Below are 500439 nucleotides of genomic sequence, written 5' to 3' on the forward strand. Positions count from 1 at the left end.
AGCTGGAGAGAGCAATGCAACAGGTGCCTGCGTGCCGAGGACTCGAACCCGGGGTGGCTCTGACACCGAATTCCCTCCTTGGGCTTCCACCGCTAGATGACAAACGGCGGTTGTCACTAGCACTCTCTAGACGATCCCACGGCCACAGTCGTGCCCCTCCTGTCCTCCCTGTGTAACCCTGAGGAAGGAGAAGGGGCTGGGAGGGGGAGAGCAGGTGTGCTAAGAGCTGTCTCCCAGGCAGGGGTGGGGACATTGGCTGTGCTTACTGTGTGGCCGTAGGCAGGTTCCCTGACCTCTCTGAACCTCTTTCCCCCATCTTTAATGAAGCGCTATCATCGTAAGGTAGCAGCTACCAGACAGTCAGTGGTGGGTCCGCTGTTCTAGTGTCAGCTCCCTGTGCGAGTGGTGGTGACCATTCCTGTTCTCACCCCTCTGTCTGGGGTGGCCTTATTCCCAGTTGATGAGTTACACATGGTGATGAGAGATCCCAGTGCTGGGCTACAGACACTGCAGACTCTCCCAGGCCTGCGATGGTGCTTTGCATCTTGGCATATGATTTTTTTTTTTTAATTTTTTGACAGGCAGAGTGGACAGTGAGAGAGAGACAGAGAGAAAGGTCTTCCTTTTTTTTTTTTTTTTTTTTTTGCCTTTGGTTCACCCTCCAATGGCCGCCGCGGTAGCGCGCTGCAGCCGGCGCACCGCGCTGATCCGATGGCAGGAGCCAGGTGCTTCTCCTGGTCTCCCATGGGGTGCAGGGCCCAAGGACTTGGGCCATCCTCCACTGCACTCCCTGGCCACAGCAGAGAGCTGGCCTGGAAGAGGGGCAACCGGGACAGGATCGGTGCCCCGACTGGGACTAGAACCCGGTGTGCCGGCGCCACAAGGCGGAAGATTAGCCTAGTGAGCCGCGGCGCCGGCCTTTGGCATATGATTTAATTAAGTCATTTCCTCAGTGCCTGTTTTAAATAAGGCATTGAATTATGCATATCAAGATGAGCAAGACTTGCTTCCTGTTTCTTATTTTTTAAAAATATTTTTCTCTGCGGGGGGTGGAAAAGGGGGGGGGGGAGGGAACTTTCTGTCTGTTGGTTCACTCCTGGCCAGAGCTGGGCCAGGCTGAAGCCAGGATTAAGGAACTCCATCCAGGTCTCCCACATGGGTCATAGAGCAAGGAGCTCCATCCAGGTCTCCCATATGGGTCACAGGGGCCCCAGCACTTGGGCCATCTTCTACTGCTTTCCCAGGCGCATTAGCGGGGAGCTGGATCAGAAACACAGCAGGGGCCAGCGCTGTGGTGTGGAAGGCTAAGCCTCTGCCTGCAGTGCGGCATTCCATATGGGCGCCGGTTTGAGTCCCAGCTGCTCCACTTCCCATCCAGCTCTCTGTTACGGCCTGGGAAGACAGTGGAGGATGACCCAAGTCTTTGGGCCCCTGCACCCACATGGGAGACCTGGAAGAAGCTCCTGGCTTTGGACTGGCGCAGCTCTGGCCATTGCGGCCATCTAGAGAGTGAACCAGTGGATGGAAAACATTTCCCTCTATCTGTCCCTCTGTCTCAAATAAATAATCTTACAAAAAAAAAAAAAAAGAGAATGTGGAGAGAGTGATGATCTTGGGCACGTGGTGTGGGCGGCGTGGGCACTGGCACCACCATTCTGGTGTTGATGTGTGCGTGGCCTTTCCCTACTGAAGGTCCTTGATTGGAGATCAGTTACTAAGGGCACAAGGTAGACACTGCTATAGGCATCCTCCACACCCAGGGTCGGTCACTGAGGTAGTTTATTTATTTTTATTTTTATTTTTTTATAAATATTTTTTTTAAAGATTTATTTTATGTATTTGAAACACAGAGTTACAGAGAGAGGTAGAGACAGAGAGAAAGGCCTTCCATCCACTGGTTCACTCCCCAGATGGCCACAACAGCCAGAGCTGTGCTGATCCAAAGCCAGGAGCCAGGAGCTTCTTCCAGGTCTCCCATATGGGTGCAGGGGCCCAAGCATTTGGGCCATCCTCCACTGCTTTCCCAGGCCATAGCAGAGAGCTGGAGCGGAAGAGGAGCAGCTGGGACTAGAACCGGTGCCCATATGGGATGCCAGTGCTTCAGGCCAGGGCATTAATCCACTACGCCACAGCGCCGGCCCCTGAGGTACTATTTATTACAGTGACATCCTGGAAGCAGTCTAATGCCCCCGAGAACAGATTGGTTAAATAGCTCGGGACATTCAATGAAATCTGCTGCCTTTAGAAGGCCTTAAGGTGGCTTTTCATGTGTTCAAAAAAAAAAAAAAAAAAAAATTCAAGTGGGTGAAGGCTCTTCTCCAGCCATCTGTTAACAGCGGTGGCCCTGGGCTGGGTGCTGGGAATTTTGGTTTCAGTATTTTATAATAGTAAACCACAGAAGTTTACTATGGTAATTTCCATATTAAAAATAAAGACACCGGCAGGGCACTGAGGGGACCTGGGTGACTGAACACAAGAGCAGGTGAGGACACGGCCAGCCTGCCAGGTGCTGGAGGTTGCTGGCGGGGAGAGGCTGAGTGGAGGTGTGACGGGCCCTGCGCGCCATGGGGGAGCTTCTGCACAGCTGGTGGATGACGTAAGGGCACTGGGCCTCTTGGGGTGTGGACCGCTGCAAGGTGCTGATGCAGCCACTTGGGCACTGGTACACACGCCTGTGGAGGTGAGGCGGGGTTGGCGAGGTTTCCCACAGTGACCGTGTGCGTGGCAGTGGCTGCCCGGCCCATGCTGGGGCAGCCGCCTGTATCAGGCGTTCTTCCCCCCTGGGCCATACTGACAGTGACTCCTTTATTTTTCCATGTGTAGCTGTGGTCAGCACAGAGGACAGCACTGAAGTGAGACCCACAGCTGCTGGCACTCAGGCCCAGCGTCTCGCCACCAGCGCATGGACCCGCACGGAGACTGGAGAGAAAGCAGGTAGCTCCCTGGTTTACCGAGTTCCCATGGTAACAGCTCAGCAGGGCAGTGGGAGTGATCGCCCCTGAGCCCAGGGCGCGGGAGACCCTGTTAGGAAAGACAGCAGGAGACGCTGGGGACAGGGACGGGGGTGCAGGTGTGGGTCCCATCTGCGCTCTGTGACTCGTGGAAGCTTGCAGGCCGCAGGGCGCCCTGTGAGCACCAGGAGTGTTGAAAGCAGAGTGGTCCCACTGCGGGGACGGCTGACTGACCCTCCTCGTAGACCCCAGCGCTTTCGGGATTGGAGAACCCAAGGGGGATATGGAGCATCACTCGATACGTTTATTAAAAGGAAGGAGGAAAATGGGCGAGACAGAGCACACACAGTTGCCTGGCGGGTGGACCAGCGTGTGGGAGAGCCAGCACCACCCCAGAGCAGGAGGCGCGTCCTCTTCAGCCGCTCACTGCTCACTGGCCAGTTCATGGTGGCTGAGCCCCCTCTCGGTCCACGGCTTCATCCTTCCATTTGAAGCACCAGATCACCAGGCAGCATCCATGGCGTCCCCGGCCCCCATGACTGCTAAGAGGTTCAGATTCCCAAATGGTGATGGGACACTTCCTGCCTGAGCCGCCCCACTTTCCTTGCTTCAGGGCACACTTTTGGGATCCTGAAGGCAGACTTTGTCATCTCATCTCTGAAGAACCCGGAGGAGATGAAAGACGAATTTCTGAGCGAGGTGAGACTTCGGCCCACTTTTAACTGTGACTTGACAAGCCAGGCAGTGCGCTGCAGATCCGTACATGTAGAGAGAAAGCTCTGAAACCAGCCGAGTGTGTTCCCAGTGCCGTCAGTTTGGCCCTGGTGACGGGCAGGTGGTTGTGTGCCAGGACCTCCTTGGAACCCTCTCCAGCATTTTCTCAGGTTTTTGTTTGAATCAAGACAGCGCAGTCGGAGGGACCTGCGTCTGGGTCTTGGCTTGCAGCTAGTCACTGTGTGACCTTCAACAAGCAACTCTGTCTGTCCCAGGAGACAGGAGCGGCGTACTCCGCTCACCTGGGGGTGCTGTGAAGAAGTGACCTCTCCCACAGAGTGCTCAGAAAACTGGCTGGCACACAGTAGGTACTCGTAAACACTAGCTGTCAGGATCACTAGCAACACTGTTATAGCATCTGATACACATTTGTTGCACAGTATTTTTTCAGTTCTTTGAAAGTATCATGGGATAGGAGACTGTGGCATCGAATTGTTCCTAAATACAGAGATGGGGATTAGAGAGCTTTTGGCTCATTTTGCTAATGACAGAACAAGAGGAAATGACACAGTTCAGCATCTGATGGATTTCTTAGCAAAATTTTACCAAGGTTTACAAAAGTTAAGGGCCTGTGTGTTTTTGCTTTTTTTTAATTTTCGCTGGGGGGTGGGTAGGTGTGAGGGAAGACAAAGGAACTGCAAATTCTCTAGTTAGTTGAGTCCTTAAAATCAGATGTCCTGGATTTGGTCCTGGTTGAGGTCCTTCAGCACTCTTTGGGGGTGTACTTATTTATTTTATTGAGAGTGGACAGTGAGAGAGACAGAGAGAAAGGTCTTCCTTTTACTGTTGGTTCACCCTCCAATGGCCACTACAGCTGACGCACCGCGCTGATCCGAAGCCAGGAGCGAGGTGCTTCTCCTGGTCTCCCATGTGGGTGCAGGGCCCAAGGACTTGGGCCATCCTCCACTGCCTTCCCGGGCCATAGCAGAGAGCTGGCCTGGAAGAAGGGCAACCGGGACAGAATCCGGCGCCCCAACCGGGACTAGAACCCAGTGTGCCGGCGCCGCAAGGTGGAGGATTAGCCTGCTAAGCCACGGCGCTGGCTTGGTCAGCTTTTTGGAATACATCTATTTCACAAATGGGATGGCCATGTTAATACGAAGACTTTCTTTTGTCACGGATTTAAAAGATGAAAGTGGTGGAGACAAGGGGTTTGTGTGGGGGAGGTGGAATAGATATTATCAATTTTAGCATCATTTTAAATTCCACATAGAGAGCCAGCAAACAGTGGTAGCCAGTGCATCCCAGTGTCGGGAATGGGGACAGAAAACACAGTATTCAGAGCTGGGCTTGGACGTGTGGTCTTTTACTCTGGCTGGAGTTAGAACCCTCGGAGCAGGTCCAAGATGCCTGGCCCCAGTCCTTACAAAGGTTCTGTTTCATTGCTGAGTGGTGGGGCTCAGGAGGAAGCCCAACTCTTTAAAAGTCTTTCTAAAATTAATTAATTTATTTGAAGGGCGAAGTGGTAGGGGAGGGAGGGATGGAGAGAAAGAGATTGAGGGGGGTGGTGAGAGAGAGCGAGAGAGAGATTGAGAGATCCATCTTCCAACTGCTGGTTCATTCCCAAACAGCCACGGTAGATGGGACCAGGCCAGGCTGAAGCCAGGAGACAGGAACGCCATCTGGGTCTCCCACGTGGGTGCAGGGGCTCAAGCACCTGGGCCATCCTCTGCTGCTTTCCCAGGTGCATTAGCGGGGAGCTGGATCGGAAGCAGAGCAGCTGGGACGTGAACAGGCACTCAGCTCTGGGATGTCCACGGTGCTAAGTGCTGTCCTCTCCCCTCCACCCCAACACACTTTAAAAAAAACCCTGGGATTCTGATTAATGGTCAGGATTGAGAACCACTGACTTAGTCATTTGTTTCAGTTTCTGTTGTTCCTCTTTTTTTTTTTTTTTTATTGCTCATAAAACTGATGTATATAATTTCCCATTGGTGAAAAGTGCTAATGACAAAAGGCAGACAGCTGGAGAGAGGCTAAAAACACAAATACTTCAGGACTGGGAGGCCCACAGGCTCCCAAGGTGGCATCAGCAGGTTTTCTCTCCCTGCTGTTTCAGATCCAAGCAGTCTTAAAGCGTGCATTAGGCCACGAGCAGTTCAGCCTGAAGTGGGTCGGCGCCGAAGCGAATGGAAGGTAGCACCGGCTGCCCCCCTGCACTTTCCCTTCCACACAGTCGGCTCTGGATTCGGAGTGAATTCTAGGTTTTTTTTTTTTTTTTTTCCTTTTAATTGATTTTTATTGATTTGAAAGAGAGGGACAGGGAGGAAGGCAGGGAGTGAGCTCCCATCTGCTGGTTCCTCCCCAGCTGCCTGGGAGAGCTCCGTCCAGGCGTTCTTCATGGGTGGCAGGGACCTGGGTACGTGGGGCCATCACCGCTGCCTGCCCAGGGTGTGCATGAGCAGGAAGCTGGAGCCTGGAGGGGAAGCAGGACCACGATCCGGGCAGGCCAGTGTGGGGTGTGGGCTTCCCAGGTGGACCCTTAACGTCACCAGCCGCCTGCCCCACATGTCAGTTGTTAAGTGCCTCGTAGACAGCGATTAGAAATAACTGGAGACATGTAAGAGGCACAGACCAACAGCTGGCACAGAGGAAAATTCCATATGAAACCTGCACCCTGGCTCCGAGAGAACGGAACGGGTAAGGCGAAGATGGGATACGTGGAGAAGCAAACCTGCAGAACGTTCAACCACCAAGAACAAAACATCGGAACCAAACAGCGGAAATGCTGAAAAGAAACCCCGTTAGCCTGCGGGGGGCTGAGGGCGGGCAGAAGTGGTCTGGGTGGCTAAACGCGGCCACACTTTGAATCCGACCCAAGGAGGCGCTTCCCAGCCGCAAGCTACCCACGTCCCAGCACGAGGCGCTCTGCGGCCGCTGTCCCAGCTTCTGTGTCCTACGGCTGTTGTTTCACCTGTTCTCAGACGTGCGGTTCAGAGGGACTGTTCCTGCACACGTCTTCTTTCTTGTTTTGCTAGGAGCGCACCTAGCGCCCAGTTGCCCGCTGAAAGTAAGGCAGTAATACGTCAAGTACAGTAGCAACGTGAGCCTGAAATGTTTAAAGTTAAAGTTTATTTGTAGTCTTTGTAGGAATATCAATAAAAGACCTCAAACGTATCTATATCTGTACATGTACAAGAACCGTCAAAAATTATTCACAGAACAAAAATAAATCTTCTTTAGAACAAACTCAGGTAATGAAATGCAGGTATGGATCTCACATATGGAACAATCTACGTGCTACTAGCACAAAAATATGGCTTTAAAAATAAAAACCAAATCTTGGGTTTTGTTTTTCTAAGGTGTATCTCTCTCTTGAAATAAAAAATAAATTATTTAGAGCTATCATTGTAAAATAGTCATGTGTATTAACACACTCTTGTTAAGGCCCTGGGGATGAAAAACAAAATCAGGCTTAGAAGGTAAATTCGTCCTGGGAGTGAGTCGGGTTAAGGTGCTGCTGTCCGCGTGAGCTGAGTTTTCGTGTAACTAAGAAATGTCTAAGCACCAGTCAAGATTTAACCTTTACTATTCCTCTTAACTTTTCTGCAGGATAATGGTGATTGTGACAATTAGTATTTCATCTGCTGGGGGAGTGGGATTGAAATGCTTCCACTGGGAGTTTGGATGTGACATAAAGAGGATGCTTGTACATACATAAATATTTGCAGCCCCACGCAGATGATGGACGTCCCCACAGCACAGCTTCTGTGGAAGTGTCTCTGTACCAACAGAATAAATCTGGTTTTAAGTCCCAAGCCAAGCAATTGCCTAGGGAAAACTGAGGGCATCTGGAAGAAGAACAGCCTGGTGGGACGCTGAAAGGCGTGCGGAAACAGGGGCAAACACGACCTCTCCCCGGCGGCTCGCTGCGTTTGCCGAGTCTCGCTTAGTGGGTTACGTGGACACCTGAGGATTAACTGATCAGGAGCCAAAGCCGCTTCTCTCTGAATCCTACTGGCAGACCAGTGACATTCAACTTTCTAGGACTCCCTCTGGCATCAATAAAGACATCTAGAGTTCTTCAAATTCAGACCCAATCAACTCAAAGTCATTTTAACTTATATATACATATAACACATATAGTACATTGTCAAGAGGATAGGATGAGTGCAGCAAATCTGACACATACTCAGGAAAGTTTGGGAGCCACTGCTGTGTGAACTGAGCTGGGTTAACATTCAGCAAGCAGAAGCCCTAGGCATGGAGTGTTTCGTGTGAGGACGCACGTGTCTACAAAAACCACCCTTCCACACACCTGTGTCTTTTAGGCGTGGGCAAAGGATACAAATCCTCCCGTGTCCTGGAACCTCTGAGCTGCCCGGAAGACTGTCAGGCCTCAGTCTCCTGGGTCACCCATCTCCTTCGGGTCCTTTCACTGCTCCTAAGATAGCACCTATTCCATCTCATGCAAATTACATCACTTTTGTCTTTCTCAAACTCGAGAGCATTAATAACTAGGCCGTGACCACAAGAGAATGCTTCTAGGACGAAAAACGACCATTCAGACAAGAGATTCTATGTAAAAGTCCAACACCCCAGTGATTCTTGCTTTTAAGAAATTAGTTGTCCTTTCTAATGACGTACTGATGAAAAACAAAGTCTCCCACATTTTTGGCTTCCAGGAAAGGGGTGGGAAGGCCACTGCTTATCGCTGGGGGCACGCAGAGATTCTGTTATCAGACTTGAAAAGGGAAGAGGGGTGGAGAAGGCCCTTTGGCTTCCCACTGTTTGAAGGAGAAGGGGCCTGCAAAGGTGAGACTCGAAATGCAGGGGAGGTCACGGCCTCCGGGGCAGCTCCAAACCTCTTCTGCTGGCGGGCCTGTGACAATGGCGCGACAGGTGAGACGGAGAATCCTGAGAGGACACCCCCCCCCCCCCCCCAGCTCAGTGCCATCACTGGCCTGGCTTATCAACAACTCAGCCTTGCAGGAAGCCCAGCAAATGCAAACTCACTGGACGGCAGCTGGAACTTCTGCTCTGGAACTTCCAGAAAAGAATTCTGCTCCCAAATCCAGTGTACCTTGGAAGGCACAGTGAAAGCCCAGGGGTCCGTGGAGGCACAGATCCAGAAACAAAGGCCATACGCTAACATCCAAAGTCAGCCTCATTCTCCAGGGCGCACAGTCAATGCTCACAGTATTCTGAGACAGGACATCTTTTTCTTTCGCTGCCTAACACCATCACGGAGAAAGGGAGGATGTCAATCAGAGAAAGCGGATTCTGACTAACTGGAAACTAAACGAACAACAGTAACAAAAGGGAAAGAGCTGTAGCGGCGTGATTCCCTCGCTTCACCACGGCTGCCTGCCTGGACAGGCTGCCTGCCTGGACAGGTGGCTTGCTTGGTGCTCGAGTGCTTGCTACAGTAGCTACCCGGTGATCTGCTCTCTGTCATGGCCTTGACTGCTGAGACTCGGGGAACACGATGACCCAATGGAAACCAAATGCTTTCACGGCTTCAGCTCAGACAGCTTATCGCTCAGGGGTGTGAAAGGGGAGCAGGGACCTCTGTCTTCTGAGTCTAGGAATAATTGTCCCTGTTCATGGCCAAGAGTGCTTGTCGGCTGGACACTTTGCAAGCGCTTCACCTTAACTTCAGATATCTATGCAACCTTGCTCCTGTGCTGCACCCCGTGAGATGGTGACGTTCTGAGGGAGGCGTGAAATGTCAGGCATGGCCCCTTACCTAACCGTGTGCCTCCTCCCCGTAACAGAGGGGTGTGCCTATTTGGGCTGAAGAAAGGCCAAGTAAGCAACACCCCTGTGGAAATCATTACCTGTTGCTGCTTTTTAAAAAAAGATGTATTTATTTGAAAGGTAGAGTTACAAAGAGAAAGAGGGGACAGAGTGAGCTTCATCTTCTGGTTCACCCCCTAAATGGCTGCAATGGCCAGGGCTGGGCCAGGCCAAGGCTAGGATCCAGGAGCCTCATCCAGATCTCCCACGTGGGTGGCAGGGACCCAAGCACTTGGGCCATCTTCTACTGCCTCCCAGATGCATTAGCAGGGAGCTGGATTGGAAGTGAAGCAGCCGAGTCACAGGCTGCAGCTTAACCTGCAATGCCACCTCGCCTGTTGCTGCCTTCTTCCATTCTCTAAGGATATACTCAGGAAAATGTTCGGGAAGGAGCAGGCTCAAAGGATAATCTAAAATTTAATGTCTGGTAATAGCTTCGAACTTTCTGCTTGCTTCTAACCGTCTTATTTTTTTACTCTTTTCTTCATTCAGATTAGCCTGATGGCAGAGGGCTACACCATCTGCATGAATGTCGGGGTGCCTGATCTTCCAACGTGGACCACTCCACAGAGCTCTCACGATGCTAACAGAGACGCATTGCATCTGTCAGAAACACAGCTGCTGTTCTGGGTCTCGGCTCAGTCCCCAGCACGGGTGAGTGCGTCAGCCCTCTGTAATCCATACCGACGCCCGAGACTTCCCCAACCTCCGTGGAAGACATCACCCACATCACTCACGTACTTAAGGCCACTGAAACCGACAGTCTTTCCCTGGGTCTTCTGCAGCACGGCTGAAGGCTCTTTACAAAGAATGAATTAAAGTGGCTGGAGCTGGGAGTCGCCACGAACAAGAAGAGATTGCTGCTTACAGCCTTTCCCCCAACACGCGACGTGACTCCTGGGAACCTCCGTGTCCTGTTCAGATAAGTGATTTTGGCCACAGTGTGCCCTCGGCGTGAAAGGAACAGACAAGAATTTGTAAAATAACTGCCAAGGGCCAAGAAAACACACCAGTGCCAAAACAGCTTGGCTTGAAGTCTGCAGATCAGATAAGCGCACTGAAGGGCTCCCAGCGTCGCCCTCCGTCAGGCACAGGGCTGTGATGAAAGGGACTGTGAGGAGAGGGTGGGGGCTGGGGCCACGGGCACGCTGCCGAAGCGCAGGCCTGGGACCTGGTGAGAGGGGGCTCAGTGCCTGTGTCTGGGCCTCCCTCAGAGGGCACTGGCCAGCGTCTCCTGCTCCCTGACACACCCGCCATTACGCAGAAGGACTCGCTCCACGCGGCGCACTCCCCCAGGTCTTTCTCCCTCCCCTTTTCTTTCTTTTTTAAATTGCTTTTCCTTAAATTTCATAATTTAAAATAAACATCATTAACTTATTTGAGAAATGCTATTGCTTCCTCAATGTAAAACTGCTTACATCGTGCGGAAAGAGACTCAAGACCCTTTAACATACCTGCCAGCCAGAAGGCAGGACCTCCTCCTGTTAGTGCAGCTCTATGTACATACGTGTGTGTATACATGTATATCTATTTGTTTATAGAATGTCTGGGTAACGCACAAAATCCCACACCTCTGGAAAAAGGAAGCAAGTTGGCTGCCACAGCTTTTTTTGTCCTCTATTAATAAAGACAAGGATGACAAGTGTTGAGACTGGGTCGTTATTGCCAGATCTCCCAAGGGCATGGGAATACCAGTGGGAACCTGTGTGTTCTTCTTACGAGAGTCATCGTCACTTTTGAGCCAACGAAGCTTCAGGTTTGGATTTCCTTTCCGAATTTTACGGAAGGCATAGGAGGAAGAAGGAACTATTTAAAAGGTAGAGATAGAGATAAAATTACCCTGCCCACAGACCTGCTAATTACAATGGATACGATCTTCATCCCAACAAGCATTATAACTTACAAATAAAAAACAATTTTTTTCCTAGGAAATACTCAGAGATTCCTGCGATGGTATGGTTAGCCCTTTTCTATGTGGAAGAAAGGGTGTTCAGTTTGAATGCTTAGGGACAGCACACTGGAATAACCTCTCCAGGGGAGAGTAGACCCTGTTGGCTGAAGACTGCTCCCACCAGCTAGAGGGAAGGGCAGTGGACGTGTGAAGATGAGGATGGTATTGGAGACACATAGATTTATAGCTCTGTAAACTCTAAAGAGGAAGAAGTCCACTCTTCATTACACCCAGGGTAAACAAAGTCCCCCATCGAACAGAGAACACGGAGCTGCTGCAGACAGAGCAGCCCTGACGGGAGCTCAGAGGCAGCCCCTCAGGTCCAGTTGGGATGCAGCAGCTGTGTGCTGTGTCCTCCGACGCGGTGAACCCCAGATCGGATTAGCTGTCCAACCAGAGCCAGGCGTGGTCGGTCACTGGCAGAGATGACTGTTTTGGATCTTGGTATCTGCATTTTTCCTAAAGGACGTGGGGGCGAAGGTGGGGTTTCTAAACTGGCAGACGAATCCCTGAAAAACTCCTTCTGACGAGGCCCCAGGGCACGCCACGTGCTTCCAACAGACAGACGTGTGGCCTCTGCCTACCGCACCCACAGGCTCACGTCGCACGCACATGTACTTCCTACTTTTCCTCAACAACTGCAGCGCTTTCAACAAGAGGAAAAACAATAATAAAAATAGCAATAATTAAAAAGGTATTCTACATTATTAACTCCCATTTGGTATATTACAGTGGTATTTTCTGTACATGGCCCAGAACTAAGTTCCCTATGTACATAGAGACACGGGGGGTGGGGGAGGTGGGGGGGAGGTGGGAAGCATTGACCTTGGAAGTCTTCGCCTTATGCCCTGAAAGACAAGGTTTCTTCCTTCATTGACGAGTTCCTCACCACACCGCCACACTGCCGTTCTGAAGGAGCAACGTTCCGCCGACCTGGAGGGGCCTGGGACGGGCGAGCGGGCAGCGTCCTCGGGTCTCCTCGCACGGCCCGTCAGCAGCTGCTGTTTTTGAATTCACCATTCTCCGTAATGGAAAGCTTGGTGGGGTTGGTGGGGGAGATGCCGTTGCGCACCTGCATGCTGTAGCGCTCCTTCACCTGCGTCAGCGCGCTCATCAGCCTGGTGTTGGCCGAATCCAGCGACACGATCCGTTTTTCCTACAACACACCAATCGGGGCTTTATTCGGGCTCCTTGCGGGCAGGAATACATGTCTGGAATTTTACTGAAAGACTAGCCCGTGCTTTCCCTCAAACAGCAGCACAAATGGAACGTCTCTGCCTCTTTCTGCACATTGATCCAGCTCATGTCCCCTGAGCCCGCGGGGTCTCCGTGTATTTTCTCCCTCTCTTTCTCCTTTCAACAAGAAGAGCTTGTTACGAATAATCTCCGGGGACCCAGGCCATCATATAAAAACGACACCGTGCGTACTGCCTGACTACGCACATGGGTGTCAAGAGCCTCACTGTTTGAAGGGCTCTGGTCAGGACCGAACGTGGCAGTTAAATGGCGAAGAAAGAAGCACCAGAGGTTTCATTCACGGAGAAGTGCACGTGATCCATGGGTTCTGAGCCCCCAGACAGGGCGTGTCACGCACATTTGGAAAGAATTCGCACGGTGCTCAAAATGAACACGATACATGGTGGCAGTTCAGAGTCACCAACAAGGTGAGGATGCAACAGCAAGAGGGGACAAGGCAGCCAGAAGCTCAGACTGAGGGGTTACTGCGACACGGGGAGGGGTGTGGCTGAAGGCGCGCCGCGAACAGTACATGAGGACGAACAGAGAACGCAGCTCCTAGGCCATTCCAGCTCCGTCACTCCAGAAAGCTGCCCGCTGCGGGCACTGCTTTCGTTTCACTTTTGAGTGTCTGCAAAAAATCGCTTTACGGCCATTATTTTGATAAAGGGCTGTTGAATACACATACACAAAAAAATCCCCAGGTGTGTGTGTGTGTGTGTGTGTGTGTGGAGGGGAGCAAACTAAAGGCAAAATGGCAATCTACATAAAAAAAAAAAATCACCCCATGAAAACATCATCAGTCTCACGCTCATAAAGATTAGGAGAGACACCCTAATTGTAGCTCCACAGCCAGGGAATGTATTCCAGAACCTTCCCAACATAAAGTCCACGTTTCAGGAGACAAGGTTAATCAAGGCTTTTCCCAGGCTCACGAAAGTAAGGAGCAAATAGCATGGGAGGAACAACCCCAAAGCCTGAAGCAGTCTCCCTGCTCGGGAGGTGTCACAGTCCACCCAGGGGAGAGCACGGTGAGATGCACACACGGTGAGGTGCGGGCAGAGGCAGAAGGGCTCAGGGCTGCTGTGCACCTCACCATGAGCAGCAGCCACTCACAGCTGCCCAGCAGCCCCACGCAGCCTGGAGACACGCTGTCAGGCACGCAGGGGCAGGTGTGCTGCGCGGGGAGGTGAGGAAAGCCACCCAGGACTACAGCACCCAGAGCCCTTCCTCTGTTCACCGGCTGTGCTACCGTAGTGGGCCGGCAGGGCGGGGTCCACACGGCAGCTGTGCCTGTGGTGGCCAGCTTCAAAGTATGAAAAAACAACAGACTAGCACATGCTTGTTAACACTTAAAGGAAAAAAATTGGTCCTTTCCCTCATGGAGAACGAGGTGTACATAAAACCCGAGTACTAACTAACCATGAATCTAGCATAAGATGCTCTTTATTTTGGAAAGGTAACTTGTTTTAAGGGTAGGCAAAATTCATGGAAAGATGTATAAGGTCTTTCAAGAACAATAATTATATTACAAAAATTAAGAGCCAACGGAGGCCGGCGCTGCGGCTCAATAGGCTAATCCTCCACCTGTGGCGCCGGCACCCCGGGTTCTAGTCCCGGTCGGGGCACCGGATTCTGTCCTGGTTGCCCCTCTTCCAGGCCAGCTCTCTGCTGTGGCCCGGGAGGGCAGTGGAGGATGGCCCAAGTGCTTGGGCCCTGCACCCGCATAGGAGACCAGGAGAAGCACCTGGCTCCTGGCTTTGGATCAGCGTGGCGCGCCGGCCACAGCGGCCATTGGAGGGTGAACCAACGGCAAAAGGAAGACCTTTTTCCCTGTCTCTCTGACTGTCCACTCTGCCTGTCAAAAAAAAAAAAAAAAGAGCCAATGGAACTTACTAGGCTAACAAGAAGTACAGATCTTTTAAAAAGCCAATAGTTTAGGATTGGCCAGCAGTTACTAGAAGACAAAAAGGGAGGAGGCACACATCATGTCCCATGTCCTTGCCCCTCCCCTGTGGTTAGGAATGATCTCTACGCAGGACACTCATTTCTTGAAATGATTAAAGGAGAAAGATATTTATTTCAGTACTGGGATAAGTTATAAGGACCCAACGCTAAGGAAAGCAGGATTCTTCAGGGTTCATCTAAAAAAAAAAATCAGGTATTCATGGAAAATTATTTGAGTCCTACTGAGCCAAAAAGCAGGCCAAGAATTATAACCTAAGATGGTAATTACTTATTGCCTAAAAGCAACAACCAAAGCTAAGCAACTCCCCCAACTAACCCAAATGTGTCCCCCTAGAGAAGCTCTCTTCCTAAGTCCCCACACCGTACTCTCCCAAAAGAAAAGCAAAAGTAAGAGAAAAAAGTATGTACATTTGGAAGTCAAGTTCAGTAGGCAAAACATGCTCTGATATTTGGGTTCCGCCTGGACTGGAAGTCAAAGCAGTCTAATCAGTGCCTGACAGGAAGGATTTCAACGCGGGGAGTGGCAGGAGCTGGAATGTGTAGGAGGCTGGTACACCGGGTCAGGGCTGGGGACTGCTCAGCTAGAGAACGGACGGGGTTTACTTGCCTGTTTGAATAATTTCATCTCCATTTATGACCTGTAATTTAACACAGCGGAGATATCACTTGCAACAGTAACTAGGTAGCTGCTTGGCTTCCCATGGGAAGGGAGCCCATCTAGGTTCTCCATCTGAGTGCCCTGGAGACATCCTGGGGGCGCTGTCTCCTCGTGCTTGGGAGTGGAGCATGGTACATTCCATGGTCTGATATTTAAGAAATGGTTCCTTAGTACCACCATCAGCGGCCCCACGGCCGAGCAACACAGTCTGGGAGGGGTGACTGCTGCTCATCCTTGAGCAGCTCTAGTTAGGAGGCTGGTGTGGGCCTGTGCCTTATAGATGAAGTGGCTCGGGGGGTGGGGGGAGCAAGCCCTTACGTGGCAGCACAGAGCAGCTGAAGGGGCACCTGGGTGCTACTGTTGGGTTTCACTTGAGCGTAAGGAAATCAACTGTATTCATGTCAGAAATATTTTTTATTACCAGTGCACCAAAGTACACGTCAGACAGAAAAGCACAGGTTACCTCGCTGGGAAGCCTCCACCCGCCAGCATGTCTTTAATCTATTCAGTGATGCCACAAGGGTTGCTCTGCTCCATCCAACACTTTGAAGGTAAGAGTTATCCGTAGAAAAGATCCAATGCAAAGCCATTCACCCCAAAGGATGCCTAGGGATGCTCGGTCTCGTTACAGTAAGGTTTTAACGGATCAGTAAGCCAACAGCTAGAAGTGAGAATCCTACCTTTTTAAGTGTTTATAATTTGTTTGTACGTGGTGCAGTGGTTTTACAAATACGGTCTCGTGGATTTGCCAGGCATTCTCTAGGGATCTGGGGTGAGTCTCTGGTAAAATAATTTATCACACAATAATGCCTATATTTGAGAGGGAAACTTTTTATATCTGACCCACTGGCAGAGGATGGTCTTGGCTGTGGAGTGGTCAGTAGGAGCAGCGGGATATTGATCTATGGAAGGTGCCTTGCTTCCATCAAACTAGGCCAGGGAGCTAAGCTATGTGAGAACCCTTGCCTTGAAGTATGGACTCCAAATATTAACTGAGCCAGAGCGCAAGTCGCTGATGCCGACAGATGCTTTGGAGTAATATTTCTCCCTTCCCTTCACCGTGATGCTCTCCCGGTAAATGGAGACAAAGTCCTTACTTTCCAGAGCTTTTGAGCCCTGACAACTCATATTCCCTCTGAGTCTACGACCCGGTTACCTTGCTGTGGATGCTGAAACGGGGGGCAGAATGGGAGAAGAAAGCTTTCGAAGCTAATGATGTTCTGAAGGCCAGTGTCAGCCAACATGCACAGAGTCAGACCACGGCCCACTCCAGCTCCCTCTGCTCAAGACTGGCAGTCTTAGGCTGGCTGGGATGGTTACGAAGGTCTGCCTTGTCTCATTAGAACTGAAACTTCTCATGGTACAGTTAATAGGCCTCCCCCTGCTTTAGCCTGTTACACTGAAATGGCAAAAGCAGCAACCTGTCAACACTAGTTTCCCTGAACGGCCTTCTTTGTCCAGGGCGTCCTCTTTAGCCTCTGGGGGAATTCTCACAGCATGTATAGCAAGACGGCTTTGCCTCCCCCTTATTTATCTTGGGGACACCTAGAAAGATTATGAAGCAAAGAGGACCAAGTAAGACAATTATAGGCAACCTTTCTTCTGATTCTTAGCAGGTCCAGACATCCAGAAATATTTTGGGGGAACGCCACGGATGAGAGTGTGCCACGACTCGCACCTGGCTCAAGTCTACTGTGTGTGAAGGAGTGTGGGGTGCGCGACGCAGTACCCCCCACGTTACGCCTTCAGCCTCACTGTGGAGTCCTCTGAGAATGGAGCTTCGCCCCACACTGACCTGGAAGGAAACTAGGCTGGTAAGCACATGTTAAGAACGCTGGGGGCTCTAACACAGACCACAGGCTCTCAAGTAGACAAGGGCACTGAACATCTATGAACAAAGTCTCTCTCTGGGTGAGAAACAAAACCTGGCTGAGTTGTCTTCAAGGAGGCAGTACGTTCAGTGACTGGACCACCCCCTATCAAGACTGTGCCTGATGCCTGACACCTGTTTCACCTTAAGAAACACAACCATATTTGACACTGGTAAGATGAAGAGGAGTGAAGGCACATGCCCCGCCTCCTGGCCTTTCCTCTGGTCAGGGTCGAGTCTCTGTCTCTGCGGGACACTCTTGCTGGGCATCACGCCGGTGGCATCCTAGGCATCGGCTACACTGAGCAGAGGGTTCTACATTCTAAGTTCACCAAGTTTCTTTTTTTTTTTTTTAAGAGAAAATTTTATCAAAAGAGGCTCACTAGGCACAGTGCCAACAAAGAAGGGCAGCAAAGCACATTCCGAACAGCAGTGCCAGACCCAGAACTGAAGGGGTGATGAGGAGAGGTGCCTGATCCTCCCCCTGCAACTCCATTACCGCCGGGGGCTAGAGGAGGGAGGCAGGGGACGTGACCGACGAGACCAGGAACAGCACAGCCAAGCAGTGGTCAGTGGAGGTCACAGGCCAGACACATGCAGTGCACTTCTGACGGTCACCCTCTTCCAGAAAGTCTTCCTTCCCGTAAGGGAAGAAGCAAACCCCATCATGCACTAGGCTGAGACCCGTGAAGCAACTGGACTAAGCACACTGTCACTGCTGGGTTAACACACTGGGCGCAGTGAAAGAAAGGCAAAACGCTGCAGCTCACAGAGGAGCTGAGTTAATCTCCAAGAGGAGGTGCCAAGAACTCTTCACTGGCCTATTTTCCAGTGCCTGCCTTGGCATTTGCGAGGAGGAGAAATCAGGAAATAGCAGCTATTACAAACAAGTGCCTTCTGACTCGCAGCCACTCACCTGCGCATCAATTATCTTCTGCTTAGCATCGATCACTGCCTGCATCTCAGCGTGATCCTTCTTCAGTTCTTCCTCTACAGCCATTAGCCTGGAACACGGCAGGAAGGAGGAATTAACACTTCAGAGAGAGGGGTGGGTATTCCAGCGAACAGGCAACTCAAAACTTCTCCCACCTCCCCAGCAAAGGCCTGCAATCGCTCTTTGTCCTCCCCAACCTTTGAAGAAGACATCCATGGTTGGCTTTTCTCTGCTTTTTCATCTCCTTTGGAATGAACAGTATTCCCATAATCATTTCTTCTTTCTCCTCTACAGATCCCATCCCTTGCACAACTTAATTTCATGTTAAAATATCAAAGCAAACAACAAAGAACAAATGTCGAACTCAACTGGTCGTCCAACAACTCTCTTCACTCGCAGAGCTAAGTTTTCTAGGTACTCTATTTGTAGTAGCCCTCGTGTCTCTCTCATTCACCACTCACATTTCAGTCCACTGATGTCCCCCTCCAAGACTCTGGCTCTCAGTCAGATTGCTGGTTACTCCCACACTACTAAGACCTTTTGCCCTCCACTGACTGAACCAGTGCATAGCAACTGACAATATGGAAGCCTGGCGTTCATGAGCATAGACTGAGGAGCCCGCCCACCTGGGTTTCACAACACTACGTCACCTTGGGCAAGTGACTTCATCTGTTGCCTGTTTATTTGTAAAACAGAAATAACAATGCCCATCTCAGAGAATGCATGAAGATTAAGCAAATTATTATTTTAAAGTACCTGGTTTTTAGTGAAAAATATGTAAATGTTTGGTAAGACTAACTTCTCCCTTGGCATCGGTGGTACTCTTTTGGTCCTGTGGCCCTAAAGATAACCGGTGAAACTTCTTGCCATGTCTCTGGACTTGTTTTTAAACATGAAATTAGTCTAGGACATTAGATATTCAGATTTTAAACAAAATGTATTTATAGATTTGAGAGGCAGAGAGAGTGACACTGACACACACACAGAGTCAGGACAAGCTCCCACCCACTGGGTCACCCCCCAGACACTTGCACTGGCCAGGGCTGGTGTTGGGACACGGAGTTAAGTCTCCTACGTGGGTGGCAGAGGCTCAACTGATTGAGTCCGCAGTGCTGTCTCCCAGCGTGTGTATCAGTAGGAAGCCAGGCATCAAACCCAGGCACTCTGAGGAGGGAAGCAGGCATCTAACCAGCGTCTTGACCACTAGGCCAAATGCCTGGAATTCTGAGATTTCCTAAACCTAGTTTTCCTTTGAAATATCAAGGGAGTCACTTTGTTTTTATTTTTCCAATTGCATCTTCCTAGGCAGTGAGCTAGGCCTCCTATGGATGCTGTTTGAAGAGACACAGGCAGTCACCACACTTGTGCTGAGTACACAGACAGCTGAACGTGGTGGCTGTTGCTGCTCCTCTGTCTCGCCGCCCACCGCCTCCGGCCCCGCACCTGCTGATGATGCTCTTCATCTGGCTGTCCTTGTCCTCCTGCTGCCTGCGCAGCCGCTCCTCGCTGGCCTCCAGCCGGGCCTTGTACTCCAGCAGCAGCTTCTGCATCTGCTGCTCCTGCACCAGCAGGCGCCGCTCGTACTCCTCCAGCCGCCGGCTGGACGCTCGCAGGCGCTCCTTCAGCTTCGTGATTTCCTGTTCATACTGGAGCGGAGACAAGGAGAGACACACGAGTTACGTTACTGGTGACTGACTTCTGAGCGAGGACAGCCCCGGCAGTGCCGCGCACGCTGCCTGGGCTGCCAGTGCGCTCTCAAATTCTCACTGGCAGAGATGTGGGTGCAGCCCCACCCGCCTTCTAGAATTGCATCTGCAATCTTCACTTGGCATTCTATCATCTAGATATTTTTGTGCCTCTCTCCACATTAAACTACCAGTTGCTACCAGCCACATCCAATCTGTGATGGTATAAAATGAGACGAGCAAAAATAAATAAATAAATAAATAAATAAAGCATTTAGAAGCTTAAAGAATCCCCTGTGTATGACAGAAATGGTTTCTGTGTTATCACCGTGCGGCAGGATTGCTGACAGATCTTGGGATCTCGGCTCAGAGCGCTGTTCCCTCACTCTGCTAGGGGACAAGCGAGATTTCTACCCTGTCCAGTCACTACGTCCACAGACCGTATTCGTGCAGAGGTAGCTGGCGCTGCTCCCTAACTAGACAGGCACAAGGCAGCCAGGGCAGAGTAACACTGCCTTGTGGCTCATGCTCAGGACACAGCTTCTCTGCTCGGTTGGCTCCGTTCCTGCTGGAGCACACGTGTCTGAGGCCTCACTAAGAAGCCCTTGATGGATTAGGAACGCAACACGGCCTTTCTCGTACTGAGGTCGTAGATGCTGGGGTGAGTACACGAGAACATCAGGTTCCCCAGGTGCAGTGAGAAGCAGAGGCTCTCACACGGACGGCCTACTTACTCTCTCTCAGTGATCAATCCACAGGGTGCTCTGTGCCCTGAAATCCGTGTTCACATACTATTTTCACATTTAATTGACCAGCAGACAACCAGTTACTGCCCACCCAACATTATGGTTCTAACCAGGGGTGGAGAACCTTTTTTCTGCCAAGGGCCATTTGGATATTTTGGACATCATCTGCAGGCCACACAAAATTCTCAACTTAAAGATTTGCCTGCTACAGATTTATTGAATTTCGAATCCTGCCTGTGGTTGCCTTGGCAGGAAAAGACCAATCTGTAGGCCTTGTATGGCCTGCGGGCTGGACGTTCCCCACCCTATGTACACATTCATCCAGAAGGTCAAAGGTGAGAGTCTTGAAGGCCTGAAGAGGTAGACTGCATCAATAATCATAGTTAATTGTCTGGTTGTCAATTAATATGATAAGGCTATACAAGATGTCAGGTTCTTGTCTGATAATCCTCTCCCCCCTCCCGTGTCAACTTTTCTTAAAAAATAAATAAATAAATAAATAAATAAAACCTAAGCAGCAGATAATATTCTTTTAAGAATTATCTGCAGGGCTGGGCATTCTTGAACGTTAACCTGAAAAGGCAAAAAGAAATAAACCAAACCCAAACCAAATTGTTACCAAGATATAAGGGGAAGTCTAGTCCTTATATTATTTTTGGCTTTGGTTGAAGACTAACAACCAAGTTAAAGAGACACTAAATATTTACCTAAAATGACTAGACATGAGTAGCACAGTGTCTTGCAGATTAAGGCAATCTATAATTAAAGAGTCAGGGTTAGCCAACAGCTCTCCTCCAACGTACTGTGGTGGCCACCTCCTACATATGTTCACACTACTGCCCTCTTACACGCAGGTACACACCTAAGAGTTAACATGGGAGGCCAATGTGGCGCTAGGAGTTGGGGGCAGGAGGGATCAAGTCCTGCAAGAAAGTGGCGGGGCCTCTCGCTGAGCAGCACCGTCAGTGAGGACGCATGAGGTTTTACCTTCTCAGCATGCTTCGCTTCGTCTGGATTCTGCTCGGTTTCCTCCACATCCTCTTCATACTGCCCGTTGTTCAGAACCCAGGCTGCTGTCCTCTCTACAGGCGACATGGTGGCAGAGTCCACGGGTGACTGAACCTGCAACAGAAACAGTCACTAGTAGCTCCCTGAGTGCTCACTGACTTGTAGGTTTCACACAGTGGTTCCTGGAAGTCCTATCGCTGCTCTTTCAGCGTTCTAATACACCTTCTCACACCGAGGTCATATTTTATTAAGGCCAGGACCAGGGGTGAGGAAACAGAACATCCATTTGAGTAAAAACAGACGATTCTAAATAGCAATTTGTATACTTCACATCCAAGATTCAGGCTTTCTCTCCCTCTGCAGGAAGCCAAAGTCTTAAAACTGTTAATTCTGCTTGCCCGGTGGTCCAAATGCTGGTAGGTACTAACTAAATTACCTACTGATGATGACAGAATGAGAGACATATGGTTGACTGCTCAGGTTAGGAAACAACTGTTTAACCCAGAAATGACCAGGAACCCAAGAACTGACAATGTTAAACTCACAAGGTGCCAATTTATGTATCAGAATACCTAATATGTGTGATTTTCATTATAACCATTTAAACAAAGAGAAGGATAAGTGATATTGGTTTTTATATACAACTGACTTCCTGGTGGGTTAAGACCACTCATGAGTTCATATTTTAGACAACAAACTTTCTTGATACATACAGGATCCAAACAATGGGCACCGGATAGTCTAAGGGATTTTTATATCTAGCTAGGATAGCAAGATATATAGCCTTTTCCCAATATAGATAAGAGTGTTAAGAATTCTGGCTGGTGCCAGCGCTGTGGGATAGTAGGTTAAACCTGCTTAACCTATTGGTACCTGCAGCACCAGTATCCCATATGGGCACTGGTTCAAGTCTCCACTTCTGATTCAACACCCTGCTAATGGTCTGGAAAAGCAGCAGAAGACGGCGCAAGTACTTGGGCCCCTGCACCCACGTCAGAGACCTGGAAGAAGTTCCTGGCTCTTGGCTTCAGATTGGCCCAACTTTGACTATCGCAGCCATCTGGGGAGTGAACCAGTGGATAGAAGAGCTCTCTCTCCATCTCTCCCTCTCAAATAAATAAATAAATCTTAGGGAAAAAAAATTCTGCCTTTCAGGAACAAGTCTGACACCCAGTAGTCAAGTTACTTAGTCCCTTAAATACATTTTTCCTAATCTACTGAATAGGGCTACCACTGCCATACCCAATATCACCATCCTAACAGGGAGCTTGAGGACTTGGTAATATAACAATAACTTGATAAGATAATAAAGTGTGTGGAAGGCCTTTGGAAACTTCCAAATGAGATAGGTCAGATGTCTATAATTTCTACATCTATGTCTAGAAAGCCGGCACTGGACATTACACTTTATATTAGCCTACTGGATGCTAGCGCTTTTGCCACAAACAGTGATGGAAACACAAGTCTTCCCGACTGGCCTGAGGGGTTCCGAGAGGGAGAGGGAAAGGAAGGGGAGGGGAGGAGAAGGAGGCAAACCTTGTAATTCGAGTTAGCATTTTATAATTAAGATGGATTTATATTTGAGGACCAATACTTCATAAGCTCACAATTGAAGAGAATTTTCTCTCCTCTGAAATGCCATACATTCTAAGAATTTTTATTTCACTTTAGAATAGAACCTAGTTAAGCTCTAAAAAGACATTTTAAAAGAAGGCATGTTTTTGATGACCTTGAGAGTTAGAAAGACTAGATTTTATAAACTGTTACACAGATAAAAGATGGGTTAGGAGAGACTTGAAAACTAACTACACAGGCAGAAGTAGTATGAAGGTCTAAGATCTGAGTAAGAAGCTGGTTCAGATGCTGTTCAGATTCCAGATCTACATCAATGAAAATGGCTCCATGCCTGAGGATGGATGTGTGTGGTTCAACTGTGAGTGAGCTAGCAATTCCTTTTATAAGGGCTTTTCCCTCAATGCATCAGAAACACGCAAGCACGTCCTAAACTCTAGCACCCGTAGATGAGTCTATCCCTGTCTCCACTATGGTAGGTAGATGTGCCTCTTCATTTATTTGTATAACCACGCCTATTGCTTTTGTCATCCCTAGCTTTTCACTGATACATTATTTACTTATTTCTCTCTCTCTCTCTGTTTTTTGTTTTACTTCTCTCTTTTAAAACCACCTTTTAAATTAGGTAAGCCCTTGTGTTAAACAACATCAGTAAAACTTTGAATTTGATGCTTATATATATATATGTATGTTTATAAATAAATGGCCATATATTTTTAATATGTACTAAAATAACTACTTGATTAAATAATTACTTTGTACACACAAGTAATTTTGAATATCACATTTTGGGCATTTACCTATGGGACCGAGTGTCACTTATAAAAGAAAGATAAATATCTTTAATAAGCAACAAGTGAGATAGATTGTGAGAGCACTTGGTAAATTTCAAGGCACTTTACACACACAGACACATATACCACAGTTCTCCCCCTGCTGGACTTTAAAAGCAGAGTATAATAAACTGCTTTAGTACTGGTAAAGATAGGTTATTATTTGATGTATGTGCATCTGAAAGGCAAAAGGATGTAACATTGAGGCTTAACAAATTAGTAGAAGGTCAAGTTTTAAAGGAGACCATTTTAAACAAGATTTTAGTTTTAAATCTTGTCACTTCAGCACAAAGAATATAGGAAAGCTGTGAAACCAGGCTTTTCTATTCAATAGCAATTTGAAATAAAGCAGTGAATAAAACTGATAACTACTGTTTAGAATGTATTATTTCAAGGCAGCTAACTCGACAGCTTCCTGTTCAGGTTGTAAACAAGAAGTCACCTGAATGAACTTTCTTTCCCTGTGATCTGTTACAAGTACCTATCAAGTGTCTAGACAAGCAATGCAAACCAATGGCATTCCTGAGAACACATGCAGGAGCAATCTTAGCTCTAGAAGCATATTAAAACAATTAGGGAAACACTAAATAAGATGTGAAAACAAGGGTTGATTGATTCTATGGGTGAGGATGGCGGCTACTACATCTTCAGAAGGACTAATATAATGTATAGTGAATGGTGGGAGATTAGTCAAAGGGAAATCATCATTCTGAGTCTATTCCTACTTAATTGGTTGACTCTTACTTTCAGTCACTTTCTAATATATCCTAGCACTTTGTCTAACATATAGTAGGTGGTCAACATAACAAAATAAAATTGACAAAAATATCAGACCAATCTTAATTATTCCTTCTATTTACAGAAAAGCCTTGACAAAATCATAAAGACATGAGAAACTGATGTTTCATTTTTTCAAAGATTTATTTGTTAACTTGAAAGGCACAGTTACAGAGAGAGAAAGAGAATTTCCCATCTGCTGGTTTACTCCCCAAATGGCTACAATAGCCAGGGCTGAGCCAGGCTGAAGCCAGGAGCCAGGAACTCAACTGGGGGTGGCCCACATGCATGGCAAGGGCCCAAGTACCCGGGTCATCTTCTGTTGCTTTCCCAGGCATATTAGCAAGGAGCTGGATCAGAAGTGGATCAGCTGGGACATGAACCTTTGCCTATATGGGATGCTGGCAATGCACAGGGTAGCTTAGCCCATAGCAACACAATGCTGACCCCATGAGAAACTAATATTAAGTCAGAAATAGTTATTATACCAGACTGGAAGAAAATAGAGGAGATTTTTATTTCAAAATTATTTTTTGTTGCAATGTGTTCTTCCTTTGAACTATACAAAAATAACATCTGATTGTCTTGAGCATTATGTGTGCTGGTCTTACTGCTGAATTAGGTTGTCAACCTAATAGCACCATATCCTAAGTTCTTTCAAATGACAGTGACTAGCTAAGTGAACATGCAATGTTCAATGAAGTGCTATTCATCTATTAACATCCTAGATTCTCTGAGAATTCATTACTAGCCTAACACCAAGAGAATGACATTTCCTGTTGTACCTCTCATCTGTTGGAAGGGTACCAGAGGCTTTTCCTCAATGACTGCTCCATCTCCTTTAAAGCAGAACAGTCAGAAAAGACAGAGGTTGGGAAGTGGTTCAGATCGATCTTGGTACAGCCTCAGGAAGAGCCTTTGCAGGCACTGAATTTCCGCAAGACCAGCAAAGAGGGGCCAGTGTTGTGGCTTAGTGGCTAACACTGCTTCCTGTAACGCCAGCATCCCACACGGACGCCAGGTCATGTCCTGGCTGTTCCACTTATGATCCAGCTCCCTGCTAAGGACCTGGGAGAAGTAGTGGAAGATGGCCCAACCGTTTGAGCCCCTGCCACCCATATGGGAGACCTGGATGAAACTCCTGGCTCCCGGCTTTGGCCTAGCCCAGCATTGGCTGATGCAGCCATTTTGGGAATAAACCAGAGGATGGAAGATCTCTCTGTCTCTCCCTCTCTCTCTCTCTGTAATTCTGACTTGTAAGAAACAATAAATAAATCTTAAAAATAAACAAACAAATGAAGACCAGCAAAGAAAATGAAAGATGAAAAATAAACAAGGGAAAAAGAGAAAAGAGCAGAAATTCCTGTTAAAAATACCTCCCTCTTGAGACAAAGCTGTACAGAATTTCTTGGGGTTGGGGTGGGGGTGGGTGCTTTAGGGCACAAGAGCCTGGGTAGTTTCACTGACACTACAGTTGGTCAGAGTCTGAGAACAGGCTGGTCCTCTGGTCCCTGTTCCTTGCTAGTATTTATCAACAAGACTTGTTGACTTCAGTCTGTATAGGTTCCCATAAATGAATAATGCTTCTGCCGCGTCAACTCTGAAGGAAGGGCTAAAATAATAAGTAAACTCTGAGAGTTCTCGAGAAGGTTGGTTCGCAGAGGGTTGGACAACTCCCAGTTTGAAAACTGCAATACCATTATCTAGAAGTTCTGGCAAATGCCTACTGTAAAATGCTTCTTCAAACCCGAGTTCCTAAGGTTAGGCAAAACGCTAAGTGTGAACAGCTCATATCCTGTAAATAAAGTCTATTATTTGTATAGAGTACATGACACACGAGAGACAAAACAGATACAAAAATGAGAAAAAAGAAACCTAAGTAGAAGCTAAAAAGGGTAAAAAAAAAAAAATCAAAAGACAGCTTTCTGAAAAAAAAAAAAATCTTTGTGTATTATTTCACTTGGATTTTACTTCCTTCCTGCTTGCTAAATGCAGAACACTGAAGCTTGTCACACTGCCAACAATGACTGCTCCTTTGTGCTAAGATACAAATGGAATTTGCATGGGACAAAGCCACGATAATTATAGACGCCTACAGAACAATCCCCACAAAGAAATCCTCTAGTATTTGGGAGAGAGTTCCCCAGCACAATCTGCAATTACACCATGTAAAGGAATTTGCCTTAAAAATGTGCTTATACAGAACTTTCACAGAATGAGATGAGAACCCCCAAGCAAGAAATAGAAAGATAAGGAATAAAAAGTCAATGACCTAAGTTCAAAAGAATGAATCGTTTGGGTAGAAAAATCCAGGACAGGAAAAAAAAAAAAAAGAAAAGAAAAGAAAAAGCCAGGACAGAAAAACCAGAAACTTGAGCGTTAAAAGACAGGGATTCATGCTTCAACTGACATGACTGTGGCAACTGCAGCAAAGGCATAAACAAAGATGACTATTCAGAGCTGTGCTGGGATGTCTCTGTGACCCCACCCCACTCCATGCCAATGGATTCATCCTGTAGCTTATCGATGGCTGTGGCACAGAAATTAATATTTAAATTGGCTGTTGGAACATTGTATGGGTTTCTCATCTCCCATGCATCCAGGTAGCCTTTATTGGCCCACAGAAACACGCACTGTGTGCCTATATAGGGACAGGTGTCAAATCTTCCATAGGAACAATGTTATAGATGACAATGGCTTCCAGACAAGCACAAAAATGAAATTTAATTCATAATATTTATCAACAACTAACTTGAATCTTGGGCCCCTGGGAACTGAGCATTATAAGATACAGGAGGAATAGGTAAGCAGAAAAAAATTTTTTTAAAAAATTTTCCTTTTCTTTCCAGGGCGGGATTTAAGTTACTTTCTGAAAAGGAAGTGGAGGGGCCTTTCCCCATCCTACCCTTCCTGCTAGTCTCCTGTGCTCTACTCCCTGCCCTTACGCTGCCCTCAGCACCCGTGTATGTCTCTTCCACACAGTATTCCTCTCTAAAATTACTTCCGTTTCTCTTCCCAATAGGCACTCTTAGTTTTCTGAAAGTACTTGGTACTAACTAGAGGTTAGTGCAAAAAGCAATGGGAGGAAACAAACTCACAACAAGGTGTGAAGGATGCATCATCTCTAACACACACACACACATCAGATGCACAGGAGGGTACTATGACACGTTTGTGGCAAATAGAACTAAAATTCAAGGTTATTTTGGTGCGAAGTTTCTTTTGAAATCCATGCATATGAGGGTGTCTTCCAAGAGCCTTGGAGGGGGGATGTTTAGCCTAACAGTTCAGACGCCTATATTCCAGAGTGCAGTTGGGTTCAACTCCTGGCTTCAGCTCCTGCCAGTGCGGACCCTAGGAGGCAGCGGTGATGGCTCAAGTCATGGGACTCTTGCCATTCATTTGCGAGACCTGGACGAGTTTCTGGCTCAAGGCTTCAGCACTGGCCCTCCAGCTGTTGTGGACAAATGGGGAGTGAGATTGTTCACTGCCTCTTTGCCTCTCAAAAAACAAATACTGCATGGATTTCAAAAAATTTTGTACCAAAACAAATTATCTTATAACTCCATTATCCATGAACTTTTCGAGGTATTGTTGTATATTTACATATGCATGTATATATATACATATATATGTATATATGTGTGTATATATATTATATATAATGTATATAAACATATATTTTATATATGTAAAATATGTAAATATATATAATGTACATAAAAGACATATTTTCTGTTTTCTTTAAATGAAAATATTAATTAAATCAATTGAATTGGTGACATTTTGGGAAATGTGACAAAATAAAAATTAAGAAATTAAGAATGACCAACTAGCAGGTTCTGCCCAAAGGTCTATCCCCAGAATCTGCTAAACTTAGTCATGCTTTTCATTCCTTCTCCTACTTCTGTATCCCGGATTCTGTAAATGTTCCACTATTTTAAAGAAGCAACTATCAAAGCAGGAGCAATAGGATCTGCTCGTGGCAGAGCAGAGGCAGGAGCAGCTAAATGAGAATTTTGCAAAAGTATTAAAGATATACATTGGGATTTATTACATAAAAGGATCTGTCACAGACTCTTTTACTCACAAAACCCCTAGTACTTATAAAGTATAAATAGGCTTCAATAAATTCAATGAATACAAAACTTTTTAGGAGAAAAATCTTTTGAGATGAAAGACAGCCAGACACACACATGAGGGTGCTTCAGAAAGTCTGTGGGAAAATTGAATTAAAAGATAGCTTATTTTAGTACAAAAATTTTTTAATCCATGTATGGTTTTTTTCATTTTCTTTGAACTTTTTGAAGTACTTGTGTTTGTGTGCGTGTATTTTTAAAGTTACTTCATCGCAAGGAGTAAAGTGTGTATTGGTGCCTCAAAACATAATATGGAAGGTAGAAGTGACTGAATTACTTGCAAACAGTTTGATTTGTCAAGAAAGCTTGGAACTCTTACCATATAAAGACTGGTGGACACTAGCTGGGCTGTCCATTTGCAAATGTTTAGCATACCTGTTGGTCACCTGGGAGTCTACCTCTCTTTACCCCTTACCTTACCCCTTCTGGTGTTCAGCTGTTTATTTTTCTAGCCATTTCCAGGAAAAGACTTGTGGGACTTGCTATTTCCAGAGGGAGCTGGGGGATGGAATGGAAGCAGTGACTTGAAATTCTTAGTCCAGAATGGAAAACTTTATTTATGGAAGCTTAAGAAAAAAACTAAGGGCTAACTTCAAGATTTCCCAAACACGCTGTGGTTCCTTTGGCCTACAGATTTCACGGTGTAAGTGTCTGCACTCAACTAACATCACAGATCTGTTCCAAGTGCAAACCAAGGCAGCCGAGGCTCCGCTGCTCACAAAGAAGCTAAGGCCCCTGGGTGTTTGTCCCCGAAGGGTACTGAGTCAGAGAGCCTTCTGCTGCCTTACCGGGCCAGGAGCCGCCCTTACATCCAAAGGTTGCAGAAAATACCTGCATGTGCAAACCTCGTTAGCAATCCAGTTTCCCAACCATCTATGTAAGAACCACCAAGGGAGACGTGCAGCGCGTAGACGCCCACCCCCGCCGCACTCAGCCCTACCTGCTGCGTCTGCTGTCTCTGGATGGCTCTCACTTTGGGGACAGGGCTCTCTCTGGAGGAGGAAGACTGCTGCCGAGAGCGGCTCCCGTTCTGCACGGGTTCGGCCACCAGAGCTGCGGACGCCACGGACATGCTCCCGGTGCTGCGGAGGGAGGCGCTATGTGGCAGGGAGGGCGGGGCTTTGGCTCGGGCACCCAACCCGGCCTGGTCCATTTTTCGGGTTTGGGTCTGCCCAGTACTGTTTTGCCGTGGAAGAGCAAGAGGTATGTGTCTGTCCGGCACAGTGTGCCGCCTGGAGAAGTCCTCACTCTGCGTGCTGCGTTTGGTGAAATCTTCCATGCTACTGTTGCTGGGCCCGCTGAGTTTGAAGTCTTCACTGTTGCTTTGGCTTCTGGAACTGGCAGTGCTCAGGTTCTCCAAACTGGAATCCACGGAGGCCTTTGGCATCGACGGAATCGGGTTATTGAGGTGATAGACGGGGTTCTGGAATGACAAGGGCTGGAGGCTGCCTGGCTGGCTCAGGGCCGGGTGCAGGGGCCTCCTCACTTGGGGCGCGCTCTGGGGCGTGCTCTGGGCTTCCCGCAGCTGCGTGAGGCTGGCCACCTGGGAGATGGAAAGCTGGCTTCCGGTCAGGCGCAGCGGCACGTCGAGGACCACAGACGCGTGCTCCCCCTGCGCCGCGTGCGCGTCCTGCAGGTCCATGAGGGAGATGCTGCGGCCGTTGGGCAGGCTGCCTTCCTTCTCCTCCTTCTCAGAGTAAGCCATGCTCTGCGAGGAGGCTTGCTGAACCAGCAGCAGCGTCTTCCCTCGGAAGTAGCTGTCCGTGTTGTCCTGGCTGGGAGACTTCAGCTTGTGCAGATCGCTGCAGGGAGGCAGAGGGCCGCTATTTACTGTCGCGTTAAGACTTCGACTCAGGCACACAAACGCTCCTGACTGCTCACCGGCTGTTGGGACGGGTTTCGTCCTTACAACTCTAATCGAACCGTGCACTTTACACAACACGGGGTGCAGCATCCCGTCACTGCCGTCCCCTTTTACTAGCGTTCCAGTAATTCCTGAGTAAGATCTAATGCCTTCCCGAGGGATTCCAATTCGTACTGCATGAGCTCTGTTTAAACCTTCAAGAGGCGTTCTGAGTACACGACCGAGGGGCCCCGTTAAAGGCTCATACGTGGCCAATTCAGAAAGTCTGAGCGTCAACAATGTGTCTGCTTGTCCAGCTGACACAGCCAGGCTGAAAGGACTTTTAGCAAGGCCTGCTGAGTTTCGAGCGCACAATACATGCAAACATCAATTAATAAAGCCCTTAGCCTTCCATCCAAGCAGGATATAGATTTTTTTATACATTTGGTGACTATAACTCTATACTATCATTCCAGAAAATAAGTGATCCTGGATTTTGTGTTTTACGACAATGCACTGGGTTTGTCTCAGGTCAGACAATTATTTTCGATCGCTCAAGACTTTTCAAGTTGTAAAACCAACAAATAGGTATGTAAACGTTATTTCTCACGTACCTGTCAGTGGGGTCTTCAAATATTTTCTGCAGCCCGGAAGAGAGGCTTCCACTGACATTTGGACTTGAGCTATGCTCTGTGAAGCGTCTCAGCTGCTGCTGTATTGGCGTAGGGTTAGTCAGAGACTTGGTGATATCAGCAAGAACGCGAGGGAGAGGCCCCAGTTTTGCCACGGTCGCCTGTAGGAAGGAATTTTCACCCTAATTGGATAACAAGCATTGCGATATCCACCACAGGTTGTTTTGGGCACCACGATGCCCATTGATGGAGGGGTGTGGTTGGAGGGAAGGGTAGGTGATTGCGCAGGGGAGTGGCAGGTTCATAATGCATTGTTATGGAGCAGCGGAACCATGGCGTCGAGATGAATGGAGGAGGCGAAACAAGGTGCAGCAGACATTGAGGAAAGAAAGGAAATAGAAATTAGCATTATGCAAATAAAAAATGAAAACACATGCTCAAAACAACCAAACTGTTGCCATTCCAACTAAAACAGGCATGCAAAGCAAACTGAATCTTTGGGATGCTAGCGGACCGAGGTGTGGAAGTGAGGGGAAGAACCAAACACCTTCAGACCAAAGGGAACTTCAAGACCAGAGGATGGGTCGGTGTGATGGAATGTCCGGAGAAAAAGGATCATGTGAGAAAGAGATGCATGCCAACATACAGGGGGGTGCCGCATTCCGGGGTGCAGTGCACTGCAGGGCACGGTGGACACGGCCGTTATCTACCCCAGTCAGTCTTGGGAACCCTGACCGACTGCCAAGTGAGTTTCCATCAAGAAGCTACTGCGATAGTTTTTCCAACAGTGAAATCGGGTGAAGTCTATGAGATGTGTCTGGGTGTACTCCTGGTTTCCAGGACTGAGCACAGACTTCTAGGGAGAAAGCCTGACTGCACAGACAAGCCTAGTGCTTAACCAGACCCTGGCCCTGGGTGAACCAGGCCTACTTCACAGGATAACTGTAACAGTAAAGACTACATCCCATTCTGGTCGTTCAAACAAGATGAACATTTCAGTGCTCGCTTTATTGGTCTCCATCATTTGTCTTCTTTAGGGAATAAGTACTCCCGTGGGGTCTTACAGGCCCCTCATCTGTTGGGCAGTTTCACATGGCTGCCTCTGTGTGTTCTCTGTTTCTGAACCACCCAGGTTCTTCCCTGCTGCTGCAATGGACACAGATGCCATCCGAGGGAGACCTGCGCTTGCTCCGCAGTGCTGGGCCAGGACGCACAGTCAGGGAATTTACCCTCGGCAGAGCTGGGACCTCACATCCAGCTAGAGCTGCTGTAAGTGAAAAAGTGGTCCTGGGGACAGGCAGCAGCGGACTGCCGCACACATGTCCCAAACCTTGCTCGAACAGCATCATTCAAGTTTCTTAAAGGAAGTCTTTGCTAATGGGATTTACTTCCCTTCAATTCTATTGGTATAGCATCTTAATGGATAACAGGAAAACGGAGAAAGACAAATACATGTATCCTTATTATAGAAAAATAACCATCTTCTGAAGTTATTCTCACACACCACTATACATATTTATAAAGTACATGTGGCAAATAGAAATACCAATAAATTGTGATTAACCTAGCCAAAGCTTATGAGAGTATTTTCCACTATAAAATCTACTCCTTTTTATAAAATTCAAGACAATGACCGGCAAGTTATACTTTAACTTATAAGTATGATATACACACCAAAATTCTTGAATTATAGTCATAAAGTAAATGATTAAAAATGGTCATTCCTGTGTGTATTCTTAATTCACAACTATGGAGAAAGAAAACTTCAGGATTATCAGATCCCACATGATTCTTAGCACTAATAATTATATCAGACTCTCTGACTTGCAGAGTAAAAAATGTTTTTCATGCGTGAAGTTACCTGAATACAATAAACTCAATATTTCCCTAAGTCTGAACTCTTGTTAGAAATTAGCACATGAGGGTTCATCTATCCTGTTATACATGAATAAGGTTATATATACATGAATACTTAATATTTGTTTCTAGGCAAGTTTCAGGATATATACTGTATATAATTTCATGGCTTTCTAGAATTTCTGATTAGAGATCACATATTTTATTCAGAACTGATAGCTGTTTATGCTAGGACTTGCGGGACAAAGATTCCTTTCAACTGGCAGAAAGGGTGAGCGCCCTCATGCGGCAGGTGCAGTAAAGCTCTCTGTCATCTCTCATCACTCCACCAGCCTACTTTACCTTATCAAGTTGGGAAACTACTTCCCACAGTAAGGAATGCAAAACTGAAAGCTCTCGGCCCAGATCAATGTAGCCATCAAAGCCCGGGGTGTTTGAGATGGTGTCTGGATTAGAGATCTCCAAAAGAAAGCGCTTCATTCCACCCCATTCATGTTCTAGAAAGTCATTCATGAATGCCATGTATTCCTCTTTGTTACCAAACCTAAAGGAGAGGGTGAGAAAATGAGAAAGGACACGTTCAAGAAAAGAGAATCGATCATTCTGAGTTGACTACATGCAGCTATAACATTTATAATATTTAATAGAGGTATTGACTGATTTTACTATCTGTAGGTGATAAATACTAAAACATATTTCCTTAATATGTACTCAAAGACTCTGAAGTACTAACTCTTTCTGTAAGCCAAAACTGTTTTTATATTTCTTGGCATTTAAAGCTCTTTGTAATGTAGCCCCTCACCAACCAAATGCTCACCAGTAACAAAGCTTCAGTATTGCCAGCTTCTTCAGTCTTCCACACGCATCATGCAGCTGTCACTCTTATCTGTTTCAGACCTCTTCAGTGGACAGTACTGAACACCATGTTTTTTCCTACATGCACATTTATGGCAACTTTGGCCTTCGCACCTAAAGGAAGCACTTCACAGCTTCTCTCTGACATATCTGAATTGCTAGCACTTTTGTGCTTTATGGTCATTACCAAGCAAAATAAGGGTTACCTGAACACAGCCACTGTGACACTGTGACGGCGGCTCATCTAATAACCAACCTGTGTGCTAAGTGACTGACTAGGTGGCTCCATCGGACAAAGGATGATGCACATCCTGGGGGTAGGGGGCGATTTCATCAGGTTACTTAGAATAGTATACAAAACATGTGAATTACTGATTCTGGGGATTTCCCATTGGATAGTTTCAGGTTGCAGCTGACTACAGGTAACTGAAACCTTGGAAAATAAACTTGTGGATAAGGGGGAGGGGAAGGGACTGTCGTACTCCTCCTCCTCCAAGCTGGTTTGTTTCCACTATGGAAGAATGTCTCAATCTAACTAGACTGTAGCTCTCTTCAGGGCCTGGTATAAGCCACAATAAACCAGACACAGTCTTTCTCAGAATAGCTCAAATGCGGGTAACTATGTATGCTTCTGCATGGGCTTCTGCAGAGGACGCACCAAGTTCAAACAGTGCTCTTCCACAACACCACCATTTATTCTAGAAAACGATCTGTTTCATCGACGCTCTAACTTTACAGACTTGTCTTTAAGATCATATGGAGTAAATCTGTGAGGAATTCCTTGCTGGTCATTTCTTAAAACAATGCAAAGTGGAGAGAAAGAAGACAGTGTGGGTGTCCCCACAGACCGCACAAGGACATAGCTGCAGCCATTAGTTGCTTGCCTGGAAGTAAATCAAATTCCCTGATGGACTCCTTCATCCCTGCATTCTTCCAAGAGACGGGTTCAGTCCCACACCCTGTACTCTTCCCCACCCCGCCCTCTCCCTTTTTCCCCAGGTTTGTAAGCTCCCTAAACCTGAAAAACTTGTATGAAGAAACTTACCTCCAACGACTGCCCCCCGGCCCCCCACTCTGGACTCCTGGCCCACCCTAAGCTATAGGAGACCCAGCATGCTGGAGGACTGTGCCCTCTGCCACGTGTTCGCGCAGTGTGCACGCCGGCATCGGCCACCTCTGTGGACTGATTTATTTCCTTCTTGAATAAATTCATTTTGGCTGTGAGCTCGTTTACCACCTCCTCTCTGTTCTGCTCCCCTACTCCTTACCCTCATTCCAACTACACAGATGTTAGCTGCTGTTTGCATTGTTGAGTGCATTTCTCCCCAGTTGCTTTCTCTTAACTTTGTTTTGAAAAATTTTCAACCTACAGAAAGGCTGAAAGAATATACAACAAACACCCATTTGCCTCTCATCTATATTAACCAACTGCTAACATTTTGTCAAGTTGTCTTTCACTCTCCCTCTTTGTACATAAACATTTACTTCTTTTCCTGAACCATTTTAATCTAAGTTGTAGGCATCACTTTTCAACACTTTAGCACCCATTTCTTTAGAATAAAGCATATCTCTTACACCAGCCAAAGTTATTTTCACATTAAGACTTTTAAAACACTATTTATGAATTACCTCACACAGTTCATAGATTTTACCATTTGTCTCCCAGATGACTTTTACAGAGTTTTTTTTTTTTCCAATTTGACATCTGAGTAAGTTGTGAGTATTGCATTTAGACTATTAATCTAGAATAGCCCCTCTTCCATCTTTTGCATTCTTCTTAACACCGTCCTTTGTGAAATGGCCAGACTGTAACAACAGAATTTCTCTGACTGTTCTTTCAACTCTTTCACACTTAGATGTTTGTGTTGTTACACTGCCAGGTGACAGCGTATGTATCATTTTTTATCTAATCTTTTTTCTTTTGGCCAAAATATTTTTACTAGCCCTCTTCACTCAATGTTCTATCTTCATCACTTTTTCTTATTATTGAATATTCTTTGAAAATGTTGCAGTGGCTGCAAATATCCCACTCAATTTTTGTACAGCAGTTTACTTAATACATAAGATGCTCTCAATTTTGGATTGTTTTTGTTAATACCACAATGACAATCTGAGAGAAGAGGCTCCCCACATCCAGACTTTAGGCCTCACATATCTTTTAGACAGCATGCTTTTAGAGCAGTAGCAGCATGACCTACTTGGCGAAGTTGGCCAGGTTCTGAATGACCTTGGCGATGAGAGTGAGTGTCCGAGAGGTGCGGTCATCAGGGTACTCCTGCATCAGGTTGAAAAGGCTGGGCGACATGATGGCTGGGCACAGGAAACGGAGAAACAACGAGGCACTGATGAGCCGCTCGCTGATGTCCTGCTTGCCTCGACTCAGGCACTGCTGCTTCCAGGACGCAAACACTTCTTTCAGTTCACGAGGGAAAACACTGGAGAAAGGAAAAACACCCAAAGCCCTAAGTGTGAAAGTGCCAAGACCCAAGGCAGCACAAGTGACCCAACCCTGACCAAGCTGTAGGGAGGACCCGGTAGAGATCCAGTAGAGATCCAGGAATGAGATTCTGCCGGATTTATGGCTAAGAAGTGGCAGAAAATTCACAGAAGGCCAGATGGAGACTGGAAACCCAAAGCTACAAAATTCTGCAGTACTGTAAAATTAGTTTTGCACAGTGAAAAAAAAATGACGTGACATTCCTGACTGAACCATCTGGTTGAATATAGCTCACCATAATCTCGCTAAACACTGTTGACCAAAAATCTCTCCAAATCTCACCAATTGCTGGGGTTACAGCAATGACCAAAATTCATGGCACATCTGTTCAGTAAATATTTTAGAAAGCCAGAAAAATGCTTCTGGTATTACAGAGCGTAGTATAATATTTTGGGAAAGAGTGTATTTATGCAGGCAGCCAGTTTCAGAAGTCCTCCTGTTGACAACAGAGATTAGCTCTCGGACAGAACTGTATCAGGAGAACTTCCGGCTGGGGCTGGAAGGAACAGCGCTGTCACGAGGCGTAAGCGGTCAGACGGGGCCCTGCAGGTGCAGCGGCCAGCCCACCAGTACGAGTTGATGATCTTGCAGAAGGCCAGCTCGCAGCACATCTTCAGGTTGCTCTGGTGGTCTATCAGTTCACTGGAGGAACACCTGCTGGGGTCCACTTCACAGTTCTCATCCGACTCGTACAAAGCTTTGATGAACTCCCCTATTGGAAGAGCAGAGATGAGGAACAGTGTAACTATCACTACAGTGTTTAACTGAATAGAAGACAAGGATTTAGGATTTCTGTCCAATATATAGACTGGGGAGTCCTGTTCTCAGACCTCACATGGAAGGCAGAAAAGACTGCCCGTGAAAGGTCACTGCTACAGAACCAAAGGTCATCACATCCCACAGATCCTGATTATGTTCCTTATCGTGGAAGAGGAATCACAGCCATCACCAAAATCTCATCACAGTGTTTATATAAAAATTGTAACAATACTACTTTAAGCAACGCAGTATCTTTTATCTGAAACTTATAAACATGTTTAATTAGCATGAATTTGCTATTTGTTATAAGGCTCTATCAGAGTGCCCAATGTTTTTGATATTCTTGAAGAACAGACAGCCAGCCTTGATCGAATGGCCCCCTAAGGTTTTCAGTCAGTTGCTAATGTAGGTGCCAAAACAGATGCAAGTTAGGGTCTCTGGGCTTACCTCCCAATCTAGCACAAAATTGTAACTGAAGATCTCTTTGAATAACCTGGACATGCTTTTCCAGATAGGTCTGGCTTAAAAACCCCTTCTATTTATAGCCTATCCTTTATCAATTTATGCCTGAAATTCCCTGAAACAACAAATCCCTATCTTGTCTATCCTCCACTATACACTTTCATATATCTTCTACTGCACACGGTTTTGTGCCTATTTGTTCATGTGTCTGTCTCATTTCTAGGATGAATACTGTCAGAGGTACCAGATTTTATTCATGTTTAAAGCCCCAGACCCTTGAATAGCCCCCAAAGCATTGTCAGTGCTCCATAAATAACAGCGATGGTAGCTACGTATGCTTGGGTTTCTTTTTCTTTACTAACAGGTCTTTGTGAGAGGGGTGTGGACCTTTCAAGGATCCTTCCAAGTCAGTTTATATTGCTTGAGGTTTGGGCTAGTTATGGCAGAGTTCATGGAACTGAACAGTAATTCTTGCAAAATTAAGTAGCAGTAGCAGTATGAAAAGCATTTTCTATGAAAATGGTTAGTGTTGAGATAAAGGGAAGCTTCTAAAAACAGCTATGAAAGAAGATAGCTCCTTGGGAAAAACAGGTTTGGAGGCAGAAAACAAAGAGGGATATAGAAAAGAAGGTGGTATGCAGAAAAGGGTAAAGGCTTTGGAGCCGGAAGACCCATGATCAAATGCTAGATCCATCACTCACATGACTGTGTGGCTTTGAAGTCACTAATTAGTCCAAGCTGCAGTTGTCTTATTTGTAAAACAGCGTTGGTAAGACTCAGTTTGTACTGTTGTGGTGAGGATTGGAAATGATGTATGAAAAGCATGCAATATGGCGCTTAGCAGGGACTGCACCAAAAAGTATGATTTCACACAAGCTACACAACTTTAAAAAAATTTTCATGAAGTGGAATAGCCAAAGCTAGTACACTTGACATAGTTACCAATTCTTGCAAGATATGTATTCAATATGTTCTTCATGTCTCCTATATGTCTCTACACAATTTACATTAAAAGAGTACTTAAGGGGCCGAAGCTGTGGTATAGGGGGTTAAGCCTCTGCCTGCAGTGCCAGTATCCCATATGGGCACTGGTTCGAGCCCTAGCTGCTCCACTCCTGATTCAGCTCCTTACTAATATGCCTGGGAAAGCAGTAGGATGGCCCAAGTGCTTGGGTCCCTGCACCCACGTGGGAGACCTGGAAGAAGCTCCTTTCTGGCTTTGGCCTCCCCATTTGTTGAGTGAACCAGTGGATGGTAGGCTTCCCTCTCCCTGTCTCTTCCTCTGTCTCTAACTCTGCCTTTCAAAATAAAGAAAATAAATTTTAAACACACATACACACAGAGACACATTCAGCACTTCAAAAAATAAATAAATGAACAAACAAACAAACCAGAGTACTTAAATTTAAAACAAAGCCATCAGTGTCAAACGTCCCATGTAAAACTGGCCAAACCGGAAATTTGTAACATAAATATCTATTTGTTTAGGGGCAGCCTAAACAAATAAGCCTCCACTTAGGATGACCACATTCCACATCAGAGTGCTGATTCAAGAACTGGCTACTTCGCTTCCAATCCAGTTTTCTGCTATGCACCTGGGAAGCAGATGACAAGGGCCGTAGTACTCAGGTTCTTGTCACCCATGTGGGAGACCTGGGTTGAATTCCAGGCTCCTGGCCATGGCCTAGTCCAGCTTTGGGTGTTTCAGATAATTAGGGAGTGAACCAGGGGAAGAAAGAAGATCTTCCTCTGTGTGTATTTTTGTCTCTCTCTGTCACTCTGCCTTTCACATGAAAAAAGGAAAAAAACCTAAAAAATGTTCTGCTCAGTGAGTTCTTTTAAGTTATATCTATTCTAGGGAACAATGCTCACATTAATGAGTAACATGAATATTAACAACCTTTTCTTTTAGTCTTCAAGAAAAGAACAAAATCTCTCTAGAGCTCAGAAGTCAGCTGTCTATGCTGCCAGGCTAAAACTATCTCCCTGGTTATGATATACTTAAGTCCTCCAAAATACAGAAAAGCATTTGCACTTTTTTTAAAAAAAATTTTATGTAAGATATACAAATATCACATATCTCCTATATACAGACTCAGGAACACAGTGATAGTTTATCTGACAATGGGAGAGGTATCACATTGAAAAATGAAGCTTTTGTAAATCTGTACCTAGAAGGTGCTTATCTGTTCAAAATTACTGAGACAGATTTAAAACCCATTTAAGTACGTTCTCTTGCCTTTGAAACACATAGCACCAAAGGAGGCACTTTGTGAGTTGTTTAAAAGCATGTCTGCGCCTAGAATGTTCTATGATGTGCTTTCTATGTACATCATCAATCATTAATAGTAATTGTTAATTACTATCTAGTGTCAAAATTTCACGACTGGGAGCAAGTCCACAGGTATGGACACACTACTCCTGCCAGGGTGCAACTCAGGTCTGGTCGGGGATTTCCTTTCTGTACCTCCCAGATGGCATTTCCTGTGTGTCACAGACATCAAGATGCAACCCGATCTCAATCTGAAAAGGTAAAGGGGCTAACAGATGGGAGATTTCAGTCTAAGTTGGAGGCAGCATCGGTGCAGTAAACAGTGAAGCTTTCATCCAGATAAATGCAGACTGGCAACTTTTAACATGAATTCTCTGTGAAAATTCTACAGGTGGTTCGGAAATGGCATCTGTTCCTTGCCCAAAATGTGTGAAATACAGTAGCATTTTGATGGGAAGACGAAAATACAAGCCTTGTCCTGAAGCAGCTCACCAGTGAATGCTGTTCACGCTCCCGAAGGAGCAGCGTTTCTGTCCCCTGGCCCTTGCTCCTGGATCACAGGTATGATCACAGAGCTCTGTACTTGATCCGCATCCCATGCTCAGGGAATCAACTGCCATGCTGCGCTGAGTCAGTCAGCTATTCATTCACTGTTCTATGGAAGGACTTGTATTCACTTCTCATCTTGGAAATCCTTTCATTCAGAAATCTCATCTAGCACATTGAACTTTAGAATATGAATGACACGGCCGGCGCCGCAGCTCACTTGGCTAATCCTCTGCCTGCGGCACCGGCACCCAGGTTCTAGTCCCAGTTGGGGTGCTGGTTCTATCCCGGTTGCTCCTCTTCCAGTCCAGCTCTCTGCTGTGGCCCGGGGAGGGCAGTGGAGGATGGCCCAAGTGCCTGGGCCCTGCACCCCATGGGAGACCAGGAGAAGCACCTGGCTCCTGCCTTCGGATTGGCGCAGCGCGCCGGCTGTAGCAACCATTTGAGGGGTGAACCAACAGAAGGAAGACCTTTCTCTCTGTCTCTCTCTCTTACTAACTCTGCCTGTCAACAAATTAAAAAAAAAAAAAAGAATATGAATGACAGATTTTGAAGAAATCTGACCAATAAATATTCATTCCTATGTTCACAGAACGAAGAGTACTATTTGAAGTGCTTCACTGTTGCCTTTTAGAAGACAATACAAATCATTAAAGCAAACCCTGAGAGATAATTGATGACTATTCTTTATGTAAATGAGACTATGAACTTCTCTGTACCTTTCCTAATGTCAATGAAAATCCATCTTCACCAGTTTCTCATAAATTACCACTAAATATTAAACTTTTTAAAAATTTGTTTTCATTTTAATTTGAAAGGCAAAGGAACAGAGATCTGCCATCCGCTGATACAGTCCCCTACATCAGCCAGGGTTTGGTCAGGTCAAAGCCAGGAGCCGAGGACTCCATCCAGGTTTCTCATGTGTGTGGCAGGGACCCAGGTATCTGAGCCATCATCTGCTGCCTCCCAGGTGCACAACAGTGGGAAGTTAGATTGGAAAATGAAGAGCCAGGATGCAAACCAGGCACTGTGACATGGGACCTGGGCATCCCGCACTGAAACTCAATCACTGTGCAAACGCCCAACCCTTCTTAGATCTTAAACCAAAGTACATGACTGACAGAGAAAACACGAAGATAGCAGGAAGAGAAAGAAATTTGCTTCTTCAGAGTAGAAAACAATGGCTACCATGGTGAGTCCACTTCATGTGAACACAGTAGTGCCGCTCCTTGACCATGGTTCACTTTTCCCTCCTTACAACCTGGCTCCTGCCCTCCTCATACCAGTCTGAGCCATCACCAGTGATTCTAAACTTGTCACATGCAAGACCCATTTTTTGTTGCTGTTGCTCTTTACTTCCTGCAATATCTTCTGATCTTCTCTACTGGTGTCTAGGATTCAGCGTTTGTCTGGTTTTCTCTCTCACTGCACTGTTGTTTTCGTTCTCTGATCACTCCTGTTCTTCCTTCTGTCCCGTAAAGCCAGGTGTACTGTAAGATCTGTCTTTAGGTCTATTTTCTTCTTTCTCAGCTTTATTTAAACCCTCCACAGGGGTAAGTTGGTTTCCAACAGCCAGCTAGACAGATGTCCGTAGAGCTTTCCAACTTCACATTAAATACATATGTGAGGTGGAAACAGAATTTCCCCTCTTTTAAGCTTACTACTTAGATGATTTCCATCTCTGTCAAGAATCTCATTATCCTTCTAGTCACTCACAGAGACCAAAATTCTCTGTAATATTTGACCCCTCTCCCCTTCCCACAGACTGAAAAAGCTGAGCAAGTTCAACTTCTGTAACAGTTCTCGTGTCCACCTTTTTCCTGTTGCAGTGAGCTCCCCCTTCAGAGCCTCCTTACTTCCTGCCTCCCTATCACAACAGCTCTCCACTGACCTCGCTGCTTTCACTGCTTTCTTCGCCAACCCAACTTCATCAGTCAGTTAAATTAATTCTACGGAAGACACCCTGCTCAAAATTCAGTGGCTCCTGAACTGATGCTGTAGAATCTAATCCTCAGCCAGGCATTCAAAGCTTTCAACAAACTGGTTCTACTTGTCTTCTCATCTTTTGTTTTTGTTGTTGCTGTGGTTTACTTGTCTTTTTCATGCTTTTTTTTTTTTTCCAGCTAAAAGGTTTTATTATATACATGCCTGGGTCTTCCCAACTCTATGGCTTTTTGTTCCTGGGGTTCTCTGTCCCGTGATAGTCCTTACCACAGCTCTTGCCCAACACCTTTTCTTATAAAAGCTTTCTACTGGGGCCAGGGCTGTGACGTGGAAGGTTACGCCTCAGTCCGCAGTGCTGGCATCCCATATGAGTCCCAGCTGCTCCAACTCCGATCCGGCTCCCTGCTAATGTGCCTGGGAAAGCAGCGGAGGATGGCTATCCACATGGGAGACCTGGAAGAGGCTCCTGGCTTTGTCCTGGCCAGGGCCTGGCTGTTATGGTCATTTGGGGAGTGGACTAGCGGATGAAAGATATCTATCTGCCTTTCAAATAAATAAATAAATAAATAAATCTTTAAAAAAAAAGCTTCTACCCTTCAAGCAATACATACAACATATATTTAGTTTATATAGCAAATTTTACAATTCTATTGGCTTGAATAAATAAACTTAATTCTTTGGAAAAAAAACACAGGATTTTTTTTTTTTTTAGTTATCTTTATGTCTATACTATAAGCTCCTTGAGGGCAAAAATATCTGCACTCATTCAATAGATCTTTTACTCTTGGTATCACATGTCACTGCTGAGCTAGAGCAATGTGGCTAGTGCGAATTAAAATGTGTGGTATAATGAAAAATACCAAATTTCAAAGAGTATGGTGAAGTAAAATCAAACCGTTAAAACAGTATTTGGATATACTGGGTAAAATAAAATAGGTTGCTAATTTTGCCTGTTTCTTTGTACCCTTTCTATATTATTTCCACATGGCTCATGTTATGTTTCTGGAGAGCACTGCTCCACACTCTGTGGAAAGTACTGGGGATATGGAGATAACCGGTTATTTATTCAAAGACTACGCTCTACTGTGGTGCACATCAAAGTGCGCAGCACAGCACCCTACCCTGATGGTTAACGGCTGAACATCATGACCAGATCTGGAACTGCAAGCCAATGGCTTAGTCAGCAAGAATTACTGACTGGACAAAAATTAGTTACGTTAAACATTCTGGAGACCTTGAAGGCAGAAATTTGGAGTTGAGAGAACTGGGGATAATACCTTTTTTTTAAATTAGAGTTCTGTATTCATGATGATAAATGCTGGGTTAACACTTTTGAGATCAACGTCACATAAGAGTACTTCAAAAAGTTTATGGAAAATAAAATTTAGTGTGGGGCCAAAAATTTAAAATCCATGCATATGAGGGGTCTCGTGGAAAATGTATTATGAAGAAAATTTCAAAAGTTTTTTTTACACCAAAATCAACTTAGCTTTTTAAAACTCCATCTTTCCACAAGCCTTCTGAAGTACACTTGTATGTTTATATCAGGGTATAAATAGCCAATTCTTCAGGGGAAACAGCCCAGCTCAGGTCTGGTAGTGACACCACTTAATATACTATTAGTCCCAGAATCAGGGACCTCGGTGTATACTGGTAGGCCTTCTATTTCCATACATACTGTAAGAAACCAATCCCGAGACTTCTTGCAGCTGAAACTCACACTCGAATACTCTAGAGAGCTGGAGTTTGGCCTCAGCGTGTCTTCCTCATGAGGGTGAAACAGGGGTCAAAATGGGAGAGGAGAGTGGATAAATGGTTTTCTTTTCCATACCCAATGCATCATGAAGATACTGCTGCCCCACCAACTTGAGGTATTCCTCAATGGATTTGGTGGCGATGGTGTTCTCTCTGAAGATTAAGACATCATGCTCGCCACAACGATCCACCTCAGACATCACCAAGTCGGTCAGAAAATCCTGGTGGAATAATGTTCAGTCAGGCCGAGAGCAACGGAATAAATAATACACATTAGAAGACACTGATGAAACCCCAGACGCCCCGAAAGTGCTGTAAAACTAAAGCTACAGATGGATTTGACAGAAAAAAGGCGGTCAGGATTAGATTTTAGGGGTCACTCCCCCTATGTTTCAAATTCCTTCCAAGATTTTTCACTGCACTTTTGATAAAGACCAGAATTCTGGATGCAGTCTACAAAAAGTTTCTATCCTTTCTGTCTCTCCAGCCGTGTCTTGTGCCATTCTGCTCCAGCCTCAGGGGCCTTCTTGTTAGGTCCTTTAATGCACACACCACCGCCCTTCTACATACAATGTCCTCTATTCAGCAGAACCCTGCCTGGCAAATGCTGTTCTCAGTTCTGCTCCACTCCCACCCTTGCTTCCACCCCCACTGTCAGGGAGCAAATTCCTGGGGTCCTTTGGGTCCTAGTTCACACTCCATTTCCTCCAACACTGGCCCCAAACCCACCATCAGGACCTTTGTCCCACACCCTTATCTTGTGTGCCTCACTAGAATTGTTACTGGAGAAGCTATTTCGTGAAGTAGCTGACTAATACAGATTTTCCTCAGAAATCCACAAGCCTCATAAGGCCAAGAGGAGTGCCTATTTTTTGTCCACTATCACACTGCCACCAGCTATCCGTTTTTGGCACACGTTAGGTGTTCAATATATTACAGTTTACAAGTTGGTCCATGGTATTAATGTGAAATTTCTTGATCTTGTCATTTGAACTCATTTTCTAGGCTATTATTGCTTATGCATCTATCCATGGAAAAGGAAGATATAAAGAAAGAGAAAGCCTTGAAGAAACAGCTGCTTTGTTCCTCAACACTTTTAGAAAACTTGATGTAAAATGCAATGCTTTTGGTTGTTCAGTTTGAAAGGTGATACTATCAAATATTTTGAATGTTACCAGTATACTTACTGGGTATTTCAAGGGCTCCAAAACTAAAAACAGGTGGAATATGTTGATTTTCTTTTATATAAAATTAAACATTATAAATATTCATGGGATTCACTTTTGGGCAGCTCAACAGAGTTGTGCAGACTTAGGAATCACTATTAAAACTTCTGCTGAGGGGCTGGCACTGTGGCTCAGTGGGTTAACGCCCTGGCATCCCATATGGGCACTGGTTCTAGTCCCAGCTACTCCTCTTCTGATCCAGCTCTTTGCTATGGCCTGGGAAAGCAATGGAAGATGGCCCAAATCCTTGGGCTCCTGCACTCATGTGGGAGACCCGGAAGAAGCTCCTGGCTCCTGGCTTTGGACTGGCGTAGCTCTGGCCGTTGCGGCCATCTGGGGAGTGAACCATCGGATGGACGACCTCTCTCTCTCCACCTCTCCTCTCTCTGTGTAACTCTGACTTTCAAATAAATAAATAAATCTTTAAAAAAAAAAAAAAAACAAAACTTCTGCTGAGAGGCAGAGGAAACTTTTGGGAGTTTGGATAACATTCTGTATCTCAATTAGGTGGTGGTTTCAGTGGGTGAAAATCTGCCAAACTCGCTGAACTTTTCCACTGTCAATGCATATAGTTTATTGCATATAAATAGAAAACAAATCAGTGACTTTAAAAGAAAATATATATATCCTGAACCTTGAACAAATGAAAAGAAAAATATATTCATACAATTTCAAAGATGGAACTCAAAATTTCAAGGATTTCTCAACCCAAACTCTTAAGCTTTCATAATGACAGAAAGCTTAAAACTATTAAAAGTAAATTAAGCACAAAAATTATAATCAAAAGAAGGCAGATAAGGGACTCATTATTGAATATATTGATACGTTCTGATTTATATCTAGAAATCTTAATAGCACTTTATTTTATTATTTAGTTTGAAATAAGTTATTCTAGCTGTGAACCTCTCTAGAGCTAAAATATAAATTTATCATGACCAGCCACGTCAAATGACTATGCCTCATAGGTCAATGAGTCTATCAGCCGGGTTGTTGTTCTACCTACAGTCAGAATACTTCTTCCTTGTCTACCTTTCTGAACTTTCACTTCTATCCAGGAAAAAACAGATAAGGCTATCATGAAACCTCTACCAATTGTAGAATATCTCCTGGTTTTTAAAATCCCAAATATAGAATTTAATCCTGTAAGGAATGTTGCTAACCCCAAGCATGCCTCTTGAATACTGCCTTCTGTACGTATGGGATATGGTTATCAGTTAATCTTAAAATATAGTGAGGAATTGGGGCCAGTGCTGTGGCAAAGTGGGTAAAGTCACTGCCTGCAGTGCCGGCATCCCATATGGGCGCTGGTTCGAGACCTGGCTGCTCCACTTCCGATCCAGCTCTCTGCTATGGCCTGGGAAAGCAGTAGAAGATGGCCCAAGTCCTTGGGCCCCTGCACTCACATGGAAGACCCGGAAGAAGCTCCTGGCTTTGGATCGACGCAGCTCCGGCTGTTGTGGTCAATTGAGGAGTGAACCAGTTGATGGAAGACCTCTCTCTCTCTCTGCCTCTCCTTCTCTCTCTGTGTAACTCTGACTTTCAAGTAAATAAATGAATCTTTAAATCTATAGAGCTCATAATAACGAACCCTAAACTTACTGTTGGGTTATCACATCAATCCTATCACTTTACTAGACAACAAAGAGCTGACTGTGGCCACTATCTTTCATGTAAATGCACTTTAGACAAATATGCGTTGGTTCCCCTACTTTCTCTAGTTTTATAATCTCCATGTTTTCTGTATCTTGTAACTCCATGTATTTTTTATGTAGTTTTTTTTTTTATTTAATAAATGTGAATTTACAAAGTGCAACTTTTGTATTGTTGTGGCTCCCCCCCACAAACTCCCTCCCTCCCACGGCCCTCCCCTCTCCCACTCCCTCTCCCATCCTGTCCTTTATCGAGTTTCATTTTCAATTACCTTCATATACTGAAGATCAACTTAGTATATACTAAGCAAGGATTTCAACAGGCTGCACTCACACAACCGCACAAGGTATAGGGTATTGTTCCACTAGTAGTGTTGTTTTTAAGTTTCATAGTAAAACACATTAAGGACAGAGATCCTACGTGGGGAGCACGTACCCAGGGACTCCCGTTGTTGATTTAACAATTGGCACTGTTATTTATGACGTCAGCAATCACCCGAGACTCTTGCTATGAGCTGTTTAGGCTATGGAAGCCCCTTGAGTTCACCGACTCTGAACTTGTTTAGTCAAGGCCGTGTCACAGTGGAGGTTCCTTCCTCCCTTCAGAGAAAGGCGCCTCTCTCCTTGATGGCCTGCTCCTTCTGCTGGGGTCTTGTTCACCAGGTTCTTTCATTTAGATTGTTTTTTGCCACCGTGTCATGGCTTTCCATGCCTGTGGTAACTCCATGTATTTTTCTTCTTAAATCTTTTTTCCCCTTTGACTGACCAATAGTAGAGCACATTGACTGTGGATCTCCACAGCGTCCGCCTTCTGCTTTCTTGACAGAAGGTGGTGGGGAGAGCTCTCAGGTAATGCAGCCCCTGTCCACTTACCTTGGCTCTGCCAGTGCTCTGGAGAATGTGCACTAAGGCACAAGCCAGCTCCTCTTTATTCCTCACGCTAATTACTGGCTCAAGGACAGAGCACAGCATGGTGTAGTTGCTGGTGACAAATTCTGCAAATTCTTTGTATTGCTCCATAGGCAGAATGGTGATGGTTTGGAAACGCGATTTAATCCGAATAGAAGGCCCTCCTGTCTTTCCTTTGTTGGGTGTAGGCGTACTCACTGGATACCACTTTTCTACAAACTGGCGACCAGTCACACTGGCAGTGGGGATGTTCACTAGCCCTACATAATTATTCTTGTCCTTTTTTTTCTTTTTTTCCACATCCTTGTAAATGTGAACCGTGATGCTATGAAGAGGTGGAAGGCTGTAGAATTCAAAATGTTCGCCCCAGAAAATATTGTCTGCTTTGGTCTTGCTGGTTGTACGAGCAAAGAGGGTATCATCAAGGCACAGTTCACAGAAATATTTCTTTTTAGGGGCAAGGTCCTTGGCTTCAATGATCCATAAACGGAGAACATTTTCAGCTCGTCTGCAGTTGTCCTTTAAAGAGAAAATAAAGCTGAATTTGAGAGATGATGCCCCAAAAAGAACAGCTTCCTCTTAGAATGGGTGATGTGGCTTATGAACTCTACTCTACATAATCAAAGGAACTGCTATCTCATCACTTAGAATAATAGCAAGTTCTAAACAAGAATGCTTCAGAGTCTTAGAGAATCATATGTATTCTGTTTTGCTTGAGTTAAAAAAAAATAGCTTGTAAAGGTAAGTTCTCATAGAGCTAGCCGAGGGGCAATGAGACTGAGCTCTGCAGATAAAAAAAGAGGCAAGTAGCTGAGAAACTGGGTTCCAGTCCATTTCCGTCAGGTACTAACTTCCGACTGGGGCAGGTCACTGGACTCTGCTGAATCTTTTAACCCACACTAGTAAAACTATGGTAATAAACCTGCAAGATTATTTTTGATATAAAAGGGTACAACAGGCATTGTGCTTTAACTATAAAGTGCTATAACAATTCAATACTCTTACTACATATACCTTCCATTGATTTACTGCTTCCAAAGTGATACATTTTTTGGACCCCCAAAGCCACTCTTACCTTATTTGGTTGAACTGTCCTGCGAAGGTTTTCCATCCACTTATCTCTCTCTGAAGCAGAGTTACAGCTGAAGCATTTACTCCCACTTAAGTAGGTAACCTTCAACAAAAAGTTTAGAGATACGGAAAAGGAAACATCAGATTTGAGGGCTCTATCTTTTTAGCTTAGGACATGCTATGAATCCAAATCATATTTCATGAAACTAAGTGATACTGGCAAGGTTTCTGCTATCTATTTCTAAATCGACATCTGACTTTTGCTTTGTTGTCTAGGTAGCATCCAAGATGAGAACAAAGGCCATTTAGAAATCAGCTGAGGAACCTAAAACTGGCCTATGGTTCAGAAAAATCAAAGCTACAAGCCTTTCAGGCCACCTCTTAAATTACCTGCAAATGAACATGCTTGATTCTGTGTGAGTTAATAAAAAATAACTGGAAGAGGAAGAGTTTCTGAAATAGCTTATCAGATTTCTGCTTTTATTCTAGCATGATTCAAGGGTACAAAATAACACTGAAGAGTTACCAGTATTGAATTACTGTCTTTAGAACCCCTTTCTTCTCCACTAGGCAATCAGCCTCTTTAAATGCCAATCATTTATTAGGTTAGCCTGACCACTGTTACCAGTGCCCTTTGAAAATGAAACACGCTATCTAAATGCCTAGCATCTAACATTGGGCTTGATATATAGCCTATGAAACTAAGTCCCACAAATAAGGAAAACTTCAAGTGATTTTTACAAAAAAGAACAGCAATACACGACTTGTGCAACTTGCTGGTGTTTGCTCACATATTAACTCAATCTCAGGCCATAACCTAGTAGGGCCTGATTATATGCTCTGTGCAACATAGCAGTTTAAGAGGCTAGTGAGTATTTGTAATGTGGGGAGGCCAAGCTGATATGTGCTTTGCTGTAATGCATAACATGCATATCAGAGTTTGGAGATTCAGTACAAAAAGATGTAAAATATCTCATTGCTAATTTTTATATTACACATTGAAATGACCATAGTTAAATTAAAAAACAAAACTTAAAATTGCATACATGGGGGCCAGTGCTATGGCACAGTGGATAAAGCCACCGCCTGCGGCACCAGCATCCCATATGGGCACCGGTTCTGATCCTGGTCCTGGCTGCTCCACTTCTTTTTTTTTTTTTTTTTGACAGGCAGAGTTAGACAGTGAGAGAGAGATACAGAGAGAAAGGTCTTCCTTTTTCCGTTGGTTCAACCCCCAAGTGGCTGCTAGGGCCGGTATGCTGTGCCGATCTGAAGCCAGGAGCCAGGTGCTTCCTCCTGGTCTCCCATGTGGGTGCAGGGCCCAAGCACCTGGGCCATCCTCCACTGCCCTCCCGGGCTACAGTAGAGAGCTGGATTGGAAGAGAAGCAACTGGGACAGAATCCAGCGCCCCGACCGGGACTAGAACCCGGTGTGCCGGTGCCGCAGGTGGAGGATTAGCCTAGTGAGCTGTGGCGCTGACCCCGGCTGCTCCTCCTCCAATCCAGCCCTCTGCTATGGCCTGGGAAAGCAGTAGAAGATGGCCCAAGTCCTGGGCCCCTGCACCCACGTGGGAGACCCAGAAGAAGCTGCTGGCTTCAGATCCGCTCAGCCCCACCCATTGCGGCCAACTGGGGAGTGAACCAGCAGATGGAAGACCTCTCTCTCTCTCTCTCTCTCTCCCTCTCTCTGTCTTTCCTTCTCTCTCTGTGTAATTCTGACTTCCAAAAAAACAAATAAATAAATCTTTAAAAAAATTGCCTACATGGCAAGCATTATATTTTACTGGATAGCAATGGTCCTAAGAGTAAAGACCAAACATCCTTCAGCTTCAGCAACATTTGGCAATGAACTCTTTACTAGCCACTTAATAAGGTCTTGTTAATTAATCCAATCCTACCTCTAATAATTATATGCAGTAAAATTATACATAATTTTAGAATGTAATTTGTAAATAATTAATTGTATACATTTAATTGGGGAGGGAGAAATTCTTATAAAAGTGATAGTCATGGGACCGGTGCTGTGGGGCAGTAGGTTAACCCTCCACTTGTGGCACCAGCATCCCATATGGGCACTGGGTCCAGTCCTGGCTGCTCCTCTACTGATCCAGTTCTCTGCTGTGGCCTCAGAAAGCAGTGAAAGATGGCTCAAGGGCTTGGGCCCCTGCACCCACAAGGGAGACCCAGAGGAAGCTCCTGGCTTCAGAGAGGCCCAGCTCTGGCTGTTGTGACCATTTGGGGAATAGACCAGCGGAAGGAGGACTTTCTCTCTGTCTCTCCCTCTCACTGTCTGTAACTCTCTCAAATAAATAAATAAAATCTTAAAAAAAGTGACAGTCATGATTTTGTGACAATGGGCAGTTTGTTCATTCAAGAAATAGGCACCTGTGATGCAGATGCAAAGAGATTACAAAAATGAATAACACCTGGTCCCGGATCTCCACCTGCTCATACTGAAGTTAGAAAAACTTTGATTTGGGTCATCTTCCATTCATAAAAAAAAAAATTAAAATTGGGAACTTCAGGATTTCAGGAAAAAAAATAATAATACAGTGGATGACACCCTGATCAATACTAAAAAACTAATATAGTAATTTAATAAGTTACTGTTAGTCTTGTGATCTCTGCTAGGAATGTACGAGGTATCCAATTTTTTTTTTCCTGAAAGCAGACAAGACCAAAAGAAGTGAGATGGTATAATTAATCATTTTAATTACAAGTATAATTAGGTTAATAGATTTCCAAGGTTTTCCCTTTAAATAGGTAATTTTCATCAAGTTAAAACCAGGTAAGATAATCAAATAATCTATACCACAGTAATGAAATCACAAAATTACTAGACAGAAAAATCTTGTCAATTAGTTACTTTTCTTCTTACACTTTTTCTCCTCCTTCTTTTTCTTACCTCAAAGCAGAAGTCTTGTCCGAGGATGCTACTATGGAGAGGTTTCACTGATACAGGCTCCCCTCTACCAAGATCCAGACATTCTACTGCACTGCATGGGCTCAGCAGGGATTCATGGGAACGGGACTCTTTCAGTTTGGGCAGCCCACGAGACCTATAAGTAGAGAAAGACAGTTAAGATGCAGTAGGCTTGGCTAACAAGGAAAAGAAGGTCAGATGCACAAATGTCTAAAGGAGGAAGAAATTAATCGTTAATCTCTAAGAGTAATCACATTCATATGACATAAATAAACTATACAAGTGTCTATGTACACACATACATATAAATGTGAGTGCACGCACACACACCTTTTTTCAATCAAGTATAGAAACATACCATAATTTTACCAGTCTCAAGGGAACTGAAGGCTCTACCACAGACATTGTTTTTATTCTCATTCTGATCATGAAAAAAGGAAAAATATGTACTGTTCAAGGTTAGCTTATATACTCTTTTATGAAACGTATTGTCACACTACAGCTTTATCCTGTTCTATCACTGACAAAATAGTAGTGGCTGAATCCTCATTTTGTTTCTTTCTGTCTTGGCAGAATAAACATACACACACACAGAGTCAAAGCCAAACTTTTTCCAACCAGATCCTGCCTTTCAAAAGGCCTAATTTCCATCTCAATACAGAATTCTCAACAGTTTTACTTTTATCTATGCTTTACTGTATAAATATGAATAAAGAATAGAATGCCTCCAGGAACCCTCCCACCAAGAAAAAAATGCCCAAACTCTCACGGAGAACAACAGGTCTTTGTTAGCACTGTTGGGGCATCCCGGCTGATTTTGTTTCCTAGTTGTTTTAAAAAGAATGCTCAGAATGACCACTCTTGTCACTACAGGAGCCATGAGTTCACCTGCCTTCCTCTTGAAACAATTAATGGACTCAAACATTGTGAAGCACAATATTCTTGACTCCAGAACTGGATGACCGTGCAGTTTTAGGCAATAATTACAGTGTTTATTGACTGAAATACGAGAGTTAATTACATATTTCAAGTAGAAGTACTTAGTAATAAGGATAAAGAGAAATGCCCGTGTAAAGACATTTGTTTTTGTAAATCACATTAAATAAGCAGCCTCATTCATTTCCTTGAAATAACCATGTTAACACTAAAAGGAACGGAAATACTTAATGCCAGAGTAGCTTTTAGTTAAATTACAAAGTAATAAGACATAGGAAACTAGCACTCCAGGCTGCCACAGCCCTTCTGTCTCCACTCTAACATTGTTTACTCAAACTCCATCAAATAAAAAACATCTTAAGCAGTAAGGATTTGAGTCCATTTTTTATGCACCCCCCAACACACATACAATCAACCGCCATTTCAAGGTTAGGCTGAAAAGATGTGTGTCGTGATATTCATTAACTTGGAAAGTAAGAAAAGCAGTATTTATATTTCCCACTAATAATATGAAATATGCACAGAAGGGAAACTGCTACCTAACGTCTTGTCATAAAAATACAACAGCTCGCCATTTATTTTCCTTTGTTTTACTGGATCAGACAATGGCACGTTGCATATCACCATTACAGCACATCAAGCACAAATAACTATAACCTACAGGTAAAATACTTTTTTACCTTAACCTTATTATTGTAAACCTTTCCCAACACAATGCACAGGAAGCTTAGGTGAGGCGATGGGACACTGTCATTTTCATAAATACAATACAACAAATCTAGTCCTCCCCCACCCCTCCCCTCCCCCACCACACCAAGGAGTTGCTGAGGGGAGAGCGCTCTCACACTCTGGGCCGAGTCCTCAACAGGAAAGATCAAGCTATATTTAAAACAGAACGAGGATGACAACAGGCCCACTTTTATTTTTTAAATTCTCTAGGAACATTTTTTAAAACATAAATTAATTTTATTTCAAGCAAAATAAATGTCTACCTACATGAAGCAACTGTACAGCCACTTGGCAGTGCAACCCCAAATCATGGCGGTGCCCCACGTGCCGGTGCAGCGAGCCCCTTTCCGAGCTACATCTCGGAAAACAATTCTGTTTAGAAGACAGCAACCAATGGAAGGCAGTGTCGCTGTTGCCTGCCGTTACCGATGACATCTTTGGATGAATGCTTTCCAGGCGTTATCGCAAGTCTTCGACAGAAGCAGAAGAGAAACACACACAGCACGGGAAGTCATCTTGATCCACAGGCTGCAGGAGAGGGAACAGTCCTCCTCCCCCTTCAGCCTGCCCTAGCCCTCAGGTGACACAAACAAGGTTCCCGGCTCTAGGCTCGGCCTGTTGCCATGGTGCTACACCTGTAAGGAGATTAGAGCTGGAAGGCAACAGGGAGAAGCCAGGGCCCAGGGAGCGCCCTCTGCCAGGTGGCAAAGGTGACCCCTGTAGGACTGAGCTGGATGAATGGGGAGGACCCCACCGGTTTCCAGGAACAAGTCTGCAGTCAAAGGCTACAGAAGGGAGACGGAGGCAGCTCTGGGCATGGAGAATCTCCTAAGAAAACCCCGCCAGAGGCCAGCTTCCGCTTGGCTTCATACATGACCCCTACTTCCCACATCCCCTCTTGTTGTACTAGTTTCTCCTCACATGGGTTCTGTTTCCTTTGCACTGCTCACCCTAGTTTAATGCTTCTGGGTATTATTTTACATGAATTTACTTGGCTTACTGATTTTTTTTTCTCTTAGAAAAACTTGGATGAAATAATTTTTTTCACTGCATTTCCAATGCTGAACAAATTTCACTCTGATGCTCAGGTCTAACTCCCCAGTGCAGCCATAAATGGACAGCACAACCAAGCTATCTGGAATTACAACTTCATACTATTCTAGCTACTGAAAGTCAATTACTAATACGTAATGCAGACCTGCCAGTTGTTCAGCACTTGCATGTATGTTCTACATGAACTGAAGACGAAAGGCACAGCCTGCTCAACATCACTACTGAGTAAGTAAGCGAGTCCTCCTAACCGGGAAGACAGCGCCTCTGAGAAGGCAGAAGTAATTCCCAGAGAAGCAAGATCACAGTAAACAGGAAGATCAAACGGCCAGGTAATGGGGGAGGCACTATGTGTATGAATATTTCGATATACTAGCATTAGTCGCCCCAAGTTCCCTCTAGAGCAGGTTCATCTCCTCTTGTATCTTCATATGAATTGATTTTTCTGAGATAAACTAACTACACAGTTTTAGCAGCTCTCTGTGGCCACCAGTCTACTCCTCTAATGGAAAGAAGAATGTGGATTTGTTGAGAGGGTAACGATTTTAAAACAACTTTTCCCGGTTCAATCTGAAAATGGCCTTCATCAAGGAACCTAACTCTGCCTCTCAAGTGGACATTGTGGATCACTTGAGACTGGACACATTCCCAATCACTCCCAAATGACTCAAGGCTCCAATACGACTCTCTACCTCCCTCCATTCCTCTTTTTAAAGATTTATTTATTTATTTGAAAGGCAGAATTACAGAGACAGAGAGAGGTATCCATCTACTGGTTCACTCCCTAGATGGCTACAATGGTCAGCGCTGCACCAGACTTAAGCCAGGAGCCAGGAGCTTTTGCCAAGCCTCCATGTGGGTGCAGGAGCCCAAGCGCCTGGGCCATCTTCCATTGCTTTCCCAGGTGCATTAGCAGGGATCTGGATTGGAAGTGGAGCAGCCCTGGGCCCCTATGGATGGCAACGTTGCAGACCACGGCTTTATCAGCTATGCCACAGTGCCTGTCCTCTACCACTACCTCTTGATTCCACTGGGAAATTGCTTCCCATTGGCAGTTTTACTTCTAATGAAGAACACCATATTCTCCACATTTTTTTGTTTCAAGGTCAGCTGACGATCTGACTTCAAGACCTAGCACGCTGAGACGTAAGGGTTAACAATCTAATTGCCTCGTGGTTGAAGAATGCCCGCTGCTTCTGACCTATTTAAGAGATAAACTACAAGGCAGGAGAGGCTTACAGTTACTCTCCACAGCCCAGGAGTATTATCTCCCTTTGACCCTTATCCCTCCCTGAAATCAGTCTTGCAGGAGAAACAGGGAGGGCTGGGGGTGGGGAACCAGCAAACACAACAGCAGACACCAAGGAAGGCAGGAAAAAAGAGAAAGGAGTAAAAGAACTCTGATTAGCGCGATTTCAAGAAAAGCACAGCTGGAATTTCTTTTTAACCATCCAATTTTTTTTTAAAGCCACATTTCCCCACAGCGTCAATGATGCCTAGATGTGCTAGCTCAGTCTGCCATATGTTTGCAGATTCAGACCCAAATTTAGGAACTGGGAAACTTTTAATTAAAAATGCTTATTGCCACACAAAATCCCGGACTTTCGTGCAGGTGAGTTTCTGCTTGGCTTGGCAGTTATGCTTCCTAGATGGCCTCGCTGAATTCTTAAAGAGACAGCTCAGCCAGTGGCTGTGGTAGGATACCCTGTGTGCATTCCTAGGGTGTTCACTTTGACTGAAAGCTTCCCACGTATTAAGGAACAAAATTCAGTAACCCAGGTTTACATAACATCTAATTTGTCTTTTTTTTTTTTAATTGCATCTGAGATCTCACTTTAGGAAAAATGTAGCTTTACCTGCTCCCAAGATTTTACTGTTTTCCAATCGAGTACGTTATGAAAATATCAATCCACATTTTCTGTTTGAAAACACAGTTCCTTTCCTGCATTCTAACTGTAAAGGTTTCCCTCCCTGGATTACAGCAGAAGAACCAGAGTTCTACTCCTGCGCTAAAAACGCGTCCTCCCCAGAGGATCCGAGGATCCTGCAGGCACCACTGTGCTGGTTTACCCGCCTCAGATAATGTGTCCCCCCCCCCCCCCCCCCCGCGCTTATATTTACTCACTGGCTTTTACGTTAGTTCAAAAATACACAGCACACAACCACTCGCACTGAAAAGCTATTCATGGAAACACACCCTGCAGATCTTCCTTCCCCGCCGTCAGCCTCCAGACAGGATGCTCTAATGAGGCCAGCTGCTAAGGATAAAGAAAGCTAATTGTCAACCTGAATTCCATTTTACACCAACAAACTCAGGGTAAGGAATTCTATCATCACAGACAAAAATGATACCCTCATCTACTCTGGTGCAGGTATGAGGGTACTTCCAAAAAGTCCATGGGAAATGGAATTAAGACATCAGTTTCTTTTGGTTAAAGAAAAACCCTTCGTGCCTATGAAGGGTCTTCAGAGCTTCACAGAAAATTCACATAATGAAAAAACTACATGTGGATTTCAAAATCTTTTTGCAGTAAAACCAACCATCTTTAATTTCATTTGCCATGAACTTTTTGAAGTATCCTGATGCATAGAGAGATGCAATGAAGATAGACACAGAAGGAAGATTGGATTGTAATAATAAAACATGTTTGGGGGGGCAGCAAATTCAACTTTCCTCCAATATGACAGTCACTAGGGAGCGATTTTATTACAGAATCTATACCATATGAAAACATATTTTCTTGTCGTTAAATTGCAAATAGAATAAAATCTGCTAGTGCCTACTGAAAATGTAAGAATGAACAACTAACTGAATGTTAAAAGACAGAATTAGTTTCTCTTATGGTTGAATAAATGAATACATGTATGAATTATGTATCTGAATCCATCTATCCATCTACTAAGTGCTTGGGATGTACCAGGTGTCAGGCATAATACTGGAGGTGCACGCAAGGAATACAAAGGTGAGGAAGAAAGGCTCCCACACGCTCACACACAGTGTTTAGAACAATTCATTCCAGCACCATGTGATGAGACTCAGGAAACGCAGGATGCCAAACAGCCTCGGTGAGCACTACCTTAGGGGGTCTTCAGTTGGGGGTTCAGAGAGGTTCCTTGGAGGACCAAGTCATGTGAAGCTGTGAGCTTAAGGACTGAGGGGTTTTGAAGGAGCTGAGACATCATCTAGAGGGAACGGACAGCCATGACAACGCCTGTTGTGAGAACTGCAAGGCTGGGTTGTGGAGACCCTGGAAGGAACTCAGCAGGGGGCTCTGGCACAGCACGTGTGTGTGTGTGTGTGTGCTTGAGAGAGACCATGATAGCAGGTGCAGTCACGTGTTTGTAGTTCAATCTGCTCACAAGCCTCATGGTTCACTCCAATATGACCACTGGATAGTCACAGAAAGGTTCTGAGCAGTTGGACTGCTACGACCAGGGAGTGGAGAGAAAGAGAGGAAGACAGAGAAGGGAGAGGACAAACGTGAAAGACGAAGAGGCTACTTCACTGATTATGGGAGACCATGATGTGGACAAGCAGAAATGGGGAAGAAGTGGGTGGAGCTGAGATGCAGGTAAGAGGTAAACAGGCCTCAAGGATTGGAATGTTGGCGGCATCGGGAAGAGGGGCTGACTAGTCTGTTCTGGCTTGAAACACTAGGTTGAAAGATGGTGTGGTCCTTCCCAGGGACAGGAAATGAGAGGCAGTGCTGGTGGGGGCGAGAGTGAAAGCGCGATCACTTGGTACCAGTTGAATCTGTCTGAAGTTCCTGTGGGAGTACAAGTGAATTTGAAAGAGAACATGAAGGCTGAGAAAACACCTAAGAAAATAACTTGAGGAATGTTAACATTAAATCTACAAAGTTGCCAGAAGAGACTGATTAATAGCAGCCACTGGATTCGGGGACTGAGAGGTAACAGGATTTTGGCAAGAGCAGTTCAGTGAGGGGATGGAGACAAAACGGAGAGAGTAAATGGGACGTGAGAAAGTGGAGACTAACCCCACGAGTCAGACTGAAGGGGTGGCAACAGCGAACTAGAGGGACACCTGGGTTGATAGGTGGTTTGTTTTTTTTAAAGATTAATCACCATTCTTTTTCCTTTAACAACAAAGTGATAAATGCTCTTGGTAAAAAATGCTAAGAGTTCAGAAGGACAGAAGGCCAAGAATAAAAATAAAGGAACCGCCTACAGAAGATGTCATGAACAACTTTTGTGAGCTTCCAGAAATATTTCATACAGTTATTAAAACATATTTATTCCAAGTATATTTATATACAAATATATAACATACATATAACATATATATGCTTATATTTATCACAAACAGATCCAGTATACCTTTTCTAAGATTTATTTATTTGAAAGTCACAGTTACAGACAGAAAAGGAGAGGTGGAGAGGCAGAGAGAGAGAGAGAGAGAGTCAGTCTTCCATCCACTGGTTCACTCCCCAATTGGCTGCAATGGCTGGAACTGCGCCAATCCGAAGCCAGGAGACAGGAGCTTCTTCCAGGTCTCCCACGCAGATGCAGGGGACCAAGGACTTGGGCTATCCTCTACTGCTTTCCCAGCCCATAGCAGAGAGCTGGATCAGAAGTGGAGCTGCTGCAACTCGAACTGGCGCCCATTTGGAATGCCAGCACTGCAGGCAGTGGCTTTACCCACTACGCCATAGTGCCGGCTCTGATCTAGTATACTTTTTAGAAAACTGTGTATTTTGGACTTCTGTCCATACTGGACTGTGTAGATAAAACTTGTCTTTTTAATGACCACATAATATGTCAGCCTACAGTAGTATGATCAGTCCCTTATGATTGTCTCACGTTTTTCATTTTTTTTCTTGAAAAATCTCAATTTCTTTAAAAATTTTATTTTTATTTTTAAAAAATATTTTATTTATTTATTTGGGAGGTAGAGTTAGAGAGAGTGAGAGTTAGAGACAGAGAGAGGTCTTCCATCTGCTGGTACCCTCCTCAAATGGTCCTAACGGCCGGAGCTGTGCCGATCCGAAGCCAGGAGCCAGGTGCTTCTTCCTAGTCTCCCATGTGGGTGCAGGGGCCAAGGACTTGGGCCTTCTTCTACTGCTTTTCCAGGCCACAGCAGAGAGCTGGATTGGAAGAGGAGCAGCCAGGACTTGAACCGGTGCCCGTATGGGATGCCAGTGCCGCAGGGAGAGGATTAACCTACTGTTCCACAGCACTGGCCCCTCTTTAAAAATTTAAAATTTTTCTTTTAAAAATTCACTTAGAGTTATTTTGGGCGTGGGGAAGAAGTAGATAAAAAGTGTATGGTAGGGACTCACCTTTATGTTTCCTCAAGTTGTGGAAACACTATGACCATACATCAATTCACTGATTATTACCATAAAGTTTTCTATTTTTATTTGTAAGAGTTCAAACCACTCACTAGTAATGTGTCAGGAATGAAATAATTTATTCTTTCTCAACCTCAGTTATCTCATTTGTTAAAACAGATAAATTTCTCTTCCACACCTCACAGTCACTGTGAAACTCACATGCAATAATTTATAATTTCACAAACTGCAGTATTATACAAATGTAAGGGACTGCGATCATAAACATGGAGCCTCTTCAGTGACATGACATGCATTAATTCATTTAAAATTGTGTTTATTTTTATTTATTCGAGAGAGAATGTATGAAAGTTCCCAACTGCTGGCTCACTTCCTAATGCCCACATCAGCCCCAGGTAAGCTGGCAGCCAAAGATGGGGGCCAGACCTCCACTCCAGGTCTCCCACATGGGCGGCAGGAGCCCACTCACTTGAACCATCACTGCTGCCTCCCAGGGTCTGCATGAACAAGAAGCTGGAGTCAGGAGCCAGAGTTGGCCATGCTCCCAGGTACTCTTGCTGTGGGGTCTGTGGTGTCCTAGCTGGAAGCTTAAGTGCAGGCCACATGTCTGTACCTAGTACCTCATGTTACGTGACTCAGTCATCTGGCTGAGATCAGGAAATCCATTCTGAATGTATTCTTTGCTGGAAGAATACAAAGATAGGAAGGACAAATGTGTGAAAAAATGACCTTCTTTTTCTATTAGGATGAAGCATTCTAATGGATTTAAAATGCTATCATGATAAAATTGGAAACTTCCATTGGATTTTAGTTCATAAAATAGAAATCCTTAATTGGCTTATGGCAGTAAACCCAGTAAGGGAAACTCTACAATCTATAGCTAGACTATATTGATTAATTAATGGCCTGGAGTTCAATAATTTCTGAGAAGTTGTCATTATATCCAAGTAGACCATTTTGAAAAAGACTTCTTTATTAACTACAGAGTCAGTTTTGACTCTTCCCATCTGTTTCATGGCAACATTTCATTTATTGTGTTCTTTAACAGGATAGATATTGTCCAAGGAGATGGGGGATAAAAGACTGTTGGGGTTGGCACAATGGCGTAATGAATGGGTAAAGCCACTGCCTACAGTGCCAGCATCCCATATGCTGACTGCTCCACTTCTGATCCAGCTCTCTGCTGTGGCCTGGGAAAGCAGTGGAGGATGGCCCATCTCCTTGGGCCCCTGCAACACTGGTATGGGAGACCTGGAAGAATCTCCTGGCTCCTGGTTTCAGATTGGCCCAGCTCTGGCTATTGCAGCCATTTGGGGAGTGAACCAGTGGATGGAATACACCTCCCTCCCTCTCTCTCTGCCTCTGCCTCTCTGTAGCTCTGCCTTTCAAATAAATAAATAACTAAATCTTAAAAAAAAAAAAAGACTGCATGTACCCTTAGGCTTATAATTGCTACGGTAAGCAGAAATATGGAAAGATAAATTCAATGGAAAACAGCCAGTCCCCTAATAAGGTATGCAGTTGGCCATGTGTGGGCAGGTGGGGCAGACACTTAGTCTAGGGTGACATGTGGGAAGAAAAGAAGTTAGGGAGAGAATGACTTGTGACATGGGTACTGTTGCATGAGTACATATTAGAAGTAAACCTGAGACGGGACAGGGTGCAGGTGAGAAATGGCCTTGGGCAGAAGGGCAAGCACCACCCAAAGCAGGGAACTACGAAGCAGCAGGGCACACACTATGAATGAAAGGCTCAGGGTGGGAACGGCAGGAGACCTGCTGAGAGGGACGGGCTGGGCCTGCTGCTGCCTGTTGTATGTTCAGCTAATGTATTTACGAACGCATTACATCCATACGTGATGAGATCTTAGATTTGAGGCTGCAATCCAGACACCTCGATGAGACAGACACTGCACACCAAAGTGAAGGATTCAGACAAACTGGAGCACTGACAAAGGAAGGATTCTGGTACCAGTTTCACGACTTTGACTCTCTCAGTTTGATCAAGACTATGAGAAGTGGTCAGAGAATAAGGAAGAGAAAACGCGTTGTGAGACATCAGTTTTGGGGGAAAGCTTGAAGCTCATCCCCCTGCACCCACAAAGGATATGAGTAGGGTCTATATAAATGGTGCCAACTGCTGGTGGCAGGGCAAGAGACTGCTGATGCTTTTGGATCAGCCTGCACACAGAGAGCTGCTGAGGGCAGAGGAGTGTTCTTGCAGACCTGAAGACTGCAGGAAGAAACTCCTTCCTAGAGAAGAGTTCCAAGTGAGCACAGAATAAAAACGCCTCAGCTGAAGTCAGTGAAGCACAGATGCGAGTTCCTCAGTGAGAACTCTGCAGAATTCCCATAAGGGGGAACGTGAGCTTTTCCACACCTCAGACTCACACAGTACCCTGGAAGGTTAAGGTAGTACTCGAACATTCTTATCTCCTTCCTATCTCCCCTCGCCAAGGACCGGGAGGACACAGAAAATCCTGGTTAAGCTGGCAAGGAAGAGCAGGTGAGGCCAGGACCAAGTACTCTCCCTCACTTCCTTCTCCAAAGTGGGCAGCAGGCACACTGCCTGCAATCGGCTTGGCTGAGGCAAGTTTGTAGTTTTGATCAATACATTATACTGAACACCAAAGAAATCTTGATCTGAGACCTTATTTAAAGTAACTATATGAACTCTAAATAGACCACAGATCAAAAAAAAAAAAAAAACTTCTAGAAGAAAACATGGGTGAAAACCTCTTGGGACACACACACACACACACACAAGAAAATCCTATAAACAATGTTTGTAAAAATGTAAAATGAATGTACAAAAATCTACATATAAGAGTAGATTCTGTAGAATGCCACATATAGAAACACATATACACACAAAATGAGTGCATGCATTACTGTACCAATGTCAATTACTTGGTTTGATTTTTATTGATTTTTTTAATTGAGAGGCATAGACAGAGACCAAGACAGAGAGACAGAGACAGAGAAACATAGACAGAAACAGCTCCCACTCATTGGTTCCCTCCTCAAATGCCTGCCAAGGTCAGGAACTCCACACAGGTCTCCCACATGGCCGGCGGGGACCCAAGCACTTGAGCCATCACCTGCTGCCTCCCAGTGCACATCAGCAGGAAGGTGAAATCAGAAGCAGATGAGGACTCCAACCCAGACACATTGACATGGGAATAACTGGCATCTTAACAGTCAGGTCAAATGCCTGTCCCAATCACCTAGTTCTAACATTATGTTAGTTATAAGTTGTCATTATTGGCTGGAAGAAGTGTCTAGAGGACTCAATATACTATTTTTGCAACTTCTTGTGAATATATAATTTCAAAATAAAAAGTTAAAATATTAATCCTAATAAGAGAATTAATAAGAGAATCTAAACTCAAGAGATTAGTTAGATTGTTCCAGAATTCCTTCTACCAGTGAACACCACACATACTTTTAGGTATCTTCTAACACAGAGCAAACAGATGACTTCAAAACCATTCTTGCTAGTAAGCCTCAGGCTTGAAGATATAACTGTCAAGGGACATTTGGAGGGCTTGAGAAAATGCTACTTCCTACAAGTCCCTTTGCTTTCAATCTTTGATACATTTAAGTAGCATTGCCAAAGCAAGGTTAGCAAACTGACAGGCATTTGAAATCTTGGAAGGCCTGACTACTGTTTTCAGGTTTTAAGTCTGTCTGAGTCATAGACAGAACTGTCACGGTGTCTTCCCATGCCCCACACCCTCCCACATGACTTTAATGTGGAAATGCTGCCACTATTGGTTCTAGGCAATCACTTTACTTGCTTTTATCTGATTAGATGACTTTGGAACAATGATGACTTTGTGACTTCTATTGATTTGGCCTCCAAAATGTTCCTCCTATCTTGTCTCTGTCTCTCCATTCTCACTGCCACTATCCTCCTTAGAAGCTTCATTATGCCTTACAATAGCTTTCTGCTAGCTTCCAAACTTAGTCTTTGTAAACAAAGTCATCTGAAATTCTGTAATTGTATTCGATTCAGAATAGGTCATGTTCTTATTCAAAAATGTATAAAGGCGTCCCATTGCTTATTAGAGGTTAAAATCCAAACATTTCAGTCTGAAAGTCAAGAACAGCCCTGGGTATGGAATACTGGGTTGAGACTAGTTTGCACTCAGAGTTTTAAAGGCATTACTCAACTGACATCTGGATTTCAATATTTTAATGAGAATTCCAATGCTATTCCTTCCCCCCACACCAACACACACATGCATATACACATACTCCCATGTATGCAACCTAGTTTTTCTTTCTAGAAGCTTTGAAGGGTTTTTGTTTGTTTTGTTTTCTTGAGAGGGAGGAAAGTGGAAAGGGAGAGAGGTGGGGACAAAAGGGGGGAGAGAGAGAGAGAGAGAGAGAGAGTGAGATTGGTATCCACTTGTTCACTCCTCAAATGCCCACAATGACCAGAACTGAGCCGGGCTGAAACTGAGCTAGGCACTCAATTCAAATGTTGCATGTGGGATGGCAGGGACCCAACCACCTGAGCCATCACCCCTGACTCCCAGGGTCCACACTAGCAGGAAGTTGTAGTTAGGAGCCAGAGTTGGGTACTGAACCCAGGTACTCCAGTGTGGGATGTGGGTGTTCTAACCTACAGCTTAACTCCTAGGCTAAATGCCCATCTCTACGAGTTGTTGTATTTTTTTTTAAGCTTCAGTGTTACAAACACTGAAGAGCTAGAGAGAGAGAGAGAGAGGAGAGAGAGAGAAAGACAGAGAGAGACAGACACAAAGAGAAAGCTCTTACATCCACTGGTCCACTTCCTAAATGGTCAAAACGGTCAGAGCCGGGCCTATCTGAAGCCAGGAGCTTCCTCTGGATCTCCTGCACAGATGTAGGGGTCCAAGTGCTTGGGCCATCCTCCACTGCTTTTCCAGGCCACAGCAGAGAGCTGGATGGGAAGAGGAGCAGCTGGGCTCAATCGGACACCTATATGGCATGCCAGCACCGCAGGTGGAGTCTTAATCCACTATGCCACACTGTGCCCACTATGGCCCCAGTACATCTTTTTTTAATTCACTGTGTTGGGATTTTGAAGGCCTTTCAATCTGAACATTCTGTTTTAGGAAATTTTCTTCTATTATTTAATAATTTTCTCTTTTTTTATATTTTTCTAGAATTCTCTGGGTTAATTCTCCCATTTTCTGTTCTACTTTCTAGGAGAATGAAATTTGACTTTTATCATTTTAATTTCCAAGATCTCTCTGTTCCACATTGATTTTCCTTTTATAGCATACTGTTATTGTTTCATCAATATCTAACTTTATCTTTTGAAAATATTCACTGTACTTGTGAAGTTGTTTCTGGCTCCATGTGCTGTCTCTTTTTCCTGGATTCTTCCCTCCCACCATGTATTTGTTTTGGTCTCTGTCAAGTTGGAGGCTTTTTCCAATACCCACAGGTGCTTGGCTATCCGTGTAAGTGAAGCACTGAGAGGCTCAGGGGAAGTTCTGTGTGCTGAAAGTGGGCTCATGGGCTAACGAGCTTCTTTGTGGAGTGCTTCCTGGACAACTGTTTGTTCTTTGAACATCTTTATTGAGACAGAATTCACATACCAAAAAGTCAACCCATTTTTTTTTTTATTTGACAGGTAGAGTTATAGACAGTGGGAGAGAGAGAGAGAGAAATGGCTGCTATTGCCGGCACTGTGCCAATCCGAAGCTAGGAGCCAGATGCTTCTTTCTGGTCTCCCATGTGTGTGCAGGGCCCAGGCACTTGGGCCATCCTCCACTGCCCTCCTGGGCCACAGCAGAGAGCTGGACTGGAAGAGGAGCAACTGGGACTACAACCGGCGTCCATATGGGATGCCAAAGGCGGAGGATTAACCAAATGAGCCACGGCGCCGGCCCCAAAGTCAACCCATTTAAGTATACAAATTTCAATATAGTCAGACTTGTGCAATCAGTACCATAATCTAAGCTTAAACTATTTTTATCAGTTCAAAAGGAAATCTCACGCCCATCAGAAGTCATTCTTCATCCATTACTTCCCCCTGCCCCACATTCCCAGCCTCTGGCAATGACTTGTCTATTCTGGACATTTCAGTTTCATATAAAAGGAATCACACATGTAAAATATATAGTTATTGGTGACAGGCTTCTTTCACTTAGAATAGTGTTTTCAAGGTTGAAAATACTCAAACACATTGTAGCATGTATCTATTCCTTTATGTGATTGGCTAACATTCCATGGCATGAATACATCATATTTGCATACCCATTCATCAGCTGATGGACATTTCAATCTCTACCACTTTGGGTGTTCTGAATAATGTTTCTATGGGGGCTGGAAGTCAGGGCTGTCTTATAGACCCCTCTTTTCCAGTGTCTGAATCATGGATGTCAAGGTTAGAGTTCTAGTAGCTACCTTCTTAGAGAGATCCTTGAAAATCCTAAGAACAGCAGAGCTCGTCTGAACTGTCCACCCTCAGACTTCTTTTATGTGACGCAAAAGTAATTCTGTCTTGTTTAAAATCATTACTCTCCTAGGGGATTTCTTCTTTTTTTTTTTTTTTAAGATTTTTAAATTTATTTGAAAGGCAGAGAGAGAGAGAGAGAGAGAGAGAGAGAGAGAGAGAGAGAGAGAAAGGTCTACCATCTGCTGGTTCACTCCCCAACTGGCCACAATGGCTGAAGCTGCACGGATCCAAAGCCAGGAACTTCCTCCGGGTCCCCCACACAGGTGCAGGGGTCCAAGGATTTGGGCCAACTTCTACTGATCTTCCAGCCACAGCAGAGAGCTGGATCAGAAGTGGAGCAGCCGAGACTTGAACTGGTGCCCATATGGGATGCTGGCACTGCAGGCAGTGGCTTTACCTGCTACGCCACAGCGCCGGTCCCATAAGGGACTTCAATACCCACTTTCAGCAATGGATAGATCAACCAGATAGAAAATCAGCAAGGAAACAGCAGAGTTGATTGACACTATAGACCAAATGAACCTAACAGATATCTACAGAACTTTCCATCCTACAGCTACAGAATACACATTCTTCTCACCAGAACATGGAACTTTCTCTAGGACTGATCACATGCTAGGCCATATTGCAAATCTCAGCAAATTCAAAAAACATCTTCTCTGACCACAATGGAATGAAGCTGAAAATCAACTCAGGAATCTCTAGAACACATGCAAACACATGGAATCTGAACAACATGCTTCTGAATGAAAAATGGGTCATTGAAGAAATCAAAAAATTTCTGGGGGCTGGCGCTGTGGTTTAGTGGGTAAAGCTGCCACCCACAGTGCTGGCATTCCACATGGGTGCCGGTTCGAGACCTGGCTGCTTCATTTCCAATCCAGCTCCCTGCTATGGCCTGGGAAAGTAGTGGAAGATGACCCAAGTCCATGGGCCCCTGCACCTGTGTGGGAGACCTGGAAGAAGCTCCTGGCTCCTGGCTTTAGATCGGTGTAGCTCTGGCCGTTGCGGCCATTTGGGGAGTGAACCAGTGGATGGAAGATACCTCTCTCTTTCTCTCTCTCTCTCTCCCTCTCCTATCTCTGTGTAACTCTGCCTTTCAAAGAAATAAATAAATCTTTAAAAAAAATTTCTGGAAACAAATGAAGACGACAATACAACATATCAAAACTTACGGGATACAGCAAAAACAGTGTTAAGAGGAAAGTTTATAGCAATTGGTGCCTACATCAAGAAATTGGAAAGGCACCAAATAAATGAGTTATCAGTGCATCTCAAGGACCTAGAAAAACAAGAGCAAACTAAAGTCAAAATTAGTAGGAGAAAAGAAATAATTAAAATTAGAGAAGAAATAAACAAAATTGAAACAAAAAAGTAATACAAAGATGAGCAAAATGAAGAGCTGGTTTTATGAAGAAATAAACAAAACTGACACACCATTAGCCCAAATAACCAAAAAAGGAGGGAGAAGACACAAATTGATAAAATTAGAGATGAAAATGGAAATGTGACAATAGACAGAAATAAAAAAGAATCATCAGAAATAACTACAAAAAGCTGTATGCCAATAAACTGGGAAACCTAGACAATATGGATAGATTCCTAGATACATACAACCTACCTAAATTGAGCCATGGAGATATAGAAAACCTAAACAGACCCATTACTAAGACAGAAAATGAATCAGTTACAAAGACTCTCTCAACAAAGAAAAGTCCAGGACCAGAAGGCTTTAATGCTGAATTCTATCAGACATCATAAGAAGAACTAACTCCAATTCTTCTCGAGCTATTCAAAACAACTGAAAAGGAGGGAATCCTCCCAAACTCTTTCTATGAAGCCAGCATCACCTTAATTCCTAAACCTGAAAAAGATACAACAGAGAAAGGTAACTACAGACCAATTTCCCTGACAAACATAGATGCAAAAATCCTAAACACAATACTACCTAATTGGATTCAACAACACATCAGAAAGATCATTTATCCAGACCAAGTGGGATTTATCCCTGGTATGCAGGGATGGTTCAACATTTGCAAATCAATAAATGTGACACATCACATTAACAAACTGAAGAAGAAAAATCACATGATTATCTCAATAGATGCAGAGAAAGCATTTGATAAAATACAACACTCTTTCATGATGAAAACTCGAAGCAAACTAGGTACAGATGGTACATTCCTCAACACAAGGCAATTTATGAAAAACCAACAGCCAATGTCCTATTGAGTAGGGAAAAGTTGTAAGCATTCCCACTGAGATCCAGAACTAGACAAGGATACCCAGTCTCACCACTGCTATTCAATATAGTCCTGGAAGTTTTAGCCAGAGCCATTAGACAAGAAAAAGAAAAAATAAAGGAATACAAATTGGGAAGGAGGAAGTCAAACTATTCCTATTTCCAGATAACATGATTATATATATATAGGAGATCCAAAAGACTCCACTAAGAGACTACTGGAACTCATAGAAGAATTTGGTAAAGTGGCAGGATATAAAATCAACACACAAAAATCAACAGCCTTTGTGTACTTTGCCATGGCTGAGAAAGATTTCCTAAGATCAATCCCATTCACAATAGCTACAAAAAAAAAAAAAAATCAACAACCTTGTAATACATTTAGTCAAGGATGTCAAAGCATTCTACAATGAGGATTTCAAAACAGTAAAGAAAGAAATAGAAGATACAAAAAAATAAAAAATCTTCCATGTTCATGGATTGGAAGAATCAGTATCCCCAAAATGTCCATACTACCAAAAGCAATTTACAGATTCAATGTGATACCAATCAAAATACCAAGGACATTCTTCTCAGATATAGAAAAAATGCTGCCAAAATTCATATGGCAATACAAGAAGCCCCCAATAGCTAAAGCAATCTTATACAATAAAAACAAAGCTGGAGGCATCACAATACCAGATATCAAGACATAATACAGGGCAGTTATAATCAGAACAGCCTGGTACTGGTCCAAAAACAGATGCAAAGACCAATGGAACAGAACAGAAATGCCACAAATCAATCCATGTATCTATAACCAACTTATTGACAAAGGAACTAAAATCAATCCCCGGAGTAAGGGCAGTCTCTTCAACAAATGGTGCTGGGAATAGTGGATCTCCACATGCAGAAGTATGAAACAAGACCCATACCTTATACTTTACACAAAAATACATTCAAAATGGACCCAATACTATCAAATTACTAGAGAACATTGGGGAAACCCTATAAGACATTGGCATAGGCAAAGAATTATTGGAAAAGACCCCAGAGGCACAGGCAATCAAAGCCAAAATTGACAAACAGGATTACATCAAATTGAGAAGCTTCTGTACTGAAAAAGAAAAAAAAAACACTCAGTAAAATGTAGAGGCAACTGACAGAATGTGAAAAATTATCTGTAATCTATGCAACTGATAAATAATTAGTAACCAGAATATAGAAAGAGATTAAGAAACTCAACAAGAGCAAAACAAACAACCCAGTTAAGAAAAGGGCAAAGGACATAAACATGCATTTTTCAAAAGAGGAAATCCAAATGGCCCGATGTGGTAAAATGAGAAGGCTGTGCCAAGATGGTGCTGGCAAGTGGGCATCAGTTACTCAGGAAATGGCAGTGGAACCCACCAGGCAATGGAGCCTGCCTGGCAACAGGCAGTGATTGGTTGCAGCACAAATCACGCCTTGACCAGATTGGCTGCCTTGGCTATATAAGCTGCTGTACCATCTGAAATAAACGAGTCTACAAGCTGCTTTCCTCTAGCCTGCTTTTACCCAACTCCCAATGTCTGTGTCATGACTCTGCGCCTCTTGCCCCCACTGTGCTTCTCTCAGAACGAATCCACAGACACATGAAAAAAAATGCTCAGGATCACTAGCTGTCCTGGAAATGCAAATCAAAATGACAAGTTTCACCTCATTCCCACTAGGATGGCTTCCATGCAGAAATCCACAAACAACAAATGGTGAAAAAGGAACCCTAATGCACTGTTCGTGAGAATGTAAACTGGTAAAACCACTGTGGAAGACAGTATAGAGATACCTCAGAAATCTGAATACAGACCTACTATATGACCCAGGTATCCCACTCCTGGGTTATTTACTCAAGGGAAATGAAAGCAGCATGTGAAAGAGTTATCTGTACCCCATGTTTATTGCAGCTCAATTCATAATAGCTAAGACAAGGAATCAACCCAAATGCTTGTCAACTGAAGACTGGATAAAGAAATTATGGGACATGCACACCATGGAATACTATGCAGTGTCAAAAAAATAAAATCCTGTCATTTGCAACATAATGGATGAAAATGGGAAACATCATACTTAGTGAAATAAGCCAGTCCCAAAAGGACAAATAACATATGTTCTCCCTGGCCTGTGATATAACTAATAGAGCTCCTAAAAGGCAATCTACAGAAGTGAAATTGACACTTTGAGAAGCAATGACTTTGTACAGTGCTTGTCTCAAAGGTTGAAGAACAATTTTTTTTCATACTATTTGTTGAACTCAACACAGAGTTAATCATATGTATATAAAGTTAATTGAAAATAGATCTTAGTAAAGAATAAGAATGGGAATAGGAGAGGGAGGAGGAAGGGGGTGGGAGTGCAGGTATGATGTGATTTAGGAATTTAGGAATACCATGTTCCTAAAGTTGTAATTATGAAATGTATGGAGTTTGTATTCCTTAAATAAAAGCTTTCTGGGAGAAAAAAAAAAAAAAAAAAAAAAACTAACCCAAGCCCTCCCTCTAGCGTAGCATCACAGTTTTAGCTCAGGCCCCCAAGCCCCTTCCCACCACTTTGTATTATATAGACCACTAGTCTATAAAGGAAGGTGCTCTCTCTCTGCTGTGTGTTCACTGGAAACTCTCAGCCATGCATTCACCTGGGAGTGAGTGCCTCTCAGGATTTATTCTTCTGAATACTCCTGGTCCGGCTTTGGCTTCAAATGAATGAATACATAAATAAAAAGAAAATAAAACTATTACTATTTTGGGTCTCTGTTAATTAGCATCTGACCTGAATCCTAAGTGATAGAGACTTATTTTCAGAATTGCAACTACATCTGAACGTCCTCTAATTTTAAGTAATCTATTATTCAGATTTTTCCTAGTTTCATCAAAGTTAGAGTTTATATTTCTCTTTCTTATGTTAATAATCTGTAAGAAAAATAAAAACATAATGGTTTTCTTATAACTTAAAAACCAGAAACTTGGGGCAAGCATTTGGCCTAGTCACTGCCAGTTAGTATGCCAACATCCTGTATCACAGTGCCTGGTTCAACCCCAGCTCTCCTTCTGATTCCAGCTTCTAGCTAACGTGCCCCCTGCAAGACAGCAGGTAGGTGCTCAAGTAGGTGGGTGCCTGCCACTCACATGGAAGACCTGGGCTGAATTCTCAGCTCCTGGTTTGACCTCGCCCAGCCCCAGCTATTATGGACATTTGGAAAGTGAACGAGCAGATGGGAACTTTCTGTTTATCTGTCTCTGCCTATCAAATAAATAAACTTCAAAATAAAATTTAAGAATGAAATCTTCATCTTTCTAATCTTATTTCCTACTTTGCCCTTTACACATTGTGAACTAATCAGTATTTCTCTTCAAACTCTGTAATTTGCAACACTTCTATAGTTCATTATTTACACTGTAAAATAAGCTTTCTTCCTGTGTCTGTTTCTATGTCCAAATTGTATCTGTTCTTTAAGGTTTGACTCACAGACCACGGCCCTCTAAGTTCTTTCCCAATGCCATTTCCTCTGGGGGCGTTTATCTCTCATGGACTCCCTGAGGGTGGGAGCTGAGACTCTGGGTCTCTACATCTGCTTGCAGCACAAGCCATGCTAGCTTGTATGCAACTGTCATAAATTTGATATCAAGAAATTTGATATTATCTAGCAAAATTTTACTTCTTATAACTATGCCTCACAAAGGAAAATTTGAGTTTAAAGACCATTTTTAAAGTGAGCCACAAAGCACAATTGGTATCAAATTCTACCATGATCTCATAAGAGTTTATGACTTGTGGATTATTGGCAAGACAAACCTGGAGCCATTGAGGTCTTTGTGATCAATCAAGTCTGCGTGTTAAAATGCTGTATGGCGCTTTGCATAGCTTACTCTATGAAGTAAACTTTCCTTAGTAAAATTAATTCATTTAAGAATGCTTTCCTGCCACCTTAAAGCATTAATTCAGACCTGACGAGAACAGTTTTATCTTTTAAAAATGGTGTGAGGCAGATAAAGTATGCAGTTATCATGCTCACTATTTCATTCTCTGGGAATGTCTGGATAGAATATTTTTTCCTTTTGACTCAGGGAGAGATAAGGTGATCTGCATAGTAGCATTAAAAATTTAGTGAGAGCCGGCGCCATGGCTGAACAGGCTAATCCTCTGCCTTGTGGCGCCGGCACACCGGGTTCTAGTCCCGGTTGGGGTGCCGGATTCTGTCCCGGTTGCCCCTCTTCCAGGCCAGCTCTCTGCTATGGCCCGGGAAGGCAGTGGAGGATGGCCCAAGTGCTTGGGCCCTGCACCCCCATGGGAGACCAGGAGAAGCACCTGGCTCCTGGCTTCGGATCAGCGAGATGCGCCGGCCGCAGCGGCCATTGGAGGGTGAACCAACGGCAAAAAGGAAGACCCTTCTCTCTGTCTCTCTCTCTCACTATCCACTCTGCCGGTCAAAAAAAAAAAAAAAAAAATTAGTGAGAAACATTTCCCTGGACTCTTTAGTACAGGGATAGTTTAGTTTTGATCAAACTTGACTAAGTAAGCCTGGTCACAAAGAAAAAGACTGATAGATTGGACCAAAGGAAAATCTAAAACATCAGTATAATTCAAAGACATGATTTTAAAATACAAGAAACAGATTAGGAAATAAGTTTAGCAACATGCCAACCAATAATAAAAAATACCACTCTGAATTATGAGAAAAAGGATAAATAATTCAACAGAAAATGTGCTAAGGAAATGAACAGGCAAGTCACAGAAGAACATGTGAGAAAGGATGTTCAGGAAAGTAAACATTAGGAAAATACAAGTTAAGACAAAATAATACCCCTCCCCCATTTATATGAGAAAAATATACAGTAAAGGTTAAGAACATAGACTCTAGAACTTGCCTGGGTATTAACCCTGGTTCTGCCATTGTCCAAGGTGTATGAATTCAGGTCTAGAACTTGCCTGGGTATTAACCTTGGTTCTGCCATTGTCCAAGGTGTATGAATTCAGGTACTTTATTAGTTTCCCTATCTAAGTGTTCTCCTCTTCAAAATGGGGGTTATTAGAGTAACTACCCCACGGAGCGGTAGTGATCATTAAATAAGGCAGACGTGTAAGGTGCTTGGAAGAGCATCTGGCACATAATAAATACTGCAGCTGGACTTACTATTATTCATTCCTCACATTCATTAAATTAAAAAGTTGTTTGAAGGATAAAAGTAATTTTAATCTGGTGGTGGGAATGAAAATGAATACAGCTTTTTTGAAGGACAATTTGATAAGTACTTTCTCTTTATCAAATGTTCCACTTGAAAAATCTAACCCAGTCACACAGGTACAAAAAGGTGCAAGTTCAAAGATGTACACCACTTCCTTATTTTATGCCAGAAAGGGAACAGTTTAAACACCCTTCAATGGAGAAGTGCGTACATTACATTAACGACATTGCAGCATATGCAGGGTGCAGCTGTGAGTCAGAGTGATGTGGGTTTACATGTTCTCATGAACAAAGTGTACAGAATATTTACGGTAAAAAACAAGTGATAAAGTAATATGTACAATATGATCCAGCTTTTATAAAACATATAAAATATACATATGGATAGATGTATGAGTATTATGGACATTTACATTTTATTTTACTTTTTTATTTGAAAGGGGGAGAGAGGAGAGATATTCATCAGCTGGGACTGGGCCGGGCTGAAGCCAGGAGCTGGGAAGTCAAACTGGACCTCCCACATGGGTGGCAGGGATCCAAATGATTGAGCCATCGGCTGCTCCCGCCTATGGTGTGCAATAGCTGGAACAGGGAGAAGAGCTGGGACTCGAACCCAGACACACTGATATGGCAGACAGGCATCCCAAGTGGTGCTATGACAGCTCTGCCAAGTATCTGCCCCTGGATTTTAAATGAGGTTGGAAAATACACTAAGAGTTAATGAGGTTATTTATGTGGGGGGATGGGCAAGATGAAAAGGAACTGTAATTTCATTCTCGCTACTTAGATACTAAAACTTTCTCTCCAACAATGAACACTTATGCACATTCTGTACAATTTATACATTGGGAAAAAAAGGCTGCTTACTGCATTTGATTACCATTTCTGTAAACTGGATATAAAAATAGAAATGGTTTGCTATTTGATTTAAACACTATATTCCATTTTGGAAGAAAAGGCATGACTTCTTCAATTGGTGCATATGACCCAAGAAATCCAGAGGTCCTTGGAAAATCTGGTCACACCATAAGGGCACTAATTCAAATAACCCAGTTGATTAATACCTTGTACCACAGTTCTATTTTTCTGTGTCTTCAGATGACTAAAGATAAGAAATGCCAATTTTTAAACGTAACACATTTAAATCCTAGTTAGTACATCCTGATGCAAGAAGAATACAGTTTTAGAAAATTCTCTGTACAGGAAACCTTTGTAATGCAAATGGATATTTTTTACAAAAAGGATTATCTAATATTTGAGATATAGTAGTACCTTTTTATTGTGCCATGTTTAGGATGCACAGATACTGCTACTGACTGAAGCATAACAGCATGGAAGTCATATATTATAAATTTAGGTCACTGGAAAGGCTAACAACGCAGCAACTCTGTAAGAGCAATATAAGAGACTCTAGGAGAATATAATCTCTTAGTAATTCAATCAAAGAATTCCCATGGGCTATCTAAAACAACATGGAATTGGAGCAAGCAACTCTGTATTAAATATTACCTTCTGTGGAGAAAGCTTTTTCCACAGAAGGTAATATTTAATACAGAGTTAAAAAATAAAATATATGTATAAAAAAACCCTTCTCCTTGTCTTCCAATTTTTCCACATGATCCTGCAGAGCTTAAGAAACTGGCTATGGAATGTTTAATTGTATACAACATCCTTTTTTTTTTAAGAGTCAGTTATTCGAAAGGCAGAGTTACAAACAGAGGGACATGGATACACACGCACATATAAACACTCATTTATCTTCTATCCACTCATTCACTCCCCAAATGAACACAATGTCCAGGGCGGGGCCAGACTGAAGCCAGGAGCCAGAAATACCACCTGATTCTCCAAAGTGGTGGCAGGGGACCAAAGACGTAGGCCATCTTTTGCTGTTTTCCTAGAAGCTTTAGCAGGGAGTTGGATTGGAAGAGGGAAAGCTGGGATAAGAACTTGCACTCAGGCCGGCGCCGTGGCTCAACAGGCTAATCCTCCGCCTTGCGGCGCCAGCACACCGGGTTCTAGTCCCGGTCGGAGCGCCGGATTCTGTCCCGGTTGCCCCTCTTCCAAGCCAGCTCTCTGCTGTGGCCCGGGAAGGCAGTGGAGGATGGCCCAAGTGCTTGGGCCCTGCACCTGCATGGGAGACCAGGAGAAGCACCTGGCTCCTGCCATCGGATCAGCGCGGTGCGCTGGCCGCAGCGCGCCTACCGTGGTGGCCATTGGAGGGTGAACCAACGGCAAAAAGGAAGACCTTTCTCTCTGTCTCTCTCTCTCACTGTCCACTCTGCCTGTCAAAAAAAAAAAAGAACTTGCACTCATATAGGATGCCAGCATCACAGGTGGCAGGTTTAACCTGCTGTGCCACAATGCCAGCCCCAACATCTTTGTTCTTAAAAAGTTTATATTCTAAAGAAAATCTGACATTCTATATTATTGAGATTTATCTACAACTCAAAATATTTTTAATTCCTGGAATGTTGAAAATTGTAGAATAATAATAAACTAAGGATAATATATGAGAAGAAAATCAATTTTTTAACAATTACTTTAAAATAAACAGACATGAAACAGATAATTAACAATACAATTACACATCAAACTGGAATGGACTTGTAACCTCAAAGAGCATCTTCAGCATGGTTCAGAGACAAAAAGCGCTAATACAATGGTACTCCCTCATCAAGTCAGGATGGAGCACAAGTTCCTCCGTCTCTAGAACAAGGACAGTAGTTCTCCGCATGGCAAATCAATGATTTTTATTTCCGTTTGTTAGGCAGATAAATGAAAATAATGCATTTCACTTCGTGAAAGTAAGACAAAAGAAATAACAATAAAAAACACCTCAATGTATAAAATAAGGATATCAAATATGGAGAGGCAGACTCGAGTTAAAATCCAAGCTTTACTATTTACTATCCGTGTTACCTAGGCAAATGTCTCAATGTCTTTACACCTCAGTCTCTCACATATAAAGTGAGGTAATAATAATACCTGGGGTTGCTGTAAATCAGAGATTACATTTAAAGTACTTTGCACATACATAGTAAGCAATTAATAAATATCAACATTTGTGATGATGTGCTTATACAAAAAGCACTATTTCCAAAATTTTGAAGATTATGGAGACATGAAATACTAAAAATATGTCTTAGGATACACTTAACAGCTTTAGAAGGAGGTTATCCTCAGTGAGCTGTATGTCTGAGGTGTACCCAAGCTAGTAGTGCTAATCACTGAAATCCATGCTTCCTCTTCATTGTATGTCTTTTAGATGTAACTGTAGACTGACAACACTACTCCTATATGCTGTACACACAGAACAAGAAAACAGCGAAGAACAGTCTCTGCAGCCAAAGCGCCCAAGTTCAAATGCGGTTTTAGCTATTTACTGGTTATATGTCCACAGGCAATATTACTCAACTTCTCTGTACCTCAGATTCTTCATCTATAAAATAGGGACAATAATAGTACTTATTACATAGGGTCATTAAACAAGATAATGTATATAAAGCATCCAGTACAGTGCTCAAAAAACGTTGGCTATTGTCATCTTCATCCTACAAATTAAAAAGGATACACCTCTGACTACTAGAGCTTGATGCCATAGAAACAGCAGAACTGATTCTTAAATTACTTCTCATGCATCCACAAACTCTTCCATGCTATAAGATTTTTAAACTGGTTGGGCATTTGAGCCAACAATTTATACCTTAATATGAACAACACAAAAAAGTAACTTTTGTATTGGATCTAATTGTTTTTGGTGCAAGGTTAGGGAAGACCAAAACACCTCATCAAATTCCACTATGAAGCTGCTTTCTGTTTTAAGCACAATCAGCTTCCTACCTGTCATCTGTGTTACGAAGGGATGGAAGCCGGAAACTTGTGTTTCTGTCAAGCTTTGATTGGCTTTTGGTTCTCTTGATGGAGCCTTTCAGACGCTTGCTGAAGAAACCCTGGAATGAAAAGGTAGACAGTGATGGGACAGAGAACCAAAAATGGAATCTTACTCTTCTGCACTCTTTGCAAAAGATTTTAGACTTTTGCATTAGCTTAGATTTTTCCAATAAACAGCACAAAGAAAACCTAGCCTTTAGTTTGTTGTTTTATAAATAATAATTGCTTGAAAAAAGATGGTAATGTGATGACAATTTTTTTTGCAATAACTGTGATAATTAAAATTGATGGCATACAAAATTGACAAATGGGATTACATCAAGTTGAGAAGCTTCTGTACTGCAAAAGAAATAATCAGCAAAGTAAAGAGGCAACCAACAGAATAGGAGAAGTTATCTGTAAATTATGCAACTGATAAAGGATTAATAACCAGAATATATAAAGAGATTAAGAAATTCAACAAGAACAAAAAAACAACCCAGTTAAGAAATGGGTAAAGGAATTGAACAGGCGTTTTCCAAAAGAGGAAATCCAAATGGCCAACAGTCACGTGAAAAAATGCTCAGGATCACTAGCCATCAGGGAAATGCAAATCAAAACAATGAAGTTTCACCTCACCCTGTTAGAATGGCTTTCATATAGAAATAAACAAACAACAAATGCTGGTGTGAATGTAGGGAAAATGGTACCCTAATACACTGTTGGTGGGAATGTAAACTGGTAAAGCCACTGTGGAAGACAGTATGGAGATACCTCAAAAATCTGAATACAGACCTACCATATGACCCAGCCATCCCACTCCTGGAAATTTACCCAAGGGGAATGAGATCATCATGTGAAAGAGTTATCTGTACCCCTGTGTTTATTGCAGCTTAATTCACAATAGCTAAGACATGGAATCAACCCAATGTCTGTCAACTGAAGACTGGATAAAGAAATTATGGGATATTTATACCATTGAAAACACACAGTGGTAAAACAAACAAAATTCTCTCATTTGCAACAAAATGGATGAAACTGGAAAACATCATACTAAGTGAAATGAGCCAGTCCCAAAACGGCAAGTACCATATGTTCTCCCTGATCTATGATAACTAATAGAGCACCTAAAAGGTAATCTACAGAAGTGAAATTAATACTTCGAGATTCAATGACTTTGAATAGCCCTTGTCGACTGTTGAGGAGCAATTTTTTTTCATACACTTTGTGGAATTCTTTACTTAGTATAGAGTTACTCATATATGTATAAATTTAATTGAAAATAGATCTTAGTAAAAAATAAGAACGGGTACTCGTATACTGGAGGAACTGAAATATTCTGCTACTAAGAAGAGAAGTTTTATTATAAGGGCTGTAAAAATAAAGATAACTAAGTAGCATAAGGTAACGTGGTGGTAAGCTTAAAAGTGTTAACGTTTAATCCAGCTCACCAACGGATATAGTATTTAAGAGTTAAGCTTTAAATATAGCCAAATTATTATAAAAGAGATCATTTTTTAAATCATTAAAGCAGTTGGACTTTAAAGAACAAAGTGCTTCACAGTCTTAGATCCCTGCTTGCTTCCAGCTACTTCCTGCAGTCTACCTGGAGTTCCCTGAATGTCTTCTTAGATGCAGCATTTGAAATAAATGCATCCTCAACAAAATCTGTTGACAAAAGGATAAATACTGTAATGAGGGCCACTACTTTTAAGAATCTTAAAATACTAATATTGGCAGGTGGAAGGATACTTACAGAAGCATTTTAAAACGCCTTGAGGAAAAGCTGAACTTCAAAGAAAAAGATGTTGACATGTGAAAATGACCCTGTGTGATCATCTTGAGATGAATATTATCACAGACAAGTATGTACAATAAATATTCCCTCCCCAAATACAGGGCCAACCCATCAAATCCTTTATACTTTAGTTACCATCAGAACCCACTGTTTTGATGTGAAGACTACACTCCTCCATAAAGTAGGCTATGCTGAGACCAGACCTCTCACAATCCTCGTGGCATAACACATGCTCCACGTCCATGAGCAAGTTAGCTGAGAGGGTGAGGTCCTACTCTATGCAGTCTTCACTTCGTCACACAAGAATGGAGACTCCATTTCTGTGCTTCCATAGTTACTGCAGTACGATAAAGGTAATGCAGCAAATCAGGTACTAGTTTTTAAAGTTTCACGTTACTTCTGTTCTCATTTCATTAGACACAAAAAGTCACAGCACTGGCCTAACTTCAAAAGGGAAGGGTTGTACAATCCTACCACATACCTAGGAAGAGAACCAGAAATAGCTGGTGAACACCAGTATAGACTGCTATAATGCTTTACCAACTCAAGTGTTTTTCAAACTCATGTGTTACTCCTTTCATTAGAGAAAAATATAAACAAACATTTGAATGGAACTATTGAGGTCACTGAAGAAAAATACATACATTACATCTTGTTCTTGCCACCCAAAGAGTAATTGTAAAAACTCACAGAAAATATCACACAGGCTTTCCCTAGATTGTTTACTGTAGCTTATTACAGGTGTATAGAAACTGGAGGGGAGAGAAAAAGGCTATTTTACTTAATTATTTTATTTTATTTTTTTATTTTTGACAGGCAGAGTGGACAGTGAGAGAGAGAGACAGAGAGAAAGGTCTTCCTTTGCTGTTGGTTCACCCTCCAATGGCCGCTCATCCTCTCAGCACCATCAGAGACAATCACTGTCATTAGCCCTCCAGCATAAAGACTTTCTCTATTATTTTCTATGGGTCATAAGCATAGATTATAGCATTCTAGTAGGATTGTTGGGGTTGGTTAAAAAAACCACTGGCCTAAGCTGAGATCTAGCTCAGGGACCTGACTGAATATAATATATAAGCACTTTTCTTTTTTTTTTGAAAAATAGTTTTTCATTTTGAAATAGATTTAAGCAAAGTTACCAAGACAAGCCAGAGTTTCCATACACCTCACACTCCATTTCCCTTATTTTTTTCCCAAAGAAATATTTTATTTAATGAATACAAATTTCATAAGTATAACTTGAGGAATATAGTGATTCTTCTCACTATTCCTGCCCTGCCACCTCCACTCCCACCCCACCTCCTCCTCCCTCTCCCATTCCCAGTCCCATTCTCCATTAAGATTCATTTACAATTAACTTTATACAACAATTTGCACACACACACATACACACACACAAAAACTGTTTGAGAAAAAGTTTTACTGTTAATTCTCATAATGTAGCTCATTGCAACAGAAGTCCTGCATGGGGAGTAAATGCACAGTGACTCCTGTTATTAATTTAACCCTTATGTATCATGTCAGGGATCACCCGAGGCCCCTGACATGAGCTGCCAAGGCTATGGAAGACTTTTGAATCCACAATCTCCATCAGTATTTAGGCAAGGCCATAAGCAAAGTGGAAGTTCTCTTCTCTCTTCAGAGAAAAGTACATCCTTCTTTGATGGTCACTTCTTTCCACTGAGGCATCTCTCACAGAGATCCTTCATGTAGGACATTTTTTGCCACAGTGTCTTGGCATTCCATGCCTGACATGCTCTCATGAGCTTTACAGCCAGACCAGAATGCCTTAAGGGCTGATTCTGAGGTCATAGTGCTGTTTAGAGTGATTATCATTCTATGAGTCTGCTGCATGGACTGCTCCCCATGTTGGAACATCCTCTCCTTTTTAATTCTATCTATTATTATTGCCAGATATTTGATCTTATTTATATGATCCCTTAAATATTAATCCTATCTATATGATCACTTTAACACTTAATATGGTCACTTTAATACTTAAGATGGCATTTTTACCACCCTTTCTAACAAAATGTGATTGTGTATTACACTGAGAATACACTGACAGATGCTCACTTATTTACTACTTTATCTTTATGTGACACTATATCATACAGTATATTTTAATACATTTACTTAGTAAAATTTAATTTAAATTTTTGTATAGAACTATACCAGGAACTATAATGAAAGATAAAGCACATGGAGTTGGTAATTTCAGTATTTAAATACTAAACATAAATATATACATGGGCATATATATATATATAAATACAAATATGCGTGTAGAATGGACATCACTGAGGAAAGAATTTCTGCACATGAGGATGTATCAACAGAAACCTCCAAAACTGAAAAACAAAGTGTAAAAACTGGAAAATCAGAACAGAATATCCAAAGACCATGGGATAATTGTTAAAAAGTGTCACATGCTTGCTACACCAGCATCCCATATGCAACTGCTAGTTTGAGTGCTGGCTACTCTGCTCCTGATCCAGCTTCCTGCTAAAGTACCTGGGAAGGCAGCAGCAGATGGTCTTAGTACTTGGGCCCCTGCCACCTGTGGGAGACTTAGATGGAATTCCTGGCTCCTGGCTTCTGCCTGGCCTAGGAGTGTGGCCACCTGGGGAGTGAAACAGCAGGTGGAAGATCTCTCTCTGTCCCATCTTTTCTCTGTTGCTCTGCCTTTCAAATAAACAAATAAATAAATCTTTTTTTTTTTAAAGGAGAGGAGAAAAAGAACTAGGGAAAGTAACTAAAATGACTGAGATTTTTCCCAAATTAATGTTCGACACCAAACCACAGATTAAGGAAACTCAAAGAAAAGCATGCAGCATACATGCCAAACAAATACACTACTCCTAGGCCTATCATTTTCAAATTGCAGCATATCAAAGATAAAAAATTATGAAGGAAGTGGGGGAGGAGGGATACTTTACAGTGGAACAAAGAATTACATCTGACTTTCCAGAAATCATGGAAGCAAGAGAAGGGTGGGGCGAATATTTAAAGCATTAAGAAAGAAAACCACCAGCACAATATTCTGTAACCTGCAAAATTATCCTTTAAAAGTGAATTAGGAGGACTGGCGCTATGTGTAGTAAGCCCCCAACTGTGGCACTGGCATCCTGTGTGGGCACCAGTTCCTGTCCTGGCTGCTCTCTTTAGATCCAGCTCTTTGCTATGGCCTGGGAAAGCCTGGGAAAGATGGCCCAAGTGCTTGGGCCCCTGAACACACATGAGAGACCTGGAAGAAGCTCCTGGCTTTGGACTGGCCCAGCACCAGCCATTGAGGCTGTTTGGAGAGTGAAGTAGCGAAAGGAACACCTTATTCTCTGTCTCTCCCTCTATCTTTCTGTAATACTCTCCCTCAAATAAATAGAAACATAAAATCCTTTTTAGAAAAGTGAATTAGCAATAGATTTTCTTTCTCAAACAAAAGTTGAGAAGTTTTATGCTACTAGATCTTCTTTGCAAAGAATTTGAAAGAAGTTCCTGAGAGGCATGCAAAATGCAGGCTGAGCATCCTTTATCTAAAATGCTTGGGACTACATATGTTTCAGGTTTGGGGAATTTTTGGATTTTGGGGTACATGCATAGACTTTGATGACAGAGCACCCCTAATCTGAATGGCTCCAAAATGAAAGCAGAAATGCTCTGAAATCCTCAATGCTCAAAATGTATCATTTCAGCACCCAGAGCATTTGGAATTTTGGATTTCGAGATTAGCTGTGCTTAATCTGTAATACAGGTCTGAAACTCAGACCATCATAAAGAAAGGCATTGATGAAGAAATAGATGAAGGTAACATAAAATCTTTCATTTTTCTTATTCTTAGTTAACAGCTAATTGCTCAAAATCAAAATAACAGCAATGTACTTGATTATCTATGCTTATATATCATACATATGCTTATATACAAGTACAATGATCAATAGCAATGATACAAAGCATGAGAAGGAAGAATTACTTTGTTACTAAAATGTATTCAGACTACCTGTGAATATAGTATTATCTGAAAATGGACTTCGATCAGTTGTAAATATATATAACAGATCAGTTGTAAATATATATAACAAACTCTAGAGAAATCTTGAAAAAACATTAAAGACAAAGAAGTATGACTTATCTTCTGCAAAAGGAGAGAAAATGGCATCATGTAAGATGCTATCTTAAAACCATGAAAGGCAGAAAAAGAGTAGAGATAAAAATAGTAACACAGGGACTGGCGCTGTGGGTAAAGCCGCTGCCTGTAGTGCGGGCATAACCCATATAGGCACTGGTTTGAGTCCCGGCTGCTCCACTTCCGATCCAGCTCTCTGCTATGGCCTGGGAAAGCAGTGGAATATGGCCAAGCCCTTGGGCCCCTGCATCCGCATGGGAGACCTGGAAGAAGCTCCTGGCTTTGGATCGGTGCGGCTCCAGCCATTGCGGCAAATGGGGAGTGAACCAGCAGATGGAAGACCTCTCTCTCTCTCTCTGTAACTCTGACTTTCAAATAAATATTTAAAAAAAAATAACAGAGCAAAGGCAACACATACAGCAGAGTTAAAAAAAATAACGTGCCATGTTAACAGCGTAAATAAATCAATTCAATGATACAAGAATTGATAAAAAATTAAGGCCTAGGGCCAGCGTTGTGGTGCAGCAAGTTAAACTGCTGCCTGTGACATTGGCATCTAATAAGAACACCAGTTCGAGTCCCAGCTGCTCTACTCCCCATCCACCTCCCTGCTGATTTGCCTAGGAAAGCAGTGGAAGATGGCTCCAAAGCTTAAGCTCCTGCCACCCACATGGGGGACCAGTTTGGAAGATCTAGGCTCCTAGCTTTGGTCAGTGGCTGTCACGGCTATTTGGGGAGCACACCAGTGGATGGAAGATCTCTCCTTGTCTCTCCCTCTCTGTCACTCCACTTTTCAAATAAATAAGTGAATCTTAAAAAAAAATTAAGGGCAACCATATACTGGTGTCAAGAAACCCACTTTAATTATAAAGACACAGACAAGTAAATGGGTGGGAAAACATCATGGCAGTACATGTCTGCTGTATCTGAAATTACCACAACCATTCCTGTTTGTTTTTTTCAATTAGTACTGCCATGATGTTTTCCCAAACAGGAATGGCTGTGGTAATTTCAGATACAGCAGACATCACAGCAAGGAAAGGTATCACATAACCATAACAGAGTCCTCCAAAAGATGAAACAATCCTTAATGTGCACGTGCCTCACCACAGAACATGAAGAGACAGGAGGCAAAAGTGACAGAGATGCTGGGAGAAACAGATGAATCAATACAAGCATTAGAGACTTCAATATCCCTCTATCAGAAATGGACAGATACAGCAGGCCGAAAATCAGTGAAGACACTGCTGAACTCAACCACACCATCAAACAACTGGATGTAACTGGTATATATAGGCTATTTCACCTAGTAACCATAGAAATGCATTCTTTGATGTCTGATAGAACATTCACTGAGACATATTAGTGGGGCAAGTGCTGTGTCATAGTGGGTAAAGCCACGGCCTGTGATGCCAACATCCTATACGGGCACTGGTTCAAGTCCTGGCTGTTCCACTTCTGATCCAGCTCCCTGCTAATGGCCTGGGAAAAGCACTAGGGGATGGCCCAAGTGTCTGGGTCCCTGCACCCATGTGGGAGCCTGGATGAAGCTCCTGGCTCCTGGCTTTGGCCTGGCCCAGCCCTGGCCCATTGCAGCCATCTGGGGAGTGAACCAGCAGAAGGAAGATCTCTCTCTCTTTCTTTTTAATTAAAAATACACAGATTTATCTGAAAGGCAGAGTTAGAGAGAGAGGAGGGGGTGGGGAGAGAGAGAGAGAGAGAGAAGTCTTCCATCCATTAGTTCACTCCCCAAATGGTTGCAGTGGCCGGAGATGAGCCAATCCAAAGCTAGGAGCTTCTTCTGGGTCTTGCAGGTGGGTGCAGGGATCCAAGGACTTGGACCATCCTCTGCTGCTTTCCCAGGCTCATTAACAGGGAGCTAGATCATAAGTGGAGCAGTCAGGACTCAAACCAGTGTCCATATGGAATGCTAGCACTGCAGGGCTTTAACCCATTGTGTCACAGCGCCAATCCCGAACAAATGCTTTTTTATTTTTTAAAGACCACATTCTGGGTCATAAAACATACCTTAGCAAATTTAAAGAATAGAAATCATACAGTGTTTGCTCTTGGACTACACTAGAATTAAACTAGAAATCAGTAACAACACAAAGATAGCTGGAAAATATTCAAACACATGAGACTGAACAATAATCCTTCTAAATAACACCAGGGTCCAAGAAGAAATCAAACAGAAATTAAAACTACTGTGAAGTAAACTAAAATAAAAACATAACAAAATTGTGGGATGCAGTGAAAACAGGGCTTACAGGAAATTTTAGAGCACTGCATGCATTATTTCAGGAAATTCAAAGTAAGCAGAATGAAAATTAGGGCAGAAATCAGCGAAATCGAAAACAAGAAATTAAAAGAAAAAATTCAATAAAACCAAAAGCTGCTTCCTTGAAAAGATAAATAAAACTGCTAAACCTCTAGCTAGACTTGGAAGAAAAGAGAGAGCAAACAAATTACTAACATCAGAAATGAAATAAGGGACAACACTACAGATGCAACAGGCATCAAATGATAATAAAGGAATATCATGAACAACTCTGTCCACAAATCTGGTAACTTAAATTAACTCCTAGAAAGATGCAACTGGCTAAACTCAAACAAGAAGATGCAGCTGGTCTGAATAGGCCAATATTGATTAGAGAAATTGAATCAATAATTAACCTTCCAAACAGAAAGTAGAGTTTACATGGGTTCACTACTGCATTGCACTAGACATTTAAGGAAAAAAATTATACCAATTGCCTACGGCTTCTTTCAGAACACAGAAGCAGACAGAGTATTTCCAGATTCAGTCCTAGGTTCCCAGTGGAAGGTACAAAGATCTTCCAAAAACCTCCTGCCCCCAAACATAACAGAGGTAGCCACCTCTGTTTTCAACATTTCCCAACAAAATGGAATCTTTGTGACAACTGGTGAATCTACAAGGACACTATCACCTGCCTGACTCTGGAGCTCACAGTAGGGCTCACTATCGATGTTATATACTCTGTAGGCTGCACAAATGTACAAGTATCCTGTTCCACCCTCATGCAGAGTATTTTACTGCCCAGAGCTCCTGTGGGCTCTTCCCATTCACACTTTGCCACTCCCTGCACCCAACCTCTGGCGACCACCCATCATTTCATGGCCTCCACAGCTTCCCCTTTACCAGAATACCAATAGGTGCAATCAAACAGTATGCAGCCTTTTCAGTTTGGCTACATTTGCTTAGCAACACGCACTTGAGGTTCCTCAGGGTCTGTTCTGCTTCTTTTTTTTTTTTTTTTTTTTTTCAGTCTCCTTTCTCTCCTTCCTGTTCAGTTTTGGAAGTTTCTACTGAGTTATCCTTAAACTCAGAGATTCCTTCCTCAGCCACGTTGTCTACAAACAAGCCCATAAAACGCGTTCTTTATTTCTGTGCCACTTTTTTTTTTAATCTAGCATTTCTTGTTGGTTATCTTCTGCAAATTTCGGTCTCTGCTTATACTGACCATCTGTTCTTGAATGCTCTCTACTTTATTCACAAGAGCCCTCAGCATACTAAACATGATTGTTTTAAATTCCTGATCTGATGATTTCAAGGTCTGAGTGAACATCTTGTGTTTTCTGCCTTTCAGCAAGCTTTGTAATATACATTTTTGTTGTTAGCAGAGCGTGATGTACTATATGAAAGGAACTACAGGGAACACTTGGTGTCTATGGCAATATGGTAGGAAGGTGTGCATGTCGGGGGGAGGGGGGTGGAGGAGGGTAAAGGAGTATTCTGTGGATCTAAGATTAGTCTTCTAGTAAGCCTGTGGCTCTGTGAACTTGACAAGTGCTTCTCAAGATCCCTCAGGCCACCCACGCTGAGGACAGGATGGCTAGAGAGGGCCAGGGTTAGGCCCTGGCAAACCCCCTGGAGGCTGGGCTCTGGTTGAACAGAGAGAGAGAGGTCTGAGAGCAGACCTTGTCAGTTAAGAACAGCATGCTCTAGCACATCTGAAAAGGGTTCCTTGCTTCCTCCTCTGGCAGGAAGTGAAATCCAAAGGGCTACTCACTGTGAGAATCTATAGAGCTCCAGGGGGCACAACGCACAAAAGTGTGGGTTCAGTCCCCTTGGAGTTTTTAATCTCCAGCAATTTGTCAATTACAGATCAGGTTTTCCTATTCAGAATCAAGAAGTCTTGCCTTTACACTTTTGAGAGATAGTATAATGCTGTATCTATCTTAACATCTACCATAGTGTTTACATTTAAGTAAGTGCTTAATAAATAACTGATAAATACATACATACAATTATGGGGGTTTTTATAAGAGAAATTCAGATCAGGAAATGTTCAAGATTGCATGGAGTGGTCAGTGGTATTTCATGGAAGTAGTAGAATCTATGGAACTCAGTTTTCATCTCCTTGATGTAATTAAAATGTGTTTGTTATTTTAACCTGAGCACACCAAAGGAAGGGAAGAAAATTAGAAATAAGAAATAAAATTACAACAGCAGGGACTTGTGGCTGCTGCATTCAGTAATGTGCCTGTAGTGATACTTGGTATTTCTTAAGTCACAACATTTGTTGACCAAATGAGTTTATTTAAGGCTTCCTGAGTTCCTGAAATGGCTGGAAGCTTCCCATATGTAAAACCATTTCATCTATGCAGCAAATCCATGAAGTAGGCATTCACCAACTTGCTGAAGGGAGCTAAGATTTAAGTCTGATGTATTGCTAATGGTTACAAAGCTTCATTCATTCATATGTTGAACAGTTACTATTTGTCAGATACTTGAGCATCTGAGAGTATACCCAAGAACAAAACCAAAAACCTTGTCTTCATTCAGCTTCCTTATTAGCGGGAGGAGACCATGAACAAAGAGCACAGTAAGAAAAAGACAAGAGCTACAGAAAAACCGAGTCATGGAAGAGAGGGTGGCGACAGAGCTGGGTCAGGGTAGCCTTCCAGAGAAGGGTTACATTTGAATAAAGACAAGAAGATGACTTAGCCAGCAGAGATCAGAAGGAAAAGTACCCCATGCAACAGGCCCGGGCGAGGCAAAGGCTTTCCAGGCAGAGGCAAGGCTACTGTGTCCAAGGAAGAGCTAAGAAGTCAGTGTGGTTGGAGTGAAGGAAGCGATACGAGGGTAGTGGGAAGTGATGGTAGCAGGGTAACGGTGGTCAAGGCAGAGGCACTGAGTGGTGAGAGTGTGCAGGACCTGCTGGTCACTGCAGGGACCACAGTTTTTACTGGCTAGAGAGGAGGTCACATCTAAGAAAGTCAGCAATGAGAGACAAGACAGCTTAAAGCAGTCATAGTTAAATAAGCATCTGCCCTTCTGAAATACTTTTAGCTACAAAAATAGAAACATGTATTTTCATATGACGTTTTCAGCATGTATGCACAATCTGTGAATTCGTTTCCCACATCTGAATAGCTAAGTTACAGAGAAGGTACATAACTTTCCCAAGGTTAACCGCCGCTAAATGGCAGAACAGAATTCCTAGCCCAGGCATAGCCTGACTCTGGAACACTTGCATATTAACCACTGTGCTATGTTAATTCACAACACTCTAATTCTTCTTCAGATAAATACTCTAAGCACTATAATAAAACTTCATATTCCCCCCTGTGCTGTATTTAATTTCTACATATATCTTACAGAGTTATATACCACAAAGAGCCAGGAGGGCATTAAGACAATTCAATATGTGAGGGGAACAATAGCAAAAGTAAGCAGGGAAAAAAAAAAACCAAAAAACAAACCTACCTGTGTGCCATTTGACTGAGATGAACTTACACCTAGGTTTCCATATAATTAAAGTAAAATTGAAACTACTGAAATTACTTTCATATGTAACGGATTCTGTGGTTACTAGGTATAAAAGATGCAAATAAAAATTTTTAAAACAGATGGATTCCAAGAGGAAAATGCTTCTCTCTTTTTCACATGAAGTACTGATACCATCCAAGTCTTACAGAAATATGAAGTGGGTAAGTGATGCTCCTGCAGGCAAGTCTGAAACCCCAACAGCAAACCGAAACAAAGGAAAGACTACATAAACTGATTGCATCCTCTGACAACAACTTAATTTGAAAACAAACTAATAAACCACTCAACATTACTGCTAGAATATCCAGTTCTCTGAAATGCTGTTGCTATCATCTACAATTCTTAAAAATAGTAAAAAGTTCATTATTTAAAAAAATTACATTCTCACAGCAATTGGTAGAACTAAAAAGACTTACTTTAATTAGTTGGTATTCACTATTTTCTTTCAAAGTAGGGCTTAAAATTAGCAACTGTCAGTTAAAGAAAGAGCCAAATGTTGCCTTTCTTTAGGTTGGTCAATGTTGAGATAATGGGAACAAAAGTTGTTCACCAACCGCAAACTGGGATAACCCCGGAAGACTGCCCTTGGCGATCCAGGCGTGATTGTAACTGAAATAAAGCCGCTGCTATGCAACAGCTCTCCGAAGCCTCCGCGGAGGTAATAAGAGACATTGCCTCGCTGGCATCTAGCACTGTGCTGTTCCCTTAAGACAGGGAGCAGTGGGGCTGGAGAAACATGTCATCACCTTTCACAAGAAAACACAGGGATGTGCTCTAGTTCTGCTGGAGACGTGTTCACGGCAGCAGTCACACAAGGGATTAAGGACAGTATTACAGCAATTCTACGTGATTAAGTAATTTTAATAGCAGTTCCTTTAAATGTTATTATTACTCATACTAAGAAAATGCCACCCTGGCAACTAGAAAGGATCAGGTGAGAATTGTTTTCATTCTTGCTTTTCAAGTTTTAGTTTAACTGGCAAATCAGTCTCTTCTGTATTTTGCATATTTTAGTAGTTCTTTTTAGCATGGATTGTAATTACCAGAGAAGAAAAGCTATGCCATATATAAATGCTCTGTTCCTCACTCTCTTCATACAATTTAAGAACTTTTAAATACTCAGTACGTGTTGGCTAAAACAAAAATATAAAAAATTAACAAGGTAAAAGGGAAAGAACAACTGAAGATGTTCAACTCCTCTTCCTGGTCATCATATTTTACTTAGTTTATTTTCCAGTTATTGGAAATCCAAAGAGGAAAGGAAACTCAAGGAGACAAGAATAACAGAAGAACGAACAGTTACCAGGGCTTTATAGAGAACAAGACATTTTAATATGGATAATTGCTCCCCTACTAATTCATCGAAGTGCAAGAGAAAAGGTTCTAAACTAAATTACAACTGCTTTTCTCACCCAAAGCTGATGAGTCAGAGTCTTTGGGTGTAAGGTGTAGTGATGTGCATTTTTACCAAGTATCCAAGATGACTTTTTTTTATTAAGCAAAACTTTTATTATGAAATTTTAAACATACAAAGCACAGAAATAAACATGTACCCATTAATTATATCTAACCAATGATAATGTCATATTGTTACGAAGACATTATAATTACTGTATTAAAATATAAAATACATAGTATAACTGTTGTACTATAATATGTTAAAACATGTGTGTGTATTGATATCTTAAGATTTGCTGGAAGGGTAAACAGATGATATCTAGCACACTTTCTCTATCACTAATAATATTCTCTATACTATAGATTCATTTTCATTTGATATAACACGGTTATGTCAGATTTCTTTTGATTATTATCCATCTGTTAAATTATTTCAAGCCTTTTACTTTCAACTTTATAGATTGTGTTTAAAAAAAGATTTATTGAGGTATAATTTCACCCCCCCCCCCAAATTCACTATTAGGTGTTGTACAGCTTCAAAAGTTTTGACAAATACATACCCCTACAACTGAGAAATAGATCATTCTATCACCCCCAAATTTCTCTGTGCTCCTTTGTAGTATCTTCCTCTCACCCTCAGTCCCCAGAAACCACTCATTCGATTTGTTCCGATAGCCTTATCTTTCCCAGAATGTCATATAAATGAAACTGTACAGTATGCAGTCTTCTTTAACTTAGCACGTTTTTGAAATTTATCCATGATGTTCTAAGTATCATTGGTTCATTCCTTTTTTTTTCCTGACCAACTATATTGGTTGTCACACTCTTAATAGCTCCTACCAGCCTGAAAGGTGGAAAAGCACTTCACTCGATGTTCTAAAACCTGCATTTCCTTGAATATGAGTCAGTTTGAACATTGTTCTCATATTTCTAGGAAAATTTTTACAGCTTTTTTTAAAAAAATAATTACCTGTTAATGACTTCTTTCTTCTTTTTCTATTGGGTTTTGGTTATTAATCCCTCAATTTTTAATAGTTTTTAAAAAACATGTTGTGCATATTTTCTCCCAGCTATTTGTCTTTTAACTTTGCTTTTTTGCTATGCAATTTTTAAAAGACATTTTTTTGTATAGTCAATTATTTTTATGTTGTGGTTTAAATTGCCTTTGGTCTTTCAGTAATCATTACAGAAAGCTTTTTCCTACATTAAGTTAAAGAATTTACACATTTTTTCTATTAGTTGTATATCATTTTTATATGTAGATCCATAATTCATTTGGAGTGACATATACATCTAATTTTATCTTTTTCCATATAATTACTCAGTTGTCCCTACATCATTTATTTCAAATATCAGTTCCTCAGTAAACCTTTTTTTTTTTGTCTAATAGGACTCAGTGTCTCTCAGTTCTGAATGTCTAAGACTTTCATTCTATACCACTGGTTTCCTCTGCCTTAACCTATAATTAGTTCTCCTATTTTATATCCCCCATGGAATCTTAGCTCCTGAAGGCAAATGGGAAACAAACAACTTGAACTCATTTTTGTATTTCTACAATGTTTAGTGGGCTATTTAATACCTACGGCAGAGTGTTAATAATGATTCATCTAAATTATTTAGAAACGTCAAATCCACTCACAGATATAGAAAAACGGATGTAATATATTTGGGAGGGAAATTTCAAAATTATTAAAAGAGAAGGAAGTTTCGTGTTTAAAGAAATGTCTAGAATTTGAAATATTTGCTTCTGTAGACACTTCAGCTCCTGATGATGAGGCATACGCTGAGTTTTCTATGACTCACAGACTGCGCTCTTCTTATTCAAGTTCACAGAATATGAGTATCAGGGACGATGGCTTTTAGGAATAAAATAATGAGAAATGATGGGTCAAAGCTAAGAACGAGCACATCCTCCTAAAGTGAGATCTATTAGTCTATTGGACAGTCTCCAGGAGGTTATCACAAAAGCCCAAAAAAGCATTAGATAATGTAATGTGAAAGACAGTTTCTCATTGTCAGAGGAGATGCACTAGATGAATTTAATTGAAGTCTTCCATATCTCATTTCTAGGACTCTAAGAATAACAGCATCAAAGATAGAAGGGGACTTTGGAGCTATTAGTTATTTAAAAAAGTAAAAATTTTTACTGCTCTGGTGAAACAAAATGTACCTAAAATCCATATTATAGATTGTGGTGAGCAAAAGGTATAATGTGAAACAATAGAATTACTCTTTATAAATGCCTATCAGGACACGCTATTCCGGGGTGGTGGGGTAAGAGTAGAACAGATATAGATTAAGAGAGGAGAAGGAAAGTAGAAATACTTTGGAAAAGATTTTATTAGGCAAATTTATATTACTTGTAGAGGGTAATTCCTAACTGTACTGTTTCTAATGCTGCAAACAAGTTTTCTATTGTGAATTTAAGCACCAAAATATTAACAAACTGGTCCTTACTATATAGTACCCTCTTATCTGCAAATCTTCAAATCTTAAAATATCTCTATAATAGTTAATTATAAAAAAATAATGGGTCTTAGTGGAGGTCAAACAATTTGGTCTTGGTTATACAAATGTGATGCTAGTTGAACAGAGAGTGAAAAATAAAGTCCTTATCATATCTTTGCCTGTTCCAGGCATAAATCCTTAAATGCCAATAATATTAAATCCTTGTACTGGTACCCTGGCAGAATTAAAAAGGCAGGGTGACACAGACCTTAGACTACACGGTCAGAAGAGTTCAGTCTCCTTCAACTGCAGCTGCCTGATTTTGATGGGAAAGTGCTCCTGAGTAACAGTGGTTTTACTTACTACCTAGGATAGGAACCCAGGTAGCTATGTTTTTGCCTTTATGTCTGCTGATTATAGTGTGTTTTTTCTCCATTTAATTTTTTTTTTGGATTTATTTTTATTTATTTGAAAGAGTTACAGAGAGAGGTAGAGACAGAGAAAGAGGTCTTCTATCTGTTGGTTCACTCCCCAGATGGCCGCAACGGCTGGAGCTGTGCCAATTGGAAGCCAGGAGCCAGGAGCCTCCTCCAGGTCTCTCACATGGGTGCAGAGGCCCAAGGACTTGGGCCATCTTCCACTGCTTTCCCAGGCCATAGCAGAGAGCGGGATCGGAAAAGGAGCAACCAGGACTAGAATCAGCACCCATATGGGATGCTGGTTCTTCAGACCAGGGCTTTAACCAGGTGCGCCACAGCGCCGGCCCCTCCTTTTAACTTTTAAAGAGTTGAGAGGTTGACTGCATTCCTATATTCAAATATAGGAATATAGGACTACATTGAAATATACCTTGAATCAGAAGCAAAACTGAGGAGTTCTTATGAGTTACTCTATCATTATTCTCTTAGAGCATCTATAGAAAGAAAATCTTTTTGTTCTATTCACTGCATTCCACACTTCTTAATTCCATTTTAAACTTAAAAAACCCAGTAGAGGGGTAGGCATCTGGTGGTGTGGTTAAGCTGCTGTTTGGGACTCCCACATCCCACATGAAGACTGCTTAGTTCAAATCCTGACTCTGCTTCTGATTCCAGCCGTCTGCTAATGGGCTCCTGGGAAGCAGAAGGTGGTAGTTGTACTCTGGTCCCTGCCACCCACATGGTAGACCTGCATTCAGCTCCAAGCTCCTGGCTTTGGCCTGGTGTATCTGGGCTGTTGCAGGCCTCTGCAGAGTGACCCAATGGATGGGTGATTGATCAATCAGTCAATCTCTCTCTTTGTCTCTCCCCTCTCTCACTCTGCCTTTAAAATAAGTACAAATAATCTTTATAAAATTTATTATTGAATGTTCCAGAGTTGTACATCAGAGCATTCTTATATTTTATAAGTAAACATCTTGGGACTGCAAATTCAACCAAATTTTATTCATTTGGTACAGTAAGAATAAATTACAAATTGTTTGAAATCCATGCATATGAGGGGTCTTCAAAGATTTCATGAAAAATAGGTATTATGAAAAAACTATGCATGAATTTCAAAAATTTCTGCACCAATATAAACTCATATTTTAATTTCAGTTCCTTGAACTCTTTGAAGCACCCGTGTACACCACCTGTTTGGATACCACTAATTATCACAGAACAGGGAAGGCAGCTATAGAGACAGTATCACTACAGTACGACTGTATGCCTGTTATAGTGGATAATGGCAGACTCCTATGGAAGCACAGAGACGGTCAGGGCCAATGCTGCACAGAAGAGGTGAGAAAACCTCGGAGCTGAGAATGCTTTTAGGAAGGAGGTGAGGTAAACTTCCTGGATATATACGTGTACAGACCTGAGAAACTTAGTCTGGGAAACTCCTAGGTTCGGTAAAGATGGAATATGGGATGTGGAAAGGTAGGGGTGGGGATAGGGATACTCCACACTGGGAAATGAACACACACAGGCAGTCAAAAACCAGACAATGAAAAGCTCTCGGTGCTGACCTAACTTTGGTTTTTATCATCCTGCAACAGGAGTTGGACTCTGAGTTTTCAGCAGGTGATTGATGTCTTTTGAAGAAAATACTCGCTCTGAAGACACTCAAATGAGGGGAAGGAGGAGAGGAAGAATTCACCATGCAAGCCAAATAGCATGTATAATAAAATTTGCTCATGTTCATGGCCATAGAATACCACAGAACTATTAAAAGACTTTTAAGCAAAAGAGAATCAAGTGATGATCAGGTTTAGATTTTAAATAGACCACTGTGCCAAGAATATTTAGGCTAAAGTCGGTGAGGAGGAACTAGAGGGCAAAGGTGAGTTAAGAGTTTTTTATAGAATGGTGCTGGGGAAACTGGATCTCCAAGCGTGGAAGTGTGAAACTAGACCCCTACCTTACACCTTAAACAAAAATCCCTCAAAATGGATCAAAGACCTAAATCTATGACCTGATACCATCAAATCATTAGAGAACTTTTGGAAACTCTGCAAGACATTGGGATAGGCAAAGATTTATTGGAAAATATCCCAGAAGCACAGACAATCAAAGCCAAGATTGACAAATGGGATTACATCAAGCTGAGAAGCTTCTGTACTGAAACAGAAACACTCAGCAAAGTAAAGAGGCAAAGGACAGAATGGGAGAAAATATTTGCAAACTACGCAACTGATAAAGGGTTAACATCTGGAATCGATAGAGGTCAAGGGGCTGGCACTGTGGCTTAGCGAGTAAAGCTGATGCCTGTAGTGCTGGCATCCCATGTGGGTGCTGGTTTGAATCCTGCTTGCTCTGCTTCTGATCCAGCTCTCTGCAGTGATCTTGGAAAGCAGTGGAAGAGGGCTCAAGTCCTTGGGGCCCTGTGCACTTGTGTGGGAGACCTGGAGGAAGCTCATGGCTCTCGGCTTCTCTCTCTCTGCTTCTCTGTAACTTTTTACCTTTCAAATTAATAAATAAATCTTAAAAATAAATAAAGAGCTCAAGAAATTCAATAGCAAAACAAACAACCCAGTTAAGAAATGGGAAAATGACTTGAACAGGCATTTTTCAAGACAGGAAATTCAAATGGCCAATAGACACTTGAGAAAATGCTCAGGATCACTAGCCATGAGGGAAATGCAAATGAAAACCACAATGAAGTTTCTCCTCACTCCAGTTAGAATGGCTGTCATACAGAAATCAACAAATGACAAATGCTGACAAGGATGTGGGTAAAAGATATCCTGGTCCACTGTTGGTGGGATTGTAAACTGGTGCAACCACTGTGGAAGCCAGTATGGAGATACCTCAGAAATCTGAATGTAGACCTACTATATGATTCAGCCATTCCACTCCATGGTAATTTACCCAAACCAAAAGAAATCAGTATATGAAAGAGTTATCTGTACCCCCATGTTCACTGCAGCACAAGTCACAATAGCTAAGATGGAATCAACCCAGATGTCCATCAACTGATGACTGGATAAAGAAATTATGGAATATATACACAATGGAATACTACGCAGTTATAAAAAAAAAATGAAATCCTGTCCTTTGTAACAAGATGGCTGCAACTGGAAACCATTATACTTAGTGAAATAAGCTAGTCCCCAAAAGACAGATATCAAATGTTCTCCCTGATCTGAGGAAGCTAATAGATTATCTGCTCATCAAGGAGGCCTTGGGACTGGGTCAGTGAAGGAACAAAACCGATGACTGAAGTGAGCAAACGGCAGTGGGCTGGAAGAGTGGGGATGGCGGAATCTGGACAGGCAGACAAGAACCTCTGGTGACTGAATTTGACAGAAAGGAAGAATATATTATAATGCTTAGGTTTCTAGGGGTAGGAATGGGAAGACATTTGCAGTACAAGAAAGCTAGATATTAATGAGGAAATTTTTAGGGAAAAACAGGAGTGAATACAGTTTGGGGAATGTTGGGTTTAAATTACTACCGGACATTAGAACCCAGAGGACTATTGGGAATAACGTTTGCCCAAACAGTATCCCTTTCTATTTCTTGATTCATGAAAAATTAATTTCACTGCTACACAAAAGTCCTGAAAAGTCTTTTCTGGGTGGACATTTGTTACAGCAATTAAGATACTGCTTGGAAGACCCACACCCCATATTGGAGGGTGTGGCTAAAGTCCAGGCTCTGCTTCTGATTCCACCCAGCTTCCTGCTAATGTGCACCTGGAGGAAAGCAGGTAATGGTACACGTAGGTGGGTTCCTATCATCTATATGGGAGACATGGATTGAGTTCTGGGCTCCTGGCTTCAGCCTGGCCCAGCCTCAGCTGTTGCAGGCATTTGGGGAAGGGTACCAGTAGATGGGAGACATTTTGTTTCTCTCTCTCTTTCTTTCTCCATCTCTGTCTGCCTTTCAAATAAATAAGTAAATGAGGCCTGAGTATCATGGGCCCATTAAACATTTGATAAGAATGTAGAGGCAGACCACAAGTAATTTAACAGACACAGACTTATGGAAGAAGTTATAAAATGTACCATGTAAGATAGGAATAATAATATACTTTGTTGATAACTTACAAAATTTAAAAACCATGCCACATATATGAAAACACTATAATTCAAATTTTCTTTTCAAAGTAAATGTTGGGGCAGGTGTCATGGCACAATGGGACATCCATCCCATATCAGCGTGCCTGGGACCAAGTGTTACTCTACACTGCTCCAGCTCCCTCCAAATGCACCTGGGAAGCAGCAGATGATGCCCTAGTACTTGGGCCCCTCCCATCATTTGGGAGACCTGGATGAAGTTACTGGCTCCTGGGTTTGGCCTGGCCCAGCCATGACAGTGGCAGGCATTTGGGGAGTGAATAAGGGGATGGAAGATCTCTCTTTTCTTTCTCTCTGCCTTTCAAATTAATTAACTGAAAAAGTAAAATCGAGTAAATGCTATGCTTCCTACTTACTTTTATATTATTGAGTAGAAGTATTCAGTACTGTCTTCCGTATAGCAGGCAAAATTATGGTAGTTTGCATAAAAATGCAAATAAGTAAAGTATTGATAATAAATAATTACCTAAAAAGGTAATATAATAATAATATAATGTATCTTAGTTCCCTAACTGTCCCCTAAAATACATTTTTTAACCTAATATATACAAAATTTTTTCATCCATAATCAATATTAAAAAGATTTTATGTTCCTTTTGTCCTAGGTCTTTGCTTTTTTTCCTAAAGGTTTATTTATGTATTTAAAAGGCAGAGTTACAGAAAGAGACAAGGAGAGATAGAGAGAGAGATCTTCTATCTGCTGGTTCCCTCTGCAGATGGCTGTAACAGCCAGGACTCAGCCAAGCAGAGGCCAGGAACCAGGAGCTTATTTCAGGTCTCTCATGTAGGTGCAGGGGTCCAAACACTTGGGCCATCGTCAGCTGCTTTTCCTTGGTACATTAGCAGGGAGCTGGATCAGACATGAAGCAGCCAGGACTTGAACCAGCACCCATATGGGATGGTGCTGCAGGTGGCAACTTTATCTGGTCCACCAATGCACTGGCCCCTATCCTAAGTCTTTGCAACCTGTGTTCTAATTTTTACATGTTTTTTCTTTTAAAATATTTATTTACTTATTTGAAGGATTGAATTACAGAGAGAGAGAGATCTTCCATCCATTGGTTCACTCTCCAGAAGGATGCAAGGGCCAGGGCTGGGCCAGCCAAAACTAGTAACCAGGAGCTTCATCCAGGTCTCCTACGTGGAGGCAAGGGCCCAGATGCTTGGGCTGTCTTCTGTTGTCCTCCCAGGGATGCACTAGCAGGGAGCTGGATCGGAAGTGGAGCATTGAGAACCTGAACCCATGCCCATATAGGATGCTGGCACTGCAGGTGGTGGCTACCTGCTACACCACAATGCTGGCCCTACTACTTAAAAAAAAAACAAAACACAAAAACCAGCTTTATTGAGATATAATTCGCAAACCACTGAATTCAGTATATTCAAAAAGTTGTGCAAGCATCACCACAGTCTAATTCTGGAACATTTTCATTATCCTAAAAAGGAACTCCACACTCATGAAGAGTCACTTCCCACTCTTCCCACTCTCCTCCAGCCCCCAGCTCATGGCATGTCTCTATGGATTTGCCTTTTCTGGACATTTCATAAGAAGGGAATCATAGTAGATGGGACTTCCTTCACTCAGCACAATGTATTCCAAGTTCACCCATGTTGTAGCCTGTCTCAGTACTAGACTCCTTGTTTTGGCAGAATAATATGTCCTGGTATGGCTAGACTACATTTTGTTTATCTAATCATCAGTTGGTGGACATTTGGGCTGTGTCTTTTTGCTTATTCTGAATATATTTTGTGTGGGCATAAGTTTTCAATTCCCAGGGCTGGCTCTGTGGTGTTAAGCCTCTGCCTGTGATGCTGGCCTCCCATATGGGTGCTGGCTTGAGTCCTGGCTGCTCCTCTTCAGATTCAGCTCTCTAATGGCCTGGGAAGACAGAAGAAGATGGCCCAAATGCTTGGGCTTGGGCCCTGCACCTGTGTGAGAAACCTGGAAGAAGCTCCTGGCTTCAGATCAGCCGGGGTGGCTATTTGGGAAGTGAACTAGCAGGTAGAAGACCTCCCTCTCTGTAGCTCTTGCCCCTCAAATAAATAAATAAATAAATAATAAATAATAAGTATTTTAAAAAAGTTTTCAATTTCCTTGTGTATAGATCTGTAAGTAAAATTGCTAAGTTAAACTATGTTTAACCCTGTGAAGAACTGTCAAACTGTTTATCAAAACGACTATACCATTTTATACACCTACCAGCAAGGGATGAGAGTTCTACTTTCTCTACATCCTCACCTACACTTTTTATTATCCCCATTTTTAGAAAAGATTCATGTACTTATTTGAAAGGCAGAGTTATGGAGAGAGAGGGAGAGAGAGAGAGATATTTTTCCATCCACTGGTTCACTGACCAAGTGGCTACAATGGCCAGGGCTGGGCCAGGCCAAAGCCAGGCGTCCAGAACTCCACTTGGTCTCCCACATGGGCGGCAGGGGACCAAGCTTGTGCCATGTGCACTGCTTTCCCAGGCACATTAGCAGCGGGCTGGATAGGAAGTGAAGCAGCAGAGACAGGAACCAGCACTCACATGGGATATGGGATGCCTGTGAGGCAGGTGGTAGCCGCACTCGCTGTACCACAATGCCAGCCCCTATACCCAATTTTCATTATAATCATCCTAGAGACTATCAAGTGGAAGATCTGTGGTTTTGATTTCCAGTTTACTAACGAGTAAGGATGTTCAGCATTTCTCATGTGCATGTTGCCATCTATTTGTATATCTTCTTTGGAGAAACGTCTATTCAATTCTCAAAAAGTTTTATCGAATAATCTTTAAAATGAAATGAGATGTTTAATCTAAAACTAGGCATTTGAAAATCCAGTGGAATGGTACCAGTCTTGGTTCTAGAATGAAAGGGCCTAACAGCAGGAAGGCCCCCCAATGAGAAGCTGAGAAGGGCAAAACTGTGTTTTTGCACAGCTAAGCCTAGCAAGAGAAAAAACGTCGGTAAATCTTTATCTCTAGTTTCTGAACTTCTGTGAAAAACAAAAGCATCTGTTATCAGTTATCCTTAGTAGCTAATTATGTACATGCTCCTTTAATTGGGCTAACATTTATCTCGCACTGTGATGTCAAAGCTGTGATGCCTAAGCTGTGATGCCTGTCCTCCACCATGATAGTCCAGGAGAAATATCTTGACTCTGATGGGAGACCGGCTTGTCGTACAATATCTGTGAGAATGAGCTATAGGTGAGTATGTCCCACCCTCTCAAACTGCCATCTTCTGTTGGGTAGGAAAGAGCAAATCCTGAGCGGTCAGTGCTGCTGTAAGCCTATTTCTAAAGAATCACCACAGATCGAAGAGGGTTGCCATCATGCTTTGATTCTTCCAAGTTCAAAGTCTTGACAATATTTCCTGCCAAGCCTGCTCTCCACTCCTCCAGATATTTATCAATCCTTACTCTGTCCCCTTAAGGGGTTATATGTAACCTTATTTCTTTTTTTTCTCTGCACCAAGCATCTTAGTTTTAAATTTTATACTTTATAGGATATTATTAAAAGATTTTAAAATTATACTTGTTCTGATTACAAAATGATTTAAAGGTATAGTTAATATCTTCAGATCATAATTTTTCTTTCCTGACATCTCCATGTTCATTATATTATTTTTACCTCTAGTAAGAACATTTTGATAGATATAATATTTGATAGATATAATATTATATATTCTCACACTATGAATATAGATACACTCTTAAAAAAGGTATCACTGCAGGGCGATCCTATTATGGATTTTAATGCTACACATACAGTCAGGGAAGAGAAGGAAGAAAAATGGATACGGAATCTTTTAACATTGGGGAATAACTTTAAGTGTCTTCCTGGATTACGACAGCAATAAGGATAAAAACACTGAAATAGTCTTGTAGCTTGGATGCTCTACATTCAGTTTCATTATGTCACCTCCAAGACTGACTTTCTTAGGCTGGCCTGAGGTCCCTGTGTATTTGACTGGGAATGCCCAGGTGCCACAGGTGACAAACGCACAAGGGAGGTTACATAGGAATACTCAGCCACTGCCTTAATGCAACTGTGCTTTCTGGTTGTCTTGGCGTATTTTTTAGTAACTGGATTCTTTTGGAGCCAAGCTCAAAGCTAATACAAATGAAGCAGCTGCAACTGCATTGTGTTATCCTCACACAGAAGGCCAAATCAAACCATTGTATTATGGAAATGAGAACACTAAGCCGAGCACCTGGCCCGGAACACAAGCAGCTCTCTCCTGGGCTAAAGCCAAATTGACGGCATCATAAAAAGTGGAAGACACACAGAAATCATAAATATCAATAGTCACTTTATAAATAGAGCAGAAAGAAAGAGCTTGTCCCCCAAACTCAGCCAATGTGAAACAACCACACACAACGACACTTTCCATTTCTGAATTAAATTTAAGTACCTTGATAACTTTCATTAATTTGCTCAAGTGTTCCTCATCACACTGTAATAATTTAAATGTGGTTTTACCAAGGAAAAGGCAAATATACAAAGGCAAAAAGTATAGCAACATAAGAAAAACAAAATACATGATCTCAAAAACAGGCATAAACTATTCAAATGACAAATTGCTCTTTGCAGAACCTAACAGTCAAGACTCTAATCTGCAAAAACATTATGAGCTTATACATACATAACATCTAAAAAACTCAAAGAAATATCCCTAGGAACAAATCATTAAGTAAAAAATTCAATCTAGGTTTAATATCCAATATAAGTAGACATAGTGCGCCTTTTTATGACAGAGGTCTTCAAAAGTTTGTAGAAAAGTCATATTTTGAGAAAAAAACTGCATGAGTTTCAAAATTTTTCTCACCAAATGAACTTATCTTTCAATTCTTTCTACAAATTTCATGAGGATCCATTGTATACATATAATACCATAGCTCTGAATTCCAAATATTAACTAAAATATCTTTGATTGAGAAAGAAATCTAACCACTCTACACTGGCATACTCTTTCCAGATGATCTTTTATTAAATGCTTATTAAACATTATTAAATACTTACTATGGCTTTTGACTAGAGACATTATCAGTAACACCAAGAGTATAAATGTAAGATAATCTTATTCTATGCTGGTCCTTCAATAATTTATGTATATTTTATTGATTAAACCAATTATTTGTTGAATGATTTTTATGTGTGAGGTACTGAATTAAACACTGGGGTGGCTACAAGGATAATTAATTAGATAAAAATAATTAGAACAGATACTCATTGTCTAAGGATGGACAGAGACCTACAAGCAAATCATTGCACCTGGGATTAAAGTATATGGGAAGAAATATGGAATGAGAGTACAGGAAGAACATAAAAAATATATGGGTCAGCACTATGGCGTAGCAGGTAAAGCCACTGCCTGCAGTGCCGGCATCCCATATGGTCATCAGTTTGAGTCCCAGCTGCTCCACTTCCGATCCAGCTTTCTGCTGTGGCCTGGGAAAGAAGCAGAAGATGGCCCAAGTCCTTGAGCCCCTGGATCTATGTGGGAGACCTGAAAAAAGCTTCTGGCTCCTGGCTTTGGATAGGCCCAGCTCCGGCCATTGTGGCCATTTGGGGAGTGAACCAGTGGATGGAAGATCTCTCTTTTCTCTTCTCTCTTTTCTCTTCTCTCTTTTCTCTTCTCTCTCCTCTCCTCTCCTCTTTTCTCTCTCTCTGCCCGTAACTCTGCCTTTCAAATAAATAAATCTTTAAAACAAAAAAAAAAATTAAAAATAAACTCCTGTAGGTTACTGCTTTTCCGTTTGAGTAGATAAAAGTAAAAAATGAGACTTTGCCTTAACTTATAGGTTTGGTAGCCACTGAAATTCCTTCTTTTTCTCTCATTTCATATGTTTCTACACATGAATAGCCTGCTATACTAATTACCTGTTTCTGTTTTTAAAAGTATAAATTTCTGTGAATGAGGGAGATGTACAAAGGTTTTTAGGCTTCCCTGCCTCAGCTCCTGCTACGGCGCATATTCTTTCTGCTGTATCTGGCGTCCCCCAACAGGATAAACCCTTATCCACTGGTTCCTCCCAGATCTCCCTAAGGCGTAGGGCCACTCTAGAGCTACCGGGAGTGTCAGCTGAAGGGCCAGGGGAAGGGGTTAGGCTGGCCTCTCACAAATCACTCTGTGTTCAGAGAGTGACAGAAAGAGGAAGGCAGAGTCACTTAGGAACAGTATACTAATTTACCAATACTCCACAGTATTTATGCAACTTGGCTTAGCTTGTGAGCCAAATACAAATTACAATAAGCGTATCTCTGATACTTTTGCAGTTGGTACAATTTAGTTGAGCCCAACAAACCAACCCACTCACAATCTTGCCCGTCTACCTTTCCAGTGCTCTGCCTGCCATTGTCTCCCACACACTCTCCAAGTCCTGTCTCACTTACTAAGTCCTTTCTATTTTCCGTAAGAGCATCAGTCCTCTCGGGATGTGTGCCTTTCCAAAACGCCAACATTCCTCAGCCTGGAGCACTCTTCTTCCCCTGTCAACTCTCTCCTTTCTGCCTTTGAAACTCGGCTCCAGTACTGTTCCTTGGAAAAGCCTTAGCTTATACACTGTGTTGGTAACAACTTATGTGGCCAGGCTTACCTGCCACTTGATGAACCTGATCCTTTTCCAGGTTCTGCTACTGGACTGCAGGCTCCCAGGGAGTGGAAAATTTTGCTGTGCTCATTTCTGTGTCCCCAGTCACAAGCACAATGTGCCAAGAAGATATCAATAAGTGGTGAATCACCAATACTTTGCCCAAATGAAGCCTTCAGTAAGTGTGTCACTGTAAATAATCCCCATCAGGACTTGTTCAAATCTGTCTCATGTGCTTTTAGTAAGTCTGGAATGGCCTGGGAGGAATAAGGCTGTTTTTGGCAGTCCGCTAACTATGTTATTTTGGGAGTCTGGTTCATGTACTGTTTACCACAGTACAAACACCTGAATCCTAGAACCACTAGTCCATGTGCTGAAATGCCACTTCTGCCTCTTCATAAAGCAAACATGGAGATCATCTTTGAGATAATGTATAAATAACAAATTTAAATATCTCAAAATTTGGCTTTGTATTATTTTCCCATATTCAAAGAGTATACTGTGTTATTAATTATAAATATTTTGGGTTGATCTGAAAACTAGCCACACATCTATCTAACCAACAACATATTTAAATGATGTAAGTCATATTAGCTATTGGTATTATATGGAAATTTTAAAGGTACAATGTACTTCTACAGATAACTAAATACTGCAGAGCTTCATTTACCAGCATATTTTAATGTCTCTTAAAAGAATATAAATTCTTTACTTGGTATAATCAGGAATAAGGTATCTTCACAAACCAGACTTTTCTGAATAACATTTTGCATTATATAGCTTCAAGATTTTAAATATTCTCAGTGGATATACATCATGTAATGCTATACTTTCACTTTAAAAATTTAGTACAACAAATGCAATCTCACTTGTTGATGATTCAGGATCATTAGTATTAATGTCCATTTCTGTACTACACATTACCCTGGAATGCAATGGTACCCTATAGGCTATTAATAAATAGAAGACTGTTTGCCTTTAACCCTACCTTTTACCTTTTCTCTGCCTTCCCCCAGTCATTTTTTTGTTGATGATGATGCCAACAGTGAGCTCTGATGCTTATTTTTTCAGAAAACTGTCTAGATGAGAGCCTATGAATGGCTAATGCTTCCAGAGAGCTAAGCACGTGGCTCTGTGAGCACATGGGCGTTGTGACTGCAGTTTGCTAGTGAGAGGCCCTCTCCTTCCCTCCCAACTCCTGAATTCATGAGGTCACTGAGGACTTGTGAGTCTGTCAGCAGCGCTGGCTCTCACATACGCCCACCAATGCACTGAGACTTTCATCAGTAATGACCAGGGGGATGACTAAGATAGACTGTCAACTTACTGTTCAAATATAAATGAAAATTATAGTTCTTAATTTGAATGTAAAAGGCTGGTCAGGAACTTTAGACTCAATATAGGACCCACTTCAGTGTTAGCATTTTTCAGATGCACATTCTTCTTCAGTTGTTGACTTTTTAAAAAGTTTTAAGAATTCACACTATTTGCTTTCAGCACAATAGTGGGAAAATTTCAAAATCTAACTCAGTCTTTTTCAGCAAAATTTGTACATGGTTAGTTAGTTCCATTATAATGATGCTTGCTTCATCAGGAAGAAGAAGATGGGAAAGAAAAATATTTTTTTCATTCATGAAAAAATTTAAAAATAGGTAGCAACGTATATTGAATTAAAAAATTAATAAAAGTCAGCAGATCTGATATTTTAAAGTTCCTGTCATAATTTGGCTGGAATATATATCTAACAGTCTTTAAAAGTGAGAAAAATTTTTAAAAATTTGGAAGGTGTCAAAGTAACAGCCACAAACTCTATAATGACCTGTGATAAAAACAAGTGGAAATCTTGTTCTTTAGGGTTAATGCAAAGTAAACACCCATTTTGGTTAACTCACAAATGAAGGTTAGCTCGTATGCCTTAAAAAAATCAGTTCCATGTAAAAGGTCACCCCAACTTAAAAATAAAAACATTGTAATAAAGAAAGAACACACCATATTAACTTGACTAAATTAAGAGAGAACTTTTTTCTCACAAATAGAAAAGTCTGTTTCTACTTTATACTGATTTTCACTATATCTAGAATGACCAACCTCATGACGCAATTCCAGTGTAAAACAAAGCATTTTAATAATATATGATCAGGAAGTATTTTTCTCACCCAATGAACAAATAAAAGAGATGATTTAAAATCCAAGTTGCCCAGAGTTACACCAAAAAGGACCAAACTAGGCCTGCAACTGGTAGTCAGCTGCCCTAATCCCCTAACCCTTCCATTTCATCATTCTTTCGTATTATTGTCGACTCTCAGTACCAGCTGGTCAGTTTAGGCAGTGTCCATCTTTCCTGATATTTCTTATGTGGTCCTCTAAAAGATGGCTTAGGGTAGACATTTGGCCTAGTAGTTAAGACGCCCACGTCTCACACTGGAGTGCCTGGGTTCGATACTTGGCTCTGCTCCTGATTGGCGATTCCTGGTAATGCAGACTCCGGGAGTTAGCAGTGATGGCTCTAATAATTTGGTTTCCTGCCATCCACGAGGGAGACCTGGACTGTTTCTGGCTCCTGACTCAGCCCCAGCTGGGACTACAATGGGCATTTGGTTAGTGAACTGGTAGGTGGGGGAGCACTCTCTCTGCCTTTCAAAAACAAAACTAAATAAAATCTTAAAAATAAAATAAAAAATGGCTTAAGCAAAGCATAAGCCAGGACTCAGAATTAGAATTCACAATTGCCCAATTCTCTGTGGCTGTGCTCTGCAGCTTTACAAGTCTAACAAAACTGCTTACAATCCAGATGGAGAATTAAACAAACTCACACTTTCATCACTAAAAAACTAACAGTCCTAAGAGCATCTTTACAAATTGTAATAGGTTTTAGCTGGCAACTTGGTAAAAAGATATCTGAAAAGATTTACACACTACAGTTTGGAGGAATTTGAACTTAATGTATCGAGGAATATTTTTTGAAAATAACCTCACAAGTAAAAAAATATTCCCGAAAACTTTAAAAAGCCTAATAATGCTGAAACTAGTGCATATTCACCACAGTTAATCTGTGCAAGCTGATCACTGTCCTTTAACCTCAGTATTATAAAGAAACTCTCATGAAGCAAAATGTTTGGACCACAGAAGAGTACAGTGTTAACTGAGAGCAAACACTCACTGGTACTTTGAAGGGGGAGGTATTGGCAGTGTCCATGGAGTTGGGTTTCTCTGATGTGCTGGTCCCTGAGATACTCCGTCTGCGGGGGGACCTTTCTGCCGGCACCTCTGGAAAAAGAGGAGGAAAAAGTTCAAACATCAACAGGAACCGGTAATTTGCGAGCGTTCACCAAATTATAACATTATTCACTTTTTACCAAAAGAATCAGTTTGCTTTAAAAGTACTTTACGGTCTCCCTCCAACTAATTTGTCTCTCTGTGGTGCTTGAAGTGTCACAATGCTAGAGACTTGGTCACAGCTCAGAACCTGCTCTAAGTGTGACAGCTTCCGTCTTCACCTGTGTGCATTTAAAAGCTAATTTCCTCTGAGCTAAGTTTAATATCTTTAAGTTCACTAAAGATTTGTATCTCACTGTACGAACCTACTCTTCCATTTGTTAGCAATGGAGGAATTAACAGAATCAAATGAAATTTCCAGTATTCTTGTGGACAAAATAAAGTCTAGTGTTGCACATGATTTGACGGTCAGGTCAAAGTTCAATTCTATGCAGAGAGAGAGATGATTCACCAGACTGCAACAAAAGGGCTATGAGAGGAGTGTAAGCTGCTGGCAGGATAAAGTAACATATATGCCTATGCAGATATAAAAATAGACCAGCGTCTCCTTGCTCAGGCAATATGACCTTACTAAGATCTAACTCTGGAATCCTGAATCTATTCAAACTGACCTAATAATCTTAGGATTTTACAGATACTGTGCTCTCCGATTTAATTACTATACACTGTATTAAGAGTACATTTTAAGATCTTTTTTCCACAGTGATAAATATATACACACTATATATATGCACATACACACGCACACACAGATGATAGATATACACATATTATACCTTTATCACAACTGCTTCCCATCTCCACTTCAACTGACAGACACATAGGAATCCAGCTTCTCAGATAACATGAGATAATCTCAACATGAACAAGAAAAAAAATACATCCTAAAAAAAGTGTTCTGTGTTATCTTCCATGTCTTAAAAAATAAGGAGTAAACCGTGACTCCGGAGACTGACATTTTGATTCTTGCTGGTCTCCCTTTAAAAGACAGATGCAGTTTAAACTTCCATTTCTGGCCTCCTGGCCCCTGGGATCCGTGCTACTTCCACTTCAGAGAAAGCGTTTTTTCTCTCGCTCCCTCCCTGTGTCTTGCTCTTCCCCCTCCCTCTCTACAGCTTGCAGGGAGAGCAAGCGAGAAACACACAGGACTGCAGCTATTCAATCAATTGTTCCCACTGCACATCCTCATTAGTTACTTTCAGGCTATTAACAGACACCCAGCCACTGTCTCCCCTCAGTTACAGAAAATTTCACTGTATTACACTAATCTGCAGCAAGACAAACATTTATTGAAATTTATATTCAGCTAGTGCCAAAAGGACACCATTTTACACAGACCCAGTAATGCACACAAATCAATCCTTCCTGGGAAAACCCAACTGCCAAGTGCTTCCCCTGTTACTATCTGCACGCTGGACCCTGGTTTTCTTTTCCATGACTAGACCCTATCTTCTCTGTGATATCTCAACCAGTAAGATGTGAGCCAAATTATAGCATTTCTAATGACTGAGAGGTTCACAATATTGCGTCTCGTATGCCTGCAGTACAAGAGAGTTCTATGTTATTACTGCATTTTAAAATTATGACCAGCAACTGTGTCTCTCAAGTTCTCTCCAACCATCAGTGGTTAAATGAGGCTTAATGTACAAAGCCATTTTCAGAATTAGGCACACATGACTTCTAACGCATATCTCTGAGAAATGGCAGTATAATTAGCTCAGATTCATGAGAATGGCACAAAGCAGTGAATTTAAGCAAATCAGCTTGCTGGAGCACACTGATCAGCAAGACCTGCAGACCTCAAGAGCATGCCTTCACAGGTGATTATCAAGTTAGGCACCTTCTAAGAAGGGGGCACGAGGCCGGTGGGGAGAGGGAGGCGGGGAGAGGGACTGGTGAAGGCGGAAGAAAATCTCATCTTTCCTCTGGCAATTATCTATGAAAGTACCAAAACCTCAGCTATCAAATGAGAAAATACAGGAGACTGAATATGATAATATAGTATATTTTAATCTCTGAAATATTTATGGGGAAAGCAAATTGGGAGAAACATAAATTTCATTAGTTAAGAGAAAATGATCTAGTAAACAGTGTCCTTAATTTGCAATGTTCTGGCTAAGAAAAAATACTAAAACTCATTTCCTCACTTTTTTCCAAACATCTAAATTTTAGTTTTCAGGCATATGAATTCATTAAATACATTTAATTCCAAGCTTTTAACTATTTGAAGTTATATTGGCTAAAGTGAGCAACCATATTTCAAACTCCAATAAATATGGTATTTATTATATTTTTCTCTTTTAGATTCCCTTTCTGTATCATGAAAAAACATCAAACACAAGTATAGGATGTTAATGGGTCCAGAAAGAAGAAATTAAATTATTTTTTCGAAGTGTGAACAATTCCCACTACAGAGGGAAAAGAAAGGAAATTAGGTAATGAAAATCAACTTGAAAAAGAAAAAAAAGAGGAAGTAGTTCACATTGTATTGCTTTCTCAACATCCCCTAATAATGCAATTTATCTGCTGAGGCAGAAGAAGCCTTTGAAATAATCCATGTTCTTTAGGTCACACATCCAACGCCAAGAATCAATGTCCTCTTAGAATCAAAGTGGCAGCCTTAGCAGGAGCGGAAGGTAATGAACTGCTGGGTCAGTTACAGGCAGAGCGATATTAAACTGGCCCAGCTCCCTTTAACTTTAGATCTCCAAACAGAAAAGAGAGCTGCGATTATGATCTTAAAGCTGTATTTCTGCTGAGTTGGAAGGAAAATCTATACTGTTTCCAGTAGGCCAAATATAACAGCTGTCTCCCTTACTCTTACTTGGGCTACATACTATTGTGTTATTTTCACCTGCTGTAAAGTTAATGTTCCTTTTGTATTCACAATATTTAATTATAGTCATTCCTAAAAGTGTTCCCTAAGAGATCAAGACAAGAGACACACAATATTGTTTCTGTAGGTCTGGAACTGCTTCATTCACTTTCTCATCCTCTAAAAATATTTCTCATCTTCAGATTGAAAGGCAAAAAAAGTTATTTAAAGCCTGGTTAAGTTTTAAATTTATCTCTTCATTTCCTTTGTCATTAGTATGAGCTGAAATGATGCGACGATTTATAATTATGAGATAATCTCCAACACGGCTCCATATTGGATGAAATATTGAGCAAAGAGAACATTTGGTGCTTTTCTTAGAAGTTCTATGATTCTGTGTAAGTCATTTCACCTTTCCTTTCTTGGACTTCATCATTTAATAAAAACTGGGCTTTTCAGTCCAGCAAGAGAACACAAGATTATATGCATTATGGAAAATTATCTTTCTGGAAGAAAGAGGTTCTCTAAATCCAAAGAACAGTAATATTTAAATGTCACTGCCTCAACATACACATTTTCCTCTATGGCTCTTTTGGCAAAAACAAAACAAAACAAAACAAAGCAAAAACCTGACATCTGGATAACTATAGAAACAAAGGGACTTTTGGTGGAGGACGCGCCTGTTACAAACGGATGTCAACTTCTGCCACAGAACCTACTGGTGTATTCATGGCCTTTAGTTCACTTTTAAGGAGGCAAATGTAAAAAAACAAAACAAAACAAAAACAAACAAATAAACAAAAAACAAAAACTAAATTTCTTGTAAAGGGAAATATTCATAAACTTGGAAGAATCCTATGGGAATAGTTTGCTGAGATCTAAACAATTATTTCCTTCTTTTAGTATTTCTGAATTTGCTAAAGTTTTTTTTTCAACTTTTACTTAATAAATATAAATTTCCAAAGTACAACTTTTGCTAAAGCTTTACAATAAAAATGTGACTCTGTATTTTTTTTGAAAGAAGTTTTTAAAAAATCACAGATTACCATTCCCAACCGTACCTGGTATGACATTAGTGCTTAAAAATAAATAATAGTATCATAAAATATAAAATAATTAAGTTCTGCTTTTAGCTTCTTCCTCAAAGGCAACTGTGCTCTAGTTCACCAATAGCATGGCTCTTCTTGACTTGTACATGAATTACTGTTCCTTTTGGCATGTGTATATATCTATATGTATACAGATATATTGCTAATATTTTTCTTAAAAAATAACATACACGGGTACTTTAAAAAGTTCATAGAAAAACAGAATTGAAAGGTTATTTTGGTGCAAAAAGTGTGAAATGCATGCATGGTTTTTCAGAACATGCATTTCCCATGAACTTGCTGAAGTATCCACATACGTGTTATGTTTCCCCTCAAGACCTGAGAATAGCTATCTGAGGACAGAGTGCTACTGCAGTTCTTTTAAAAAGTCTGTATGTTTGTTTATTTATTGTCATCTACTTGCAAAGCAGAGCAAGAGAGAAACAGTGAGAAAGATCTCCCATCCACTGGTTCACTCCCTAAATGCTCACAACAGCCAGAGCTGCGCTAGGCCATAGCCAGGAGCTTGGAACTCTACATCTCCCACGTGGATCGCAGGAGCCCAAGTATTTGAGCCATCATCTGCTACCTCCCAGGATCCATTAGCAGGGAGCTGAGCAGCCTGGACTCAAACTGGAAATCTGATATGGGATGTGGGCATCCCAAACGTTGATTAAACCACTGCACCACAAGGCCCACCCCTAGTGGAGTTCTTCTGCACTTACTACCATCAGCAGATCTTCCTCCTTAGGATCTATCTGCTCCCACCATCCTAGCCCTACACCATTATAAGCACTAGACACTTAGGTATAGGAATTTAGTAAACACTTCTGAAATTCTGTTAAAGTCCAATGACTTCTTGTGAAATCACATTTCTTACCCAGTGAAAGATATCGAGTATATGCATGTGTGTACATGTGCATATGCATACGTACATTATGTGAGAATTCATTAACTCATAGTTAATGAATAGTTATAGTTAATTAACTCATAGTGTCTACTGTGAGCTCAGATAAAGGAGGTTTGATTAAACTAGAGAAATGTCTCTGCCTTCATGAACTTAAGTTAGAAAGGCAAACAGTATTCAATACTGGATGTGAAAAGGTGATAAGTGTTTTGAGGGAAATAAGAAGTAGTAAGGGAGGTGGGGAAGTATACTAAAATGCGTACTTGCACTGAGAATGTGGGGTGTGAACCAGTACTCGGGAAGCTGAGCAAGTCAGCCTTGAGATTTATCAGGGAAGACGACTACATGCAGAGGGAAGCCAGTACAAACCTCCTGGGTAAAGTGCAGCAGGAAGGCAATGGAACTGGTGCCTGGGACGGGGAACAGGGAGTAGGGGACGAAGTCTGAGACAAACTGGAGCAGGTGTGCCTATGTCATGCACACATTACAAATCCACCTGTGGCACAGTGGGTTAAGCTGCCGTTGGCAATGCCAGCATCCCATATGGGTGCTGGTTCAAGTCCCAGCTGTACCACTTCCAATCCAGCTTCCTGCTAATGCTCTAGGGAAAGCAGTAGAAGGTGACACAGTACTTGGGCCCCTAGCCATTTGGCAGAGTGACCCAGAGGGTGGAAGATCTCTCTCTCTCTCCCTCTCCCTCTCCCTCTCTCTCTCTCTCTCTGCCTCTCCTTCTGTCTCCGTAACTTTGCCTTTCAAATAAATAAATCCTTAAAAAGATCCACAATTAAGGACATTAGCTTCTTATTCTGAAATATAAAATCATCTGGTCAAATAAATTTCACTAAAAGATGTAGAAACTCTGTAGAGAGTTCCTTTCTCAATTATTTTCCTTAGGGATTTTGAATATTGAATGTGATTCTGAATAAATCTGGATATGTCTGGGCAGGGAGTAAGAGAGCTGTTTATCATATTAACTGATGGTTAGATTGCAAAAGCCTCTGAAGATGTCTTAAATGAGAAGGGTATCTGTAACATAATGCCTTTATGGCCAAATATCTGTAAGTATCAAGAATACCTATTTTTGTTCAATCTCATTTAACTAAAGTTCATATACCATCATGTCATAGGAGGGACTTCAAACTATCTGTGCAAAGATGGAATTAAATGATGACATTCATTTTCAGAAACTTTTTGGAGACTTCGCATATATGCATATATTTAACACAGCTAAAAATGATATGACTTAGTATATCCACCATTTTTAGAATTAGTCACCACAGTTTAAAAACAGGTGGAAAAATGATTTTAAATACTTTTTTTTAAAGAAAAGAAAAAAGAATGCAGGCTGGCAGTGTGTTGCAGGGGGTTAAGTTGCTGCTTGCTATGTGACTATCCTATATCACTGAACAAATTCAAATCCTGGACACTCGGTTTCCAGTTCAGCTTCCTGATAATGCCCCTGGAAGGCAGCAGAACATGACCCAAGTACTTGGGCCCCTGCCACCCATATGGGATGGAATTCCTGGCTCAGCCCTGGCTATTGTAGCCGTTTGGGGAGTGAACCAGCAAATGGAAAAATCTCGCTGTCTCGGACTCTCCCTCTCTCTCTGTTGCTTTGCCTTTCAAATAAGTAAATCTTGAAGAAAAAGGAAAAAAAGATGCACTGTAAGAGCTATTTTAGTGGCTCTTTTGTGAATAATTTATTTGGGGGAAATACTTCAACGATAATTTTAGCTGATACGGAATGTTTGCTATGTGCTAGGTACAGGGTGTAAGCATCTATTGTGCTTAATCCTCGCTGCAGTGTATGGTAGTAAAAATTATTTCTCTCTTTCATGCAAGTAGAGGCAAAATGGAAAAGGAAATAATCTTAACAATATAAGTAAGTTTAGGAAATCAAATGGCAAAGGTGAACAAAATTTATAAGATTTTAATATAGCTTTAATTTGGCAGACAATGATGTAAAGAACCAAAAAACCAAAGTGAAATTCTCAAGTTAGACCAGACTAGAAAAACACTCCATGCTCAAAGACGCAGTCATTTTGGCATATGTATGTCTAAACACTTCACATTAATAGCACTCCAAGCCAATTCCTAGTAATTGTGTGCACAGATTTTTAAAACATGAATAAATGTGAATGCTGTGCCAATTATAATTATGCAGAGGCCCCTTTAATATTTTTGATATTGTATTTAGAAAACAAGGACCTAATGTTATTTTCAAAAGAGGAACTCTTCAGTGCACTTTAAAAGGCTTTTAAAAAAATCAATAACATTTCAACAAAGCATGATAAAAACTGAACACACAGCAAGCAATGTGCACCCATTCAAGTCACTGGCATCTCTGCACGTGTGGTGCTGCTCTGAATGGACCCACTCCACTAGAATCTATTATCCCTTATACTGTGTAAACGATGGCAAAATCAAATAGGATGAGACATGTCAGTGGCTCAAGTTATTAATGAATGAGATAAGCAAATAACTTCTCTCCATGTTGTGCATTCCAAATTAGGAGGAGTCTTCTCTCATGGGAGGCACAGAAGACATTTAAGATACAGAATGGGAAGACAGCAGAGTAGTGGGAAATGGGTTCATACCTCTTTAAAGAGGGTTTTTAATAAAAAAAATAGCAAAATGTGAATGCAAAAAGGCTTTCATGAAAATAAAGTTGCATACCTTTTGTTGGAGAGCTGCTAAAGTTAATGGGAGCTCACAGATAGCATCAGAGAATAGTATTACAAAGGCAGAGCGACTGGAGCAGAGACAAAATCACGTACTGCGGTGGATAGCTGCTAACCCCACAGCACCTGGGCATTTTAGACTGTATCCACCATTTTCAGGAGGGCACCTGCTATATTCCACTTCGACTGCTTTAAAGCTGATGCACTGACAATCACCAGCATTCAGCTGCTCTGAAATACAAATCCCTAGAGTCACTTTAATTCATCCAATTTGTATCACTTAGACTGCAGTACTTCACCGAGACGAGCAGTCCTTTCAAGTCTGCATGTCCACACATTCCAGTGTGTACAAGTCGGAGCTGAGTATATGCATGTGGGGAATTCACAGAAAGTAAAGCCATCTAAGTCTTCCCACCTTTTCCTTGCATCAACACATTTATTCATTATTAGTATTATTTTAAAATATTTCTTCTTGTAAATACAATAGGAAGACAATTTTTCCCCTTGTCAAGGAACCTGAACACCGGTCACAAGTATTCCCTTTCTTCAAGTTAAACTTCACAGAATAATGTTGGCTGAGATAGCAGAGAACAGTTTTTATGTAAATAACACTCTCAACTAAAAGGGCTGAGAAGAGAGCTCAGTTTTTATCTTAAGTTTCAGACTCAAAACATTATCTATTCTTCTTAAAACAGTATCTCTATTTTAATGATGATAAAATAATGATCTTAAAAATGATGATAAAAGCAACAATGATAACCATAACAGCAAAGCATTGTTTATAATGCCTTATTATATGGTAAGGTCTTCTGTGAGTTATCTCTTTAATCTTCACAATTCTCTGGAGTTGGAATTATCACCCGTATTTTACATACTAAAGAAGTAAGGAAAGGGGCCAGCATTTGTGGGTAGTCACAGCCTATGACATCAGCATCCCATACTGGGGTGCCAGTTTAAGTCCCAGCTGCTCCACTTCTGATCCAACTCCCTGCTAATGCGCTTGGGAAAGCAGTGGAAGATGGCCCAAGTGCTTGGGCCCCTGTACCCACGTGGGAGACCCAAAGGAAGCTACTGTCTCCTGGCTTCAGCCTGGCCCAGACACAACTGTTGAGGTCATTTGGGGAGTGAACCAGTAGATGGAAGATCTCTCTCTGTCTCTCTCTCTCTCTTTCTCTCTCTAACTCTGCCTTTCAAATGAACAAAATAAATCTGCATTTTTTTTTAAAGTAAGGAAATGTTCTATAATTCTGCCCATGTTTATGTAACCAATAAAAGTCAGAATCAAGGTTGGAACCTCTACAGCCTGGATTTAGAGCCTATGCTTTCAATCACCGTTTATGCTATCCTGTTATTCATGTATTTTGTATAATGGACTGCAATGGAGGGAAAAAACAAGAAAAATAATCATGGAGACCCATTTTATTGCTTCTTCCTAAAAATAAATCAAGAAACTAGCCAAAGCAGATAAGATGCCCGCATCCTATACCCAGTGACTCAAGTCTCAGCTCTGCTCCTGGCTCCGGCTTCCTGCTGATGTAGACCTTGGGAGGCAGCCGTGACGGCCAAGGACGTTGGTGTCTGCCCCCACATGGGATACCCAGATTGAGATCCTGGCTCCAGGCTTCAGCCTATTGCAGCCCTGGTTGTATGGGCATTTCAGGAGAAAACCAGCACATGGAAGGTCTCTGTTTTCAAATAAAATCAGTTAGTTAGTTAATTTTCTATCTTTTTTTAAAAAAAAGATTTATTTATTTGTTTGGAAAGCTGAATTAAAGGGAGAGAGGGGTAGAAAGGGAGAGAGGGAGGGAGGGAGGGAGGGAGAGAGAGAGAGGGAGGGAGGGAGGGAAAGAGAGAGGGAGGGAGAGGGAGAGAGCGAGATCTTCCATGTGCTGGTTCCTCCCCCAAATGGTTGCAGTGGCCAAGGAGAGGCCAGGCTGAAGCCAAGATCCCAGAGCTCCATTTGGGTCTCCACTCAGGCGTGAGGTCCCAGGCACTTGGGTCATCCTCCGATGCCTTCCCAGGAACATCATCAAGGAACTGGATCAGAAGTGCAGTAGCCAGGACTTGAACTGGTGCTCAAATGGGATGCCCATGTGACAGGTGGTCACTTAATCCACTGTGCCACAATGTTGGCCCCCTGTTAGTATTTTTAAAAAGAAGGCCGGCACAGCAGCTTACTAGGCTAATCCTCTGCCTGTGATGCTGGCACACCGGGTTCTAGTCCCGGTTGGGGCGCTGGATTCTGTCCTGGTTGCTCCTCTTCCAGTCAGCTCTCTGCTGTGGCCTGGGAAGGCAGTGGAGGATGGCCCAAGTGCTTGGGCCCTGCACCCACATGGGAGACCAGGAGGAAGCACCTGGCTCCTGGCTTCTAATCAGTGCAGCGCACCGGCCGTAGTGGCCATTTGGGGGGTGAACCAACGGAAGGAAGACCTTTCTCTCTCTCTCTCTCTCTCTCTCTCTCTGTCTGTCTAACTCTGCCTGTCCAAAATAAATAAATAAATAAAATAAAAAATAAAAGAATATACTAGCCAAGGAACACAATGAGATGACCCGATGGGATAAACAGGGGAGCAGGTTTCTTATTTAATTATGAAAAGTGTAATGGTGAAGTTTTTTGAACAAAACAAGAAAAATACTATAAAGAATATTTAGTAATGATTCCTTCAATAAAAAGTGACGAAAACCCTCCAAAAAATAGCATATCCTTCACTATTCCTACAGTAGTCTCCAGTAGGGAGATAACTAACCAGACAAATTCAATGAGATAAACACCAATTAGAAAACATTAAGATTTTGGATTTTGCAAAAGACAACCTTTATAACTGACAAAGCACTGTTCAGTATAAGATGACTGTTTTGAGTATTTCAAACTAGTTATTTATAAGACTTTCTTAATCTCACAGCTTTATTTTTGTGAGTTATATTTTAATTAACTCTTCAACAGATGTGCTCTAAAACCTTTACATCTAAAGTTTTTCTAGAACGATTTACATATAATTGGTCATATAACATTAGACTTATTCCTACTATGAATTCAGTATTTAGTAGACATAAAAAATGATTTAATCCTTGATTTTGCCCAGGTCTTTTAAGACTAGTTTCAGTTTTATTTCCAAAGGTAATTAACAGAAAGTCTGAAAAAGGAAAACGTACAAAGATGCAGACCTCTAACAGAAAGATGCAAACTTAGTCATGCACTGAAACTAAACATGGACGTGACACTGTACAAAGCAAAACTGTTGACACTCAGCAGCACTACTGGTGAAGGTAACGGTTGGCTTGTGCCCAGTTAGTCTTCAAACACTGCCAAGTGTCTGAGAAATTTACCAGCGTCACTCTGTGCTCTTTATTTCCACTACCATCATCCTGCTCATCCAGGGCTTCTTATCTTCTCATGAAGATTACGGCAGTAACCTCCTGACTGATCTCACTGACTTTGTCTGCTTAAAGCTATCCTGCTCACCATGACCAGATTAATCTCCCCAATGTTACTTTCTTCCTACAGATCATCAGATAGGCAGTCAGGCACTGAGGAGAGGGGGTTGGAGGAAGTCACTCCTCCCTGCCTACAATTTGCCCCAGTCAGGATCGACCTCTGATCTCAAACTAGCCACATGCATTTCTCCAAGCCTATCTTTGCCAATGATTTTCATTTATCTTCCAAATCTTAGGTGACCTTCAATATCAACTTCGATTCACCTATTCCCACAAAACCAGGCCTAATTATTTACATTTCTTGGATTTCCAATTAATACACTTATTTAAATTCATATTACTTGATTATATGTGCTTTAGCTTTGGGAACCAAGAAATAAACTATATTCCTGACTAATACTAATGTTCTGCAACCAGAAACTCAGGCTGCAAGATATGAATCATGAAAATCTTGTCTAAATTTTCAATCTAAGCAAAGTTTTTTTTAAAAATTATTTATTTATTTTAAAGGCTGAGTGACAGAGGGGAAAAGAGAGATAGAGATCTTCCATCTGCCGATTCAATCTCCAAATACCCAGAACAGCCAAGGCTAGGTCAGACCAAAACCAGAAGCCAGGAATTCCATCCAGGTCTCCCATGTGGTTGGCAAGAATTCAAGGACTTGGGCCATCACATGCTGCCTCCCAGGTGCATTAGCAGGAAGCTGGATCAGAAGTGTGAAGGAGCCAGGACTTAAACTAGCACTCTGATATGGAATGTGGATGGCTGTCCAAAGTGGTAGATTAATCTAGTCACATCCCATACACAAATTTTAAAATTATTCTGAGTATTAAGTATTATTCCCACAACGTTTCCATAAACCACTATGCACATTCTTGCTCACCTGTAGGGAGTATTCACATAGAATGAAAGACATCAATTACCAAGTAAATTTTATCTAAGCAACTAAAAAACTGTTAAGCATACTTAGCCTGGATATCCTCTCTTTAATGATGCATATTAATATAATTCTGATATGTTATATTGAGCCATGTAGAACTGTCATTTTTTGCTGGTTAAAATGGTAATATATTAGCAATTTCATGTGGTTCAACTTAATATATAATAAATGTATACATTTTCTAATTATTTCTGATTAATTCATACATGGAATTAAATTCTATTATCTGATCAACCTTTGTCCTGACTGTTGAGTAACAGCTTACTATTTTATTCTTTTTAGTATTTTCTTTTTCTACTTAATACCATTGGTTGAACTCTTTACTTAATACAGAATTACTCTTAAGTGTTTAAATCCAACTGAAAATTGATCCCTGTAAAAAATACGAGTAGGAATAAGAGAGGGAGGAGATGTACAGTTTGGCACACGTTCCCACTGACTTACACCTAAAGGTAAAGATAAAAACTTGCCATGGTACCCCAAAACCCATTAAGTTGGCAGGTACTAATGCCATCGCACTAGTTAAAGTGATCATTTTAAGTGCATAACTGATCATAAAGATAGGAATAAGTGTCAAAAGGATCACATAAATAAGACCAAGTGTCTGCTAATAACAATAGATAGAATTAAAAAGAAGAGAATGATCCAACATGGGAAGTGTGCCACACTCAGAATGATAAACTCCCTAAACTGCACTCTGGCATGCCCATGAGAGCATTTCAGGCATGGAAAGCCAAGACACTGTGGCAAAAAATGGCCTACATGAAAGATCTCTGGGAGTGAGACCCCAGTGGAAAGAAGGGGCCATCAAAGAAGGAGGTACCTTTCCCTGAAGGGAGGCGAGAACTTCCACTTTGATTATGACCTTGTCTAAATAATGTTGGAGTTCGTGGACTCATAAGGCTTCCATAGCCTTGGCAGCTCATGACAAGAGTCTCGGGTGATCACTGACGTCATAAATAAGAGTGTCAATTGTTAAATCAACAACAGGAGTCACTGTGCACTTGCTCCCCATGTAGGACCTTTGTCCTTAATGAGTTGTACTATGAGAATTAATGGTAAAATGAGTCTTCCAACAGTACTTTATACTTTGTGTGTCTGCGTGCAAACTGTTGAACTCTTTACTTGGTACAGAACTGATATTTTGTATATAATTACAAATGAATCTTAATGAAGAATGAGATGGGAGAGGGAGTAGGAGGTCGGACAGGAGTGGTGGTGGGAGGACAGGTATGGGGGGAAGAACTGTTATATTCCAAAAAGCTGTACCTATGAAATTTATATTTATTAAATAAAAGCTTTCAAGAAAAAGAAAAAAATAATAACTTTCCTTTCTGTATATTCACTTGAATCTTCAGCTATAATTGAGATTTTTATATATAAGCTTCATGGGAAATTATGTTTAAAAGTTTTGAAGTGTTTTCTTTCTACGCATTATTCTGTTTAAAAATTCACAAATTTTTTTTTTTGACAGGCAGAGTGGACAGTGAGAGAGAGAACAGAGAGAAAGGTCTTCCTTTGCTGTTGGTTCATCCTCCAATGGCCGCCACGGCCGACGTGGTGCGGCCGGCGCACCGCGGCTGGCGTACCGCGCTGATCCGAAGGCAGGAGCCAGGTGCTTCTCCTGGTCTCCCATGGGGTGCAGGGCCCAAGCACTTGGGCCATCCTCCACTGCCCTCCTGGGCCACAGCAGAGAGCTGGATTGGAAGAGGAGCAACCGGGACAGAATCCAGTGCCCCAACCAGGACTAGAACCTGGTGTGCCGGCGCTGCAGGTGGAGGATTAGCCTCGTGAGCCGCAGCGCTGGCCAGCCCAAGCACTTTATCCATCATCCACTGCCTCTCAGAAAGCATTAGCAGGAAACTGAATAGAAATGGGATATGGGTGGCATAGCTGGAACTCAAACTGGCACACTGATATGGGAATGTATGCGTCCAAGAGGCAGCCTAACCCACTGTCTCAACACCAGACCCAGTTTACTTTAATCTTTTAAATGCACATCCTCATAAGGAAAATTTTTTAAAGATCATCTTCTATTTTTTTTTCTTTTTTCTCCCTGAGCTCAGGAAATTCCCCAAGGATATAAGACTTAAAAACTCTAAGGAACCACGTGAGACTTGAGAAGGATAGAATATCCACGCTGAGGTTTTAGAATGGCTCGTGCGTGCGTGTGTGTGTGTGTGTGTATTAACTTCAGATATTACAATGCCAATTTATTTGTTTGCTATAAAAGAACCGAATCACCACTGATTGGAAATATTAATACAAGTGTGATCTGGCATTCATTCTTTTTCTGAAGTCAAGTTATATGAGAAATCAAACCATAATTTTTTAAACTACTGATTCAATTTCTTCAGTGGTGGTAGGTAGCTGGCCTAATTACATTTTTCATAACTTTCAAATTATATTTTAATAATATTTTCCTCAAATGTTCATTTTGCTTAATTTATCAAATATATTTTCATAAGGGTATTTATGAGTTCTATTTTTCAAATTTGTAATTTTCTAAAATTATATCCTTGGTTCATTTCTAATAGTTTATTTATACTTTCTTTTTTAAAAGATTTATTTGTTTATTAGAAAGGCAGAGTTACAGAGCAGCAGAGGCAGAGAGAGGGAGAGAGAGGTCTTCCATCCACTGGTTCACTCCCCAAATGGCTGCAACTACTGGAGCTATGCCTATCCGAAGCCAGGAGCCAGGAGCTTCTTCCGGGTCTCCCATGTGGGTGCAGGGGCCCAAGGACTTGGGCCATCTTCTACTGCTTTCCCAGGCCATAGCAGAGAGCTGGATTGGAAGTGAAGCAGCCGGGACTCAAACTGACGCCCACATGGGATGCCAGCCCAGCAGGCAATGGCTTTACCCGCTATGCCACAGCGTTGGCCCCATATACTTTCTCTTTTGATTAGAAACTGACAGTTTTATCTATCAGCCGTATTGATTTTTCTTGTTTCCCATTTCATTATTGCTTGTTCTCATCTTCATTATTTCTTTTCCCAATTTTCAATATAAAAGACTAAATTTCACTTCAGAATTATTTTAGCAATTTGCTACAAATTTTGATATGGACTATTTTCTGTGTTACTCAGTTTTAAGTATTTTAAAACTATCGTCATGTTTTCTTCTTTGACTACTTAAAAAACTTCCTTAAAAAGTTTCCCAAGCCAGCATTTTGGCAAGGCGGGTAAAGCTGCTACCTGCAGTGCCGGCATCCTGTGTGTGTGCCAGTTCCAGTCCTGGCTGTTCCACTTCCGATCCAGCTCTGTTATGGCCTGGGAAAGTAGTGGAGGTTGGCCCAAGTCCTTGGGCTCCTTTACCTGTGTGGGAGACCTGGAGCAAACTCCTGGATCCTGCTTTTGTATCAGCGCAGCTCCACCTGTTGCAGCCATCTGGGGCGTGAACCAGCAGATGGAAGTCTCTCTCTCTCTCTCTCTTTCTTTCTCTCTCTCTCTCTCTCTTTCTGCCTCTCTGTAACTCTGCCTTTCAAATAAATAAACAAATCTTTAAAAAAAAAAAAGGAAAAAAAAAAAAAAAACTTCCCCAAATGCTGTCATGCATTGGGTTAAGCTGCTGCCTGTGATGCCAACATTCCAAATCAGAGTGCCAGTTCCAATCTGTGCCGCTTTGCTTCCCATCAAGCTCCTGGGAAAACAGTGGAAGATGGCCGAAGTACTTGGGACCCTGTCACCCACATTGGAGACCTGGAAGGAGTTCCTGGCTCCTGGCTATCTGGAGAGTGAACCAGTAAATGGAAGATCTCTTTCTCTGTCTCTTCCTCTCTCTATGTAACTCTGCCTTTCAAATAAATAAATAAATAAATAAATAAATAAATAAATCAATCTTGGAAAAAATAGTAATAATGAAAAAGGTTTCCAAAATAAAGATTTCTTAACCTAATTTTTAATTTATTGTTCACTTCAACTGTCATCACATAATGCAATGTGTATGACTTTTAAATTTGTTGAGGTTTGTGTCCCAGTTTATTGTCAGTTTTTATAAAGTACGGTATGTGCTTGAGAAGACTCTTAATTGTTGAAGTCAGGATTTAGAACTTAAATTAAGCTTATTGTGTTTATTTTATTTATTTATTTATTTATTTGACAGCAGAGTTATAGACAGTGAGAGAGAGAGAGAGAGAGAGAGAGAGAGAGAGAGAGAGAGAGAGAGAGAAAGGTCTTCCTTCCATTGGTTCAACCCTCAAATGGCCGCTATGGCCGGAGCTATGCTGATCCGAAGCCAGGAGCCAGGTGCTTCCTCCTGGTCTCCCATGCAGGTGCAGGGCCCAAGCACTTGGGCCATCCTCCACTGCCCTCCCAGGCTACAGCAGAGAGCTGGACTGGAAGAGGAGAAATCAAGGCTAGAACTCGGTGCCCATATGGGATGCCAGTGCCGTAGGCAGAGGATTAACCAAGTGAGCCATGGCACCAGCCCCGTTTATTGTGTTTTGATATCTTCTATACCCTTAGTAATTTTTTATGGGCAGCACTGCAGAATTATCAACTTCTCCTTATATCTGTTGATTTTGCCATATAAAATTGGGGGCTTTGTTGTTTGATGCATGTAAAGTTATTATGTCTTCCTAGTGATGTTTACATTTCATCATTATTTAGGGAACACTTTTATTCCTTACAAAGCTTTTTGACATCTTATTTCATTTTCATGGCCACAACAGCTCTCTTTCAAATTAGTACCTGGATGATATTAACTTTGCCAAAACCTTAACTTTGAATTTTCCTGGGCCCTTGTGTTTTAGATATCTCTCTTATTAGCAGTATTAAAGGGAGGAGGGGCAGCGGTATGGCTTAGTGAGTTAAGCTGCCTTCTGCTGTGCAGGCATCCCACATGGGCACCAGTTTGAGTCCTGGCTGCTCCACTTCCGATCCAGCTATGTGCTGATGTGCCTGGGGAAGCAGTGGAGGACAGCCCACATGGGAGACCCAGAAGAAGCTCCTGGCTTCTGGCTTTGGTCTGGCACAGCTTCAGCCATTGCAGCCATCTGGGAATGAACCAGCGGATGGAAGACCTCTGTCGCTTTCTCTCTCTAATTCTGCCTTGCAAATAAGTAAAATAATAATAAAACAAAAACATTAGCCTGTGATTCTTTACCTTTTAACATTTTCAAGTATTGTGTTGTTGGTAGAGTTGAATATTATCTTACCATTTTATTATGGTTATTTATTTGAGAGGCAGAGAGGCACAGAGAAAGACAGGGAGCTCTTATCCACTGGTTCACTCCTCAAATGGCTGTCATGGCTAGGGCTGGGCTGGGGCTGGGCTAGGCCTGAAGCTGAGAGCTGGGAGCTCAATCCAGGTCTCCCACGTGGAAGGCAGGAACCCAATTACTTGAGCCATCACTGCTGCTTCCCAGGGTCTGCATTAATAGAAAGTTGAGGTCAAGAATCAAACCCTGCACTACAATGTGGGCAGTGGGTATCTTAGCTGCCAGGTTAAACCCCTATTCCTTACTGTATTTTGTATTTACTTTTTTTCTATGCTGTTTTCTGACTTTCTGCTCCCCCAATTAATCATTTTAAAAAATTTCATTTTCTCTTCTAATGCTGTTGACATTATGCACTCCTTTTCTATTCTTTTAGTAGTTGCCCTTAACACTTTGGCATGTACACTTAAGAGCTAATCAGGATTTCTATTCTTTGCTTGGATAATTCTTAAAGTGGCTCAGTTTCCATTAACCCTTTCCTATCTCTGACATATTATTGTTGTCTACTATTTTAATTTTACTTTATCAGAATTGTGGTTATGAATTCTGACGGGATATTTTTTCCTCTGACCTGCTGCGCCTAGCAGGGCAATTTCAGACAAATAAGATTTGTCTATTTTTGTCAGAATTTTTTCTTATTTCCACTTTAAAAAAAATATTTATTTGAAAGGCAGAGTTACAGAGAGAGCAGGAGAGACAGGGATAGACTTTCCATCTGCTGTTCACCCCTCAAACAGCTGCAGAAGCCAAGGCCGACCCGGCCGAAGCCAGGAGCGTCATCTGCATGTCCCACATGAGTGCCGGGGCCCAAGTACTTGGACCACCATCCGCTGCTTTTCCCAGGCCATTTGCAGGCAGCTGGATTGGAAGTGGAGCAGCTGGGACTTGAACTAGTGCCTGAATGGGATGCCAACAGCATAGGCAGTGGTTTTACCCGCTACACCACAACTCCAGCCCCTTACTTGCACTTTTGCTGAGGGGTACAGATCGTAGGTACTCAGTCCTAAGGGAACTCTTAGTTCTTAGTCTTTAGTTTCTTTGGAACCTTGGTTCATCTGTTGTCTTATAGCCACTGAAACTTAACTCTGAAACTCTGAGATGGGTAAATGTCTCCAAGGCCATTTACAACCTGGAATTTGAACTTTTCGCTCTCTTTGTTCTCTTCTTGGGGACTTATTTCCTTTTGAAAAGTTCAGCTATTTAGTTAAAAATACTCCACTTTTCTAGTTGTTTCTATATTTATTGGAATATGTAGTCTTTTATGGTACCAGAAATGAGAGTCTCAATTTTTTAATATTTCTCTATTCCCCAATATTAGGTGTATTTCAGGTTATAGTTGTCAACAAGCAAACACTGAACTTCTGTCAGTAGAATCATTTAGAAACTTAGAAATTTTTAAGATCAGGGGCTGGAACCGTGGCTCACTTGGTTAATCTTCTGCCTGTGGTGCCAGCATCCCATATGGGCGCTGGGTTCTAGTCCTGGTTGCTCCTCTTCCAATCCAGCTCTCTGCTGTGGCCCAGGAGTGCATTGGAGGATGGCCCAAGTGCTTGGGCCCTGCACCCCATGGGAGACCAGGAGAAGCACCTGGCTCCTGGCTTCAGATTGGCGCAGTGCCGGCCGTAGCAGCCATTTGGGGAGTGAACCAACAGAAGGAAGACCTTTCTCTCTGTCTCTCTCTCTCACTGTCTATAACTCTGTCAAATAAATTAAAAAAAAATTTAAAAAGGAAAGAAATTTTTAAGATCAAAATTACATTCTTCTTTCAAAGAATTATTCTGCCACCTAAATAACTTCACTAATAAGCGATATGAAATAAATTTGGTTTAGAAAATGTAAAGTGGTTTAAACTATTTATTGAATATTTTCCCTCTTATTCTAGAGTTCAGAAAACCCAATCATAATCTACCAAATAATTATTGTAAATGCTACCAGTGTACCTGAAGTGATACGTACAGATGTGGTTTTACAGAATAGTAGTGGAAAAGGGGAGAAATAACAGCAGATCTGACAGAATAATTTTTGGCAACTTTGAAAAGAACTGTTTAAAAAAACAGAAAAGGAATGTATCTCAGACTCCTGGGTATCCGGACAGCATTCATTAATTAATTCACTCAAAAAAGTAATTATTAAGCACCTACTCATTGCTATTTTAGAATATGCCAAAATATCAAGAGACGATCCCTACCCAGCTGACCCAGGGGAGTATTAGATGAGAAAACAAATAGCATAAATGGGTATATAAATAACTATCCACAGTGCAAGACTCGGTGTATAAATGCCATTTCATAGCCACCTCCGCTGCTGTGTCTCCTCCTCATCCCTATTTTCTATCACCAAATTTCCCCCATCTTCCTTACCTTTCATTGCTACATCTGTCCATGCACACTGGACTCCTGTACGGGTTTCTTTCTTCTCCCAGGCAAGGTTTAATCCTATGATGCTAACTCTACCCTCATCTCTAAATCCGTAAGGTTGTGTTCTCCCAACTGTTTTCTTCTCTTACAGGTTCAATATCTTCCTCTCTCCACTACCCATAAATATACAAAAGTCTTCCCAACTTCAAGAGGGCACATTTTCCTGTCAGTCACAGATTTCTTTAGCTAAGTGACTTCTACCTGCTGTCTTTCTCAATATTATAAAATGTGACTTCTCCCCTACAATCTTATTGAAACAGTACTGACACTTTCACAGGTTATCAGCAATTTCCTAATCGTGTAAAATCCACAATCTTTTCTGACTTTTCTTGGCTTTTGTAATCACTGACACTACTGGCCACATCTTCTCCTTCCTGGTCTTTCTCCCACCTGTTGTATTTTCTCTTCCTCTCCACTACCCCTAAATTGTTGGTGCTCTTCAAGGTTCAACTTCTGCTATATTTTTCCTTGTCAATCCCTCAACAGTGGATCACCTACAGATGCCTGGAAAGTCAATGGTCTTTCTTCCGCAGATTTGTACTTCAAACTGGAGGTAGACTAGTCATCTTAGAATTCAATACACAATCTAGTTTGAATAATAAATAATAAATAATTATGATACAGAGAGATAAGTATTCCAGTAGAGATCATATTCTGAATCTGGACTACTGTAATAGCTTTCAAGCTGGTTTAACTGCTTCCAGTCTACTCCTACCCTGGTGCCACCTTCAGAAGTCTTTTGATCATGTATTTTTCTTGCTCAAGTATCTTTAATTCTGCTCTACGGTTTTCAGGATAAAACTGCCACTCATTGACCAGTCATGAAGTTCCTAAAGCAGGGGTGGGGAACATCTGACCTGTGGGTTATCTACCTAAGATCTGTGAAATCACGTGGTCTGGCCCTACCAAGGCACCTGCAGGTGGGACTCGAAATTTAGTGAATCCACAGCAGGCTAATTTTTAAGCTGATAATTTGGTATGGCCTGCAAGTGATGTTATAAATATCCAAATGGCCTCCGGCAGATAAAAAGGCTCCCCACCCCTACCACAGTGAGCCCCCGAGTACTTTTCAAATGTTCCCTCTCATTACTTCAACACACTGACTCTCAGTTCCCTTTGTGTTACTATACTCATTGGATCTGAAAATAATGTACTATTTCTTATAACACTGCTTTCATACAAATAACTCCACAATGGCCATACAAACATCCATATTTGAAGTTTTCTTTCATTCCAAGACAATCTTCAGTGTTCTTAATGAAAAAGGATTACTTCCATTTCTTAGATTCCTAAGGCAATTTTTGTCTGGACAAATACTTCCACAATTGGGTATTGCCTTATTTTCTATTATTGCCTTTAATCATTATTTATTCTTCCTCACTGAGCATGTGTGTATATATATCTATATCTAGATATATATGTATGTATATATACATTTGTATATATATACACATATCTAGATACAGATATATATAAAACATGTTTTCACCTCAAATTCTAAGCTTCCAGCCACAGCTTCTAACTGTATCTTGAACGCTGTATTTCTTTCACAAACAAGATTTGAAAGAGAGCAGAGTTTTGGAAAGCTGAGTTTGAGCATGTTGATAGAACAGCAAGGGCAGGAGAGGGCAATGCTGGTTAAGAGATAGGAAGTCGATGGGTTTGGCTGGAATGGGGGTTTTGGTGATTTTCCCCTACCCTTAGAGGCAGAATGGAATGTCAGCTAGAAGAGTCAATACAACTCACAGCAAGGCATTTTGACAGGTGATGAAAGAATTATGGCAGGATTTTGAATATAATCATGGACAGGCCAGTGTTCTAATGGCACTAAATTCAGAGGAAGGCCTGAATGTTAGTTAGGTAGCTACTGTCCAGAAGTGAAGTAGCAGAGTCTAACCAGCACAGAGTAATCTCCTTGCATCTCCAGCTTCTAGAGTGATATTTGCCTTACAAATATTTTGGCCGAAGACAGCCTAGTTTGACAGGCTCCTTGACATAGTGTCTCTTGGTTTTGTTCGCTCTGGATCCATCAGAAAGCCCATTTGGTTTTCTTATTTTTTCCTGGCACCTTCTTGAGAAAAGCACATTCTCATTTATGTTGACTGCATTAGCCAATGACTTGTCACAGGGGCTTTGTTTAATCTTCAAGCTACTGCAAGCTGTATCTGAGATTTGCCCCCAATTCCCAATTCACACTTCCTGCTTTTCATGGATGGAGATGTTTGCTACCTATGGTTAGGCAACACCATCAATCCTAAAGATGAGATTTGCTGACCAGGGCTTGGCCCCACCTCAGCAGAGCACGAGATACAGAGTTGTCTATTCACTCAGCAACTAAACAGGCGGAACCACTACTCAGACTTATCTATATTTTATCTACTATTACTTGTACTAGGCTTTTCTTTCATTAGCTGAATAGTAGGGAACTAGAAGTCAACAGAGTAATTTGGAAACATTGCATTACTCTTCCAAGTAAGTTCTGTGTCTTTTTTACCTCTATCGGTGGATAAATAGGAATTTACTAATTCCCCTCATCAGAGGACAGGAGCCAGGATGGGCAGAGGCAATACTATAATGCCTTTTATTTGATCCAATTCATTTCAGGTATAATGGGATAGTGGCAAAGAAAGACACACACACACACAGAGAGAGAGAGAGAGAGAGAAACAAAAAAGACAAACTTGAGGGTAGATAATCTAAATTCCTAAAGGTACACAAAAGCAAAAGGTGTTTAATGACTCTGCTTCCTTTCCCATGTGATAGGGTTTAGGTGGTCGGCTTTACTTAGAGATATTTGTATCTGTTTTACTTCACTGATGTTTTCTTTTATGTGTTGGGGGAGGGGAATGGAAGTAAGTATAATGGAACAGGCTTCAGAGAAAGAAAGACTTTACAAGGTATTTATATTTTAAAGTCACTCCAATGCCCATGCTAAATGAGGATATGATAAACAAATTAAGAGTAGGATTAATAGCTAAATATACCTACAGAATTTGAAAATACATCATTTGATTGATTCTTTACATGTAGACTTCATTTAAAAACAAATCATTTATAGAATGTTAAGATGACAATAGAATTGAATTAAATAAAGCAAATAGAAACTTATGCCAAATATAAGAAAGACTTTTTAATAACAGGCATATCTTTCAGACTGGCAGACAACTATTTATAGGTTGTAGATGACGTTCATGAGGAATAATCAGAACACTAACTGCATTTTGTCCACACATAATAAAGGTATCCTTATATTGAGGTAAATATACCATGGCACAAATCAAGCTTATAAAAAGGATAAATTTGAAGGCTACTGTTAAGGCAACAAAAGTATTCCCAAGTAGAATCTTTTTGTTAAGTATCAAGCTCTCCTAACACATTCAAGATATGATTAAATTTATAAGCCAACTTTTCTAGGAATTTGCTTGTTAAACTGATAATTCCATGGTCAACAATTGCTTTTCTTAGAAATTTTCCAAAAAGCATCTATAAATCCAAAGTTAAAGTAATGACCAGTCCATGTGCTTATTTTATGTACTCAGCAAAAATCACATACGAGCATTACAAATAGTTCACACCTTGCAAAGAAGCTACTTCTCAGTTTGTACACTGGCTTTCCATGGACACAAAGCCTACTTCCACTCTCACACACCAAGTCCTACCAGCACTGTGTCAATAATACAATAAATAACAATATATTTCAGCTAGCCAAAGTTATCTTAAATACCACAGACAGCTGGCCTGATGACATGGTGAGCTTTGTATGGCACTGGCACTCTTTGTTAAAGCAAAGCAAACTGTCTCTTATTTCCCATAGCCAGTGTTGGTGGCATTATTTCTATAGACACAAACAAAACTTGAAAAGCAGATAACTTATACATATTCTTTTAATTCTTCTCCCCCCTCTTAACAAATACACAAGTGAATTTAGAAAATCTGGGGTCTTATTCCCCAAAGTAAGAAAAGTTCAGACAACAAAGGGTTAAAAGAACAAGGGAGCCCTACCGTACCCAGAAATGACAGAAGGCTCTTCTCCTCTTCGGTGCTACTATCCAACCACTCCGCCACATCACCGGGGGAAAGGAGACTCATTCTCCAGCCAGAAAACTTTTCCATACAGAGCACAATTACGGAATGATGAAGCGGGAAAAGAAGAATTCAGAGACTAAATTCTTGGGGGTCCAACACTTAAATTGCTGGCTAGGCAGTAATGATGAAAGAGAAAATGTGACCCTCCCTTGATTCTGAATTCTCTCTGTGACATCAATCTAATACAACAGCGGTGGTGTAGAGGAGAGAAAGAAGGAAAGAGAAAGAGAGGGTTAAAAGAGGATGGAAGAAGAGAGGGAAAGAAAGATTTGTCCTTCTGCCTCTTGGTGTTAAGCTTTAGCCTGAAAGAGAAAGCCAGGATCAAACTGAATAATGATCTGTGTTTAATGACAGGAGAAAGCATAGGAAAATAAAGTATAGAGACACCCAAGGAAAAAGAAAGAGGTTCCTACACTAGAAGCAGCTTAGATAACCGGACAGCACAATAGCTCATCAGTTAAGTAAAGCGTATCATCAAACAAAAACAAAGACAAAAGAACAAATTCAGCATTTGGTTTTGTTCTGGGGAGAATTTCCTTTCAGTCACCCACAAGCACTGCAAGCCCCTAACCCCTCCTGCTTTAGCTATTTCAACAGCACCCCAGCCCCTGTACGGAGATTTCCTGCGAGCAAAGGCAGGTGGATAAATCCGTGAACAGGAAGCTCTCGTCCCTCCTTTCTTCTCCTCCGCCTCCGATCCTCCCCCCACCTCGCATGGCGACTGCATTGATCGACAATAATGGAATCTGTAAGTGACTGCCAACAGCAACATTAAGGATATTACAAGTCCACTTCATAAGAACCTGAGCTGGTGGTCGGAACTTGGGGGCAATTCTGGGCTTCTATTCAATAGCTCTGTCTTTCTTTACGAGAAAGAAAAGGAAGTGCGTGTGTGTGGTGTGTCTGTGTGTGAGAGAGACAGAGACAGTGTGTATACGCACATATGTGCATGTGTCTGTGGGTGTGTGTGTGTGTGTGAAGGAAAGAAGGCTGAAATCTGAAAGAAGTGAAGTAAGCTTGCTGGGCAGAGAATGATCCATCAGCATAGCGAATGCCTGTCTTTCAACTCCTATCACTTACATCCTGACATTCCACTGTCATTGTGAAGGAGTCCGATCCGGAGGAATTTCTTATATGATTTATATGATGGTTTAAGATTATTCCACATAGTTATTCTTTGTTAACAGAGAAAAATCAGGCTGAAGAGGTATGTTCAGGACCCATAAGTCACAAAATTCCTACTCATGGGAGACTGATGGGCTTTTTACTAGAATAAAATAATATTTTAAACATGAGTTTTTCCCTTGCATTAGCAAGACATTAGCTCACTCTAGTCTTTCCTTCTGCCCTAAGGCTCTGCCTTCAGTGGGGGATTCTCACTGCTTACTAGGTCTTACCTCCTGACTATATCCTGAGCCCTACCTTCTCTCCAGTCTTCATCAGTTTTCACCTGGACTCTAGTTTACTTCCACTGTGAACACCCTGAGGACATGAACCTTGCTGTAGATTGATCTTGGGATTCACAGTGGCTAGTTGGTGCCTCTCACTCAGAAGAAGCTCACTAAGTACTACTTAAGTTGAGTAGGCTGCTCAAAAAATTAAACAGCTACAACACTGACAGAATATCAGGCTGAATGTTTTAGGACCTGTTTCTAAAATTAATCATTTGAGAGACAGTTATTTGAAAGTGGTTGTAGCTACAGTACCACTTGAGAAGAAAATATCAAAAATGTATTATGAATTCATGATTAAGTGACTTTTTATTATTCCAAATTGCTACATAAAATTGAAAAGCAGTGGTAATGCAATCTATGCTTGCTTAGGATGTAAACATGGATTGATGATCCTTTTCTAATAGCTTCACAACACAAGAATCTTTGTTACTTCCAGGTTGGAAACTGTTGCCTTAGCAAGCCATGATCAAAAGTCTAAGTGTGATATGGCTTCTACATTTTTTGGGGAGTGATCCACGTTCCCAAATTCCTCAGCCATGCTGCACTATTTATCTGCACTATTTATCTTACTTCCATGTCTTTGCATGTCCCACCAAAATTAGCAGAAAAAATTAATTTGTTTTGTTTACTTGTATATCCCCACTATCTCAGATGTTATGTGGCACATAGTAGGTGCTCAAAGATTTTTGCTGAATGATTCTGGTAACTTCCATGAGGTATCACTCCAGCATATGCACCTGCGAAGATCAAACTGACTGTTCTATTGAGACTCAGCTCAAGAATCCAGGTTTCCCCTGACACTTAAGGTAGAGTTGTAGCTATTATAGCCACACTTTCATGGTTATTATTCTTATTTTGTATTGAAATTATTTGTTTATATAGCTTTCCACCATAACTCACACTTCTAGAAAGCAAAAACTGGATTACACTAATTATTTTTGAAAAAATTGTAGGGTCTTGCATATAAGTGGATGATTTATAAATGTCTACAGAATGATACATTATTTAGAGTGAGATTATAATTCCATCTATGAAGATAGTTTAATAATAAAAGGCCTCATGGGGCTGGTGTTGTGACAAAGTGGGTTTAGCCACCACTTGTGACACTGGCATCTCATATGGGTGCTGGTTCATATCCCAGCTGCTCCACTTATGATTTAATTCTCAACTAATGAACCTGGGAGAGCAGTGGAAGATGGCCCAAGTGCTTGGGTCCCTGCCACCCACGTGGGAGACCACGATGAAGCTCTGGGCTCCTGGCTTCAGCCTGGCTCAGCTCTGGATACTATGACCATTTTGGGAGTGAAGTAGCAGATGGAAGATCTCTCTGTCTCCAGATCTCTCTTTCTAACTTAGCCTTTTAAATAAATTAAAAAAAAAAATCTTTAGAAAAAGATGTTCATATAGTCCTCCTTTAAGAAATCATGCCATTACTCTACACAGAGAAACTGGGTTAAGGAAAAATTAATCTTTTATTTATTTTTTCAAAGAAAAGGCTGTTTAGTAAAAAAAAAAAAAAAATCACCAAATAACCCTTCATACAAACTTGCCCTGTGTAAACTAGAGTTGGCAAATGAGGCACTCAATAAAAAGTTCCAGATTGACATTTTGTCACGACATCTAAGATATCACACTGCATTTCCCTGCTTACCATCAGAACATGACGTAACAGTCCTTTCTATGTAAAATTATACTTAAAAATAAGTCAATGAAATTTATCTGAAGGTGTAACTGTTCTGTAGTGGGGCTTCCCATTTTGCTAAACTGTGAGTAAGGGCATCAAAATCCGGTAAGTATGACTTCAGAAACAATACTTGACTACAAAATTCTAAACACGAGAAAATCCCACACATACTGACAGTCTATCATGTGCCATACATGTAAGTACTTATTCAATATTTGTTGATTTCATTTTATTCATTACTTGCCTTAAGTTGTATAAAGTGTCTACAGAATGCTTGGTGAGTAAAATAATTCCTGTGTAAGAGCATCTGTATTATGTGTGTGTGCTCTTCTGCATATATGTCCAGAGAGCATATGTGTCCAGGTGCCACTTCCTAGGCTGCCACTTCCTATTTACTAAGTACCTAAGGGGACGTGAATCGCGGCACTCCAATATGGGATGCAGGTGTCCCAAGTGGTGTCTTACCAAACACGCAGCACACCAAACATCCACCACGGGTCACACAACTTAAGATGTCTAAGGTACAACAGCTTCTTGTGGAAATGAAATCTGAATTTCTGAATGTTTGGCCAAGATTCTTTATTATACTACTTCATATCCCACAGAGACTAATTAGACAGGGGTCAGACAGTAAATATTTTAGGCTTTGCTTCATATGGTTTCTGTTGTAACTACTTAATCTCCATTGTCATAAAATGAAGGCAACCATAAAGAGACAATACTGTAATATGTAGACAAATGGGAATTGCTATTCTAATACAACTTTACCAAAACAGGTTGTGGCCATACTTTAATGACCCTTGATTCAGGTTAACTCAGCCAACATTTTTTGAGTACTTAATGCCTGGATTTATAGAAGGTCCTTATGACTGAAAGATAAAATTATTATTTGCCATTATTAATTAAAGGTTTATTTTCATTTGAACAACCGCATAAGTACCTTTATTATTTTACCTTCAAGCTTCAAAAACCGTATTATTTTTTCCTACCACTTTGTTTCCTGGTCCTATGATACTTAATTTCTATTTGAATGAAAGGAAGAAAATATTTCATCCCCTTTTTAATTGCTTATTGAATAGGTAGAAGGGTGGATAAACCTAACACACCTAAGATTACTACTGCTCTGTGAGGAAACTAGAAATCATTAAGGTGACATTTCCTCTAATTTGTCTCTAGATCCATCGATAAGTTGAATACTTGTGTCAATATCAGATCAGATGTGTTGTGCACTTACAATGCACTAGATAGCATGTGAAGTGATTTACATGTTTAACCTCATTTATTCTTTATAAACCCATGAGTCTGTAATATTTTCTCCATTTTACAGATAGGCAGCGAAGGGTCTGGAGAAGTGACAGAGTGACACAGCAGCTAAGGGGAGGGGCGGGGTGCAGATATTCCAGCTCCAGAGCTGACACGATGGACACTCTCCCTATCAGAGCTTCTGTCTCAAACTCTTCTTTTGTTTAAAGCTATTTTGGTTCAGGTACAAAAGGTGGAGATAAAGTCATGAATTGGGAAATTAAATAGTTTTCCCTGAACACTGGTTTGGGATACAACAAAGTTAAGTAAACTGTGTACAGAGCCAAAGAGTCAATGGCAGATCAGGAAGCCGGTCCCTGGATTTTATAAGTGACAGGATGCAGAGGTCAGCTTGGACCTTACAGCACACAGACTTTTGTTTGACTTCTTTCCACCAGTGAATGATTTTGGAAGTCTGATTGTCTTTAACAAGTTCTTCTTAACCAAAGGATTTCACTGAACATTAGTGAAACATTTGCCACATGGTAAGTGTTCAATATTTATTAAGTGAGTGAATAAATGAATACATATTTCCATGTCTGATCAGGGTATTTGATGGCTGGCTGACCTTACAAGCATTTCACGATGCTGATGCTGTGTTCTACAAATTTCCCAGTACTAATTTTACAATTGAAACTATGTCAATTTTTATCCATTATTTTAAGTGATGTCTTTCAGGTGAGAGAACACTAAATGTTTAGAGAATAAAATACAACATTTTGTGGTTTCAAGAGAAAATCTCACTGATGTCTGATCAAAACTAATGGGCTTTTGTCACCAAAGGAAACAATCAACAAAATGAAAAGGAAGACCATAGAATAAGAGCAAATATGTGTTAAACATATATCTTACGGGGTTGACATATTGAATATATAATAAACTCACACGACTCAATAGCAAAAAAACCATATATTACAATTGAAAAAAACAGCAAAAGACCTGACTGGACATTTCTCTCACAAGAAGACAAAAATAAGTCAACAGTTACATGAAAAGGTTTTCAGTGTCACTATCATCTAGGAAATGCAAATCAACACCTCAGTGAGTTATCACCTCACACCTGTTAGGATAGAAACAGTAAATGTTGGTAAGGGGTGTAGAGAAAAAAGAGTCCATCCACACTGCTAGGAAAATGTAGATTGGTACATGAACTATGGAAAACAACAGGGAAGCTCATCAAGAAATGTAAAATAGAACTACTGTATGCCCCTGCAATCCCTCCTCTGGGTACCTACCCGAAGGACATGAAATCGCTGCTTAGTAAAGAAAGCTGCCTCTTACATTTACTTCAGCATTATTCACAACAGCCAAGACATGGAAGCCACCAAAGTGTCTGTTGACAGATAGATGGAAAAAGTGTGTGCACGGTAGAATACTATTCAACCTTAAAAAAGAGAAATCTGCTATTTGCAACCATATGGATTAATCTAAAGGACATTATGCTCAGTGAAATAAGCCAGATACAGAAAGAAAACTATTGCATGATCTTTAAAAAGCTGCTACCGTTTGGACATGATTTGGCTCATAAATTCATGTATACTGAGATCCCTCTACAGAGATAAGACACCAAGGCCTTTGAACAGGAAGTAGTCTTTTATTATTTATGCTGCTGTAAGGCCCCGGCAGAATTTTTTATCAACAGCCTAAGCCCAGAAGAAAGAGGCATATCTCCTCAAATATGGTTTTAGCTTCTTTGTTTTCCTTACATGGCTATATGCATACATTTGATTGGATTCTAGTGTTACATGGCAACCACAGGAATTGATACAATACTGTGCATACATATATAGTTACTGCTGATGGGTTTTCTTCCATACATTCTGAGCCATAGGGTATCTCTGTACTAGCAAGCAGAACCGGAAATGGTTACACATAAGCAGATAATAACTACAGTTGAAGCATTCATAGGCAAACAGATAATGACCACATTCCATTTCCAGGGCAAGTTTCTTTTTTCTGCTTGACCTTGGGGCGGCCTCTACTACAGCTTTCATCATGTTAGTCAGAAACAAGTTTAATTAAAAGACAAAGGCCTCTATCACACAGAGCTTAAACTCCAAAGTTTTAAGTTAATGGTACTGAGAAGGTGGAAACCTAATCCCACTATGGTGTTCACTAAGTAGGCCTAGTGGGAGGTTCTTAGGTCACTGGAGACATGCCCTTTGAGGGGTGGCCGTAAAAACCAAGTTGGGGCTAGCCACTCTCTCCCTACTTCCTGGCTTGCAACGTGACTCTTCTCCCATCCACACTCTATGTTCTACCGCTGCCAGCCTCATGAGAAGCCCAGTCAACAAGGCCATATGAACTGGTGGACAGAAGCTATCTCTTTTCTCACATTCTGAAGCTCTGCCTTTCAAATAAAGAAAGAAATATTTTTAAAAGATAAGCTTATTTTTGCTCAAAAGATTTTTTAAAATCCAAACATAGAAGAAGTATTTAAAAAGTTCATGGAAAATGCATATCATGAAAAACCATTCATGGATTTCAAAAACATTTTTTGCAAAAAAAGAGCTTATATTTTAATTCAATTTTTCCATGAACCTTAAGAAAAAGATTTATTTATTTGTAAGGCAGAGTGACAGAGAGAGAAGGAGAAACAGAGAGAAAAAAAGAGATATTCCACCCACTGGTTCACTCCCCAAATACTCTCAACAGCCAGGGCAGGGCCAGGCCAAAGCCAGGAGCCAGGAACTCCACTCAGATCTCCCATATGCAAGGCAAAGACCCAACACTTGGGCCATATTCTGCTGCTTTCCTAGGTGTATTATCAGGGAGGTGGACTGGAAGAAAGTGGAGTGGCCAGGACTCCAATCAGCACTCTGATATGGCATGTTGGAGAAGCAAGCACCACCACACTGGCCCTCTCCATTAACTTTCCAAATAGTCTTACATAAGAAAAAGTTAGGAGAAAATAGTTGCATCAAACTATTGTAAAACGTGCTTTATTTGAATGTAAATGAGTTTAAATTACAGAACTTTTTTACAGTGTAACATTTTTTCTGCCTGAGGAATTCACATAACAATGGAACATCCGCTTGTGGACTATAAAGATGAAATAGAAAAAGACTTGTTCTCAAGAAATTCATGGTCCACAATTCTTTGATAGTGGAATCCATTTTTTTTTAAATTTAAGTTCATGTCTATAGTACAAGGCATATTTATTTACAAATAACATAAATATAGGCTCCAAGTCTATATAATAAATATTTTTGAGATATATTTTTACTTACTTTGAGTAAAAACCAAAGGAATAAAAACTCTACTATTTTCTTCCCATCTACAATTCCTTACTCTTGAGATGGACCTACTTTGGAGAAAGCAAATACGGGGCACATTTTAGGGGATATCCTATTAGGGGATATCCTAAAATGATGATAGCACTCATTCTTTCAGAACCAAAGTATGTGCTGAAGTTATTCCAGAAACAATTACTACAAGTTATTACAAAACAATTACAATTACTCTCAGTTGCTACTACAGATGGAAACAGATCTGTTACCTCTTGCCCATCTCAATTCAATACTGGTATTTTAAGACAGGCAGGCAGTCCACCTGTTGATCGCCCATTCACTGAAGCAGTTAAGTGTGCTGGGCCTGCTTTCTGGATACAGACATACTGAAAAGGTCATTTTAAAACACTTTACTCACTGAGGGAGGCCCTAAGTACTGTTAACTCTTGTCAGATTTGGCTTCGCATCCAGGTTTCAGAGGGCAAAGTATCATTTAAGATCTTTCTCACTGAATCAAACTAAGATGAACCCTAGGCAACAGTACAATTTAAAATTAAATACTTAAAATAATATATTACATTAATATATTAGTAATATATATATACATAAGTACAACTTTTATGGAAAGAAAGAAAGAAGGACTCTCCAGTGTGGGTCCCTCTCCAATTGTCCCCTGAAAGTTCACTTCCTATACTTTCTTATTGTTTATCCCTAGCCTAGCACAGAATGTCATTCCCTAATCCACCATCTTGGAATCTTCTCAAGCTAATGGATTCCTGAGTGACACAATTCAACCCATAATAGCCAGATTCTCCCTCCCCCACCCAGGCTTTCTTTAGCGAATCTACTGCCTCTGTTTTCTAACCTGAAATGAATTACTGGTCACCCACATAGATCCTTACCTGAGAGTTTCTTGGTGCTTCCTTATTTGTTTGGGGGAGCTGGATAGGTGGGAGAAAGCACTCTATTCTGGACTAGCAACTAACATGGAACTTGATCTGTCACCCCTCCTTCCCCTGCTTGTAGAGAGCTTGAGGCAATAGACAGAGGCCACTCCTTAGTAAGCACTGAAGAGGCATCTACCCCCGGTTATTTCCCTCTTTAAAATGTGAGAATACCTAGTTCACTTTATAACATGGAGGGTGAGAGAAATGTCCTACTTTATTGTGGCAGTCTGTGCCTACATGAAGAAATTGGAAAAGGCATCAAATAAATGAGCTATCAATGCAAGGACCTAGAAAAACAACAACAAAGCAAACCCAAAACTAGTAGGAGAAATGGAATAATTAAAATTGGAGAATAAACAAAACTAAAACAAAAAAAAAAAATACAAAAAAATTCCAGTGAAATGAAAAGCTGGTTTTTTGAAAAAATAAACAAACTTGATACACCACTGGTGCAACTAACCAGGAAAAAAAAAAAAAAAAAAAAAAACAGAGAAGACCAAATCAATAAGAGATGAAAGAGGAAATGCAACAACAGATACTGATGTGGGCTCTTGCCATGTATCGGAAGAGTAATTCTGAATACTGGCTTAAATAGACCAGATAACATGTTAAGTTTTTAAGGATTTTATTCAGTGAGAGAAATGCACAGAAGAGTGAGGACTTTATTTAGGGGAGAAAGAGAAGTCTAGAAGCTAAGTTGGATCCATGCCAAGCAGAGAGCAGGCTAGAAGCCACGTGCAGCAAGCACACAGGCAGGGAGCAGGCAGCCAAAGGCCATGTGCCCTGAAGGCATGGGCAAAAAGGGCAACAAAGGGAAGGGCCCACCAGGCTACAGGCCTTTTATTCACTCCCAAAGGGGAGTGGTTATATAGTTTGATTGGCAGGTGGGCATACTGGTGGGGTCAGATAGGGGCATGAGTTCACACAGGGGCATGGTTGAGGCATGGTCTCCAGCTTATAGATCTAATAGATTTTATTCTACCTCTCTGCCTATATCAATACCACAGAAATAAAAGGACTCATCAGAAATTACTACAAAGGGCAGTATGCCAGCAAATCAGCAAACCTAGAAGAAATGGATAGATTCCTAGTTACATGCATTCTACCAAAATTGAATCATGAAGACAGAAAACCTAAATAGACCAATAACCAAGGCAGAAAATGAATCAGTAATGAAGACCTTCCCAAAAAAGAAAAGCCCAGGACCAGATGTCTTCACTGCTGAAGTCTACCAAACATTTAAAGAAAAACTAACTCCAATTCTTCTCAAGCTATTCACAACAATTGAAAGGGAGGCAATCCTCCTAAACTCCTTCTATAAAGCCAGTATCACCTTATTTCCTAATCCAGAAAAAGATACAACAGAGAAAATAACTACAGACCAATATCCCTGATGAACATAGATGCAAAAATACTCAACAAAACATTAGCCAGTAAAATACAACACTCTGACCAAGTAGGATTTATCTCTGTTATGCAGGGATAGTTCAACATTTGCAAATCAATAAATGTGATACATCACATTAACAAATTGAAAAACAAAAACCATATGGTTATCTCAATAGATATGCAGAGAAACCAGCTGATAAACTACAATATCCTGTCATGATGAAAACCTTAAGCAAATTGGGTATAGAAGAACATTCCTCAACACATTCAAGGCAATTCACGACAAATTCACGGCCAGCATTCTACTGAATGGGGGAAAGCTGGAAGCACTCCCTCTAAGATCTGGAACCAGACAAGGATGCCCACTCTCACTATTGTTATTTAGTACAGTCCTAGAAGTTTCAGCCAGAGCCATTAGGCAAGAGAAAGAAACTAAAGGGATACAAATTGGAAAGGATGAAATTGAACTACCCCTATTTGCAGATGACATGATTCTATATGAAGGGGATCCAAAAGACTCCACTGAGAGACTATTGGAACTCATAAAAGAGCTTGGTAAAGTGGCAGTGTATAAAATCAACACAGAAAAATCAATAGCCTTCATATACATACACAATGTCATGGCTAAGAAAGACAATTTTTTTAAAAAAAATTATTTATTTCTTTAACAGAGTTACAGAGAGAGAGAGAGAGGGAGGGAGGGAAGGAGAGAGAGAAGGAGGGAGGAAGAGAGAGGTCTCCTATCCAGTGGTTCACTCCCCAATTGGCCACAATGGCCAGAGATGAGCCAATCTGAAGCCAGGAGCCAGGAGCTTCTTCCAGGTCTACCATGCGAGTGCAGGGGCCCAAGGACTTGGGCCATCTTCTACTGCTTTCCCAGGCCATAGCAGAGAGCTAGCTCAGAAGTGGAGTAGCCAAGACTTGAACTGGTGCCCATATGGGATGCTGGCACTGCAGGCAGTGACTTTACCTGCTATACCACAGTGCCAGACCCAAAGAAAGATTATTAAGATCAGTCCCATTCACAATAGCTCCAAAAAGAATTAAATACTTTGGAATATATTTAACCAAGGATGGATGTCAAAGAGCTCCACAATGAAAATTGTAAAACAGTAAAGAAAGAAATAGAAGAAATTAAAAGATGGAAAAATCTTCCATGTTCATAGATTGGAAGAATCAACATCAACAAGATATCCATACTGCCAAAAGCAATTTACAGATTCAATGCAATCCCAAACAAAATACCAATGACATTTTTTGCAGATCTAGATTTTAAAAAAATGATGCTAAAATTAATATGGAAACACAAGAAACCCCAAATAGCTAAAGTACTCTTATACAACAAAAACAAAGCTGGAGGCATCACAATACCAGATTTCAAGACATACTACAGGGCAGTTATAATCAAACCAACTGGAACTGGCACAAAATCAGATGGACGAACAATGGAACAGAATAGAAACTCCAGAAATCAATTCATGCATCTATATCCAACTTATCTTTGACAAAAGATCTAAAATCAATGACTGGAGCAAGGACAGTCTCTAACAAATGGTGCTGGGAAAACTGGGTCTCCACATGCAGAAGTATGAAACTATACCACTACCTTACTAACCTTACACAAAAATCTACTCAAAATGGATCAGAGACCTAAATCTATGACCTGATATCATTAAATTATTAGAGATCACTGGGGAAACTCTGCAATATATTGGCATAGGCAAAAACTTCTTGGAAAAGACCCAGAGGCACAGGTAACCAAAGCCAAAATTGACAAATGGGATTACATCAAGCTGAGAAGCTTCTGCACAGCAGAAAAACACCAGCAAAGTGAAGAAGCAACTGAGAGAATGTGAGAAATTATTTGCAAGCTGCACAACTGAAAACGGATTAACATCCAGGATCTGAAAAGAGCTCAAGAAATTCAACAACAACAATAGAAACAATCCAGTGAAGAAGTGGGCAAAGGACTTGAACAGGCATTTTTCAAGACAGGAAATTCAAATGGCTAGCAGACTTTCAAGAAAATTCTCAGGATCACTAGCAATCAGGAAAATGCAGATCAAAACGACAATGAGGTTTCACCTCACTCCAGTGAGAAAGGCTCATATACACAATTAACAAACAAAAATGCTGGTGAGGATGTGGGGAAATGGGTACCCTGGTCTACTGTTGGTGGGAATGTAAACAGGTGCAGTCACTGTGGATGACAGTATGGACATACCTCAGAAATCTGAAAGCCATTGTAATCCATAAACTGTACTTTGGAAATTTATATTTACTAAATAAAAAAAATTAAAATTAAAAAATTAAAAAAAAACTTCTGAGAAGAAAAATATCTACAAAATATGGAGCCAATTTAATGCTCCATGAGACTTTTCCAGAATAAATCATTTATTGTTCACTGAAAAAAAAATCTGAATATAGACCTCCATATGACCCAGCCATCCCACTTCTAGAATTTTATCCAAACTAAAAGAAATCATTACATGAAAGAGTTATCTGTACCCCCATTCTCACTGCAGCGCAATTCACAATAGCTAAGAGATGGAATCAACTGATGACTGGATAAAGAAATTATGGTATATAGAGACTATGGAGTATTGCTCAGCTGCAAAAATGAATGAAATCTGTCTTTTTCAACAAGATGGACACAACTGGAAACCATCATACTTAGTGAAATAAGCCAGTCCCCAAAAGACAGATATCATCTATTTCCCCTGATCCAAGGTAACTAACAGAGTACCTGAAATGTAATGTACTGGAGTGAAACAGACATTTTGAGATTCAATGATTGTTTATAGCCATTGTCTCTTTTGAGGAAGAGTTTTTTTCTTTTCCACTTCATACTATCTGTTGAACTCTTTTACTTAGAGTAGGGTTTACTATATTATCTTTAAGTATATGAAAATAGATATTTGTAAAAATTAAGAGTGGGAATGTGAGAGGGAAGCGGAAGAAGGGTTGAAGCGTGGGCAGGAGGGGTGGGGTGGGGGAGTTTCACTACGTTCCTAAATCTGTATATATAAAATACATGAAACTTGTATAACTTAAATAAATTTTTTAAAAAAGAATCCATAGTTTAAGGGCTAATCCCCTCTACTTCAGGTTGTGACTGTAGTTGGAAACAGGGCCATTGCTGATGTAATTGGGAGGAGATCACTGGAGTGGACACCAACCCAACATGACTGGCACATTTATGACACAGAATCTGCACACAGATGCACACATCCAGGACAACTCCAAGAGAAGATGTATGCAGAGATTGAGCTGGTGCCTCCACAAGTCACAGGAATCAAAGGCTACCAGCAAACCCCTGGAAGCCAGGTGAGAAACATGTACAACTGATTCACCCTCACAGCCCTCAAGAAATTCTTCATCTCAGGCTTATGGCCTCCAGGACCGAAGTCACCCAGTGTGTGGTTCTTCATTACAACAATGCTGGGAAAACAATACGCTGACCAAGACACAGCTGTGGAGCAGGGTAGCCTCGCTGTCTGGAAGACCCAAGATACAAAGAAAAGATTTAATATATTCCTATGAATTAAGAAGACACCAAAAGGGCTGGTGCTGTAGTGGCAACAGCATCTACTATAGAAGTCAGTTTGAGTCCTGGCTGCTCTACTTCCAATCCAGCTCCCTGCTAACATGCCTGGGAAAGCAGTGGAAAATGGCCCAAGTACTTGGGTCCCTGCACGCACATGGGAGACATAGAAGCTCCTCACTCCTGGCTTTGGATTGGTATAGCTCCAATGTTGTGGCCATCTGGGGAGTGAACTAGTGGATGGAGGATCTGTCTCTCACTCTGTCTGCAGCTGTGCCTCTCAAATAGGTAAATCTTTTTTTTTTTTTAAAGACCCCAAAAAAGATAATAATACCCTTGTTTGGTATAATCAAAATAAGTAAAAAATATTGTAGTCAAATAAATAAACTACAGCAAATATCAAAGATATTAGTAATATAATATTGACATGGAAAAAGTCCCAAGGGAATATATAAAATGTGTCCTTTATATAAAGCTAAAAATAATTAATATTTATAAATGGGTACCAATGCTAAATATCTCCCAAATAATCTAATACACAGTATAATTCCAACTGAAATGTCAGCATATACTTTTCCTTTTTTGGGGGGGCGGAGGCTGGGATAGGGAGGGACTTGATACTATAGTTCATCTGAAAAAATTAATTAATGAATAAAAAGACAAACATTATGAAAGGAAGAAATAATTAGAAGGAATTTGTTAGTATCAGTAAGAGCAACACATTAAAGTCTACAGATGTTAAAACACTATCATACGGATATAGGACTATATTAAACATCCACTGAACAGAAAAAGACCTTTAAATGATAATAAACAATCTTCCAAATCAGTGTGGAAAAAACAGACCATTTAGTAAAAGAAATGTTGAGACAACTGGCTATATAGCTGAAAGAAATCTCATTTCATATAACCAAAAATAAATTCCTGATAAATTTAAATTGAGGAAGGTCTTTTTTAAGCATGACACAGAAGTCAGAAATTAGAAAGGAAAAGGGAGACAGATGTAACAATATAAAAAATAAACACCTTAAACAGAAAAGGCAACATGAACAGGCCTGCAAGGCTATTGAATAGCACCCATTAAAACTCTCTCTTGATTCTATTTCTAAGGCTCAACCCTGGAGAAACACAAGTACAAGGAAATGAAAAGATATATATACCAAGAGGTTTAATACAAAGTTAGTAAATGCAAAAAATAAAAACACTGTAACTGTCCTAATGTAGGTAAAAGATAAGTCTATAATGGAATAATATGCGGCCTTTAAAGGATCTACAGGTGTTAAGTCTAACTAAATGAAAAATGTCTTGGGTATATTCTTTATTTTTATTGTGAAACATGGCATCCTATAGAAAATAATACATAGATACAGAGTGTAATGAATAATACCCCCACAGCATGAATTAGAATACTGTTTGTATAACAAGTAATTCTCCCAATAGTACATTCTAAACCAAATTCCCTCCACCCTTTAGATAACGACTATGTTGATAGATGTAGTAAACATTCCTTGCTTTTATTTATAAAATGGAAAATTAACACTATCTTTTATTTCCACTTTTTCAAGAAGTTTTTGCAGTTCCCTTGTATAAAATATATGTTAGTTTCATTTCTTTTACTTAATAATACATTTTTAAGATTTACTAATGTTCTGTGTTGCCACCCTTTGTCCATTTTCATGCTATGACACTATACAACTATCTAATTTAAAATTTTTATTTGAAAGGGTGAGGGGGGTTGAGAGAGAGCGAGCACTGCCATCCACTGGTTCATTCTTCAAATGCCTGAAACCACTGAGACTGAGCCAGACCAAAGCCAGAAACTGAGAACTCAATTCAGGTCTCCCACAAGGGTGGCAGGAACCCAATCAATTATTTGAGCCATCTGTGCTTGATTAACAAGAAGCTGGAATCAGGAAACAGAGGTAGGTATTGAGCCCTGGCCCCTAGTAGGGAGCTGGGTCAGAAATCGAGCAGCGGGGACATGAACTGGTGCCCATATGGGATGCCAGTGGCATAGGCAGCAGCTTTACCCACTACTCCACAATGAAGGCCCTGTTTGCACATTTTTTAAAGATTTAGTCCTAGGTATTTGTTACTATAATTAGTTTTCTTTTTAAAAATTTCATTTTCAGTTTGTTGATGTGTAGAAATATAATTGACTTTTGTTTATGAATCTTATATCTAGCAACACTGCTAAACTCAGTATCTGTGAAGATTTTACTGAGTTTTTCTAAACAACCAATCATATCATCTACAAATTATGAAAATATTCTTTTTGATTCTTATCTATTTTCTTGTCTTACTGAATCGGTTGAGCCTTCCAACCTAATGTGAGATAGCAAGGGCAATAATGGATTATCCTGATCTTGGTTCTAATGTGAAAGGGAGAGCTTTTCACCATTAAGTGTGATATGGGTTTGGGTAGGTATCATATATAGAATAAAGATGCTCTTTTCTGTTCTCGTTTTGCTAAGAGTTCTTATGAATGGCTGTTAAGTTTTAACAAGTGTGGTTTTTGTATCAATTAAAATGGCTCAAGATTTTTCTCCTTTAGTTCATTGATGGTGATTTATACTAATTTCCTAATATACAATCTACTTTGCATTTGTGAATAACCCAACTTTGTCATACTCTGTTATTCTACTTGCTATTTGCTTAGGATAGTTGTATCTTTGTTAATGAATAACACAGACACAAGAATAATGATCCTATAAAATTGTTTTATTTTTTCATGTCATTCTATTGTGAGGTACTACAACAAGTGATGTTAATCTTATGTCAAATTAGCTGAAGTGTGCAGTCTCTTTTTCTGGAAAATTTGTGTGATTTGAAATTATATATTTCTTAGATATTTCATAGAATAGTTAGATAAAGTCCTCTAGGATTAGATTTTTCTTTATGAAAGACTTTAATTAAAAATTAAATTTCTTTAATGTTTATAAGAGTCCAGGATATCCTACTTTTCCCTGTCAGTTTTGCAAGTTACATTTTCTTAATTTTACCACTTCATCTAAATAAAAAATTGTTTCTTATCAAATTGTTCATATATTTTGTAATCAATTTTTTAATTGTCCACAGGATTGATGGATCGATCAGGATCCATCCATCCCTGATGATAATCTTTTCCTCAGGTTTGCCAGGTTTGTCGATTTTATGTCTTTTCAAATAACCAATTCTTCAGCTTTGCTGATTTTCTCTATTATATGCCTGATGAATTTCTTTTTTTAAAAGATTTATTTATTTCCTGGAAAGTCAGAGTTACACAGAAAAGGAGAAGTCAGAGAAGGAAAGGCAGAGAGAGGGAGAGAGGCCTTCCCTCTGCTGGTTCACTCTCCAATTGGCCGCAACGGCTGGAGCTTCCTCCAGGTCTTCTCACGCTGATACAGGGGCCCAAGGACCTGGACCATATTCTACTGCTTTCCCAGGCCATAGCAGAGAGCTGGACCGGAAGTGGAGCAGCCAGGACTCGAACCGGTGCCCATATGGAATGCAGGCACTGCGGGTGGCAGCTTTACCCGTTATGCCACAGCACCAGCCCCAGATGAATTTCATTAATCTCTACTCTTTCCTCTGCTTGGTGTAGTCTGCTGTGGATGTTTACAACTATAATTTTTTAAAATCATGAATCTTGATGTAAATGGAATGGAATGGGAGAGGGAGCAGGAGATGGGAGGGGTGCGAGTGGGAGGGAAATTATGGGGGAGGGGGAGAAAGCCATTGTAATCCATAAACTGTAATTTGGAAATTTATATTTACTAAATAAAAAAATACAATGAAAATATTTTTTAAAACACTTAACCAAATAAAGTTAGAAAAAAATTCATCTCTGGCAAATTTGCATTAAGGAAATAGTGATGTACATTCTTTAGGCTGAAAGAACATACTAGATGATTGATAGACCAAAAAAAAAAAAAAAAAAAAAGAGCTGTGGGGGGCCTTGTGGCTTAGCAGGTAAAGCTGCCACCTGCCATGCTGGCATCCCATATGGGTACCAGTTTGAGTCCCGGTTGCTCCACTTCCAGGGAGCAGGCTGCTTCCTGCTGATGTGCCTAGGAAAGCAGTGGAAGATGGCCCAAGTTCTTGGGACTCTGCACCCACGTGGGAAACCGGGAAGAAGCTCCAGGTTCCTGGCTTCAGATTGGCTCAGCTCCAGCCATTTCAGCCATTTGGGGAGTGAACCAGTAGATGGAAGATTTCCCTCTCTCTGTCTCTTCCTCTGCATCTCTGTCACTCTCTTTTCAAATAAATAAATAAGTCTTTAAAAAAAAAAAAAAGAGCTCTGTAAAGTTTATAACATATTGCTACATAGCAATAATACTATTAATAATATTATCAGATCTCCAGCTTGCAGATGGTAGATCACAGAACTTAGCTTCCAGAATTATAAATAACCAACTGGAGACACAGAAGAAGACATCTGGCAAAATGACTGGAGACAGGCTATAGGTTTGGGATATGCTTCCCTCTCTCAAAGAACGACTGAAATTTATATGTCTTTTTGTGCATGCATGTAAATATTGGCTAGAATATTTGAGGGAGAGTGCTGGAATACAATGTGGACAAAACGGAGAAGCTAAGAAACAAGATTTGGGATCATCTTGTAAAGAAGGGAACCAAATGCCTTGCCTTGACTCCTCCACTGCTCTGGTCCAGATCAGTTTGAACGTGGAAAAGTCTTCACACAATGGGAAAGAGGTTGCTGCTCCCTGACATTATTTTGAAACCAAGCTCACAATTGCTCTGCTCCTACTGCCTTGTACACCACAACTGCCTGGTTCTGGTAGAGGCCTTATTCCCATATGCTAACGGATACTGAAGGCCAGCAGCTCCTATTGCTACACAAGTCATGCTATATCTACATGAACCAACTGGAATGACTCTACCCCTTGGGATCTGTGGAAATTAGGGGACCCTATTCTCAGTGCCGTGCTTGCTGCAGCACACCTGCCTATGCTTGTTGGAGTAGAAGCGTTCCCACATGACCTACAGAGACTAGCAGGCTCCCTTTCTGCAATGTTGCATGTCTTGTGCCCAGAGCCATCAATTAGGGCTAAAGAAGCCATATGGAGACAACACTATTGCACCTAACTGAAGTCCACAGAGCCTACAAACCAACATCCTAAAATATATTTCTAGGGGGGGCGGCGCCATGGCAAAAAAAAAAAAAAAAAAAAAAAGAAAAAAAAAAAAAGGAAAAAGAAAAGAAAAAGAACCAAACAGAAATCTTGGAAATGAAGAATTAAGTTAAGATAAATTAAAAAAAAAAAAATGCAGTTTAGAGGCAGGCACTGTAGCACAGCAGGTTAATGCCCTGGTCTGAGCGCCAGCATCCCATATGGGCACCGGTTCGAGACCTGGCTGCTCCACTTCTGATCCAGCCTTGTGCTGTGGCTTGGGAAAGCAGTGGAAAATGGCCCAGGTCCTTGGGCCCCTGCACCCAACTGGGAGACCTGGAAGAAGCTCCTGGCTCCAGCTTCGGTTCGGCACAGTTCTGGCGGTTGCAGCCATCTGAGGAGTGAACCATCGGATGGAAGACCTCTCTCTCTGCCTCTCCTCTCTCTGTGTAACTCTCACTTTCAAATAAATAAATAAATCTTTAAAAATTGATTTTAAAAAATTACAGTTGCAAACATCAACAACAGACTACACCAAGCAGAGGAAAGAATATTTGAACTTAAAGAAAGGCCTTTGGAAATATTTGCTAGGGAAAAAAAAGAAAAGAAAAAAGGAGAAGACAGCCATTGACACTTTTGGAACATCATTAAAAGAACAAATATTCAGGGCTGGCGCTGTGGTGTAGCAGGCAAAGCACCCACCTGCGGTGCCAGCATCCCATATAGGCGCTGGTTTGAGTCCTGACTGCTCCACTGTGCGAGACCTGGAAGAACTCCTGGCTCCTGGGTTTGGATCAGCTCTGGCCATTGTGGCCATTTGGGGAGTGAACAAGTGGATGGAATTCTCTCTCTCTCTCTCTCTCTCTCTCTGCCTGTCTATAACTCTGTCTTTCAAATAAAGTAAATAAATCTTTAAAAAAAAAAAAAGAATACACATACTGAGGATTCCTGAGAGTGAATACTGAAGTAGAGAAATAGAACACTTATTTATGAAATAACAGCTTAAAATTTATCCCATCGTGATATTTATCCAAGTACAGGAAAATCACAGGATTACAAATAGAAATGAGTAGATTAGATTCTCACCATGACCTCTTATATGCAAACTCTCAAAAGTACAAAGAGAGAATTCTAAAATTTGTAAGAGAAAATTATACATCACACTTAAGGGGACCTCCATTAGACTAACAGATTTCTTAGCAGTAACCTTATACCACAGGACGGAATGGAATGATATATTACAGGTTCTGAAAGAAAAAACTGCCAATCAAGAACACTATACCCAAAACAAGCTTAAGAGTGCCACATATAAAAGCAAAAGGAAGATAATAAACATTATGAAAATACATGAAAGCATAAGACTCACTCAAGAAGGTCAAATGATATTAGAAATGATCAGAGGAATTTTTTAATGACAGGATGAAGTTATTACTTATCAATAATAAACATGACTATAAATGGACTAAATTTCCCAGTAAGAAAACACAGACTGGCTTTACAGATGAAAAAATAAGACCCCAAAATATGCCACCTCAAGAAATTTACTTTACCAGTAAAGATATACACAGATTGAAAGTTGAAAAGATGTTGTTATCATACAGATAACAAAAGTGAGAAGGAAAAGCTATACTACAGCAGAGAAAATAGACTTCAAGATGAAAACTGTAAAAAAGAGACAGTCACTATATAATGATCAAAGGATCAATTCAAAAAGAAGATATGACAATTGTAAATGCACTTAAAGTCAGATCACCCAACTTTATAAAACAAACATTAGATCCAAATGGAGAGATAAGTTTCCAAATATAATAATAGTGGGATGTTTCAAAACCCCAATTTCATCAATGGACAGATCATAACAACAACAAAAATAAACAAAGAAACAGCAGAGTTAAGCTGCACAACAGACCAAATAGAGCTAACAGACAATTACAGAACATTCCATCCAACAGCTGCAGAACACACATTCATCAGCACAAAGAATATTCTCTAGCAGACCATATATTAAGCCACAAAACAAACAAAATAAAAATAAAGAATCATATTATTTTCTGACCATCATGATATAAAACTAGAAATCAGTAACAAAAGAAACTTTGGAAATTACACAAACACATAGATGAATCAGTATACTTTTGAATAAACAATGGGTCACTGAAAATATTAAAGGAGAAATAAAAAATTTCCTTGAAACTAATGAAAACAGAAGCACAATACACCAAACATATGGAATAAAAATATAGCAGTACTAAGAGGGACATTTATAAGGACACACACATATATACATATACATACATATATACATATACACACACACACATATATATAGATATCAACCTAACCATGCATTAAAAAAAAAAAAAAAAACGAGAAAAATGAGAAAAAAATCCAAACCCGAAGCTAGTATAAGGGAAGAAATAATAAAGATCAGAGCAGAAATAAATGAAATAAAACAAAAAAAAAATACAAAAGATCAGTAACTGAAGAGTTGGTTTTTGAAAAGAAAGACAAAATTGGGCCGGCGCCGTGGCTCATTAGGCTAATCCTCCGCCTTGCAGCACCGGCACACTGGGTTCTAGTCCCGGTCGGAGCACCGGATTCTGTCCCGGTTGCCCCTCTTCCAGGCCAGCTCTCTGCTGTGGCCCGGGAGGGCAGTGGAGGATGGCCCAAGTCCTTGGGCCCTGCACCCCATGGGAGACCAGGAGAAGCACCTGGCTCCTGCCATCGGATCAGTGCGGTGCGCCGGCAGCAGCGCGCCAACCACGGCGCGCCAACCACGGCGGCCATTGGAGGGTGAACCAACAGCAAAGGAAGACCTTTCTCTCTGTCTCTCTCTCTCACTGTCCACTCTGCCTGTCAAAACAGAAAAAAAAAGAAGAAAAAAAGAAAGACAAAATTGATAAACTTTTAGTTAGACTACTAGCACTAAAATAAATAAAATCAATATCAAAATGGAGATTCTAAAACTAATAATACCCTCATTTGAAGGAAGAAGATGAATAAAAATAGGATTAAAGTGAAAAAAAACTAATACCACAGGAATACAAAGGATCACCAGAGACCACCTTGAACAACTATATGCCAATAAAATAGAACATCTAAAAGAAATAGATTTTTAGATACATATAACTTCCTAAAATCAGACTAAGAAAATATAGAACACTTGAACAGACAGATGACAAGTAATGAGATCAAATCAGTTATCAAAAGTCTTCCAAGAAAGAAAACCTCAGGGGCTCAGCTTGGTGGCACAATATGTTCCTGTTGCTTGCAATGCCTGTACTCTATATTGGAGTGCTAGATCAAGTCCTGGCTACTCCATTTCCAGTCCAGTTTCCTGCTAATGACCTGGAAAGGCAGTGGAAGATGACCCCAGTACCTCCTGGTTTCTACCTTCAGCCTGGTCCAGAACAGGCTGTTGTGGCCATTCTGGGAGTGAACCAATGGATGCGAAATTGATCTCCCCTGCTCCCTCTCTCCCCCAGCCTCCCTCACTCTCTCTTTCTGATGCTATACCTTCCAAATAAATACAAGAAGGAGAAGGAGAAGCAAATAAAACCTTAGGATTTGCTGGCTTCACTGCTGAATTCTACCAAACTTTTAAGGAATAGCTAACACCAGTTCTTCTCAAAGTACTCCAAAAAACTGAAAGGGAAGGAACTGTTCCAAACTAATCTCATGAGGCCAACATTACGCTAATTCTAAAACCAGGCAAGGATACAATAACGAAAACTACAGACCAATCTCCTGATGAAGATGATGCAAAAATCATCCCCAAAAATCCTAGCAAACTCAATCTAACAACAAATCAAAAGCATCATTTATCAAAATCAAGTAGGATTTATCCAAGGAATACAGAGATGGTTCAACATACACAATCAACAAATATAATACATCACATCAACAGAATGAAAGATAAAAATTGTATGATACTCTTAATATATGCAGAAAAGCAATTGGATAAAGTTTAACATCAGTTCATCATACAAATGTTGACCAAATTAGATACAGAAGTAATGGACCTCAAAATAATAAAAGCTTTCTATGACAAACTCATAGTCAACATCATATTGAATAGAGAAAAGCTGTCTGTAAGAACTAGTATGAGACAAAAACATCCACACTTGCCATGCTTATTCAGTATTATACTGTGGGTTTTAGCCAGAGCAATTAGACAGCAGAAAGAAAAAAAAAAAGCAAACCAACAGAAAAGGAGGAAATCAATGACCCCTGTCTGCATACATATCGGTGTACGCGCAGAGAAATCCAAAGATTATACCAAGAAACTATCTGAACTCTTAAATTCAGTAAAGTTGCAGGAAATAATAATGAACTCATCAAGAAACCTGGGTGTGTCACCTTAGGCACGCCCTTAAGCCTGGAGAAATGAACAGAGCTATCTGGCCACACCCACTACAAACCTGTAGGCATTCACTGAAAGCAAACATTCCACTTATCTACAGTTATAGTACAAAGATAAAAGCTGCCACCGGAAAAAAAAAAAATCAAGAAGTATCTCCAAAAATGCCACACAACAAACACGCCAATTCAAAAAACAAGTATAAGGAAGACAACATGACACCCCCAAAAGAATGGAACACTTCAATACTAGATTGTGAACATGATTAGATAGAAGAAATGCAAGAAATGGAATTCAAAAAACTGAACATAAGATTACATAACAGTAATCAGAAGCAAATGCACGAACTAGTGAAATCTGTACAAGACATGAAAAAATATTTCTCCCATGAAATTGAGATTTTAAAGAGCAATAAAAATGAAATGAAGAATTCAATACAGCAAACAAATGCAGTGAAGAGCCTTAACAACAGAATCAGTGAAGCAGAAGAAAGAATATCATACTTAAAAGACAAAGCACAGGAAAGTATACAATCAAACCAAAGACAAGAAAAGGAAATTAGAAAACTAAAAAACACTATTGGGAATCTATAGGGCATTATAAAAAGACCCAATATATGGGTTCCAGGAGTTCCTGAAGGCATGCAAAGAGAGAAAGGAGCAGAAGGCCTCTTCAGTGAAATAATAACAGAAAACTTCCCTAGTTTAGAGAAAGAAAAGGAATGCAAGTGCAGTAAGCACACATAACTGCTAATAGACATGACGAGGAAAGATCCTCGCCATGTACACATTTAGAGAAGACTCTAAAATGTGCACAAAAAAAAACGCCAGACTACTTTCAGAGAATCTCCAATTAGACTCACACCGGACTTCTCACCAGAAACCCTATAGATTAGGAAAGAATGGTGAAATATAGTCCAAGTCTTAAGAGAAAAGAACTGTCATCCCAGAATATTATACCCTGTAAAGCTCTCATTTGTGAATGACGGTGAAATAAAGACCTTCCATAAGAAACAGAAATTAAAGAATTTGTCACCACCCATCCAGCCCTACAAAAGATGCTTAAGGATGTATTGCACACAGAATCACAGAAACATGGTCATCCCTATGAAAGAAGGAAAGGAAAAAAATCTCTCAGTAAAAGTTCAAAGAAAATTCAAAGTAAAAAATAGGACTATTTTTGAAAAAAAAAAAAAAAAAAGGCAGGGCAGTTACTTAGCAGTAGTCACCTTGAATGTAAATGGCCTCAATTCCACAGTTAAAAGACACAGACTGGATGAATGGATTGAAAATCAAAACCCATCTATTTGCTGCCTACAAGAAACACATCTCACCAACAAAGATACAAATAGACTGAATGTGAAGGAATGGAAAAAGATATTCCATGCTAACAGAAACAAAAAAAGAGCTGTGTAACCATCCTAATATCAGACATCAGAGATGTTAACAAATGTTAACACAAAAACTGTTAAAAAAGAGAGAAGGACAAGATGTAATGATTAAGGGATCGATTTACAGGATGATGTGACTATAATAAACAACAGGGCATCTAATAACAGGGCACCTGGCTATTTAAAAGAAATGTTATTGGAACCAAAGGGAGGCATACACTGTAACACGAGTAATGGGGAACTTCAATATTCCACTTTCCACAGCAGGCAGATCAACCAGACAGAAAATCAGCAAGGAAAAAACAGAGTTAATTGAAACTATAGACCAAATGGACTTAACAGATCCACAGAATTTTTCATCTAACAGCTGCAGAATACACATTCTTCTCACCAGTACATGGAACTTTCTCTAGGACAGACCACATGCTAGGCCAAAAAGCAAGTCTCAGCAAATTAAAAAAAAACTGAAATCATGCAACGTATCTTCTTTGACTACAATGGAATGAAGCTTGAAATCAACTCAAGTCCTTGGGTCCCTGCATGGGAGACCGGGAGGAAGCAGCGCCGGCCATGGTGGCCATTAGGAGAGTGAATCAATGGAAGGAAGACCTTTCTCTCTGTCTCTCTCTCACTGTCTATAACTCTCTCTGTCTCTCTCTTTCTCTCTCACTGTCTAACTCTGCCTGTCAAAAAACAAACAAACAAAAAATCTTTAGAACATATGCAAACATATTGAGACTGAATAACATGCTCCTGATTGAACAGTAGATCATAGAAGAAATCAAAAGAGAAACAAAAAAAATTTCTGGAAATAAATAAAGATAATACAAAAAAAAAAAAAAAGATGACAATACAACATACCAAAACTTAGGGGATACAGCAAAAGCAGTATTAAGATGAAAGTTTACAGCAAATGGTGCCTACAACAAGAAATTGGAAAGGCACAAAATAAATGAGCTATCAATGCATCTCAAGGACCTACAAAAACAACAGCAAACCAAGCCCAAAATTAGTAGGAGAAATGAAATAGTTAAAGTTATAGAATAAACAAAATTAAATCCAAACCAAACCAAACGATCAACGAGACAGAGCTGATTTTGGAGGGGGGGGATATATATATATGGGGATACCTCAGAAATCTGAATATAGACCTACCAAAAGACCCAGGCATCCCATTCCTGGGAGTTTACCCAAGGGAAACGAAATCAGCACATGAAAGAGTTATCTGTACACCCATGTTCACTGCAGCTCAATTCACAATAGCTAAGATATGGAATCAAACAAAATGTCTGTCAACTGATGACTGGATAAAGAAATTATGGGATGTGTACACCATTGAATACTACACAGTGGTTAAAAAACAAAATGAAATCTAGTCATTTGCAACACAATGTATGCAACTGGAAAACATGCTTAGTGAAATATGCCAGTCTCAAAAGGACAAATACCATATGTTGTCACTGATCTGTGGTAACTAATAGAGTACCTAAAAGGTAATCTATATAAATGAAATTGACACTTGAAATATGATAACTTTGAACAACCCTGTCCCCACTGCTGAGGAACAGTAATTTTTTTCTAGACTATTTGTGGAACTCTTTACTTAGTACAGATTTAATCTTATGTGTATAAAGTTAATTGAAAACAGATCTTGGCGCCGGTGCTGTGGCATAGTGGGTAAAGCTACTACCTACAGTGCTGGCATCCCATATGGGCTGCTCCACTTTCAATGCAGCTCTCTCCTGTGGTCTGAGAAAACAGTGGAAGATTGCCCAAGTCCTTGGGCCCCTGCACCTGTGTAGGAGACCCAGAAGAAGCTCCAGGCTCCTGGCTTTGGATTGGCCCAGCTCAGGCTGTAGTGACTTTTTGGGGAGTGAATCAGTGAATGAAAGACCTTCCTCTCAGTCTCTCTCTCTCTCTGTTAACTCCACCTCTCAAGTAAATAAATTAGTCTTTATAAAAAGTAAAATAAAATGTACTTGCTTTAAAAAAAAAAAAAAGACTGAGTATGAAAATAAAAACACTGCTTTCTTGAGACCATCAGAAAAACTGTAATATAAGCAGCACCTAGACCAAATCCAAAGAGACTTAGAACTGCTTCTATCCTCCTGTAACACAAGTTTGACAGAGGAAGGCAGAAAAAGCCCACTTTTTTTTTTTTTTTTTTTTTTTTTGGACAGGCAAAGTGGACAGTGAGAGAGAGAGACAGAGAGAAAGGTCTTCTTTTGCCGTTGGTTCACCCTCCAATGGCCACCACGGCCAGAGTGCTGCGGCCGGCACACCGCGCTGATCCGATGGCAGGAGCCAGGTGCTTCTCCTGGTTTCCCATGGGGTGCAGGGCCCAGGCACTTGGGCCATCCTCCACTTCACTCCTGGGCCACAGCAGAGAGCTGATCTGGAAAAGGGGCAACCAGGACAGAATCCGGCGCCCTGACCAGGACTAGAACCCGGTGTGCCAGTGCTGCAAGGCAGAGGATTAGCCTATTGAGCCACAGCGCTGGCTAAACTTTTAATATTTTATTCAAGAACTAAGGAAAATGGACATGGGTTTATAATTTTTGACACTTGAAGAAACCTTCTGGGAAACTGTCATAAATCACAGCACTTTTTACAATAAAATAGTCACACCCTTCAAGTTCACTATTTCTTGTTAATTAAAATTTCATTCTCAAATACAATTTGCAGTTTGTTCACTGTAAGATATTCTTCTGAGAAAAACTGGTAAATAATTGGCTGGGTTTTCCTTTTAAAAAGGACCAGACAAAAGCCTGGCTTCTGGTTTTAAATATCCTTTCATCTAAAACAAAATAAAACAAAACAAAAATAAAGAAGTACCATCAAGGGTTGGCCTAAGCATTTCTACTGGGGCACAGTAGACAAATGGCCACACTCCCACTAGACTTCTGCCTTTTATATTATAGTAAATTCCTCCTGCATAGCACACTTTGATGCCGGGTAAGTTAAAAAGTGTTTCCAAGGGCAATAGTTTTCATTCCTTATAATGATAACATTAACTCCTGGGCTTTCTTCTTTACACAATGTTTTTGGTTTCTAGATAATAAAAATTATCTATATCATCTCTCAGAAATGATAATAGAAGTGTATGGGCTCCAGTTGGAAAAAAAATGTAAAACTACTTTTAAAAAATTACTCTTGTTGCCGGCACAGTGGCACAGCGGGTTAAGCCACCGTCTATGACAACGACATCCCATATGGACACCGGTTCAAGACCCAGCTGCTCCACTTCCAATCTAGCTCCTTGCTAATGTGCCTGGGAAAACAGTAGAAGACGGTCCAAGTTCTTGGGCCCCTGCACCTACATGAGAGGTCTGGAAGAAGCTTCTGGCTCCTGGCTTCAGCTGGCACAGCCCCAGCCATTGCAGCCATTTGGGAATGAACCAGTGGATAGAAGATCCCCCCACCCCGTAACTCTGTCATTCAAATAAATAATAAATAATTCTTAAAAATTTTTACCCTTATTAAAAGTTCATCATCTGGGGCCAGCAGCATGGTACAGCAAGAAAAGCCACTGCCTGCAACGCCAGCATTCCATACTGGCACTGGTTCAAGTCCCAGCTGCTCCAGTTCCAATCCAGCTTCCTGCTAATGCAACAGTACAAGATGGACTAAGTGCACCCACATGGGAGACCCAGATGAAACTCCCGGTTCCTAGCCTCAGCCTGGCCCAGCCCCAGCTGTTGGATTTGGGGAGTGAACCAGCAGATGGAAGTTTGTCCATCTGTCTCTCTCTTTCTTTCTCTCTCTCCCACCCCCTTAACATGTCTTTCAAATGAATGTCAATCTTCAAAAAAAAAGAAGAAGAAGAAGAAAATGTGGTTTTAGTCCATAATAGAAGATTATTCTTCCTTGTTAATAGATTTACCACACCTTCACCTGCCCTTTGATGGAATAAACCCAATTCTTTCTATGTTCTCACACAGGCTAGATTTTGGCAGCTCGTCTTGCATTCACTTGGACACATGACTTCTCTTTTTGATTCCACTTTATTTAGTTACCTGACTTTTAACACTCCAGGTTCTCCTGGAAAAGGGAGTTATTATGGTAGGGACCCAACCATCTTATCTTCTCCTATTTGACTCAAGAAATCAGAAATCAAATTAACCACACACAACCTACTTGAAACATCTTAGCAAAAAGGTTACAAACCAGAATATCAGAAAGTGAAAGAATACCCTAATTTTCTAGTCCTCATATAAACTAAAGGTAGCATTATGAAGGATAACTATACAGCAGAGCTGTTAAAATGTTTTTCAAAGGTACTCTATAGGCTTTGAAATAGGATTCACGATGTCCGAGTCAGCAACTTGTCCAACAGGTTGGCTAACCCAGACAACACCTGATCCCAAATGACAGCTGCTTGATCCCAGCAGCTCAAGTTGCTTTGTTTCTAAGAGCAAGCAGAACCAGGTGACTTTTCTTTTTTAAGGAATAGAAGTTCATGAACCTAAACTAATATTTCACGGTGATGTCTCAGTAACTCTTTTACTTATAAAATGCTGTAAAACCTGAGAATGGCAGAAATGTGTAGTTTTGTAGAGTGAGATGATTATTGGGATCTCCCCATTCGTTCCTTATTCCATGTTGAAGTTCATATTACTTCCTGTTACGCTCACTAGTAGGGTCTGAGCAGGAGCAAGGAGGGAGCCAGAGAAGACAGAGACCTTCACTTGATTTTCAGACACCTCAATGAGTCTTGCTGAATGTGTACAAAAGTATTCTGAGTGGTATTGTTTAAGGTTTCTAAGCACACTGAAATTACACCCACAATTAGCGTGTAATTCTCATAGACTGAGTCCCCATCAGCGCTTTAAAAAAAACCTGTTATCAGAGAATTCATACTGCTGAGTCACGACTCAACTTCTTGAATTATTCTGATTCTGTTTTAAGAATCGAGTGAACCTTATTTCACAACAGTCACCTGCTGTTCACGAAAACAAACTGGCTCACATAGAACCGAAAACAAGGGCAACCATGAACAACCACTAGAGAGCGTGAAAGAACAGAAGAGCACAAGTCTGTAACCAACACTTCCTCTCTAGAGAGGGCTGAAGGTCAAGACTGGAACAATCATGATGTCTACATACGAGGATTCCCAGACTTTTGGGAGGATAACTGAGTAACTTTCCGAAGTAAAGAATTAATTTGATAACTCCAAGCATTTTACATTCCCAGCCTTGAGTGCCGCCCCCCCCCCCCCCCATTCCCCTGGCCCCAGCTCCTGCCTTTCCCCTTCATTTTTGTTTTAAGAGATCCCATTCTTTGAAATTTAACTGGGATACAAAACAGAACTATACCAAAGAGCTGGAAAGAAATTTTAACAAAAAGGGAGAAATAATAATTCCTTTGAATGAGTAAAAAGTTTTGATCAGCTATAGCCAAACCATCAGAAAAATGCTAGAACTATATTGCAGTTATACCCTCTCTGAAGATTTTGTGTGTGTGTATGTATATATGTTTACATGGATGTATCTAGTTCAGAGGGAAAAGAAGGCTTAAAACCTAAGAGCAAGGAAAAAAACTCATGTAGTGAAGATGAGATTACCTTTTAAGACAACGCAGGCCAAAAGCCAATCATTTCACCTCCATACATGTTTCTTCCTCATGCTACACATTTCACTCCACCCACTGCCTTCCCACTTAAGATCTGTCATTAGTCACAAACTGGTTCCATTATTACTGCTTTTCTCAAACACAGATATAATAAAGCTGCACACTCTGATATCTGCATTTAAAAGAGAAACTGATGTGTATTTTTCGCAGATAGTTTTCTATTTCTAATTCATGGTAGCAAGTTTTACAATGATTAAATGGGTTACTGAAATGTTTTCAACTGAGCTCAGTAAAAAACCAGCCATAGTTCAATGGACTCTGATAGTTGCTGGTACCAGGAAATACATTCAGACCAAAGGCTCATCTTAACCCCTGTCTCACGCCTTCTATCGAATTATGGACACATGTAATATACATGTACATATATCATGGCAGTCCTTTCACATACTGAAGGATGGATGAAAAAAGGAAAACTCTAAGTCCTATGTAACACAGCATGAACATGTTACACTGGACACTGCATGATGCCCTCATTCGCAGAGCCATCAGCCCTCTTGCACACAGTGTGCTTAAATAATGGCTTCTACAGAAGACAAACCGCCTCTTGTTTCCTACAGGGTGGAGAATTCGCCTTGTAATTTGGTTTCCGAGATAACCACGAGCAGCAATGAAACTATTCCTTACACCGTACTGCCCATCTCCACAGACTTGTAAATCAGCACGGCACCTCCCCAGACCTAGCTGAAAAGTGCAGTGAGCAGGGCAGGTTTGAATGAACAAGGACAGCATCGCTTAGCTGTGCTTCTAGCCACAGCAACTCACTTGTTCCCAGGAGCTGCAAAGGGCCATGACAGATCCTTTTGACAGTGGCTATCTTTACTATTTAGCTCGCTAGAATAGCGCGGCCTCTCTCATCCATACAATGGTCTCTAGAAAAATGGAAGGGCAGCAACCTTTGTCAAGGACTAAATGAAAATGTATGAAGACAGATGTTCACTGTCTGCAGTGACTCTCAAGAGTCTCACTTAAGTCATCCTCTAACACAGAATTCATGAGGATCCTTATAAAGGCAGACACACAGAGCTGGACTTTGGATAAGCAAGCAGTTGGTCCAAACAGTCGGATACTTTAAAAATGTTATCTCACAATTTTTTTTTTTTTGCAATAAACACAGGGAAGGCAGTGAATATGGGAAGCCTTTGTGCTTCTACTAAAAGAGACACAAGTTGATGGATATTTACATATATGAAGTTTGCTACTTATTTATGCAGAAACTGCTGAGTTCTTAAGTCTTTCAGATAAACTAAAAATCAGTGAGTTTAAATTTCTTACAGAGATATTCAAAACATGCCATAGCCAAGTAAACCTTTATATAAAAATAGCATGCACTCTACAGTAATTTTCATGAACTAAAAGCCATCTTTGCTGCTGATAAATATTTTGTTAAATACTCTTTGTTTTGGTCAAGAACTTGTATCAATACTGATTTGATGACATTCCTTCCTCAATATCTCTTCTCCATAACATTTCAGCCTAGATTAATGAACACAATTGGTCTATGTAGACAATAACTTATTGCTCCCGAGGCCAGTGATATAGTATAGATATTTAAAGGCTAAATGTAATTGGTACCATAAATAAAAACATTAAACTGAAAATCAAGAAATATACATTTTCATTTTAATTCTGCCCTAAGTCTGATCTTGAGAAGTTCTGTTTAAGACTTCAACATTCTTGCTGAAAATGCAGAAGAAAAGACTGTTGATAATCTCTAAAGTCTCTTTCAGGTTTAACTCTATGAGTCGATCAGTCCAAGTTTTCTAATTTGTCATCTGTTGACAGAGGATATTAAAAGCCTATCTTGAGGGGAAAAGAAGTCAAAAAACCAAGCATTGGAATGCTCTTGCTGTTGTCTACAGATCCAACCTGTTGATCTTTCTGAATGACACAGATTTATTATGTGCTACTGGGATTCAAGCAATGCTGTAACAATCTTGTTCATTGTCAATATATCCTGTCTACCTCAGAGAAATAAACTATATTCCTTCCCTCTTTATATTTCATAAGGAATTCTGAGGCAGATCCAGCCTAAGAACCAACATTGTAGGAAGAACAGGTACAGAGGTACATGCCGCGGTGCTAATGTTTTACTGCACTCAGTATCCTCTGGATCTGTCCGAGCTTCCCGGGTGTCTGTTCTTGTGCTGGAGCTCATATGGGAACGCTGGCCGATATTCTCCACCCAGTACTCCTGTGAACTCACAGTAAAGAAAACCAATCTGATTTTTAAAGCCAATAACCACAAAGGTAAACAGTCAATACACTTGTGTAATAAGAAAAAGCCACAACACCTAACTATACATAAACTGTTCATTTCAGTCTTGGATCCAGGAACTCTTACCTGGGGTCTGCATCCTGTGAAGTTTCTGGGTGTTGCTAACATGATCTTTCCAGCATGCCAGTCAGAAACTCAAAACACTTTGTGTACGGTGCTCGCCTGCGCTCTCTCTCCCTGTCTCTCCCCTTTTGCTCTCACTGGGTGCCTCAGACAGTTTGGAATGCAGAAAAGCCAGAGCCAATGCCAGACAAACACAAACCTTTTTTACCCAGTTCTTTTGCTAGAGAGCACTAAACAATAGGCACCCTCCTTCCTCATACGCTGTGTCTCTCCTCCGCAGCACTGGTGCAGGCAGGCTACTCCAGAAAAAGCAAGGTGCGTTACCAAGCTAGGTCACTCATTTCTTCTGTCCCAAGAGGTGGGGGGTAGATGTGTGCATCTATGTTTTAAGGAATGATTTTTAAAAAAGCAATCTATTTCAAAACCTGTCCCATTTTAGGGCGAGAAAAATAAATTTCAGGCATTCTTATTTTGAATGTTATGATGAATTCAAATACAAAATTTTTAGTGTACAAAAACCTAGTAAATGTAGACAAAAGTCTATTAACATACACATATAACTATCTAAAACTGCCTTATTAAACAGATCAGTTTCACCTATCATAATGTTAATACCTTAAATTTAGGAAAGAAACATAAAAGGAACAAATTTATCCTTTCCTTAAAACACCTCAGGTCTTAAGCTAGAACTTCATTTTTAAAATAAAGAAAATTAAAAATGAATTTTATAAACTGGTGGCTCTGCTAAACTAATTTTCTACTAGGTATGATAAAATTCCAGACAGCACCACTGTTTCAGTCATCATTTTATTCTGTCTTAAAATCAGACACATTTTGTCCCCTACATTCCAAAAAAGACAGGCAGGTCAGCGATGCAACCTCCGCTGTCGGGAAGACCTAACACATGACGCAGCTGCTTAGCTGCGGAGGTTAGCACATCAGCGCTGATCAACTGAAAACCCACGGTTTGAATCAGTAGACTGCACTTGCCGCTTCAGGCAGTGGAACAGACCAGACACGGGAACACAGTAACCGTCTGTTACCTGACATTTAACAAACAGCTGCCGGAAACACATCCACTCACATGCCAATTTTCATGTATATATGTATTGCAGGCAATAGGAGGAAGTTTCAGGAAAATTCACATGATCCTTTATTTCGATTTTTCCGCAAATTTTCTGATACTCCAGAAGATATGTCAAAAACTTTGTGGAAAAACGAAATTTAAAAATAAGTTTATTTTCACGCAAAAAAAAAATTTTAAATCCACGCAAAGCACCTCTTTCCATGAACCTTCTGAAGAACCTTTGTATGCATCTCACACATTAGATACATCTATCCACATACACGTGTTGTATGTGTATATACTTGTATACATATGTGTGCATGAATGAATGCATGTATAGCCTTTCAAGCTCTATTTTTCCCTCCCCTTTTCTCCCTAAATGTAAATATTTAAACAGTTTCTCTTTTAATACTGTCATCATTTGTTTCGGCCATCCAGTCTCCTACTCCCTCAGGAATCACACCACTCTAACACTGTATTTTTCTGTCTTTACTTTCTGTTTCCTGTTTGCAATTTATTGAAGCACTACTTTAAACCCTATTGCTACACAAGATAAAGGATCACAGAGAAGAAAGGCCTAAACACAAGTTATGCAGAAATACACAAACTGAGGGTTTGACTATGAAGACTTAAGAGTCCAGATGCCTACCTGGCCCTAAAACAAAAACAAACAAAAAAAACACCAACAATCCTGATTTTCTCTCCTTACCAAAGATGCTACAAAGCTATATCACTCACTGCCATTTAGAACTGATCTTAAAATAGTGCAATGCACTGAAAATTTTTTTTTTTTTTTATTTGACAGAGAGTGAGAGAAACAGAGAGAAAGGTCTTCCTTCCGTTGGTTCACCCCCCAAATGGCCACTACAGCCAGAGCTGTGCCGATCTGAAGCCAGGAGCCAGGTGCTTCCTCCTGGTCTCCCATGTGGGTGCAGGGGCCCAAGCACTTGGGCCATCCTCCACTGCCCTCCCAGGCCACAGCAGAGAGCTGGACTGGAAGAGGAGCAACCGGGACTAGAACCCGGTGCCTATATGGGATGCCGGCACCACAGACGGAGGATTAACCAAGTGAGCCACGGCGCCGGCTCCCTGAAATTGTTTTTACTTGTCATTCTTCAGAACAAGTCTAAGAAACAGACCGTGATTTTCAAAATTCTGTTCAAGAATTAAAACTATGCTTTTAGTGAGTCTACTATTGTAACACAGGGAGAGAGATTTCAATTCAATAAAATGGAGTCAGAGTCACTGAAATATGGAATTAGCTTGCAGAAGGGACTGCTAGTACAAGAGACAGCAGGTCCCTAACTGGTCCCACAAACGCTGACTGTCCATTTGATGACTATGATTATGATGCAGTTGGGGGACTGGTGTTCTGGTGACAATGCAGAATGACAGGGAAGGCACTGTGGGGCCAACAGTTTAAGCCCCTGCTTGGGATGCGTACATCCCATACCAGAGTGCCTGGTTTGAGTCTCAGCTACTCTGCACTAGCAATTGGAAGATCTCTCTCACTGTCTCTCTCTCATTGTCACTATACCTTTCAAATAAAAAAATATATTTTTGTAAAAGACCCAGAATAACAGCACTCTTTTCCTAAATGGAAGGAAAAATGCACTTCCTCAGTGTGAATTTTTCTTAAGTACTTTAAAAAAAAAAGCTAGAATCCATTACTATTAAATTAACCTCACAGTAGCCTAGAATGATGCCAACTTCTGGCCAAAATACATTTTTGGATACCTGAAGACTAATTATGATGATTTTTTTTTACTATAGTCAGCAAAAAGTGCTTTTGCCACCTATAGTCTTAAGACCTAAACAAAATAGAGAATCACTGTTACAAGTAACAATTTTTCTTAAACCCAAATATTGCATTCCATTATTCAACACTCTTCAAAGAAGATGATGTATCGTACCTTGTTAATTTCCATAGTAAATTTTCTTTACACTAAACATTATTTTTTTCAATGCATTTATTTATTTGAGAGGGAGGGAGCTAAGAGGCAGGAGAGGGGGAGAGGGGGAGAGGGGGAGAGAGAATATCCCCATCTGCTGGTTTACTTTCCAAATGCCTGCAATAGCTGAGACCAGGCTAGGTTACAGGCTGGGAGCCAGCAACTCAGTCCAGGTCACCCATGTGGGTGGTGGAAGCTGAATCACTATTGCCAACATGGTTGCCTCCCAGTATCTGCATTTTCAGGAAGCTTGAGTCAGAGAACCAGAACCATGAATCAAACTCAGGCACTCTGAAGGTCATCTTCACCAACCAGCAACTTCACTGCTGGGCTAAAATGCCCACTCTACTTTACTATTCTGAATCCCCTGCTTTGTGCCTTCTAGCCTTGGTAGTGCTGCTTCTCCATCTGGAAGGTCTTTCCCTGGTTAGGCTACCTGTCATACTCTTATTTATCCTTCACACACTCAGATTTAAAATGATTTTCTTAGTGCAGCATATTTCCTACCCTGGGTTAATTGCATTCTCCTCTACACCATTTTTCTTATTAAGTTCAACCTTCCTCTTCAATATCTCACTGTACTTAACATATTGTATACTGATGTCTAATGTCTCTTTCCACAAAATGCAAGGTACAGGGTGCTGTGGTTGATGGGGAGGGAGGTGATGGCAGGAACTTTTTCTTATTTCCCACTCATCTCCAGAGCTTAGGAAAAGCACAATATGATAGAAAGATGGATAGATGAAAGACTCTATGTCATTAATCAAACCTTTTAAAGTATTTACACTTGGGAGTGCTTGAGAATAAACTGAGGACAGGGCCAAAACATAACAATTTCCTGACGCCAGAGACCAGGACCATGCATGTTGTGTGGTGAAACAGGAACATTTAGGGATTTATCTCCAGCATATGCGGCTTCAGGTAGCTCACTGAAGCCAACAGAATTAAATACCACGGAAAGATGGCTTTTTCTCCACTGACCCAGTCAGGACCTTCGTGTAATGGATAGGATCTTAACAGCAGAAGCTACTTCTTGAAATAATTTTCACTTCCCCTTCACTGTATGAACACACAGTAACCTGCTGTGGGGCCATGGAGAGGGAAATTCAGATTTGGAGGTAGAGATGGAAGAGATCAATACAACTGTAATCATCTACAGCATTAGAGCTGTCCAGAAGGCTGGAGAAGCATGAGGAAATGTGCCACCACTTAGCCATTAACTCAAGCTAAAACTGGCTGAAGTCCACAGCCATGCAGAAAACCACTCACTGCCTATGAACAACCTCATAGATTCTGATGGAGTTTTGAACAGATTTGTCAGGTCACACAATTAGAACACTCAACTCAGCACCAAGCATGTTCACTGGGAATAGGTGAGTCCACTTAAACCATTTATTTATACAAATATTCCCTGCTATAACTTGCTTTCATAGCTCTCATATAGAGAGTTGAACAGGTTATCTTGACTAATATCTTTTACACAATCCTGAGACACCATTATGCTTAATACATTTTTGTACTGGGATGGTTATGTGAAAGTGTCATTTTTTAAATCCAAAACAGTTAAATACTGGCAATGAACAAATGAGTACTAAGAAATACTCAAGCATCAAATGAAGGATTGGACTAAATGATTTTAAAGGTCTCTTCTAGTTCTGGTATTCCTTGACTTTATAATACAAATACAAATTATCAATGAATTTCAGTCCTTGGTTACCGGTTTATCAAACTATGGTCCTCCTATTATATGATTACATAGCATCTTGATTTGTCCTCCTGGGAACTTAACACCACTATAATTTAGCTCCTCACACATTAGATATCTACCTGCTTTCATTCTGATGAGTATAGGCTCTCTGATGATAGGGACAATACGTGCCTTTGCTCACTGCTGTGATGTGTGCTAAGATACAGTCTGCCACATAGGAACTATTTAATAAATATTTGTTGAATAAATAAAAGGTTTGAAAACAAACATAAGTAGACCATGAGATTCCAAAGTGAAGTAACAAAAATATTAGTTGTAAGACTACCAGAAATTTTTCTAGTTATGAATCAATCAAATAGAATACTTTGTGGATTTTTAAAAAACGTAGACAGTATTCTTGCCCCTAATCCTTTTTTTGGGGGGGAGGGGGGGACAGGCAGAGTGGACAGTGAGAGAGAGAGACAGAGAGAAAGGTCTTCCTTTGCTGTTGGTTCACCCTCCAATGGCCGCCGTGGCTGGCGCACTGCGGCCAGCGCACCGCGCTGATCCAAAGCCAGGAGCCAGGTGCTTCTCCTGGTCTCCCATGGGGTGCAGGGCCCAAGCACTTGGGCCATCCTCCACTGCACTCCCGGGCCACAGCAGAGAGCTGGCCTGGAAGAGGAGTGACCGGGACAGAATCCGGCGCCCCAACCGGGACTAGAACCTGGTGTGCCGGCGCCGCTAGGCAGAGGATTAGCCTGTTGAGCCACAGCGCCGGCGCCCCTAATCCTTTACAAGAGTATCATTATGGAATTCTGACTTTGATACAGGTATAGAATTCAATGCTGGAAACTGAGAAACTCTAAAACTTTAAAGCATGGTTGTCTGAAAATCAAAAAGTGCAAAAAGACAAGCTAGCTGCATACATTAAAAATTATTTGCATATCAATTTTATTTATTAAGTAAATGAACAAGAAATAACCCTGTTAATACTTTCTATTATCTTCTAAGCAGAAACACATCTCAACAGCAAGAAGGTGAGATATAAACCAGGCTGGGTGAGTCTGTCTCTTGCACTTATGTGTGCTTTCTCTTTTGAACAGCAAATCATCATAAACACAGATTCTTCTAACCATAAACACAGTGTCTGTTAATGTTTCCCCATAAACCAGATTGGCATTTTAAAACTGTGCTCTTCCCACAGCATTCCTTTTAGAGTTCATATCAGAAAAAGAAATCATTGTTTACAATTGAAATAACAAACGCCAAAGTCACCCACTTACTCTGAAATGCCACTAAAATTTTAATTTTATTTAATTTCATTTGTATGTCATGGGATCACAGCACAACACAGAGACATACATACATTTCTGTTCTGAAAAAAAAAAAAGGACATTATAAAGACCAAAAGATCTGTTAAGTCATATGGCTTACAAAGAACTTAATTAAAAGTGTTGAGAAAGGGCAGGTGATAAATAAGTAACATAAATTATGAGAGCCACACAATGATTTTTAAACTTATAGCTAAGCATTTGAGCTTAACCTTATTCCTCCAACTAAGATGATTTAGTTGACTGCATTTCCTTACATGGAATAGCAGTTGACTGGGAGGAAGCATTATAGGGAGAAGGCAAAATCAAAGATCTGTTTTCTGGGGCCAGTGCTGTGGCATAGTGGGTTAAACATCCACCTGCAGCACTGGCTTCCCACATGGGAGCCAGTTCAAGTCCTGGGTGCTCCACTTCCTATCTGGTTCCCTGCTGATGGCCTGGGAAAGCAGAAGATGGCCCAAGTGTTTGGGCCCCTGCACCCTTGTGGGAGACCCAGAAGAAGCTCCTGGCCCCTGGCTTCTGATCAGCCCAGCTCCGGCCAATGAGGTCATTTGGGGAATGAACCAGCGGATGGAAGACCTCTCTCTGTCTCTCCCTCTCTGCCTCTCAAGTAAATACATAAATCTTAAAAAAAAAAAAAAAAGTTAAACGACGAAAAAAGATCAGTTCCCTTCCTCAACTTGGGCTGCCATGTGGGCGGTGCTGTGAGAGGATGAAGCCACCATCTGCAGTGTCACCATCCCATATGGGTGCCGGTTTGAGTCCTGGCTGCTCTGCTTCTGACCCAGCTCCCTGTTTATGCCCTGGAAAAGCAGTGGAAGATGTCCCAAGGGGACCCTGCACCACGTGGTAGAACTGGAAGAAGCTCCTGGCTCCTGGCCTTGACATGGTCCAGCCCCAGCCATTGTAGCCATTTAATGAGTAAACCAGCAGATAGAAGATCTCTCTGCCTCTCTGTCTGTCTGTCTGTCCCTCTGTAACTCTTTTTTATTTAAGCATCATACAAAGAAAAATAAGAAAAACCTAAGTGTAAAAATACAAGGAAATCTTTTTACAGTTTTATTTTATTGTATGGGTAAGAATATACTACTGGAGCAAAAGCAACATTTCTATTTTTGTAAAGAAATAATTAATGAACAATAAGAACCATCGGTTTGGGACGGTCCTGGACATTAATGGAGACTATCTCTGGATAGTGCTCATAGAGCCGAGGGCCTGCCCGTGACACTGCTCTCCTCATCTCAAAAGGGAGCTTGACTGAGTGGGTGTTTGGCCTAGAGGTTAAGATACCACTTGAGATGCCACATCAAAGTGCATAGGTTCAAATCCTGGCTCCACTCCCAGAGTCAGCTTCCTGCTAACGTGTACTGCAGGAAGAAGCATGCGATGGCTCAGCTGTTCACAGTGTCCTGTGGGAGATCTGGATGGAGCATGGAGCTTCCAGCTTCCAGCTTCCAGCTCCTGGCTTCAGGCTGGCTCATCTCTGACTACTGTAGGCATTTGGGAGAAGAACCAGCAGTTGTTGTTGTTTTTCTTTTTCTCTCCCTGTCTCTTAAATAGATAAAATTTGGTAACGGTGGTTAAGAGGCTGCTTGGAAAGCCTGCATCCTTTTTCGGAGTGCCTGGGTTAGAGTTCTGGCTCTGCTTCTAACTTCCTGTCAGGTGGCAGGTGATGGCTCAAGTAGTGGGGTCTCTGCCAGCCACATGGGAGACCTGGACTGAGTTCCAGTTGAGTCCTGACTGTTGCAGGAATCTGGGGAGTAAACAAGTGGGTGGGAGATCTCCACTTGTGTGCCTTTCAAATAAAACAAAAATAAAAATTTTAAAAGGAATTGAAATTATACTTTAAAAAACTATTTATTTTAAAGAATTATAGATAGAAAAAGAGATCTTCTATCTACTGGTTCACTCACCAGATGGCCACAATGACCAGGGCTAGGCCAGATGAAACCAGGAGCCAAGAGCTTCTTCCAGTTCTCCCACATGGGTAGCAGGTGTCCAAGTACTCGAATCATCTTCCACTGCCTATGTCAGGCCATTAAAGAGCTGGGACTAAAGTGCAGCAGTGGGGTCTCGATACAGCATCAATATGGGATGCCGGCATTGCAGGCAGCGGCTTTACCTGCTAAGCCACAATGCCAGGCCCTGAAATTATGCTTTAATAAGCCTTTCACAACCTGATTTTCTTCAGTAGCTTTAAAACATAAATATACAGTTATCTGTCAGGCTTCCTGGTTTTTTATTATCTCTGTAACAACTGAAGCATCAGTTCATCTTTCTCATATAATACAGATAACATATCTGTTTAGTAAAAATAACAGTCTTTAAGCAGTTGTTTTGGTCTTCAGTGTAAAGAACATTTGCAACTGTGGGCTACTGCTCCTATGAAATTTACTTAGAGAAAGCATGGATTTTATGGTACAGTCAGTCTGGCACACCACTGATAGAAAAACATAAACATGTACTACGTCATTCAAAATACTACTGCAGTAGTCCACCTCACTCAATTTCTATTATTCCCTTACAACTACCTGAAGAACTCTAAAATCCAAGAGAGCTAGACCGCAAGGGATAAGTTATTAAGCATTTTAAAAGGGGGAAAACAGGGGGCCTGCGCTGAGGCGCATTGGGTTAATGTCCTGGCCTGAAGCGCCAGCATCCCATATGGGCACTGGTTCAAGACCTGGCTGCTCCTCTTCCGATCCAGCTCTCTGGTATGGCCTGGGAAAGCAGAAGAAGATGGCCCAAGTTCTTGGGCCCCTGCACCTGTATGGGAGACCTGGAAGAACTTCCTGGCTCCTGGCTTCAGATTGGTGCAGCTCTGGCCGTTGTGGCCAATTGGGGAGTGAACCATCAGATGGAAGACCTTTCTCTCTCTGCCTCCCCTCTCTCTGTGTAACTCTGATTTTCAAATAAATAAATAAATCTTTAAAAAGGGGGAGGGGGACAAAAAACAAGGCAAGTGTGTGGTGATGTGGTGCAGCTGTTAAGTTTCCACTTGGGATGTCCTAATCTCACACAGGAGTGCCTGGTTGGAGTCCCAGCAGCCACTCTGCTTCTGACCCAGTGTATCCTGGAAAGCAGCAAGTGATGGCCCACAGTGGGTCCCTGCCACCCACATGGGAGACTGAGATTGAATCCTGGGTTCTTGGAGTCTGCCTATAGCAGCCCTGGCTGTTGCAGGCATGTGGGGAATGAACCAACAGATAAAAGAGACCACTCTCTCTCTTTCAAATAAAATGGGGGAAAAAAAAAAAGTAAAAGAAGAAAAAAACAAAAAACAAAGAGGAAAAAATTCTAACAGCATTTTCCAAAGGAACAGAGTTCTAAAGTAAAGAACCTAAGAAGTAAATGTTATTATTTTTGTCTATTTTACAGATCAAGAAATGGAGACACAAAAAGGGAGAGTGAACAGCTTGCCCAAGATTACAAAGTGATAGAGCCAGACTCACACTTCAGCTGGCTGTGAGTGGTTTCCCTGAACCACTGCAGTATATTAAATTTGCCTTTAAGGAACATTTTGGGGTTGTCTACCTTCTTTGTAGTTTTCTGCATTTTCCAAATTTCTCCAGGTTAGCTTAACAGCAGTTGTGGTTCTTTAGTATATGCTTGTCCAGATGCAACAAAATATGTATCTATTAGAACAATATACTGACTTTTCCTCTCACATGCTTTTTCATTTATTTAAGTACCTGGAGAGAGCTGTACCACCCAGCATGTTCAAGGCAGCTCCTGATTTGAACGTGCTCATTCTGAAGCGATGATGTTGAGCAGTTTCTGAACATCTGTGTCCCACCATCTGGGGCACGGGGGAGGAGGAAGATCTCCATTTTTAAGGGAGAAGAGAACAGGCTGACTGAGGAAAGGGCCCATTCTCAGTACCACACACCAAACTGTGTGTTCTCAGGAAAAACTCAATTGAGAGAGAACGAGCTGTCCCTTTTCTCATTGCAATGGTTACTTATTTTCCCTCCTCCAGTTTTAAATGGGCCAACAAACTTACTTAGATCTTATCGGTTATATAAAGAGACAGAAGACAAAATATCATTACAAAGGTATATACAGTCTTTGGTTTGTAGATAGTCTATATTTTTTATAAGATTATTATATCTTGGGGCTGGCACTGTGGCGTAGCGGGTAAAGCTGCTGCCTGCAGTGCTGGCATCCCACAATGGATGCTGGTTCAAGACCCGGATGCTCCTCTTCCGATCCAGCTCTCTGTTATGGCCTGGGAAAGCAGAAGATAGCCCAAGTCCTTGGGCCACTTCACCTGCTTGGAAGACCTGGAAGAAGCTCCTGGCTCCTGGCTTCGTATCGGCACAGCTCTGGTTGTTGCAGCAAATTGGAGAGTGAACCAGCAGATGGAAGATCTCTCTCTCTGCCTCTCCTTCTCTCTCTGTAACTCTTTCAATTAAATAAATAAATCCTTTTTTTAAAAAAGATTATCTCTTAATCAAATCTTTAAAATTATGATCAGGATTATTTTTAACAGAAAATCCATTCCTCAAGGGAAAGTTCAAGTTCTTGGGGAAGGAGAAAATTAATATGTGATCTTTCTACCCATTACCTCTTAAGCATTATGAGGGTGACAGTAATAAAAATGAGGTGTTTTTATTCGATTATTTTCCAGGATCCTAGAGGGCAATCCTGTTCCATTTTATGATACCAATAATCATATTACATTTTCATTTCAAATATTTTATTTCAAAATAGATTTTCCTCTATTTTTTGAGTGGGGTTATTTTTAAAAGTTTCTATGTGATGCAGAAGTGGGGACCCTTTTTGCTGCAGAGGGCTACTTGGCTATTTATAACATCATTTGCAAGCCATACAAAATTATAACTTAAAAATTAGCTTGTTAGATTTATTGAATTTTGAGTCCTGCCTGTGTTTGCTTTGGCAGTGCCAGACCAAATGATTTCATGGGTTCTTACAGGATCCACAGGCTGGACATTCCCCACTGCTGAAATGCTGTGATTTTCTTTTCCTTTTCAAAAGCTGTGATAAATGGAGGCCAGGGTCATGGTGTACTGGGTTAAGCTGCCACCACACAATGCCGGCATCTGTGTGGATGCTGGTTCAGTTCTGGTTGCTGCACTTCTGATCCAGTTCTCTGCTAATGAGCCTGGGAAAGCACAGAAGATGGCCCACGTCCTTGGGCTTCTGCACCTATGTGGGAGACCTGGAAGAAGCTCCTGGCTCCTGGCTTCAGCGTAGCCCAGCCCCAGCTGTTGCGGCCATTCAAGGAGTGAACCAGCAGATGGAAGATGCTTTCTCTCTGTGTGTCTCTCCCTCTCTCTGTAACTCTGCCTTTCAAATAAAGAAAATACATAAATAAATAAAAAAAAGTTGTGCTAAATGAATGATCTTCCAATCTGTTAGATGTAAGTGTAAAACACAGTACACATGAGAAACAAATTCATTAATAATCATTTTTCATTTTATAATATATAAGTAAATAAGAAATATAACTTCCAGTAAGTTAAAACTTTTAAAATTTCTGCACAGAGTAAAAATTACTGTTGTGAAAAAATTGTACATGACAAGAAATAAATTAGTGGTACTCCCAGGAAAGGTAAAAGCACTAGTTAAAAGGCACAGAAGTATCAGACAAGGTACATAATCAATTTATGATCAATTCCAAAACAGTTATCCCACACAAAAAAGACCACATAGTTCAGCAACACAAAGACTACATGCAAAGACTGATATATCGTTGCTTTGAAAACAAGCCAAGTTCTTTCACCCACCACAAAAGCTAGCATATTTTCTTTTGGCAATAAAACATTATATATAAACACATTATTGATGAAACTAAAGATTAAAAATATCACAACCGGGGGATGGACACTTGACACAGTGGTTAATACACCACTTAGGAAGCCCGCATCCTCTGTTGGATTGTCTGGGTTCGAGTCCCAGTTTCACTTCCAATTCCAGCTTCCTCCTAAAATGTACCATGAGAAGCAACAGCTGATGCTCAAGTAGCTGCATTGCTGTCACACACGTGGGAGATCCAGGCTGAGCTCCTGGCTCTGGCTTCATCACAGCCCAGCTCTGGCTGTTGAAGGCATTTGGGGAGTAAACCAGGGGATGAAAGATTTCTCTTTGTCTCTCTCTCTCTCTCTCTTTGCCTTTCAAAAAATCAAAATTTATTTGATGTAATTCCCAGAAAAATTAATTTTGCTTTGAAGATATTCAAGAATGATGATTATGTGTCCTTACTATACCATAACCTATCTTCAGCAGTAGTTACTAGTAATAGATAAATATGTCCCCTGGATAAAGTAAGCATAGGTTATAGTTTAGATTTTCTAGACAGATTTTCAAATACAAATAGGATACTTGCACTTTACATACTTATCTTAAAAATGCCATATCCTCAAAAACCAAAAATGAAGTAAACAAAAGTGAAAATAGCTTCATTTCAGAGAAGTCTTATATTTGTTTTATTTTTTTTTATGGATTTACTTATATATTTGCAAGCCAGAGTTGAGAAGAGGACAGGGGAGGGGAGGGGAGGAGAGGTCTTCCATACGCAGGTTCACTCCCCAGTTGGCCACAAAGGCCGGAGCCGCACCGATCCAAAGCCAGGAGCCAGGAGCTTCTTCCGGGTCTCCCACATGGGTGCAGGGGCCCAAGGACTTGGGCCATCTTCTACTGCTTTCCCAGGCCATAGCAGAGAGCTGGATTGGAAGTGGAGCAGCCGGGTCTCAAACCGGTGCCCATATGGGATGCTGGCACTTCAGGCCAGGGTGTTAACCTGATGTGTCACAGCGCCGGCCCCGAGAAGTCTTATATTTGAATAGTATTATATGAATGACAAAAATTGAAAGAATAGAGGAGAGATTAACACATTTTCTAAGAAAGCGTTCATTCATTGATGACTAAGGGCAGAATCCCATAGGTACTATTACATCTCCCAAAAACACCATACAGAGAAATCAGCATAGGGATATCTTTGTATGAGAACTGGAGATGCCCCTTTCCATCTCCCGTCAGAACATAAACACAATAGTTTCCTTCTCACTGGCAAGAAAGAGGTTATAAAACTAAGTTTGAGAGCATAATTTTCACTTAGAGATGCTACAGGCTTGAATAGGTAAATTTATCAGTGGTCCGTCCCTCATCCTTCACCATTAATTATTCCAGAATTAAAACTGTCTTCCAGGGTGAGCTTTGGCCTCGCAGTTATGAACCCCACACGCAGTACCAGGGTCCCAGCTCCACTCCCAACTCCAGCTAAGGTGTGCGCTGAAAGATAGGGTGCTGGCGCATATAACTGAGACCCTATCACCCACGCTGAGGCTGTTGCTGATAGCTGGGGAGGGAGCCAGTGAATGGGGGCTCTCTCACGCTCTCCTTCTGCTCTCAAATAATAATGACCCTCAAATAAATATAAATTTAAAAAGTTTATCTCCCACAAAAACAGTGAAAATTTCTGAAAATGTATGATACATGGTTTAATTTTTACCCATATGCAAATGAAATAAAATATTATGGACTAGAAAATGCTGGAATAAACTGTACATTCTTACTCAACACTTGATTGAACAGAATATTTTTACTGAATGCCTTTAAACGGTAAATATGTTTTTGGTACAGAAGTTCTTAAAGTGATGCATGAAGTTGCATCTGTAATGAACAATTTCATTTGTCACAGTTTTTCCTATGACTGCCAATGGCAACAAAATCTAGTCTCTTTCAATATTTTTGAATAGATGACTACACATTTTTTTCCCTAAGTTAAAACAGTCGACCTAACTAAGGAATATCTTTAAGGGTATAAGGATTTGATCACTGATCGTGTCCTGAACTCTGCCTCTCTTGCTGACTACTCCTACAGTATTCCTAGGCAGAAAAAGCACAGTGGTTACGAGGACTGCCTTTGGGACTAAACCCTCAGTTCCAACACCAGCTTAGCCATTTACTGCTTACAGGGTCTTGGACAAGCGCTGTCTCAGGTTCATAAAGTATTAACAGGCAGGGATGAGAACAGTACCTGCCTCCCACTGCTATGAGAGTAAGAATTTGCACAGTGCTAGAACAGTACCTGGCTCAAACCACTACAAAAGCACATTTTGTTTTATTTTTATTTTTTTTTTTTTTAGTAAAATAAAATGAAAAGAGGATTCTGGGAGATGGAGGTAGTAAAAAGATCAGAGATGGAAGATGAGATTATTTTTTATCATACATCCCTAATTTGACATAATATTCTTTTCCTCAAAAATCTTGCTTCTTTGCAATAAATATCTGTACAGATCTCATTACTGATCAAGATACACAAGATATCATCACCTTAGAGTCTCTGAGTTCTTTTTCTTTTCCTGCCACTTACAGAAATGCTTTATTCTGTTACTAGGGAACACTTAACAACGTATTCATCACATGGGTCCAGGGGACAGCTCACTATATGATCAAGTGGAAAAGCACCCCTCTACTGTTCAGTCTTTCACTCCATCCATAGAGAATATTACAAATAAGATACTACATACCACGTGCTATAATCAAAGATGCCTAGGCAAGAAAATGCTGATGTCATCAATCACCCATAGCAAGGTATAAAGTACAAATAACTCCTCTGTGAAACCATTTCTCAGGTATGTAGGGCAGTAGTTCACAGAATGTTGGAGTTGTAGTCCATGCAGCAACATTAAAACAAAATAATATATCACTTATGTTTCTAACGTATGGTCTAACATTTTTTTTCTCAAAACTGTTTGGGTAAGTTTAGAAGAATTGGCCTTCTAAACTTATCCAAACAATTTTGAGAAAATATGGCAGGGCTTACTCATCATTTGATAGCTATGTTGTAAAGTGGAACTGTAATACACTAGTGCTTCTACTTTGGAATTTAACAATATTTACCTTCCTTCCACTCCCATAAATGGCTGTGATTACTTAAAGCAATTTAGTCAACAACAGAGTCCACCAAGATTCATGGAGTGTAGAATAAATGCTGACCTAAATATTGCTGAATCTAAATACAGGCCTTCCAGTTTTGTTGGTAGTGACAAGCACATCCAAAGTGGTTGAGGGAATGAGTGTTAAATCTCATCAGTCAAATTAAGTTTTTGGTGTGTACTTAATTTCTAATTAAATTTTACTGTCTGACTTTTTGAAAATGAAGATGTGGGCCAACAATGCCACAGCCATGGGTACATGTACCAAGGCTATCTAATCCTTGTAAAATCCAAAGAGATTACGTCCAGTATCCCAAGGAGTGTGACTTACAAGCTCAACTGACTTGTCCACACTGCCCACTCTAAGCTCATGAAGCAGGCTTATGCCCACACTGCCAGGAGGCTCAGCCCCTGCTGGCCAAATGCCAAGGCCACAGCTCAAACTAAGGACCAGATTTTAGAGGGAGAGAGGAAGAAGAAGAATCATTTGGTAGGATCTCTCTCAAATTAAAATTTTTAAAAATTTATTTTATTTATTTGAAAATCAGAGTTAAAGGGGGTGGGGGGGAGAGAGAGAGAGAGAGAAAGAAAGATGAATCTTCCATTGGCTGGTTCACTACCCAAATGGCTGCAACGGCAGGCCTAGGCCAGGCCGAAGCCAGAAGCTTCTTCTTGGTCTCCCACGTGGGTGCAGGAATCCAAGCACTTGGGCCATCCTCCATGGCTTTCCCAGGCTTTCCCAGGCTTTCCCAGGCACATGAGCAGGGAGCTGGACTAGAAGTGGAGCAGCCGGGACTTGAACTGGAGTCCATAAGGGACACTGGTGTCTCAGGTGGCAGTTTTCTTCACTATGCCGCAACACCAACCCCATCTCTCTTTCAAATTCTAAAATGAACTCTTAGGGTCTAACAACATTTCTTTTGAAAACCTACATGTTAATTATACCTATTAACAAAGAAAAAGAAGGGTGGTTTCTGCTAATGAAATTTTGAATTTATTCTTATTCCCTGATGGGAGCTGATGTAGCCTACCTTTATTTGATCTACAGTTCACCATTTCTAATGTGAAAAGTGTACAAGCAGCCTTTTATATGGGTAAATGAGATTTTGCAAAGTTAATTTTTCTCTAAATTGTTATACCAATTAAAAGTGATAACTGTACTATTGTATATTATGTATTATTTAGTAATAAATATAACAGCAGTTAAATTCATTGACAAACCTTGGGAATGCATAAGAAAAATAATTCTCATTTATCAGAATAACATATTTAACTATAGAAGCTCGTCTTTTACCTATAACCCAATGCTATATATCGCTGATATTAAACATTACTAAAAAAGAGCCTTATCTATCATTGTGGAACTTTCTAGCTTACAGTAGCTATTCCAAGGCAATTTCTATCTAATTGTTATATGCACTGCTAATGACATTCTGCTTTAAATGCATTTTTCTCTTTCTTATTTTTAGCCACACCCAATGTATTACCTCAGTAACTCTATCAATGGCTCATCTGGTTTCTAATACATATATCTAATACTTATCTACAATTCCTACTTTTAAAAATTATTTACAAAAGATTTGTTTAAAGGTACTTTGACTTCTTCATTGGCACTATTTTGATTTAAAGTGAGAAGAGAAAACTATCTCAAGATTTTTAAGTGGAAAAACTGATCTTGGCTCTATTACCACTACTGCTCCTAATTCAGTTTATTTTACTTCTTCCCCTCCTTATAAGCACATGTTTCATCACTCTTTCCTATGCTCACTTTCCTTTCGGTTATTCTCTACACTGTAGAGGTAAAAAGAACATGCTGAATGAACACAAACAAAAGTTTTGTGAGCAAGTGAAAAAAAACTGAAATGGACAGAAGTTTTCTGCAATTAAAACGGGTGGGAGGAGAAGTTAACTTGCAGATATGTGAAGGCAACAGGAAAAAAAATAGGCTGAAGACCCACCTAGTGAACACACAGCTTCAGGAGGAACCGGGAGCTTTCTTTGTTAGGACTGTGACTACAGAGATCAGCTGGCAGGTGGGAGCCGGGGGTCACAACAAACAGGCTGCATTCCTGGAGGCAGCTCTAGTCTGTTTTGTACACAAACTAACTAGATTTTCCCACCTATCTGATTTATAGTTTCTTCTGTTCGAAACAGAAACTGAAAAAGCCTTGGTAAATACCTTAGCCAACCCCAGTGTTGGGGGGAGGGAGGGAAAGAGAGAGAATGACACACACGTAGCATGCAACTAAAATAAACGATACTTATCTAATTTTGTTTAACTTATCTGAATTATATAGTTTTCCTTCTGGAAAAGGTTCTGGGCAGGGAAGGGCCTCAGTCAAGTCTCCCAAATATTATCTCCAGAAGCACTGTAACAAACTCCACTTCCATCTTTTTCTACCTTCATTCTGTAATAGACTGCTGGATTATAACTCTACTAGAGTAGGAGAGTGCCAAACTGCAAATGAGAATGGAAAAACAAACAAGTCAAGTCGTGAGATCCAGAGACAGGATGCTTTCTGAGGTGCTGCACCTCATGTCTTTATTGAGCCTACGTAACTTGTTCAAGCAAAATGAAAAACCTCACACTTAACTCGGTTATCTCGCTGCACCCATGATTTTACAAGAGTCAGAGAGAGTTGTAAGTTTTTCTCAAATCACAGTTTATGTTATTATACCTGTATTCTTCTTTCAAAACATAGTAAGACAGAAATGCTGTGTCTCAGGGTAAGTGATGAGAAGAAATGGAATCTGAGTCTAGGACAGGGCATCTTCAAAGCTTGTGCCATATCCACTGTCCCGGCATTCACTTTCTTTCATAAACCCTCTGTGAAATAACTGCTACATCTGCCTGTGTGGGTTTTTTTTTTTTTTAAAGATTTACATTATTTATTTGAAAGACAGAGTTACAGAGAAAGGTAGAGACAGAGAGAAAGGTCTTCCATCCGCTGGTTCACTCCCCAGATGGCTGCAACTGCTGGAGCTGTGCTGATCAGAAGCCAGGAGCTAGGATCTTCTTCTGGGTCTCCCACATGGGTACAGGGGCCCAAAGACTTGAGCCATCTTCTACTGCTTTTCCCAGGCCATAGCAGAGAGCTGGATCAGAAGAGGAGCATCCGGGACTCGAACCGGAGCCCATATGGGATGCTGGCACTTCAGGACAGGGCTTTGACCTGTGGCGCCACAGCGCTGGCCCCCTGTGTGATTATTTTATAAAAGATTTATTTATTTATTTGAAAGGCAGAGTTACAGAGAGGCAGAGAGAAAGAGAGAGAGAGAGAGGTCTTTTATCCGCTGGTTCACTCCCCAAATGGCCGCAACAGCTGGAGCTGGGCCAATCTGAAGCCAGAAGCTTCGTGGGTGCAGAGGCTCAAGCACTTCAGCCATCTTCCACAGCTTTCCGATGCCATAGCAGAGAGCTGGATCGGATGTGGAACAGCTGGGATTTGAACTAGCGCCCACATGGAATGCCAGCACTGCAGGCAGTGGCTTTACCTGCTATGCCACAGTGCCGGCCCTTGCCTGTGTGATTTTGATATACTAATTAATCTAATAACCGAACATGCTCATGCTATCAAATTGATCTGTAGCAAAAAAAGAATAGCTATTCAGTATAGAAATAACAAAGCATTTAATACAAGCTATTTATTAACAAAATCTTTAAAATAAACACAAACACCTTGTTTAGTAATACAACTATGATTACATATGCTCCAACAGTACATGAGCAACTAAGTGCACTAGACATTGCAATTTATTAACTTGGGTAATGGCACTTACCAACTTTGCAATGATTATAATAACTGCACAACAATGAGTTCTACAATTTCATACCTAAACTGTTTCTCTAAAATTGATATGGTTCTCCCATCAGTATAAAAAATACTTCCAAGGGCATGCGTTGTGGTGCAGTGGACTAAACCACACATGGGGATGCCCACAAACCATATTGAGTGCCTGGGATCAAGTCCTGCCTCTGCCTTCTGATGTAGCTTCCTCTAATGAACCTGGGAGGCGGCAGACAACGGCTGAAGTACATAAGTCCCTGACACCCATACGAAGATCCAGATGAAATTCCAGGCTCCTGGCTTTGGGATGGCCCAACCCAGGCTACGGTGGCCATTTGGGAAGTGAATCAATGAATGGCAGATCTTTCTTTCTGTTTCTCCCTCCCTCCCTGTCTCTCCTTCTCTGTCACTCTGCCTTTCAAATAGCTAAATCTAAAAATACTTGCCACAACTATGATTTATTTTTTACCTTGAGAGCTTTATCTGAAATAATCAAGGAAGGGCTTCCCAGCTGTGTCTCACATTGTTCATACAACAGTTATTCAACCTGCAACAACTTATGAAAAACCTGCTTGCTGTGATGATACCAAAGTAAATTGCATATAGTCCTGCTATTTAAGAAGTCTCAATCTGGGTGTGGGTGGTTAGCCTAGTGGTTAAGACACCTGCATTCCACGTCCAGGTGCCTGGGTATGATTCTCAGCTTAGCTCCTGACTCTAGCTTCCCATAATGCCGTCAGCAGAGATGGCTCAAGTCATTGGGTTTGAGCCAACAATGTGGGAGACCTGGACTGTGTTCCTAGCACCTGGCTCCACGCCAGGCATTTGAGGCAGGAACCAGTAGATAGAAGTTCTGTCTCTGTCTCTACCTCTGAAATAGCATCGTGAAAAAGAGGCTCCAGTTCAGTAAGGAAGATACATACCAATAACTTACTGGAAACACACTTCCAAATATTAGAAGCTCAAGAAGTACTGTTTACCACAGATAAATGCTGCTGAATTATCACTAGTGGAATGAAGGAAAAGATGGCCAAGAGTTGGGCCCCCAGGATAAATGGGATTTACACATATGATAGGTGGGGCTGAAGGTAGAAGAATGGGGTGAGACATTTGAAGTTCGTAGTCCAGTGCGAGCGAAAGCTCACGTGTGTGAGAATGCCTGGAGAACCTGAGCGGTCCTGTGAGGTCCGGACCTAGAGTGCCTACGGTGGTAAGGTAAGATGATACTAGAGAGCTGAGACTGGTTCACAACACAGACGTGCTCTAGGGCCACTGCAAACGCAGACCTCAGCCTCTAGGTGACGGATCCAGCCAAGGTGTTTAAACAAGGAAAGTATTATGATTCAAGTAGTCCTCTAAGATAACGCCCAAAGAGGAGTGAAATGAGTAATACAGGACAAAAATGGAAACAAGAAGAGTGAAATGCTTTCAAGATATCTGGGTAGAAACAAATGAATAAAGCAAACTTAGAAGGATGGTGGTCATATTAACACGAACAGCCATCGCATGAGAACAGGCAGAGAGAAGGAACAAAGAAGAGGAATTACATCAAGATAATGGCTTCAGTTGTGATCATTCTGGTAGAGACATTCAGAAGATAAATTGAGAATTCAGGTTTGGAATTGAGAAGTGGAAGCCAAAAATAAAGACTTATTCATACATATTAGATTTTCCTTTAAAAATATCTATCTATGTATTTGAAAGAGAGACAGAGAGAGAGCTTCTATCTGCTGGTTCACTTTTCAGATGCTCCCAACAGCCAAGGCTATGCTAGGCCAGGCCAAAGCCAGCAGCCTGGAACTTAACACAGGGTGGCAGGGATCCAACCACCTGAGATATTACCAGCTGTATCCCAGAGTGTGCAACAGCAGGAAGTTGGAACCGGAGCAGAGCAGGGACTGGAATCAGGCAGTCTGATACGGGACGCAGGTGTCCTCAGTGCTACGTCAAAGGCCTGACCCAGAAATAGAGATTTACAAGCTGTCAGCAGAGGTGATATTTGGCAGCATGAAAGTATGTGAATTGCAGAGAAAGGACAAACAAAGCAAAGAAGGGTGGTAAGACAAATGTTTAAGCATCTGCAGTTAAAAAGTAGGAAATATTAAGGAGGATACAAAGAAGTAGGACACAATCTATAGAGGTAGAGGGGTAAATGTCACAAAATCCAGGAGGAGCTTTAAAAGGAACTTGATCATTAAACGCCTTGAACAGAATCAGAGGGTGAAGAGGACAAAAGGGATGGAACTTATTACTACATCTCTGATATTGGAGGAAATTTCACTGGCAGATGAAACCAGATTTCAAGGTGGAAAAAGGAAATAGGTGAGGACTCAGAGAGACCACTTTTTGTTGATTTATTTTTAAAGATTTTATTTATTGATTTGAAAGTCATAGCTACAGAGAGAAAGATATCTTCTGGCATCCGTATAGGATGCTGGTGTTGCAGGCAGCGACCTTACCTGCTACGCCACAACACCAGCCCCTTTAGACAGGTAAATGAAGAACTGAGATGACCACCAACATGTTGTACCGTGCACAATCAGATCTAGAACCAACTGATGTATTAAAAACTTAGAATGTGCCTATCAGTAAGAAGGACAACTGAGTTAGGGAACAAAAGCACACTGGGAATAACTCAAGTAATCCTCCCATGGTTTTAATTTACCTACTCTCTAAATAAAGTAAATTTTGTGAATTAAAAATTTACAATAATAAAATGGGAAGAGGCTGTTTTTAGTTATTAAAGTATTAATCTATGATGTTGAACATTGGTATCACAATGAGCACTAAAAAACACAGAAACTTATTAATACTACTTGGAAAACTGTGAAATAAAATTATTTATAAGCAATTTTTAAAAATTTATTCTGCATTTTAGTTGTCTAATACTTCAAGAAACATAATAAAAGTATTCCCAACAAAGGTAGAAAAACTGCACTGCCGGCGCCGCGGCTCACTAGGCTAATCCTCCGCCTTGTGGCGCCGGCACACCAGGTTCTAGTCCCGGTCGGGGCACCGATCCTGTCCCGGTTGCCCCTCTTCCAGGCCAGCTCTCTGCTGTGGCCAGGGAGTACAGTGGAGGATGGCCCAAGTCCTTGGGCCCTGCACCCGCATGGGAGACCAGAGAAGCACCTGGCTCCTGCCTTCGGATCAGCGCGGTGCGCTGGCCGCAGCGCGCCTACCGCGGCGGCCATTGGAGGGTGAACCAACGGCAAAAGGAAGACCTTTCTCTCTGTCTCTCTCTCACTGTCCACTCTGCCTGTCAAAAAAAAAAAAAAAAAAAAAAAAAAAGAAAAAGAAAAACTGCACTGTTTGATCTTGTGTGAGAAAAGATAGCTATAAATGTGTAAGAGACCCATGTACTAGAAATCCATATGTGTTTTACTATGGTCGCTTTTGGGTTTTGAACTCATTGGAATAAATATGAACAATCAAAATAGTATGTTAGGCCTATACACTTGGCTTACAAATTAAGGCACCAGTTGAGTTTCTGGGTTCAACTCCTGGCTCTGGCTCCGCACTTCCAGCTAATACAGACCCTGGGAGGCAGCAGTGATGCTCAAGTAAGGAGGCTTCTGTCACCCACATGAGAGAGCTGGATTGGGCTGGGCTGCTGTGAACATTCGCAGAGTGAACTGTGGATGGGAGTGTGTCTGTCTGTCTGTCTCTCTCTCTCTCTCTCTCTCCCCAATTAATTAATTTTAAATGATACATTTAATCATAGGCACAGCATTAATGATCCAAAGACAACTTGTTCTTCAATATTTAGGCTAAGTTTTATTGGAGAGGCAAAAAGAAGAAAATACCCTTTATAACATTCTTGAAGCATGCAACAGAGGTTATCTTTTTAATCTATTACATTATGATATAATATAAAAACATCAAGAAGTTTTTAGTTGTGTTCATCCAGATTCAATTTATCTTTTGCTATAGTTTGGATACTGGAGTGGGTTTCCACCAGAGACCCACATGGTGGCATGCTGGGAGGTGAGGAAGCTTCAGGAAGTAGGGCCTAGCCTAAGGCCCGTGGGTCGCTGGAGGAGCACCCTTGGGAGGCAGTTCTCCAGACAAAGTTCTTACGAAAGGCTCGGTGTGGGCCCAGCCACACTCTCTCTGCTTCCTGGCTTACTATGTGACCCTCAGCTGGTCCACCATCCACTAAGAGGCCTTGACCAAAGCCTGCATCATGCTGTTTGGACTGTGAATCTCCAAAACTGAGAGCCAAATAAATCTCTCTTCATAAATTAGTTGCCACAAGTATTTCATTATTAATAACAAAAAAATCTAATATATCTTCTTACTTCAGATAAATGAAAACTAAACAGTTTAAACCACCAGCTTCTACAAATGAAAGGCTGAGAATGAGAGACTTAATTTTTTCAGCTGTATATTTTACAAACGTGAAACCCATTGGTTGTCATCAATACCTTCTACCTTTCCAGATAATCCCTAATATTTTAACTCACTGTTTTCTCTCTTTTAAAATATACCACAAAGAGAGCCGTCCTTATGACTTGGCAAGTAAAACCACTGCCTGCAACTCCGGCATCCCATGTGGTCACCAGTTCAAGTCCCAGCTGCTCCACTTCTGATCAGCTCTCTGCTAATGGCCTAGAAAAAGCAGTAGAAGATGGTCCAAGTGCTTGGGCCTCTGCCACCCACATGGAAGACCTAGAAGCTCCTGGCTCCTGGCTTCAGCCCAGGCCAGTCCTGGCTGTTGTAGCCATCAGGAGAGTGAACCAGAGGATGGACGATCTTTTGTCTCCCTCTCTCTCTTTGTCTCTCTGTAACCCTTTCAGATAAATAATCTTCAAAAAATAAATAAAATATATCATAAATAACTGAAATATCTTTAGTACAAGTAGGTTTCTTCTTCCCTTTTAGTTCTCCAACCATATATAGTTATTAGTATTATGGCGATTACTAATATTTCAGAATAACTCAACCATTTGGTTAAAAATCAAAAAGTTAGAAAGGATTATATATGAAAAGCTAATCTCCCTCCCACTTTGATTCACCAAGTCTCCAGATCTCTCATCAGAAACAACAACCTGTATATGTAGAGTCACACATACACACAAATTTATACGTATATGGTATTTCTTACACAAATCATAGATATCAACTTTGTCTTTCTGTCTTCTGCTCTAGTCTGAACCAGTTGACATCACTTAACTTTATTCTCTCAATAGCATTCTCCTTTTGTCTTTCCTATTCTCAGTCTTGGGGAAGCTTCGGTTCCAGGGGAAACAGTGTATAGGAGGTCATCTTTTTAAGTTGGACATGTGAAAAAGTCTTTATGCTGTCCTCTAATGACTTAGAATTAAATATAGAATTCTAGGTGGGAAAACATTTTCCTTCCAAATTCTGAGGGTGTTCTTTTTTTCTAGATTCTGACATTGCTTCAAGGAATCTATAACCATTCATTCTTAGTATGCAACCTGTTTTCTCTTTCTTTCAAAGACTGTAAGACTGTCTCTTTGTTACCCCTGACAATTTGAAATTTCACTAAGACATGCCTAGTTATAGGAATTCAGGAACTCTGTTCAAACTGGAAATTCATATCCTTCAGTGATGGGAAATTTTAAAAATTATTTTAGTAGTGTTTTCCTCCCCTTCTTCTAAAACTGTTTTGATGATGGACTGCCCATATTGATCCTCTGATATTTTAATCTGTTTCTCTCTCTCTCTTTTTTTTTTTTTTTTTTAAACATATATTTATAGAGAGTGGAGAGACAGAGAGAAAGAGAGATCTTCCACCTGCTGGTTTACTCCCTAAAGGGCTCCAATAGCTGAGGCTGGGCCAGGCCAAAGCCAGGCACCAGTAGCTTCATCTGGATCTCCTATGTGGATGGCAGGGGCCCAAGCTCTTAAGCCATCTTCTGCTGCTTTTCCAGGCACATCACAAGGGAGCTGGAATGGAAGTGGAGCAGCCAGGACTCAAACTGGAGCCCATATGGGATGCTGGCACTGTATATGGCAGCTTAATCTGCTGTGCCACAATGTCGGGCCACTCGGTTGTTTTTTGTTTTTACTTGAAGGGGAGGTTGACAGACAGAGACAGGGACAGAGATCTTCCATCCACTGCTAAATTCCCCAAATGGCTGCAATGTTCAGGGTTGGGCCAGGCCTAAGCCAGGAGCCCGGTGGTCCACCTGGGTCTTCCACACTGTTGGCAGGGGCCAAAGTACGTGGACCTTCTTCTGCTTCTTTCTCAGGTACCTTAGCAGGGAACTGGATTGGAAGAAGAGCAGTGGGGACTAGAATTCGCACTCTGATGTGGGGTGCTGGAATTGAAGGTAGCAGCTTAGCTAGCTGGGCCACAATATTGGACTCTGTTTACTTTCTGACAAATTTCCTCAATTTCATTTTCCAGCCCTTCTACTGAGTCCTTATTTCAGCCATAATATTTTAAGAGACAAAAGCTCTTGGTGGGGGAGGGGTGCAGTACTGTGGCCTAAGCAAGTAAAGCTGCTGTTTGTACAGTCGGCATCACATATGGGTGCCAGTTCTTGTCCTGGCTGCTCCACTTCTGAGTCAGTTCCCTGTTAATGCACCTGGGAAAGTAGTACTTCGGCTCCTGTGACCCATGTGGGAGACCTGGATGAAGTTCCTGACTCCTGGCTTAGGCCTGGCCCAGTGCTGGCCTTTGCCAACTTTTGGAGAGTGAACCAATAGATGAAAGATCTTTCTTTCTCTCTCCCTCTGTCTCTGCCTCCCCCTCTGTAACTCTGCCTTTCAAATAAATAAATAAAAGTTTAAAAAAAAAAAAAAAAGAAAGAAAGAAATTATTTGGGAGCCAGTGCTGTGGCCCCACGGACTAAGCTGCTGCCTGCTACGCTGGCATCCCACATGCTTCACCTCTGATCCTGCTCCCTGCTAATGTGCCTGGGAAAACAGCAGAGGGTGACCCCACCATCCAAGTGAACCCTGATGGAGTTCCAGGCTCCTTGGCTTCACCCTGGCATAGCCTGGGCAGTTGCAGCCATTTGGAGAGTAAACCAAGCACAGACAGAAGCCTGTCTGTCTTTCTGTCTGTCTGTCTTTTCTCCTCTCTGTAACTCTGCCTTTCAAATAAATAAAATAAATCTTTTTTTTTAAAGCTCTTTAGCTTTAATAATCAGTAGTTATTTCATGTATATAACCTTTCTGAAGATAGCAATTATTTTTTAATTTTCTGTTCCTTGCCTGGTCTTTTCCTCCAAATTAATTTGTTAATTTCTTTTCATGCTAGACATCTTTCCTTCAGCCGTCTGCTAGTTTTGGGAAAGTTAGTATCGTTAGGTCATTCCTCTTTTGCCAGTAGAATACCCCAGAACCTACTCTTCTCTTCTGCCGCCTGGAGGGTAAAGGCAAAGGAGGGAGGAAGAGGGAGTCCTCTCAGCACTCAGGGTGCAGATTCCTGCTCTCAGTGTTGCGGGCTATCTCCCCGCCCAGCGATCCCTGGGACTTTTTCTCGAGGCAATGACCTAGGGTGCGAACCCAGGGTGGAGGTAGAGATGGGAAGAGCACTTGTTCAGGAGAATGGGGAAGAGGAGGACCTAGAAATCAATGACTACCATATGTTCCCGAATGATTGGTTCCTGAGCTATTTGAAGAGTTGCTGGTGAAAATCAGATGGGTTCTTAGCTTTCTTCATTGCTAAATTAAGATTTGGATTTCACAAGTGAGCTACGCCTTCTACCACACTTCGTTTGCTTTTCAGCTTTCTTCTTCTTTTTTTTTTTTAAAGATTTCATTTATTTATTTATTTATTTTACAGGTAGAGTTACAGACAGTGAGAGAGAGAGACAGAGAGAAAGGTCTTCCTTCCGTTGGTTCACTCCCCAAATGACCGCAACGGCTGGAGCTGTGCTGATCCAAAGCAAGGAGCCAGGTGCTTCTTCCTGGTCTCCCACGCGGGTGCAGGGGTCCAAGCACTTGGGCCATCTACTGCTTTCCCAGGCCATAGCAGAGAGCTGAACTGGAAGAGGAGCAACTGGGACTAGAACCGGCACACATATGGGATGCCAGCGAAGCAGGCGGAGGGTTAACCTACTGCACTGTGGCACAGGCCCCTGCTTTTCAGCTTTTACTTTCTGTCTATATGTGTATGACTGTTTTCTTCTTTCTCATTCTCCACACCTTTGAGGGACCACATTTTAAAATGAACCCCCTTGGGATGGGTGTTTGGTGCAGTAGGTAAGATGCTGCTTAGGATGCCAACATCCCATGTCAGAGAGCCTGGGTTAGGATCCTCACTCCAATTCCAGTTCCAGCTTTCTGCTAATGTACACCCTGGGAGGAAGGAGGTGATGGCCTAAGATTTAGATTGAGTTCTGGGCTCCTGGTTTCAGCTTGGCCCAACTCCAGCTATTTGTGGGCATTTGGGAAGTGAAACACTGGATAAAAGATCTCTCTATCTCTCTGTCTCTGTCTCTTTGCCTTTCAAATAAATTAAAATTAAAATTTTTAAAACCCTTAACTATAGCTTTAGAGAGATTTCTGGAAGGAGTACAATTAGATGCTCGCATTCAATGTACTACTTCTCTCCCCAGAAGTTCAGGCTAAAACTCAAAACCTGCCTAATTCTCCAATTAATAACTGATCTATATATCTATATATCTATATCTATACCTTACCTATATCTATATCTATATCTATATCTATATCTATATCTATACATAGATATATTAGTATCAGGGTTATTAGTATATAGTGAGATTGCCTTAGGGCTGATTAAGAGGAGCCCCTGGCCTGGGTATCATACTTTAGGACTCAACTGTAGTCCTTTGGGGCACCAATCCCCACAAACTGGAAACAGCAACCTTGACAACAGCCCATACAAATGACTTGCAAGAATTACAGAGAATCCTTTATTTAAGACACTTTACTGCCATCTGCTGGGAACCTTATAAAATAATTACAGATCAACCATGACAAATGACAGGCATCCCTAGGAATTGGGCAACACTGCCTAGAAGCCACCTTCACAGATATGAACAAATCTAGACTGTGCCAGGATGTGGAAGATAAAAAAGAACAAATGATGAATTCAAACTTTCAGTTACAAGTTAGAAGGAATTGTGTCTGGCACCTGACTTAGAACAGGGAACTGATTTCCTAACAGAAAAAACTCTTATAACTGCTAATCTAAATCTAGTTTCTAAGAGTAAAATGAAAGTTGACTTTGGTAGGTTAGATTGAGAATTTAAGTACTAGTTTTCATTTTATTAATACGTCTTGATATTCAAATAACTTTTTTTAAAGACATTTATTTATTAGGAAGTAAAAGAGTCACAAAGAGAGAGGGAGAGACAGAGAGAGAGAGAGATCTTCCACCCACTGGTTAACCTCCCAAATAACTGCAATGGCCGGGGCTGTACCAGGCCAAAGCCAGGAGCCTGGAGATTATTTTAGGTTTCCCATATGGCTGGCTGGGGCCCAAGGACTTGAGCCATCTTTCACTGCTTTCCCAGGTGCATTAGCAGGGAACTGGATTGGAAGTTGAGCATTTGGGACTTGAACTGGCGCCCATGTGGGATGCCAGTATTGCCACAATGCCAGTCCCTAAATAACTTTCAGAAGAATATTAGGAATGTGTTCAAAAGTAACTCAAATGTTTGCATTCAATTAGCTAATGAATGCAAGCCTCTTATTTGTAATGGACAAACCTGATTGGGCTGGGTTGGTAGTTCTGTTATAACTTGTTTTAAAAATATTAATGTTCTACCACAATTGATACATACTGTGATAGATATCACAGATTTTTGTGCTTTTTACCTCCAATTTCATTTGTAATAAACACTAGCTCCTGTAACCATGTTCTATCTGGTTTTAAATAACTCTCCTTCTAACACAAAACAATAAATTTATAAACTATTCTGATGCCACTACCACAATTAAATTTTTAGATTTTTCTCACAATAAAATGTTATATCATTATATATTTTATTTCTACTATTTTTTAAGTGTCACCAACCAAGCATTCCAAACTCCTCTCTTCTCCTAAGCCCAGTAATTTTTAGGATTGTATATAATCCTTATAGCAGAACTGACTGTATATGGCTACTTTATTGTATATTCAAGCCCCTTCTTCTTGAATATTATCACACACTTACCATGTGTATCTTACAGAACCAGCTCTCAAGGAATAAATATACTAGCTCACGGTTTTTAAGAAAACTCCAAAGTACCCAACCAAAAGCCTTGAGGAACATTATTCCAGAGTCTTTTAACTTAATTACCCGTAATGCTTTTGATAATTCTTGAGCTCCTTCCACCTTTCCTCAAACTATATATATATATATATCACGGAATCTATTGATCATGGAATGCAAATATAAAGGTTAAGTAAATATATACATTAATTTAATAGTTATTCTAAGTACTGAATGCTCCCATACACAAGCATTATTTATCAGCATTTTTTTAAATTAAACTTTTATTTAATGAATATGAATTTCCAAAGTACAGCTTATGGGTTACAATGGCTTCCCCCTCCCAAAACTTCCCTCCCACCCACAACCCTCTCCTTTCCCGCTCCCTCTCCCCTTCCAATCACATCATGATTCATTTTCAATTCTCTTTATATACAAAAGATCAGTTTAGTATATATTAGGTAACGATTTCAACAGTTTGCCCCCATATAGCAACACAATATCAGCATTTTTATTACATTAAATAAAAAGGATATATTTCTTATAATATTAAATCTTTGTTGCTCATATATCCCCTTCTCTCAATATTATTACCATCTTGTATTTTTATAGAAGATTCTACATCTTGAAAGCATTTTCACAAATTATCTAAATATTTGTAATACTGTTTTGGGATTAAAAAGAGTCATCACTAGTTTGCACATAATAAAGTTAGAACTGGGCAAGGGAATGGGAGATGGGAGGGGTGCGAGTGGGAGGGAAATTATGGGGAGGGAAGCCATTGTAATCCATAAACTGTACTTTGGAAATTTATATTAACTAAATAAAAAAAAAGACATCTTGTTAACAAAAAAAAAAAAAAGAAAAAGAAAGTTAGAACTGAAGCTAATTTAGTCTCAGAGTATCAGGTTTAAAGCTAAAGGTTGAGTAAGCGATATTCTTTAACAATTTTGATCAAAAGGATTATCCTTTATAATAATTTTATATATGCCACGGAGAAGATATTCTGTTTTTAACATTCCTTTTCTTCAAAGTTTCTTCAAATTTTTATCACTTAGGATAATTAACTTAACAAAGGATGGGTAGAAAGTTGGCTTTTCCTCAAAATCTTTCCAATTTGGTTTCCTTTTTTGGTGTTTTTTAAAAAAGTTTCTGTTTGACTTCTTCATTCCAGACTTTTGAGTGACTGGCTTTGACAAGGGAATTCTGAATAGCTGGCTTTGACACTGAAAAACTTTTGATATATTCTTTCCTATGGCATATTAATGTATTAGAGGGATACTATGTTAAATCACAATTTTAATATATTTACCAAATGTCTCTGAGGACTCTACAATAAAACAATTTACGATGTCAGTCACAGACTTTTAAAAACCTGGACACTGTGTATGTAAGACCACGAGGAACGTCGTGGGTTAATCATGGTATAAAGAAATAGTTACCAGATTTTTTATTTTGAATTTATATATTACAATCTCAACTTTCTATTTGGCATTATGAATGCTTGGCTTTTTAAAAAATTTAACCAGCTTTATGGTCTTATTCATGTTGTTACCTGCAAACAAGTATTCTTATTCATTTCACACCATTTGGACAAGAAAACATGTGCTTGACCAGAATGTTGAAGAAGTGTAATGGGGCAGACGTTGGCCCGGGGATTCTGATGTCTGCATACCACATTGAAGTGCCTGATCCCAGCTTCCTGCTCAGGCAGACCCTGGGAGGCACTGGTGACGGCTCAAGTATCTGAGTTCCTGTCACCCGCATGGGAGACCCTGGCTGAATTCAAGGTTCCCAGCTTAGGCCTCAGCCAGAAGCCACTGCAGGTATTTGTCAAGTGAACCAGTAGATAGATCTATCTGCCTCCCTGCCTCTCAAACAAATTTTTTTTAAAGAGTTAAGCATGCTTATTTATTTATTTATTTATTCTACAGGTAGAATTACAGACAGTGAGAGAGAGAGACAGAGAGAAAGGTCTTCCTTCCGTTGGTTCACTCCCCTATGGCTGCAACGGCTGGAGCTGTGCTGATCCAAAGCCAGGAGCTAGGTGCTTCCTCCCAATCTCCCATGCAGGTGAGGGGCCCAAGCACTTGGGCCATCCTCCACTGCTATCCCAGGCCATAGCAGAGAGCTGGACCGGAAGAGGAGCAGCTGGGACTAGAACCGGTGCCCACAGGGGATGCTGGTGCCGCAGGCATTAACCTAGTGCATCACAGCATCGGCCCCTCAAACAAATATTTTTAAAAATGTAATGAACACATTGTGCCACCAACCAGACAGTAAACAATATGAAGTAATGGTGAGAAATTTTCTTCCACAAAGGTATAGTTCATAAAGAATCCTGTCCACTGTTCAGCTTTCACCTTTCTCCCTTTTCAAAGCTCTTCCAAATTATTTGACAGCTTTGTTTTTTAAGAAAAAATTGAATCATAGGTTATATTTACATTGGAATGAGTATTTACCAATTCTAGTTTATGTGGTCAATTAACATACCTCCCACTATTGTTTGCATAAAAAGAACCTTACCATTCAAAGAACTAATTTCTTTTTTAAATTTCAGCAAGTCATCCTTTGCATGGTTTGAAATTAAATCATCTTTTGGTGAATAAATTAAAATATGGATATTGTCACCAGAGGAAAACAGATTTTTTTTCCCCCACAGCTTATAAATCTGGAAATGTTACTTTAGACATGATATTCATGTGCCTTAATAACTCATTTTCAGTGGAAAAATATGGCACAACAAAATGTGGGTCAATTTTAGTACCTTCTCCCTGCTGAACTGAGAGTCTGAGACCTATCAAAGTAGATTCTGCACCTATGCACCCTTCCTCTATGAGCATTTGACTCCACGTGCTTATTTAAAACTCCAATTCTGCATTCCATTCCTCTTTCTCTTGTCCTTTTTCTGCTGGTGCCTTTTCATCTTCATACGCTCTACATGTTGAGCCAGGCCCTTACTCTTTAGTCTTCTTTCACCAACACATATTCCCCTAGGGATCTCATTCAGTTCTAAGGCTGGACACATCCTCTGTTTGACAAAGGCCTGCAATTTACATTGCCAGTCTGTACCTTGCCTTGTACTTCGAGAGGCACAGATCTGACATAGTTTCACTTGGGTGTCTAATAATGATATGGTATTAATCAAAGAGATAGAATTAGGCTCATGAGCTGGAGACCACGCCCCCCCTCCCCCCCATTCCACCTGTATATGCTCACCTGCCAATCAGACTATGTAACCGTTCCCCTTTTGGAAGCAAATAAGAGGCTTGGAGTGCCCAGGGCCTGCCACTGTTTTGGCTGTGTGCCCTGCTATTTGCAGTCACTCCTGCCTGTGTAATTTTTCTCTCCACATGGCTCTGGCCTGTGAACGCCTGCACGTGGCCCTAGATCTGCTCTCTGTCTGGTATGGAACTCCTGGTTCACCTTTCTGAACCACCCTCTCCCTTAAATAAAGCCCTCATGTTCCTGTGTATTTCTCTCACTTCCCCTGATAAAGTCTGAGTTTTACCATGCCGGCTGCCTCCTCTATGTCTAAATTTAGGATGCTTCTCTAAGCTTGAGACAAGAATCGGAAATACTAACCTTGGCTCATAGATGATATTATATGGCGACCACGAAGGGTCTTATTAATATTTGTTCAATCTGTTGAAAGCCGGACAACACAGTAATGGACTTTCAAATGGCTTCACGCGGCTTCTAAGTTCTGAAAACCTTTCGGCATCCCACCCTCTTCTCTTAGCATTCGCGGCTTCCTTCACTGACAACCGCGCGCTCTAGTCCCTCGGCAAACGTGCACTCGAGGTTTTGCTTCCGGTGCCTTCGGTTTTACGAATGACAGAGCTCCGGCAGTTTTTCGGCTTTCTCTCAGCACTCCTGGTTTTGGAAAGAGGCTGTAAAAATGCAAGGATGGATTCTTTTGGTATTTCTTGTTTCAGGAGAATGGGATGTTAGCGTTAATAGGATTTGGGCAGAAAGGTAGGAGAGAGATTTTAGTGGAGGACCAGTTTGTGAGAGTTTGTTGAAATACAGAAATTCCCAAGTTGCCTGTAATATGTTCTTAAGGATTTGCGAAGATTAAAACAAAACTGTTTCTCAGAATGGATTTAAGGTTACGGGACAATTGCCTTGCCTCAGGCATGTGATTTTGGGTGTGGGAACAGGTCTTGTTGCCTAGAAACCTTTTAGCATCAGGAAGGCAGAACCTTAAATATGGCAGACTCCACTTCCTGCAGTGGAGGGTGGGACTTCCATCCCAAGAAACACGTGGTTGCCAAGATGGAGGCCCCAGTGGGAACTTTTGCCCTTACTGGCTACATGCTGCATACCTGATTAGGAAGTACTTTTTATTATAGCCTTTTTAAGTTATAGCTTGTTATTGGGGTTTTAACACTGGTTTATTATTTTAATTTTTTGTTTTGGCTCTATGCTGGCTGTTTTGGTCTCATGAGGTTCGGTATCTCATGCACAGTGGGCCTTCTGTGATTTCTTCTTGGACCAGGTGGCTTTCTTTTTGACCTTCTGAGATTTGACACCCCAGGAGTGACAGGGCAGTCTGGAATGGCATTTCTCAAACCAAACAGTGTTTTGTTTTTGGTATGGTTTTAGCTTTACCATGGTTTAAAAATTTTTTTTGTTTAAATCCCACTGTGGGTGTAGTAACTCTGGGATGCCAAATTATTTGTTAATCACGTGTTCAAATACAACTGGGCCCAAGCTCAGCCCTTTCTACTTTTTGTTTCCCCAGGTTAGGAGGTGATTCAACTATGTTAGCTCTACAACCACTCTCTTGGATACACCCTTAGGATATATAATTAATAACTGGGAGACCCCTAAGCTAGATGATATTACTAAAGAAAAGTTGATTTCTCTCTGCAATACTGTGTGGTCAAGGTATAGGTTGGGAAATGGTAGAACATGGCCAATAAACGGCATTCTTCATTCTAATATCATTTCAGAACTTGACTTGTATTGCAGAAAACAGCAAGAATGGTCAGTTAGAAGTTGCTTGTGAACAGGCCTTTATGGCATATCAACATTTCAATCCCCAAAGGAGGGTTGGGCTATACCCTGCCTCTTCTATCCAAAAAGAAAATAAGCAACCAGTAGGTGTAATGGATGATCCATTACTGACTGGTTCTCAGCTACCACAGTCTCAACCTGCTGTGACACCAGAGTCATCTCAAAGAGTGCTGGATCCCCTTCTGCGCCTTCTAAGCCTGGCCTTTCACCTCCCTCCCCAAGGCCGCCTCCTTTTAACCCTTCCTGCCCCCTGCCAGAGGGCAGCTTCACTGGGGTTACAAGGAGTGGAGTTTCCAATCAACAGACAGGAGGGACGCTCCGTCCCTTGAGAGAAGTAGCCAGTGGAACAGGGACCATTAGAATACATGTCCCTTTCATTCTATCTGAAAACAAAAGACAGGAAGACTTTCAGAAGATCCTACTATAGGAGTTATAAGCCCTAACCTTAGCTTATGACCTTAATTGGAATGACAGACATCTTATTTTATCTACTTGTATGGCTGAAGAAAAGCAGCATATTTAGACAGAAGCTCAGTTCAGTATCCTGGCAATTTTGCTGTGGAGGCCCTAGCAGTCCTGGATACTACACGTGAATGGAATTAACAAAAGGGGGAATCAGGTTCACAGCTGCTCAAGACCATATGGTCTCATGCTTACTGTAGGTAGAGTTGAGGAAATGTATTATAAAACTCGTAAACTATGATAAAATCAAAGAGATAGCACAGGGTCCGTATGAGAATTCAGATATGTTCCAGGCATGATTAACAGAAGGAATAAAGAAATATATCAACTTAGATCCTAGGGCAGATTTACCTTGGTACATATTTCAATATGTAATCAGCACCAGATATTAGAAAAAAAAGCTTCAAAAACTAGCCATGAGCCCTCAAACCCCCATGAGCCAATTGGTAGAAATGACATTTCAAGTGTTTAACAATAGGGATGAGTCTACATCCTTCAGCATCCCCTTAAGATTAAGGGTCTGGAATCTCTGAGGGGGAAATGATATGGTATTAGTACTGGGCTCATAAGCTGGAGACCATGCCCCTACCCTTGCCCCTGCCTGATCTCACCTGTATCCACCTTTGCCTGCCAATCAGACTACATAACCACTCCATTACTTGGAAGAGATTTATTATCAACCTTGGATGCTTCCTTAAGTTAACTTCCCCTATATTTAAATCATTTATTATGATGTTAGCAAATATTGAGGCAGGTCCTAGTTTAGATAATATTCCTGCTGAAATAAAATAAAGAGTAGATTCCTGGACGGGCTACACATGCTGTGGCTCTCAAGGTTTTCTTAAAGGATAAGACTGTGTTTCCTCATCAGTGCTAATATCCAATAAAGTCAAAGATGACTGTTGGTCCCATTCCAGTCTCCCTGTAATATTCTTATATTGCCTGTTTTAAGGCTGAATGGGGAATATAGGATAGTTCAAAACCTCAAGGCAGTTAATGAGGCAGTTATTCCAACTCATCCTATTGTGCCAAATCCTTACACTATATATTGACATAAATGCCTGAAGGGATCTCGTGGTATACAGTTTTAGACCTAAAGGAGGGTATCTTCTGTATCCCGTTAAGTTCAGAATTTCAGTTTTCATTTGCCTTTGAATGGACTGACCCAGTTTCAGGTTTAGATCAGCAATATGCATGGACTGTGCTCCCCCAGAGAGTCTGGAACAGCCAGCACCTGTTTGGTAATGCACTTGGCAAAAGGAGCTCAGGGAATTACAGCTAAGAATGGAGCGATCTTGTAATATGTAGATGATACTCTCTTCTGCAGCCCATCCAAGGAGGACTCAGATGAAAATACCATCAGGTTTTGAACTTCCTAGCTAAGTGAGGATACAAAGGTTCCTCAACAAAAGCTCAGGTTTCTAAACAAGAGGTAGACTACCTGGGATATGTTCTAGCCCCAGGAGTGCTCTTTCAGTCAAGAGAAAGGAAGCTGTGTTATGTATAAGGTCACCACAGACTAAAAAGCAACTAAGGATATTTCTGGGAATGGCAGATTCTGTAGAATAAGGATTCCACAATTTAGATTAATAGCCAAGCCTTCATAATGAAGCTTTAAAAGGCCCTGACACAGACCCACTTTGCTGGACAAGGGCGTTACACAAGTCAGTGCAAAGAATTAAACAGCTTTTAACAGAAGCCTCAGCACTGAGAATTCCTAACCTGAGGAAGCCATTTACCCTGTTTATAGCAGAGAAACAGGGGGTGCTCTAGGAGTACTGACTCAGAAATTGGGTCCACTTCCCAACCAGTGGCCTATTTTTCTGAACAGCTAGATTCAGTGGCTACAGGGTGGCCTGCATGCTTACAGGCTATTGCTGCTACAGCACTCTTGGTGGAAGAAGCCACCAAGCTGACTTTAGGCCAGCCGCTTCAAGTTCACACACCACACCAGCTACAAGGGGTCTTGAAGTTAAAGGACGTCAATGGTTAACAGGGGGACATCTACTGTTAGATTCATCTGAGATAACTTAAGGTGTGCCAGGTCCTCAACCCAGCAACTCTGTCGCCACCTGAGGGCACTGGAGAATTAACTCATTCTTGTGTAGAAACTATAGAACAGGTGTATTCTAGTATACCTGACCTGAACGCGGTGAGCCTTTGGAGAATACAGATGTTGAGGGGTTTACTGATGGCAGTAGCTACATGAAAGAAGGAATCAGAAAGGCAAGTTATCAGGTAGTACTGTAGCTTTTGGAAGTAGCTGTCATTCACTGTAAGGGACATCAGAAGGGAGACAACTATGTTAGCAAGGGAAATGCACTAGCAGATAAAACAGAAAACGAGTGGCTGGACAGGTAGCTCTGGAAATGGCTCTAATACCTCAACCTGTAGCAATGACTAAGGAAGCTCACTATACCAAGTCTGAGACTGAATGGGCTTAACAGCAGGGTTATACTAAAGATGCTAATGGAGGTGGACTTTGGATCATAAGGTTATGGTCCCAATGGCCTCTCAATGGAAAATTATTAAGGAGATGCATGACTCTACCCACCTCGGAAGAGAAGATTCAATGCAACTCATCTTCTGAGTGTTTGCAGAGAAAGGACTAAATGCTGTTGAAAGGGAGGTAACTCATCCTTGCCCACTTGATTAAAAATACCCCCGGTGGTCCCGTAAAACTACCTCCCTGTTGACTCCTGTGCAGAGATGAACATCCCAGGTGAAGACTGGCAGACTGATTTCCCCAATTTGCCACCAATACGTAACTATGAGTATCTTCTAGCTTTACTGATTCTTTCAGAGGATGGACAGAAGCCTTCCCAACTCAAACAGAAGAGGAACACAAGGTTTCCAAGGCCTTACTGAAGGACACTGTGCCATGCTTTCGACTCCCACGGTCACTCCGGAGTGACAATGGCCTTTCATTTGTATCTAAAATAACTCAACAGTCTTCACAGGTGACCTCGAAAGACACATCTGATTATTCCTGTGAGCCAATCAAAGATCTTAAATACCTCTTCATAAAGCAAAAAGATAAGTAAAGCTTTTGCTTTCGTCCCATCAAGAATGTTGCACTTTAAGGCAGACATGCTGTACTTCTCTCTTCTTTGGATTCTGTCTGGGTACTGTTATTGGCAGAAAAACTCCTTAGTGAGCTCTTTTACTATAATGATTGAAAGTACTTGTGAGCCACACGAAGCTCATTTTAAAAACCTGACCACAGCTCTGGGTAATTTGGCCTACATTTCAGGCCAGCTTTTACAACAAGTACTTACATCAGTGGACACTCTATTCTAAGGCAGTTATGGACAACAGACAAGCCTTGGAATATATACTAATAGAACAAGGAAGAATGTGTGCAGTGATTAATGGAATCTGCCACCTTTACTCAAACAGTAGCATGTTCACTGAAAAAGATATTAGAAGTCTCTATGCTCAGGCTAAATGGTTTTATAATCTGCATAAGGGTAGCCTATCACCACCCACCATCTGGGAGTTTACAGGATATGTTCTTGCTATCTTAATGCACTCCACTTGCAATCTGTTTTGTTCCAGTTTAGCTTATGCTGACTGGTAAACTTGTATGCTTCAGAACTCAATGACTTCTGAGAGTAATGATGTCTGTGCAGAGGACACAGCCATTGGCGGTGACAGAGTACTCCAGCTCATGAAATGCATTCATTAAATGAGATAGGAAGATGTCTCCAGACCAAGGACAGACAAGGCCTGAGCCCCTGATCAACAGGAAGCAGCTGTAGAAGATATGATGCGTCTGCATGTTTCAGCATCCTCTTAAGATTAAAGGTCAAGAATCTCTGAGTGGGAAATGATATGGTATTAGTCAAGGAGAAAGAATTAGGCTCATGAGCTGGAGACGGCCCTACCTGATCTCATCTGTATACACCCACCCAATCAGATTACGTAACCACTCCCTTTTTGGAAGCAAGTAAAAGGCTTGGAGTGCCCATGGCCCACTGCCGTTTTGCTTGTGCACCATGCTATTCATGGTCACTCTTGCCCGTGTGGTTTTTCTCTCCATGTGGCTCTGACTGTGGACACCTGCAAATGGCCCCAGATCTGCTCTCTGCCTGGTATGGAACTCCTGGTTCACCTTTCTGACCATCCTCTCCCTTAAATAAAGCCCTCATGTTCCTATGTATTTCTCTCACTTCCCCAAATAAATTCTAAGTTTTTCCATGTTGCCTGCTTCGTCTATGTCTAAATTTAGGAAGCTTCTCTAAGCTTGAGACAAGAACTCGAAATATTAATCATGGGTCATAGTTAGACGACATCAATAAGATCCTCAAGCTTAACGTGTAAAAAACTGAGCTCCTGGGCAACCACTGTTTTCTCCCCTAGTCTTCCCCATCTTCCCCTCTTTATTTCTGTAGCTGTCCTATTCAACCTTCTCATCTATTCTGTTTCTTACCTCCTATATTTAATCCATTAAGCAAATTCTGATGTCTCTACTTTTTTTTTTTTTGGACAGAGTGGATAGTGAGAGAGAGAAACAGCAAGAAAGGTCTTCCTTTGCCGTTGGTTCACCCCCCAATGGCTGCTGCGGCTGGTGCACCGCGCTGATCCGAAGCCAGGAGCCAGGTGCTTCTCCTGGTCTCCCATGCGGGTGCAGGGCCCAAGGACTTGGGCCATCCTCCACTGCACTCCCGGGCCATAGCAGAGAGCTGGCCTGGAAGAGGGGCAACCGGGACAGAATCCGGCGCCCCAACTGGGACTAGAACCCAGTGTGCCGGTGCCACAGGCGGAGGATTAGCCTATTGGGCGCCAGCCCTGATGTCTCTACTTTCAAATATATCTAGGAACTGTTTATTTCTCAGTCCTTGCACTATTACCATTCTGGCACAAGCTGCTATCATGTCTCAACAAGATTATTGTGCCAACATCCTAACTGGTCTCTAAATTCCAATTTTTGTACCCTTACTCCTAATTCAAGAGCCAGTGGCTCCCCATCTCACAGAGTGAAGGGCAGACTTTACGATGACCTGCGAGACGCCTGCGTGATCTGGTCACCGAAGAGCTCAGTGATACCATCTACTACTCTCCCCATGTTCATTACATGCCGGCCTCACTGACTTCTATGCTATTCATGGAATATTCCAAATATATTCCCACTTAATACCAGCTGTTTCTGCAGGCAGAAATCTGCACCTTCAGGTGTCTATATCCTCTACTCCCATACTTTTAACCATCATTATTCAAGTATCAGTGAGGCCAGCCTTGGTCACATGAGCTAAATAATACTCCCTTGATATTTCCTACCCCTGTTCACTACTTTTTTTTTTTTTTTACTTTGTACTATCACCATCCAGATAGCATAATTTAACTTATTATTCTTACTTATTGTCTATGGTTTCTCAATAGAATGTAAGCTCTAAGGAAGGAGAAATTTTTCGTCTGTATTTTTCACTGCTAATCCTGAGAACCTGGAATAGCCTCTGATATACAGTTGGTACTCAGTAACTACTGGCTGCATAAATGAATGGCATTTGAAAAGCAAAAAATAAATAAAATCCATACAATGCAACAGGCCACAATAATGCATGGATAGTCATCAATAAATTTCCTTGGTTATAAAATGTATGCATATGTCTGCTTGACAGGAGGTGATGTAGGGAATTCAACAATTTTTTTCAAATGAATCTGATATTTTTATTGAAATTACCTAAGTAGGGGCAGGCACTGTGGTGCAGTGGGTTAATGCCCTGGCCTGAAGCGCCAGCATCCCATATGGGCGCTGGTTCAAGACCCAGCTGCTCCTCTTCTGATCCAGCTCTCTACTGTGTCCTGGGATAGTAGTAGAAGATGGCCCAAGTCCTTGGGCCCCTACACCTGCATGGGAGACCCAGAAGAAGCTCCTGGCTCCTGGCTTCAGATTGGTGCAGCTCTGGCTCTTGCGGCCAACTGGGGAGTGAACCATCAGATGGAAGACCTTTCTCTCTCTCTTTCTCTCTCTCTGCCTCCCCTCTCTCTGTGTAACTTTGAATTTCAAATAAATAAATAAATCTTTTAAAAAAAGAAATTACCTAAGTAATACTGCAAACACTCAATAAAAGCTTAAAGTGTTAACTGCTTTCCCCCATCTTATTTATACTGCTAGTTTCATTCAGTAGTGAATTAAAAGAGAGGGGAGGAGAATTTCAATAGAACAACTCATTTGTAGGGTGAATAAAAAATAGCTTCTTAGGTCTATTGGAGAAATCACCTGTTTGAAACTTATATTCTCTTAAAAGTCCTGTCATGAATGGATGACATCCTGGTTAACTATTAAATTATCTCCTACAAAAGGAAGACAGGAAACAATTATTCTTGGGATAGCATCTTTTCCCAAAAACCATGTTCTGATATGATTACTTTTTGAAGGCTCTGTCAGTAGCATATCTATCAAATTCAGAGCCAGAAGAAATACAGGGGCCAGTTAGTGAATTGCTGTAGGTCTTAAGAGAGACACAAAATAGTTATAGGAATCAGTGTTCCTTCACTACTACTGGCACGCTATGATTGGTCAACTTAGTCATGTATTCTGTTACCTTTCTTCTTTTATCTCCATTCCTTTCATCGATTTTACCCTAATGTAATCATTCAGTCACTCAAATATTTATGGAGTGTCTATTGTCCTTTTCACAGGCAAACTTCTCAAAGGAATCGTATCTGTTCGCTGTTTCAGTCTTCTCACTTACGCTATCTTCTCAACCCATTTGCACAGCCTCGGCTACCACATACCACTACAACTGCTGTCCATAAACTCACCAGGAACCTCAATGTCACTAAATTCAATGATTTGCTTAGTCTTCATCCCAGTTTCTCTCTCAATAGCATATTCAGTAACATACAATAAAGTTGATTATAATTCCTAATTCTTTACTATGCCCGTCATGATATTCAATTTAGATCACTTACTTGACAGTATGACCTAGCTTCTGGCTTTTTTCCTCCATATTTCCCCTTAAATGTAACATATACACAGAAAGTACCAAAATCATTCATGTATAGCTCAATGAATCATCACAAAGTAGGCACACCTGCACAACCACTGCACACGTCACAGAAAGAACATCACTAGTACTCCAGAAATCTTCATAATCCTCTTGCCTCCTCCCAAAAAGTAAGCACCATCCTGACATACACCACAGGTCAGGTTTGTGTGTCCGGGAGCTTTATATAAACAGCATCACACACTGTGTACCACTTTGTGATTTTTAAAATTCTATTTGAGAGCCCTTTTTCTACATAAGATTTCAAAAACACCCTTCTGCATGATTTCTAGAAGCTTTATTGTGTTACCTGACTTGTCTAGACCTACAACACACTTGGGACTGATTCTGTGGATGGTATAAGGTAAGACTCAAGTTTTCCCTTGCACCTCAGAAAGAAATCTAACTGACCCAGCACCAAAATCAAAAAGACTTCCTTTATCCCACTGCACTACAGGGCCCCTAAGCCACACCAATGTCCATGCAGAGGTGGGTCTACTACAGGACTTTCAAGTGTGTTTCACTGATCTATTTGTGTATTCTTTCACCAATATATTCCTGTAACCTTTTAGATAGATCTTGACATGAGTAGATTAAGTCTTCTCTCCATTTTCATCTACCTTTTCTATTCTTGGTCTAAGGCACTTCTACATGAATTCTAGAATCAACTTGCCAATTTGTGTAGGTATAGGGGGAAAAGAAATACCATGCTGGATTTTGATTTTAAAGAAAACTAATAGATAACATAAAATAGACTCTAAACTTTTATACTTTAGCCCTCCATTTATTTAAATATTTTCTAATTTTCTTTTAATTACTTCTTATGGTTCTCTCTCTATAAGTCTTTCATGTCTCTCATTAGATTTTCCACAGATACACTATCTGTGGAATTTGCTATCTGTGGATTTGCTATCTGTGATGTTAAAACAAATGGTGTATTAAAATTTTTTTCATTTCTGGTTTGTTGCTGGTATCCAGAAATATAATTGATTTTTGTATACTAATTTATATTTTTATTTCTACACGTATTTATCCTATCATCCTAACTATATAAATAAAACTCCTGAAAGCAGAAGTCTTATCTTACACTTCTTTTCATACTTAGGGACTGGCACAGAATGTTACATATATGGCAACTGTTCAATGAAACATTTGCCAGCAGGAAATTTTGCCTAAAGACAAATTGCTAGGAGATAAAAACAAATCAACAAAAAGTAATCTAATTCAAGATAAGACTGGCATGTAAGGAAGAATGGCACTGGAAATGATGATAAGCTGCCATGAGCCAGGATGACCACCAAACTTGTCAAGAACCAAAGACAGGATAGGCTCTAACCAGACTTTATAGTTTGTTTTTGGGCCCAAAATATGGAACATTGTAGAGAGATAACAACTTGCTATGTAACTCTATCTTCTGTTTCAACACTATAATAATTCTCCACAGTATGACTGCACTTTCTCAAAATCCAGACTTTTGTGGGGCAAAGCTTGAATAGCCAAAGGTTCTCTGATATGGCAAAGGCAGCCATCAACAGAACATTACAAATAAAGAATCCAAAGGACCTGAAAGAAGGTGACTCTAAGCCAGTTCAATGTATGTGAAGTATAAATGGGCCATAAAATAGCTACACCCAGACAGGTTTTCTGGATAATTTAGGCACACACCTAAACTGGTTTCAATACATGCTAAGAGATACAATAAAAATAAGGTGAGTTGACAATTTTACATCTTCAAATATGACTCCTTAGAGAAAATATTTGTTAACTTGGCTTAATTCTGCAAACAAAACAACTGTTATAGGTTTAAAGAAAAAGAAAAGAATTCTAATTCTGACCAAGTGTTCCATTTAGAAAACAAAGAAAAAGGCAGAAAGCAGCAAGCAAAGCAAGCAAACAAAAAACACAACCAATAAACCCAAACCAAATTCTTATTTTAAAAAACACAACCAAAATCAGAGAATTATCCATTTTGACCATAATGAAGACAGTAAATGATTTTGTTCTACCTACCAAATGTCTATGACTAAAAGTCTATGATTTGCTAAGCAAATAATGCTACAATGTAAAGCACCAAAGCACTTTCTAAATTTCAAATTCCTTCATTATTTTATTTAATCTTAATTATGTCTAATTATTTAAATATCCATTGCTAAAAATGAAAATGCCTAATAGAAGACATGTGGTAGGAAACATTGAAAGAGTCTGTTGCTTTGATACTGACATTAATTCCTTTAGTATATAACAACTGAAGTGGGACTTCTTTGATTTCTCCCTTCTATCACCCACTTCAACCATTTCCCTTAATATAACTCATGTGGGAAGCCAAATCAGCTTAGTTAAATTAGCTTGAACTGGCATTGCATTATACAAGACAACATCAGTAGCTATGTGAACAGGAGATATTTAAACCACTTAGTATTAAGTTCTACACACACTGGCTCCTCTATAAATCTCAATTTCAACAAAATCACCTAATGCTCATTCAAAACCTAGAAACAAACAATAATCCCAGAAACAACAAGTCATCCAACCTGCCCAAGACTAAACAGCAAACTTATTAGCATATAAATTCTATCTCTGTAAAGTAACTTTGCTGTCACTCTGTTAAAATAACTGGACTCACTAATGACTGGTAACTCTGAGTTAACATGCCACTGATTTCAACACAGTTACTTAACTAGAAATGCAGGATATCTGTTTTACTGTAATACTCAGTAACAAGTCCATAAATCATCCAATAAAAGCTAGGATTTTCTTTCCTTTTATTAAACTTACCCAGTTTAGTGGCGCCCTCTGGTGGGTACTCAGGAAACTGACCCTCGGAAGGGACGCTGACAGTTCTCCTGAGGCACCTCCCTTTGGTGGAATCTGTCTGCTGCTCCTGGCCTCCTTCCACAGGTATCTAGTCAACCAAAAGAAAGAGATGAAAATTAATAATGAACCCACCCTAACAACCTTCTGATTAAACACTGTTTTTAGTTAATGAAGACAGAAGTATATCATAGGCAAAGTAAAACAAAAAATGTAGACATAATGTATATATAAAGGTAAGGTTTACCAACTCATTTTCAGGAAGTGTTCTCTAAAGAGAAAACTGAAAGATCAGGAAGAGTGAGTATGTAAATTGGCTTACAAGAGGTATGCGCAAGTCATATCCAGGTGTGAGCCTGCTCTGGGAGTTTAGAAAACAAAACACCCGCACAAATAAAGATTCTTCTACAGCATGTGTATGTGGTTCACAAGCTCCAGTTCTGCCAAGCGTTCAATGAAGTTAATGAAATTGTAAGTTAACCAGCAAGATTTATCTTCAGAATTCTTTTTAAAATGAGGGTAGGCATTTGGCCTAGTGATTAAAGACACCTAAATCCTATAACAGAATACTTGGGTTGATTTCAGACTCCACTCCCGATTCTACTTCTTGTTAATGAGCACCCTGGGAGACAGAAGGTGGTCCTGGGCCTTGCCATTCAAAACTGAGGCCTCTGGATTGAATTCCGGGCTCCTGCTTTTCCATTCTGGTACATGTAAGCATTTGGGAAGTGACACATTGGATAGAAGCCCTCTGTCTCTCTGCCTCTCAAATAAACAAATAATACTAAAGTGAGGCTTTGTTAGATAAAAGTAGTAAAATCAGCCAAATTTTCTTCTATTTTAGAATCAAGATATAGATCCAGTTAATAGTGCAGATATAGCTAACACATTTTCAATGAAACTTGTATACATATTTGTATAGATACCTTCATCAACTGAAGTATTTCCTTCCAAAGATGAGATTGCTTTTATAATCCTAAAAATATTTTTCTGGCATATGTTTAAGACATCAAGTTGTTTGCATCTGTGAACTATGATTGGTAAAAATGATCTCTCGAAGGCTCTGGTACTGAGGCATACTGGATAAAGCCAGGCCTGCGATGCTAGCATCCCATAGGGGATGTTCCTTTTTTTGTTTTTTTTTTATGATTTTATTTATTCTTTTGAGAGGTAGAGTTACAGACAGTGAGAGGGATAGAGAGAAAGGTCTTCCTCCCGTTGGTTCACTCCCTAAATAGCTGCAATGGCTGGAAATGCATTGAACTGAAGCCAGGAGTCAGGAACTTCCTCCCGGTCCCCCACGCGAATGCAGGGGCCCAAGCACTTGGACCACCTTCTACTGTTTTCCCAGCCCATAGCAGAGAGCTGGATGGGAAGAGGAACAGCTGTGACTAGAACCGGCGCCCATATGGGATGCCGGTGCTGCAGGTGGAGGATTAACCTACTGCGCCATGGCGCCAGCCCCAGGATGTTCCACTTCTGATGCAACTCCCTGCTAATGGCCTGGGAAAAGCAGTGGAAGATGGCCCAAGTGCTTAGGCCCGGGCCCCTGTGACCCATGTGGGAGACCCAGAAGAAGCTTCTGGCTTTGGCCTGCCACAGCTCTGGCCATTGAGGCCATCTGGCAAGTGAACCAGTGGATGGAAGATTCTCCTTCTCTTTTACTCTTCCTCCTGCTCTCTCTGTAACTCTTTCAAATAAATAATTTTTAAAAAATCTCTAGTACCAGCCGGCGCCGTGGCTCAATAGGCTAATCCTCCACCTTGCGGCGCCAGCACACTGGGTTCTAGTCCCGGTTGGGGCGCCGGATTCTGTCCCGGTTGCCCCTCTTCCAGGCCAGCTATCTGCTGTGGCCAGGGAGTGCAATAGAGGATGGCCCAAGTGCTTGGTCCCTGCACCCCATGAGAGACCAGGAGAAGCACCTGGCTCCTGCCATTGTATCAGCGCTGTGCGCCGGCCACAGCGCACCGGCCACGGCGGCCATTGGGGGGTGAACCAATGGCAAAGGAAGACCTTTCTCTCTCTCTCACTGTCCACTCTGCCTGTCAAAAAAAAAAGGGGGGGGGGGAATCTCTAGTATTTAAAAATTTGCTCAGTAACTTATCATCAAACAGACCTCAAAGAAAAGGATATTGGCAAAATGCCTAATAAAGCTAAAGACTCATTTTAAGGAAAGTCAGTGAGATCCAATACAGAAAGATATTTTAACAAAATTAGGAAAACAACTCATAATATGAAGGAGAATTTTAGCAAGACACAGAGATCACCAGAAAGAACAAAAGAGAAATCTTAGAAATGAAGATGTTAATAAATGAGAGAAAAAATACACTTGAAAGCTTGACTAATAGTTAGATCGAGCAGAAGAAAGAATATATGAAGTGGAACAAAGGTCTTTGTAAATATCCTGCCAGATGATTGAATGATAGACAGCTAAGCAAAAAGAATGAGGACAGCCTGAGGTTTATGGAATACCACTAACCTAACAAATATTTGAATTTTGGGGGTGCCACAAGGAAAAGAAAAGGGAAAAAAAAGTTGAAAACATAGTTGATAAAACAATAGCTGAAACATTCTTCCAACCATGGGAAATTTATAGACATCCAGGTACAGCAGGGCTAAAGGACTCCCAATATATATGACACCATAGCACAACACCACAACATGTTATAACCAAACTGAAGAAAGCACAAGAAAAGGAATTTTAAAACCTATAAGAGGGGCCAGCATGGTGGCAAAGCGGGTAAAGCCGCCACCTGTGGCAACACATATGGGTGCCAGTTTGAGTCCTGGCTGTTCCGTTTCCAATCCAGCTCCCTGCTATTGGCCTGGAAAAAGCAGCAGAAAATGGCTCAGGTGTTTGGGCTCCTGCCACCCATGTAGGAGATGTGGAAGGAGGTCCTGGTTTTGCTTGGCCCACCCTTGGCTATTGTGGCCATCTGAGGAGCAAACTAGCTGATATCAATCTCAATCTCAATCTTTCTCTCTCTCTTTCAAATACATAAATCTTTTAAAAAACAAAAAGAATCAAACCTTATCAATACAGTAAACCACAAAATAAACAAGGGAAAAAGAAAAGAACATAAGGTACTCAAAAAGAAGAAAACTAACAAAATGGCAGGAATAAGTCTCTTTTTATCAATAATAATCTTGAATACAAATGGAATAAATTCCTCAATTAAAGGTACACATCAGCTGAACAGATGTTGAAAAAGAGATCTAAGAATATGATGACTATAAAAAACTCACTGTGCCACCAAAGACAAACACACACTGAAAGTGAAAGGATGGAAAAAGACATTCTATACAAAGAGAAATAAAAAGCAAGCAGGTGTAGCTATACTTATTTCAGACAAAACAGTCATCAAGATAAAAACTGTGTAAAAAGTTAAGTTCAGTATATAATTTTCAAGTATTCAGCTCAATAAGAAGACAAGGCAGTTGTAAATGTATAAGCTCCTAATTTTACAAAATGAACATTATTAGATCTAAATGGAGAAGTAAGTTCTGATACAATAATGGGGGACTTCAACACTCCACTTTCTTTAATGAACAGATCACTTGGGGAAAAGAAATCAAGAAAGAAACATTAAAGAATACTACAGAGCAAATGAACCTAACAGATATTTACAGAACATTTCATCCAACAGCTGCAAAATTCACATTCTTATCATAGCATACAGAACATTCTCTAGGGTAGATTATATATTAGGCCACAAAACAAGTCTCAACAAATTAAAAAAAAAAAATCAAAACCATATCATGTATCTTTCCTGACCATCACAGAACAAAATTAGAAATCAACAACAAAAAAACTTTTACAAGCTATAAAGTAAATATAGACTGAACATGTTATTCAACAATGAGCCACTAAAGGAATCAAAAGAAAAATTTAAAAATATCCTAAAGCAAATAAAATAGAAACAAAATATACCAAAACTGACGGAGGAAAGTACTAAGTACTAAAAGGGAAATTTACAATAAGGTCCTATCTATTTTAAAAAAAAAAAAGGTTTTAATTAGTAGAAGAAAGGAAATAGATCAGGGCAGAAAAATAAAATGAAAGATACTAAAAACAATACAAAAAAATCAATGAAACAAGCAGTTGCTCTTTTGAAGATAAGCAAAATTGACAAACCTTTAGCTAGAGTAACATCAAAAAAGAAAAGACAACAAAACAAAAATGAAATCAAAGATGAAAAAGGAGATAATACAACTGAAACAACCAAACAGGAAGGATCATCAGGGACTATTATGATTAACGACATGCCAACAAACTGGAAAACCTAGAAGAAACAGCTAAGTATCTAGATACCTAAAGCCTGCTAAAATTGAATTTCTGTGAAGACACAGAAAAAGTGAACTGACCAATAACAGGTAATGAGAATCAATCAGAAATGAAATATCCCAACAAAAACTCAGGATCTGATGATTTCAATGTTGAATTCCACCAAACTTTTAAGGAAGAATTAATACTAAACCTCAAACTATTTTGAAATATTGAAATGGAAATACCTTCCAAACTCTTTTTTTTTTTTTTTTTTTTTTGACAGGCACAGTGGACAGTGAGAGAGAGAGACAGAGAGAAAGGTCTTCCTTTGCCATTGGTTCACCCTCCAATGGCCGCTGTGGCTGGCGCGCTGCGGCCGGCGCACCGCGCTGATCCGAAGGCAGGAGCCAGGTGCTTCTCCTGGTCTCCCATGCAGGTGCAGGGCCCAAGCACTTGGGCCATCCTCCACTGCATTCCCGGGCCACAGCAGAGAGCTGGCCTGGAAGAGGGGAAACCGGGACAGAATCCGGCGCCCCGACCGGGACTAGAACCCAGTGTGCTGGCGCCGCAAGGCGGAGGATTAGCCTGTTGAGCCGCGGCGCCGGCCAAACTCATTCTTGAAGGCTATCATCTCCTTGATTTCAAAACCCAGATAGGGACACAACAAAAAAAGAAAACTATAGACCAGTATTCCTGACGAACAGAGATTTAAAAATTTTCAACAAAATACTAGCAGATCAAATCAAATGGTACATTATAAAGATCATTCACCATAAACAAGTGGAATTTAACCCAGAGATGCTGCGGTGGTTCCAAATACACAAGTCAATAAACTTAATATATCACAAAAACAGAATGAAGTTTCAATATCATATGGTCATCTCAATACACATAGAAAAACCATTCAATAAAACAACTATTCACAATAAATACCTTGAATAAATTAGAAGGAACCTATTTCAACACAATAAAGGCTGTGTACAACAGATTTATGACTAACATTATATTGAATGGTGACAAGGTGAATGAATTCCCTCTAGGTCTAGAACCAGACAAGGATGTCCACTCTCATCATGCGTATTCAATACAGTTCAGAACTTTAGTCCTGAGCAATTAGGCAAGAGAAAGAAAGAAAAGGCATACAAATAGGAAGGAAGGAAGTCAAATTATCCTTATTGCAGATGACATGATTTTACACATAGAGAAACCTAATGACTCCATCAAGAGACTATCAGAAATGATAAACAAATTCAGTAAAGTTGCATGACACAAAATCAACAAGCATTTTTGCATACCAACAATGAACTGCTATGAAATAAATTATAAGGGCAATCCCATTTACAACACGTAGGAAAAAAAAATACTTTGGAATAAATTTAACCAAGGATGTGAAAGACCTATACAATGGACATTATAAAATACCAATGAAAGAAATTTAAGATGGCACACAAAGAAATGAGAAACCTCTGGATTGGAAGAATTAACATTATTTAAATATTTGTACTATCCAAAGCAGTTTACAGATTCAATGCAACCCCCATCAAAATAACAATGACATTCTTCTTAGAACTAGGAAAATAATCCTAATTGGAATTGGAAGCACAAAAGACCCTGAATATCCAAAACAATCTTCAACAAAAAGAGCAACCTCCAGGCATCACAATATCTAATTTTAAGGCATACCTCAGAGCTACAATCAATGCAGTATGATACTGGCTAAAAAAGAGATATATAGGTCCATGGAATAGAGATCCCAGAAATGGCTCTACCCATCTATAAGCAAATGGTTCTCAACAAACTGCTCAAAACATATTCTGGAGAAAGAACAGTTTTTTCAATACATGCTGCTGAGAAAACTGGATATCCACACGCAACAGACTGACCTTCCCATCTCTCAGCCTATATATAAAAAAAAAAAAAAAAAAAAAAACTCACAATGGATCCAAGATCTAAATGTAAGACATGAAACAAAGAAAGTGCTATAAGAAAACATGGAGGAAACATTTCACCACACTGGCAAGGGCACCAGCTTCTTTAATAAAACTCCAAAAATAAAGACAACAAAAGCAAAAACAGACAAATGGGATTATATCAAACTGAGAGTCTTCTGCATAGGAAAGGAAACAATCAACAGAGTGAAGAGATAACTGACAGAATGGGAGAAATTATGTGCAAACTCTGCATCTGACAAAGGACTGATATTCAGAATATATAAAATAAATCAAGAAATTCAACAACAAATAAATAATCCAGTTAACAAATGCACAAAGGATATTTCTAGGGCGGGACCAGCACTGTAGCATAGTAGGCTAACCCTCTGTCTGCAGTACTGGCTCCCATGTGGCCCCCGGTTCCTGTTCTGGCTGCTCCTCTTCCAATCCAGCTCTCTGCTTAAGACCTGCGAAGGCAGTGGAGGATGGCCCAAGTGCTCAGGGCCCTGCACCCATGGGGGAGACCTGGAGGAAGCTCCTGGCTCTTGGCTTTGGAATGGCCCAGTGGGGGCCAATCTGAGGAGTGAATCAGTGGATGGAAGACTTTCTGTCTCTTCCTCTCTCTCTCTAATTCTGCCTCTCAAATAAAGTTTAAAAAAAATAAATAAAGTTAAAAAAAATTAAAAAAACACGCAAAGGACATTTCTTGAAAAAAATAAAAATGGTAAAAAAAAAAAAACAACCATGAAAAGTGCTCAATAGCATGACTATTAGGAAATACAAATCAAAACCACATGAGAGCTGGCACCGTGGCTCAATAGGCTAATTCTCTGCCTGCAGCGCCGGCACCGGCACCCCATGGTTCTAGTCCCGGTCGGGGCACCGGATTCTGTCCCGGTTGCCCCTCTTCCAGGCCAGCTCTCTGCTGTGGCCAGGGAGTGCAGTGGAGGATGGCCCAAGTCCCTGGGCCCTGCACCCGCATGGGAGACCAGAGAAGCACCTGGCTCCTGCCATTGGATCAGCGCTACGCGCCGGCCGCAGCGCGCTGGCCGCGGTGGCCATTGGAGGGTCAACCAACGGCAAAGGAAGACCTTTCTCTCTGTTTCTCACTGTCCACTCTGCCTGTCAAAAACAAAAAACAAAAAAACCCCACATGAGATATCATCTCAGTCTCATTGTGAATGGCTATAGTAAAAAGATAAAAAATAACAAATGCTGTTGATGATGTAAAGAAAAGGGAACACTTATCCACTATTGGTGAGAATGTATATTAGCATAGCCAATATGGGGAATAGTTTCTCAAAAAACCAAAAATAGATATCCTATATAATTCAGAGATTCCAGCCCTGGGTATAAATCAGAAGGAAATGGAATCAGCATATGAAAGAGAGAGCAGCACTATTCACAATAGCCAAGATATGAATCAGCCTAAGTGTGCAACAATGAATGGATAAAGAAAATGTGCTAAAGACACACAAGTGGAATACAATTCAGATATAAAAAAGAATGAAACCCTGTCATTTGCAGCAAAATGGCCAGAAATGGAGGGCATTATGTTAAGTGACATAAGCCAGAGGTAGAAAGAAAAATACTACATGTTCTCCACGTGTGGAAGATGTAAAAAAATAAAAATAACATGAGTCTGAATGTAGAAGAGTGATTACTAGAGGCTGGGAAGGAAGTGGATTAGGTACTGGGTACCGAAACCCAGTTAGAAAAAGGAGTAAGTCCTCATGTTCTACAGCGCCACAGAAGGGCGCCTACAGTTCACAGTAACATGCATTTCATGAAGAACTAGAGGAGAGGAGCGCAAAGCCTTCCAATGATTTGGGGCCCAATCAGGGAGACAGGACAAGACTGATTATATTCGTGAGCTAGAGACCAAGGCCCCCAGTGCCCCTACCTGATCTCACCTGTATTCACCCACCTGCCAATCAGAGTATATAACCACTCCTCTTTTGGAAGAGGAAAAGAGGAGCAGAGCACGCTGGGCCCACCCTGCTCTCCTGTGCGCCTCTTGCACACTGCCCATTTTGGTCACTGCTCCTGCCCAAGGGCGTTTGGCCTGAAGAACCCTGCACGTAGCTCCTGGTCTGACTCTGAGATTCTGGTATGGAATTTCCCATTTACCCCTCGAAGGCCCCTCCCCTTTAATAAAGCCTTTACGTTCCTGTGTATTTCTCTCATTCCCTAGATAAATCTTGAACCTTACCATCCTGTCTGCTTCATTTGAGCCATTATTTAGAACTCTTAGACATCAAGGACTCCAGAAATATTAATTTTAGCATACATTAGCTGATGACATTTGGTGACCACAAAGGGACTACTTATTTAATCTGTTGAAAAACTGCTGACATGGTAAAGAACCTTCAAACAGCTTCACAAGGCTTCTCATTTCTGAAAATCTCTCTGCATCCCAGCCTCGGCAACATGGTAAGGAACTTTCAAACGGCTCCACAAGACTTCTCAGTTCTGAAAATCTTTCTGCAGGGCAGCCTCGCTTCTCTCAGTGCTCATGACTTCCCTCAGAAATGTGCTCTGTTAGTGAACACAAGGTTTCCTCTCTCAGGAAACGTGTCTGAGAAGTGGTTGTAAAAAATGCAAGGATTAGCCGGCGCCGCGGCTCACTAGGCTAATCCTCCGCCTTGCGGCGCCAGCACACCGGGTTCTAGTCCCGGTCGGGGCACCGATCCTGTCCCAGTTGCCCCTCTTCCAGGCCAGCTCTCTGCTGTGGCCAGGGAGTGCAGAGGAGGATGGCTCAAGTGCTTGGGCCCTGCACCCCATGGGAGACCAGGAGAAGCACCTGGCTCCTGCCATCGGATCAGCGCGGATGCCATTGGAGGGTGAACCAATGGCCAAGGAAGACCTTTCTCTCTGTCTCTCTCTCACTATCCACTCTGCCTGTCAAAAAAAAAAAAAAAAAAAAAAAAAAGCAAGGATTGATTTTTTTTGGTGTTTCCCATTCCAGTAGCTTCGAGAGGATGGGATATTAGCATTAATGGAATTTTGGCAGAAAGGTAGGAGAAATATGCTAGTGGAAGGCCAGTTTGTGAAAGTTTATTGATACATAATAGTTTCCAAGTTGTTCGTGATGTATTTTTAAGGACATTTTATATTTTCTAAGGAAATAACTTGAAACAAAGATGTTTCACAGAATGGATTTAGGTTTACCAAACAATTGCCTTGCTGAGGTTCTCTGCTTTTCCAATCAGGCACACTTTCAATTGGTAATTTCGGGTGGGAGAGCAGCTTCTGTTGCCTATTAACCTTTAGTGTCAGGAAGGCAGAACATCAAACAGGGCAGAGGTTCCACTTCCTGCTGCGGAGGGTGAGACTTCCGTCCTAAGATGGTGGCCTCCATCAGAAACACATGGTTGCCAAGACGGCAGCTCCCAAGAAGGACATAAAGTGGCCAAAAGGTAGCTCCCAGGAGGACTTCCATCATTCCCAGAAGATGGGCAAAAAATTCCACCCCAAGATGGCAGTCCCAATGGCTGGCCACATGGTATATGTCTGGTTGCCCAAGTGGCTATTTATTTATTTAATTTGTTATTTTCTTGGCTGTTCAACAGATGGTAGAATTCTTGGGTTCCTGGTCTTTTTCATTTTAGTGCATTGTGTTATGACTATGTGCCAGAAAGTGGAATTCTTGGATTCCTGGTCTTTTTTTACTGTAGTTTGCTATGTTATGACTATGAAGTGGAAGGTAAAATTCTTGAATTCCTAGTACTTTTTATTTTAGCTTCTTATGTTATGGCTATGCACTGGTTCTGAAACTCTTGGATTCCTATTATTTCCCCATTTTTAATTTTAGTTTTTATTTTATGGCTATGAGCTGGAATTTGTGGGCACCCTGAAATATGGTACACCAGGGTGGCATTTTCTCTTTGGCCTCTTGAGGTTTGGTATCTCAGGCACAGCGGGCCTTCCAAAATTTCATCTCAGACCAGGCAGCTTTCTTTTTGGCCTCCTGAGATTCAGCACCCCAGGAATGGTGTGGCAGTCTGGAATGGTGTTTCTCAGACTAAGCAGTATTTCCCCTTTTTATATTGGTATGGTAATCTGGCCTTACAATGATTTACTTAAAAAAAAAAAAAGAGGAAGAAAAAAATTTAGAACCCTCTCAGTGGGATGGGTAGAATAATGGATCCCATTTCATGTACAAATGGAGACTCTGAGGTGTCAAAATTATAGCTAATATAATGTATCAAGTCACACGCTTAAGGATAATTAAGCTCACAAAGAGCTGTGTTTCTTTTCATCTTCTCAGGTCCTACAAAAGACTGTAGGGCTGTGTAGTTCTGTGAAGTTACTTCTAAGGGTACAGTTTGAAAACTTGCCATGGGATCCCAAATCTCCATGAGCTGAATGGTAAAAATAGAGTTTTAAGAGTTTAATGATCATATAGAAAGGACTAAATACTTAGTGATCATATAAATAGGGTTAAATGTTTAGTAAAAATAAATAGGATTTAAAAAAGGGAGGGACAGGGTCCATACAGCAGACTCATAGGATGTCAACACTTTAAGTAGCACACAGTGACCTCAAGAGTCATCTCTTAAGGCATTCTGGTCTGGCTGAAAAGCCCTCAAGAGCATCTCAGGCATGGAAAGCCAGGACACTGTGGCAAAAAGTGTCGCTTCATAAAGGACTTCTGTGGGTGAGACCCCAGTTGAAAGAAGTGCTCATCAAAGAAGGAGGTACTTTTCTCTGAAGGAAGGAGAGAATTTCCACCTTGCTCATGGCCTTGTCTAAATACTGATGGAGTTTATGGATTCAAAAAGCTTCCATAGCCTAGGCAGCTCATGTCAAGAGCCTTGGGTGATCACTGACGTCATATATAAGAGTGTTAATTGTTAAATTAATGTCAGTAGTCACTGTGTACTAACTTCCCATGCAGGGCCTCTGTCCTCAAAGAGTTGAATTGTGAGAGTCAATGGTAAAATTGGTCTCAAAGATTTACTTTATTTTAGTGTATGAAGTAGACGATATTCTTATGTCTCGTAAGTTTTTGTTATTTCTAAATGTTCAACTACATTTTTGTATTCTTTTTTAAATTTTATTTATTTGACAGGTAGAGCTATAGAGAGAGAAAGAGACAGAAAGAAAGGTCTTCCTTCCATTGGTTCACCCCCCAAATGGCCGCTGCGGCCAGCGCTGTGCTGATCCAAAGCCAGGAACCAGGTGCTTCTTCCTGGTCTCCCATGCAGGTGCAGGGCCCAAGCACTTGGGCCATCCTCCACTACCTTCCCGGGCCACAGCAGAGAGCTGGACTGGAAGAAGAGCAACCAGGACTAGAACCTGGCACCCATATGGGATGCTGGCACCGCAGGCAGAGGATTAACCAAGTGAGCCATGGCGCCGGCCCTCCATTGCTGTATTCTTAAGTGTTTATTTATAGTTAAGTTTCTCAAACATGGACTCTTGGAACCATGTCTCCCTGTAATACTCCTATCTTGCCTGTTTTAAAGTTAAATAGAGCATACACAAAATGGTTAAAGGCCTTAAGGCTAATGAGACAGCTATTTCAATAAATTCTACTGTGTGTTAAACCCTTACCTGAAGGGTGTTTTCTAATGCATCCTATTAAGTTCAGAATCTAGCAAAACTAGAACACAGTTTCTCAACAAAAGCTCAGGTTCCTAAACAAGAGGTAGACTACCTGGGATATGTTCTAGCCCCAGGAAAGCGTGCTCTTTCAGTCAAGAGAAAGGAAGCTGTTCTATTTATATAGGATCACCAAAGACAAAAAAGCAGCTAAGCTGCCACCTGCAGTGCCAGGATCCCAGATGGGCACCAGTTCATGTCCCAGCTGCTTCACTTCCAATCCAGCTCTCTGCTATGGCTTGGGAAAGTAGTAGAAGATGGCCCAAATCCTTGGGCCCTTGCACCCACATGGGAGACCTGGAAGAAGCTCCTGACTCCTGGCTTCGGATCAGCGCAGCTGACTTTGGATTGGCACTGTTCTGGCCATTGCAGCCAACTGGGGAGTGAACCAGCTGATGGAAGACCTCTCTCTCTCAGATCAGAGCCATTGCAACCAATTGGGGAGCGAGCCAGCAGATAGAAGACCTCTCTCTCTTTTCTCTCTCTCACTCTCTTTCTCTCTCTCTCTCTCTCTCTCTCTCTGCCTTTCCTTCTCTCTGTGTAACTCTGACTTTCAAATAAATAAATAAATCTTAAAAAAAAAAAAAAGTGGCTAAGAGGCCTAGGGCATGCTGGGCCTGCCCTACTCTCCTTGCATCTCTTGTGTGCCGCCTGTGTTTGCCTCCGTTCTTGCCCCTGTGGCTGGACTGCAGACTCCTGCACGTGGCCCCTGGTCTGATTCTGAGATCCTGGTATGGAATTTCCCATTTACCCTTCTTAGGCCCCTCTCCCTCTTCTGTGTATTTTTCTCACTCTTATACCTTTTTTTTTTTTTTTAAAGATTTACTTTATTTATTTGAAAGTCAGAATTACAGAGAGAAGGAGAGGCAGAGAGAGAGAGGTCTTCCATTTGCTGGTTCACTCCCCAATCAGCCACAATGGCTGCAGCTGCGCAGATCCGAATTCAGGAGCCAGGAGATCCGAATTCAGGAGCCAGGGTGCAGGGCCCAAGGACTTGGGCCATCTTCTACTGCCTTACCAGGCCATAGCAGAGAGCTGGATCCAAAGTGGAGCAGCCAGGACCCGAACTGGTGCCCACATGGGATGCTGGCACTGTAGGCGGTGGCTTTACCCGCTACCCACAGCACCAGCCCCTAAATCTTAAACCTTACCTTGTTGTCTGCTTCATTTGAGCCAGTCATTGGAATTCTTGACTAAATAAATGGCAAGGACCCCCAAAATATTAATGTTAGTGTATGCTAGCCGATAACACCGACAGAAAGGACAGACAGAAATATCCCTGATGTGATCAGCACATACTGCATATGTGTGTCGAAACATCTGACTGTTCCCCCAAATACGCACATAATAATGGCAATCCAAAATGCTAATTGCCTTTTAAATTTCCATAATATTGACCATCATTGAGCTCTTCTGCACAAGTCTACAGAATTTATTATGTGTGACATGAGAGAGTAATTATTACCCCCTTTTGGTAAGGAATGACTTATTTATCCAAATGATCACAATGGACACATATCACATCAACTGATCCAGCAAAACTAGGACAGAATAGGCTTACATGTAGCCTTCTGCTTTGCCTCAGTAATCCAATTCCTATGACAGAGGTCAAGGGAAGCTCACTCTGCTACTGAAAACAGGAAGAGCAAATTCCTAAAGCTTCCATCAGCACCGAAAAAAATTCACACTCCTCATAGGATGAAATGTTCTCCTTATTACCAGTACTACGATACTCTTCTTAGCACACTGAAAAACTGAACAGCAGAATTAAGAAACATATAATTCTAAAAATAAGCCATGATCAAATATTAGTATCAATAAAGACCTGATCTCTTCTAAAAGCACTCTGTAACATAAAACTCAGCAGTAACCTGAGCCACCCATCCCTTTTAGGGTGGAAATTATCTCTATTTAAATAATTAAAAGAGTAGCAATAAGACGTTAAATGATTCCTTTCCAATAAGAAAGGCAAAAGTGTATCCCTTACCTGCCTTCAAAGTATAAAGAATGAGAGTACATTTAGAAAATAGGTTAGAACTTTGAGCAAATAATTGAATCTAAATAAAAGTAAGTATTTTGATAACAGGTCAAATATGCCTATTGTATCAAATAATGAAGATCTTAAGCTAAATGGAAAAAAATAGTTGCCTTCTGGTATTTAAGGAGGAAATAATATTTTTTCTGTGGAAATTTTTAAAAGCCATATCCAGGAAAAAGAAAGAATGGCATCGAATATCACATACTTTGTCTCTACAAAATATAAGGAAAGTATAAATATAATATATCAAACTTCTTATTTGGGCCTAAAATTGACTCAAAATTATTTTCTCATAGTTTTAATGAAGATTTCAATTCCTTACTGTTGAAACTTAAAATATAATCAAAGGGTTTTATTCAAAATATTGCTGTTAAACATTAGGGTTTTTTTTTTTTTTTTTTTTCCCTCCCTGACTCAGGAATATAAAGGAACACTGTGTTGACTTTTATCCTAAATTTGCATTTCTTTTTTCTTTTTTCTTTCTTTTTTTTTTTTTTTTTTTTTTTTTTGACAGTGGACAGTGAGAGAGAGACAGAGAGAAAGGTCTTCCTTTTTTTTTTTTTTTTTTGCCGTTGGTTCACCCTCCAATGGCCACCGCGGTAGCACGCTGCGGCCGGCGTACCGTGCTGATCCGATGGCAGGAGCCAGGTGCTTCTCCTGGTCTCCCATGGGGTGCAGGGCCCAAGCACTTGAGCCATCCTCCATTGCACTCCCTGGCCACAGCAGAGAGCTGGCCTGGAAGAGGGGCAACTGGGACAGGATCGGTGCCCCGACCGGGACTAGAACCCGGTGTCCCGACCGGGACTAGAACCCGGTGTGCTGGCGCCGCAAGGCAGAGGATTAGCCTATTGAGCCGCCGGCACCGGCTCTAAATTTGCATTTCTTAAGAACGGTACATGATAGATTGTACATGTATAGATTGCTTCTAAGCTGAAGTATTTTTAAATTTATGGATCTTCTTTAAAATTGAAAAGATCGCATTTCAAGTACTTTCAAATTGGAGTTCACAAATCTTAGGCAGCTGAGGGAAAAAAAAAATCAGTTTTAGAAGAGCAATTTTCTCCACCCTGACTGTGCTGATTAGTTTACCAGTTCACATTTACTTGTTTACCCTGCACTGCTCACAAAATAATACTTGTTTTCCATGTTCCGTGACATGAGAAAAACTTTTTTTTTTTTTACTTCCTTGGCAGCTTGTACTGGACTTGAGAGTCTTCTGTCTCAATACAAAAGAACAAACATTAAGCACTTTAATGTCATTGCTTCTTAGAGGAGGAAGTGGAAAACAGTAAGGGGCGAATGACTTCTCAAATACCTGAGATGTATTAACAACAGCTGAATTAGGAATCTGGCTCCTGGTCAAACACATCCATATACTTTATGCAAAATTGCCTTTCATTTTTAAAAGAATCATATGGAAATTAATTTCCATTTCAAACTGAAACCACACATTAAACCATCAATATAGAAAATGAATATTCTATCAACTAGCATCAGAAATCTCATCTCAGTTATTTATCTTCCTAAGGGATGCTAAAATGAACAAGGAGCTTCTTCTGGGTCTCCCACGTGGGTGCAAACATTTGGGCCATCTTCCACTGCTTCTCCCAGGCTATCAGCAGAGAGCTGGAATGGAAGTGGAGCAGCCAGAACACGAACTAGTGCCCATCTTGGATATCGGGGTTGTAGACAGCAGTTTTTTCCACTATGCCACAACGCTGGCCCCATCTGGGGAGTGAGCCAGCAGATGGAAAATCTCTCAACCTCTGTCTCTCCCTCTTTTATTTATTTAAAAGGCAGAGTTAAGAGGCAGAGAGAAATCCTTCATCTGCTGGCTCACTCCTCAAATGGCCACCATGGGTGGGGAAGGGCCAGGAGCCAGGAGCCTTCTCCAGGTCTCCCACATGGGTGTAGGGACCCAAGCACTTGGGCCATCTTCTGCTGAGTTCCCAGGGACATTATCATTGCGCTGGATTGGAAGCAGAGCAGCCAAGACTTGATCATGTATTGCAGGCAGAAGCTTTACCTGCTATACCACAATGCTGGCCTCTAAGAGACACTTTTAAAGCTACCAAAGTGCAAGCTCCCTAACATAATACACCAGGTCTTATACTATCTAGCCACCATCTTTGTAGTCAACATCAGATGTCACAGTTTAACACCAAATTGCTGGTATTTTCCTAATATATTCTGGATTTTGCAATTCACTGTCACTTCTTAGTTTGTTCTCTCAGCTGGAAATGTTTTTCCCTTACTTTCTTTTCCATTCTATGCCTGCGGGGTAAACTCCTATTCATCCTAAGGTGCAAAACAGGAATTCTCCTATAGAACTCTTCCCTCCTTACCACTTCCCTAAGGGAAGATTACGGTGCACATCCTTAGGTTTCTCCAACAACATAACTTTCTCTGTCACTATGCTTATTATGTTGAATTTTAATTTTTCATTTATGCAACTCATTCCATGGAGCTTATGCCTTACCAGACAAACCCCGAGCCTGAAAACAATTTCAGTTCACAAATGAATGAATATCTGACAGAGGCCATTTTAGGCAAAGGAGAAAACAAAAACATCATCCTATAGGTTGATAAGCATAAGATGTTATTGTTTTATTTTGGAATAGGGAGTAGGGTTAATTGAGAGCCTTTTAGGGCGAGCATTGAGACAGAACATCCAACTGTATGAGGACCACATTGGGAGGGCCTGAATCCCAAGCCCTGCACAATTCAGGGAGTCCTGGGAAGCCACTTTAAATGTTCAGATCTGAGTAATGATAGTCTCCTAACTGGCATTCCCTTCCTCCACTGTGTCCTATGGGTCAACATTCATAACACATAATTCTGATCAAATTCTTTTCTTAGTAAGCTTCCTTCAGTACTTTCCCATTGTCAGCAGTATCTTAAAGATATATTTAGTTAGATTAAGGTTCTTCAGAATAAATGGATTTCTTTCTCTTACGTATCCAGTTTACTTGGGCTATTTGTCAAAAGTCACTTTGAAATTGTCTTATTCCTACCACTAAACTTGTTATGGGGAAGAGAAGAGGAAAGAACTGTGTCTTATTGTTTTTAACTCTCATCATAATGAATGCAAATAAAGAGGCACATTATAGTCTACATCTATCAAATAGCTTCAAAGTGATTCTGAATGAAATGTGCCATGGGTAGTTTACCTCAGGATAAATAACAGTTAAATTTTAGCTGTTTGCACAAAACCTAACTGCTATTTTCATCAATATATCTGACTGTAAACCACCTTCTAAAAACAAGAAAAATAGGTGAAAATGCTTTAAAATTGTATTATGACGACCTCCTGCCTGTACACTAGCATTCAGTCTTCAAAATGTCAAACACAGAAAGCAGAATTTGCACAAAGAGGACTGATGCCAAATTTACCCTGTCTTGATGGTTTGTTGTTGTCAAAGACAGAACTCACAAACTCAGCTTTCTTTTGTATTTTTATTCTGGCTGCAACTCAGAGGGATTTCTGTTCGTCTTCTCTACCATTTCCCCCAACTCCTTAATCTCTAGTTTACTTGGTCTTATCTTTTGCAAGCAAAATGGAACTCAAATGGCCTCCTGTACCCTCTTTGAACCGCTTTAATGCCAAAGCAGTTGGAGCCTTTCCTGGCACTTAGTCAGAGAAGTATATTTCATAACACATAAGCAATGTCTGTTTGGCACAATTTACTAAACCATGAGTCATTTCTCAAGGTGACACCCCTGGCCAACTTGGCTCCAGCACTCAGCCCAGATCTACTCTTTTGCTACCATCCCAAATTGGTAACTGGTGTATTTAACACTCTTCCCATGTACATCCCCCAAACAGACTTTTCCCCAATCTGACAAGAAACATGCAGAGTTAGGAGAGCATTAGAAGATCCCACACACCGATTTAATACATGAGTGATACTAGACTAATATAATCCTCCCACACCCCAGCAGTGCCTGGCTAAAGATTCAGTTTAAATCCTTTCAGAATCCTCCTAATTGATCTTTTTAGCACAGCAGTAAACACCCCCATGATTAGCTGATTAGAGTTTAAAACAGCCTTTTTAGATAATTTTAGCAGGAAATGTCTTAAACTCCTCATTTCAAGGAATTCCAAATCATTCAATGAAAAATTCAAAGGACAAGAATTAAACTCTTTTAGAATTAAACTTCTTTAGAAAGGTAGAAGACTGACAGTGGATTCTGATCCTTCTATAAAAAAACAGACCTCCAGTCTTTTCGTGTAATGAATTTACAGGATATTAAATTTACCATCCAAGTAGTAGTACAGCTTCACATTTTCTTTTCCTAGTGACTTGATTCAATTTTCCAGTTTAGTTGTGGTAGAACACAACCATGTGAATTTAAAAAAAAAAAAATTCTGAAATTCATATGGAATCACAAAAGACCCAAAATAGACAAAGTGATCCCGAGCAAAACAAAGTGAAGCTGGAGGCATCAAAATATCTGATTTTAAAAACATACTACAAAGTTACTGTAATTAAGCCGGCATGGTACTGGCATAAAAGCTAACACACAAATCAATGGAACAGAACAGAGAGCCCAGAAATTAATCCACATCCACACAGCTAGCTGATTTTTGACAAAAATGTGCAGAACATACATTGGAGAAAGGATAGTCTCTTCAATAACTGGTGGTGGCAAAAATGGACATATACATAGAAGAATGAAAATAGAACCTTACCTCTAACCATATTCAAAAATCAACTCAAGATGGGCCGAAGACCTATATCTAAGACCTCAGACAACGAAACTGGCAGAAGCAAATGTAGGGGAAACATTTCATTGGTGCAAGTGATAACTTTTTGGATAAGATCTTAAAAGCACAGGCAACAAAAGCAAGACTAGAAAAATGGGATTATATCAAACTAAAAAACTTATGTATACAAAGGAAACAATCAATAGAGGGAAGGTACATCTGAAAGAATAAGAGAAAATATTTGCAAGTTATTAACTGGAGCACTAAGCATTGTGTATAAACTATTTTGTTGGCATCCCCGCATGGTTCCTTACTGATTTTTTGCTTCCAATTCCTTTCACTAAATTTTCCATATCATCAGCACAGTTAACATTCCTAGGAAGCAGTTCTGATGACCTCGCTGTCCTATTAAATCCTTCTCCATGATTCCTATCATTTCTCAAATACAGTCCAAATTCCTCACTTGGACTTCGAGGTTTTTTATTCTCTTTGGGTTTTTTTTTTGTTTGTTTGTTTTGTTGCCAATTATCATTTTTTCACTAGCAAACTATATTTCAAGGACTCTGAACATTTTGCAGTTTACCAAAGTGGTGTATTTACTGACTGTTGTATCCTTATATACAAATGGATATTCTTTTTGTTCCACATGGTGAACAGAAGAAGAACACACGGCCCAAGCATAAATTTCTCTGTAAAACCTGTTTTTAACCTTCTCCACTCCATAACCTGCCCCAGGCAATACCTCAGTTAATATTTCCCTTGTGGGGCTGGCACTGTGGTACAGTAGGTTAATCCTCTACCTGCAGCACCAGCATCCCATATGGATGCTAGTTAGAGTCCTGACTGCTCCACTTCCTATCCAGCTCTCTGCTATGGCCTGGGAAAGCAGTGAAAGATGGCCCAAGTCCTTGGGCCTCTGCACCCATGTGGGAGACCTGGAAGAAGCTCCTGGCTCTTGGCTTTGGATCGGCACAGCTCCAGCTGTTGCGGCCATCTGGGAAGTGAACCAGCAGATGGAAGACCTTTCTCTCTGTCATTCTCTCTCATTGTCTGTAACTCTACCTCTCAAATGAATACATAAAATCTTTTAAAAAATATTTCCCTTGTGGTTATAAGTTAAAATGATTTTTGAGGCAAAATTCACAATTAACCACTTTAATTTTAGTGATCATTTTTATTTATTTAATCAACCTGGAAAACAGAGAAATAAAGAAAGAAACAGAGACAGAAAGAGAGAGATCTTCCATCCACTGGATCACTCTCCAAATGCCTGGAACAGCCAGGACTGGGACAGGCTCAAGTCAGGAGCCCAGAACTCAATCCAGATCTCCCCCATGGGTAGCACCAACCCAAGTATTTGGACCATCGTGTATGGCCTCCTATTGGAAGAGGAACTGGGACACACATAAAGTAAATAACTTAGTAGCATTTAGTACACTCACAATATTGTGCAATTACTACCTCTATCTAGCTCCAAATAGTTATAACTTTTATTTTACTTCAATATGCCTTAACTAAACCATATATTTGCAAACACAATACTATACACATAGTAAATGCTCAATACATTAAGACGAAATTACATATTCAACTGTAGAAAAGCACCTTATAGACTGTATTCCTCCTCAATTTATTATCTAATTTTTGCAAAAAAAAAAAGAAGAGAGAATTATATCTCACATTCAGGATAGATATCCTAGAAACAAAAGATGGAAGAGCTCTCCTTTCAAACTTATATAAGGAAATGAATATTCAGGAGTCAAAGTATATAATTCATTTAGCAACCATTTATGATGTCTCAGGAACTATGATAAGTACTGAGAAATACCTCATTGAATAAAATACACAAAATTCCTGCTTCAAAGTGTACATTCCGATAAAGGAGGAAAGAAAATAAACAGAATAAATTATATCATATGCTATAAAATATTCCAGAAAACAAAGCAAGGTAATTAGATCAGAAGTTCTATATAGAGAAGGAGCTCCACCGGTGCCGTGGCTCAATAGGCTAATCCTCCACCTTGCGGCGCCAGCACACCGGGTTCTAGTCCCGGTTGGGGCGCCGGATTCTGTCCCAGTTGCCCCTCTTCCAGGCCAGCTCTCTGCTATGGCCTGGGAGTGCAGTGGAGGATGGCCCAGGTGCTTGGGCCCTGCACCCGCATGGGAGACCAGGAGAAGCACCTGGCTCCTGGCTTCGGATCAGCGCGATGCACCGACCCTAGCGGCCATTGGAGGATGAACCAACGGCAAAAAAGGAAGACCTTTCTCTCTGTCTCTCTCTCTCTCACTATCCACTCTGCCTGTCAAAAAAAAAAAAAAAAAAAGAGAAGGAGCTCCAATTTAAAATGTTAATGCGGGAAGAAAGCAAGACGGAGGAACAGGGAGGGGGCTTACTGCTCTAGTCTGGGGAAGATAGTTAAAAAACCATGGAGAGAAGAAATCCCAGGCGAGAGTTAGGGAGAAAGCAGCAGAGGAAACTCCATGCAAATTAGAGGGATACATGCAGGGTGTGGATGTGCACAACTCAGGACCAGAGGGATACATGCAGGGTGTGGATGTACACAACTCAGGACCAGAGCAGCCGAGAGTCTCAGCACCAGCTTTGGAAAGTGAGGCGAGACCAGACTACAGTGGCCCAAGCCACTGGCAATAAAGCTGCAGGACAGTCCTGGTGTGAGTACGGCTCGGAACCTGTGAGGGACAGTATAACTGCCAACCTAGTGGGGAAAAAAAGGGAACAGAATTCTCTCTCCCTGACCATTCAGTATCAGCATCCTGTAACTGAGAGACAGGGGCAGGTGCATTTGAACATATGTAACAGCTGTGCCAGCTTGTCTCCCTGTGCTCAGCAACCAGCTGAGAGGAGAAACCTGGGTCTGTTGGGAGACCTGACAGGAGCTGGGTGCTTGGGACTGTGTGCTGGGACTGTGACAATACTGTGGCTGCATGTGGGGGTGCAGGGTGTGGCTGGGTCTTTGCTGTGGGTAGCTCCACATACTCAGGGCTCCCTGATTCCCTGGTGAGGACCATTGCTGTGGGATCCTTGTTGACACTGAGAATTGCACAGATCCTTTGTGTGGTTCTTATGGCAGTGCGAATGAATATTATACCCACTGGGGCTAGTGACCAGGCACTGGTCTCCTTAGAGGAGAAGAGGGGGGCATGAGACTACACCAACAGAGCACATTAAACCTCCCCTCTAATTAAAAAAAAAAGAGAGAGAGAGTGATTTACCATGTCCAATGTGGGTGTCATATTGGACACTCCCCTCACCCTGGAGCACTGAACAGAGCTCCCTGGCCACACCCAGCACATGTTTCAGGGTACTCATTGAAAGAGCAGACACTGCACTCAGCCACAGAGGCATAGTCCAAAGATAAAAGCCATCACAGGGGAAAAAAAACCAAGTATTTCTATAAATGCCTAAAAATAAATGCAGCAATTCAAGAAACAAGAATAAGGAAGAAAATATGGTGTCCCCAAAGGAACACAACAACACTTCAATACTAGAAAGTGAAGATGAAGAGATTAAAGAACTGTTGGAAATGGAATTCAAAAATTGATTGTAGGATTACTTTAGAAGTAATCAGAAGCGGTCGGCGCTGCGACTCACTTGGCTAATCCTCCGCCTGTGGCACCAGCACCCCGGGTTCTAGTCCCAGTTGGGGTGCCGGATTCTGTCCCGGTTGCTCCTCTTCCAGTCCAGCTCTCTGCTATGGCCCGGGAAGGCAGTGGAGGATGGCCCAAGTGCTTGGGTCCTGCACCCACATGGGAGACCAGGAGGAAGCGCCTGGCTCCTGGCTTCAGATCGGCACAGCGCGCTGGCCACAGCAGCCATTTGGGGGGTGAACCAACGGAAGGAAGACCTTTCTCTATCTCTCTCTCTCACTGTCTAACTCTGCCTATCAAAAGAAAAAAAAAAGTAATCAGAAGCAAATCTACGAATTAAAGAAATCCACATATGACATGAATAAAAAATTTCTTCCATAAAACTGAAATTTTTAAAGAGAAATCAAAATGAAACACTGGAAATGAAGAATTCAACAGATCAAATAAAAAATGTGGTAGAAACTCTTAACAACAGAATTGGTGAGGGAGAAGAAAGAATACGCGAATTAGAAGACAAATCTCTGGAAATTTTAAAGTCAGATCAAAAACAAGAAATCAGAAAACTAAAAAACAGTGTCGGAGATTTATGGATGCTATCAAACAACCCAATATACAGGTCTTAGGAGTTCCTGAAGGCATAGAAGGAGAGAATGGATTAGAAAGCCTTTTTAGTGAAATAACTACAGAAAACTTCCCTAATTTGGAGAAAGTGACATCTAAGTACAGGAAGCAGACAGAACTGCTAACACACATGACAAGAAAAGATCCTCACCACAACATATTGTAGTCAAACTCTCCACAGTAAAACATAAAGAGTCCAAATTGTGCACACGAGAGAAACGCCAGATTACTTTCAGAGGATCTCCAATCAGACACAGCTGACTTCTCATCAGAACCCCTACAGGCTAGGAGAAAATGGTGAGATACATTCCAACTCTTAAGAGAAAAACAAACAAAAAAAAAACTGTCAACCTAGAACACTTCACCCTGCAAAGCTTTCATTTATGAATGAAAGTGAAATAACGACCTTCCATAACAAACAGATATTGAAAGAATCTGTCACTGCTCATTCAAACTTAGAAAAGAGACTTAAGGATGTGTTACATACAGAAACACAGAAACATGGTCATCCCTACGAAAGTAGGTGAAGGCAGAAAATCGAGTAAAAGTACAGAGGAAATCCAAAGCAAAAAATAGAAATATTTATGGAAAACAGCAGGGCCAAGTCGCTACTTATCAATAGTCACCTTAAATGTAAATAGACTCAACTCTCCTATTAAAAGACACAGAATGGCTGAATGGATTAAAAAAACAAAACCCATTAATTTGTTGCCTGCAAAAAACACATCTCACCAACAAAGATACATGCAGACTGAATGTGGAAGGATGGTAAAGATAATCTATGTCAACAGAAACCAAAAAAGAGCTGGTGTAGTCATCCTAATATCAGACAAACTAGACTTTAACACAAAAACTGTTAAAAGAGACAAAGAAGGGCATTATGCAATGATTAAGGGATCAATTCAACAGGAAGATGTGACTATAATAAATGTACAGACACCTAATTACAGGGCACCTGGCTATTTGAAAGAAATGTTAGTTGATCTAAAGGGAGACAAAGACTCCACATAATAGTAATGTGGGAACTTCAATAGCCCACTTTCAGCAAGGACCGATCAACCAGACAGAAAATCAACAAGGGAACAACAGTTAATTGACACCATAGAGCAAATGGACCTAACGGTTATTTACAGATCTTTTCATCCCACAGTTGCAGAATACATGTTCTTCTTACCAGTGCATGGCACTTTATCTAGGGTAGACCACAGGCTACCATATCATGCATCTTCTCTGACCACAATGGAATGAAACTGGAAATCAACAACTCAAGAATCTCTAGAACATATGCAAACCCATGGAGACTGAACAGTGGATCACAAAAGAAACCAAAAGAGAAATAAAAAAACTGTTGAGAGGCCGGCGCTGTGGCTTAACAGGCTAATCCTCCACCTCGCGGCGCCAGCACACCAGGTTCTAGTCCCGGTCGGGGCGCCGGATTCTGTCCCGGTTGCCCCTCTTCCAGGCCAGCTCTCTGCTATGGCCCGGGAAGGCAGTGGAGGATGGCCCAAGTCCTTGGGCCCTGCACCCGCATGGGAGACCAGGAGAAGCACGTGGCTCCTGGCTTCGGATCAGCGAGATGCGCTGGCTGCAGCAGCCATTGGAGGGTGAACCAACAGCAAAAAGGAAGACCTTTCTCTCTGTCTCTCTCTCTATCCACTCTGTCAAAAAAAAAAAAAAAAAAAAAAAAAAACTGTTGAGGAACATTTTTTTTTTCATACTATTTGTTGAATGAACTTTTTACTTAGAGTTAATCTTCTGTGTATGAAGTTAATTCAAAATAGATTTAGTAAAAAAAAGAAAATGAGAATAAGAGAGGGAGGAGGAAGAAGTGGGGGCAGGTATGGTAGGAAGAATCATTATTTTCCTAAAGATGTATTTATGAAATGCATGAAGTTTATATACATTAAATAAAAGGTTTCTGGGCAAAAATGTTAATGGGAGTTGGCCCTACAAAGTAGGTGATATGTAGGCAAAGAGTAGAAGGATGTGAGAAACTGAGCCATGCAAATATCTTGGGGAAGAATGTCCCAAGCAGAGTGAAAGGCCACAACTAAGGTCCTGCTAATGTGCCTGAGAAAGCAGAAGATGGCTCAAGTCCCTGGGCCTCTGTCACCCACATGGGAGATCTAGAAGAAGCTCTTGGCTCCTGGTTTTGGTCTGGTCCAGCCCTGTCCACTGCAGCCATTTGGGAAGTGAACCAGTGGATGGAAGACCTCTCTGTCTCTCCCTCTCTGTAATTCTATTTTTCAAATAAATAAGATAAATCTTTTTGTTTCTCTTAAAGAAATCTCTGTTTTAAAGAAAGAAAAGAGATACAAGGGCACAAGGAAACACTTGCTGGTGTGCTGACATAGTAATGGAGTGTGCAGAAGTTCTCTTCAGGGGGCTTCAAATTTCTGAGTGATGTAATGAGCAAAGCAATCAGTACTAAGTGACAGTAACAAAGGAAGGATGAGAGGTTGGAGGAGAGAGAGGATGTGAAAAAATCATCGTAAAAATCATTTTGGATTGTGCTATCAGGGTGCTTCAATATCCTGTGCCTTTCTGCATATCGCCTGTTACGAGTCTGATAAAACAGCACGGAAACAGAAGCGGCACGACTGGAGAGATGAGTGGATTTGGCCATTGCATAGCCCCTATTCCTTCTTTTATTATGTTACAATTTATGCTGAGTATGGCTACTGAATTGCCATTTCATTTCTGTTAAATCTAAGAAAAATATAGGCTTGTAGTTTCCTGTTCTTTAAAATTCATTTTTGGAGACGGGCATCTGATGTAGCAGTGAGTCCTAGCTAGGACAAGTGCATCCTGTGTTAGAGTGCCTGGTTCGAGTCCTGCTTTCTCTGCTTCCTGCTAATGCACTTCCCAGTACTGGCTCGAGTACTTGGGTCCCTGCCACTCACATGGGAACCTGGATGGAGTTCCAGGCTCCTGCCTTCATCCTGGCCAAGTTCTGGCAGTTGTGGGAATATGGGATGTGAACAAGTAGATGGAATATCTCTCTGTCTGTCTCCCTCTCTATGTCTGCCTCTTACTCAGTCTTTCCCTCCCCCTGCTACCTTTGTCTTTCAAATAAAATAAAAAATAAATTGTTAAATAAATAAATTGTTAATAAATAAAGTATCATTTTTCTTTACAATTTATTTTATTGATCAGGATGAAATAGGATGTGGACTGAAGTTTCACCACAGATAGACTGAGAAATTCTAATCCAGGACAGTAGGACAGTAACCGAATTGGACTGTGATTGCCAACCAGCATTAAGGGCTCACATGGACTTTGCAGCCATTAGATTAAAGACCAGTAGGTGGGGCTGGCACTGTGGCACAGCAGATTAAGCCATAGCCTGCAGTGCCTGCATCCCATATTGGTACTGGTTCAAGTCTTGGCTGCTACACTTGTGATCCAGCTCTCTGCTAATGCACCTGGGAATGCTTCAGTCCTTGAGCCCCTGCATCCACATGGGAGACCTGGAAAAAGCTCCTGGTCCTGGCTTCAGCCTGGTACAGCCCTGGCCATTGCACCACTGGATGAAGATCTGAGAATTAACAGTAAAACCTGTCTTCAAACAGTACTTTATACTTCTGTGACTGTGTGGTTGCAAACAGTGGAAATCTCTACTTAGAATGGAGTTGGTCTTCTGTATACAAAGTGAATTAAAAATAAATCTTAATGAAAATTGGAATGGGAGAGGGAGTAGGAGGTGGGATAGCAGTGGGGGGTGGGAGGACAGGAATGGGGGGAAAGAAACATTATATTCCTAAAAGCTGTACATATGAAATTTGGATTCATTAAATAAAAACCTTAAAAAAAAGATTCTCTCTGTGTGTGTGTGTGTGTGTGTCTCCCTCTCTCTCTGTAATTCTGCCTTTCAAATAAAAGAATACATCTTTGAAAAAAAGAAAATAAGTCAAGAAATGATGACCCACTGTGAATATAATAGAGTATAAAACTTGAAAAACGCAGATGCTGAAGAAATAATAGTTATCTTACACTTTAAATACTTTGTGGCAGGATTGTGCTATAAGCAAATGAACAACGTAAATCACAAATATGAAAAATGAACCAAAGTGAAAAGGCTAACTTACAGGCAGTACCTTTCTATTGTAACTTGTTATTCAAGCGAATACTAATGATTTCTTGTAAATAGGATGCAACACTTGTTTCAGATTACTTTTCCTCAGTCCTCAGTCCTGTCCGCCAAGGTTACGCCAAACGTAACCAGGATATAGTGTCCCTTCCCAGGTACGTATGTGATCTCGGAACTCACAGGTAACAATGATATGACAACTGGATATGGTGGATTCACTTACATTATTTATGCATCTATGACCAGGCCTTAAGGGAGGTCAGTTTTTTAAGAAACCAAGTAGTCTTTCTACTTGTTTCCAAATACATGTGAAAAAAGAAGGGTGTTTGTGCTTCAGCTTTGTTTTTGCCTGGAAATACAGTCAGACAAGAGTTTGTTTTCAAGTAACCCACTGAGTTAAAGGTTGTTGTTTATATTTGTATTTTCTGTTATTCATACTGCCCATCTTTACCACTCTATCCTCTATATCAGATATCCCAACAGAAATATACCTATTCTGTTCTTAAAAAAAAAAACAATCAGCAGGGTTTCATGATTTTGCCCAGAAACACCAAGCTGCACGGATGCAGTGCAGAGTCCATGAGGAGAAGAAATCAGCGAAGCTATCATTTTGCTGAGTACAATGAGGCAAGAGAAGGACAAGGAAACAGCATGCAGGAGAGCGATTAGAATGACTGACTAGGGATGGGCACTTGACATAGTCGTGAAGACAACATTTAGGAGGCCTGCCAGCTCCATTTCCTGACTCCAGCTTCCTGCTAGTACAGACTCTGGGAGGCAGTGGTGATGGCACAAGTAGCTGGGTTCCCACTACCCATATGGGAGACCTAGACTGGGTCCTGGATCCCAGCTTTGGCCTGACCCTGTCCTGGCCACGCAGGCATTTGGGGAGTGAAGCAGCAGTAGATAAACACATGCCCTCTGTCTCTCTGCCTTGGAAGAAAGGAAGGGAGGGAAGGAGAGAGGGATGGAGAGAGGAGGGACGGAGGGGGGAGGAACGGGGGGAGGGAAGGGGGGAGGGAGGGGAAAAGAGAGGGGGAAGGAGGGAGGGAAGGGAGAAAAAAGAATGACTGACCACAGAATTCAGGATGGAGATTAGAAGTATGAGAAACAAAAATATTGATAGGATCAACAGCCCCAGAAGGGTTGCGGATTATTGGAATAGGGGATGAACTGGAAAGATGGAAGGTGTGGAAGGTGGTGGTCAGAGGGTAAGACACACACAACTGAGAATATGAAGGAGCTGCAGAGGTAAGGTGGTTAAAGGAGCAGATTCCAGCAGGACACGAGTTAAGGAACTGAGAGTCAATGTGTTGAGCGGATCATCCCTGTGGACATCAGAATCACAAAACTTTAAGATTGGAGTGGCCTTGGAGATCATGATAATGGCCTGAGAGACAAAATCAACCAAAAATGAGGAGCAGTGATGGAATGGCATGGGGGGCTGAATGTAACTGAAACATGAGATTCAGTTGGAGCATTCCAGGGAAACTCATCACCAGGAGGCATGAAAGGAGAAGACGTCCGTCCCTGCCAGCCCTCCCTCTACAGGACTTCTAGAAGATGGTGTCCTCAGGAATGACCCCAGGAGTCTGCCACAAAAGAGCTCAAAGAAACAGCTGATTTGTTGACCTGCAGCAGATACAGGGAAAGGGACTCAGAACGTAGAAAACAGGGTCAGAGAAGGGGGTAACCTAGAGAGCCCTGGGAAGAGCAGAGGGCTCCAGGTGTCTAGGACTACTCATGATGACTGGCACAAATGGGAATAAAGCACTTAAGTCCATAAGACATTGTTTTAGAAATTTACTATTTGGGCCGGCGCTGTGGCACAGCGGGTTAAAGCCCTGGCTTGAAGCATCTGCATCCCATGTGGGCGCTGGTTCTAGGCTGCTCCTCTTCTGACCCAGTTCTCTGGTATGGCCTGGGATAGCAGTGAAAGATGGCCCAAGTCCTTGGGCTCCTGCACCCACATGGGAGACCCAGAGGAAACTCCTGGCTCCTGGCTTCGGATCGGCACAGCTCCAGCTGTTGTGGCCATCTGGGGAGTGAACCAGCAGATGGAAGACTTCTCTCTCTGTCTCTACCTCTCTCTGTAACTCTATCTCAAATACATTAAATAAAATAAATCTTAAAAAGAAATATACTATGGACAGTTAGTTTTGTGGAGCAAAAGGGGGCCTAGGCCTCGGTTACTTGGTTAACCAGAGCTATTTAATCAATGGATTGTATCAGGGTTCTGGGTAAGATACGCTGTTGATCATATGCTATCTATCCTCAGGCTATTTCATTTCCAATGGTACTAAATCCAGTAAAACATAGGTAAGGGCAAAAAGATGGCAAATGATGTGGTTATATCATTCCTTATAAGTAGTGCTAGTAAAAGATTGCTCACAGAGTAGGTTGGTTGAAAACGAGCATTTTGATTTATGTATTTATTCAAACTGTGTAATTAGACATTATCTATATTAATACTTATTTACTCTACCAATTTTAATTATGTTATATTTAATACACAGAGAGCTACACATCTGAGACCATCCTGGAAAAGGTTGATCTTTATCAAATTATTTTAATAAAATTAAATTACTATCAAAATACTTGAAAAGGGTCTTGGGTAGGCAGATAAAAACAAATTCAGGAATATTTTTCAAAGGCTAAAGCAAAAGAATAAGCAAGTTCTTCATGGAGGTGGACCTCTTAGGCACTACCTACTAAAATCTAAGAAGAAACTGAAAATGCTTCATTATCATTCTCTTTACCATATTAAAGAAATGCAGAATAAGAGAAGGAATGAAAAAAAGCAGGACAGGGAAGGAAGAGCAAGAGAAGAGGGAGGTGGAGATTCACAGTGAGAATTCAGAGACGTCACTCTGGCCTGCTTTTTCTGAACGCACTTACTGAACGCACATTCTACTCTATCTTCCTAGTTACTGATATTTGTGGCAATTAATATTTCTCCTTTGTTGAATCAGATCTTTTCTTCTGCTCCCCTACTCCCCTCTGTTACCAATGTTCCTTGTCAAGATCATACTCATTTTTTTTCCCCTGAGATAGATGTTGGGAATGTTTCTCTAGCTCTATCAAACCAGGATGGTATCAACTATCTAATTAGATACCAATAAACAAGTGAATGATTCAAAAGTGGGAAAATATGTGCACTGTAAAGTCTGAGGAGCAAAGCAGTAATAGGATGTGATAAACACAACTGTCTAGTTCAGAGGAATCGAAGCTGTCCCCAGAACTGGATTCTACGCGTGTTGCACTCTATGTGCCTTTTCAGACCGCACTCCCTGCCTTCTCTCCCTTGATGTGTTTTTCAGGAAGCTGACCTCTCTAGAACTTGCCCAAAGAATCCTTTCCTGCCTTCAAGCCAGAGGCACTGGCAAGAAATTAGCAGGAAGGAAAACAGAGTTTGGGTGTTTATTCCTTCTTACTCCCGCCTTGCTGGCCATCTGTGTCATGGTAGAGGGTGTGTTCACTTGTGTAGAACCACAGCAACGGCCTTGCAGCCCTCTCAGGCAACAACAGTACTATGGAGGCCAGAAATATTGCTTCCTTCCCTTGCCCTGAAGGTTCAGGGTGATAACTGCTTTCTGTAGTTGCTAGTTGCTAGCTCCCGGGTGTCTCACCACGCTGTGATTTCTAAGTTGTCCCTTTATTAAACCTCTATCAGTTAATCCACTGAGTATGCCATTTGTTTTTGTTAGGAGTGAGACTGATAACAATTTCAAAAGCCCCTCCAGCGCGTTTGCAGGGTTAGGTCTACAGAATCCAATCAATTCTCATTCCACATTTCTCAACTTGATTTTAAATCTCTCTTGTCATTTTCCTTAGTGAAAATCCAGCCCTATCTTGTGGAGCTCATTCCTTCATGGCAATAGCATATTATAGCTATTAGACTTACCCAGTTCAGAATGCATAAAGCCTCTTTTGATAACATAGCTTATCAAAATGCAAACAAACGTAGATAATTTCAGGAATTTGCTCATAAAAGGAAGTAGCCTTCTTCAATAAGATCCATCTTACCTCCTTCTCCTTGTTGAGCAACACCAACTGGCTGTCGGTGAGGATGCAATACTTTCGCTGCCATGTTGTTGTCTCAGTGTAGGGGGACTGACCGCAAGACAGGCGGTGGGTAGGTGGTCCTTTAACATCTATGGGGCATAATAGGAAAACAAAAGTGGAAAACTGTTAGGCTTCGTAAATCAGTACTTCAAATCTAAGACTCTTCAAAAACAAATGAAAAAAAAAAAAAAAAAAACAGCTAAACCTTAACTTGAATTTCCATGGTGAACTGAAATTTTTCCTCTTGAGACAATTAAAATTGTTATGAACAGAACAAGGACAATCTACAGAGGCTCAATCGCTCTGGATGTCAAACGTGACACAGGAGTCACTGGCGAATAAACACTGAAATAATGGAAGGTTGCTGCTGGGCTAAATCAACAGTATTCAAAAGAAAAAGGTGATGCAGGCAGGAACACTGGAGAAAGCTAACTGTCTTTAGAAAGAAGTGGACGTTACATGTCTATTTTGAAAATACTGTTGACCCAGAACCGAGAGAGTAAAATTATTGGCAAACTATGCCTTCAAAATAGCTTTAAACTCTCGAGAATTGGAAAGGTTTAAACTATATTATCATGTTACCACTAGGGGCCAGTAAGATCTTAAAAACAGAGAGATCTTAAAGACAGGGTGGGTGTGCCAACACTAAAAAACAATGTCTCCACAACTCCCCAAAGTCTCATTTCCTTAAAATACCAAATTTTTTTCTTATGTATTATTCACTTGGGCTGCTGTAAACCTTGGTATGTAACTATCAGAACACATTAGATTCATTAAATAAGGCTTCTGTGACAGTTCTCTATATATTAAAAGTTCCTTAGCCATGAAGGACTGATTCCTCCCAGGAGTATACTGTGGTGATTACTCTAAATACATTATTTATTACTATTTAGTTATTACGCTAAAGGAGAAAATCAAACTGCAGAAATTAGGAAACAAACACCCATGACAGCAACAGTGCTGTAAATCACAAATAAGCATATTCTATCTATTAGAGGAGTCTTTTTATTACCCGTGCTTTCTGCAGACTTTTTGTCTCTTATTTCAGTGTGGCAAGAATTACTGGTATTGACTTCAGTAAAATCCAAATGATTTCCTAGGTTGCTTATGCAACAATAAACAAAATATACATAATTATAGCCAGAGTTCTACATAAAGTAAGCAACAAGTCATCAACTAGAGCAGCTAGATGCATGTCTCTCTTCTTACACTCCCTTTCTGTGTATAATATTATCTTCATTGTTCCTTCTGGCTTAATTTCCTATTCTCTGTAAGTTTATCCAAACTTGTTGCTTTGTCTGTTTCGGGGAGCTTATCAACTACTCCCAAGGATAATCCAAGGTCCAAGAACCAATGTTACTAGGGCTTGGCTAGAAATGATAATAATTCTAATGTTGTTTTTTCCCTTTTTCCCCCTCTTGTTTTTCTGCTTCTATCTCCTCTGCACTTTGCTTAGCACCATAGCTGCATCCGTAGAGTCTCTAGTTCACATCTATTACTCTCCTATACCCTAGACTCTCCCCTTGTAATCTAAACATCTTAAAATACTTTATGTTACAACTGGGGCAGGGGTTTGATGTAGCGGTTAAGACATCACTTGGGACGCCTGCATCCCATATCTGAGTGCCTGGGTTCAAGTCTTGCCTCCATTCCCAATTCCAGCTTCCTGGGAAGCAGCAGATGATGGCTCAAGTACTTGGGTCCCTGTCAGTCACATGAGACACCAGATTAATCCCTGGCTCCTGACTTCAGCCCAGTCTCAGCTGTTGCAAGCAAGTAGTGATCTCTCTCTCTCTCTCTTCCTTTGAAATAAATAAAACAAATATTTTTAAAAACTCATTTATATTACAACTGTACCTTAAATTGTTCTAAAGATTTTTTTGCATTTCAAGATTTCTCAAAACCTGGGTAGGCATTACTATGTAGTAGGTTAAACCGCTTCCCATCCCTGAGTGCTGGTTTCAGTCCTGGCTACTGTGTTTCTGATCCAGCTTCCTGCTAATGCATCCTAGGTGGCAAGAAATGACGGTTCAAGCTCTTGGGCTCCTGGAGCTCACGTGGGAGATCTGGATGGAATTTCTGGCTTCTGGCTGCTGCTCTGCCCAGCACTGGCTGATGCAGACATTTGGGAAATGAACCACCAGATGGAAGACTGATCTCTCCTCTCTCAAGTAGAAGATCAAAATTATCATGAAAAGGTTTGAAGAAGCTAACTCTTAATCCTTTTGGAAATATAAGATATTCTTGCCCATGCTTAAAAGTCATGTCAAAATTAATTTTCTTCATTTGATTTGGACAAACAAATGGGTTAGATTTTTACCATAACGTCTGTCTATTCTGAGAGTCAAATACCAAGACAACTCCAACAGAAAGGGATGCACCTATTTTATGTGGAAATAAGGTGGTTTTGTGGCCTAGACAAGTATTCATTCAAATGACTAACTTTATTATGTAGGTTAGTCATGGGTGAACTAAACTGCTCACTGTAGGGTAACTGTATGATCTACAGAAATGCAAGAAGATAGACCATGTGCATAACGCAGGTTACCTGACAAAATATAAATCTGCAACAACACTGAACTTCAGAATACTTCAATTCTCTTCTCTGTGTGGTCCTGAGTAGTTTTCTTAGTCTCATGGTCTAATGTTCTCCTTCTGTGCAACTAGAACTTTGCTCTGGCTTCTCATCAGGTATTGTGAAAATATGATAATACCTCATATCATTTTGGAACCCTTAACCACACTCTCCAATGCTAACAGCAGGATGAAAAAGGGAGTGATATTTCTGTATTTACAAAAATTCTAAACTGATTGATTAGCTATCTTAAAGCTTTTATAGCTTCATATTGTTTCTATTTAATGCCCACTAAAAATAATTTTATAAGAATGCATAGAAGGCCGGCGCCGTGGCTCAATAGGCTAATCCTCTGCCTGCGGCGCCGGCACACCGGGTTCTAGTCCCGGTTGGGGCGCCGGATTCTGTCCCGGTTCCCCCTCTTCCAGTACAGCTCTCTGCTGTGGCCTGGGAGGGCAGTAGAGGATGGCCCAAGTGCTTGGGCCCTGCACCCGCAAGGGAGACCAGGAGAAGCACCTGGCTCCTGGCTTCGGATCAGCGCGGTGTGCCGGCCGCAGCGGCCATTGGAGGGTGAACCAATGGTAAAGGAAGACCTTTCTTTCTGTCTCTGTCTCTCTGTCTCTCTCTCTCTGTCCACTCTGCCTGTCAAAAAAAAAAATAAATAAAATAAAATAAAATAAAAGAATGCTTAGAAGAAAATAAGAGAGAAGAAAGAAGTGATTGTTTTTGTTCTTTTTTTTTTTTTTAGCACTTCTGGATTAAGATTTAAAAGCCATTTTACGTAAAATAAGTACACAATAAATTTTAAAATAATCTATAGGTTTAATTTGCTATATTGAATTATCCATATTAAATGAAAGTTTAACAGTATATAAGCAAAGCCTCTATACTACAACTATAAGACCAGGATAAAAAGCTCATATTTTTGCCCTATTTTGCCTTACCAATCCTGCAAATCATTATTTTTTGCTCTAGTGACATACTTCAATTTCTTACTTCTAATTATATTTAGTATCTAAAATTCACTAGGGAAAAGGATAACTAACTTAGAATCACAAAGAAGAATCTTAATAGCAAAATTGGAAACAATTTTAGATTTGCTTTGTCCATTCCTGTGAGGATACTAAGGACATTGAATGCTGGCCTCATTACAAAAATTAAATAATTTTTAAACAGATTAAAAATTGAGTGGTAACTCTTTGGATCTCGTTGAAAAGCACTTCTCTAAAAATGGCTATTAAACCAAAGATCAGCAGGTCTCAGATTTTTTGAGCTCAGGTTCCCTACGATTTTTAAAAATCATGAGTTTATGTGGGTTGTATCAACATTTGCCATTTTAAAAGTTAAAACTAACAGATTTTTAAAAACAAGCATTCATTTAATAATAATAATCCTACTGGATATTAACATAAATAAATGTTATTGATACATTTCAATAACATTTATTTGCCAAAACAAAAAATAAATTAGTTAAAAGAGTGACACTGTTTTATGTTTTTCAAGTGTCTTTAAAGGTTAGCCTAACAGAAGACACCTGCATTTTGATATATGTTTTATATTTATTATGTTGCTGTTCTGCTTGATGCATGTGAAGAAAATCTGGATTCACAGATAATAGTTAGGAAAGGAGGAGTATTTCAATAGTGTTTACAAATAATTATCGATATTCTTTAAAACTGTACCAGAACACAACAAACAGTTGCTTGTTAAAAGTCAAGTACAGGATCTGGTGTTGTGACACAGTGGGTTGGGCTACCACTTCCAGGCTCCTGGCTTCAGATTGGTGCAGCTCCAACTGTTGTGGCCAATTGGGGAGTGAACCAGAGGATGGAAGACCACTCTCTGCCTCTCCTTCTCTCTCTGTGTAACTGTGACTTTCAAATAAGTAAATAAATCTTAAAGGCAACAACAACAAAAAAATTAGAAGATGAAACCAGAAGTCCTAAGAATGGACAGGAGACTAACGTAATGGTCTAGTCAAAAGATACTTTGGGTCTGTACTAGATTGGTGAGAGCAGAAATGGTAAGAAACTGACCATGTGAGTCAGGATTTGAAACAGAAATCAATACTACTAGTAACTCTCCAGTTGTTTGTAGTGGAAGATTAGCACAAAAGACAGGACAGAATATAAGAGTAGTTAATATAATTATAAATTGATAAGTGTTCATAAAAAGGCTGTCTGAATTTAATTCTGCTTCAGTTTTAGCAGAGAAGTCAAAATCAATGTTCAGAAAAGAAAGAAAAGCTAAAAGGGAAGTTCATTTCAAGAATCCAATGCAATCCATTATTTCCAAATAATTTCAAAGCAACATTGAAAATACGACATCATTTAGTCTACCAGTAAGTCTAAAAGCCAAACTCTGGGCACCTTCAGATGCTAGCATAAAGTCAGTAACTACTTGGCAAGGAAACAACAGACCTCTATTGTGAGAACCATTCCTTAAAAAGGAAGAAAGGACCATCACGGCCTGTCACATCAAAGAACTACGGAATGACAGAGGAGAAATCTGGGGCGGGGGGAGGAGGGGTATGTGTGCACAGGGGATGGATAGGCAGTTATCAGTAACTTTTTCTGCAAGATTTATTTTATTTATTTATTTATAAGTTAGAGAAAAGGAGAGACTGACAGAGAGAGAGGAGATATCTTCTAACCACTGGTTCACTTTCCAAATGTCTGTAACAACTGCATCTCGGCCAGGCTGAAGCCAGAAGCCAGGAGCCAGGAGCTTCTTCCAGGTCTCCTACATGGGTACAGGGGTCCAAGCACTTGGGCCATCCTCTGCTGCTTTTCCAGGTGTATTAGCAGGGAGCTGAATTCGAAGTGGAGCAACTGGGACTCAAATCAGTACTCATATGGGATGCCAGTACTGTAGATGGTCCCTTAACCTGCTGCGCCACAATGCCGGCCCCAGATATCAGTAACTTTTTTGTTTGAAGATTAAAAAAAACAAACAAACAAAAAAAAACTTGCATCTTCCACACTTAGGAAACTAGATCAAAAGTTCACAGTAGGAGAGTAAATAAAGACATCTGATTAGAAGCAGAAATAGGGGCCAGCGCTATGGCTCACTTGGTTAATCCTCCGCCTGAGGCACCAGCATCCCATATGGGTGCTGAGTTCTGGTCCCAGTTGCTCCTCTTCCAGGGCCCCTGCACCTGTGTGGGAGACCGGGAGGAAGCACCTGGCTCTTGGATTCAGATCGGCGCAGCCATTTGGGGAGTGAACCAATGGAGGGAAGACCTTTCTCTCTGTCTCTCTCTCTCACTGTTTAACTCTATCTCTCAAGTAAATAAATTTAAAAAAAAAAAAAGAAGAAGAAGCAGAAATACAGGTACAGAAAAGTCTATGGCCCAAATATGGAGAATGTCAAAGGAAAAACTGGTAAGGGAAGTATAATTTTTGTATGCTACAGCTCCTTAGACATTCACCTGAGGCACTTTCAAACCCTGATATTAAGTTAAATACAATTGGTAAATTCCAAGGCTATTTACTACCTCTCAGAGTAAACTTCACAGAAGGACTCTAAAGAGACTCTCCCAGCTAACCCTAATGTTTAATTCAGCCTGAAAAGCCCTTCTTAGTTCCAACCGAAAAATAACAAAACGGGGTAAGCCGTGTGGAGAAGCAGGTTAAACTACAGTTTGGGATGCCTGCATCCCATATCTCAGTGCCTAGGATGAAGTCTCCCTCAGCTTACAATAAAGCTTCCTGCTAACGTGCTGGTAGGCAGCAGGTGATGTCCCAAAGACTTGAGGTGCTGCCACCCACATGGGAGACCTGGATGGAGGTCCTGGCTCTTGGCTTAGGCCTGGCCCAGCAGGTCATCTTGGGACTGATATCTCTCTGCCTCTTTCTCCTATCCATCCCTCCCCATCACTCTGCCTTTCAAACAAAGCTCTAAAGTAAACAAAACACAGCACAGATTGAAAAATCAATCCATAAGAGAGGTTTTAATAAATTCAAAGAAAAGCATTCCCAACAAATAATTGGCGCAAACTTCAGAAGTCTAAAAAGTTGTTGAGACAGATCCGTATTTTCATATCTACGTGTTTTTCTTCCCACGCCAGAGCTACTCAGATTTAAAGATGGCAAAAGTTTCCTACCCTGAAATTTTTTATTTTTTTTTATTTTTATTTTTTTATTTTTGACAGGCAGAGTGGACAGTGAGAGAGAGACAGAGAGAAAGGTCTTCCTTTTTCCATTGGTTCACCCTCCAATGGCCGCTGCGGCCGGCACACCGCGCTGATCCGAAGCCAGGAGCCAGGTGCTTCTCCTGGTCTCCCATGGGGTGCAGGGCCCAAGCACTTGGGCCATCCTCCACTGCCCTCCCGGGCCACGGCAGAGAGCTGGACTAGAAGAGGAGCAACTGGGACAGAATCCGGAGCCCTGACTAGGACTAGACCCGGGGTGCCGGCGCTGCAGGTGGAGGATTAGCCTATTGAGCCGCGGCGCTGGCCCCAACCCTGAAATTTTAACAACCAGAGTTGATCTGACTCTACACTCAATGTCAAGGTACAAGTATTACTTTACAAAGGCTCAGAATTGGAGTGACTACTTTGTTATGAAATAACTTTAAGACAGAACAAAGCTTCTAAAATTATCAAAACCCAACGAAGTACACAAAAGACTATTTTTTCATCAAAAATTTCCAAAGTGTTCAGAGCTGTTCATGATTATGATATTAAGAAGCCAATTGGCCGGCGCTGTGGCTCAACAGGCTAATCCTCCGCCTGCAGCACCGACACCCCGGGTTCTAGTCCCGGTCGGGGCGCCGGATTCTGTCCCGGTTGCCCCCCTTCCAGGCCAGCTCTCTGCTATGGCCCGGGAAGGCAGTGGAGGATGGCCCAGGTGTTTGGGCCCTGCACCCCATGGGAGACCAGGAGAAGCACCTGACTCCTGCCTTCGGATCAGCGTGGTAGGCTGGCTGCAGCACGCCGGCCGCAGCGGCCATTGGAGGGTGAACCAACGGCAAAAGGAAGACCTTTCTCTCTGTCTCTCTCTCTCTCTCACTGTCCACTCTGCCTGTCAAAAAAAAAAAAGAAGAAGCCAATTAACAAGATGTACTTCTAAAAGACAGGTATTGGGGGCAGGGGTCCGGTGCAGCGGTGAAGACACTGCTCATGAAAGCCACATCCCATATCAGAGTGTATGGGCTTGGGGTCCTGGCTGTTCTTCTAATTCCAGCTTCCTACTAATGCACACCCTGGAAAGCAGAAAGTCACATCTGTCTGTCTGTCTCTATCTCTTTTTCAGATCAATAAAAATTTAAAAAATAATTTAAAGACAGTTATTGTTTTGATTAACAATAAAACCCTTGCCCTGACATTCAGCTTGAAAAATATGGTATATACTACAGGCAACTTAAAAAAAAAAGATTTGGTTATTTATTGGAAAGGCAGAGTTATACTGAGACAGAGGGAGACACACAGAGAGATTTTCCACCCACAATGGTCATAATGGCTGGGGCTGACTCAGGCCAAAACCAGGAGCCAGTAACTGCATCCAGGTCCTCTACTTGGATGCAGGGGCCCAAGCACTTGGGCCATCTCTGCTGCTTTCCCAGGTGCATTAGCAGGGAGCTGGATTGGAAGCGGAGCAGCCTGTATAAGAACCAGCATTCATATGGGATGCCAGCATTGCAGTTGGTGGCTTAACCCACTGTACCATGACATCAGCTATAGGCCAATTTCTGCTACAGTAGAAGAAATAATATCAGGGTTACCATGTGGAGATGGTTCTTAGCACTGTCAGCAAGTGTAGCCTGGTACTGAAGCACGTGTCTCCAGCCCCACAACACACTGGAGAAACATGACCAGATGGGTTTACACATGCATTAATGCTATCTGTTTAAGACCCAGTACAGCTGTCATCAGCTAACTCTACTTCATCCTTGAAGTACAGAAAGGAAAGGTATACTTGTTCAAGTCATTATAATAAAGTTTAATTTATTTATTTTATCCCTTCACTGTATTCTCTCCCTCCATATTCTGCCAAAACAAAAACTTTCTGAGACAGACAACCACCCAATTCATATTTACCTAAAAACTGTACTTTGTCTAGACATACAATGAACCTTTCTTCAAACTACATTATAGTTCTTACAAAGCAATGGTTATACTCACCTATATAGATACAGGACATTGACTAATAAAGGAGTCAATATGTTTAAAATACAAAATCATTAGGTCAGAAATGTTTGCCTTTAATGAAAATATAAATCTTATCCTTTATATTAGCATAAGTTCACTATAAAAGCATAGCCATTTGTTGAAATGAATTTATTTGTATCTTTTAATCTTAACTAATTTTGATTTTCTCTTCAGCTCATGAGACTTAATGTCCACGCTACCTGACCACTGGTGTCTGGTCAGTAACTCTGCTATGCTTGCCATCACCCCTTGAAGGGAAGAAAGGACAGGGAGGACACATCCTTCCTGCTGGTGAGTAACTTCCTGTAGTTTCACATTTGCAAAGGACCCCTTTGCTGTTTCCCTTCCATTCGCAGCATTACCACAACTCAGCAAGGAGTACATACCTAGACAGAGTGAATTATGTGATAACAAAGTGATAAGTTTCTTGGGGACATGACTTATTTATGGTAGGCTCAGATGCTTGAAAATTCAAATATATCTGTTTACAGAAGAGCTCATTTTAGTTTGATGGTATTTTCTATGTATTTTAAGAATATGGCAAAGGTGAGAAACAATTCCTATGATGGTTCCACCTTGCTTCTCTCTTTTTTGTTTAAAGATTTATTTACTTGAAAGGCAGACTTACAGAGAGGCAGAGGGGGAGGGGGAGGGGAAGAGGGAGGGAGGGAGAGAGAGAGAGAGAGAGAGACGTGCGTGCGAGCAAGCGTGGGAGGTCAGACTTCCATCTGCTGATTCACTCCTCAAATGGCCGCAATGGGTGGAGCTGGACCAATCCGAAGCCAGGAGCCAGGACCTTGTTCTGGGTCTCCTACCCGGGTGCAAGGGCCCCAGGACTTGGGCCATCTGCTACTGCTTTCCCAGGCCATAGCAGAGAGCTGGATTGGAAGAGCAGCCGGGACTCGAACGGGCACCCATATGGGATGCCGGTACTGGAAGCGGTGGTTTTACCTGCTAAGCCACAGTGCCTGCCCCTGCTTCTCTCTTTCACATCACTAGTTCGGTTTGCACTGCCTCAATCACATGTGCCATGAAACAGCCAACAGAGCAGATGATATGGTTTTCTTCCTCTTCTTAGTCAACACACTGGAAAGATTAAGTCCCACAACTCCCACACTGGGCCAAGCATTGCTTAAACTCTGTGAGCTGGGTAAACGGAGTATGATGAGTGACGCCAGTACTAAGATGACAGACAGCAGTCCGCTTTGGCCACTTCTCCAGTCCCTGACACATCAACAGTTATTACTAAAGCTCTTAAATAAAGAGAAAAATATGAAACATTCAAAATAAGAAAATTCACTTACATACTAATCCTTAAAACAACAACAACAAAAAAAAACATATACATGTTTTTCTTAAACAGTCAGGTATTATACTAATTTAAATGTAAGATAATACCAGTTTGGTCTGTAAAAGACAACCCTGGTATTGTATTATTAAATGATCTAACTTAAAGATCCTTTTTGTGTCTCAAGTTTTTATTACTGGTAGAAAAATGAACTACACTGAGAATTGATCTCAAATAACATTTACTGCACATTCCTTCTGTTATATTTAGTATCTCTTCCTGTATTAATATACCCCTGCACTTGGCTCCTTTTGAACTGTATCTCATCACTTTCCTTTAGGGGCAGCTGCTGTGGGGAAAGAACTGGAGCTCTTAAAGAATGTGATTGTTAATGGAGAGAGGAAAAAAAGAATAAAGAGTTTACCACTATTGAGAGAGCCGTCACCGGGCTTTTAGCGATTGGTTACACTGCCAATACTGTGACATTATCTCTCTACCTAAGAGACCAGAAGAAGACAGACTGCATTACAAATAAAAATTTTCAAGAATCTGGCAGCATTAAAAATCTCTAATGGCTCTACCTCGCTCCACAGTGTCAACTGGGATAGAATTTAAAGCTAAATATGCATCTTTACTAAATCATGACCCATTTGAATCCCAAATTGCTGAGCTTCCAGTGAAAACTACCAAGGACACAACATCAGTTTCTTGGTAGAAAACAATCAGTAACTCACTGGGAAGTCTACCACCCAATTCAATGAGCTCTGCCCCGACATTAGGTTAGCAAACTTGCACTAGAATTAAAAAACCTTTCCTTCAGGCCACAGCCCCTGAGCTCACCTGAGAGGCAGGGAACACACACTGCCACCACAAAGCTGTAAAGCAGTGAAAGGAGGCAGGCAGGCTTTTCTTTGCAGCACAGCAAACACAGACAGAACAGACATCCCTCCTAGCCACATCTAATCCATTCCTGAAAACATGGACGATGGCAAAGTTTACCAAGCAAGAGACTATCCTGGGTGATCTTAAATGGAAAGAGAAAATTTAGTTCAAGCTTATCTAAAACTTCCAACTATGGGTTTGACGTTGTGGTGCAGCGGGTTAAGCCACCATCTGCGATCCTGGCATCCCATATGGTTGCTTGTTTGTGTCCCAGCTGCTCCATTTCTGATCCAGAAGCATCCCAGGTGCTTCCTACTAATGCCCCTGGGAAAGCAACAGAGATGACCCAATGCTTGGGCCCCTGTACCTGCCTGGGAGACATGGAAGAAGCTCCTGGCTTCTGGCTGCAGCCTGGTCTACTCTGGCCACAACAGCCATTTGGGCAGGGAACTAGTGGACAGAACAGATCTCTCTCTCTCTGTGTCTCTACTTCTCTCTTTGTAACAGTGCCTTTCAAATAAATAAAATCTATAAAAATAAAATTCCCAATTAGTTTCCCTAAATATTAACTATTCTTAAATATCTATATAATAATCCATCAAGGAGTTCTAAATTAGAAATGCTGATAAAGAATCATCTACTATTTAATGCATTTGTGTTAGTGAGTATATTTATATACAATATGTGGTATCAGATATGTTACATTACCTTCTATCCTACAAACATGTACTATAAAGCAACTGTTAAAGATACATAATAAATGAAAATTATACTAAAGTTAAATGTGAGTCTTCCTGAAACTAACATCACTATCACAATTTTCTTTATTTTTCTCACAAGCACATAAAAGCCATGCACAGGGGCCAGCACTGTGGCACAGCAGGAAAAGCTGCCACCAGCAGTGCCGGCATCCTATATGGGTGCCAGTTCGAGCCCTGGCTGCGCCACTTCTGATCCAGCTTTCTGCTATGGCATGGGAAAGCAGTACAAGATGGTGCAAGTAGGAGAAGGAGAATTACCTGGGGTATGCATTATGGCACAGTGACTTAGGCTGCCACTTAGGATGCTTGTATCCTATATTGGAGTGCTGGTTCAAGACTTGGCTGCCCAGTGCTTCCAATCCAGTTTCCTGCTAATGCGCCCGTGTGGCAGTAAATGATGGCTCAAGAGCAGGGTCCCTGCACCCATGTGGGAGACCGAGAAAAAGCTCCTGGATCCTGGCTTCAGATCGGCCCAGCTGATAATTCACTGTGCCATAATGTTTGCCCCAAGAAATTCTCATTCTCCTACACTCATTTACTTTTCACAGATTTTCCATTATCCTAGAAGATATTAAGACTGCACAAACCCTTATACAACATGACCACAAAACACAAGACTGGTTGGAAAAACAGCTGATACATGATGATGATAACTACACCATACCTTATCACCCAGAATCATATACAACTTTTGTTTTTGGCCAGAGTATGTATGTGGGTAGTGACATTTTAATTTAATCAGATTTAGGTTAAAAATCTCCAAATCATTTCAGCACAGTCATCTGCACAGCACATGGGAACATGTGCCTGGTCAAATTTATGACTTTTGTCTCTAATTAGCCTTTATCATTTCTATCTTTTTTTCCAAGTAAGGGCTTTATTTTTTAAAAAATTTTTGGAGAGTGAGAACTCAGGTATTGAGAGATACATTCACATTATGGAAAATAAATTTTTAAAAAAGAAATCAAGCCGGCGCCGTGGCTTAACAGGCTAATCCTCCACCTTGTGGCGCCGGCACACCGGGTTCTAGTCCCGGTTGGGGCGCCGGATTCTATCCCAGTGGCCCCTCTTCCAGGCCAGCTCTCTGCTATGGCCCGGGAAGGCAGTGGAGGATGGCCCAAGTCCTTGGGCCCTGCACCCCATGGGAGACCAGGAGAAGCACCTGGCTCCTGGCTTTGGATCAGCGCGATGCGCCGGCCACAGTGGCCATTGGAGGGTGAACCAACGGCAAAAAGGAAGACCTTTCTCTCTGTCTCTCTCTCACTGTCTACTCTGCCTGTCAAAAAAAAAAAAAAGAAAAGAAAAGAAAAGAAATCAAGAAGGAAAAGACGAGGTCCACGCTGTGGCATAGTAAGTTAAGCCTCCACCTGCGGTGCTGGCATCCCATGTGGGCGCAGGTTCCTGTCCCGGCTGCTCCTCTTCTGATCCAGCTCTCTGTTGGTGGCCTGGGAAAGCAGTGGAAGATGGCTCAAGTGCTTCGGCCTCTCCTTCCCCTGTCTACAACTTTGCCTCTCAAACAAATAAATAAAGATCTTAAAAAAAAAAAAGAGGAAAAGATAGAAAAATAAAGGATAACAGGAAAAGAAATGCATAGAAGGGGGAAGGGAGGTTCTTTGGGAAACAATGTACAGTTAAAAGATAGCTTAGAGATCAAGATATCATATTTCCTCAATTCTCAGATTAATAAAATGAGGCTCCTCATCATTGTATTGAACTAGGACAGAAAATAATGGCCGTATGTAGAATTTTTAAAACAGTTAAATGGAAAAGTATAGACAACTACTGTACACATGATAAAGGAAATATTTGCACATCCTCAGACTCTCAGAGGTTTGATAAGAGTACTTTTTCATGTGGTGACAATTGTGTTGACTTGCTGGCTTTCTCCAGTGTCTTCTAAAATAAAAAGGAACTGTTATATTAAAAAAAAAAAAAAAAAAAAAGCAGCAGCAGAGTCTTGAGACCCTTTCTCCAATCCATTCTATAGGCAAATGTTCCCCCAGCCCAGGTAGAATGATGGAGGTTCACTCTCTTGGAAGGGTGAACTAAAGAACCACTGCTAAAATTAAAAACACCATATGGACAGCATGTAAGGAATGCAAGAAATAATTCTCCCAAAGTTCGCTTCAACCTCCATTTGACTCTCTCAAATGGCAGGCAATCAGGACTCTCTGGGGATATCAGATCAGCCCTGAGCAAAGAACTGAAGATACGAATGAAAGGGTCTCCCAAACAACTCGGCCAGATCATGTCCCAGGAAAGGCCTCAGTGGACAAGGCCTGGTTTCATACTTAACATCTTCTAGTCAGCTTTCGCATCTCCAAGACTTATTCTACAGCTGATGAATAAGAACCAGAAAGTATGAGAATGAGAATACAGAACACAGACCACACTGATACAGGTTGAAAACAGTAATTATCATGATCCTCAAAGACATGCGAAGAAATGGGCCCCATGACTGAAACCCAGTGACGAGCAAAACTAATGAAACCAGATGCTCACCAAAATGTATCACTGAGAAAAAGCAGGTACTAGTAACACACAAAACACCAAGAATAAAAATGGATCTGGACTTCTCAAAAGCAACACAGCCATCTGAAAGGCAATACAATAATGTACTGAAACTTCTGAAAGAAAACTATTTCAGACCTAGATTATTCATTCAGCCAAACAACCAAGTGTAAGAACAAAGTTATTTTAGATATTCGAGGACTAAAAATGTTTCTCAGGACATCGCCCTTCAAAACGGGCAAGTGCCTTCATCTGCTCGAGCTGCCTTACCCAAGTTACAGAGACTGAGTGACTGAAACAGTGACGTTGATTTCCACAGTGCTGGAGGCCAGAAGTCCAAGAGCCAGGTGACAGTCAGTGTGGCTTCCTGGATTGCAGATGGCTGCCTTCTCCCTGTGCCCTCATCTAGGAGAGAGTGATCCTGCATCTTGCTGTTTTGTTCTCATAAGGGCACCGTCTCTGCTGGGTTGGAGCACCACTCAGACCATCTCCCTTAACCTTGATCACCTTTTCAGAGGCCCCACTCCAAATGCAGCCATACCACAGAGAGATCAGGCCTCAGCATGAGTAACTTTCAAGAGTCACAAACATTAAGTCCACAATAGGAGGCAAACTTAGAGAACAAACAACACACAGTACTTAAACATAGATGCTCCAACACATGAGAGAAGTAAACGAGACTGATAACCATCCGCCAGAAACAAATGGCCCAGACTGAAGCAGTATGACTGAAGAGATGGAAATACTAAAGGCAGTCATGCGCCACCTCTGGTCTCTGTGTCATCTTTTGAAACTACTAGAGGATATGCTTGAACAAAACAAGGAAGTAAATACAAAAGAGAGGAAGATCCAGGAAACAAGAAATCCAACCTAAGAGAAAGGAGACAGGAATTCCAAGAATGAGGGTAAGAGAAATTCTAAAATGAGGGCTACTAAGGAAATAAGTTTAAATGTAAGAAAAACAGAAGGTTTCCAAGAGGAATGACCCCAAGAAAAAATATAATATTGGATCTGATAGGTTACTTATCTTTAATAAAAATTACTGAAAAACCTCAAGAAAGTATGAAAAACAACAGATATAAGAAAAGCAAATCTTTTTAAAACAATTATTAAATTCAGAGGAAAAAATGGAAAGTAATAATTGAGATTTTGCTTTTAGAAATTCAGAATAGAATAAATTAAACTACACATTAAATAAAAATATGTACTAGAATTGCTCCTTGGCGGTGCAGTGCTGGGGACACAGCATAAGCTGGGATTCTGGAATGCTAGCAATGTTCTGTTTCTTGAGTGGGGTGTAAGTTACACAGACATGTTCCCTTTATGCATCCATCAAGTTATGAATCAAACAATAGGATTTGCGTACCTTTCTCTGTGTACATTATACTTCAATAAAAAAATCTACTTGAAAAAGATACCAGTTTTAATGTTTACTGGCTGTGTAACCCTGGGTTACTCAAACTAATTGAACCTCCATTTCCTCATCTATAAAACAGGGGTGATAAAAATATCTACTCTTCCAGGGATTTTTGTGAAGTTCCAATGAGGTAACTTGCATCAAGTGATTAACAAAGTGGCTCATGCAAAAGCACACAGTAAAAGTTTATTGATTTTTATTAACTTTAGGCACTGAAAAAGAGGGGAAAATGACTCAAGTACTTGAATGAACCCAAAGTTGACTTATACAAAGATATAAATTTAATTGTGTTCTCAGATGACTACACTCAAATCTGCCATTTAGCAGATTTAGCATTTCCATGATTTCTTACAAGAATGAACTTCTAAAATCCATGGAATTTCCCGGGTAAGGAGCTGGAGAAGCATTTTTTTTTTTTTTTGGTTATTCATAATAAGTCCCTTTCAGATTTATAGGAACTTATGTTAAGGAGGTAACTTTTCATGGTTCTCAGATGGCTTTGGGATGGGGACTGGTTGCCAGAGGAACCAGCTGTGTGATTAAGGAATGGAACTTTCCTATCCAACCCCAACTCCCAGGGAGGGGAAAGGGGTTGGAGATTGAGCTAATCAACAATGCCCAATAATTTAATAAATCACAACTATACAATGGAGCTCGGTAAAAACTCTAAACAATGGGGTTCAAAGAGCTAGAGTTGAACACATTCACTGTCAAGAGAGCTGTAGACCTTGAAACTCCACAGGGGCAGAGGTTCCTTATACACTTTCTCATCTGGCTGTTCATTTAGATCTTTATAAAATCCTTTGCAATAAACTGCTACTGGTAAATAAACTGTTTCCCTAGGTGCTGTGAGCCATTGTAGCAAATTCTCAAATCTGAGTGCAGAGGGAAAAGGGGCTCTGGTTTATAATCAAGTTGGTCATTAAGTATCAGAGCCCCAGGACATGTAATGAATACCTAAACTGAAGGCAGTCTTGTAGGACTAATTCCAGATAGGCAGCATCAGATGTGAAGAAAATTACTGGACAATCAGTTGGTGTCCAGAGAGTTGGAGAATTTGTTGTTGCAATCGAAAAAACACTCATACATTTGGAATCATAAGTTCTGTCAGCAGAGAAACAATTTTTTCTTTATCAAAGATTTAGCCTTTCCTCTTTTTTTTTTTTTTTTTTTAAGATTTATTTATTTATTTGAAAGGCAGAGTTACAGAGAGGCAGACAGAGAGAAAGATCTTCCACCTACTGGTTCACTACCCAAATGGCCACAACGGATGGAACTGGGCTGATCTGAAGCCAGGAGCCAAGAGGTTCTTCCAGGTCTCCCACGTGGGCAGGGGCCCAAGGACTTGGGCAATCCTCTACTGCTTTCCCAGGCCATAGCAGAGAGCTGGATCAGAAGTGGAGCAGCTGGGACTTGAACCAGCATCCAGGTGGGATGCCAGTTCTGCAGGCGGTGGCTTTACCCACTACGCCACAGCGCCGATCCCGAGATTTAGCCTTTCTGAGACTGTTTTCTCAATTGTAACAGGGAGTGACATCATGGTTTATGTGAGTGAGCTTAGAGAAAACTGTTTTAAAAGATTCTAAGTACAAGTAGTTCCAAACAATGTTTGAAATTGTATAAGTCTGTTAGATCTATAGTTTCATGTGTGCTTATATGGATGAGTGAATACATGAGATATTTAAAAATCTAAAAGTAAGTTGTGGAAGAAACCTCCAAAGAGCTGAAAGTCAACGTCTCTGTGGAGCTGAAGCCAGCTGAGGAAACGGGAAGACGAAGGGAAGTTGACTGTTCATATTCATTTCAATTCTTGAAGTACTGATTTAATTATTATATGTACCTAATACTTGTACTTAAAATTAAAATATACACACTTAAAAATACATAGGTAGCTCTCTCACTGTCCACTCTGCCTGTCAAAAAAAAAAAAAAGAAAAAAAAATACATAGGTAGGTCCTACCATGTTAAAAATGGTTACAGCAAAGCTCTAAATTAAGTTGATAAAAATCAACCAAATGGACAAAAAGAAAAAATCCAGATATAAGCCCTTCAATACACTGATAATCCAGCTTCCCTACCATGGCACAAACTGTAGGCAACATAACACTAACTTCAAGTGCATCCACAGGTGCTTAAGCACCTCTACTACTAAGTACTTTAAAACTAGGGAAGCACCTATTTTTGACTAGTTCAAGTATACCTAAAGATTTAAAAATCAGGGGAAAAAGGCGGGGTATAAGGCTTTTCATTCTTTCCCTTATAAACATCAAAATCCCATTGGAAACATTAGGATGAAACTTACATTTCTTATAAAACTCTACAACTTTCATTTCCTTCAAAAGATAAGCATAGAGTACTTGAATAAACCAGAAGATGACACAAACTCCAAGTGCCACGGCACATTCTGCTAGGCTTCTCCTATGCAGTTGCTAGATGCACTCAACACACTGCTGTTTTCTGCACATGTCAATTATTTTCAAAGATCTTTGAAAAGGGGCTGTCCGAAGCATAGAACCTTGGTAGAGTGAGGCTCAGAAGCCAACAAGGGCCCTGGCAAGACCCAAGTACTGAACTTAGGTTATTTAATTTTTTTTTTCCTTTTTTTTTTTCTTTTTTGACAGGCAGAGTTAGACAGTGAGAGAGAGAGAGAGAGAGAGAGAGACAGAGACAAAGGTCTTCCTTTTTCCGTTGGTTCACCCCCCAAGTGGCCACTACGGTGGGCATGTTGCGGCCAGCGCACTGCGCTGATCAGAAGCCAGGAGCCAGGTGCTTCCTCCTGGTCTCCCATGTGGGTGCAGGGCCCAAGCACTTAGGCCATCCTCCACTGCACTCCTGGGCCACAGCAGAGAGCTGGACTAGAAGAGGGGAAACTGGGACAGAATCCAGCGCCCCAACCCGGGGTGCCAGCGCCGCAGGTGGGATTAGCCTATTGAGCCGCAGTGCCGGCCAGAACTTAGGTTATTTAGGTGAGTTAACACAAAAGATAGAGCTGAGGGCAATTTCTGAAAGACAGAAAAGTGCTCAATAAATATTGTTCTCATTATCATCACTATAGTTGGGAAGCTCCAAGGTCAAGTGGCCAAGAGTGTGGATTCTGAAGTCAGACACCATGAAAGGGAAGCCCTGTTCTGTCACTTAACCCTCTGTGAGACTCTAGCCAAGATACCCAACCTCCGGGAGCCCAGCAGTTCCACCTTCTAGGGATATGGAGAGCGGTATGTAAGATATGTCAAGCATTAATAAGAATATCTGGCATACTGTAAGCCCTCAATAAACGTTACCTCTTATTCTTTGTTTCACACATTAGAAACAATGGATTCATGTGTTATTCAAGCCAGGTACTAAAAACATTGTAATAAAACATAAGGGAAAAAAACTGACTTAAACTGTGAATGATCTTTAGTATTATACAATGAATCTAAATAAGCCTTTTCTTGGAAATATTCTGGAAAAAAAAATTGTATAGGTTGGCTCTAACAAAATGAAACTTCCAAATGATACCATCAAACAGATCCTAATATTCCACTGCCCTCAGAATGGAGGCATCATTCTTGATGCAAATTTTATAAAGGAAACGCCAGCGAACCTGCTGCCTTTTTGGCTGGAGAAAGAACTATAAGCAAAAGTTACATATAAAGGCAGAAAACCATTATTTTATTTAGGCCAATTTGGTCATTTAAGTTAGTCTACCAATTCCTTCCCAGATTTTTTTTTTTTTTACAACATAGAAGAGAAAAAAGGAAAAAATATTTAAAAACTACTTATTTATTTACTTAAGAGGCAAAGAGGCAGAGACAGACAGAGCACCCATTGCTGCTCTACTCCCCAAATACTCACTAAAGCCAGGGCTGGGACAGGGCGGAAGCAAGAAACCCACTCCAAGTCTCCCACATGACAGGCAGGAGCCCAATTAGTGAACCACCATCACTGGTCCTGCATTGCCATGAAGCTGGAACCAGACCTCGGTATTCCGAGGTGGGATGCATGCATCTTAACTGCTAGGCTAAATGCTCAATTCAAAAGTAATATTTTTAATGGCACTGCTTTAATCTAACCAATTAGTTCAAATACTTCCAGCTCTATAAGCCTCTTTACCACCGCACAGCTTATGGATAAACTTGACAAGAGTAATTAATCCTCTTCATCTATTTCTCGGCAAGTTCCCACTAGTACAAGAAGCGTATATAGCTCTCAGCTGTAATCACAAGAACGTGAAACAATGGGAAATCTGATGGGTGCTAGTTTTTGCTTTTTTAAAAAAGCTGAATTGAAACTCAAAAGATTAAAGAATTAATAAAATTGTCACTCCTTAAAATTAAAGCATAAAAGAACGCTAATGTGTGCACACACATACATACATATGCAATTAAACCTCATTTTCTATCCGTATTCAGGTGGTTTTCCAAAATTATTTGAACTCCTCTGTAGGTCCATGAACAACAGGTTCATTGTGTAGATCTGTAAATTGTATGACATCATTGAAACACAAGTACCACTTGGTATCACAAACTGTGTTTCCATGGATACCAGGCACTTTAAATATTGCACCCCACCCCCACCCCCTTATACAAAGCCAAAGAGCAGGACCTTCCTAACAATACCAAGAGCTTGTCTATGCCCATCCACTTTCTCTCTTTCTAGTTACTGTTTCCAACAGAGTAGGGAGAGTGATTTTGCTCCCAATATTCCTCCAAATCACATACTCAGGAACATTCCTCATTCAGATAATCATTTTTATATCCTCAACATAATGACGGCTAAAAAAAAAAAGAGGATTAACAATTCACATAGCCTGTAACAGAGACCCCCAAAAGCCCAGGCTTGAGTCCTTTAATAAAACTTCATGGTACAGATTATAAAAAATGCAACGCACACAAACACTTGTCATTAGTCCTTACACTTAGGGGCCTCTGTGTTACGGAGCACTCTTTAAGTAGTACACAGAAATAGTTGCTTTTTCTTGTGCTTTTCCCAGGAAAGTTATTTTCCTTAATTGTTACTAGCCTTGAACTCACTTGTGAATCTAGCAGGTAAACTTGCTTATTTTAGCTAGAGTAACTACTGCAACACAAACGCAGGCTGAGTGTGGTGATTACAATAAACTATATCGTTTGTAACAAAGCCAAAAAGTTTATAGATTTTTGTAAGTGTCTCTTAAAAAAAAAAAAGTGGTATGTATGGCTAAATTGTGATAAAAGTTCTTCTCTAGTATCTATTCAGATTTAGGCCTAAATATTTATATTAAGTTCACATCAAATTTATTTGTGGAATGTGCTTTCCAAAAATTACATGTGGTGCTGAAATTTTTGGATAGCTCTAGAATTCTCATTTGTATACTTAGGAAATAAATATTTTAAGCAAGTATTTTTCAAAATGCAAATTGGAAACTGACAAAGAAAACAGGGAAAATCCACAGAGCCTGCAGTTAGAGAGTTCCAAAGAGCTGTTTGATAATAATGGCAGCAGCAGGGGGCTCTGGGCTTTGTGAATGGCATGAACTCCCTGCCTCTGCGTTCTCTCTACAGTACCTCACATTTGGAATGCTAGAATACCAAGATTACAGCATTACCAAAGACGGCTTTATTTGGAAGTTGCAAAAACATTTCCAGTAATGTAAAGAATGGACTTATGTACACAGAGGTCCACATACAGGACCATCAAAAGGTGGTAGAGAGATATAAAATTGAAAATTTTTTTTAATTTAGAAAGCTTTATAAAAGTCCTTTAAGCAGGGATGGGCAACATTTTTTCTGGCAAGGGTCATTTGGATATTTCTTAACATTATTTGTGAGTCATACAAAATTATCCTGCTATAGGTTTATTGAAATTTGAGTCCTGGCTGTAGTTGCCTAGGCAGGGCCAGAACAAATGATTTCAAGGGCCTTACACAGCCTTCAAGCCGGGCATTCCCAACCACTGCTTTACGGCCTCGGAAACAGGCAAATATTGCTTCAGCATCCGCTTCCATGTGACAATTAAATTTACAAGGCATTAGAACAATTTTCAAACCAAGGAAAGTGTAAAATACAATTCTGAATAACAATCATTAGAATAAGGAATGAGCCGGCAGCTTCTGTGACGTGGAATTCACTGTCAAGTTGAATTTTGCCGAAATGTATTATTCTAAGTCAACATTTAAGTACATGCAAATACATTTATTTATCCAACACATCACAATCATAAGGAGAAGATGTGATTAAATGTATTTTGCTTATGATAAATCACATTTCATTTGATCAAAGTAGGTATCTACTAAAAATAAATCTTCAAGTAGGAAGATCTTATATTTCTATAAAAGTACATAATTTCATAAATTGCAAGCGAGTTTCACTTTTGATGATAGTACTTTCCAAGTGTCAGACCACATAAGGAGAACACAAAGTAGAAGCGGATGCAGAAGAAGATAGGTTTGGAAGAGTAAAGGAGCTACTCAGTAACTCCTATAACTTCATACTTTCCATTAAACCCAAGTGGAGACAAGGAAGATTGGGAGGCAAGGGGGAATGACTGGGAATCTGATACAGCCGGGCAAATGGGAGAAGCAATGTCCACTGAAGGACACAGCAAAGAGGAAAATGACAGGCTTGACTTCTAGAGGCTGAGCAACTAGTGCTGTGGACCCATGATCAAACCATCTCCATTCCTAGTCCAAGAAGCAGTCACTTGAGGACTCTCTGGATGAAAGGAGTGAACCATCTGGGCCGAGACAGCTTCTGGTGGTTTACTATAAAATTCCCAGTCCCACAGTAACTGGGATAGACAAAATGGCACATATAATTTAAAGAAGACACAGAACTGAGTAAAACAGCACATAAGATGGACACAAAGTAATGATTAAAATAATCACAGCAACTGCAAAAAGTGAGTCAAATTGAATAAACTAAAATTTAATAGCCATTTATTGCTTGAATTGTCTGATGACCTTTATCAGTCCTTGAGAATGATTTTTAATGTGGAACTGAAACACCTGGTTATACAAAATATGTTGCAGGAAGCCCCTCATAATGAAGACACAGGCTGATTCCAATATTTCAGTCTTATAAATAACTGCAAAAAAATCATAAACATTTCTGATTGTTTCTTAAATTCCAACAAATGTAATTAGTAGATCCAAAGCTTACATTTTTTTAGATTCTTATCATACACATTTTGCCAAATAGCCCTTCAGAAACTGTATGTACAAATTTAAATGCCCCTATACAGAGGATGAAAATGTTCAACCTGTAATATCTTGAACAAAGACAGAAATTACTTAAAATTAGCCATTTAAATGTTAGAAAATGGTATTGCCTAGCAGTTAAGACATCCACATGCCATATCAGAGTATTTGGGTTCGATATTAACTTCTGGCTTGTGACTCCAGGTTCCTGCTAATGCAAACCCTGGGAGGCAGCAGTGATAGTTCATTACTCAATTTCTGTCACCCACTTAAGAGACGTGGATGGAGTTCCAGCTTCTAGCCTGGCCTACCCCAGGCATGGCTGTTCCAGGCCATTTGGGGAGTGAATTAAGATAGAAGCTCTCTCTTTCTCTTGTTCTGCTTCTCTAATTAGATATGAATATTTTAAAATGGTACATGCTTAAATATTTATTAAGTACTTCTATAAGCCAATCACTGTGCTAAACAATGGGGAGAAGGAGCACTGAGTCTACTGTGGAAGACAGATATGTAATCAGGTAATAGAATACAATGTGACACATATGAAAAAGAATAAGCATTAAGTGCTATGATGTATACAAGAGGGAAAAATTAATCATGTCAATAGTCACAGATACCAAGAAATGGAAAAGAAGTTAATATGCTCTATCAGTGTTACAGGATAGAGCAGACAGGCACCTGACAATAAACTGCTTGTAAACGATGAAATAACTCTCAGGAAATTAGGCCTAAGGCATAGGAGATTTTTTTTTTTTTTTACATTTTAAAAATATATTTGCTAGTTAATTGCAAAAGTCAGCTGAGGTAATTGTTTTTGAAAGTTAATTTGTACACTTTCAAAAAATTCATTTTGGCCCAAGTCCTTTGGCCCCTGCACCATGTGGGAGACCTAGAGGAAGCGCCTGGCTTCGGATTGGCACAGCTCCAGCTGTTGCGGTCATCTGGGGAGTAAACCAGAGGATGGAAGACCTCTCTCTCTCTCTCTCTCTCTCTCTCTCTCTCTCTCTTTGCCTCTCCGTCTCTCTCTGTGTAACTCTTTCAAGTAAATAAATAATTTTTTTTTTTTTTTTTTTTTTTTTACAGGCAGAGTGGATAGTGAGAGAGACAGAGAGAAAGGTCTTCCTTTTTGCCGTTGGTTCACCCTCCAATGGCCGCTGCAGCCGGCACATCGCGCTGATCCGAAGCCAGGAGCCACGTGCTTCTCCTGGTCTCCCATGCGGGTGCAGGGCCCAAGGACTTGGGCCATCCTCCACTGCCTTCCCGGGCCACAGCAGAGAGCTGGCCTGGAAGAGGGGCAACCGGGACAGAATCTGGCGCCCCAACCGGGACTAGAACCCGGTGTGCCGGCGCCGCAAGGCGGAGGATTAGCCTGTTAAGCCATGGCGCCGGCCTCAAGTAAATAAATAAATCTTTAAAAAAATTCATTTTAATATCACAAATATAAAAATAGATCCATTTACCAATCTTTTGATGTGGAGTCAACACTTCTTTTAGAATACAGGTCTGTTGGTTCAGGGTTCTGTATGAAATTTTTGTATAAACTACACAAATGATATACCAACAGTGCTTTCCAGCTACTTAAGTTTCTGTACCTAAAGGAAAAAAGTGTCTTTATCTAATTTAATACAAGATTTCAAGGGGCCAGCATGGTAGTGCAGCAGGTAAAGCTGCTGCTGCCACCTGTGTCACTGGCATCTCCTATGGGCACTGGTTCGAGTCCCAGCTATTCAACTTCCTATACAGCTCCCTGCTAACATGCCTGGGAAAGCAGCAGAAGAGTGCCCAAGTGCTTGGGCCCCTCTACCCATGTGAGAGATCCAGAGGAAGTTCCTGACTCTTGGCTTTGGCATGGCCCAGACCCAGTCATTGTGGTCATTTAGGGGGTGAACCAGCAGGTGGAAGATCTCTCTCTCTGTAACTCTGCATTTCAAATAAATAAAAATGAATCTTAAAAATTCTAAAAGAACAAAATTAACATCTACTATAAAAGTTAAAAAAAAATCCCTCCTGTCTTAAGGAATTTATAAGATCACAAAATCCAAAAACAAAGACTATTTATTTATTTATTTACTATAAAGATTTATTTATTTATTCAAAAGGTAGAGTTACAAAGAGGGAGAGACAGAAAGAGAGAGGGAGATCTTTGATCTACTGGTTCACTCCCCAAATGTCCACAAAGGCTGGAGCTGGGCTGGTCTTAAGCCAGGAGCCAGGAGCTTCTTCTGGGTCTCCCATGTGGGTGCAGGGGTCCAAGCACCTGGGCCATCCTCCACTGCCTTTCCAGGCATATTAGCAGGGAGCTGGATTGGAAGTGGACCAGCCAGGACTTGAACCGGCGCCCATATGGGATGACAGCATCGCAGGTGGCTTTTTCCCCCATGCCATAGCACTACCACCTCATGTTCCAATTATCAAGATTTCTTGTGGTCATATTCTATAAAGTCTAAATACAATAATTAATAAAACAAGCATCTGTGACATCAAGATACACATGGTAGTCCCCTCCCACGCCCCATTCACAGTTTTGCTTTCCACAGTTTCAATTATCTGTGGTCAAGTATGGTCTGAAAATATTAAATGAGACAATTCTAAAAATGAAAAATTCACAGATTTTAAAGTGTGCCTTAAATCTCACACTGTCCTGCAATGAATCATTCCTTTTTGCAGTGTATCCATGCCGCATTTGCTACCTGCCGGTGACTGCTACTGCCTTCAGTTACCAGACCTACTGTCGCAGTATCTGTGTTCAAGTGGCCCTCGTCATACTCAATAACGGCATCAAAGCACAATAGCAGGGATAAGGGTAAGCTGGATATGATAAAGAGAAGTCGTCAAGTGCTTACTTTAAATGGAAGGTAAAGTTCTAAGCAAAGAAAATAATCATACGCTGAAATTGCTAGGATCTATGGTAAGAACAAATCTTCTATCTGAAATGGTGAAGGACAAAGGAATTCATGCACAAGCTACACAAGGTGCAGCCACCGTGCGTGATATGGGCTTAATTGATATAGGAAAGGCATTGAATTCGTCTCTGTATGCATGAAAGAAAGCATAGCATACACAGTTTGGTACTCTCCGTGGCCTCAGGCATCCACTGGGTCTTGAAAACACTCCCCACCGATGAGAGCGACTACTGCTGTTTGCTTAGGAGGGCACACATCTTTTACTAACAGCTACATGGAGGTGAATTAATTCAAGTAGCACCCAATTCACCCATTTAAAGTGTGCATTTCCATGATATCCACTGTATTCACAGATATGTGCAAGCATAGCCTAAGTTGATCTCAGCACATTTTCAGCATCTCAAAAAGGAGCTTCATCACCATTTACCCATTGCCCTCCACCTACTTATCTGCCCTAAACCCTAAGAAATCACTTATCTCCTTCTTGTCTCTATATATTTCCCTATACTGGATACTTCATGACGATGGGATCATACATGTGGTCTTTCACTTAGCATAATACACACAACATTCATTCGTATTGTATAATGTGTTCATAATTCATTCTTTTTAGGGCTGAACATTATTCCATTGTATAGACATATCTCATATTGCTTATGCATTCATCAGTTGATAAACATTTCAGTTATTTCTAACATTTGGCACTCATGAATTAATGCTGCTATATAAACATTCATTAACATATTGTCATTTCCCTTGATTATAACTCATATATATCACAGCACAATTACTAAGTCATATGGTAATCTTACATTTGTTTGAGGAATTGTTAGGCAGTCCTTCATAGCAACTAACTCATTTCAACATTAGCAATGTAAAAAAATTTCAAATTTCTCCATATCCATAACAGTATTTGTTATTATCTGACTTTTTGTATACTAGCTATTCTAATGGGAATGAAGTGGTTTTGAATTAAAGTTCCCTAACAATGTATAACTTCCTCAGTAAAAAAGGTGTTTCTATTCAAATCTTCCATAGGTTGGGTATGTCCCTAAAGTTCACTCATTGGAAAAGTAATCCCTAATGCAACAATGTTGGTAGGTGGGGCCTAATAAGAAGTGATTAGCTCTTGAAGGCTCAGGAATTGATTCATTTGGTTACCATGGCAGTGGGTTATTTATCTGAAGAGTAAATTCATTAGAAATCAGTCTCTTCTTGCCTCCATCTCTCTGTCTTACACACACTCACTTGCCCTTCTGCATGCCCCAGATGCTGGGGCCATGCTTGTAGACTGCCCAGCCTGCAGAACTGTGAGCTGAATAAGCTTCTAACGTTTATAATTTACACAGTCTGCAGTATTCTGTTACAGCGGCAGAAAATGGACTAAGATCTTTTGCCAATTATTGACAACACTTGTAAAAAATTTAGTTGACTTTGCACACTTGATTTTATTTCTAGACTCTCAATTCTACATTTGAAAAAGGGAGCCCTGTGTCCTCAGCTGCAGAGTCAGTGTGGGCTCAGAAAAGGGAGAGAAGGAGCAATCCTGACTCAACTGTTACAGACTAGAGGCTGGTGTTGTGTGGCATAGACAGTTAGGCCTCCACCTGCAGCGCGAGCATCTAAAAGAACAAAATTAACATGTACCATGAAGGTCAAAGATCCCTCACATTCCAAGTAATTTATAAGATTACAAAGTCCAAAACAGAAGACTATTTTTCTGATGTTCAAATTATTTTTTATTATAAGGATTTATTTCAATTCCTTGACTGCACTGATGATTTCATGGTTATTTACCCATTCCAAAACATATCAAATTATTTAAGTATATAAAGTTTGTTTCTTCAAATGTGTCGTCTTAAATTTGCTTTTTAAAAGATACATGAATTGGGGCCAGAGTTGTGGCATAGGGGGTTAAGGTACAGCCTGCAGTGCTGGTATCCCATATGGGCACTGGTTTGAGTTTTAGCTGCTCTACTTCTGATCCAGCTCCCTGCTGGTATATCTGGAAGGCAGTGGAGGATGGCACGAGTGTTTCGGCTCCTGCACCCACGTAGGAGACCTTGATGAGGATCCTGGCTCCTGGCTTCATCCTGGCCGACCCCCAGTCACTGTAGCCATTTGGGGAATGAACCAGTGGATAGAAAATTCCCTCTTTCTCTCTCTCTCTTTCACCTTCTCTCTCTGTATTTCTGCCTTTCAAATAAATAAATAAATCTTAAAAAAACAGATATTACAGATTGCTTTTCTTCCCAAATTTTTTTGTTTTCTTAAATTTTTATGGGTCTTTCTTCATTTATTAAATGCCCTATGACCATTTCCAATGCTCTCAATGACTATTTTCTTTATAATTTTCACCACTTCACTGGCAAATGTTATCAGCAGAGATTCTCAAACTGTAATGCCAAATATCCATTTGATCTAGACATTAACTTTTAAAGGTCATATGCACACAACCCGTTATGATACATGCAATGTATAAAATGCTAAGGATATATAACATGGGGAGACAATCTACTTTTGGTGACATTTCTCTGCAAGAGTGATGCTTGAATTGAGCTCAAAGAGACAGTCATTGCCTAGAAGAGTAAGTTGAGGGGGAAGAAATTCAGCAAAGCACTTCAGACAAAAAGCAGCAGGTGCCCTGAGGAAAGGGGAGCAAGGTACTTCCTGAGAACCCAAAGGAGCCCCATGTTAGAGCAGAACTAGAAGGAAGAATGGCTCCAGGTAAAGCTGGAGAGGCAGGCAGGGGCCTGAGTAAGTATAAATTTTATCTCTAATTTCAAGAAGAATGGATAGCCAATGAACAGGTTTTATTTATTTGAGAGGCACATAGACAGACACGAGAGAGAGCTTCCATCTGTCAGTTCATTCCCCAAATACTTGAAACAGCCAGAACCAAAGACAGAGGCTGGTAATGCCATCTAGGACTCCCACATATGTGGCAGGAACCCAATTCTTGCAGCAATAACTGATGCCTTCCAGGTTCTACATTAGCAGGAAGCTGGATTCAGGAGTTAGAACCAGGTGTTGAAGCCAGGCGTTCTGGTTTAGGACACAGGCATTCTAACCTGTGTCCTACCTGCTAGGCTGAACACCTATACCCCCAATTAATAGTTTTGAACAGAAGAATTACAGGATCATATCTGTCTTTCTGTGAACTCAATCTGGATACATGCCGGGAACCGACTAGAAGCGGGGAAAGCATCAAATATAGAGGCACTTCGTTAGGAGGTTACAGTCGGTCAGATTGCCTTACTCCCACCCTGACCTAAACTATGTTAAAATCCCAATCTTTGGAATCTCTGACTGTGCCCTTGTTTGGAATAGGGTCATTGCAGGTGTAATCAAGTTAAGGCATAGTCATACTACAGTAGTGTCGGAACCTAAATATAATGACTCAAGTCACTACAAAGAGATAGAAATATGAAGGCATAGAAGCAGCAAACAAGATGGTCATTAAGTCCCGACAAAGACAGAAGCTGGAGCTGAGAAACTGCAAGTCAAGAACGCCACAGACTGTCAGCCACGCCCAGAAGCAAGGCATCAACACACTCTTCCCTAGAGCCGGCCAAAGGGACCACCACTGCCACCACATGGAGTCCACACTCAGGCCTCCTGAACTGGAGACAATACACTGCTGTTGCCTTAAGCCAGCCAGTTTCTGCAATTTGTGACTGGAGCCCAACACAGAGAGAGAGAGGCTACAGAAGGGATGGAGACTGGGCCTACTATGGCAGGAATAGAGAGAAATGAAGGTGGTGTTAAAATATTGAATATTGGTATTAAATATCAATATTAAAATATTGAAATGGTAAAAAGGACAGGAACTGGTTAACTGTGTCTGGTGACAGGAAGGGAAGAAGTGTTAAACACGCCCCCATGGTTTGCAGGTTACCCAATGTGATGGTAAACTCTCATGTTAGAATATTTCTTCCACTGGCTCCTTTTCTACTGCTGTAAACATGGCTTTAATTCTTATCTACAGATTCCTTTCTGAGTTTTTCAGGCCAAAGGTTGTGTTCTGATCTTAATGATTAGCAGACTATTTAATTCCTCTTTCTTTAGTAGCATTTCAGAGATCTCCAAGTGTGGCAAAAAGACAGAGAAGGCCTGTTTAGTCTCAAGGCATAAGACCATCAGCCTGAAAATACCCTCCTTTGAAAAAGAATTAAAATTTATTTTCTGTTCTTTAATTTCCATGTAATGATAAACATTAAAATACATACTGCATACATTTTATTTAAACACTTTATTTTATTTAAACAGTTCACATTGCCATTTTGCTGAGATAAGATTACATTTCTTCTAACATTATCCTCCAAGTATAAGTGAATGGTGAAATTGCATATGAATATATTATTCAAAATTCATAATCTATACTTATATTTTAAATAAAATCCAACAATGCATAGGCCTAGAATATATTTTTTCAAATAATTTCATTTTAAAATCTTAAATTTCTTTCATTCTTTCCCCAGAATTATTTTTAAAGCAGAAATTATTTAAGCCAAAACATAATGTCAAAGTGAACTGTGGAGAACTTAGCAGAAGAAAAGTCCCTCTCCCAAGATAAATTTTAGTTTACACCATTTTTCAAGCACTGTAACATACTTTTTTCCTTTATCAGAAAAGTATAAATTAGTAGTGAATTTGGCCCCAAATAAAAAATGAATTTGGCAAATTTAAGACATTTATGTGAGGAGCCAACATTGTGGCATAGTGGGTAAAGCCTCTGCCTGTGATGCCAGCATCCCATATGGGCAACAGTTCAGGTCCCAGCTGCTCCACGTCTGATCCTGATTCTTGCCAGCGCACCTGGGAAGGCAGTAGAAGATGGCCCAAGTGCTTAGGCCCTTGTAACCACATAGGAGACTTGGAAGAGGCTCCTAGCTCCCGTCCTCAGTCTGGTCTAGCCCTGGCTATTGCAGCCACTTGAGGAGTGAACCAATTGATGGAAGATCTCTCTCTTTCTCTGTCTCCCCCTCTTTCTGTAATTCTGCCTTTCAAATAAATAAAATAAAATTTTTTAACAACAACAAAAACAAACCACTTTATGTGTAGTCTTTTCTGTTCTGATCATCTGTCTCCTAGAACCATACATAAAAACATTTAGGCAGCCCTAGCTAACTTAAAATAGTCAGGATCATGTCTCCTCTAGTTCAAGTGGTCCCTGCACTTGTAACTAACTCTGAAAAGATTATCATTAATGATTATTAAAAATAAATAACTGCATTTTATATTCGCTATTATACTGTAAGCATGTGAGGAAAAGGACTATTATATATCATCCATATGACAGTGACTTGATCAATAATTACTGAACTGAGTTTATTAAAATATAATTCTACTGTTACAGGCAGAAGGAGACACTAGATGATCTTTCATGGTTCTTTCCAGTCTTTATTCTATTCTCAATACAATTAATCAAGTATTCTGTCCCCACTCTCATCTTTTTTCTTTTCTTTAATTTTAATTAAAACTAAGTACAAAAATGAGGAATTAAGTTGTCATTAGCCATAATTTAAACATACTGACTTTTACATATAGTTCCAGTAAAATATGGTAATAGGAATCTACATTTTTAAATGATGAAGAAAATACAAAAGGCAATGTTCCAACAGAAATAACACTCCTACACTGTATGAATATAGTAACATCAGAATACTGGTTAAGCAGACTTAAAAACTGTATACATATTTAATGAGCTAGTTAATGTCAATGCAGAGATGAAACAAGTTATAAGCTTACATAGCACCCTTCACCCACAGATCTTAAAGCATTTTCCAAAATATTCTTTATCATCTTCTTGAAGTAGGCAGATGGTAAGATTCTTCTAGCTTTAGATGGCTACATTTAGACAAAAAAAAGGTTATGCAGTTTCTCAAAGAATCCTAGTGAATCAGGAACAAACAGAAATAGAACCCAGACTCTTGGTTCTTAGACTCATACAAAGCCTACCAGACCTCACTTCACCCTTGCCTTTTCTGACCTTAGAATTTTACAAAATAATAACAGCAGCAGGCTTATTCATTCGACAACACCAAGCAGGATCATTATCTGAGGCAAGGGGAGACCACCGGTCATAAGCAGGCAAGGAAAGCATTCTCCTTCCCCTCTGACTGCTTTCTCCTTAGGTGAGGGACCAGAATGGGGCGGGGATACCACAATGAAGTCTTGGTCTGGAAAGTAGTCTCACTTCCTACAGGTGGGGTTGGGGGATCCCACCAACGGGCAAGTTCAAGAAGCCACATTTTCCCCATAGGCCAAGGATGTACTTCCCTCCAGGAGGCACTAGACGGTCTTACTCAGGATTGGCCTTTTCCAGTTTTGGACAACGAAGCAAGGATCAAAAAGAACTCCCAATAAACCAGGAAGACACTAAAGGCTATGAAAATTAAATTATCAAAGGAACAATGGCTCACAACAGCACACTTTGGAGCTCCATGATAAATCTAAAAAGAATGACTGTGAAATTAAAAGACTTAAATAATGCCCAGAGGGTCCTAACATAACAGTCAAAATGTTCAATTCAATTAAATATTCATCTAACGTGCCAAGAATCAGACAATCACAACCTGAGTGAGAAGACAATCAACAGAGAAGAATCAGATGTTGAAATTATCTGAAAAGGAATTTAAAGCAGCCAATAACAAACTGATTCATAATCAATTCAAAATTCTCTTGAAACAAAGAAAATAGAAAATTTCATCAAAGCAACAGAGGTTATAAAAGGAAACCATATGCAAATTATAGAATTGAACAATACAATAACAGAAATAAAACTCTCATGGAAATGGCTTAATAGTAGAGATGATAGAAGGCTGAATTAATAACTGTGAAGACAGATCAACAAAATTTACAGAATATATACACAGAGAAAATAGAACAAAAATTAGCTAAAGAACATGGTAGAACAAGAGGCAGCTGAGTAAGATACTGAAGTGACCATCTTCCCACAGAAACACCAATTGGAACAGCTGTTTCTATACCAGGTCATCCTCATGAGAGCCACGACGTACAGTCTGGTGCCTGGAGTTGACGCCTGTGGACCTGCTCTGTGCCAAGGAAGATTCTGCAGCACCAGTGACCAGTCTTGAACCCAAGCCAGGATCAGAGGCTGGTGGCAGCAGCATCCAACAGTAAGCGCACTTCAGCAGCAGACAGACCAAAGCAGGGCAGGCTTCGGTCCTACTCCCAGGCCATGCTGTTCTCAGTGGGCACGATGGCACTGATGGCCAAAGGACCGGGCCTCTGGACATCCTTGGCCCCAGGGAGAGGCCTGTGGATAGAGATGGCCCCGTGTTAGGCACTTCCTCAGTACATTATGAACAACATACCAACTGTGGATTTGGAACCAATCTCAACGTGGAGAGTCAAGTGGGACTAAGCCAGTAAAAAACAAGAGCAGACCTAGAGCAAACCTCAACTTAGGACACCCTCTAGTGCTGAAATAACACAAATGTCCACAGGCTCAGAGAAAATAAACTAGTTAAAATTTCTGAAAGGACACATGCAAAGGAAGCCAGATTACTAGAACCAATCCTTCAATGAACAGACATCAAACACCAAGAGTGAAGAACTCCCAAGGGAAAAAAATGACCTCACGTAAGGAACAAAATAAGGTGCCAGCAAATAACTATTTGCAAACTGAAATTTCCAAATGCTTGAATGACAATTTTAAAATGTCTATTTTAAGGAAACTAAATTAACTTCAAGAGAAGATGGAGGAAGGATTTCATATTCTAACAGAGAAACCTGACAGAGAAATAGAAGTTAATAAAATAACACAAATAGAAATATGTTAACAAAAAATATGCAAAGCAAAATTTAAAATGGTACAGATTTTGAGGCCAGCATTGTGTAGTAGTGGGTAAAGTCCCTGCTGGCAGTGCTCTGGCTTCCCATATGGGTGCTGGTTCAAATCCTGGCAATCCAGCTCCTTGTTAATGCACCTGGGAAAGCAGCAGAAGATGGCCCAAGTCCTTGGGCCCCTGCACCCACATGGGAGACCCAGAAGAAGCTCCTGGCTTTGGATCAGCCCAGCTCTGGCCATTGCAGTCATTCAAGGAGTGAATCAGTGGATGGAAGATCTTGCTGTTTCTTTTCTCATTCATTCTCTCTCTCTCTCTAATTCTTCCTTTCAAATAAATATTCTCTTTTAAAAAGTGATAAAAGTAATCAATAGTAGCATAAATCAAACAGAAGAATCAGTGAGCTACGAGACAAGGTATTTTAAAATACACAATTGATGGAGAAAAAGAAAAAAGTATCAAGAGAAATGAAGAAAGCTGATGGGAACATTAGGATAGCATGAAATGAGAAAATATCTGAGTATCTGGAGCTCAGGAGGGACTTTAAAAAGGTACAGGGGTAGAAAGCATATTCACGAGATAATAACAGAAAACGTCTCAAACCTAAGAAAATATACAACTTTTTTTTTTTTTTTGACAGGCAGAGTGGACAGTGAGAGAGACAGGGAGAAAGGTCTTCCTTTACCGTTGGTTGACCCTCCAATGGCCTCTGCGGCCAGCACACCGCGCTGATCCGAAGCCAGGAGCCAGGTGCTTCTCCTGGTCTCCCATGCGGGTGCAAGCCCCAAGCACTTGGGCCACAGCAGAGAGCTGGACTGGAAGAGGGGCAACCAGGACAGAATCCAGCACACCGACCGGGACTAGAACCCGGGGTGCCGGCGCCGCAGGCGGAGGATTAGCCTATTGATCTGTGGTGCTGGCCCGAAAATATACAACTTTTAAGATATAGTAAAGACAAAAGTCATTGGTCAGATTCAATTCACTCAAGTCTATCCCAGGACATTTCATAATTAAGTTATTCAAGGTTAAAACAGAGAATTCTGAAAGCTGCAAGAGAAAAAACACAATAACACATAAAGGAGTCCTAATTTACCTGACTGCAGTCTCTGAGCAGAACCTTAGAAATCAAGGGAGAAAGGAGAGAGTGGATCAAAGACGAAACTAAAGAAGAAATATTTAAATTTCCTGAAACAAATGAATATAGAAACACAATGTCCCAAAAACTGTGGGATACAGCAAAAGTGATACCAAGAGGAAAATTTATAGTAGTCAGTGCCTATAATTAAAAAAAAAAAAAAAAAGGGCAGAAAGATCTCAAACAACTAATCACTGCACCTCAAGGAACAAGAAAAACAAAAACAAAATTAGAAGGAAAGAAATAATAAAACAGCACAAATAAATGACAAAGACTGAAACAAAGAACCCCCCCCCCCCCAAAAAAAAAAAAAAAAAAAAGTAAGTGAAACGAAGACCTGGTACAGCAGGTTAAGCCTCTGCTAGGGATGTCACATCCTACACAGAGTGCTGGTTCGAGTCCCAGCAGCTCTACTTCCAACCCAACTTTCTGCTAATGCATCCTGGGATGCAGAGAATGATGGACTTTGTGCCTGGGCTCCTGCCTACCAGGAGAGACCAGGAGAGGGTTCCATACCCCCGGCTTTACCTGGCCATTGGAGTCACCTGAGAAATGAGCCAGTGGATGAGGATAACTCCACTACACTGCTCTCTAATTTTGCATTTCAAGCAAATGAAAATAAACGAGTTTAAAAGAAAAAAAAAGTGGTGTCCTAAAGTGAAGTCACAGAAGAAAAAGCCATCATAAAATTTATACTACATATAAAATATCAAATACACAAATTTGAATGAAATAAAATATTTTTAAACTTTATTATAGGCTACGGGGTAGCAAGGCATCAAAATGTTAAGGAATAGTTTAGAAAATAAAAAATTTTAATTAAAAAATGCCATTCATCTATTTTAATAGAAAAGACTCTTACTACTTATTTTAGGAACAGAACATCTCCACCCACCTTAAGGACCAGTAATATTACAAGACAGCTTATTGTTAAGAACCTTAGTTTGGGCTGTCACCAGGAGGATGGGAGGAAGTAACACTTAATACCAGAGTATCAGTTAGAATCATCACACCATCTTAAAGCATGCCTGTTACTCTGCGATTTTGGCAGATTTGAATGCCATTAAATAGAGCTTTCAACAATTCCTCAGATACAGAGTAATGCCTATACAAGCTGAATTAAAAAATGTTTGGGGCTGGCATTGTGGCATAGTAGCTTAAGCCTGTACCTTTAGTGCTAGCATCCCATATGGGCACCAGTTCAAGTCCCAGCCACTCCACTTCACATCCTGCTCCCTGCTAATGACCTGGGAAAGCAGTAGAAGATGGCCCAAGTGCTTGGGCCCCTGTACCCACGTGGGAGAACTGGAAGAAGCTCCTGGCTCCTGGCTTCAGATAAGCCCAGCTCCAGCTGTTCAGGCCATTTGGGGAGTGAACCAGTGGATAGAAGACTCTGTCTCTCCCTCCCTTTGTCTATAAACTCTGCCTCTCAAATAAATAAACCTTTAAAAAAAAAAAGTTCATTATAAGTAGCTTAAAATACTATCATTACTATGTGGGAACATTAATCATGCCATTCTTAAAGAAAGCTTAAAGAATGGAGTCACTAAGTAACCCTTCAAAGCTCTCATAATTTTACGTATATTGTGAGTGATTTGTTTCAGTTATTCTGTAAATAGTATAAAATCTTCACTAGTTGTTTACAGCACATTCACAGCTTATAAAGCATTGTGCTAATCATATAACAGGCATGGACTCTGCCTCTCTTTTTTGAAAAGCTTGGATCTGGGAATAAAACCCAAAATTGCTGACAGCAACTCATATGTTCTAACCACCAGATACCACTTTGCTCCAGAACAACAAACCACACACATAGCATTCAAAATACCGTTTATTTTAACCAAAGTTATGGTTATGTACTATGCTAAGTTATAATTGAATTGATGTCCTTCAAGCTTCAAACTATTTTGACGTTTTGGTGACAATGTCTAAAGCCAGGGATAGAGCCCAAGATTTCTACTTCATAAAGGGAAGTGAATAAGAATGCAGAATTTAAGAGAAAAAGAACTTTAGTTATCTCAGTGAGAGCTCCACATGAGAATAACAGGAAAAATGTCTGTGGTTTACTGACGAAAGCACAGTCACCAAGAACCTGTGTACTTACATGGATCAGGTTTCATAACCATGGATTCAGACCCATTACTCATCTTAACGCTTCGCTTCGCTTCCAAACAAAGACAAACTGGCCTTGAGTGTGAGAAACTGACCAACAGTTGCCTCCAGCAGAGAAAAATATGACAATCATCCTGGAAATGTAGACAAATCATCCTATCCATTGTAATTAAGCTACCAGTGGGAAACCCCAGATCACACTGAACTAACACATATCTACATTTATATTCTTCAACACAGATTAGGAAACAGCTAATTACTGAAAGTATTTAATGAACACTAAAACCCTTAATATATGTTCATACACAAATATTTACTGAATGAATATGTAGATGTAAAACAAAAAAAAATAGCAAGGCCATACATGTTTAGATAACAAAAGGAAAAATAAAGGTGACTTAAGGTTGCAAAATACCAAATAATTATTTTGGAAGCTGGATACACTGTTTGCAAAATATAAATTTAAATACCTAACAGAAATGAAAACATATGTGTGGGGCTGGCGCTGTGGTGCAGCAGGTAAAGCTGTCGCCTGCACTGCCAGCATCCCATGAGGGCACCAGTTGAAATCACGCTGCTCCACTTTCAATCCAGCTCTCTGCTGTGGCCTGGAAGAGCAGTGGAAGATGGCCCAAGTCCTTGGGCCCCTGCACCCACGAGGGAGACCTGGAGGAAGCTCGTAGCTCCTGGCTTCAGATTGGTACAGCTCTGGCCATTGTAGTCACCTAGGGAGTGAACCAGCAGATGGAAGACCTCTCTCTCTGTCTCTCTGTCTCTTTGTAGCTCTGCCTTTCAAATAAATCTTTAAAAGAAAATGTGCATATAATAGCTTGCTCAGTAGTGTTCATAACAGCATAATTAATAACTAAAAAGTAGAAAGAACCCAAAACTACCTATATAATACATTATTAATTTGTCATAAAAGAAATGAAGTACTGGTAGCTGCTGTAACAGATGAGCCATGAAAACACACTAAGTAACCATATAGACACAAAAGGTTACAATTTATATAACTCCATTTATATGAATCTGTCGGCAAATATACAGACATAGTACATTAACAGTGACTGCCTAAGTTACTGAATGGGACTCTCAGGAAGAAACAGGGAGTTACTGCTAACAGGCACAAGGTTTCTTTTTGATCCACCAAAACGTTTTAAAATTGTGGTATGGTTGCATAACAGAATATTCTAAAAACAACTAACCTACACAAGAAGACAGAGATGATTCCACTTCCATGAAGTACTGGGGAGTGGCATTCATAGAGACAGAAAGTAGAAGGCGTTCCCAGGGGACAGGGTGAAGGGAGACTGAGGAGTTAGTGTTTACTGGGTACAGACTTTGAGTCTGGCAAGATCTTACAGTCTGCAGACAGGTGATGGTTTTGGCTGCACAATCACATGAATGCACTTTTCGCGACTGAACTTGACATAAAATGGTTAAAATGGTAAAATCTTTGATAAGTATATGTCACCACTACAAAAAAAATTCAACTGTATACTTAAACTGGGTAAATAGTATGGTATGTGAGTTATATGTTAATAAAGCTGTTAAGTAAAAATAAATCTGCTGTGCCTGTGTGTATATATTATATGTATGTACATGTGTTGCTACTACAATGGGTAAACTGCAAGTCTGTAATCACAAAGGTTGATCACAGAGTGGTCTCACAAGCTAACTGACTCTGGTTAGCCAGAAATAAGATGGCCAGAGGGTGAAGGCAAAGAAGCTAGCCTTGACATTTTTATTACCCTCACACTACCTCCCAAGCCTAAGGGATTTAATCCACTCCTGGAGCTTCACTGTCCATGTGCATCCAAACATGCATCTTCATATGGAAACTGCTCTCTGCTCCGGAACTCTGTCCCCTCTATTCCTCAAAGCCCACTGGGCGGGTGTACCTCTGTTCCTGAAAACCTCTCAAACCCCCTGTGCTCTAAGGGAGTCGCAAAATGGAGAAGCTTCAGGTCTGAAGACTTCACACGCAACATTTATGAATGGTATAGTCACGAGACTTTGTGAAGCTCTACTCCTTTACTTTTAAAGTGAGAATAGCACTAACTACCTCACAGAGCTATTCAGAGGATTGAACCAGATAAAGTATATAAAGTATCCAGAGATTGAAACCCCAGGTTTATAGAGATTTCTAAACATATGTCCACTCCCTTTGCCTTTGAACATCTTCTTTATCCTAAAACTTAAAGGTTTTAACATATTCCTCATCTAAAAACTTTCACATATTATTATTTCCTATTTTGCTTTCTGCATTGTTCTTCAATTTCTGCCAGTCTACCTCATAAACATCTTAATTCTTTCTCTACTCTCCCTTACCACTGATACTGCTTTAACTTTGGCTTTTATCATGCCTCACTTTAACTTAGAATTGTAATCCACAGATTTATCTGCCTAGAAAATCAAGTTTATCTCCTGTTTAAAAAGCTTGAAACCCAAAATCTTAGCTTGTTGCTCAGTTCAGAACTCTTTAAACACCAACCTTCCATGCTCCTCTCCAGCTACATCGACTGCCCCATACCCCTACCTAAGCAGTTTTTACTTAGCGAATGGACTCCTCACTGTCCCCTAATGGACTCTGGGTCTTCACGCCGCTCTCTCTGCTTTGAAGGCCCCTATACTTCTTTCCTTAAGCTAACATACATTTACAAATCCAAATCTATTTCAAATAACACTTCTCAGGGACTCTTATTTATTTGATTACATTTCTGCCTCCTTGCTACATTGCAAACTCCTAGACTGGATTAATAAATATTCATCTGTATCATCCTCAAGGACTTTGCTAAGGAAGGAAAAGAGAGGGGAGTCTAATAAGGAAATGAAGATCAAGGTCCAGTTACATAAAATAATTAGTCCAATATAAAAAGTCATAGGTTAATTTTCACTCCAGAGAACTCTGGCATTTTATGCAAGTTACACCTGAAGTTTTAACTACTGCAACAAACCAGCCATCATAATATTTAAAAACAAACAATGGTATTTGTTTCTTTTGTATTCTAAGACTGTACTGGAAAACCATGAACAACTGAAAACCAAGGAATTACCAATCATTATAGGCTTGAGAAGCAAAGAAGTGAGCCATATACATAAAAAAATAATGTTAGGTTGACCAATGAAGTTTTTCAGTGGTTACCAGGAATTCTAGTGGATTTAAGTGACCAGGCTATGTCCTAAAACAAAAACCTGTGGTTTAGGAAACGGAGGTTAACAGCAAATCCTAGAGCTGAGAGACAGCTCCCTAAGAGGAACGGCAGATTACATACTTAGGAAGATCTAAATTCTGTTCTAGGTTAGGAGCAGCTTAGCACTCAAGATTATCAAGCATTGCCTGAAAAAACCACTACATGATTAGTGCCACAATCACAGTCTGTCAGATTCCTTGCACCTAACATTTAAACCAAGAGAATATCTTCTGGTTATCTCGGAGTTTGGTAATCAACGGCTCTCCAACTCAAATTGCTGGAAAATGAGTATAGAAAAACTGGCAGGCAGGAAAAGGTGGGATAATAGTTTAATGACCTTTGGAAAATGGACTAAGATATTTTAGGTAAATAATAAATTGGCCAGGAAATTTTATTCCTTAGGATACTACCTTTCTCCCAGAAATCTACTTCTTGATTTGCTGACCCAATTAATTCAAATTTAATTACTCTGTCTTTGGAGCCAGCGCTGTGGCACAGGGGGCCTGCAATGCCGGCATCCCATATGGGGGCTGGTTCTAATACCCACTGCACCACTTCCGATCCAGCTCTCTGCTGTGACCTGGGAAGCCATAAAAGATGGCCTAAGCCGTTGGGCCCCTGCACCCACGTTGGGGACCCGAAGGAAGCTCCTGGCTCCTGGCTTCAGATCGGTGCAGCTCCGGCCATGTGGTCATCTGGGGAGTGAGCCAGCAGAATGGAAGACCTCTCTCTCTCTCTCTCTCTCTGGCTCTACCTCTCTCTGTAATTCTGTCTTTCAGATGAATAAAATAAATATTTTTTTAAAAATTACTCTTAGATAAGAAAATTAAACCAGTTATTTGTTAAGGAAAGTCTTCACAGATAAATTCATATTTTTTTCATTTTATTTGTCACATTTCTCAGAAACTACATAACTACATGAAAAGAGTTAACTCTAATCATTTAAAACAATGAGAAAAAAGGACAAGAAAATTTTACTTTCAAGGACTGTTTCCTGAGATCCTTTGACACAAAATCAGTGAGGGAAGTAAATAAAAATATTTAAGTAATTTTTATTTATTATATCTAATAATTAGGTTGGAACAATTACTATTTTTTTTTTTTAAATTTTTGACAGGCAGAGTGAGTGGACAGTGAGAGAGCGAGAGACAGAAAGGTCTTCCTTTTGCCGTTGGTTCACCCTCCAATGGCCGCCGTAGCCGGTGCGCTGCGACCGGCGCACCGCGCTGATCCAAAGCCAGGAGCCAGGTGCTTATCCTGGTCTCCCATGAAGTGCAGGACCCAAGCACTTGGGCCATCCTCCACTGCATTCCCGGGCCATAGAAGAGAGCTGGCCTGGAAGAGGGGCAACCGGGACAGAATCCGGTGCCCGGACCGGGACTAGAACCCGGTGTGCCGGTGCCGCAAAGTGGAGGATTAGCCTAGTGAGCCGCGGCGCAGGCCGGAACAATTACTATTTTTATATGAATTAGCTTAGTTAAAATTGAGGGGGAAAAATGAAAACAATTTTTTTTATATTGGAGGAGGCTGTTTTTTATATCCAAATGTTAATAAACTGAAAATCCAAAAAAAAAGAGTAGACATGTGTCCTAGCAGTTAAGAAGCCATTTAGGATGCTCTCAAGACACGACAGAGTGCCAATGTTTAGTATCTGGTTCTGCCTCCTGATTCCAGCTTTCCTCTATTACAGACCCTGGGACACAACTGTGATGGCTCAAATAACTGGTTTACTGCTGCCCACACAGAAGACCTAGATTGAGTTCCTGGCTCCTGACTCCAAACCCAGCCCTAGCTTAGCCCCAGTCCAGTCCCCTCCATTGCGGGCATTTGGGGGAATGAACCAGGGGTTCATTATTTTTTTCCTCTATCTCTCTCAAATAAATAAAAATAATTTTCCAAAAAAGGAAATCCAAGTGAAAATAAAAAATACAGAAACCACCAGCAAAACACAAGAAGCTGAAAACCAGAGACAAATAATAGTGAATTCCAAATTTTAAATCACCTTAAAACATCACTGAAGAATAAAGGTACCTGCTTAACATTTACTTGAAAACAAAGATTCTTGAGATAAAGGTAAAGAACTTCAAAAACTGCAATGTTAATAAATAAAATATTACAACATACATTCTCAGATTCTACTCTAAATAATCTAGGCAATCAAAAGACTTGAGGCCCACGCTGTGGTGCAACAGGTTTAGCCATGGTCTGCTGCTCCACTTCTGATCCAGCTTCCTGCTAATGCACCTGAGAAAGCAGCGAAAGACATCCCAAGTTCCTGGGCCCTTGTCACCCACAAGGGAAATCGAGAAGAAGCTTCTAGCTCCTGGCTCCTCATTCCTGACTTCGGCCTGGCCTACCTTTGGCTGTTGCAGTCATTTGGGGAGTGAACCATCGGGTGGAAAATCTCTCTTTGTCTCTCTCTAACTCTGCCTTTCAAATAAATAAATAAATCTTAAAAAAAGACACTCTACTTGAACAAGTCAAATAACTGCAAAGAAACTATCAAATATTTAACATGAAAACTTACCACTTCACTAATATAAACAGTATAAAATATAAAATAAAAATATAACAGTAATATGGTACACCCACTAAACTGATCATAATAAATGCTTTTATTAACCAAGTAGCTAAAAGAAGCTACACAACTCATTTCATTTATTATTGACAATGTCCCAAAAGCTAGTTACAATTATCTCATATTTTACCAATGAGGAAATGGAGAGTCAGATTCTAATACACTTTCTCAGCATATAACTTACCAACAACATGGGTAAAAATTTTAACCCATTTGTATAACTCCAAAGATCTTTTCCTTTCCCTCATAAACTTTAAGGAAAACAAAATAAAAAAAAAAAATGAAGTGAAAAATGCTCAACTTCAAATCTGGAAAGGTCATGGGGGAAAAACTATATCTATAGATTGTTATAGGCATTACAAAAGTCTATCTTTCTAGCAGAAACCTTATGATGCATAATGAGATACAAGGTGATTCATATCACAAGGAAATAATTCACGGTGTATACCACTAATAAATAAGGCAACAGCACTAACAAAAAATAGTTCCGTAGTGGGAACTGCAATGAAGAAAAATAATTATAAACATCTAAAATGTCCAATAGAGCATTTCAGAATTTCATTGGAACAGACTACCAGACAGCCCAGCAACCTGCCGTTTTTATTGCCGCAGAATACATGGGGATGTATATGAAACAGTCTTAAGTGAAAAGAGGATACATAATTTAGCATACATTTTACACTCATCATAACTACAGTCATGCATGGCATAATGATGCTTCAGTCAAGGACAGACTGCATATGCACTCCATGATGTTTGCACAACAAGAAAACTGCTTAATGACATATTTCTCAGACCGGCCCCTGTAGTTACAGATGTGTGAGTATAATTCCATGCCTGTCACAAGACCGCAACAGCAACTCTGATAAGTATGCCTTCTATTCACAGAATGCATTCTACTTCACACAGCATTTCTGCATTTCATTTATCACCCTGTAAGGAAGGAATTACTATTCCACAGGACTATAAGGGAAATAATTTCACAAAAGGCAATTGGCAGAATTCAAAGCAGAATTCCAATCTCCCAGGCTAGTGGTAGTCTTTCCTTTGTGAGGAATAAGGAATAAAGAATAGCTCAAAACTGCAAAAGAGCTCACTGCTCACAGAGGCCCCAGCAGGCTGGGAAGAAGCTGTTGTCAAAAGAGGAAATCAGACCTCTGCACACGCATTTGCCCCACTCTGCATATTAAATGGTACCTTTCCACCTTAAGAGCCTGACCTCCCCGACTAACGTGGCTGAACATCTGGGTGATAAATACTGATCTGACTGGTAAGAACACTATGCACTGTCTTTTAACTATGAGAATTGAAATTCTTTACAACAGCACCTTAAACATAAACTCTATATGCTCCACGTATGTAACTATTCTATAATTAGGATAGATAGTACAAAGTAATCAACACATAACATTTTTATATCTCCTTAATTACGTAGACCATAAATATATAAAAATCAGGGCTATAAAATCTCACAGTATCTCACACATAGCAGGGAGTAAAAGATATTTTGATACATTTACCAAAAAACAGAAATCAAACCACAAAAGTCCAAACATATTTATAAACATGAATATTTTGAAAGCCTTTAGCTGCTTCTATCAAATGCTCACATGTTGAACCCTGAGAAGTATTGATTCTATGAATTTATTTTGACATTCCTGTATTGTGATCACCTTGTGATCAGCTGGCACAGGAACAGACATACTGGCATCCAAGGAAATGCAACAATCTAGTCTTAAAACTTTTTATGGAATGCTAATGGAAGCATAGCAAGTAAGAAGATTTTCCTCTTGATTATTATCTATTTGCCAAAGGTAAGAAGAAAATTTAGATGTTTAATCGTACCATCAAAGCTCACCAAACAAAAGGAACATTAGGGAGGGCAGGGTTTAGAAGAAACAGAATTTTTGGCACACGTGAACTTGGAAAATTACTGAACTTCTTACTGAAAATGTCACTCTGGCATTCTACAAATTTATTTTATTTTAAAAAGAATTATTTCCCCAAAACAAAGTTCTTCAACAATTCCCACAATTTTAGAAGGAATGTAAACATCTGCTGATGTACTCAATCTCCTAATAATGATAACACTGAGATTTTCTTACTGATAAGAGCCTGTCAAGTTATCTCAACAAGATGAATATACAATCAAGGTTCCAGTGTTAAAGTTTCAAAACAACTAAGATCCTAAGTTATAACTGAGATGGTACATCAGATGATGTCAACCATTTCCAAGGCAATCAGGTTAAAAAAAAATTTTAAATGTTTTTAGGGGAGGGTTAACAATACTAAGGTCAAAATATAATAGAATGAAATAAAATATATCTTTATGTTTAAACAAGACCTAGATGAAGGTTATTTTTAAGGTGATCCTATTATAAAATAATGAATCAAACAAAATTTTCTATTTTGCTATCTAAACAAATATTCAAGATTTACTTCCTTATTTTCCATAGTCAAGTTGCATATTTTTATGAAGCAAATCAAAATCCCAAATTATTAAAAACTATCAGTAAAGTTCAGCTGCATATAGTTCTCCCTAATAACATTAATTTTAAATTAATTTTTATAACATAATTGTAGAAATCATGCTTTTAGTCCCCAGATGTCATGAGAAAATGATTTGATTGCTTCTGTCTCAAAAATGCATTTCACTAGCAAAAGCAGATCAATGAAAATAGTTAAAAAAAAAAAAAAACTGTTTTATACACAGGCCCCAAAAGCAGCTCAAGAATTAGTATCATAAAACGTTTCTTGAATTAACCAAGTCCATTCATTTTTTTACTATTATTTACTATCATCATTGAAAGGCTTGTGAAACAGTGATTATTATTTCAAATATTCTGCTGATTAAGTAAATACACCTTATAATGAGCAACAAAAGTGGTTTAGCTGATAATAAAGCACAACAAAAATGTCAATAGTAATTAAATCTGAGCCATCCCCTTTCCCTTTATTCATGACAATATACCTTCTTCTCTCATTGGCTCACTGGTTGACTCTCCTCTCAGACTCAGTATCCTGGAGAAGCCATTGGACAGAGTAGAGAAAATGCCACGGATAAAATACCCCTGCTGTTCAGCCTCCACTGGCCCCACTGAAGTCGGCCATGGCCTAACAAATCTGATACTGCAGCGGGGTTCTGGTTCTGAAACAGATCTGGTGAATGGAGACCGAAGTGACGAGGTGTTGACCAGGTTCAGCTTCTCTGCTGATGTTCCGAGGACCTCCTGAGCAGAGGCAGCAGCTTCATCAACCCTCTTTGGCAGGACGTTCTGCTGTGCATGGTCCAGGTCTCTTGCACTATGTTGCAATCTCTCTCCTTTGCCCCCCTTCCATCTAAAGCTGGGATGCTTTTGCCACCGATAAGCACACAGTGGCTTTTCTAGACTGGAAACAGCATTTTCACTTTTCTTCCTCTTGCTTTTCACCGGACCACACCATGGATAAATCTTTAAGCTCCTTCCTATCTCTGAATCTGCATAAGCAGGTTCTGATAAAGATCTTCGATAGCTTGGAGGACAAGGGGATGTTTGTTTCTTGAAGATGCTCATCTTCCACGACTCCATTTTTTACCAGCTCCTCCAAACTTCAAGTTTTCTCCACTCTGCAGTCTTTATAGTTGAACCACACTTGTCCGTGCAGTCCAAAACATTCGAGTGCTTAAGTAGCTTTCTTTGTGTGGCTTTGAACCACAGCAGATGTTGCTGCTTAAGAGCTGGTGTCATGTTATTACTCCATCTTCCCAGATCTTCAAAATTTCAGCAGCACCTAAAAACCTCTTGCCTGAAGCAAATTTTCTTTAGAAAGTAAAGCTTTCCAAAAGATCATCTCACTTCCTGGAGTAAGTAACATTTCTGTACTAGGTTTTCAGGAAATGATTTTCAAAAAATAAGAAGTGAAATAAAAGCAACCAAAACCCACAAACACCTTTATGGACCAATAGTAGTTAAGTGTTCACTATGCAAAACAGGTTAAAAACAGACTGTGAAAGTACTCAAGCTGACATCCACACTTTCCAGAAGAAGAAAACCTGGTTCAAAAGTCTGCTCCTCAAGTGAAACCTCCACAGCAGCGTTTTTAAGGTTTACACTTTAGAAACTTATTTTCAGCCAAATCCACATTATTCAAACTATAACATTACTCAAAGTTAATACTGTTTTTCCAACAATAGGTAGCTATATACTGCTTATTCAAGCTGGCCATGCAAGAGGAAGGGGAGGAAAGCCCAAAGAAAGCCAAAGCATAAAGCCATTTTTAATGCAAATATACTAGAGAGAATTTAAAAAGCATGAATGTGTAGGAAAAAAAGAGCAGAGGCAGAGGGTATTTGTTACAAACTATAGCAAAAGGAAAAGGAACATTTTGAGGCGAGCTCTTGTGGCAAATGGAACCTAAGAACATACATACTTAAATAATTTCTAGAAGAGGAAAGTTTGCTATGTAAATCTAATTGGGATAAGTTGGCCAGAAAAATATTCCTGGTTTAACCAAGAAATTCCTTTATTCCTCTTTGTACTCCTCACAATTTTGAAAAAGAACTATTTAAAATTTTGTTAAAGTAAGTACCTCATATTTAACCAAGATCATGAATTCCAAGTTTTTAGCTAGTTTTTTTTTATTGAACTGTGCTTATAAACCCCTCAAAATAGGGGTTTTGAATGGAAAGCCTGACAGATTTCAGACCACCAATAAAACAGACATCACATGGCAATCAAAATTACTTTGATTTCATCTAGCAAACAAAAAAAATTCATTTATTTTCAGAATGTGTACAATGAAAAACAGTTCTCACATTATTCTCTTAATATGATAATAGTAAAGAAATTTAACATATTCCTTTAAACATATGAAAAATGTTCTATTATTTCATTACCATAGCACAATAGCCTCATTTTAATTGATTTATATAGTGTCTACATATTTAAAAACATATTTTATATTAAATATTGACATACATGTTTTTTCAAGAGTTTAATATATATAATTAGAGGTTCTTGGGTAAGGCATGTGGCACAGCAGTTAAGACGCAACTTGGGATACCTACAACCCATACTGAAATGACTGGGCTCCAGCCCTGGCTGTGCTTCCAATTCCAGCTTCCTGCTGATTCACACCCCAGAGGCAGCAGATGACGACTCAAGAACTTGGGTCCCTGCCACCCATGTGGGAGACTTTAATTAAGTTCTGCGCACCCAGATTGGGTATGGCACAGTCCCAGCTGTTACCAGCATATGAGGAGTGGATTAGCTCTTTCTGTCTCTATCTCTCCTTTCAAGCAAAATGGAAAAAATATAAATTTTTTAAAAATTAGAAGATCATGTAAATGTAAAATTTTCCTCTTACTAAAAAGAAAAACCTAGAAATGTGAATTTTACACAGAAAGAAGTATCAAACAGTAAGCTTCAATCTCTATACCACAACATCCACAAAAATTAAGCTGAGATAGAAAATAAACCTAAAAGTAAACTAAAACTATAAGGCCAGCGCCGTGGCTCACTTGGCTAGTGCTTTGCCTGCGGCGCCAGCACCCCGGGTTCTAGTCCCGGTTGGGGCACCAGATTCTGTCCCGGTTGCTCCTCTTCCAGGCCAGCTCTCTGCTGTGGCCTGGGAAGGCAGTAGAGGATGCCCAAGTGCTTGGGCCCTGCACCCGCATGGGAGACCAGGAGGAAGCACCTGGCTCCTGGATCGGCACAGCACGCCGGCCGTAATGGCCATTTGGAGAGTGAACCAACAGAAGGAAGACCTTTCTCTCTGTCTCTCTCTCTCTCACTAACTCTGCCTGTCAAAAAAAAAAAAAAAAAAACTATAAAGCTTGTAGAAGAAATCATGGAAGAATACTTTTGTAACTTGAGGGTAAGCACAGACTTTTTAGGACACAGAAAGCAGTAACTAAATAGAAAAACATTAATAAATACAACTTTATAAGTTGAAAAACTTCTGTTCAGTAAACATCATTAATAAAATCAATACACAAGCTACAAAATGGGAGAAAATATTTACAATACATATATCCTAAATAAGTTGTACCAGAATATGAAAAAAGAAAACAATTATTTTAAGTAGGAAAGAACTGAACAAACCATTCACAAAAAAAAACAAAAAAAGTATATTAATGGCCAATAAGCAGATATGAAAGCACTTAACCTCATCAGTAATTATGCAAATATAAATTAAAGCCATAATGAGATTTCACTCACATCTACTAGACTGTGTAACATTTAAAAGGTTGATAAGACCATATATTGGTAAGAACACAGGGTAACCAAGACTCATAATTGGTAATGGGAGCATAAAATGTTGTAATTTCTATGAAACACGCTCATAGTTGAACAGTTGTACATCTCACCCCAGGACCCAGAAACCCCACTTACAGGTATTTACTTAAGATACATTAAATATAAATCCTGTACATGGGTGTCTACTGCAGCTTTCTTTATAATAGCCATAAACTGGCAACAACCTAAATGAACATCACAGTACAATGGATAAGCTGTGGTATTTTCACACAACAGACCACTACTCAACCATAAGAAGAATGAACTACTAATTAACAAAACGTTGTGGATGAATCTCACAGATATGTTAACAAAAGAAACTGCATACAAGAGAACGCACACTGGTCTGGGTGATGTGATGCAATAAGTTAAACAGCCACCAGGGCACTCAGGAATTCAGTCCCACCTCCACTTCTGATCTAGCTTCCTGCTAATGCACTTGGGAGGCAGTAGATTATGGCTCAAATACTTGAGTTCCTGCCACCCTTCTGGGAGACTTGGATGGAATTCCTGGCCCCTGGCTTTGGCCTGTCCAGCCCTGGCTATTGTGGACATTTGGGGAAAGAATCAATGGTTGGAAAATTCCATTCTCCCCAGCCTCCATTTCTCTGTACTTCAAATAGATAAAAATGAATAAATAAACATTTAAAAGAGTACATATGTCAAATATATGGAGCTCTAAGCCTGACAAAATTAATCTTTAACAAGAAAGAAATCATAGAAACAATTCTCAGTGGTACAGGGCAGTATTATTCAGAAAAGGGAACAGGATACTTCAGGGGGTGACAGAAACTTTTTAAGTCTTTATAAGGATGTGGATTACATGGGTGTATGTATTTGTAAAAACCCAACTGATTTTTCACTTAAAGTTTATTTATTTATTTATTTATTTGGACAGGCAGAGTTAGACAGTGAGAGAGAGAGACAGAAAGAAAGGTCTTCCTTTTTCTGTTGGTTCATCCCCCAAATGGCCGCTATGGCTGGCGCACTGTGCCAATCCGAAGCCAGGAGCCAGGTGCTTCCTCCTGGTCTCCCATGCGGGTGCAGGGCCCAAGCACTTGGGCCATCCTCCACTGCCCTTCCGGGCCACAGCAGAGAGCTGGCCTGGAAGAGGAGCAACCGGGACAGAATCTGGCGCCCCGACCGGGACTAGAACCTAGGATGCCGGCGTCGCAGGTGGAGGATTAACCAAGTAAGCCATGGTGCCGGCCGATTTTTCCCTTAAAATGTATGCACTTTACCATAATTAAAGTTTACCTCAAAAATGTATAAGCAATAATGAACTCCAGTATTTGTTTACCCAATATCATAAGTCAGCAGTTCCAAAACCACTATCTGTGTACTTTAAGGAAAGAAGTTAACACACTGAAAAGAAAGCATGAGTAAATGAACGAGCGAACACATCAATGAACAGCAGTGTTGGAACTGGTATGTGCCTTATAAGATAGGGACGGTGCATATTACCCCTCCCACTAAAAGCACATCTTACATCTAATTATGAGCAATATTAGAGAATCTCAAATTATATTCTATAAAATAACAGTCCTTGCTTCAAAAATGTAAAATTCAGGAAAAACAAAAAAACACTGTGGAACTGTTTCAGTTTAAAGGAGACTAGAGATAGATAAATAAAAACAACATATATTTTGGATTACTTCCTGATTGGGGGAAAAATAGCCATAAAAGACATTGGAATAATTGGTGAAATTTGAATATGAATTATGGATTAGTAGAACCATACAAATGTTTAAAATTCTTATTTTGGTCATTTTTCTAAGAGAACAGTATCATTTTTAAAGAAATTCACACAAAGGTATTTAGGGATAAATGATCACAATGTTTCCAACTTCTCAAATGATCATGAAGAAAAATACATAAAATATGTGGCAGCAATAGGCTTGAAATTATAGGAGCAGATGTTTAGTCTAGCATTTAAGATGCTCACATCCATATCAGAGTACCTGGTTCAATATCTGGCTGCATCTCTTGACTCCAGCTTCCTCCTAGGGTAGATCGTGGGAGGCAGTGGTGACAGCTCAAGTAATTGGATTTCTGGCACACATGAAGTAGATCTTGATTGAGTTTCTGGCTCCCAGCTTTGGCCCAACCAAACCCTGGCTCTTATATGCATTTGGGGAATGACCTAGTGCATGCATGTTGGCGGGGGGGGGGGGGGGGGGGGGCGGGGGGGGCACGGGAGGGGGCGGTGGAGGGCGTGGTTGGGAGGGAGAGGGCAATATACACACACACACACACACACACTCTCTCTCTCTCTCTCTCTCTCTGTCTTTCCACCTCCCAAATAAATAATAATGTGAAAAAATACATCCAAATAAAACAGCAATCAATTTTTAAAAATTTCACTACTTCCTTTATGTCTATAACACAGGTATTTTTAATTCTGTAATGTTCCTGCTGAGAGTATCTTCTGAGTGTTTTAACAAAATTTATAGTTTCACAGGTTTTATGGAGGAGAGCAGTTAATCAAATGTCCTGAGATCAATACTGTAAAATTCAATGACTTAATAAATGGAGAAAATACTCATAATACCAAATAGGTAAGACTGTAGATAAGAAAAAGTATGATAGCTTCTAAACTCAACTCAATTCTTTTGAAAAACTATTGCAACTTTTTTCAACATAAGCTTCCTGATTTAACTGAGGAATGTGGAACTGCAAAATATTAAACAACAGAAAAAGAGTCAAGTGAAATCAGGAAGCAAAAAGAGCCACAGATGAGGAAGTGACAAACTACGTGTAGGAATAAAGGAACTCTTTTACAGCTGCCTAACGTTTGATTTGACAATTGCTCAAAGTTAACCTCTCTCATTATGAAAGCCTAACTCACTGATGTTAGTTATTTCTCTGTTTTATCCTTTAATATGAATTTAAAATCTAACCTGGCATTTCATTTTCTGAATTTTCTCAAAATATATACCGATATAAGCTAGTTATGAATTTTAAACAAAATAATGACAGCATTTATAGTTTCTCAAAATTAAGAACAAATCATTAAGAATCCACCTGTAAAATTGCCTGATTAAAGTCATAGAACAAGAATTTCTGCCACCTCCAGTGGCACCTAATAACTTTTACATTTTCTTACTTATAATTTGTAATGTATAAAGGATACATTTAAAAATCATTCTGGTTTTGCTAAGCCAAAATAACATTTTAATTATCTGATAAATACACAAGTATTAAATTCACAAAGTCATATTTCAAATTGTTATTAAGCATCTCCATGTATCATTAGGCACCATTCTAGGACCCGAAGAACAAACCCAACAGGACAGACACTGTTCCTGCTTTCTTAAACTTTCAGTTACCAGGAATGGCTTATATTAGGAACGAGGAAATACAGGTATTGGAGAAGCATATATCAAGTGAATTTTTATGAAGTCTACATTACAATGGATGGAACCAATTTATTTTGAGATTTTGTTTTATTCTTTTGAAAATCACCACACTAAGCAAAATTGTACTTAAATCCATGGGGCTTACAATGAAAATGGACTTAGAGGAAATAACACTCAGAAACTTCAACAATGACACATAAAAGACAAGAAGCCAATAAAAGTGATAGCACCATTTTACACACGTTAAATGGTTAAGAAGCATTTAAGTATTAAAATAAATATGGCATGTTACCTTGGGAAAAACCTGCAGTTTGCCTATAGAAGTGGGCATCAGAAGGGCTGCAGCGTTTATGAAGTGGTGGGAGGAGGGTGTCTGGAATGGAAGGAAGGCTGTAACACCAGGTGTGGAAGGGGTTAGCCCCAAGCGCCTGGTGGTTTTAGATGGATGCATTTGGAGTAGTCTTACAAGGCTCGGTTCAGGTGCAGGCCGTTTTGTGCCTTCAGATAGTCGGCAAGTAAGTCAATACAAATTTCAGATAATATTCACACTGTTTCTAATACCAGCCGTGCAGAACCAATTCTTGTTTGCAAAGTAAGTTAGTATAGCACAATTGACTATACTTTCTCTTCCATAAATCTGGGGTGGTAAAATCCAGGGAAAAGTCAACAGATCTCAAATTCTTGGGGACAGAAAGGATCGATTTAAAAAAAGAAAATAAAAAGTCTAATAAAGGCTGGGTTGGGGTGGAAACTGGCTGTTATCCTTAATAAATTTAGCTACTTTAAACTTTTTTCTGTTTTTCTTTTCTTCCTCCTGTCTTAAATATAAAGATCAGAAACCAAGGATCAAGTTCATGATGTGTAGACAAAGGACCAGGTCCCAAAAACAGACCAACTGATAGGCTTCCAGATCAGAGCTTCTCACATTATAACATGTGGATGAGTCACTAGGAGAGCTTATTATTTGCAGATTTCGGGACCAGTGCTGTGGCATGGTAGGCAGAGCCTCCGCCTGCAGCACTGGCATCCCATATAAGTGCCGGTACCGTGTCCCAGCTGTTCCTCTTCTGATCCAGCTCTCTGCTTATGGCCTGGAAAGGCAGTGGAGGATGACCTAACTGCTCAGGGCCCTGCACCCATGTGGGAAAGCTGGAGGAAGACTCTGGCTCCTGGCTTCAGAAACAAAGTGGGGGTGGGTGTTTGGCCTCATGGTTCAGACACTACGTGAGATGCCCTCATCCCCTAATAGAGTACCTGGTTCAAATCTCAGTTCTACTTCCAATTCTAGTTTCCTGATAATGTGCATCTTGGGAGGCAGCAGGTGATGGTTCAAGTACTTATAACTCTGACACCCATGTGGGAGACCTAGAATGAGTTCCCGGCTCCCAGCTTTGGCCTGGCCCATGCCCAGCTATTACAGGAATGTGGGGAGTGAACCAGTGGATGAGATATGCATCTCTCCCTCTCTTTCTAATGAAAATAAATAATTTAAGAATATTAATTTATACAAAGAGAGGTCCATGATGTAAGACAGAAAAGCAAGTTATAGGGGCCAGCGCTGTGGCACAGAGAGTTAACGCTCTGGTCTGAAGCACCAGCATCCCATATGGGTGCTGGTTCTAGTCTCATCTGCTCCACTTCCGATCCAGCTTTCTACTATGGCCTGGGAAAGCAGTGGAGGATGGCCCAAGTGCTTAGGCCCCTGTACCCATGTGGGAGACCCAGAGGAAGCTCCTGACTCCTGGCTTCAGATCAGCTCAGCTCAGGCCATTGCGGCCAATTGGGGAGTGAACGATGAGATGGAAGACCTCTCTCTCCTCTCTCTGTGTGACCCTGACTTTCAAATAAATAAATAAATCTTTTTTTTTAAAAAAAAGCAAGTTATAAAAAGTAGATCTGGATGTCACTTTTTTTTTTAAAGATTTATTTATTTATTTGAAAGAGTTACAGAGGTACAGGAGGAGACAAAGAGATTAGTCTTTCATCCACTGGTTTACTCCCCAAAATGGCCTCAACGGCCAAGGCTGCACCAGACTGAAACCAGGAGCCAGGAGCTTCGTTCAGGTCTCCCACATGGGTGCAGGAGCCCAAGCACTTGGGCCATCTTCTGCTACTTTCCCAGGCACATTAGCAGAGAGCTGGATGAGAAGTGGGTCAACCAGGACTCAAACCAGTGCCCATATGAGATGCTGGTGTGCAGGTGGTGGCTAAACCCACTATGCCACATGATCACCAATAAATAGTATGTACACGGTAAAATATGCACTGATAGAAAATCTGTGGTTATTTTCTTTTAAGACAGAATTATGAGAGATTTTCATTTTTATATTATTCATTTCTATAACAGATGAATTTTCACAATAAGCATACATGTTTTCATTCAATCTGGAAGCAAAAAAATTACCCACAGCTAAAATAAAAACCTTAGCACTAACCTACAGAATGAAATTAATCAACTAAAAACATGGAGAAGCCATCACAGATCAACTGAACTAAGTCCTTCATATTATAAATAATCCAACAAAGCCAGAGAGAAGGAATTTGTGCATCATTGCTTAATTAACAGCAAAAAGACAAGAACACAGGTATATCCTAATGTCTAGATCAGGACTCATACCCTGCTTAAATGAGCATTTTCAAAACTAGAACCCACAGAACACAAATGAGAAATTCAGACTTAAAGAGCACAGCTGTGACAGCAAGTCTCATGTATTCTAGCATTATTTATTTAAATGCTAAAATTCTTTACAAGGTTTAAAATAGGATATCAGGTTCTCATTAAAATAACTTTATAGAATTATTTCAACTATGGGAATCAAGCAGAGATGAAACGGCAAACCTGAGTTTTCTGTTTACAAACAGTCTGCCACCACTTCCTATCTTCTGCAGAAATATCTATGCAGGAATTCTACTCCACACAGCCCACGTGTGTGCTCCTCTGTATTAAAAGACATGGCATATGCTACAATTAACAAAGAGAGTTCTGGAATTCTGTTGCTGGGACAAGAGATTACATACCTCTCAGATCAGCTCACAAAAAGTTTTAAAAATAGGATTCATGTCTATTAACCAGAAGAAGGCATCTTTCAAAAATACAAAGTCTTTGTTTATATAAAGCTAAGTAATTAATAACAAAACATCCCCTTCCCAACTCCTATCACTGGAGCACATCTGCTTCCCGATGAAACACTTCCTGTGGCAAAAACTACCTCCCTTCTTAGTATTAGAACTGAGAGGCACACCGGACACGTACACAGCTGCCTTTCATTTAAAAGGCGAAGCTATGTCTAGAAGGGCCAAATATCTTTTAAGACAAGTATTGCAATCAATGATTCTTAATTAAAAAAATAAACAAAAACAAAAACAGACATGACCTTTAATACCATAATTAACATCCTCTTTTATTTAAAAAAGAAAACACCCACAAACACTTTCTAGTTTTCCCCAATCTCTACTCAAAGTCCTCTGTGACCTGTGAGGTTCATTCCTCCCTACTTAGTCTCTAAAGGTTGAGGAATTTTCAAAGAGGAGTCCTGGATACCCTTTGTCCATTTGCTTGCCACACACATCATCGCTCAAGTTACCACATCTACTTACACTTCCAGGTCAGAACCTGTCTACTATGAGTAACATATTCATATATTCCATTTAACATTTCCTGCCCATCTCAAATTCATCTTTCTTTTTTTTTAAAAGAATTATTTTATTTATTTGAAAGTCAATTAGGCAATTACTGTATGTCATTTCCTGTTTTTCTGTATATAAAATCAGCTGACCATATTTTTTAAAGATTTATTTTATTTATTTGATTGAAAGAGTTACAGAGAGAAGTAGAGACAGAGAGAGAGGTCTTCCATTCGCTGGTTCACTCCCCAGATGGCTGCAATGGCCGGAGTTGCGTTGATCCGAAGCCAGCAGCCAGGAGTTTCCTCTGGGTCTCCCATGTGGTTGGCGGGGCCCAAGGACTTGGGTCATCCTATACTGCTTTCCCAGGCCACAGAAGAGAGCTGGATCAGAAGAGGAGCAGCTGGGATTAGAACCGGCGCCCATATGGGATGCTGGCGCTTCAGGCCAGAACTTTAACCCGCTGTGCCACATTTTAAGAGGAGAAATTTAGAACCATCTTTGGTCTGGCATGCTGCCAGTTTCAAAATTTTTTTCTTGCTCAAATAAAGTTTGTTAAATTGAAATTGGCCTCCACTTTTAACAGCTCCCTGGCCAGTTCAAACCTCCCAGTAAAAGGTCTCTACAGCCCATTCATCTCTTTGTCACAGTGGTGGTTGTAATTTTGCATCTCTTTGTGGATGATCAGCCTAGCTTGTTTTACCCTGTAGGCTATAATCTCTATGCCTGTTTTCACTCTGCATATATTTTGTCCAATGCTTGGCAAATGGTAAACACTTACTAAATATGCACTGAAGTAATTAATAAAAACTGAAAAACCTAGAATAAAAGTGCTGAACTTCAGACTAGTAGTGAGGAACGTCAGTGACCACAGACTGAATTTAACATTATCTCCGATATCATGAAGGTTGTCTCAAAATACAGATTATAGGCGATGGGGAGCAGTCAAATACATTACAGGGAGTAGTTTTTCATGAACCAAGTATTTTCTGCTTTTTAAAAGGATATAGAGTATTGAAAGAGAAAAAAAGAAGATAATGCAACATTTTTTATGTTTATTTTTCATCTATTTGAAAGGCAAACAGAGAGAGCACAAGTACTGGTGGGTACAAAGAGAAAGTGCTTCCAACCCACAGTTCACTCCCCAAATGCCTGCAATAGCAAGGACTGGGCCAGGCCACACTCCATCCACGTCTCCACACAGAAGGCAGGGCCCCAAGCACTTGAACCACTATCCACTGCCTCCAGAAAGCATCAGCAGGAAGCTGGATCAGAAGTGGAACAGCTGGGACTCAAATTAGTACTCCAATATGGGATGCAAGTAAAAGGAATGGCAACTTAATCCCTGTCCCACAACATCTGCCCCATTAGAGCAATCACTCCGCTAGAAATGCCGATGCAGTGGATGTACAAACTATTTTCTGCCTTTTTCAGAAACCCTTTCATTATTACCTTTAACATAAGCATCATAACTTCTAGTAGATTTTAAGTAAGCAATGAGTTTTATGTGTTCTTTAGTGAATATACATTTGTAAAAGATGACAATCTGATAACCTGAAATAAATATCAATACTGAACATCTGATAACCAAGCTAACAATTTTAAGGCAGACCTAACCAAGGACCAAATATTGAGGGTTCCATATGTTTTTACAAAGTACTTGCACTATCCATTAAATGATATACATTACTTAAAAGTGGACTTGAATTTGTTTACACTGTAAACCCAAGAGCAATTAGAAAAAGTAAAAAAAAAAAAAAAAACTTAGTGAATATGCTAATAAATAAAAGAAAATGGAATTAAATAAAATGTTCACTAAAATCATAAAAAGCAGAAAAAATACAACATATACTAATCTAACTACATCAATAATCACTTAAAAGACAGAGGTTGTCAACATGGATCAAAACATAAGACACGGGGCCTGTGTAGTGCTATGCAGATTACAACAGCACCTGCAATGCCAGCATCCCATATGACTGCTGGTCTGAGACCCAGCTGCTCCACTTCTGATCTACCTCTCTGCTAATGCACCTAGGAAAGCAGTGCAGAATGTCCCAAGCACTTGGGCCTTCAAAACCATGTGGGAGACCCGGATAGAGTTCCTGGATCCTGCCTACAGCCTGGTCCAGCCACTGGGTCCATTTGGGGAGTGAACCAGCAGATAGAAGATCTCTCTCCCTTTCTCTCTCTAACTCTGCCTTTACAGAAGTATTTTTAAAAATTTTAAAAACAAGATCAAACTGTTTGCTGCTTACAATAAACTAATTTTAAAAATGATGATGTTTAGAATTTAAAAAAAGTTAAGATATACCATGCCAACAAATATCAAAGGAATGCTAGAGTTGCTCTATTAAATTGAGCCAGAGAAGACTTCAGAGGAAAGGAAATTATCAGGGGGCCAGTGCTGTGGCGCATCCCATATGGGCATCGGTCCTAGCTCCTCTTCCAATCCCACTCTCTGCTGTAGCCTGGAAAAGCAGAAGATAGTTCGAGTACTTGGGCCCCTGCACCCACGTGGGAGACCCAGAAGCTCCTGGCTGCCGGCTTCGGAGAGGTGTGGCTCCAGCCACTGCGGCCATTTGGGGAATGAACCAATGGAATGGAGACCTTTCTCCCTGTCTCTCCCTCTCACTGTCTGTAACTCTACATCTCAAATAAACAAATAAATAAATGTTTAAAAAAAAAGAAATTATCAAAAATAATGAGGGGCACTGCATAGATTAAGGAGTCGATTCTCCAAGAAGTCCTAATAATTCTTGATGTCTAGGTATCTAACAACAGAGCATAAAGAGGAGTAAAACAAAATCTAACAAAGTTGCAAAGAGAAATAGATGAAGGCACTATTACAGTTGGAGACTTCAACATCTTCTATTAGAAACGGACAGATCACATAGGCAGAAAATCAGAGAGAACTTAGTTGAACTCAACAGCACCATCAATCAACTGGACCAACACAGACACAGCAAATTTAAAGACAGAAATCATAACATTTCTGCTCTCAAATCACACTAGGATTGAACTAGAAATTAACAACACAAAGACAGCTGGTAAATCGCCAAACACATGGAGATTAAGCAACAAAGTTTTGAATAATATGTGAATCAAAGAAGATAGCTCAAGAAGAATTTTTAAAATATTTTCAACTAAATATGAAAACACAATTTATTAAAATGCATGGGATGAGGTATAAGCTGTACTTGGAGGAAAATTTTCGGCATTGAATGCATGTCTCAGAGAGGAAGGTATAAAATCAACAATCAAAGCTTTCTACCTCAGGACACCAAATTAAATACAAAATAAGCAGAAGAAATAATAACTAAAGACAAAATCAATTACAAATGGGCAAAAAATGTGAACAGACTACTCAACAAAGTAAACACACAGATGGCAAACAAGCATACAAAAATATGCACCACATGGTGAGTCAGAAGAAATCACAAATTAAAACAATGACATTCTACTATGTACCTATCGGAATGGCAAAAATTTAAAACATGAGAACTCCAAATTTTTTTAATTAATTCATTTATTTGAAAGTCAGAGTTACAGAGAAGGACAGCCAGAGGCAGAGAAAGATCTTCCATCCACTGGTTCACTTTCACATGGCTGCAACGGCCAAGGCTGGACCAGGCTGAAGCCAGGAGCCAGGAGCTTCATCCAAGACTCCCATGTGGGTGCAGGGGCCCAAGACCTTGGGTCATCTTCCACTGTTTTCCAAGGTACATTAGCAGGGAGCTGGATGACAAGTGGAGCAGCTGGGACTAGAACCAACGCCCATATTGGATGTGGGTGCTGCAGATGACAGCTTTACCTCTATGCTAAAGTGCTGACCCCAAGAACTCCAAATGTTGGCAAGGATATGGAGCAATAGGAACTCTTCATTCATTGCTGGTGGGGATGCAAAATGGAAGAGTAACTTTGGAAGAGTATTAGGTAGTTTCTTAAAAAACTAAACATACTCTTAAACAATCCAGCAACCATATTCCATGGTGTTTACCCAAACAAGTTGGAAAATTAAGTCTACACAAAGACCTCCACATAGAGGTTTATAGCCACTTTAATCATAATTGCCAAAACTTGGAAGCAACTAAGATATCCTTCAGCTGAATAGATAAACTCTGGCACATCCAGGCAACGGAATATTTTTTAAAAGATAGATTTATTTATTTATTTATTTGAAAGGCAGAGTCACAGAGAAGCAGAGGCAAAGAGAGAGAGAGAGATCTTCCATCTACTGGTTTACTCCCCAAATGGCTGCAACAGCCAAAGCTGTGCCAATCCGAAGCCAGGAGCTTCTTCCAGGTCTCCCATGCGGGTGCAGGGGCCCAAGGACTTGGACCATCTTCTACTGCTTTCCCAGGCCATAGCAGAGAGCTGGATCGGAAGTGGAACAGTGAGGACTTGAACTGGTGCCCATATGAGATGCCAGCACTATAGGCTATGCCACAGCACTGGCCGCAGGCAACAGACTATTACTCAGCACTAATAAAAAATCAGCTCGTAAGCCATGAAAAGATGTGGAAGAACTCTAAATGCCTACTCTAAGTGAAAAAATCAAACTTTAAAAAGGTTGGGTTAGGGACTGGCACTATGGCATAGCAGGTAAAGCCACTACCTGTGACACTGGTATCCCATATGGATACCAGTTCAGGTCCCAGCTGCTCTACTTCTCATCCAAGCAGCAGAAGATGGTCCAAGAGCTTGGGCTCCTGCAACCCATGTGGGAGACCTGGAAGAAGCTCCTGGCTTCAGCCTGGTTCTACCCTGGCCATTGAAGCCATCTAGGGATTGAACCAGTGGACAGAAGATCTCTGTCTCTCCTTCTCTCTCTCTCTCTGTGTAGCTCTGACTTCCAAAAAATTTTTTAAATCTTAAAAATAAACAAAAAAAAGATATCTCTCTCTCTCCCTCTGTGTAACTCTGCCCGTCAAATAAGTAAATCTTAAAAAAAAAAAAAAAATTGGGGGCTGGTGCCATGGCATAGTAGATTAATCCTCCACCTGTGGCACAGGCATCCCATATGGGCAACAGTTCTAGTCCCAGCTGCCCCTCTTCCTGTCCAGCTCTCTGCTATGGCCTGGGAAAGCAGTGGAAGATGGCCCAAGTCCTTGGGCCCTTGCACCCACAAGGGAGACCGGGAGGAGGCACCTGGCTCCAGGCTTCAGATTGGCACAGCTTTGGCCATTGCGGCCATCTGGGGAATGAACCAACGGATGGAGGACCTTTCTCTCTGTTTCTCTCTCTCACTGTCTGTAACTCTACCTCTCAAATAAATAAATAAAATCTTTTAAAAAAAAAAGTTGTACTACTACTGTTCATCTACATTATCTATCCTGAATTGGGCAACAAAGAAAACATTAAATGTGATCTTATGGAAGGCTGATTAAGAAATATATATATATATATTATGATAATTGCTTGGTTAGACTAAATATTCTTTAGACTAATAATAAATCCAAATAATCATAATCTTTATTTTAATTTTGTCAGTTTTATAACTGCAGTTTTATGTATATACATATACATATGGAGATACCTTCCTGGACCATTAATTAAGGGTTTATATAGTAAAACACCAGGAATAGAACACAAAATGTCAAAACTTCATTCTCTCACTTATGAATTCAGTTTCATCATGAAAAGTATATCAATAAGGATGAAGTCTCTTACAACCTATGTAGACAGTGATCTCCACATCCAGTTAATGACTCTTCTTATGAAGACAGTGTGATGTTGGCAAAGTATCAGCACTATAAAACTCTAATGGAACTATGGAATGTTTCTTTCTTAAGGACTTTTAAATTAACCTAACGCTTTCCTCTCATTGTCAATTTCTAAAATGATAATTAAATCAAAAATTCTCAAAAGCACTTCAGTTATATTCTATTATTTATGATTACAAACTGAGAGGACAGAAAATAATGTTTCACCAAACAGACTTACTTACTTTGCTGAAATTATTCTGCAAAAGGACAAATCTTTATTTTCTCAGTTGTTTATTTTCATATAAACTAACATATTCATATTTGAACTTTAGTTAGGGCCAGGACATCAGAAAGGCCTTCTGGTCTAATTCATACTCACTGATTCAGTGATAATCCTTTATGTCTTTAGCTAGTTTAAGACACTATGGAAAATTATGCCTGAATTGTTGTAGCTGACATCAATTTAAACAAGTACTCACAAGACTTTCTCCCATGGAGCAGCCATTTGGTACAGCAGTTAAGAAGCCACCTGGGAAGCCAACATCTCATTTCAGAGTACCTGGGTTCAAGTCCCAGCTGCACTTCCCGTTCCAACTTGCTGTTAATGTGCACGCATGCTGGGGGGTGGCTAGAGATGACACAAGTTCTTGATTCCCTGCCACTCATGTGACAGATCCAAACAGTGTTCCCAGCTCCTGGTTTCCCTCTGGCTGAGCACCACTGTTAGAGCCATTTGGGGAGTGAACCAGCAGATGGAAAATCTCTGTGTCTGCCCCTCTCTCTGCTTTCCAAAACAAATAAAAGCAAGTCTCTGTATGCTAGGTTATCAAGGCACCAGTTTAACAGACAGATATGGTATATTACAAAGGGAAGCAATACTAGCTCCAATAAAAAAACACCCAAATCTTGTTAGCAAACTTTACAGAACTGAACTTTATTTCCCACTGACATTAAGGTCCAATAGATCTTTAGTATTTGGGCTTCCCCCATCCCTAGGATGTTCCACTTCACTGTATTTCCTCCATCCAATTCACCAGGGAAGAAGAGACAGAGAACAAAGAATCACTCATCGGAAGTTTTGTGGGACCAGCTTTGAAGTGATATACCTAACTTTTACCCATGAGTTCTTGATTACAACTCAGAAACATGGGCACAGCTAACGGCAAGAGAGGCTGAGAATGCAGCCTAGCTATTGCCCCGAGTGAAGAAACGAACAAAAAAATGGGTTTACTAAGCTCCTGATCAGAGTCTGCCACACTTGACTAAGAATGCTAGCTGGGGTACACACCAGCTGAGTGATTTAAAGCAAGTTACTTAATATTTGAACTTAAGTCTCTATCAAATGAGAGAGGGAAGACAATATATGCTTGCCTTTCCTACATGCAGGAGTTTTACTTTGAACTGTTACAGACTGAGCTTAATGTGAGATAACATTAAAAGAGAAAGTTCTCCAGCTAAAATAAAATTTGAAAATGCCTGGGGTAGTGCAACAGCAAAGTTGCCACCATAGAAAAGGTTAGACACTCACAAATTCACATCCAAATAACTATCAATGTCCCATTTATTATGCTATGGGCTTTGAAGTGAGATAATCTTGCCAGATCAAGCACAAAATAAAAACACAAAGATCCACGAGATATCACTGATTAAAATGTGTGAGTTTCGGAGCCCGCACTATGGCGCAGTGAATAAAGTCGCTGCCAGAAGTGCCAGTATCCCATATGGGTGCTGGTTGAAGTCCCAGATGTTCCACTTCCAAACCTGCTCTCTGCTCTGGCCTGGGAAAGCAGTAGAAGATGGCCCAAGTGCTTGGGCCCCTGAACTCATATGGGAGACCCAGAAGAAGCTCCTGCTTTCTGGCTCCGGCTTAGCTCAGATCTGGCAGTTGCAGCCATTTGAGGAGTGAACCAGTGGATGGAAGACCTCTCTCTCTCTCTCTACCTCTGCCTCTCTGTAACTCTACCTTCCAAATAAATAAAAAATACTAACTGTTGTTTTTTTTGTTTTTTTTTTTGATAGGCAGAGTGGACAGTGAGAGAGAGAGACAGAGAGAAAGGTCTTCCTTTTTGCCGTTGGTTCACCCTCCAATGGCCGCTGCGGCCGGTGCGCTGCAGCTGACACAGCACGCTGATCCAATGGCAAGCCAGGTGCTTCCTCCTGGTCTCCCATGCGGGTGCAGGGCCCAAGGACCTGGGTCATCCTCCACTGCACTCCTGGGCCACAGCAGAGAGCTGGCCTGGAAGAGGGGTAACCAGGACAGAATCGGCGCCCTGACCGGGACTAGAACCCGGTGTGCCGGCGCTGCAAGGCGAAGGATTAGCCTATTGAGCCACGGCGCTGGCCTAAAAATACTAACTGTAAATAAATAAGTTTAAAAAAAGCAATCCTCCGCCTTGCGGCGCCGGCACACCGGGTTCTAGTCCTGGTCGGAGCACCGATCCTGTCCCGGTTGCCCCTCTTCCAGGCCAGCTCTCTGCTGTGGCCAGGGAGTGCAGTGGAGGATGGCCCAAGTTCTTGGGCCCTGCACCCACATGGGAGACCAGGATAAGCACCTGGCTCCTGCCATCGGAACAGCGCGGTGCGCCGGCCGCAGCGCGCCTACCGTGGCGGCCATTGGAGGGTGAACCAACGGCAAAGGAAGACCTTTCTCTCTGTCTCTCTCTCTCTCACTGTCCACTCTGCCTGTCAAAAAAAAAAAAAAAAAAAAAAAAGCATTGGTTTAAAATATTTTAGAGAGAGAGAGAGAGAGAGATGTGGGGCTGGCACTATGGCGTAGCAGGTAAGCAGCTGCCTGCAGTGCCGGCATCCCATATGGGCACCGGTTCAAGTTCCAGCTGCTCCACTTTCGAGCCAGCTCTCTGCTATGGCCTGGGAAAGCAGAAGATCACCCAGGTCCTTGGGCCTCTGCACCCCGCGTGGGAGACTTGGAAGAAGCTCCTGGCTTCGGATCGGCTCCAGCCATTGCGGCCAATTGGAGAGTGAACCAGAGGATGGAAGACCCCTTCCTTCCCTCTTCCCCTCCCTTCCTCCCTCCTTTCCTCTCTCTCTCTCTCTCTATCTGTCTCTCTCTGTGTTACTCTTTCAAATAAATATATAAATCTTAAAAAAAAAAAAAAAAAGATGTGTGAGTTTCAGCCACTGGCATTTACTCTGTGGAGTACATCGGGCTACTCAATAGGTGGCTGCTTTTATCTTTTGTTAGCTTTCATGTACTTTCTACGATCTAGCTAAGTGAGGTGTTCAAATACCTAAATTCAAAATAAATCAAACTAAAGTTTGTGTGGATACAGTAACTACTACTACCAAAAGATATAAGTTAGCCATCTTTTTATCTTCCTGAACTGGAATGGAAATGTGTTCTTTTCAAGGTATTCTTTCCCAGGTTCAGTTTGGTTTGAGTTTTATTCCTAAGATACAAAATATATACAAGGTTTCTTCAAAAACTTCATAGAGGGGCCGGTGCTGTGGCGCAGTAGGTTAAAGCCCCGGCCTGCAGTGACAGCATCCCATATGGTCACCGGTTTCAGTCCTGGCTGCTCCACTTATGATCCAGCTCTCTGCTGTGGCCCGGGAAAGCAGAAGATCGCCCAGGTCCTTGGGCCTCTGCATCCCGTGGCGGCCACGGCGCCGGCCAATAGTTTAGTTTTCTACAATTCGCATTTTCCGTGAACATTTTTGAAGACCCCTCATAAAGTCTATATCCTAAAGCGTACAGTTCCATATATTCTCTTATATGTGAATGTAGCACCCAAATCACAATAGACAAGATTTTGAACATCCCTCTTAACACTCTTTTTCAGACTGCTGCTGTACCATACCCCTAAAACCTAGCAGTAGTTACTATTTTCACTTCTATCATACAGAATAGTTTTACTACACACACACACACATATGTATGTATATGGGGTGAACATTTGGCCTTGCAGTTCAGATGCCTGCATCTCCTATGGAAGTGCCCAGATTCAAGGGCATAGTACTGCTACGCTCCACCTGGCAGCTATGCACAAGCTGGGAAGCATCAGATATTGGCTCACGCAATGGGTTCCTGCCACCCATAGTGCTGATCCACATTGAGCTCCCAGTTCCTGGCCCCAGCTATTGCAGGCATTTGGGGAGTGAACCAATGGATGGGACTTTTATTCTTTTTTTTTTTTTTTTTTTTTTTTTTTTTTTTTTTTTTTTGCAGGTAAAATTATAGACAGTGAGAGAGCGAGACAGAGAGAAAGGTCTTCCTTCCGTTGGTTCACCCTACAAATGGCTGCCACAGTCGGAACTGCGCCAATCCGAAGCTAGGAGCCAGGTGCTTCTTCCCGGTCTCCCATGTGGGTCCAGGGCCCAAGCACTGGGGCCATCCTCCACTGCCTTCCCAGGCCACAGCAGAGAGCTGGACTGGAAGAGGAGCAACTGGGACCAGAACCAGCGCCCATATGGAATGCCAGCGCCACAGGCAGAGGATTAACCAAGTGAGCCACATACCAGCCCCGGGACTTCTCTTCTTTCTACCTCTCTCTCTATCCCTTTCAAAGCAAATTTTAAAAAAAGTTTAAATTAATAAAAATAACACCACATACTATATGTTCTTATTTTGTTCCTCATTATGCCTGTGAGAGTCATCTATCTTGCATATAAAAATAGTTGATTCTTTTTTGTTGCACATTTCATCATGTCACAAATTATTTCATTTGAGGGACACTTGACTGCATTTAAGTTGTTCTTTATTTTTTGGTCTATGATGAAGTTAACATAAAAATTCCTATATAGTCTTTTGTGGACATCTGCATTCCTTTCTCATAGGGACACAGAAACTCTAAGCACAGAGTGTAAGGCCACCACCAAACACACTAAACACCGAAGTAAGCGAACGAGTTTATTATGGGAGGGGGCGAAGAAGGAAAAGAGGGAGAAGGAGAGCATGAGAGAGAGAGAGAGAGGTCAGGAGATGGGGGGAGAGAGAGGTGTTTAGGAACAAGTCCTTTTAAAACTTTGCTGGGAGCTGGGCAGGGAGGTAGGAGCAGCGAATCCAGTTAGAATGGGGGTGGGGCTGACACCAGTGGATGGACCATGTGGCCATCTGGCTTCCAGCAATGGCGGCGGGGGGCTAGAGCCTATGATTGTGTCAGGGTGTAGATCGCGGCTTAGGTAAGACTGCGCCATTTTACTAACACAGAGTTTTAGCTGTTGTGGATATAACCAAGAGCTTTACGAAGTGACTGTACCTATTTAGGATTATATATATATATATATATATATATATATATATATATATATATATTTAAATGATCTTGGAGATAGACTGTTTCGTACTTCCATAGATCAGGAAAGTACACACAGCCTTTCTCAGAAAATCCTCTCACTGTGCAGTGATAAGTGTAAACATAATAAACATTTTTAATATAATGAGCAACAGTAAAACTCAAATACCTTCAATGTTATGCTATTTAAAGAGCCACACAGGCATCTCAATGAGACATGCTGCAGTCAGCATGACTCGGGAAACACACGAGCTAAGAGGTTCGCTTCCAGGAAGAAAAGGCATCCTTGAGCCAGGCCAATCCCAGCACTAAGCTGTGCGTCTGCCACAGTGTACTGCTCTGAAAGAGGCTGGAAAGGCTTCTGAAGCTTTGGCGGCTGGAAACACTCATGGAGGACTGCTGGTTATCCTTACTCACGGTGCTGAAATCCCCAAAGCTCAAAGGGCCTGTAGCAAGCAGTGCTGACATTAATCAAGTGGAAGGATTCCACTCACATTTATGCATTTATGTTTCAAAGTACAAATACATTGTTGGGCAAATAAGGAAAAGTGATGACAGTGGGACACCAGATAAACACTACTGAGACACAGCCTGGACCTAATGGAAAGAAGGCCAAGCCCCCCTTTATCTGACTTCCTTTTTGCTGGTGAGCAAGCCAAGCACCTGAGGGACAAGAACAAAGCAACTGATGCTTAGGGTCAACATGAAAATTTCATCAAAAAGGAGTAGTCTGGAGTAGATGGTCCCTTTGGAACCCTGAGCTCACTTTATCATTTTGTTCTCAGAAGGGGTTTCTTAAATCCCACAGGTTTCACAAAAACCACATACTTGATGGCTTAGATGAGATTACTCTTCAGTGCCTTTCATTGAACTATTGTGTCCCTTCCCAACATTGTTATGTGAGTGCCTAATCCCCACTGTGGTGTAACTAGTAGGTGGGACTTTTGGGAGATCAGTAAGTGGTGAGGGTTAAGCCCTCAAGAATGAGAATAGAGCCCTGAGAATAAACTTTATTTCCCTCACCTTATATCCATCTACAACCATGACAGACAATCTCCTATCTCCTGGAGATCATTCTAGAGCAGCAGATCAATGGAGGAACAGTGGTGTTTTATTTTTTTTAAGAATTTGAACTTCACCTTATAAATAATGAGGAACTACTGAAAAATCTTAAGAAGGCCAATAATGTGATCATGTTTGTGCTTTTTTATTATTTTAGAAAGCTCTTTCTGCCAGTGGTCAGGAAATTAGATTGGCAAGAGATAAAGATCAGTGGAAGGAAACCAGCAATGATGTACTGGAAGAGAAATGATGAGACAAGAACTGAGAGAGTAGAGTCAGTGACCCTAGGCTGGCTCTAGGACCTGACAAAGATTTCATGCATCAAACAACCCAACAGATAGTAAGGAATAACCAGGCTGAGACAGCAATCCAGAGGGAGCCTGGCACCGGGGGCTTGTTACCCAGGAGAGGCCCTGAGAAACTGAGCTGTGTCCTTCCTGGGAACAAGGGGATAGAGGGAAAAAACAGAGACCAGGGTCAGAGAGGGTTGGAAATTTAAGTTACACATCCTTGACCCTTTGGCCCATGTTGGACTAGGATTCCCAAGAGGTACAACCCAGGACCAAAGGTGAATGTCAAGTTAAAGGTATCTGAATGGAGCCTTGCTTCAAGCCTCCTAGCAACTTCATAAAAAATCTCAAATCCTGACTGACACTGATTATGATTATTCTAGACTAATAGAATCCTTGATTTTTGCCAGAGCAAAAAAAAATCTTATTAATGTCCCAAACTTCAAACGAATTCTATAAATAAATTTTAAAATAGGAGCACGGGTTTTTATCTCAATCTTCAAGCCAAGTGTGTTTCAGAACTCCGAAGATTTCGGATTTTAGAAGGATAATAGGGCACATACACCATGTATTGTATCACATCATCAGTGGATGTAGGGTTACCAATCTGAAGCAAACCCTAGTAATATTTATGCTAAGTAGGATAAGACTAACTAGCCCTTTGTCCATTTACAGTAGGTTTAATCAATAAATGAATCATGAAACAGCTTGTACAAAATTGTAGACAAAGGACTGCAATTGTTTAACATGTTCAATACACAAACATAACCAAACACAGGAGGAGACAAAAAATTATAAGCACAAACAAGTAAAACAACAGGCAATAGAAACACATTAGCAGAAATAGTCTATATTAAGGAACTTTTAATCATTCATAAAAAATTGAATTAAAAGTTAATTTATTCTAGTGCAAAAAAACTGAAATTCATGCATACAAAATGTCTTCAATATTTTTACACCAAAGTAATTCAACTTTTTAAATTTTTATTTATTTTCTTAAAAATTGATCTGAAAGGTAGACAACAGAGAGAAGGAAAGACAGAAACAGACAGATATCTCCCATCTGCTGATTCTCTCCCTAACTGTCTGCAACAGCTAAGACTGGGCCAGGCCAAAGTCACAAGCCAGAAATTCAACTGAGGTCTCTCTTTTGGATAGTAGGGACCCAGCTACTTGAGCCATCATCAGCTGCCTCCCAGGGTACACAATGGCAGGGGCTGGAATAGGGAGCAGAGCTAGGATTCAAAACCAGTCACTCTGGCATGATATGTGGATGTAGCAGGTAGCACAGTAATCAACCACACAAAACATCTGCCCCCTAAATTTATCTTTAATTACACTCTGCCATAACTTTTTGAAGTGCCTTTATATAACTAGATGATTAACTATATAAGGCAATAACATCCAAGCTTGAAAAACTGACAGAAATTTAAAAATTGTTAAGTACAAATTTATATATTATAAATTGCATTATATATAAATATATAACATGCATTTTACGATGGATATTCTAAAAGTCTATGAAAATGTGTGTTATGAACAAACTCTACATGGATTTAAAATCTGTCTGCATCAAAATAAACTTATACCAACTAATTATAACAGGATCTAAAAACAATAAGGTGTCAATGTGAAAAGAAGCTCCTGAGGAGCAACATGAATTCTACTAAAATTGAAAGAAAAACTATCAAGTTGATGATGAAGCTTGGATGGAAACATAATGAAATTGTGGATGCTTTATGGAAAATAATACTCCAAAAAAAATCAGCAGTTTACACTTGGAAAAAACTCACTGCAAGCAGGGATAAGATGTTGTTGAAGATGAAGCCTTCAATGGTAGACCATCCACATCCATTTGCAAAAAAATTAATCTTGTCTGTGCCTTAACTGAGGACCAAGGATTAACAACAGCCAAAACCAGACATCTCAATTGGTTCAGCTCACAGGATTCTGACTAAAATAACAGCAGAGTTTGTCCCCAATGGCTGCCCAAACTGCTGTGCTCACATTAGTGCAGACAGGAACAAAACTATAGATAGACACTTTAAACAAGCAGGATCGAGATTCTAGAGCACTTATTTGAAAAATGTTAACAGGAGAAGAAACGTGTCTTTTTCCAGTACAACCCTGAGAAAAAGTACAACCAAAGCAATGGCTATTCAAAGACAGAACTGGTCTAGTCAAAGCTAAAGTAGAGTGGCTGCAAGAAAAATCAAAGCTACAGTTTAGGGGATGTTGAGGCATTTTATTCATTATTTTCTAGAGGGGAAAAGAACAGTAACATCTGCTTGTTAGGAAAGTGTTTTGAAGAAGCCACAGCTTTAGCAGAAAAATGGCCAAGGAAGCTTCCCCAGAAAGTGCCTCTCTCTCATGATGAAGCTCCTGCCCATTCCAGTCATCAAACAAGGACAACCATGTGAGAGATTCTACAGGAAATCATTAGATAGCCAAACGACAGCTTTGAGTTAGCTCCTTCTAAATTCTTTCTCTTTTCTTAAAAAAAAAAAAAAAAAAAAAAAAACTTTAGGGGGCCGGCCCTGTGGTGAACCATAAAGGTACCACCTGCAGCCTTAGCATCTCATATGGGCACTGGTTCGAGTCCTGGCTGTTCCACTTCAGTTCAGTTCCCTGCTAATGAGTCTGGGAAAGAAGTGAAAGATGGCCCAAGTACTCGGGCCCCTGTACCTACATGGGAGGCCTGTATGAAGCTCCTGGCTTCAGCCTGGCTCAGCCTTGGCCGTTGCAGCCATTTGGGGAGTGAACCAGCAGATGGAAGACCTCTCTCTTGCCTGCTGGTGCTCTAGCCTGCTCTCTTGGCTACATGCCCTCTCACTTGCTTGGTCCTCTGGCTGGCTCCGTATGCTCATGGACACCTGGCAATGACTGAAATGAAGGTCCCTATTTACTTCTTCTGGCACAGTCTTCACAGTCTCCCTTAATAAAGTCTTCATGTCCCTATGCACTCCTCTCACTTTCTAAATACATTTAAATCTTACCATGTTGCATGTCTTTTTTGAGCCTGTGCTTATAATTTTTCTCTAAGTAAAAGGCAAAACCCGAAATATTAATTTTGAGGCTACCTTAGCCCACAACATAATGGTGACCATGAAGGGACACGATATTCACTTCATTCATTTCAAAAATGGCAGCCTGACATGTGGCTTCTAAAGCTTGAAAACTTTTCTGTCCTCCAGTCTCTCTCCTCTCAGGGCTTGCTGTATGGGAAGGTCAACTAAAATGCAAAGATTAATGTATTTAGTGTTTTTGATGTTGGTAGCTTTAGGAAAGCAAAGACCAATATGGGTTGTTAGTGTTAATGGAATGTAGGCACAAAGGTGGAAGAGAGAGGAGCCAGTTTGAGAGTTATTGTCGACATATAGATGTATCCAAGTTGTTTGTAACCTGTTTTCAAGGATAAGTTCTGTATTTGCTAAGGATAAACCTTAAACCTTAAGTTTCACAGATGGAAGCAGTTACATGAAGAAAAGAATTAGAAAGGGTTAGGGTTAAGGTCCTATAATAGAGCTTACCCAGGTAACAGAAGCTCAAGCATTGCCAAGTAATACTGCAGCCAAAAAGGCTGAACTTCAGCCTTGCAATTAGGACAAGGCCAGCGAGTTAATGCACATACAGACTCTATAAGCTTTCCTTGTGTTACATGCACATGCAATTTGGAGAAAGAGGCCTGTTGACTGACAAGAATTCCCCCGTTAAATACGGAAAGGAGACACTGCTCTACTGCAGAAAGTACTGGAACCTCTGGAAGTGGCTGTCATTCACTGTAAGGGACATCAGAAGGAAGACAGCTATGTTAGCCAGGGAAATGCATTAGCAGATAAAGCAGCACAAGGTGCTGCTGCACAGAAAGTTCTGGAAATGGCTCTAATACCCCAGCCTGAAGTAATGGCCAAAGAGCCTCATTACACTGAGTCTGAGACAGGATGGGCCCAACGATGGGTTTGTACCAAAGACGCTAGTGGATGGTGGACTTTGGATCATAAAGTTATGCTTCTAATGGCCTCTCAATGGAAAATTATTAAGGAAATACATGACTATGCATCTGGGATGAGGAGCTTTCATGCAATTAGTCTCTTGAATGTTTGGAGGGAAAGGACTAAGTGCTGCCATAAAGGAAGTAACTCATTCTTGCCCACTTTGCTTACAAAATAACTGTTGATCATGAAAAGCCACCTTCTGCACTAAATCCTGTGCAAAAGACAGGAGCATCCCAGATGAAGACTGGCAGAGTGACTTTACTAATGTGCCTCCAACAAATCATTATAAATACCTTCTAGTTCTTAGTGAGCTTTCACAGACAGGATGCATACAGCCTTTCCAACTGAAATGGAAAAAGGCACAAAAGGCATCCAGAGCCTTCAGGAAGGACACTGTGCCATGCTCTGGATCCCCAGGATCACTCCAGAGTGACAATGGACCTTCATTCACATCTAAAGTAACTCAACAAGTAGCTGCTGCCATAGGAATTTATCACCTCCATACCTCTTGGAAACCTCAGTCATCAGGTGAAGCTGAAAAGACTAATCATGGTCTTAAGAAAATTCTAGCTAAGCTTTGCCAGGAGGCCTCACAAACACGACTTAAACAATTGTCTACTGCCTTTCTCAGGATGAAAATAGCACCCAAGACTGCCTGACAGCTCAGTCCATATGAGACACTATATGCGTTGGTAAAACAGTGCCATCTTCCTAAGCCCATCCTTGCTTACTAGAAGTCAGGTGACCAAACGGCCCAAGCACAAGTGTCGACTCCACCCCAACCCTAACGGGCTTTGCCGCTCCCACTTCCTAACCCCTGCAAAGCTATAGAAGACCTGTTCTCCCAATGCAGGCTGCTGTTCTCTCTGTGCACGGCGAGGCAGCCTGTCGGGACAATAAACCTTTTCCCTTACTCCGGTGTTTGATGTGTTTTGAGGTAGACTTTCTTTCAATATGGAAGGTCCTTCCTCACCTCTGACATTCTCTTTGATTCAGAGATTCAAGATCACACAAAGTATATTATCAATTTAGGCCAAGTACAAAAGGCTTTGATAGTGTATGATAATGAAGTTCTCCCAGTGCCAGATTTTATGATTCATGAGCAGCCTATTTCCTCAGGAGAGTTAGTTTTATTGAAAACATGGAAGGAAGGATTCCCCTTCAGACCAGCTGCACCCAGATGGAAGGGTTCCTACCAGGTGCTACTGAGCACGCCTACCTCAGTGAAATTACAGGGCATCCAAACTGGGTACATTTGTCAAGAATTAAACTTCTACCTCCTAAGTCTTTGCAGGTGCATTTCTAAGATACATCTGCCTACTCCTGTGAGCCAACTGAAGATCTTAAATACCTCTTCAAAAAGCAAAACTGTAAGTAAAGCTTCTGCTTTCATTACATCAAGACTTCTGAACTTTAAGGCCAACATGTCTCTTCTTCTGATTCTTTTAGGGAGCTATCATTGGCAGAAAAACTCCTTAGTGGGTTCTTCTATTATAATACTAGAAGATCCTGGTGAGCCACATGAAGCTTTAAAAACATGACCATTGCTTTAGGCAATCTGGCTTATACTTCAGGCCAACTTTTACAGCAAGTACTTATGTCTGTGGATACTCTGTGTAAGGTAGTTATGGACAACAGACAGGCTTTGGAATATATATTAATAGAACAAGGAGAAACACGTGCAGTGGTTGATGGAATCTGCCTCCTTTACTCGAACCTAAGTAGTAGTTCACTTAAGGAGATATTAAAAATCTCCGTCAGGGCCGGTAGGTTAAGCCTCCACCTGCAGCACCAGTATTACATATGGGTGCTGGTTCGAGTCCAGGCTGCTCCATTTCCAATTCAGCTCCCAGCTAATGAGCCTGGGAAAGCAGTGGAGGATGGCCCAAGTGCTTGGGCCCCTGCACCCACATGAGAGAGCCAGAAGAAACTCCTGGTTCCTGGCTTCAGAGAGGCCCAGGTACACCCACTGTGGCCATTTGGGGAGTGAACCAGTGGATGGAAGACCTCTCTCTGTGTCTCTCCATCTGTAACTTTGCCTTTCAGATTTAAAAAAAAAAAAACAAAAAAAAAAAACACAAAACTCCATGCTCAGGCTAAATGTTTTTTTTTTTTTTTTTTTTTTTTTTTTTTTTTTTTTTTTTGACAGGCAGAGTGGATAGTGAGAGAGAGAGAGACAGAGAGAAAGGTCTTCCTTTTTGCCGTTGGTTCACCCTCCAATGGCCGCTGCGGCCGGTGCATCTCGCTGATCCAAAGCCAGGAGCCAGGCGCTTCTCCTGGTCTCCCATGTGGGTGCAGGGCCCAAGGACCTGGGCCATCCTCCACTGCCTTCCCAGGCCATAGCAGAGAGCTGGCCTGGAAGAGGGGCAACAGGGATAGAATCCAGCGGCCCAACCGGGACTAGAACCTGGTGTGCTGGCGCCGCAAGGCGGAGGATTAGCCTGTTAAGCCACGGCGCTGGCCACTAAATGGTTTTATAATCTGCATAAGTATAGCCTATCACCACCCACCATCTGGGAGTCTATAAAATATATTCTTTCCATCTTAAAGGGCACTCCACTTGTAATTTGTTTTGTTCCAGTTTTGCTCATGCTGATTGATAAAGTTGTGTTTCAGAATCCAACAACTTCTGAGAGTAATGTGATGACCATGTAGGGGACACAGCCATTGATGGTAGTTGAAAATACTCCAGCTCATGGATAAATCCATTAGATGAGATAGGAAGAAACTGGGGTAGGCAGGGCCTGCATTCATGATCAGCAGGAAGTAGATACAGAATATGAGTCTACATCCTTTAGCATCCCCTTAAGATTAAGGATCAGGAATCTGTGAGGGGTAAATAATATGGGACTGGTCAGGGAGACAGATTAGGCTCATTAGCTGGAGGCCACACCCCATTTCCCCCTGGGTACTCTCACCTGTATCCGCCCACCTGTCAATCAGATTATGTAACCACTTTTGGAAGTAAGAGGCCTGCAGTGCTGGCATCCCATATGGCCGCAGTTCAAGTAGCCATTGCTCCACTTGAGATCCAGTTCCCTGCTAATGCTCCTGGGAAAGCAGCAGAAGATGGCCCAATTCCTTGGGCCCTTGAATCCATGAGGGAGACCTGGAAGAAGCTCCTGGCTCCTGGCTTCAGATCAGCGCAGCTCTGGCCATTGCGGCCATTTGGAGTGAACCAGTGGAAGGAAGACCCTTCTCTCTCTATCTCTACCTCTCTCTGTGACTCTTTCAAAATAAATAAATATTTTTTTAAAAAAGTGGTCTGGATTGTAGGAAAAACACAAGCTTCAAAAATCAAAAAATGATAATATCTAGCTTGTCTGACCCATATCTGTCTGTCTGACTGCTCTTAGCAAATCGTTTACTATCTCTTACCCCCACTTTACTCAAATAACATTGGGGCTAAACAGGAAATGCACTGTATATTTCTATCTGTACTGAGTGGAGTGGGAGCAACAACTGAGTCAGATTTTAAAGTAAATGGTTAGGGGCTGGCATTGTGGAATCCAGGTAAAGCCCACACCTGCAACACCAGAATCCCATATAGGAGCCAGCTCAAGCCCCCAACAGCTCCACTTCCGATCCAGCTCCCTGTTAATGAACCTAGGAAAGCAAAGGAGTATGGCCCAAGTACTTGGGCCCCTGTACCCATGCGGGAGACCCAGAAGAAGCTCCTAGCTCCTGCCTTCATATTGGCCCTGCTCCAGCTGTTGTGGCCATCTGGGGAGTGAACTAGTGTTTAGAAAATTTCGCTCTCTCTCTCTTTCAAATAAATAAGTAAATCTTTTTAAAAAATAAAGTAAATGAGTAAAGCCAAAAATTGAACATACAGTCAGCTCTCCATATCCATGTGTCCCATAGCTAGATTTACCAACAGTGGTAGTTAGGCCATTATGGTTGCATCTGGACTGAACATATACAGACATTTGTTCTTGTTATTATTCCCTAACCCATATATAACAACTACTTAAATAATATTTACATTGTATTAAGTATTAAAAATATTTCATATAAGAGACTTGAAAATCTGTAGATTTTGGTATCTTAGGGGGGTTCTGGGACCAAGTTTTGACAGATACCATGGAATAACTGTAATTAAAATTACTATTTGAAATCCTTGAATCATTCAAACTATCATTTCAAAGGTAACAATTCTTATAAGATCTTTTAAAAAAAGATTTATTTATTTGAAAGGCAGTTACAGAGAGAGGGAGGGAGAGTCAGAGAGAGAGAGAGAGATATCTTTCATCCATGGTTCACTCCCCAAATGGCCACAAGGGCCGGGGCTGGGCCAGGCTGAAGCCAGAAGCCAGGAGCTTCATCCAGGTCTCCCAGATGAGTGCAGGGGCCCAAGGACTTGGGCCATCACCCTCTGCTTTTCCAAGCATATTAGTAGGGAATTGGATCAGAAATGAACCAGCTGGGAGTTGAATTGGTACCCACATGGGATACCAGCACTACAAGAAACAGTTTAACCCACTATGTCACAGTTCCGGCCCATCTTATAGGACCTTATACAACTATTTTTATTCTCATATTTAAACATAGCGAAGTTCAGCTGTAAAAACAGTTGGCTGGGCACATTGAGCCTAAAAATGTCTGTATTAAAACCTTAAAATCATTCTTTATGTTAAGAGCTTGTGGTAAATATGCGTGAGTCACATGTACATGGCAACGTGAAACAGAAAGATTGTCACTCTCAGACGACTTTTAAGTCAAGTCAGAGATGCAACGAATTAGCCACCTATGCCAGCATCTCAGAAAGGAGGGGAAGATGATGGGAAGAGGAGAGAGAATCAAAAAAGAAGGGAGATTGTTTTTTAAAGTTTAAAGAATTTCTTAAAATAATTAACTTCTATAAAGTATAATATCATAAACCCATGTCAATCATGCTAATTATTTAATTTTTATTTTTTGCAATATAAAGAATTCATTGAATTATCAACAAAAGTAATTTATGTTAGCTTTTCCAACAAATAAACTTCTAATCAGAGAAAAGAGGGCAGAAAAATTGATTTTTGGCATTTATTGTGCTCTTAACATTTGCTTAAGAATGTGACCTGTGCTTATCTTATGGCCCACATTAGCAAAGAATTAAACTGCTGATAGATGGGGTTAAAATACAGCAAAAGATTATCAACCTATGCTTGTAAAAGAATCAATAGATGTAACTAACACATGAATACACACTGATTATCTGTCATGGCAGAAATCCTGAAATTATTGGGATGGGTTATCTCAAATGTGATCCAGAATTAAATCTATATCTATATCTATATATATTATGGCAGGCAGAGTTAGAGAGAGAGAGACAGAGAGAAAGGTCTTCCTTTTCCGTTGGTTCACCCTCCAAATGGCCGCTACGGCCGGTGCACTGCGGCCGGCGTGCTGCGCCTATCCGAAGCCAGGAGCCAGGTGCTTCCTCCTGGTCTCCCATGCAGGTGCAGGGCCCAAGCACCTGGGCCATCCTCCACTGCCTTCCTGGGACACAGCAGAGAGATGGACTGGAAGAGGAGCAACCGGACAGAATCTGGCGCTCCAACTGGGACTAGAACTCAGGGTGCCGGCGCTGCAGGCGGAGGATTAGCCTAATGAGCCACGGTGCAGCGCATTAAATATATTTTTAATGCTTCTTGTTTAGCTCCAGAAATTTGACCCTACTAATGGACTTTGTTCCTTTAAAAGAGAATTTCCCTGATTCTCCAGTTGTGACTCAGTCTGGCTGTGTCTATCTGCCTTCTGCCAGGGATCAGCTTCTCTGTGGGAACTGGAAATGTGCACATACCCAAGAGGTGATGCAAGATCTGAACTTTCCCCAGGGGCAGTGCCAGCATCCTAGGACTTAAGACTTACTCCTTCCCTCTTCTAAACCAGCCCCTGAGAGATGGAATGCAAAGGAAATAGCTGTACAACCTCAGAGGGGAGAAGTACTACAAATTATACACTCATTTGACCTCTTAAATACAGATTACATTTGATCTTAGCCAAAAAGCCGAGAAGTGATTAGATATACATTAAAGGCAAAAGACTGTAGGCCTCTAAATTCCTTACCATTTTCTTCTCTCACAGATTCATTCTAGCTTTAGAAGCTAAATCTGTCCATTTATTGATGGGTTGATTCAGCTAAGTCAGTATCATACACACATGCGCACACAGAGTACTGGTTTTATTATTTAAAGAAAATATTAAATTCATGCCTGTTGCTATAAATGTGTCATCTATAACAGCTGTCCCAAAATAAAAACATAAAAATCTGAAAAGTATTCTATATTTAAAGGCCTTTTTTTGAACAAGCAAAAATAGTACATAATATTTATTCATATTTACAAGGATTAGGATTCACAGAGAATAGGTCATTTAGAACTGAAAGTCTCAGAGACTTCCTTATCCTAAAGAAGGGGGTAATAAATGTTTGGGATTACTAACAATGTTTTGGGAGGCACTCATTGGACTGACCAGATCAGAATGGAGTTAAAAGAGACAATTTCTCAAAACAAAACAAAACAGCAAAACAACACAGCAAACAAGCAGAAGGCACCGTTAACTAGAGTCATGGTAAGCCTCTGGTGTTAACCCTGTAAGAAAATTTACTTTAGAAATGATTGTAGAAAAAGTCAATTACATCTTTGGTAATTTTGACGGTTTTCTTTTTGACAAGACATCCAGTGACCCATAAAGATAGAAATGCAAATAGGTTGATGGAACTCAAAATAATCCTTATACTATTGTGGATAACGTGGGGTAAAATAAATCTGACCTCTTCCAAAGTTCAGGTGTCTCGGAAACAAAGATCCCTACACAAATGGCCAAGCATTTAGTCAATATCATTGCAAAACATTCCTGACAGAAACGTACCAATATCAGCATTGACTCTAAGGTTGCTTTTCTCAAAGTAAAGATTTTTAATTTTAAGGAGCCAGCACTGTGAGTTAACATCCTGGCCTGAAGCGCCAGCATCCCATATGGGCACCGGTTCGAGACCCGGCTGCTCCACTTCCAATCCAGCTCTCTGCTGTGGCCTGAGAAAACTAGAAGACGGCCCAAGTCCTTGGGCCCCTGCACCCATGTGGGAGACCCGGAAGAAGCTCCTGGCTCCTGGCTTCAGATTAGCGCAGCTCCAGCCATTGTAGCCAATTGGGGAGTGAACTAGTGGATGGAAGACCTCCCTCCACCCTGCCTCTCCTCTTTCTGTGTAACTCTGACTTTCAAATAAATAAATCTTTTAAAAAAAAAAAGATTTTTAATTTTTAAAGAACTTACACACATTTCAAAATTTCTTTTTTGGGTTTCTATTCTCTTTTCCACCCAACACATTTTATTTTGCATTTTAGTAAATTTTATGTATTTCTGACTTATTCACAAGATTATAATCACATTCAAACTCTTTTGTATTCCTCAAAAGTGCCTAGGAGAGTACACAGGACACTGTCATCATATAGTGAGGTACAGCTTGATAGGATACCAAATCTTGACAACTGGAGACTAGGAAAAGAAAAAGGGCAGAGAGCACTTCAAAACTCTTAGAGCATTAGTTTCATCTCCCTTCCCCATCCTCCCTCCCTACTCCCTAACTGCTAAAAGTTGTTTAAACCGGTGTTGCTGTCTCAGTGCGGTTTGAATATTTATTCTATTTGTATCCACATACTTTTCCCCACCCAATCTGTGTAATACAGTAATGAAATGTGTGCATCAGTTCATTTGTCTTCCTAACAAGGGTTATTTCTGTGAGAATTTGATTCACATAATTCTAACTTTTCAGAGTGAAAAATTATCTCCTTTCCACAAAATTAAGTTTTCCTTTATCCAGTGTATGTAGATCTTAACATCACAAGATTTTGCAGTAATTTATTCATTTCTTTTTAAGAAATTATTTATTTATTTGAAAGGCAGAGTTATAGAAAAAGAGAAGAAAAGACAGAGAGAGATAGAGATCTTCCATCCACTGGCCCACTCTCCAAATGGCTTCAATGACTGGGGCTGGGCAGGGCTAAAGCCAGGAGCCAGGAGCCTCTTCTAGGTCTTCCACGGGGGCAGAAGCCCAATGACTTGTGCCATGGCATCTACCACTGCTTTCCCAGTGCATTAGCAGAGAGCTGGATCGAGAGTAGAAAATCCAGGACTCAAAATGATGCCCACATGGGATGCTGGCACTGCAGGCCATGACTCAACATGCTATGCCACAGCGTAGGCCTCTCATTCATTTCCTACTCAATTTATTAAATAGATATTTACTTATTGTCTACTTTGTGTACACACCATCCTAATTTCCAGACCTGCAGTGACTGTTTTTCCATTTTCTTCAAATAAAATAAATATATTGATCTACTAATTGATATAATGGATGTCCCTTCAGAGTACAGCAAGAGCACAGGGGATGGATTACCCCAGTCAGCTTGGAGAAGTCAAAGAATGCCTTGAAGAGAAGATAGTATTTGAACTCAGAGTAGGGAGGAATTTCCACTTTGCAAAGACTGATATGTAAACCTTGGAAAAGCAATTTTATTTCAAATAATTTCTCTTTAAATCAGTGTGCCCAAAGTTTGGTTCATAGGTCTCTGGCAGTCATGAGATTGTATAAAGATGACTACAAAAATAGAAAATAAGTATTTAGAAACTGTTACAAAAATTTGACAAGGGTGATTTTATGTTTGTTAGGTGTAATAAAAATATGGCTTGGCTTTTTGTACATACTTTTTATTTCATTTCCCAAGTTATTCATATTTATGATTTTGTAAAATATACAGGTTCACAACAGATTGAAAAATTTTAAAGTACATAAGCTCTGAGAAATACCAGTACTAATAAACCTATTTGTGACTACAACTCTCAAATTATTCCCACCTTTATGCTTCTTTTTATACTTAGAGTTTACTTTGACAGATTTTTTTCCCTGCCTCACGAAGAATCTTTTATATCCATTTAGATGATGATCCATTTTAGTTACATTTAATTGAAGGTCATGCTCATGGAAATCTGAAGTCTCTCAGCGGAGACAGCAATAGCTGGATCACAATCTTTGGAAGCAATTATAAAGTTACAGAACACTATTTAATGAAAATTTTTTTTACTACCCCAAGCCATTAAACTTTACCATCTTTTTGTGAGGCAGGCCTTGTACCTTTATTTTTGTTAAAAAACAAAAACAAAAACAAAACCTCAAGTGCATGTAGAAATAAGAGTGATTCACATATAAATTCAAATAAGGATAGGTCTTCACCGGCACTACAATGGGAAGCTCTCAGTGACGGCTTCTTCCTGCTATAAAAAGCGTTTTTTTGTTTTTTTTTTTCTAAACTAAGAAAGTCCAACAAGTTTAATGTGCTTAAGATCGTGTATCAAAGGTCCACTGACTCAGAAATGAACCCCTGAAGTCAGACCTTTCACCAAAATCATTAGGTCCTGTACTCCTTGTTCTTCACTCTGCACACACTTCCAGCCGATAATGGATTATGTCCTGTCAATCTTACCAGTAGCTAGTTTCTTTTCAGATTTCAATGAGCCAGAACACTAATATAATTCATAAAACCCCAAAAGATTTGCTAGGAAATATGATACAGGAGATGGATCATAATAATATCCAGGTAATCTTGGAAGTATGAAACCACACAAATATTTAAGGAACTAACTACGTGTGGATAGGGTCCCACACATTTTGTTAAATCTTTTCATTTTACAAAACTCCATACTTTCATGAATACCTTCAGTTTTTCTCAGTGCCTTGTTTTGAAAAATGAGAAAACACATACACATAAGAAAACCATATAGTCTATAGTGAGATGAAAAAGAAAATAAACATAGGTTAGGCTTAACTTTGCTACTTATCCATCAAGGAAGAAGAAATATAGTTGACAATAGGGTTTCTCAAAGTCATTTTAGCCCAGATGAGGTGAGGGGAAGGCTGTCCCGTAACAGCCTGTGGATGGTCAGCACCGTTCCTGGCCTTTAGTCACTAGGGGACACACTCATACTCTAGTCATGACAATCAAAAATGTCTCCAGACACTGGCCCTGGTTAGGAACCACTGCTTGACAATATAGAATAGTGCCAAAACTGTTTTCCCAGCACATACTATCAGTAAAAAATAACAATTGAGCATGCTTGTATCTCTACATAGGTATATTTATAAATGACATCTTGTACTAATGCTATATACATTACAAAATAAAGAAATACAAATTTAAGCAGAATGTAAATAGATGTGTTACTACTTTTACCAAGAAGCTCAGGGGTTCATCTTGTGTAACCCCAGGGGTGTGCATACAGCACTTTAGAGATAAATGATAGAGATTACATTCACAGACACAGGATTTGATTTTCTTATTGGCTCCGCTACTGACTTACAGGGAGACTCTGAGACCACTGGGTTGTTTATGACATTTTCATGTCATTTATAAAATGGATACATGAAGGATGAACTTGGACTCTTATCTCCATACCATATACAAAACTCAACTCAAAATGGATTAAATACTTACATATAAGAATGAAAACTATGAAACTACCAGAAGAAAATATAGGGGAAATACTTCAAGAAACTGGGATGGGCAAGGATTTTTTGGATCAGATCCCAAAAGCACAGGAAACAAAACAAAAATAGACAAGTGGAATTATAACAAATTAAAATCTTCTGTACATAAAAGAAACAACAATGTGATGAGACAATCAGCGGAATGGGAGAAAATATTTGGAAACTATGTATCTGCTAAGGAGTTAATATCAGAACACAAAAGGAACTCAAACAACTTGATACAAAAAAAAAAATCTTCATAATCTGATTTCAAAATAAGCAATAGACCTAAACAGACATTTCTCAAAAGACGACACACAAATGGCCAAGGGGCATCTGAAAAAAATGCTCAATGCCACTAATTATGAGGGAAATGCAAAGCAAAATAAAAATTAGCTATCATCTCACTGCAGTTAGGATGGCTTTTATGAAAAAGATAAAAGATAACAGGTGCTGGTGAGGATGTTGAGAAAATGGTACCCTTACACGCTGTTGGTGTAATGTAAATTAGAATACCCGTTATAGAAAACAGAACAGAGGTCCCTCAAAAACTAAAAATAGAACTATCATATGATGCAGAATCTCACTACTGGGAAATGAAACCAATCTGTTGATGAGACATCTGCACCCCCATGTTTATTGCACCATCGTTCACAATAGCTAAGAAATGGAAACAATCTAAGTGTCTCATCAACTGAGGGATGTGTGCCATACCACACAACGGAGTAATACGCAGCTTAAAAAAATGAAATGCTGTCATTCGCAACAATATGGATGCAACTGGAGGACACTATGTTAAAGAAAGTTGATCTCATGGAAGTTAAGAGTAGAATAGTACAATAGGTTGGGGAGAGTAAGGCAGAGTAAGGTTGACCAAGAAGTACTAAATTATAGTTAGGCAGGAGAAATAAGTTCTGGTATTTTATTGCACAGTAGTCTTAGATAATGATGATGTACTATAAATTTCAAAAAAGCTAGAAGAATTTTTAATTTTACCACAAAGAAAACTAAATGTTTGAACAGATATGCTTATGCTGATTTGACATCATATGATGTAGTCATATATGGAAACATCACATGGTACTCACATAAATATGGAAATTCTATGTGTCAATTAAAAGATGACACAACAATTAAAAACTAGGTATCATCACTCCAATATACAATGTAACAGAAACATTATTTAAAAGTGAAAAAATGCTAAAGTTTCCAGGAAAACTCATTAAATTATTGCTACTATTAAGAAATATGATCTTGGGGCTGGTGCTGTGGAGTATCAGGTTAAGTTACTGCCTGCAACTCTGGCATCCCATATGAGTGCCAATTTGAGTCCTGGCTGCTCCAATTCCAATTCAGCTCTCTGCTATGGCTTGGGAAAGCAGCAGACAATGGCCCAAATCCTTGGACCCTGCACCCACCAGTTTGGGAAACCCAGAAGAAACTCCTAGCTACTGGCTTCATCTGGCCCAGCTCCAGCCATGTGGCCATCTGTGGAGTGAACCAGTAGATGGAAGACCTCTCTCTCTATATATATATATATATCTCCTTTACCATCCCCCATAACTCTGCCTTTCAAATAAAATAAATAAATCTTTTTAAAAAGAAGAAGAATTATGACTTTAAGACCTATGACTTGGAAACAATTCTGTGATTGATTTTGGTCATTCTTTTTCTACATATGATACTTGTATTCAAAAAAGAATAGAGAGATGTCAGTAATTCTACAGTCTCCACAAAGGCTTATGACCCTGTTTTCAAACTGACCCCACTACTGGAGCAAGAATTGGTTGTTCTAGCCTCACACAGCAATCAATTTTTATTAAAAAATATTTGTGGTATCTATCCCAGGGAACACAAGAACTGTAATTATGGCTACTGTGGAAAGTCCCTTATTGATGCCATAATGATGCAGCCATTCAATAGTGGTTTGGGAGGATATTATGAATCATTCACAAGCAATAACTCACAGTTGATGATGATGCAGTTACTATTCATAACACTCCAGATTCTACAAAGGTCCATAAATCAACTGCTGAAGGGTCCACAATAGTTACTATGGTTATTTGTCTTTATTTTGGATGCTTATGGGTCTCTGTTTTATAACTGGTGTCACTGAATACTGCTCAATGTTAAGCAAACTTGGTGATCCCCATCAGAGAAATGGCATATAGCAGCATTTTAGGTGTATAAAACTGAGAAAGAAACATTTAGTGATCCCTGTAATTTATCACCCTAAAGCAACACAATTTGGCTCACGCTTAAGTCAATAAACAGATATCCCTAAACACTGAAAAGCAGAGCTTGCCTTCTAAGTAGCAACATAATATAAATGTCTGTGGAATTATAGAATTAGGATGCAAATTTAAATCTTTTATTACTTCTAGATTTTGTTTGAACCTGTTCTTGACAGGAAATATTTTAAGCAATGTGTGAAGTAGTATTATTTAGAAGTATACTTTTGGTGACATAATTAATATTGTGCTAAAACTGAAACTGCAATCATCCATTTCTTGCCAAGACCTAGTAACTGATATTGAACTTGTCCTACTACCGTAAACAACTAGAAAGATATAGGAAAATACATGAAGCCATTTTTTCAGATATTGTGATTCCAAACATAATGAAAACATGTTGATAAACCAGGTGATAATCCCAGATATTAAACTGAAGGCCTTTTCTGAATATCGGCACAGGGAGAGGGAATATATACAGAACACTATGGTCTCACTGAATTTGAGCTGACAGAAATGGCAGTTAAAGCAGACTAGGACTGGTAGTATGTTCAGTGTAGAATACCAGCAATAGGTCAAGAAACAGGGAAAAAATGAGTAAGAAAAAAGATCCAGAAGCCTGTGGGGAATTCCTTTGAATAACTGCTTGAAAATTGAAGTGTATGAGTAGGATTAAACTTCATGCCCACAGGCAAAAAAAAAAAATAACTGTGGAGTCAAAGCTGAGAACTTCCCACTTGCTATACAGTGGAAGACGTTTGAGATCCTCAAGTCCAAGAGGAGTAGGCCTTATTAGACTACCCAGAGGATTCTGTAAATATCCTCAAAATGTTTTATGCTGAGAGTAGGATTAAATTACCACTAGAAAAATGGCTACTTTCAATTCACCCTAAATCAAGACACAAAAATAACAAGCTGATTGTCAAAAAACTTAAACTCAATAATAATTAAATACCAATTTTTTAAAAAAAGAAAACCATCAACATTATAGTGTTAACAATGATCATCATACAATCAAAAATTACTATCCATGGGGGGCAGTGGGTGTTGTGGTGCCCACACCCCATATCAGAGCTCCTGGATTCAGATCCCACCTCTGCTTATGATCCAGCTTCCTGCTAATGTGCATCCTGGGAGCAACAGATAAAGGTGCAAGGACTTGAGTCCCTGCCACCCAAGTGGGAGATCTGGATGGAGCTCCTGGCTGTTGACTTCTGTCTACTTTATCCCTGGCTGTCGCAAGCATTTGGAGAATAAACCAATGGATGAAAAATCTTTCTTTCTCCACCCCATCCCAATTCTACCTTTCAAATAAATAAAACTATAAAAAAGTTACTACCCAAGAAAAGAAGAAGCAGGTGAAGGTGAATCACAACCAGAAGGAAAATCAGTCAGTAGGTATAGTACCAGAAATGACAAATATGTTGGAACTAGTGGACTATAATAAACAGCTATTATAAACCTTTTGAAAGATTTGAGGAGGACATGGTTACAACAATATATGAAATGAAAAATTTATTTGATGGGCAGAACAGGAGATTACATACTGCAAAAGAAAATATCCATGAACATGAAAAGTCAGTAACCAAAAATGGGGGCAGGGGTGCTGAAAACAATGGCTCACGTTGTGGTGGAGTTTAAGTCATCCCTGAAGGAAAGGAGAGAAAAGCAGGGCACATAAATATAGTTGAAGAAATAAAACTGAGGCTGGCGCCGCGGCTCACTTGGCTAGTCCTCCATCTGCGGCGCCAGCACCCTGAGTTCTAGTCCTGGTTGGGGCACCGGATTCTGTCCGGTTGCTCTTCTTCCAGTCCAGCTCTCTGCTGTGGCCAGGGAAGGCAGTGGAGGATGGCCCAAGTGCTTGGGCTCTGCACCCGCATGGGAAGACAGACCAGGAGGAAGCACCTGGCTCCTGGCTTGGATCGGCATTGCGCACCCGGCCATAGTGGCCATTTGGGGAGTGAACCAATGGAAGGAAGACCTTTCTCTCTGTCTCTCTTTCACTATCTAACTCTGCCTGTCAAAAAAAAAAGAAATTCAGAAAGAAAGAAAGAGAAAAAAAGAAATAAAACTGAAACAGTTTTGAAATTTGAACTAAAAATTCTATGAAACTCATGACAATTCCTAAGCAAGATGAAACCAAGGAAATCACATGAAGGATATAACAATTAAATTGCTAAAAACTAGTTATAAAGGAAAAAAGTCACAGAAACATCTGGAGGAGGGTAGGTATGACATACAGGGCAGAATGACTGCTGATTATTCATCACCAAGAGTCAAGACTCGGGATGATGGACTGGGCACTGGCATTATGGCTAAGCAAGTTAGGCCACTGCTTGCAATGCTGGCGTCCCATACTGGAGTGCTGTTTTGAGCCCTGGCGGCTAATGAGGCTGAGAAAGCAGTGGATGTCACAAGGACTTGGGCTCATCACCCACGTGGGAGACACAGATGGAATTCCAGGCTCCTGGCTTCAGCCTGGCCCAGCCCTGGCCATTGTAGCCACTCAGGGAGTGAAACAAATGATGGAAGGTCAATCAATCTCTCTCTCTCTCTTTCTCTCTCTCCCCCCTCTCTCCCTCTCCCCTTTCTCTGTCTCTCCCTCTCTCTGGTGCTCTACGTTTCAAATAAATAATTAAACCTTTAAAACAAAACAAACAAAATGATGAGGGAATAACAATTTTAATGTGCAGAAGGAAAAGAAAAAATAATTCTATACCTAGGAAAAAATATACTTAAAAATGAAGAAGATATTTTTGGTGAGCTAATTCACTGCCAACAGACCTTGCTTATGTCTAAAACATAATAATAAAAATAAAAAAGATAATTAAGAGTAGAAATCAGTAGATATTAAAATAGGAAAAACAGAAAAAAATCAGCAAGATCTGACACTGGTTTCTTAAACTGAACAACAATATCAATAAGTCTCTACCCAGAATGACCAAAGAAGTCAGAAACAGTGAAAGAAGTCATCACAGCTGATCACAGGGACAGCACATGCATACCACTCTGTGGCACACATCAGATAGTCCAAAAGTTCCTTGAAAGACATAATCAAAACTCACACAAAAAGACAATCCTAATAGCTCTACACCTATTCTAAAAGTTAAATAAATAATAAACTTCCAAAAAACAAAGCACCTGGTATAGTGAATTCAGCCAACCATGTAAGCAACAAGTAATGCCAATTCTCCACAAACTCTTCCAGAGAACAGCAGAGGGATCACGCCTAACTCGTTCTGTGAAGCCAGTACTTCCCTAATACCAAAACTAGAAAAAGACATAAGAAAGAAAAACTACAAAAGACCATCTCTCATAAATGAGGACAGGAAGACTGTCAACAGAATATTAGTTAATCAAAGTCTACGATTTATAAAAGGAATTATATATCACAGCCAATTGGGATTCCAGGTATAAATACTGGCTCAACATTTGAAGTAAATTAATGCAATCTACCATATGAACAGGGAAAAGAAGAAAATTATATAATTGTATCAACTGAGAATAACAACATCAAAAGCACTGGGAAATCCAATACCCATTCATGATTTAATATTTAATATTTAAAAAATAATTAATATTTAATATTTTAAAAACCAAACCTTCAGGGGCCAGTGTTGCAGGGCAATGGGTTAAGCTCCCATTTGCAATGCTGCATCCCATATGGGTGCCAATTCAAGTCCCAAGTGCTCTACTGCAAACCCAGCTCCCTGCTAATGCACCAGGGAAAGCGGCGGACAATGGCACAGGCACTTGGGCCTCTGCTCCCACGTGGGAGATTGAGATGAAGCTTCTGGCTGTTGGCTTCATGGCTCCAGCATGGACCCAGCTTCAGCTGTTGCAGTCATTTGGGTCTTGTAGTCATTTGCAGTCATTGATCCAGCAGATGGAAACGCTCTTATGCTCCCTTGCTCGCTCGCTGTCTCACACTCGCGCTCGCTCGCTCTCTCTCTCTCTCCTCCATCCCTAACTCTGCTTTTCAAATAAAAACAAACTTATGTCATATTTCTGAAACATTGCAAAGAACATCTACATAAAAAATACAGTTAACTTCATACTTAATAGTGAGAGACTGAACACTTTTCCCCTAAGATGGGCAATAAGAGAACCCATTCATATTCAACATCCTACCAGAAGTCCTGACTAAAACAGTAAGATAAAAAAAAAAAAAAAGAAATAAAACCTATCTAGATTGGAAACCTGCTTTTATTTGCGAATGACATGACTGTGGAGAAAATCTATCAAAAAATCTCCTACAGACAATAAGCAGTTCATAACAAGGTCAAGGACACAAAGTTAACAAACAGTTGCTGCTTTCATTTACACCAGAAACAACTGGAATTAGACACCCTCCACCTCACCCCAAAAAGAAACCCAGAAATGAAACCCTTAAGCCTTTATCTATCAAAAAATTCTGTGGGACCTGGAGTTTGATGGTGAGTTTTTAGTATGACACCAAAAGCAGAACCATGGAAAGACAACTGATAAATAGGACTCAACTAAAACTAAAAATTTCAGAGGCTGGTGACCCAGCCTGCAGCGCCTGCATCCCATGTGAGTGTTAGAGTCCTGGCTGCTCCTCTTCTGATCTGGCTCTCTGCTGTGCCCTGGGAAAGCAGTGGAAGACGGCCCAAGTCCTTGGGCCCCTGCACCCATGTGGGAGACCCGGAGGAGGCTCCTGGCTCCTGGCTTCAGACCGGCTCAGCTCTGGCCATTACTGTCATTTGGGGGGTGAACCGGCAGAATGGAAGATCTCTCTCTCTCTCTCTGGCTCTCTCTTTCTGTAACTCTTTCAAATAAATAAAATAATTCTTAAAAAAAAAAAAAAAACTAAAAGCTTCTGAATTGCAAAATCCACTGCTAACAGAATGAAACAAATATTTATCTAAAAAATATGTATAGGCTCTGTATACAAAAGCTACAAAACAATAATGAAAGAAATCACAGAATAACTAAATAAAGGAGATATCTCACATTAACAGACTGGTAGACAATATTAAATGATTATCAATTCTTCCCAACTCTTCTTATATAGTCAATACAATCTCAATTAAATTTCCATTTTATGAATATTGACAAATTATTTCTAAAGCTTATATGAAAAAATTTAAAAGAAGCAACACAATACTAAAAAACAAGGTTGAAGGATCACACTACCAGACCTTAAGACTTAATACATACAGCAATTACAGCAATAAACATGGCAGATCAATGGGACACAACAGGAAGCCAAGAAATAGATACACACACACATATAGTTAACTGATTTTTGATGAAGACTAAGAGGAAATTCAATGGGAAAATGACAATTTTTCAAGAAATGACACTAGAACACTGGATGTCTGTATGTCAAACAATAAACCTAGAACAGATCTAGCATCGTTCACAAAAAATAAACTAAAACTGGAAAAACAATCTAAATTTAAAATGCAAAGCTATAAAACTTCTAAAAGAAAACACGAAAAATTCTATGGGACTTAGAGTTTGATGGTAAGTTTTCAGATATGACACCAAAGTACAGTCCATGAAAAAATAATTGATAAGTAGGACTCAACTGAGATTAAAACCTTCTTTGCAAAATACACTGCTAAGAGAATGAAAAGACAAACTGTAAACTAGAAGAAATTATACGCAAAATACATATCTAAGGGGCCGGCGCTGTGGTGCAGTGGGTTGAAGCCCTGGCCTGGGGCGCCGGCATTGCATGTGGGCGCCGGTTCTAGTCCCAGCTGCTCCTCTTCTGATCTAGCTCTCTGCTATGGCCTGGGAAGACGGTGAAGGATGGCCCAAGTCCTTGGGCCCCTGCACTCGTATGGGAGATCTGGAAGAGGCTCCTAGCTCGGGATTGGCGCAGCTCCGGCCATGGCGGCCATCTGGGGAGTGAACCAGCGGATGGAAGACCTCTCCTTTGTCTCTACCTCTCTCTGTAACTCTTTCAAATAAATAAAATACATCTTTAAAAATATATATATATAATAAAGGACTTACATCAAACTATATAAAGAACCTTTAAAGCGCAACAATAAGAGAGTAGATAACCCAGTTTAAAAACAGGCTAAAGATCTGGACAACTAACTAAAGAAAACATACAGATAGCAAATACACATATGAAAAAAAAAACAATCAATGTTATCTGTCATTAGGGAAATGGAAATTAAGACAATGAGCTTTGCTATTTTTTAATACTACACACCTATTAGAATGGCTAAAATTTTTAAAAGAAAACAATACAAATTGCTAGGGAGGATACACAGGAACAAGAGGAACTAACTCATTACTGGTAATAATGCAAGATAGTACACTTATAAATACAGTCTGGGGGTCCACAAAGTTAAATGCAGCCCTGCAATCATGCTCCTAGGCATTTCTAACTCTCTGAAAACTTGCACAGTCACAAAAACCTGCACAAGGAGGTGTAACAGCAGCTTTAGTCACAATCTCCTAATTCTAAAAGCAACCTCAATAGGTAAGTACTACTCAGGAATTAAAAAAAAAAAAAATGAGCTATCAACCCACGGACACAGATAAATCTTAAAAGCATATTACTAAATAACAGGCATATCACTAAATGAGATAAGCTAGTTTGAGAAGCTTCATTACTTTATGATTTCTATAAGATATTCTGGAAAAGGCAAACTAGAGAAAAAGTAAAAAACAAAAACAAACAACAATGATTGCAAAAAGGTGTTGAACAGGTCAAGTACCAGGACTTCTGCAGGCAACGGAACTATTCTCCATGATACTCTAGTGGTGGATACAAGACAGTACACCTGTCAATCCACAGAACTTTGCAATGCAAAAAGAGAACTCGAATATATACAGACTTAAATGAAATCATTTTGGAGGTTTGGGTGCCACAGGATAGAAACAGGACTCACTAATTTAAGCCCTTCTCAATCTGACGTGTACCTACCTTCGGACTTAACTACCCAACTCCAGCTCTGAATCAATCAGAGCAAAAGACACCTAGACCCTAACCATAAAAGACCCCCGACTGCCCTGTTAGGACTTCTCTGACCTGCATGCATATCCAGGTTAGCCCAATATAACTGATACCTGACATTACTGGGGTGGTGGTGGTGGTCCACATCACAATTTTGAGATCGTTGAATGCAGCAACAGCGCCTATATAGAATACTGAACTGGGTGCACAGTACTGTGTGCCCAGGGGTACAAGCCAGAACTCCAGGCAAGGTGCAGACCAGAGTGACACGTATCAAAGGAGAAGCACCATGCCTTCCCCACCCAATAAAAGCACCTGCTGAGCTCCCCACTGGGGAGCCTATCCTGCCATCTGTCTCCCTTATAAATGAGGCAATAAGGCCCAATAAACCTTGTCAAGGTTGCCCAAAGGCCCCTTGTCAATTTCTGTTTGCAAAGGAGCCAAATGAGGCAGAGTCAGTATTAGGGGGTACCCCAGGATTGAATGCAGAATATGACACTGTATTCTATATCAAATACTATATATGTGCATGTATATCCACACATACATACATCCATGAGGGTGCGGGCAGAGAAATCTGTGCAAAACAATCTTAAATGACTTATATAGATACTCCATCATTAAGGAGGCAAAGCAAAACTCCTGACTCCTTAAGTGCGTTGAACATAGTGACTTCTTTGCAACAAGTACAGTACAGAAAGGGGAAAATATTTAGCTCTACAGTGGAGAAGCCTGGACAAACACTACTACAGCCTGGTGAGCAAGGACAACATCAACAGGGTCAAGTCCATACGTGAGGTCATGAAAATGGCATTTTACCTCTGTGTCTTCCTTACGAAAACAAAACTAACCGCAATCTAGTTACCAAAAAAACAACTACAAGTCCCAGTTGAGACCCATGCTATAAAACATCTGACCAGTACTTCTCAAAACTGTCATGGTCAACAAAACCTCTGCACAAGTCTGAGAAACTGTCACAGCTAAGAGGAGCCCAAGAAGAAATGATAACCAAAGGTAATATTGCATGGCAAGCTGGAACAGAAAAAGAACTCTGGGTGCAAACTAAGAAAATCTGAATAAAGAATGAATTTATTTAATAATAATTATCAATACTGGTTCATTAATTGTGATGAATGTACCATACTGATTTAGATGTTAATAACAGGGAAATTGAATGCGGGGTACACTCTATGCTATCCTGGAAGTTTTCCTGTAAATCTGAAGATTTTCTACCATTAAAAGTTTTTTTTTTTTTTTGAAAAACCAATAAAAACATCAGTAAAAGAAAGGTTCTTTGAAAAGATTAATAAAATTGTGGGCCAGTGCTGTGGTATAGTGGGTAAAGCCACTGCCTGCAGTGTTGGCATCCCATATGGGCACTGGTTCGAGCCCCAGCTGCACCACTTCAAATCCAGCTCTCTGCTGATGGCCTGGGAAAGCAGTAGAAGATGGCCCAAGTCCTTAGGCCCCTGTACCCATGTGGGAGAACTGGAAGAAGCTCCTGGCTCCTGGCTTCAGATCTGCCCAGCTCTGGCCACTGCAGCAAGTTAGGGGGTGAACAGCAGATGGAAGATGTTGATCTCTCTCTCTCTCTCTCTCTCTCTCTCTGCTTCTGTAACTCTGCGTTTCAAATAAATGAATAAATCTTTTAAAAAAAGATTAATAAAATTGAAAATTTTCTAGCCAGATTAATCAAGGGAAATATAGATGATACAAATTGCCAACCACACAAATATATGGATTCTACAGTCACTAAAAGGATAAGCAATGGTTACGAACAGCTTTATGTCATTAAGTCCAACAACTTGAAATATTATCTGTTTCTTGTCTGATATGAAAACTGGACAGCAGGATTAAATTTCAGTGGTTTCTTTCCTCTAGCTTCAACTGATGTCTTTGTTTGAGAGCTATGGTTATTTGGAAATGTAAATTACCTTTCTTTTTTTATAAAGACTTTAGTATTTTTGAACATAAACATTTTAAACACTTCTATTTGAGTAGCTAATTAACAATTGTTGCTAAGGTAGCATTTATCTCCTATTCTTCCTTGGTATCATTTTTTGGTAGCAGAAAATTTTATAAGAGTGAGAAAGGGAAAGATTATTTCTAGTATGAATAATATATTGTCTTTCTACTAATGGCTTCAGTTTCATAGGTGTTAGAAATGAAACTAAATTCCATTAATATAATATAAAACATTTCAGTAAAATATGTGACTTTTATGCAATCAATTATAAACATATGGAAAACCTTTTTTAAATGGCACCTTACATATGTCAAAGCTACACGATAGGGTTTTGCTGCGAATACAGCATTCAGATTAACATTTCAAAATCAAACTCTGAAATTTTCCAGCGAATGACCACTCATTTTTGATGGTGGCCTGAAACTCTCTCTCTTCTGTCTCTGTCTCTGTCTGTCTCTCTCTTTCTGTGTGTCTCTCTCTCTCCTCTCCTCCTCCTTGCTATCTGTAACAAGCAATTTTGCAAATGCTGAAATGTATGACAGTATATTTGGCTTTCTTTTTTACCCTTGGAAAATTGTGATCACTTTTTGTGTCATATGAACAAGAGATTGCTTCTTACTATCTACATTAGTTCCTTTGTTGGACTATTTTTCTGTGCAATGACACACTCATCAGTTGAAGTTCCGTAAAGAAGGCTGGTAAGAATAGATCCTCAGTTGCAGAAGCTCATCCCAACACACTTCCCTTCATGATGTGCAGCCATCATTAACATTTCCACATGCTGGGTGTCTTCTTGAGAGTGACAACAGCGTAGACTGCTCCTTATTTTGATAAAACCTGAGTTATTACTTCAATAAGACTCATGTTTTTCTTCCCCATCTCCAACTTCATCTGAATTCAATGCTCTCAATTTTCAATCTTACAGTTCTTTTCATCCTTCTCCAACTTTCTTCACTCCTTATCTTCTCTTCCTATTCTCTTTCTCCCTGAAGTAGAAAGGATAAGCTCTTTGCTATTTTATTACTCAGTAAGAAAATGGGAGGGGGGAAGCCATTGTAACCCATAAGCTGTACTTTGGAAATTTATATTCATTAAATAAAAGTTTAAAAAATGAAAAAAAAAAAAAGAAAAAGAATTACAGTCAGTCCTCTGTATCCATGAATTCAACCTAACATGGATTAAAAATATTTGGGGAAAAATGTCTGTACCAAATATGTTTAGATTATTTGACATTATACTCTTGACTTATATAACATGTCATTTCCACTGTCTTAGGTACTCCAAGTAAGCTAGAGATGATTTCAGGAATGTAGGTGGATTTCCATAGGTTCCACGCACAGGGTGGTTTTTTCTGCCAAGGGCCATCTGGATATTTATAACATCATTCCTGGGCCATACAAAACTAGCAACTTACGAATTAGTCTGCTACAGATTCAATTAATTTCGAGCCCTGCCTGTAGTTGCCTTAGAAGAGCCAGACAAAACTATTTCACTGGCCTTATGTGTGGACCATGGGATGGGTATTCCCCAACCCTGTTCTATGCAAATACTATATCATTTTATAAAAGGGACTTGAACATCCATGGGTTTTGGTATCCAAAGGGGTTCTAGAACTAACCCCTGGGGATACTGAACAAGGACTACTGTCACAAGAACAGTATTTAGAATTAGACTGAAATGAATGTGAAGTTTCATTGCAGCAAAGTTACTTTGTAAACCTCGGTCAGTGTTGTGCCAGAGTCAATTGTGCCTATCTCTTCCCAAGTCCCCTTCATTGACTTCACATTGGCAGTTTGAAATGAGATATAATGGGAGTATTCACAACACAGAATCAGCAGATGTTACAAGTCGGAACTTTTTTACTCACAGAAACAGTTGCTAAATGTTCACCAAAACATTGATGGCTTCAGTTTTTAGCTCAAATAGAGCTAATAATGAGCTTGGAAGTATTGAAAATAATCAGTAAAACATCTAGAAAAACATTATACATAAAAAGATACTTAGTATCTGGTAGGTAGAGATATCATTATAGTATTACAAACACTGTGGTTATACAAAGAAAATATGAAGCAAATTATGGGGCGGAGCTGTGGCACAGCGGGTTAACACCCTGGCCTGAAGCACTGGCATCCCATATGGGCACCGGTTTGAGACCCGGCTGCTCCACTTCCTGTCCAGCTCTCTGCTGTGGCCCGGGAAAGCAGAAGATGGCCCAAGTCCTTGGGCCCCTGCACCCACATGGGAGACCCGGAAGAAGCTCCTGGCTCCTAGCTTTGGATCGGCACAGCTCCAGCTGGCCGTTGTGGCCAACTGGGAAGTGAACCATTGGATGGAAGACCTCTCTCTCTCTCTCTCTCTCTCTCTCTGCCTCTCCTCTCTGTGTAACTCTGACTTTCAAATAAATAAACAAACCTTTAAAAAAAAAAAAGTATGAAGCAAATTAACAAGCAATGAAATCAATTATATAAAAATACAATAAAGCAGTGAATTTTACTAGAGTTACCAGATCCTTCTGCATTTATAAGTGAAACCAACTAGGACTGGGCTGGTGTGGCATAGTGGGTAAAGCTCAGCCTGCAAAGCCATCATCCCATATAGATGCTGGTTCATGTCCCAACTGCCCCACTTCTGATCCATGAAAAGCAGCAGAAAAAAACTGTCTGGTTCCCTGCCACCCACATGGAGACCTGGATGAAGCAGCTGGTTCCTGGCTTGGGCCTGGTCCAGCCCTGGCTGTTGCAGCTATCTGGGAAGTGAAACAGCAGATGGAAGATCTCTCAGCCTCTCCCTCTCTCTGTAATTCTGATTTTCAAATAATACAAATAAATCTTTAAAAAAAAAAAACAAACTAGGACTGTATTCTATAAAATACCCTTCAATTAACAGAACAATTTTTTTTGGCATCTCCTATTTTCCAGGTTCCCTTTTTATGATCTCCTTTGTTAAATCTGTCAGCCACTACTATAAATTCCTGTAAATGCACTTCTTCAATAGTAACCTGAATGGACTCAGAAAGCCACAGAGAGATGAGGAAGCACTGCAAAGGGGAAGTCATAGATAAAGGTAATGTGGTACCCCTTTCTGCGGTTTTGCTTTCCGTGGTTTAAGTTACTGCTGGTCAAACATGGTTTAAAAATACTAAACAAAAGCTTCTAGAAATAAACAATGCATAACTTTTAAATTGCATGACATTCTGAGTAGTGTGATGAAATTCTGAGCTGTCCTGCTCTCTCTCTCACCTGCAGAGGTAACATACCCCTTTGTTCAGCACAACCACACTGCACATAGCTGCCAGCTATACAAACTATCATTTAGTCTAGCAGGGCTTGGATTCAAGTAACCCTGATTTTACTTAATAATAGCCACAAAGGGCAAAAAAAGTGATTAGGGCAATTTGGATATGCCAAAGAGAAGTCAAAGTGCTTTCTTTAAGCAACACAGGTAAAAGTCTTGACTTCATAAGGAAAGAAAAAAATCAAATGCTGATGTTGCTAAGATCTATGCTAAGAATGAATCTTCTATCCATGCAGTTGTTAGGAAAGAAAATGAAATTTGTGCTACTTTTGACACCACACCTCAGACTGCAAAAGTAATGGCCACTCTGCATGAGAAATGCTCAGGATGGAAAAGGCAGTGAATGACAGGGTTCAGTACTCTTTAGTTTCAGGCATCCACTGGAGGTCTTAGAACATATACCCAACAAGGATGAGAGGGAACTACTATAACTATAATCAAGTGTATAAAGACCTCTTAGGCAACTGACTACCTGTTCACTATATCTTCTGAAAGCAAACCAAAATCTTGGCTTCCATTGGAAAAAGAGAAATTTAGTTAGGTATAGCAAAGAAGTCCCAAACATTATTCTGATGTTCAACAAAAGATTTTTCTCCCTCAATAGAAAAATTAAAACAGAATAGATTACAACAATTACCAAGCAGAATAAGTGTGATATTCTCCTAAATGAGGAGTGGAAGAAGAGTGAAAGTATGCCCAGTGATGTGTCTTGGACTGTAATCCCTACTTCTGAACCTTTTGTCTTGAAGCTGTCATGGTTGCTTTTAAGGCTGCACAAATTCATGGCCGGCGCCATGGCTTAACAGGCTAATCCTCTGCCTAGTGGCACTGGCACACCAGGTTCTAGTCCCGGTTGGGGCACCGGATTCTGTCCCGGTTGCCCCTCTTCCAGGCCAGCTCTCTGCTATGGCCCGGGAGTGCAGTGGAGGATGGCCCAAGTGCTTGGGCCCTGCACCTGCATGGGAGACCAGGAGAAGCACCTGGCTCCTGGCTTCGGATCAGCGCGGTGCACTGGCCGCAGCGGCCATTGGAGGGTGAACCAACGGCAAAAAGGAAGACCTTTCTCTCTGTCTCTCTCTCACTATCCACTCTGCCTGTCCAAAAAAAAAATTCAAGCAAGATCTCTTGCCTATCACTTATGTATAATAAGCTGACTTTTTTTTTTTACTTTGGAAATTTATATTTATTAAATAAAAGTAAAATAAATAAATAAACATTACAGTATAAAAATTGTAAAAAAAAAAATTTGTAATTAGTGCTTTGGATTGGTGTAGTTCTAGCTGGTTTGGCCAGTTGGGGAGTGAACCAGCAGATGGAAGATCTCCCCTCCCTGCTCTGCCTCTCCTCTCTCTGTGTAACTCTTTCAAATAAGTAACTAAATCTTTTTTATTTATTTTTTGTTTGTTTTTTAACTTTTATTTAATGAATATAAATTTCCAATGTACAGCTTATGGATTACAATGGCTTCCCCCCACCCCATAACTTCCCTCCCACCCGCAACCCTCCCCTCTCCTGCTCCCTCTCCCCTTCCATTCACATCAAGATTCATTTTCAATTCTCTTTATATACAAAAGATCAATTTAGTATATATTAAGTAAAGATTTCAACAGTTTGCTGACTTATAATATCTCATATGAAAAGATCACTTGGTTTGACCTCCAAAGTGTCTTAAGGGGGAAAAAATGTCTCCAAATCTGTCTAGAGAGATGTTTTTATTTCATCCACTAATGATTTGAATATTCTTTACCACTGCCTCTGTGAATGAAGTCTTACATTTCAGATTATCACCATGTTGCACCCATCACCTAAATGAAATGTTATTAAAAATAATTTAAAATTTTTCATATTATTTTAGTGGTTAATACCCATATTTCCACTCATGGTCACATATCCGCTATTGGTTATTACTTGAAGTTGAATTTTTTATGGTAATCTAATGTCTAAATATTTTGAGCTGTTGGATAGAAGCCCTCATATTCCTTTTTTATTATTGATACAGATACTTTGAAGATCATCAATGCTCCTAAAACAAAAAATCAGTTCAATAACAACACTCAACATAAACTTTGCAAATGTAACCACAAAAGAGATTAAGTGTGAGATTTAAGTTTTGCTATGAATACTGGGAATTATGAACACCGAGACTGGAAGTGTTTATCTAGTCTGAAACAAATTAAAATATAGGGCATTATCCATTAATTACAAAAAAAGTATCTGCAGGCTCCAGAATTACCATGTTCTGTGCTCAGTTAGTTATACTATAGTTCTCAGCTATTCCTTGCCTCCTTCTCTGGAATCATCTTCCACTTCTCCTCCCCTTACTCTCCACGCTCAGCATTCTTTGCTTTCCATAGGTTTTTCAAACCCACCATCCTTCCTCACTCTACTGGGCCTTTCCTATGCTGTTCCCTCAGACAAGAATGTTGTCTAAGGGCCCACTCCACTTAAAGATTCAATCACAATTCAAATATCACTTCCTCAGAGTAGTCATCCTCTATCTCCCAGTGAAGGTACTGGTCCCTTCTAATATATCCTTTCTATTGGAAGCAGTTTATTTCCTTTATAGCTCTCACCAATTTATAGTTACACATTCACTATCTGCTTAACAAAACTTTAGACTCTATGAGAGCAAAGACCTTGTCTATTCCTGCCCTTAATTATTTTTTAAAAAGATTTATCTATTTTATTTGAAAGGTAGTTACAGAGAAAGGGGTGAGAAAGAACAGAGAAAGAATCTTCCATTCACTGGTTCACTCCCCAAACGGCTACAATGGCTGGGACTGGGACAAGTAGAAGCCAGGAGTCTGGAATTCCATCTGCATCCCCTTCTTGGGTGGCAGGGGCCCAAGTGCTGCTGCTTCTTTCCCAGAGCACTGACAGGGAGCTGGATCTGAAGTGGAGCAGCTGGGACTAGAACCGGTGCTCATATGGGATGCCCGGGTTGAAGGTGGTGGCGTAACCAGATACACCGCAACGCCAGACCCTCCTGCCCACCATTATCACCTCTGCACTTAGCATGGTCTGTAACATGTGGTAGGTGAATAAATGAATGTGTGAATGATACACATAGATCATTAAAAATTAAGCTATAACAAACATGAATCAACACTGGATACAACCCAAGATCACAGCTGAGAGGGACAAAATATTAGCAAAAATTAGGAAGACTACATCAAAACCTACAAGCATCTCTTCAATGTACTAACTTCCAAAGACATAATCAAGCTTGGAGTTTTTCAAAACATGAAGATTTTAATTTTCAGGCAGTATCACATATTGAATCCAACATATCATTTTCTCAACTACTTAGGTTACCCTCACTGTTCTTTAAAAAAAAAAAGAAAAGAAAAGAAAATATTCAGATAAAGGAGTTTCTTGAAATGGAATAATTTAGATTGGTTTTCTGTTAAAGGCCTATACTGGTAAAAATCCTCAAAACACATGCTTAATATTATAACTAATATAACTATATGGTTTCCAACTCTGATGACTTGGTAATATCTGCCTGAAGATCCTATGGCTGATCCTAAGCTCTGTGAAAGAAAACAGAATAATTTTTCTTTTTAAATTTTTTTAAAAGGTACAGAGACAGAGAGAGAGAGAGACAGAGAGAGAGAGAGGGAGAATTTCTACCTTCTGATTCATTCACCAAATGCCTGGAACAGCCAGGCTAGAGCAGGCTGCAGACAGGAGCTCAGAACTCTATACAGGTTTCCCACATGAGTAGCAGGGACCCAAGCACTTGAATCATCACCTGCTGCTTCTCGGAGTGCACATTAACAGGAAGCAATAACTGGAAGCTGTACTGAGACTTGAACCCAGGCACTTCGAAATGGATGATGAAGCTATCCTAAGCAGTATTAAAACTACTGTGCCCACACCTACCCCATGAATGATTATTAATGAAATTTCAACCAAGAGGGAAGAAGCCCAGGAAAGCAGTGCCACCAAGTAATGGGTTTGCCCATCTAGGTTAAATGGCTTGGGTTTACTTTATTCATGACATCATTCAAATTCTTAAATATTCTATGATTCACAGCAGCTCACTAGGCTAATCCTCCACCTGCGGCGCCAGCACCCCAGGTTCTAGTCCAGGTTGGGGCACCGGTTCTGTCTCGGTTGCTCCTCTTCCAGTCCAGCTCTCTGCTGTGGCCCAGGAGTGCAGTGGAGGATGGCCCAGGTCCTTGGGCCCTGCACCCGCATGAGAGACCAGGAGGAAGCACCTGGCTCCTGGCTTCAGATTGGCGCAGCACGCTGGCCGCAACACGCTGGCTGTAGCGGCCACTTGGGGGGTAAACCAACGGAAAAAGGAAGACCTTTCTCTCTGTCTCTCTCTCTCACTAACTCTGCCTGTAAAAAAAAAAAAAAAAAGAATGTGTTCATCCTAATGTGTAAGTGGACCTAAACACCAATAAGATAAAATACCGTAAGTAAAGGACAATGTACTGCGAAGCCAGACAATATTACTGATTGTCCAGACAAGACAATGAACTGAGAGGGAAAGAAACCTCAACTATATCATCAGGTGAGACAAAAAAACTTTTGGACTTAAGACACCTTTTAAACACTGGATTTTTTTTTTTAGCCTGAAAATAACCATCTTACTTTCTACTTAAATAGAATTGACAGTTCTGGTACAAGTTTTTAAATATTTGAGCCAAATATAAAAATGTATAATATAAACTGCCATCACTATTACCACTATTTGAAAATGTAAAATATTGAAAAGGCTACCACATATCATTTTTGAAACAGAAGAAAAGTAATACCACACATAAATTACTTTCTAATAAAGATCACAATATAACAGTATAGCAAAATAAGTTGCATTAATCAATTTAATTACCATTAAATAACGGCAGCTACTATTATTTATGTATATCTTTTTTCAAAAGAATACTAATGTTTAAAATAAAAGGTTAACTCATAAAAGGGGGCATAATTCTTACACTCCCAGGTGTTTATGTACATACAGACTATTTCTGGATGCATACAGTGGCAACGATTACCAGCTTTGGGAAAGAGACCTAGGACACTGCAGGGCTTAGTTAGGAAGTGGCTTTCCCTTTCCTCACATACTTGTATAAACATATATAAGCTTAAAATCAGTGTTTTCCATGCTCACATGTGACTTTTCTGCCATAAAATTAATAAAAGTTTTCAGATAAGTTGATGTGTCAATCATTCCTATAACTTAACAAAAAGAAAAAACAAGTTCATGTTAAAATCATGAAAGTGAAAGGAACCTAAGAACCTTCTTTCTCATTTTATTAATGAGAAAATTAAGACAGAAATTATAACTATTATTCCAAAGATAATACTCCAGTTATCGACATTAGCTCTAAATCCAGGGTCTCCGGATACTCAAAATACGTCATGTACTGTATGTTTAGGATTCTATATAATTTTATTTATAAAACAGTGAAACTCATCTAAAAGTGTCTGTGACTCTAGGTAATAATCAATATATGGCAATCAAAATTTGATAGTAATTGTTATGAATTTCAAAAGAGGCAACTCAGAAGCTGAAGTCTGGCAAGGATGATTTTTTCTAAAGTAATCTCAGGAAGGCGCTGAATTTAGCTCACGAAGGAACTAGCTACCGCCTGCGATTGTCCTAGGAGAGTAAACGCCAAAGTCAAAGTGCTCACGCACGAACTCATTACACCACGGATATCCAGAGGCAAGAGCAGGAAACCAATTAACCTCTCATTTATTATCTGTTTTGGCCTTCCTCACTGATTTAACAATAACTCATCTCAAACACAACCTGAAATCATTTTATCTTAGGTGCCACCCTGATAAGAGAAGCCCCCATTAACTTTTCTTCTTGCACACAATCCTTGTTTGGAAGCTAATGTGAGAACATCATTCGGGTTATGTGCTAGAAAACAGACTTTTGACACAGTAAAAACTGATGAAAGCTTAATGTTACAACTCATATACTCATATAGCAAAAACTGTATTACTAAGTAAATATTAATCATGGATGGCAAAAGGAAAAATGAACAATATTGGAAGAAAGACTCCTGAAACAACTCCCAAATAGTTAGGATACAGACAAACAGAAAGATGGAGGGACATGAATATTCTGAAAAAGACTACTGCCATCAAAAAAAGATACTGTATGACCTAAATTAATTAGAATATATAATAATACTGTTGACACTTTCCTGGGGAGAAAATGTAAAATATTGAAAAGGCTACCACATACCATTTTTGAAACAGAAAAAAAGTAATACCACACATAAATTACTTTTTAGTAAAGATCACAGTATAGGCCGGTGCCGAGACTCACTTGGCTAATCCTCCGCCTGTGGCACCGGCACCCCAGGTTCTAGTCCCAGTTGAGGCGCCGGATTCTGTCCCAGTTGCTCCTTTTCCAGTCCAGCTCTCTGCTGTGGCCCGGGAAGGCAGCAGAGGATGGCCCAAGTGCTTGGGCCCTGCACCCGCATGGGAGACCAGGAGGAAGCACCTGGCTCCTGGCAAAACAGTATAGCAAAATAAATTGCATTAATCAATTTATTTGCCATTAAATAATCACAGCTACTATTATTTATGTGTATCTTTTTTCAAAAGAAAGGGAAGAGGGTGAAGTTAGAAAGTCTTTCAGGGTCTGGCGTGTGGCACAGCAGGTTAAACTGCTGCCTGTGACAACAGCATCCCATATGCACCGGTTTGAGTCCTGGCTGTTCCACTTCTGATCCAACTCCCTGTTATGTGCCTGGGAAAGCACAGAGAATGCCCCAAGTGCTTGGGCACCTGTACCCATGTGAGAGACCTGGATGGAATTCTTAGCTCCTAGCTTCAGCTGGGCCAGCCTCAGCTCTAGTTCTAGTTGTGATCATTCCAGGTGTGAAACAGTGGATAGGAGGGAGGGAAGACAGAGAGAAAGAAAGATTTGGGGCCAGTATATGTACTTCTGATCCAGTTCCCTGCTAATGGCCTGGGAAAAACAGCGAAAGGTAGTCCAAGTGTTTCGGTCCCTGCCACTAACGTGGGAGACTTAGAAGCTCCCGGCTCCTAGCTTCACCTTGGCCTAGCCCTGAACATGCAGCCATCAGTGGACCATCAAATGGAAGAGCGCTCGCTCGCTCTCTAACTCTTTCAAATAAATAAATAAATCTCTTTTTAAAATGTTTAAATCTTTTCATTTTTAATTTTCTCTTTTAAAATGTGAGGCTTGATTATAAAATACTTGTTTTTCATATGAATATCCCAAAAAACTTTATCCAATGATTTAAATTCCTCTCCTGTAATGTGAAAGGATAAAAACCCAATGACAATATGTTATTCTGAGTTTTTGTTTTCTTCATGGTGAAAATACTCAGTCTTTTCTTCTAGTTTTTTAAAAAACCTTAGAGAAATATACATTATCATTATGTATAGTCCATTTACTCTGCAGTGGAACATCAGAACATCTTCTTCCTAATACAACTTCATGTCCATTCATCAGCCGGGCCCCATGCTTTCCTCCCCCTACTCTCCTGGTCTTTCATAACCACCATTACCCTCTCGACTCCCATGAGATCAACCTTTTCATATTCCACATGAATGAGATCATGAATTACCTGTCTTTCTGTGCTTGACTTCCTTCACTGGACACAATGACCTCTAGTTCTACCCATGCTGGGATGTCTGAATTTTAATGCTACGGTTTTAAAAGATCTACATTTTCAAAAATTCTCAACTTCAGGATTTAATCCTTACCTCCTCTGGTCGAGAAAAAGAGAGACATCATGGTAAAAGTAAGTCTGCAATAATGTTAGTCATGCTCAAGGAGTGCCACTGTGATCCAACGTTCATAGAGAAAGACTTTGTCATGACCTCAGACTCCTTAGAAGATCCACTGAAGGCAATTTCCCCAGGAAAAAAATGCACTTAAGAACACATGTATGAATTGTATAATTTCAGAGTATCCAAACACCAGGTTAGGATGCCTACCCTAAACAAAGAATAACAAGTTTATGCTTTTTCAACCAAAACAAATGCTACAGTCAGATGCTCCATTTATTCTATGCAACCTATGATAAAGATCATTATCTCTAGAAACATGAATACCAAAAATGGTCCTACTAGACTTTCATGTAAGTGAAAATTCATTCATAATTATGTAAATCTAACAACACCTGTTGTGGCAGGCATTTGGGGAGTGAATCACCCGACAGATGATCTCTGTCTCTCCTTTTCCGTCACTCTGCCATTTAAATAAATAAATAAATACATATTAAACAAAGATCATGAAATATGAATGAAGAGTTTATCTTTCAGGAAAAAAATACAAACAAAATAAGCTTAAGAAATTGACACTTTTGAACCAACTCTAGGAAAAAGAAGAACCATCAGAGGACTTTGCTTGAAATGTATGCTGCAGGGGCCAGCACTGTGGCGCAGATTAAACTTCTGCCTACGGCATTAGCCTTCTATATGGGCACCAGTTCAAGTTCTAGCTGCCTGTCTTCCAATTCAGCTCCCTGCTAATGGCTTGGGAAAGCAGCGGAGAATGGCCCAAGTGCTTGGGCCCCTGCACTCATGTGGGAGACCTGGAAGAAGCTCCTATCTTTGGATTGGCTCAGCTGCAGCTGTTCTAGCCATTTGAGGAGTGAACCAGCAGATCGAAGACCTCTCTGTAACTCTGCCTCTCAAGTAAATCAATCAATCTTAAAAATATGGGGGCCGGCGCTGTGGCTCACTTGGTTAATCCTCCACCTGCAGTGCCGGCATCCCATATGGGCGCCGGGTTCTAGTCCCTGTTGCTCCTCTTCAGTCTAGCTCTCTGCTGAGGCCAGGGAAGGCAGTGGAGGATGGCCCAAGTGCTTGGGCCCCTGCACCCGCATGGGAGACCAGGAAGAAGCACCTGGCTCCTGGCTTTGGATTGGCGCATCACCGGCTGTAGCAGCCATTTCGGGGGTGAACCAACGGAAGGAAGCCCTTTCTCTCTGTCTCTCTCACTCTCTGTAACTCTGTCAATAAATAAATAAAATTTTTAAAAAATATGTTCTGAATAGAAGAGAGCACTTTAAATAATTACAAGTGTGAATAAACATGAAAAATATTTTAAACTGCCTAAAAGTTTGCTCCTAAGTAAATACTGCCTTTTTTGATTATATATTTTATTATAAAGAACTATGACATAGCTCTTCTCACAAAAGTAGCTTTCTCTTTCATGCTCCTCTACTAAAACATAAGTGCACTGTATCTTTATACACTACATCTGGGGCGGGGGGGAATCACAAAATTTCTCTATCTTAATTTAGCTAGTTCCTGGGACAATTCATCAAATCTTCCTAAGTGTTAAAACAGGAAAGTTTTAATCTACTTTATAAATGTTTCATTCTCATTCTCCAGGCAACAATTTATCTCTTTTAAAAAATGCATTTGAAAGTCAGAGTTACGGTGGTTGTAGTGGAGGGCGGGGAGCAAATGAGCGAGCAGAGACAGAGAGAGACCTTTCATTCACTGGTTCACTCTCCAGATGGTCGCACGGCCAGCCAAAGCCAGGAACGAGGAGCTTCCTCCGGGTCTTCCATGTGGATGGTAGGAGCCCAAATACTTGGATCATCTTCCACTGCTTTTCCCAGGACATAAGCAGGGAGCTGGATCAGAAGTGGATCAGCCCAAACATGAATGGTCACCTATACGGTATGCTAACACTACAGGCAGTGGCTTTTACCCACTACACCACAACACTGGCCCCAGCAATTTATTTTTTGTGAAATGCAGGTCAAGGACCAACCCTTGAATCTCTCAGGTCTTTTTTAGCAACCAAGCAGAGTTTTGCCTATTTTCAGTTTATCCAATTCAGAAATGCAGAGCAATTTAAACTAAACAAGATAAATTAAAATAAATGGGATCATAAATAGAGAAGGATAGAGTCAAGCACTAAGAAATCAAAGTGGAAATAAATATATTCATAACCACTCAGCCAAACTGCCAATCTATTTTAAACCTTCCATGGTTTATGTCTCTTTAAAATATAAAATGGAATGTTAGGCCGGCGCTGCAGCTCAATAGGCTAATCCTCCACCTGCGCCGTTGGCACCCCAGGTTTTAGTCCCGGTCGGGGCACCGGATTCTGTCCCGGTTGCTCCTCTTCCAGTCCAGCTCTCTGCTGTGGCCCGGGAAGGCAGTGGAGGATGGCCCAAGTCCTTGGGCCCTGCACCCGCATGGGAGACCAGGAGGAAGCACTTGGCTCCTGGCTTTGGATCAGTGTGGTGCGCCGGCCGCAACGCGCCAGCTGCAGCGGCCATTGAGGGGTGAACCAATGGAAAAGGAAGACCTTTCTCTCTGTCTCTCTCACTGTCCACTCTGCCTGTCAAAAAAAAAAAAAAATATATATATATATATATATACACACACACATACACACACACACATACATATATATAATAGAATGTTAAGAAGGCAGCTCTTTGGAAAGCAGAAAATCCTAGTAATTTTTACAAGTTGCTTTATGGTAAGGCCCACCCACCTAACTGTACTCCTATTTTAAAACTGTGCTGTCCCCAAATTAAATATCATTGCCTTCATTTTAAAGGTTCTAAGAAGAATTCTCACTGTTTTCTACATTCAGAATTCAGCATATGGTTTCACACTCTATAGGGCTAATTCCAATGAGAAATAGGATGGTTGGGAAAGGCACAAACTTGAGAATTGTAGCGAGAGCTCTTCAATTAGTAAGTGTGACACAGGCAGGACCAGAAACCAGAAAGACTTCTTCAAGGATAAAAAGTAAAGATAACCTCTGGGATCTATTCGATGGCTAGCATCTTCATTATACACCCAAAAGGATACAATTAGTGTCAATAGTAAAGACGAAAAAGAACATCTTTTAAAAATGAACTCAATCAAGTAAATGAACCCACTGAAATGTCAACCAAGCTCTTGTCTAAGACACATAAAAACAAATGGCATGTCACCAAAATAAAATCCTCTAATAAGAACTGTCACCAGAGATCACTTGGGGTTTTTCTGAACTGTGTGAATAAAATTTGTCAAACATAAAGGAAATAAAAAGTAACCATCACAATTAAGGAAGACTTGGAAATACTCAAATATATTGAGTATTTTTTAAAATATATACGAGCTAACTAAGTAGCCATTAAAATGTCAGAAAATTGGGGCTGGCGCTGTGGCGCAGCAGGTTAGAGTCCTGGCCTGAAATGCCGGCATCCCATATGGGCACCGGTTCAAGTCCCAGCTGCTCCTCTTCCGACCCAGCTCCATGGTAATGTGCCTGGAAAGGTGGCAGAGGATGGCCCAAGTCCTTTGGTCCCTGGCACCCCATGTGGGAGACCTGGACGAAGCTCCTGGCTCCTGACTTCAGATCAGCTCAGCTCCGGTTGTTGCAGCCATTTGGGAAATGAACCAGTGGATGGAAGACTTCTCTGTGTGTCTCTTTCTGTCTCTACCTCTTTCTCTAACTCTTTCAAATAAATAAGATAAATATTTTAAAAAAGAAAATTGACAAATTGAACATTTTTAAATCAGGAAACTGCATGTATCAAAATCAAAAATAATTTTCTGATCAAAGATGATATCATCTCATGCTCTCATACACAATAATTATCACTATTAATAAAGATGAAAATTAAGGGTAACTTCATTGATCTTCCTTCAATCTTCAAATTTTTTAATTTCTTTTTTTTTTTTGGGGGGGGGGGGCCCTGAACTCCATGTCCTCCCAGAGAGAGGTCAGAACGTGGGGGAACAGACAGAGCTGGGGAGGAGGAGATGCCATCCATCCCAGGGCACTTTTTTTTTTTTTTTTTTTTTTTATAGGCAGAGTGGACAGTGAGAGAAAGGTCTTCCTTTTTTTCCATTGGTTCACCCCTCAATGGCCGCTGTGGCCTGTGTGCCGCGCTGATCCGAAGCCAGGAGTCAGCTGCTTCTCCTGGTCTCCCACACGGGTGCAGGGCCCAAGCACTTGGGCCATCCTCTACTGCACTGCCAGGCCACAGCAGAGAGCTGGACTGGAAGAGGGGCAACCAGGACAGAATCCGGCACCCCGACCGGGACTAGAACCCGGGGTGCCGGCGCCACAGGCGGAAGATTAGCCTAGTGAGCCGCGGAGCCAGTCCAAATTTTTTAATTTCATTATTTACTTTTTTAAATTTATTTTTTATTTAAAGATTTATTTTTATTTATTTGAAAGGCAGAGTTACAGAGATCTTCCATCTGCTGGTTCACTCCCCAAATGGCCACAACAGCCAGGGCTGCGCCAGGAAGAAGCAAGTTGCTTGGAGTTTCTGCAGGGTCTCCCACATGGATGCAGGAGCACAAGCACTTGGGCTATGTTCTGCTGCTTTCCCAGGCCATTAGCAGGGAGCTGGATTGGAAGGGGAGGAATCAGGCCTCAAACAGGGGCCCATATAGGATGCTGGTGCCACAGGCAGTGGCTTAACCTGCTATGCCACAATGCTGGTCTCATAAGTTTTTATTAACATATAATACCTGTACATTCTTACAGAGTATCATCCAATATTCCAACACCTTTACACAGCATAAACCTGTCAAGCCCGGCAATCAGCCTTTCATTTCTTACATGCCAAGAAGAGTTCTGCAGGGAACAGGCATTTAGCCTAAGAGTCAAGATACCAACAGTCCACATCCAAGTGCCTGGGTCCAACCCCTGCCTCTGACTCCTTACTCCACCAGTGCAGACCCCAGGCAGTATCAAGGATGGCTCAAACAATTGGATTCCTGCCACCCATGTGGACGACCTGGATTGAGTTCTAGCTCCTGGTTCCTGCTTCTGTCTCCAGCAGAGCCCCAGTCAGCTGCAGACATCTGGGGAGTGAACCAACAGAAGGGAACTCTCAGTCTCTGTCACTTCTCCTCAAATAAAATTTAAAAAGAAAAGAAATGCAATTTGGCAGTCAAAAGAATGAACAAATTTACACAGTCACAATTAATTTGAACATTATCATACATATCCAAAAGCATATTAAAATTAGGCTTTAGTTTCCACATAGAGTTTCCACATAGAGTTAGGTAACTAACTCTGAAATTCCTAGCAGTAATAAGAATGACCATGAAGAATTCCTTCTGGGCGACTACCCACTCCTCGTGTGATAGTGCACACAGCCCTACTGACTGCTATCGGGTTGAACCTAAGCTTGGGGATAACTCTCAGAGATTATACACTTCAACCAGCCCATGGAGCTTACAGTGCTACTGTTGAGACCCTGTGGCCACAGTAAAGAAGGAACATATCACAATCCCAACTTTTAAAATAAGACACCTAAGTGTGACTGCAGAATATCATACTCCAAATAGGATTACTGGTAAAAGTTACTATACACTCTGGACCTATATAACGTACTGTCAAGAGAATGAACCTCTAGAAATTGAGTCAAAGGTGTGAAAAGAAAAAAGTTCACAGTAATAATATTTCTGATGATTTTTCTCACTGGGGATACATCAATATACCTAATCTTACAGATACATACTCATGCTTTGCTAGTTATAAGACACCATACTTTCTGGTCTATAGTTTTCTTCTTTGAGTTTATCACAGGATCTAAAATAATACAAACTCTTAGTTGTCTGTGTTTTATCTCCATTCTCAATTTTAATAAATTATAAATGTGTTTGTTAAAAATGGAAAGAATATTTAAAAGTGCACAGAAATTTATAAAGACTAGAACATATGCAGGTGGGTGCACAAGGAATTTTCGGCCCACTTTGCCAGAAGCAGGATGCCATCTGGTTATGTCATGAATCAAGCTAACCTTCAGCAGTTCCCAAAGTTGACAGGAAAATCTGCTTGTTTAGTTAACATTGAAAACACACTGCAAATCCAAAATGAACTGTTACTTCTTAAAATATTCTTTAAAATATAAAAAAATCTTACTTTCTCTTTAAAAGCAGCAGTCTGATTGTCTATGTGTTTCTTATACAACTACTTTAAAAAGAAAACTCGGGGGCTGGCATTGTGGCCCCAGAGGGGTAAGCAACCAAGGCCAGAATCCCATATGGCAGTGTTAATGTGCCTGAGAAAGCAAGAGAAGATGGCCCAAATAGTTGGGCCCCTATCTCTCATTTGGGAGACCAGGATGGAATTCTCTGCTCCTAGGTTTGGCCTAGACCAGTCCTGGCCCTGGAGGCCTTGTGGGGAGTGACATAGTGGATGGAAGATACATATCTCTCTCTGCCTTTCAAAGAAAAAAAAAAGAAAAGAAAACTTAAAATCGATGCAAACCTAGTTTCTAAATAGTAGTCTCTACTATGAAACTGAAAATTGGGGCAGGCGCCATGACTCACTTGGTTAATCCTCCACCTGCAGCGCCGGCATCCCATATGGGTGCCGGGTTCTAGTCCCGGTTGCTCCTCTTCCAGTCCAGCTCTCTGCTGTGGCCCGGGAAGGCAGTGGAGGATGGCACCCACATGGGAGACCAGGAGGAAGCACATGGCTCTGGCTTTGGATCGGCGTAGTTCTGGCTATGGCAGCCATTTGAGGGGGCTGGTGAACCAAAGGAAGGAAGATCTTTCTCTATGTCTCTCTCACTGTCTAACTCTATCTGTCAAATTAAAAAAAATATTAAAAAACCTGAAAATCTATTATTTTCATCCATTATCCCAAAAATAAGCACATCTCTTATATTTCAAATGATTTCTACCATGTATATATAATACAGATATCAAAAAGAAAGAAAATACAGAAAATCATTTATATGACTATGTTCCACAGTAGCCAACTACAAAATAGAAATCTTAATTCTCTCATTCTGCTATTGCTTTATCTTTCTAATTAAACTTCAAGTCTTCTGGGTAAGGATAAATCCACTGTCATTACATGCTGTATATTTAAACAGTATAAAACACCAACAGCTAATGGCTAATGTACTTCTAACCTACTGTAGTATTATTAAAAAAAAAAACAACAAGTGGAAAATATATTTTCAGATCTTATTAGGAACAAAAAGTTTCACTGTATATATCAGGAAATTTTTTGTTTATTTAATCATTTTGAGCAACAACAGGAAATATCTTTCACAGAACAGAGGTTATAAAGAATGGTAATAAAACTCTGAAAATCCATATAACTAAAAAGTTAATTTAAACTTAAAAATGACTCCCATTAATTGATTTTATATAGTTACTTACTTGAGAAGCAGAAAACAGGGGCGGGGAGGGTGGTGGTGGTGTGTGACAGAAAAGTTCCCACATACTGGGTAACTCCCCAGACATCCACAACATTTAGGAAAAGGGCTAAGCCTGGAGCGAGGAACTCAATCCAGATCTCCCATGTGGGAGGCAAGAACCCAATTACTTGGGCCATCATCACTGCCTCCCAGGGTCTGCATTAACAGGAAGCTGGAATCAAGAGCTGGAGTGGGAAATCAGACCCAGGTACTGCAATGTGGGATACAAGCATTTTAACCACTTGGCCAAATGCCTACCTGTAACTGATTATTTTAAAAAATTAATTTGGGGCCGGCGCTGTGGCTTAGCGGGTAAAGCTGCCAGCTGCAGTGCCAGTATCCCATATGGGTACCGGTTTGAGTCCCAACTGCTCCACTTCCAATCCAGCTCTCTACTATTGTAATCCTGGGAAAGCAGTAGAAGATGGCCCAAGGACCATCGGCACCCGCGTGGAAGACCCGGAAGAAGCTCCTGGCTTTGAATCGGTGCAGCTCCGGCCGTTGTGGCCATCTGGGGAGTGAAACAATGGATGGAAGACCACTTTCTGCCTCTCCTTTTCTCTAACTCTGCCTTTCAAATTAAATAAATAAATCTTTAAAAAAATTAATTTGGTTGTTTCCCTTTTGAATAAGAATACCAATTAGGGAATATCTAGCCCTGTGTCTTTTAAAGCTACTTAGAACTTTTAGCTACATCCTAGTCATGTTAGATACATACTTACCAGATTTTAATCCAATGAGGGTATATGCGGGCTTGTCTTGAGAGGCCTGCATTGCCAGGATGCTGGGGCAACAACATTTTGTTCTTTGACAAGAAGCACTTTCTGTGAACATGTCCGCTTATTAACAATCAAGCACACCTTTTAAAGGGCAGGCAGAGGGGGCGAAGCTAGTTCAGGGCAACACTAATTCTATAGGATAAAGGCGATATTGGCGCCTCTATGCTTCTCCAATCAGCTTGAAGGTCATGTAGCCTACATATCCTCCCAGGTGGTCCTGATGGGTCTGGGCTACACCCAGGAGCTATTTACCTGATTGGCAACAACAAGGAATGGGGATTGGGAGGGTGGGAGAATGTGCCTGGGGCTCCTGCCACCTGCCAGCTAGGTCATAGGGTCCTTCCAGGGAGGCATGGTGTGCCATGCCCTCAACCTCCCGCATGGGCAAGGCAGGCAGTCTCCCAGCCAGGCACAGGATCAGCCACAGGTATCTGTCATTACACAGAAAATCTGAACCTGAAAATTACTGCCATTTGGATAATACATCTTGAATTTCTTAAAGCATAGTTGCTGAAAAGTACATCAAGTTATCACACTAATATTGTTATACAGATATTATTTTTATACTTTGCAACACTGAGACTGATCACAAATAACCCATTAAAAAGATTCCTCCTACCTCCCTTGTTTCTAGCACAAAGAAAAAGAACTTGTTTTACTTTTAGAAACTGGGAACAGATCAACTTGGCTTTGGTGAAATCAGAGAACTCTCATGGGGCAACTGAGCTTGTTAATACCAGCGGTGCAGGTGAGGAAAGTGGGTTTGGTGCACTGCCTGTGAGTATGTATGTATGCATGTCCACAAAGGCAGGGAAAAGGTGTAGATACGAATGTGCGTCCACTATCCTATGGTTCATTTTAGTTCCAAAATTCAAACATTCAATGAATATCAATGTTTAGGGAGCAAGATGAAAAAAAACATAGTTTTGCCTCCAAAGGTTGACTCAATAAAAAATTCAATCACCATTCTCTATTCCTAAATAAAACATATATCAGCATATACTTATGTTTATGTGTGTATACAGAAATATATGCATACATACACATACATATATACTCACTAATACATTTAAATAAATGTTTTAAGAGCAGAAGATGTCTTCCAAAAAATCAAAAACTTTAATCTCAGAAAATGAGAAAAACAAGTGAAACATAGTAACACTCCCAAATAAGTGCTCTATCAATCACAGCAGAAGTTTTCAGTACCATGTTCAACACCCAGAAATGTGTACTTTTGTCTCCTCTAAAATACAGACTAAAATCCTCTATGCACAGAGGAAAAGGACATCAAAAAATGTGCTGAAAGTTTATTTTCAGGAAACTATTTAAGAAAAGAGAAATACAGTTTCACACACACACACATACATACACACACACACAGCTACATCATAATACTACTTCTCATTGTAATGTTTGCTTAGTTTAGTTGTTTAAATATTAACACATTTATCCTGAATATTTTGGGCCATTTGAAATAAATCAGCTTTTTCAATCACTGAAATTAGAAAATACATTAATCAGGGCCGGTGCTGTGGCACAGCGGGTAAAGCCACCACCTGCAGCACTGGCATCACATAAGGGCACCAGTCGTGGCTGCTCTACTTCCAATAGTGTTCCCTGCTAATGTGCTTGGGAAAGCAACACAAGATGGCTCAAGCACTTGGGCCTCTGCACCCACGTGGGAGACCCAGACGAAGCGGATAGATCTCTCTCTCTCTCTCTCTGCCTCTCCTTCTCTGTAACTCTTTCAAGTAAATAAATCTTTAAAAATAAAGAAATCTTAAAAAAAAAAAAGAAAATGCATTAATCTGTCTTACTGTGTGTGTTCAATAGTGATCATCACAATGGAAATAGAATGTTATAGCTGAAGTGCTGAACACAGAAAAGCACACCATTTTGCCCAGCCCCTAAAAATAAGACCTGAAAGTCGATAACTAAAATGAAGAATCTTGGAACTGACTTCTATGCCCACTAGCTGCTTTACCTTCCTTTTACTTAGTGGGCTGTTTTTTAAAGATTTTATTTATTTGAGGGGTAGAGTTAAATAGAGAGGGAGAGACAGAGAGAGAAGTCTTCCATCACTTGTTCATTCTCCAAATGGCCACAATGGCCACAGCTGAGCCAAATCAAAGCCAGGAGCCAGAAGCCTCTTCCAGGTCTCCCACTTGGGTGCAGGGGCCCAAGGACTTGGGCCATCTTCCACTGCTTTCCCAGGCCATAGCAGAGAGCTGGATTGGAAGAGGTGCAGTGGGGACACGAACAGGCACCCAAATGGGATGCTGGTTCCACAGGCAGAGGCTTAGCCTACCACACCACAGCACTAGCCCCCATAGTGGTTTTTTAAAAGGTTATTTTTAAATAGTTGCAACTTATAGAAAAGTTAAAAGGATTATATAAAGAATTCCTATAGACTTCATATTCTCCAAATGGTCCCCGATGCCACACATATTTTTTTATCATTTTCTCTCATTTTTTAACAGAAGTATGAAAAAGAATAAATAATACACTAAAAAGAAGTGAAAGATTTGTGTATTAAAGCTACAGAACACTGTTGTAAGAAATTAGACATAAAGACATCTCTTGTTCATGGAGAAGATTTAATATCATTATAATGGGAATACTTCCCAAACTGAACCACTGGGAAACAAAAAATTCCTGTAAATTCCCAACTGATTTTATTATTCTAGGTTAATTTATTTGAAAGCCAGAATTACAAAGAGAGAAGGAGAGACAGAGGGAGGGAGAGACTGAGGGAGAGGGAGAGGAAGAGGGAGAGGGAGAGACAGAGGGAGAGGGAAAGGGAAAGGAGAAGGAGAGACAGAGTTACCAGATGACCCAGACATCTCACTCCTAGGCATATATTCTCAAGAGAACTGAAAACATATGTCAACAATAAACTGACTCACAATTGTTCATATTATCAGTATTCATAACAGTCAAAATGTGGAAACAACCCAAATGTCCATCAACAGATGCATGTGGACTAACCATACAACATAATACTTAGCCATAAAATGGAATGAAGTACTGATGCGTACTGTAATATGAACACACCTTGAAAACATTATCCTAAGAGGAAGAACCTACCTTTTATGACTCTTTATATGACATGCACAGAAAAGGCAATTCTATAAAGAAAGAAACTAAACTAGTGATTGCCTGAGACTGGAGAGTGAGGGAAATAAGCAAGGATTATTAACACTTCAGGGGTTTCTCTTTGGACAATCAAAATTCTAGAATTAGAAAGCAATGACTGGGGCGGGGGGTGCTCTGGGCTCTGATATGCCCCCACAAAAAATAAAAATAGAAAAAAAAAGCAATGACTAATGCATGAGACTTTGTTCATTAACACTTCACTGTACATTTTAAAAGAGTGAATTTTAAGGTATGTGAATTACATATCAATTTTTTAAAACGTATTCATGGAAAAGAAAGGGAAAACAATGTTTTTGAGATCTTTGTGGATGATGAGACGAAGAAACAGTAGGATATACACTCGTGGGAAGCTTCACTTGTGTGCAACAACAGGAGAGAGTGGCTTCAGAATCCATCAGAGAACCTGGAGTTTGTTCTATAAATAGAACACCACAGTAGGCAGTAGCAGTGTCAAATTCTTTTGGGAACGGATTCTGAATGACGAACGAGCTTAATGTGAGTCTCACCCAACTGAAGTTCTCTGTCTTAACAAGAAATCCGGTTTCTAGTCAGCCCTTTTTCTCCAGTTGGGGCCAATCCTGTCTGTGATTTTGAAAGCAATCAATGTTCTTCTCTTTCACAATGTTCCAGAAGTCAGACTCTACAATGTCTGTTTAGTAAAAGTTAAATCAATAGATTTAATATAAATGGAACCCCTTTATTACCAGCCTGATCTTAATCTCATTTCATGAGTTCAGCTAACAAAAAAAAAAAAAATCTATGCTCTTGACTATCTTATAAAGTGATAATTGTATTATTTTACTGTTTTTACTGAGTCATCACGTTTCTTTTTGTCCTTTGCACTTAGTTCTATTGTGCTTTTCAAAACCACAGAACAATTTTCCCAGAGACTGACCGGCATTTAAAAGTGCTGATCATTTTTATTTTTGCCTTATTTTTGCTCACCTAGAGTGATACTTTAGAGAATATATGCAGAAGAGCAAAAAATGAAGAGTTTCTTATTTTTTAATTCGTGTCCAACAAGTGAGAACATTTTAGCAAAGAACAGGTGGGTGAGTAAATCAGTCTGCTTTGAAACACTTTTCCGATGTCACATTTTATTTTATTTTCTAGGGCATCTGAAACTGTTAGGGAGTAAGCAGACTGTTTGGCCAGCTGAGACAAAGTCCTGGCACTGCATTGAAATAAGATACTCCGAGTCTGTCCTTCTGTATTGTGTGACTGACCTACTTAGGAAATGTATATGCATGACAGTCAGGAGAGACACCAATATGGATACTACTGTGTTGTTATCCCATGAGCAGTATTTCTTGTGTCAATGATACACAAGTTACAAAAAAAAAGTAAAATAAGAACAATAAAGAATTCAAAAATGAAACTCAAAATCTTTGGTTTAATACCAATAGCACAGGGGCTGGTGTCGTGGCTCACTTGGTTAATCCTCCGCCTGCAGCGCCAGCATCCCATATGGGCGCCAGTTCTATCCCGGTTGCTCCTCTTCCAGTCCAGCTCTCTGCTGTGGCCCGGGAGTGCAGTGGAGGATGGCCCAGGTGCTTGGGCCCTGCACCCACATGGAACACCGGGAGGAAGCACCTGGCTCCTGGCTTTGGATCGTCATAGCTCCGGCCATAGCAGCCATTTGTGGGGGGTGAACCAATGGAAGGAAGACCTTTCTCTCTCTCTCTCTCTCTCTCTCTCTCTCACTAACTCTATTTGTCAAATATATAAATAAACTTTAAAAATACCAATAGTACAATTTATTATGAAAAAAATTTTTATTTGACAGGTAGAGTTATAGATAGTGAGAGAGAGAGAGAGAGACAGAGAGAAGGGTCTTCCTTCTGTTGGTTCACCCCCTCAAATGGCCACTATGGCCATAGTTGCTCCACTTCCAATCCAGCTCCCTGCTAATGTACCTGGGAAAGCAGCAGAGGATGGCCCCAGTCACTGGGTCCCTGCACCCACGTGGGAGACTCAGAGGAAGCTGGCTACTGGTCGGCCCAGCTTCAGCCATTGTAGCCATCTGGGGAGTGAACCAGCAGGTGGGAGACTCTCTCTCTCTCTACCTCTCTCTGAAACTCTTTCAAATAAATTAAATAAATCTTAAAATAAAAAAAAAAACTTTTAAAATGCTATTTTGGGGGCCAGCACTGTAACGTAGAAGGTTAGACCTCTGCCTGCAATGCCAGCATCCCATATGGGCATTAGTTTGAGTCCCAGCTACTCCACTTCTGATCCAGCTCCCTGCTGATGCACCTGGGAAAGCAGCAGAAAATGGCCCAAATCCTTGGGCCCCTGCACCCTCGTGGGAGACCCAGAAGAAGCTCCTGGCTCCTAGCTTCAGATTGTCCCAGCTTCAGCCATTGCGGCCATTTGAGGAGTGAAATAGGAGATGGAAGACCTCTCCCTGTCTCTCCCTCTCTCTGTCTGTAACTCTACCTCTCAAATAAATAAATAATAAATAAAAAACCAAAATTATGTCAATATACAGCTGACAAAGTATTATCAAGTAATCTGAACTAAAGCCTTGGAATCGAGATGTTATCATTTCTATTATAATACTTTAATACTTACATGTTGTCCCATGCCTTGTAACCTCAGAAATATCACAGTGAGAGTGATGCCAGTTAAAAGAGAACTTCAGTGCAATTATTTCTCTGCTAAGAAGAGGAAACATCAAGTAAATTATAAAAGAGGAGGCCATATATGTATTTCCCAAAGAGCAGGTATGGGGTTTGAATTATGAGAGAGAACATGAGAGTAAAAGCTTCTTCTAATATTTTGAGAAAGCTTCTATGAAACTAGTGGCAATCTAGGATTTCTGCACGGCTCCCACCACAGAACAAAACACAGTGATAATATTTACAGCACTGCCAGACCCAGTGCCTATGCTAAAAAAAAAAAAAAAAAAAAAAAAAAAAAATTCACGTCAGTGGTCTGGGACAAGAAGTGCCACAATGCAGCAGTTCAAACTTAGGAAAGTTAAGGAAAGAGGTTCAGTTCCACATGCAGAAAGGAGTTCAGGAAGGTAATGTGTAAGGTTCAAAAACATGATTTTTATGAACGTCAAAGCCTAGGGAACATGTACTATCACTGGAGGTTACCCATGATGTCAGGTATTCTAAGAAACAATAACACATATAAATAAGTAGTTAGGCTAAACAGAATTGCTGATTCATACACCCACTGCAGCACTCATGAAATGACACTCCCAAGATTCCTTTGTGACTTTTGCTGTTGTTGTCACTGTTGTTTTTTAACAGATTCAATATAGTTCAAAGGTATAATTCTAAGAATATAATGATTTTCCTTTTAACCTGTTCTAATACCATGTTGTCTTCTATTTTAATTAGTATTATCCACCTATATACATCACTGTTTCAGGTTTTCAGCACTAACTTTTTTCATTGTGCTTTTTAAGAATTGTATTTATGAGAAAGTTTAATAATGTTTTATACTTTGAGCTCATTTTCTCTCCTCTCTACCTACTCAACAGAATATGTCAGTGCCAACCAGGAAAAAACCTACCACTTACTCTGAACACTAAACACTTTAGAACACTTACATGGTTCTAAAGGAAATTCAGTACTTTAATTGACAACTGCCACTATTCCATGTACAGACACTTTCTTGTCTATTGTTCAAATAAAAAATTACACATCTGAGCACAGTTGACATCCTAATAAAAAATATACAACTCCCTTAATCTCACTCACAACTTACTGTTATAACCACAGAAGTGTCTCGTTAATATGCAATTCATGTTCTAAAGTTATTGTTTATAAAGAATCTACTAAATCAACTCATTACTTTTATCTGCTCTAAAAGTAGCTGATACAATGAGAAAGAGAAGGATAGAAATCATATAATTAAAGTTTATTTAGAGCTGGCTTTTATAATGTACAAAATTAAGATTACATTCAGATGAAAGAAAATTCTCAAAACAATAACTTAAATTGGTATGGTTCCTAAATCAATAGTTTTTCTTTGCATTTCCATATACATGTGCACAGTATATAATGAATAGTTTGATTGCTCAAAACATCTTTATTCTGCCTCAAATGAAATCTTTTTTAAGCTTCCAGTTAGACATTCTTGAGCTGTAAGATTCTATCAGAAGGCAAGCCTCCTACTATGCAGTATTACCTGAACAGAACTCCTTAGAATAACCCTTACAATTAAATACATAGTAATCATTAAACAAGGCAAGAAATATGTAGTTTGGAAAGAGAAAACAATAAAACACAATTTTCCAAGGAGTTTCTAAAAACTATGAGCTCAAAAGGCAGATCACTTATTATTGTGAAGAACAGGATCTTGGTTCTAAGAATTTCTGTAACAACTTAAGATACAGAAGGAACAGTGCCCGTCTAAATTGTTTTATGCACAGGTGTAATATTCCCACTGAAGGCCTGGAGAGCATACACAGTCAGCTGAAAGACAGTCATCAAAGGTAAAGTCATTCATGGGGCTTTAAGTAGAACTCAAAGAGGAAGTCCAATATATTCAGCATATTCTCTAAAGAGAAATAAAAAGAATTATGATGGCAAGATGATACAGATACAGCAAGATCTGTCTCCTAAATCACAAAAGATGTAGGAGGTTGCTTTGGAATGGACTAAAAAAATTCCCTGGAAGACAGTAACACATTTTTTGAAAGACAGCATGTAAGTTATTACAACAGGATGTCACCACATTATAAAAAACATTTTTTTTTTCTGAGTGAGCTACGTTTCTCAGGAAGGAAAAATCTTTCTAAAAATGTCTTGAATCTAAAACGTGGTGAGGGGGGAATTATCAGCAAAAGTATATGTAAATTAGAATTAAGAAATTTTGTAACACAAAATTGATCAATTTATACCACAATTTATTTGTGTCCTAAAATATTCTAAAGACCTTTGGAGCAATAGAAGAATTTAGAATAAAAGTTCTGTTCCCTGGTGTTACATCTAGATGATCTGGCCAAACTCTCCTTTATAGTTTATAGAACTGCATTTTTGTGGAGAAAAAGACTGAGTCAATGACAGAACCAAAATGAATGACTATTTATTTCAGCAATATAATCAGTTATCTAGAGTTCCTTTTCCTTTCTTTTATGCCTTATAATTAATAAAAACTAAAACCTAAAAAGATTTCCTCCAAATATTTCTTATCTAAATAACATAGTATCTCTCTAAAATATTGACTAATTACATGGATTACATGGTAGACTTTAAATATGTTCCAAAATTCCTTAATATTCCTCCTCCTGGACATCCTGTGACATTCCTCTCCCTTTGAATGTGGGTAGGACTTAGTGACTTGCTTCTAGCAAGCAAAGAAAAAGAAACAGTAACTGCAGCAAAGAAAGGTGACCCTACCACTGATAAAAGTCAACATCAGCAATGATATGTCACGTTGATGTTGGTGTCCTTTAATATGACACAGTAAGAAGGTTTCTTCACCTTTGTGGTGTTCCTCTTCAAACACATAAGCCCAGTGAAAACAGCACAATAATCAGACAACCCCAAACTGAGAGATTTTTCTAGAAACTATCTAACCAATACTCTTCAAAGGTGTAAAGGTTGTGAAAAACAAGGAAAGCCTGAGAAACACTGGGGAAGGCCAAGGAGACATGACAATTAAATGCAATGTGATATCCTGGCTTGGATACCAGAACATATTACTGATGTAGAAAAATAGGTGAAATCCAAATAAAACAGTACAGAGTCAATGTTAATCTCTTAGTTGTCACTATTATATGATGGTTATAAAAGATCTTAACTTTAAGGGGAGCTGGGTGAAGTGTATAATGGACAGCAAGTATCTGTTTTTGTAACTCTTACATAAATCTAAAACTTAATTTTTTTTCAATTTCAATTTCTAACCATATCTTTCCTGTTAGAAAGCCACCACCCGAACCCATAAGCTTTATCACAATCATTGAGGTTCCCCAGAATCCCACATCTTTAAGATCTGTCCTCTCTATTTTATCAGGCACATACTAAAGGATTAACCTTAATAAACTCTATCAGCTCCTAACTCAAAGACTAGATTTTGCTACTCAAAATGTGATTCCCCAGTGCCTCAGTGATATTTATCACTGAATTTTTCATTGTAATGCATCTACAAAGCAATAATATACTGCTTACATAAATTTTATCTTTAATTATATACTGATAATTTAAGCATTTTCAATTCAATAATAATCCCTGGTATTCCCAGATAATAATAGAGAATTTAAAAGAGATAAGTATGGCTTTTGCTTTTAAAATCTATGATCCCTCCATTATTTCACATTGTCCTTCAAATTATGTTTGAGGTGAGCATGGAAATTACCATGTATTGAGTGAGGCTTAAGGGTCCTATTTTCCTGGATATGATTTTCAAGGCCATAAATCAGGGTCTTTAGACTCCTTATATCAGAGGAAAAAGAGAGAAGGATAAAGATTCTATGGCTCACTCTCTGTTTGGCGTTGGAGAAAGACTTCATCAAGAGTTGTGGACACTAGACAGTTCTGAGCCAGGAGGCAGGGGATGGATGCTAGAACCCTCCTCAAGGAACTTCATGAGGAAAATGGTGTATGAAATGAACCCATCCTCTGGAACCATAATAAAGCGTCAGAATCAATCAACTGAGTTTAGTCACATTCTCTTTGGAGAAATCAAGGCTCACCAGATCAGCCATGCCCTCAGAAACACCCAAACTATATTCTCAGTAATCTGGATCTCCAGCCTGGGCAGATGTTTCTTGCTGTATTCCTATCCATCAGCATCAGCATTGTATGTAGATAAGCTGAACAAAGAAATAAGTAAAATAATTGCTGTGTTTTGTGATTGTACACAAACATACATATGCATGTGTTCATTCAGAAAGCAAAAAATAAGGTATATTTGTGTATTTATAAAGATCATAACAGTATGTCATTGTAAACGTTCTTTTCTCAGAATAATATAAACTAATTCTAAAAAGTTCTTTGTAATATTTTTCGCAAGTTTCATGAAATATAAGCCAAGTGTAGAATCAAACAAAGAAAAAACTTAGTGATCTTGTTAGGCAGATGATGATTATTTATTTTTTATTTTTATCCAATTTCCCATAATTTTACTGAACTATTTTAGTAATTTCCATAGGCTTTGTGCAAATGACCCATTTGTTTTCTAAATATTTCATATCTAATAAAATATTTCATATTTTCTAGTATTTCCAAAAATGTTTGAGTCAGTTTTCTTCCCACTCTTTGAAAATACTGATCAAATTCTCAACAATGACAAGTGATGACATAATGGCACAGCAGAGTCTCAGCTGACCCGGAGAAGAGTAAGTCACCATGGATTTCCCAAATTTCATCAACACAACCCAGCACTCTGGGATGCTTCTTAAGAAGCTTACTTGTTCCTTTTCCAGGAGGCTTTTTCAGTTCATTTTAATGGACAGTTTGCTAACTCCCTGCCTTAAGAATATTTTACGGGGGCTGCTGCCATAGCACAGTAGGTTAAACCTCCGCCCACAGCACCAGCATTCCATATGAGTGCTGGTTCAATTCCCAATTGCTCCTCTTCAGAACTAGCTCTCTGCTAATGACCTGGGAAAGCCATGGAAGATGGCCCAAGTGCTTGGACCCCTGCATACTCGTGGGAGACCTGGAAAAAGCTCCTGGCTCCTGGCTTCAGATCTGCCAAGCTCTGGCTGTTGCGGCCATCTGGGAAGTGAACCAGCAGATGAAAGATATCTCTCTCTCTCTCTCTCTCTCTCTCTCTCTCTCTCTCCATAACTCTGCCTCTAAATTAAATAAATAAATCTTAAAAAAAAAAAAAAAAAAGAATATCTTATGGGCTGAGGTTACCATATAGCAGCTAAAGCCACCACCTGCCATGCCTGAATCCCATATGGGTGCTGGTTCCTGTCCCGGCTGCTCCACTTCTGATTCAGCTCCCTGTTAATGTTCTGGGAAAGGCAATGGAAGATGCTACTTACATGGGAGACTTGGATGAAGCTCCTGGCCCCTGGCTTCTGCCTGACCCAGCCATAGCTGTTGCAGCCATCTGGGGAGTGAACAGTGGATGGAAGATCTCGCTCTCTCTCTGTAACTCTCACTTTCAAATAAATAAATCTATACGTATATAAAAGAATGTTTTATAAACAGTAACATACATGGAATATATTCTTACCTCATAACTGTGTTTATTACTTTGCTTCCCTTTCTGTTTTCATTTGCCCTTACAAGGCAGATTAAACCCAAGTGTCCACACCACCTCTGTAAATCAACTGATCTCCTCCATGTTATCCTCTGTCTCAGTTCTGCAGTGTAGGACAGGACACCAATGAGTCAGGCAGACTGGGGTGTGGCCCTGACTCTCCTAGAAACCTCACAACTTTTCCAAGTGTCACGTCCTTCATCTACAAAATTAATTATATGGACCCCCTGGTTTCTTCTAGCTCTTTCTACAATTTTAAGTTAGTAACAATAGGATCAAAATATATGTGCTTGAATTCTGGGAACATGGTGACGAGGGCTACATACTTTTGAATTTCCCTAAATCTACTCCCCCCAACATAAAAAAGGGCATCTAGGATAGCTAAGCCAAATACCTATACAAAACTAGAAGATAAAGAATTCTTATTAGACTCAAAATATAAGCGACCAAGGAAAACCATCAATAGCTACATGTGTAACAAATGACTCCATAACAAAAACAAACTGAACAGCAAGTGTAAAGGCATGTTGAGAATACTGCTCCCTTCTGGGAATACTGTTCCCTTGAGCCCTTCCTGAGAAAGTATGCAGTCTTAATGTCTGCAATGATGGAAATGTTCTCTTTCTGCAATGTCTAAACACGGGCAGCACTGAATGTAAACAACTCTGTGGCTAGCTTTCAATGGTACAACTACAGACCTAGATCAGACAACTGAAATGACCAGCATGCCACAAGGATAAGCAAAGTATTCCAGAGAATAAATGAAAAAGGAATGACAGAAATCAAATCAATGAATGAATTATAAATGTACCAATGCCTGGGAGCAGTGCTGTGGTGTAGCAGGTAAAGCCTCCACCTGCAGTGCCGGCATCCCATATGGTGCCAGTTCAAGACCTGGCTGCTCCACTTCCAATCCAGCTCTCTGCTATGGCTTGGGAAAGCAGTAGAAGACGATCCAAGTCCTTGGGTCCCTGCACCCACATGGGAGACCCGGAAGAAGCTTCTGGCTCCTGGCTTTGGATCAGTGAAGCTCTGGGCATTGCAGCCAATTGGGGAGTGAACCAGCGGATGGAAGACACCCCCCCACACACACACCTCTCCTTCTCTCTCTGACTTTCAAATAAGTCAATCTTAAAATAAGTAAATAAATAAATGTACCAATTCCTGATAACATTTCTCCAAAGATACACAAATGGCCTGTAAGCACATGTACATCATTAGTCATTAGAGAAATACAAATTAAAGCAACAATGTGAAATCATTTCTTACCCACTAGAATACCTAGAATCAAAACATAAGACATTATAATTGTTGTCAAGGATGGGGAGAAATTTGACCTTTCACACATTGCTGGTGGGAATATAAGATGGTACATCTACTTGAGGAGATAGTTTGGCAGATTCTAAAAAAGTTAATCATAGAATCACAAAATTACTCAGTAATTTCATTTCTAAATATCTATATACAAAAAAAAAAGAACATTTGAAGAAAAATACACAAATGTTTATAGCAGCATTATTCTTAGCCAAGAAAGTATATTGACTGGTGAATGACCAAACAAAACGTGCTTTATCCATACAACAGAATAATATCCATAACTTCTTCCTCAAAAATTCACTGGAATGGCTCACAAACTTCGGGAAAAGCACTTTATGTACCTTTACCCTGTTATTATAAGGAATGCGAGTCCAGAACAGTCGAATGGAAGAGATGCACTGGCAAGGTCTGGAGGAAGGGGCCCACAGAGCTGCCACGGCCTCTCGGGGATCCTCCCAGAACCTCCCTGTGTTCAGTCTGGAAGCTCACCCCACCCTGCTGTCCAAGAACTCCCCAAACCTCAATCTCCAGTTCCCCTACATCCCTAGAGGTTGAGGGGTGGGAACGAAAGCTCCCACTTTCTAATCATGTGGTTTTTCTAGTGACCAGCCCCATCCTGAAGACATCCAGCGGTCCCACTCTGTCACCTCACCAGCATAAATACAGGGCTGATCAAAAGGGGCTCATTATGAATAACAAAAGTTGTTAAAAATAACTCCAATGAGAACTCCAAGGGTACTAGGAACTCTGTGGCAGGAATGGGGGATGAAAACCAAGTAAACATTTTCACTACCCTTCAGCCAGAGTCCTCTCTTCCTCCCTAGGTGAGCCTCTCCACAGAACTGCTCAAGTGGCCTCTGGGTACAGAAGTTGGCTTCCTCCAGAGACAGCAATCCAAGCTCCAAGGCAGAAGTCTATAATCCCCATCATGATCTGGCCTCAGAAAACACAAAGCACTTCCACTGTATTCCACTGATCACACTGAGCCAGGAGGCTGGCTGCTTCAACATACAATCAATCCCAGCTATTTGCAATAACCATACTCTATAAAGTCACTGTCAACATTGAGTTAGTGAAAGTTGAACCACTGCTCCTATGGGAAATTCAAGATTAGGTTCCTGTGAGCTCTGGTACCATTTCTTCAACTGAACTATGTTTGGCGTGTGCTTCTGGTTAAAACACCTTATTTAGTTATTGATTCAGTAACATTGAATTCACGGACAGAGCAGGGTAACGCATGCCTAAATGGAGCTTATCTAACACATGTATTTTCTCTGAAAGGTACATCACAGTCTTCTGTCACATAAGATCACGGGAGAACACTTCAGCACAACAATGGGGTGCCATTTTAAACAGTAAAATCACCAAAAACCACAAAGATACGAGAAAAATGTGGCATTACATAGGCTGCTGCTTCATAAGTCGGGAGCTGAAACAAGAAGGTAATGTGCTACGTTCTTCCACCTCAGCTCGGAATTCACAACAGGAGAATGCAATGTTTTGCTGCTTTTTGAGGGGCCATAAAAACACAAGTACTGATTTTGAGATTACATATAAAATTTAGCAAGTAGGCAAATTCCCAAAGGCATAATTGTAAAAAATAAGGATCAACTGTATATGCAAAGCTATGGGAAGAAAACATTAAAAATCTTCATTTTTAACTGTCTTAGATAATATATCCATTTGGAAAATTTCAGAAATCATCTGTGCTTTTCTAAATAATACATCTCCAAGGAGAATGGCCTAAAATGTCATATTCTAAAAATGCTTAAAGTGACAAAGAGCAAATTAAATAAAGCACTTTAACATGAGAAAATTCATCAAATTAAACTATTGTTCCCCGAAATTTTAGAAGAAACCAGCTGTTTCTTATTAATACTCATTTACTTTGGTATTTTTAACCTGTGGTAAAAATCTTGTTTTGATGTAAATGTTCATTTTATTTACAGAGAGAGAGAGAGAGAGAGAACGCACTCGTACATCTACTCGTAAATCTACTGATTTACCCTCCAAACGCCACCAAAGCCAGGAAGCAAGAATTCAGTCTGGGTCTCCCATATGGGAAGCAGGGACCCATCATCTGCCGCCTCCTGCGGGTACAGACCAACAGAAAGCTGGATCAGAAGCAGGGGAGCCAAGACTTAACCAGGCACTCCAATATTGGAGATAGGTGTCCCAAGTGGTGTCCTAACCACCACACCAAATGCCTGCCCCTGTTTTAGGATTCTAAGAAGCATTTAAGTTAGTAGGTTTTACCTGTAAGTCCTAGGTAACATTTTCTTCAATATTCACAACTTTAAAAAGCAGGCAAAGAAACAAACAAAAAGTCCTAAAATAAATTCCCCCAAAAGTAACATCGCAACCTAACTGCAGCTTTATACACAAACTCCAAATCACAAATGTGTGATTGTGTCAAATCTTAACACAATCACACATTTTAAAAAGAAATCAGAAAGTTACACGTCTTTAAAACTGCTGAGGCCATTTAAACCGTGTTTATTACACTACTCTAGGAAGAACACTAGAACTACATTCAGGAGACACGAGTAACAGCACTAGCTCATCTTACGTCAGCTCTAGTCACAGTATTTTTCTTCTCTGGACCTCAATTTCCTTATCTTTGAAATATAAATGATCTATAATGAGAATCCTTGCAAATCTACAATTTTATAATTACTTCCTCATAAGTTATAATACAGCAAGAATCTTTAACCTAAAGAGATTTCATTTAAATGCTGAAACTCTATCTCTAAGCCAGCTGTTGCCTGCCATACTCATCTCTACAAAGAGTACTCAAAAAATTTTTCAGCAAAGAAGACCTCTCTCCTCCCAGATTTTTACATACCTCCTTCACTTTCTCTTCGCCTTTCCTCTACTCCCATAATTTCAGTGAAACAGAATATACCAAAGGACTAAAGGGCCTTAAAATATGGCTTTAAAAAAATGATGATGGTGAGGTATATTGGAAGTCTGTATTACAATCTCCATAAGAAGCAACAAGGTTTAAAAGTATTTAATCAAGTGGGACCTGCACTGTGCAGCTGCCGCCTGCAGTGCGGCATCCCATGTGGGCACTGGTTCGGGTCTTGGCTGCTCCACTTCCAATCCAGCTCTCTGCTATAGTGTGAAAATGCAGCCGAAGATAGCCAAAGTCCTTGGGCCTCTGCACCCATGTGGGAGACCTGGAAGAGGCTCCTGGCTCTTGGCTTCGGATCAGCCCAGCTCTGGCCATTTCAGCCATTTGGGTATTGAACCTGTAGATGGAAGATCTCTCTGTCTCTCTGCCTCTACCTCTGTAACAGCCTTTCAAATAAGTGAATAAATCTTTTTTTAAAAGTATTTAATCAAATAGCACAATACATGAATTTAATCCTTAACATGCACATTAACAAAACTGCAGGTGATATTTATGGTTTTTAGGAAAAATAACCAGTGCATTTCTATTTAGACTTAAAAAATACAAAACACAGAGCAGATGCTTGAGGCTGTTAAGATGATGGGGACTAGTCCCGGTTGCTCCTCTTCCAGTCCAGCTCTCTGCTGTGGCCCAGGAGGGCAGTGGAGGATGGCCCAAATCCTTGAGCCACTGTACCCGCACGGGAGACCAGGAGGAAGCACCCAGCTCCTGACTTCGGATCGGTGCAGCGCCGGCCATGGCGATCATTTGGGGGAGTGAATCAACAGAAGGAAGGCCTTTCTCTCTGTCTCTTTCTCTCACTGTCTATAATTCTACCTGTCAAAAAAAAAAAGATGCTGGGGAAGGGACTGGCATTGTGGCATAGTGGGTAAAGCTGCCACCTGTGATGCCAGCATGGACCATGGGTGCTGGTTCCTATTCTGGCTGCTCCACTTCCTATCCTGCTCCTTGCTAATGGCCTGGGAAAAGTAGTGGAGGATGACCCAAGTGGTTGGGCCCCTGCTACCCATGTGGGAGACCTGGAAGAAGCTCTTAGCTCCTGGCTTTGGTCTGGCCCAGCCCTGACCACTGCAGCCATCTAGGGAGCGAGCAAGCAGATGGAAGCGTGCTCTCGCTCTCTCTCTCTGTGTATGTGTATGTGTGTGTGTGTGTGTGTCCCTGTCTCTCTAACTCTTTAAAAAAAAATGCATTTTTTTTAAAGATTTATTTATTCGAAAGGCAGAGCTACAGAGAGGCAGAGGCAGAGAAGTCTTCCATTTGCTGGTTCACTCCCCAGATGGCCGCAAAGGCTAAGGCTGAGCCAGTCTGAAGCCAGGAAAAAAAAAATACAGAAATCTTTAAAAAAAAGAAAAAAAGATGCTGGTGAGGATGCCTAGACCCCACATTGGAGTGCTTGGGTTCAAGCCCAGCTCCTCTCCTGACTCCAGCTTCTGCTAATGTGCACCCTTGGAGGCAGCAGGTAATGGCTCAAGCACTTGGGTCCCTTCTGGGAAACAGGGATTAGGTTGTGGTCCCTCATCTTCAGTCTGGCTATTGCGGACATTTGGGAAGTGAACCAGCAGATGGGATCTTTCTCTCTTTCTCCCCCTGCCCCTCACCTCCTCTCTCCTTTCCTCCATCACTCTATCCCTCAAACAGTGAAAGAGAGTTGTCTGTTGGCTCCTGGTAGTCTTAAAAAAAGAGATCAAAATTCCTAACTAGTATATTCTCTTGTATATAGCAAATACTTGAAAAATCTAAGAACATAAGTTCTTCCTATCTTATCTATAAATTATGAATGTCTGAAAGTCTTCTTAATTTTCACATCACTAACATCCAAATTAATGGTTTTGAGATTTATGTCCTGCAATAATACAGCTCTACAAGGATATGTTTTACACTGGTTTAGATCATTCATATGACATAATCCTCCTTAATCATCATTAAATATTAATCTTTCAATAGTCAAAAGAAAGGAAGGAAGGCAAGAGAAAAGCAAGAAAGAGAATGAGAGTCAAGAACCCAACTATCATAGTAGTTCTGTTTTCTTTCCAGATGAAAGAAAGAAGAATGGGAAATTAAACAGTTTGCAGAATTACAAAAGCAGTCTCCAAGATTACCTAAACAAGCCCACATATTTACATATTGAAATTTATGCAAGTGTAGAGTAACAGCTTTAAGCAGCCATGGACTACTCCAAATGTCTAAACCCAAACAGTAAAGAGGAGTAACGATTAAGCCCATTGGTCATGCTTTTAATTAAATGTTATGTTTAAATTTACAACTTAAGAGACAGTAACTAAATGGCTTTCCTCCAGACAATTTATGTTGTACATATGAAACTTGTCCCCAGAGGGTCAAAACTAAATGTCAAGACAGTTTATTGAGGCTTATCCTTTTCTATCACTTGTTTCTCTGATGCCATGCTCATAGTTTTATATTCCTTTAAAAATAATAAAATAAGTGAATATTGGAGTAATGCCAGTTACTGCAGTGAAGACACTTATGATAAATTAACAACTCAATTAATTCATAGTAAAGCTAGAATTTGAAATACACCTACCTTCAGGAATAAAGCTGTTCAGTAAGGTGCAGTTTCTCCTGTGTCACATGTGTATACAACCTACTTCAGGCACCCCAGACCACCAAGGAAGAACATCTTGTCTTCTATAATCTCATTTATTTGCACAAGGAAGGTTGTGTGCTCATATATTTTAATGATTTGTTCATATTCACTTACCCATTTTATTACTTATATAAACTAGCTCAAGATAAGGTAGGGAAAATGGAAGTCAGAGGCAAAGACAACTAAAATAGCTGATCCTTAGAATATGAAAGTTCAAAGTAAAACAGTTGTTTGCCATAAGCATTTACTCTGGCAAAACCAATTTAGAGAAAGACTTTAATTACAGATGTAATTTGTAACTTTATAAATTACCCAAATTTTGTATGAAATAAATAAATCAATCTTAACAGTTGGAAACAGCCAAAGGCTACTCCTAAAAGAAAGCATTTTATGTTATTAAGTAACTCTGGCATTCATACCAAGCCTTTATATAGACATCTCCACCCACAGGTTAGCCTGACATACACCATGCTGAGACTAGATCGCTGTGGGAAAGGTTACTGCCATCCATCACTGTGAAAATTAACAGCTTTATATTAGTGGAAAAAAATAAAGGTATGGCACAGCAACACTGCAGCAAACACAATTTGCTACCCAAAAAAGCGTAGGCAAAGTCCATTCATAACATTCCCTTCCCATGGCCACCTACATGTTAATTCATTATTCAAATGCCAAAGACAGCAGCAGGCACACATACTCAGCCAATAAGTCACCATTAGCTGTATAAACATTTCCAGTTCAATCATCTAAGAATAACAGAATGAGACAGGAACATGTTTTCTAAGTATCTCTGCAATAAAACTTGTAACAGCTTTGAAAACAACATGATAACAAGCAAAAATGGCCCCAACTAAGAATTTTTTAATATCTTATGGAATAATTTATCTATTCCAAGTTTTCTCTAATTTTTTCAAAATCAGAAAACAAAGAACACAATTTGACTAGAATTGGCAACCAGTAAGTAGTTAAATAAAATTTATAAGGTTATATCTACATCAGTTTGCAAAGCATAATGTCAGTCTCCCTTGTGACTCCAAAGCTAAATCTGAAGAGTAAAAATGAGGAAGATCATTCCTCTCGATAGGAAAAAAATCAAATAATATCTGTAATATTTCCTACAAGTACTTTTTAAAGCCCTCTGAATACAAACCCACAGCAATTGCTTGTCTTCTTTCCAATAAGAAACTTGTAAGTGAAATTTTGCTAATAGATAATTAAACTGACTTCAAATTTGCAATAATCAACAGAATTTTCAGAATTGCCTATCCTATCTCAGTAAAAATATTTAGTTCCTCATTGTGATACACAATGCTACTTTCATCTCCAATATGCATTTTTTCTTCCTTTCTCAGTAATTGAACCCCAATTTTATTTGGAGCAGCAATGGACCTAGCTTAGTCTCCTAGTACTGCTTACAGCTAGGGACGGCCATGGCTAGTTCTGGGTAAAAAGTGAAAATGTTCTGTGAGAGTTTCAGGGCAAGTTGCTTACAGGTAGTTGGCTGAAAGGTGGAGTCTGCCAGTCTGTTTCGTTTCCTCTTTGGTGCCACCTGCAATACTGGCACAATGGCTGTTTATAGGTGTAGCCGTTACGTATAAGTCCGTGAGCAAATCTCCTAGGATGATTCCATTTATGTTAGAAAAGAAGTTTAAACCACAGTTCTTCTCAACACTCAGTAGTAATTATTTTGTTCTTTAAAACTGGTACCACTAAAAATTAATAATCTTCCAAAAAGTCCAATATACTATTTTCTTAAAATCTACTCCCCATTATTAATATTGGAAACACACATAACAGAAACTCAGATTTCTTGTATGAAATATAAATCTTACAGCCTTCTTGGTATTACCATTTTATCATCCTCATTTATTTCCCTCTTTTACTCAAAATTCAACTTTCCTTTGTTTTATTAACTCTCTAAAACAGTGAGGAATTTAGTTTTATTTTTCAAAATGCTGAATATAAAATGTGCTCCGCAAAGAAAAGGTATTACATAATCCTAAAATTGTACATAAGTCAGCCTATCACTGTTGTTATACTTCTCCTATCCAAGTACTAATCAAGCTCAACCCTGCTTAGCTTCTGAGATCAGACGACACTGTGCGTATTCAAGGTGGTATGGCCACAGACATGTTGTTATATTTCTAATAGATATTTCTTAAAAACTGCTAACACATATGTGATATTGACAAAGTGGCAAGTACTTTTCTAAGTACCTTGTATGTGAAATACATAAACACATAAACAGCCCTCTGAGAGTATTTCAAAAAGTTCATGGAAATATAGACATAACAGATAATGTACATTTTCCATGAGCTCTCAGAAAACACACTGTTCTGATTTTCGTAAGGGTCCTTTGAGGTATATACTATTCAATCTATGAGGGTCACCATAAGCAGTGATCTTCCTAGAGGTATCAATTAAAAGATTTTCACAAATTCCATCTCAGCAGCCATCTGGCTGGCTATAACTCAGCAATCACAACAATACATCCTGATTTCAGGACACTTCAAACATGAAAAAAATGTTTGCAGCTCAGAATTCAATGAAATACATAGCATTTTGTTGCATTTCAGAGATGAGGGAACAGAGGAAAAAAAGAGATTATATAATTTGCTCAAGGTTATAAGGTTCATAGACACAATTTTATCAATACTCTGTTCTGAAAAGAGACCAACATAACGATGTCTATAATGCATTTCAGACAGCATTCATGAGAAAAATCGGTTCTAATTCAAGAAGCTATTCTGAAAATGCATTCTGTATTCAACTTTCACATTTAAAATATAGCCATAAGAGGGGGTGAAGAATCACCATTATGATAGCAAGTATATGAGCACATGACATATCCACAATACAGAAAATGTTCGGTATTATTCATCTGGCGACTTCAGGGAACTTGAGGAGAATTAACTAATGACTTCAGAATGTTTAATAAGTTTTATTCTCTCTTTTTAAAAATTAGTCCCCAAACCCAGATGACAGAATCATAGGTAACAGAATTCTGTTAGAAAAAAGAGGAATGGGAGTGTATATGTCTTTAGAGGCATTCCAAAAAATCCAGAAAAAAACAACAGAGGGAGACAACAGAAATTACTTCAAATGGTCAGTCTCTAACTTGCTTTAAAAATGTGATAACTGGAAGGAAGAGGACGGGGAAAATTAACTTCAATAATAAGCATTGTGGTATAGTGGGTTAAGCTACTTGGGACACCCACATGCTCTATCAGAATGTCAGTTCAAGTTCTGATTACTCCACTTCCCATTCATCTTTCTCCCAATGCTCCTGGGCAGGCAGTATATGATGGCACAAGTAGCTGTGCCCCTGCCCTCCACATGGGAGACCTGGATGGAGCTCCTGGCTTTAGCCTGGCCCAGCCTTGGTTATTTCAGGCATTTAGAAAGTGAACCAAGGGGTTGGTACAGAGTCCTAATAGGTTAAGCCTCTGCCTGCAATGCCGGCATCCCATATGGGCTCCAGTTTGAGTTTTGACTGCTCCACTTTCAATCCAGCTTCCTGCTAAGGGCCTGGGAGAGCCACGGAGGATGGCCCAAGTGCTTGAGTACCTGCACCCACGTGGGAGATCCAGAAAAGAAGTTCCTGGCTCCTGGCTTTGGATCAGCCCAGCTCTGGCTGTTGTGGCCATTTGGGGAGTGTATCAGCAGATGAAGACCTTTGTCTCTCCCTCTCTCTGTAACTATGCCTCTCAGATAAATAAATAACTCTAAAAAAAAAACAAAAAAGAAAGAAAGAAAAGAGAGAGAGAGAGAGAGAAAGAAAGAGAACCAGCAAATGAAAGATCTCAATCTTTCTCTCTCTCTCTCTCCCCTTCCCTTCCACCCTCCTTCCCTCTCTGTCACTCTGCCTTTCAACTAAATGAATCTTTAAACTGTTTATCTCTGGCTTTTGAAAAAAAAATACGTGGGGCTGTTGCGGTCATATGGGGCATGAACTAGCAGATTAGAGTGAGTTCTCTCTCTACCTCCCTCCCTCTAACTCTCAAATAAAAGAAAAAGCATTAAAATGCTATTTCTTTTCTATACTTTATACACTTAGGTAATCAAGTAGTTATAGAATTTCTAAGGTTACCCTAAGGAATTCAGCTAATAAAAACTGAGGAATGGCTAGTTTCATTTTGTTTGGTTTTTAATATTTATTTATTTTATTTGAGAGGCAGATTTGGGGGAGTGGGGAGAGAATGATTATCTTCCACCCACATCCACTGGTTCACTCCATAAACAGCCACAATGGCCTGGGCTGGGCCAGACCGAAGCCATGAGCCAGGAGCCCTCCTCCAGGTCTCCTGCTTGGGTGCAGGGGTCCAAGCACTTGAGCCATCCTCCTCTGCTTTCCCAGGCACATTAGCAGGAAGCTGAATCAGAAGCGGAGCAGCCAGGACTCAAAATGGGTGCCCATGTGGGATGCCAGCACTGCAGGCTGCAGCTTAACCCACTATGTTATGGCACCATAGTTTTTAACGAACAGATAAGATCTCAGATTAGGGTAATACTTTGGGATAATATTTAGGCTATGTTAATTTGATAAAGCAATTCACAAGTATTCTGGAGATATATTTATCACATGTTCTTTTTGTTTACATACATGCCTAACTTTCCCAACAACACATAAAAATTTTTCTAAGATTCATTTATTATTTAAAAGGCAGAGTTACAAAGAGAGATGGGGGAGAAAGGGAGAGAGAGAGGGAGAGAGAAAGGGAGGGAGGGAAAGCGAGCGAGTGAGCGAGCTTCTACCTGCTAGCTGACTCTACAAATGACCACAATGTCAAGGAGTGGGCCAGGCCAAAGCCAGAAGCCTGGAACTCCACCAGAGTCTCCCATGTGGATGACAATCTTCTATCGCCTTCCCAGGCACATTAGCAGGGAGCTGAATCAGAGGTGGGGCAGCAGGGACTCAATGACAGTGTAACAGGAAGTGGCTTAACCCACTGTATCACAACTCTGGCCCTCAAATTAAATTTTTGAGGGTAGCATCTTTAATTTATATCCATATCCATGCTACCATCCATATATTTTTATGTCCCGATTACTAGAAAAAAGAAATCAATTTTTTCATACCCTGCTATGTTAGTTTTAAAATATTAATTACGCCACAGGGTTTTTTTGTTTGTTTGTTTTTTGTTTTGGCATTCCTGTCATTAAAATATGAAGCCTAATTCTCTTCTTCTAGTGGGTGGCATGGCTGAGTGACCCTTCCAGGGCAAAGAGTAAAGCAGAATTGACAGCATGAGATTTCTTAGGCTAAGTCATAAACGGCATCACAGCTTCCTCCTGGCTCTCTCTTTTGGACCACCCACTCCTGGGGAAACAGGCAGCCATGTTCTCAGATCACTCAGACAGCTCTAAAGAGATGTCCTTGTTTCCAAGGACTAAGGCTTTCTGCCAACAGCCAGTGAGGAAGTCAGGCCTCACTGTCGTGAGTGAGCCATCCTCCCAGCCCAAACAAGCCTGAAGATGGCCACGCCCAGCCCACATCTGAACTACAATGTTCTGAACAGTCCCTGAGCCAGGACCACCCTGTGAACACAAAACTGTGGGAAATAATATGACTAAATGTTCATCATTGTTGTAAGCCACTAAGTTTTTGGGGTAGTTTGTTATATAACAATAAAAAATCAGGGAAAAGAAACTCAGTTATTCACATTTTTTTCCTATGAACATCTGCCTCAACCTTTTTCCATTCCCAGTGCTCATTAGAATCTTTTTATTTAAATTATACAAAAATTTCATGTATTTGCTCATCAGAATCTTAAGGAGCAAAGCAGATATTTATTTAGATAAGTTGCCCCCACATGATCCTGTCACACACTCCCTGATTTGACAGTCACTGATAAAGGACATACTTAGCTAAGAAGAAATGATATTGAGTACAGTAAGAGAGACCTAGAGAGCAACCAGGCTCTCTCCCCTAGGACTTACTAACTAGTAGGACTTATTTAAACCTCACAGTGATCCCTCCATTCTCTCTGTCACATGTGTACTATCAAAAGCCTTTCACTGGGAAGAAGAGTCCCACCAGAATATTTGTGGAAATTCTTATACCTAAGTGCCTAATCACATATGCTAAGACAAATTTCAAAATCCTGTTAGTAAGTTACAAAGCAACTTAAACTACCAGACAAAACAATTTCTTATAAAAACCCACCAATAGGGAATGGGATGTTTTCTGGTCACACTTAAGATTGAGAAAAGTAAATAACCTTGCACACATTCTTGTCTGTCCTGCTATTCACAAAGTTTTCGGATTTATTTGTGGTTTAATGTCACCAAAGTGATCATAACAAGGCACATGCTGGGCTTTTTTGTCTCATGGCATAGCAACATTTAGACAAAAAAAAAAAAAAAAAAAAAAAAGGAAGAAAGGAAGGAAGCAAACACATAAGAGTGAAGCAGCTAAATTCTCAGGCAAGTTGCCGGAACAGCTGAAAGTGACAAGAAGATAGGGAATGCAGTAGAGGAAGAAAGATGACAGAAGACAAAGCACTAAGCTCTAACAGAGCCAAACTGTTCTGATTCATGGATTTCACTTTCTAGCCAGAACCAAACACTTCTAACAGTATCACTTAAATTTTTGAATTGTAAGGTAAATAAAGGAAACAAAAGACATAAAAATAAAAGTTAGTAGCCTGCATTCCCCAAGCCCAGGAGCAATTTTTTAAAAAAAGATTTGTTTATTTATTTGAAAAGCAGAGTTACAGAAAGAAGGAGATCTTCCATCTGTTGATTCACTCCCCAAATGGCTGCCAACAGCCAGGCTGGGCTGGTCCGAAGCCAGGAGCATCTTCCAGGTCTCCCATGTAGGTACAGGGTCCCAAGCACTTGGGCCATCTTTTGCTGCTTTCCCAGGCACATTAGCAGGGTGCTAGATCAGAAGTGGAGACACTGAGACTCAAACTAGAATCCACATGGGTTGCCAGTGTTGCAGGTAGTGGCTTTATCTGCTATGCCACAATGCCGGCCCCCAGGAACAATTTTGTGGTTCAGTTCTATCTGCAAGTTAAATTCAAAAGATTTCCCCTCAAGTTTAAGTATCACTCAAAATCAAAACCCAAAAAGGGCAGAGGGTATAATTCATTATCTATTTCCTTGGGGCAGTGCTTCTACCATAGCACAGGCCTGCTGCTTAAAGTGACTATTATTATTTACCTTTTCTTTTGAAGGATTTATTTATATTGCGAAAATAAACATACAGCAAAAATTTCAAAGCACAGAAACTTAAACGTTCCCACATCCAGACCTTCGTCCCACTTGTCAATGCTAATGGTCATGAAGTTTCTTATGTAGTCAATTAGAAACCACCTACTTATCACATGCTTGTGTTTTGTTTCTTCTAAAGGAAAAAAGGAATGCTTTACTCAGTATTTATTTGTATCCCACCCACCACCTTGCATATACAGGAGTAGAAAATATTTATGGTTTTGATTTAATCATGACCACAAGGCACCTGCTGCTCATTTATACCCAGAATTAACAATTCCAATAAACAAAGTTGGCTTGTTCACAAATATTTCACATAAACTTAAGGGAATGCACAAAAATCATGTCATTCTGCCAACAAAATAATTAGAACTTTTAAAAAACTACATATTTAGGCCGGCGCTGCAGCTCACTAGGTTAATCCTCCGCCTTGCGGCGCCGGCACACCGGGTTCTAGTCCCGGTCGGGGCACCGGATTCTGTCCTGGTTGCCCCTCTTCCAGGCCAGCTCTCTGCTGTGGCCCGGGAGTGCAGTGGAGGATGGCCCAAGTCCTTGGGCCCTGCACCCCATGGGAGACCAGGAGAAGCACCTGGCTCCTGGCTTCGGATCAGCGAGATGAGCCGGCCACAGCGGCCATTGGAGGGTGAACCAACGGCAAAGGAAGACCTTTCTCTATGTCTCTCTCTCTCTCACTATCCACTCTGCCTGTCAAAAAAAAAAGGAAAAAAAAAAACTATGTATTTAAACATAATAATAAACTATTTAATCCTTCTTGAAAAAATCCTATGTAGTACTATACATAATATCTTATTAAACAAACACCTTGCATTTATCTAAAGGTAAATTATCTGGTAACTTATGTAACTGCCATTCATAATGTACTCACTTTTAGATTACAAACTATACTAACAAGCTTACTTATATGATCTTTTCAAGCCCACAGATCAGAGAGAAATAAGATGGATTAAAATAGGTATGTGACTTTGACAGTAGTAAATTATTTTTTTAAACCAGACAATAAAAAAAGAAACAAAAAATAAAAAATGCAGCTACAAAAACTCAAAGCAGGGGCTGGTGTTGGCAGGAGTTACATCACTGTGTGGAATATATTCATCCCATATTGGAGTGCCAGGTTCAAGCACTGCCTCCAGTCCCAGTTCCAGCTTCCTGGGAATGCAGGAGGTGATGACTCAAGTGACTAAGTCCCTGCCACCCGTGTGGAAGAACCAGATGGAGTTCCAGACTCTTGGCTTCCACCTAGCCCAGCTCCAACTCTTGCAGACATTTGAGGAGTGAACCAGAGGACAGAAGATCTATGTCTGTTGTTCTGTCTCTCTCTGCCTTTCCAATAAAATGAAAAGAATTTAAAAAAAAAAAAAAAAAAAGACTCAAACCAGGAATGGATGTTTAGCCTAATAGCTAGACACCACCATCCCACATCAACATGCCTAGCCAGATCTGAACCCCGATTTCAACTTCTGGCAATGTACACCCAGGGAGCCAGTGGTAATAGTTCAAGTAGTTAGGTTTCTGACACCCGTGTGAAGACCTGAGTTGAATTGCCCACTGCTGGCACTCTCCATACAGCCTTGGCTGTTGCAGGCATCTGGGAGTAAAACAGTAGATGGGAGATCTCTCTGCCTCTCAAACAATTAAGACAAGCACAAACTTCAAAAAAGAACAGCCAAATCAGAATTTGAGTGTAAACAGCCTCACTGTGTCAAAAATGACTAGGGGTGGAGGGGTGGGTATTTGATCTGTGATAAAGATACTGGATGGGATGCCTGTGTGCCATACCAGAGAGCTTGGGTTTGATTCCCGGCTCCAGATCCCAATTCCAGCTTCCTGCCAATACCCTGGGAGGCAGCAATGATGGCTCAAAGTAACTAAGTTCCTGTCACCCACATGGGAGAGCTGCACTGAGTTCCCAGCTCCTGGCTTCAGCCTAGTCTGGTTCCCAGACACTGCAACCATTTAGGAACTAAACAAGTGGATGGAGGCGCTCTCTCACCCTTGCTCTCGTTCTCTCTCCTACGTTCCTTGAATAAATAAAAGCCATTGAGGATGTTGTTGTAGCATGTAACTGTTGATTTTTTAAAAGCCATCTGACTTGGGGATTGGGGACTGGCACTGAGGCACAGCACATTAAGTCTCTGATAGGGATGTCCACATCTCATATTGGAATGCTGCTTTGAGTCCCAGCTACTTTGCTTTCCACCCAGCTTCCTGGTTATGCATCCTGGAAGGCAACAGATGATAGTTCAAGTACTTGGGGCCCTGACACCCTCAAAGTAGACCCAGATGGAGCTCAACGCTCCTGGCTTTGGCAGGGTTCAGCCCTGGCTGTTAAGGGCATCAGGGGAGTACAACAGCATATGGAAGGTTTCTCCCTCTCTTCTTCTCTTTCTTTCTCTCTCTCTCTGCCTTTCAAGTAGATGGAAATAAATATAATTTTAAAAAATGTATCTAATTTATGGGTGATAAAGAAATAAGGTAATTTACACAAAGTGCTCAGTTAGTGTCAGGTTTCTGAAAAAACATCACCACCACCACATTCCAGAAATTACTAAAAGAACATTAAATTAGGGGCCAGTGCTGTGGCATAGTAGACTAAGCTTCCACCTGCAGCACCAGCATCCCATATGGGTGCCGGTTAGTGTCCTGGCTGCTCCTCTTCAGATCTAGCTCTCTGCTTATGGCCTGGGAAAGCAGCAGAGGATGGCTCAAGTGCTTGGGCCCCTGCGCCCATGTGGGAGACTCTGAAGAAGCTCCTTACTCCTGGCTTCAGATCAGCCCAGCTCCAGCAGTTACAGCCATTTGGGGAGTGAATCAGTGGATGAAAGACCTTTCTCTCTGTATTTCCTCTCTGTCTGTAACTCAACCTCTCAAAGAAATAAATTAAAAAATCTTTTAAAAAAATGTTAAATTAAGTTTTGATGTATACTTTCCAAAAGAGTGAGAAAATGAATTTAAATATTCCAGGGGCCGGTGCGGTGGCGCAGCAGGTTAACGCCCTGGCCTGAAGCACCAGCATCCCATATGGGCACCGGTTCAAAACCCAGCTGCTCCACTTCTGATCCAGCTCTCTGCTGTGGCCTGGGAAAGCAGCAGAAGATGGCCCAAGTCCTTGGGCCCCTGCATCCACGTGGGAGACTTGGAAGAAGCTCCTGGCTCCCGCTTCAGATCAGCACAGCTCTGGCTGTTGCGACTAATTGGGGAGTGAACCAGCAGATGGAAGAGATTTCTCTCTCTGTGTCTCTGCCTCTCCTTTCTCTGTAACTCTTTCAAATAAATAAATAAATCTTTAAAAAAAAAAAAGAATTTAAATATTCCCATCCAACATGCTTCCCTTTAAAGGGGGTCTTGGCTTTTAATAAATTATGCTTTAATTACCTGGAATTTAATAATATGAATTAATCTCATAACGTGACAATACCAAATTAGAAATGCTATTTTTTAAGTGGAAGGAAGGAAGGAATATATGATAAAGTAGTTAGTCCTCACAATAAACTAACAAGTACATTTCTATTATTATCTCCCTATCACAGAACAGGAAATAGACTCAAAGCAATTAAGTAATTTGTTGTTCAGTTAGTTAGGGGATTGGAACTCTAGTTTGTTGTCATACAGAAAAAATTAAAAGGTACTTATTTGTTCATAAAACACAGAATCAAATTTTTTGAACTGAGGTTTTTTATAGGAAAAAATTCTTTAGATACTGAAGAGATCACAAATACCTGGGTAGTGTTGTCAAAAGAACACTTCATTAAGGTCACAAGTCCTGATTGATAAACCTTATGTAAAAATGAGGAAACTGAACTACAGTATCTCTAAAGGTCCTTTCAATTTTGTTCCACAAAATTAAATGTCTTTCACAGAAACTCAGGGCATTTTTTACCACTAGTTTTCTACAGCTTTAGCAATTCTGCAAGTGGAGCAATCATTTGTTCCCTCCTACTTTTCCACTTGCTTTCGTGGGTAGGATAGAGGAAATGCTCTCAATCTGGTTCTCTTTTCCCACTATTCATTCACAGTAAACTTCTACTCTTTAGAAATAAAGTAATAATGATAGAATGCAACTGAAGAGATATATAAATCAATCTGTCTAGAGGTTGGAAGGAAAATGGACCTTTGGAAAGTCTAGATTCTGGAATAAGTATGGAGACAACAAAAATTAACATACATATGGCCTTTTAAAGATCAGAAGATTGCCACAGAGAAATATATCACTAGCCTAAAAGTAAGTTACAAAATGGAATGTCCACTCCAATTCTTCTATAAACCTTGAATTCTGTACATGTCACGCAATTCTCTCGAATGTGAAGTTCCAAAAATGATGTGCCCCTTCCAAATAATCTGTCTCTGAAAGTTTAAAAATCAGAGAAAGCACTATCAATGGCAGAAGAACACTGTATTATGAATGCTTACTACTCGAAAAATGGCAAGGACAAAGTTAATGCTGTTTTTACTATCATAGGGGGGAAAAAGGGGATTCTGATCACCACTTTCTTGTGCCTTTAAATTCTCACACTGCAGAGCAGAAAATACTTTTTTTCAGCTACCTAATTTTTCAGAGACTGGATCTCACTAAAATTGAAGAATAAATTGAAATCAAGAGAAGACATTGAACTTAAACATACTTGAATATATTAGCATTAAGTACCGGATAATGGCAGCTGCTGGAAAACTACTTTAAAAAACATGAATAATCTTTGATAAACCTCTGTCTTCAAACCACAATAATGGGGCACATTCCACACATTCTGGGAATATTAAAATTAGGCATTATAAGCTGAGTTTATTCAATCTATAATTTGCAGGTCACAATATGACTGAGGAGGGAAAAAATGCAATAATTAAGTACCAAAGAATTATACAGTGACCCTACCTTAATTATCTCCAAAACAAAGACAATATTAGTACTTTAACTGCTCCAAGTAGATATTTGCTTCCCTTGTGCTAAAAGCCAGGCCTCATACCACTGAGTCAGCTTTACTCAGAGAAGTCATGAGGTGGCAAACTGGACGTGACAGCATGCTGTGTAATGAATGACACATCTTGTTTCTGAGCATAGGCCTGAAGCACTAAAATAATGTCAATAAACGGCCTTTATGGGAGTGAACAAACAGATCTACTCCCTTCTTCTTCCTGTCCCCCAGCATCTCCCATGGATAAGGAGAACAACTTTCAAAGGGTACAGCAAACAGAAACCCCTTAAATAGGCAGCGAGGCTGTAAAATGGACTCACTCTTGATGCTTTCCCTCACTTTAAAATAGTTTTCAAAAACAAGTGGGAGAATCTTAATGAACTATTCAACATCACTATGTTCACATGGCTAAACTGAAAAATAAAAAAGTACTGACTAAAAGTTGTTTATTTAAATCCTACTCATACTGAGTGCACAGTGTGTAGTCCATCCTAGTGCTCAACTACATTAACCAGCAATATGGTGGGAGTCTAGAATCCCAATTCTGCCTTGTTAGGGCAATCCAACTGAAAGATTGGACTCAGCTTTCTACTTGTCATATTTATCTACAGTCTACAACCTTTTAAAACATATCATATATCTTTCCATGTATCTGAGACTTGTCATCTTGACTAGACAAAAACTATTTCAGGGCAGGAACCATGTCTTCTACTTTCTTCAAAAGTACAAGAACACAGGTTCTGGAGTCATACCAATAGGTCACCAATTCAAGCTCTAGCATAAGCTTTGTGACCCTGGCCGAGATACTTGCCCTTCCTATGCCTCAGTTTTCTGAGGGATAAAGGCATATGATTGCTGTAAAAATTATGAATAAACTGAATACCTAAAAAGTGTCTGGCATAAATAATATGAAATATTAATTATTATAATTATCTGTATCCCTATCATATCTAACACCAAGCCTTAATCCTTTACTAGACATTCAAGGATCTGTCAACTGGTTTCAAATGGTGTACAACTGTATCAGCAATACAATTTCTCTCATTATCACCATATAACTCATGAACAATGAAATTTTTACTGTTCTAGAAGACTTTAACACTTCAAAATGTTTTATTACTTCTAAAATATCACATCATATATTCCTACCTGAATAGGAATTGGAAAATCAGTCACGGAACAAATTCTTAACTAGTTTCTGCACTTGTTCAACAGTCCCAGCTACTAAGTGTGATAAAGAGGGAAATAATGGCCAATGCAATTTTAAACTGGTCAGAATAACACAAAAGTGATCAGAATATAACATTATTATTCTTTTGAAAATTAACTTTCTAATTTCAATAGCAAAAAAATAAGATAACTTTTGAGATTTTTTTATAATGTACAAAATATTTTAGTATAAAACCCACAATGAGACCACATTGTGACTGTTACAATGGCCATTATCAAAAGAGAAAATAACAAGTGTTTGTGAGGTTGTGAAGAAAATGAAGCCCTGTGTATTGCTGATAAGAATATAAAATGATGCAGCTACTGTGGAAAACAGTACAGTGTCTACTCAGAAAATTAAACTTGGAATTAATATATGATCCAGCAACTTGTTCCCAGAAATACCCAAAAGAAAGAAAAATAAACTTGAACAGATACTGTATACCAATATTCATAGCAGCCAAAGGGAAGAAACAATCTAAGTGTATATCAACAGAGAAAGAGGTAAACAAAATGTGATATAGATCATGAAATACTATGGTGCTGTAAAAAGAATGTAATTCTGATACACGCTCCAACATGGATGAACCTAGAAGACACTATGCTTAGTGTCTGATTCCATTTATATGAGATTTTTGGAGTAGTCAAATTCATAGAGACCAAATATAGAGTGGCTAGGAAGGGGTTGAGAATGATGTTATTACTTAATAGATAGAATTTAAGTTTAGAAAAACAAAAAAGTTTTAGAGATGGATGGTGGTAATGGCTACACAATCATTTAAATGTAGTTAATGTCACTGAACTACATCCTTAAAAATGGTTAAAAGGGTAAAATTTATATTTTTCCTACTTTGCCACTACTTTATGTTCTACTTTTATACACATTTATAACATTTATTTTATATACATTATAAAATATATTTAAATGTGTTATAAACATTTATTATCTATTCTATTTGTTCTGTTTTGTATATGCTGTTTACACGTGTGTATGTACATACACAGACATATATAGATATATAGACTCTTCGGAAAGCAGTTTCTTACAGCATTCAACACATCTTTCACCCCATGAACAAGCAACTCCATACTCCCAGGTAGTTACCCAAGAAAAATAAAGACATATGCCCACACATAAATCTAAATAACCATTACTCCTCCTCCTCCTCATTACCAAAAATTGAAAACAAATCAAATATTCATCAACTTGCAAATGAACTAGTACAGACATATAATAGAACACTACTCAATAATGAAAAGGAACAAAATAGGGAAATATGAAAAAGTTAAAAAAATTTAAAATGGGGTACCTTAAAAACATTGTGCTAAGTTAAAGAAACCAGACATACAAAGTTACTGTATTATTCAATTTCTAATACATCTTGGAAAAGACAAAAACACACATATAAGGACAGAAATCAGGTAAGTCACTGCCAACATCTGGTAGTAGAAAAGGCAGACTGACTCTAAGGGGCATGAGGCTGCTTCCTAGGATGATGAAAACATCCTCTCTCTCCGCTGTGGAGGGAGGGAGTTTACATGACTATACAGTGTGTCAAAAATCATAGGTCTGTATACATAAAAGGGATAATATTTATATATGTAAATTATAATGTAGAAATCAACAGAGTACTAAAAACAACCTAAACATTTGCTTCCATAGTAAATATTCTTTTTTTTTTATTTTTTTTTATTTTTTTGACAGGCAGAGTGGACAGTAGAGAGAGACAGAGAGAAAGGTCTTCCTTTTTGCCATTGGTTCACCCTCCAGTGGCCGCCACGGTAGACGCGCTGTGGCCGGCGCACCGCGCTGTTCTGATGGCAGGAGCCAGGTGTTTCTCCTGGTCTCCCATGGGGTGCAGGGCCCAAGGACTTGGGCCATCCTCCACTGCACTCCCTGGCCACTTAACAAGTATTCAACATATAGACCAAACAGCTGACCACCTAATTTTGATGTTGTTGTTTAATATTTATTTTATTTACTTGAAAGACAGAGAGAGAATTATCTCCATCTGCTGCTTCAAATCCAAATGGCTGTAATGGCTGGGCTGGGCTAAGCTGAAGCCAGGAAACAGGAACTACATCCAGGTCTCCCATGTGAGTATGGGGGCCCAAGTACTAGGGCCATCTTACAGTGCTCTTCTAGGGGCATTAATAGGGAGCTGGAATAGAAATGGAGCTGCCACTTGAACTGGTGCCATTATGGGAGGCCAGCATCCCAGGCACCAGCTTAACCCACTTGTGCCACCATGCCAGTCCCATGAGCACATTATTTTGTACCAGATCTTAGGTATATCACTGCAAACAGAACCAAAGTGAAAATCATGTTTTTAGTTTTGTCCTCCAAATATGCATTTTACTTCCAAAAAAACATTGAAATTAATTCATAAGGGTTGGGGCCAGCGCTATGGGGTAGCAAGTAAAGCCGCCACCTGCAGTGCCAGCATCCCATATGGGCATTGGTTGCAGTCCCGGCTGCTCCACTTCCTATTATCCAGCTCTCTGCTATGGCCTGGGAAAGCAGAAGAAGACAGCCCAAGTCCTTGGGCCACACAGTTTGGGAGACCCAGAAGAAGCTCCTGACTCCTGACTTCTGACCGGTGCAGCTAAGTAGCCAATTGGGAAGTGAACAAGCAGATGGAAGACCTCTCTATCTTTCATTCTCCTTCTCTCTCTGTGAAACTCTGACTTTCAAATAAATAAATAAATCTTTTTTAAAAAGAAACAAATTGCTCTAAAAAATTCATCAGGGCACTACCCATACTTTAGAAATAATAACAGTAGGGGCGGACACTGTGGCACAATTGCTTAAGACTCCACTTGGGACATCCTCATCCCATGTCAGAGTGCTTGGGATCAAGTCTGACCTTTGCTTCCAATTCAGCTTCCTGCTAATGTGCCTGGGAGGAAGCAGATGACGATTCAAGTACTTGGGTCCTGGCCACCCATGTGGGAGACCTGCATGGAATTCTTGGCTCCTGTATTTGGCCTGGCCCAGCGCCAGCTGTTCCAAGTATTTGGGGAGTAAACCAGATGATGGGAGATAGGTGGGTAGGTAGTTAGGTAAGGTAGATCAATCAATAGATAGAGAGATAGGCAGACAGAGAATCTCTCCCTTCCTCCCCATGACTCTGCTTTTCAAATAAATAAACTCTTCAGAAAAGAAATGATAGTAAATACTGGGAAACAAGTTGAAAAATGGGTTATCACAAGATAAGTAATTCTTCTTTGGAAACTTATCTTACAAATCACAGTAATCAGATACAAGTGACATATCATTAATATCAACTTTTATACCACATTGAGTAAGAAAGCACATTTCATCCCTCTTTGCTCTTTTTATTTTGTAAATCAAGGCCAATTTTGGAAAAACTGACATCTGGAAGAGCAAAAGGAGAAGACAGGAAAGAAGACCAGAAGGCAAGCTGAATGTGTGTTTTATCTGTATTTCCTCAGTTCAACAAGAAGTGAAATGTAGTTTTTAGAAGCAATACAATACTTTCTACTCAGCTTAAACAAACAGATATTCAAAGCTCTGAATTATAAAATTCAACTCCAAGTTTCATCTTTAAGAGAAACTAATAAATGAAATTAATGCTGTCATTATACATTAGCTTGGTTTTGAAACTCTAAAAATCTAATGCTTAAATGGAAAATAGGTATCTTTTCTCTCTTCCGCCTTCAAAGATCTCCTAATTTAACCATCTTAAACAGGAGAGCAATATGTAAAACATGTTCAATCTTCTATCTCAGGAGATTGCAAATTCTAATGTGCAAACTGCCTAGGTGCTCGTTAAAATGAAATTCCTGGGCATAGCTCCCCGAAATTTTGACTGATGGTAGATGAGAGAAGGAAGGGCTCACAGGATCTGTATTTCCAACAAGTATTCCTGATAATTTCTGTGTAGACTGCCTGAAGGTCTCATTTTGAAAAACACCAGTCTACATGCTGAATTTGGTTCCCATGTGATACAGTGTTATCATGAATTCTAGCATTCTCTGTTCATAGACCACAACACACTTGGTATTAACGCTAGCCTTTGTCAACTCACCTAAGATCTAAAAGTAAATTTAAACACCATATACTTAAAATGATCAAATAAGGCTAAAGAAATGGAAAATAAATGTGACAGATTCATTTTCTGATGAAGAGCTACACTATAAAATGACAAATTCATTTTTTTGTTAACATTTCCCTCATGCAAAAATTAGTTACATGGCTACAATTTTACATACACACACACACACACACACACGGCCCTTAACTGGTTAAGGAAATTCTCTTTAATAAAGGTTTTTCATGCACCACAGACATATTTGTTTCTTACAATTACAACAGTCACTTCATTAATCAGTCTTTTTTTATCTTCTTCCTGGACACACATTAAAACAAGGTGCTAGGATGCAAACAGATAAATGACTTCTTGCTTCATTCTTCAGATCCATTCATTATTAACACATTTCTACTCCGGTCTGTCTTTACCCCTGAAGAGCTGAAAAAAGTATACTTAAGCAAATGGCCACATCAATTTCATCTTTTCCATTTTTGACTTAAGCATAAAGTAGACAGCAACATGTTCTTTTTGACGTAACATGCCTCAAAAAATACTCAAACTTTCCAACTCTGCCACTGGCTTTATAAAATAGAGGAACAATCCTACACTTGTCTTATTTTTTCTTATGCCAGACAAAAATCAGATTGCTGATAAAGCACACTGATGTTTTTCACACTTCACCTAACATTCCAAAGTGATTCTGTTGAACATTTCATGACTGTCAGGCTGGTGGTACATTCAGTCATTGATTATTTCAGCAGTAACAACAGGAGTCGGCTCCACGGATTCCATGCTCCTTTGAGAAGACTCAGGGTGCCCTTTGTCTTGAAGGTACAGAATACCATAAATAAAACCAAGGCAGGCCAACAATGACTTAGTCCTAGAGCCAGGCTTTGCTGTTAAAGAACATCCATCTCTAAAAGCTTCCATTGAAAGAGAAGAAAAACAGTACCAGGAAGACTACAAACAAAAATAAGGTTGATGTTATAGTAGAAAATGCTAAGGGAAGCAAACTGGAAAAGTAGGGAAGCATTTCTGTTTATTTGCTCTTGTTTTGTTTCAAGCTATATACAGACCAATATGAACAAAGCAGAGGGAGACCTAGGGTCTGGAGGGAAAGACTGCAATGACAATGAGAAAGCAGAACTGGTTGATTTCTATTACTAGAGAGCAGATCAAACACTGAGTTAGAGTCTAATTCTAAGCTAGTCACAAGGGATTTTAGCATAGGTTTCTTCATCTGTAACCTTATCTATTTCACAAAGTTGCTATGAGGAATATCAAGGAAAATACATATTATGCATGTCCAAGTACTACATAAACATGAATTTATAATCCTTTGTTGAATAAAATTAAAAGGAAACTGGGGGGTCGGTATTGTGGCGCAGCAAGAAAAGCCGCCACCTGCAGTGCCAGCATCCCATATAGGTGCCAGTTCGAGTCCTGGCTACTCCACTTCCAATCCAGCTCTCTGCTATGGCCTGGGAAAGCAGTAGAAGATGGCCCAACTTCTTGAGCCCCTGCACCTAGAAGAAGCTCCTGGCTTCTGGCTCCAGATCAGTGCAGTTCCAGCTGTTGTGGCCATCTGGGGAGTGAACCAGCAGATGGAAAACCTCTCTTTCTCTCTCCCGCTCCCTCTCGCTCTTTCTGAATCTCAAATAAACAAATAAATCTTTAGAAAAAAAAAAAAGAAAAAGCAACCCCCCCCAAAAAAAAAGGACACTGAAACAAGTGATAAAGAATTTATTCACACAGCACTGACAGTGATCTTAGAAAAAGACAATATTACACTGATGTTCATGAAAGCAGTTAAGCACAGATTTTGGAAACTACAGACCAGTCAGTCTGGAAGAAACCTGAAGATGTACCATGAAACCAATGATGTATGAAAACTCAGGGGAGGCAGGTTACTAGGATTCTGTACTGATGCACTACAGCAAGTTAAAAAAAACATGAAAGAATCATATTATCACATTATTTCTTACTCCACCCAGGCTGCTATAACAAAATACCTTAACCTGGGTAATTTATAAATAACAGAAATTTATTTCTCTCATTACTGCAGGTTGGAAAGTCTAAGATCAAAGTGCCAACAGATTCAACATCTGGAGAAGGCTGCTTCTCCACTTCTGGTACCTTCTGCTGCATCCTCACGTGGCTGAAGGAAGGAATGGCTCCCTGGCACGTCTTCTAAATGGTCACAAATCCCACACATGCAGGCTCTACCAACTGACTTGATCATAACATAAAATCCGACAGGACACTAACATTCAGATCATAACATATCCCAAATCCTACCTGTGCTTTATGAGAATTTACTATGTCTTTCTGTCAAGTCCTATTTTATATTTAAACATAAGTAAATCTAATTCAAACCGTAACTTTACTAATTATTTGGAAGACAAATTTAAGGTCTTTTTAACTAAAATATTAAAACATCACAAAATGCTCAAACAGAATGGTCAGAGTTGGAGTTCACCTTAGAAACTGAACCTGATTGAGAGGCTAACCCAAAAAGCTACTCAGATCAAATCATTTATATATATATATATATATATATATATACACACTATTTACATCAATCACTTTATTTCTTAAAAGCAGTTAACTCCATTACAGAAAGTAAAACTTGTTTTATACAAACACACACACACACACACACATATATAAAAATGATTTGGAAACACAAAATATAGTCTCATTCCAACATCTTAAAAAGTGTTCTTCAGGGATAGGCACAGAAGGATAAGCCATTGCTGGAAACACAAACATCCCAAATTAGAATACCTAGGATGGAGTCCCTCCCATCACTCTGCCTCTCAAATAAAAATAAATAATTTTTTTTAAAGTATCCTTCAATATGGGGCCGGCGCCATGGTGCAGCAGGTTAATCCTCTGCGTGCAGTGCCAGCATCCCATATGAGTGCCAGTTCTAGTCCTGGCTGCTCCTCTTCCAATCCAGCTCTCTGCTATGGCCTGGGAAAGCAGTGAAAGATGGCCCAAGTCCTTGGGCCCCTGCACCCACGTGGGGGACCTTGAAGAAGCTCCTGGTTCCTGGCTTTGGATTGGTGCAGCTCTGGCCATTGTGGCCATCTGGGGAGTGGACCAGTGGAAGGAAGACCTTTCTCTCTGTCTCTACCTCTCACTGTCTGTAACTCTACCTCTCAAATAAATAATAAAAATCTTCTTAATAAAAAGTATCCTTCAATATACAACATGTATTGATAAAATAAGAACAATACCTATCATACCTATTTACAGGGTTGCTATGGGAATAAAGGATTATATATAAACATATTTTGAAGTTATTAAACTGTATGTAAAAGTTAGGCATCATGTAAGTCTATTTTTAGCTCTTCAATTTCAGACTGATGAATTAAATCAAAATCCTAAATGTGGACCTTGTGTTTAAGACTCAGTTAAGAGTGCCTGAGTCAATTCTCAGCTCTAGCTCCGGATTCCAGGTTTCTCCCACTGGAGACCCCAGGAGGCAGGCAGCAGTGAGGGCTCAAGTAACTGGCTTCCTGTTACCCACATGGGAGACCAGAATTGAGTTCCCAACTAGTGGCTCCAGCCTCAGCCAGGTGTGCCAACTGCTGCAGGCATTTGGGGAATGAACCAGTGAGTGGAAGCTCTGTTCACCTGCCTGTCTCTATGTGTCTCTGAAACAAAAATAAATTTTTAAAAGTGTTAGGGGGTAGGCATTTGGCTAGTAGTTAAGATGCACACATCCCATATTTGAGTGCTTGTGCTGGTGTTCCAGCTCTACTCCCAACTCCAGCCACCTGCAAATGTGCACACTGGGAGGCAGCAGGTGATGGCTCAATTTCTTGAGTCCCTGCTGGAGTTCATGGCTGCTAGCCCAGCACCAACCAGCATTTAAGCTAGTAGCTAGCATTAAGGGCATTTAAGGAATAAACCAGCAGATGGGAGTACTTTCTGCCTCATCTGTCTGTCTCTCTGCCTCACAAATAAAATAAATACACAAATTTTAAAGTAACAATTTTTTAATCTAAACATCAACAACCTATTGCTAAGAACTGAACAGACAGCATTCATATTTAAGTAGTTCCTTTCTTAGAAAAAAACAGTAAAGTTTAATAATGGTTAAGAATCTAAATAATAAAATCATGAAAGACTTTCCTATAATTATATGACACTAGTGAATTCTTCTTATACATAGAAATCTCAGTGTGCATAAGCATTTCGCTTTACTGAAATGGTTATACTACCCAATGAAAACCTGACCTCCTGGGCAGGCGCTGTGGCTCAGTGGGTATAGCCACCGCCCACAGTGCCAGCAACCCATATATGGCACCAGTTTGAATCCCAGCTGCTCCACTTTTGATCCAGCTCTCTGCTATGGCCTTGAAAAGCAGAAGATGGCCCTTGTCCTTGGGCCCCTGCACTCACATGGGAGAAGAAGCTCCTGGCTCCTGGCTTCAGATCGGCACAACTCCGGCTGTTGTGGCCAACTAGGGAGTGAACCAGCAGATAGAAGACCTCTCTCTCTCTCTGTCTCTCTCTGTCTCTCTGTCTCTGTCTCTCCTTCTGGGTGTAACTCAGACTTTCAAATAAATAAACAAATCTTTAAAAAAAAAAAAAAAAAAAAGGCTACAGGGGAGCCAGCATTGTAGCATAGCAGGTAAAAGCGCTACCTGAATACCAGTATCCCATATGGGTGCCACTTCGAGACCTGGATGTTCCACTTCCAATCCAGCTCCCCACTAGTGCCTGGGAAGGCAATGGAGGATAACCCATGTGGGAGACCAGGATGAGGCTCCTAGCTTCAATCTAGCCTAGCCCTGACCGTTGTGACCATTTGGGGAATGAACCAGCAAATGGAAGATCTCTTTCTCTCTGTAACTCTGCCTTTCAAATAAATAAATAAATCTTGTTTAAAAAAAAAAAAAAATGACTACAGGGACCAGTGTTGTAACCTAGCAGGTACAACACATCTGGGTGCCGCCTGGTGTCTTAGCTGCTCCATTTCCAATCCAGTTCCCTGCTAATGTACCTGGAAAAGCGGCAAAGGATGACCCAAGTACTTGGGCCCTTACCACCTACACAGGAGACCCAGAGGCTCCTGGCTTTGGCCTGGCCCATCCCTGGCTGTTGAGGCCATTTGGAGAGTAAACCAGCAGATGGAAGATCCCTTTCTCTGTCTGTCTCTCCCCCTTTCTCTCTCTGTTGTCACTCTGACTTAAAAGTTAAGTAAATCTTAAAAAAAAAAAAAAAGGCATTAACTATTGATAAAAGCAACAGAAAAGATGAATCTCAAAATATATTGAAGAAGCCAGACCAGAAGTTAGTATACTCGTATATCATATATTTTCATTTATATAAAATTCTTGAAAGTCCAAAGTAGTCTATAAAGACAGGAAGTAGATTAGTGGGTATCTGCTGATGGAGTAGGGGTGGAGGTGAGGATTACAAAGCGATGCAAAAAACCTATTTTTTTTTAGGTTTATTAATTTATTTGAAAATCAGAGTTATACAGAGAGAGTTCTTCCATCTGCTGGATTGCTCTCAAAATTGCCGCAACAGCCAGAGCAAGGTGAGACTAAAGCCAGGAACTTCTTCCAGATCTCCCATGTGGGTGCAGGGGTCCAAGCACTTGGGGCATGTTCTGCTGCTTTCCTAGGCACATTAGCAGGGAGCTGGATCAGAAGTAGAATAGTCATGACGTGAACTGGCACCCATATGGGATGCCAGGGTCACAGGCAACAGCTTTACCCACTACACCACAATGCCAGCCCTGCAAAAAAACTTTTTAGATAAAAAACACATTTCACTTTCTTGACTGTGGTGATGATTTCATGGTTATTTATCTATTTCAAAACATATCAGATTATTTAAGTACTTGTAGTTGTTGTTTCAAATGTCTTCTTAAATCTGCTTTTTTAAGGAATGAATGCTCAACCATGCGAAGCAGTCCATAAAGCAGACTCATAGAATGATGATCGCTTTAAGTAGCACTCTGACCTCAGAATTAGCCCTTAAGGAATTCTAGTCTGGCTGAAAAGCCCAAGAGAGCATTTCAGGCATGGAAAGCCAAGACATTGTGACAAAAAATGTCCTACATGAAGGACCTCTGTGGGTGAGACCTTGGAGGAAAGAAGCAGTCATCAAAGGAGATACTTTTCTCTGAAGGGAGGAGAGAACTTCAACTTTGCTTACAGTCTTGTCCAAATACTGACAGAGTTTGTGTATTCAAAAGGCTTCCACAGTCTAGGTAGCTCATGTCAAGAGCCTCAGGTGGTCACTGACATCATACCTAAGAGTGTTAATTGTTAAATTAACAACAGGAGTCACTGTGCACTAACTTCCCATGCAGGACCTCTGTCCTCAAAGAGTTATATTACGAGAGTTAACAGTAAGACTTGTTCTCAAAATTGATTACATTTTAGTGTACTAAGTGCAGGATATTCTTATGTCTCATAAGTTTTAGTTATGCCTAAGTGTCCAACTCCATTGCTTGTTTTCTTAGGTGCTTCCTTAATTAATGATAAAACTTGTTATCAAGGACTTACTTTCTTTTAATGTATTAAGTGGAGAATACTTATGTCTCATAAGTTATAGTTATGTCTAAGTACTTGCAAAAGATGTATCATTCTTGGGTGCTTCTTTAAAGTTAAGTTTCTAAAAAAAAAAAAAGAAAGAAGTGAAATTAACCTCAAGATGCAATAACTTTGAATAGCCCTTGTCTCGGCTGTTGAGGAACAGGTTTTTGTTTTGTTTTTTGTGCAAATTGTTGAACTCTTTACTTAGTATAGAGTTGGTCTTCTATATATAGAGTTAATTGAAAGTGGATCTTCCCGGTTGCCCCTCTTCCAGGCCAGCTCTCTGCTGTGGCCAGGGAGTGCAGTGGAGGATGGCCCAAGTGCTTGGGCCCTGCACCCCATGGGAGACCAGGAGAAGCACCTGGCTCCTGGCTTCGGATCAGCGCGGTGCGCCGGCCGCAGCACACTGGCCACGGCGGCCATTGGAGAGTGAACCAACGGCAAAGGAAGACCTTTCTCTCTGTCTCTCTCTCTCACTTTCCACTCTGCCTGTCAGGAAAAAAAAAAAAAAGTGGATCTTAATGGAGAATGGGACTGGGAATAGGAGAGGGAGGAGGAGGTGGGTGGGTATGTGGTGGGAGTGCAGGTATGGTGGGAAATGGTGGGAAGATTCACTATATTCCTAAAGTTGTACTTACGAAATGCATGAAGTTTGTATTCCTTAAATAAAAGATTTCTTTGGGAAAAAAATTAAAAATAAATAGATAAAATCTGTTTTATAAAAGAAAAATGAATTTATGAGAATATAAGACTACAAAAATCACTTCTCATTGCTAAATTTTCCATACTTCAACAGAATCACAGATTTTGAATAAATGCAATCTATTATCAAGAAATCATATTAAATTTCTGGGGCATTGTGGCATAGCAGGTAAAACCCCCACTTGCAATCCTGGCAATCTATATGGGCACTGGTTCATATCCTGGCTGCTCCACTTTCAATCCAGCTCCCTACTCATGGCCTGGAAAAAGTAGCAAGGATGGTCCAGGTCCTTGGGCCCCTGGCAGCCATATGGGAGATCCAGAAGAAGCTCCTGAGCTCTGCCTCACCTAGCCTTGGCCATTGTAGCCATCTAGGGAGTGAACTAGTGGATGGAAGATATCTTTCTCTTTCTTTCCTACTCCTCTTTCCCTCTCTATATCTCTTTCAAATAAATAAATAAATCTTAAAAAAAAGGATGTTAATTTCAAAAGTGATTCAGAGTTAACTGCATATGAATCATGCTTTTAAGCCTCTGAGTTCCTGAATTGCAAACCTTGGGATATAAATTATAAATGATAAAGCATATGCACATACATAAGTATAGCCTAGTTCAAGAGAAACTAATATGAAAATGAACCAATAATATGTACAAAGTTTTTACCAGAGGTGATGAAAACTTTTGGGGTTTAGATGGTGGTGATAATATTGTAGATGTTTTTACTGGCACTAAATTGTACACTAATTAAAGTTTAAAATGAAATTTTGCTATGCATGTTTTACCACAATAAAAAATACTTTAAAAAATTATTGGTTAGTCTGTCTAGTGCCCTCACATGTATTCCTACAGTTCATTGATGAAAAATTCAGTATCCATTTTTAAGTATATGGCTCTGGGAGATAGAAGCTAGGACAGGACATAATGCTAAATTCTAAGACAGCTTAGAAAAGCATAAAAATGCTACTTTAAACAGCTTCTGATACATTTTAACACAAGTACATTTAAATGGAAACAGTAGCTATGAACTCAGATAACAGAGATAGGATAATCTTTCAAAAGAAAACTACTGGATTGGGACTCAGATAGTGATTATCTCACTTTATCCAGGCTCTTTATCAGGAATCATTAGCTTTTTCACTATTAATTATTTCCCCTATAAAATGGAGAAATTATTTACTATGTTTCATAAGTGTACTGAAAGAAAAATACAACACAGGGTATTTTGAGATTGTAGTGGAAAAAAGCAACTTTATAAAAACATAAGTTTTTATATAATATACTAAAAGGTAAATGGAATGGTATTACTGGTTATGTAAAGGAAAAGTTATTATTGCTAACCAGAGGCTTTCCTGAATTTTATAAATACACATAAAATTGTACACAGTTAAGCCAAAGCAGAGTATGGTGAGGGGAAAGCTGGAATTGTGGAAGAGCTACACTTCAGAACAACCTAGAATACACAAATAGACTGTAGCCCAGCAAGGGCATATTTTATGCTGTCAGTCACTGCCCTGGAAATAGTGCTAATTCTATCCTTTTTGAACATATGTTATATAAAATGTGACAATGAAAAATTTCTGTTAGAAGAACTAAAAAATAAGACTGTCACCTTCTCAGTATATCGTTAAGCCCAAGACTGCTACAAATTAATTCCTAATAATGACGTGATCTACATTGATTTCATGTTTCCATGAATTAAATTAATAAAATATTTAAGGATTACCACTGAATTTTGCTGAGTTCAAAAAGAAAATTTGTCTAGTAATTTCACACACTTCAAAAACAAATATAAATATTTTGCTCTAACTTCCCATTATATCATATCCTTCATGTCTTCATTATTTATTTACATATTAAGATATTTATACATTATATCCTGCCCAAATTTAACTCAATCTAAACCTCCAGAGTAGTAACTGGATATGGAATATTTTTTTCATTTCATTCCAAAATTGCTCTATATCATTGCTGAAAGTTAAACTATTTAATTCTTTTCTAAGTTTGCTCCCTCTTATAAATATGCCACCAATTTATGTGCTTCTTGGAGCACCTAAAGCATTCCATGTCTGTGTCAGGTCACCTCAGTTGCCCCAGTCAGGATCTGACCTTTAACAGACCAACTGCTTTGGCTCTGCACTCCTGCCCTTCCCTCATTCAGTTGGAGATGTGCCATTAATCAAAAGAGAAGCCCTGGAAAAACGATTCTGAAGACAGTCTTAAAAGCATTAGAACTCCGGGGGCATCTAGCAGGTGCTAAGTAATGTCTAAGGAACTCCATGAAATTTATGTCAAAAGGTTTCAATATGTTGAAAATAGCAAGATGGCAGTAGGACTTAAACTTATGAGCTATATTTCATATACTAACGACAGAAACTGCTTTCTAGGAAAACTGCACCAATTTGGCACTAAGTCTCAGGCCTTCAAAAACATTTTACTCTCTTCTAGGAGTTCAACATAAGGAAACAGGTGTGTGTGGCACAGGGGATCAAGTCCTGCCTAGGATGCCAGCATCCCATATCACGGTGCCCAAGATGAGTTCTGCCTCCTCCGCTACTGATCCAGCTCCCTGTGCTTGTGAGGCAGCAGATGATGGCTCAAGGACTTAGGTCCTGTCACCCACATGGCAGTCTCAGATTGAGTTCCTGGCTCCTGACTTTAGCCTGGTACAGGCCTGGAAAATGAAAAGTTCATTCTCTCTCTCTATCATTCTCACTCTCTCAATCTCTCCCTCACCTCCCATAGTCTCCCTCCCTTCTCCCTCTCTCTGTTTACTCTGCCTTTCAAATATTTTTTAGAAAGTTTAATTCAAGGGCCAGCGCCGTGGATAGTAGGTTAAGTCTCCTCCTGCAATGCCAGCATCCCATATGGGCACCAGTTTGAGTCTTGGCTTCTCTACTACCCATCCAGCTCCCTGCTAACAGCCTGGGAAAGCAGTGGAAGATAGCCTAAGTGCTTGGGGTCCCTGCATTCCTATGGGAGACCAGAAGAAGCTCCTGGCTCCTGGCTTTGGATGGGCCCAGCTGGAGCTGTCTGAGGCCATTTGGGGAATGAACCAGTGGATGGAAGACCTCTCTCTGTCAGTAACTCTGTCCCTCAAATAAATAAATAAATTTTTTAAAAAAAGGCTCAGTTCATATTTTTTGTTTTGTTTTTCTTTTTGAAGATTTATTTTATTTATCTGAAAGAGTTACAGAGAGAAGTCTTCCATCTGCTGGTTCACTCCCCAGATGGCCGCAACAGCCAGAGCTGTGCCAATCCAAGCCAGGAGCCAGGAGCCTCCTCCGGGTCTCCCATGCAGGTACAGGGGCCCAAGGACTTGGGCCATCTTCTACTGCTTTCCCAGGCCACAGTAGAGAGCTGGATCGGAAGAGAAGCAACCAGGACTAGAACCAGTGCCCATATGGGATGCCGGTGCTTCAGGGCAGGGCTTTAACCCGCTGTGAAACAACGCTGGTCCCCAAGAGGTGCAACCGGTAAGGGACGCAATTTCCCTTGACCCAGCAATTCTAGTTGTAAGCATTTTCCTTACAGATATACAGCTTGAGCACCCCTAACCCAAAATCTAAAATTCTCCCAAATCCAAAGCTTCAAAATTTTGGATTTTCATGTTAGAAAAGCACAACTGATACATAAAGTAAACTGAAAGTAGATCATTGTAAAAAATTAAGAGAAGGAATAAAAGAGGAAGGAGAACAAAGGGTGGGACCGTGGGTGGGAGGGAGTGTAGGATGGGAACTATCACCATGTTCCTAAATCTGTATACATGAAATTTGTATGCCTTAAATAAAATTTAAAAAACAATAAAGTATAGGGGCTGGCGCTGTGGCATAGCAGGTAAAGCTGTCACCTGCAGTGCCGGCATCCCATAAGGTTCAAGTCCTGGCTGCTCCACTTCTGATCCAGCTCTTTGCTATGGCCTGGAAAAGCACTAGAGGATGACCCAAGTACTTGGGCCCCTGCACCCGCTTTGGGGACCCGGAAGAAGCTCCAGGCTCCTGGCTTTGGATCAGCCTAGCTCCGGCAGTGGCAGCCATTTGGGGAGAAAACCAGTGGATGGAAGACTTCTCTCTTTCTCTCTCTCTCTCTCTGTAACTGTGCCTTTCAAATAAATAATCTTAATAATAATAATAAAGTATGCAAACACTCAAGTCCAAAAAACTCTAAAATCTGAAACACTTCCTATTCCAGGCATTTTGGATAAGAGACAATCTATAACCGTATACAAGCAAATGGTTTACATTCAATGTTATTCACTGCAGTACCATTTGTAATAGTAAAACTTACAAACTGATTAAATGAACTATGGTTCATCCAGGCATTAGGCAGCCATAAAAAGAGTAAGGAATCTCTTTATGAAATGACAGGAAAATAAATTGGAGTTACATTGATAAATAGGGGTGGAGAGAGAGGGAGGAATGACTCCAGCTACAGATCAGATCAATTCTCATAACGAGTTACTATATGTGTAAAACTGTAGAAAATGCCTATGAACAGTAAAAACCTATGATAATATCAATTCAAGTATAACACAATTAACAATTAGCCTGACTGCCAGAACTCCCAACCATCTTCCTTTGTAGGCTTGGTCCAGCCATTTCATTAACCTCACAAAAACAGGTCCTGCATTTTTCTAAACTAAATTGCTTGGATCCCACTCATGGCAGAGTGTTTTATACACTTATCTATCTAATTATACATTTGCATCTATACACATGTAATAGGTATAGAAGGAAACATAAGAATTTCAAAAAATTACTGACTTTGTTGGTGGAAGGGACAATAATTGCCTGCCAGATGGCAAATGGAATGGGGATTAGACGGACAGGCAGGGAGGAGGGGAGAGAGAGATCTCATGGACTATCCTTTTATACTTTCTGATTTTTTCCAAACTATCTATGCTTTAAGATAAATTTTTAAATTATAATTATATAAATTAATAAAAAGAAATTTAAAATATTTTTAAAGTGTAATAGTTTTAATAACATGAGAAAATATAATGTTAAGATAAAAAAGCGGGATATAAAATACATACAGGAACAGGCATTTTGTACAGCGGTTAGGAAACCACTTAGGGTATCTACACACCATATGGCAGTGCTCTACTACCCATCTCATTCCTGCCAATGCACACCCTGGGAGAGGGCAAAGGTGATGCCTCAAGGACCTGGGTCTCTGCCACACACGTGGGAGACCCTGACTGAATTCCCTCCTGACACTAGCCTGGCCCAACTCCAGCCATAAGAGGAATTTAGAAAGCAAATCACTAGACGGAAGATCTCTGTCTTATCTATCTCCCTCTGTCTCTTCGCCTTTCAAATACATAAGAAATACAAATTTAAAAAAATAAAATACTGGACCAGCATTGTGGCCTAGTGGGTTAAACTGTAGCCTGCAATGCCCATATCCATATGGGTGCCAATTTTTTCCTGGCTGTTCCACTTCTTATCCAGCTTCCTGATAATGTGCCTAGAAAAGTAGAGGAAGATGGCTCAAGTACTTGGGCTCCTGTATCCATGTGGGTAACCTAGATGAAGCTTCTGGCTTTGGCTTGGTCCAGTCCTGGTCATTGCAGCCATTTAAGGAGTGAACCAGCAGGTGGACGATCTCTCTGTCTCTGTCTCACTCTCTCTTTGTAACTCTGCCTTTCAAATAAACAAATAAATCTCTTTTTAAAAAAACAAAATGCATGTAGCATGACACCAAATATGTATAAAAATAGTATAGACAGGAATAAAATATAATGAAATAGTAAAAGAACAGTTATTTCTGGAAGAGGGATTACAAGCAGTTTTAATTTTCTTTAGACTTTGATAAAATTAAAATTTCTCACTTTAAGCACAGATTACATTCATATCAGAAAAAGGGTTTAATTTTTTACGATAAGATTCAGAGAGGTTAGAAATGAAAGGGGAAGGTAGAAAGTTATTAGGTATTCTAAGGGTGCTAAGCATCACACACAAAACATTGAAATCACTTCCAATCACAGTATAAAAAATTTATGGAGAAAGAACTGAGAGACAAAAAATATCTGTCATCTGGTCTACCTCCTAAGGATCACTACGAGATTATTGCCATCCTCCTAGTCTGTGAATGTTTTGTCTGTTTTTGTTTTCTGTTACCTAGGTAATGGTACTTCCAGTATTTCCCTAAAAGACTGTGAAACTAACAATCTGGTATTTCTCACTGTCGACTTTTCCTGACCTTCAGCTTTGAAAGGTCATCTCCCTAAGGGAAAGCAGTAAGATCTACAGGCTAAATCAAGAAACTAAGGAATCTGAGGTTAAGAGTTCCAATCCTGACAAACTGAAATTTGTCTCCAATTTTGGGAATAAGCTACACTTCCTGAGCTATTTTCTTTAATGGTGAAACCTAAAGGATTGTTTTTAAAAATATTTAGGACTACTGACAAGGTTTATTTTTTATTTTTCACACAATTCTAAATTTTGTTTTCCTGTCTTTTGTTAAGTATTTTTCTCTCTGAATCTATATTCCCCCCATCAGTACTTGAAAGTACTACCAATTCCTCAGACTCAGGGATGGGGGTAACGGGTCAGTTTGGAAAGCCTACCTAAGGTGACACAAAGTAAAAAGAATTTGAGCCATGTTGAAGACTTCCCCAAAGGGGGAAGAAAATTTAAACTGGACCTTTGCAAAGTAGATGAAGACAACCAATTAGGGTTACTACACTCAGTCTGCTCATATCTAACACCGGCTATAGCCAGCCATAATAAAGATGGTAAGTTCGGTATCATAGTCTAGCCAGTGATGCCTTGTTATTCCTTCAAGGGTTCTGGTTTTATTTCTTGTGTTTACCTCATACTAACAGCACTGTGCTGGGCCTCAGGACTTCCATCTGCTGGTCATGCACCTCCATTGATGGCTACCTTCTTACAAGGAAATGAACTAGATTAGATTGACAAAGGGTTCACTACCTGCTGGCACCTGACAGCCTTCGACAGCCTTCGGGAAGAAAGATGTTTTGACAAACATCAGAGAGCGATCATCCCTCTGCCAAGACAGTGGGAAGCCATTTCAGCAGTGCCTTCAGCAGGCTGCAGACTCCTCCTCTGGCTAACAAGACCAAACACCTCTCTAGCTACTCTAAAGTTTTTCCAGTGGGGAGGGACAAGCGAGCAAACAGCTGAATTTTTTCTGGATTAACTCATTCATTAGTTGAATGCCTTTTTGTGGTTCACCTACCTAAAAGGTGATCAAATCACTTTGTGCTGTTGAAGAGAGCAACTGTGAAGAACAATTACATAAACACTCTGCTCCCCTCATTCTTCTTTCTAATGAAACAAAGCATCAGAAACCACCTTCCTGCCATGACTTCCTTAGTCATCTCAATAAAGCCTACTTTCTTTTTCATGTGAATACCTTTTCTCTTCCTTAGCAAATCACAGAAATGTTCTTCCTAAGACACCACAGTACATCATTTTTTAAAAGTGTGCACTGGGTGCCGGTATTGTGTTGCAGGGAGTTAAGCCACCACTAATGCCATGGCCATCCATAAAGGAGTGCCCTTCAAGTCCTGGCAGCTCCGTTTCTGATCCAGCCTCCTGCTAACAAACATGTGAAAGTAGTGGAAGACGGCCTAAGAGCCAGGGCCCCTGACATCCATGTGGGAGACCTGAAAGAGTTCCAGGTTCTTGGTTTCAGCCTGGCCCCCAGATCTGACTGTTGTGGCCAGTTGGAGAATGAACCACCAGATAAAAGACCTTTCTCTCTCTCTCTCTCTCTCTCTCTCTCTCTCTCTCTGTGTGTGTGTGTGTGTGTGTGTCTTCCTTCTCTCTCTGTTGCTCTGCCTTTCAAATAAGTAAATCTTTAAGAAACAAAAAATGAAATGTGTACACCATGTTTTATTATCTGAAAAAGCTCAAGGCAATCCTTAAACTATTCTTTCCTTATAAACGAAGAGCAGCATTCTAGAACTTTGTATTATTTGTTAGAAAATTTGTACAGATCCTCAATCCCGTATCAGCAATAACCAAATCAAAAGAAAAGTGAAAACTGAAGTTTTTTCTTAACTTCTCTGACAATAAAATTTGACCTGCACTGACATTTGCTATTTATATAGTCTTTATGCCAATTAGCATGAATATACATTTATTTAATTGCAAAAACATTATCATGACAGATTCCTGGCTGTTGCTACAGACTCCACTAGGGAAGTTCTGTAACTGTATATATACAACATATTCATTTTCTAAAATCAAAACATTTTAAATTTTGGCCGGCGCCGTGGCTCAACAGGCTAATCCTCCGCCTTGCGGCGCCGGCACACCGGGTTCTAGTCCCGGTCGGGGCACCGATCCTGTCCCGGTTGCCCCTCTTCCAGGCCAGCTCTCTGCTGTGGCCAGGGAGTGCAGTGGAGGATGGCCCAAGTGTTTGGGCTCTGCACCCCATGGGAGACCAGGATAAGCACCTGGCTCCTGCCATCGGAACAGCGCGGTGCGCCGGCCGCAGCGCGCTACCGCGGCGGCCATTGGAGGGTGAACCAACGGCAAAAGGAAGACCTTTCTCTCTGTCTCTCTCTCGCTGTCCACTCTGCCTGTCAAAAAAAAAAAAAAAAAAAAAAAAAAAAAAAAAAAAAAAACATTTTAAATTTTGAAACACTTTAATCCAGTTGGTTTTGGAAAAAAGATTATGGACATATAATTCTAATCTTCAAAAATATTGTCATTGTTTGAAAGTACAATAGCAAGAAATCAACAGATAAAGGGTAACAAATACTAAGAGGTTATCCAAAAAAATGTTATCCATCATCTCAGAACATTAATAGGACAATTTAAATAGGATGTACACATTTTCTCTCAAAGGAGAAAAAAGGTTTAAAATACACAGTAAGTTCCTAGGCATGCTAGGAAGTTCTGGCTTCAGTGAAGAACTCTCTACTCTTAATGTGTCTAAAACAGATTTGGAGATCATGGGAATGTAATGTGCCAACATTCAAAACCTATGCCACCTCCTAAGTATTAAGCTTAAGATTCCAAGAATTTCTAAAATATTACCACACATTTGTAAAGGTTCAACAAACAGCATGTGAGGGAATTACAACACTTAGGTAACAGGAATACGTTTGGGGATGTATTTGATAGACATTCACTGATTTTCCTTTAGCAATCAACTAACTAGAATACACAAAATTTTTGGTCTCGGTTGAATTTCATTCATCCACACATTATTACAAAACGGGGCACATATTTAAGAGGTGTAGGGATGAATAATTCACTAAGAGTATCCAAAGTTAATTATATTAAGGACATTCTGTGTAAGGCCAGTGCATTAGTCATTTTTAATTCAAACAGAATCAAAATGAAACAACTTCCTGAACTTGTTATTGGTTGCAACAGTTTACCGCATATAGAGACATATGCTCTAGAAATGCAGTAAAATCTCATCTCATCCTCTTAATTCATAATGCAGAAGATACAACACAACTAGATAAGACTTCTGACCCACCAGCCCATCATACTCAGTTCATGAGACATTCTTACAAAATTCCCATTGTCACATTTCTGGAATTATATGGCACTTGAGGAAGTATGGTTAATTCCCTTTTTTCTTCTTTTTTTGCTGAAACAGTACTAGCCACTAGAAATTTTCCATCAAGTCCCTGTGTCATCAATAAACAATGAGAAGTATACTAGCTTACTAAAAACAAGGTTGCTACCATTTTATTAACTGAATAGTTTAGAGAAATCCTGCTAATACTACCTAAATCAAAAAGTGCAAGTTCTTACTAGATCTCTTCTTGGGCTCCCTGTAGCTGCCCTCTAACCCTCCAAGGGCTTCTCTGTGCACGCACTTGCAGACCTGTTGGGCTTCTGAGTGCAGAGCTCCACTGCAGGCAGTTTCAGAGAACTGATATCTTGAATTGCTCCCAAAGAGTGTCCTACAGTCACCATCCATTCATGGTAAAGCAGTTAATTTTAATGTTCTCATTGTTTACCAGAAAGAACAGACATTGAGGCTGGCTTTGCCGCTCCCGTTTCCTTTTGCTCGGCTGAGCTTTTTCAGCCAATTGACTGCTTTGAGGCTATAAATATCTGAAAAATGTTCTGCATTTGATGCTCTTGGATTCTGTATCCATATTTAGCTGTTTGTGGCATGCCTTTGTTTAAGCAACTCCATCACCCATACAATCAGTCAGGTGGAGACCTAGCTGGTGAGAGGACGATGACTGACTGTGAGCCATGCACCTATCTGCTAGACACAGTGACAAGGAAAGGGGTAGCCAAGACAGGACTCTAAAGAGAAACAAGACAGACTCCCTGATGTCAAAATTCGTACAGTCTTGACAGGGCCCGGCCACAACTTATTATGCTACTGGAATGAAACAAATGAAACATCTTACAACTCAAAGAAAATGAAGGGTAGGACAGCATAAATATTTTCTCTTAGCTCTGTCTCAGAGACATGCATTTGTTTGTGGTCTAAATATAGATCTACCTATTAAAAAGCTTTTACCATATTCCAAAAACTTTTCCAAATCAAGGCAATACACGGCTCCAGGTATATATGTAATCAACCAGAGCCAAACTTGTCAACTGCAAGCTCAAAACTTCACTTGGTCTTCAAATTATGTGAGGCCAACAAATAAAAATTGTTTATTGAAGTCTGCATTACAGATATGGGGGGGGGGGTACTTTTGCTGTTGTTTGTTTGCATTGTGATTTCAAACAAAAAGTATACTGCAGAGACTGTAGTCGGTAGCCAGCTGTACTTCATACAGCTCTTCCTTATACCCTGTCTTTAAAATCCACATGGCTATTTTAGGTGAGGTATCAAAACTGAATGAGCTAGACCTGAGCACCCTCTCAATCCCCACCTTCCTATCTTGTGAAAACATTCCAGGCAGATGTACATCTGCCCTGAACATTCCTTCTTCCCAAACTCAGTTCCCTGACCTTTTGGTCAAAGTTCTCCCCAGAACCCCCTGACAATCATGATTTAAATGCATTCAGTTAAGGGCTTGTCTGACGTCTGGACCCGAGAGTCAAGATGGAATTTGTAGGCCACTGGAGGTGAAACAGTGGGGCATGCCCAAGAATCAAACAACTTTAAAGCTAAATTGGACCACAGATACCAATTACTCCAAATTCCACATTATGCAGAAGCCTAGAGCCAGTGAGTTAAAAATACTCACCCAAAGTTAGCCAACTAAGTTGCAGCAAAGCCAGACTGAAAACTGGTTCTCCAGTTGTACACACTAGACTGGGTTCTCAGTTTCTGGATTTCTCTAAAACACATTAGTCCATATTCATCAACATGCCTTTAAATTGTGTAGATGGTCCAAGATAATAAAAAAACTAGAACATACTAGCATTGTCTAAACTGATTGCCTACTTGCTACTATTTTTATTTCAAAGATTTTCAGAGTCAGAACAGTCATCTTAAAAACAAGGGGAGACCATAGCCAAGGGTCATTCAGATAGTTTTTGGAATATTTGCATCAACAAAATAGTATCCAGGATGAACTATCTTGGAGGAAGGAAAGTAAGAGTACTAAACAGAGTAAATAAAACACAACTTCACATTAATCAATAGGGCAGACAAAAAAAGTTTGTGTGCAGTGGAAATTCTCCAATTTGGCACAGAAACGCACAGTATGTATGTGCATACCAACTACTACAGGCTCCATTTTCAATGCAAAAGCCTAGAAGCAGTGAGTTAAAAGTGCTAACCCAAAGATAGACACAGTGAAAACCTAGCTTCTAGGGTCAAGCATCTGACCTAGCAGTTAAGACATCCGCAGTCCACACTGGAATATCTGAGTTCGATTCCCAGCTCCCAAACTCCATTCTTGATTCCAGCTCTCTGCTAATGTGAACTCGGGGAGGCAGCTGTGATGGCTCAAGGAGTTGGGTTCCACCATCCACGTGGGAGACCTGGATTGAGTTCCCTGGCTTTGGCCAGAGCCACTGCAGATATTTGGTGGGGAACCAGTAGGTGGTTGCTCTGTCTGTCACTCTGCCTCCCAAATGAAAAAGGAAAAGAGAACATCAGTTTTCAACCCTAAACTCTATACTCTAGACTGAGTCCCCAATTTCTAAATTTCTTTAAAACATGTCAGATATACACAGGCATGTACATATAGAAGTGTATGTGTGTGTGTTCTAGAACAAACTAGAGAAACAATATATATAGAAATAGGTTACATGCAAAGAATAACAGTTAATATGAGGGTTATAAAGCCCAGAGTTTTAGACACTAATTGTCATACATACTTATTCTTTTAGTAACATGGCCCTATCTCTAATGTCATAAAAAAACAGAATACACACACAAAGACGTAAGGGTAGAAAGGAAGACAGAATGAGAAAATGCTGTTACCACAACATATTCTAATTCATACTCATTTTCAGATTCTCATCAGGCTATGTCATAAGCGATCAGCTAAATAGGATTAGCAGGCAGATAGAAAATCAGGCACCAAAGTTTTTAATCTCCTCTGCTGAGAACAAACTGGGTGACCTTGTGTCTTCTCTCACTCTTGTGCTTTAATTCTTCCAGTGAAAAAGAGTAACATCAAGAAACACTCAGACACGAAGCATGTACAAAAGTGGTACATAACAGAAATTCTTAAGAACTGGTTATAAGAAGAAACGGATATTTTTAAGACTGAATGAGCCATTAGAGATTATCTAACTCATTTTACAGATGAGGAATCAGAGGTCACAAAAAAAAAAAAAAAAAGTGACCTAACCTGCCCCAAATTACACAGCGACTTAGCGACAAAACTGAGGCACGGACTCAGATCTCTGAACTCCTAGCTCTAGGATCTTTCTGACAGTGACAGACATGAAGTCTTGCAACCAATTGAACTATCCAAAAAGACAACTTGGCAGGCTTGTCACTCTGGAACAGTAACCATATGCCCTGTTGGGGAGGATGAAAGCAAACAGTATAATGTACTTGATCACCACAGCCTTAGATGCACACGACTGCAGAACAGTATCTCAGTACTGTATCGGATCCCAGGTACTCGAAATTTCCCATTTTCTACCCAACCACAGTACTAATGCCTTTTGTGGTCATGTGAGGTAAAGGATAAACATCTTGCATTTCAAACTTTTGGAAAGCCATAGCTCAGCCCTGAATGCCAGACTATAAATCCTTGGGCTATGAGTTTTCAAACCATCATGGTTTTAATGCTGCCACAAGGCTCACCCTAATAGAGTCTCATTCAGCCTTAATTAAAGAGGTGGTTACTAGGAATGCAGAGAGGGAAAGTTTTAGTGTGTTCATCACTTTTAACCTGCTGAGTAGCAACCCAGGCACTCCACATGAGAACCAGAAACAATAGTGTAATCTGCACCGATCTCCATGCCCTGGAATAACTGATCGCCTCTGGAGTGTGAGGTTCAAAAGGTTACAGATAAGTCAGTTCCCAGCCAATCACGCGTTTGGCTTTTGTCTTAATTTCATTCATTAGCCTTTCCTCTAAGTTCTGATGGTGCTGTGCGCTCTTTTCTTTTTTTTTTTTTTTTTTTTTTTGGGGGGGGGGGGTTCTTGGTTTCCAGCCTTGCCCCACTCGACCACAGAAAGAGCTGCAACCCCATCCCCTGGTTTCATGGCGTGTTCCGTCATCCCTTCTAGAGGATCGATCGGCCGTTCCCTTGAAAGACTCGGCTAAGGATTATGTCTGCATAGTCCAACTCCACCTTAAACTTCCTGCAGGGTTCCCAAGAAGTCCAAAGACCACAGTGAGTCACATCGCTAACCCCCGGTGCTCGTGTGGAGAAACTTGTCAGAAACGCACGCCCGGAACAAAAAGGGGTATGGGAAACGGACCCGGGACCGACGGGGACTGGGAATGAATGTAATCCCAGCCCAGGCAAAAGCAAGCAGACACCGGCCTGCGGTCCTTACCGTACACCCGAACCCAGCTCTGCTGCTGGCACACGGACTCCAGCAGGATGCGATCCAGCATGCCACCAGCCACAGCCCCGCTGACCGGGACCGCCGCGTCCAGCTCCTCCGGGGGCAGCGGCGAGTCGGACTCCAGCGCCGGGAACATCTCCGGCCAGGACAGCGCCTCGGCGGCCCCGCCGGCGGCCGGGGAGAGCTCCATGGTGCCCGGGCGGGACGAGGCGGCGGCGGCGGGGCGGGCGCGAGGCTCCGCGCCCTGCCTGCGGGGAAGCGACGGAGGGCGCGCGGCAGGGGCGAGGGCCCGAGCGGCTCAGCTCCCTCCCCGCCGCCCGCTGCCCGCGCGCCGGGCGCTGCCGCCCACCTGCCGCCGGCGAGCGGGCCCCGGGCCGGCGGGCGGCTCCAGCGTGGCCGCGCGCCTCAGGCGTGGGGGTCCCTGCCGCGCCGGTCACAGCCCCGCCGGCCGCTCGCGCGGGGACGACCGGGCAGGGCAGGGCGCGGGGGCGTCGCCGCCAGGGGCCGCCCCCTCAGACCGCCGCCTCAGGGGCTCCGAGCGCGCGCTCCCCTCAGCCCGCGACGGGGCCGGCGGCGGTCGGGCGCCGGTGCGCAGCCCCCAGCTCCGGAAGGAGCCGGCCCGCCGCCCCCCGGCTCTCAGGCCACGGCTCCGGCTCTGCCTCAGAGCTCCGCGGCGGACCCCACTAGCCCGGCAGCCGCGGCGGCGGCGGCGGCGGCGGCGGGCGGCATCCCAGGGTGATAGGCCGGAGCAATCGAGGCCCGAGAGCCGGCCGCGTGTGCAGCCGAGTAACCCCGCGGAGGGAGGCTCTGCCCCCACAGACAGGAGAAGTCGGGCGCCGAGTCACTCGTCCGGCCGGGCCCGCCCACTTTCCCAGGCCGGCTCCCGCGCCGCCCGGCGCTGCGCGGCCCGGGGAGGCGGGGAAGCCGAGGGGTGCGGGAAATTTGAAAAGAAAGCAGGGGCGCTTCCCCTTCCTCTCCCTGCTGTCCTGTTTAGCTGGAGTAGGGAGGCCGCTTGGCTTGACCGCGCCCTGGGGGAGACTGCGTGCGTCCCCGAAAGCGGTGCGGGGCGGGGCCGGGCGGGGCGGTGTGGGGCGGTGCGGTGCGGGAGCTGTGCGGGGCGGGGCGGGGCCGTGCGGGGTGGTGTGGTGCGGGGCCGTGCGGGGCGGTGTGGGGCGGGGCAGTGCGGGGCCGTGCGGGGTCGTGCGGTGCGGAGCGGTGCGGGGCGGAGCCGGGCGGGGCGGGGCCGGGCAGGGCAGTGTGGTGCGGTGCGGTGCGGGAGCTGTGCGGGGTGGGGCGGGGCGGTGTGGTGCGGGGCCGTGCGGGGCGGTGTGGGGCGGGGCGGTGCGGGGCGGTGTGGGGCGGGGCAGTGCGGGGCCGTGCGGGGCGGAGCCGGGCGGGGCGGGGCGGGGCCGGGCAGGGCAGTGTGGTGCGGTGCGGTGCGGGAGCTGTGCGGGGTGGGGCGGGGCCGTGCGGGGCAGTGTGGTGCGGGGCGGGGCCGTGCGGAGCGGTGCGGGGCGGTGTGGTGCGGGGCCATGCGGGGCGGAGCCGGGCGGGGCAGGGCCGGGCGGGGCCCCGCGGGAGCCGGGCTCCTCCGTGCTGCCGGAGCGTGGTGTGGACGCGCGGACGGAAGCCCCGCAGCCCGGTTCGCGCGGACGCCCTCGGTGCCGGCTCAGCTCGCTGCGGCTGCGGGCGGCTTTGCGCCAAGATGCCCCTGGCGCTGCGTGCCTGGCTCCCTCCGGGACGCGGCTTTGCCCCTCTGCCCGCCCGAGGCGGACTCAGCAGCTGGGGGGAAGCGAGGATGGCACGCAGACTCGACACCGCGGTGTAGACCGCGCTTTCCTCGTCGGAGGTCTTCAGCAGTGTTGTTCCCTAATGCCGCGCGACTTTGTGCGGTTTCTTCCCATTTCTGTCCGCTCTGTCCAGAGCCCGGTCGACCGGGGGACGTCTTAGTCTTCCTTGGCTTTGAGGTCCGGCGTTTTTGGGGGCTTACTGGGTATTATGCGGACACGTGTTGTAGTCTTCCCCCCACGGTTATTTAGAGTCAGTATTTTTTTAAAGATTTTATTTATGGTTTTGAGAGGTAGGGTTACAGACAGTGAGAGGGAGAGACAGAGAGAGCTCTTCGTCCACTGGTTCACTCCCCAAAGGGCTGCAGCGGCCGGAGCTGCGCTGAGCCGCAGTGGTGTTGCACAGCAACAGTAACCTTAGGACTTTTTTGTCCTGCCTGGCCCCGGGGTCCAGTTAAGTGGCAAGCACCCACCGCCTCAACAGTGTTTCCGTGGTGTTGAGGACTTCGACTTTGTTCCTTCAGGAACGTGCTGTGAGTAAGTTTGCTGACCCGCGGCTTGGTGGTGCATCAGAGTGGTCATTTCCAAGAGCTGGAACCCTGCTGGCTGGCTCTGACCAGTCCTCCAAGTCTGAATCACTGCGGGTGTTTCAGTGGGTGAGGGACGGTGTTGAAGCCAGGTGACAGGACTTGGCGCTGAGCAGGCCGCCGTTGAAATCATGGTAACCTAAGTCCGGGAATGGAACCATGGGTGTCGGCTGTACAAGCTCAAGTGTTCCCCTCCTCGTTGATCAACATGTAAGGAATCAACTGCACTAGCAATTATTTCAAAAGCAGCTCCAGCAGTAGCAGATGAAACATTCATGGAATTTGTCAAAACTTGCTCTCTCCATGGTGTCATCCCTTCTTGAGCTAAAGAAAAAGCGTCTGGCCACGCCCCAGGAGCCCTCCTTTTTTCGGTAATCCTATTTTCTTCCCCCAGACTCTCTAAATAGTGCTCCTTACCTCACCTCTACATCTTGATCCCAGACTAACTGTAGGTCATTATCTAATTGCCTGAGTAATTGTATGTCTAGGATTTATCTCATGTTCATAACTTTAAAAGAAAATATTTTCACAACCTGGACGATAACTCTGTAAGATAAGCAGAACAAGTATTGTTTAAATTGCCATTTAGCCAATTGGAGAAAAATTGAAGCACAGAATTCTATTAAGCAACCCACCTAACACATAGCTGATTAGTAAATTGTGAGAATAAACCCTACTCTCCTAGTTTTTAAAAAATGTTATTAATTTATTTTTATTTTCTTTGAAAGTTAGAGGGGCAGAAGGAGACACAGTCATACAGTCAGAAAGATCTTCCATCCACTGGTTCACTCTCCAAATGCCCACCACAGCTATGGCTGGGCCAGGCCAAAGCCAGGCAATCAGAACGCAGTCTGGGCCTCCCACATGGGAGAAACATCACCTGCTGCTTCCCAGGGTGTACGTTAGCAAAAAGCAGGAACCAGAAGCCAAAGTGGGTCTCGAACCCAAGTACTCTGATCTGAGCTCCAAATGTGCCCCAATCAGTGACTTAACTCCTGCAAGAAATGCCTGTGCCTGATTTTAAGCTTCAGTAATGGATCTGCAGTTCTGAAGAGTTTTTCTCTCGCTAGTGGAGTTGTCTGACATTTGTGTACCAAAAGTAAACACTTCTTGGTTTTTGCAAATTCTTATCACTTAAGAGAAATATTGAAGAAAAACAAAATTTTTAGAAGTTATAAGCCAATTTGTGTTCTGGAGGCATTTAATCCTACTTGGACTTATACCAGTGGTAGCTTCCTGCTATAATCCCAGATTTCAAAGTGAAGATAAATCCTTGGCTGAGAAAATCTCAGTTTACGTTACAGTTTGCAAACAGTTCTCTGTGTGTGAACTGCAACAGAGCTCGTCTGTGTCCCTGCCACCCTCCCCCCTCCTCTTCTTCCCAGCTCTAGAGTGCTGGACGCTCAGAGGTGATCTACAAATTTACTGTCATTGGAACTCATCACTCCAGGAATCAAACCCCAGGACAAGTGAGAACTAAAAATTGGGGAACAGTGGGAGGAGAGGTAACAGAATTCCCTAGCTAGCAGTCTGAAAAACAAAGGCTAGCAACAATCTGAGATTTCCAAAAGAAAGACATTTTGGTTCTGTGTGCCATAATCAAGGAGACAAAGTGGAACCTTGACTGTCAGAATCTGAGGACCAAGTGCTTGTCCCATGTTCTCCTCCATTCACTTGTCAGAAAACACACACGAGGTTCCCTCTTCACAAATGCTGTAAACTCTTTTCCTGTAGCCCATACCTTCTAGGCAGTCCTCAAAAAAGCAATTCAGGGGTGGCATGGTGGTACAGCAGGTAAAGCCGCCACCTGCAGTGCCGGCATCCCATATGGGTGCCAGTTCGAGTCCCAGCTGTTCCGCTTCCAATCCAGCTCTCTGCTCATGTGCCTCAGAAGGCAGCGAAAGATGGCCCAAGTCCCTGGCCCCCTGCAGTCCACATGGGAGACCTGGAAGAAGCTTCTGGCTTCCGTCTGGCCCAGCCCCGGTTGTTGCAGCCATTTAGGCGAGTGAACTAGTGGATGGAAGATCTCTGTCTCTCCTCCCCACCCTTTGTAAGTCTGCCTATTAAATAAATACATCTTTTTTTTTTTGACTTTTTTTTTAACTTTTATTTAATGAATATAAATTTCCAGTGTACAGCTTATGGATTACAATGGCTTCCCCCTCCCATAACTTCCCTCCCACCCGCAACCCTCCCCTCTCCCGCTCCCACTCCCCTTCCATTTGCATCAAGATTCATTTTCAATTCTCTTTATATACAGAAGATCAATTTACTATAAAGATTTCAACAGTTTGCACCCACATAGAAACACAAAGTGAAACATACTGTTTGAGTACTAGTTATAGCATTAAATCACAATGTACAGCACATTAAGGACAGAGATCCCACATGAGGAGCAAGTGCACAATGGCTCCTGTTGTTGACCCAACAAATTGACACTCTAGTTTATGGCGCCAGTAACCATCCTAGGCTGTCGTCATGAGTTGCCAAGGCTATGGAAGCCGTCCAAGTTTTCCGACTCTGATCATATTTAGACAAGGTCATAAAAGACAGAGTGAGGATAGTAACCAATGATCCTAAGAGTGGCAATAACCAGGTTTGAACAATTATACAGCATTAAGTGGGGAAGAGGACCATCAGTACACACAGGTTGGGAGTAGAGCCATTGGTGGTAGAGTAGAGGTTATGATTACAAAGGAATGAGGCCCAAGTGCGCTAGACAGGGTCTAGAACAAAGGACAGAGTCATTATTAGAGGAGCTAAGAAAGGTGCTGTCTAAGCTACAAGTAATTTTTCTGATTGAGAGGCAAATAGAACCTGATAGAAGGGGCTTGATAATAATCTGGTGGGCTTTAGGCCTTGTGAGTTAAGAGGCCCAGACCTACCTATCTCTTCACATGGGGTATATCCTAAGGGAGGTGTGAACCTCCTAGGGGAAGGCACTCTGTTGACTTTCATTACTTGGCTGGCCTGGGAGGAGAGCTGGCCAGGTAAAGGCAGGGGGCATCTCTAACAAGAAATTTACAGTTCTGCCTGCAATGTTGCTGACCCTACTTGACCATCCCCTCAGCCGCAGTGGTCACTTTGGAAGTTGGGCTGAGTGAAGGGCTTTTCAGCTTAGAGCCAATAAGATCTGTGGCTCTGACCTGGGCATCCTTCGACTCCAGGGCAGGTCCATTTCCAGTGATCCAACTCTTGGCAGAGCTGCCAGGGCTCTTCACAAGCTGACTTCTGCTGAAGCCCAGGCTTACCACATTGAAAGCCACTGCAGTGGACTGGCCTGTTGGGTCTCCTTGAGGGCAGATCACTGTACAGATCAGCCATTCATAGGCCTGCCACCCATTGCTTCTGATGCCGAGCTTTCTTTACCTCCTGGTTTGTGTTAAAGCAGACCAGAGGATGCAAGTCAAGGGAGTGCCCGTGTCCCATCTCTAATCTTCGGTGGCCTGAACTACAAGTCTAAAGTCACAGGCATGTTCTGTAGTAGTTTTTCTAAGGTAGACAATGCCCATGAGGAAAATTATATTCTCACTTTAAAACTTTCTTTCCCTTTGGTCTGAAAGGGAGGTTTTTTCTACTTACTGTATACTTCGCTGATGGCGAAGTGAATCTAGCTATGAGATTATTATTTAAGTTCTTATTTTGGCTATGCTATTCCAGAAAAATGTTAGCCATCTCTTTTATAAGGTCTAAAGATTAAATTGTGCATCCTACAGATTCCTTCATAATAGAATTAGTTTCCTACCTTGAAGAGAATAGAGAAATGAAAGAACAAGTTGGGCTTAGAATAGAGAAATGAGGGAGCAAGTCCTAGATCGCTTGCTGACAATAGCAATATCACATGAATACTTAGCAAACCGTTTCAACCATTAGATAACAACTTAAGAAAACATTTACCAGAAGGTCCAATACCTTCTATAAATTTTAAGAATCATGTATTTGAAAACATCTTTTAATAAAAAGATGAATAATGCCACTGCTAAACTGTGGTTCACGGCCATTCTCTTTCTGTATTCTCTTCCCTTAGGCATGCTGATGTAGCACTCTTCTTGATCTGTAACACTGACCATGCCCAGTTCATTATGGAGGAATACATTAAAACATTTCCCAAGATTGTGGTGTGAATTCCACCCACCTCACTTTCCAGTTCCCTGGATCCATCTGCTTCTGTGACATCAGCTCTAACTTGGGTAGTGTTGGCATTGGGACACCCATCTCTAGTCCCATCCGTAGTACTGAAGTCAGTGAAGGGATTGGAAATGCACAGCACCTCCACCAAGATTTGCTTCTTGGGCTTCAGACTTATGCATGGGCAATGGCCTTTTTGTGTACCCTTTTCTCCTTACCCGAACACCCTTCCTGTCTTGAATTTCCTTGTTATGTCATTGGAACTGGTAGATTCTACCTGGAATTACCTTTGAGTCCTCTCCTTTCCCCTAGTTTGCATACGTCCACCCCAGCTTCCCTGTCCTGTGGACCCCAGGTTTGATTAGTTTTGATCAGGATTATTGCATTCACTTTTTAGCTGCCTCTCCTACCCTGATACTTCCTGTTTATCCTGCATCCCTCTATAGGTCAGTTATCCTTAAAGCACATTTTAGACTAGATCACATCTCAAAAAATTACTAGTAAATAAAAACCAACCAGCTGATGCCCACTAGGTAAAACGCACGCTTTACTAAACTTCAAAGGGCTCCCCAAATGTGACCCAAACCACGATTGCTGCCACACTGTTGCCTGCTGGGCTCTGGCAACCCAGTTAGCTTACTGTTTCCCAAATACTTTCCTTTGCCTGATTATTTCTCCATCCTGGAATGTCTTCTCTTCCTTCTGTACATGTCAAACATCCACTAACCTCCAAGGGCCCTGCCAAATGCAAATGTCCTCTTCCATAGTCTTTCCTGTTCTCCAATCTGGCAGGGATCTCTGCCTGTTTGGGGGTGTAATTTCTGGAACCCACCACCGTATATGTGTGGAATAGTCCTTTGTGTAACTCTTAACATCTATTAGGTTGTGAGCATCTTAAAAGCAGAGACTTTACGTGTTACCTTTGTTTATCCCCCGTAATGCCTTTCACGTAACAACCCTTCAATGACACCAAAAGCCAGGAAACAAATCAGGCTAAAGGAAAAAAGAAAACCTGGATTTGTTCATAAAAAATTGGGGCTCCACAAGACACTTAAAAAAGTTTAATAAATTCAGTCTCACTCTCTCACAAACAGTTGTTTTTTCTCCTGCCTCTCCCCATTTTAAAAACCAACACACCTAGACTCAGGAAAAGGACTTGCCCAAGATCCCACAACCAGTAACAGAAGAAGGGTTAGAATTCAGGCCTCTTACAGCTCCTCCATCAACCCCATCAAAAGTTTGATTCTTTCCTGCCTTTTCCTCTCCTTCTCTAAATGGATATTTTCTTGTTGATAAAAGTTTTCTCAGCAAAGTAATTTTATTCCTTTCCATATTATTTAAGCTTAAGGCATTTGTGCCACATTCCTGGCCCTACATATAATTTTAGCAAAATTATACTTTTTTTCTAACCAAAGGACCAAACAGAGACATCAGAGAAACATCTGGTCTGATTCATCAGAGGAGCAGCAACATTTCTATTTATACATGAGCACAGCCCTATCTTTGTAGCTCTCAGCTGTTGCTCATTGCTCAGTATGTTCCCCCCTTCAACCTTGTCTGTCCCTCATCAAGATAGCCTCCTGCATCCTGAATCTTCAGCAGAATCGAATGCAGTAGAACAAAATACAGTCCCTACTCCCTGGAAGGGGATGGTCTTCCAAAGGAACTGTTTGTTTTCTCAGTCTCTTTGCTTGAGACTATAGGACAGCAAGCCTCAAGGGGTTGGGTGCCTGCCATTCACTCAATGGCACTCTGGGTGGAAAGAAGTTGGAAAAAAAAAAAAAACAACCCAAAGCTGTGACAGAAGTCAAGATTGGAAGCAGGTCAGGTAGAAAGGACCTACTTTAAATGTGGAAACTGAGGTGAAGGTGGAGAATTCGAGGAGAACTGACTCTGTCATAGCAACATCCCTTAGGGATTATAAATCAGAAATGTGTGTGATTTTAAGCAGCTATCAGTACCGAAGAAAGGCCTAGGCATCTTCTTGGGGTTTCTGAGGGGCCCTATTTTTTAATATATGTACACCTGATCTGAGTACCCTAAAAGGAAGCCACTGTTGATACTGACCAATTGCAGTATTACTTGGGGAAGCAATGGGATAGGTCAGAAACAAACAAACCTCCGTCAGTCACTTCTTGACAAAACTCCTCCAAAAGTATGACCTCACCTCTACATTCAACTACAGGAATGCAGAGCAAAAGCTCACAGGTGAAACCACAATGGCCCCAACACCAGGCTCTAATTAAAACCATTAGATGTCTAAGCATGGAACATAATAAGATGCCCCACCCCATGTAATTAAAATTGTCAAGTGTTAGGAAAAGCAACAAAGTTCTGATTGTTTTTTTCAGCAGTGGCCAGTAGAATTTGTTTCAGAAGTGGCAAAGATCAAATTTGTAAAAGTTTTGTGCTTTTGTGTGCCCCTCTCTCGCCAGTTCTCCAAACACTTTATTTATTGAGAGATCCAGCTTTGCTTGGAATGCAGAGCCAACCATCCAATAGCGAACACAGACAGTTTAGCAAATTAATTTTTGTGTCCTTCTAGCAATTATAGAAACACAAAGTTATTTCAACCCAAAGAACACGATCATTTCCACAACTTGATGATTCTAATGAGTCCCCAAATGATAAAATAAAAAAACAGAACCAAATGATTCTATAAGAGGGATTTTAAAAAAAAAAAAAACAGTTCCATTGTCCTTATATTACCCTGAGAGCAATATTATAGTAATTGGTCAATATGTGGAGGTTACACTGATGCATTTTCATATTGTCTCTTGCTTATACACCTTTATTATTTTTTTTTATTTTTATTTATTTATTTTTTGACAGGCAGAGTGGACAGTGAGAGAGAGAGAGAGACAGAGAGAAAGGTCTTCCTTTGCCGTTGGTTCACCCTCCAATGGCCGCCGCGGTAGCGCGCTGCGGCCGGCGCACCGCGCTGTTCCGATGGCAGGAGCCAGGTGCTTATCCTGGTCTCCCATGGGGTGCAGAGCCCAAACACTTGGGCCATCCTCCACTGCACTCCCTGGCCACAGCAGAGAGCTGGCCTGGAAGAGGGGCAACCGGGACAGGATCGGTGCCCCGACCGGGACTAGAACCTGGTGTGCCGGCGCCGCAAGGCGGAGGATTAGCCTGTTGAGCCACGGCGCCAGACATCAGTTCTAATAGCTGGAGTTATAGAAGACTCTTAAGAAAAAGACAAAAAGTATCCAAGTGTCTTCTACATGTGAATAAAAGACAATCATAGCAGCTCCTGAGAGGTTTCCCCATTGTTTTTCAGAATTGTTAATGTTGACAATTGGAAACTTAAAATGTTTTCTAAAGATATATTGTATTTATTTATTTGAAAGGCAGAGATTGAGAGTGGGGGGGGGGGGGAGAGAGAGAGAGAGAGGTTTTTTATCTGTCGGTTCACTCCCCATATGCTTACAGTAGTTGGCGTTGGACCAGGCTGAAGCCAGGAGCCAGGACCTCCATTCGGGTCTCCCACAGAGGTGGTAGGGACCCAAGTATTTGAGCCATCAGCCATTGCCTTCCCAGCGTGTGCACTGGCAGGGATGCTGAACTGGAAGCAGAATAGTGGGACTTGAGCTGATGGGTTCAGGCTTTTCAAGCAGTGTTTTAATCCTCTGGCCCACAACGCCCTCCGTCCTGGCAAGTTTTTCTGTGATTTTTCTGCTCATCCCTGACAGGACATCATCAGAAGAACAACTAGAAATAAGCTGGGTGGCTAGAAGCAGGTAGATGGGACATGGCACACTGGAATCTGGGATCGCTGAGGAGTAACATGTGGGATAAAATGTGGTCATGGGAAAGGGGTAACTGACGTTGATCAGAGGGTTTAGGATGCAGAAAGAGGAGGAAGCCCAGTTTTTGGGTCAGTTGTTGACCCGAATTCCTAGGAGTGGGATGGAGAGGATAACTGTGGGTGAGGAATCTGAGTCTGAGGGATGAAGAGAACAGACTAGGAGGTTGGTTAGCGGCAGGGAGGAAGAGGAGTAGGGGGAGGGGACACTCAGAGAGGCTGAGCACTTCCCTGACAGTGAGAGAACTGGCCTGGAAGGAGCCCCTGGAGTCAGCTGCGTGCCACCCCGGTGCCCCAACTCCCTCTACAGTGCAACCGTACAAAGTTCATGGGGGGGCAGACGTTTGGCACAGCAATTAAGACTCCCCCTTGGGACACTCACACCCCCTGTTGATGTGCCTGGGTACAAGTCCTGACTCCACTTCCAACTCCAGTTTCCTGTCAAGTGCACCCTGGAAGGCAGCCGGTAATGGCCCAAGCCACTCACGTGGGAGACTGGATTGAATTCCAAGCTCATGGCTTCTTCCTGGCCTATCCTTAGTTGTTTCAGTCATCTGGGGGAATGATCCAATGGATGAGAGCTGGCTCTCTCGCTCTCGCTCGCTCTCTCGCTCTCTCTCTCTGCCTTTCAAATGAATAGTTTCTTTTTAAAGTTCATGGGAGAATGAACAGCCTCAACTGGAGGAATTTGTGAGACAAATCCTAGGCTGAGAGGACAGTCCCTCAATTCAACAGAATGAATTGAAGAGCACACGTCAAGAAAAAAATGCGAAGGTTGTAGAGTATTTTATGTATCATAGTAGAATAATTCCAGATAGCTCCATGGAAAGGATGATTATGTAGTTTGCTGTAATGGGCACAAGAGAGGAGGAAGAAGAGCAGGCGTGGTGAAGTGCAGCAGCTTGAGCAGGTGCATGCAATGCCAGCATTCTGTGTTCCACTTCCTGTGCAGCTTCTTGTTATGTGCTGCGGGAGACAGCAGATGGTGGCCTGGGTGGATGTGGATGAGGACAGAGTTCCTGGCTCCCGGCTTCAGCCTGGGCCAGTTCTAGATGTTGCAGGCATTTGGAGAGTGAACCAGTGAGTGAGAGATGTCTCTCCTCTGCCTGTCACACACTGTCTTTTTTTTTTTTTTTTTAGAAAACAGGCAAGGAAGAAGGGGCTTGTCGTGACAGGCAGAAGTGAGAAAGCACTGAGCCACTGAGGGGAGGACGTGACAGCACAGGTGACTGTGTGTCTTAATGATTTTGTTCTTCCAATCTTTTAAAAAGAGATAAAATACCATAAATATAGCTGAAGTCTCCTTACACCCCATCCAATCTCTTTCTCTCAAAATAATCCTTTGATTATTTTTTCCACTGAATTTTTGTGTTTTTTTTAATAAAATTAGCATAGCTGGAATATATCCTAGAATTTCCTTTTTGCATCCGATGTTTCCTTTTCAAGACTGATCTGTGCTGATCCTTCTGGATCTCCTCCATTCATTTAAACTGCTGTGTGGCTTTGCTTCATGTAAATAGTGCACATTATCTCTTAACAGCAATGGGGTTATGCATGGTTGTTTCCAGTGTTTCACTATTGCAAGCAATGTAGCAGTGACCATCCTTAAGGCACTTTTCCCTGTGCATACATGTGTTTCTCTAGAAACATATGTCCAGGAATTAAATTACAATGTAGCAGGATACTCACATATTCCACTCTTCAAAGTATTGCCAACTTGTGATTGTACTGATATCCCTTCCCACAAGCAGAGTCGAAGAGCTACTTTCTTTATATCTTTGCCATCTTTTCTTTTCTAAGATTTATTTATTTGAAGGTCAGAGTTACACAGAGAGAGGAGAGGCAGAGAGACAGAAGTCTTCCGTCTGATGGTTCACTCCCCAGTTGGCCACAATGGCTAGAGTTGCACCTATCTGAAGCCCGGAGCCAGGAGCTTCTTCCAGGTCTCCCACACGGGTACAGGGGCCCCATGACTTGGGCCATCTTCTACTGCTTTCCCAGGCCATACCAGGGAGCTGGATTGGAAGTGGAGCAGCCGGGTCTTGAACTGGCGCCCATAAGGGCTGCCGGCGCTTCAGGCCAAGGTGTTAACCTGCTGCGCCACAGCACTGGTCCATCCTTTTTTTTCTATTGCATTTTTGTCTTTCTTCTTACTGATTTATTAAAGTCCTAGTTATACATATGCTGTGGCTTGATCTTCTTTTAGTTTTGTGAATCACAAACATTTTGTCCTAGTCTTATCTGTTCACATAGTTTATGGTATCTTTTCCCATGTGAGGATCTCACTTTTGATTTATCATTGTTTTATGATTTAGATTTTCAAGCCTTAAAGAAGTCTTCCCTATTCCACAGTCATGAATACACCCACCTCTATTCTCTTCTGAAAACTTTATTAGCATGCCTTTCATATTGAAGTCTTAAATTCACTACATACTGTTTCATGTGGACAGTGCAACTTTTCCCTATATGGAGAGTTATCCACCAAGCACTATTTACCGAGCAGCCCAGCTCTCCCTGGGTGAGCTCTGTCACACAGCGAGTTCTCACCAGTGCTCTCATTCTTGTTCCCCTGGGCCATTTCTCTGCTTATGCTCTGGTGTCACACTGTCTTCATTCTTCCCACTTTGTGTTCTTCTGTTTCACAATTGCCTTCTGTTTCACAATTGCCTTCTCTGTTCTTGGCCCTGAACTCCTTTGTGGGCTATTAGAATCATCAGGTCAAATCCCACAAAGCATTCTCTTGAGATTCTAAGATGTTAAATATATACATTAATTAGGGAGAGTTGCCTCTTTATAATATTGAGTTTCTCTTCAAGAATATGGTATATTTCTTTTATTTTATGTGCATCAATAAAATCTAATTCTTTCCATTTAAGTCCTGGGCATTTTTTGTTAGGTTTATTTTGAGTACCTTATGATTTTTGTTGTGACTACAATTTAGACATTATTTTCTCATTGGTTTTTGCTGATTGCTGATATGTAGAAACATTATTGATTTTTCAATATTTAAATTTATTTGAGAAGCAGAGAGACTGAGAAGGACAGATCCTATCTGCTGGCCTGCTCCCCAAGTGCCAGAAACAGCCAGTAGTGGGAGGGGGGCTATCCAGGCAAAGCTGGGAGCTGGGAACTCAGTCCAGGTCTCCCATCCAGGTAACAGGAACCCAACTACCCAGGCCATCACTGCTCCTCTCAGGTCAGCATTAGCAGGAAGCTGGATTCAGGAGCCAGAGCTGGGACTCAAACCCTCACACTCTAATGTTGGGGCACGGGCTTCCTAACTAGGACCTTCACTGCTAGGCCGAACACTCACCCCACTGATGATTTCTGAATATTGATTTTGTGCCCATCAACCTGGAAGAACTCTATTATAAGTGTCAGTAACAACATATCAAAAGATTGTCTTAAATATCCTGTGTAGATAATCGTATTATTTCCATATAATGATTATTTTGTTTCTTACCTTCCAATCCATTTTTTTTTTCTTTTCTTGTTAGGACCCCCAGAACAATAGGAAATGGATACAATATCTGTGTCTTGTTCCTGACTTTGAACACAATGTTGCCATGGTTTCACAGTTGCAGCTATTGCTTTAGGGTTGTTGGAATTCTGTTGTTGGATTTTTGTTGTTGTGATTTTTCATATTTAGGATGATCTAGTTTTCTAAGAAAGGTATTTTAAAGTCATGAAATGAGTGTTAAACATTACTCTTTTTTTCCAGTATTTATTAGTGTGATCATTTAATTTTCACCCTTCTTTGGGTATCTTAGTGAATTACATTAGTGAAGTTAAATAAATGAACTATTCGGGTGGTTGTTGCGACCCAGTGAGTTAAGCTTCCACTTGAGATACCCATGTCCGATATCTGCATGGCTAGAATCAAGTCCTGCCTCTGCTTTCAATCCAGCTCTCTGCTAATGCACCTGGGAGGCAGCAGATGATGGCCCAAACTTGGGTTCTTGCTACTTACATGGGACCTGATTAAATTCCTGGCTTCCTGCTTCAGCCTGGCCTAACCCTGACTGCTGTGGGCATTTGGGGAGTGAATCAGCGATGTAAGATCTCTGTCTCTCTCTGTTCATCTCCCTCCCCCTCTCTCCCTATCACACTAATTTTCAAATAAATAAATTACCATTTTTCAAAAATAATGAAGTATCAGTTTTTTGTGTTAAACCTTCCTTGAATTATGTTGTAGTTTCAGTGAGTAGTCACTATTTCATTTAGTTTTTGTGTCTCTGTATTTATATATGAAACTAGCCCATAATTTTTCTTTCTAAGAAACCCTAGTCTGGTTTGAATAATCTCCCTGGATATTTAAGGGAAGTGCCACCCTACTCTCTTTTCTTTCTTTTTTATTTTTATTTTTTATTTATTTATTTGACAGGTAGAGTTACAGACAATGTGAGAGAGAGACAGAGAGAAAGGTCTTCCCTCCACTGGTTCACCCCTCAAATGGCCGCTACGGTCAGAGCTACGCCAATCTGAAGCCAGGAGCCAGGTGCTTCCTCCCGGTCTCCCATGCAGGTGCAGGGGCCCAAGCACTTGGGCCATCCTCCACTGCCTTCCCGGGCCACAGCAGAGAGCTGGACTGGAAGAGGAGCAACCGGGACTAGAACCGGTGTCCATATGGGATGCTGGCACCGCAGGCAGAGGATTAACCAAGTGCACCACGGCGCCGGCCCCCTTGGTTTTTTTTGTTTTAATTTTTTTTTCTACTCTCTTTTCGACTTGCTACTCTGTAGTAGCAGCAGATCTCAAAAGAACTAGAAAATGGATACATACATTTTCCTCTAAGTCCTGTTGGGCAACACCTCTGTTACATTTAACACAACTTAGCACTTCTTTCTAAAAATGTATCCCTTATTATAATGACACCCTATCTTTTCTCATTCTCTCATAAATCTCATCCTCCCTTCTCTCCCTGGACTCTACCTTCAACCCTTCCTTGCCCACCACTCTTTCACTCTGCAGGATGCTCCCTAACCCATCTACAGGATCCTCAGTGTCTCAGCTATTCAATTCTGTACGCTCACTCTAGCCAAGTCTAGTTTTGCTGGCTCATTCTGGCCGTCCCAAAGGAACTTGGGACTTCACATGTTTAAAATGGAATTCCTCTCTCCTCTTGTGGACACAACTGTCATTTGTTTATGACCCCACAACCACACTTGTCCAAGAGAGAATTCTGTGGTAGTCATTCTCCTGAAACTCTCAAACCGAATCAGTGACCATGCCCTGGCCCTGTAACTTCCTAAATGTCGCTGGACCTGTTTTTGCTGCTCCAGCTTTGCCCCGATGGGACTTTTCTTAATTTTTCACCCAGACTAAAAGAATAATTTTCCCTTATTTTTTTTCTATTTTGAATGTAGATACAACTACAGGTACTAACTGTTCCTTTAGAAATAATTTACTGAGGGGCCAGCGCTGTGGTGCAGTGTGTTAAGGCCCTGGCCTGAGATGCTGGCATCCTATATGGGCACTGGTTCTAATCCTGGCTGCTCCTCTTCCGATCCTGCTCTTTGCTATGGCCTGAGAGAGCAGTGGAAGATGATCCAAGTCCTTGGGTCCCTGCACCCAAATGGGAGACTTAGAGGAGGCTCCTGGCTCCTTGCTTTGGATCAGCCATTTGGGGAGTGAACCAGCAGATGGAAGACCCCACTCTGTCCCTACCTCTTTCTGTAACTCTGTCTTTCAGATAAATAAAATAAATCTTAAAAAAAAAATTTACTGAAAACTCTAATTTTACCTGGTCACTTTTCTGCCTTAAAACCATTGGCTTTTCTACCTTTTTAAAAATATATATATATATATTTATTTAAAAGGCAGAGTTACACAGAGAGAGAGAGAGAGATAGAGAGAGAGAGAGGGAGGGAGAGAGAGTGACACCGAGAGATAGAGATCTTCCATCTGCTGGTTTACTCCCCAAATGGCCACAAAGACCCGAGCTGAGCTGAGCCAATGCCAGGAGCCAGGAGCTGCTTCTGGGGCTAACACTGGGTGCCAGGGCCCAAGTACTTGGGCCATTTCCTGTTGCTTTCCCAGACACATTAGCAGGATCCTGGATGGGGAGTGGAGCAGTCAGGACTCAAGGGACTCAAACTGGTGCTCAAAGTAGCTGTGTTCCTACCACCCATATGGGACACCTGGGTTTATTCCTGGTTCCCAGATCCTGTTTTTGGCCTGGCCCAGCCCTGGCTATTGTGGACATTTGGGGAGTGAACCAGCAGCTGAGAGATCATTCTCTGTCTGTGTGTCACTCTTATCAATCTGCCTTTCAGATAAATAAATAACTAAATTAAAACTTTAAAAAGTATGCCCTTCGCAGAAAATCTTTAATTTTCCTATTGTTACCTAACATGTAGTTTTCACAAGTCTTCTACTACATAGACTTTATAAATTTAATTTTTATTGATTTGGCTAACCAACTCTGATAATAATAATAAAGTGATTTACCAGTGTGGCTAGCACAGTCTAGTCTAGAGTATAGAACCACAGATTTGATGAAAATGGAAACCAATAAAGTAGGATAGAATGTTGAGGATAACAATAGAACTATGAAAAGAGAGAACAGAGTTGGAATACATACTCTCTATTATCCTACTCTGGAAGGGCTGCAGGAACAAATTACCATTGACTGTGTGGCTCATAAAAAGCAGAACTTGTTTTTCCCAGTTCTTCAGGCTAGAGGTCCTAGATGAAGGTAAGGACCTGGTCAGGTTCTGGGCCGGAGAGGCCCCGCCATGGGGCTGCAGGCTGCTGTCTTGTAGCCTCCCGCGGCAGCAAGAGAATGAAGGAGTGCTATGAGATGCTTTTTCTAGGCACACCAACTCCACCTGATCACCTCCCAAAGACAAGACCTCCTTATAGCATCACACTGGAGGGCAGGACAAACCTATAAACTGGAGAGGCAGGGGACAGAAACATACATCATCTCCTACTTTAGTTTCCACACACACGATGGCGAGGAGTGAGGAGTGTGCATCGGCAAAAATCATCGTGGCAGTGGCTCCTGGATTATTTGTGAAGTCAAACGTCACCATGCAGTTTACACAGACTTCTCTGGTAGACCACGTCCAGTGGGGAAGGCAACCCCCCCCCCCCCACTCCCCGCACGTCTACTGGGCCAGCCTGTGTCTCGGTAGCACCAGGGTTTGATTTCTGGCCTTTGCTGACTTCTCATTCTTCCCCCTGCATCTTGCAGCTGTTCCCTTTATCTTCTTTTGGCACTAGCCCAGCGGTGGGTGGCAGTCCCTCCTCCTTGGTTTCCCACTCCAAATTCATGCGAGGCAGCTGTGTATGGTGGGCTCTTCCTGGAAATCAAAGCTACGCAGCAGCCAATTTAAACGGGAAACTCCATGTCCATCACCCCAAGCATGAGCCTCCCAGCATTGTGATCAGCACCCTCTTGGACTCTTCCCCTCACTCACCTCTTCTTTCTTTCCCCCACATCACTAAATAATTTATTTTTTTTTAAATTTATTTATCTGAAAGTCAGAGTTACACAAAGAGAGGGAGAGACAGAGAGAGAGATCTTCCATCCACTGGTTCACTCCCCAGATGGCTACAAGAGCAAGGCTGGGTTAGGCTGAAGGCAGGAGCCAGGAGCTTCTTCCAAGTCTCCCACGTGGGGGCAGGGGCCCAAACACTTGGGCCATCTTCCACTGCTTTCCCAGGTGAATTGGCAGGGAGCTGGATTAGAAGTGGAGCAACCGGGACTTGAACCGGCACCTATATGGGATGCAGGTGGCAGCTTAACCCACTACATCACAACGCCGGCCTCTCAGTAATTTCTTATGCATAATGACTTTGGATCTTTCTGTTGCTTCTTTCCAACCCATACGGAACCTCAGTTGCCACCCCATAGGCATCACTCAAAGAAAATTCCTTACCTAAAAGGAACTCCTGTGGCAGTTTGCAAAAATAGTATTTTACTCCTTCACTACATTTCTATTAACCATTCATGACTGTTTAGGTTGCAGTTAAGAGGATTACTTAGTAAATTCGATATTGATCATTGAAGTCCATGTGATTGGGGCTGCTCTTGTGGTGTGACAGGTTAAGCTACCTCTTGCGATGCCAGCGTCCCATATCAGCGTGCTGGTCCAAGTTGTAGCTGCAACACTTCTGATCCAGATTCCTGTTAATGGACCTGGGAAGGCAGCAGATGGTGGCCCAGGTACTTGGGCCCCTGCGTTCCATGTGGGAGACCTGGATGGTGTTCCAGATTCCTGGCTTTGGCCTGGCCTAGCCCTGGCTGTTGTGGCCATTTGGGTGTGAATCAACAGAAGGAATCTCTCTCTCTCTCTCTCTCTTTCTCACTTTTCTCCCCTTCTCTTTCACTCTGCCTTTCAAATAAATAAATCTTTTAAAAAATCCATGTCATTATTGTTTCTCAATATTTTGTCGTAAAATTTTGTACAAAAGAACATCTTTGGGGCAGTGTTGTGGCATAGTGGGCTACACTGCGACCTACAGTACCCATATCTCATATGGGTGCCAGTTCATGTCCAGGCCACTCAATTTCTGATCCAGCTTCCTGCTAATGGACCTAAGAAAGCAGCAGAGGATGGCCCACGTGCTTGGGCCCCTGTACACATGTGGGAGACCCAGAAGAAGCTCCTGGCTCCAACCTTCAGCCTGACCCAGCCCTGGCCATTGCAGTCATTTGGGAAGTGAACCAGAGGATAGAAAACCTCTGTTTCTCTCTCTGTTCCTCCTTCTCTCTCTCTCTCTCTCTCTCTCTCTCTCTCTCTCTCTCTCTCTCTCTCTCTCTCTGATTCTGCCTTTCAAATAAATAAAATAAGTCTTTAAAAAATACCTTTGGTTATAGTTCATGATTGGTGCCTGAACCAGGTGATACCAATTAACACAGACAGTCGCACAGGTGTTCAGGTTGGGATGATCTGATTAAATAATAAGCTTTATGGCATTAAGTCTGCACTACCCCTCAGAACATTCTTGATGTATTACCTTTAGATAAATATTCTATTTGCCTGGAACATGTGTGTATTATATGCATATTCTGTATGCAGTGAGAAAAAAAGCAAGCATCAATTTTTTAAAAGATTTATTCATTTATTTATTTCAAAGGCAGCGTTACAAAGATACAGAGATCTTTCAACCTCTGGTTCACCCCCTAGATGGCTGCAATAACCAAAGCTGGGCCAGGAGGAAACCAGGATTCAAGAGCTCCATGTAGGGTTCTTAAATGGCTGACAAGGTCCCAACCACTTGGGCCTTTGCTGCTGCTTTCCCAGGTGCATTAGTAGGGAACTGCATCAGAAATTGAGTAGCTGGGACTCAAACCAGGACTCCTATGGAATGCCAGTGTTGCAGGTGGCAGCATAAATCCCTGCCCCACGACGTTGGCCTCCAGGGATCACTTTTACTCTTGTGGCTTGAGAGTCTATATAGAGGCAGAGAAGGCTAGAGGAAGAATAAGTTTGGATAGGGAAATGTAGTGTCCCATTTGGATCTATAAATTTGAGGTGCCTCTTGGACATTCAAAAGGAGACATTGGGATATATGAATCTGGGGAGCAAGGGAGAGGTTGTGATGGAAAATGTACATTTGGAGTCATCAGCACATAAATACTATTTAAAGCCACAGAATTGAAGGAGATCTTATAGGGAGATAATCATATTTAGAGACTAGGGCCCCAGACAGAGCACAGAAGCACACCAACATTTAAAAGTCAGGCAGAGAAATGGGGGACAGAAAAAGACTGAGAGAGAGATACCAGAGGGACAGGAAGCATCCAAGAGAGTGCAGCACTTTGAAAGTCAAGGAAGAAACAGTCAGCAGTTAAGTTAGCGAAAAAGAGCCATATCTACCAGATGCTATTTCATGTCCACCACAGGGTTCCCCAGTCCACCCAGCTTTAAGGTTTCTTAGCTTGAAGATGCAAGTCAAGGAAAACTGCTAACATCAAACTTTCCAAGGAAGGTTTTGCAACCTATCTGGGTGTCTGAAGAGGTGGTAGATCAGGAAATTAGCATGTGTTATGATCTTTCCAGGCTTGTGATCCGACATGTAGATGTAGGCAGTGAGCAAGTGGCTCAGAGCTGCCTCTAGGTTGGCATAAATTTGTTGGCTGGCTCTTAGTAGATAATTCCAAAACATATTTGTGATGAGAACAAAGTGTAAAGGCGCGATTATAAAATTAGTATGGGAAATTTCACAATTTTCATGGTAAAAGCAGGAATTTTCTTTGCTAATTTGTATCTCATTCATTTTTGCAGAAGCCGTTGAACATTAAAAAGAGTGGTGCCTCTTTGTCATCCAGTGCATAAGCTCTTTGTGCATAAGTCCAGCTCCCAGTTGAAAGTGGAAGCACTGGTGGAAAGAAACGCAAGTCTTCATTTTTATCTTACTGGAAACTGCAAGGCTATTCCAGAAAGAATCCCCTCGATGGCTAGCCCTATGCCAGTGCACTACACAGCCATTTTGTCATAGTCAGTTTGCTGACACACAGTTTTGTCAGAGTCATTTTGATGCCAGGAACATCTTGATGTGGCTGCCTTGATGTGGCTGTTTTGATATGGGAACATTTTGACTCTGTCTAAAAGCGAACCAATAAACTTTTCACTGACAGAAAAACACTACCCAGCAATGTGCTTCGCAGATATCCTCACCCTCTCCCTGGGCCCTGTCTCATCCTTTATCCTCCGTAGTAGAAGCCAGACGGCAGAGGTGGACAGTGTGACCCTGGACAGGGAAAAGTCACCGTGAGGGAGGGAGGAGACCAGAGCAGTGAACCTGACTCAGCAGCACATGTTGAAGGGAGAGAGGGAGGATTCCAGTAAAGCGTGACTCTTTTCTTACTCACCCAACCCCATTCAGCACGGAAAGGGGATTAAGGTCCTCTAAGGCAGACCCCTGCTCCTCTCAAGAGCTTGCAGGAGCTGTGCATGCTCAGACTTTTTTTTTTTTTTTTTTTGGACAGGATATGCACCAGTGGATGACGGACAGTACCACTGAGCAGCGTGATTAAAAGATCCACACCACCACACACCCGAACAGGAAGCAGCAACTTCAGGCTGCCAGGTGCAAGAAGAAAGCGTGGACAAGTCAGATGGTTGGAACTGGGGCTGATCCAGCGTTGACATCTTATCATTCAGGTGAGACAGACAACAGGGCAGGCAACGTAGAAATGTTGGCCTCATTTATAACGTCTTATTTATAGTGTCAGCCGTCTAACGACCCATCTTGTTGCCCCTGCTTCCTGCAGTTGAATGAAGACTATAAAGTGATAAATCCTTTATCTCTCTACTAATTTTCTAAGTAACAACAGCTGAAACTCTTACATTGGGAGGCCAGCTACATCATTAATATGATTAATGGCTTAATTTCTCCAGCATTGGGTGTTGGTATCACTCAAGCTCGTGAAATGAATTATTAAATATTTTCGAAAAGATGAATCACTGCCTATTTCTGTCACCAGTATATCTTTAAAGATTTGAAATGCTATCTAATTAAATTTTAAAATGTTCAGGGAGGGGATTAAATGGTATGTTATTTGAAAATCTACCCAGTGTTTCCTGGAAATGTGAATTTCTCCTCTTCCCAAACCCTTTTATTTTCTCTTCCATTGCAGAGATTTTCTATTTAGTTTTAGTTTCAACCATTTCCAAATACTATGAAGTTTTTTAAAAAAGATTATTTACTTGAGAGGCAGAGTAACAGATAGAGAGAGAGAGAGAGAGAGAGAGAGAGAGAGAGAGAGAGAGAGAGATTGGTTTTCTATCTGCTGGTTCACTCCCAAAGGAGCTGCAATGGCCAGAGCTGGGCGCATCTGAAGCCAGGAGCCAGGAGCTTCTTCCAAGTCTCCCACATGAGGGTAGAGGCCCAAGCCCTTGGGCCATTTTCCACTGCTTTCCCAGGCCATCATCAGAGAGCTGGATCAGAAGTGGAGGAACCAGGACACGAACTGGTACCCATATGTGATGTTGGCATGCCAGGCAGAGGCTTAGTCTACTACACCATGCACAGTGCTGACCCCGAAATGCTCTGATTTAATATTCAAACACATATTAAATACTGTTGTATACTAATTAACTTTACTAGAGAGTACAGGGAACAAAAATGTGAACATGAAAAAGACAACTCCTATCCTCAGGAAATGCATTGTGGGAGATAGACTTGACTATTAAAAAATAAAAAACATAATACATAAAGATAATAAAAAAGAACATGTCTTTTGCATTTAAATATCACCTGGTCAATATTGGGTACCATAAGGGCTGGCGTTGTGGTGTAGTGGGTTAAGCCACTGCCTGCAGTGCCGGCATCCCATATGGGTGTTGATTTATGTCTGGCTGTTCCAGTTCAGATCCAGCTCCCCGCTAAAGGCCTGGGAAAAGCAGTGGAAGATGGCTCAAGTATTCGGGCCCCTGCCACTCACATGGGAGACCCAGATGAAGCTCCTGTCTTCAGTCTGGCCCAGTGCTGGCCATTGCAGCTGTCTGGGGAGTGAACCAATGAATAGAAGATCTCTCTCTCTCTCTCTTTCATTGTGTGTGTGTGTGTGTGTATTTGTGTCTTCTTCTGTCTCTGTAACTCTGATTTTCAAATAAATAAATAAATTTTTAAAAACAATTAGGTGCCATAAACCAGCATAATCAAAATTATTTGGGACCACAATGATTGGAGTAGTGAACTCTATTGAAAGAAGGAAAGGGAAAATAACATTTCACCACAAATCTACTCTATGATAAACGCTGTGCTAGGTATTTTAAAAATTCTATTTCACTGGGTTTGCCAGTGTGGTGTAATGGGTTGAGCTGCTACCTGCAATGCTGCCATCCCAGATGGGCATAAATTTGAGTCCTGGCTGCTCAGATTCCAATCTGGCTCCCTGCTAATGGGCCTTGGAAAGCAGTGGAAGATGGGCTAAGTGCTTGGGCCCCTGCACCCAAGTGGGAGACCCAGATGGAGTTCCAGGCTCCTGGCTTCAGCCTGGCCCAGCCCTGGATATAGTGGCCATTTGGGGAGTGAACCATGAATGGAAGATCTCTCTCTCTCTCTCTCTCTCTCTCTCTCTCTCTCTCTCTCTCTCCCTCCCCCACCCCCGTAACTCTGCCTTTCAAATAAATAAAAATAAATCTTTTTCTTAAAAGAATTTTACCTCATTTAATACTGATAACAGCCCCATTTACAAACAACAACTCAGCAACATCAGGGAATTCCCTCAAGGTCACGTAGCTCAGAACAGGTGTAAAGGCTACGTTCAGACGTAGGAAGCCCCACTCTTTTCAAGCTGCTCAGGGTAGGCAGTGGTATAGGCTACAGAGGAGGTCAGAGAAGAATCATCAGCTTCTGATTTAGGTGAGAAGAATGACTTTGCTTATTAAATTTATAAACAGAAGGCAAAATCAATAGTCATAATTGATCTAGAGCTACATCTGACCAGCAATTGAGTGGGCACATGGATCAAAACTGCCATTTTTTTTTTTTTTGACATGCAGAGTTAGGCAGTGAGAGAGAGAGACAGAGAGAAAGGTCTTCCTTCTGTTGGTTCACCCCCCAAATGGCCACTACAGCCAGAGCTATGCTGATCCAAAGCCAGGAGCCAGGTGCTTCCTCCTGGTCTCCCATGTGGGTGCAAGGGCCCAAGCACCTGGGCCATCCTCCACTGCCTTCCTGGGCCACAGCAGAGAGCTGGACTGGAAGAGGAGCAACTGGGACAGAATCGGGTGCCCCAACCAGGACTAGAACCCGGAGTACCGGCGCCGCAGGCGGAGGATTAGCCTAGTGAGCCACAGCACTGGCCAAAACTGCCATTTTTCAATATGACTTTTTATAAATTATGTCAGGTTGTTAATGAAGGTAGCAAGAAAGAGTAATGTTTACCTCTCTCTCTCTCTCTCTCTTTAAAGATTTATTTATTTGTTTGAAAGGCAGAGTTACAGAGAGGCAGAGGCAGAGAGAGAGGGAGGTCTTCCATCCACTGGTCACTGGTTCATTTCCCAAATGGCCACAATGGCTGAGCCAGGCTGAAGCCAGGAGCCAGGAGCTTCTTCCAGGTCTCCCTCCTGGGTTTAGGGGCCAAAGGACATGGACCATCTTCTACCACTTTCCCAGGCCATAGCAGAGAGCTGAATTGGAAGTGGAACAGCCAGGACTCGAACCAGCGCCCACATGGGATGCTGGCACTGCAGGCAGAGGCTTTACCAACTGAGCCACAGTATCAGCCCCAATGTTTATCTTTCAAAATGACTGCACTTGGGCAGACATTTGACAGAGCAGGTGCCACTTGGGATGCCCACACCCCATACTGGAGTATCTTGGTTCAAGTCCCAGTTTTGCCTCCAACTCCAGCTTCCAGCTAGAGCATATCCAGGAAGGCAACAGGTGATGGTTGAAGTTGGGTCCCTGGTATCCACATGGGAGACCGGATTGAATTCCTGGCTCGAAGCTTTGTCTTGGCCCAGCCCTGGCTGTTGTGGGCATCTGGGGAGTAAGCCTATGGACGGGAGCTCTCTCTGTGTCTCTGTCTGTCTTTCTCTATGCCTTTGAAATAAGTAAACATTTTGAAAATTATTTAAAATGACAGCAGTCGTTCTTTAGTTTTTTGACTCTAGAAAGTTTCCTTTTCCTTCAATGAGAAAATGTAATAATGAGCTTATCTGAATGAACACTTAGTAATAACGGGCTCTGTGCTAAATACAAACACACTTGTAAAATAGAGTTCAAGATCATGGATTTAGAACCACATTGAGAGGCTTCAGATCTCGATGTTGCTACCCATTCACTAACACCTTCCCCAAGCTACTTAACCTCCTCGGGCATTAATTTCCTCATCAAAAAGGAGAGGCTAATAATATCCACTTCATAGTGGTTGATAAACAAAAAAAAAAAATTACCTATTGCACAGCCCGGGTATGTTAAATAACCCCCGGATGGGAAGGGAGCTTCCTGGGCACACCTGGCATCCCCTTGGGGTCATGCAGTAAGGGACGCAGGAACAAGTGAAGTCTTAGAGTGTGGTGGCCATCACTCCTGCTGGAAGGCCCTGGGGGATAGGGGATGCCTGCTGTTGAAGTCCTCAACTAACACCAAAGAGAAGTTGAGCAGGCAGAGCCTCGGAGGCAGAACAAACCCCAGGAAAGTCAGGCAGTCTGCTCCCACTGTGCCTGGCTGCTCCAGCAGTACCCACCATGGCATACGGCATACACGGCCTCTGATATCTCCCCCAGTGGTCCCCAGCTCCTAGTATTCCCATGCTCATACAGACCCTTCCATCTGTACCAGGGTTGGTAGGACAGAAGACCGCAGCAGAAGGGATGGTATGGCACGTCCAAGAGTAAGTACCGTAAGACACCGTGGCTTCTGTCTTGGCCTCTCTCCTCTCCTCCCTCCTCCCCTCTCCTCTCCTCTCCCCTCCTCTCCCCTCCTCTCCTCTCCTCTCCCCTCCCCTCCCCTCCTCTCCCCTCCTCCCCTCCACTCTCCTTCCCTCTTTCCTCCTCTCATCTCATCCTCTCCCCTCCCCTCCTCTCCTCTCCCCTCCTCTCCCTTCCTCTCCCCTCCTCTCCTCTCCTCTCCCCTCCCCTCCCTTCCTCTCCTCTCCTCTCCTCACCTCTCCCCTCCTCGCCTTGCCTCACCTCGCCTTGCCTCGCTTCTCCTCTCCTCGCCTCTCCTCTCCTCTCCTCTCTGATCACTAACTCTAGGGAAAAGCAGCTGTCATGCAATGAACAACCCTAAGGAGAACCCCATGTGGTGAGAAACTAAGCCCCTCTGCTGTTGGTCCTGTAAGTGATCTGGGAAGCCAATCCTCTAGCCCCAAACACGCCTGCAGATACCTACAGCCCAGGGACCCTGAGCCAAAAAACATCCAGTAAACCCATTCTCAGACTCCTGACCCCAGAGCTCTGAGATGTTTGTTCTCTTTGACTCAAACGTTTTGAGGTAAATTGTTACAGAGCAGTAGACAATCGATGGAACGGTCTGTCATGCCTGTGGGCTGGGTTCTGGGGAGTCTGGACTTCTCCCCAGTGAGTCTGCACTCCCCACCCCCACCCCCTGCTCTCTCAGCTCCTTTCTCTTCTCCCCAGGAAGGAGGAGACCTTTGCTAACTTCTCTGAGACAGTCAATTGCCCCAGAGAAAATGTCTCTTGCTATTGGCTTCAGAAGTACTGCCTGGCATCTCTCTCTCTGTAAACAGGGAGAGAGACAGAGAAACAGACACAGACCACAGACACAGAGAGGTCTCATCTGCTTGTTCACTCCCCAAATATCTGTGTCATCCAGGGTTCAGCCAGGCTGAAGCCAGGAGCCCAGAACCAGTTTGGATCGGATCCCTGAATGGTAGGGAGCCATCATTTGTTGCCTCCCAGAGAGCGCATTAGCAGGAACCTGGTTTGAAAACTGAGGAGCTGGGACTCAAGCCCCGCTTCCCCATACGGGACGCAGCATCCCAAGTGGCGTCTGTAACTTTTGTGCCAAATGCCCTCCCTATCTTTTTCTTTCATTCTCACTTGCTCCAATCCCTTGTCCCCCCACTCCATTTTAAGGAACAGACCAAAAGGAATAGTTCCAGGAAGAAAATGACTTGAAAATATCAAAAACATTGTTCCTCCAGCTGCTCATGTCATCTTCACACCATTCTCATTTTACATTTTACAAAGGCAAGAGATTATCTTGATTTTTTAAAAATTGATTTACTTATTAGAGCTTATCAGTCTCAATTTTGCTGGCATTTGGAGAGTGAACAAGTGGATGGGACCTCTCTCTGTCTCTCTCCATCTTGAATAATTTAAAAAAAAGAAAGACTATTATGCTAGGCAATTCTCCTGAAGCCAAAAGCAAGTGAATGGGAACAATCCCGATTTTCCATGTGGGTAGCAGGAACCCGATTCTTGAGTCACCAATTGCGCCTCTCAGGGTGTGACTGGCAGGAAGCTGGAATCAGGAACAAGAGCTGAGAATGAAACCCAGGCACTCCAGTGTGGGATGTGGGGATCTTAACCAGCAAGCGAAACACCCACTCCTGCTATCTCGCTTTAGATCCCAGTGCCTGTGGGCAGCCCAGCCAAGAATGAACACCCAATTTGACAGAGCCTGTGTCTTTAACTCTCAAGCAATTCCACCTCTTTATGAGAAGACAGAGTTTGTGTAGTCTGCACATGCAAGTAAACAGAGCACTTGCAATGAATCTTAACGAATATTAATTTCAAGAAATGTTTGTTACGGCTATGTCCACTCACGTAGCTGTCTACATAGGCTTCAGACTTAGGTGTGGAGCAGGACGAAGTGCTTTCCCAGGCAAGTTCCTGGGTGTCACACAGAGCAGGAAGTCTGGTCAACATGTAGGTCACAGTTGGGAGGGTTCTCCAACCTTACTCCAGCCCCAGCCAGGACCCTTGGAACACGTTCCCTTCCAGTCGCTGAAGCAGCTCTCTCACATTCGCCACTCTCGGCAGATCTTCAACTATCCCCACTCCCACACGTGTCACTTCCCCTTCACTCTCAGCAAATGACTCAACACCCACTGATAGGGTAAGTGCAAGCCACCCGCTGGTCCCACCCCTGCTTCCCCGCACAACATCAAGCCTGGCCTCCCACCAGACAATGGCAGCTTTCTCTTCTCTGGGGCTGAAGCCCCTGGCTCTCATCAGTGTGTAAAACAAACAAAAGCCCTTCCATGGCCTCTATGCCTTCTCTCTCTTCCCTTTCTCAGCCCCCGTCTTCAAGAATTATCGCTGATCACCTTCATTACTTACTTCCTTACCTCCCGCTTGCATCTCATCTTCTGGGTTCTTGCACAAAAATGTAGGTGCCATCCTTAAGTTCTTCTCCCTCATGTGTTTCCCAAGGCCAATCAAGTCTGAGCCATGTAACTCTTCAGTAGGTCCGGAATCCAACCACTTATTTCAATTTCTACTAGTCCTGTCCTCAGCCAAGTCCCCCTCTCCTCCAACCAGGATTACTCCTGACTGCTTTTGCCTCCAGCCTTGTCCTCTAATCCATGCTCCGTCCTGTAGCCAGAGCTGTCTTTCTAAAGTACACGGCCATCAAGATAAAGCCCTAACTGTCCTGGCATGGCTTGTGTGGCTTCTCAAGACCTGGCCGCCTCCCAGCAAGCTCTCCTTTGCTGCCTTCCCTCTTTCCTACCCCAACACCCTAGTCTTTTATCCAACCTTGGGGAACTGATTCTGAATTCTATGCTGGAAAGCTGTCCTCAGTCTCAATAAGACTAAGTCTTGCTAACTCCCCCTTTGGGATACTTTCTATGCTCCACTAATCTGTAAATCTGCTTCTGTTCCTACCTTTTGTGGATGAAGTTAAAATACTTCCCCGAACATGCTCTTGAGTCTCATATAATGCAGGGAATTTGGTTAAAAAAATATGTGTTGGGGGCCAGCATTGTGGTGTAGCAGGTTAAGCCGCTGCTTTCAGTGTCGACATTCCAAATGGATGCTGGTTCGTGTCCCAGTTGCTCCATTTCTAATCCAGTTCCCTGCTAATGCACCTGGGCAAGCAGGTCCTTGGGTCCCTTACCCATGTGGGAGACCCAGAAGAAGCTCCTGGCTCCTGACTCTTGACTTCAGCCTGTCCCAGCCCCAACTGTTGTGGACATTTGGGCAATGAACCAGCGGGTGAAGGATCTCTCTCTGTCTCCCCTTCTTTCTCTGTATCTATGCCTTTCAAATAAATAAATAAATATTTTTAAAAAATATGTGTTACGGTGTGTAACTTAGATCACTATGTCTTACTGCTCTCTGGCTTCCTATACTTGCTTTTGTCATAGCATATCTGGCTGTCTTCTCTCTTTAGACTCCAAGGCATGTTATCCCATGGCAATCAAGTACAATTGGTTAAGAATTCAAGCTATAAAGAGTGCCTGGGTTCAAATCCAGGCTTTGCAAAATTCTGGTTCGGTAACCTTGGACTTGCTGACGTGTGCCTCAGTTTTCTCATTGGCAAAATGGAGATTGTATCAGCAGCTATCTCACGGGCTTGTTGTGAGGACTGAGAAATGCTAAGGGAAGCATTTAGAATGGTGCCTGGAACATAGCAAATGCTCAATAAGTCGACTGTTATAACTTTAAAAATTATTTGTTTGAAAGGTAGAGGGAAAGACAGAGAGACAGAGATCTCCAACGTACTTTTATCATTTTCCAAATACCCACAACAGTCAGGGCTGGGCCAGGCTGAAGCCTGGAGTGAGGAGCTCCACCCAGGTCTCCCACATTGGTAGTAGGGACCCAGGAACTTGAGCCATTACCAGCTGCCTCCCAGAGTGTGGATTAGCAGGAAGCTGGAAATAGGACTCAAACCCAGGTACTCCGATACGAGATATAGGCATCCCAAGAGGTGGCTCAACTGCTGTGCCGAGTGCTTACCTTTGTTCTTACCTTTGAAGGTAGGCACTGTTTCATTTATCTCCAAACAGCTACTAACCATGACACCAGAATTCCTAACACCAGCCTACAAGTGAACATTCAACACGTTGCAGTAAGTGCCTTGCATAAAAACTGTACCAACTTTGTTGCTGGTCACTTGGAGCTTTTGGGAAATGAGGTCATTCTGTTTCTAACAAGCACTCCGGAATGCCACTCCCCTGAGGATGGAGGTCTGAATCCAACAGGACACCTCAAGGTTCCTGGAGGTGTCGTGACGGAGGCTGAGGTAATGTCTTCTCCACAGAATGTGACCGAAAAGAAAGCAAACATTAAGGAAACTGTTACAACTTGTTTTCCAGCCATGCAACACTCCTGGGTCCTCCATTCTTTCACCTGTAATTTCTCCCATCCTGCCCTAGGGGAGGCAGCTTCTGTGGCTGCCCAAGTTCAAGCTCACAAGCTCATCTGATTTCAAAGCCAAATTTTAATCATGGAAATTGTGTCTCCAGGGGCTTCACCTTTTTGGTCAGGGGAGACACAGAAGCAGGGTACCGTTGTTTAACAGACATGGATTTATTTCCAAGGACACAATCTCAGGAAGAACCGAGGTAACTCAAAAGAAGTTTCAGAGTAGGGAAAAAAAAAGAGCTGCACCAGCCGTATTTATAGCACCAACCTGCAAAAATATATTTCTGAATCGACATCTATATATTTTAAACTAACGATATGGAGTGGGCATTTGGCTCAGCAGTCCGGACGCTGCCTGGGACACTTGCATCCCATGTTGGAGTGCCCAGGTTCAGGTTTCTGCTCCACTTCCAATCCAGCTTCCTGCTAGTGAACAGCCTGGGTAGTAGCAGGTGATGGCTCAAGTACATGGGGCCTCTGGCCTGTGTGGGAGACTGAGACAGAGTTCAGGGCTCTTAGCTTGGACCCACTCAGCCCCAGCTATTCTAGGCATTTGAAGAATGAACTGGCAAATGAGATTTCTCTCTCTCTGTCTCTCTCAAAATTTTAAAAATGGAGGGACACCATAAAAAATCGAAATGGGCACCTCATTCTTTTTTTTTTTTTTTTTTTGACAGGCAGAGTGGACAGTGAGAGAGAGACAGAGAAAGGTCTTCCTTTTGCCGTTGGTTCACCCTCCAATGGCTGCCGCGGTAGGCACGCTGCGGTCGGCGCACCGCGCTGATCTGATGGCAGGAGCCAGGGGCTTCTCCTGGTCTCCCATGGGGTGCAGGGCCCAAGGACTTGGGCCATCCTCCACTGCCCTCCCGGGCCACAGCAGAGAGCTGGCCTGGAAGAGGGGCAACTGGGACAGGATCGGTGCCCCGACCGGGACTAGAACCCGGTGTGCTGGCGCCGCAAGGCAGAGGATTAGCCTAGTGAGCCGCGGCGCCGGCTGGGCACCTCATTCTTATTACTGCTTCTCTTCCTCATTGGCCCCTGTGCCCCTGTAGGCACAGACACTGACACAGTATTTCTGTCTTTGTAAGAAAGGCTGGCATCTGGGGAGATGACCTCGAGAGTCTGAACTGTAAATATTATATGAATCAGAGCAATTTGCTCCTCATTGTGTCCCTTCGCCAGTATCCCGAAGCAACACTAGGAGAGAGAGGCAGGAGCACACTAGCCACTGAGTGAGTGTGAACAATAAGGTCAAACATTCTCAGACGGTCAGTGACTCAAGTCCTGCCTCCAAAGCAGGTTCTTTCCCCCAAGATCAGCTAAATCCGAGAAGATCCTACAGGCAGTGTCTCTGTGCCAAGTGGTCTCTGCTGGGTGTCACAGAGCAAGACATTTAACTGGACACCTTTGCTCTTAGGAACAACCCTTACTCCTGGGACAGCCGTCTCACGGAGAGCTGGGCTCTGGGGAGTCCTGGGCAAGGAGGAGGGACAATGAAAAGTGAGAACCAGTCTATTGTCATTAATGAGAAAAACGATCACAGTCTACTGGCAGTAAGAATCGCCCATGACATCCATTTGTCCTACATTCTCATTGGGCGTGAGCATCGTTTTACAGGTCAAATGAATGCCCATTTCCAAAAGACCCCACATCAATGTCCGATCCATAAATCTCCTCCAGTGCCCACCTGGTTCAGCATCCAGCTTGAACCACAGGAAGGGGAGCCCCTGGTCTCCCCCTCCCTGTGTAAGAGCCCCAGAGGCCAATTTAGCTGCTGTTTTACAAGTCAAAAGCTGCCTCCACGTGAGACTGGAAAATTGAGCAGCTCTTTCCCTGCCTCTAGCGACCTGCTGAGTAATTAAGGTTTGTGGAGTGGCTTTGTTTCTTTCTCCTTTTCTGTTGTTTTTAAATCAGAAGGAAGCTGATAGTCTTCCTGATGACGACGAGGAGGTCATGGGCAAGTTACAATCCACCTCCAGCTCTCCGGAGCAGCAGAGAGGCTCATTCCTATCAGCGGGTGTGAGTCAGACACGCAGGGAGAAGCAACATTGAGGACGAAGGTGCCACCACCACCACCGCACAGAAATAAATAGCTTGGGAAAAGGACCCAGGATGAAAGAACGATCTGGGTGGGAGTGAGACTGAACAGAGAGTCCCCAGTGAGTGCCGGTTCTATGCAACCCTTTCTTTCATGGAAGGATTCCCACTCTTGTGGAACCAACTGTGACAAGGAAGTGCTGACAGCCCTGGGAACCAGCAGTGCTGGTTTCATTCCACACTTTGAAATCCAGTCCTATCACTGCATCTTTAGTTGAGTGTAATAAAGAGAATTTTTTAAAAGAAAGTATTTTTATTTACTTGAAAGGCAGAAAGAGAAAGAGGGAGAGAGACAGAGAGACAGAGAGAGAGAGATCAACCTCCCATTTGCTGCTTCACTCCCTAAATACCCACAGGAGCCAGGGCTGGGCCAAACGGAAGCCAGCAGCCAGGAGCTGCATCTGGTTTCCCACATGGGTGGCAGGGGCCCAAGCACTTGGGACATCTTCCACTGCTTTCCCAAGTACATCATCAGGAAGCTGGAATGGAAGTGCAGTAACCAGGACTTGAACTGGCACTCTGCTATGGGATGCTAGCATCCCAAGTAGCAGCCCAACCCACTGTCCACAGTGTCGGACCACATAGCATTGTTCTACACCATCTATCATTTCCATGTGCTTCAGTGTTAACTGGGAGAGCTATATATAGTTGATTCAGAAAATATTTTGAAAGGAGGACCTACTCTAGTGATAGAATTGTGTATGCATATAAATATGTTTATATAAATGCTTTCTCTTGTTCCATACATATTTTTAAATAAAAAAATTACCCCAAATATCATTTGACAATTCAGTGGTTTCCCACCCATCACAGAATGCACCACTGATGCCGCCGGGATTCTCTGGCAAATATAATTGACAAAGCTGGTCCAGGGGATTCTGACGAGCGTTCTTGGATAAGAACCACAGATAAAGTTGATTGGATCAAATGGACCCTAATGGACCCTAATGGACCCAGATTCCCTTCCTCTGTTTATGTTTTTTTCCTTCCTTTCCGTTGCTCAGGCCAGAGGTCTTGGAGTTGTCTGTGATTTAACTCCATTGTCATACCCCACATCTAATGTATCAACAAATCTTCTTGGTTCTGCTTTCAAAATGCACCCAGAAAAAAATATATACCGAAGATTCATCACTTCTGCTACTATCCTGTCATAGCTGATAGCATGGCATAGCAGCCAGGGTGATTTTGTGAACACTCAGATCATTTTAATTCCTTTGTTCCAGAACCTCCCTGAGGGCCAGCTCTGAGGTGCAGGAGCTCCAGCCACTGCACATGACGGCAGGGCTTATGAGTGCCAGGTCAAGTCCTAGGTGCCCCACTTTCTAGGTGCCCCAGAGGCCAGCTGCCTGATGCTAAGCTTGGGAAAACAGTGGAAGATAGCCCTAGTACTCGGGTCCCTGCATCCACATGGAAACCCCGGATGGAGTTCCAGGCTCTTGGCTTTGGTCTGGCCCAGCCCTGGCTGTTGAGGCCATTTCGGGGGTGAACCAGCAGATCAAAGATTTCTCTCTCACACTCTCTCCAACCTTGCCTTTCAAAAATTTATAAATAAGTTTAAAAAAAGTCCCATGGTTCCTTCTTTCCCTCACAGTCAATACACACAGGCTCCGAGGTCCAAAGCCTGTCACCTCCTTGCCCTCTCCTCCTACGCTCTGCAACCCCAGCCTTTGTGGCTTCCTTGTTCTAGGCATGTTCATATGCCAGGTCATCTGCATTGGCTCTCCTTTCTTTGGAGAATTCTTCTCTATAAATGTCCTTGTGGCCACCTCTTTCACTTCCCTCAAATCGTCGCTGAACTGCACAGCTTTCCCTGTTACCGTTATTTTGATCTAATTTTTCTTCTTTCCCTAAGGGACTCATCACCTTTTGATATATAATCTACTTACTATGTTTTCTTTATTATCTTCCCCAGCTAGGCCTCAAGCCCCACAGGAGCAGGAATCTGTGTTTTACGCATTGCCACATCCCAAGCGTGCAGAACACTACCCAGCAAACAGTAAGTACTCAGGCCAATCCTTGTAGCATTTGATGGTTGAAGATTCTTGAATCAAAAAGGAGCAAACCAGGTAAGTGACATACCTTGCAGAATGCTGCCTCAACACAGTTTGCTCCAAATTGGGCTTGTCACTATGGGGACACACACAATCACAGCTTGTATGATATTTTAAGATCTTTGTGGTGCTGGATCCTACAACACCATAAAATATGCCACTCCTGTTTTTCAAATCAAGAGTTGTTGAACTACTTCTGCACCAACAGCTAAATCATAATACTGGCTGGAAATTTCTCTTTCGTGGCACATCTGTGAATGGGGTGAAACAGAATAAGGCATTCAGACTTGGATCTCCAATCCCACCAGGTCAGTAGGAGTCAGAGACTGAATCGTTGGAGGGCTATTGTCTAAAACAAGTTAGTAATAGAACCGCAACTCTTTTGTAGAATAAATAGAGAGGGATTTTACTTCGCATGTCTATTTTTATTTTATTGGACTTTATCTCCATCTTCCCCTGTAATGGTAAGCCCAGCAGGGCAGAGAGATGAAGACCATCTCCAGTGGTTGTGGCTGTCAGGTCACCCCCGGTGGAAACAGCCCCGGCAGCCCCGCCCCTCCTCTCCCTTCCCCCTCCCGGGACAATGCTCCTCACCATATTTCCCGAGAACAAAAGCTCCCCACCCTTCACAGGAAGAGCTTTTACGGGGAGCTATCTCACTGGGGAAGCGCCAGGCACACAACCAGGAGAGAACATACAGGCTGTTCTGAGCTCTGCAGAGAGACACAAACCCTGGATTCTCTGGGGAGCCTCTGAGGTTAGCCGGGCACATTTTCCCTGCACGTGACCAGCGTGTGCCTCACATGGCCTGTGGTGGCCAGCCTCACCGGGCTGCTCCTCCTCCCTCTCCCTTGGCCCCTCGCTGGGGTTAGGAACCTCGGGGGGTAGGGGGCTGGGGGAGTGGCAAAACCAGCTTAAATAATCTTTAGCGCGGAGCATCTGGGAAGCAGGAGGGAAGGAGTTGGGAGTTTATTTCAGGTGACAGACATACAGCAGGCCCCTATTTTTTTCCTGCGGCTAATAATATTCCTGGAATGGAGCCGCTTGAATCATATGCCTCTTCACATCCCTGTGTGGGAAGTCTCAGTTACCAGCCTGGTGACTGAAGACATGGTGGTGCTTTTAGGGCGCCATGGGGGGCCATGCAAAGCAGTCCAGAAATAGGCTGGGGGTGGGTGGGGTCGCACTGCCAGCACAGCTGGCCATTGAGGGTTTGGGAAGTGGGGGCTACCGCCTCACCTGAGCCTGTTGGAGGCCCAAAGCATGGGGGTGGGGTACTGAAAAGCCTCTCTCTCCACCCTTTGGATGTGTTTTTGAAAAGCACAGAGGAAAACAAAACAAAACAAAACAAACGTTATTTAAGTGCTTCTTCCTGAGTAGCTCACTGTCAGGAAAGGAAAATCCAAACGCTCCAGTATTCTATTTTTGGGTCCAGAGGCTCCAGGCCCTGAGCAGACTCTTCCTCGTTCTGCAGGAAAGGAAGCTGGCCTGAGGCCTCCTGGGCCCAGAGGCCAGCGCTAAGGAACCTGGGTTACCAGAAAGGCCTGTTCTCCGTGCTTTGGCTTCCCTTTCAGGGCAGGAGGATAAGGGGCAGGCAGCTCTGGAACAGGCCTGAGGGTGGGGTTGGTTTAAAAACACAAAACAAAACAGCAAACTGCTTCTCTGGTTCTCTGCTCCTCCAGCGAACCGAACTGGGAAGCAGACTTGAATTAAATGGAGAGTGTTAAGCAGCCACAGGAGCGGTAGGCGTCTCTTGGTCATTAAAGTTTACAGCCGGCACCTGCTGTCATCCTCGGCTTGGCTTCTTGGCTCTCACATGTAGATAAGGACAGGGCCTGATCCTGAGTCTCACATTGTGATGCGTGGGGGAGTGAAAGTCCTAAGGCAGTAACAGGAGCAATAAAACAGCAGATCCCTGGGCAGATAAAGCTCTCTTTGTGCACTTTGCTTATACTCTGTGCACTGAGCCCTAAGTCTGGGTGCTGGCCGCCACCCCCACAAACCCCGCATGCATGGCCTGCAAATACTGGTGAGCGCTAAGGGCATCCTGCCTGGGAAACTGGCTGCAGCCCCTCTCCTCCTCTGCCTCCCTCTGCACTTTGCCAGAGGTTGCCTTCTGCGAGGACTTGCGCAGGCACGTTGGGCAGGGCTGTCCAGCTTGCCACCGTCCCTTTTGAGGGCTATTCCTGCCTCCTCTGCTCTTCGCAGGAGGCAGACCTTAAAAAGAGACCTCTGTTTTTGAAACGGTTTCAAAGGAAGCTGATGAATGGGGACAGAGGAAGGAAACCGGAAAGGTCCAATTAAAGGGAGAGACTGATGCCTTGGCTTTGCTTGTTTATTAATATTCCAAGGTAGCACTGACCCTGGCACAGAACGGTCCTTCTAAAATGCAGATCTGATCCTGGCACCTCCACCACCCTGCTGTTAACCCTTCAGTGGCTCGCATCCTCCTGAGCCCCCCCCCCCGCCTGCTCTGTGCCCTCCAGCACTGCTGAACACACCCCTAGTTCCCCCAAAACGCTTTGCTGCTGGGGCCAGCACCATTGCATAGTAGGTTAAAGCCTCCTCATTCCGCGTGCAAACAGGGTATCCCACATGGGCGCCGGTTCAAGTCCCTCCTGCTCCAGCTTCCTGCTAGTGTGTCTGGAAAAGCAGTAGAAGATGGCCCAAGTGCTTGGGCCCCTGCACCCACGTGGGAGACCCAAAAGAAGCGCCTGGCTCCTGGCTTTGTCCTGGCCTAACTCCAGCTGTTACAGCCATTTGGGGAGTAAACCAGTAGCTGGAAGATCCCTTTCTCTCTCTCTCTCTCTCTCTGCCTTTCAATAAATAAATTTTTTTTTTCAAAATGCGCTTTGCTGCTTCTCTTCCCCAGCCAGATGTCAAACTCGTTTTTCGTTCTCTCCGCTCCTAATTCCTCCTTAAGCGTGTCCCTGGGACACATCTGCTCCGGGTGTTCTTCCTTCAGCAGCCTGCCTCTTGGGTTGGGTTTCTCCTGGCACCCTCCTTCTCTACCTGTCCCTAACACACTGCCACGTTTGTAAGTGGAAGCACCCAAGGGCAGCGCTAAGCCTTAGTCTTGTCCAATGCAGAGTTCCTAGTGCTTGGCCAGTGACCAGCAAGTGCCAGAGCGTGGCACTTATTTGCTGAATAATGGCGACTGGACCACGTGACCACTGAGGCACGAGGAAGGGCCCCGAATTAGAAAGCCATGTGTGGTGGGTGGGTGGGCTCCCCGGACCCCCTTCTTCTCCCTTTCCTTGCTGGTTTCTCAGGGGCCCTGGTCTGCAGTTACCCCATTCTGCTTAGGGGCCACCCGTAGACCTCCTTGTTTGTGCACATACTGGCACCTGTTAGTTACTGGCTCAGGTTTCTAATGATTAATCTGAAAATTATCAATTTTAGTGATTTTTACTATTTTATTATTTTTTAAATTATTTGTTTGAAAGACAGAGTTATAGAGAGAGAGGGAGAGACAGAGAGAGGAAGATCTTCGATCTGCTGGTTCACCACCCAAATGCCCGCAATAGCCATGGCTGGGCCAGGCCAAAGCTGGGAGCCCAGAGCCCCAACTGGGTCTCCCACATGAGCGGCAGGGGCCTGAGCACTTGGCTATTTCTGCTGCCTTGCTATGTGCATTAGCAAGGAGCCGGATGAGCAATGAAGCACCCATACTCAGACCGGTGCTCGCATGAGATGCTGGCATTGCAGGCATTGGCTTAACCTGCTGTGCCACAGTGCTGACCCTGTAATTGCTTTTAAAGTGTTTAATAGTTGCTTTATTTTTCGCACATTTTTCTTGAGTAGGAAGGATTGTCTGTTTTATCAGTTCTTTCTATACCTACTGTTTCTGTGGCACACAAGCTGTAAGTATTTAATAAACACAGAATGACAAAATCTAGTTACTCTTTAGAAATTGAATTTACTACAGTGCCATTGCAGAAGCGCTTGGAGGATATATTTGGTGATGTGGCAACTGGACTACGTTTCCTAAAGGAAACTGTGGCATTGGGAGCTGCAGCCCAGAACTGTGTGGGCGGCACGGTGCTGCTCGGTTGGCTGGGTCAGGAGGCCTGCAACCTGGGGAAAATGTTGTTCCAGGGTGCCCCCTAGTGATGCACTGACCCATGTGTCCCTGGGTCAGAGGCAGGGCCGGAGAGGCTCTTGGTCTTGAGCAGGAAGGAGAGTCACGGGGGTGGGGGGGTGAGGGTGGGGGTGATGAAGCTAGGTACCAACGTCTCCCGCAGAATGCCAAGGCAGCTGGGAGATTCCTTTTTTCCAAAAGTTTATTCATTCATTCATTCATTTGAAAGGCAGAGTGACAGAGAGAGAGAGAGAGAGAGAGAGAGAGAGAGAGAATCTTCCATCCACTGCTTCACTCTCCAAATGGCTGTTCTGGCCAGGGCCAGACCTGGCCAAAACCAGGAGCCTGGAACCCCATCTGTGTCTCCCATGTGGGTGGTAGGGAACCAGGCACTTGGGCCATCTTGCGCTGCCTTCCCAGGTGTGTTAGCAGGGAGCTGGAGCAGAAGCGGAGCAGCCAGGACTCCAGCGGGCGCTCCCATATGGAACGCTGGTGTTCTAAGTTGTGCCACTTGATGGCCCTGAGACTGGCCCTTTTAATCAGCATCCCCAGCACGTGGTCTTTAGAATGCCTCCTGGTGTGAAGCAGTGGGGCATGCGAAAATAGGAAGCTCCCCGCAAAGGGCTGGAGTGTTGAGCACGTATTTTAGGAAGGAATGTGTCTCCCTCTCTTGATGTGTGTCGCCAAGGCAGTGGGGCGGGTGATTAATGAGGATCGGCCCCTCTCCTCTCTTGGTGCCCTCCCTAGCAATGAAGGTGGGCAGGTGCCTGGTTTCCGCCCAGCACACACTGCCCGGCCAACGCTGGGTGAGGCGCTTCGTGTATATCATCTCTCAGTGTCCCTGGATTCAGAGCGAGGAAGGCATTCTTGGCGCCACCCAAGCGGAGGGAAGGCTTGCCAGACAACTGTGTTCAAGCTTCGGCAGCAGCTAGAATTCACTTTCGAGTGTCTGTAATTACCTTGTGTTAAGCGAACTCCCTGGAAAGATAAATAAAGCAACAGCCACATCTTTTCTCTACCATAAAAGGGGCCAATTTGTGTTCCGTAATCCGGCAGACAGTGTCCATCAATGGCAGAGGAAGTGCGTCCCAGTCCCCACCCGGGCTGTTCTTCCCACCCCCCACCCCTTCACTGAAGGCTGCTGCTTTAATTAGGGGCTGTTAGCGCTGTAAGCTGTTTGTTGACCCTGATAAGGTGATAAGTTACTCTGATGCGCAGTTTAGCACTCACGTCTCATTCCTTTATATCCATTTTCGTGTACTAACTGCACCCAATGAAAGCGGCAAGATGAGAAAACCACATTTGGTGGGAGTCTGTCGTGGGTCTGGACACCCTGGTGCCCCTGGAAATAAAGGAGTGTGGATCCCACTGAAGTCAGAGCAGCCCTCTCTGATGCAGTGTGGCGGGAGCCCAACTAGAAATGAGACCCAGGGCTGGGGGAGCAGGGGCTAATGATCTCTCTCGATGGGAACGGGCTGAACAGAGAAACGCAACCACACACTTGAACACACTCTGCTGTTCCAACAGTCGATCACGTTTGTATTTTCATGACGGCTGGCCCAAATCACACCGTTCGCAGATTTTCGTGGACAAAAGAGTTACTGGATCTCTTTTCTCACGAACCATATTTCCTTTTAGGACCCTCCCCGCCCCCTGCCCTGCCCTGCCCTTTCCCCTATACCTTGGAAACAAGCGATGTGGAGCCTGCTTGTTTGCATGCAGGAACATCCGAAGCCTAGCCTCTCGGGACCCTTAATGAGAAAGCTCATTAAAAAGCCATCTGAAACACGGCGAGACAAACGCCATCCACAGCACAGGCCACTCTTTTCCTCCTCATTTCCTTCTCCCCTTCCCAGACTGCCGGGTTCCAAACGACAAGGTGAAGTGAGTCGACTGTCAGGCTGGGAAGAGGCAGCTCCGTGCCTACCTCGCGCTTTGATGACATTTCTCCTGCTTCACTGCCGCCCTACAATGTTGCCCAAACAGCGGGAGGGCCCGGTACGCTTAATGATGGCCTTGGTAAAGCCTTTGAGTGTGTGTATTTGGGTAGAACTTGAGCTTGTAATTGGCGAGTGCACACATTGTCTCATTTCAGAGCCTCTCCCTGGGAAGCTTGTCTGTTCCCGGGAAGGCAGCTTTTCCTTCCTTCCTTTCAGGTGTCTCTCAGAGCTCTGGATGACAGTTTCTTCAAGAGTGGTACTACAGGATGGCGGAGAGCATCCTCCGCCTGGCCCCGAGACAGAGCATCCCATTAAACCACTCCCTACCCCTCTCTTCCGAGAGGAAAATGGTAGCAAGCTGGGGCTTGGTGAGCTGGGGCTTGGTGAGCTGGGGTGGGCTTCCTGGCTTCCTGGAAGTTATGGTGGTGACCATGCAGGGGAAGAGACAGGAGGTGGGTCTCTCTCTCTCTCTCTCTCTCCTCTTATCCTGGACTATGCAAAAGGCAGGCTACACATGCCAAACAATTCTTCCACACCTGGTGGCTGGGGCAAAGGAAACCCTTCCCGCCTTCTTTCCCTTTGATTGGCAGGACTCACTGTGAGGCAGCACTTACTAAATGCTGGTACCATTGCTCTTTTCTGTGCCGATGCATAGAGACCCCATCCTTTAAAGTCAGAAGTCTGGGGTTTAGGGCCTGTCCTTGTCACTTGCTAGCTGTTTGACTCTTGACGGCTTTGCTAAGCACCTCCAATTTGAGGTGCCTGCCATGTGCTAGGTACTGAGCCGGGCCCTGAAAATGCAAAATTAGGGAAATCATTGCCTCCGCTCTGAAGGTTCATAACCTCCTGTGGAAGACAGCTACGGCAACAGCCACATGTTGTGGCGAGTGCTGCACTGAAGCTATGGGAGAGTCATTAGTGGAAACAAGAGGAAGAGGATTGTGCAAACTTTAGAAGACTGCTTTTATTTATTTGAAAGACAGAGTGATGGAGAGAGGGGAAGAGACTCCCAGAGAGAGAGAGAGAGAGAGAGAGATGTTCCATCTGCTGGTCACTTCCCAAACGGCTGCAACAGCTTGGGGTGGGCCAAGCCAAAGCCAGCAGCCTGCAGCTCCATCTGGGTCTCCCTCATGTGTGGCAGGAACCCAAGCATTTGGGCCATCTTCCTCTGCTTTCCCAGGAGCATTAGCAGGGAGCTGGATTGGAAGTGGAGCAGCTGGGACTTGAAGTGATAGGCAGAAGGGATGCTGACGTTGCAGGCATCAACGCCAGCCCTGATTGTGCATGCTTTTGAGGTCGGGGAGAAAAATGAGAAGGTGAGAAATGGTAAGGCCAGTGGTTAGAGAATGGCTCACAAATCAGAGAGGGAGAGACAGACAGCAGCACACACACCACACACACACACCCTCTGGGTGATTATGTTAAGAGATGGTAGAGGAAACCTGAGAACAAGGAGGAGTAGGGTAAGAACAGTGGAACGAGCAGCGAACAGCTTCAAATGCTGCCAAGGCCAGCTGCCTTGGGGACTGACGCGCATCCCTTGGACTGTATAAATGGGCAGTCCCTGGTGACTTCAGCAGGAGCAGGTTCACAGCACCCCGGGGGATGATCGCAGTGGGACAGGTGGGTGGAAGGGGAGCAATGGAGCTAACAGACTGTTAATGTCTAGCAGGTGTGGATGTGGGGCAAAAAGAGGGTGTTGGCAAGAGAGGGATACAGGACAAAGGAAGATTCTCATGGTTTTTGTTTATGGCTGAGTCTTGGGCACAGTTACATGCCCTAGGAAGGAGGCAGTGGAGAGGAAGGAGTTAATTTAAAGGAGTGAGGGATGGGATGACACCAGGTTAATTCCTACCTCAAAGAGCCCTTCTAAGGATTAGATGAGATCCCTTGGCGAGCCCTTTCTGTAGAGGTATACACATGTGAAGTGCATTATCCTGCAGTTGACATAAAACCTCCAGGCCTCAGCAGGGCATTTGAGCTCACTTATCACTTGGCCACCAGATAGGCAAATGGCCCTCTCTGTAGCCCTTTTGTGTGAGGTTGCTTTCCTATTTCCTCTCCCTGGGCTTTAGACCTCAGACCCAAGCAAGACTAGAGCCCTCCTTGACACTTCTTCCTGCCAAACAACACAACCCACCCGTTCCCCTGGATCACAACAGGAAGCTGGGGCCTGATAAGTGGGAGGCGATTAAGGCACCGGACAAGAGCCTTCTGATTGTTATTGCCCAGTGAGACAAGAGTCCGATCCCTGGGCAACTTTGTTTTGCCAGGGTGTCAGCTTTTCATGGGAGGACCATGGAGCCACAGATGCCATGAAGTGGACGGACTCCCTCCTAGACACCTGGGCCCGTCTTTCCCTCTTAGTTCAGGAACTTTCAGCCCTAACAGGGCGGAGATTTTTCTCTCTTTTTTAAGATTTTATTTGTTTATTTTGAAAGAGTTACAGAGAGAAAGAGAGAGAGAGAGAGAGAGAGAGAGAGAGACATACATACATACACACACACACAGAGAAATCTTCCATCTGCTGGTTCACTCCCCAAATGGCCATAATGGCCAGGGCTGAGCCAGGCTGAAGCCAGGAGCTAGGAGCTTCCTCCAGCTCTCCCACATGGAGGCAGGGGCCCAAACACTTGGGCCATCTTCTGCTGCTTTTCCCATATGCATTAGCAGGAAGTTGGATGGGAAGTAGAGCAGCCAGGACTCAAACCCTTACCCATATGGGATGCCAGCATTGTAGGCAGCCACTTCACCTGCTACACCACCGCGCTGGCCCTGTGTCTGCAGTGTGACTGACCCGAGGTCATCTCCCCAACAGCAGAAGCTGGGCAGAGGGAAGGTTTTTCCACTTAGAGCCAACCAGCTCTGCGGCTCTGACCTAGGAGTCCTTTGACCCCGGGGCAGTTCCACTTCCAGTGGTGCAGCTCTTCGCTGGCAGAGTTGACAGGGCTCTGCAGAAGCCAACGCCCTCCTGGCTTTCCACAGGGAAAACCAATGCCACTTGTGGTTGACGGGCCTGTTGGGACTCCATGATGGCCGATCACTGTGTAAAGCCACCTGTCCTTATGTTGCTCCGGCTACCTAGCTTGCTCCTCTTCCTCCTGATCTCTGATAAAGTAGACACAGAGGAAGCCTGTAAGAGGATACAAGCCGAGGGGCTGCTCAGCCCCCTCTCTGGTCTTTGGTGGTCACGGGCCTGTTCTGACAGCATTCTCCCTGTGAGATAAGACAATGCCCTCGAGGAGGTCAAACATCATGACCACCTTTTCTATAAATTTTGGAGACATTAGTAAAACTTTTTCTCTCTCCCTTAGTTTGGTTTGAAAAAGGGAGGTTTTGCTTTTTTACTGTGCCCATGGCAAAGTAAATCTAGATGTGAAATTATAACTTTAGCTCTCCTTTAGGCTATGCTATTTGGTCTTCCATATGTGGCCAGGCTATTATTACAGAAAAATGTTAGCTATCTCTTTTATAAGGTCTAAAGGTCAAACTGTACATCCTGATGGAGAGTCCTCAGAATGGAATCAGTTTTGTGTCTTGAAGAAAATAGAGAAATGAGGAAACAAATCGGGCTTCCCAGATCACTCACTGTCAACAGCTTAATATCAAGTGAGAAGTTAGCAAGCAATTTTAACTGTCAAGTATATCAACTTGGGAAAAGATTTACCAAAAGGTCCAAGGCCTTTCATAAATTTTAAGACAGTACTCTGCATTTGGAAACAGCGCTTAAATATCTAACACAAGTGTAACTTGTTTGACCAGCAAACCCAAGAAGAAACATGTCAATGAGACATTTTTAGTTTCTTTCTACCAACTAATTTAAACCCTTGATACAGAGATTTATCTAGGTCACATGAACCAAAAATGTATTTTGGGTTAATTTAGCAGTTTAAATTTGTATGAGCAATCTTTTATCTATAAGCCAATTAAAACAGAGTTCTTAATAAATTTTTCGCGTACACATACAATAGGTACACAAGTATAACCCATGCATTAAAGGATAGAATGATAAAGCAGTTTCAGTAATAGCTTCTCAAAATCTTTAACTTTTTAAAAAAATACCAATTGATTTGAATTACTTCCTGTTCTTAGTAACTTGAGTTAATCATACTTTTTCTCAGTTGGAAAACATAGTCCATTATTGGCTTTATCTGTTTACAGAACTGTCCCAAAATACTGAACATAAAAGAGGTCAAGGAAAAAGAAGTCCTTTGGAACCTAAAAGAGGACACATTTAAACACAGAACCAACAAAGTTTTAACTTCCATGTGCAGTAAATCTGATTTTTAGTGTTTGGAGAATACAAAACTGTGGATGACAGAAGACTTTCAATAGCCATGTTTAAAATTATAAACTCGGGGCTGGTGCTGTGGTGTAGTGGGTAAAGCTGCCACCTGCAGTGCCAGCTTCCCATAAGAGCACTGGTTCAAGACCCTGCTGCTCCACTTCCAATCCAGCTCTCTGCTAAGGCTTAGGAAAGCAGTAGAAGATGGCCCAAGGCCTTGGACAATTGCACTCTCTTGGGAGACCAGGAAGAGGCTCCTGGCTCCTAGCTTAGGTTTGGCACAGCTCCGACCATTGTGGCCAACTGGGGAGTGAACCAATGGATGGAAGACCTCTCTCTCTCTCTCTCTCTCTCTCTCTCTCTCTCTCTTTCTCTCTGCCTTTCCTTCTCTCTGTGTAACTCTGGATTTCAAATAAATTAATAAATCTTAAAAAAAAGTTACAAACTCAGTAACCAAAATACTGTGTGCTTACTCCACACAGTATTTTTGAAAGAATCTGTAGGATTTTATAAAACATTTACCCCTTTTAGGCTTCTGAGCCTTTCTCATTAAGATAACCATCACGTCTGATAGCAACACAAAATTTTTAGATTTTTATAACTTTTCAATATTTGTATCGGTAGTATTTTACATTATCATAACTTAAAATTTAGCATTTCACATCTTAGTACCTTTAATATGATTTTTTGAATGCTTGTCAAAGATGCCAAGAAGGTTTAAAATATCTGGTAAAAACAGGATCCCTTAACATCATGACATAATATAGACCATGTTTGATCATTGTTATAAAGTGATCACCCAAATGCTTTAGAATAAGTATATATGCAAACAAAACATAACTCTTTTTAATAAAGACTCAGCTGTTTTTAACCAATCGGAACAGAGTCAGTAGACAACACAATAGATTCAACAGAACACAAAATCTGTGTCTCTTTGGTTTGTTACCAAAACGAGAAATGAAAACCTTGAATAGCAGAGCACATAGAATCTAGTTCTGACTTTGTTAAAAGTGTTTAAGTTACTGGAGCTGGAAACTTAGTCACCAATTAAACAGAAACTATTAAAAAGAGATGTTGCAGTTTTAAAACATTTTAAAAGACTATTTCAAAATATTTACTAATACATATATATAGCAAAACCCTCAGTGCTGTAACAGAGGATCAGATTCTAATCCTATGTCAAAGAAAAATAGATTAATAGCTTTTTTTTTTTTTTTGACAGGCAGAGTTAGACAGTGAGAGAGAGAGAGAGACAGAGAGAAAGATCTTCCTTTTTCCGTTGGTTCACCCCCCAAGTGGCTGCTATGGCTGGCGTGCTGCGCCAATCCGAAGCCAGGAGCCAAGTGCTTCTCCTGGTCTCCCACGCAGGTGCAGGGCCAAGCACTTGGGCCATCCTCCACTGCACTCCCAGGCCACAGCAGAGAGCTGGACTGGAAGAGGAGCAACCAGAATCCGGCACCCCGACCGGAACTAGAATCTGGATGCCGGCCCTGTAGGTGGAGGATTAGCCTAGTGAGCTGTGACGCCGGCGCCGGCTGATTAATAGCTTTTGTTTTCAAAAAATTCTTTCTTCTGTGACCTCCTCACACCTTCTGCAACTTATTTAAACATTTCTATCTTTTTTCTTTTTAAAAAAGATGTATTTATTTATTTGAAAGGCAGAGTTACAGAGAGGCAGAGGCAGAGAGAGAGGGTTCTTCCATCTGCTGGTTCACTCCCCAGACTGCTGCAACAGCCCGAGCTGTGCTGATCTGAATCCAGGAGTCAGGAGCTTCTTCTGAGTCTCCCACTTGGGTGCAGGGGCCCAAGAACTTGGGCCACTTTCTATTGCTTTCCCAGGCCATAGCAGAGAGCTGGATCAGAAGTGGAGCAGCTGGTGCCGTGGCTCACTAGGCTAATCCTCTGCCTGCAGCGCTGGACCTGGGGTTCTAGTCCCAGTTGAGGCACCGGTTCTGTCCCGGTTGCTCCTCTTCCAGTCCAGCTCTCTGCTGTGGCCTGGGAGTGCTGTAGAGGATGGCCCAAGTCCTTGGGCCCTGCACCCTCATGGGAGACCAAGAGAAGCACCTGGCTCCTGGCTTCAGATCAGCGCAGCGCTGGCCGTAGTGGCCATTTTGGGGGGTGAACCAATGGAAGGAAGACCTTTCTCTCTCTCACTGTCTAACTCTGCCTGTCAAAAAAAAAAAAAAAAGAGTACTTAAGTTTATATTTAGACACATTTATCTCATTTATCTTTACCCAATTTACATTTAGTAATTACACCAAATGACTTCTATGATGCTGATATTATATCATACCTTTATATGAATTAAGGTCAAAATTACTTTTATATGGAATTTACTCCTGTTTGTAAAAACTCTAGCTGGAAATCAGTGACATAAGGCAGAGACTGCAAAATTCACCTTAGGGGATATAACGAGTGATGATTACCCATTGCTATCTCATCGGAAACCTGTTAAACCAAGATGCAAAACATGTTTGGCAAGTTAGAAAGCCATTTTTGTAATGGTAGTGATCTTCCTAGATTCAAAATAGAAAAATCCCTTTAAACCCATGTCCAGCTAGAGTTGAACCAAATTCTCATGCATAAGATTGTTATTTATCAAGTATGACTCTATATTTCAGATTGAATTGGAGCCTAGTCTTTTACCCTACAAGCACCTTAGGCCAACCAAGTCAACGGTCAGATACCTGGGACCATCTCTGAAACAAACATGTGTTCAGCAGCTGCAAGACAGGTCCGGAGGGTGACTGTGGGCCAGTGACCTGTGTGTCACAGGCGAGAAGCCCACTGGAAATTGCCAACCTACATTCAAGAGACTAGGTGTCACTGTCCCAGGCTGAGAGACAGGAGATCTTTCTCTTCCCTGCTCCCTCAAAGAGGTGGAGTTAACACATCACAAACCAAAGAGAGAGAAAAAAAGTCTAAACCGCCTCTCTCTCTCTCTCTCTCTCTCTCTCTCTCTTCCCCAAAGAAGGTACAGGCAGAGAGCAGGGGAGTGGGGTTTACCCGTTTAGGCTCTTGTTGGAGCACTGCCTTGCCTGGGACACACTTCGCTGTGCCCTCTGGCTGGCTACTTCTGTTTCATCCTTCTGCAAGGCTTGCCTCAAATGACGCACTCTGGCGGCACCGGTTGGCTTTGCTCCCTGCTCCTTGCTCCCTCCCCCCTCCCCAGCCCTCCGTGCTGGAACACATTGCAGGCTTTTTAGATGCTTATCTGTGTGAAGAGGCTCAAGGAGAGGGATTGTGCCTTCTTAACAAGAGGCGCTGTTTACTGAGCCCAAGCCTAGCTCCACAAATTTGCTTCATTCTCACAACTACCACCTGCGGTGGGTACAGTGCATGCTGGTTTTACAGATGAGGAAATGGAGGCTCAGAGAAGTTAAGGAAGTTTCCCAAGGTCACAATGGGCAGGGAACTAAGCCAGGAACTGGATGCTGATACATCCGACTCCAAAGTCTTCTCACATCACTGCCATCATCAGACTCACCCCCACCCCCGATGCTCAGATCTGTGGGGACAGATGAATAACTTGCACCTGAACAATGAGGTTAGTGAGCTAACAGAGGTTTGTACAAAGTTCTTTGCGGGGACATTTATATGGAAGGGAAGAATTTGTTCTTTCTGGGGGAGATGGGAGCTGGAAAGGCTTCCCAAATTTGCCAGAATGCTTGCGAATTTGTTAGCTGGTTCCACAATGAAGGCTCAAGGTGGAAAATAGTTTTCAGCAGCAAATGCTGGTGGTCAGTGTTGGGGGCCACAGCAGCCGTTGATCAGGTCATCACTGCTTTCACGTTGGTCAATCTGGGTGCCAGGAATTTAGCCCAAATGCCTGCTGCTACCTGCTTAAGTGATGGCTGGTAACTAGGCAACCCAGGCAGCACATTGGTTCGTTAAAATCATATTTGTGTGTGTGTGTGTGTATGTGAAAATGACTTTACATAATCACAGTTTTAATCTTATACAATCTACTTGAAATTTAAATGAAATCAATGCACTTTCCAGCTCAAGGCTATATGGAATAATAGGGCAGTAACTCCTAATTAGGTGTTAACTTCCCTCTTGCTCTGTCCCTAACTGCAGGCATCCCTGGAGGCTGCTTTCTCTATATTCTCTCCTTCAGGGAATTAATACATTTTTTTGGCTGGAACAACTGTAAAATTCTAGAAAATTAAGCTTAAAACTACAAGCAGAGCATGGCTTTAAAATGGATCACACAATACCTTCTTTGTCTGCTCCAGTGGGCATTTGTGGGGGAAGCTCAGTGGGCGGCCGGATACTGGTGGAGGGGCTCTGGCACCAGGCAATTAAGATGATTCTGAACTGCCTCATTTCCCAGTCGTGTGGCCTTGGGCACATTACCTAACCTCTTTAAGGCTACATTCCTGGTCCATAAAAGACTGAAAATAACAGGACTATTGTGGAGATTGATGACACCAGGCAAAAGCACTGGTTTGTCTTAAGTAACCAGAAAGTGCTGGTTGTAATGATAATTATTACTCTCATCAATAGCTCGGTGAGGCAGCTTGGATGACAGTGTTTTGAAATCTTCGAAGCTCTATGAAGATGCAAAATATTTTGATTATTGTGTATTCTGCTGAGGATTGAGATCCAGCATGGTGGACAGAGCAGCAAACAGGAAACCAGGAATATTGCAATCTGATGCTACCTCAGGCTCTAGGCAGCACTGTGGTCTCAGGCCGGCCTCTTTCTGAGCCTGTTTTCTCACTTGCAAATGAAGCAATTTGATTAGATTACCTTGCAGCTCCATGGGACATACATGGCAAAGCTTGAAGTTTCTGGAATAGAGTGGATGGTCAATATGCATTATAGATCAATGGCCAAAATACAGGTCTGAAGTTGATAGAAGTTGACTCCAACTGCAGCGATCAGAAAGAGCGATCGAGGGGGATGCGTTGACAAGGGAAATTGTTCCTGCACACCTCAGGAATTTAAGAGGACGTGGCAGAAGATAATATTTTATATATATAATAGCAATATTGAAGGAGTCCTGAAAAAGATCCAGTTGTGCCCAGCAGTGGTACACTGAGGTAAGGGAATGGGTGCAAGCGTCATTTTTTTTTTTTTTTTTTTGGATTTGGGGCTTTGGATAGTTACATTGTTCTGGCAGCTCTCCCACACGGCTTTTGGGGCTTTGGCTCCTGCTTTTCCAATGTTTACTGAGCACCCACTATGCACTAGATGTGCTGATAAACTCTGCACTGTAGGTTAATCCTCCACCTGTGGTGCCGGGATCCCATATGGGCTCCGATTTGAGATCTGGCCGTTCCTCTTCCGGTATGGCCTGGGAAAGTAGTAGACGACGTCTCAAGTGCTTGGGCCCCTACACCTGCATGGGAGACCCGGAAGAAGCTCCTGGTTCCTGGCTTCGGATTGGCCCAGCTCTGGCCATTGCGGCCATTTGGGGAGTGAATCAGCAGGTGGAAGATCTTTCTTTCCGTCTCTCCCTCTTACTGTCTGTAACTCTACCTCGCAAATAAATAAATACAATCTTAACAACAGAAACAAACAAGCAAACAAAAAAAAAATAAATTCTGAGGCCAGTGGAAGACAGACAAGGTGTATTCTCAAAGACCTGGGACTCTCCCGGGTGCCTTTTAACTGTGGAGGAGACATTGTTCATAGCTGGCCTATTACTCTGTGAAAACATTGCTGCTGGTGTATTCCGCTTTGGCTTGCTTCTGCACCCTCCAGCAGCTTCTGGATGTTAAATATTATCTCTTCATGTGAGTGGTACCAGAAGGACAGTCATCTGTTGCTCTTTTACTTCCTTAATGAGCCCTCAAGTTGGTTTGCCGGGCAGCCATGGATCTGTCCTTTTCCTTCCCAGAGGACTGATCAGTCGATTTTCAGCTCCTTGGTCTTATTTTCCCTTAGGACTCAAATGTCATTCTTCCTGTCCCCTTCCAATTCAGTCCCAAATAAAACAAAGTAACCAGAAACAGGGGCAGCCAGGGTTTGCAAAGTGGTGAAGGCAGCCTCTTGGGACACCTACGCCCCATATCAAAGTGCCTGGGTTCAAGTCCCAGTCGTATTTCTGATTCTAGCTGCCTGCTAATGTGCAGCTTGGGGGGCAGCAGGTGGTGGCTCAAGTGTGTGGGTCCCTGCTGTGTAAGAGGCCTGGACTGAGCTCTGGGCTTCTGGCTTTGGCCAGGCCCAGCCCTGACAGTTGTGGGAATTTGGGGAGTGAACCCAAAAGAGTCTCTTCCTCTCTTCCTCTCTCTCTCTGTGTCTCTCTGCCTTTCACCCCCTCCCCCAAATATCCACATTAACTATTTTAAAAAATAACCAGAAACAGAACCAAAAGTAGAAGTAAGGTGTGGTGGCAGCACTTTGATGGATAGGTTAAATATTTCTTTTGCTACTATAGCAACTACTATTAAATGCCTTGTCATTTACCTTTGACTGTTCTTTGGAAATGTGAAAATTTGTTTGCATCTGAATACTTAAATCACCTCAATTACCTAAAATCTTTTCATCTCCCTCCATGATGCTTCTTAAAGGGACTTCCACCATTTCCTTCAGGTATTTCCATAAATTAGAATGAAGTATTGACAGATTTCTCCAAACTCACTGTTTTTCACATTTCCTGAGAATGACAAGAATGTTATGAAAATCATAACAGAAAAAATTTCCATAAAAACATTTAATTAAAAATAAAAGACTTGGTGCTTAAAGATACTTCCAATTTTCTGGAGAATTGATACCACTCAGTGCTCATTCAACAAATTCGTTAGATAAACAGCTATTAAATGCCTGAAAGTGTCAAGTATTATGCAAATACTGCAAACACTGGGGAGCTGAAGGCATGGCAGCTGTTTGCAAGGAGCTCAACTAAAAATTGCTCATGGAGCTGAGTCGCAGTGCAGTGGTTAATCCCATATGAGCATGGATCTGAGTCCTGCTCCACTTCTGATCCAGCTCCCGCTAATGCACCTGGGAAAGCAGTGGAAGGTAGCCTAAGTGCTTGTGTCCCTACCTCACACGAGGAAGACTTGTCTCCTGGCTTTGGCCTGGCCCAACCCTGGCTGTTGTGGGCAACTGGGGAGTGAACCCGTGGCTGGAAGATCTGTCTGCCTGTCTTTCACTCTCTCTGTAATTCTGCCTTTCAAATAAATAACTCTTTTAAAATATGCTTGCTTTATGTCTTGCTCATATTAATATCTATATAGGGGCCAGTGCTGTGGTGTAGCAGGTAAAGCTACTGCCTGCTGTGCTGGCATCCCATGTGGGCGCCGGTTCAAGTCTTGGTTGCTCCACTTCTGATCCAGCTCTCTGCTGTGGCCTGGGAAAGCAGTAGAAGATGGGCCAAGCCCTTGGGACCCTGCACCCATGTGGGAGACCTGGAGGAGGCTCCTGGCTCCTGGCTCTTGGCTTTGGATCGGCGCAGCTCCAGTCAATTGGGAGTGAACCAGTGGATGGAAGACCTCTCTCTCTCTCTCTCTCTCTCTCTCTCTCTGCCTCTCCTTCTCTCTCTGTGTAACTCCGACTTTCAAATAAAAAAATAAATCTTAAAGAAATCTTTATAGTCATATCTCAATATTTTATTATATACTTTCCACATGCAACAACTCATTCCATTTTTCAGATAAATCCTAATTTCATGCTTTACACATTTGACACTTCTCGTTGCTCATGTTGGCAGCCAGAATGTTCCTTCTGGTTATGATGTTGGGATTCCTCCATTATTCCTGCCTTCATTACTGTACACCCAAGGTGGGAATGGGTTCCTAGATGTCTTTTCCACCAAAGCTTTTAGAGAATCATCTCAGAAGTTCATTTCCTACTTCATTTTTGTCCTCCGTTTTTGCTTATTCTATTCCTGCTCATGCCTTTCAGGTCACTTGCTATCTTGGAATATTGCTTTTTTCAAAAGACCGAAACAGAGGGGCTGTTGTGGCCCGGTGGGTTAAGCTGCCTCTTGGGACGTAGGCATCCCAAGCAGATGGAAAATCAATCAATCAATCTCTCTCTCTCTGTCACTCTGCTTGTCAAATATATATATATATGTTTATAAATATATATTTAAGTAATATATTATTATATATTAAGTATATTATATTATATATTATATAATATATAAGTATATATACTTATATATACTTATTTATAATATATATTATATATTAAGTATATAATATATATTATTATATATAAGTATATAATATATATACTTAAGTATATATTATAAATATATATACTTAGTATATATACTTATAAATATATATATTTAAGTGTATATATATTATAAATATATATATTTAAGTAGATTCAGAGTTGCCAGCCTGGGGATTATCCTCCCAGTGTGCTCTCTTTAAGAGCCGCCAAGAGCCAATAACAACGCCAGATAAATGGGTGACAGAGGTGGGCTTCGGCCCCAGACCTGCACTCTGATCAGATATCTTTGGAGACATCTGTGTTGTCTTTAAATGCCGCCTGTGCACTGAAAGGCCCTTGCCAGGAAGAAGAGCTTCTCTGTGTTGCTGGAAACATTCGGCAAGTGTTGCCACCCGGGTCTGTGTTACAATATTTCAGATAGCATGGCTGTGCTCACTTCCAGCGTGCGCACATTCGTCTGGGAATTATGTGGTCGCTGAGTCAACGTGTACCAAGTCGTCTGCTAAATGCCAGGCATACGGGCATTGAGAACACGAAAACCAATAGGTTTAGGCTTGACTGGGTAGTGGAAGTATCTTGGGAGCTTGGTAGTGACGGCGCAGGACTGTGAATGATCCTACAAACGGGAGACACTTCGCACGTGGAGCATTCTTTATCTTTCTCCCGGCCAGCGGGCTCCACGTCCAGGGAGTCCTGGGGGAACCAGAGGCTCGGAGACCTGGGGGTCCAGGCCTCTCGGGCAGGCCCTGGCCGCAGACCCCGAGCGCAGAGCAGACCCCGGGCGCTCCCGGCCCTCGCCGGGGTAGCGCTGCGCCTTCCCGCCGGACCGGCCTCCAGCCCGGGAGGCCTCTCCGCGCTCCTCGGGGCGGGGCCCGCGCTGTCCCGCCCTTCCTGTCCCCTCTGGTCACGCCTCCTGGTGACCCACGGAGCAGGGCCATGGCGGCGGCGGTGTGCAGACGGCGTCTACCCTGGGCGTGGCTGTGCAGGTGCACCTGCTACTCTCCCCCGAGACCCCAGGGCGGGCCGGGGGTACGCTCGGAGGGGCAGCCCGAGTGACGCGGCCCCTGTTCCCCGTTGCAGGAGCGCCGGGCAGGAGGTGGGCCGGCACTACCGCGCCGCGGTGTGCGCCGAGCTGAAGCAGCCCCTGGCCATTAGAGACGTGGCCCCTCGCCCTGTCCGGCCTCACGAGGTAGGGTGGCTGGCCTGACCTCGGGTCCCCTCCACCTCGCGCAGCCCGCTGGCTTCCTTCCTGAATCAAGCTCCGGGTTCCCCAGCTTTGGAAGCGACCCCGAGGCTGGGGGGCGGCCACATGGGGGCGGGGGTGAAGGGTTCGCAGAAAGACCAAGAAGTAAGACTGTGTCCCCAAGCGCACCTGTGGGCTTCTCTCTGACGGCTGGAGGTCTGGTGCCTCATAAACACATGACTGGGCGGAGCCACCTGCACTGTTACTGCTGTATCCAGGGCAAATGGACCCTGCCCCTGACATCATTCCAGCCCAGCGTCTCTCCGTGGTACCCAGCCTTGGCCTAATGCAGCAATGGGGGATGGGATAAGCTTAGGGTAGCCAGCAGTTCCCTCCCTCTCCCCCGGAAGTTGACCACTGTGGCCACACGGGGGTCATCTGCTGTGGAGATGGGGACCTCAGTGCTGGGGGCCACTGGGGAGGGGGAGAAAGGCAGCTGCCGTCCTGGCGTTGTCCCTCGCGGGGGACCCGCGGCGGGCGAGGCTTGTTCGGTGAGCACACCATGGCAGCCGCGCAGCTCTGCTTCCTGGCATTCCCATGCTGCAACACAGTCGCCGTGAAGTTCCCTTCAGCCCGAGTGCAGTGACTTGAGAACGCGCGTGTACCCTACACTTGTCACTGACTCCTGTGTCACACACAGAAAGTGCACAGCTGGGCCTGGGTTTCTTTGCTTTGTTGTTTGTCCAGACACTGCATTGCAGGGAGTTAGCTCAGGAGAGCTGACTTGGTGAGGTGTTTGCTCACTTTTTTTTTTTTAAGTTTTATTTATTTGGGGCTGGCGCTGTGGCGCAGTGGGTTAAAGCCCTGTCCTGAAGCGCCAGCATCCCATATGGGCACCAATTCCAGTCGCAGCTGCTCTTCTTCTGATCCAGCTCTCTGCTATGGCCTGGGAAGGCAGTGGAAGATGGCCCAAGTCCCTGGGCCCCTGCACCCATGTGGGAGACCCAGAAGAAGCTCCTGGATCCTGGCTTCGGATTGGCACAGCCCTGGCCGTTGCGGCCATCTGGGGAGTGAACCAGCAGATGGAAGACCTCTCTTTCTGTCTCTACCTTTCTCTGTAACTCTGCCTTTCAAATAAATAAATAAATCTTTTTAAAAATTTATTTGAAAGGCAGAGTTACAGAGAGGCAGAGGTATAGACAGAGAGGGCTTCCGTCTGCTGGTTCACTCCCCAGATGGCCACAATGGCCAGAGCTGTGCCGAACTGAAGCCAGGATCCTGGAGCCTCTTCTGGGTCTCCCACGTGAGTCCAGGGGCCCAGGGACTTGGGCCATCTTCTACTGCTTTCCCAGGTGAATCAGCAGGGAGCCGGGTCAGAAGTGGAGCAGCCGAGACTTGAACTGGTGCCCATATGGGTTGCTGGCACTGCAGGCAGTGGCTTTGCCTGCTACGCCACAGCACTGGTCTCTTGCTCACCATTAAACCCTGTAGTGTGGGGTGGTGCCTGGCATGCTCTCTGGCATTAAAAATTGTTGCAAGAATGCATTGTGCAGACGAAAATGTCTTCTCGCCCACACGGCCATCTCTGTGCTAAATTTACACAAACACATACGGGTTGGGTGTTTTGCAACCCTCACAGGGATTCTTGGTCCACGATGATGATAGTTTTCTGGGTGCATCGGGGTCACCAGGGGCCTGTTCACATGGACCGCTGGGCTTCGTCTCCAGAGTTTCTGATGCAGCACTTTGAATTCCTGGCAGGTTCCCAGGTGACACTGATGCTGGTGGGGTGGGACCACACTGTCGGATCCACAGGCTGGTCTGGAGAGTCTGCGGGCTACACTCGCGCAGGTCTGCCTCAGTTGTGGCACTGCCATGAAACACAGAAACTGAGGAGCCAGGACCAGCCTCCAGGAGTCCAGATCCTCCAAACAGCTGATCGTGCTACCCTTCTGCTTAAAACCCTGTGGTGGCTTTGCCCTGCTGCTACTCTGAAGGCTGAGACCCTCAGTGAGACCTGCACGTCCCCGGCCGTGGGGTCCCGCCTCTCGCTCTCTAGCATCATCTCCTTGTGCTCTCAGCCCCTTGCTGCAGGGCCGTGCTCTGTGGCCTTGTGTTTGTCCGTGCCAAGCTTTACCCCTCCTGTCTCAAGTAGTTCACTTTCACCTGCTATTAGTTCAAGTGTTATGTTCTTTTTTTTTTTCATAGATGGCAAGTATTTTATTGGTAAACGGTGATCTTCTAAATCTGTGCCAGCAAATTCCAAATTCTACTTCAAAAAGTTCAATTTTTTTTGCCAACGTTAGATACTATTATAGAACATAAAACAATAAAAACCCAGTGGGACCAATAATGCCAGAATGTCAGGATATTGTACAAGTGTTAGCGTCTTAGTGGTGTTTTTCCTGACTCTCCAGAGAAGTCGGATCCTCCCATATGTGCTTTCCCAGCACCCTCGATTGCTGCCTTGAACATTTTGTATTAGAGTTGCAATTTAATACATGCATCTTCATTATGTTTGGTTAAGGTCTGTCTTCTCTATGTTTAGCTCCGCCAAGGCAGACACCTTGTCCGTTTTGCCTCAGTGGCTATTGGTTCAATTCCTGGCAGGTAGCCACGGTCTGGTAAATATTTTGGGATAACTGAATGAACTTTGTCTCCATAGATGCGTACTGCTGTGCTTTGCTGCTCTATTTGCTTTGCAGGTCAGAGTGGATGTCCATTTCTGCGGTGTTAACTTTGCTGATAATTTGGTCTGCCGTGGTCAGTATCAGGAAAAGCCCTCTGTTCCCTTCGTACCTGGTGAGTATCAGGGCACTAAGTGACTTCTTCAGGAAAAGAAGACCAGAGTTTCCAGAGCCGCGCTGTTCTTCCAGGCACACCCTGGTAGTGTTTGCCTGTCACCAATGATGTTTCCATTTGATATGTCGGTCTCCCTGTAATTAGAATCCCTAGACTATGAATTCTTTGATTCCAGTTCTATGCCTGCTTGGCTCACCATTATATCTCTCCAGCTTGATATTGTTTCTGGATTATAGAAGATGCACAGTACGTCTTTAAAAAAATGAAGAAATGAGGCCGGCGCCGCGGCTCAATAGGCTAATCCTCCACCTGTGGCGCTGGCACACTGGGTTCTAGTCCCGGTCGGGCGCTGGATTCTGTCCCGGTTGCCCCTCTTCCAGGCCAGCTCTCTGCTGTGGCCCGGGAAGGCAGTGGAGGATGGCCCAAGTGCTTGGGCCCTGCACCCGCATGGGAGACCAGGAGAAGCACCTGGCTCCTGGCTTCGGATCGGCACGATGCGCCAGCCGCAGTGGCCATTGGAGGGTGAACCAACGGCAAGGAAGACCTTTCTCTCTGTCTCTCTCACTATCCACTCTGCCTGTCAAAAAAAAAAAAAAAAAAAAAAAAAAAAAAAAAAAAAAGAAGAAGAAGAAGAAATGAGCAGATGAGTGTTCACCGGTTATTATGTCCACCAGAATTCTGTCGATCAGACTCGTCACTGGCCCTAATCATTCTCTGACATCCCTTGTTATTGTCTCAATTTTGGTTTTTCACAAACATGAGTTCCCAGCGAAAACTTTCAGCCTCATAGACACATTCCCTGAGAAACCCTAGTGCCAGAGGAGCAGGAAGAAGAAAAAGAAGTTCTTAGCAGCCTGCTCTCTGATTTTCATCATGTCCAATCTGGTTACTTCTAGTTCCTGAATAAATGGACTAAACTGGCCTTTGTTGCCAGAATTTATTGGATGAGCTAGAAAACCAGCTTAGTGTATTTATAGCACATGTTTATTTTATATAAATGTATACTATTAAGAATACAGTGATTACAAAATAGTTGCTGTGTTTTGATCTAAGGATACTTAGTTGTGTCTTAGTAGTTGGAACCATGTCCTGTTGGCCTGAGTTATTCCTCTGGCAGATCAAAAGGAAATGGATGCTAATAACATTCAGAAGTTTGGGAGGTGGAAGAAGGAAGGGCAGACAGCACTGATGCAGCCAGTCGAGCCATGTTCTTGAGGGTCTTGTGGTTCCACAGAGGAGATGTGGAAATGAGATATGATGTGGTGAACAGGGGAGTTGGGGTGCTGGAGTAGCCGCAGGCCCCAGAAATCAAGGTCAAAGTGCTTGTGCTTCTGTGATTCCCGGTGCTTGGGTCCATTCTTGAAGTCTTCACTTGTCTCACCAAGAATGGGTGTGCTGTAGCTTTGCAGGTTGTGGTCACAAAGTCTTATACTCCTGTGCTTTGGGTACAACACACTGACCCTCCTGCCTAGGTGTATGTGTTGGGGGGTGAGTGGTACCCGAAAGCTTCCAAGCTCCATAAAGTTAGCGGGATGGTTTGCTGCTCAGGCCCTTCTTGTCTCTGTGGTGTTGGGCTTTTCAGAAACCTAACCTTTAAACACTGTGTTTTAGGGATGGAGTTTTCTGGCGTGGTGTTGGAGACAGGTGCAGATGTCAGCACGGTCAAAGAGGTAAATGAGTCGGAATCGATGTGTGTGTGGCTGTGGGAAATGTGCTCACCTCATTTCTAGCCAAAAGATCTTGCTGCTTCTGGTCATTGCCACAGACGCCAAAGGGCAAGCGAGGTGGAAGGGGAAGAAGCCGGGGCTGATGCTGTGGCATGGCGGGTAAAGCTGCCATCTGTGATACATCTCATATGGGCACAGGTTCAAGTCCTAGCTGCTCTGCTTCTGATCCAGCTCCCTGCTAATGCACTTGGGAAAGCAGTGGAAAATGGTGCAAGTGCTTGGGCCCCTGCACCCACGTGGGAGACCCTGAGGAAGCTCCTGGCTCCTGCCTCTTGACAGGCCCAGCTCCGGCTCTTGTGGCCATTTGAGGAGTGAACCAGTAGATGGAAGATCTCTCTCTCTCTTTCCCTCTCTCTCTCTCTCTGTTCCTCCCTCTCTGTAACTCTGTCTTTCGAATAAGTAAATAAATCTTTAAACAAAAGAGGGATGGGGTAGAAAAACTAACTCTGAGTTGGGGGAAGACCTCCCCTGTCTTATGAAGGGTCAGAGATGTGTATTTTCTTTCCTTTCCTGATGAATTCAGGGAGAGGGGAGTGCGAGGCCATGCATTTAACCGCATCTTCAATGCTGTTTTCCCTCCAGGGAGATCGAGTTATTGGCGTGAGCTCCATTAATGCTATGGCTGAAGAATGCATCACTGACCAGAAGGTATCTTCTTCCTCTCACTGTGAATGCTTGGAGAATTTTTTCCCCCCTCTCTTTTAAAATTTTTTTCCCCACCGATTCCTTGTTCCTCATTCTTGCCCCATTTCTTTGTTTTTGTCTGGCCATATCTTATTTCTCGCCACGCACTTCTTTCCCTTGAATGTGAGAGCCTTCTTGTCCTGCTGGAGCGACCTTGTAGAGAGCTCTGTTTGTGTTGACTGTTTCAATGAGGAAGGGCATTCTCTTTTCTGAGTCCCTGACCAATCGGCTGGCCGTCCGAGTGGACCATAGATGGGTAGTTTTGGTAGCAAAACTGGTTTGGGGCATTGGACTGCATGTAATGGGCTCCTTTCCCACACAAAGCTTGTGAAAGAGCTACCCCTGGGAATGGAGCCAGCTCCCCGGGGGCCTGGTGTGGCCTTGGAGATGTGAATGGTGCCCCCTTGCGGTGCACAGTTCACAAGTTCCTCCTCACAGCTTTCTCACAACTGACCCATTTTAGTCCAGCCGTCTGCTCCGTTCTCCTTCCTGAGCCAGACGCCGGCTGTGGAGTTGTGAAGTGTGGTGCACCCACATCCTGAGCTCTGCTGTGGCTTGCGTAGTTGACTTCCCCCGGGCTTGGTTGCAGGCGTGTGTTTCCCTTTGTCCATCAGCCACTCAGTCCAATCTTCATTGGTACTGAGCAGCCTTTGTGACCAGGTACGTGTGTTTAATTCTTAAGTCCCTGTCATCTCTTTTTGTAGAGCCTGTGGAAGATTCCAGAAGAGGTCTCCCTACAAGAAGCTGCTATTCTGCCTGTATCTTACGGCACTGCTATTTTGGCTCTAGAGCACCGGGCCCGGGTCCAGCCTGGGTAAGTAAGTGCTCTGTGGACAACAGAATGTAGGTGGGACCCTTCTCTGCTAGTGCCCAACAAGCACCCCTAAGCACATGTTCATTTTGACTAAGGGGGGGGGGGCGAAGTGAGGTGGCTGCTTGAGACTGGGGTCAGGTGACTGTGGGGGCCTCCTTTTGTTGGAGAGGGAATGGTAGTCTGTGAACCTGGCAGGTACGAATTTGGAAGGCTCTCTCCTATGTGACCTCTGCCGAGATCACTCCATGGGAAGCCTCGGTGTTTCGAGAACTGTCATGTACGCTGACTTCGCTTTGAGGCCAAGGGAGGCCCAGCTATGGTGTCCGTTTCCATGACGATTGGTTGGGTGAACCACGCAGGTTATTTTATTTCAAACTCAAAGGCACTGATGCCTCTCCCTGGTCTTTTCCGAGCGCTGAGCCTCTGGGTGGCTCTGGACTGGGGGTTTAGCTGAGCAGTGGGCGTTATGTGATCACCTGACACCGGGCAGTGTCTAGCCTGAGGACGATTTTAGAATTTCTGAAGCTTAGAGTGGGGGGTGGGGGGTGGCTCAGAGGAAGGGTTGCCGCGACATGAGGGAGCTTATGGATCTTCCTGGGAGATCTTCAGAACTGGCCCGTGCTGGCTCTGGTGCGGGAGCTACATACACAGCGCCTCCTAAAGACTGCATCGCAGGAGCTCACGAAGGTTGAGTGAGGTGACCTCTGACGTTGTAGTTTGTTAAATCTCCCTGCTGGATGCGTTCGGAGAGCTTGTCGAAGTGACGCTCACCTTTCTCTGGCACAGAGAAACGGTTTTGGTGACGGCGGCAGCTGGAGCCACAGGCCTTGCTGTGATAGATGTGGCAACGAATGTTCTTCAGGCCAAGGTATTTGCACGTTAGTGTCTCTCCCTGAAAAATCATCCCTGCCATTTCAAACAGGAACACAGTCATTTATTTATTAAAAGTCACATGCAAGGCACAGGGGTTGTTAAGTAACCTTGAACAGGGTCTTGCTACCCATTTGCTTACCCACTAGCCAGGAGACCTAGAAGGAATTCTCTCGTCCTTCCAGGAACCAGAGCTTGGCAGGGTCTGACCCCCTGCAGGGCTTCGGCAGGTGCTGTTTCTCTGGACCTGTCATTCTTTGATCTGTTTCCTGCTGCATTTGCGATTTAAACTCCCATGTGGTTTTCTGCAGAGCAGTATGCTCCGTCCCTCAGGCTAGGTCAGTCCTCTCCCCCTTTGTTTATTTGTGTGTCATCTCAAAGAGCCCCATCCTTCTGTTCACAGCACACCCTCCGTGTGTGCCTCCTCCTTTGCTGTGTCATCATGGGATTCATGTCTCTCTCTCTCTCTCCCTGGTCTGCAATCCCCATGAAGGCAGGGCAAGTGTCTGGTTCATCGCTGTAGGCCTGGCACTTAGCATGGTGCCTCGACCATAGTGGCCACTCAAGAGCCAGTTCCCGAATGAGCAAACTAGCAAATGAATAAGCAAATGAAAGGATGAATCAGGTTTCTCCAGGGGCATCACCCTGCGGCTGTGAGTGCTGGAGAAGGTGGACTGTGGTGGAATGAGGTGAAAAGGTCATATCAAGATGGCCACTGAGGTGAAAAATTCATGCCAAGATGGCCGCTGAGGTGAAAATATCATGCCAAGATGGCCGCTGGCAATAGAAACTGCCTGGCAACAGGCCATGATTGGATGGCTTCGGAAACCACATGACAACAGAGGGAACCACATGACAACAGAGCCTGAGTGACGGCAGGCCATGATTGGATGATTTCAGAAACTGCCTGGCGACAAGAGCCTGACTGGCAACAGGCTGTGATTGGTTGGGGCATAGACTGCCCCTTGATCGGATTGGCTGGTCTTGGCTATATAAGCTGTTATACCAACTGAAATAAAGGAGTCTGTGGGCTGCTCGCCTCTGGCCTGCTTTCACCTGACTCCCGGGGTCTGTGTGGTGACTCCAGGCCTCTTGCCCCCACCACGCTGCTCCTCTCAGAAACGAACCCACTGCAACATTGTTGAGAAATCAACGGCAACATCGGACTTCTTGGAGAAGATAGATTTCCTGGACTAGGTAGACATTTAGACTGACTTTTTTTTTTTTTTTAATTTATTTGGAAGTCAGAGTTAAACAGAGAGAGGAGAGGCAGAGAGAGGTCTTCCATCTGCTGGTTCACTCCCCAGTTGACTGCAATGTCCAGAACGGGGCTGATCTGAAGCCAGGAGCCAGGAGCTTCTTCTGGGTCTCCCACGTGGGTGCAGGGGCCCAAGCACTTGAGCCATCTTCTACTGCTTTCACAGGCCATAGAAGAGAGCTGGATTGGAAGTGGAGCAACCGGGACTTGAACCAGTGCCCATTTGGGATGCCAGCACCTCAGGCAGTGGCCCTACCCACTATGCTGCAGCACCGGCCCCTAGGCTGACTTTTGAGAGCCCAGTAGCAGTTGAACTGAAGAGGAAGAGAAAGGAAGGTCGTTGTTAGCGGCAAGAGGCTGTATTAGAAGGTGGGGCGGAAGAACCAGCGTGGTGCATTTTGGGAGTTGCAAATAGCGTCTCTGGGACAAATGATTATTTGCAGCGTGGTGGAAGGTGAATGTAGAGAGGTGGGTGGAGATAAGATGTTGAGGGGCATAGTGCGGAGCCGAAAACCTCAGACATTTATTGGAGGCTGTCAGGAGCTATTGAGAATTTTTTTTTTTTTTTTTTTTTTGACAGGCAGAGTGGACAGTGGGAGAGAGAGAGACAGAGAGAAAGGTCTTCCTTTGCCGTTGGTTCACCCTCCAATGGCCACCGCGGTTGGTGCACTGCGGCCTGCGTACCGCGCTGATCCGATGGCAGGAGCCAGGTGCTTCTCCTGGTCTCCCATGGGGTGCAGGGCCCAAGCACTTGGGCCATCCTCCACTGCACTCCCGGGCCACAGCAGAGAGCTGGCCTGGAAGAGGGGCAACCGGGACAGAATCCGGTGCCCCGACCGGGACTAGAACCCGGTGTGCCTGCGCCGCAAGGTGGAGGATTAGCCTATCGAGCCGCGGCACCGGCGCTATTGAGAATTTAAACTAGGGAAGTGGCCTGATCGTCTTTGCATTTGGAAGCCTTCTCTCTGGTAGCTGTGGGGATGAGGGTGAGGGCTAGGTCAGGGTAGTCTGTGCAGGCAGCAGGGCAGGCTCTGGGAACAGCTCTAGCCAGAGGAGATGAGACCTGCGCTGAGAAGTGGAGGTGGTGCATTGAGAGCTACAAGGTGAGAAGGAAAATAGAGACTCTGGTGACTGAAGAGCATCCTCCGGAGTTTGCTCTGTGTCTGACTTCAGGGCACACTTGTACACTGTGCGTTCTTCATTGAGTTGCTGTGGGCCTATTGGAATTACACGTGCACTGTGCCTGTTGGAGGGTGCGGCATGTCAGTGAGAAGCTCTTAAAAACGAAGCCTGTTATTATTAGACTTGGAGTGGGAAGGAGGAAACTGGGTTAGCTGTGGCGTTGTCACTTACCGAGATTGAGCACAGTGGGGGACATGGAGAGTTCGGCTTTGGACAGGTTGGGGGTGAGGTTCCTGTGGCGCCTGCAGAGGAGGCGTTGAGAAGGCAACTACATGTGCAAGTTTGGAGATAACGGATTGGTCTGGAATTCCTTTCGGCGGCATCGCTGCTTTGTCACATTAGGTTCCTTTGGGGAAAGGTGTGTGAGTTCTGAAAGCAATCTTCAATATACAAGGAGGTGCCGTGTGGAATATGAACGCCCTTCATGTTAGCTCAGCGGGGAGAGACCCTAATCGGTCCCCTTGTCTAGAGCCACGGGCTGTTTAACATTACTAGGACGACAGAACTCTGTCATTTGCTATAACTAGTTATAAGAGGTTAAATAGAAAATGTCACTTCTGATGCTAAAACTAATCTGAGCTGGCATTTCAGGACTGGGAGCCATTGAATTGAAGAAGAGGGGAACTGAAGGCTATTTCGGGAGTGGGGTAAGCAGTTAACCTGTAGCCCACATTGGTATCTCTGGGTCTGATTCCTGACTGTGGCCCCTAACTCCAGCTTCCTGCCAATGCAGGCTCTGGGAGGCAGCAGTATATGGGCTCAAGTAATTGGGTTCCTGCCTCCCATGTGAGAGACCTGGGTTGAGTTCCTGGTTCCTGGTTCCCTGTTGCAGGTATTTGGGTAGTGACCCAGCAAATGAGGGCCCTGTCTCTCTCAAAAATATAAAAATTAAGTTGTGTTTTCTTTAGCAACCATAACAGTAACAAAAGCAATCAGAAATAAAAACAGTGTTACCATGCCACCTACTTGGAATCGGACATTTTGATAACACCTTCCATCCACAGCATTTCCTGTGGTTTCCCAAGTGCTTCCACAGCAATTATTTTGCCCTTGCTCCTGGGAGATGGGTAATCTAAGTGTTTATTATCCCTATAGCCCAGAGTAAGAAAGTGAGGGCCAAGAGAGAAAATGATTCACCGCAGGTCTCACCAAGACCCAGTGAAAGTGTTGGGATTGAAGTCAGGTGCCTGACCCCAGCCTGGTGCCCGCCTCCTGCTGCGCTAGGTGTGAATGGTCCTCACTGACCTGCAGTGAACCAGGGGGTCCCCCTGGGACTGCTTGAGGCGCACCTTCAGTTTCAAATCATTAAAGGGAAGTGTGGAATCTTTGAAGAGCACTGATGTTCTTGGGGTATTTGAGTGGCAGATCTGAGCATCACCTTGGACCAAAGTACTTGAGCTGATGATGTGCGCCGCCCAGCGACAAGGTGATGCTTCACTCTTTGCAGCATTTTTTTTTTTTTTTTTGAGACTTCCAAAGCCCACACTTCCCCACAGGTGGCCCACAGCCATCTATGCCATCTGTGATGGGCCCTCGGTATGGTTTTCCTCTATGATGTTGGAGTGGAAAAGTACAGGCTCTGGGGAAAGGCAGCTCTGGGTTTGAACAGCTTTTCAATACCTACTGCTTGGATGACCCCAGTTTGCTGACTTAACCTGTGAGCCTGTGTCTCCATCTATAGAATGGGAGCATTGGCATCTGCTCTGTGTGTTCTCCTGAGGTTAAAAATAGCACAGAAGAAACATGTTCAGCTAGTACTTTGTTTTCCTAAGTGCTTCATTTAGTGTCCCATTTACCTGTTTTTTTTTTTTTTCTTTTCTTTTAAATTTAGTTTCTTTCTTCTGAGTGCCACGACTTAAGGAAATGCCCCAAAGTTGGAGAAAGGACTCTTTTTTTAAAAGATTTGTTTATCTATGGGGCTGGCGCTGTGGCATAGCAGATAAAGCTGCCGCCTGCAGTGCTGGCATCCCATATGGGCGCCATTTCAAGTCCCAGCTGCTCTACTTCTGATCCAGCTCCCTGCTAATGTGCTTGGGAAGGTTGCAGAATATGGGCTAAATCCTTGGGCCCTTGCACCCACGTGGGAGACCTGGAAGAAGCTCCGGGCTTCTGGCTTTAGATTCCCCCAGCTCTGGCCATTGCGGCCATTTGGGGAGTGAACCAGTGGATGGAAGACCTCTCTCTCTATTTTTTTTTTTTTAGGATTTATTTATTTATTTGAAAGGCAGAGATACAGGTAGAGAAGGAGAGAGAGGGAGGGAAGGAGAGAGGGAGGGAAGGAGAGAGGGAGGGAGGGAGGGAGGGAGGGAGGGAGGGAGGGAGGAGAGAGAGAGAGACAGAGAGAGATCAGTCTTCCATCCATTGGTTCATGCCTCAAATGGCAACAACGGCCAGTGCTAGGCCAGGCTAAAGTTAAGAGCTTCATCCGGGCCTCTCACATAGGAGAAGGGGACCAAGCACTTGGACCATCCTCCACTGCTTTCCCAGGAACATTAGTAGGGAGTTGGATCAGAAGTGGAGCAGCAGGGCCGGCACCATGGCTCACTTGGTTAATCTTCCACCTGCGGCGCCAGTATTCCATATGGGTGCCAGGTTCTAGTCCTGGTTGCTCCTCTTCCAGTCTAGCTCTCTGCTGTGGCCTGGGAGGGCAGTGGAGGATGGCCCAAATGTTAGGGCCCCTGCACTCACATGGGAGACCAGGAAGAAGCACCTGGCTCCTGCCTTCGGATCGGCATAGCTCCGGCTGTAGTGGCCATTTTGGGGGTGAACCAACGGAAGGAAGACCTTTCTCTCTGTCTCTCTCTCTCACTGTCTAACTCTGCCTGTCAAAAAAAAAAAAAAAAAAAAAAAAAGAAGTGGAGCAGCCAGGACACAAAATGGCGCCCATATGGGATGCTGGTGCCGCACGTAGTGATTTTACCTGTTGTGCCACAATGCTGCCCCTATTTTACCATATGAGACTTATTTTGCTTATTCCAGTGAGGTAACTGGAACCCAGAGAAGTTAACAGGTAGTGCAGAGGTTTGAGAGTGTGCACTCTGGAGAGAGATTATTTGGGTTTGGATCTGCCTCCTTTTGGCTGTTTGGCCTTCTTTGGGCAAGTTACTTAACTTCTTTTGCCTTGGTTTCTTTACTTATAAAATGGAGATGTTAATATTGTGTGTTGGAGCAGGCACTGTGGCACAGTGGGTTAAGCCACCACTTGGGATGCCCACATCTCATATCACAGTGCTGGTTTGAGTCCTGGCACCTCTGCTTCCCATCCATCTGCCTGCGAATGCACTTGGCAAGCAGCACATGATGGCCCAAGTACTTGGCTTCCTGCCACCCACATGGGAGACCAGGAGAGAGTTCCTGGCTCCTGGCTTTGGCTTGGTCTAGCCTCGGCTGTTGTAGGCATTTGGGGAGTGACCCAGCAGATGGAAGACCTCTCTCTCTCTCTCTTTCTCTCTCTGCCTGTGTTTCACTCATTTTCTTTATCAGTCTGCCTTTAAAAAAATAAATTTGTTAAAAAATTCCAGTGTTATTTCACTGGGCTATTATGATTACATGGGTTTTTAAAATATGCAAGATATTTACAATAGGGCATGGGAAACAGTAACAGAAAGTGCTAGTTGTTACTAAGTCATTTGCCTAAAGCAATCCCGTTAGTTAGTGGCAGAGCCAGGATTTGAACTCATTTGTCCAACTTCAAAATCTTGCCGCCGAATGAATCATGTTGTAGGCTTTGGGGAGCTGCTTCTGAACTTCTCCATCTAGCTTGGGGACATGCAGTGTGCACCTCGGGAGCCCTGGGTGCTCCTCCCATCACACTGCTCTAGCTTGCTTTCTTGATGTTTAGCTTCACATCTAGCTTATGTCCTTCCAACTTAACTCACAGTCGGTACTTGAGAAATGGTGGTTTTCGTTTGCATTTGGAGATTTTCTGAATGCCTCCTGAACCATCTGCTAGGTAGATCTGTATGTCTTTGGGGATTCCCAGAAATGTGGCCAATGAGGCATGGAGAGGCCAGTGGGGAACGGACAGGGGGCCGAGGGATGTGGGCTGGGGGGGTGACACCAGGCCAGCAAGGACACACTGGTTTCCTGGAGTTGTACCCTCTGGCTGCAGATCCTGGGACGTGTCATGGACCATTGGAAGCCTTATGTTCTTCTTCCAGGTCATTGCTGCTGCTGGAAGTGATGAGAAATGCAAGCTGGCGATGCAGAGGGGCGCACAGTCCAGCGTGAACTACACCCAGGGCAGCCTGAAGGAGGCAGTGAGGAAGCTGGTGGGCGACGGCGGGGTCAATGTGGCCGTGGACATGGTGGGAGGAGATGTCTTCCTGGAGGCGCTCCGCAGGTGCGGGGAGTGGTCTGTCCAGGGCGGGCTGAGTGGGGGCTCTGCTGGGCGTCTCTACAGCCCTTCCTTCCTTCCCGTTGGCCTTGCTTCTCTCTCTCTTCTCTGCTGTTCACTTCTCCTCTCGGCATCGGCATCAGCATCAGCGAGAACAGCTGAGTGGGCGGGTGAAAGGGACTAGAAGCCGAGAAAATCAGGAAATGCTTAAATATAGCAAAAACAAAATACCCGGCTGGAAGATGTCCAAAAAATGCCTGCAGACTGTAGCTGGCAATGTCAAGTGCTTTAGAATTCATACATGTGTTAAATTCAGCTCTGCCGGCCCCCATAGCTACTCTATATACGTGGATGTGGGGGACTCGGGGGTCACTGCTCAGCTGTCAGGGCCATGGGGGTGGCAGGGCCCCTACCCTGCTCTGTGCTCCCAGGTACAGGCTTTGCCAATCTTGCTGGCTTCGGAAGCAGCCAGCTGTGTCGTTGTTCCCTTGATTTGTTTGATTGAAACCAAAATCCTTGCTGATTCACTGGGACTCTTGTTTCACATCAGTTCTCATTCTGTTTTTTTTTTTTTTTTTTAATTATTACTTATTTTCATTTTATGTGAAAGATAGAGCGAGATGGAGGGATGTCTTCCATCTGTGGGTTCACTCCCCAAATACTCTAAATAGGCAAGGCTGGGCCAGGCTGAAGTCAGGAGCTGAGAACTCAGGGCCGGTCTCCCACGTGGGTGGTGGGGACGCAGGTGCCTGAGCCATTGTCTGCTGCCTCCCAGGGTGCGCGTTAGCAGGAAGCTGGAGTAGCCAGGACTCAAACCGTGCACTCCAAAGTGGAATGCGGACATCCCAAGCAGTGACTTAGTCATTGCGTCAAACACCCACTCCTAGTCTGTTTTTAACCAAGGACTCCGGAGTATCCTGATCCTATGGATTATTTTCTCATGTCATTCTGGTAGGAATTATGTTGTGGTTTATCTCCATTTACAATAGAAGGAGCAGAGCACAGAAGCGGCCCATCCACAGAGGGGTTGGTTGGTTCTATCGCCCCTGAGCTGAGCAGGCAGTGTTTATGCTTGGTCATCACTGCACTGTGCCCCGAGAAGAAGCAACGGAAGGAGTGTGTGGACCAAGTGGAGAGCCAGGCCAGACAGCTGTGACACTCACCCTGCCCTCGCCTCTGGATAACTGCATTTGGAGAACAGCCTCTCTTTGTCTTCTGAAGAAGAATAGCACCAAGTGAAAAACTAACCGGGGCCCGCGCTGTGGCACAGCGGGTAAAGCCGCCGCCTGCAGTGCCGGCATCCCATATGGGTGCCGGTTCCTGGCTGCTCTACTTCTGATCCAGCTCTCTGCTATGGTCTGGGAAAGCAGTGGAAGATGGCCCAAGTCCTTGGGCCCCTGCACCTACATGGGAGACTCAGAGGAAGCTCCTGGCTCCTGGCTTCAGATCAGCACAGCTCCGGCTATTGCAGCCAACTAGGGAGTGAACCAGCAGATGGAAGATTCTCTCTCTCTCTCTCTCTCCATATCCTCCTCTCTCTGACTAACTCTGCCTTTCAAACAAATAAATAAATCTAAAAAAAAAAAAAAGAAAAAGAAAAAAAAAAGCAACCATACATATATTTTATATCAAAGGCGTTTATAAAATTAGTTTTATAACTCATTGCTTAGCAAGGTCTGTAGGGCATTCTTCGTCATGGGCTGCAGAAGTCCTGTGAGTTTTTGTAGATGACCATTCAAAATTCTCTTAAGATGCACAATAAATTACAGGAGTTTTAAAGCGAGTCTTTGTCTTAAGCAAACGATCCCGTTTCCACGCATGTCCGTCTGCTGATTCCGCTTCTAAGTTCAGAATCTTCCAGCTGTGAGCGGTCTTCAAGTACAGCCTACGGAGTGACACTTGGTTCATACCCAGTTCCCTTCCACAGAGTGGCTAAGGCTGCTAAGTAGTCTGGATTCCCAAGGGAGTTCCCTTACAATGCTGACCTGGGCCCCGTGATACCTTGCGTATGTCTTCTTTTTCTGTTTTTCTACCCAACTTAGTAAAGAACGGTTCATCCTGGCCAGTTTGTAATATGCATATTAGTTCCTGGCTGTAGGTTTACTATGTTACTTTTTACAAATTGCAATAACACAACCCACTGCTGATCATTTTAACCGTTTATGAGTGTACAATCCAGGGGCATTAAGTAAGATAACCAATGCCGAGAGAAACCCTGCACCCACTGAGCAGTGGCTGCCTCTTTCCCCTGGCCCCTAGTGACTCCTATTCTGTTCTCTATCTTAGGAATTGATGTATATGGCTTTTTGAAAAAAAAATTGCACTTTTAAAAAAATTTTTATTTATTTATTTATTTTGACAGGCAGAGTGGATAGTGAGAGAGAGAGACAGAGAGAAAGGTCTTCCTTTTTGCCGTTGGTTCACCCTCCAATGGCCGCTGCGGCCGGCGCATCGCGCTGATCCGAAGCCAGGAGCCAGGTGCTTCTCCTGGTCTCCCATGCGGGTGCAGGGCCCAAGCACTTGGGCCATCCTCCACTGCATTCCCGGGCCATAGCAGAGAGCTGACCTGGAAGAGGGGCAACCGGGATAGAATCCGGCGCCCCAACCGGGACTAGAACCCGGTGTGCCGGTGCCACAAGGCAGAGGATTAGCCTGTTGAGCCACGGCGCCGGCCTGCACTTTTAAAATTGTGGTTAAAAGCACATACTATAAAATTTACCACCTCACCTGTTTTAAGGGCTCAGTTCAGTTCTTGTGCAGAGATCTCCAGAACTTTTCCATCCTTTGTCTCCATTAAACATCACCCCGTTTCCCGCTGGCCTCTGCTAACCACATTCTACTGTCTTTTTCTATGAATTTGACTACTTTAGATACTTCATGTAAGTGAAATCTTTTTTTAAAAAAAGATTTTATTTATTATTTATTTGAGAGGTACAGTGAGAGGGAGAGACAGAGAGAGAGGTCTTCCATCTGCTGGTTTACTTCCCAAATGGCCACAATGGCCAGAGCTGAGCCATTCAACAGCCAGGAGCCAGGAGCTTCTTCCATGTCTCCCACACAAGTGCAGGGGCCCAAACACTTGGGCCATCCTCCACTGCTTTCCCAGGCCATAGCAGAGAGCTGGATTGGGAGAGGAGTGGCCGGGACACAAACCGGCGCCCATGTGATATGTTGGCACTGTAGGTGGAGGCTTAGCCTACTACACCCCAGCACTGGCCTCAAATATATTTCACATTTTGTTTATCTGAATATGGATGGACACTTGGGGTATTGATATGCTCTGACTATTGTGAATACAATATGGCTGTGCAAATATCTCTTTAAGACCCTGCTTTTGGATTGGGCATGGTGGCACGGTGGGCTAAGCTTGGGAAACCTGCATCTCTGCCATCCAGCTTCTTGCATATGCACCTGGGAGGCAGCAGATGAGGGCCTAGGTACTTGGGTTCCTGCCACCACGTGGGATGAATTCTAGGTTCCAGATGGAGTTCCTGGCTGCTGGCTTTCATCTGGCCCAACCCCAGCTACTGTGGCGTTTGGGGAGTGAACCAGTGCATGGGAGATCTCTATTTCTCTTTTTGTGTCTTCCTCATTCTCTGCCATTCTGCCTTTCAAATGATCACTCAGTCAATCAATGAATCTTGAAAAAGACCCTGGCTTCAATTCTTTTGGATATAATCAGAAATGGAACTGTTAGACCCACGTTACCTTCTTGCGACATCTTCTAACTGTTTTCCACAGCAGATGCACTGTTTGATAGTCCCACCAAGAGCGTACGAGGCCTTCCGTTTCTCATTTCTCTACAGCCTCCCCAGCACTTTCCTGTTCGATAATGGTGTAAATGTGCATTGCTTTTTCTGATTTCTTTTCCTTCCCTTCTTCCCTCGCAGCCTGGCCTGGGAGGGCAGGATTGTGGTGCTGGGGTTTGCTGGAGGAAACATCGCTTCTCTGCCAACCAACCTTTTGCTCCTGAAGAATGTCTCTGCCATGGGGCTGTACTGGGGACGCTACAAAAGCCACAGCCCTTCCCTCTTCTCCAAGAGCCTGTCCTCAGCTCTCCAGTACTGCCAGCAAGGCTGCCTCCAGCCGTACACGGGAAGGGTGTTTAAGCTCGAGGAGGTGAGACGGGCTTCAGGGAGGTGGTGTGGAGAGTGCCAGGGGATGATAGGTGTGCACCCATGGGGAGAGTGGTTCTCTGGCTGCTACAGCTCCTCGTCCGGGGGGAACAGGTGAGCGTGCAATACAGAATGGTGACGTCTCCCCCGCTGAGGGTCATGGGATTTCTGGCCGACTTCTGGGCTGAGTGCGGGTTGGGAGCTGTGAGGCTGAACCTGGAGGGCTCGGGCTACGTCACTCGTGCCTCCAACAGAGGGCAGCTGCGGGCCTTTGGAAAAGAATTTACACGTGCTGCTCTGAACCCTGAACCATGCAGGCCTAAGAAGGAAGCGCTTGACCTGAGCTTCAATTTTAAAATGCAGACACTTTACAAGATGATCTCAGCTGGGCTTCTGGGAGCAGAACCTAGAATTCATCCCAAGCCTGTAATTCATCCATTAGTCACTGTAGTTAATTTTGCTGGCTTTTCACTCCCTTTATTTCATTCCCCTACAGTCTCATGAATGTGGCTTAAACTTCCTGCAAAGTGTAATTGCGTGTGTGCATATGCAATATCGTTGTAAATGCGAATCTGTTAGGCATTCACCGTGAACTTTTTTTAAAACTTTTTTTTTGGTGTAAGTTATTTTAATGTTCAAAAACCCTGTTTTGTTAGCTCTAGGCGGCTGGTGAGGGAGGCGGTGTTTGGTGTGTGCGGATCAGTGGGCCCAAGCTGCAAGTGCAGACTTGGTGGCTCACGGGCTTCCAGTTGAGTGTGTGTGTGTGTGTGTGTGTTTCCTGTGATGAGACACATTCTCTACAAACCCGGTTCACTTTCTTCCCCTTGCTTTTGGTGTGTGAGTCCAGAAGATGGTGTTCCGTGGTAAAGAGGGCCTGAGGCTTGGATTCTGGTCCTGCTGTCCTCCTCCAGCCCTGAGGTTTGCAGGAGTGACCTCACCTCTCTGCCTTTTGGTCCCCACACCTCTGGAATGAAGGGGTAGGATCTGGCCAGCGGCTCTCAGACCGTGCCCCAGGAGCCACAGTGGCGTGGCCGGGGCGGGAAGGTGTGGACTTGAGAGCCGGGTCCTGTGACCTCATCTTTCCCTGGGCTTCAGGAAATGTAGAGTCTTACTTTTTTGTTCATCTTTTTTTCTTTCCAGAGGAGGCCTTGTGGCGTAACAGCGTGGAATCCAGCCATTTAAGTACTTCTGTACCTCCTGGCATCTGAGGTGTTTATCGCGTGGTTTCTGAACTGAGCTCTGCCTTAGCAGAGGCTGTGCCTGTCGGTAGAGGAAGGGAGCAGTCAGGCAGTGTGGGAGTAGAAGAGAAGCAGGCGTGAGTTCCGGCAGTCTCTTCTCTCTGTCTGCTCAGGCATGAATGGGAGCCGCAGGTGGATGGTCATCTTCATTGTCCCCACTGAAGTTAATTCTTCTCTTTTTTATAGTAAAAAAATTAAAAAAATATTTATTTCAAAGGCAGAGTTAGAGAGAGAGAGAGAGAAAGAGAGAGGCAAAGAGAAAGGTCTTCCATATAATAGTTCACTCAACAGATGGCCACAGGGCTGGAGCTGTGCCAGTCTGAAGCCAGGAGCTGGGAGCTTCTTCCGGGTCTCCCACATGGCTACAGGGGCCCAAGCACTTAGGCCATCTTCTACTGCTTTCCCAGGTACATTGGCAGGGTGCTGGATTGGAAGTGAAGCAGCCAGGACTCGAACCAGAATCCATATGGAACGCTGGTGTTGCAGGTGTTGGCTTAACCCGCTATGCCAGAACTGTGGCCCTGCGATCTTTTTTCTTTTTTATATAAATTAACATTCTGGAAAAAATTATTCATCAGAACCTGTTTAGACGTGGAAAGTGACCACTGTACATCACACACACACACACACACACACACCGTGTCAGAAACAAGCAACACTGGTGGTTCCTGGCTGGTATTTCCTCCTGTCTACGTGGGTTACAGATCTGACCATGATAGTTGCTGTTAGCAGGACCGTGAGCCTGGCCTCGTAGCCTTCGCAGTAGGCACAGCCCGTGAGCCTCTGCAGCCGTCTGCTCTTTCGTGTGCCTGTGACCTCTAGTTCCGTGTCAGTCCTTCCCATGGAGTATAAAGCCAGATGCTTCTGCACCTTTGTGTCTCCAGCCACGTATCTGTTGAGTGAACGACTGGGATCGTGTGGCTCTGGAGTTGGACCAGCAGGGTCCAGACCTCAGCTGTGGGCAAAGTCCACATCTTTTTTTTTTTTTTTTTTTTTTTTAAGATTTATTTATTTGAAAGAGTTACAGAGAGAGGTAGAGACAGAGAGTGAGAAAGGTCTTCCATTCGCTGGTTCACTCCTCAAGTGGCCACAACAGCCAGAGATGAACTGTCTGAAGCCAGGAACCAAGAACCTGTTCCAGGTCTCTCATGGGTGCAGGGGCCCACAGACTTCTGTTGATTTCCCAGGCCATAGCAGAGAGCTGGATTGGAAGTGGAGCAGATGGGACTCAAACCAATGCCCATATGGGATGCCGGCACTGCAGGCTGGGGCCCTAACCCACTGTGCCACAGTGCCAGCCCCAAGGTCCACATCTTTATGCCTTGGTTTCCTTGTCTGTCTTGACAGCAGTAGACCTCACATCCTTGGGTACTTGTGAAGATTCATACAGATAACACCTGTACTTTTTTTTATTTGACAGGTAGAGTTATAGACAGTGAGAGAGAGAGACAGAGAGAAAGGTCTTCCTTCCGCTGGTTCACCCCCCCCCCCCCCCCAAATGGCCGCCAGGGCTGGCGCTGTGCCGATCCGAAGCCAGGAGCTGGGTACTTTCTCCTGGTCTCCCATGCAGGTGCAGGGCCCAAGCACTCCACTGCCTTCCCGGGCCACAGCAGAGAGCTGGACTGGAAGAGGAGCAACTGGGACTAGAACCCAGCGCCCCAACTGGGACTAGAACTCAGGGTGCCAGCGTCGCAGGCGGAGGATTAGCCAAGTGAGCTACGGTGCCGGCCCAACACCTGTACTTTCAACCAGTGAATTTAGTTAACTGTTTAAATGCGGAATGTAGCTGCTGATCCCCCTTGCTTGGCATTTGTCTCTTGCGGTGGCTCAGTCCCTGCCGTCACACAGCCAGGCCACTGTCCCAGGACACGTCCCCTAGTCAGGGATTGTCTCCTGCTCTCCCGAGGGAGGCTGGTCCTGTGTCTCAGGTGGGAGCTGCTGTAGCTCCCCTGCACAGCTTTGCATTGAGTGGACCCGCTGAAGCCTGTGGCATCCCCAGGGACTGTGTGTGTGGGGTCTGGAGGTGGCAGCAGTGGGGGTAGGGGAGTGGGGAGAAGGCCATCCCACTGGGCACACTCACAAATCAAAGACAGGAGACAAACTGTTCCCTTGTCTCTGGCCTCCTGGCTGTTTTATAGGGCCTCTCTCGTGAAGTCCCAGATAACAGAGGGCATCTATGTGCCCTCCCTGGTGCTGTAGCCGGTCCTCTACACACTGCGTGTGGTTTTTCTCTTTCTTCAAGTCATGCCACTTCCCCCTCGCCATTCCCCACCTGGGACGTCACCCCAAATGAAGCATTAGGATGTGAGTCTCGATTAGGCTTTATTTTCCAAGTCTCTCAGGCTGACACTTTTAAAAGTTACTCTTTTGTGTTTGAAAATACATTGCCTGACTTAAAAAATTATTGATTTCAGAGGCAGAGAGAGACAGACAGACGGACAGACTGAAACACAGGTAGACACACAGAAAGAGCTCCCACCTGCCGGCTTACTCCCCAGATGCTCACAGCAGTTGGGGTTGGGGCAGACTGAAGCTGGGAGCTGGGACCTGGGAACTCAATCCAGGTCTTCCATGAGGTTGGCAGGGACACAGCCACTCGAGCCACCTTCTGCTTTGTCTCCCACCTTGAACAGTCGGCAGTTAAGCTGAAATCAGGGGCGGAGCTGGGACTCCAAACCAGGCGCCCTGATGTGGCAGGGGGCATCCTGTTAGACCAACTGCCCCATTCCCTGATTCTCATTTTAGAGCCAAATTTATTGAGATATAATTTGCATTTAGTAAAATTTCACCCTTTGTAGATGTGTGGTTGTCAAACGTGATACAGCCATGTAACTACCATAGGACAGTCAACACCTTACAACACCCCCGTCAGTCACCCCACAACGTCCCCTGTGTCCCTCCCCGTTGCCCCACTGTCCCTGGCAACCGCTGATCTGCTTCCTGTGCGTGCGATGCTGCCTTTTCCAGAAGGCCTCCGAAGTGGAATCATACAGCAGGTGGGAAGCAGAGGTGCTGATGCTCTTAGAAGCGCACGCCTGACTTTATCAGTAGCCATCGCTCTTTGCCTCAGGTGCAGCTTGAGTCTCTCTCTAACCCGTGATTTTGAAAGCAAGGCCACTGTTACTGCATTCCTGTCAAAGCCCATAGCACACATTTTCTGTTTTTTTTTTTTTTTAAATATACGTATTTTGAACTAGAAACTACTACACCAGCATACAAATGTGTTCAAACTGTGTATGTTAACATTTTTGGGATTTAGCTTGTGCTGATTTGCTACTATACATTGAATTTTCCATGAATTACCAAAATGGTATCCAAAGTGGTTATACTGCTCTGCATTTCCACCAGCAACTGTGAGAGCTCCAGTTGCTAGGACTCTGCCAGCATTGAGTATTGTGAGTTGTGTAGTTGTTACCATTCCAACAGGTGTGTAGTGGCATCGGGTTGTGGGTTTCATGTGGGAAATCCCTAGTGAATGATGATCTCGAGTATCTTTTCGTATGCCCATTTGCCATCTGTGTCTTTTTGGTGAAGTATATTCTTACCAAGTTGTATCAGAGATACGCGATGATGAATATAATTCAGCTACGCAATGAAGCACTGACTATAGGCTTTACCTTTTAAACAATAAATCCAGTCAGTCTCAGATGTATGCATTCATTCATAAATTCATTTTATTCATCAAGCATTCACTGAGCGTGTTCGTGTGCCTCTCCATAAAAATGTAAGACTTGGTCCTGCCTTATGGGGTTTATTTTTCAGTTGGGAAGATCTCAGATGGTGTTCTATGGGGAAGAGCCAGTTTCTAATGATGGAGTTGCAGGCTCATGGCTTCTGCCTGCTCCAGCCCTGGCTGTTGCGGGCATTTGGGAAGTGAGTCTGCGGAAGGAATACCCACCTCTATCTGTCTTTTAAATAAAAATGAAAATAAATAATAAGTGATACTCCCGTTTCAAAGTATATGTGTTTAACCAATGTCAACAGCAGCACCTGCACATCCTAAAGCAGAAGCAATATTCTTCCTGTGCGCTAAGTTCCAGGTTGGCTGTCTCCAGGGACAGCTATAATTCTGTGTTCATCCACCTCAAGGCAGCGAACCCAGGTGCTGGGGACAGCGTGTGTACGTAGGCATCCGCACCGTGCAGCCTCCCCCTGTGTACACAGCCTATAGAATTCAGAGGGAGCAGTGTCCTTAGGCAGCTGAAGCAGCCATCAGACGACTGGTCAGAGCTGTGCTTTGTGCATTTTACTCTGTAGCGTCTCCCTCAGAGCCTCATCGCCCTTAGTAAACTTCCAGTCCTTAACTCCACTGGTTGTTTCCCCAGCCCGCATAGAAACCACTAGGCAGCAAGGGTCAGCGTTATTTTTGGAATCAGCTACAATCACAGCAGAAGTGGCTGCTGGACACGGAGAGGTGACAGAACAGCTGAGAAACAGGTAAAATCATGGATGTTTAGGATGTTGATATTCTTAAGTCACGGAACAGGACCATGAGGCATTCTCCCTGGTATCCCCTTGTAAAGGGGATATGTGATAAAATGATCAAGATTCACACGCAAGATGGTTGAAGCTAAGCTTGGATAGTCGAAGGGACAACTTTCTTCTTATGTTGGCACCTATTTGCAGGAGATTCTTCATTTTCCTAGGAGGCCAGCTGAACAGCCATCGGTATCTCAGATAATACTTATTTTCTCGACTATTGCCTGTTGTTGGGCTGTGACAAATCTCTGGGGTGAGGCAGCTGTGAGTCATCACCGGGGGTCATCGGCAGGGGCTAGGCTGGTGCACACACCTGTCCTAGCGTCTCCCACCTCCGCTGAATGAGTCTAAGTAGGCGAACATGAGGAAGGTCTCGGTGAGGCACAAAGCCACGGCAGGTGCTTTTTTTAAAAAAAGGTTTATTTATTTATTTGAAAGGCGGAGTTACAGAGAGGCAGAGGCAGAGGCAGAGGCAAGGCGAGAGAGAGAGAGAGAGAGAGAGAGAGAAAGGTCTTCCATCCTCTAGTTCACTCCCCAAGTGCCCACAACAGCCAGAGCTGTGCCGATCTGAAGCCAGGAGCCAAGGAGCTTCTTCTGGTTCTGCCACATGGGTGCAGGGGCCCAAGGACTTGGACCATCTTCTGCTGCATTTCTAGGCCATAGCAGAGAGCTGGATTGGAAGTAGAGCAACCGGGACTCGAACCTGTGCCCATATGGGATGCCGGTGCTTCAGGCCAGGGCGTTAACCCACTGCGCCACAGCACCTGTCTCATGTTTTGGAGAATTTCAACTGGAAGGGGTTGGTTAATCAAAATTCTCACTTCAAAGCTTGTCTTGGTTGTTGGACCACACAAAGACCATCTTTGTATATTGACACATTTATTTAATACTGTTACGTTCATTTTCCACTGCCTCCCTCTGTTCTTTTTCTTCCTTACCAAGTCCGTTTCTGTAATATGTTTAATATGTCTTTGGATATACTTGTACATTTCACTGTGGAACACACAGAATTTTTGCGGTGTTAATTAGCCACTTTTTCAGTTTTGTTTTTATTTGATGGAGACCGTTTTTATTAGGAACATTTAAAATATATTTCTTGCTTTTAATTAATATGTAGTAATTTCACCTATTTACGGGGGTTGCTGTATGGCTTTCAGTCCATGTATACAAGTGTGGTTTACATCAAGGGTGATTCTGGCACCTGTCACCTCAGACATTGATTGGTCCTTTGTATTGCAAATGTTCAAAATCCAGTCTGCTCGATACTTTGAAGTGTTCAATGAATAGTTGTTGATCATAGTTAGCTGTGGGGCTAGAAAGCATTAGAAGTTATTCTTCCTGTCCGGCTGTGTCCTGTGCCCATTAGCCATGTCCTTGCACGCCCTCTTCTCTTCTATGCCTCGCGGTATCTGGGAACCCTCATTCTATTCTTTACTTCTAAGATTAACTTTCTAGCTTCCACATGTAAGTGAGATCATGCAATGTTTGTCTTTCTGCGTGTGGCTTATCTCAGTCCATATAGCATCCTGTAATATCCATCGAGGTTGCTACGAATGACAGAATTGCATTTTATATGGCTGAATAATATTCCATTGCTTTTATATACCACATTTTCTTTTTAAAAAAATATTTATTTTATTTATCTGAAAGAGTTAGAGAGAGAGAGACAGAGAAAAAAGGTCTTCCATCTACTGCTTCACTCTCCAAATGGCTGCAATGGCCAGGGCTGGCCCAGGCCGAAGCTTCTTCCGGGTCTCCCATGTGGGTGCAGGGGCCCAGGCACTTGGGCATTCATCCACTGCTTTCCCAGGCCATAGCAGAGAGCTGGATTGGAAGAGGAGCATCCAGGACTCGAACCAGCGCCCATATGGGATGCTGGCACTGCAGGAGAGGGTTAACCTACCACACCACAGCAGTGGCCCCTGCTTCCTGCTTTCTGTTCTATATTTAGTAGAATTGGTTCACATATCTGTCCCTATACTAATATCAGGCCATTTTTACATTTATAGCTTTGATATATGTTGACTACATGGAAGGCTAACTCTCCCCCCTTTGTTCTTTTTCAAATGTAGCCCCGCTATTATGGATCCTTATCCTTTTAGATAACTTTTAGGATACATTTGTTTAGCTCTTTAAAAACTCTGGGGAAAACTCTCTCTCTCTTTTAAGGTTTATTCATTTACCTGAAAGAGTTACGGAGAGAGAGAGAAAGAGAACAGATAGAGGGAGAGAGAGAGAGAGATCGATCTTCTATCTGCTGGTTCACGACCCAGATGGCCACACAGCTGGGTCTAGGCCAGGCCAAAGCCAGGAGCCAGGAGCCAGGATCCAGGAGTCAGGAGCTTCTTTTGGGTCTCCTACGTGGGTGGCAGGGGACCAAGCACTTGGGCCATCTTCTACTGCTTTTCCAGATGTATAAGCAGGGAGCTGGATGGGAAGTGGAGCAGCTGAGACTGGAACCAGCATCTGTATGGAATGCCAGCATCGCGGGTGGCAGCTTTGCCTGTTCTGCCATGATGCCAGCCCCGTGGCTGAACCGTTGAATGGAGTTTCCTTGACTTTATATATTAAATTGGAGGAAAACTGGTATTTTTTTCACTGTTAAATTGGATCATCTGTGAGCAGGCCAATTATTCAGATCTTTCGTGTCTTTTAATAGAATTGATTTTTTTCTCCATAAGGTCTTGTAGATTATTCTTAAATATGTTAATGACCACTTTCCTATTTTATTTCTGTTGTATTTCCTAGTTGATTTTTCCTGATGTAGAGAAACGTCGGTGATTTTTACAAGCCAATCTTGTATCTCACAGTCTTACTTTTTTGTTTGTGGCTTTGATTAGTTTTTCTTCGTAGATTATTGTCTGCAAAGAATGACACTGTCTTCTAGTCCATTTGTTAGTTTCACTTTCTGCATTTTTCATTTATTTTCTTTTAAAAATAGACTTTTAGAGCAGTTTTAGGTGTATGGAAAAATGCTAGCAGGGAGTACAGAGAGTTCTTTTTCCACTGCTGAGTTTCATCTTGCATTGGTGTGGGACCTTTGTTACAACTGATGAATCAGTGTTGATTCAATACAGATATTATTCACAGCTAGCAGTTCACATTCAATTTTACTCTGTGTTGTACACTGCTATGGGTTTTGCCAAATGCATAATGTCGTATGTGCACCATGTGGTGTCAGCCAGCTCTAAAACACCCCCTGAACACCACATATTCATCCTCACCCCTACCTGGCCTCTCTGGCACCCACTGATTTCTTCATACTGTCTCCCTAGTCTCCCCTTTTTCTGAATGTGAGATGGTTGCAGTCTTACAGTATGTAGCCTTTCCAGACTGGCTTCTTCGTTGAATTATGTGCACTGATGGTTCCTTCATGTCTTATTTATTTATTTATTTATTTATTTTCCTTGCTTTGGCTTGATACCTCATTTCCTCATCTAACTGAATATTATTCCATTGCACGTATATACTAGTGCTTGTCCATTCACCTGTTGAAAAATGTTTCGGCTCCTCCCACAGTTTGGCAATTGTGAATAAAGCTGCTGCAAACATCCAAGTGTAGGTTTTTGTGTGGACATAACTTTTCGCGTTTGGGTAAATATCTGGGAGTGTGACTGCTGATTCTAAGGTAAGGATGTGTTTAGTTTTGTAAGAGAATGCCATCCTGTCTTCCAAAGTGGCTGTGCCATGTTGGGTTTCCACGCGCAGTGAATGAGGGTTCTTGTTCCATATCCTTGCCCCTTCTGGGTGTTAACCATTCCTCTAGGTGTGTTGTGGTGTCTCATTTTACTTCGCAGTTCCCCAGTGACATATTCTGTTGAACATCTTTCATAAGCTGTTTTGACATTTGTGTTATCTTCCTTGGTCACGTGTCTCTCCAGATCTTTTGCCTGCTTTATAATTGAGGTTTTCTTAATGGTTGAGTTTTAGGAATTCTCTGTATGTATTAGTACAAGCTCTTTATCAGTTACGTGTGTTTCAGAGGTTTCTCCCCCCGCCCCCCCCCCCCCCCCGCAACGCTGTGGCTGATTTTTTTATTCTTTTAACAGTGTCTTCTGCAGAGTAGAAATTTTTGGTTTTACTTAATTATTTAAATTTTTATTTATTTATTTAAAAGGCAGCATGATGGGGGTGTGGAGAGAAGGGAGGGGGGGGAGAGAGAGAGAGAGAGAGAAAGAGAGAGAATCTATCTTTCATCTGCTGGTTCATTCCCCAGGTGGCCACTGCAGCCTGGGCTGGGCCAGGCTGAAGCCAGGAACTTTATCTGCATCTCCCATGCAGGTGCAGGGACCCAAGCACTTGGGCCATCATTTGCTGCTTTCCCAGGCCATAGCAGGGAGCTGGATTGGAAGTGGGGCACCTGGGACTCGCACAGCACTCATATGGGATACTGGAGTCAAAGGCGGTGGCTTCACCCACCGTGCCACAACGCTGGCCCCAAACTTTTAAATTTTAGTGAAGTCAGCTTGCATTCTCCCCACCCCCCCATGAATTGTTCTTAGATCTAAAAACTCATTATCAAACCCCAGATGGCCTAGATTTTCTTCCTGTGTTTTCTTCTGGAAGTTTTATAATTTTGCATTTTATGTTTAGATCTATGATCCATTTTGGGGTAACTTTTGAGAAGAATGTAAAGTCTGTGTCTGGATTCATTTATTTTGCATGTGGATATCTAGTTTCTCCAGTACCATTTGTTAAAAAGACTGCTTTTTCTCCATTGAATTGCTTTTATTCCTTTGTCAAAGATCAGTTGACTAAATTTATGTGGGTCTATTTTTGGGTTCTCTATTCTATTCCATTGATGTATTTTGTTTTTTTTCCCACCAATATCACACTTCCTTGTGTACTGTTACTACTTTTGAATTTATGTTTTGTAAACTTGTATCTATAAAAAATGATTTTGAGATAGAGTGATTACAATTTCAATTATATATGAAACTGGACAATTTTAATAAAAAGAGAAAAATGGTAAAAAGAAAAAAAAAAAGAAGTACTGACTCTTTGGCCAGAAGCTCCATTCTTTCAAAAGTGGGAACACGTTTGAAGTGGATCAGCTGGGAGAGAACTATAATAATAGAGCATTACCAGCCCTGCGGGCTTTTTACCCCCTGGCATTTATCTGACAACATTGAGAAATTACAGATTTTGTAGAAAGAAATACTGAGGTTGGGTTATTCTCAGATGTTTTTGTTTTCTGTTGCGTTTATAGTGATTGTTCTAGTTGGTACTGCAGACTTAGTTATAACTAACTGTTCATTGGACTCATAGCTTAATGCTTTGGTTACTTTCGCGACTGAACCAGCAACAAATGTTTGCTGAAATACATGTATACGTAAGTCTGATCACACTATTTTGGATTTTTTTTTTTTTAGGTCAATGATGCCTTCCTCCACGTGATACAGCGCAAATCCACAGGCAAAGTGCTTCTGTCTCTGAAATAAGTCCTGGACTAGCAGCAAGCTCAGCATGCCCCAAGCCAAACCCCTCGTCTCTCCCAGAACCCGCGTCCCCTCCTGTGTTTCTGAAGGCGCCCCCACCTTCCTTACTAACCCAGGTTCGCAATCTTAGGGTCACCTCTGATTTTAGTTTCTGCTTGTTCATGATTCGTGCGATCAGACAGCTGACTGTCCAAACTTGGGCCTTTTTGAGAGGAAGAGAAGGCTTTTAGTAATTACCCAGGAGGCCGTGTTCTAGGTAAGCCAGGAGGTACGGTTACTCTGTTTGTTATAATCCATCAGTTGCCACATTCTCTCATTCCCTCTCTTGAGTGTCTCCCACCTGCACATCCTGTGTTTTTCATTCTCAGTATGTCTTGTGATATCTCCGCTGACCCTGTGTCTGGCTTTCCTACACGTCAATTACCCCTCTCTGTCCTTTGTTACACATTTTTGCCCGGGTGATCTCCTGGAAGCATAGCTCTGACTACATCTCATCTTAGAAAACCTGCAGTGGCTCACGTGCCTCCAGGGTGGAGTTCAGACCCTGTGAGTAGCATTTCATCATGGCCGTCATCTCATCCCTTTCTCTTTTCCACCCTGGTCCCTGGTGTGCTCAGAGCTTCTCCGTGTCCCCTGTTGGCTCTGCTCCTGCAGTTCCTCCATGCCGGTCAGACAGAAGCCCTCATGACCCCCACGAAGGCCCTTTGCCCTGTGCCTTTACCCCAGGAGAGCAGTAATCTCGTCTCTTCCTCTTCTGTCCCCTGTAGCTTCTCCTTGGGGATTTGCCACGTGCTGCCCTGTATCATCGGGCATGGGCAGGGCAGTGCACATAGGCTTCTCAGTCTCAGGAGTGGGTTTGAATCCCATCTCTCCCCTTCGGAGCTGGGTACTTGGGTCTCTGTGCCTTCATTTTCCTCACTGAAATACCTCTATCAGTATCAGTATCCTCACAAAGTTGTGGGCCAATTAATTATGCAACAATTGGGAAGTGCCTGGGCTGTGGTCAGCATTAGCGAACAATGCTGATTACGTTCACTTCTTTCTCTTCTCCTTTGTCCAATGTATCATCAGTTCCCTGAGAGCAGATGCTGTGTCTGATGCACTGTTGCACATCCCATAAGACCTGTCATAATGAATTACCCTTGAATACATGCCAAAGTCATACTTTGTGGGATCAAAGTGAGACTGTGTTGCCTGGAAACAACCCACATGTCCAATGATAAGTGAATGAATAAACAAAAAATAAGGTATATATGCACAGTGGAGTATTATCAATCCTGGAAAAGAGGTTAAATTCTTTTTTTTTTTTTTTTTTTTTTGACAGGCAGAGTGGATAGTGAGAGAGAGAGACAGAGAGAAAGGTCTTCCTTTTTGCCGTTGGTTCACCCTCCAATGGCCGCTGCGGCTGGCGCATCTCGCTGATCCGAAGCCAGGAGCCAGGGGCTTCTCCTGGTCTCCCATGCGGGTGGAGGGCCCAAGGACTTGGGCCATCCTCCACTGCACTCCCTGGCCACAGCAGAGAGCTGGCCTGGAAGAGGGGCAACCGGGACAGAATCCGGCGCCCCAACCGGGACTAGAACCCGGTGTGCCGGCGCCGCAAGGTGGAGGATTAGCCTGTTAAGCCACGGCGCCGGCCAGAGGTTAAATTCTGACACCTGCTATAACATGGATGAACCTTGAAGACATCATGTGTGAAATAAGCCAGACACCAAGAGACAAGCACTCTCTGACTTCTCTTATCTGAGGTCCTTGGAGTGGACAGATTCACAGAGATGGAAAATGGAACAGTGGTTGCTGGGGTGGGGCGGGGGCCCGAGGAGGGAGAGCTGTTTAATGGTACAGAGCTTCATTTTAGGAAGATGAAAAAGCTTTGGAAATAGGTGGTGGCGATGGTTGCAAAGCAGTGGAAATTTACTTAATGTCACTGAAATTTACACTTAAAAATGGCTTAGATGGTAAATTTTGTGTTGCATATATTTTATCACAATTAAAAAAGAATATGTTATCCTCACTTCTTAAAATAACTAGTGTTGTTAAAGTTCACATTTTTTTTAAAGATTGGTTTAATTCATTTGAAAGGCAGAGTTAGAGAGAGAGAGGGAGAGACAGAGAGAGATCTTCCATCTGCTGGTTCACTCCCCAAATAGCCACACTGGCCAGAGCTGGGCCAATCTGAAATGAGGAGCCAGGAGCTTCTTCCAGATTTCCCACATGGGTGCAGGGACCCAAACACTTGGGCCATCCTCCGCTGCTTTTCCAGGTACATTAGCAGGGAGCTGGATCAGAAGTGGAGCAGCCAGGACTCGAACCAGCCCTCATATGGGATGCCGGCACCACAGTGGGTGACTTTGCCTGCTATGCCACAGCACCAGACCCCGAAGTTCACATTTAAAAAATTATTTATTTATTTGAGAGGCATAGGAGGAAAGCTCCCATCCACCAGCTCAGCCCCCGAATGCCCAAAATGGCTGGGGTTAGGTCAGGCCAAAGCTGGGAGTGGGGAATGCCATCCAGGTCTCACAAATGGTACCAGGAACCCAACCACTTGAGGCATCACCATTGCCTACGACGGTGTTTATTAGCAGGAAGCTGGAGTCAGGAACCAGAGCCAGGACTTGAACCCAGGCTCTCCATTGTGGCATGCAGGCATCTTAGCTGGTGTCTTAACCACTAGGCCAGATGCCCCCACCCTACCCTCACTTTTAAGTGAACCTGTTCAGGGAACAGAACTGAGTGCGTGTAGCTCAGGTTGAAGGAAACTCCTGTCCCTGCCTGTGTCCTGGTCTGTGAGAAGTCCTGTGTTTTTGCTGATGCTCAACAATGTATTCTGTTCCACCTTCTGCAAGAGTGATAACTCAGAGAAACAAGGGAGTGGGCTGGGCTGGACTGGGCTGGGGATAAAAACAGACACCCGGCACAACAGGGATATGGTCCTGCTACTTTAAAGAAATTTTAAACAATGTATTTTCTCGTATTTTTGAATAGCAGGGCATGGGGGGCGGAGGAGCCTGGAGGAGAGTATTAACTTCTACCTGCTGGTTCACCTGCAACAGTCGGGGCTGAGACAAACCGAAGCCAGGGGCCTGAACTCAGTCTGGGGCCCCCTGTGGGTGCTCGGCACTCCACCACGTGAGCCATCACTCGCTGCCTCCCAGGGCGTGTACACTAGCACAAAGCTGGATTGGAAGTGGGTTAGCCAGGACTCAGCCAGGCCCTCTGACGTGGGGTGTAGGCATTCCAATCAGTGGCTGCTGTGACACGTGCCAACCCCATGCTATGTATTCCTGATGGTGTCCTCTTCCAATAAATGTGATAAGAAACTGAGGCCGTTTAAAACCCCCTGTCTTAGAATCTTTCACTAAAAAAAAATTTTTTTTTTTAAATTTTTTTATTTTTGACAGGCAGAGTGGATAGTGAGAGAGAGACAGAGAGAAAGGTCTTCCTTTTGCCGTTGGTTCACCTTCCAATGGTCGCCGCGGTAGCGCGCTGCGGCCGGTGCACCGCGCTGATCCGATGGCAGGAGCCAGGTGCTTCTCCTGGTCTCCCATGGGGTGCAGGGCCCAAGCACTTGGGCCATCCTCCACTGCACTCCCTAGCCACAGCAGAGAGCTGGCCTGGAAGAGGGGCAACCGGGACAGGATCGGTGCCCCGACCGGGACTAGAACCCGGTGTGCCGGCGCCGCAAGGTGGAGGATTAGCCTGTTAAGCCACGGCGCCGGCCAGAGGTTAAATTCTGACACCTGCTATAACATGGATGAACCTTGAAGACATCATGTGTGAAATAAGCCAGACACCAAGAGACAAGCACTCTCTGACTTCTCTTATCTGAGGTCCTTGGAGTGGACAGATTCACAGAGATGGAAAATGGAACAGTGGTTGCTGGGGTGGGGCGGGGGCCCGAGGAGGGAGAGCTGTTTAATGGTACAGAGCTTCATTTTAGGAAGATGAAAAAGCTTTGGAAATAGGTGGTGGCGATGGTTGCAAAGCAGTGGAAATTTACTTAATGTCACTGAAATTTACACTTAAAAATGGCTTAGATGGTAAATTTTGTGTTGCATATATTTTATCACAATTAAAAAAGAATATGTTATCCTCACTTCTTAAAATAACTAGTGTTGTTAAAGTTCACATTTTTTTTAAAGATTGGTTTAATTCATTTGAAAGGCAGAGTTAGAGAGAGAGAGGGAGAGACAGAGAGAGATCTTCCATCTGCTGGTTCACTCCCCAAATAGCCACACTGGCCAGAGCTGGGCCAATCTGAAATGAGGAGCCAGGAGCTTCTTCCAGATTTCCCACATGGGTGCAGGGACCCAAACACTTGGGCCATCCTCCGCTGCTTTTCCAGGTACATTAGCAGGGAGCTGGATCAGAAGTGGAGCAGCCAGGACTCGAACCAGCCCTCATATGGGATGCCGGCACCACAGTGGGTGACTTTGCCTGCTATGCCACAGCACCAGACCCCGAAGTTCACATTTAAAAAATTATTTATTTATTTGAGAGGCATAGGAGGAAAGCTCCCATCCACCAGCTCAGCCCCCGAATGCCCAAAATGGCTGGGGTTAGGTCAGGCCAAAGCTGGGAGTGGGGAATGCCATCCAGGTCTCACAAATGGTACCAGGAACCCAACCACTTGAGGCATCACCATTGCCTACGACGGTGTTTATTAGCAGGAAGCTGGAGTCAGGAACCAGAGCCAGGACTTGAACCCAGGCTCTCCATTGTGGCATGCAGGCATCTTAGCTGGTGTCTTAACCACTAGGCCAGATGCCCCCACCCTACCCTCACTTTTAAGTGAACCTGTTCAGGGAACAGAACTGAGTGCGTGTAGCTCAGGTTGAAGGAAACTCCTGTCCCTGCCTGTGTCCTGGTCTGTGAGAAGTCCTGTGTTTTTGCTGATGCTCAACAATGTATTCTGTTCCACCTTCTGCAAGAGTGATAACTCAGAGAAACAAGGGAGTGGGCTGGGCTGGACTGGGCTGGGGATAAAAACAGACACCCGGCACAACAGGGATATGGTCCTGCTACTTTAAAGAAATTTTAAACAATGTATTTTCTCGTATTTTTGAATAGCAGGGCATGGGGGGCGGAGGAGCCTGGAGGAGAGTATTAACTTCTACCTGCTGGTTCACCTGCAACAGTCGGGGCTGAGACAAACCGAAGCCAGGGGCCTGAACTCAGTCTGGGGCCCCCTGTGGGTGCTCGGCACTCCACCACGTGAGCCATCACTCGCTGCCTCCCAGGGCGTGTACACTAGCACAAAGCTGGATTGGAAGTGGGTTAGCCAGGACTCAGCCAGGCCCTCTGACGTGGGGTGTAGGCATTCCAATCAGTGGCTGCTGTGACACGTGCCAACCCCATGCTATGTATTCCTGATGGTGTCCTCTTCCAATAAATGTGATAAGAAACTGAGGCCGTTTAAAACCCCCTGTCTTAGAATCTTTCACTAAAAAAAAATTTTTTTTTTTAAATTTTTTTATTTTTGACAGGCAGAGTGGATAGTGAGAGAGAGACAGAGAGAAAGGTCTTCCTTTTGCCGTTGGTTCACCTTCCAATGGTCGCCGCGGTAGCGCGCTGCGGCCGGTGCACCGCGCTGATCCGATGGCAGGAGCCAGGTGCTTCTCCTGGTCTCCCATGGGGTGCAGGGCCCAAGCACTTGGGCCATCCTCCACTGCACTCCCTAGCCACAGCAGAGAGCTGGCCTGGAAGAGGGGCAACCGGGACAGGATCGGTGCCCCGACCGGGACTAGAACCCGGTGTGCCGGCGCCGCAAGGCAGAGGATTAGCCTAGTGAGCCGCGGCGCCGGCAAAAATTTTTTTTAATAGACATAAAATAGGGATGAAAGTTTGGGGAGAGAACTTGAAATGGAGACTGTAGACGCAGGAGGAAGGGCAGGTCTTCCACACGTCCTTGGTGGTGGGTCCACGTGTTGCTTCTGCAAGGGCCATGCTCATCCTGCTGCCACCTGTGTCTCCCTCGGCGTACTCCAGGCTGGGGGCCTCATGCCCTGTGATTCCATTTAAAGAAACATCCGCAGCAGCTCTGCTTCATTTTCATTTGAGTTATTTTTGTATTTGAATGAAAGCTGATTTGCAAAAAAATATCAAGAAACTCCACATTAAGGTTAATTTCAGAAAATCCTGGTCCTTGTTGACATCATTGAAGACCTGCTGGATAGACCCTGGGAAAGTGGGGAGAGGAATCAGGGTGGGACAAAGGGCACTAGCCCCTCTGGGAGCTGCCTACTGGTCGCCAGGATCGATTGTCCCCAGTTTGTGGAGATGCGAAGAGGCAGAGGCTAGGGAGGGTGAGTTTCCCAGATTTAGCATTGCGGGCCTGCTGTCTGCCTGCCACCTTCCTGCCTCCCTGCAGGGATTTGATTTGGAAGCTTCTGACTCACGTTTTAGTCACTGTTGGGTTGTTCCACCATCTGAGCCAGGACTTAGTCTGAAAAAAGAAGTCGGTGTGACTCCCGAGACGGTATTTATTCGGTAGTCATAGACTCTCCCCAGCCCTCTCTGGTAGGGCTGGTTGCTGGAGAAATCACTCCCACACACCTAGCTCTCCTTTTTCAGGAACACGGATCTGTCCACCTCCGCACACCTCTCTCGACAACCAGCGTGAGGTTCTGTGCTGGCCGTGGAATGCTCCTACCCACAACCACCGGCACCTTTGTCCCCTCTCCTTCCTCTGTAATCCGCAAGTTAGTTCAGAAAACTCTTTGCTGGTTGAGCCTGGTAAAGACAATAAAAGCTTTATTCTTTGACAAACGAAGGCAAATCGAGGTGACGACATTATCCCTTGATCAAACAAACAAACAAACAAACAAACAAAAAACTAAGTGAACTTAAAAAAAAAACGCCTTGCTGTCCTTTTATTTTTCCTTCTGGAATGTACAAGGGGATCCGAGAGTGTGAAAGTCGCGGGAGGAAAGTCCTAATGAGACAAACTGGCATTTCTGATTGTTCTGTTGTGCGTCGGCACTTATGCCAGACTGAAGATCGGAATTGGAAATGTGCTGGAATCAGGTACACAATGGCTATGGTGTTTCTTCCTCTCCGTGATCCGTTTCTGAGCTTGTATGGATTGCATCATTCCTGCAGAACTGATATTGTTAAAAGGACTGCAAGGCTGCCACATGATGGTTGAAGAAAAAAGTCAAACTGCCCAGGAGTTTATCAGTAGCAGTCGTTAACCTGCTCTTCTCTACCTTGTTTCATTCTCATTCTCCGGGGAAACTGTGCTAAGCAGCTTGGTGGTATTCTTGCAGGGCTTTTCAAACACACACATCTACACAGACTTTTAAGAAAAATGAAGATGCTCAAGGAGTTGGGTCCCTGCCATCCATGTGGGAGACATCAGCTGAGTTCCTGGCTCCTGGCTTTAGCCCAGCTCTGAACTGATCATTGTGGGCATTTGGGGAGTGAACCAGCCCATGAGATTCTCTATCTACCTGTCTTTCTGTATTTTTTTTTTTTTTGACAGGCAGAGTGGACAGTGAGAGAGAAAGGTCTTCCTTGTCTGTTGGTTCACCCCGCAATGGCTGCTGCCCGGCGCACCGTGCTGATCTGAAGCCAGGAGCCAGGTGCCTCCTCCTGGTCTCCCATAGGGTGCAGGGCCCAAGGACTTGGGCCATCCTCCACTGCCTTCCCAGGCCACAGCAGAGAGCTGGACTGGAAGAGGAGCAACCGGGACAGAATCTGGCACCCCAACTGGGACTAGAACCTGGGGTGCCCGCGCCGCAGGCAGAGGATTAGCCTATTGAGTCACTTTGCCAGCCCCTTTCTGTATTTTTTTACCCTTACCTGGTTCATGTGAAATGCAAATGAAATGTATATGAAGTATGTCGTATATTATCATTTTCATAATAGATTACAAGGTTGCCTTGTACCAGTGTATTTAAATTCATTTCAGAGTTGAAGCAGAAAAAAAAAATATATATATTAAGCATATGCTGGACTGATGTGGAGCAAAAGGATGGCTTGATTTTTTTACAAGGCCTCTCAAATAGTTTTACATTTCAGGTGAAGTCATTGTAGTCTTTTGCACAAAGCGCAGACACAGTGCTGGGGCCCAGTGGTCTGCTGTAGCTCAAAGGCTTGCAGAGGCGGCCAAGGTCTAGGGAAGGGCACCCAAGTGGGGCAGGAGGGTGGCGTGCTCTTTGTGAGCACTGATAAAAGAATTAAGGCTCCATTCTGGAAAGGCACACTCTGAGCAGGCAATGGGATTGAAATGTAGAAAATCATGAGACTCGTGGGATAAAAATATGAACTTATTAAATCCCGAAGAACCAGGGGGCAACTGGCCACTTTAAAGAAAGACTTTTAGGGCAAAGTAAAAATAGCGCTTTTTAACACAGGAATATAAACACATAGCACTTAACGACTCTCAACATTTGCTTGGACAAAAATCAAGTATTGTGAGAAAGATCTCTATTGTTAGTGGACAGATTCATAGATTAGCAAGTGAAACTCAAGCCGCTTGGTTAAGTCCCCTTCAGCTTGGAGAGTGACCACTGAACGCTCCTGTCCCTCTGTGGCAGCTTTGTCCATATCATGCTCCCGAGGGATGTACCAGAGAGCAGGGAACACAGGTTTGGGCCCGGAGAGCCTGGCTGCAGTATCAGCTCTGTGACTGTGGGGGTCACTTCTCTTCTTTACTCATTGGTTAAGACAGGATTGGGGGAGTAACAGCAACACTACACTTGCCTAACTGTGGTGAAAGATTCCAGTGAAGTGATTTCTGGAAATGCTTTGTTGTTGACAAACAGATAGTGCCTTTTTAAAAAAAGATTTATTTATTTGAAAGAGAGAGAAAGAGAGAGAGAGGTCTTCCATTCACTGGCTCACTACTCAAATGGCCACAATGACTGGAGCTGGGCCGATTTGAAGCCAGAAGCCAGGAGCTTCTTCTGGTCTCCCATATGAGTGCAGGGGCTCAAGCACTTGGGCCATCTTCTACTGCTTTCCCAGGCCATAGCAGAGAGCTGGATCAGAAGTGGAGCAGCCGGTACTTGAACTGGCGCCCGTATGGGATGCTGGTGACACAGGCCATGGCTTAACCTGCTGCTCTGGAGTGCCGGCTTCTGTGAATTTTCTCTTTTACTGTAGCATTTCCAGTCCTATGCTGACTTTCGCCTGGTCCTTCCCAACCCTGGCTTCG

General features: G+C 42.1%; 2 protein-coding genes across 5 annotated transcripts; one reads left to right on the forward strand and one right to left on the reverse strand.

Moving 5' to 3' along the window:
• Nucleotides 1–6796: 6796 nt before the first annotated feature.
• RASAL2 (RAS protein activator like 2) lies at nucleotides 6797–408694 on the reverse strand. 2 transcript variants are annotated; one of them, XM_062192966.1, is made up of 18 exons: nucleotides 408493–408694; nucleotides 238815–238942; nucleotides 207882–208008; nucleotides 107681–107787; nucleotides 77807–77916; nucleotides 52024–52177; nucleotides 49123–49221; nucleotides 48012–48566; nucleotides 44340–44484; nucleotides 37093–37237; nucleotides 36227–36463; nucleotides 33516–33717; nucleotides 31299–31498; nucleotides 29782–30643; nucleotides 21500–21634; nucleotides 19525–19727; nucleotides 18064–18151; nucleotides 6797–12571 (listed from the first exon to the last, which is right to left on the reverse strand). In XM_062192966.1, the coding sequence occupies exons 1-18, from the start codon at nucleotides 408692–408694 to the stop codon at nucleotides 12407–12409; spliced, it is 3864 nt and encodes a 1287-aa protein (XP_062048950.1). In that variant the 3' UTR covers nucleotides 6797–12406. The 2 variants fall into 2 exon arrangements, with proteins under 2 accessions (XP_062048950.1, XP_062048951.1); XM_062192967.1 differs by having other exon boundaries at nucleotides 6798–12571; nucleotides 31299–31477.
• A 53372-nt stretch (nucleotides 408695–462066) lies between these two features.
• Nucleotides 462067–492531, forward strand: LOC133760452 (quinone oxidoreductase-like protein 2). 3 transcript variants are annotated; one of them, XM_062192968.1, is made up of 10 exons: nucleotides 462067–462139; nucleotides 462234–462342; nucleotides 465042–465138; nucleotides 466750–466808; nucleotides 467448–467513; nucleotides 468254–468363; nucleotides 469150–469231; nucleotides 475834–476015; nucleotides 479900–480128; nucleotides 491214–492531. In XM_062192968.1, exons 1-10 carry the CDS (start codon nucleotides 462090–462092, stop codon nucleotides 491280–491282), a joined length of 1053 nt encoding a protein of 350 aa, XP_062048952.1. In that variant the 5' UTR covers nucleotides 462067–462089; the 3' UTR covers nucleotides 491283–492531. The 3 variants fall into 3 exon arrangements, with proteins under 3 accessions (XP_062048952.1, XP_062048954.1, XP_062048955.1); XM_062192970.1 differs by lacking the exon at nucleotides 491214–492531 and adding an exon at nucleotides 481265–481600; XM_062192971.1 differs by lacking the exon at nucleotides 479900–480128.
• The last annotated feature ends 7908 nt before the right edge of the window (nucleotides 492532–500439 follow it).

The sequence above is a fragment of the Lepus europaeus genome, chromosome 5 (assembly GCF_033115175.1).
Source record: "Lepus europaeus isolate LE1 chromosome 5, mLepTim1.pri, whole genome shotgun sequence".
NCBI classification, from domain to species: domain Eukaryota; kingdom Metazoa; phylum Chordata; class Mammalia; order Lagomorpha; family Leporidae; genus Lepus; species Lepus europaeus.

Bases quoted from the DNA above. Each gene is read 5' to 3' on its own strand.
- RASAL2 (XM_062192966.1), bottom strand. From the start codon at position 408,694: ATGGAGCTCTCCCCGGCCGCCGGCGGGGCCGCCGAGGCGCTGTCCTGG. The intron at 238,943-408,492 runs GTAAGGACCGCA...TATGCCCCATAG, and splicing joins GAGCTGGGTTCGGGTGTACG to ATGTTAAAGGACCACCTACC. The intron at 18,152-19,524 runs GTGCGGGGCCGG...GCCGTGTTCCAG, and splicing joins ATGAAGAGCATCATCAGCAG to GCTAATGGCTGTAGAGGAAG.
- LOC133760452 (XM_062192968.1), top strand. From the start codon at position 462,090: ATGGCGGCGGCGGTGTGCAGACGGCGTCTACCCTGGGCGTGGCTGTGC. The intron at 476,016-479,899 runs GTGCGGGGAGTG...CTTCCCTCGCAG, and splicing joins TTCCTGGAGGCGCTCCGCAG to CCTGGCCTGGGAGGGCAGGA. The intron at 480,129-491,213 runs GTGAGACGGGCT...TTTTTTTTTTAG, and splicing joins GGGTGTTTAAGCTCGAGGAG to GTCAATGATGCCTTCCTCCA.